At 43.7% G+C, this 558,540-nt stretch overlaps 7 protein-coding genes and 3 long non-coding RNA genes across 21 annotated transcripts; 1 reads left to right on the forward strand and 9 right to left on the reverse strand.

Moving 5' to 3' along the window:
- Positions 1–24,180: 24,180 nt before the first annotated feature.
- On the reverse strand, positions 24,181–189,097 carry LOC308462755. The gene is made up of 3 exons (XR_013979315.1): positions 189,001–189,097; positions 30,733–31,721; positions 24,181–24,881 (listed from the first exon to the last, which is right to left on the reverse strand). It is a non-coding gene; the product is annotated as an uncharacterized lncRNA (long non-coding RNA).
- On the forward strand, positions 95,590–132,373 carry MAPK6 (mitogen-activated protein kinase 6). 4 transcript variants are annotated; one of them, XM_080980358.1, is made up of 6 exons: positions 95,590–95,760; positions 124,995–126,156; positions 126,456–126,600; positions 127,605–127,769; positions 128,771–128,972; positions 130,005–132,373. In XM_080980358.1, exons 2-6 carry the CDS (start codon positions 125,602–125,604, stop codon positions 131,095–131,097), a joined length of 2,160 nt encoding a protein of 719 aa, XP_080836484.1. In that variant the 5' UTR covers positions 95,590–95,760; positions 124,995–125,601; the 3' UTR covers positions 131,098–132,373. The 4 variants fall into 4 exon arrangements, with proteins under 4 accessions (XP_080836484.1, XP_080836486.1, XP_080836485.1 ...); XM_080980360.1 differs by lacking the exon at positions 95,590–95,760 and adding an exon at positions 116,711–116,815; XM_080980359.1 differs by lacking the exon at positions 95,590–95,760 and adding an exon at positions 116,836–116,984.
- Positions 165,739–174,241, reverse strand: LOC308462785. Its single transcript, XR_013979353.1, has 3 exons — positions 174,068–174,241; positions 166,547–166,939; positions 165,739–165,850 (listed from the first exon to the last, which is right to left on the reverse strand). It is a non-coding gene; the product is annotated as an uncharacterized lncRNA (long non-coding RNA).
- LOC308462742 lies at positions 174,544–179,236 on the reverse strand. Its single transcript, XR_013979299.1, has 3 exons — positions 179,004–179,236; positions 177,340–177,457; positions 174,544–176,917 (listed from the first exon to the last, which is right to left on the reverse strand). It is a non-coding gene; the product is annotated as an uncharacterized lncRNA (long non-coding RNA).
- Positions 189,098–213,065: 23,968 nt separating the features above from the next.
- On the reverse strand, positions 213,066–225,710 carry BCL2L10 (BCL2 like 10). The gene is made up of 2 exons (XM_080980597.1): positions 225,158–225,710; positions 213,066–214,257 (listed from the first exon to the last, which is right to left on the reverse strand). Exons 1-2 carry the CDS (start codon positions 225,587–225,589, stop codon positions 214,126–214,128), a joined length of 564 nt encoding a protein of 187 aa, XP_080836723.1. The 5' UTR covers positions 225,590–225,710; the 3' UTR covers positions 213,066–214,125.
- Positions 225,711–232,299: 6,589 nt separating this feature from the next.
- Positions 232,300–269,768, reverse strand: GNB5 (G protein subunit beta 5). Of its 2 annotated transcripts, XM_080980509.1 has the most exons (13): positions 269,628–269,768; positions 267,710–267,821; positions 260,474–260,610; positions 258,932–258,973; positions 257,983–258,059; positions 256,499–256,631; positions 248,958–249,101; positions 246,594–246,685; positions 244,423–244,471; positions 243,058–243,154; positions 238,300–238,466; positions 233,118–237,556; positions 232,300–232,447 (listed from the first exon to the last, which is right to left on the reverse strand). In XM_080980509.1, the coding sequence occupies exons 1-12, from the start codon at positions 269,751–269,753 to the stop codon at positions 237,545–237,547; spliced, it is 1,188 nt and encodes a 395-aa protein (XP_080836635.1). In that variant the 5' UTR covers positions 269,754–269,768; the 3' UTR covers positions 232,300–232,447; positions 233,118–237,544. The 2 variants fall into 2 exon arrangements, with proteins under 2 accessions (XP_080836635.1, XP_080836634.1); XM_080980508.1 differs by lacking the exon at positions 269,628–269,768 and having other exon boundaries at positions 267,710–267,898.
- Positions 269,769–275,624: 5,856 nt separating this feature from the next.
- MYO5C (myosin VC) lies at positions 275,625–327,978 on the reverse strand. 4 transcript variants are annotated; one of them, XM_080980237.1, is made up of 41 exons: positions 327,784–327,978; positions 324,057–324,167; positions 322,578–322,743; positions 322,342–322,486; positions 321,668–321,824; positions 319,333–319,476; positions 317,538–317,619; positions 317,208–317,315; positions 315,299–315,405; positions 311,379–311,644; positions 310,705–310,786; positions 309,953–310,093; positions 308,527–308,652; positions 307,685–307,768; positions 307,301–307,435; positions 306,411–306,508; positions 305,936–306,022; positions 305,740–305,851; positions 305,327–305,538; positions 302,143–302,308; positions 300,960–301,106; positions 300,106–300,270; positions 298,741–298,834; positions 297,921–297,984; positions 295,816–295,996; positions 295,371–295,464; positions 294,460–294,523; positions 294,258–294,338; positions 293,081–293,261; positions 291,015–291,108; positions 289,931–289,994; positions 288,349–288,517; positions 286,574–286,661; positions 285,861–285,959; positions 284,538–284,692; positions 281,907–281,996; positions 281,315–281,465; positions 279,137–279,419; positions 277,799–277,973; positions 276,861–276,941; positions 275,625–276,738 (listed from the first exon to the last, which is right to left on the reverse strand). In XM_080980237.1, exons 1-41 carry the CDS (start codon positions 327,808–327,810, stop codon positions 276,586–276,588), a joined length of 5,229 nt encoding a protein of 1,742 aa, XP_080836363.1. In that variant the 5' UTR covers positions 327,811–327,978; the 3' UTR covers positions 275,625–276,585. The 4 variants fall into 4 exon arrangements, with proteins under 4 accessions (XP_080836363.1, XP_080836362.1, XP_080836364.1 ...); XM_080980236.1 differs by lacking the exon at positions 327,784–327,978 and adding an exon at positions 327,439–327,627; XM_080980238.1 differs by lacking the exons at positions 322,342–322,486; positions 324,057–324,167; positions 327,784–327,978 and having other exon boundaries at positions 322,578–322,702.
- Positions 327,979–330,326: 2,348 nt separating this feature from the next.
- Positions 330,327–448,287, reverse strand: MYO5A (myosin VA). 5 transcript variants are annotated; one of them, XM_080980223.1, is made up of 41 exons: positions 448,149–448,287; positions 420,867–420,977; positions 420,244–420,415; positions 412,268–412,412; positions 399,048–399,204; positions 395,455–395,598; positions 394,345–394,426; positions 393,454–393,561; positions 389,857–389,963; positions 387,911–388,176; positions 387,572–387,653; positions 386,197–386,337; positions 384,767–384,892; positions 383,999–384,082; positions 380,294–380,452; positions 379,589–379,686; positions 379,039–379,125; positions 378,838–378,946; positions 376,949–377,160; positions 374,966–375,122; positions 369,448–369,687; positions 367,311–367,559; positions 364,179–364,272; positions 362,957–363,105; positions 362,094–362,207; positions 357,958–358,101; positions 356,481–356,534; positions 355,975–356,202; positions 352,688–352,788; positions 351,592–351,672; positions 349,209–349,407; positions 347,137–347,211; positions 345,624–345,717; positions 341,255–341,401; positions 340,711–340,865; positions 340,418–340,507; positions 339,616–339,766; positions 338,194–338,476; positions 336,440–336,614; positions 335,578–335,658; positions 330,327–334,859 (listed from the first exon to the last, which is right to left on the reverse strand). In XM_080980223.1, the coding sequence occupies exons 1-41, from the start codon at positions 448,173–448,175 to the stop codon at positions 334,707–334,709; spliced, it is 5,631 nt and encodes a 1,876-aa protein (XP_080836349.1). In that variant the 5' UTR covers positions 448,176–448,287; the 3' UTR covers positions 330,327–334,706. The 5 variants fall into 5 exon arrangements, with proteins under 5 accessions (XP_080836349.1, XP_080836348.1, XP_080836351.1 ...); XM_080980222.1 differs by lacking the exon at positions 448,149–448,287 and adding an exon at positions 438,701–439,016; XM_080980225.1 differs by lacking the exons at positions 351,592–351,672; positions 448,149–448,287 and adding an exon at positions 438,701–439,015.
- Positions 448,288–456,934: 8,647 nt separating this feature from the next.
- Positions 456,935–466,226, reverse strand: ARPP19 (cAMP regulated phosphoprotein 19). The gene is made up of 3 exons (XM_080980604.1): positions 465,912–466,226; positions 463,171–463,293; positions 456,935–460,112 (listed from the first exon to the last, which is right to left on the reverse strand). The coding sequence occupies exons 1-3, from the start codon at positions 465,954–465,956 to the stop codon at positions 459,942–459,944; spliced, it is 339 nt and encodes a 112-aa protein (XP_080836730.1). The 5' UTR covers positions 465,957–466,226; the 3' UTR covers positions 456,935–459,941.
- A 3,626-nt stretch (positions 466,227–469,852) lies between these two features.
- ATOSA (atos homolog A) lies at positions 469,853–518,527 on the reverse strand. The gene is made up of 12 exons (XM_080980328.1): positions 516,628–518,527; positions 487,409–487,593; positions 486,378–486,580; positions 485,633–485,758; positions 483,553–485,395; positions 482,306–482,416; positions 480,463–480,542; positions 479,011–479,119; positions 476,465–476,623; positions 473,080–473,148; positions 472,265–472,464; positions 469,853–470,854 (listed from the first exon to the last, which is right to left on the reverse strand). The coding sequence occupies exons 1-12, from the start codon at positions 516,641–516,643 to the stop codon at positions 470,701–470,703; spliced, it is 3,255 nt and encodes a 1,084-aa protein (XP_080836454.1). The 5' UTR covers positions 516,644–518,527; the 3' UTR covers positions 469,853–470,700.
- Positions 518,528–558,540: the final 40,013 nt, after the last annotated feature.

The following is a 558,540-nucleotide window of genomic DNA, read 5'->3' on the forward strand; positions in this document are numbered from 1 at the left end:
AAAGTGCAAGTAGATAAATAGGTACCGCTCTGGCGGGAAGATAAAGGGCATTTCCGTGCGCTGCTCTGGTTCACCAGAAGTGGCTCAGTCATGCTGGCCACATGACCAGGAAGCTGTACGCCGGCTCCCTCGGCCAATAAAGCGAGATGAGCGCCACAACCCCAGAGTCGGCCACGACTGGACCTAATGGTCAGGGGTCCCCTTACCTTTAATCTAAGTAGGACTAACAGAGGAGTAGCGTATGATAGAGCATAGAATCATAGAGTTGCAAGGGACCATGAGGATCATCTAGTCCAACCCCAGCAATGCAGGAATATGCAGCTGTCCCGTACAGGGATCAAACCTGCAACCTTGGCATTATCAGCACCATACTAACCAACTGAGCTATCCAGGTGGATGGATTAGTTCACATTTAAAGGTAAATCTATCAACTTCGCACTTTCGGACATGAGAACTGAAACACAGCCACTCTTCAAAATTCACCGTCACCCAACTTTAGCGATCTAGTTCTCCAACCAACCTTTGTTTACAAAAAATGTGTGTATTAGGGGAAAGGGTGCATGGAAATGAATGTAGTAGTGAAAATAACATACAAAAATGCATCACATTAAGAAAATTGCTTGTAAAAATGTGTACGTTAGTCAAAACTGCATACAAAAATGTGTTTATTTGCAGAAATTTGACCAAAACACTGATGAGTTTCCATGAGGATAATAATAATAATAATAATAATAATAATAATAATAATAATTGTGAATTGCTGCAGAAATCCTGGACAACTGAAATCATGACTGGAAAAATGAGAAACTGAGAAAACTGAAACTGATTGATCCTTCCATCCCTGTATTGGACACAATCCCCTAATGCAGGATTTTGAAGTGGACAAGAAACCAGTGTAGGGATTCACTCAAGATGTGCATTTGCCCAGGAGGCCTGTCAGGTGATTGTACAAAGGTGATGCACCTTGATGGGACAGAGGATGGCTGGGGGTATCATATCAGAAGTTCCAACAGCATTGTTTTCGATAAGAAAAATCAAGGTAACTTCCTTAAAGTGAAGAAATCTGCACTTTGTCCAAGACATTTGGATGGCAGAACATCCTATCTAAATTAAAGCATAATGATTAGCCATCTATGATGCTTTCTGCAGTGATAAGATAAAAAGTCTCCAGGAAGCTTATTTGCTTAAGGCTGCTGGAGTATTTAATCTCCGAGCCCCACTGAATCGGGTTGAATTTCAGCGCCAGACAAGTTCAACGCTCCCTCTGTCTTGGCACCTTGGTCCCAACCGTGCGATGCTTGCCATTAAGAAGTGTACAAAGGTGCCATTTTCCTTCCTGTATTGTTCAGATTCCGATGGGTCATGTTGCATTTTGAACAAGGAGTTGTGCGTCTTTGGAGAAAGAAAGGCGCTGACAAGCCAACTTAACTATGGCAATTCTCTCCGCCTCCCCCTGCCCTGCCCAGCTTCCCTGTCCCCCTCCCCCTTTGTATGATCGCTTGGGATGGGAGAGAAAGAGCAAATGCCAAAGCAAAACTTACTCTGGGGAGCTCAGCTGCATGAATTCCAGGTCGTCAACCTGAAATATACTCAGAGTCGCAAAGTGATTTCATGCTCTTTATTCAGCTCATAGTGGTGAGGAGGAATGAATGAAAGTCCCCTCAAAGTATCTGCTTTATATACATTATTTACACAATGGGCTGCACGTGATTGGCTAATTCCAGAATTCTCCTGTAGGCCAATCAGGTTGTGGATTCACTTCTATCTGGAGCTGGATTGGGTGGCTCCTGCCGACCAATCAGACTGCTGCATTTTGGAGCCTATTGTTCTAGGACCAATCAGACTGCTGCAGTTTGGATCCTATTCAACTCAGTACATAACACAACCCAATAAGGATGTTTTCCAGTTCCGCACAAGCAAGTGGGACTTTTGTAGAGTTGAAAAAGACACTAGCGGTGGCACGAATCTTTCAACTCACAGAATCTCTGTACTGATGTGAACAATTGGGGAAAGATTTGCCATGTTCTAACACACAGGTTTTCCTTTTTTTAAAACATAATTTTTATTGAGTTTTCCATATTTCATTACATTTTCATTACACAAACCCATAACTTAAAGCATTGCTCAAACAAAGCATCAACCTCCTTCCCTCCCTCTTTCTGACTTCCAAACATCTTTTACAAATTCTTCACATTTCTATAGCCACTTTTTACCCAATATCTTCTTTTGACATTCACCTCCTTATATGTAAATCAGCTCCTTATTTTCACATTACCAAACATTTCAACTCAAACCTACAAACGTTTTCAAATGTTTACAGTTTTCTTTCATATAAAATATAAATTTGCTCCAGTCCTTTTGAAACAGTTCGTCAAACCAATTCCAGATCTTCTAACACACTGGTTTTCCAACTGTATGTGGTTTTCTCTAAATGAGCAAACCTGGTGTTCCTCAGAAGCCTACTGGAGTTGGAGAACAGCCTTTACCAAAGGTGTCATGGGCTTTGAAGACACTCAAACTCAGGACGCAAGGGAGAAACGTGCCAAGAGGAAGGCACGCTTGGCAAATCCACACCGTGATCAACTCCTGCCTGGGAATCAATGTCCCCACTGTGGAAGGACATGTAGATCCAGAATTGGCCTCCACAGTCACTTATGGACTCACTGTTAAAACCGTGTTCCTGGAAGACCATCTTACTCGGCTATGAGTGATCGCCAAGGAAGAAAGAAGAAGACTGGAGATTCCTCCATGAGATCACTAATGGCAGGTGAGCTTTCCTGAAAGTCAGCCTGCCTGCCACTATTGATCTTCCCCATTGGGCCGGATATTGCCTGCTGTTTCGTAGTTCTTCGTCAGCGTGGTACATTATTACATGAGCACTGCTCCACAGCATTTGATATTTTCATTCACATATATTCATTAGAAATAAGATGAGTTCATGAAACAATTCTATATTCTCCCACCACGCTGACGAAGATCTACGAAACAGCAGTCAATATCCGGAATCTCTGTTCAGTGTTGGACATTATATTTGCTGAACACACAAAGCTTCACAGCTTATCTTTCATCGTACAAAGTTTGGTACCTCCCTTCATTCAAAGACTTGCAGAGACTTTAAGTCTAAAATTTCATTTTGAACTTGTTATTGTTTGAAGGATTTCTATAAAGATTGTCTATTACGTATGTATACGGTCATTGTGTTGCCTAAACACTGTTGACGTTCTCTTTTGCAACACAGGTTTGTTTGGATACTTTTCAGGGTTTCAGGCAGGAATCTCTCCCAGCCCTAACTGGAGATCCCAGGCACTGAAGCTGGGACCTTCTGGGTTCAAAGCAGATGCTCGACCCCTAAACTATGGCCCTTTCCCATCGAGTGACTGTAGGACAGCGAGTTGATCCGGTCAACTTCAGGCAGAAGTGGTGGAGTCCCTTGTGGCTTTTATGCAGGGGTGTCTTATCCATAGAGGCTAGTGGCGCCAGGGTGCCAGGGCCTGGAGGGTGCCAGGGAAGAGGTGGAGGCTGGATGCGGCTCCTCCTGGCATCAGCTCGCCGCCCTTGGCTGCCTCCGCCATGCTGTGCCCAAGCAGCGCTGCGCCCAGAGCCTCCATCTGCCGTGGTCACCGCGGCACAAAGCGGCCAGCTGAGCCAGGAGGCATCGCGTCCAGCCTCCACCTCTTCCCTGTTGGAGGAGCCACCCTCCAGCCGCTGCCCGCCTCCTCCAGCCCCACTGGCAGCGCCATCCTCCCTAAAAAATCTCTGGGAAACGGGGGGGTGGGGCTGCTGGAGGGAGCTTTGCACCACGGTGCCAGATATGCATAAGATGGTCCTGCTTTTATGATTCCTTCTTGAGAAATCGCAAGGTATTCAAGCAGGAATCTGCATCTCTGTAGTCCCTTCACCAGAAGCAACTGGCAGCAGACTTGCAGAAAGCAGGATTGCGGAAGGCTGATCGGAGAAATATTTGTTCCGTTTATCAGTCACAACCAAACAATGGTTCTCGGGGAGTCATGCAAAACACATAATCTGGCCCTGGAGGTTTTCGTGTTAGTATTAAAGTGGAATAATAATAATAATAATAATAATAATAATAATAATAATAATAATAATTTATTATTTATACCCCTCCCATCTGGCTGGGTTTCCCCAGCCACTCTGGGCGGCTTCCAACAGAACACTAAAATACAATAACCTATTAAACTTTAAAAGCTTCCCTAAACAGGGCTGCCTTCAGATATCTTCTAAAAGTTTGGTAGTTATTTTTCTCTTTGATATCTGGTGGGAGGGCGTTCCACAGGGCGGGCGCCACTACCAAGAAGGCCCTCTGCCTGGTTCCCTGTAACTTGGCTTCTCGCAGTGAGGGCCCTCGGCGCTGGACCTCAGTGTCCGGGCAGAACGATGGGGATGGAGATGCTCCTTCAGGTATACTGGGCCATTTTTTATTGGACAACAGAAGTCAGTGTGGGTGAGACTGTGTTCTGCCTTCACTGTTGGAGACAGCACTGTGCCTTTGAATACTAGTTGCAGGTGGAGGCAAGATGCTTTTGTGCTGAGGCTCTGCTTGTGAGCTGCCCATAGCCATCTGTTCGGCTACAGTGAGAACAGGATTGTGGACTCGATGGATCTCTGGTCTGATCCAGCAGGGCTCCTCTTATGACAGTACTGAGCTACATGGACCAAGCATGTGATATAAAACAGCTTTCCATTTTCTTAAGTGTTTCTGTTCCTAATTGATATGGGCACATAATGACGCTCATTTCCAAGCTGGGGGCTTTTGTGAAAGCACCTTTTGGCAGATCATAATTTTAAATCTCCCCCCACACACCCCGCACTGGAAATAGGACCGAAGGTTTCCTTGAAAACATTCAACTGAATGTTGAGAGAGCTTAAGCAGACCTGATCTCATGAGATTCCTAAAGCTTGCGTGACTTTTTTCTTTTCTTTTTGTCATTCAGAAGGTGTGCGTTCTTGGGAAACCGCTGAGGCTGTTTTCAAAATAGGCTTTAATTGAACCCATTTCCCTTTCTTCTCTCCTGTAACTGGGCCACAGATAACTCTGCATTACCGGGAGACTGTAGAAAGTTAATTGCACAGCAATTTCAGGTTATGCATACTTTCCAAGGGCTTTAATTTAATTGTTGCAAATTAGACTTCGAAGCCACATGAGGCATTGCTCAATTTCAGGTTTGAGATTAAGCCTCCATGAAAATAGCATTTGGGGAGGGGGAAGGTCAGTCTAGACATACATAAATCCTGCAGCATGATTCACTAAAAATGTAAAACTTTGTAAGTATATCAACAGTCAAGTGGGGTGTACGTGACTGGGCAGAAGGGGCAATAAATGCTTTTTCAGCCAGCAAAAAAGATCAATGAAAATAACAGGATCCCTGTTCTCGGGCTTACAAAATAAAAAGACACAGCACAAAAGGAAAAGAGGGTGGGGAGGGAAGAGGAATGAAAGCAAACTAGGGTGTCAATCCTTAATGTTTCAAGGTTCTTATAACAACTAGATTAGATGGAAATGGACTGCTCCTTATTAAACAATAACAAGAACAGGTGTGGGTGGGTTCCTGAGAAATATGCCTTTCTGGATGTGATTGCAATGCATCTGGAAATTGTGAATCTTACAGGGCGAGTCTTTGGCTTCTTGCCACTCCAAATGCAGCAAGTGGGGTTGATACCACCAATCCCAGAGCAGATGGTCCTCTTGCTCTACCTTGCACTGCAGGTGGAGCTGACAGCCTCTGGAAGGCGAAAGAGGGTCACAGGCCGGCTGTTGGGAAGTTAGAAAACTTGCTTCTGTCTCACATGATTACAAATCTGCTTGGCCTTGCTCCACATGGGAAAGGTTTGTTCTGAACAGCGAGAGAGGGGAGCTTGTTTAAAATGGCCCAGATAGGGTTTAACTTGCTCATATCTGATCTAACAATAGAACATTATGTTCAGAGTACAGAGAGAAAGTGTGCCGGGACTCTCAGTGTATCGTAATGGGTGGCAGCAGAACAGGGAAGGTTCCTGCAGCAAACACACAGCACCTTTTCAGTCTGATTTCTATTTTTAAGCAGTACTGGCAAACCAAAAATCCATTAAAAACTCTTCTTCAAATAGGAACTTCTGGCAGTAAGTTGCTTTTCTGCCCCAACTGCTTAGACTTGCCACTGTGGCAGGATATCCTTGAGGCATCTTGACTCTGCAACATCTCACCTGTGATCAAGACCTGATGTTTGCTAGAGCTTTTCATTGCTGTCATGTCCCAAAGCATCAGAAAACGAAAATGGAAATCTACAGTCGGGATTTTGCAGAGTGGGGTGGTGCAGTTATTGCTGCATTCTGAATTTGGGGAGGAGGGATCATGTACTATTCCATATGAAAACAAACATATAGGTTCTAGATTAGGTTTTTCACTTATAGGCAAAGGTTTGTAGGTGCAGAGAGTGTTTTGTTTGAAATGAAGAGCATTTCGACACCCACTTCCCCCAAAACCTCTGCTTGCTGCTTTTGATGTCCTAGTTTTCAGCTCAAGATGCTGAAGTCAGGGATCTTGAACTACAGAACATCTCCTTTATTCAGGTACAGCTGCTCAAAGCTGACCTAGCCATTTTGCAGCTAATAATAATAATTTAGAAAATAAACCCAGCTGCTGGAAGTGGTGGATTTTTATTTCATTTTTTTTGTTTCAACTCGAGTGCCCTTGTCTTCGACCCCTGAATGACAAAAAGGCCTGAGCCCAGGAAATATTGGAATCCTCAATGACTGGGGTTTTGCTTCAGTTTGTTTGTCTGTTCCGTCAAATGGCCTTAATTCCCCCTCTCACCGGGTTGGATTGAAGAAAAACGTTTTATGCAATCAGTTATTCAAGCTTTAAAATGTAAGCCTTTGCTGAGCACAGGGCTAATCCTTTGGCCAATATATACATAGTTTGGCTTGGCTGCTTTCATGCAGGATTTTCTCAGGCTCCATTTATGTAACAGTTGGAAAAGTTGAATGAAAATAACAAGGGTTATGTAGTAATCTTAGTGAAAGCAAAGGCTAAGCCAGACAAATTAAAAGGGATTTTTATTTTATTTTTATTGAACAAAATATATTCGGGTTTTAAAAGGATGCTTTCTTGTCTTGTGAATGAATTGGTGTTTGGCTGACCATCCTTGTCTGACCTCTCTTTCAATACTGACCTGACATTACAGGGAAAGAAACAGACAAATGATACACATCCTAATTCTATTTGGACCTATCCCTGAGTCTAGTCTTTTGATGGCTAAACTTCATTTGCTTGAATAATAGAGGCCGTATCTGCACCATACATTTAAAGCAGTATTATATCACATGAACAGTCAAAACATCTTGGGAACTGTTGCTTGCTAAGGGAGCTGAGAGTTGTCAGGAGACCACTGTTTTCCTCCCGGAGCTACAATATCTGAGTTCCCTGGGAAGAGGAATTGATTTACTCTCAAAACCCTTAAACCACAGTTCCCAGGATTCTTTGGGTGAAGCCACGACTGTTCGGAGCACAATGCTTCAAATGCCTAGCGCAGATGGTGTCAAAGAGTCAACCCCTTTGCAAGGGAGGAGGGGAAGAAAATCAGAGCAAATGGGCTGCACCCATGGGACCTCCTTGGTCCCACCCATGTGACCTTACTGGGAAAGCTCAGAGGGAGATGATCTGGACTTGGGCTCCTAGTGCTGGGAAACTGGCTGCACCCCAGAGGAGGGAATGAGCTGGGAGGTACTGGAGGCTGGGAACGTGATGGATGATGAAAAGGAAGAAACATACACAGAGCAGAGACAGGAATCCACAGGAACTCCTTGGCCACAGGCCACCCCCACTAGGTTCAGGCGTTACTAATCATCATTGGTGTTATGTACTGAAGTTCTCACCCTGGGCCAGCAGGGGGATACTGTAGATAGTTATGCAAATAAGGGATCGAAAGTGACGTTCAGTGATTGGATAGTTTTAGAAAATTGTTACAGTTACGTTGTACTGGAGCTCTATATAAGCAGGCTGACTGAACCCTTCAGTTCAGTTCTCTTCTGGCCTGTGAATAAACAAGAGCTGTTTGAAGAATCGCTGTGTCGTCTGATATGTTCACCCACAACTTAACAATTGGCCTCCACCCTAGGGAGAAACACAGAAAAAGACTTCTCTTGATCTTAGGGAGCAGGCAGAATGGAATCCTTCGGATACCCTGAAACCAAGCTATTGGGGTCTTTAAAGGTATTCACTGATATTTTGAATAAAGTCAGTATCAGAGAAGGCACTCATGGAAGACCGCCAGGGAATACTTCTCTGAGCAGGAAGCTCTGGAAGCCAATATATATCTCTATTCTGCACTGAGATTTTCTTGCCCCCTCTGTCGCAGATGAATAGAGTCTTGGAAAGAGAACGATGGCCCCCTGTTGCGGAACAGGCTTCCTGGTGAAACTTGCATAACACCTGTCGCGCCGCGAGGTTATTTCAGTGCCAAGGGCTGCTTTTCTTCTCCTCAGACATTTTAACTGTGAGGCTTTTTAAAGTCTCTGTTGATTGGTATTTCAGATGCTCTGCTTTCGTTACAGATCTTGTTTAGCTGCATGGATTTTATTATCCTTGTTTCATTTCGTTGTGTCTCTATTTTTATTGTGAAGGAGATCTGGGGAAGCTTGTTTTATGGGTGGGGTAGAAATAACTGAAAAATAAGGGAACGGAAAGCTCCGTTCAGAGAAGTAGCCACTGTAATTCTCTAAAGTCACGCTGCTCATTTAGTCCAACAGTGTATCTGAAGAAGTGTGCTTGCACACGAAAGCTCATACCAAGAACTAACTTAGTTGGTCTTAAAGGTGCTACTGGAAGGATTTTTTTATTTAGTCCAATGGGTGAGTAGATCACTCTTGTGATCCAGGTATTGCCCATATGCTTCTCTGAATTCTGCAAGGCAGTTTTCCGGCCAAGCAATGTGTAGAAAAATACATATATGGGTGAAAGCAGCATGCAAAAATCCATTATAGGAGAGGGGTTTTTTTTGTAAAAATTGTGTATACAGTGGTACCTCAGGTTAAGTAGAGCCAGTGTGGTGTAGTGGTTAAGAGTGGTAGTCTTGCAATCTGGTGAACCGGGTTCGCGTCTCCGCTCCTCCACATGCAGCTGCTGGGTGACCTTGGGCTAGTCACACTTCTCTGAAGTCTCTCAGCCCCACTCACCTCACAGAGTGTTTGTTGTGGGGGAGGAAGGGAAAGGAGAATGTTAGCCGCATTGAGACTCCTTCGGGTAGGGATAAAGCGGGATATCAAATCCAAACTCTTCTTCTTCTTAAGTACTTAATTCGTTCCGGAGGTCCGTACTTAACCTGAAATTGTTCTTAACCTGAAGCACCACTTTAGCTAATGGGGCCTCCTGCTGCTGCTGCGCCGCCGGAGCACGATTTCTGTTCTCATCCTGAAGCACAATTTCTGGGTTAGCGGAGTCTGTAACCTGAAGCGTATGTAACCCGAGGTACCACTGTATTGGGCAACGTTGCACACAAAATGTGTATATGAGGAGATGCTGGTTTTCATGAGGACATTAAAAAAACAAATCACAAACTGATGTTGAAATGTGAAGAACAGAACTCAATATTGGAAAAATGAGATTCCCTGCCCTTGCGTTGTGCTCCTGTTGCCTTGTGGGATATCTTTAATAGAAGAGAAGGCTAAGGACTAAACCCTGCACAAATCTGGAATAGATTTCCTAAGATGGTTGGGTGGCGCCTGTTACGCCTCTTTCTGGCAACTCCTGCAGCCAAGCTGGTGCCAAACGTATTGCTCTGCTTTCCTTTGGACCACATCAGCGAAGCCGAGAGGGGGGCCTTGTTGTCTGGGCAACCCAGGACCTCCACACTGCCCAGGTTTGTGCCCCAAGGAGCTCACTTCAGTGCTGCTAATGCAGCAGTTTGACTTCACCCTCGGAGGTGCACTCCATTGTCTCTCGAGACAGATGGATGCCAACAACCGTTGAGTCACTTGGGGATGATGGTTGGCTGGTTAAGCCTCTATGACTGCTCCCATTCTTCTGAATCCATTCCGATTTCCCAACTTCGAAGCCTGGGCAGCTCCCTTTGGAACGCAACCGAAATGCAAATCTAACCCACTTGGAAATGCACACCTTGCTTAGTAGGTCAGTCCTTTGAAGCGTGTTTCCTAAGCTGCTTCCACCGGCCCAATTCTGCGAGTCATCATTCCGAGGCGGCAGGATTGGTTGGATGGGGCCAGCTCTATCTCTAGCCTCCATCCCTGAGAATGTGTTTGTTTTCCACCGTGGGTGGAATCCCTGCCAACTCTCCGAATATTGTTTTCCAATCCTTAATCTGTTTTCCCCCGTAGGCGAAACTGACTTGTGTTCCTCTCTCCCCAGGACTTATGATTGCTCAGCATTTGATCTCCTCTTGCCCTGCCCTCAGATTCACTCCAAGTTCTCTTCTTAGATCATAAAGCAAATATGTCAAGATAACTGGGGCAGTGTCACATATGACTGCAGCAGCAAGAATTTGGGGCTGGGGACAAGGGGAGTGGTGTTTTTTTAAGCAGACAACTATCTTGTGATACTGACCGCACTGGTTTTTGATGTTTTCAGGCCCTCTTCGAGGTGATGGTTACAGGCTGGCCACATAGGCCAGGCATCCCCAATCTTCGGCCCTCCAGATGTTTTGGACTACAATTCCCATCATCCCTGACCACTGGTCATGTTAGCTAGGGATCATGGGAGTTGTAGGCCAAAACATATTGAGGGCACAGGTTGGGGATGCCAGCATGACTAAACCACTTCTGGCGCAATGGAACACCGTGACAGAAACCAAAGCACATGGAAATGTGTTTACCTTCCCGCCACAGCAGTACCTATTTATTTACATGCGCTGGTATGCTTTTGAACTGCTAGGTTGGCAGGAGCTGGGGATCTGAACCGCTGACCTTCCAATCAGCAAGCCCAAGAGGCTCCGTGGTTTAGACCACAGCACCACCCACATATCCTGAATAGAAGCACTCCACAAAGTGACCTTTCATTGCAGGTACCACTTGAGTATCTCAAAAGATCTGTGTTATCCCTGATTTTCTTGTATCTATCCCTATCCTGCTCTCCTCCCAAGAAGCTCAGCACATGCTAGATGGACTTACCCAATTCTATCCTAGCAACCTTGGGAGTTTGGCTGGGGTGAGATTTAGTGAGGGAGAAAGGTCATAGCTCTGTAGAACATCTGCCTTGCAAGCAGAAGTTCCTAATGTCAATCCGCAGCATCTCCGGGTAGGGCTGGGGAAGAACCCTGTCTGAAAATCTGCATTGCTGCTGCCAGTCAGTGGAGACAGTACTGATCTAGATGGACCAATTACCGTATTTTTCGCTCTATAGGACGCACTTTTCCCCCTCCAAAAATTAAGGGGAAATGTGTGTGCGTCCTATGGAGCGAATGCAGGCTCCTTGGCTTCAGCGATAGCAACGCGAAGCCTCCGAAGCCTGTGCTCCAGAAGCTTTGTGTTGCTTTCGCTGAAGCCAGGAGAGTCTGGTCTTTGAGGCTGGCGGTGGGGGAAAGCAGGGGAATTCCCCCACCTCGTAGAAAAGCCCGCAGGAGCTGCGCAGCCTTTAAAGAGCGCCCGCTCTTGGGGGCTTTTTCCCGAGGAGGGAGAAGGGACTGACTGGCCGAGTCAGTCCCTTCTCCCTCCTGTGGGCTTTTGCGGGCGATGGGGGAATTCCCCCACCTCCCACAATAGCAGGGAGAAGGTCTGGGAGAAGTGCACAGCCTGTCCGCTGCTCCCAGAGCTGGGGGGGGGGGGTCATATTTTTTTCCTTGATTTCCCCCTCTGAAAACTAGGTGCGCCCTATGGTCAGGTGCGTCCTATAGAGCGAAAAATATGGTAGTCTGACTCTGTATAAGGCAGCTTCCTGCATTATGTCATCTCCAAGTAAACTCCAAGTTGTGGGAATTTTAACCACTGCTGCACATTCTTAGTTGCCAGCATCCTTGATTCATCTCTCCACATTTCCTGGAACTTGTATTTTAATTTTCAGCTGTTTGTCACACAGATGGGTTAATATAGATTCCTAACCAGCCTTTGAACTTGCAGTGTTCTTTAATAAAAAAAAAACCCAGAGGCCTATCTCCTGGGAGTTACAGATTTGGATATTCCGCAAAAAATGAAGGGTATCTTTTTATACGCCACGGCGGCAGCGAGAGTTCTTATCGCGGCAAAATGGAAGAGTATTGAAATTCCCTCTATACATGAATGGATCCAAAAGCTGACTGAATTAGATGGTCTATAAGAAAAAATAAAGAATAAATCAAAACAGGAATTTGTCTGAAAATGGGAGGTTTTCAAAGAATATTTGAAATATAGTAGTTTAAACTCTGTTACAGCATTCGAGGAACTTCAGTAATAGCTGCAAGTTAGACATAAGAGTTAAGATATATTAAGAAAAAGTTAAATTATGATAAAAGTGTGTATTGGCATTAAGTAATATGAAACTGAAATAAGGAATAGACGGGAGGTCGGGTCTATAGTGTTAAGACCAACTTATGTTTTATAGTTTAAGAAACTTTTGTGTTTATTGTTATTCCTGTGTGTAATTCTGTATCTGTGTTTTCTCTTTTTTCCTTCTCGCTATATCAATAATAATAAAAAAGAACTTACAGTGTTCAGTTGTATAGTGGAAAAGAAACAGGTGAGTGGGTCAGGTGAATAATGACATCATTTTGCAGAATTCCACGGTGATTGATGGCTCCTCCTTGATCTGTCAAATGAATGTGATGATAATGAGACTTTCAAGTCTGTTTGTGGCAAATTAGCATAGTGGAAGTCGGGAGAGAAACAATCAAACAGAGGCAGGGAAATTCTTTCATTTTCTTTGATGGGTGTCCGACTTCACAGAACATTTATTTGCAAGGTCATTTGCATTTCTAAAGTTTGTATTTCAGCTGGCTGAAAATCTTTTCCTAAAGCTCGGTGTGTTTTACAAGTGGAATATCTCCAGCCAGAACAGAAGAAAGTGCCACAGAGGTTAACGGAGTCTACTCCCAGGAAACTAGGCATGAGATTGTGGTCATTCTTATCCTAACACACTGGGTATTATGATATGGATTACTTCTCTTTGGCAGGGTGTGTATGTATAATGAAGGAGAGTCAGAAATGGATGAACATAGCTGCCTGCATTTATAGATTCTCCTTGGGGACATGACAACAGGAGCTGTCATGGTGAGCTCCTGCGTTTCAACATTTGCCACGACACCTCTGGCAGCGTTCCTCTCTGCGTCTAAACTGGGACCTTTGAATCAGTTGATGTCAGCAGCTGGAGTTATGCCTTGTTGCACATGAGAAGGAGGGAAGGCAGCCAGTAGCTTCTGAGAGGTGAAGGCAGCTTCCATCTGCATGAGCAACCTGGCATCGCCCCAGATCAGTATCTGTCAAGGGCAGGTTTCATAGTCTTTGCTGAGGCTGAGGAAAAACTGGGGGGGGGGAGAGGTGGAGAGTTCCATATAAACCATTTTAAACAAAAGACCAACGTTTCCCTGCTATGGCGGGGATAGAGAACTGGACACAAGACGCTAAAGGTTTCACAAAGACTAAGAGCGTTCTGCCTTCCCTAATCTCATAATCAGGGCCGGCCCACCCATGAGGTAAGGCGAGAAGACCGCCTCGGGTGGCAGAATCCACAGGGGCAGCAGATCCAACCTCCAAGGAATGCATTTCCTACTGATGCTGATGCTGCCGCGATGACAGTGATGGCTGTGATGTGCTCCTTGGAGGACAGATCTGTCTGCTGCTCAGCAGCTCCTTCTGGGGTCTCTTGGGGTCCAGGGGCAGAGGAAGGGGGCGGTGGGGGCGTTCCGCTCCGGGTGTCATCACTGAGGGGGGTGACATTCGGCGTGCCGCCCTCCCACGACTCCCAAGCCTACCCCAAGCCACCGGGGGAAGGGACAGAGCTGCGCTGTCTTGCCAGCAGCCTTCCCCCCTTCCCCCTTTGTTTTGACAGTTCAGGGGAGGCTTGGGAGTCGTGGGCGGGCAGCGTGCCATTGCCCCCCGCTCCCGGGCTGCTTCCTGGGAGGGAGGCCTCCCCCCTGCTGTCAAAAGGAAGATGGAAGGGAGGAAGGCTGCTGGCAAAGTGGCGACTCCCCACCCACCCCCCAGGAAGCAGCATGCCATGGACAGCTCACTCCACCACCCCATGGGCGGCTCGCCCCCTGGGAAACTCGCCATGGTGCCCTCCTGGGACGCTCATCCCGCCCCCATGGCCCTTCCCCTGGGTGCACAGTATGTGCACCGCTCTGGGTGCCAAAGGAGCTAGCTCTGCTTCTGCTGGGGTGTACATCTTCCCGGCATAATTCAGAGTGGATCCCTTCCCAGTCTCGCTGCGGCGGCCTTTGATTCCCACTTCAACCGTCTGGGGAGGTTGATTTGATTCTGTCCCTTGTTCCCAGTGTAGATCTTCGCTCTTCCTTCCCTGGTGGCGGGGACGGATGCCATTTTGTGGATCGCCTGAGGTGCCAAAATGTCTTGGGCCAGTCCTGCTCATAATGTTGGATGTCCAAAGATGTTGAATGTTGGGAGATTCGGCATGGACAGAATACTAAAGAAGTATCCACCCTATTCTTGTGACTCATTTGTTTTCACTGCTTTTAATACTGAACCTTAAATTATGTTAGCCTGCTCTGGAATCTGCTGGTAATGGGTGGGTAATAACTTAGACAACAACGTTCTGCCTTGTTTCTTTCTGAATCCCTAAAAAAACAAGATAGATGGTGTTTTGAACTGGCGGATACCAGCCCAGAGTAGTAGCTCTCAGGTGGCTTTATTTATTCATACTTAAGCACTGCTGCTAGTGGATGTCATTAACCCAGATGAGGTCAATTGACAGAAATGACACATTTCCCACTGCAGCTGATCTTGTTTTCCTATCTACACCTCTCCACCCCAATCTTGCATACACCAGTAACAAAGGTCATGCTGTGACTGAATGAGGTAAATAGGCATCCTATTTTCTGAACTCAACCCCTCGCTAAAAAATAGGGAAAGGACCTTGGGTGACTGGTCAGGCATGAGCTTGGAATACAGACAGGGATCTTGCTATATACTTAAAAGTCTCAGGGCAGACTGTTGAAAGAACAGCAGCAGGGATCATTCAGTTAATATCCTTAGGGTTAATTTTGTTGACAGCCAACCAAGGAGCTGTGGCCTAGCAACTAGTCAGAATGCCATGAGCCTTGGGGAGGTAACTCTGATTGGCTGTGCACATGTCAGTGGTGGGTGGAGCCAGGAGCAAAAGTGGGTGGAGCAACAAATGTAAATTTTACCTCTGTATAGCAGGCTGGTTTCTACACAGACTTTCATACCCTCTCCGTCTCAGCAAGTAGGAGGCAATATCAGGGTGTAAGGACACATTCCAGCTAGGCCGAAACCCTCAAGGTAGTTGTGGGGCTGGGCCAATGTGGAGATGGGATGTGGTCTGGGGAGAGTCCCAATGGCCAGATAGGTGTGGAGGACAGCCTCAGATCTCGGGTTCACCTGAGGTAGGCTTTGGTCTCATCCAGCTTGTGCTCAAAGCTTTCTCTTTTTTCAATGGATAAAGAACTGAAGATTGACTGACAGTTTCTCCAAACAACTGCTTTCAGGATTTGAGAGAGGGAAAGGATAATTGCCACACCTAGTCTCCAGAAATATGCCAAGAATAATGAAGTCACAGAAACAAACGAATGCCTTAAAGCAAACTGCACGGGAAAATAACTTTCCAGGCAAAAACTCAGATGCTCAGTGCAACAGAAAGTTGTCACGTGGCTTGCCGCTGCCTCACCGGAAAGCAATCGGGCACGTTAGTGTAGATGCACATGGAGACAAAACCTGTGGTCTTTGCTAGGAGTGGTGTCTGGGCAATGACTAAGAGTTACCCCATCAGCTATTCCTCCGCCCCCTGCAGATTAAATTTTCATTTGTTGTTGTTTTCAATCAGCAAGGGATAAATGAATTTAGCAGGGTGTGTGCCCTTTAAATATCAAGTGGAGTTGAAAGGTTTGTTTGCATGCAAGAGGGATGAACTTTTGACATTAAGGAAGCTTTGTGTGGTAATGACCAGGTGAATCGCTTTGAGGTACCAGCTGCTCCCTCCAGCTTTCCAGAGTGCAGCTTTTGAAACTGATCAACAGTCCATTGAATGAATGGAGACTGAAAGAGAGAGAGAGAGAGAGAGAATATCCTCTAGTTGAAGGGGCCTCAAAGGCTACCTAGTCATTTGTGCTTATATCTTCATTTTTATGCATAAAGGTAAATGTAAAGGGTCCCCTGACCATTAGGTCTAGTCGTGGCTGACTCTGGGATTGTGGCACTCGTCTCGCTTTACTGGCCGAGGGAGCCGGCATACAGCTTCCGGGTCATGTGGCCAGCATGACTGAGCCGCTTCTGGCGAACCAGAGCAGCACACGGAAACGCCGTTTACCTTCCCACCAGAGTGGTACCTATTTATCTACTTGCACTTTGACGTGCTTTCAAACTGCTAGGTTGGCAGGAGCAGGGACCGAAGAACGGGAAATCACCCCGTCGCAGGGATTCGAACTGCCGACCTTCTGATTGGCAAGTCCTAGGCTCTGTGGTTTAACCCACAGTGTCACCCGTGTCCCTTTTTTTAAAAAAAATGCATGCTTCCCCCTATTACATGCTTTTTTGTAAACATGGGGTAGGGGGAGAACCACCCTGCAAAATTCAGTAAGTGTGACTTTTGAAGGATGGTTCTGTGTCGGAGCTCATATTGTTTCTGAAAGTGTGGATTAGATAGTCACCTTTAAAGGTCTACTGAATCAACCCCTCGGATCCTTAAATGTGACCATTCACTCATTCATTTTAATAACTAGTTTGGCTCTCACACCAACCCCTGTTGGACTTCTGACTCTTCTCTCCTGTTTCTTTGAGAATGTCTTTCTTGACCCATCTTTGCAGTATCAACGGACTTGCTTCCTGCCACTTCATTTCCTGACTACTTCGACTAATGTACTCGCCCGCAGCATGGTTTTGGAAACGGACCAGCTGGCTTAATTTTAGAACTTCTTCAGTGGGTAAAGTAAAGCTGATGCTTTGATTAGCTGAGAACTGTTTGCATGTCCACATCTCACACCCGCTATTGTGTTCACAAAAAGGCAACGTTAAGTCCAGCCACTGAAGTCAATTAGGGAGCATTTCCCCAAGCCTTCCTGCTTCTATTTGTGTGTATCCCTGAGAACCCTTGCAATTTCTCTTTTTCTCAGGAATGGGTGGCTCTCTCAGCTTTGGTTCCTTGCAGTTTCTTTTTTTCCCCCCAGTCTTAAAATAGGTGCTTCGTGCTTCCTCATCGGCCTGCATTCCTAAAAATTCATTAACATTTTAGTGAAAATTTATCCTAACCCAGTGGCATAGCATGGGTTGCAAGAGCCCAGGGCCGTGCGGAGGGGTGGGTGGGAGGGAGGGAGGGAGGGAGGGAAATGGACAGAATGCACAAGCGCATTCAACTGCCTAATGGCTTCAGTGTCACCCAGGAGATAGCAGCCACAGAGATAAGAAAATAAGAGTGGTTCTGTTGTGTGGAGAGGTCACTTCCTGGTTCGAATGGAGAAGCTGTTTTCAATGAAGCCCAGCGATGGAAATGGATTGAGGTAGCACCAGATGTTGAAATCTGGGCCCCTAACAATTTTGCACCCATAGCAGCCACCCTTGTGCCCCCCCCCATGCTATGCCATTGTTCTAACATACACATTAGTAAGCAATTTTGTATGATATACTCATTTTTTACAAAGCAATTTTGCCTAATATAACACCTTTTATGTATTTTATACATCGTTCTAAAAAAATATATTATGCGTTTTAATGCACACTTTACCTCAGCAGATGCATTTTTGTACATGTTGCTTGGTTGGAGAACTGTATTGCAAAATTCGGTGACATGCGACTTTTGAAGGGTTGGCTGTGTTTCAGTTTTGGGATGTGCGATTCCGGTGGGTTCACCTTGACATGGAAACGGAATAGCATTTCTCTGCCTTCCCACCCCCTGCTCCTCTCTCCATCTTGCTCCTGCACTTCTCTTTCCTGTGAACATGCTCTTCGTGTAATTAGTGGTTCTCAAACTTTTTGCTGCCTGCGCTGCTTGAAAACTGCTGAGGGTCTTGGGGGACAACTTAATCATTTTTTATTCCCCGCAGTAATTGTAATATGTGGTGCTAAATTCTGTATGATTTTTAATTGTGTTTTTGCAGACACACCAGGGGCCTCCCCTCCTCCCTTTTCCCCCGACCTCAAGATGCCTATGACAAAAGTGTCTCTCACTAAATGTAAACAAAGTGTGAAAAAGACTCTATAACTGAAAGTAGAGGTGATAGGTGTACCTTTCCCTGTTTATCTATTTGTTCTGTAACACACAAAAAACCTTTAATAAAAACTTTTTTTTCTAAGTGCAATAATAGTAATATTGGCCTATTCTAACCTATGGTTGGCAATCAGGTATGTTGTGTGGTACATGCTCAGTATGAGCCTGTGTTGCCTAGCAACAGGTTCACCTCCAGAGGCTTCCTGTTTAGAGTAGTAAAATAAGGCCTCTGTGAGGGAAATGAGGCCTAGTTAGTAGTTCCCTGGATTAGAGCATGGTACCTATGAGCCCAAAGTCACAGTTTCAATTCCTGTATGGGCCAAGAGGGCCCCCCTTTTCTTTGTCACCCTATTCATCCCCACCAACTTAAAAAAAAAAATGGGGGGGGGGACACAAATAAAGGGCAATTTTTACAAAGGTGATTTTGAAAATCCCTTGAGCGGATGCACTATTAACCAAAGACCCATCGGCACCATACATTTAAAGCAGTATCATGCCGCCTTAAACGGCTACAGCTTCCTCCAAAGAATCAAATACAGTCGTACCTCAGGTTGAATGTGCTTCAGGTTGAGTGCATTCGAGGTTGCGCTCCACAGCAACCCGGAAGTAACGGAGTGCATTACTTCTGGGTTTCACCGCTCGTGCATGCGCAGACGCTCAAAATTACGTCACACGCATGCGCGGAAGTGGCAAAACGTGACCCATGCAGATGCACCGTCGCGGCTTATGTTGCGTTCAGGATGCGAACGGGGCTCCGGAACGGATCCCGTTCGCATCCCGCGGTACCACTGTTGCTACAATTCTCAGAAAGTCATAGGTTCTCTCCCCAAAATGAGAGGAACTGTAGTTTGTTAGGGGTGCTGAGAGTTGTTAGGAGACCCCATCCCCTTGCAATTCTCAGAGTTCTCTGGAAAGGGGGATTTGGCACTTTGACAACTAGGCATCTGCGAGGGGAACATGGCTCTCCCAGCAACTTTGCACAGGAGAGTATTCAACATCAGATGCTGCTTTAACAGCACTTTCTCTCATCGGTGGCGCGAATTGTTGTGACGAGGGGATTTACTTCCTAGTGTTCCCCATATGTCAAGGTGGGCAGGAGTCCCCAGTGCCTTGTTCACAGTCATGTTAAGAAGAGGGGGTTTTTTTTGGCAGGCACCGTTTGTCACGGAGACTTGAGAAATGCAGCATCTGCTGGTATTTTCTCCTCTGCGCAACTGTGAAAGCAGTAATTCCCAAAGCTGTGCCGGAAGACAGCTAGGGTAGCAGTGAAGAAACAAGTGGCAGCGTGGAGTGCTTCTGACAGGATGCCAGCTAGCCTATTTCCAGGATACTCCATTCCCTAGGGTGCCATTTCTCTCTCCAGTGCAGGGGTCGGCAAACTTTTTCAGCAGGGGGCCGGTCCACTGTCCCTCAGACCTTGTGGGGGGCCAGACTATATTTTGAAGAAAAAAATGAACAAATTCCCACAAGTAACCCAGAGATGCATTTTAAATAAAAGGACACATTCTACTTAGGTAACTTGTCTATACGCCCATCCTGTATTTTTATACTAGTGTCCAAAAAATGTATTTCTTGCATAGATTGGTTCATTGTTAGGTTGATGGTATCTGAAGAAGTGTGCATGCACACGAAAGCTCATACCAAAAACAAACTTAGTTGGTCTGTAAGGTGCTGCGGGTGGCTTAAACCACAGAACCTAGGACTTGCCGATCAGAAGGTCAGCAGTTCTAATCCCCACGACGGGGTGAGCTCCCGTTGCTCGATCCCTGCTCCTGCCAACCTAGCAGTTCGAAAGCACATCAAAGTGCAAGTAGATCAATAGGTACCGCTTCGGCGGGAAGGTAAACGGTGTTTCCGTGCGCTGCTGTGGTTCACCAGAAGTGGCTTAGTCATGCTGGCCACATGGAGCTGTACGCCGGCTCCCTCGGCCAATAAAGCGAGATGAGCGCCGCAACCCCAGAGCCGGTCACGACTGGACCTAATGGTCAGGGGTCCCTTTACCTTTACCTTTAAGGTGCTACTGGAAGGAATTTTTGTTTGTTTGTTTGTTTCGACTACGGCAGACCAACACTGCTACCTACCTGTACTTAAGTAAGCCACCCCACCCCACGACTCTCCCCTCCTTTCTCCACACCACCAGACAAGCCCCAGTGGCTGCTTTCCTGTGTCTTGCAAGCAGCAGGGGCTGGCAGCGGGGGCACAATGGGCAGCACGTGAAAGGGCTCCAGAGAGGGGCTGGCAGCAACAAAGCCCGAATCGAGTCTGCTTACAATGGCGGCCGCTCGAGCACTAATGCTGCTGCTGCTTCTGGCACCAACAAAGCCCAGCCCCCTTCTCTCGGCTCTAGGCAGGGTGGGTGGAGGGAGGGAGAAGGCGCCGCCGAACGCATGCGCTGGCGCAGCCTGAACGACCAGATCCATGCCGATCCATGCTGATTCCCAGACCGTCCATGGGCCGGATCCAGCCCCCGGGCCTTAGTTTGCCTACCCATGCTCTAGCGCAGGGGTCAGCAAACTTTTTCAGCAGGGGGCCAGTCCACTATCCCTCGGACCTTGTGGTGAGCCAGACTGTATTTTGGGGGGGAAATATGAACGAATTCCTATGTCCCACAAATAACCCGGAGATGCATTTTAAATAAAAGCACACATTCTACTCATGTAAAAACACCAGGCAACCCCCCACAAATAAGCCAGAGGTGCATTTTAAATAAAAGGACACATTCTACTCATGTAAATACACGCTGATTCTCAGACCGTCCACGGGCCAGATTTAGAAGGTAATTGGGCCAGATCCGGCCCCCAGGCCTTACTTTGCCTACCCATGCTCTACTGTGTGTGTGTGTGTCTCCCTCACATGCCAGTCACTCTCCAACAGTCAGTCTTCTGCACTCCATGAGCATACTCAGTCCTCAACCGGCTGGCCCACTCGTGAGGCAGGTCTAGCCCTGTGGCAGGACCCTGCTGATGAGCACCATGCGCCTTGCCGTCTGGCACTGGTGCTCTGGGCTTGTCAGAGGTTGTGACAGAGTGCTGGGCCTTCAGTGGACATGTGGCAATGCGCATCATGTGCGCGATTGGAGGAGGTCAATGGTTGGAAAGACCGGCCATTGGGAGCCACCTCTGTTGCAGAACTATCTGGTAGTCCATTCTGGAAAAGAGGATGCTGGCCTTTGGTCTGATCCTTTGGGGATTTTCTTCTTTCATGTTCACCTTGGAGCACTTAAAAGGGTTTCCAAATCAAATGGGTGCTGTTTGAAGACAGTCTTGATCCTGGATAACTCTTTTCTGCCTGCTCCCACCCCAAAGTAAGCCCAGATAATAATAACAGTGGGCTGAAATGTGAGTTGCCGTCTCTAGAAAACACTGTGGGGGAAGAAGCCATTCGTTGTTCTAATAGAAGACAGGAAGTGCTTCATCACATGTATAATTTATGCTTGACTATGCTAGACACCAGTTATCCGTTATACCAGGCGGGGTAATTTCCTGTTTGTTTCTCCCTATGATCAATTATCTTCAGCCAACCTTCCAGTCACAACAGGGGAGTATTATTAATTTATTTAAGAGAATTTTGACATTGTGGGAAGCTTTATTTCCTCGCCTTCCATTAATGCCAGTGATGACTGGAGGGATTCCTTTGAGCTGGCAATAATAATAATAATAATAATAATAATAATAAATTTTATTATTTATATCCCGCCCATCTGACTGGGTTTCCCCAGCCACTCTGGGCGACTTACAGCATATAAACACAGTAAAACATCAAACATCCGGGGTTTCCTTCAGATGTCTTCTAAAAGTTGTGTAGTTCTTTTTCTCGTTGACATCTGAAGGGAGGGTGTTCCACAGGGCGGGCGCCACTGCCAAGAAGGCCCTCTGCCTGGTTCCCTGTAACTTCGCTTTTTGCAGTGAGGGAACCGCCAGAAGGCCCTTGGAGCTGGACCTCCGTGTCCGGGCTGAAGGGTGGGGGCAGAGACGCTCCTTCAGGTCTACTGGGCCGAGGCCGTTTAGGGCTTTAAAGGTCAGCAAAAGCACTTTGAATTGTGCTCAGAGAAGTACCGGGAGCCAGCTAAGATCCTTTAGCACCAGTGTTATATGGTTCCTTTAAAAAAAATTTTGGGGGGCCCAAAAGAGTGGGGCCCTAAGCTATAGCTTGTTTAGCTTATATGTAAATCCAGCACTGGGTTTGCATTTCTCATTTTGAATGCCATCCTTTAAAAAAATGTGAAAGTGCCTTGAGGGCTTGGGGAGAAAAGCAGTATAGAAATATAGGGCCTAAATAATAAAATGAATGATGTGCATGATTCCTCGTGCCAGGTTTTCACAAGGTCATGTCTCTTCCTATTGGATAGGGAAGGAGGCGGCCTGGGCAGGCAAGACGCCAGCAAGTCAGCTAGCAGCATGCCCTCTGCCCAGTCACATGTCCAAACCTACCCTGGACTCTTCCTTTTTAATTCAGTAACAGCAAACACTGTCTGTTGCAACAGTGCCTGGTGCCTCATAAATAGCTCACTCTAGTGTGCAGGCAGAAGAGCAAAAAGAAAACACAGAAAGCCACACGTATGTCGTCACTGCCTGGGAGCGACACACGTCAGCGTGTTTGAACAAATATATCACTCGCATCTGACCAAAAGGCCAACAATTGAGTGTAACTCTTTTCATCCTGCTTCGCTTTGTTTCCAGGCAGATGGCAAAGATGGATGGTAGCAGGTTTTGTAGAATTTGTAGCAGGGGTAGCCAGTGATGTTCTCCACATGTTGGACTGCAACTCTAGGGATGAGTGAATCTATCAATTTCTGTTTGTATCCCTTTCTCATTTTTTTCAGTATTATGGTAATATGCAGAACTGAACTTATCAGTTTGCATTGGGGGAAAAAATCCTCAAGAAAATTCTTCGGCATTTTAGTGTAATCTCAATGTGCACATGCAATTTTGCCTAATGTGCAGATTTTTTGCAGTCATTTTCTTTAATATAATGCATTTATTTATATTATTTTCACAAATATATGCATTTATATGCACACTTTATCCTAGTATATCCGTTTATGTACATGTTACTTGACCAGAGAACTCGACTGCCAAATTTGGAGAAGTGTGAAATTTGAAGGTTGGCTGTTGTTTCAGTTCACCTAATGTTTCAGAAAGTGCTTCTGAACAGGATTTTATTCAGATTTCACTCCCATTACTATGTAGGGATGTAAATATTTTGTCAGTTTTGTCACAATGTTAAGGAAAGGTCTTTCTACCAGTTCATTGTTCTTGCATTTCTCAAAACAAATCACAATTCAATCCATGTTGTCCGTCCCCCCGTCCCCAATGACAGGTCTTTACATTAATAATGTTATCATGTTTTCTGCTTTGGGCCTGTTGGAGGGTATTAAGTGTCGTTGAATTCAAGGTAGGTAATTATAGGATTGCCAAAGATCTAGGCTTTCTCTCTAGATTTTCTGTAAGTGTGTGCAAACCAATGACTTTCAAGTAAACAGACTAAGGCTGCATTCCTAACCTACTTAACTGGGAGTAAAGGTAAAGGGACCCCTGACCATTAGGTCCAGTCGTGACCAACTCTGGGGTTGCGGTGCTCATCTCGCTTTATTGGCCGAGGGAGCCGGCATACAGCTTCCGGGTCATGTGGCCAGCATGCCTAAGCCACTTCTGGTGAACCAGAGCAGTGCACGGAAACACTGTTTACCTTCCCACTGGAGTGGTACCTATTTATCTACTTGCACTTGGATGTGCTTTCGAACTGCTAGGTTGGCAGGAGCAGGGACTGTGCAACGGGAGTTCACCCCGTCGCGGGGATTCGAACCACCAACCTTCTGATCGGCAAGTCCTAGGCTCTGTGGTTTAACCCACAGCACCACCCTGGGAGTAAGCGCCATCAAATTCAATGGCACTTACTTCTGAGTAGACACATTTAGGAACCTGTCCCACTAAGACTCCCTCGTCAAAGTTTTGGCCCTACAGTGGGGTGTATTTATGAAATCTGGGCTCCACTTCAGGCAGCAACATGTCTTGGGCTGATTAGTCACAATAGCTAAACAAAGCCTTCATTTTCAACCCTACTACATCTCCAAACACAAGATGTTGGGGGACAATGGTAAAAGAGGACTATTTCTTCATTCCCTGGTCTGAACCAGCTGGATTTTTGTCCACTACACAGCTGTTAAGAGCTCCCATCAAGAAAAGAAATGGCAGCCCTATATTGCAAATGCCATTGATTATTTTATTTTTTGTCCCATATTGACTATGTTCCAACCAGCTTGACTTAGGCAACCTTGAAATGTCCCTTCCTTGGCACAGAAGGTTTGCTCTGTTTTCAGCTTCTCAGGCAGTTTGAATTAAAAACAACAAAAGGACCCTGAGTGTGAAAAAGAAAAAGAAATACATGCACTTCAAGTGAATTCAGGGCTCTCTGATGAATTGCTGCAGGAAGAGGCAAAGGACTTACTAAGCAAACTGTGTGCCAGAGCTGTTCCGTAAGGAGAAAGAGGGAATATGACTCAAGAACAGCCACTCCTTGGTTTCCTCTACTTGATTGAGTGAATCCGTTTAATCAGCACAAATAAAGGCTTTGGGGAAAAGAATGATGCAAAGTTAGCAACCAACAGTACTTGAAACTAGGTGCTTCAAATCCATAATAATTACTGTACTTTTCCATGTATAAGACTAGGGTGGTTGTTTTTTTTAACTCTAAAATAATGTTCAAAATCACGGCTCATCTTATACATGGAGCCATCTCCCCCCTTTTCTTGAATTGGAGTCCCCCCAAATAGGGGGCATCTTATAGACGGAAAAATACGTTATTGGGGGGGGGGTTTCCCTGCAACAGACAGAACCACTGCTTTTTGAAGCCCCTCTGCAGCTCCAGTGTTTTGTTTTGTATTTTTTTGTCACTCATTATTTGCTGAAATGAGCAAGTAAATAGGTCTCTGTTATTTGCAAGAGTCTTTTCTCATCCTCTGGCCTTTAGAGTATCTTTCCAGGCAGTCAGTCAGTTTCTTGTGCAGTAGTTTCCAAACTGTTTGGCTGAGGCACATTAATGGGCCACAAAGGAACTGCAAACGTGAGAGGGCTGCTTGGTCTTAATTAATTTAAGTCTCCTGGGAGCCCAGAGTAACTTTATGCAGAAGTGGCTACCTGCTACTGTCTCTGTTCCCCTCCCCTTCTACACAACCACACACATGCACAACCACAGGTGTATGTGCCTGATCTTACAGACAATTAGCCCTGCAGATATTCTATCGTTGATTCCTAATTCAGACAGGCCTACAAACTACTGTCTCCTGGGCTTGATCCAGACACATCAAGGAAGCGTGTCACTTAAACACGTTGCAAACTTTGTGGTGGAATCTACACACACATTAAAAAAAAAAGTTCTGAAAATGCTTTTCTTAAAAGCGTTTTTTAAAATACACTGAATTTTCCATAAGGCTCAACCATCGTCATCCAGTGTCACATTGTATATTGCACTTAAAACCCACTTCAAACGGTTTTTTTGCAGCTGGTGTCACAGTGTTAGAATGCGTAAACAATGCATATAAAGCGCTTTTTCTTTGCCAGTGTAGCTGAGTCCCTGCTGTGCAATACGTTAACAAACTGTATTGAACGTTAATATTTTGCTGTTATACCTTTGCTACATTTTAAAGTGCACTGTGGATGAAGCTAACCTGCTTTTCTTGAGCCTTGCTCTGTCGGTAGAGCATGAGACTCTTAATCTCAAGCTTGTGGGTTTGAGCCCCACGTTGGGTAAAAGATTCCTGCATTTCAGGGGGTTGGACTAGATCAGGGCCCCCAAACTAAGGCCTGTGGGCCAGATAAGGCCTGAGGGACTCGTTTATCCGACCCACGGCTACCCCCGCTGCCACCGCCCGCTCTTACCAGTGTTGTGCTGTGCGACTGCCCACTTCTGGGTAAGAGGAGCACCGGAAATAGCTTGTGCACATGCGCAAGTGTTATTTACGCATGCGCAAGCGTTATTTCCGGTCCACATCCGGATCGGAGGAAGCCCGTGCACATGTGTACAAGCTATTTCCGGTGCTTCTCTGACCTGGTAGTGTGCAGGAAATAGCGTGTGCGCACGCGTATGGGCACGCGCTCCCTCGCCCTCTGGCCCACCGCGTGATCGGCGCTGGAGACACCGGCCTGAGGCGTGGTAAGCTTGCTGACCCCTGGACTAGATGACCCTTGTGGTGCCTTGCATCTCTACAGTTCTATGATACTCTATGATTCTATTGATCTCTCTCTCTAATAGCAAACACAGGTGGTGAGTGCCAGTAGAAATGGAGCCAAATCCTGAGAAATCAGGGAGAGGTGCTATCATTTAACTTGAGGAAACTGTGGTTTGTGTAAGTCCTAAAATGAATGAATAAATGAATGAATGAATGAATGAAAAAAACAAACCAGGATGAGAGAGCAGCCTGATGGGGACTGAGCATGCTCGGAAGCTGTGGAATGTTAAATGCCAGGTCATATTATTTACAGAAATATATGCATACAGTGGTGCCTTGCAAGACGAAAAGAATCCGTTCTGTGAGTCTCTTCGTCTAGCGGTTTTTTCGTCTTGCGAAGCAAGCCCATTGACGGATTAGCGCTATTAGCGCTATTAGCGCTATTAGCGGTTTTTAGCGGCTTATCAGCTTATCGGATAAGCAGATAAGCGGCTTAGCAGCTTAGAAAAAGGGGGGGAAAGGGGAAAAAACTGCAGGAACTCGCAAGACATTTTCGTCTTGCGAAGCAAGCCCATAGGAGATTCGTTTTGCGAAGCACCTCCAAAACGGAAAACTCTTTCGTCTAGCGAGTTTTCCGTCTTGCGAGGCACCACTGTATATCCTAGTACAGTGGTACCTCGGGTTACAAACGCTTTGGGTTACAAATGCTTCAGGTTACAGACACTGCTATCCTGGAAGTAGTACCTCGGGTCAAGAACTTTACCTCAGGATGAGAACAAAAATCGCGCAGCAGCGGCGCAGTGGCAGCAGGAGGCCCCATTAGTTAAAGTGGTACCTCAGGTTAAGAACAATTTCAAGTTAAGAACAGGCCCCGCAACGAATTAAGTTCTTAACCAGAGGTACCACTGTACTTTGGCATTTTTTAGACATTACTTGGCTAGAGACCTGCATTGCAGTGTTCCAATAAGTGTGAGTGTCAAAGGATGGCTGTGTTTTGGTTCTCATCTTGTTTTGGAAATTACAAATTAGGTTGCTTTGCCTTTAAGCACAAACTGAGTCCAATTTCTCCCCAATTCCTACCCTTCCCTACCACATACACCAGGGTCCACGCCTGCAATTAACTATAAGAATCTGTTCCTGCAGTTGCTAATTGTTTGTGTGGTGTCTCATTTCTTTTCCTCTCTCTCCCCCCCCTTTTTAATAAATCAAGGAACATTATCATCTTTCCTCCAGCTTGCTTACATGCTCTCCCTGCAGAAATTCCCTCTTCAACACTGCTATTAAATGTTCAGGCCTCCTTTTTTGCAGCTGATCAGCTCATCCTCCCTCCATTGCCCTGGTGCTTCCCCCTCCTTGCGAGGGATTTCCTTGAGCACCTGAGAAAGTCACGTTGCACTTAACAGCTTCATGTGCTCCCGGAGAGCGCTCCTAGGCACGCCAGGCTGCTACATGCCTGGTAAGCAAACACAGTCCTGTGAAACGTGATGCTCGACGGCAGACTTTGGCTGAAAAGTGTTGCTTCTTTTAATGAAGCAAGCAGCGGCTTGTGTTTAATGGCTTTTGCAGCAAGGGCTGCCTTTGAGGGGTGTGGGGATTGGCTCAGATCCCTTCATGGGGGTGCGGGCTGGCAGGGTAGAACGATTAAATTGGGCTAGCGTGGGGCAGGAAGGATTCTGTGCCTTATTGCAAACACTTGAACTATCCTTGTTTACTAGGGCAGTTCTGTTTCCTGGCACGTTTAATTGACTGATGGTACTTGTATACTGCTTTTCATGGGGACATAGGAAGTGGCTTTGAACTGTCTGAAGGCTCCTCCAGATGGCCTGTTGATTGATCATAAATCCTGATTTGCTTGCACAAAGCTTACTCAGAGGTTCGATGATGCTCAGTTTTCATCAAACACTCATTTTGATTTGTGTGTGAGGTGGCTATATGGGATCACCAGCCTCATATAACCAACATGCTTAAGTTTAATTAATGCACAAAGAGGTTAATACCATAGAGTGAGCTGCCCTTCCCAGCTTAGCTATGTCCATGGAAGGAAATGGGTAACCAAGCCAATTGTTCTCCCCTAGTCTACCTGATGAACTCAATGTGTGAAGAGGCTAAGCTGGTTGCTTTAGTTTACCCACATGGCTCTCACAAGCCACTCTTGAGTTCCTATTCCAAGTTCCTTAAGCCACGTTTTATTGCCTGTGCAACCTCTTCTGAATGCTGTTTGGAAAAGCACATTAATCTGACCTTTGGAGAATTTGTAAGTAAACCATTTTTAACTTGCCAAATGTGTTGTCCTTCTCTAAGCTAGGGGAAGTGGGGGACTTTGGAAGGAACTTAGAAGTGCTTATTTTGAAGATCTAACAGCCTATATTTCCACGCTTTACTGCATATTTTGTTATTTTAAATCACTGCTTGGGTTCTCTCGCCAAAGAGTAGTTGCCCCACACTTTGATCTTGACATCCATGAAGTCTCCTTTTATACCTATTTTTTTTCCACTTGAACCAACAAGTCATACAATGAGCATTCATCCGGATTGACTTGTGGGGTGTTCACACGGCTTCCTGCTAGTCATTCATGCACCCCACCCTTTTCAGTGCATCACCCAGTCACCGTCCAGAACTGCAAGATGTCTGATGGCATTGGGAGCACCAGACATGGAGCCCCAACGTAACAAGCACTTTGGCCTGAAGATGCACAGAGTTAAACAGTACATGCTGTGAAACTGCAACCGTTTGTCAATTTCCTTTAGCTAACTCTCCTTTTAGACAGTCCTTTACAATGCTAGACCATCAGCAACCATTGCACTTGGAGAAGACAGTGTTATACTAGGGTTGCCATATTTCAAACAGTGAAAATTCGGACAGAAAGTTGTTGACCTTTTGTTTCTCCCCCGGCAAAAATGGCAACCCTAGGATTGCGCTAGTGGCTACCCATTGTGTGTGCCCCCCATTCTTTGTGGGCAAACAGTAAGATTGCAATTTATGCCACACAATCAACTTGTTTTCCTTTTAAAAATGTTTTCCTTTTATCAGCTGTGTTGATTTAAGTTCCGTGTTTATGATAAATTTAGGACTTTTGCCCTGGGCAACTACAGCAATGTTACTTACCTGCTGAGCAGTTTAATTAAAAGTTTGAGGGCATAATATCTGCTGTTTTCGCAAGCATTGACACTTAAAATGGGGGTTTGCATTTCCTAAACCTGTACATGGAATTAAAAACTATACTGAATACACCATAGGTTGTAATTAATTAGTTGATTAGAATTGTGGCTCTCTTGTGTTAACAATATTCACAAAAGGTATTCTTAGCATCATTTGTTTGCTTTTAAAACATTCTTTGGCCTTGTCAGAAGCAAAGAGCAAAGGTCCTGAACCAACAGATCTGCAAGAAGTAATGTTGTTAGTCTGTAGTTGCAAAGAGTTAAAAGTGGAGGGAAACCAGATAATTAAAAAAAAAATCAAATAAAGCCGAAATGATAGATAAAATCTTGACCCTGCCCAGACAGAACTGTATTCATTACATTTGTTTTATATCTCATCCTATCCTAAAGGCTCAGGGTGGGTAGCAGATCCAGTTATCTATTGCACTGGTGGTTTAGTGGCTAGAGCACTGAGCTGGGATCTGGGAGACCAGGGTTCAAATCTCAAGTCAGCCATGAGGCCTTGGGCCAGTTCACCGTCTCCCAGCCTGATTCACCTCACAAAGTGTTTGTAAAGATACAATGCAGGGGTGAGGGATTATGTACGGTACATGAGAGAGTGTTTAACCACTGAGCCTCTTGGGCTTGCCGATCAGAAGGTTGGCGGTTCAAATCCCCATGACGGGGTGAGATCCCGTTGCTCTGTCCCAGCTCCTGCCAACCTAGCAGTTCGAAAGTACACCAGTGCAAGTAGATAAATAGGTACCACTGCGGCGGGAAGGTAAATGGCGTTACCATGCGCTCTGGTTTCCGTCACGGTGTCCCATTGCGCCAGAAGTGGTTTAGTCCTGCTTGCCACATGACCCAGAAAGCTGTATGTGGACAAACGCTGGTTCCCTTGGCCTGAAAGCGAGATGAGCACTGCAGCCCCGGCATTTGACTGGACTTAATCGTCCAGGGGTCCTTTATCTTTTTACCTTTACTCCACCTTGAACTCCTTGGAGTTCTATGTAAGTGTTCTATATAGTCATCATGACCCCTAGATACAAAATCTATGGATGCTGATGCTGCCCACCTTTCAGTCTGAAGCACCCCAAGCCCAGCAGCCAACGCACCTGTGTCGCCAAGTCTCCAGGTGTTGTAGTCTTTGCTCTTTACTGCAAGTCGCCAAATCGAGCAAATCACAGGTGAGTTGACTTGCCTGGAATCCACCTGCCATGGTGCTTTATCTTTCCCCTCAGATGCCCAGAGCTCTTAGTAACCAGGACAATAAGCGTCAGTATGAGGCTGGCACCCTTTGAACACCTTTCGTCTACAATGAGACTAATGAATAGGTCATTAGCCAGTCCCATAAGCTTGGAGCGCCAGTCCTAAACTGCATCCTTGCCACAAACAGCTTATTAATGAGTCTTCTATAACTCTTGTTTACTTCTGCAGCAGGGACACACTGCTCTTCAGCCCAGCGCGGCAGCCCTGGAACAATAATCAATCAAAGTTCAGCATATATTTAGCAGAGGCTGCAATACACAGGAGCCGCTGCCAGGCATCTTTGCCTTATTCCAGAGATGGGCAATCATCTCACACATCCCCATCGCCAAAATGTGATTCGGCCTGGTCAAACTGAATCGAGGTATGGTGAATTACAATTTGCTCAGAGTCTCACAGGCAGGGAAGTGGGAGACCGAAACCAAGCAACGAGGTTCAGTACTTGTTTCAAAATAAATGTTATTGTGGCCTATCTCACGTGTGATTTGGAAAGGCAAGGGTGCAACCTCCTAACATTTCACAGATAAGAATCGAGATACGCCTGCAGCACTCCTATTCTCACAGCAGGGATGGGGGAGAAATTGCATTCAGTTTGCACTTAAAGGCAAAACCTAACTAATTTGCACGTTCCGAAATGGAACGCCAAAAGGAACACAGCCATCCTTTGAAATTTGCACTTCTCTGAATTTTGCAATGCCCCAGACAAATGTTGTTGTTTAGTCGTTTAGTCGTGTCTGACTCTTTGTGACCCCATGGACCAGAGCACGCCAGGCACTCCTGTCTTCCACTGCCTCCCGCAGTTTGGTCAAACTCATGCTGGTAGCTTCGAGAACACTATCTTTTTTTTTTTTAATGATATTTATTGAGAATTTTTTTAAAAATTACACAAAAAAAAGAAACAAGACCAAAAAAAAGAAAAAGAAAAAGTAAAACCATCATTCTCCAATTCTCCACTTTCAATACCTTCTTTCCTTGACCTCCTCCTCCTCCCTTTTCCTGTATCCTGATTTATTACAATCACAGCAAATCCTTTCCATAATTCATAATATTCTGTCCTCACATTACCTTAATCTATTTTCATCTTATCTTATATATAAAAAAGTTTAGAACTTAAATCTTATTTTTTACCAACTTCTCCTAACCATAACATTCTTACCTAATTCTTTAGACATTTTTATAAGAGCCAAATAATTTCATTTCAACATTTTCCTAACATTCATCAATTTTGTAAAACAGTCCTAATGATAGAAATAGAAACTTAAGCAATCCAATCTTCATCCAGCGTCCCTTCCTCCTGGTCCCGGGTTTTGTCAGTCCTTTTTGTCCTATTAATCTAGCACATTAACCTGGCAATCTTATATCCGAGGCCCTCAAGTCTCTTCCATGTCCCTTCCACAGCTCTTCTTCATATTTTCCTTTTATTCGTGGGAACTCCAGCTTGGTAATGTTTTTGACCCTTTTCAACAAAACAGTCCCTTTTCCATAGTCCAGACCAGACTCGATGTAGTATTTAAAAACATGTTCCAGTTTCCCTTCAAAGTTGAGAGCCCCCACTGCTCCAGACATCTGACGGCCCCTTTCCAGACTCGAAAAGTCCAAATCTCCCTGTATGGGGGGGGGGTGTATCCAACCCCCCATTTCCAAACCAAACCAAATTTTATCTTTCCAAGTCTGGTCTTTTCCAAGTTCATTTGTCAAATCCAAAAATTTATATTCCTGCTGGGCCGCAGCTCCTTCCGTCTCTGGCGCCCAAGATTCAGCAGAATCCTCATCTCTCAGCTGTTCTGTCATGGCACGCTTCTGTTTTAGTTCCTGGGTGGGCTCCATATAGTTTCCCACTACCTGTTCAAAGGTTCTGGCCGCATTAGTCATCAAATCCGTCTTCTGGCTTAACTGATCCAATAGGGCATTTATTTTGCAGAAAGCACCCAACAGTGCTTTGCAGACATTGTCCTGCAAGGTCACAAACCCTTTCCCACGGTTGTAATCAGTGACAGCTGCAAGCTCCCAGGGATTAGTTACAATTTCACAGTTCCCCTCTAGGGGGAAAAACTTCTGATTCTTCTTTCTCTTAAAAACAATAGCAAAACAAAGTTTCTTTTTTAAGATATTTTGTCCATATTTGTTCTTTTAAGATGCGAAAGGGAGCAATGGAGTCACTATGTTTCTCTTCTTTTAACTATCTGTCAAAGACATTTGTTTCTGGTCAGTGAGCTTCAAACGTCAATTCTGACACCCCGCTCCAGGATCAGGACGATGAAGTTACTTTGCTTTAGATTCACTTCTGCAGGTTTAAACAGCTCGAAAAAAGCTCCCCCTTCTTCTCCTGCTACCGAAGGGGGGTTCAGCGATTTTAAATGATGAAAGTCAATCCTTTAAGAGTGATTTTTAAAGCTCTAGTTTGCATTGTCTTTGCTTTGTTCTGGCTACAGGGAAACGGAAGGCTGACTTCCTGTTTAAACCTTTCCGTTTCAGTACCAAATTAGGGTGAATTTTTAAGTCCAAATTCCTTTCTATTTCACCAGTTCTTATTTAAAGTCCAGATATTCAATGTTCCAGTACTCACGGTTGGTTATTTTAGATGCCAAATTGTCCCAGGAAAAAGGCAGCGCTCTCCGGCAACGGCTATGCGGCTTCGCTCCGCAGGAAAAGCGATTGACTCACAGCACCGCGCCACTTCCCCCTCTTCGCTTCGGAGCCCGTTTGTGGGTTCCTTTGCGGGTTGGGGGGGCGCTAAGGGTGCCCGCCGAGTCCCATGGTCACAGGCTTCATCCGCCTGTGATTTCCAGAAGGGTCCCCGCTTCGCCGCAGGGGAAAAGACCCGTTTCATGCGGAGCTGGTCCCTCCAGTTCGGAGGGAGTCCGCCATTGCCGATGGCGCCACCCCGGAAGTCCGCTTTGAGAACACTATCCAACCATCTCGTCCTCTGTCGTCCCTTTCTTCTTGTTCCCTCCATCTTTCCCAACATCAGGGTCTTTTCCAGGGAGTCTTCTCTTCTCATGAGGTGGCCAAAGTATTGGAGCCTCAGCTTCAGGATCTGTCCTTCCAGTGAGCACTCCGGGCTGATTTCCTTCAGAATGGATAGGTTTGATCTTCTTGCATTCCATGGGATTCTCAAGAGTCTTCTCTAGCACCTCCATCCCCTTCATGGTTCATTGCCTTGCTGTGGCGAAGGGGCTTGAATAACTCAGAGAAGCTATGAGCTATGCCGTGCAGGGCCACCCAAGATGGACAGGTCATAGTGGAGAGTTTTGACCAAACGTGATCCACCTGGAGCAGGAACTGGCAAGCCACTCCAGTATCCCTGCCAAGAAAACTCCATGGACAAAGACAACAGGCCCCAGACAAATAACTTGTACTAAATCCTGGAGCTCTGCATTTCTAGATCCCCACCGTTCACTACATTACTGGCAGTTTGGAAAAGTGGGGGACCCATGACTTCCAAGTGATCAATACAGCCCCCCACCTTCTCAGAGCTTCCAGTTGTATAGCAGGTATAACATCCAACAGGGAACTGTATGTATTCTTTTTCTATAAGCTTGCCCTTCCTTTTTTACTTCTTGTACTTCCTGCAGTTCATGATTGCTGCCTCTGAATACCTGGTGTTAGGAGTTTGCGGGTGCCAGACCCCCCCCCTCCCTGGATCCAGCAAGTGTTAAAATATAAGCCCAGGCTATCTTCCTGTGGGACGTGGGTGGCGCTGTGGGCTAAACCACAGAGGCTAGGACTTGCCAATCAGAAGGTTGGTGGTTCGAATTCCTGCGATGGGGTGAGCTCCCATTGCTCCGTCCCTGCTCCTGCCAACCTAACAGTTTGAAAGTACGTCAAAGTGCAGTAGATAAATAGGTACCGCTCCGGCGGGAAGGTAAACGATGTTTCCGTGTGCTGCTCTGGTTCGCCAGAAGCGGCTTAGTCATGCTGGCCACATGACCCGGAAGCTGTATGCCGGCTCCCTCGGCCAATAAAGTGAGATGAGCGTCGCAACCCCAGAGTTGGTCACAACTGGTCCTAATGGTCAGGGGTCCCTTTACCTTTATCTTCCTGTGGTGATCACCTGGGTGATGAGCCATTAGGAGAACAAAGGAAAGAGGGCTGTGTGCCAGGTGAAAAATGAGTGAAACACCTCCTTCAACTCTTAGATAACTTGAAGGACAAAGCCTGAGTTTTAGAGCAAAGTTTGCTGTGATGTGACCTAATAGTAAAGCAGCAAGCAGAGAGAGAGCCATGCTGGATCTCTGCTTGAATCCAAGACTCCGGCTAGGAGAGAAACTAGACCCTTTAGTGGTATTAATGCTCCATCGAAGGCTCAGGTTGTGTAAATGAACCATATACCATGAAGACACCACAGTCTCCACTGTGCCTCATTTCCCATCGGAAACATGAACCCCGGGTAAGTACCTGGGATCTCACACTGCTCAGAGATTAGGGTGGTGTGCAACACCTGGGAATCACAGGTGGGGAGAGCACTGCTGCACTCAGGTCCTGCATGTGGGTTCCTCATTTGCATCTGGTTGGCCACTGTGAGAACAGGACGCTGGATTAGATATGTCTTTGGCCTGATCAGTGGCAGAGCATATGCCCGTGCTGCCCAGTGCGGGCGTGCTCCCAAGGGGAGCGGGGCACGGAGGGTGTCCTCCCAGGCACAGGATACCCACTCAGGTGCATGGAGCGGTACATGTACCCTGCAGCCGGGGGCAGTGAGCCGCCCACAGGGGCAAAGCGAGCCACTGATGGCGGACATTCTGCGCACTGCCCGTCTGCAACTCCCAAGCCTCCCCTGGCTGTCAAAATGAAGGGGGAAGCCGCTGGCAAAGTGGCGCAGCTCCCCCTTCCCCCGATGGCTTGGGGTAGGCTTGGGAGTCACGGGCGGGTGGTGCGCCAAATGTCACCCCCGTCAGCGAAGACACCCGGGGCAGACCACCCTCACCGCACCACCCTTCCTCCACCCCTGGGCCCAATCCAGCAAGGCTCTTCCTTATGCATCTCTTTATTTTATTTTTTATTTTGCCAGCTCCTCTAGAATCCCTCACTTCCCCCTTTAAAGCTGCATCTTATTTTACAAAAGCGCCATCCTGTCTTCACAACACTATGGACAGGTCTTGCATGGACTTGTATGGACAAGCATTTCCAGATCAATGGCCCATCCATATCTCAGCATAATGCAAATTGCAGACTCCTTATGCCTCCTTTAATTCCCCCTCCTCCGTCCATGTGGCCTTCCTTTTCAACTCCTGCTGCCCCACACTTTCTCCTCCCTAAATCCAGATATTCCCTATGCAATTGATGCAACTTTCCTGTTTGGATTTGCGGGGGAGAGAAAGAGTGGGACAAGTTTCTCCTGAATTATGGCAATCCACTGACGTGGTGGACAGGTAGCAAATGTAAGGGGGCAGCCCAAACCCTCTGTGGTACCGTCATTTGACCTCGCAAATGTACACTACTAGCCAAAACCGTGGGAACCTTTAGGAAAATATGTATTTGGCTATACTTTTTGATATAATAAAGATACTTAAACACAGTGTGTTGCATTATATTCTGCATTAAATTATCTTTCTAATGATATACAACTTTATGGTAATATTCAAAAAGTGATGTTATAAACACGTCAAACCTTAGAAATACAACTTTTCCTAAAGGTTTCCACAATTTTGGCCGCTTATGTATACACACTGGCATAGTGCTTTTGGCAGGAGAGGAGGGAGAAATCTTCTCTCGTGCTCGTTTGCTTACCAAAGCAAGTTAAGAGATGTAAAAAAACTATTTTATTTTATTTTTTTATTGCAACTCCAGGGCTGTTCTGCAGAGAAACTGGAACTGCAGTGCTCTGATCTGTATTCTGCTCACCTCTGAGACGTCCGTCATCGACACACAAAAACTCCCAACTACGCTGAGCTTGCAGAGCTGATACAGTGGGGAGCCAATGCTGAATCAGAGAGGAATGCGAGCAGTTTTTTCCATGTCGTCGTACCCTGGCCAGATTTACCCGGGAACTAGCGTAGCTGCAGTTTCCCTGCAAAAAAGCTCCAGGCAGCCCATCTTCTTTCACTGTGACTGCTGCTATTCTGTGGAACCCCCATTTGGATCTGACCAGGGACCACTAATCCCCCAAACCGTGGGCTCCTGCGATATGATTGTCCTAAGGAAAGTATCTAATTTCAAGAGAAGCGGATCTCCTGCTGTTTCTCTACCTCTGGCAGAGAGAGAAGCTGGCAACAACCTGAGTCTGGAGTGGTTTCTAGCAGAGAGGCAGGACACAGGACCTGGCTGGTCAGTTGCTAAGCAGCTGTAAACCAAATACAGAAATTCATTGTGCACATTCCCTCTGCCTCGGGCTGAGTTAAACATTATTTCAGACAAGTGGGACCTGTAATAAAAGACTGCAGCATAGGGTGCCCTTGTCCATCAGCTGTGCATCCCCCCCCCCCATTATTTCCCTATGAGTAGCACACTTACGCTTATCTGGGAGGGGTGAGATGAGATGAGGCCATCGTGAGATTGGGGTTCAGTGTCTCATACCCAGAAACTTCTAACTCAGGCGAGTCTGGTACCCACAAACTCATAGCACAATATTTACTTGGTAAGTTTTCAACACAACAGTCACCTCAGGGATGGATTTTTTAAAAAATATGTTTGTGCCATTTTGAATAAATGATATCTGTCCAATGTGCAGAACTACAATTCTCAGTGTGGTTTAACAGTCAATCCCCCTTCTCAGGGAGCTGGGAACTGTAGCACCGTGAGGGGAATGGGGCCTTCTAACACAGGGGTCAGCAAAGCTTTTCAGTAGGTGGCTGGTCCACTGTCCCTCAGACCTTGTGGGGGGCCGGACTATATTGGGGGGGGGATGAATGAATTCCTATGCCCCACAAATAACCCAGAGATGCATTTTAAATAAAAGGACACATTCTACTCATGTAAAAACACGCTGATTCCCGGACCGTCCACGGGCCGGATTTAGAAGGTGATTGGGCTGGATCCGGCCCCCGGGCCTTAGTTTGCCTAGCCATGTTCTAACAACTCTCAGCCCCCTTAACAGACTACAGTTCCCAATATTCTCTGCAGGAAGCCATGACTATTTAAAGTGGTATAATACTGCTTAAAATGTGTAGTGCAGACAGGACCATTCTTAAACCTGAATGTACAGTGTCTCTGGAAGTGTCTTCAGTATTGTGCACAGCTATGAAGGAAGAGAGATAAGTACACACGGCCTCATCCAAATAAAACAACGAGGAGTATTTACACAGACTTCTGAGTCAAACGAGCTCAGCTCTGACTCGGCTTTTAAGATCAAAAGACACCAGGCAATGTGAACTGCCCCATTCGTTTAAATTTAAAACACAATAATTTGCCAAAAAGTATAGTCTGGCTGAACACAGCGTTTTCATAAAACATCTTAAGATGAAGATTCTATCTTACTCGTGTGTGTGATTCCCACATGAAGAAAGCAAGGACTAGGCACCTGAAACTGGCAACAGGATTTGGCCTTTCCTTCATAAAACCAACAGATTTTTCATTCTTGCCATAGATCGTCACTTCTCCCACAGCAAAGGTTGAAAGAAATACCAGGCTGACTTTTTCTGTAGTGACAGTTGGTATTTCAAGGAGAGAGAGAAAAAAAGTGTGAGAGAGTATTGCAAGTGGTGGGATCCTTTAGTGAAAAGTTTAGAAATCACGAAATTGAAATACTTTCAGAGGAATGGAGATCATATAACAATAAGGGAACCATTGTATTGAGTTTGTCCGTAAGTTGAATGCAAAGTTCCACACAATGTAGGATTTAATGTTTGCATAGAATATAAGCGCATAACGGTCATATCAGACTTAAGGCCCATGTACTCTAGCATTCTGTTTCTCAAAGTGTCGAACCAGATGCCTTTGGGAAGCCCACAAGATTTTAGTTTTCACCTGTTATTTGCCCACATACAAAAACACACAGAGAAACTGGTATTGGCTGCTTCTGTTGCATACATGTTCCACTGATTGATAGTTGCTAACAGCCATTGAAGCGGTCTGAACTACAGTGGTACCTCGAGTTAAGTACTTAATTCGTTCCGGAGGTCCGTTGTCAGGGAACTGCCATCAGTACCGGAGGGAGAGAGCAAAATCCAGAGGGATTCCAGAGAGCGTCCCGGGATTGGGAGAGGCAGCCCATCTTCTGGGGAAGAGAATCAGCGTAGCACCAGTGGAGAAGGGGGGCAGATGGGGGAAGCGGCGAGGCGGTCCCATGACTCCTTGCCGGGGACCAGCGGGGAGAGTAGGGGTCCTCCGCTGCCTATGCCCTCCTTGCGCAGAAGGCTTCCTCACAGAGAGAGTAGGAGGAGACTAGGCGTCAAAGAGCTTCTTTGCTCGAAGAAGTTTAAGAAACGCCCACTGATGGATTCTGCCAGCGATTGAGACAGCCACGGGTGAGTGGCTGTCCGGACAGAAAAGGTTCACTCAGGCAACCCAGCCAGGTGTTTGCACCGGCTTACGCACGAGCAACCCCTAGAACCACTACATCCGTTCTTAACCTGAAACTGTTCTTAACCTGAAGCACCACTTTAGCTAATGGGGCCTCCTGCTGCCGCTGCGCCGCCACTGCACGATTTCTGTTCTCATCCTGAAGCAAAGTTCTTAACCCGAGATAATATTTCTGGGTTAGCGGAGTCTGTAACCTGAAGCATATGTAAACTGAAGCGTATGTAACCCGAGGTACCACTGTATTAAGGTAAAGGTAAAGGAGCCCTAGACGATTAAGTCCAGTCAAAGGCAACTATGGGGTTGCAGCACTCATCTCACTTTCAGGCCGAGGGAGCCAGTGTTTATCCACAGACAGCTTTCCGGGTCATGTGGCCAGCAGGACTAAACCACTTCTGGTACAACAAAATACCATGACAGAAGCCAGAGTGCACGGAAATGCCATTTACCTTCCCACCGCAGCAGCACCTCTTTATCTACTTGGGCTGGTGTGCTTTCGAACTGCTAGGTTGGCAGAAGCTGGGACAGAGCAACGGGAGCTCACCCCGTCGCGGGGATTCGAACCGCCAAGCTTCCGATCGGCAAGCCCGATCGGCAAGCTCAGTGGTATAGACCACAGACATGGGGAAATGCAGGAAGATGGCTTCACCCACGAAAAATGATCATAGCTGTCAACATAATTCAGTAAATATTCTTCTTGGCATGAAATCTTTCTGCATCCTGAAGACCGTTACATCATGCATCCTTAGTTAGGGAAAAAGCACCTAATAAAAATACTCATCAATACAAGAGGCTTAGTCACAGTTTTCTGTGCCTCTTCTCCTATGTGCTTGCATAACATCAGACTGAGTCAGAGTTATGAGAGATGCATGTCATGAGCTTCTCAGAAGAAGAGTGAGACGCAGAAGGCTGCCTCCTCTGCAGCTTGCTGATTGTGACTTGAAGAGGCTGGCGGATTTTTATTTTTACTTTTTAACCGATGGAGAGTTTGGCATAAGAAGCGCCTGGTGGATCAGGCCCATGGGCCCATCTGGGCCGGCATCCTGTTCTCACAGTGGCCAATCAGAGGCTGCCATGGGAAACCCACAAGCAGGGTTGAAGCGCAAGAACGAGGGTTGCCAGATTTTGAAGATGAAAAAGGAGGACACAGTTGCTGACTTCTGCTTTTAACTACAGATCGCTGTGACGACTCTCGTTTTACATGCCCATGAAAAAGAGGACACGTCCTGGAAAAAGAGGACATATGGCAACCCAGACTCTCCCCTCCTGTGGTTTCCAGCAACTGGTATTCAGAAGCATTGTCGCTTCCAGCTATGGAGGCAGAGCATAGAGATTGAGGCCAGTAACCAGTGCTGGATTTAAAAGGTAAAGGGACCCCTGACCATTAGGTCCAGTCGTGGCCGACTCTGGGGTTGCGATGCTCATCTCACTTTATTGGCTGAGGGAGCCAGTGTACAGCTTCCAGGCCATGTGGCCAGCATGACTAAGCCACTTCTGGTGAACCAGAGCAGCGCACAGAAACGCCGTTTACCTTCCCACCGGAGCAGTACCTATTTATCTACTTGCACTTTGACGTGCTTTCGAACTGCTAGGTTGGCAGGAGCAGGGACCGAGCAACGGGAGCTCACCCCGTCGCGGTGATTCGAACCGCCGACCTTCTGATCGGCAAGTCCTAGGCTCTGTGGTTTAACCCACAGTGCCACCCATGTCCCAGTGCTGGATTTACGTATAAGCTAAACAAGCTATAGCTTAGGGCCCCACTCTCTTTGGGGGCCCCAAAAAATGTAAAGGAGAAAAACTGGATGTACATGTCCAAAATATAAAATAAAAACAAATAAAATAAAACCTACATACAGCAACAGTGTTTTGTGTCGTGTAGTCTCCTGTGATGTAAGCAATGGGCCCTGCCTGCTAGCCTGCTCCCTAAAATATCACTGGTTTGCTCATTTCTATATATAGGGTGCCTACATTCTGCATGGTTGCATGGCAGTACGTAGCATGCAGCTGCAGACTTCAGTGCAGCACAGTTGAATGGAGGTCAAGCTGTTGTACCTGTTATCTAACATTCAAGAGTGCTTGTAAACTGATGATGAGGCAGCATAGACTAAGGGTATGAGTCTTATGCCTAGTGATTGATTTCATGTAATACATAATTTATTTATTTTAAGAATAGAATAGAATAGAATAATATCTTGATTGTCATTGCCCCCTTCGGGGACAACGAAATTAATTGACTGCTCCATAAAAACACTAATTAATCAATACAGTATAATACAGCAATGGAGATTAGATGACTTTCAAAGTCCGGGCTTCCCATTCAGGGCCGAGATCGCTCTGGAGAAGAAGCTGTTCTTAAGACGGCTCGTTCTTGTCTTCATCGTCCTGTATCTCCGTCCCGACGGCAAGAGCTCGAAGAGACAGTGACCAGGATGCGATGGATCTTTTACTATGTCCAGTGCCTTCCTATGGCACCTTGTGGCATAAATCTGCTCTAAGGTGGAGAGTGGGCAGCCAACAATGCTCTCTGCTGCCTTAACAACCCTGCACAACCCCATCCTGTCCTGGGTAGTACAGCTTCCGTACCACACACATAAGCCATAAGTGAGCACGCTCTCAATGGCACAGTGATAGAAGGCAAGCAGCAGTTTCTGCGGAAGATGGTTTTTCCTTAATATTCTCAAAAAGTACAGTCTCTGCTGCGCCTTCTTCACAAGCCCCCTTGTGTTGACACTCCAGGACAGATCCTCTTGTAATTCAATGCCCAAAAATCTGAACGTTGTTACCCTCTCCACACAGACCCCGTCAATCAAAAGTGGCTGGACGTTGCTCTTCTGTCTCCTGAAGTCCACCACAAGCTCCTTTGTCTTCCTTGTATTTATGAGCAAGTTGTTAGCTCTGCACCACTCTGTCAGCCGCTCCACCTCATCTCTATATATATATTTTGATCCCATTATAAAATTACTTTAGAAAAATACCTTTTAGGTCCATATATTACTATATAGCATATATTCAACACAAAAAACAGCAACAATTCCCGCTCACCCCCCTCCCTTGGGTGGGCGGGGTTTGCAACACCACGCGGGCTCCTGGGACCGGGGAGCCACCCACCTTGTTCCAGGTAGACTGTTGCCCCGCCCCCATCTCAGCAGGCCTATGGGCTGCCGGCTGGGGGGGGCGAGGGCCAGCAAAAGGTCCCATGCTCTTTGGCCCAGGCTCACTTCGGCTGGACATATAAAGGGCCCTATTACCTTCAGTAGCTTAGGGCCTCATCAAACCTAAATCCGGCCCTGCCAGCAGCCATCACAAGTCCTCTCCTCCATGAATTTGTCTAATCCTCTTTAAAGCTGTTATGTGCTGAGTTGAATAGGATCCAAAATGCAGCAGTCTGATTGGTCCTAGAACAATAGGATCCAGAATGCAGCAGTCTGATTGGTCCGCAGGAGCCACCCAATCCAACTCCTGGTGGAAGTTAATCCACAACGTGATTGGCCTACAGGAGAATCCCGGAATTAGCCAATCACGTGGGGCCCATTGTGTAAATAATGTTGCGAAATAATGGGGCCCATGTAAATAATGTATATAAAGCAGACATTTCGGGGGAACTTGCATTCCTCACTACTATGAGCTGAATAAAGAGCATGAAATCCACACTGGACTCTGAGTATACAGTGGTACCTCGGGTTAAGTACTTAATTTGTTCTGGAGGTCCGTTCTTAACCTGAAACTGTTCTTAACCTGAAGCACCACTTTAGTTAATGGGGCTTCCTGCTGCTGCCGTGCTGCCGGAGCACGATTTCTGTTCTCATCCTGAAGCAAAGTTCTTAACCCGAGGTACTATTTCTGGGTTAGCGGAGTCTGTAACCTGAAGCGTATGTAACCTGAAGCGTATGTAACCCAAGGTACCACTGTATTTCAAAAGCCATCCAAGTTAGTGGCCATTCCTGCCTCCTGGGGAAGCATCTTGGTAGACCCACAAGAAGAAGATGGTTGCTGCCAGGCAGAACTGGGAAACTTGTGACGCCGCAGTTGCAGGCCAGCAACATCTCCAGGGCCCCAGGTTCCCCATCCCTGCCCCAAGGAAGGTCATTTTTTTCAAGCACATGTTTAAATTATGGCACTTACTTCTGCAGGGGGCAGCAATAGCTGCCAATATGGATGGCTTTAATAGACGAATTCATGGAGGAAATGGCTATCAGCGGCTACTTCCTTTTAGGAATTATGGGGACAGAACTACCCAAACTGTATAGAAATTTATTCATGTATGCAACTACAGGGGCAAGAATGTTACTTGCCCCAAAATGGAAAGAAGAAGAAGTCCCAGCAAAAGAAGAATGGATACAAAAACTTACGGAATATGCAGAAATGGCGAAACTTACTGGAAAAATAAGAGATCAAGATAACAAACTTTTTATAAAAGAATGGAAATGGTTTATGGAATATTTACCAAAAAACAACAACTATAAACAGATAAGAACCTTGGCGGGATTATTGTAATGACCTGCAGTTTTCTAAGAGCAGATTTAAAGCAGATGAATAAATGAACAAATTAAATTAATTTGGATATGCAGAAAATACTAAAAATAAATTTAAGGAACTGCAGAAAGAGGGGGAAGGAAGGAAGTTTTGAAATGTTTGCGTGCCCTGGAAAAGTCACAGACAAGACAGCACTGGCTGCAGAATGCTTTCAGGAGATTGTTGTTAAGAAAATATGTTTTGTTCTTTTTGTAAATAATTCTTTTTAGAGGCATTCTTAAATCAGCAGGTGCCTTTTGGGGTGCCTCTTGCAAACTTTCTGTTCTGCCAGGCCTATGCAGAATGTATCCCTTCCACAATGGTTAGCCGATGTTTCTTTTCATGGTTTTCATTCTACTGCTTTATGTTTTATTGCTGTGAAGCGCTCTGATGTGTTTTTAAGGACAGAGTGGTATATAAATATTTCTATAAATAAATGCAATGTATGAAACCTAAAAAATAATAGGCTTGAATCTAGCTTTCCCCTGGATATGTTAGTACTGAATGTGCAGAGACGATGGGGCTGGTCTGCGGGTGGCGTGGGAGGGAAGGGACACTCATACTTTCAGTTTCCCACCTGTAGTGAAGAGTCAAAAGATAGACCCAGCAACAGATTTATCCCACGGTAAATCTATGATTCAGCTCCTTAGTGCACCGTATTTGTTTAGCTACATACTGTACATTGTCACACTGTGGCCTTCGTTCAGTTTCATAACAGTGAGTCATTTCAAACCTTCTTTCTTTGGATGCAGATTTTTTCACCTGCTTCCTCTTCCAACAATCTGGAGCACAGGGAAACCAAGGCTTAAGAATCTAAGAAGAGCCTGCTAGCCCATCAGGCCAGTGGTCCATCTATTCCTGCATCCTGTTCTCACAGTGGCTGACCGGATACCTGTAGGGAATGGGCCAGCAGGACCCGAGCATAATAATAATAATAATAATAATAGTAATAATAATAATAATAATAATAATAATAATAATAATAATAATTTATTTATACCCCGCACTTCCCTGTTCAGAAAACCGGGCTCAGGGCAGCTAACAACAAATTTAAAAAACTTACTGTATTTTTTGCACCATAACACTCACTTTTTTCCTCCTAGAAAGTAAGGGGAAATGTCTGTGCGTGTTATGGAGTGAATGCCTACGGGTGGCGGGGGGGATCTGCTGCAGTCGTGAGCAGAGGCTCCATGGTTCTCCCTCCTTCCCTCCTCCGTGGTTACAAAGCATGGATCCACATGGATCCTCAGGATTTTTGCATTGGGCTACTCCAAACTCACTGTCAGATCACATGTCTGTGGCCACAGCATGAACCACAAAAATCATATATCCACTATTTCGTTTGGAATATTTTTTTTCTTGTTTTCCTCCTCTAAAAACTACGTGAGTGTTATGGTCGGGTGCGTGTTATAGAGCGAAAAATACGGTAATTGATGCTACAGAATGAATGAACCATCCAGATTGATGCTGGCCCCTGCCAAGCAGACCATTGTATCATTCCGGGCAGGAAAGAATATAAAGGGGTTCGTTTTTTTCAGCTTAGGTTTGCTTCAGCAAGGTGATTTGGAAGACTCAGCCCTGGCAAGCCACTGCCAGTGTGTTGACAATACTGAGTGAGATCAGGGGTGGGGAAGTTTTTTGGCTCCATGGGCCACAACTTTGTAACTCGCTCTACGTGGGGCTGCCCTTGAGACTGACCCAGAAACTACAGTGGGTGCAGAATGCCACAGCGAGACTCCTTACGGGGTCCTTGCCGCGGGATCACATTCCCCCAGTGCTATACCAGCTGCACTGGCTCCCGGTGGAGTACAGGGTCAGGTTTAAGGTGCTGGTTTTAACCTTTAAAGCCCTATACGGCCTTGGACCCTCGTACCTATGGGACCGCCTCTCCTGGTATGTCCCACGAAGGACCTCACGGTCTTCAAACAAAAACATCTTGGAGGTCCCGGGCCACAGGGAGGTTAGGCTGGCCTCAACCAGAGCCAGGGCTTTTTCGGCAATGGCCCTGATCTGGTGGAACGCTTTGTCACAAAAGACTAGGGCCCTGCGGGACTTGACATCTTTCCGCAGGGCCTGCAAGACAGAGTTGTTCCACCAGGCCTTTGGCCAAGGCACAGCCTGACCCCCTCCTTTGGCAATCCTCACAGAACTCTAGCCCAATGGTTGCCATTAATTTGATTTTGAATTGATTTTAGAATGAATTGATTTTAGAATGCTGTATTACTTTTACTGTTGTTAGCCGCTCTGAGCCCGGCTTCGGCTGAGGAGGGCGGGATATAAATAAAAATTTATTATTATTATTTATAAGATGGGCATTGAGGGCCAAATTTGGTGGGTGGGCAACACCACTAGACCCTCCAAGTGTCCCTATTTTCCAGGGGCAGTCCCGGATTTACAGAAGCTGTCTCGGTTTCTGATTTGATCCTGGAATGCCCCACTTTTCCTTAGGGTGTCCCTAGGCAACCCAATCAGATGGGCTAGGTATTATTATTATTATTGATGCCCCTATTTTAATCAGAGAAATGTTGGAGACTATGAATGCCACTTGCCTGTCAATCACATGACATCATTTAAATAAAGTAGAAGGGTGCTTGCTGCAGAGAGCACTTTGGATAAGTGCTTTAAGGCAGCCGCCATGCTCCTGTTGCAGCTGAAACAGGAGCACAGAAACTGCTTTACATCCCTTTGCAAAAGTGCTCTTTGAAGCAGCTCATGTGCTTCTCCTACCCACTCACAGTAGAAGCACTTCTAGCTGCTTCAAACAGCATTTTTAGCTGTAACTGCTTTTAGATTTTTAAAAACTGCACTTGTTTTTAGAATAAATAAAAAAATTGTCCAGTAGCACCTTAGAGACCAACTAAGTTTGTTCTGGGTATAAGCTTTTGTGTGCATGCACACTTCTTCACTTTTAGAATGTGTTTGTTTTTCTTCTTTAATTGCGGATCTGTTTGCCGCCCTTTCTGGAAGGAAGGGCGTAATATAAATTCAATCAATCAGTACTTTTGAGAAGCGCTTTAATCCTCGCTCACCAGCTAGTAAAGGGATTAAATCCTGCTGCCTTGGCTGTGCAGTCCTGTTCCCCATAGGGGACAGGGCACGTAGCCAAGGCAGAATTAAATCTCTGTCTTCCCACCCATCATCAGCTGACATGGGCATGGTTTGAGGAGAACAACCTTGCGGGCCAAGCTTGACCTGTGAGCCAGGGGTTCCTCTCCCTGGAGCTAGAGGATCCAGCTGGGCTGACTCAGCTAAAAGCAGAATCCAATGCCAGTCTCCTGTCTTGCCCACTGGTCCTGCCTTCTGGTTGGTTCTTTGATGTTGATGTCTCTTTGTTCTTCCTCTCTTGGTTATCCTCCCAGAATGCCGTTCAGGGTCCAACCATTGCAAACACACGCACACAAACACGTTAGTAGCCTCTCCAGAGGAAAATAACCACAATACTTTCCATGACGGCAGCATTCTTGCCCTTGTGATTTTGGTTTGGAAAATGGCCCCAGGAAAGGGTTAAATGTTTGCTTCTCCAGTGTCACTGTGATCTGGGCACACCCACCCTTGTTTTTTGTTTTTGTTTTAAATAAATTTTATTAGGTTTTATAGAGGAAAATACAAAACTTAATGCAAACTAAGACTTTGATCTAAATACAACACCACACCACACCACACCACAGCACAACACAACACAACACAACAGAGAAGGGATGGGGATAACGAAAGAGAAAGAGAGAAATAAATAAATAGAAAAGAGAGAGAAAAATAAAATTCAGAAGGTAAGGGACTGTCCGCTATTTATAAACAATATTCACTTCATCCGCCCCAATATAACACTCAGCAAAAACCACTTTCTATAAACAAACATTACCTTCAATCCTCAAATCCAGATGTCATTATTTCTTTTTCCTTTTCAGTCAAAAAGTCTATGAGGGGTATGCAGTTTTTAACAAATGTTAACAATGACTTTTCTCTGATTAAACATGTCAGCCCCTGTTTTTAAGGTGTGTGGTTTCTTATTAAAAAAAAAAGAATAAAATGAAGATTCAAGGCTAGACCTCCCACATCTCATCTCTTTTGCCCTAAGATTCATGAGCCACTTTCCTGCCTCTTTGAATACTTCTGCCCACTTCCTTGTATGCAGGGGACAGGATTTTTCCTTCATTTTATTGGTAGGGCTTTTCCCAACAAAGTCCCCAAGAAACAACTGTAGCTGCGAGTACGTCAAAGCAGATCTGTTCATCTCGCTTCGGGCTCCCATCTGCTGCCACAGTCCCCAGACCAGCCCTTTCACAAACAAGGGTTACTGTGTCACAAGACAGCAGATGCTGGTTATGTCTGGTTTAAATTCCAGACTCAATTTAGTCATCCCTTCCCTTCCGTCTGTTTCCCTGAAGACACACACACACACACACACACACACACACACACACACAGGAGCTTGCAGGGCAGATGACTCTCATAGGAACAGGAATCAAAGTACAGAAGTGAGCAAGAAGAGAGTTTGAAAAGAGGGAAACAGCTCCCACAAGGAACCAAACATGAAACAAGATTTCGTAGAATCTGGCGTCACATCTTGCAGCATACATTGAAAGCACTCTTTGAGAGGTGTGGCTTGCCCCCCAAATATCCTGGAAAATATAGTTTCTTAAGGGTGCAGAGAGTTATTTGCAAATTCCAGATGGCACTACGATTACCAGCACCCTTAACAAATTACAGATCCCAGGATTCTTTGGGAGAGGTTGTGGCTGTTGAAGTTGGACGATACTGCTTTAAATGCATAGTGCGGATGTCAATTAAGTTTACATTCAGGTGGCAATTTGGCTCAAGGACACCACCAATGGTAAACTTGGAAGTGGAGGAAACAGCCTTTATGGAAAGTTAATCAGCCTTTGGGTGCAAATTTCTCCTAATAGAGAACTTGCTTTGCAAAAAAATATAAAGAATATACTGAATTAGCACATGTGCCGCTAATATACGTGTTGTTATGCATGCTTCACCGTAGTATGTTAATTTCTCCACACATGACTTGGAGGGAGAACCACATTGCAAAAATCTGCAGAAGAGCAAATTTCACTTCAGTTCTCTGCAGCGCTTTTGAGAAGCGATGCAAGGCAGCCCCATGGCCCAGTTCAGCCCAAAAGGGGCTGCCTGAAAGTGCTTTGCAGTAGTGCTGTTTTGAAACATCCATCCCTCCCTTCTTCATGTAAAGGAGAAGAGAGTGGTCTTTCCAGAAGCACTCACTGAGCCACTGTTTCAAACAGGATTATCTGAGCTACACAGACCCCCGGCCTGATCCAGCAAGGCTCTTCTTTATTTACTTTCTTAGAACATTTTTTTACCGTCCTCTGCAGTTGAAAAGAATCCCAGAGTGGCTTACACCCAATCCATTAAAGCAAGCCAAGGCCCTACCTGCAGGCTTACAGCCTAAAAGGCATGGCACAAAAGGAAAAAGGTTTGGGGAGGGAAGAAGAAAACAAGCAATTTTTTTCAGGCTAAATAGTAGCTCTTCTATGAGCTTCGGACAGGTAGAATGGAAACAGTTCGGCGGCAGAAAGAGCCGGACAGAGCTGGCCTTTCTGTAGAGATGGTGGGATGGACCCTGCTTTCTATTTCTTCGGTGTGTTCATCCAGCATGTCTGACACTTGCAAAACCTCAGCTCCCTAAGGGAGAAATTAATGGCTCTGTGTTGCTTCTGCACTGGAAACTGGTTGGTGCAGTTGTTCAAGAGCAGCAAGAAGCAGTTTTCCAGCTCCCCGCCCCCGCCCCCAGGCAGCACAATAATAAGATACACCCCTCACCCTTGGGACCCCAGGCCCCTGCAAGACCCACAGCTGATGCTTGCCCTGAGGCCCCTTTGAAACATTGCTATTGCTGCTGTTTTGCTGGTGCTCCAGTTAGCACTTGTGGGATAAACTGCAGAGCCTAGGTTTGCCGATCAGAAGGTCGGCAGTTCGAATCCCCGCGACGGGGTGAGCTCCCATTGCTCAGTCCCTGCTCCTGCCAACCTAGCAGTTCGAAAGCACGTCAAAGTGCAAGTAGATAAATAGGTACCGCTCCAGCGGGAAGGTAAACGGCGTTTCCGTGCACAGCTCTGGTTTTGCCAGAAGCGGCTTAGTCATGCTGGCCACATGACCTGGAAGCTGTCTGCGGACAAACGCCGGCTCCCTCGGCCTGTAAAGCGAGATGAGCGCCGCAACCCCAGAGTCGGCCACGACTGGACCTAATGGTCAGGGGTCCCTTTACCTTTACCTAGATCTAGGACCTGGGAGGCTAGGGTTCAAATCGTCACTCAGCCACATGAAACGCACTGGGCCAGTAACTTCCTCTCCTACCTGACAGGGTTGTTGTGAAAATGAAATGGGGAGGCATGTACACCCCTTTTAGCAACTTGGAGGCAAGGTGGAACAGAAATGTAATCATAAATAAATATAGATTAAGCACTAGGCGATGGCCCGCAATGCCACAGGGTATTGACCTTTAAAGCCCTTTGCAGATTAGGGCCCTCGTATTTATGGGACCACCTCTCCTGGTATGCCCCACTGAGGACCTTAAGGTTCATGAATATCCATAGTTTAGAGGTCCCGGGCCCTAAGGAATTCAGATTATCCTCCACCAGGGGCCAGGGCCTTTTCAGTGATGGCTCCGACCTGGTGGAATGCTCTGTCCCATGAGACTAGGGCCCTTCAGGGTTTAACCTCCTTCTTTCAGGCCTGTAAGACAGAGCTATTCCACCTGGCCTTTAATTTGAATTCAGCCTGATCTTTTATTTCCCTTCTCTTCCCTCCCCCTCACCTTTTATGAAGATTACCCGCTCTGAGACCCCACAGCTAATTCTGCCCTGGCCTTCTTGCTGGCCCAAGTAGGACCATTTCAGCCAGCTAGCCCTGGTGATTACCTAATGCTTATTTCCCCTAAATTGATTTCTGAATTTTGAATTTTATTGTTATTCATGTTTTTATACTGTATTTTATGCTGCTTTTACAATTAAGTGTTTTAAATTTGTTGAGCCCGGTTTTTGAACCGGGAAGGGCGGGGTATAAATAAAAAATTATTATTATTATTATTATTACCACCAGGTTGGTACTCATTGGAGCACTGCTGCCCCCTGTTGTTTCCGCCGCCCCCAGGGACCCCCAATGATGTCCCAAACAGAGGAGGCATTGCTTTGGGGCCCCTCAAGCCCAGAGCTGGCTCTGCAACATGGCAACTGAAGGATGCTTCCCCAGAAACGAGGGTCAGAGAAGTCAGTGGCCCTCCAGATATTCCTGAACTCCACCTGCTAGCAGCTGCAGTTAGCCTGCCCCCCTGCTATACCCATGTTCCCCACCCTTGCATTCATTTACTTATTTTTGAGTCCCAGGTGAGACAGAGGGGTTTAGTGATTGGAAGCCAGTCTCATCCTTGCTTCTTTTGCTGGCTTGCATCTGGTTTCTTACTTTTGTTTTTTTATTAGCATGTCGAAGGACAAGTATACATAACACAGTGCTTAGACTGACACAGTTCCTAGTCCTGAATAGTCTGTGTCCCGGCGAGTGCGGAAACATTCAGTCCTCTCGAAAGCTTCTGCATAAGTAACATACCCTCCCACATGTCACAGATGAAAATAGGGCCTTACTTCTGCACTGGAAATACCCCTCATCACATTACTGGGGATCGCTGTCCCACGGCCTGCTTTGTTTCACTATCACAACTTGCCAAAGGCTCTTCTCTGCCTCTTGAATATTTCTCCCATTTGGTCTGCATCAGTCTCTCTTGTATTGGCAGCCGAAGGAGGCCCTCCGTGAAGAAATCAAGGAATGTTTAATCTCGCGGCAGATCTGGTGGTTACTTATTGCTCCCTGCTGCAAGCCAAATGCATTCAGCAGCATGGATTATCTGGAGGGGCGATCAAAACTGCCTGAGTGCCCATTCATCCCACCCGAAATGGGTTCAGCTTCTGCAAGCAGTCAGGCTGCTCCCTCACCTCTCCCCTTTCCCTTACTGAGGGGAGATCTGATAGCCATCTTCAAATATCTCAAGGGCTGTCCCAGGGAAGATGGAGCAAGCTTGTTTTCTCCTGCTCCAGAGGGTAGGACTCGAATCAATGGCTTCAAGTTACAATAAAGGAGATTCTAAATCATGGGTAGGCAAACTAAGGCCCGGGGGCCAGATCCGGCCCAATCGCCTTCTCAATCCGGCCCGCGGATGGTCCAGGAATCAGCGTGTTTTTACATGAGTACAATGTGTCCTTTTATTTAAAATGCATCTCTGGGTTATTTGTGGGGCATAGGAATTTGTTCATTTCCCTCCCCAAAAAATATAGTCCGCCCCCCCCCCCAAAGTCTGAGGGACAGTGGACCGGCCCCCCGCTGAAAAAATTTGCTGACCCCTGGTCTAAATAAACATCAAGAAGAAATTTCTTTTTAAAAATATATATATATATATATATTGATACTGATTCAGAGTTACATAAAAATACATACCCATTTCAATGTATCTTTTTTATAATATACTGAAATAAAACAGTTACTTAATCTAAAAAAGAACATAGGCAAGAGAGAAGAAAAGAGAAGAAAAAGGGAAACCTAAAGAAAGAGAAATCAAGAGAAGAGAAAGAGAGGGAAAGGATTAGAGAAAGATAAAATAGAATAAAAAGGGCTTCCAGCTCTTTGTCCTGCGGTTAAGTTTGTATCCACTCCTTAAGATCCTACAAATTTTTCTTCTATAAAACAGTATTTTTTCAATATTTAAATCCAGCTATTATAAGTTCATTTTCTCTTTCATGCAAAAAGTCCATTTAAAAATCCCAGTCCTTAGTAAATGTCAGTAATGATTTTTCGCTAATTAAACATGTTAACTTTGCCATCTCAGCCGAGTCCAATAGTTCTATCGGCCATTCTTCTTTCTCGGGTTCCTTTCTAACTCTACAATTCTGAGATTTTATAAGTCACTCTGCCTACACCTGGTGGCCTCCAGGTATTGTAAGACTACAGATCCCATCATTCCTGAACACTGACCATGTGTTGGAAGTCGGAGTTCAAAATGTCTGGAGGGCACCAGAGTTGGGAAGACTGGCTACGAATCTGGCAAAGTTAACATGTTTTAATTAGAGGCTCTTTTCCAGATTCTTGTCTGTTGCGTGTTGCATAAGCCTTCCTTGGGATGCTGTTTGTTATTTGGTCATTTAAGGTCGGCAATTGGCAGGGCCCCACCGGAGAGGTGCAACACATACAGATTTCTTTGTCTGCATTGATTAAGTTGTTCCACTCCAGACAAGAGGACTTGTTTGCTGTCAATCAGTGGCAGAATCCCAAGTACAAGCCAGGGGACAAAGGCATCTTCTTTTAGTGCCCTTGGCTAAGCATCAACACATAAGGCTTGGACACTCTGGACAGTCATCCGTTTTGATTAATATCTGGAGTACGGTTCATCCTGAGAACAGAAAAGGAATATTTGTTCTAGGGCATTCTGTACTTGGGGGGAAAAAAATCCAGGCTGTTTCTTTTTGAGATAGCAATGGAATTCCGCAAGGCAGGGGAAGAAACTGTTTGCTCTTTAGAGTAATTTGAGGGATTTCACAAGCAGAGCAAAGGTGGCTGAGAAGGGTAGGTCAAAAATTGTTCATGTATGTGACGACAGCAGCGAGAATATTGATAGCCCAGAGGTGGAAACAACAAGAGATACCGACAATGGAAGAATGGCAGACGAAAGTAATGGAATACGCGGAAATGGCAAAGCTGATGGGACGGATCCGGAACCAGGGTGACCAGGTGTTCCAGGAAGAATGGTGTAAATATGTAACATATTTAGAGACTTATTGTGTACCTATAAAATCACTAGCAGGACTGAGATAAAACTCACTACGTGAAGGAAATTGACGTTCTGATAAGGGCGAAAGTAAATGTTGTGAAAAGTTAGGTTAAACATAGGATGGAGTTGTTATAAATGTGCAAAATAAGATTAAAACAGAAAGAAGCCAGAAGAGGGACGGAGGGAAGTCAAAGCTTGGCAGAGCAAATGATATAATGATGGCTATGTAATGGTAATATATAATGGTGGTTGTATACTTTTGGAAAATCAATAAAAATTATATGGCCAAAAAAAGTGAAGATGGCTCCCATTTCAACCAAGACTGGACTCCTCTCTCATCAATTGGCCTTGAGCAGTGACCACATAGGGGCAAAGATATGCAGCCATCCTGTGCCACTAAGGTTGCACCTTCAAGTCACACCTCCAGGCAATAAGCGCACGATACATTTAAAGCAGCACCTTGCCCTTTTAAGCCACGGTTTTCTCCAAAGAATCCTGGGAGTTGTAGTTCATTAAGGGTGCTGAGAGTTGTTAGGGGATCCCTATTCCCTTCACAGGGCAACAGTTTCCAAAATTCAATGAGAAGAGGGAGCTATTGTTAAAACCACTCTGAGCTCTGTCAGGGGGATAGGTGTCTCCCAACACAACAAACTACAGCTCCCAGAATTCTTTGGGGGAAGCCATGATTCCTAAAGTGGTTTAAGAGTGCTGTAAATGGATGGGTTGTAACTGTGCTGTTGTTTACAAATGTTTACAAATTCGGAACAAATATTATCTAGCTTGTGTAGCAGTGCCAGTTCTGCCAAGTTAGAACATTGGTTCATACATTTGGCTGTTGCATGCTCAGACTGGCATGTAGTATAAAAAAGTAGTATAAACACCGACAACTGGGAAACACTGGCCTGCGAGCGCTCCAATTGGAGAACAGCCTTTACCAAAGGTGTAATAGGCTTTGAAGACGCTCGAACTCAGGATGAAAGGGAGAAATGTGCTACGAGGAAGGCATGCGTGGCCTCATCATGATCAACTCCCGCCTGGAAACCTATGTCCCCACTGTGGAAGGACGTGTGGATCCAGAATCGGTCTCCACAGTCACTTAGTTGCATCCATTGCATGACCTACTCAGAGTATACCCACTGAAATTAATGAGCAGGACAACTTAGGCCAGCCTTTCTCAACCTGTGGGTCCCCAAATGTTGTTGAGCTACAACTCCCATCACCCCTAGCTAGCAAGGCCAGAGCTCAGGGATGATGGGAGTTGTAGTCCAACAACATCTGGGGACCCACAGGTTGAGAACAGCTGACTTAGGCCCATTAATTTCAATGGATCTACTCTTAGTAGAACTGAGCTGGATACAGCCCCTTTTGCAGCCTTAATTGAACATTCATTGTTATTTGTTTGTGGGGAGATTCTACGCCAATGAACATTCACCCAGATTTGCTTGCGCAGTGTTCATATGTGTCAGAGCTGCTTCCAGATCCTAGCTCACAGAGGATCACGCTAGCCAGCGATCATTAAATAAAAGTCTTTATTGAGTTACAGTTTCCATTCTCAATCTGCTGCGTGCAACTCTACGTCTCATGGTTAGATCGGCGAAGCTCCGTCTGAGTCTCCGCCCCTTGTACACCAACTTAATATCCTAGCCCTGCTCCACCTTTTCCGCCTGACTGTTCTTCTCTGGGTCCCTCTGCCCCCCGGGGTCTCTTCCTTCCGGGACTCTTCTGACGCCGACCCCCCGGACCCTCCTGTCTCCTTGCGCCGGGCTTTAGGACCTGGCTCCCTTTCCGGGCTGCCTACTGCGCCACCTTCCTGTGCATTTGAACTTGGCGCGCGCGCCAAACCTTCCACCTTCCGTCTGACCGTTTCTTCGCTCCCCGATGGAGGTGTGGCCACTCCTGACTCGTGCCCTCCCCCCTGTTGTGAGCTGCCAGCGCTTGATCCCTGGCGCCCTTCTTCTTCCCTGCTCTCTGGCGGTGACGCTGGTCCCGATTTCCAACTGCTCCCCTCTGAGTCCCCTCTGGCTCTATCTTCCTGGGGTGTCCCCCTAGGCTCCCCCCTTGCCCTGGCCACTGGTGCTCCTTTCTGTGAATCTTCTGATTCACTGGAAAGACTCGGAGATCTCGGGTCGTCGTCATCACTCATCTTTTCTTCTGCCTCCTCCCCCTCGCTCTCTGTTTCCTCCCTTGCCCTTGCCTCTGCTCCTGAACCCCTGACAATATGGCTTCCTGTTAATCACTCATCCACCCCACACTTCTCAGTGCATTTTCTCATCACTTTCCTAACTGCAAAAAGTCTTGTCCCCCCCCCCCCAAACTGGGTTTGTTGCACTTGGAGCCTTCTTGCAAAACCGGAGATGGGTTGGCCACTCATGCAGTGATTCCTGCATTGCAAAGGTTGTACTAGATGAACCTTGGAGTGAAAGCATTGGCAGCCTGGAGGTGAAACGCCTATCCAAAATTGTTAAACTGCAGATCACTCATTTGCTTAGGGCTTGTTCGTCATTTATAAACGGCATGTGATTGCTGCTGGACTGACCCACCCACCCATCCCAGGTAAACACCATAAAGTATTAAAGCGAGACATATGTCTGTAAACACAAAGAATGGCTTCTTCATTGTACACCTCCCATTGTCCCTAGTATTTACAAGGGACAGTCCCTATTTTCTGTGGTTGCCTGACCCTGGAAAAACACTGTTCTGCTTTTGCTTTGGGGCAAAAAATAAGTCATTTAGGAGCAGATAGTGCCAAGTACAGATGGGTGAATATGTCAATTTCAGTTTTCCAGTCTTTTCTACATTTCCACATCAGTTTAGGAATTTTTTTAAAAAAGAAGGTCATGGTGTAAATCCACTAAATTTTCAAATTTCTCCTAATATGTCCACTTTTTTGTATGCAATTTCCACTTAACATAATGCATTTTTGCATGTTTCGCTGCAAAGTGCATTTGTACACACACTTTACCCTAGTGTGTGCATTTTTGTACACATTTCTTGGCGGAAGAACTGCATTGCAAAATTCGTAGAAGTACAGATTTTGCAGGGTGTCTGTGTTTCGTTTTGCATTGACCAGTTTATCCTCCCTATTTTTGTCTGAATTCCTCCTAGACAGTTTGGTGGCCATCGCTACATCTTGTTGGAGTGAATTCTATAGTTTAACCACGTGCTGTCTGAATAAGTGCTTCCTTTTGTCCTTCCTGAATCTTCCAATAATCTCAATGAGAAACCAAAAAAAGTGCTAAGTGTTTGTCAATCATCCCAGTGCCTTTGTCCTCCTTGCCCCAAACGCGGGAAGGTAGAAGCGGATTGGGTTCTTATTAAGCAATAAGACACTTCAGGACATGCAGGGAGCTGGCTTCAACCACCAGGATCGTTGGCAGACCAGCTCTGTGCTAACAGAGATGTCTGCAGACATGACGTGAGGGCTAGGAACATTGATCCCACCTTGTGGAAATCCCTTGTAGATGACTGCAGCTCCTGGAGACATTCAGTCAGGTCATATTTCCACAGCAGTGACCACAAAGCCACTTCCAACTTAGAAAGGAGGTAGGGTTGTGCGCTTCACCCTCCCACCATGCGCGCCAGGGCTGGCTCTCAGCCTCTGCGTGATTGAGGGAATCCCCGACCACGTCATCCCCTGGCCAGCCAATCGGCGTGGCCTGCTCCATTTAACGCAGGATCTCCCTCTTTGCCGCTTCTAGCTGCTCTGGTTTCGCATCCTCCCGCCCTTTAAGGTTTTCGTCTTTGACCTTGCTATGGACCTCGGTTAGTCGCTGTTAAGGGGCCTGGTAGGAATTTTTTCCACTTGGCAAATTGGCACCAGCCACTTGGTTTTTCGCCTACCTTGTAGCAAATCGTCACAACTTCCTTGGTATGGCAGTTAGGCAGTGGTATTGTTATATAGATGGAAGGGGGGGAGGAAGTGCCATCACCTCCCCTGCATATTGAAGGGTAGTCCGATAAAGGATTATGGGGGGTGTGGCCCTGTCTGAAACCTATGGAAATGAGGGCCTAAGGCACGCCCCTGATCGGTGACCCCGGGGGAGTTCCTAGTTGATGTGCATCAGCAGGACTCCCCCTACTGGTGGTTAACCCTTCCCGGACTTCAAGTGAACAGGCTGAAGCTGGATAGTTGGTTAGGACCAATGCCTAAGCCAATACTGCTCATCACCTGTAACCAATAAAGTTGTGGCCATATTTAGCCCATTAACCTTAAATATCTGTGTCACCTGGCCCAGGGCGGGGCCTGACAGGCCTCACAAGGACTGCTCCTGCCACTTACTATCTGGCCCAGGGTGGGGCCTCACAAGGACGGTTGTTGCCACTGATGTTGCTACTGCCCAGGAGGACCCGGAGGGGTGCAGAGTTCTTTTTAACATGTTTTAGAATTTTCCTTTCCCTTTAGATTTTTTATATATGGCGGTGGGATGGATGTTTGGGTGGGCTTGGGAATTTGTTAGATTTTGATGAATTTGTAATTTTTGCAGTTTTTATTTGTATTGTTTTATTGTTTTCTGGGTTGTTTTGTTTTTTGTTTTTATTGTTTTAAGGTTTTATTGTTTTAGGCTGCGAAAGAATAACATTAATTGCCATCAATGGAGGCTACTATGAGGCTTCGGATTGCTACCGTGGAGGGGCGAGGGAGGTATGGCGGTGGGGGCAGATGTTATAGGCGAAGGGGATCGAGATATGGATATGCTCGTACCCCTTCCAATCTGCGCCTCATCCCGAGGGACGAGGGTGGAGTGAGCAAGGATTACTCACCTCCGTCACTGGTGCTGTGCAATGCCAGGTCTATAGGCAACAAAACCGCCACCCTGCGAGATTTCTTTATCTCGCAGGGGGTTGACCTGGCTTGTGTGACAGAGACCTGGGTGCGCGAAGGGGCAACAGTCACCTTACGAGAGATGGCACCCCCAGGTTTCTCCGTCCTCCACCAGTCACGGACTGTGGGCCGGGGGGGGAGGGGTGGCATTATTAATCCGGGAAGATTGTCCTTTCAGGACTCTACCATCGCCATTGATCGCCATTGAATGTGTTGGCCTAGTGTGGGGGTCCGAGGAGAGCTTGGCTGTCTGGCTGGTGTACCAGCCACCTAGCGCACCAGCAGCCACCCTGTCAGGGCTATTGGAGGCGGTGGCCAGCTGGGCCTTGGAGTTCCCTAACCTATTGGTATTGGGGGACTTCAACATCCATGCTGATGCCACTCCCTCCTCACAGGCTCTTGACCTGGTGTCTTCCATGGCGACACTAGGGCTCTCCCAGTTTGTTTCGGGCCCCACACATCAAGCAGGCCACACGCTGGATTTGATCTTTGGCGTAGGTATAGATGTGATCATGTCACCTTTGATGAAGGTGCCATGGTCTGATCACTACGCTCTGAAAGCCAGGATTGACTTTCCACCCCCACCCTGCTTAGGTGGCAAGCCGATTTGGGCTTGCCCGCAGAGGCTGATGGACCCTGATAGATTCCGCCACGCCTTGCGGGACCTTGCTCCCCCTGGCGACTCATTGACTGAGCTTGTTGAGGGCTGGAATATCCAGCTCCTGGCAGCCATCGATGAGATCGCACCTAAGCGCCCTCTGTGACCCCGCAGAAACCGGGCTCCCTGGTTTACCGAGGAGCTCCAGAAAATGAAGCGGGACCTCAGACGGCTAGAGCGAGTATGGCGGGGTGCCCGTGACGGAGCCTCAAGAACATCTTATAGGGCTTTTATGAAAACCCATGAGATGGCGATGAAGGCTGCTAAGAAGTCTTACTTCTCGGCCTCCACTGCATCCGCTAGCTCTCGCCCGGCGCAATTATTTAGTATAATCAGGTCTTTAACGTCCCTTGAGGGACAGCCAAATTTAAATAACAATTTGACACACAGCTGTGAGGCATTTGCGAGCTTTTTTTGTGGAGAAGGTCTTGTTGCTCCGCCATGACCTCCCTGCCAATTTGGATACAATAAAGGAACTGGAGGCCCCTCGACTGTCCTCGGGTCCAGTATTGGACCAGTTCGACCGGATATCCCCAGCCGATGTGGACAGACTCCTCCTAGCTGGAAAGCCCACCACCTGTCCTCTCGACCCGTGCCCATCTTGGCTGATTAAAGCGTGTCCAGACGAGGTGCGGGCCCTCCTAGGGGATATCATCAATTTGTCCCTTGGCACGGGGACATTCCCAGGGGAATTGAAGGAGGCAGTGGTGCGCCCGCTCTTAAAGAAAACATCATTAGATCCTTTAGATCTATCCAATTACCGCCCCGTTTCGAATCTTCCGTTCCTGGGTAAGGTGATTGAGAGAGCGGTTGCTGAACAGCTTGGTGGGTTTCTGGATGAAACATCGGCTCTGGATCCATTCCAGTCCGGCTTCCGCGCTGGGCATGGGACCGAGACGGCTCTGGTTGCTCTAACAGATGATCTTCATAGACAGCTGGATCGAAGCGGGTCGGGGCTGCTGATTCTTCTAGATCTGTCAGCAGCTTTCGACATGGTTGATCACGAACTTCTGGACCACCGCCTTGCCGACATGGGGATCCAGGGCACAGTCCTTCAATGGCTGCACTCGTTTCTCTCTGGTCAGGGACAGAGGGTGGCGCTTGGGGGGGGGAATTGTCATCGTGCCACTCCTTGGTGTGTGGAGTACCTCAGGGTGCGATACTCTCCCCGATGCTTTTCAACATCTTTATGCGCCCCCTCGCCCAGCTTGTCCGGAGTTTTGGGCTGGGTTGTCATCAGTATGCCGATGACACCCAACTCTATCTGTTGATGGATGGCCATCCTGACTCGGCCCCAGACACACTGACCAGATGTTTGGAAGCTGTGGCTGGATGGTTACGTGGGAGCCGGTTGAAGTTAAATCCTTCGAAGACAGAGGTCCTCTGGCTGGGTCGGGACGATATGGGGTTGGGGGGGCAACTCCCATCTCTTACGGGGGCGCAATTAGTGCCAGCACCGTCCGTTAAGAGTTTGGGTGTAATCTTCAACACCTCCCTTTCCATGGAGGCACAGATTGCAGCTACAACAAAGGCGGCATTTTTCCATCTCCGCCAAGCTAAGCAGTTGGCTCCTTACCTCTCTCACCCTGACCTAGCCACTTTGATCCATGTGACGGTCACCTCCAGACTGGATTATTGTAACTCGCTCTACGTGGGGCTGCCCTTGAGACTGACCCAGAAACTCCAGTGGGTGCAGAATGCTGCAGCGAGACTCCTTACGGGGTCCTCGCTGCGAGATCACATTCACCCGGTGCTATACCAGCTGCACTGGCTCCCGGTGGAGTACAGGATCAGGTTTAAGGTGCTGGTTTTAACCTTTAAAGCCCTATACGGCCTAGGACCCTTGTACCTACGGGACCGCCTCTCCTGGTATGCCCCACAGAGAAACTTACGGTCTTCAAATAAAAACATATTGAAGGTCCCAGGCCACAGAGAAGTTAGGCTGGCCTCAACTAGAGCCAGGGCTTTTTCGGCTGTGGCTCCGATCTGGTGGAATGCTCTGTCACAAGAGACCAGGGCCCTGCGGGACTTGACATCTTTCCGCAGGGCCTGCAAGACAGAGCTGTTCCACCAGGCCTTTGGCCAGGGCACAGCCTGACTCCCTCCCTCGGCAATCTTCGCGGAGCTCTGGCCCAATGGTTGCCAGTGGCTTGAATTAATTAATTTTATAATGAATGATTTTAGAGTGTTGTTTGTGCTGTACTTTTGTACTGTTTTATTGTTGTTAGCTGCCCTGAACCCGGCTTCGGCTGGGGAGGGCGGGATATAAATAAAATTTATTATTATTATTATTACTATTATTATTATTATTATTATTATTATTATTATTATTATTATTATTATCATGTGTCTTTATTTCCACTGGGGGGAGGCGGGAACTCGCCACACAAGAGGAATGACTGCTGGGAGGAGTTCAAACGCCATGGTGCAGCTGCAACAGGCAAACTGGACGCCTTCATCTGCCCCAGCTGCAACAAAACATGTCTCTCCCGTATCGGTCTCTACAACCACAGCAGGCGCTGTAACGCTCCAACAGTTCATTTTCACCTGCGAAGGCACACTCCTCCATTATCTCCCGAGACGGACGGATGCCAACTAAGATAAAATGCCAGACACGTTTTTTAAAGCCAAAAATTCAGGGAATGGGCCTGGAATATCGGTGATGGAGCCAGACTCTCACCGACTTCCCCCTGGCTGCAACCTTGCCTTTGATTGAATTCAGAGAGCTTGAACGGGACCAGCCATAACTCAAATGGCGCTCGAGGCGGGAAATGACTTTGGCACCTCCTCCATTTGTTCAATATTGAATGCCTTGTTTCCCCCCTGCTTCACAACTTTGATGCATGATTTGCATGTGTGATCTATCCATGTCATAAAAGACTATATATTTGCATACGGGGATCTCTGCAGCTGTATTTATTCATGCTATATGAACAGTTTCTGCTGTTAGTTTCTGCTGTTGAGTTGATAGGATGTGCTTGCATGACGACACCGACCTAATTCAACACACAAACACACCTGAGCTCAGCACCCTCGCAAATTGGCAACCCATGCATATCTCACAGCAGTTGTGTTATATGCTGGCAAGGCCTCACTCCTCTCGACAGTTGTGCTGCAATATTTGGCACTAACTGCGGCTTCCAGATCAGGCACGAGGGAAGCCCCACACTGCAGTAATCCAGTCTTGAAGTACCCAATAACTTGTGTACACGCAGTCCCTGACATTGTCTGTTGTTCAAGTCCTTAATAAATACATACACCTGTCTGTGTTTACCAAACACGTGAATAACAGACAATTTATGGAAGAATAGAAGCCTTTTTTGGATTATTTTGTGGGAGGTGGGAATCTAACAGCCAAATGAAATCGCAGGCAGGATTTGAAATTTGAGCAATGGGAAGTAATGATAATAGAGGAATCTATATGAGATGAAATGTGTGATATAAATAGAGGAATTTGTATTAGGTGAAAAGTGTGATATTATGCAGTATATTAAAAGGGAGGGATATAAGGACAGCATAGAAGGGAAGACGAGAAGGCAAATTATAAGACAAATGTATGACATACGGTATTTGAAGTGTGGATAATTCAGATGGAAATTCCCAGCTGCCAAAAAAAAGGTTATTTTTGTATGCCACTACTGTGGCCCATGTTTTGTTAGCCAAAAAATGGAAAACGAGCGAAGTCCCAACTAAAGAAGTATGGCAACTTAAACTGATGGAATATGCGCAGCTTGTGGACCTAACATATAGAATAAGAGAACAAGAAGAACATACATTTAAAGAAAATTGGAAAATGCTTATTGATTATATGGGGGGGGGGATTGTGTACGCTTGAAAACTTTGGCAGTATTAAGATAAATTCAAAAGTGTAAATAAGTTTTGATGGATGTAATAATGGAACACTGAATGGTTTAGTTTATGTAAAATATGCAGGGATTCATATTATGCAAAATGAACCATGGAAAGAGAAGATGGGAAGTCATTGATATTTTAAGGTTGTTTAAATGAATTTTCTAAAATGTAAAACAAAAAATTTAATAAAAATTACGGGGGGAAAACAAATTTGAAGTGTGAAATTAATTGGTTAAAGTTATGAAAATCTAATAAAATTTTTGATTAAAAAAATGACACACACATGCACTTGTCTGATTTCCCCCTTTCTTCCCCTCCACCCTTCACATCATCAGCTTTCCAACTGCACAAAATTTGTGGCCACGCTAAAAACACACACGTTGTGCATTTAAAACTGGTAAGAGTCTTAAGAAGATAAGATGAGCCGGGTGGAGCAGGCCGATGGCCAATCAAGCCCAGCTTCCTGTTCTTACAGTGGCCAATCAGGTGCCTGTGGGAAGCCCATGTGTAAGATTTAAGCCCAAGAGCCCTCTGTCCTCCTGCATTTTCCAGAGTCTGGAATTCAGATGTGTGGAGACAGAGCACAGCCATCATGGCTAGTAGCCAATGAGAGCCTTTATCCTCCAGGAATTCATCTAATCCCAGTGGTGTCCAAACTTTTTTCAGAGAGGGCCAGATTTGATGAAGTGAAGGGCCGCGAGGGCCAACCAAAGGGCCAACTTTTTTTAGGATTGAAGTTGTTGAGGGTTTTTTAGGGTTTCACCCCAGGAAATAAACTGCCACAGGGGCTGGATTAAACCGACCGGCGAGCTGGATTAGGCCCCTGAAACGAACTTTGGACATGCCTGATTCTAATCCTCTTTCAAAGCCATCCGAATTGGTGGCCATCCCACTGCTTCCTGTGGCAGTGAGTTCCATAGTTTAACGATACGCTGGGTAGAGAACTGCTTTCTTTTATCTGTCAGGTAAAGGTAAAGGGACCCCTGACCATTAGGTCCAGTTGGGGCCGACTCTGGGGCATAGCTGTCAACATTTCCCCCTTTTTAAGGGAAATTCCCTTATTCCGAATAGGATTCCTCGCAAGAAAAGGAAAAATTTGACGGCTATACTCTGGGGTTGCGGCGCTCATCTTGCTTTACTGGCCGAGGGAGCCGGCGTACAGCTTCCGGGTCATGTGGCCAGCATGACTGAGCCGCTTCTGGCGAACCAGAGCAGCGCATGGAAATGCCGTTTAACTTCCCGGCGGAGCGGTACCTATTTATCTACTTGCACTTTGACGCCCTTTCGAACTGCTAGGTTGGCAGGAGCAGGGACCGAGCAATGGGAGCTCACCCCATCGAGGGGATTCAAACCACCGACCTTCTGATTGGCAAGTCCTAGGCTCTATGGTTTAACCCACAGTGCCACCCACGTCCTTATCTGTCAGGTATCTTCCGACAAATCTACCCCACCTTAGTTTTCTAAGACTTTTCACCCACACAATGTTCTTTGGAAAGAGAAGAAATGGAAAGGGGATTTTATGGGATCTAGTTCCTGTTGTTACACACCAGCCAGATGTGTAGTTGCAGGACTGTGCCTATAACAAATGCGTTCTGTATGCACGTTTCTCCTGCACATGTTCCTACACATTGCGGTTTGTGCCGCAATGACACCACAGTGTTCTTGGCAACACGAGAGGCAAAGATTGTGATCTATAGATCAGTTACACCATAAGTCTTAAGTCTGTGCTAACATGCAGCATGTTAAACCCATGTCTACTCAGAAGTAAGCCCCACTGGGTTCAAAGGAGTTTACTCCCAATAATGGAGCAATAGGTAGCACAATTTCTTGGAAGTAAAACCCACTGTATTTAATGGGACTTACTCCCAGGCGAGCACATATATAGGATTGCATAGAGTTAATCCCATTGAACTCAACAGGATTTATTTATGGAGAGAAATGCATAGGATTGCAGTGTTTGTGTGCGTAGGTCCACACACTACACATTCTGTATAGTGACATCCTATGGCCTTTTAAAATGTGTTTTTTTGGGGGGAGGGGCTTATTGGATAGTTTTTATATATTTTGTGGTTTCATGTTCTGGTTTTGTTCTGTGAGCCGCCCTGAGACCTTTGGGTATGGGTTGGAATATATATTCAATAAATAAATAAATAAATATACTGGAAGTAAGGTCCATTGAACACAACTGGGCTTGCTTCTGAATAGCTGCATATAGAATCACTTGATGGAAATAAAAGCCTGGCCCCAATGCATCTGTTTAAAGGGCAGTGGGGCTGAGGAGGGACTTGTCTCACTGTCTTGTAGTAGGCATAATTATATGCCAGGGAAACATGCCAGGGGTGAGCGGTTCTGTTCTGCTTCTTAGGGAAATTCCAATTGTCCCCCGTTCTTATTAGACTAGAGCAGCTTGCAATTTGCCTCTGCGGGCTTATACTGTGGTGTATTTAAGTAATTTAAGACTCAAGACCTAGTGGACTTACCGCAGAGGTACTATTTAGATCAGGAGTGCCATGGGCCATATATACAAGACCATTTCCTCTCAAACTGCCGCCAACTGCCCCACACCTGACATCATAGGTGACTTCAGGTGTGGGGCAGGTAGAGATGCAGCTAGACTGGCTGCACAACTGAGTTCATTGTGGATCTCAGTTGCACCCCTGATCTCTGCAGAAACCAGGGGCGAAGTCACACCCACCCACTCCTCAGTGGATGGTTGGTGAGGTCACCTTAGAGAACCAGTATGGGGCTGGCAGAGCCCCTCACACTGCAACTTTGAACAGCTTTGGTAAGGGGCTTCAGCAGATGGGTGGGGAAGTTCACATGTGAATCATCTGGCATCATAAGGACGTTGAGTGGTTGACAGGTGAGGTGTCCCACCCACCTGTCAAATTTGGTCTCTGGGGTTGTTGTTGTTGTTTAGTCATGTCCAACTCTTCGTGACCCCATAGACCAGAGCACGCCAGGCACTCCTGTCTTCCACTGCCTCCCGCAGTTTGATCAAACTCATGTTGGTAGCTTCGAGAACACTGTCCAACCATCTTGTCCTCTGTCGTCCCCTTCTCCTTGTGCCCTCCATCTTTCCCAGCACCAGGGTCTTTTCCAGGGAGTCTTCTCTTCTCATGAGGTGGCCAAAGCATTGGAGCCTCAGCTTCAGGATCTGTCCTTCCAGTGAGCACTCAGGGCTGATTTCCTGAAGAATGGATAGATTTGATCTTCTTGCAGTCCATGGGACTCTCCAGAGTCTTCTCCAGCACCATAATTCAGAACCATAACTCCAGCACCATAATTCTCTGGGGTTAGGGGCAGATAATGATCGGGCCTGCCCAGCCTGGTGGCATCAGTGGTGAAGGCTGGGCTAGACTGGCACAGTGAGTTCTATTGGCTCTCTGTGCCCTTGCCCAGCGTGCGCATCCTGGGTGCTGAAAAAGGATGCAACACCTCTGAGCCAATGATGGTCCCCTCCTCCTTGAAGACCATTCTGCAGCATGTTACTATCTTAAGAGGGAGAGAGTTCTAATTAGGTTAGAGACGATGCTTCATGCCAAAGCTAAATTGCAGGAAGGCACGCCAGGACAAAGAAGCGATGGCCTACTTCGAAGGAGGTGCGATTAACTTTGCAGAGCCCTGAATATAAGCATCCACTCAAGTCTTATGGCTTAATTGATTGGTAGATCAGGGAGACTTCCGGGGGCGGCGCGAACGGCAATGGCGGTCCTCTTCTGAATGGGAGAGGAGGCTCCGCAGGCAACGGGTCGTCCGCTACGGCGAAGCGGAGACCCATTCTGGAAAACCCCAGGCGGCAAGAGCCTGGGGTCTTGAGGCTCGGTGGGCGCCTTGAGCGACCCTCCAAGCGCAAAAGGAACCCCGTAAGGGGCTCCGGAGCGCGGAGGGGGGTTGCGGCGCTGAGAGCTGCTTCACAGCCTGAGGAGCGAAGCCGCGCTGCTGCTGCCGGTGAGCGCTGATCCCTTTTCCTGTTAAATTACGGATTCGGACGAAAAGCAACTAACTTGTGAGTAAAAGACTGAGTCACTTGAAATTAGAGACTTTAAAGGGAAAATCTAAATTGGCTTGAACTTGGCTGAAAGCGGAGAGACGTGGAAGCAGGAAGTCCGTCTTCCGCAGCCATTGAACTTGAAAAAAGCAATCAGCTGGAGGAGTGGAGGCTGAAAGAAAGACCTAAGCTTTACAGATCTAAGCATCTATTGAACTTGCATCTTAAAGTAAAGACTTTAAGCTAAAGATTTGGGATTATTACTTGCACTTGACTTTCCTCCTTTTATTGGATTACAAATTAGAAGGTGAAACCCAGAGTCAGGAGCTGCCTGAGCACTAAGGGAGCTGTCAGTACTGCAGATTTGGATACTGTATATTGGAACTTGAAACAATCTGAGGGTATTTGATAAGAAACTAGGGTTCCAGGTGGAGAAATCGAAATTAGAAACAGAATTGCTAGAACCAAAGATTAAGGTACTTTCAAGGATGTATAACTTGCTGTTGAAATGGAATACACAAGACGAAACGGTTAAATCGGCTATGATAAGGTGGGCACAGGACATTGGGCACAAGATCATGTTTGAGGACTGGGAGAGGTTGTGGAGTAATGGATTGAAATTTACTGCATGTAACGCTCTGAAAGAAAATGTAATGAAAATGATTTATAGATGGTATATGACCCCAGTCAAACTTGCCAAAATTTACCACCTGTCTGATAATAAGTGTTGGAAATGCAAAGAGTGTGAGGGAACGTTCTTCCACCTCTGGTGGACTTGCCCTAAAGTGAAGGCGTTCTGGGAAATGATTTATAATGAACTGAAAAAGGTATTTAAATATACCTTCACTAAGAAACCAGAGGCTTTCCTTTTGGGTATTGTCGGCCAAGGGGTGGCAAAGAAGGACCAGACATTTTTTATGTATGCAACAACAGCAGCAAGGATACTTCTCGCAAAACATTGGAAAACTCAAGATCTACCCACACTGGAAGAATGGCAGATACAACTGATAGACTACATGGAACTGGCTGAAATGACCGGCAGAATCCGTGACCTGGGAGAAGAGAGGATTGAGGAGGACTGGAAGAAATTTAAGAACTATTTACAAAAGTATTGTAATTTGACTGAATGCTAAATAAGATGCTAGATCAAAATAACTGAGCACCACTAAATTTAGAAGTTTTTAAGAAAATAAGTAAGACTGTGAAATTTAGCTCCTTCTGAGAATTATAAGATTATGAAATATAGAAGGGATATAAGAATTTAAATAAGATGATAAATTGCTGACAAAATGTTACAACGATGAAAGTGGGAGCGGGAGATGTGAGGAAGTCCAAAGAAAATGTGAAAATATGTTAAGATCAATGTTATATTGCTTATTATGTTTATTTTTATTGTAAAACCTAATAAATTGCTTTAAAAGAAAAAAAAAGATTGGTAGATCAGGGCAGACGACTGCAAAGTTGTTCGCGCTCCGCCATAAAGTTTCCAGGTCAACTTCGTATGGAAAGTTTTAGAGTGCCTTTATTGAAGCAGGGCAGAGTGAAGAACATTTGTGTGCATTCACGCCTAGGTCAAAAAACGAAGCACACCCTTTAACGATGTTTAATTTTAGTCCTGGAACATTGACATCTACCTCCCTGAGAGTGGGAGACAAAGGGACAAATTGAGAGAGAGAACATTAAATCTCAGCATTGATCCAAAGCCAAGAGCTTCCAAGTACCACTGATTTTAATGGACTTAAGCACATCCTTAATTCTCTCTGCTCGATTTACAAGCATACATTTGGGTCACGCTCAGATATTTTGGGCCCCTCCCCATGGGCAGAGCCAGGATTTACGTTGGAAGGGCAGGTGGTCAGGATTTGTGTTGGGGGGGCAGAACACCCATCTGTCATCATCCTCTGTCTGGCTCTGTCTTGCAGATTTTGGATGAAATGTCTCAGCAATAGTTGTTTTCGATTACTTTCTTTCGACCCCAAGTGCTCAGAAAAACCTGTCAAAATCTTTCTACAATTTCTACTTTTAGTTAAGTATTTTTATGTATTTATTTGATTTCGGGGGGCAACTGCCCCACCACCTGGCTATGCCATAGCTGTCAACGTTTCCCTTTCCTTGCGAGGAATCCTATTCGGAATAAGGGAATTTCCCTTTAAAAAAGAGAAACATTGACAGCTATGGGCTACGCCCATGCCCCTCCAGACTGGGGGGAATGTTGGTGGGTGTGTTCTGCAACATTTCAGTGATGCAGTACAAATGATGGATTTCTCCTGGGCTGTCCACACTTCATTCCAATTGACTACGTTGTTCTACGGTGCTTTCCTGGTATTGCCGCATTATTGCCAAGTGCACTACAACACGATGAAAGCAAGACAAAAAAATCCCTACAACATTTCTGCTAAGAAAAGTTACAGAATTTCAGCAGGAAATGAGGCGGTATTATTATTATTATTATTATTATTATTATTATTATTATTATCCCACCTTTTCGTCCAAGGAGCTCAAGCTGGTACACATGGCTGTGTTTTGGTTCTCCGTTTGTTTTGGAAAGTGCGAATCAGGTAAGTTTGCATTAAAATCCTAACCAAACCCAATTTCTACCCCATCTCTTGTCTCAGGTGTCTTGCAACCAGCCCTGAGACAGAGACTGCTGTCATTGACTTAGTAGCTCTTTGACCTCTGGCGGGAAGCCATGGTGTCCATTTCCCTGGCTTCAGAAGTCCCAAGGCAACTAGCAGTGGGAGCAGAGAGTGTTCTTTCTTGTAGGAAAAGAGGAATAGACCTTCCAGTAGCTCCTCCTTCTCTGGGTGCTGGATGGGGTCACCCTGGTCTCCTAGATGTCCCATGAAGCCAAAGGCACAGCTGCTCAGTAGACTCAGTCCATCGCCTGGTGGCAGACGGAGGTTAGCGTTTGCTTCTGCTCTGCTCTCTGGTCCCAGAGCAATTTCCACCATCCCTGTGAAAAACAGAGAATCAAGGCAGCTAACAAAAGTAATATAACATCTCTGCCCCCCCCCCCCCCAAAGTTACTAATGTGGGTTAAAATTAGGCCATATCCAACGGTTCTCTGTCTGCTAGCCAAAAACCCTTGTGCCAGTGAATGGCAGAGTTTAACGGTGGTGTAACAAAACAGTCCAGCACAACAGTTGTGCTAGCAGAAGCTTGTCGTGCAAGAGTTGATTCTTGGTATATACAATCCTTGGAGCAACAATATTTGGTAACTGAAATATACTCGGAGTCAAGAGTGGATCTGATGCTCTTTATTCAGCTCATAGTGGTGAGGAGAAATGGAAGTTCCCCCAGAATGTCTGCTTTATATACATTATTTACACAATGGGCCCCACGTGATTGGCTAATTCCGGGATTCTCCTGTAGGCCAATCAGGTTGCGGATTCACTTCCACCTGGAACTGGATTGGGTGGCTCCTGTGGATGAATCAGACTGCTGCATTCTGAATCCTATTGTTCTAGGGCCAATCAGACTGCTGCATTCTGAATCCTATTCAACTCAGTACATAACAGTAACGTACCTGTTTTCACTTTTACAGCAATGTTTCCCCAGCAGAACAAGCGTGCTGCTAAATGACTTTAACTTAGCGCTGCATTGAATACAACCCAACCCACCCCCCCCTTTTTTGTTCTGCTAATGTTTTTGCCAAGGCTTTAAATGCTAGTTTTAAATTGCTTTATAAATGGGAAGAAAGAAAGAAAGAAAGAAAGAAAGAAAGAAAGAAATAAATAAATAAATAAATAAATAAATAGAAATGTGGCATTGCTGCAGGAGGGGAGACCTATGTGGAAAAATTAGCAACCATCCATTTCTTACACACACAGTTGGACACTGTCCTCATTTTCCACAGGAACCAGGAAGCTGGCAACCATAGCGTGTAGCAGGTGAATTGTTCATTACAGTCAGCCCACGTCCCTTGGACTCTGTATCAAGCCTCAATGACATCTGCAGCATTCATTCATGGCTAAGGAAAAGCTGGAGGAACAGGAAATGTGTAGGTGTGTGTCGTGCGGCAAGAAATATTTCCTGCCACTTCCTGGGGAAGAAGGAGTAATCCAGACCGCTGGTGCACTGTCCTTCTTTTGTTCTTAGATGAGATTGGGTAGAAATGTTTGCGCTGGTGACCTGTTTTGATGAGGCTGTTGCTGGTGCCCTGCTGTAATATGCCTGCCCTCAGTGGTGCCCTTGGATAAAAACGGAATCACTGATTTTTCCATGGGTGGAATGCCTTTATTCTCCTTAAGTGCCACTGGTGATGCTCAAATCCAAGCAAAACAAAACCCAAGGGCTCCTGCGGAAGATCTGTAGAGTGGCACCTCAGAAGTTGAACAGAATTCGTTCCGGAAGTCCGTTCAGCTTCCAAAACATTTGGAAACCAAGACGCGGCTTCTGATTGGCTGCAGGAGCTTCCTGCATGAGCCAATCGGAAGCTGCGGAAGCCCCGTCGGACGTCTGGGTTCCAAAGAATGTTCGCAAACCGGAACACTCACTTCCGGGTTTGCAGCGTTCAGGAGCCAAAACGCTTGACTCGCAAGACGTTCAGGATCCAAGGTATGATTTATTATTTGCTTATTAAATTGATATCCTACCCTTCTTCCCAAAGGAGCCCAGGGCATTCGTCCTGATTTGCTTGCACAAACCTAATGCATAGGCTAGACTATGTCAGGTCTATCCCAGTTTGTTTACTGGGAGGTTATACGGCAGTGAGCATTCATCCTGAATTGTTTGTGCAGTGCTTAAAGGTAAAGGGACCCCTGACCATTAGGTCCAGTCATGACTGACTCTGGGGTTCGGCGCTCATCTCGCTTTATTGGCCGAGGGAGCCGGCGTACAGCTTCCGGGTCATGTGGCCAGCATGACTAAGCCACTTCTGGCGAACCAGAGCGGTGTACGGAAACGCCATTTACCTTCCCACCGGAGCAGTACCTATTTATCTACTTGCACTTGACGTGCTTTCGAACTGCTAGGTTGGCAGGAGCAGGGACCGAGCAACGGGAGCTCACCCCGTTGCGGGGATTCGAACCGCCGACCTTCTGATTGGCAAGTCCTAGGCTCTGTGGTTTAACCCACAGCTCCACCCACGTCCCTTGTGCGGTGCTTATGCATCCTCTAACACATCATTCATTCATCTCACACTTTTCCGCGCATTGTCCACCGCTTCCCTAACCACCAAAAATCCTTTAAAAGGAGAAGCATGAGCTTGAATCCTTGCCACCAAATTCTGTCAATCTGGCGTGGATCCAAAATTAAGCTCCACGCCAAAAAAAGAACATGACTAATAATCTCCCTGCTGGGGTGGGTGTGTGGGTACACAGGTGGCTCCTTCTTTAACTAGCATTATTCTGGTTTGTGGGGTTTTTGGGTATTGCAAGATGATGTTTTTTGTGATATGGAGCACGTAGAAGGTAGCATCTTTGCTTATCCTTTCACGAATGTTATGACTGGACCTGACGACTCTCCTTCTTCAGGTCACAACCACAATTCTAGTCCTTCCTCTGCGATATTTAAAGTATAAACTTTGTTATTATTTGGTTCTCTTTTTTGTTAGATGGATAGATTAGTGAAAATAACACACACATATCCAGTATGGTAGGGGGAACTGCATGCAAAAAAAGTATAATAATCAGTCAAAACTACAGTGGTACCTCAGGTTAAGTACTTAATTCGTTCCAGAGGTCCGTTCTTAACCTGAAACTGTTCTTAACCTGAAGCACCACTTTAGCTAATGGGGCCTCCTGCTGCTGCCGCGCCGCCGGAGCCCGATTTCTGTTCTTATCCTGAAGCAAGGTTCTTAATCTGAAGCACTATTTCTGGGATAGCGGAGTGTGTAACCTGAAGCGTATGTAACCCGAGGTACCACTGTACATGCAAAAATGTGCTGTTGTTTAAAGGAGAAATTTGCAATAGGACGCTGAACATTTTTTCATGAAAAATGCAGATTGCTGAAGAAATGAGGAAAACTGAATTTATGAATGGGTAAAGAGAGACCGGGGGGAATGGAAATGGACAGATCTGTGTATTCTGTACTCCTGTAAAGGAAGTGACTAAGCAAGAACCTTCGTCCTGGTGAAATGAACTCTCTTGGCCTCCTAAACCCATTTAACTACTTGAGTCTTTGGTGGCTATTCAATCGGTTTGATAGCCTAGAGAGTACCGTATTTTTCGTCCCATAGGACGCTCCGTCCCATAGGATGCACCTACTTTTTGGGGGGGGAAATAAAGGAAAAATTTTTTTCCTTTATTTCCCCCCCCAAAACCAGGTCGGGGAACAGTGGGATGGCGGCGCTGCGCCTCCCTGCTGTCCCCCGAGTTTGTGGGGCTGGCCGATGTCTGCCCGGCGCGAGGGGCGCTCTGCTTCAGGGCGCCCACGCGCCGGGCGGCAGGCTGCGGACACCTGCGCGAGTAGCTTCGTGGAGCCTGGAGAGCGAGAGGTGTCGGTGCGCACCGACGCCTCTCGCTCTCCAGGCTTCAGCGAAAGCCTGCATTCGCCCCATAGGACGCACACACATTTCCCCTTCATTTTTGGAGGGGAAAAAGTGCGTCCTATAGGGCGAAAAATACGGTACATTTGTGCCATCATAAATGGTCAAATTCCAGCTTCATCACTCAACATTTTATTGTTTAATTGCAAAGCAATCCTAATACACATATGCCACTGACCTCCTTACCTGACTTGACTCTTCTGCTGGTACACATTTCTGTGATGTCGACAAAAGTAAATGAACCAGTAACACGATATGTGAATTCAAATGCCAACATTTTCAAGTCCCCCCCCCCCTCTGATTAAGAACAGCTTGGATATAAATTCTGTATCAGGATATTCAGTGCCCATAATATTTGAGCGCATATTTAAGCATGGCTAAGAAAAATTAAATGATGGATCAGTTAGATCAATCAGTTAAAACAACAACAACCCACTAAGAAGTTCCCTAAATTAATTTTATAGGTATAGGTTTACCTCCTTGGTGAAGAACAGTGGCTGAGTGACAGGGGATCTTCTTTTCCTTGCAGAAGGCATTTAGTTCAATCCCTAGCATCCCCTGGGAATCTCCCTGGCCTTAAATTCTAGACAGTAGCTGCCAATCAGAGTAGGCAATACTGACCTAGATGGGCTGTTGCTCTGACTTGGTATAAGCCAGTGTTCTATGTTCCTAACTAGGGGCACGGGTGGCGCTGTGGGTTAAACCACAGAGCCTAGGACTTGCCGATCAGAAGGTCGGCGGTTCGAATCCCCGTGATGGGGTGAACTCCCATTGCTCAGTCCCTGCTCCTGCCAACCTAGCAGTTCAAGAGCACGTCAAAGTACAAGTAGATAAATAGGTACCGCTCCAGTGGGAAGGTAAACAGCGTTTCCGTGTGCTGCTCTGGTTCGCCAGAAGCAGCTTAGTCATGCTGGCCACATGACCCAGAAGCTGTCTGCAGACAAACACCGGCTCCCTCGGCCTAGAGAGCGAGATGAGCACGCAACCCCAGAGTCCGTCACGACTGGACCTAATGGTCAGGGTCCCCTTTACCTTTATGTTCCTAACAAATTTAAAATACAATGAATTATGAAAACTGGAGATAGCAAGCACTATCTTAAAGGTGTTCTATTAGGCCAAGGAACACCCAGAAAGTGCTTTAGAAAATGAATTACCGGTGTTGGTGAATTGAAAACAGGGCAGCATGCCAGTTCAATTGTACACAAAGTGACAAAGGAAATGTAGGTGGCTGCCATCCTCAAAAATGACCTGGAAGGTCATTTTCAAGGTCACATATCACTAGGCTAGGCTATTTTGGGGGGGAAGTGTCAGACGTCTGAAAATAATTAACGGATTTCGACATGTTATGCACGCTATGTCACTTGAGACTTTGTAGCGTATCACCTGCCAAAGATAGATTTGCACTACTATTATATGCTTGGTAACAGAGCTCCTTAATTTGATTTTTGTGAATAGTATGTCCAAATCTGCTCATAATTATTTTCAGAGCTCTGAGATTTGCAGAGGGTTGGACTAGATGACCCTTGCGACCTACAATTCTATGATTCTCACCCCCCCAAGCAACAGAACCCATAAAACAGCAATATAAACCAGAATTATATTTAAAAACAGCAACCCAGAAATATAAAAATAACAAAAATTGGAAATTACAAGCAGTTCAGCAGCCAATTATCTCTCAACCAGCATCATAGACTTGTGAACACAGGTAGGTCTTCAACAGACAATGGAAAGCAATTGGTGTGAGCAATATTAAAGTAGCTGCATGCTCAGTTGATCTTGTGCAGAGCAATTGCTCATGGCTGGCTGGCTATGGGCAAGGACCCAAGATCCATGTAGGGACTGTGCTGTAATTTCATGAACTACCGTGCACTGAGTAGTCATATGAAGCAACCTTTATTGACTGATCATGAAAACGACAGCTTGGAGGGTATGGCTGGGTGAGGCTAGCAGCAGGTATTTCTGAGTGGGTGAGATCCTGCTGGGACTCGGGAGGGTTGCGTCACGCATTCCCAAAAAAACTAAATATTTTCGGCATCCCAGCAATTAATTATTGTATGAATATCAACAGCAGGTTGTTATTTTGAAAGGATTTCCATTAAAAATATTGCAGGAATCATGCCGTTCCAAAATGTTCGTTTGTCTTCTTCGAGCCAAAAAACAGATACATGAAATTATTACACTTATGCAGTTGCCCGAAATTATTTATCTATCCCTAATCCAAACAACATCACTTACTTTCCCCCCATTTCTACTATATTTAGAATTGTTCTTAACAACTTTGACATTTTTACTGACATGAAAATGGGCTGATGCAAAAGAGTCTAATTTCTTTGGAAGAGACCAAACATCCTTGAGTTCAGCTCTCTACCCAGAGGCAAGTTGATTTCTGCCTCCATCCCAGTATTTTTATATCTATCTTCCCAGCCTGGATCAGTTGGTGGGCAGACTTTAAGCTTGCAGTATCCAATATGTTCACCAACCAGAGCCACGTACTGTACAAATCAGTGCTAGAAGTGGAGCCGGGTGCAAGACAGGATGGAGCCAATGGAAACCAGTGTTTCCCATGACCATCCCTTGGGATAACTTGAATATGCAGATTATCAATCTACATCTGGCTTACTGCAGATCAAGGATTCAAACACAGAACTCTAAACTGAACATCAGCATTGCACAATTTCATGATTCAACGGTAAGGAGCACAGAAGCCCTTCTAGCCTGTCGCTGTTTTGCTGGCAGGATTCAATCACGTGCCAGCAAATTCAGACTGGGCATGTAAGGTTTGGTGCTCTTCTGCAAGCAAATCTGCTTCTTATGTTTAAAAAATGGGCTTCGTGGTAAGGAAAGTGATGGGGAAAATACTGGGAAGTGTAAGGATACCATCTGCTCATGTTAGATATTACCTCTCTGCAAACAAATCAGAATTAACTCTCAATAAACAGAAAGTGCTGTATAGCCTCCCCATAAACTTTTTGCAAACAAACCAAGGTGAATGGATGCTAAAAAGAAAATCAGCTCATCTCAAAGCTACTTGAGATTGAGAGAGAAGTGACTGGCATAGGCTGTTTTCGGGGTGGGGTTAAAAAAGAAAGAAAGCAACTTTGCAGTTTTACTTACTATTGTTAGGTTGTTGTTTTTTTACATTAATGCTCACCATTTCTTCCAAGAAGCTCAGTGTGCATTGTTTTCCCCCAGCAGTGGTGCACAGAGTGGGGGGGGGGGAAGCTCTTGTGCGTAACATCACCGACACTTCGTTTGATCAAACTTACCTTTGTTGATATAGCGTGTTCTCCTTCATGGAGAGCACGTGTTGCGGTGGGGGCCGCCAGGACACTCCAAAGTTGGGGGCGGGCTAATTGTTCATTGGCCACTGATGCGATTGGGGCTTCCCTTGTTGTTGGGAAGAAGTTAATGTTGCCGTTTGTTGATTGACAGCCAGAAATGCTAAAACTCCTTGCACGAGGCTAGGGCTTCCTCTTTTCGACAGTGCATCGGATTGGTTGGTTGAGGGGAAGTGGTTGAGTGCCTGCCCTTGGTAGGTTGAGTGCCTGCCCCTCTAATGCTGCTGCTGCAAGGGATTCCGTTAAAGGAATTGGGGGCTAACTATTGCTTGTCCACTCTGTCAAGGGGGCTCGGGCCATAGCAATGAGCTCCTGGTTGCATTTGGGGTGAGGGCAGGTTCCCTGCTCCGCGTAACCCCCAAGTGTATTCCCCTATTCTGACTTTCGCATCGTGCGGAATGTCAGTCTGTCCCCCATGGTGGGGGCAGATAGTCGCAACCAATGCCTAAGCAACCACTCACAAATTTGTATTTCAATAAACTTGTGGCCAAAATTATGCCAAAAATCTTAAACAAAAATTCTGTGTGATGTGTGATGTGTGAGTTATTGGGGTGGCCCTGGGGACCTCGACACGCAACTGCAGGAGCCTGGCTAAAGGAACTTTAAAGACTGAATCTTCCTTTTGGACACAATTTGAATGAATTTTCTGTTTGTGGCTTCTGCAGTAGATCTTGTACATAGCTCTCTCAATTTTTGGATTATGAATATAAGATTTAGTACGTAGAATGGTTTGATAGTGTTTTGTGTGCTGCTTATGTGCTGCTTACTTTATACCGGTCTACTACAAGAATTGGCAGCATAGGTCCATTTCTTCATTACTTGTATTTCCATTCCTAACCTGGCAAGCAGAAATACTGGACTGGTGGCAGGGTGCCCCCTCTACTCCATCACCACTCACAAGCTGCCGCCATTCTCCCTTTTTATCTTTGCAACAACCCTGTGAGGGAGGCTAAGCTGCCTGAGAGAGTGACTGGCCCATGGCTTCATAGCTGAGGGAGGATCTCAACCCAGGCATCTTCAGGCCTTTGCTTTGCACACACTATGAAGCCCATTCAAAGCATGCTCTTTCCATCAAAGAATTCTGGGGACATACAGTTCCTAGCAACTCTTGACAAACTATTTTTGATGAGGGGGAACATACTTCAAATGTGCTTTAGGAGCGCATACACAGGCCTAGTCCAAGGATCTAACCCATGGGTAGGCAAACTAAGGCCTAGGGGCTGGATCCGGCCCAATAGCCTTCTAAATCCAGCCCGTGGACGGTCCAGGAATCAGTGTGTTTTTACATGAGTAGAATGTGCCCTTTTATTTAAACGCATCTCTGGTTATTTGTGGGGCCTGCCTGGTGTTTTTAGATGAGTAGAATGTGTGCTTTTATTTAAAATGCATCTCTGGGTTATTTGTGGGGCATAGGAATTCGTTCTTTTTTTTTTTTTACAAATTATAGTCCAGCCCCCCACGAGGTCTGAGGGACAGTGGGCCAGCCCCCTGCTGAAAAAGTTTGCTGACCCCTGAACCACTACACACTGGCTCTCTGGAATACAGAAACATTTACCAATCTACCACAAATCACTCAGAAATCTACCTTCTGCCCAATCTTGGCACCGTGTTCCAAAAGCGTGAATCAAGAGAACAAAAAGCTCAAAATGACCCCAAAGAAATTCATAGCCACAGGCTAAGGAGAAAGGGAAGGATGTGGGGGGAAATCACCTCCCAGTGCCCTTTGGCATTCAGCCCATGAGCATCCCCTCCAGGGTTGCGATGGCATACCAAATAGCGACTTCTGCTTGCCTTGAACAATTTGTCCATTGCATAACTGGTCCCCCTGAGCACAGCGCAGCCCAGTTCAAAAGAAATTCAGCCAGCCGCGTTCACAGCGGTGAGGCACGTGGGCTCTGAGCCAGGCAGATAAATAGGAAATGTGGTATTCCCATTGAGTACAGGAAGAAAGCTTTCCTGCATCTGCTCCCACACAGAGACGGAAATTACAACTGCCCTGGGCTTCCGTGGGAAGAGAGCGTCAGCTCCTTCCGTCTGATCTCATTGGCCCAACGGCCTTTGTTGTTGCAAAGTCGCTAAAAGGGATAAGCCTTGGCGGGGGGCGCGGGGGGGCAATCTCTTGGGAAACTGCCCTGCAAAAGGCCAAGTGTAATAAATAGAAGCGGTATAAGACCACAGTGTTCAAAAGCAAATGTGCAATACATGGTAAATGTGTACCTGAGAGCAGGGGGTGGCGTCAGGTTTGAGGGGACCCCCATCCCCCCATCCTCTTGTTTGTAGATCTGCAGGCTTACCAGGTGGCAGTGGCAGGATCTAAAAAGATGCCCACCACTTTAAAATGCCCCCAAATGATGCAACGTTGGGGGCTCCGGGGAAATGTGGTTATGCCAGGTGCTTTTCCGGGGTTAGCAGCTGTTGTGTGATAAGAAGAATGAGCAGGCCTTATGTAGATGGGCCCAAGACCTCCCTGTCGGGGGGGGGGGTCCCCGAGCAGGGATGGGGAATAAATTTAGCTCTGTTTGCATGTAAAGGTGAACCAACCTGATTTGCACTTCTCAAAGCCACACGCAAAGCAAAACACAACTATCCTTTGAATTTTGCCCTTCTCCAAATTTTGCAATGCCGTTCTCCAGTAGGTAATGCGTTCAGAAATGCACCTGCCAGCAAACTATAGCTGTCAACTTTTCCCTTTTCTTTCCAGGAATCCTATTCGGAATATGGGAATTTCCCTTTTAAAAAGGGAAACGTTGACAGCTATGCAGCAAACCTTTTGGGCAGCAGTACTTACTGAATTACAAGGGACGCGGGTGGCGCTGTAGGTTAAACTACAGAACCTAGGACTTGCCGATCAGAAGGTTGGCAGTTCGATTCCCCACGACGGGGTGAGCTCCCGTTGCTCGGTCCCTGCTCCTGCCAACCTAGCAGTTCGAAAGCATGTCAAAGTGCAAGTAGATAAATAGGTACCGCTCCAGCGGAAAGGTAAACGGAGTTTCCGTGCGCTGCTCTGGTTCGCCAGAAGTGGCTTAGTCATGTTGGCCACATGACTCGGAAGCTGTACACTGTCTCCCTTGGCCAATAAAGCGAGATGAGCACCGCAACCCCAGAGTTGGTCATGACTGGACCTAATGGTCAGGGGTCCCTTTACCTTTACCTTTACTAACTGAATTAGAGGGATGCAGGTGGCGCTGCGGTCTAAACCACTGAGCCTCTTGGGCTTGCCAATCAAAAGGTCGGTGCTTCAAATCCCCATGACAGGGTGAGCTCCCGTTGCTCTGCCCCAGCTTCTGTCAACCTAGCAGTTCGAAAGCACACCTAAAAAGTGCCAGTAGATAAATAGGCCCTGATCTGGTGGGAAGGTAAACGGCGTTTCCGTGTGCTGCTCTGGTTTCGGTGTTCTGTTGCGCCAGAAGCGGCTTAGTCATGCTGGCCACATGACCCAGAAGCTGTACGCCGGCTCCTTCGGCCTGTAAAGCAAGATGAGCGCCGCAACCCCAGAGTCGTCTGCAACTGGACTTAACTGTCCTTTATCTTTACCTCTTTTTTTTTACCTACTGAATTGGCCCATGTAAGATGTGAAATGATTTTAATCGGTAGCACAGTTATCTCTGTTAACAACATTTGGAGGACAGAGCAATGATATAAGCAAAGAACTTCCTAACATTTCTGTTAGTTGCAGCAAGATTGTCCATAGCTCAGAAAGGAGGTGGCAGGCACTGCCTGCAGTTCTGCTGCGCATGTTTTATCATGGCAGGGATTGTTTCTCGCACTTTGCAGAGACAGTTAGTTTAGGAGAGGGTCTTCTGCCAAAAAAAAAGGTTAGCCAAGTAAATAGATCAGATGTGTGTGACCAAATATGACAAGGCTCAGGGCCAGAGCTGTTAGGGTCAGAGGTCAGAGCTGTGAGAAGCGGCATACGTCACAGCAAAAGAGCAAGGGGGTAAATAAAAATAGTCTAATGGATTTTTAAGTATTTTATGACTTGGTAATCGAAATGTAAAAAGGAGGTTCAAGTGCTTCTGAATCACTCGACTCTGAAAGACAGCAGGACTTTTACGTAACAGAGCTGTTGAGTAAAATAGTCACACTTTCCTCATACAACTTATTATGAAATAATAATTTTATTATTTGTACCCCACCCATCGGACTGGGTTCCTCGGCCAATCTGGGCAGCTTCCAACAAATACAAAAGCATAATAAAACATCAAACATTAAAACTACCCTATAGAGGGCTGCCTTCAGATGCATTATAAAAGTTACTTATCTCCTTGACATCTGATGGGAGGGCGTTTCACTGGGTGGGTGCCACTACTGAGAAGGCCCTCCACCTGGTTCCCTGCAACTTCATCTTCAAAAGCAAGAGACCATGGGTTCCTCTGGATTGCCTATTTATTGCTCTTGAATGGAGGTGAGACCATGTTTGGTCTTTACTGAACATTTATTCTGCATTTTTTGGGGGGGAAGTTAGGTGACAATGAGCAGTGACAATGAGCGCCCATCCTGATTGCTTGTGTTGTGTTCATACATTCTCCCATGTTCCCACATTTCTGCCCATCACTTTTCTAACCACTTTAGGTCTGCCATTGTTTCAAAGCGTTTCATTGTGCAAGGGCAAAGTCATGTTTTACTCCACAAAGAGCAGAGTGGCATAAAGGGAGGGCCAGAGACCTTGACTTTTTAAATTTTACCAGTTTTCCTGGTAAATTTTGTGACTTAACAGGAAAGGAAGAGACTGACTCTTCCCACCCCCCCCCTCTCGTTTTCCTTACTGTGTAAATGCTTTGTAACATAATATTGAGCGTCTGGTTGCTGCAATGAAAACGAATGTCTATTTTTAAAACTGGGTCATTTGTGGGTCAGGGAAGCAACAAGCCGGGTAGCCAACAAGTCATGAGATCCGTTTTAATGGGCAAGCAGAGCATGCAAGCAGAGAGCACAGAGAGAGGGGTCTTGCCTGCAGATACTGTCAACGTTCTGTATGGGGATTGCAGTGGGGCTAGCAATCTTTGGTTAAAGATGGGAAGGAGTTTTGATGGAGTCAGGGGGTGGCATTCAATTAGCCTTCTCCATAAAGAACCACTGTATCTCGGCACCTTGAAAAAGTCTTGTTTGTTTGTTTCAAGGACTTCAAGCCTGGGCCGGCTCTACCGTAGGACAGAGTGGAGCAGTTGCCTCTTGGAATCAATGGGTTGTATCCAACTAAGCTATTCTTAGAATAGACCATTTGAAATTAATGGACCCTGATTTTTAAATTATTACTATTATGATGGTTAAGCACCTTTCTTTCTTTCTTTCTTTCTTTCTTTCTTCACAAACAAAAAAATGGAAAATAAAAGTTAGGAATTAATGGGCCTAAATTAGTAATGTCCTTTACCTTCAGTGGGTCTCCTCTGAGCAGGACATAGCTGGATAGAACCTTCAGGCCGCAGATCTAGCGTTTCATGACAGGGCAACAAACAGTTAGTAGTTAAACTTACTACAATTATACTTTTACTGCCAGAAAGTGGGAGAGGAGATTTTAGGATTTGCTCTGACTCAGGCAACAAAATTTATTGGCCGGCCCTGTTCCTAACTTACCTCAGGGCAGCTTATACGACATCTTACAGCATCCTTAGCACAAACTTATGCATACATGTGCCCCAGCCAGCAAGTGATGATAGGTTTCAAGTGTTCCAGTACATGATCCGGAGTTGATTTCCTTTGAATGAGATCACTGGAGACTTCTCATCTTGCTACGAGATACAGTTTTATTTACAAAGAGAGAGAGAGTGAGTGAGAGAGAGAGAGAGAGAGAGAGAGAGAGATGATAGATAGGTAGGTAGATAGGTAGATAGGTAGATAGGTGATAGATAGATAGATAGATAGATAGATAGATAGATAGAGTTGTACCGAAAAGGAAGCAGGGCAAAGTGCTGCGGCTGCGCATGCGTAAGGGGCAGATTGTGCTTCTGCGCATGTGCAAAGCGCGATTTAGCAGTTCTGCGCATGCATGAGCAGCAGACCTGGAAGTAACCCATTCTGGTACTTCTGGGTTTGCCACAGACGTTCGCTGAAATGGACACTAGAAAAGGTGGACGTTCACAGAGGTATTACTGTAAATAGATGATAGATAGATGATAGATAGATGATAGATAGATAGATAGATAGATAGATAGATAGATAGATGATAGATAGATGATAGGCTGAGCATCACATGAGGGATCACTTCACAGTATTAACACCCCAAGAGATCCTGCTGCCCCATTAAGTTACCAGGGGATCCCCTGTGTCACAGCACTCAGGTCAGGCCCACCCATGAGGCAAGGTGAAGCTACCGCCTCAGGTGACAGGATTCACAGGTGCCTGCTTCTGCTGCTGCTGTAGTGGCAGTGACCCTGCTGCCTGAGGTAAATCTCCTCCATTTTGTGGTTCATCTCAGGTACCAAAATGCATTGCGCCAGCCCTGACAGCACTAAATTCATCACAGAGAGCAATCCGGGCCTCTATGCTTTTCTTAGACTCGGGTTGCTTCCAGATGACTTGTTTACGGAGCGGTTATCCTGATTTGTCTGCACAAAGTTTGCAGCGAGGTGAGACAGTGAGGTGGCTGTTAATTTGAGCATTCATTTGTTTGCAAGAGGGCTTAGCCGACGTCACATCCAGAAATTGTTATCCTACACTTCCTTGTCACTTTCCTTATTGCAAACAGTCTAGTGTGTTTCTTAAGGAAAGTGGGTTTGTGGCAGAAAAGCACCAAATCAACTTTGGCAGTGTCCCCTGGATTTGCCAGTAGGTGATTGAATCCCACGCGAAAACAGTGACAGTCTGGAAGCCACACATTTCCAGGACCATAGCTTATTGTTCTCTTTCACACAGGTTACCCTTGGTGACATCCTCAGAAGCCATGGGAGCTGAGAACAAACGCTTGCCCTCTTTCGTCAGATTGGCTATTATTACCTCCCTGAAGTGTCTCCAGATATTTATTGTCCCAAACTTAGATTACAAAAGGAGATACTTAACAGACTTGGTCAGGGCTATTGACTCCCAAAAGAAACTGGTTTGACCTACCCTCTTTTTACAGGGCTGGAGGGGACAGAAAAAAGCCCTCCACATTTCCACATGCAAGGGGGTTGGGGGGGGATGGGGTGCTTGGGGGGGGGGAGTCCAATAAAAATTCATTCATATTTTAGAGTCCTTGACTGCTAATACAGTATACACATTCTTGCATGCATTTTTGCCAAAGACAGACATTTTTACAAGCAATTCCCCCAACACAGTGCGTTTTTTGCATGTTATCACTCTAATAATAATAATAACAATAATAATAATAATAATAATAATAATTTATTTATACCCCACCCATCGCCACTCTGGGCGGCTTCCAAGAGAATATTAAAATACAATAACCTATTAAACATTAATATATGCATTTCAAGGCACACTTAGTTTATGCAGTTTTTGCACACATTATTTGGCTGGAAAGTTGCACTGCAAAATTTGGAAAAGTGCAAATTTCAAGAGCTAGCTAGGTTTCATTTTTTTTTTTTTATAAATATTTATTGAGGTTTTAAAATACAAATAGATATAATAAACAATATAACATATGTTCTAGCATAATTTCACATCTTCTTTGGACTCCCTCACATCTCCCGCTCCCACTTTCATCGTTATAAATTTTTACCAGCAATTTATCATCTTATTTGCATTTATGTCCCATCTATTTATTTATAGTCTAATAGTTCTCGAAAAAGATTATGTTTTCTCAATCTCACTTATCATCCTGAATCATCTAATTTAGTGGTGCTCAATTATTTATGATCTAGCATCCTGCTTAACATTCAATCAAATTACAGTATTTTTGTAGATAAATCTTGAATTTCTTCCAATCCTCCTCCATCCTCTCCTCTCCCAGGTCACGGATTCTGCCGGTCATCTCAGCCAATTCCATATAGTCTATCAGTTGCATCTGCCATTCTTCCAGTGTGGGTAGATCTTGTGTTTTCCAGTGCTTTGCAAGAAGTATCCTTGCTGCTGTTGTTGCATACATAAAAAGTGTCCGGTCCTTCTTTGCCACCCCTTGGCCGACAATACCCAAAAGAAAGGCCTCTGGTTTCTTTGTGAAGGTATACTTAAATACCTTTTTCAGTTCATTATAGATCATTTCCCAGAACGCCTTCACTTTAGGGCAGGTCCACCAGAGGTGGAAGAATGTTCCTTCACTCTCTTTACATTTCCAGCACTTATTATCAGACAGGTGGTATATTTTTGCAAGTTTGACTGGGGTCATATACCATCTATATATCATTTTCATTACATTTTCTTTCAAAGCATTGCATGCAGTAAAGTTCAACCCAGTACTCCACAACCTTTCCCAGTCCTCAAACATGATATTGTACCCAATGTCCTGCGCCCACCTTATCATAGCCGATTTAACCATTTCATCTTGTGTATTCCATTTTAACAGCAGGTTATACATTCTTGAAAGTACCTTAATCTTTGGTTCTAACAGTTCTGTTTCTAGTTTCGATTTCTCCACCTGGAACCCTAATTTCTTGTCATTTTTAAAAACTTATTTAATCTGAGCGTAGTGTAACCAGTCTCGCACTTTATCCTTCATTTTCTCCAAACTCTGCAATTTCCAATTGTCTCCATCTTTTTCTAGTATTTCCCAATATTTTGGCCATTTGGCCTCCATATTGGGTCTTTTTCGGGCCTTAGCTTCCAAAGGTGAAAGCCACCTTGGAGTTTTATTTTCCAGCAAGTCTTTATATTTTGTCCAGACATTAAACAGTGATTTTCTGACAATATGGTTCTTAAAGGCCTTATTGATTTTAACCTTGTCGTACCATAAATATGCATGCCATCCAAAAGTATTGTTAAACCCTTCCAAATCCAACACGTCAGTGTCTTCGAGAAGTAGCCAGTCTTTTAGCCAGCAGAAAGCTGCGGCCTCATAGTACAACTTTAAGTCTGGCAGGGCAAAGCCCCCTCTTTCTTTCGCATCAGTTAATATCTTAAACTTAATTCTGGGCTTTTTGCCCTGCCAGACAAACTTAGAAATATCTCTCTGCCACTTCTGAAAACACTCCGTCTTATCCACAACCAAGAGCTAGCTAGGTTTCAGTTGCTTCCTGCTCTTTCAGGAAGTCAGAATGAGGTACCATCACCTTGAAATGTGAACTGAATAGAATTCGTTCCCTATTTGTACTCACAATGCAAGCAGTGCCCACCACCACACACTTGTATTAGCACCGCTGCATCTGAACACAATAAATTAAGAAGATCAACTTTAAAAGAGAATTATATGAAAATGATGTATCAATGGTATTTAACTCCTCTCAAACTGCCAAAAATATATAGAGCAAGTGCTAATAAGTGCTGGAAGTGTAAAGAGAATGAAGGCACATTTTATCACATGTGGTGGAACTGTAATTAAAAGTTATTGGGAAATGATATATAACGAACTGAAGAAGATGTTTAAAATAACCTTTGTTAAAAAACCAGAAGCTTTTCTGTTGGGTATAATAGGACAGGAACTACCAAAAGAGCGGAAGAAGTTGTTCATGTATGCTACAACAGCGGCTCGGATTCTACTAGCGGAAAAATGGAAGGACGACAAGAAACCAACAAAAGAAGAATGGCAAGTCAAGCTTATGGAATATGCAGAAATGACAAAACTGACGGAAAGAATGAGAGACAATGATAATGAAGAATTTTTAAAAGACTGGGAACCTTTTATGTTGTATTTATGGAAATACTGTAAAGATATGGACTCACTAGCAGGCTTTGATTAAACACTTACAAGTAAGAAAATAAGATCAAAGGTTAAGTAAGGACAACATGGAATGAAATTGACTGTAAGATGTAATCATGAAGGAAGATTTGGTATAAAACTGATAAGAAAATAAGAGTAATAAGGTGTAAGATTATAAAAATAAGATAATAATTAAGCAGAAGTAGTAAATATTTAAAGAACCAGAAGGGGAAGTCATGAGAAGAGTCTGGCTGTTGGATCAGGCCAGCTGCTGGATCTAGTCCAACATTCTGTTCCCAGTCTCCAACCAGATCCCCATGGGAAGAAGAAGAAGAAGAAGAGTTTGGATTTGATATCCCGCCTTTCACTCCCTTTAAGGAGTCTCAAAGCGGCTAACATTCTCCTTTCCCTTCCTCCCCCACAACAAACACTCTGTGAGGTGAGTGGGGCTGAGAGACTTCAGAGAAGTGTGACTGGCCCAAAGTCACCCAGCAGCTGCATGTGGAGGTGCGGAGACGAGAACCCGGTTCCCCAGATTACGAGACTACTGCTCTTAACCACTACACCACACTGGCAAGCCCACAAGATCTGAGCACAATAGGAGCCCCACCTCCTGGGGTTTCCAGCATTGGACCCCTTTAGTCAATGGACCCTTTGGCAATGGACCATTTGAGTCCAGGATTTCTAAGACTAGTTTTATTGTGACCCTTTTTCCAGTTGTAGCATTTTAGTTATGCCTTTCTTCTCATTTGCTGCTAAGTCATGGAATTATCACCATAGTTGGTGGGAGTGTTTTAGAACCAGAAGAACTGGCTGGGCTGTTTTTTTCCCCTCCCCCTTCCTCCCTTTTCCTGTTGACTTTTAACCCTGGGCATTTGAGAGTGGTGAAGGAAGTATCTGTCGTTTGATTTCACTTGTGAAGTTTATTTAATTAAAAAAAACCATACTGAATGCACACTTGCGCACCAGCGCACCTGTGCATAAGGTCAAAGCCCATTATTTCCTTCAACGGTATAGTTGTTGGAGGATCTGAATAGTGTATATTCATTATTATTAATTTCCATTTAGGGGGCTGTACATAGCAGAACCCATGAATCTCTGGACCATTACTGTCCAAACCATTTATTGGTACAGGAAGAAGCATTACTAGTGGGTCACTGAAGCATTATTTGTCACCTGTAATTATAGGATGATAATAGCACAATGTGCATTAATGCACCACTTCACCTCCTGCCCCCATCAAAAAACACAATTTCCATTATCACAGTTTTATTTTAACACACACACCATACCACAATCACATGTTTTATTTGCATTTTTTGTTTCCTTGAAACATTATTTCCTCAAGGGCATATTTAACTGTTTCTCCAGCTTCACAACTCATCTGTCTAGTGAAATCACCAGACCGGTACGGGGTGGTGGTGGTGGTTACAGTGTGGGACTCGGACTTGGAAGACCAGAGTTCGAATCCCAACCCAGTCATGATGCTGAGCCACAAAACATCCAACCAGCCATGAAATCCACTCCTTGAAGACCCATATAGGTGCAACAGAACCTATACAGGACCTGGATATTCAGTGGAGCAAAAATTCATCCCTGTAAATGATCCAAAACTGTTGCAGCAAATATAGCACACACAGACACACAAACTCCTCGGTACAAGAATTTATTGGCCTTCCTTTGCATAGGGCGGGACACTGGCTACAGGTTCATTATGTGCAATAGATGAGCATAGTGCTAAGAGAACGTTGCTGGGGTTTTATTGGCTGGAAAGGCCCTAAAGCATTTTGCAAGGGTGCACTTCACAATAATAAAACCTGCCTTGTGGAATAAAAAAAGAGATGAGATGGCAGGAGGGACGACTGCTTTCCCACAGTCCTTTTGGAGAAAGCAGTCCTTTGAGGTCATATTTGCTTGGTGTCCTTTCTCAGAGCCTACTAGAATGGCTTAGCATTCACTGCACGGCTCTTAATTGCTTGTTACAACAACTTATTATTGTGAAGACCAGCTGGAAGGAGGTCAGCACTTGTGTGGGACACTAAGATGTTCCAAAGAAAGGCTCTTCTGTAGCATATTCATAAGCCTGAAATGAGAGAGTGGGGATTTGCAAGTGAGGTGAAGAACAAAGAGTTGGCTTCAATTCATGGTTGTGGAGAGGAAGATGTCAGGCTGACATCCAAGATCAAATCAACCTAATAGCGTGCTGCACTTCTGAGATGGAAGGAAACAACTGTATGTGGAACTTGTCCACGCTGCAGCTCAGATTTGCTTGCAAGGATCGGTACCTCGCCTTGGTAGCATCTTAACAACTGCAGAGTTGGAAATCGATGGGTATAAGACAGGCACAGGCAAACTCGGCCCTCCATATGTTTTGGGACTACAATCTCATCATCCCTGACCATTGGTCCTGTTAGCTAGGGGTGATGGGAGTTGTAGTCCCAAAATATCTGGAGTTTGCCTATGCCTGGTCTAAGAACATAAGAAGAGCCTTGCAGGATCAGGCCAAAGGCCCAGCATCCTTTTTTTTAAAAAAAATATATATATTTATTACTTTTCCAAAAACTTAAACACTAAAAAGACAATACACTACAATACAATATATTAAACTAACAAAACAAGACAAAAACAATAAAATAAATCAAACAATTTCATTATCCCATCTTTCATTCACTTATTTCCATGACCTCCTCACACCTCCCTTTTTGTATTCCACTTCTGTTAATTATTTCAGCAATTCCTTTCCATCTTCCTCTGTTTTCTATCCTATAATTATCTTAACTCATTCTAACCTTATTTTTTCCTTTAATGCTCTATTAATCTATCTGTACTTAATTCCTTATAACATTTCTACTAAAGCCATATAACTTCATTCCAACATTTTTCTAACATTCATTAATTTTACAGTATTTCTTTAAATAGTCTTTGAATTTCTTCCAATCTTCTTCCACCGACTCTTCTCCCTGGTCTCAGATTCTGCCAGTCATTTCCGCCAGTTCCATTTAGTCCATCAACTTCATCTGCCCAAAGGCCCAGCATCCTGTTCCCAGCTATGGGGATCCTACAACAAAGGAGGTTGTTCACATGAGTACAATAGCACTTTACCTGGAAATGATGTCATATGTATCCAAAATGGCATTGTGTGTCTCTGGACCACCATGGAGAAAATGTCAATTTCAGGGGGAGCTTTCCCCCCAAAAAATTAGGGAAACAGCATGGGGAAAATGAGTCCTTCTATCCTCCCAGGACTGCAGTCTCAATCTGATTCTCCCAACCCCTGTGTGACTACTATTAAATTTGAGGCTTCTTGTGCCATTTGGCCCTCCAGTGGCAAGTGTGTAAAAAGATAAAGGTAAAGGACCCCTGACTGTTAGGTCCAGTCGTGGACGACTCTGGGGTTGCGGAGCTCATCTCGCTTTACTGGCCGAGGAAGCCGACGTTTGTCCACAGACAGTTTTTCTGGGTCACGTGGCCAGCATGACTAAGCCGCTTCTGGCGAACCAGAGCAGCACACGGAAACGCCGTTTACCTTCCCACCGGAGCGGTACCTATTTATCTTGTGTGTGTGTGGCCCTCCACAATTCTGTCTTCTTCTTTTTAAGAAAAAAAATTGTGTTAGGCTGCATACACACTTCACCTTTAAAGCACATTCCAAGTGCATTCTTCTGGGCACTGTAATTTTTGGGCAGGTGCTGGGAATTGTACCTCTGCTGTTATGTACTGAGTTGAATAGGATCCAAAAGGCAGCAGTCTGATTGGTCCTAAAACAATAGGATTCAGAATGCAGCAGTCTGATTGGTCCTAGAAAAATAGGATTCAGAATGCAGCAGTCTGATTGGTCCTAGAAAAATAGGATTCAGAATGCAGCAGTCTGATTGGTCCTAGAAAAATAGGATTCAGAATGCAGCAGTCTGATTGACCTTAGAACAATAGGATCCAGAATGCAGCAGTCTGATTGGTCCACAGGAGCCACACAATCCAGCTCCAGGTGGAAGGGAATCCGCAACCTGATTGGCCTACAGGAGAATCCCAGAATTAGCCAATCACGTGGGGCCCATTGTGTAAATAATGTATATAAGGCAGACATTCTGGGGGAACTTCCATTCCTCCTCACCACTCTGAGCTGAATAAAGAGCATGAAATCCACTCTCGACTCCGAGTATATTTCATCTGCAATGGGTGAATTACAGTGCCCAGAATTCTTTGAAGGAAATAATGAGCTTTGTGAGGCTGGGGTTGAAGGGCAGGTGGTTGTTGTGTCCTCCTCATCCCATCCACAGGTGTTGGGGGGATTTGCCCACCAAAGGCCGTGTTGGCCAGCTGGCCTCCCCCCCTGCACAGATGGGCAGGCAGTGTAGCACAGCCCTGTTTGGCTGGGGGGGCGCTTCAGCGCCGATGGCAGTGAGGGCTGAGCTGGTGCAGCAGGCTCCTTCACCCTCCATGCCCTGCCCACCCCCCACCCCAGTGCACACGAGCGTGTGCCCGCCGCAGACACCAGCAAACCATGCTACACCACTGCACAAAATTAATAAAAAATATATACATGGGAAATAGGAGCTTGTTCTTTTCATCGGCAGCAGCTGGTGGCCAGGGGTAGTGCCACAAAGTTGGCCTCCTTGCAGCTGCTTCATCCCCACCTACGGGCATGCAGAATGGGCAGGGATGTGGCAGTGAGGTCAGGGAAGTTTGGACGCACCAGGGGAACCAAGGCAGGCCTCCTGATGGTGTCCTCGAACCACACCAACCTCACCACTGCCCTGCGCCCCCCCCCCAGTATGGCCAGGTCTGTGCTGGCAACCCTTCCCAGCAGCTGCTCCTAATTTATTCCCTCTGGATTTTGTCTTCCCCTGGAATTATAGCTCTGTGAGGGGGCAAACTACAGTTCCCAGGTTTGGGGTGGGGTGTCATGTGTTTTAAATGCACGGTGTATACTCCAGCCCTGCACTAGCACTTTGCCTGTGCCGTTTGCAGTTCGACAGAGAGGAGAATCTTCACATCCCCAGGGGAGAAGAAAGAACCCTCCTTTCCCAAACGTTAGAGGCACAGGAAGCCAGTTTGCTTTTCTGCATCAAGGCCACCCAAAGTGCGTTCACAGCAGCCTGTGTGAAGTTGATTTAAACAGGTTTGGCACGGCGTGTTCTGTTGTTGTTCCGCGGTTATGAGCACTTATCAGACCTCTGCAATGGTACATGTTTCCCTTTTCCCTTTTAAAGGTAAGTAAAAGCAGCATATTGTTACACCTCTGCTTAGGGATGCCTTGGCAACGTCATTTTCTTGAGCAAAACAAGAAGAATCTGTACCAACACAAAATTGGTGGTGGGCGGTACCATTTACGCAGAGCAGCCGAATAAAATTATGCAATCCTATAAATGGCTCAATATGGTCAGGTTTACTTTCTTCAACAGGCACAGTACCTATATTTGTCTCCTTCCCTTTGGCATCATTTATCCCCCTGGCTCAGCACTGATTTTTCCGCTGTTAAGAGAGAAATCCGAGGGCTCCCTTGGACAAAAAACAAGGACACCAACCAGGAATACCAGAGCAAAACAGCAGCCAGTAGGCTTGGTCTTTATTGAAGACTGTCACGACAGGACTCCCACCTGCCACCAGGTGAAACAAAATGGAAGCCCAGAAAAAAAGAAGACCCAACTTTTATTAGTTACTAATGCCCCAAGCTGCACCCCTAGAACTACATCACAACTGCATCATGACTACATCATTGACACATCACAAAAAGGAGGGGTTGAGGGGGAGTTGTGGAGGTAACCTGAGTATCTTGTCACCTGGCTGGTTCCTCCTTTCCCGCACCCCATGAGTCATTTCCAGAAGACAAAGGGGAGTTGGCAGTTTCCTGCCCCCAGAGGGAAGAGCTGATCATTGTCCTTTGTTCCAGTCCGTGTTGAATCCACTCCCATATGCAAGTCCTTTGTGACCTTGATGGTCTTCTGTCTAGGACCATCAGGGTTGGCATAGCAACTGGGCAGGGCTCCTGTGTATGTGCTGGTATGCTCAAGGGATTATGGCTGGCCTGTATCAAACCTTCCCCATTTTGTAGTCCTTCCTTCATGGAGTAAAATAAAAGTGGAACGGTGCAGATCCGATGTATGGTTGATTTTCTATGAATTTATAACAGAAGTGTAGCGTATGTTATGTGTGTGTGTGTGTGTGTGTGAGAGAGAGAGAGAGAGAGAGAGAGAGAGAGAGGAGTTTGTACAAACTGAATGATTGGGGGGGGGGGTTCCTGCGACACCGCTCCCTGGGATTGTTGAGCACCCAAGCTCAGAGAAGAGGGTTTTCTTTCTGACTATCTTCTGTGGGCCCCATCAGGACTTGGCACGGTTTGGCAGTCGCAGATGGAAGAGAAGGTGGAGGAGGAGGAAGGAGGAGGAGATGGGGGCTGGAAGGCTTGTGCTAGAGCTGGAGGGGGGAGGTCCTCCCTCTGTGTCCCTCCCCTGCCCCTACTATGGGAGCACAGAGCCTCACCAAAGAGGATGGGTGACTCTGATCAGACAGAGGGATGGGCTGGCTGAACAGGAGTGGGTGGCTTTGGAGCTGGAGGCAGAAGGACAGGAGACAGCCTTGTCCCCAAGATCCAGGCAAGAGGCGATCTTCCAAATTTCAGTAGCGCCCTGCGCGAGCCCCAAATCTGGCACTCCCACCTCTCGCCTTCTGTTCTGCACATGTACTATGTCATAGTTGTGATGCCCTCCATTGCCCCCCTCGGTTTGGCAACCAGTGAGGGAAAACTGGTCACGCTGCCCTAAATCTGCCTCTGACCACCTTTGTAGGTGGGATCAGATACAACAGGCATGTCCAAAGTCCATTTTGGGGGCCTAATCCGACCCCCCAGCTGGTTTTATCTGGCCCCTGTGGCAGTTTATTTATTGGGGTCAAATCCTAAAAAAAGCTCAAAACTTCAATCCTAAAGAAAGCTAAAAAACTTTGGGGTAAAATCGTAAAAAATGGTCGGCCCTCACGCATGTTCACTTCATCAAATCTGGCCCTCTTTGAAAAAAGATTGGGCACCCCTGAGATACACCCCCACACACACACATATGCATGAGCACAGCAGGACTGTAGAGGGAGAGAGTCTTTAAAAGCTTGGCTAGAGGGACGTATCACCTGTTGGGACATTCCACTATTTCCCTCTTGACTCTGAACTTCTTGCTTTGCTCACGTATCTCAGAACCTTGGCTTCTGGCCCATGCGATTGCTGCTGAGCCTGTATTGCTAATTAGCCGGAATAAAGATCCTTCCTTTCAAGCAAGAAGCACGGTCGTCATGTTTTTGGGTGGGAGTCTGTCACAATCACTGATATCCCAAATAAAGACTTACTACAAGTAAAAGTGTGGCACAGTGGTTAGAGTGTTGGACTATGACCCCGGGAGACCAGAGTTCAAATGCCCACTTGGCAATGAAGCTCACCGTGTGTGTTATGTACTGAAGTTCTCACCCTGGGCCAGCAGGGGGATACTGTAGATAGTTATGCAAATGAAGGATCGAAAGTGACGTTCAGTGATTGGATAGTTTTAGAAAGTTGTTACAGTAACGTGGTACTGGAGCTCTATATAAGCAGGCTGACTGAACCCTTCAGTTCAGTTCTGTTCTGGCCTCTGAATAAACAAGAGCTGTTTGAAGAATCGCTGTGTCGTCTGATATGTTCACCCACAACTTAACAGTGTGACCTTGAGCCAGTCACTCACTCTCAGCCTAACCTACAGTGCAGTGGTACCTCGAGTTACAAACGCCTCAGGTTACAAACTCCGCTAACCTGGAAAAGTTACCTTGAGTTGAGAACTTTGCCCCAGGATGAGAACGGAAATTGTGTGTCGGTGGCGCAGCGGCAGCAGGAGGCCCCATTAACAAAAGCTCACCTCAGGTTAAGAACAGTTTCAGGTTAAGAACGGACCTCCAAAACGAATTAACTTCGTAACTAGAGGTACCACTGTACCTCACAGGTTTGTTGTGAGGATAAAATGGGGAGTGGGAAACCTACGTACACCATTTTCTTGAGGGGAAGTGGGGTATAAATGCAATTACTAAATAAGTAAGCATATTAGGAGAAATTTTCTAATTTAGCCCTACTGTGTTCATTTCTGTTTTGCAACAAATCTTTCATCCAGGGGGAGTGTTCGGAAGAGCCTCCCCTCCCACTGCAATCTGCCATCTTATTCCCACTGCCCCATTCTGCTAGACATGCTACTTGGAAGTATGTCTTGTTGAATTCTATAGGAGATTTTGTAGTAAGCATGAATAGGCAAAGGGTTGGCTATTAATTTCAGTGCTTTTTTTCTGGGGGGACGCAGGGGGACGCATACCCCTAAAGATTTTGTGAATCTAAGTTTGGCTTCATTGAAGGGCAGTATTTCAATATGAGTAGGAAAATGAGAATAGTACCCCTAAACATTTTTTTAGAAAATAAGCACTGAGTAATTTCAATGAGTCTACTCTGAGTACAACTTAGTTGGCCAAAAACCTGGAGGGCATGTCACTCATGTCATTTGGGCGCCAGCCAAATACCTCTTCTGTTTGCCTAGAAAAATTTCAACACTGGATCTAATTTGCCTGGATTATGGTTTTTAATCTTCCATTAAATGTATGGCTTTGATTGAACTGCTGTGCATCTATGTGTGCATTTGTGCGTTTAAAGAATTGATGTTTTTATTGTTTCATTACCTGTAGCCCTGGCAGAGAAACTTTCAAAATTAAGAAACCAACATCAACTGACCAACAATAAGCACCCTGTTCATTCTAGATCTAATTTAATTAAGGTTTGAGGAAATGAATAACTGTGGATTAATTTAGCCCACTGTGGCTGCCGCTCAGTAGGATGGATCCCTGAACAGAAATGCAAAATCGTGGTGTTTATTTGTGACTCTGTTCTGAAAACAGCAGCTTTGATTTGCTCAGATTGATTTCTACTCACTTTTTAGGATTGGTTTGAGTTTGCTCTGTGTAAGATCTGGGAGGGACCTGAACAGTCAAATGCCCGTCCCTCCTCTCTCATTTAAATATTATGATGAATGACTGCTAGTATAACAGCTGTAGACTAGCAGGGTTCATATCACAGCAATATAACTTTCCTCTCCTCTTCCAGATCACTTCTATTTTTGACCAGCAATCTTTTGGTTGAAGATTTCATTTGCTCAGGGTGCCGGCTTTAAAAATTCACTTCCAGTTCAAATCATTTCTTTTTTAACTCTAGGAAGTCGAAATGCAATCCAAGAGCCTGCAAGATAATCGCAATAATGGTAAGGAGGCATGCTTGCTCTTTTCTTTCAAAAGCCAAAAGAAGAACTGTCTGGGTGGGAGGTTCGTAGTTGTTATGACTTGCAAAGCTTAAATCAGCTAAAATTAAACTTATATAGGAAATTGTTGAAATGTGTCAAATGTACCAGCATGCTGAAATAGCTCTAAGACTCATTTTCTGGCATGTGGGAATTGGCAGTTAGTTCACCAGTGTCTCTTTAGTATGATATCAATGGGAAAGGATATACTGCTTAATTATTTGAGGGTTTTTATTCATGAAATAAAATGGGGGGGGGGTCTGAAATCAAGCCAGTGGCATTTTACTGCCAACACCTCTCAAAATATGAAGGAAAACTATGTATGTTAAAATGTGCATGATGCATTTGGAAGCTACTACATATGATTACATATGACATGTAATCTGACATTACTCTCGTCACTCCTGTGGCAATTAGCCCACTCAGTGCTTGTGGCACTGGAACTTGCAAGACTTGAGAGGATCCCATATTATTCCAAATTAGTTTGCTTATCTGAGACAATATGCAAAGAGATATCATGTTATCTAGCATTATCATGTTTTAAACCGAATTTAATATTGTATTTATAAACTGCTGAAACCTGCCCTAGGATCATATGGTGAAGGGTGGGAAATAATAATTATTATTATTATTTCAACACATTGAAAAAGATTTTTAAAAAAGATTTCTGGGCAGAATCTTGTCCTGTACATTGTACTGAGATATATACATATGCAACCCCCACTGAACCCATTGAGAATTACTCCCAGGTAAGCACATATAGGATTGCAGCCCAAGTTATTTTTATTTGCATGCCTTCGTTTTAATGTGTCTCTTAATCTCGCCCCCACCACAATGTGGCTATTACATTCTGTTGAAAATTCCCCATTTAAACTGAGCTTACATCATCAGGATGTACTTAATGCAAGTAGTAACGCGGTATAATCTCTCTTCCGGGGTTGGATCTTAAGGTCAAAACATATGATGCAAGAGATCTCTGTTTGGATCTCTCTCTTTTTAAACAGCCAATGGGGGCGGGGGGAGCTCTGTGCGTGTTTAACCCTTTTGCTTCATCTGTTATTCCTCATTGAAAATCCCAGTTGTTGCATTGGTGTTATTGGCCACCCACAATTTCCACCTTGATTAATTCTACCTTATTGTAACTCCATAAATTATAGGGAGTCTGACCCTGCAACTCATTCCACCTGTATTCCACCTGACTTTGACCTCTTCCCTCCCTCTTCCCAAAGCAGAGTTAATAAATAGCTGCATTAAGTGGGTGGTATTGATTGGGAAAACTACAGGGAAACTCTCCCTTTCCCTGGTGCCATTGATTCAGTCGTGATTGAAGCCCTCGCTGGCTGCTTTAATGTTGCTGTTTTAAATTAGGTGCAGTGTGGTGCAATGGTTAGGGTGTTGGTCTAAGACCTGGAAGACCAAGGTTCAAATTCCCTGTCAGCCAAGAAACTCATTGGGTGACCTTGGGCCAGACATTATCTCTCAGCCTAACCTACCTCACAGGTTGTTTCAGGGATGGTATGAAGAGGGGGAGTGCCACGAATGCCATATTGAGCTCCCTGACAGGAAAGGTGGGATATTAAAGCAAAAATAGACAATACATATGGATAAACATCCAGCCGTGGATCTCCTGGGTCATGCACCTGTTTTCAGCATCATTTATTTAGGACTCTGGCTAGATAAGGGCCAGACCAAGACATTTTGCTGCCTGAGGCAAAGGAGAAGATGGTGGCCCCCACTTCCCATCCATGAAACAGACTTTCACTGCACCCGAGGACAGCATGCTAGCTTGGGTGTGTGTGTGCAGCGCATACCATGCAGCTCACACAGCTCTACTCACTCTCAACCTTTCAACATCTGCTGCCTAAGGTGGCTGCTGCACTCCTGCTAATGGTAGGGCCGGCTGCAGTGTAAAGTTCAGACATTGTTTAGATGCAAAAGAGGAGAACCATTCCACTCCTCCTGAAATTACCTGCTTGATACAAGTGTGGGTCATCTTCTCATCCCTTCTGGCATAGCTGTACCTACTGATGTTACACATTCCTGTGCCGGTTGTGTCTTCCTGTTGGGTGTAATATTTTCTTTTTGCCCTTCCTCCACTGACATTTCTTTTATCTTCAGGATAACAAATGGGACCTGTGGTACAATGCTGAAATGTGTCCTCCCCGTTTAATAAGAGCACTGTGGTTCAAGGTTCTGGCCAGTCTAGAGTACTTCCTTCCATACAAACCCACACACCACAGTTTTCCAACTAGTACTTGACATTCTGTGACTCATTTGGGCTGGGTTTTTCTTCAGTTTGATGCCCTATTAGGGTTTGGGGTTTTGTTTTTAAAGTGTTTTCGTAGCTTTGAAAACCTCAAAGTTACCCTGAGTCTGCAGATAGCTTCCCTCTAGTTTCTCAGTTGGCCCCACTTTGACTCTATTTCAGTTGACCCTCGACACCCAAGTTCATTATTAGAGGGAACTACAGTCTGAGTGGGACGCGGGTGGCGCTGTGGGTTAAACCACAGAGCCTAGGACTTGCTGATCAGAAGGTTGGCGGTTTGAATCTCCGCAACGGGGTGAGCTCCCATTGCTCGGTCCCAGCTCCTGCCAACCTAGCAGTTCAAAAGCACGTCAAAGTGCAAGTAGATAAATGGGTTTTATCTACTGGTGGGAAGGTAAACGGCGTTTCCGTGCACTGCTCTGGTTCGCCAGAAGTGGCTTAGGCATGCTGGCCACATGACCCGGAAGCTGTATGCCGGCTCCCTCGGCCAATAAAGCAAGATGAGCACCGCAACCCCAGAGTCGGCCACGACTGGACCTAATGGTCAGGGGTCCCTTTACCTTTACAGTCTGAGCATGATCAGTGCATGCAGGAACTGCCTACAAAACCCCACTGCTGGAAGTCAAAGCAGTGCACATTCTCTGTGCGTTGCTAGTGCCGCAAAGGACCCTGGAGCATGTTCTGAAACTTGCTGCTCCTTTTTTTAAACTGAAAATAAAGTTTAGTTGCAGCAGTGCACCAGATGAAAATCAATGTACTTAAAAAAAAAACGAAAACAAACCTTTACTTTGGAAAGCACAGACGTCAGTGTTTCAGCATGCGTATCCTCAAAGTTGAACTCCCAAATTGGGTCAGGTGATTATCTGCTGAAATTGCAAATCAGCCGTGTAACAAAAAACCTGCAGTATCTTTTCTGGTGATCAGAAGAGAAGTTTGCACTTAGAACTACAAATAAATTTATGTAACCCATTTTAAAGCTCTCACAAAATGTTCTGCAGCTGCTAAGCGGATTGCTCTACTTAACACATTTGATGAAATACCTTCTCCAGGGTCAGGAACACTTAACAGATAGATCTCCAGAAAAGACAAATGGCCACAAACAACAAAAGCTTCTTAAGTGAACAAGGCTGGTGGATTTTTATTTTTATTTTAGACTTGCTTTGAATTTGCCATTCTTCACAAAGGCTCGGCTTGATCTGCAGAAAGAGATGAAAATCCATACATGAGGTTCATTTTACCATGACTTTGATACTATCTAAAAAAGTAAACAAACCTTTTAACAAACTTTTGTGACTTTAAAAGAGAAATAGACAAAATTAGACAAATTATTGGAGGATAAAGCGAATCTACCATGAAACTAATAAAGTTTAAGCTTTGGGGCCCCTAGTCCCAGAGGGGCTCCAGAAGTGACTTCATTGCTCAAAAATTTGGGGTCTAGGAGACTCAGTTTGAGTCGCACAATCCTAAAACTATAAGGCATAGGACATTTTTATTCACACCAGTGACTTTGACATGTGGGATAATCCAGTACAGTGGTACCTCGGGTTAAGTATTTAATTTGTTCCGGAGGTCCGTTCTTAACCTGAAGCACCACTTTAGCTAATGGGGCCTCCTGCTGCTGCCGTGCCGCCAGAGCACAATTTCTGTTCTCATCCTGAAGCAAAGTTCTTAACCTGAAGCACCATTTCTGGGTTAACAGAGTCTGTAACCTGAAGCGTATATAACCTGAAGCATATGTAACCCAAGGTACCACTGTACAACAATTTTAACCAAAGTCTGAGATGTAGTAGTTTTTTGTTTGTTTTTTAAAATGTGATGATCTGTTGTGGAACAACCCCATTGAAGAAGATTACAGTGGTTACCCAGATCTCATTACTGGTTGTGAAGGGGCCCCCATAACTGTTCAAGCTTCAGGGCCACAAAAATGTGTGTCAGCCACTGGATAAGCCTACTAGCCATGATGGCTATGATCTGTCTCCATCACTGGAGGCAATATGACCCTGCATGTCAGCTTCTGAGCGGGTGCTGTTGTGCTCATGTCTAGGCTCCTCATACGAAACTGGTTGGCCACTGAGAGAACGATAACCCCCTTAACTGTCCCAATAAAACCAAGACATCCCATTTTCTCGCACGAGAGCACAGCACCATGATCTCACCACCAAAAATAGTGCTTTTGGGGGGAACAGCACTCTTTTGTGGTGCCCCAAAAGGCACACATTTGGGCACCGTGCTCATGGGGAAAGCACGTCTTTTGGGGCCACAATCTCGCACAGGTCACAGTCCCGCACATGAAAGTGGCCCTGGAAGACAGGCATCCTGGGATTTTTGCTTCGACGCGCTGGAGGGTATGGAAGAAGATGCTCCACTAGATAGGCCAGGATCTTTGTATGTTCTTAACTAGATGGGTCTTTGGTCTTCTTTGATATGCTGGGTTGATACCATTCTTCTGGGATGCCACAGAGCATAGTACAGTGATACCTCCGGTTAAGAATTTACCGTAATTCGTTCTGGAGGTCCGTTCTTAACCTGAAACTGTTCTTAACCTGAGGTACCACTGTTATGTACTGAGTTGAATAGGATCCAAACTGCAGCAGTCTGAATGGTCCTAGAACAATAGGATTCAGAATGCAGCAGTCTGATTGGTCCTAGAACAATGCAGCAGTATGATTGGTTGGCAGGAACCACCCAATCATGCTCCAGATAGAAGTGAATCCACTTCTTACAGTAGAATTCCGGAATTAGCCAATCATGTGCAGCCCATTGTGTAAATAATGTATATAAAGCAGATACTTTGAGGGGACTTTCAGTCATTCCTCCTCACCACTATGAGCTGAATAAAGAGCATGAAATCACTTTGTGACTCTGAGTATATTTCAACCACTTTAGCTAATGGAGCCTCCTGCTGCCACTGTGCTGCCACCACACGATTTCTGTTCTCATCCTGAAGCAAAGTTCTTCACCCGAGGTACTATTTCTGGGTTAGCGGAGTCTGTAACCTGAAGTGTCTGTAACCTGAAGCATCTGTAACCTGAGGTACCACTGTACTATGTTTAGTGCTCTGTGGCGTCACAGTTTTATTCCAGTTCCCACTAAGCAATGCTGTGGCACCAAGGAAGTACCTAGTGTGAAAGAAGCACAATTCTCAGAACAATATTGCATGTCCCAGAAGTTTATTTTTGCCAGTCAAAGCCCCCCAATCTGCTCCAATCTCTAAACTTTGCATCCCCTTCGTCCGCCCCCCTTCTGGCTGATGGGTGTGACATAATTCCAGTAGCCACCAACCATCAAAGATTCAAATGGTCGGAATCAGTGCCAGCCTAGGAAAGTACTTTGAGAGAGATTGATGACATCAGTGCGTTTGCAGGAAAGTAATCCACAGATGGGAATGAGTCGCCTTCTGGGTATTCAGTATGGTTAAGGAAAAAAAGAGCCAAAGCAAGAGGAGTGATTTTGTGGGAACTCCTACTATGGAAAGTGTGGTTTTATCAGCTGAGCATCAGTTTGCAGGAAGGCTAGTGGAGAACAGCCAGCATCAACTTCTAGGACAGGCATCCCCAACCTTCGGCCCTCCAGATGTTTTGGACTACAATTCCCATCATCCCTGACCACTGGTCCTGTTAGCTAGGGATCATGGGAGTTGTAGGCCAAAACATCTGGAGGGCCGAAGGTTGGGGATGGCTGTTCAAGGATGTCCAGCCTTCTCCTGAAGGGATCCAGGTACCAGCTAAAGCACCCTGCCTTATCTCCAAAATCCCAAACCTGCCCTACAGTTGGCTCTGGAGCATCGGTTAGGTATTGTATTGAATGTTCACCTGAAGACCATACTCTTGTGGGGTCCGAACTCTTTTTCCAGACTTGCATTTCTCACTTCAGACCTTCTTTGCAGCTTATTTACCGTATTTTTTGCACCATAACACTCACTTTTTTCCTCCTAAAAAGTAAGGGGAAATGTCTGTGCGTGTTATGGAGGGAATGCCTATGGGTGGCATGCCTACGGATTTTCCTCCTCTAAAAACTACGTGCGTGTTATGGTCGGGTGCGTGTTATAGAGCGAAAAATACGGTAACTGGGGTGATTTACTGACTATTACTTCATCTCCATTTTTTTTGTTTTGTGACTTCACCCTGATTTCTTTTTGCTGTCATCAGTAACATTACATAAAGGTAAAGGTAAAGGGAACCCTGACCATTAGGTCTAGTCATGGCCGACTCTGGGGTTGCAGCGCTCATCTCGCTTTATTGGCCGAGGGAGGTGGCGTACAGCTTCCGGGTCATGTGGCCAGCATGACTAAGCCGCTTTTGACGAACCAGAGCAGCACACGGAAACGCCATTTACCTTCCCGCCGGAGTGGTACCTATTTATCTACTTGCACTTTGACATGCTTTTGAACTGCTAGGTGGACAGGAGCTGGGACCGAACTTATTTTACAATTTTCATACCTCCCTTCAATAAATATTTCTAGAGCAGTTTACAGTGTGTGTGTGGTGGGAGGGAAGTCTCAGTGACAATATCACTGAGGACCAATTAAACTAAGTCAGAGTGAGGGCAAGGCGATGCAGGAATTGTTTTCATCCCTCCGAATGTGCAAAAAAACTTGCCCGGAATAAAGCATTTTATAGGCAGGGCTTTTACTTCCATAGTGGCAAAGACTGTTTAAAATAAACTCTACCTAGTAATATTTTAATAACTTTTTTTTAAACAGCAAATGTTTATAACTTTGCTTCTTGTAAACCAATTCCAGGAATGGGCCCATAACCATTTCAGATCAAAGTCCACACTTTGCTTTTTTAGAAATTATCATTTGCCAGTGCAATATAATTCGAATGCCAAGTTGTAAATCAGGGACAGTGTTTGAGAAATGCCTCGTCATGCAGGGTAATTTAAATTAAGAAGCTGTAGTAAGTGCTGTAATGTGAGATACGATAGCAAAAAGGGGAATGGAAATTTCTCTCACTCAAGGCACATGGGCAGAGGAGATTGTTTTACTGACGGCTTATAGCAGCATAGCGCAAGATAAGGCAGGTCCAAAACCTATGATGACAAATGGACTGGATGGCATCTCTGAAGCAAAGGTTTACAAAGCACAAGGGGAGGGGAGGTTTTCGGGGAGGCATGATCAGTTGCTAGGGGAGAACCAAAATTCTACAGCCTACACCTACAATCTGAAGTGGTACAGTCTGTTTTGCTACCTAATTCTGCTGTAGGGAGTCATAGAAAGACCTACATTGGCTCCAAGCACAATTCAAAGTGTTGGTGCTGACCTTTAAAGCCATAAACGGCCTTGGCCCAGTATACCTGAAAGAGCGTCTCCACCCCCATCATTGCTTTGGGCAATGTATTATGCTGCCCAGAGCACAAATATAAGGCCTGAGACCATTTTGGCTTGCACTTTCTGATTTCATCATTTGTCTGGGTAGTAACAAGTAGAGATAATTTATTTCTGTTTCAGATACAAACCCAGAATTTCCTCCAGGGCTTAAGCTCATGCAATAACTTCAGGAAGAAATGTTTGAAAGTGTAACTGCTGCCTGAATTTCTTCAGTAACTACCGTATTTTTTGCTCCATAAGATGCACTTTTTCCCTCCTAAAATGTAAGGGGAAATGTGTGTGCGTCTTATGGAGCGAATGCAGGGGGGAGGCAGGCAGGAAAAGCCCCTGCGGCTCTTGTGGGCTTTTCCCCAGGAGGGAGAAGGGATTGATGCGGCCAGTCGGTCCCTTCTCCCTCCTCATAGAAAAGCCCGCAGGAGCCGTGCACTCCTTAAAGGGTGCGCGGCTCCTGTGGGCTTTTCTACTAGGTGGGGGAATTCCCCCACCTCGTAGAAAAGCCAGCAGAAGCCGCACACCCATTAAAGAGCGCACGGCTTTTACGTGCTTTTGCGGGAGGTGGGGGGATTCTAGGTGCACCCTATGGTCAGGTGCGCCTTATGGAGCGAAAAATACGGTAAATCTATCACTGCCTTTTTCAAGAGAGTACAGTGCTGCAGATAGTAAGGACATAATGAGCTGACGAAGTAAAGTAGCAGCATCTTCCTGCAGGAATTAAATTTCTGCAGTTCCCTTTGTGTTTGTGATCTTTAGCATATACACTAGAATTAGGGTGTTTGGGGCTAGCCTGGGGAGTCTGAACCCCAGATCTTTTGTGCTGAATGGGGTGAATGTGCACCTAAAGGAACAAATGCACAGTCTGGGAGTCATTTTGGACTCACAGTTGTCCATGGAGGCACAGGTCAATTCTGTGTCCAGGGCAGCTGTCTACCAGCTCCATCTGGTATGCCAGCAGAGACCCTGCCTGCCTCCACACTGTCTTGCCAGAGTGGTAAATGCTCTGGTTATCTCCCACTTGGACTACTGCAATGCGCTCTATGTGGGGCTACCTTTGAAGATAACTCAGAAACAACTAATCCAGAATGTGGCCTATTCACCACATTCATTGTACTGGGACCAGAAAATCCTATTGTTGCCCCCACAGCTCAGAGTAAGTCCTGATAGCCAGAGCTGGTTTTCCTCTTCTGAAATTTGCAAAAAAACCATATGCCTCTATACATATAAATTAGCATGTGCTCTTTTAACTGGCCTATGCTTTGAGCCTTTTGCATTTCTATCAATACTCCTGCACCAAATGCCAATTTCCAGATGATTTCAAAATGGCTTATTTCCCCTGAACAGAGCTTTTAGCTTGTAAGCTGCAATCTGTCAGATTTTCAAGTAAGAGTTTTCTGGTAGAGGTTCTTTCTACATAATTCAAACTGACAGTAATTAAGCTGAAACTTATTGTAGAGTAGGGACGTGGGTGGCGCTGTGGGTTAAACAACAGAGCCTAGGACTTGCCGATCAGAAGGTCGGTGGTTCGAATCCCCGCGACGGGGTGAGCTCCCGTTGCTCGGTCCCAGCTCCTGCCAACCTAACAGTTCGAAAGCATGTCAAAGTGCAAGTAGATAAATAGGTACCACTCTGGTGGGAAGGTAAACGGAGTTTCCGCGCGCTGTTCTGGTTCGCCAGAAGCGGCTTAGTCATGCTGGCCACATGACCCGGAAGCTGTCTGCGGACAAACGCCAGCTCCCTCGGCCTATAGAGCGAGATGAGCACGCAACCCCAGAGTCAGTCACAACAGGACCTAATGGCCAGGGGTCCCTTTACCTTTTACCTTTATTGTACACTGGTACCTCAGTTTTCAAACATAATCCGTTCCGGAAGACCGTTCGAGTTCTGAAACGTTCAAAAACTGGAAACTCGGACTTCCGGGTTGGCGCCATCGCCGAATGGCGGACTCCCTCCGAGCTCCGGAGGGAGCCTGCTCGGCAGGGGCTGGGTCCTACCGCACCGGCGATGCGGGGACCCTTAAAAACCACGGCCACGAGGGCCGTGGACATGGAGACTCGGCTGGCACCGTCAGCGCCCTCCCGACTCGTGAAGGAGCCTTTTTAAAGGCTACGGATCGGGTGCCGGGGAGAAGCGTGGTGCTTTGAGTCCTCTGCTATCCCTGCCGAGCACAGCCGCATGCCATCCGGCGGAGAGCGCTGACTTCTTCCATTGAAAATTCGGACTTTTTAACAACAACCCGTGAGTAATTTGAAAATTGGGTTTAAAAGGAGGAAAAAAAGAATTTCTTTTTGAATTGGACACGAGCGGGGGGGGATCCAAAAAGGAAGTCAGTCCCCCCCCCTATTGTAAACCTTCCAAGACAAGGACGGGGAAACCAAGGTCCAAAAAGATTTGTATTGCTGATAAAAATTAAGAATTCCACGATGGGGAATCATAAGAACTGTGCTGGAGGACGAATTGAGGGAGAAGAAACGTAACCCCCCCCCCCTGGGAACCGGGGTGATTGAAGAGAGAGCCTGGTGAAAAGAGTCGGAGATTCTGACAGCTGTCAAAGTAGCTGTCAAAGTCGGAAAGCAGAGAGGATTTTATTATGAGAACTTTGCTGGCTAAATTTGTTACAATTTGCTACAACTTGTTAAAACTTGGATACAAAATGGCGAAAATATGGATAACAATCGGACTTTTGGACTAGAGAAAACAAAGTTACAACAATCCCCCTAGAGGAGTTTCGGGACATTACAAAGATGGTCGTAAGTGGAAAAATACCATTGGAATTTTACAGAACTGGTTATCTTCTGGGAAAGCTGCAAAACGGAAATAATATTTTGTCTACAGGGTGTTCAGCTAAAGGAGACAATAGAATTTTCTATTGAAGAAAGGAAGGGACTGAACGCAAGTTTCTGTTCCTGAATAACAATAATCCCTGCAGGCTTACTAAGCTTCTGAATTAGAACGTTTCAGCAGCGGAACAAGAGGAAACTGGACTACAATTTGGAAAGAACAATGGGGGGAGCTTTATTAAAGATCTGAAGTTAAGTGTTTTAAAAATAATTATGAAAGGAAAAAAAACAAAAAAAAAAAAAAACAAAACAAAACCAGCAAGGAGTTGGGGGAAATAGGCGATTTATGGATTGTAAGAATTCCAGGCGGATAACATGGTTTGGTGGTCAGGGGGAAATTAAACCGGGGACAGAGGGGGAGAACTAAAATCCAAAGGCTTGTCAACTTCTTTTTTTTTTTTGAACTGGCTTTGTTTTATCTATTATATCTTTTATTTCTTATTTCTGATATTTTTACTATGTGGGGTGTCTTAATTACTAAAAAAAGGGAAATTGTGGAATGAAAATGGGGTGGGCTCTGGGAAAGAAATTTTTGGTTTTTTATTAAGGGTATTGATGAGGAGTGTAGAAATCTTAAATTCGAATAATGGTTTAAACAAATTATGTTTATAATCAGAACCGAGAGCTTGTGGAGCCAACAACATGAAAAAGGAATATGGTAGGGGTGGGGGAAGGGGGGAGTCCCAGAAAGTGGATATATGAAAATAAGGATCTGAAATGTATTTTACTTTTTACTTTCTGTATTTTTGAAACTTTTAATAAATATTATTTAAAAAAAAAAAAACAAAAACTGGAAACTCAATAGCCGACAGGTAGGCCTCAGGATCTTGCACTCAGTGGAAGCCCCGTGGCATATTCGACTTCCAAGTCATGTTCGAAACCAAAGCATTTACTTCCAGGTTTACGGCATTTGAAAACTGAAATGTTCATCAGCGGAGACCTTCGAAAACCAAGGTACCACTGTATATGTTCAGCAGAAGGAGGTATGTTCATTCTTCCAGGATACTAGATACTAGATATTGCATCTATAAAATTACAGCAAAGTTGATAAATAGCTGCAGTTAAGTATGTTTATCATTAGCAGTAATCTCTCTCTCCATTTTAGTAATTATCTCTGTACAGTGATATCATGCAACTAGTGCAATCACAGTCCAGTCACCTTTACAATCAATGTAAATATTATGAATTTTAATAACTGAGTAACTTCTTGGACAAAAATTGTAGCATGGCAAATTTCCTTTTTGTGAATGAAAGAGAGGTTTTAGTTCTCATGAAACAGCGGTCTAGTACAGTAGTACCTCAGGTTAAGTACTTAATTCGTTCCGGAGGTCCGTTCTTAACCTGAAACTGTTCTTAACCTGAAGCACCACTCTAGCTAATGGGGCCTCCTGCTGCTGCCGTGCTGCCAGAGCACGATTTCTGTTCTCATCCTGAAGCAAAGTTCTTAACCTGAAGCACTATTTCTGGGTTAGCGGAGGCTGTAACCTGAAGCGTATGTAACCTGAAGCATATGTAACCTGAGGTACCACTGTAGTTGGTATGAAGCCAGGAAGATGGTCCTCACTCAGTCATTAAGCTTCTGGATAAACTGGAGCAGTCTCTGTCAGGCTTCCCTACCTTACAAGGTTGTTGTGAGGATAAAATAGAATTGGGGACAGTGTAGGCTGACCTTAGCTTCTTACAAGAGCATAAAGATCTAATCACTGCCCAAATGCCAAGATGATTAAATTAGCCTTCCCCGCCCTGCTGCCTGCCAAATGTTTTAAGACTACAACTCCCATCGGCCCTAGCTAGCACGGGGAGTTATAGTTCAGAACATCTGGAGGGCAACAGGTTGGGGAAGGTTGCTGGCTTTAGAGAATGTATCCAGTCAAATTCTAATGATTTGTTCAGTTGGAGAACGTTAGCAAAACACCAGTCCTTCTTGGCAAACTTTACAACTTAAATATTTTCCTTAGCTCTTGGTTACTGAATGCTGAAGGGTTTGTTTTAATGGGTGGAGTTAAAGGCAGATATTTAACACACGGTTTATGCCAAAGTTGAGCCTTGCACAAATTAATCAGCAGTTAAATTCTTCCCTGCTTCTATGGATTTCACTACTTTGTATTATTTTATAATACGAAAACTGACATGGAACATGCAAAATAAGCAACCAGATGCAAAGGAACGCAAAACTCTCTTACCTTTAGGTCAGAAGTGACTGATATTGCTTTCCTTACAACAAACTGCTTGAGAAATATACAATTGTTTAAGTTTTATGCAAGAATCCGGGGTCATTAGGTTAAAAATGACGAAAGAGGCATCATTTTCATAGGTACCTGTAGTGCTGAGGCTTTTTGCGTACATCATCAAAAAAAGAGGAAATGCGTCATCAAAAAGAGGCGTTGTAAAAAGATCCACAGTCAATGGTTTATTCATAAAATGCTTAAAAGGCCCAGGTGATACTGAAGAAAATTCAGACTATGTCAAAGAGTTGTTATGACATATTGCTGGGAGCACTATAAAAACCTTCCAGCAAAGGAAAAAAGTCTAGTCCTTGTCAGCCTGTGAGCACGTGGGGGTAAAAATAGTAAAAAATAAGAGCTGGCAATTCACCAAATTTTGGAGAAAAAGGAACTGTAATACTACTTGACAGCATCCAAAATGCACATGGCTGGGACATGTTCTATTGAGTATGTGTATGAGAGCATTAGCTGTATAAGGTTGGGAAACTTGTGGCTCTCTAGATTATTATTGATTCCAACTGCCATTGGCCCAGGTCAGGAATGACGGGAGTTGGAGTCCATAAAAAACACCTGAATACCCACAGATTCCCAATCTCTGGGTTATAGAGTAGCATGGAAAATTAGGTAATAAATACTCAATCGTCAGCTCTACTGATTTTAGTGGAACTAGCTATCAGGTAAGCATATATCAGATTACAACTGCATTGGGTATAGACTATTTTGGTCAAACTTTTGAAAAGGTATTCTAAGTTCTTTCACACTGAGACATCTTTTTGCTTTACTGTTTTGTTAGTTTTTAAATAGAGGACATTGGCAGGTCCAAACTGCAATCTTGTGTGCGCCAACTTCTTTTGAGTAAGCGACATGGAACACAGTGAGTCTTGCGTCTGAGTAACCATGTCGTAAGAGAATTTGCATGCTCAAGAGAGATTCATGTAGAAAGCAGTATGCAAAGGAAGGTCTGGTTTTTTTAAATGTATTTTTATTAAAGGTTTTCTTGGTTTACAAAAGTATGTGCAATGTCTCTCTCTTTTCCCCCCCCAAGTAACATTTTTTACAGATCTGTTTCATTTGTTGAGACATTAGGAAGAAAAGGGGGGAAGGGGAGGGGGGGAAGATGAGTGGGGGTGGGGTCGGGTGGCGATGTTTCTATTTTACTTAATATATGTGGGGTTTTGTGTCAGCATCGCTTGTGCAGGTTCTCTGCTATTAACTTGTGGTTTCTTTGGTGGTGAGAGAGGTTGGGATTGGCTTAGGGTGTGGTTGTTTGTGGTTGGCTGTGGTGGTCTTTGTTTTCATGTGTGAGTGGAGTGGGTGGGTGTTTTGGATCAGGTGAGCCATATTGATTTGTATGTTGTTGGTGGATTTTTGTCATTGTCTTGTTGGGCTGTGTATGTGATAAAGGGGAGCCATACTGAGGTGAAGGCGTCTTCTTCTATTTGTCCCCGTGTCAGTTTCAGTTTCTTGGTTAATTTTTCTAGTAAGGCTGTTTCCCATACTATTTGGTACCATTGGGCCATGCTTACTCCTGACAGATCTCTCCAGTGTCTGGTTATGATGTTTCTGGCTGCTGAAAGTAGGTGGAAGGAAGGTGCCGGTTGATTCAGGAGGTGAAAGGGGTGAAAGGGGCATCAGGGTCAACAGACAGACACACCATGGGAGAAATGGAAAAAGTGAGTCACATGGAAAAAAACTATGTTTGAAGAAGCTTCTGGTTGCACAAGAAAACCCTTAAACCTGTCAGTTTCCATTCTAAGTGTCTTTTAATCGCTCAGGGTGCCGCCTGACATCAACCCCCTCACCCCACCCTGGGTCAAATGAGTCTTGGACCAAATCTGTTGTCTGTTTAAAGCAGATGCACCTTTAACCAGACATGGGGCTTGTCCAAACTTTTGCTTGTCCCGTGCCTAAAAAGCATGGGTCTGAGTGGTTTTCTGCTTGCCCCATGCTTTCCAGGTATGGGTCCAAGCAGTTGTGCCTTTGTCCTGCCGCTTTCCCCAGAAAACCTGCTCTTTAGCGCTAAATCAGAAAAAACGTCAATCCAGATTGACATTTGCTCCAATTCAGTGGTAAAGATTGGGTTTTCCTGGGGAAAGCGGAAGTGTGGATGAGCCCTAAGTACAAACAGCTAACTTCTGCCAGTTTCTTCAGTCAGCTTGAGCTTAGTTCATACTGATTGTTGTGAAGTGGTTAAATGGATAGCCTAGGAGTGGGGAACCTGTGTCCCTACAGAATATTAGAGATGAAGGAGAAAATCACTTCAGTTCACATCTAAAGGCAAACCTACGTCATCTGCACTTTTTGAAACAATACACAAACAATACGCAGACATATTTCAAAATCTGCACTTTTCCAGATTTTTCAGTGCAGTTCTCCAGGCAAATAATGTGTACAAAAATGCATATTCTAGAATAGAGGGTGCATAATAATGCATATATTAGTGAAGGCAACTTTTAAAAATGCATTACATTAGGCAAGATTGCTTTTCAAAAATGTGTTTATTAGAAGACATGAGCACTAAAATGCTGATGAATCTTCATTACAATTTTTTAAAAACCCCTCAAATTTATGTGGAAATGTGGAGGACTGAATTTAAGATTAGACAAATGAGAAGTTGAGAGAAAACAAAATTGAAAGACTTGCTGCTCACAACTCCTGGCCATTATTCTACTAGTGCCTTTTATCAGCTTTAGCAAGTGTGGCAGCTGCAACCATTCATAGACAGGGATAGCTTTAGCACAATAGGCCAGGCATTGGTGACCAATCCTGGATAATTGCAAGGCACTCTTGTGTGGAGCTTCTCTTACTGTTGGTCTAGAAACAACAGTTAGTTCAGAATGCTGCCGCACAAGTGCTGACAGGAATGAGATCCTATCAGCGTATTACAGCTTTGCTCAAAGAAGTGCAGGGGCTGCTGATTTGCTACCAGACCAAGTTCAAGGTTTTACAGTTAATATATAAAACCCTTAACATCTTGGGATTAGTTTACTTGAACTATCACCTTGTCCCCTACATGCTTATTCGACCACTTAGATCTGTGGAACTTGTACTTTATGTGTGCTCCATCGACCCGAGGGGGTCAATATTTTAATGTGTCAGTATCAACATTGGCCAGGCACCCTTGCCTGTTTTAGATGCCTCTTAAAATTTTGTTTATTTCAGAGACAGCATATATACTTGGTTTTTTGAATTTAGCTGATTTGATGTCTGTGTTGTTGATAACTACTTTGTAGTAGTTTATGTACACTACTTAGAGGTGTTTTTTTATATTAAGTGGTTTATGTTGTTGTTGTTGTTTAGTCATGTCCGACTCTTCGTGACCCCATGGACCAGAGCATGCCAGGCACTCCTGTCTTCCACTGACTCCTACAGTTTGGTCAAACTCATGCCGGTAACTTCAAGAACACTGTCCAACCATCATGTCCTCTGTCGTCCCCTTCTCCTTGTGCCCTCAATCTTTCCCAACATCAGGGTCTTTTCCAGGGAGTCTTCTCTTCTCATGAGGTGGCCAAAGTATTGGAGCCTCAGCTTCACGATCTGTCCTTCCAGTGAGCACTCAGGGCTGATTTCCTTAAGAATGGATAGCTTTGATCTTCTTGCAGTCCAGGGGACTTTCAGGAGTCTCCTCCAGCACCATAATTCAAAAGCATCAATTCTTTGGCGATCAGCCTTCTTTATGGTCCAGCTCTCACTTCCACACATCACTACTGGGAAAACCATAGCTTTAACTATACGGACCTTTGTTGGCAAGGTGATGTCTCTGCTTTTTAAGATGCTGTCTATAGTGGTTTATAGCTTTTCCTAAATCAATAAATGCTGTCAGAGGCTAGTGGGAGGTGGTGTTCAACAACATCTGAAGTGCCATGAGTTACAAATATCTGGTAGAGCCTATAGGTCTTCACTGTGTGTCAATATATGCTGAAAAAAATGGGAACGCTCCCTCTGCACTCTGTCAATGTGAGTTTGGGGATGAATTATCATTCATGCCACCTCTCCCTCGTGTCATTTGCAGTCTGATGCCACCAAACTTGACCCTGACATTTATTGCTCCATATCAATCTCTTATCCCATTAACTCTGTCTTCAAGCCATTACCAAGTGTGGTGGTTGACATGATAACCCCCAAGAGCACAGCTCATTCAGTTCCTTGATTAACCAGGAAGACATGATCATGACTTGAATGAAGGTGGCAGAAAACTTTAAAGCACATCCAAAGAACTTTCCCCCTCTCAAAGAATTATGGTCAGTGTAGTTTGCAAAGGATTGCTGAAAATTGGAACTCCCTTATGAGTAAACTACAGTTCCCAGAAGTCTTTGAGAGGTGTGTGTACTTCAAACAAGCTTTAAAGGTATAGTGGGGTATAGCTGCTTCCTCTGTGGCAGTGGCAGGTAGCAAAGAAACAATGCTCACCATTCGTATCCATGCAGTGCTATTCAGTAGGCCTTTCCTGGGCTTCCCCATTCTGACTAGTGGGATGGTGCTGTCGATCCATCAGTGGCAAAGTGAGTCTTCTTTACTATTATAAAGCTGTCCACATCCTTCTTGGTTCAGCTGGGTCACCAGGAAGGCTTTTGCCCAGCTTAGACTGTTAAAATAGCTGTTAACAGTTTCTGGGAAATGCAGATCTCACCATGGTGACACACATGGAGGTTACATTAAAATTGGATTACTATACTCTGTGGACCTTCCTTTGAAAAATATTCAGAAACTTCAGCTGGTTCATAACTCAGCAGCTAAACCTTTGGTCACAGTCAGTTTTGAGGAGCATGTATATCCCCTTTTACATCACCTTCATTGTCTAATGGTCTATTTCCGGGCCCAGTCAAAGTTCTGCTTAGGACTTTAAAATCCTTTAACTGCTTAATGGATCCTAAGACCAAATCATTTGACATACGGTAAACTTGCCTACTCTCTGAGATCAACCAGGGAGGCCTCTCTTGTTTCCTTCTGTAGAGAGAGAGATGGTGGTAGTCAGCTCATTTTTACTCAGAGTAGACCCACTGAAATTAATGAAGTTAGGTCCACTGTGCATTAAACTTAGTTGAATACCACCCAGCCTCAATTTCTGTCACTAATTTTTCAAAGCCTCTCGTTGATATGTCTCTATTCAGAGAACATGAGGGGGAGATTTACCTGGCATTTTCCAATAAGCTCATGATTAGAAATCTCAGGCCTTGTCTCTGTTGCTATGTTGAAGGCCAGCTACAATGCAACAAAAGGAATTCACACCTGTCATATGATAAGAGACCAGCTATGAGCACCTGCTATTATCCTTCCTTTCCCAGAACCCAAGCACTGTCCCAAGAATAATCAAAGTTATGCAATCTCATCCATTTAATTGTTCCAGCCCTCAAACAAGCCTACAATGTCCAAAATGAACCCACTCATGTCAAAATGGGTGTGATCAAAGTGTAAAAGTGAGTGTGGTCAATTTAATTTTTTTTTTTCAGAGCAAGGAAAACTTTCAGGGGATGACCAAAAAAAACCACAACCTTTTGGCTTCACAAAATCATAGTAGAAGACCCATGGGAGTGATCAGTTTCAATAATTCTTGGGTTGCATTCAACTAGGTTTAACTGAGAGAAGATCTATTAAAAGTAATGAACCTAAATTAGCCATGTCCATTACATTCAATGGGTCTGCTTTGAGTAAGACTAGCACTGGATACATTACTGTTTAAAAAATTATGAAATTTGGAGGGAGAGACAAAAAAAAAAAAGGCAACTTTTGGTATCACAGTGGGGTGTGAGAGCAATACATATGTGTGTGTGTGTGTGTATGAATGAAATACGTAAAAATTAAATGGACAAATGGACAAATTTGGAGGGTCTTGAAGGGCCACTAAAAACTTTTTAACGGGATCTGTGGGAGCAACAATAATTTTTACAATTTTTTTTCTATAAAAAGTAACCATTTGGGGAGCTGGATGTGACCTCTCTTTGACCTAAAGTTTGCTGAAAGTAGGATGCTTCATACAATTTTGGAGTTCTTTTCTGTGTCTCGCCCCTCCTTCCCAAGGTCTTTCCTATATCCCAGAGCTGCATCTGCTGAAATGTGCTTTTTTACACAACAAAGGTATTAAGAGCCTTGTCCTCTTTTTCACCTGGGCCAACTAATTCTACTAGCTTAAATAGGCAGCCTCCAGTGTGAGGTATAGTTCCTAACTGGTATATGTGAGGAGTGGTTTTACAGTGCTTCCAAAAGATACAGAGGCTCATGTTCAGGCAAGTCTCTAGGGAAAGGGAGTTCCCCACTGAGACAGCTGCTGAGAATACGATTTATTGTCTGAACTTGGCAGAAGCGTGATAGATGCAAGATAGTACTTGGTTGATCTTACAGATCATAACTGTAGCCCTGTTCGCACATCTATGTCCTGATAATTCCTGATAATGCATAAAGCCTGGGGTTCCTGAATTGTGGTGGTCCACAAACTTCATGCAGGTGGCTTGCAGTATACCCACGTTAAATATTCATTGTGATGTTTAACTCCATTTTATTGCTTCATTTATTTTTTTTATATTGCATGTTCTTGAGGAACAATTCGAATTATATGGAAGTGCAAATAGTGAATACAATACAAGAAATAAAAGCAACAATAAAAGGACAATGAAAATCAGACAGCATCACGCATTACAATTGCTACAACAAACAGAAAAACCATTTAGTGGTCCGGCAAGACCATCAGCAATTTTCAAGTGGGGGGAGGGGACTTTGGGAGAGGACCACTGAAATAGGATATTCATGTGAAAAAGAGGGCAGAACTGCTTTAATGCATTGCGCACGATGCCTACTGATAGGCTTTCTTGTACGCAACTATTAAAGTGCAGAGTTCTTGCCCCCCCCTTTTTTCATCCAGTCCCCCTAATCATGGTCTTGGGCAGTGTCTTTTTTCTAGGAAAAATAGGTACCAGTAGTCACCAGGTTCATGGCAATCTGCATGGGCATAGCTGGGGGGGGGGGGTAGCTGCCCCCCCAATCAAGTAAATAAAAAAAATAATTAACTGACCAATTACCTCACAGAGAACTCGGTCCTGCCCCCCTAACATAAAGCCTGCCCCCCTAAAATAAATCCTGGCTACATCCATGGTGATCTGCCACTCTTTTCACAGGTGTTATCGCGGGACCTCCCGAAATGTCCACTGTCTGATGAGCCAGCAAGCCAGCTGCCTGCCCTGTCCCATCCCCTCAAAGCTCGGATCTTGTGTCATAGCTCCTCAAAACGTAATGTTCACACTTTCCCACTGTGAAGAATGGTCAAGTCATCAATCTACCTCCCTGGCCAACAACTCATTTTAGCAGGTTCCTTTTTGAATTAAGCAAAGCTGAAGGACCAACAAAGGATGGCTGCATCTGGCCTAGAAGGTCACATCCCATTCCCCTATCACGGAGCTATCCAAGGAATCACTGAAAACAGAATGCTTCAACAGGTGAAGCAATTCTCCATCATGCCAGGGAGCACTTCACCTGTTACTTTTCAGTCTGTCATGCATGAGTCCTGCTAGGAAAAAACAGAGGTACAATTCCCAGAGTCCCCCTGGGAAGTGGAAGTGATTGTTAAACCACTTTGGGAATTGTAGCTCTGTGAGGGAAATAGGGTCTCCTAATAACTCTCATCACCCTTAACAAAACTAGTTCCCAGGATTATTTGGGTAAAGCTATGACGTGGGTGGCGCTAAAGGGACACAGGTGGCGCTGTGGTCTAAACCACAGAGCCTAGGCCTTGCTGATCAGAAGGTTGGCGGTTCGAATCCCCACGATAGGGTGAGCTCTTGTTGCTCGGTCCCTGCTCCTGCCAACCTAGCAGTTTGAAAGCACGTCAAAGTGCAAGTAGATAAATAGGTACTGCTCCGGCAGGAAGGTAAATGGCATTTCCGTGCGCTGCTCTGGTTTGCCAGAAGCGGCTTAGTCATGCTGGCCACATGACCTGTCTGCGGACAAATGCCGGCTCCTCTGCCTATAGAGCGAGATGAGCACCGCAACCCCAAAGTCGTCCCCAACTGGACCTAACGGTCAGGGGTACCTTTACCTTTTTTATTGTTAAACGGGTACAGTAATACTTTACATATATGTTTTGGTTATGGCCATAGTTACTCCAGATTTAACCGCCTTTCATCAAGGTTATTGCTCATACCATTAACCAGATACCTTTTTATTGACCTCACAATCAGGGTGATAGAAAGATTGGAGTTTTAGCCTATTGATCTCCATACAGGTTGACTGCTGCATAATAAGATCACACCCTTGAACTCTGCATTATGATGCCATGTTATTGTGCCATACATAGTTCTCTCCATCAGCCTGGCTGGGACCAACTGCCATTTGACTCCTCCCTTCCCAGAACTGTCTTTGCCACTGGGGCCATTATGTAACAATTTACGCATTTATTTATTTACTGTACTTTACTTGTTTAACCTACTGTCTTTCTGCTGGTGCCCTTCAGGTGGTCTGTCATTCAAAATAATGACATACAATATAATAGATGGGATTCAAAAAGAAAAAGGGTCAGGAGGGAAGAGGATAATAAGCAAATTCAGGTACCAACTCTTCTTCTTACTTATTTTCCTCTTCCCATCTCTTTTATTCTAGGTCTAACAGATTTTCCACCATTATGGCAGATCATTCATTCTGCTCTTGGCACAGTGTTTTGGGGTATTTGAAGGGGGCAATACTAAATAGCCTCCTCCTAACTTCTGATAAAATGTCTCTACAGCATGAATTGAAACAGGAGTAAAAAACGAACTTGTTTTCAAGGAGTAAATTTATCTGTGTTGATTCATGTAATGGCATACTGTACTGGTTTTAAAATCAAGCTTCAATGAGGTTTGAGTGCCAGATGGAGATTGCTGTAAATGGTTTTAAACTCCATAAAATCCCTAGACTTGGTTCAAGTCTCCTTCAGATTAAATAATGCAGACTATAAGGGGTTCGAAGCTTTGTGAAATAGTCCCAATTTATGTATAGCACCATCTATCTCTGTACTCTGTCTCTGCACAGAGAACAAGTCCCTGCCCCTAGCGGCTTACAAATAAAAACTGATACAGGTTAGGGAACAGAGGAAGGAGATGAAAATGAAGGCTGTAGTTAAAATTGTAGGAATTTTTTTTCAATTTTTCTTGTATTTAGGCTTAAACTCCCTAAGAAAGGAGGCCTCATTAGCGAATACAGTTGGTTCTTACTTCTGAGACTGGATTGCAGATAAAAGTGGGCCTGGAGATGAAGGATCCTTCAGAGAAGGCGGATGTTTCCTAATCTGTCCAGACATGATTTAGGTCAGGCATAGGCAAACTCAGCCCTTCAGATATTTTGGGACTACAACTCCCACCATCCCTAGCTAACAGGACCAGTGGTCAGGGATGATGGGAGTTGTAGTCCCAAAACATCTGGAGGGCCAAGTTTGCCTACGCCTGATTTCTGCACTTAATTCCGTTTTAGGGTCACTATGCTTCGTGTGAGCTCCCCTCATCCACATCCAGAATAGAGAAAGGCATCCTTTTTTCCCAATTTCTTTTCTTCTCGCGCTTCATTATCATGTGGCCTTTTAACATATCATCACCCTTCTGTCGCCCTCGTCATATTATTTTTATTATTATGTATGACAGTCATGCCATGACCCGGCTGTCGTCGTCCGCTTCTGCTGTTTTGTGCGGCGAGCCGTCGGCGCGAGCCTCTCAGGCGCAGATTCCCCTCAGCGGGGACAAGGCCGCGCGCCGCCTTGACCTCAACCGCCACGTTTCCCCGTCTTGGCGAGGCGGAGCCGCCTCAGCTCGGGCCCGCCCGCCGCTCCACCCGAAGGCGGAGCTTCTCCGCTTCGCCCGCCCGCCGCTTTCTCTTGTCCTCGTAGCCGGGTTACATGGCAAGTAGCCGCGGCGGGAGCAGGGCTTCTGTCGCTGGCGCCGAGACCCTTCCGCCAAGGCCCGGCGGCGGAGCTCCGAGGCTTCTCTCTCCTTTCTCCATGAGCCTGGGCAGCGCCGTGAGTTGCGGGAAAGCGGCGGGCGGTGGGTCCGGCATGGGAGGCGGAGACGGAGGGCCGAGAGCAGCGGCGAGGCTCGGGCCGCAGTGCGAGCGCGAGTCTCGCTCCTGCCGCCACTGCACAAAGGCGCTTTGTTCTGGCGCCCCTCGCGCGCCCTGCCGGGGCCTCTGCCCGGCGGGGGAAGCCCGGCCAGGCCTTCCGCAGTGCGGCGGAGCCTCCCCGGCGGCCGGCGCTCCGTGCCCGAGGAGGACCGGAGGGTTGAGGAGTGGAGGGTGGGAAAGCGAGAAGAGAAACCCTGGGGCCGCTTCGTGGCGGCGGCCCTTCCCGCCTCTGAGACGCGAGGAGGAGGAGGCTTCGGGGAAAGGGCAAAAGCCCGCCGTCTCCCGTTTCCTCGCCCCAAGCCCGGGACAATGGAGGCCGGCGAGGGGAGACGTGCTTCGGGGGCGGCGGGCGGTCCCGCGTGGCGGCCATTCCCGCCGCCCCCACGAGGCCTCTCGCAGCACCCCGATCCCAGGCAGGCGTTTGTTTTTGTTACTCGCGGGGAAGCCCCACTGAGTTCGGCGGGACTTTCTCCCCCGTGAGGAGGCGAAGGCCGGGTGGCATTTCGCCAGGGGCCCTTTCGCACCCGTGTCCGAGCAGACCCCCGCAAAGGGGCCGCTCTCTTCTTCTCCTTGGATCCGTGATCATAACCCTCCAGCGTGGGTTTAACGCGCGAACGGAGCTTACTTCCGTGTAAAAAAAAAAGCCGCATAGGGTTGCGTTGTGAAAGCTGGCGACCCTGGGCATGCTTTGCTTGGGAATGGGCGAGGCTTACTTCCGAGTAAACACGCAGAGAGCTGCCTGGCCGACCTTTTTTGTTTGTTTTTAAAGTGGACAGAAAAGGGATTTTCTGATCACCACGAGGGCGGATCAGTGACGCGCTCGCGGATTTCTTCATCTCTGGAGTGGGAAGGATGCGTTAGGCGGGTGTCGCCTGACGTGGAAGTCTCCGTTGCGAAACAAAATTTTCTGCCCAAAAGGGGCCTGTCCCCGTCTGCTCTTTTCCCCCTTCCCCCATGTGGCCACCAGGCACTGCGGCACTTGCGGCTTCCCTCTCGCCCTTAGGACACTCTTCATTCATTTCCCGGCCTCCATTCTCCTGCTCTGCGCCTTTAAAGGCAACTGCTGCAGTGTTTCTTTTCATCCAGAGGAACTAGAGAACCCGACTGCCCCCTTTCCCTTTTATCTTATGGGCACTTGCCTCCTCTATTTAAAAACTGCCCCAGGAAAGCAGCAACTTGTGGTGTGAAAAGCAGTTGCGGTATAATAACGACAGAGGTTTTAAGGGGGGCCCTGCGGTTGAATGGAACTGTGGATTTCCCCCCAGAACCTTTTCTCTTTCTCTCGTTCTCCCCCATCACCCCTTTGTGGCAACTGAAAGACATCTGAAGTTAGATTTTTCTTTGACAGTGGCATCCAAGACCATGTTTAAAGTATCAGGCCCACCCAACTAGTAGAGGGTTTAATAATAGTTGTGTGTAACAGTGACATGGAGGAGGAAAATATCCATTGTGGCAAAGAGGCTGTGGCAGAAGGATTGTTAGGAGACAAAATAATTGCAGGCAAGTGAACTTTTTTTACCAGTGGTTTTCCAGGATTGCTACATGCAGGAGCTGTTCTGGTTCCCTGTCTCTTATTGGGAGGGCCCAGGATCACTTTCCAGTTTGTGTGGTTCAGTCAGAAGGAGCCCTGTATATAGCTTTTCTCTAGAAAGCACATAGAGGCATGAGAGTAGGTCCTACTAAGCTCTATTGGAAGTCTCTTTTTGAAGAAAATTATATTCTTTAATTTACAAGTAACTGCAGGATACTGTTATGCATTTTTACTCAGAAGTATGTCCCAGCAATGGAACTTAGAAGCATGCGCAAAGGATTGTAGGCTAAATGAAAGAAAATGAGCCTGCATTGGGCCATACCAGAGGGGCCCATAATCTCAGATTAACTATTGAAACTTCATGGTGATAGTGCTGAAGGCAGTTTGGGGTGGCTAAAATCACCTGCCTTTAATCCAGGTTAATTACTTAATTATTTTCTAGCATAGAAAATGAAAAGGTAGTGGGTTATATCAACATTCAAGCAGAAGTAGTAATTTCTATTATGTGCTACCGTCTACTTTTTGTGAACTGTCTTATTTGCTGGTTGGTGGGGGTCTTTCCCCTCAGCAGTTCATTCTTGTAAAAACAGCAATAACTTTGGGAAGCAAATCAAGACAAGGATTAAACAGTATACAATTTTTAAAGGAGTGGTTTATTTAATGATGTGAATTATTGATCCCTTGTTTCTGGTGAGAAAGTGCTGTGTCTTCATATATTCATTTTGAGCATATGTAAGTTAACAATTTCGGAATGTGTGGAGACTCGGTGGGAGGTTTGAGGAAAAAGAGCTGCAGTTTCATGAGTTCTTATGATGACTCACTCCCTACAGTGTGCAACGTGGCTGAGATAAAAAAGAATCCACATAAGCACTTGTATAGTTACATATATGGAGATTGGACTTCTATCCCCTTGTATAACAGCTTTCTTTTAACACTTGCAGATTCTTACTTGTAATAAAAATAGGAGTTGCTATTATGACCTGATCATCAGTGAGTTGTGTAACTGTCATTACAAAATGCTAGCCTTACTAGCAGCTCTTATTGTGAAATTGACAAAAAATAGTGTAATGCACAATGGTGATCAGTGGAATGCAACATTCCTTGTAAAGGTAGGCTAGTATATTCTTTTTTAATGGGTATCTGTTTGAAAGCGTTATGTTGCCAACAGTATTGAGGTAGCAGTCTCCATGCATGTGTTGCCACTAACAGAAAATCTATATTCAGAACCTAAATAACTGTACATTATTTTCTATGTAACTCATAGTTCTCTGGTAAACCAGGAACACTGTTGTGGGGCTGGTAGTTGGGTTCTGCATAATATTCCTATTATTCTAAAAAAGCCCAGCTAAGTAATTTTTGCTCCTTGAATACAATAAGGTACGATTACAGTGACCCGGGGGAAAAGACTCACTTGCCTTTTCTTTCTGTTTCAATCATGACATCGTGTAAAATTATTTTTCCTTCAGCACTTATTGCACTACAGATGTTTTGTTGAGGGCCAGCTAGATGTGGAATAGAAGAGTCTAATTCAGCTTCTAATTCTTGGCTTGGTGGTAAAACTTTCTGGGTGGCCCTTAAGCAAGTTAGTTTTTCAGCCTATTCTGCCTCTAAAAGTTATTGTAGGTGTAAATGAGGTGAAAATGGCAAAGCCCTACAGAAATGATTAATACTCTTACTTCCTGTAGAGTACTCTCCCCTCCCCTGTCATTTCAAGGAAGGCAGCTGTGACTGATCCTAAAACTTAGGGCTGATACTGATGTGTCATAAGAAGCTCTTGGCAATTTTGAATATTTGCATGTGGAAGATCCAGAAAGCTACTTTGAATATTTCATTATTATTATTATTATTATTATACTGATTATTTCATTATTATTATTATACCTGACTCCCTCCTTTGGCAATCTTTACAAAACTTTAGTTTATGGTTGCCATCAATTTTGATTTTAATTAATTTTTGTAATGTTTTTATAATGTTGCACTATTTTAGTGTTAGCCGCCCTGAGCCCGGCTTCGGCTGGGGAGGGCGGGATATAAATAAAATTTATTATTATTATTATTATTGGTACTAATAATATGAATGGGCAGAAAAGTGTGCCTAATGAGTTAATTTTAATAGCATCCCTTTCTGTTTGAAGCATGCAACTGTGACTCAGAAGTGCCATTTTGATTTTCTGCCCTGTGGTCTTCTGACAAAGCACCATTCTGTATTTAATAGTTTAAATTTCAGCCACGACTTGAAAGATGACGAGCTCTAAGATTGTAGCCATAATTGCTTAACTGCTATGGGAAGCTGGGTGAAAAAATGCAGAAAAGCTGAGAACTGAAGCCTTAAGTTGTCACAAGCCTAAACCAAATGAATCATGGGTAGTTCTACAGAACTACAAGCCAATATCTTGCTGGGCTCCTTTGGTTTTTCTGTTGGATTATCTGCATAGCAATGGAAACAGGAATCAAGTTGTTTGTAAGCTAAGGACATGTTTCATCTTTATTATGAAAAAATTGTGGCAAATATTACCTTTCCTTCCAACACTGAGTGATCAGTTTTACTCTTGGTGATAGTTTGAACAAATTCTCATGCTAGAAGCTACAAACTGTTGAGAGACAGTTTCTCTTGTGTTGCCAAAAACAGTTTCAGCATTTCACTCTTGAGATAATTAAACATTTCTTTAAGTCTGCTATCCTCAGATGTATTTCTTCAAAGTACAGTCATACCTCGGGTTAAATATGCTTCAGGTTGAGCGTTTTCAAGTTATGCTGCGTGGCGACAAGGAAGTAACGGAGCACGTTACTTCCGGGTTTCGCCGCATGCGCAGACACTCAAAATGACGTCACATGCATACGCGGAAGCGGCGAATCGCAACCCGCGCACATGCAGACGTGCAGTCGTGGGTTGTGTTCTACTCAGGATGCGAATGGAGCTCCGGAACGGATCCCGTTCGCATCCAGAGGTACCACTGTAATTTTGTAGGCCTCAAATGGATGTCAGTGAGAGCATTTCAAAATACAGTGGTGCCTCGCAAGACGAAATTAATCCGTTCCGCGAGTCTCTTCGTCTTGCGGTTTTTTCGTCTTGCGAAGCACGGCTATTAGCGGCTCTTAGCGGCTATTAATGGCTTAGCGGCTTTAAGAAAAAGGAAACAAACTCGCAAGCCCATAGGGAAATTCGTCTTGCGGAACAACTCAAAAAACGCAAAACCCTTTCGTCTAGCGAGTTTTTCGTCTTGCGAGGCATTCGTCTTGCGGGGCACCACTGTATGTACTTTGTGGACTGTAGCTGGATGCAAAAACTCTGGACATAAAGAGAAATAGGCACCTACTTGATAATACTGAAACACAATTTAAAGATTTCCAAAATAATATCATTTCTATATGAAGTGATTTCACTGGTTGAAGTAACAATCATCAAGCTAGGTTGTGAGAAGCTGTGTGTCTAACCTAAAAGGTTGATATACCTTAAAGTAGGGCAGCCTTACTGCCCCCAAGAGGTTGCTGTGGCCCCTCAAATTTATCACTAAAAAAAAAAGATGTTTAAAACTGGTACTTTTGGTGTCCCACTGTGATGTCACAATGCCAAAAAAAAACCTTTGTGGCCCCATATTTTTTTTAAAAAATATGTTAACTTTTAAAAATATTTTTGGTTTTTTTACTGGCTATTCCCATAGGTTCCCAGCTGTGATGCTGTGGTGTTAATTTTTGTGTGGCCTCCCCCCACCCCAACTTCCAAAAGATGACCATTTTTACACTTTGGCCATGCACACTTCAACATACACAGAGGGTTGACCATGGGTCATTCTGGTCCTCAGCTCAAGGACATTTAGTCACCCCTGGCTTAAAGGGTGAACTTATTTGTGTAAGAGAATAGTGGGGGGAGGGGTTAATATTTCACTCAAGCATAACCCACTTAGTTTTAAATTTAGTAAAATAAATAAAAGTTCTTTCTAGCCACAGCAATACTTCCAAGTAATATGGCCTCTTCACATAACATAGCTTATAGTTACTGTACTTTATCTCAATGTTCATATTTCCTGCAAGCTTCTGCCACCGTATAGCAGCACTATAAATATCATAAACAGTGTAAAATTTGCTCCATTCTAGGGTGAGACCACATAGATGTTTTAACCAAGATTCTATATTTTATGTTGGATACATCATAAAGCATATGGATACATAACTTAATGAATCAACAGCAAATTGAAGAATTTGAATTTTTTTGCTTCTTGTATCCCATGTTTAGTTTTTCAGATTTATTTCCAGACTTTATCTTCAAGTATGAAATGCTCCTCCCTTCCATAGAGGCGCAAGTTTCCTTTTAAGTTTCCTTTAAGTACATGCACCACTTTGGTAGTTCAATAGCTTTTCTTAAACTTCCCTTTCAAAAACACACACCAGTGAGCTGAAGCCTCAACTCTAAGCTCTTACCAGATACAGTGGTACCTCCGGTTGTGGACGGGAACCGTTCTGGAGCTCCGGTTGGATCCCAAGGTTTTCACAACCAGAGGTGCTTGTTCTGCGCAATAGAGCGCTTCTGTGCATGCGCGCATGACGAAACCCAGAAAAATACTTCCGGGTTTGTCGTGTGCGTATCCCGAAGGATACATAACGAGAGGTGCGCGTAAGTAGAGATACCACTGTAGTTGAATATCAACTTGCTTGTAAAGAAGAAATTTGAGAACTTTACCAACTAAGAGCCTCTCTTTATTGTGTGTGGGGTGGAGAATTCTTGATGAACCAGAAGCAACTTGTTCATAAGGAGATGAGCCTTGCTTCTGGTTTCTCCAGTAGATCAAAAGATTCATAATGCCTAGTTCTGCCCCTGTATTTTACATTCTGGTGCACAGCAAGCAATTATGAAAGAGTGCACTGTTAAACACTCTTTGTTTGAAAAGCATGTACGGTTTGGGAGTGCTGATATATGGCTTTTCTTTTTCTTTTTTTTCTTCAGGTTTTCACAGAACAAGATGGATGGTAGCTTTGATTGTGATTGTGGTGAGCTGGAGCCACCTGATCATTAACTAACAGCCTCTTTTGTAAGCTGCCTCTTCCTTGACGAACTAAACAAAAGAAAAGAAGAAAGGAAGAGGAGAGAAAAGTGCTTATTTAACACCATAGAATGAAGCTGCTCAGGACCAGTCCAACACTGAATGTATCTGCACTGTGAGGAGGATGTTAATAGAAGCCTATTACGTGCATATTTATTCACATTTTCGTTAAATGCAGTTTAGCACAGTAGAGTGGAGTCTATAGTATGTCACTTCATTCCGTTTGATTTCCTTGTATTTCCTTTTAATGTCTGCGGATATGCTGCACCTTCCTTGAACTATGAATGCTGCAACCTCTCTGTCTTTGCTCAAGTTCTAATTATAACGGGGATACAACGGGCCTGACTGGCAATGCAATGAGAGTGTCAGAAAACTATCGTGCATTCAACCTGAAATTTTTCTTCTCTTTTTCTGCAAGACCCTTCATATACCAGTGGAAGCATCTGTACATGTTTGCAGAAGCTTAGTAGTTTTAAAAGGAAAAAAACAACACAAAAGAATTTCAACATAATGGCAGAGAAGTTTGAAAGCCTAATGAACATTCATGGTTTTGATGTAGGTTCTCGGTATATGGACTTGAAACCTCTGGGCTGTGGTGGCAATGGCTTAGTTTTTTCTGCTGTCGATAATGACTGTGACAAACGAGTGGCTGTCAAGAAAATTGTGCTTACAGATCCTCAGAGCGTTAAACATGCTCTGCGTGAGATCAAAATTATTAGAAGACTTGACCATGATAACATTGTCAAGGTGTTTGAAATCCTTGGTCCCAACGGAAGTCAACTGACAGATGATGTAGGCTCTCTTACAGAACTGAACTGTGTTTACATTGTTCAAGAATACATGGAGACAGATCTGGCTAACCTGCTAGAGCAGGGGCCATTACTGGAAGAACATGCCAGACTCTTCATGTACCAGCTGCTACGTGGGCTCAAATATATTCACTCTGCAAACGTTCTGCACAGAGATCTCAAGCCAGCTAACCTGTTCATTAATACTGAAGATTTGGTGCTGAAAATTGGTGACTTTGGCCTTGCACGGATCATGGATCCTCATTATTCTCACAAGGTACGTAAAGATGGGCAATACAATACAGGCATAAATAAGAAACAAAAGATCCATCAGAATAAAACCAAAGTAAAAGCCAGCAACACCTTGGTGGTGCCAAAGATCTACAAATTTCCTACAAAGGAGCTGCTTGGAGATGTTTACAAAGGGCTTTCAAACCTCTCCATGCTGCTCTTTGACCTTCCAGAGTTGAGAGGTGAAAATGAAATCGCCCCAAATATGTTGCCCTGAGCTGCTTGGAGGAAGGGCAGGCTACAAATGTGATAAATCAAATGCAAGTAAAATTTCTCTTTCTGTAGGGCCATCTTTCCGAAGGATTGGTTACTAAATGGTACAGATCACCTCGCCTCTTGCTATCGCCCAACAACTATACTAAAGCCATTGATATGTGGGCTGCAGGTTGCATCTTTGCTGAAATGCTCACAGGAAAAACTCTCTTTGCAGGTTGGTGGAGAAGGATGGGTGCAAACCTGTCATCTTAAGTATAAGACCTCTGTGCATTATATTGATGTAGCCAGTAAAACTTCAGTGTGGAAAAGCAAAGAGCTTATTGGAATGAAAGTGGCCAATGCTTTTAATCCATTCATGAATGTTAGTGCCTAGAGGTGTGACATATTAACAGCTGTTTTGAAATCCATAGCAATTCCATCTTGGAACATTTTAATAGCAATTAAGTATATATCGAGATGACCAATAGGTTAGTTGGTACCTGTTTGATACTACAGATTGAGAAATGTACAGAAAATGATGCAGATCTTTTTCATGATTTCATGTATTGTTTGAACTAATGACTGACAAGGAAAATGTTGGAAAGGAATGGGGTGTTACAGGGTGGTGTTTTTGTTTGCTTTGGGGGCATTGTAATTTGGAAAATGATAACTCACCACTAAGGTAGAGGAACCTGTTTTTAAGTCAGGAGCTAAACCTAATGGCCAACTAGAGTCTGTAACTAATTAATGGCAGGAAGAGGTAACTTTGATAGCTTTTTCTGGAGTTTGCATGGGAAACGTCTATTAACTCTTTCTAAGGGTGGGAAATGAGAGTCCTGTAAGTAGAGGCTGCAACAAAATGTTCCAGTTTGGGGTGTTGCTGTTCAGGATTCCAGGCATTCCACTGCTTCTTGCCCCCAAGTCAGTCAACTATAGTTCTGTGGCGACTGAGCATGTTCAGCCCCCATTGGGCTGTTTCTGGGGATCTTGCCCACCTACTTAAGCCTCCCCCCCCCCCCCAATGTATGTTGTACTACTTCTATACTTGGTATTCTTCTATGCCTGTGATGTGTGTGGGTACTGCTACTTTGACTACCTAACTAACTACACTCTCCCTCTGAAGCCTGGGTTTAGTACATAGAGGGAACGATTATGGCATTATAAGGAATTTCTTAGCTGTGTTGATGAATAAATGGGTGTCTGGAACAGGACTGATGTGCTTTTTGCCTTCACATTTAGGTGCCCATGAACTTGAACAGATGCAGCTGATTTTAGAATCAATTCCTGTTGTGCACGAGGAAGATCGTCAGGAACTTCTTAGCGTAATCCCAGTTTACATTAAAAATGATATGACTGAGCCACACAAACCTTTAACTCAGCTCCTCCCAGGCATTAGCCCTGAAGGTAATTTGGCTTCTTCTTTCCTCTCCCCCTTCTTTTTGTCATCAGAGAGCTGGTTTGGCAAGAGCGGCATCTACATTTCAGGCTGTTAGTGCATGCCATGAACACTGCCTTCCACACATGTTGGGGGCAAGACAATCTCCGGTGAATTGTGGATTGAGTTGTTTTTGTGTGTGTCTTATTATACCAGTTCCTGAGTCCTCTTGGGAAAGGGTTGTGTTCTGTGGGAATATCATTTTTCCCCTTGAGCTGTCTGATTTGCTGAGTTAAACAGAAACTCAGTATTCCGTGGAGAATCAGACCAGGCAGTTCAAGGCTGAGAGCTTAGTCCCCTAGTGAATTGCGCTGGTTGGGAAAAAATGTATAATCATGGTAGGTAGTAGAAACAGTTGGTGGCTGCTACTGTGGACACTATGTATTTTGTCCAAACAAGTCCACAAAAGTGTATAATCCTAAGAAGCTTTTCTTGTGTTCCCTCCTGGGGAAGTACTAGTGATTTGTGCCCTAAAAGAGACAAAAGAGCTGTCCTTCATAAAGTTTACCTATGTAGCTGCTAGGATGTAACTCTTTGTTCTCATACTGAACCAGGTGCAAGTAGCTACAGTATTTACAAGCCTGGCATATTTACACCCACCCCACTTATTTCTGTTGTCTCTATCAGATTCATTGCTGCTTGTAGAAGTGAGCTAAAAACACTACAGTGCTTTCTTTTTGCAATTGTACAAATCATATAGTCTTCTACAAGCAGCAAAATGGAGCAAATGAGGTTCCACAATGAGGGAAAGGCAGCAAAAAATGAGAAAAAACCCTTGCTTCTGCATAGTACTGGCACTCTAATCATCTTTTCTGGCTACTAAATATTTGTTTCTAGTGCTCAGAAAATTGAAATAATTAAGACCTGTCCACAAATAATGTAAGCATTGCTTTTGCATTTCATACTTTATCTTACTAGAGAATGACTAAAAAACAAACAAACAGCCAGCTATTCATTTTGCCCTCTTTAGCACTGGACTTCCTGGAACAAATACTGACGTTTAGTCCCATGGATCGATTGACAGCAGAAGAAGCTTTGTCCCATCCTTATATGAGTATTTACTCCTTTCCAACTGATGAGCCCATTTCAAGCCATCCTTTCCACATTGAGGACGAGGTGGACGATATTCTGCTCATGGACGAGAGTCACAGCCACATCTATAATTGGGAAAGGTAAACAGCTTCAAAATCATTCTGTTTGCATGTTGCAACTGTGCCTGAAACACCAGCTGGTTTCTTCTTTTAACAGTGATGGAATGCTCTAAGGTGGGAGAAGCATTTCTATGATGAGGAGGAAAAGGATCTTGGAGCATAAATTCTTCTCATCCGCCCCCCCCCCCGCCCCCATAAATTAGATTAGAATTTTCTCCATTCTAATTATTATAATTAATTGCTACCATTTGCATGGTGTCCCAAACCACTTACCCCATTAGCTTCAGCTGACCAGCTAAGGGGATAAAAGTCCATGTGCACTGGGTGTTCTGTAGCTAGTTTTGCAACAGAATGATGAGCAGCATCTTGTACATTCCAATGCAAAATATGTATTGGGAAAATAATGTGACTTTCCAGAATAGTGGCATCTTTGTTAATGTACTTCCCCAAATACATTGACTTCCATTTTATAACCAAGATGTGAATACCCCAATGGGGAGGAAACCTTGCTGTGAGCATTTAGTAAAATTAACATTGTACTCACTGAAGCATCACAAATTCCTTATCATAAGAGTTTGCACTTTATAACTCTGATTGATGACACCAGCCCATATTTGGAACCATTATCTAAATGTGTAATTTTGAAACAGTTCTCAAACTGTTGCAGTTTCAGGTTAAAGCTAAATGCAGCAGTTAAAACAAAAAAACCCATTTTTTTTGGAGATGATTGTTGGGAGTCAAGGTTCCTCTTCTCCCTTCTGCTAAGAAATCTGCAACTGAAATAGGACACTGAAATGTTAACATCACCTTAAATGAAGATGCAATCCTTTCGTAAATTGTATGCTAAGGAATGAGTTCTGCTGTCACTGAGAAAAGCTTCAAAATTAAAGCTTTCTGAAGAGTGTGGAAAGTTGCCAGTTGACTTGCCATACCATTGAGTCTAAAATGAGTGGCTATTCATAGTTTTCATTGCTGTTATCTGTCTTGACTCTTCTGCACTATGTAAGCAAGTGGATGCCTGTAATTTACTAACATCAGCCGTTAATATTACAGATATCATGACAGTCAATTTTCAGACCATGACTGGCCTAGTCATAACAATTTTGAAGTTGATGAAGTTCAGCGTGATCCAAAGGCTCTTTCTGATGGGACTGATGAGGAAGAAGTACAAGTAGACCCTCGCAAATATTTGGATGGCGATCGTGAAAAGTATCTAGAGGATCCAGCGTTTGATACCCACTTTTCCACTGAGCCTTGCTGGCAGTATCCAGATCATCATGAAAACAAGTACTGTGATCTGGAATGTAGCCACACTTGTAATTACAAAATGAGGTCCTCTTCATACCTAGATAATCTGGTCTGGAGAGAGAGTGAAGTGAACCATTACTATGAGCCCAAGCTTATCATAGATCTTTCCAACTGGAAGGAGCAGAGCAAAGAGAAGTCAGATAAAAAAGGCAAGTCAAAATGTGAAAGGAATGGATTGGTGAAAGCTCAGATAGCTCTTGAGGAAGCCTCGCAGCTTGCAGAAAAAGAGAAGGAGAAGAATCAAGGGTTTGATTTTGATTCGTTTATTGCGGAAACTATTCAGCTTAGTTTGCAGCACGAGTCAACTGATATTGACAAATTAAATGACTTGAATAGCTCAGTGTCCCACCTAGAGTCGAAAGGCATATCCAAGTCAGTAAGCAGAGAGAAGCAGGAGAAAGGAATGGCCAACTTGGCCCAATTGGAAGCTCTTTACCAAAATTCATGGGATGGGCAGCTCGTAAATGGTGGGGAGGAATGTTTCCTCATAGACCAGTTTTGTTGTGAAGTCAGAAAGGATGAGCAGATTGAGAAGGAGAATCCATACACCAGTTACCTGGACAGGTTTTTTAGCAAGAAGGAAGATGCTGAGATGCTAGAAACTGAGCCAGTAGAAGATGGGAAGCTTGGGGAGAAAGAAAGAGAGGGGAGCTTTTTAAGCAATAGTGGGGAATTTCTCTTTAACAAGCACCTTGAAGCGATAGGTATTCCTCAGTTTCACAGCCCCATTGGGTCACCACTTAAATCCATACAGGCCACGCTAACGCCGTCTGCTATGAAATCATCTCCTCAGATTCCCCACAAAACATACAGCAGCATTCTGAAACACCTAAACTAAACGGCAGACATTTCTTTTTGTATTCATGAAATGTGTGTTCTTTTTTATTGTAAGTAATTTTTTTACTTGAAATCAGATAATGTTAACTTTGGTATGAATTTCCTTAGTTTTCTGTTTACCATTGTTTTTACAATCCAGAATTACTTTATTTACATGACAATTCTTTTTTTTTAAACTGGCATGTCATTTGCACACAAAAGTAAAGAACAGAGCAAAACAATGCACATTGCAGGAGGAAACAAGAAGAAAATGCACTAAACCAAGTAGAAACACTCTTCAGTTTAAACAGTTCATGCTTTGCAGAGGAAAAATAAGAATCTTGCCTTGAAAATTACACAGTGAGACTATACATATTTGCATGAAAATATCTATTTTTCCCTGAAACATTTTCATTCATATGTATTTTAGAATTTTTCATACTGTACACATTTCTTAGACACATGATACCAGCAGCAACTGAAAAATAAATGCAGAATTTGGTACGCATGTGTTATCTACCTCAAGGTAACAGCAGTATGTGGCAAAACATTAACCACCCATAGTGCTTTTCATAATGCACTTCTATTTAGCCAACATTATTGTAGTAGGTGGTATGGAGAAATCATTCAATATTTATAAATATTCTGGTATGCCTTCTTTATAGTGGAAATGTTAATATGCAGCGTTTTATTTATTTTAGCAAATTATATTTTCTGTCATGATAGAAAGTAAAAAAAAACTGAACTTGCTTTACAGATAAAGTTCTTGTTAGCACTGTGGTTTATTGCCTACATAGCTGAAATAGAGATGAAATAACATCCCCTTATTCTGAGGTGATCCATATGAGTTTTTAAAGAGATTTCTCTTCAAGTAAGGCACTCACTGTGTATAGGAATTTGCAATTTGGAGGTGCTTGATCTCTCTCTACAAAGAAATTAGGAATTGTTTTATTATAAAATGCTCCTAGAAGTCTTAATTGTGTTAATTTTTTAAGAACAATTTTTGTAATGTTAGTTGTGTGCATGGAAGCAATTAAGGTACAACATTACTGTAGGTTGAAAGTTCTATATGGCCAGACATTTTGTTTTTACTGTATGTTTTTACTGAATGATGCCCTTTGTCTCATCCCCAAAGCAAGCATGAGTATAATTAGGTTAAATGTAGCATGTAGCATCTTGGTCTTCTGACAGTTTGTTTTGCCTTCTGGGTTTTTGTTGTTTTTGTTTTTGGGAAACTATGTATCATTGGCACCCCTGTTTTAAAGAGAAACAAATAAAAACATGGCCAGCAAAAATTATTCTTTTGTCTTGACATGGGAGTGCTTCAGATAGCCTTGAGTAATTGCAAGACATGAGCATTAATCAGTTTCAAGCTTGTTCCCAGGTCTAGGAAATGACAATTGTAGCGGGGTAAGGAATTAAAATGGAAACATTTTCCCCTTGTGTGTGCTGTTTTTCATACAAAGCATTTCAGGCAAAGCATGCCACATTTCCAGCATTGTCTGAAGGAGGAGAACGGTCTGACCTTTCTACTTGTGACTCTTTCATTCTAATCTTAAACCAAAAAAATGACAGTATATTCAAAATTGGGATAGCTATGTAATGCATAGCCACCTGCATTGCAAAAGCAAAATAACTGGAGACTTGTTTCATACAAGTAAAAAGTTATCCATCTTGCCATTACTTCATCTTTTATATTCAACGTGCTTGTGAAGTTGCATGGATTTTGCTCCAGAGCATTGGTGCAGGGAGCGGGTGTCCTCCTACAGCTATAATGAAACAGATTGATTGAAGGTACAGTGTTGTAAAACCTGTTAACAGTTCCCTAAGGTATTTATGTAATGATTTTCCTTTCTAGTTTGTGTCTGATCAAGACGTTAGTAAAAGCAGACGATTTTTTATTTTTATTTCTTTGGGGTCCGTGCTAACACTGTATTTACTGATTCGTTCCAGTTAATGCTAAAGTGCTTGGCCCATGCCATGAGAATGCATGTGATATATTATTGGCTTTGGTGTGTAAAGTGTGCAGTTTCCTGGTCCTCGACATAAGTAGTAATCAGAAACCACTGGAGTCTGTTTCCCAGTTCTGCTTGGCATCTGACCAGAAGCTTACATTTTAATAATTCTGAGCATGAGAAGAATGTGTGAGAATATTCTTCAGCAAGGTTCGGAACAGTAAGCTTTTAGCCATTTCACACAGTTCCTCTTCTGGTCACTGAAGAGTTCATTTTTATGAAGCGACGTTACTTGGACCTTTGACATAATGCTGTTTGGGGAGACAGCATGCCATGTCTAACACAAGATACGGTTTAAGTGCCCTGGTAAACCAAAATCCATCCCAAGGGTGTGGTCAGAAAACTACTGGTTTGGCTGACTTCCTGTGGCAAATGAGCTAAATACCCTGTGTATTGCACCCCTAGCAATAACTTCTTTTCAACATTATTCCCGCACCAGCATAGCATGCTCACTTTCTCCATTCTAACTTACTAAGACTTAGATTTTGCTTGCAAAAGATGACTGACGTTTCCACCGGTCTCCCTTTCCGCTGATCAGAGGAAAAAGTGGTAACAGTCTTTTATACAAACCTTTAAAGCAACTTTGATGTTACACCATTTCTGAAAGGTTGATTGTGTGTTTGCCAGATCTTTGCTCTGGTGTAATGATAACAGCCTTTGTATAAACCCTCCCGCTCCCTAAAGTAGAAGATAAAGTTGAGAATCATTTAGAGCAGGGCTACTCGTAGAACTTACGTAACAGAATGTATTCATTACAAAACAGATACTGACCTTTCTATCTCTTGGAGCTGTTGAGAGAAGGAACTTTAGAACAAAGTAACTAGCATACTTAAATGTCCATGGAAACATAATATTCTTGATGCAATGAATGCCATGCAATCAGTATGGCTCCTACTAGGAAATCCTTATTTTTTTCTTTGTTTTAGAAACAAGACCGGTACAGTAATGGTAAAAGCCACCTATGGTGTGCCATGAAGTGTGCGGTTTGCCCACACATAATCCTCACACCCCTTTTCGGATCTTCTGACATCGAGACCTGGATGCGCACAATTTGGTAGCCCAAGAGTTAACAAGGGCATCAAACATAAACATAAATTTTCATGTAGCAAAACAGAATTGGGATATTAATTAAATAGAACCAGTAAGCAGCACACTTAACTGCTAATTTTCATAGAGTTAAAAACTAATTATATTCTTAAAAGCGCACATTAAAACTAGGATGCAATGCAGTAAGAATTGGGACAAGAAATGGGAGAGGATGTTTGCTAAATGGAGGGAAGCAGGAGATCTGGCTGGAGGGGATATCAGAAGGAAAACGCTGATTTTTATGAAGCTATAGGAAAGCTTTTGGCTAAGAATCAGAAGGAATTAGGTGGTAGGCTTGGGTGCAATGATCTGAGTGCTCCAGTTCTGGGTTTGTTTGTTTTTTCAGTGGATGGTTATAAGTAGTGGGGGGAAAGAATCAAAGATATTGGGTAAGAAAGAGAGGGCAGCAGCCAAGGGAAAGAATTGATCATCCCAAGATAGAGGGAGCTGATAACACTTGAAAGCAGAAGAGGAACTTGGGATGGGGGAGAGATGGGATAAAGATTGGCTGAGCCCTAAGGGGACTGGAATTAAGAATAAAGGACAAAGGGGCAAAAGGGACCAAGCAATGAATGATAAGATGCCTGGGAATGTGGGGTGAGCTGTTTTCAGGGCTTCAGTCAAAAAGCAGGATGCAAATCCGGTAGACACATAAAACGCATTATAATAATTTTTTAAAAATTAAAAACAGCAACACACTAATCTCTAAAGGCAGCTATCTTTTTTTTTAAAAAAAAAAAGGCTCTTCCAATATGAACTAGTCTGAAAAATGCCTGCCATGTGCTTGAAGAATTGCTTCAACTGTGTTTTCCTTTGCACTTCACTAATTATGTGACCAAAATCATATGAAAAGACTAACAGATTTATTATGACTCACGTGTTGATTTAAGCGAAGATTTATGCAGGGTGTGCTTTTGCAAACTGGTACGGCAGCATTTTCGGAAATAATTCGGAAGCAGATGGGTTTGTTTGCTTAAGTTTTGCTGACGGTCTGTCACTCTCATTCAGTGACGGTTTGAGTGGATTTCAGGGCGTCTTATTTATTGCCTCCTGATTTCCTCTCTGCTGTTTGCCAAAAGATCAAAATGAGGCAAAAGTCTTATGTGGAATTTGCATTTTGGTCAACCACCCAAGGGAGAGAAGGAGGCTGAGTGGATGGAAGGGAATGAGCTGGCAGGCAGGCTCAAATCTAGGAGGAAATGTCTCCACTGTGTCAACAAGGGTTTTTGGGGTCTTTATTATGTTTAAAACCCATCTTCTGTCCCCACATTAGCTCCCAAAGCACTTAATATGGGGCGAGGAACCTATTTTACCCAGAGGGCCAAATTCCCTTCTGGAATGGCAATGGTGGGTGGAGTCAGGGGCAAAGGTGGGTGGAGCAATGAATGTAAATTTTACCTTTGTACAGTAAGCTAGTTTCTGCACACACTCTCACACACCCCTCTATCTCCCATCCAGGTAATTAAAGAGCACTATCAGAGTTCAGGCAAAAAAATACTCAAAAGGGGATGCAAATCATGGCTGGTGGAGAATGTGGCTTGGGAGGTTTGTGACCTGAGGGAAATTCCAAAGGCCCAAAAAGAGAAGCCTGGAGGAGCTTCATTAACTGAGAACCTCAAAATTTTGGATCCCTTCCAAGCCAGCTGTTCCAATCAAACATGCTACATTTGCTTGCCCCAGTTACTTAATTTTTCTGTGTAATAACCAGAATATCAGCTACCCAGTTTGGAGGCTCTAAAAATGGGGGGTTTGTGCTACAAAGCCCCACAGAAGTTTTAGCACTGGTTTGGAGGGGATCCACAATTTTGGGCCTCATACTTCCTGAAGCTGCCTGGAGGGCTATGTTGGGCCCCTAGGCCTGAGGTTCCGCAACTCCTGATCTAATGTTTAAAGTCCACACAGACGTACACTATAATGAGAGATATGTTGATATGTGCGTGGTAAACCTGGGCATTTTGTGGTACAGCTGAGCTTCAAGGCTGGGTTTTGTTTTTTTACAAGGCTCACTTGTATGTTTGGACTGTATGTGTTACCCTGCCACTGAGTCACCGCAGTCAGCTCTTTCAGGGCTCAAATTAGGGCGGCTGGAGGAGAGAGATGCTGGCTGAAAGGACATTGGTTCCAGGTAGCCTTGAGCTGCGGTGTAGGTGAGTTCATAATCTGCTCATCGGTCCTGAACTCTGGTTCACTTCCATTACTTGGCTAAGACCACGGGGAATCAGGAGATCATGCTGTGATGAAACCGGCTGCATGTGGAAGAGCAGCCGATCTTGAAAAGCGAATGACGAGAGAGTAGCCTGAGGCTGGCTGCAGCAGAGAGGTGAAAGATAACAGCCTCGGGGGGCATTGGCCTGTAACCGGTGCGTCAAGATTCAAAACAGGGTCAGGGACAACTGCAGGATAGAAATGTACCAAGCACACAACCGCCATTGTCTTTTAAGGAGGAGATGCTGGATGAGGCTGATGGGAGTTGCTATCCCACAACATCTGGAGGGGCACATATTCACCACCCCACCCCTATTCTAAAGTGAAACCTTGGGAGCTTCCCTGTCCCTGTATGGCGAGAGTGAAATAGGTCACTGCCCGCCTTCTAGAGGCTGACCTTTTCCAGAAGTCTCAGGTGGCTGTTCCAAGTGTCACATCCACAGGTTGAGTCATCCTTAGAAGTTGCTAAATATATTTCCTTAGTCACAGCAAGCTTTCAGCATTTGCGGATCTGCTGGCTGAGCGAGCTCTCCTCCTGCCGCAGGTGAGTGGGAAAAGATGCTGGGTGTTGCAGACGAAAAATTAAAATAGTGTTTAGTGGGGGTGGAATAGCAGAGTTCTAGCATATCCCTTGGAACACATCCACATCCATTAAAAGCACATTCGGTGCACATATAAAACACATGACTTCCCCCAAAGAATCCTGGGAAATCCTGGTTTCCTCCTCACTGAGTTACAATTCCCAGCATTCTTCACAAACTATACAGTTCGCAGGATTCTCTGGGAGAAGTTATATGCTTTCAGTGTTTGTTGAATGTGCTTTAAATACGGGGCCTGAATCTCCTCTGTGACTCCCCCTGTGTGGCTTTGAGTATAACCCAGCACAGTGAAATATAATCTGAATAGCTCAGTTCTAAAGGCCTCAGGCCATTCATCAGGGACCAGATTGATTCATTGACACTTACATTGAGTACTCCATAGCAACTAGGGCGCCCAGGCCTAAGAATAACAGTGAATAATAAGTCATTGATTTATCATTGCAGCTTAAATGTCACTTTTAGAAGACACAGGGCTGCACTTCTTAAAAAGAGAGAGATTTCAAATTTATTCATGTAGGCGTTTCTAATTTAAGCAACTTTCTCCAAAATATATCATTTCCAACTTTATGTTGCTGCTCCTTCTTTATCATGACCAACCTATATTGGGGAAAGGGTGACACACCACAGATTTATTCACACACACACACACACACACACACACAAAAAAAATCCAGGGTGGGAGGAGAAGCTTTTTACCTTACAGATGTTGTTAGACTCCAACTTTGGTTCCATGATGGAAGAAAGGCAGGACAGAAATATAAGAAAATAAACAAACCTTCACCAGACCCAGCTGGCAAGGCCAGTGATCAGGGATAGTGGAAACCAGGGCCAGCCCACCCATGAGGCAAGGTGAGGGAGTTGCCTCAGGTGGCAGATCTCACCATCTCATCCTTCGTCACAGTCACCTTCTCTGTGCCTGGTGGCTGCAGGTAAACACAAAGAAGGCGGCTGCAGCCATAGGTGGACACAGAAGAGGAGGCCACAGCTGTGGGTAGCAGCAGATGAAGGCAGGAAGGGGGGGGGTGGCATTTTCTGTTTTGCCTGAAGCAGCAAAACATCCTGAGCCAATCCTGGTGAAAACCAGTCCAGCAACACCTGGAGGCCCATGTTGTTGTTTGTCGTTTAGTCGTGTCCGACTCTTCGTTACCCCATGGACCAGAGCACGCCAGGCACTCCTGTCTTCCACTGCCTCCCGCAGTTTGGTCAAACTCATGCTGGTAGCTTCGAGAACACTGTCCAACCATCTCGTCCTCTGGCGTCCCCTTCTCCTTGTGCCCTCCATCTTTCCCAACATCAGGGTCTTTTCCAGGGAGTCTTCTCTTCTCATCAGGTGTGGAGCCTCAGCTTCAGGATCTGTCCTTCCAGTGAGCACTCCGGGCTGATTTCCTTCAGAATGGATAGGTTTGATCTTCTTGCTGTCCATGGGACTCTCAAGAGTCTCCTCCTCCTTCAAAAGCATCAATTCTTCGTCAATCAGCCTTCTTTATGATCCAGCTCTCACTTCTATACATCACTACTGGGAGGCCCATAGGTTCCCTTAATTCAAAATCACACTCAAAAACTCCTTCACTACCAATCCAGCTCATTGCCTGCCTACTGCCACTGGCCATCTGAAGTGGTCTCGATGTGAATCTATGCCTCTGTCCGATGTACATAACAGAGAGGTTTCTCCTTGTTCAAACACTTGATGCTACTATCATTTTATTCTTTCTGAATTGGGCCAGGGCTGGCCCAAGATATTTAGGTGCCTGAGGCAAACCCCAAAATGCCGCCGCTCCACCCACCCCCCATTGACAGGGAAGAAGGGGCGAGTGAATATCTGCATCAGGAACAAGGGGGGGGGGGATAAAGAGTGACTTCAGAATCTGTTGCCCCTGTGTATTCTGCTGCCTGAGGCAGTTGCCTCACCTTGCCTCATGGGTGGACCAGCGCTGCCTCAGACCAAGCACCACCATTTGGTCCCATGCTTTCTTTTACCAAGACATTGTTCCTGTTTTTATCATGCATGACTCCCTCTCAGCAAGTTTTGGAAGAAAGCTGATGCATTCCACCCATGCTCAAGAATAGCATATTCTCGGGGGGAACAGCCACCCATATACCGTATTTTTTGCTCTATAAGACTCACTTTTTCCCTCCTAAAAAGTAAGGGGAAATGTGTGTGCGTCTTATGGAGCCAATGCAGGCTGCGCAGCTATCCCAGAAGCCAGAACAGCAAGAGGGATTGCTGCTTTCACTGCGCAGCGATCCCTCTTGCTGTTCTGGCTTCTGAGATTCAGAATATTTTTTTTCTTGTTTTCCTCCTCCAAAAACTAGGTGCGTCTTTTGGTCTGGTGCGTCTTATAGAGCGAAAAATACGGTACATGTTACATCAACCGTTAGCAGTTTTACTGCTCATGAATTGCCATCCTGTCATCTTCGATTCTTCGGGATGGGGTGAAGATCCTTTTCCCTCCAGTTGTTTGCTGAACCACAACTCCCATCAGCTTCGGACAGCAGAACCAATGGTGAAGGATGATGGGAGCTGTAGTTGCAGTAACATCTGGAAAGCCAAAGGTCCCTTGCCCTTACTTTGGAAAACTGCATTGCAAGCTGCCTAAATATTTTTTTATTAAAAGCAAGGCCAATGTTTTTGTTCTAACCTCATAACTGTGGCACTGTTTGGCATTTTGACAAGATGGGTTATCTATGTGTCCTGGATTAGGTCAGAGGGCAGATATGACTTCTGGATTTAAAAATAACCCAGGCATTCTAAAAACATCAACAATGAAAATACAGAGGTGCTTCAGATGACTGAAAGTACTTATTTGCAATACAAAGTGAAGCCCCTATTAAAATTCACATCAGTGTCTGTTTTCCACAAAATCGCAAAGGGCAGCTAGCCATTCTTAAAAGCACCAGAGCACCATTTCACCTTCAGAGAGCCTTACAAATCTGTTCAATGACATCGCTTCATCAACATGTTTGGTCTTTGATCATGATTCCTTTAATGGTGGGAATGGGGGCAGGGGGGAGTCTCCAGTACTGCAACAATAGTGTATTTGCAGATTCAGCATCTAGTTTATACTGACCACCCTAGAGAAACAAAACACTGTTTAGTAAAAAAACAACCAACAAAAAATACCTTCAATTATTATTGCCGGGACGCGGGTGGCGCTGTGGGTAAAACCTCAGCACCTAGGACTTGCCGATCGCATGGTCGGCGGTTCAAATCCCCGCGGCGGGGTGCGCTCCCGTCGTTCGGTCCCAGCGCCTGCCAACCTAGCAGTTTGAAAGCACCCCCGGGTGCAAGTAGATAAATAGGGACCGCTTACCAGCGGGAAGGTAAACGGCATTTCCGTGTGCTGCGCTGGCTCGCCAGATGCAGCTTGTCACGCTGGCCACGTGACCCGGAAGTGTCTGCGGACAGTGCTGGCTCCCGGCCTCTAGAGTGAGATGAGCGCACAACCCTAGAGTCTGTCAAGACTGGCCCGTACGGGCAGGGGTACCTTTACCTTTACCTTTATTATTGCCAATTATTACTTTGCACATTTGGTGTGTGAGTGTTCTATACCCAAACCGCAACAGCTGCATCCCACACCATTTAATCCCATATTATCTGTTCATTATTAATTTGTTAAATATATATACCACCCCTAATCAAAAGAATGCAGGGTAGTTTGCAACGCGGAACACAAAAGTCAACATGTAATGTAATATCTATACAACGTAAAGTTCAAAGCAGTTTTATATATGCAGTTATGATCATATTAAATCAAAATTATAAATTGTGTGGCTTGCAACTGCCTAGCACAACCTACACGGAATCCTTTCTTGGGATATGATTTGGTAAGCCCAGTACCTTGAATGAAAACAAGCGCCATTGCCATAAGGATGTGCCATATTACTGTATTTTTCCATGTATAACACACTCCTATGTATAAGACGACCCTTATTTTTTGGGATCCCAAATTAAGGAAATGAAGGGAGATTGCCCAGAACTGTTGAGCTTTTTTGGGGTGGAGGTTGCCGACAATTGTTCACCCTCCTGACCACCACTGCCAATCGCACACCTCACAAAAGAAACCAATCATCTGCCTGCTTGCCGCCAGCAGCCGCAAATCACACGACCAATTGCTGCTGCAGCAGCCAATCATCAGCAGGCCTTGCCGCAGCCACCAATCACCCGCCCAATCGCCGCTGACAATCTCCTGCTCGTGGCTGCCACCAATCGCCCTTCCCTCCTCTGTACTATCCATGTATAAGACGACCCCCAATTTTTAGCATTTATTTATAATTTTTAAAATCGTCTTATACACGGAAAGATACGGTAATTATCCCAAAGCAAAATTTCACCTCCACAGGTGTGCTTCAGGATGTGCTTGTTCAGCAGTTCATCCTGCGGAACTGCTGTTCATAATGGCCAAGATCCGAATATAATCACTGTTTATTTTCCCCCCTTATAGCTCTCCTATTTCATTTCTGGCTCTTATACCAATTTTGCCACACCATTGCTTTGTTCTGGCCCAGGAAGCTCCATCAGTGGTACTGCTACATCCAAAACTCTGTAAACTGCAACAGAAACGACCTCCTCTTGAGATTCCAAAGAAATCACTGGAGCCTCTTCCAAGCTTTAACTCCCCTTTAGAGAGACGTCAACTGAAGATCCTGGGCCGATCATGTTTTTAAATAGCCACCACTTAGGCAAAAGCTGAACGGCAGCCCCACACCCAGGCATTCAGCAAATGTCACCCAGGGCTGGCTCCAGAAAGAGGCAGAGTGAAACAGAGTGATTTGGGTAGGTTTTAAACGGCAGCAAATTGTTGCCCGTTTACTGTATCTTTCTTTATTGTAGGAGAACTGCTTGTGGGATTTTTGGCCTTGATTTTTAATCAGGTGAAGTGTATACCATGGACTGAAGCTGTGCCCACAAAGGGACTGACTTCTGATGTGACAGAGCAGTTGCTGCCCAGAATATTCTCAGCTCTTGCTGCTGCCAGAGGGCCTGCGCACCTCAGGTGACGGGTCAAAGGTCATGGCAGCACTTGGAAGTATCTTGCTAGGGCCAGCTAAGTTTTACTTGCTAAATTAAGCACAAATCCTTAATTAGCCGATTGGCAAAGAACTGGAGTTGATGCCCGATGATAAAACGGGCTCGATTTAAAAGAGGCCGCTTTAAAGACTTTGAAGAGGAGGGGAATCTACTCAGGCACTCAGTGCCGGAGCTACAAATTTTGCCGTGGGGGCGAAAGTCTAATGAGTTGCTGCCCTGCTTAATGGAAAGAGTGAACTCACATAAAAATCAAGATTTACAGCCAGGCAAAACAAAAGATTAAACGATTAAGGACATGAATGACATTTATGCCCTTGAATAAGGTTATTTGAACCCAGTAAAGTTGGGAATTGTTGAAAAGTTATATATATATATATATGTGTGTGTGTGTGTGTGTGTGTGTGTGTGCGCGCGCGCGCGCGCTGAGGTTGTAATATTACTACAATTACTACTATTATTACAATTGACCTTCCTCTACCTCCCGTACAGGTGATACCTCAAAATATCAGTTCCTAAGTTACCTTGTTCCATTTAACCACAGGTGGGTGGGTGCCAGTGGATAAGATCAGGCTACATGATGTTGATTTGTGTGCAAACTAAAAACCTTGACAGGCTTAGCGGCTGTTGCATTTCCAAAACTTTTAACACCTGCACCAGCAGCATCTGCGCGTGCAGCGGCAGCGGCCCCAGTGGATCGCTGCCCCACAACAAGAAGAGCCAGTGTGCTTCAGCCAGCTCTGTACAGTGGTACCTCGGGTTACATATGCTTCAGGTTACAGACTTCGCTAACCCAGAAATAGTGCTTCAGGTTAAGAACTTTGCTTCATGACGAGAACAGAAATCGTGCTCCGGCAGTGCAGCGGCAGCGGGAGGCCCCATTAGCTAAAGTGGTGCTTCAGGTTAAGAACAGTTTCAGGTTAAGAACGGACCTCCGGAACGAATTAAGTACTTAACCTGAGGTACCACTGTATTTTATCTTACATTTTTATGTTTCTGTTGTGCATTTATGTTTCTGTTGCGCAAAGAGCATTTGCCAGGGGCTCTTTTCCTTCTGCTCATGGTTCATTGAACCCAAACCCCAAAAGCAATAACGAACGATAACGTCTACTGGATCACCCCAAGCTACGAGACTTGTTGTTTTTGAAACCACGGGGCGTATAAAACAGCTGTTTCCCCCCCCCCCCGAAGACCTTCATTTCCCTCAAGCCAACGGTCCTGTGTTAAATATTAACAGCTGTGGGACAAAATTCAACAGGCAAGAGCAATGATTCAGTATTTGCCACTGACGCGGAGGCAAGGCCAAGGTCCTGGCAAAGGTTTGTGGAGAGCAAGAGCAGCGTAGCTTGCAGGGCTAGTTAATGGGCCAGTGCATTAAAAAAAAACAAATGCATGTTTCAGCTCTATAGCAGCTGGCTATCCCTGCTTGGAAAGCAGCGGCAGCAGCCTTAGCTATGCCTGAAAACAGAAAGAGCCCCTGAGAAGTATGTCCGTCCCGCTGTCAATGAGTCACACTTACTCTTGGTCACTTTTTCCACTCAGCTGTTTGGCAATTGGAGTTCAGGCCACTCACAGAGCAGAATGTGGGAGCAGGAACCAGTGCTGTCAAGAGCGCAGCATTGATTCACGCAATGGTGTTATCACAAGGCCAAACAGCACGTGACATTATCCGTGTGGGGTGCAGTGGTGTGCTAAGTTTTTCTTGCGCAAAGAATTAGCAGGTGGGGAGGAGTATCAAACTGGATCGGGTGGGAGGTAGTGCTTTATTTTATTTTATTTTATTCATTTTTATTGATTTTCCAGTAAAAACAGCCAATCAACATATCCGCATCATAATCTAATTAAAATCAATAAACTAAAATAAAAAACCAACCAAATTGTAGTCCAAATTGTAATTATTAATTTTTCCGGGCTCCCCAATGGTCAAAGGCCTGGAAACGATGCCTTATGAGGAACGGCTAAGGGAGCTGGGCATGTTTAGCCTGGAGAAGAGGAGGTTAAGGGGTGATATGATAGCCATGTTCAAATATATAAAAGGATGTCACATAGAGGAGGGAGAAAGGTTGTTTTCTGCTGCTCCAGAGAAGCGGACACGGAGCAATGGATCCAAACTACAAGAAAGAAGATTCCACCTAAACATTAGGAAGAACAGTGGAATTTGCTGCCAAGGAGTGTGGTGGAGTCTCCTTCTTTGGAGGTCTTTAAGCAGAGGCTTGACAACCATATGTCAGGAGTGTTCTGATGGTGTTTCCTGCTTGGCAGGGGGTTGGACTCGATGGCCCTTGTGGTCTCTTCCAACTCTATGATTCTATGATTCTATGATTCTAGTCTGGACCTCTGAAGCATATTGGGAGGTAGCGCTTTAAGCCTTTCCTCCTTGCAGTGTCCTGACCCCGCAATATTGGCAATGAGATATGAGTTCTAAAAAGCCCCCTTTCCACGCCATGGTTCAGGGCCAGTCCAGGACATTTTGCCGCCTGAGGCAAATCAGACAATGGCATCCCCCTCCCCTGCCGCCTCCACCACCGCTTCCGCCTGAGGTGACTTGAGACAGCCTGGGGAAGCCCTGAAGTACACAGAAGGCGTGGGGGCGGCATAAGATGGAAGTCAGAGAGGAGCAGATGGGGTAATGGTGGAGGAGGCAGAGGAGGAGGTGAGTGACAAGTGCAGAAGGTGGTAAGTGGTGTCTCCTTGAGGCCCTGATCTGCTACTGCCCCTCCCAGCTGTCTGCAGCTTGCCACCTGAGGCAACTGTCTCACCGCCCCCATGGGAGGACCGGCCCTGCCATGGTCACAATCTAGCTAGGCCTTCCTGTACCCATACAAGCTATTTGTGAACTGAAAATAGTCATACGAGTTGCGGACCGCCGAAACCCGGAAGTACCAGAATGGGTTACAGAGGTTGCGCATGCGCAGAAGCGCTAAATCGCTTTTGCACATGCACAGAAGCGCCGAATTGCAACCCACGTGTGCACAGCTGCGGGTTGCGAACGTGCATCCCGCACGGATCATGTTCGCAACCCGAGCGTCCACTGTACTGAACTCAAGGGAAACCCCCATGAATAACATCACATGTGTAGTTTGAACAACCTTAATTGAAAACAACCTGAGATAATTCTCTCTCTCTCTCTCTCTCTCTCTCTCTCTCATACACACACACACACAATTTTTTGTATGTTGTTTGCAGAATCGTCAGGCTCAGTATGTCCACATCCCCATCTGGAAATGAACAGGGGTGCTATAAGGATTCATCCAGCATTGACATGTCTGGGAATCTCATGCTGTGTTGACTGCTGTGGTAAAAGTGTTCATGTGAGCCCAGCCTACAAAATGGCATCCTTGAACAACTGTCAGGGTCCCACTTGCCACCACCACCATTTTCTTTTAGATGCCAGGTCCTGTCTACCTGTCAAAGTTGGCCTGGGGGGGGGGGGATAGTCACCAAGCAGGACTGAGCTCCCCCTGCATCAAGGGGATGCCCAAGGGGATAAATTCTGCTCTTTTCAGGGTTCGGGGACAGGGTTCTGAGATTGACCTCTTGACTCAATCCTGCATGGTTTGGGTGCAAAAGGGGGATTCTCTTATGCACCCAAAACCTAGCAAGATTGAGGTCCCCATTCAACAGCTGATGCGTGGCATGTTCAGTCCTGTCATATCTGTCTGCCCCGTCTGGTGCAAGAAGATGTCAGGTGTGAGACAGGTGAGCGTTGTTTGGGGGGAATGGGCTGGTGGGCCAAATGAGGAGGCCCATGGGCCAAAGCTTCCCCACTTCCAGCATAAAATGACACCACATTGCAACATCTACAGTGGTACCTCAGGTTAAGTACTTAATTCGTTCTGGAGGTCCATTCTTAACCTGAAACTGTTCTTAACCTGAAGCACCACTTTAGCTAATGGGGCCTCCTGCTGCCGCCGCGCCACCGCCATGCGATTTCTGTTCTCATCCTGAAGCAAAGTTCTTAACCCGAGGTACTATTTCTGGGTTAGCGGAGTCTGTAACCTGAAGCGTATGTAACCCAAGGTACCACTGTATTGACTTGGACTGCTTAATACACACACACACACACACACACACACACACACACACACGTTAAGTCCTCGTTACAAATGTGTCAGCATAAGCCCTAGTTGTGTCCTTTGTCCCTATATCTTGTGACGGTGGAACTTAGAAGAAGACCCAAAGGGATCAGAGATCTTGTGTGTTCTGCAAAAACAAAAAAAAACAAGAGGAAGACAACAACACAATGTTCCCAGATACAATATTGAACGTTGCTATCTTCTCAGCATGGAAGCACTGCAGTTTTAGCAGCAAACTGGATTAACAGACACCTTGACCCAGTTTATCCCAGGACCAACGATAATGAATGCGTCACCTCTTGCAACATCCTCGGATGCAGGAGAGAGAGTTAGCAATGCTTTAACACCTTTCCTTCAGCACAGCAAGCAGAGAAGTCAGAAGGAAATGAAAATCAGAAACTATTAAAGCTTAAATGTATGTAAAATAACCAAAGTGAGCATTCGACTAAGGAGTGTTGGTAATAACAGAAATACGCTGCTGCTGATAAGCTTGCTGTCATCTCTGGTAAGATACAAACATATTATCTCAATTTGGGCCACTTTCAGTCCTGATTCCCTTCAAGACATGTATACTGGAAGGACAGAAACAGTAAAAGAAGGCTGACTAGATAGGAATGGAACATGGCATAGTGAGAGAGGACATTATCTGCATGCAAAAAGTCTTAAGTCCAACCTCTGACATTTCCACTTAAAAAGGATCGGGCAGCAGGAGATGGGAAAGATCAGCACAGCAGGACATGCCCTTTGGAACTCCTTGCCCATTGATGTTAGGCAAGCACCTTCACTACACTGTTTTCAGGGCCTACTTTTTTTTAGGCAATATTTTAATATGGAATTTTATTTTCTAATGTATATTTTTAACTGCTGGTTTTATTTATATTTTGGAATGTTTAAGTCACCTTGTTTGCAACTTCTGATTTTTGCCCATGCTTTTCATGCATGCTTTATGTAAACTAGGGACGTGGGTGGCGCTGTGGGTTAAACCGCAGAGCCTAGGACTTGCCGATCAGAAGGTCGGCGGTTCGAATCCCCGTGACGGGGTGAGCTCCCGTTGCTCGGTCCCTGCTCCTGCCAACCTAGCAGTTCGAAAGCACCGCAAAAACTGCAAGTAGATAAATAGGTACTGCTCCGGCGGGAAGGTAAACGGCGTTTCCGTGCACTGCTCTGGTTCGCCAGAAGCGGCTTAGTCATGCTGGCCACATGATCCGGAAGCTGTCTGCGGACAAATGCCGGCTCCCTCAGCCTATAGAGCGAGATGAGCACCGCAACCTCAGAGTCTTCCGCGACTGGACCTAATGGTCAGGGGTCCCTTTACCTTTATGTAAACTGCTTAGAGGTTTTTATGATTAAGCAGGATGCAATTTCTGCTAGATCAAGGAGAAATAAATAAAGACCTCTGCCAGAAGACCCTGGCAAGCTGCTGACTGGATAATATGGGCCCAGGTGGATAAACCTTCCTACGGCAAGTCCAAAATATTGATAGAATGGCATGAAGTCCCTGGTACCGAGACAGTTTAGACTTCTGACAACCAGCGTTCTGAATCGGCCCTAGAGCCCAACTGGGAACACACAAAAGTTATGTGTTCAGGACACTGCGTTCCATTCAAACTCTGACAAAAGCCATCTGGAGCAGTTGTAGTTTTGGTATGCGGTTCAGAGATAGCTCCTCCACATATAGAAAGTTACTGCAACCAAATCTGGACGTCACACCAAGGTGTGAGTGACAATGGCCAGAGAATGACATTGCAAAGTCCTTCCTCCGGTTGGCTGAGAAATGTTAAATTGTGCTCACCTAATCCAGTCTCAGCAGTGAATTATCCATCTCACTGTGGCTTGTGTGTGTCCTTGCTTCTCGCCTCGCCTCCCTGCTTCCTTTCTCGGATGCTATTGTGATGAATGGACAGGCAAATTTCCACTGCTCTGCCAAGCATCAAACCCCTGGGTCATGTTTTCCCATTTTCTTTCCTGCTTGGTATGTCGGCTATTTACATCTAGCTATTTGTTACATGTGCGCATGACCTTATCCGGCATTTGGGGGAGCCTTTAAATGCCTATAGATGTTTTTTAAGGGAAATCATTGCAAGCTGAGAGTTGCCCACAAGCTGCTTTGCCAAATCCCGTTCCAAGGGCTTCCTGGGACAGCATCCAGGAATTTTGTGCTGACGTGGGGACAGACAAGAAGCACTCGTTTTGGCAGACCTCTACCATGAGGGCATGAAAACTGAAAACACATCTGGATCCCTGTTGTGAAAACACGGCTGGCATTGTTGGCTCCCACTTTTGGCCACAGTATCTGAAAAAAAGATAGGACCCTTTTTCTTTGTCTTGCTGTGCAGGGGGGGGGGGAAGCCACCTGTTATTTTTGAATCTCCACTGATCAGTGCACATATATTTTGTCAAAATAAAATTACAGTCTCTAACTGAACTTCAGGGTGGCTCCCTCCAGATATCATTTTTAACAGCACATATTATTATTATTATTATTATTATTATTATTATTATTAATATCCCATCCTATACCCAGAGGTCTCAGGGTGGTTCACAGAAAAGTTCACAACATATATAATCAGAATAAAAACAACAACCCAATAACACGCCCCCCCCCCCGAAAAGACCCACATTTTACAAGGGCATAGGATGTCAAACAGATAAACCAAAGGCTTGATTTAAAAGGAACATTTTTGCCTGGCGCCTAAAGGTGTGTAATGAAGGTACCAGGTGAACTTCCCTGGGGAGAGCATTCCACAGACGGGGAGCCACTGCAGAGAAGGCCCCGTTCTCATGTTGCCACCCTCCAGACCTTTCGAGGAGGCGGCGGCACATGAAGGAGGGCCTCAGAAGATGACCTCAGGGTCCAGGTAGGTTCATTTGGAAAGAGGCGGTCCTTGGTGTATTGCTGTCCTGAGCCGTTTAAGGCTTTATAGGTCAAAACCAGCCTGGTTTTGGGCCTGGAAACTAATTGGTAGCCAATGCAGTTGGACCAGGATCAGTGTAATATGCTCAAACCATCTTGCTCTGGTGAATTCTGCACTAGCTGAAGTTTCCAAACCATCAGCCCTATGTATAACGCATTGCAGTAATATAGCCTTGAGGTTAGCAGAGTACAGTGGTGCCTCTCAAGACGAAATTAATTCGTTCTGCGAGTTTTTTCATCTTGCGAATTTTTCGTCTTGCGAAGCACGGTTTCCCATAGGGTATTAACGGTTTTAAGAAAAAGGAAACAAACTTGCAAGACGTTTTCGTTTTTCGTCTTGCGAAGCAAGCCCATAGGGAAATTCGTCTTGCGAAGCAACTCAAAAAACGAAAAACTCTTTCGTCTTGCGAGGCATTCGTCTTGCGAGGTACCACTGTATTAGGCCATTCAGAATGACAGGATCACTTCCTGCCCTCATTCTGAATTGGCTCTACAACACCATACAGGCATGTATTTATTTTTAATTTTGTTGATTACATCTCTATCCTACCTTTGCTCTAAAGAGCTCAAGATTATGTCCATTCCTGTCTCTCCAATTCCCGCCCCCCCCACAACTACCCTATGAGGAAGCTTAGGCTGAGAGATCACCCAAGGTGACCCAATATGGCAAAGTAAGCCTTTTACCCCAGGCCCTGCCCAAAAAAGAAGTTCCTTGTGTAGAAAGTGTGAGCAATCATCCTACTCTGACAAAGAACCTGTTAAACCTTTTGAAAAAAGAATAACACATAAAGATTTCTATTGGAATCTGGTCTGTTATGACTGTAGCTGGTCTAGAAGTGGAATTGTAAACTCCTATGTTAATGTTTCACATTTTTTAATGATGCCATCATCGCTAGGCCTGGGCACATAAATGCATGTGACTAAAAAATAAGTGGCTTCCTCCAAGATGAAAATTAGATCAGCAGTTAAAGAGAGCAGCTCACTTCGGCTCTAATCTTTTCCACGTGCCACGTCCTCTACTTGCGCCTAGTTTCAGCCCAGCCTACGAATGAAACCAGCCATTCAAAGAGGGTGTGGAGATATTTCCTTCGTTGATGCTGCAAGGTGAGTTTGGAGGGCACAGGAGTGGCGCATGAAGGAGGAAGGGAGCCAGGATTCAGGGTGGCAATATGCCTGCATTCAGATTTTCTGTGTCCCACATGGGGAGGAGGGAAACAGCAAAGTCCACAAAGTTTTGCAGTGTATGTCTTGAGTCACACAATTAGACCTAGCGTATTTTTCCGTGTATAACACGTCCACGTGTATAGTAAAGGTAAAGGTACCCCTCACCATTAGGTCCAGTCGTGACCGACTCCGGGGTTGCAGCGCTCATCTCGCTTTATTGGCTGAGGGAGCCAGCGTACAATTTCCGGGTCATGTGGCCAGCATCACTAAGCTGCTTCTGGCAAACCAGAACAGCGCATGGAAACGCCGTTTACCTTCCCGCTGGAGCCGTACCTATTTATCTACTTGCACTTTGACATGCTTTCGAACTGCTAGGTTGGCAGGAGCAGGGACCGAGCAACAGGAGCTCACCCCGTCACGGGGATTCGAACCGCCGACCTTCTGATTGGCAAGTCCTAGGCTCTGCGGTTTAACCCACAGCGCTACCCGCGTCCCTCCACATGTATAAGATGACCCCTATTTTTTGAGAGCCCAAATTAAGGAAATGGGGGGAGATTGCCCAGAGTTGTTCAGCTTTTGGGGGGGGGACCGCCGCTGCCAATCGCACGTCTCACCGAAGCCAACAATCGTCTGCTCGCTCACCGCCAGCAGCCGCCAATCGCCCGCCCAATTGCCGCAGCAGCAGCCAATCGTCAGCAGGCATTGCTGCAGCCACCAACCACACACCCAATCACTGCTGACAATCTCCTGCTCATGGCTGCCACCAATCGCCTGTCCCCCCTCTGCACTATCCGTGTATAAGACGACCCAGTTTTTAACATTTTTTAATAATAATAAACCATTGTCTTATACACAGAAAAATACAGTAGTTATTATGATCTGCCCGGCCATTGTAAGAACAGGATGCCGGACTAGATGGGCACCTGTGGGGGCAACATTTCAGGGATTTCCTCTGCCCGAGGCAGCTGCTTTGCCCTGCCCCATGGGTGAGCCGGCCCTGGTGTTATGGGTTTTGAAGGCAACCGCAGCAAGCTATCAGTCAGAATGTATAAAATACCAAGAAATCAACGCAGGAAGAAGTTTCTGTTTCCTACAAGCTGACATACCCCATCTTAGCACTTGCTCTCTAATAAAAGAACAACTACAGTGGTACCTCTGGTTACAGACGCTTCAGGTTACACACTCCGCTAACCCAGAAATAGTGCTTCAGGTTAAGAACTTTGCTTCAGGATAAGAACAGAAATCGTGCTCCGGCGGCGCAGCAGCAGCGGGAGGCCCCATTAGCTAAAGTGGTGCTTCAGGTTAAGAACAGTTTCAGGTTAAGAACAGACCTCCAGAACGAATTAAGTACTTAAGTATTTTACCTCCCCCTGCACAAACGAAATATGCTGTGGCACAGAGTTCATATAAAAATACCTATGCAGAAAAAAATCTCATTGACGGCGGTGGAACTTACTCCTAGGTAGCATGCCATTGAAGCGTAGGAGCCCGAACCTCGTCGCTTCACAATTGCTACACCAGCAGTGGAACAACATATAAATTTATTTATTGATCGTTAAATATATTATCCCACAAACCTTCAGCTCACGTTTTCACACAACAGCTAACATTAAAGGCGTTTTAAAACAAAAACAAAAAAAGAGTCAGACAAAATCTCTAGAACAACAAAAACAGCAGCTAAAACATTACCAGTAAGGTGACCAAATAATATTTATACAGCACTAAATGGTGCTTTTAAATATGCTACAGAACTCTGTCCTGGGGTTTGATTTTATTCTCTAAAGCTGGTGTACCATGTGAAAACTACAAAATGCTTCTAAACAACAGCGCCACCTGCTGTACGATACTAAAGCCATTACTCCTACTCCTACTCCTACTACAGTACTATTATTATTATTATTATTATTATTATTATTATGCATTCCTAGGCTTACTCATAACTAAGCCAAACAGTGTTCAAAGAGACTTACTCCCAGGTCTGGGGATAGGATTTGCAGCTTCAGTGCAGTATATACCGTATTTTTCGTCTCATAGGACGCTCCGTCCCATAGGACGCACCTAGTTTTTTTGGGGGGAAATAAAGGGAACTCCCGCAGGGCTGCGTAGGCTGCGGATGAGTTCCCAAAGCGCCGGGCGCTCTGCTTTCAGGGCGCCCGACGCTCCGGGAAGCAGGCTGCTATCCGCAGCATAGACAGCCCTGTGGGACCTCCCGCAGGGCTGCGTAGGCTGCGGATGTGTTCCCGAAGCGCCAGGCGCTCTGCTTTCAGAAGTCCCGCAGGGCTGCATAGGCTGCGGATGTGTTCCCGAAGCGCCGGGCGCTCTGCTTTCAGAAGTCCCGCAGGGCTGCGTAGGTTGCGGATGTGTTCCCGAAGCGCCGGGCGCTCTGCTTTCAGAAGTCCCGCAGGGCTGCGTAGGCTGCGGATGTGTTCCCGAAGCGCCGGGCGCTCTGCTTTCAGGGCGCCCGACGCTCCGGGAAGCAGGCTGCTATCCGCAGTGTAGACAGCCCTGCGGGACCTCCCGCAGGGATGCTTAGGCTGCGGATGTGTTCCTGAACCCTGGAGAGCGAGAGGGGTTGGTGCACACCGACCCCTCTCACTCTCCAAGCTTCAGCGAAATCCTGCATTCGCCCCATAGGACGCACCCAGATTTCCCCTTCATTTTTGGAGGGGAAAAAGTGTGTCCTATAGGGCGAAAAATACGGTACATCTTGAATTCAGAAATGTAGTGTGTAGTGGTTAGACTGCTAGACTAGGACCTGGGAGACCAGGATTCAAATCCCCATTCAGTCTTGAAGGCTCACTGGATGACTTTGGGCCTGTCACTATCTCCCAGCCTAGCGAACCTTTCAGGACTGTTGTGAGGATAAAATGGAGACAGGAGAAGTATGTACACCACCTTGAGTCCCTTGGAGAGAGAGACGGGCCTCAAATATATAATTTATTTTTTAAAAAAAATATTAAGTACAAATTAGAAAACATACATATTTACAACAAAAGAAAATACAGAAGAAAGAGAAAATACATATAACCAAGGAAACAAATGAGAGAATACTTTACCTCTTTTCATATTTACAGTTATTTATACCTCTATAAAATGCTATTCACAATAAAGGAGTGAAATGAAAGATAAGGCATCAGAAAAAAAGAAGAAAAGAACAAAGAATAAATAAAGAAGTAAAAGAAAAGGATCATAGGTGAAATTTTTAAAGTAGATAAGTATTCACTATACATAGCCGTTTCCCATCTATATTTATATTCATTTGTATAATTTTATCTTGTCCTTATCTACCTTAAAAAGTGTTGTTGTTTTTTTAAAAGACTTCCACCGTTTGCCTCACGCGTTTTTAATAATCCGTTCGTCAGATCCTCTGTTCCTCATATTTTCCCTTTGGATTTCCTTGATGTCTCACTTTGTATTTTTTATATTACACACAAGATTATTCTAAACACAACCAGATTTTTGTGGTCGAGCCCTGGTTTTGTAAATAATCGTTTAAGAACTCCCATTGCTTCATAACCATAGTTTTGGATTTTCTACTTATTATAGCCATCAGTTTTGCTAGTTCCAGGCAGTGGCGTAGCGTGGGTTGTCAGCACCCGGGGCAAGGCAAGTAATTTGCGCCCCCTAACCCCTAACCTGCCGCCGCTGCCAGCTTCTTCTTGCTGCTGCCTGGTCTGGTCTGGTGTGGTTCTCTCCCGCGCTCAGCGCTGCGCTGGGCGGCCGCTGTACTGTCCCTCCCCCAGATAGTCCCTCGCTCTCTCTCTGCACCGCACGCCTGGCACCCACCCCCTCCACAGTGGGCGGCGACCCAACGGCTCGGATCGGATTAGCACAGCCAGCACTGCAGTGAGAGAGAGTGAGTGAGCCAGGTAGGGGCAGAGAGCTGCGAGTGCGAGCGCACCCCCCCCAGATGTTGCGCCCGGTGCGGCTGGCCCCCCCTGCACCCCCCACGCTACGCCACTGGTTCCGCGTACTCGAAAAGTTTCCCCAACCATTCTCTTTTTGTTGGGATGCTGTCTTCTTTCCAATAGCTAGCAATCAAAATTCTTGCCGCTGTTGTCGCGTATAGAAATAAGTTAGTTTTATCTTTTGGGATATCATTATCTAAAATTCCTAATAGATATGCCTCTGCCTCTTTGTGTGTGATGTCCTTATCAATGTTTTTATTTCGTCGTGGATCATGTCCCAAAAGGTTTTAATCTTTGGGCAAGTCCACCACATGTGATATAACGTACCTTTTGTTCTGTTACATTTCAAACATTTGTCGTTGTTCCTTTTATTTATTTTTGACAATCTGTCAGGGGTTAGGTACCATCTATGGTGAATTTTTCTGAAATTCTCCCTTAATAAATCACACACAGTAAAATTTATGTTTTTCTCCCAATAAGTTTTCCATCTTTCCAGATCTATCTTATATCCCAAATCGTGCTCCCATTTTAACATGTTTTTCCCTTTCATCTCTTGGTCTAAGGTGCTTTTATTAATAATCTATACATTTTTGCAAGTATTTTTTGATCGCTTTGCAATATTTCCTTTTCTAATTTTGAAGTTTTAAAATCCCCCCTTTTATGTCTTTTTCATATGTTGCTTTTAATTGATAATATTGTAATCAATTTATTCCAAATGTTTGTAATTGTTCATAAGTTTTTAATTTAATATTTCCGTCTGCATCTTCTAATATTTCCCTATATGTTGGCCAAGTCTCTTTTGCATTACTCTTTAATGTTGTGGTTGCCTCTACTGGTGAAACCCATTGGGGAGTTTTCTCAATAATTTTTCCTTTTGTTCTTTCCAATAGAGCCTTTCTTACTATGTGATTTGTAATTTTTTTATGTTGTTCTTTTTTGTCATAAAATAAATAGCCATGCCAGCCGTATATTTTGCCTCAAATATAATGAATGAATGAATGAATGAATGAATGAAATGAAATGAAATTGAAGACCTTTTCTTCCCTGAACTTGCCCACGTAAGCAAACCAATTTTAAATAAAAAGGTCAATTCCTCAAGGAACATACAATATGAATTCTAGCACACAGGGGAAAAAGAAAGTGGGTGGCAGTGAACAGTAATGATACCATATTGGCCCGAATATAACCCACAGTTTCCCTCAAATTCTGACCGTGAAAAGTTAAAGTGCGGCTTAAATTCACAACCTTACAAAAACTGGCTTTTACGATATCGCTGCTGAAACAGACGTACGGTAAAACTGAACAACAAAAAGGTTTTATTGCCGATTTGTGAACTTCAGTGCCTGCGCAACTGCAGCAATTGAAGGGATTTGCAATTTTAGCGATTGTATGGTATGATTTTGCAGGCTCGGAGTTACAATTCTACCAACCGTGGAGATTTTTAGCCTGTAACTCAATTTTAAGGGAGCAGCATATATTCGGGTATTGTCTTTTTTTCTCTCCCCCCCCCTTGAATTTTAAAGGTGCGGCTTATTTGCGGGTGCGGCTCGTATTCGGGCCAATACAGTATGTGCAAGTGGGTCAATGCAGATGTACGTGCGTAGAATTTATGGAAGTTGATGCTGCTGGGCTCCATCTCCCATCATTCCTGATAATCTAATAAATAATAATAATTTTTTATTTATACCCCACCCTTCCTGGTTCAGAAAACCGGGCTCAGGGTGGCTAACAACAAATTTAAAACACTTATTTGATGCAACAAAAAACAGCATAAAATACAATATAAAATGTGAATAACGATAAATTCAGAATTCAAAAATCAATTTAGGTGGGAAATCCATCCAATAAACATTAGATGATCACCAGGCTAGCTGGTTAAATTAGTCCTATTTGGGCCAGCAAGTAGACCAGGAGGGAATTAGCTGTGGGATCCCAGAGCGGGCAATCTTCACAAAAAGAGGAAGGGAAGGAAGGGGGATAAAAGATCAGGCTAAGTTCAAATTGAAAGCCAAGCAGAATAGCTCTGTCTTACAGGCCCTGCAGAAGGAGGTTAAATCCTGCAGGGCCCTAGTCTCATGGGACGCAGCATTCCACCAGGCCGGAGCCATCACTGAGAAGGCCCTGGCCCTGGTGGAGGATAATCTGACTTCCTTAGGACCTCTAAACTCTAAATCTGTCATGCTGGCTGAGGATGATGGGAGTCGAAGTCCAGCAACATCCAGTGGGTACCACCTGGTCTACCTCTGGGGGTAAGCCAAATGTGGGATGTGTGGGGTTTGAAGGGAGAGAGCTAGCACCACAGAGAAATGTGGTGGGAGGCCATTTTGAGGCATTGGGGCCAGCAAGGATTGAAAATGCTCAGTCACTTAAGAGAGGAGGGGCACAGCGAGAAAGATGAGCAGAACGGGGAACATTAGGAGGAATGGTAGAAATCAAGCACATGCTGAAATTGGCGCAATTTGGGGGGGGCAGTGCTCAATGGGCAAACTAACCTGTGATGGGCATTTCAGACAGCTAGGGTGACATCATGGGATAGCTGCCCCTGCAATATACCATATTTTTCAGTGTATAACACGCCCCCGTGTTGGGTTTGGGTTGCCAAAAATCACTCACCCACAGGACCGCCACAGCCAATCACACGCACATCAACAAAGCTACCAACCGGCAGCACGCTCGCCAAATGGAAGCGTCAATCACCCGCCCAATTGCTGCAGCAGCCAATAGCCAGCGGACCTTGCCGCACCCACCAATCACCCACAAAAACACCACAGACAATCTCCTGCTCACGGCAGCCATCAATCGCCCGTCCCACCTCTCCACTATCTGTGTATAAGACGACCCCCATTTTTTAGTATAATTTTTATAAAAAATAACCTCGTCTTATACATGGAAAAATACAGTAATTCCCACAAAACTAGAGTTCCCAATTTGGTTTAACAATCAATCCCTCTTCCCAGGAAACTCTGGGAAGTGCAGTTCTGTGAGGGGAGCAGGTGTCTCCTGACAACTCTCAGCACCCTTAAAGGTAAAGGGACCCTTGACCATTAGGTCCAGTCGTGACCGACTCTGGGGTTGCGGCGCTCATCTCGCTTTATTGGCCAAGGGAGCCGGCGTACAGCTTCTGGGTCATGTGGCCAGCATGACTAAGCCGCTTCTGGCAAATCAGAGCAGCACATGGAAACACCATTTACCTTCCCGCCAGAGTGGTACCTATTTATCTACTTGCACTTTGACGTGCTTTCGAACTGCTAGGTTGGCAGGAGCAGGGACCGAGCAACGGGAGCTCACCCCGTCACGGGGATTCGAACCACTGACCTTCTGATCGGCAAGTCCTAGGCTCTGTGGTTTAACCCACAGCGCCACCCACGTGGCACCCTTAACAAACTACAGTTCCCTGGATTCTTTGGAATTAGGGTGAATAATTTTCAGGAAATGCATGGAACTGAAGATTTCATTACTAAATTGTATCTCTTTTCAGTAGCAAGCTCCTTCCCATTTGCAAAAAAAAGAGAGGTGGCTTTTATCGTGTATAATGTTGTTGCTCTTTCTTTGTTTCCTCTTTCCTGCCACGAGAGGGCAAACATGGATAGTAAAAGAAAGGTTGACACTGTCAAACTGTTAGGACCTTTAAATGCAATGGAAGAGTGGTATGTTTCAGCCTTAAAGATGCAGCCCTGTTCACTGGGTTTTTGAAACAACTTATTTCCTATCAGAGGTAGAAGAATAGAGAACAACAGAGGGAAACAGAACATCAAAAGAAGGAACAAATTGGGGGAAAGAGTGGGAAAATATAATGTGCTCATAAAGCTGACTGCAATTGCAACAGTAATTGTGCATCAATAGCAAAACAACACACAACAGAAGTCTGATTTCATTTCTACATGCAGCCATGGGAATTTGAGAACCTTGTGGCCTCCTGTTACGCTTCCGCTGACCAGGATTCCCTCTCCTTCCATAAATATGCATTGAATGAATGAGAAGCAAAACACACTCTTATGGAAATGCAAAAGGATAGTTGAAGGGTGTTCAATGTAATTAGTTTGTCTTGTCTGATGTTACTTGTGTGCCTGGCGTCATGTGACGTACTGGTCCTATGTGTGCAAAAGCCTATTTCAATCACTTCAGAGTGAAATTCAAATCAGTTCACATATAAAGGTGAGTCTACCTAACTCACACTTTCTGAAACAATGTGCCAACTGAAGTACAGTCATGCTTCAAAATTCACACTTCTGCAAAAAAATTGCAGTGCAGTTCTTCTGCCATGTCAGGTGTGCACAAAAACGCATACACCTCGATAAAGCGTGCATAAAAATGCATATATTGGTGAAGATAATATACATAAATCCTTTATATTAGGAGGAAATTGCTTTGCAAATATAAGGCAGAATCACATGTAAAAAGGTGCATAATAGGGGAAATTTGTGTTAAAAGGCTGACAAATTCTCATGAGGGTTTTTGCGTTTTTTCAAGGATTGCAAACTGATGAAGAAAAGTGGAGAACTTAAGACTGGAGAAGATGAGCAATTGAAACGGTCAGATCCGCCCATCCCTACTGCAGGCCTTCACAAGAGTTATACCTGAACACCTAACTAACATGCAAAGTTCAATGGCTGCAATGCAACTTAATTTAATCCCTACAAAGCCCTGCCACTGGGAAAGCAATCCAAGCCGCCCTTTGAAGTGAAACATACTGATCTTTTCATGGGCCTCCAACTTAAACAGATAAGTACCATGAAACACGCGAAAGATGGGAACACAGCAAGACTTGTTTTAGTTCCATAATTACGGCTGATTCTGGAGCTCGGGATGTGTTTACATTGCATGTAATGTATGTATCCGCACGTCTAGCCGAGAAGTTCAAACACTTGGGCTATTGAAAACAACTTGGAGACAGCGTGGGGAACGGCAGCCGGGGTGTGATCAGCATCAAAGGGAACTTAGCACCAAAGGCATCTGCTGGGAAAACGAAATCTGCACGGCACCTACTTGCAAAATATAGAGCTGGTGACAGGTGGGGGGCTTTGGAGAGCCTTGAGACTCGCCCCTTGTCAAGAGAGGCAAGCAAGGCCCTTGCTCCGGACAAATGACTCCATTAGCATTCAGGCCCATCACCAGAAATGTGACAGGCAAGGGAATCATTCCTGACTGGGCAGAATGTCAATGCGGGTGGCCAAACCCCAAAAAAGCATCATCTAATGGTATAAATATCCTTGGGTTGTTTTTGTGTTGATTATGTATTTTGTGTTTTTATCTTGTGATTTTATCTTGTGAACCACCCTGAGACCTGCGAGTATAGGGAGGCATAATAATAATAATAATAATAATAATAATAAACATTTTAATTTTGATAAAATCAATACTTGATCCCGTTATCTCAGCACCAGTCATATGCGACATCCCAAAATTACAGTGTCCCGGCTTCTGATTCTCCAACATTTCTCTAATGAGAATAGGAACGTCCTATTCATTATCATTATCATTATTATTATTTATATCCCACACATCTCAAAGGGTTGCCCCAGCCACTCTGGGCAGCTTCTAACATACAGTCGTACCTTGGAAGTCGAACAGAATCCGTTCTGGAAGTCCATTCGACTTCCAAAACGTTCGGGAAGCAAAGCGTGGCTTCTGGTTGGCTGCAGGAAGCTCCTGCAGCCAATCGGAAGCTGCAGAAGCCACGCCAAACATTCGGCTTCTGAAAATCGTTTGAAAACCGGAACACTCACTTCCGGGTTTTGATCATTTGGGAGCCAAGGCATCCAAGGTAGGACTGTATATAAAAACATAATAAAACATGAAACATTAAAAAAGAAAATCAGCAGCAGTGGGTGGTAAAAGTGGTCAGATCTTCTGACTTAAGTTCACCTTAGCCTGGGGCAAGTAATTCAAAGCAGCCCCTGCATGTCCAGTTAAGGCTCAAAATCTCATCATAATTGGTCTGAGAATGATAAACAACAGCAGGCCAGCTTTGCTTATAAGACCAGGCTGCCAAGGTCTGCATCCAAAATATCAGTTAGTGGAAGGGAGTTGGCTGCAATACCAACAAATATTTAACCAGTGCACATGACCAGGCTGTTCTTTTAGGGTAAGAATAGCTTTGTTTACCTTTAAAAGAAGACAATATGAAGTCTTGCGAAGCAAATACACAGCTGAAATAACCCCTGCCTGCAGCTGCATATCGCCTCCAAAAGGAGCCTCTTTTTTGAGCTGGTTCCCAGGTTTGTAAACATGGGGAATCCCCAGGCTCATGATGCCAAATGTTTCCCACACTTCATGGGGAATAGCATGCAAGCCAGGAGCATCTTGCTATATAAATAAAAATGTAAGGTTGTCATCATGCTCCCCAGTTTGTGTGGCCACCAATAGGTGGTCATGCCAACTGCAGCATGATGAACAGCAGGCAGGCAACTGAGGAAGCCACACCGATGGCGGGTGGCCCAAGCCAGCTGTTTAATGGGGAGAAGAGGGAGGTGCTTTGCAGCAAGCTGCTCTGTGAAGTGCCACCCCCTCCATTAAACCTCTCTGCAGCCACTTTTAATGGAGAGCAAGGCGGGGTTTCACAGCGCAGCTTAGCAAGCCACTCTAAAAAGGGGTGGGGCTTGGGGCAAACTGTGTGGGAAGAGGCGGGGAGAGGAGGCGGGAAGAGGCGGGGAGAGGGGGTAGTCAGGTGTAGAGGAAAGGCAGTTGACAAACAGAGCGAGCTAGTACTTGTATATGGTGGTACCTCGGGTTAAGAACTTAATTCGTTCTGGAGGTCTGTTCTTAACCTGAAACTGTTTTTAACCTGAGGTACCGCTTTAGCTAAAGCTATGGTTTTCCCTGTAGTGATGTATGGAAGTGAGAGCTGGACCATAAAGAAGGCTGATCGCTGAAGAATTGATGCTTTTGAATTATGGTGCTGGAGGAGACTCAAGAGTCCCATGGACTGCAAGAAGATCAAACACATCCATTCTGAAGGAAATCAGCCCTGAGTGCTCACTGGACGGACAGATCGTGAAGCTGAGGCTCCAATACTTTGGCCACCTCATGAGAAGAGAAGACTCCCTGGAAAAGACTCTGATGTTGGGAAAGATTGAGAGCACAAGGAGAAGGGGACGACAGAGGACGAGATGGTTGGACAGTGTTCTTGAAGCTACCAGCATGAGTTTGACCAAACTGTGGGAGGCAGTGGAAGACAGGAGTGCCTGGTGTGCTCTGGTCCATGGGGTCACGAAGAGTCGGACACGACTAAACGACTAAACAACAACAACCGCTTTAGCTAATGGGGCCTCCCGCTGCCACCGCGCCGCCACCGCACAATTTCTGTTCTTATCCTGGAGCAAAGTTCTTAACCTGAGGTACTATTTCTGGGTTAGTGGAGTGTGTAACCTGAAGCATCTGTAACCTGAAGCGTCTGTAACCCGAGGTACCACTGTATCTGTGTAAGCACCCACACACATTTAGGGCAGCTTCGTCTTGGACCACTGGATACGTCAGAACTAAGAGAGGAGGAAGAGCTGAGATACGTTTGCTAGGTGAATTCACAGCTGTGGACCCTGGGCACAGACTATTTGGGTGGATCACAGCAAAGGTTCTTGCAAGTCAGCACCCTGTGGCTAACATGGGAAGCCAGATGCTCCTGAAGAGATCTGTAAGATGGAATGTAGTAAGACAGGAATGAGGAACTTGTGGTCCTCCTGATTTTGCTGATCTTCAACTCCCATCATCCCTGATCATTGACTGTTCTGGCTGGGACTGGTGGGAGTTGGAGGTCTCTAATGTAGACCACCATTATTCATTTCCAGTCTCTATCACCTAGCAATTAGAGATATATGTAGGCTCCACTCTCAGCTGTCGTGTCTAATCGCCATTCAAAGACACAATCTTTTAGTCTCGAATGTTGTAAATCCTCAATGAATTTGCCATTAAAAAAAGATCTAAAAGAGTAACTATCACAGCTTTTTGAGGAAACGAATTCCACCAGTCGGTTGCATTCTGAATGAAGAAGTGTGTTCTTTTGTCTGTCTTAAACCGACTGCCAATCAGTTTTGCTGGATGACAACTGCCAAGCGTTTTGAGAAAGACAAAATGAGAATAAGTTCTCACTCTTCATGTTCTCTGTTGAGAGCCTAGTGAAACAGTCAGACGTGTGTAATTAGGTCTTGACAGCTGCTTTTTTTTATCTTAAGGAAGAGCTGATTCAGCGGGGGGTTGGGGGCAATTTAAAGCAAAGAAGCATTGCAGTGAGTTGGAGGGGAAGAGGGAAGAGGTGCTTAACCCTTCCTGTCACTTCTTCCTAACAGTTCCATAGTGCTTCCCCCCCTGTGGAATTTCAAACACGCCACTGTCAAACAGCTTTGAGAGAGGGGACTTTCTCCCTCTAAACTGTCCTTATTCTGCAGCTATGCTTTCTGTGCAGCCTTTATGTTTTAGCTAGGAGGCATCTGTTTCTTATGTTTGCTTATAGGCTCTAAGTACAACAAAGCTCGGCTCCATCTGCGCTAGACATTTAAAGCGGTATCATCCCACTTTCAGCAGTTACGTGTCCCTCAGAGAATCCTGGAAACTGTGGTTTGTTAAGGGTGCTGAGAGTTGTTAAGAAAGTCCCCTATTCCCACTTAACAGAGCTACAATTTCCTGAGTTCCCTGGGAAGAGAGATTGATTGTTGAACTGCCCTGAGAATTGTAGCTTTCTCATATAACTACTTTCATTTTTAATAGACGTTAATGTTTTAATACATTTTATTTCCAAAAACCAGATAGATCCAATGATTCAGTGATTTCAAAACAAAACAAAACTGCGGCTTAAGTTCAGAGTTAAGAAAATCTTATGTTGGCTCAAGGGCCACAAAGAAGGGACACTGAAAATGATCTGATCAGGAATGATGTTGATAAGTCTGAATCAGATAAGTGCTGGAGATGTTATGAGGTTGAGGGTACGTTTTATCATATGTGGTGGACTTGTAAAAGGGTAAAAGAGTATTGGGAAATGATATTTAATGAACTGAAAAAAATGTTTAAAAGTACATTTCAAAAAACCCCAGAGTCCTTTTCGTTGGGGATAATTCAGAGGGAAATTCCCAGGTGTCAAAAAAGACTATTTATGTACCCTTCTACTGCTGCCCATGTCTTACTAGCCCAAAAATGAAAAATGAGCGAGGTCCCAACCAAAGAAGAATAGCAACTTAAACCGATGGAATATGTGCAGCTTGCAGATTTAACATATAGAATAAGAGAACCAGAAGAATACATGTTTAAAGAAGACTGGAAGATGTTTACTGAATATATGGGTAAAAATTGTGTTCATTTAAAAATGCTGGTAGCATTAAGATAAATTCAACAGTATAAATAAGTTTTGATGGATGCAATAATGGATTACTGAATGGTTTAGTTCATGTAAAATATGCAGGGATGTATGGGATGCAAAATGAACCACCGAAAGAAAAGAAAGGAAGTGATGTTGAGCCATGTCACAAATAGTGCTTGCTTAGAAGAAGAAGAAGAAGAAGAGTTTGGATTTGATATCCCGCCTTTCACTCCCTTTAAGGAGTCTCAAAGCGGCTAACATTCTCCTTTTCTTCCTCCCCCACAACAAACACTCTGTGAGGTGAGTGGGGCTGAGAGACTTCAGAGAAGTGTGACTGGGCCAAGGTCACCCAGCAGCTGCATGTGGAGGAGCGGAGACACGAACCTGGTTCACCAGATTAGGAGACTACCGCTCTTAACCACTACACCACACTGGCTTACAATTTTCTCTCCATGTGCCCACACTTTTCCTTGGTCTTTCAGCCCAAATCCAGATGGGGAGGGTGGAGGTCCTGGGACTGTACATACACCTGTATTGCTGTATGAAACATCTGTGGCTTACTGTATTTCTAGAGAAATCCTCAAAGGATTTCTGAGATGTTTCTTTTCCTGTCCTCCCACAAAAGAAGATTACTTTGCAGAATTTTCTCAGAACGTTCTCCACTTGTGCTTGGGGGAGAGGCAGCCGCTATTTCCTCAGCAGCCCCGAACGGGAATGACATCAGAGCCAGGTGTGTGCGCGTGCTGAGTTAGGCACATCTTGCTGCCTTGCGCCGACATTCCTTTCAAGCGCCTGGTCTTTGATCAGGCCTGGATGAGGTCAGAACAAATGGCAAGGTTGCAACCTGAGCAAGCAAGCTAAGCCGCCTTGCCAACTGCGCTGCACTCTGCTCCATTATCTCATCCAGACTCCAGACTGCAAGCAAGCCAAGGCCGTGTGCTTGTTCTTCCCCCTTCAGCAGATCTCCGGCCACCTTTCTCCTGTAGTAATCTCCAGCTTGAACTTCGCGTCCTAGAACAAAGGACCAGCGACAGTCGAGAGGGGCTTCCCACGCTGCATTCTCAAGGACAGCACATGATTACTCTCTGCACTTCATTCATGAGAAGGGGGAAAGAATTCTCTAGCAAAAAAAGGGGGGGGGTGAGATTTCATGAAACAAAGCATGGTGGTTTTTCTTTACCAGCAAAAGCTGTGCTAGAAATAGCATTAGGGCGCCATGATTTTAGCAGATAGCCCATTGTGGGGTCCCACTCACCACAGTTATTTATTTACTTACTCGGTGCATTTTTCTTTTAAAAAAATGTTTAGGGGTACTCTCATTTTGACTCAAGGAAATCACCATTTTATAGTTCAAATCGGGGGAAATAAATACAGTAAATGGACAAAAGTACAAAGATTCACAAACTGTTTAGGGGTATGCTTATCCCTGCGTCCCCCCCAGGAAAAAAAATCCCTCTGCTTACAGATTTATAAACCATTTTATCCCCCCCCCCAAGGTGCTGAAGATAAGATATGAAGAAAGGCAGACTCAGTAAATGGAAAGCAATAAAAACCTTTTCTACACTTGTACTGTTAATATTCCAGCCAGCATTTACTCATGCTGCAAGCTAATTTCCATCACCTAGGAGGAAGAATCATGTGAACTCAGGACTGGATCGCATGCTACATTAAATGAATAGTTTGACAGTGCATAATTTTTTTAAAAAAACAACAACATTATAGGGGAGAGGGAAGGAGAATAAAAGTGTTGTATTTTTTTAAACCCTTTATCCATTCATCACACACACACACACACACACACACACACACACACTTTTAAACAAGATTGATATACTGCATGGTTATAAAAACAGAACAAAATACTTTATCACTACTAAATTATTCAGAATTCTATGGCAGGGTAAGTTGTCACCTGCTCTATGGGAGTGGAACATAGCATATATTGGTGAACAAGAATACTAATTAATTCCCAAAGCAGGAAATGACATCATTTGCAATGTGCACGTCACTAGCAGATTTAAAGGCAACCTGTTTATCTTGGGATGGGGGGGGGGGGACAACTTGCACACACAGAGTGGCATCTAAATCTTGTCACTTGACTCCTGTCTCTCGGGATCGCTGTCGCCAGTGAGGAATGGTGACTGGCTGTTGACATATGTGCAAAACACATTATTCGGGAAGGTCTATTTAAAATGCACTGGATTTGAAATATTAATAATAATCTCTTCACAGTTTGCACCCTGACAATTCCCAAGGACCTGTGTGCTTGCATTGGTGATACATACTCTGCCTGGAAGGATGCAGAGGAGATTAGCACAGCCCAAAGATGGCACTGGCATTCAAGAAGCATTCCATATGGGGGGTGGGAGAGATGATCGCTCAGTGATACAGCACATGCTTCGTTAGGGGAAAGGTTCTGGGCTCAAATCCCGGATATGGCTGGTTAAAAGGGTCAGATGACAGGGAGGATCCCTCTCTGCCTAAGATCCCGGGAACCTGTTGGCAGTCAGAGCAGACAATGGATAAATAGTCTGATCTGGTATATGATTGCTTCCTATGTTCCTAACATAAGGATAAGCACCAGAACTTGCAGCAGAGATCCATGCTTCAAGAGCTTGCTGTCAAATCCACTTAAAGACCTCCCACCAGGGATCGAATCATTTCAGGAGCATGGACGTCAGGCAGGCCTAACTAAGTCTGAATCCCTATACGTAAATGTCGGCCCCAAAATTCAAAATAGGATTAAGTTGGTTCCCAAAACACAAACATTTGCCATAAATTCATCTAGCATCTGGTGGTCTCTTTACTGAAGAATTTGTGCAAGCTCCAAAGTTGAATTACACTCTGCTTATACAAAAAGAAATAAGAGAGAACTCCATCACTGGGCCATGTGGCAATTGTTGCCACACATCTCTTCCATGAATTCGGGATGCAAAGAAGTAGCCATTTCTGCCCTGCCCTGTGTTTTCTGCAAGCAGCACTGCTTCTGTTATACTACAGTTCAGTTTCCACTGTCCGTTATGGCTAAAACTAACGTAATTCATCATGCAATGAATTAATTAACTTCAATGCATTTCAGTGAAAAATGTCAATAAGAATGCAGAAAATAACACAATAATTTATGTGACATTCACAGGCCGAAGAAACAATGATAGCAAATGCCACTTGTATTTGTTTGCATGATTTCCTGACCTTGGGCAAACATGGTGACCATCCTATTTCCATTTCCAGTTGAATTCTCCAAGACCCTAGCTGTCTCTCCAAATTATGACACTTGGTTCAGGTTTTATATGTTCGCTTAGATACTCAAGTTGTTAGAAGTTGACTGAGTTCCCTTGGTAAGTTTGTCTTTCAGCAAACTAAGAGCCTGTTTGCTTTATTTTTTAAAAATCTGCAGCCTGCTCCATGCCTCCTGAGTAGTCAGCTTCCTGTCAGGAGCGCTTGAAGATGCTGCTGAAATCAGATTCAACCACCGATGGAGTTGGCTTCAAGTGTTGGTGTTAGTGTTGGTGGAGAGATTCCATCTTGTCCTTTGCTTGAGCCAGCAAAATAGGCCCGAGAAGCACAATTCCCAAAGATTGTTCTCTGAAGAAACAAAGATCTGTGTCAGGACATTTTCAGCCTCCTCAAGCAAGTTCCAAAGATGCCTTGTGGGGGTGAGGGAGGAGAAGCCTCAGCCACACCACATCTTCCCTTTAAAGCAGTTATGGTTTCTCCCAAAGCATCCTGGGAGCTGTAGTTTGTTAAGGGTGTTGAGAGTTGTTAGGAAACCCCCTATTTCCCCTCACAGATACAATTTGCAGAGCTCCCCGAAGAGAAGGATTGATTGTTGAAATACTCCAAGAATTGTACCTCCCTGAAAAGAATAGGGGTTTCCTAACAACTCTCAGAAGGGACGCGGGTGGTGCTGTGGGTTAAACCACAAAGCCTAGGACTTGCTGATCAGAAGGTCGGCGGTTTGAATCCCTGCGATGGGGTGAGCTCCCATTGCTCAGTCCCTGCTCCTGCCCACCTAGCAGTTCGAAAGCACATCAAAAGTGCAAGTAGATAAATAGGTACCGCTCCGGTGGGAAGGTAAACGCCGTTTCCGTGTGCTGCTCTGGTTTGCCAGAAGTGGCTTAGTCATGCTGGCCACATGAGCCAGAAGCTGTACGCCGGCTCCCTCGGCCAATAAAGCAAGATGAGCGCTGCAACCCCAGAGTCGGCCACGACTGGAGCTAATGGTCAGGGGTCCCTTTAACAACTCTCAGCATCTTCAGTAAACTACATTTCTCAGGATTCTTTGGGGGAGGCTGTGGCTATTAAAGTGACATAATATTGCCTTAAATGTAATAAGGTAAAAAAGAAAAAGGTAAAGGACCGCTGGATGGTTAAGTCCAGTCAAAGGCAACTATGGGGTTGCGGCGCTCATCTCGCTTTCAGGCCAAGGGAGCCAGCGTTTGTCCACAGACAGCTTTCTGGGTCATGTGGCCAGCAGGACTAAACCGCTTCTGGTGCAACAGAACACCATGACGGAAACCAGAGAGCACAGAAATGCCGTTTACCTTCCCGCTGCAGCAGTACCTATTTATCTACTTGCACTGAAGTGCTTTCAAACTGCTAGAATGGCAGGAGCTAGGACAGAATGGCAGGAGCTCACCCCATTGTGGGGATTTGAACCACCGACCTTCTGATTGGCAAGTCCAAGAGGCTCAGTGGTTTAGACCACAGCACCACTTGCGTCCCTTGTCTTAAATGTAATGTGCAGGTGTGGCCCATATGAATTTTTAAAAAATATTTCAAATTCTAGTGCAGACCCTTTCTAATTCATATTTCACTATCCTTATTTACAGAAACACTTCAATTACTCCCCATTAATAATATGTGAATATAATATGTGTGTTATTAGAGAATGCCATTCGCTGGGGTTGGCAGAAATGATTGAACTGTAGTAATTCAAAGGCCAACGTTTTACAGAGTTTGCAGAAGCTAAAAACAGCACACGGAGGCCTCAGGTCACCAAGGGTGTCCCAACCAAACGAGTGTTTTTCACTTCCATCATCGTGCTAATGCTACTCAGGGCTTAAATGTCATTTTGAAAGGCCAGAGGCTACAATATGACGCTGACCCACTTTATCTTGGTGCTTCACTGGGCTCAATGCCGACCTTTTCCGTTCACCTGTTCAATACAACAACAAAAAGGAATAGACAAAGGAGACCAACTCTGCAAACCAGCAAGCTGTTGCTGAAGAACCAAAAGAGCAAACGTGAATTTGCTTGTTTGGGTCACGTCCTCATGCATCTGGTTAAAGCAGAATTGAATGTGAACTCTTCACAGCCCACCACACTGTGGCTGCCGGTATTGAACAATGCTTGGCAACTGGATTGGCAGATGATCTGTGTGACAATAATTTAAGTGGGTACCTAGGATATCCAAAGGACTAGATTTGTGTCTATATTTAGACTTGTTAAATCCGCCAGTTGTCTTCCTTTCCATCCAGATCTCCCCACGGGGATTCCTGCTGGCATGGGGAGGGGACTATTAATGAGTCAGATGCCTTCATAATGGGGATTTGAAAACCTCCTCTCAACTCAAAAGACCCCCAGTAGAAAACTATCGGGGAGCCAAGAGACCCCTACCCCCTAGAGCTGATGTCTGTGGGTAGGTTCCCCTTCCTCAACTGTCAGTTAGTTAGGAAGGCAAAATGTCAAAGCTGTGTGCAACAATGTACACTTTCCACTAATTTTTACATTTGTGTACACATTAGTTCATTGGAGAACGCAATTGCAAAATTCAGAGAAGGGCAAACTTCAAAGGCTCACTGTGTCCACGTATTGGTTGGAGAAGTGTGGAAGAGATCTTTTCACATTAAAAGGCAAACAAAATTTAATTTTGTAAGTTGGAAAGGAAGGGCATCCAAGTCCAACAAATTGAGCCTAGGCTGAGATCTTGGAGCTGAGCTTTCCTTGTATTGGGATAAGGCTTTTCTAGCTGGAGGGGTTGAATTTTTGTGCACCTCCAAATCCAGTTTCATCCTCCTCATCAGAACTTTAAAGTTCAACATATCAGTCAATCACATGCCAGTCTCCTCTCCAAGCTGTTGGACAGGCCTTCTTGTCCTGGAGATGCTATTAATGTTCTTGTGCAGCCAGTGCTGGAATTGTTCTTCCAACTTTAATTAACAGTGTGATCGTTTAATTAATTGTCACCGTGCCTTCTTATCATATTGGCTATGGCTTGGAGGCTCACAGCACCATTACTAATCCATAGAACAGGCTTCCTCAACCTTGGCCCTCCAGATGTTTTTGGCCTGCAACTCCCATGATCCCTAGCTAGCAGGACCAGTGGTCAGGAATGATGGGAATTGCAGTCTCAAAACATCTGGAGGGCCAAGGCTGAGGAAGTCTGCCTTAGAAGAAGTAAAAATAAGAAGCCAAGTGCTAATATATTCGCTGCCTTGGTGGGTATTTTCTTGCTCATTCAGGGTTTTATTTATATGCTGTGCTTCTACTTCATATCATAAAATAGAATAAACAAGGCACAAGTTGATTCCTGTGTTTTAATTCAACTGCCATGCTACTGTTCAAATACATTGGTTAAGGAAATTAATGAATATGTTTCCCTCTAATATTGACATAGCTCTCTGTACTTACGTCTGAAGTCACAAGCCCTACGATATCACGGACAAGGAATGACTCCAGGGCAAAGCCTTTTGAAAATCCAGCATGTGGGTATATGACTCATCAGGCTTATTGCCCTCTGAGGGAACGAAACATAGGGTCAGCACACTTTTATTGCAACTTCAATCGGATCGTATTCTGTCAGCAACTTGGTGTGAGCTGAACAGTTTGTTGGGTTCGAGGTGAAAGAAGCAATCCCATGACTGCTCACTTGTAACCAAAACAGCATCTCAGCTCAGAAACTGGACTGCTTCCATAGTGGGGGCTCCTAGCACTACCCAGCCAGGATGTTGTTAGGGGGTCTGAATTCTGGGTCTTTTGCACAGACTTCCAGATCTCTGGCTCCTTCCCCACCCACTTTGTTTAATCACCTTGTCATACTTTCATTCAGTTTCAGATACCAAGGCTCTGACCGCTTCCACACTATCCATTTAAATCACTGTGATACCACTTTAGCAGTCGTGGCTTCCCCCAATGAATCCTGGGAAGTGTAGTTTATTACAGCTGCTGAGAATAGTTCAGAAAGCCTTCTTTCTCCCACAGAGCTGCAGTTCTCAAAATGGTTACCAATCAATTCCTCTTCCCAAAGAAAATGCCAACTCCCAAGCTGCTGCTACCCCTCTGAAGACGACTCTTACCCCTTCCCCAACAAAAACCCCATTGCACCCCACTGCAGCCAACTCCCCCCGTCACTGACTCCTCCACTGTTGCTGCCACTGATAATGGCTCCTCCACCATTCCCCCCTCTCTGATGACAAATGATTATTTATCCTTTCATAAAAGAGAACATGACAAAATGGGCTATTGACTTGGGACACAACATAGACTATGATGCATGGGCTAAACTTTGGAACGAGAACCTAAAATTCACTGCATGCTCTGCTTTAAAAGAGAATGTAATGAAAATGGTTTATCGCTGGTATCTCACTCCCACCAAACTGGCAAAAATGTATAGGACAAGTAGCAAAACTTGCTGGAAATGCAAGGAAAAGGACGGCGATTTTTACCACATGTGGTGGTCATGTAACAAAATAAAAGAGTTTTGGGAATCGATCTATAATGAGTTAAAAAAGATGTTTAAATATACTTTTCCAAAAAAGCCAGAAGAATTTTTGTTAGGCTTGGTGGGAGAAGATATTAAGAAGGCAGACCAAAGATTATATCTATATGCAACAACAGCAGCCAGAGTTTTGATAGCCCAAAAGTGGCAGTCAGAGGAGATTCCAACTGTAAGGGAATGGCAGATAAAGTTGGTCGAATACGCCGAAATGGCAAAATTGACACACAGAATTCGCAATCAGGAGGAGACGAAGTGCCAAAAAGAATGGAGTAAATTCATGGTTTATGTAAGTGAGAACTGCAGAAACATGAAAACGTTGGCAGGATTGAATTAAATCTTATGTCACGGTGTAATTTTTAACCAATGAACCTGTGAATTATAGAGTGGAATAAGAAAACTTGCAGAAGGGAAGGACGGAAGTCAGTGGCTCTACGGAGCATAAAGTAGGATATATGTAATAAGACTTGATGTTTTTGTTGGTTGGTGATGGTGTTTTTAAATCTCAATAAAAAGCATTTTTAAAAAATTACAAGTGATTATTTAATAGTGGGGATGAGAAGGAGGCTGAAAAGGAGGCCATTTTGCAATAGGTGTTGGTGGATAAGGAGTAGCAGTGGGGGACACTTGTTTGGCCCATGTCAGTCATTTTACAAGGTCCCTCCCTCAAGGTTCAGCCTTTATAAGCATCAATATGAAGCCATTAGGAGGGTTCATCCAGAAATTTGGGGGAAAAGGGGTCATCAAAATGCAAGTGACCCTCTGTTCAACTACATCAGGCGAAACTGTGTAGATGTGGAATCATTATGTGGAAGCTTTGATGGGCTGGATGAGGGCCAATAACCTGAATCCTGAAAGGCATTGTAGGATGGTAGTTTCATATTTCTTTTTTTAAAAAAAATGATATTTATTGAGAATTTAAAATTACAGAGAAAAAAAGAAAAAGGAAAAAGAAAAACAAAAAAGGAATTAAACAGTACAAGTCAATAAAAAGAAAAGAGAGAACAAAACACACACACAATACATCAAAATAGGATGGTAGTTTCAAAGAGAGGGAAGTAAGAGGATAGCCGGTGGACTTCCCCAAATAGTCCAAAAATCAGTGGTCTGTTAGGGGGATTCTATATGCAATATTCTGGAAGAAAAATGAAATTCCCCGTTTGAGAGAACAGTATATCAAATTGTGGGGAAATGGCTGTTCTGAGTAAAATCACTGGGGTTTTTTGGTTCAATGGGGCCTCCTGCTGCCGCCGCGCTGCCAAAGCACGATTTCTGTTCTCATCCTGAAGCAAAATTCTTAACCTGAGGTACTATTTCTGGGTTAGCGGAGTCTGTAACCTGAAGCGTATGTAACCTGAAGCGTATATAACCCGAGGTACCACTGTAGTAAGAAAGTGGGTGTTCATTATAAACCTCCCTCAATTTTATGAGATGTGATTCTGATTTCTTTTAAGGTATATATTTTCTTATTCTACTTAGGAACATAAGAAGAGGCTGCTGGGTCAGGCCAACCAGATGCCTGTGGCAAACTCACAGTCAGGACCTACACACAAGAGCACTCTCTCCTCCTGTGGTTCCCAGCCACTGACATCCAGAAGCATAGTAAAAGGTACAGGTAAAGGACTCCTGGACAGTTAAGTCCAGTCAAACGTCACTATGGGGTGCGGCACTCATCTCGCTTTCAGGCCAAGGGAGCCGACGGCTGTCCACAGACAGCTTTCCGGGTCATGTGGCCAGCAGGACTAAACCGCTTCTGGCGCAACAGAACACCATGACGGAATCCAGAGTGCACTGAAACGCCATTTACCTTCCTGCCGCAGCAGTACCTATTTCTCTATTTGTACTGGTGTGTTTTCAAACTGCTAGGTCGGCAGGGGCTGGGACAGAGCAACACAAGCTCACTCCATCGTGGGGATTCGAACCGCCGACCTTCGAACCAAGAGGCTCAGTGGTTTAGACCACAGCGCCATCCACGTCCCTAGAAGCATAGTGCTTCTGACTGTGAATGGCTAGTAGCCATTGATGGCCTCCTTCTCCTCCTCCATGAATCTTGCCTCCTATTTCCACCTTTTTTCCTTTCTTTTTAATTTTTAATTTTTAAAAATAATAATTGAGTGCTAGTTCGTGCCTCCTGTATTATTTGGTGATTCTTGAGCACGTACACTGATATCATTATTATTTTAAAATCAAAACATGTTATCATCAATACCCTTAATAATAAACCAACCATAGTAAATTGTAAGATATACACACATACTTTGCAGCACCGTCCTATTTACTAAGATGTAATTGTTGTGAAGGATAGGGATGATAATGCATCTTTTATTTTAAAATGGCAATTAAAAAACATCAGCGTATGCAATCTGTCGGGGCCATTGAAAATGCCCCGAGTTATATCTGTTTGAAGTAACATCCATGATTTAAAACAAAAGCTGGAAGCAGAAGTGAAATGAGATTATGTAACTTTGCTGTACTATAAAACTTCTAGAAGCATGCATTCCAATAACAGGCTGGTTAACCAACATTGCTTTCTGAAATTGCCTACTCTCTCACCTCTGGGTCCTAGGGGCTGCCCACCTTTAATAACAGGAAGTGAGGAAATCTTGACTTCGCTTTTTTAGGAAGACCCCAAAATTGTTGAGCTTTTTTAAGGATAAACCAAAAATTCCAAATTCCAAAAAAAGAGAAGATTTTTTTGATTGACAAAGCACCTTATTTCGGAAATTCCCCCAACGTCATTTGCACCTTTGAAATCCTGATAACGTCTGAGGACATCCAGACATATGGCAGCCCTTCATTAATTGGTCGTATCCACTCTTACCTGGGAGTAAGCCCCATTGACCTCAATGGCCCTTTCTTCTGGCTTATGCTGCCAATTACTGGTTTTGTGCTCCAGCCACCCTCTGCAATGTCCCTGCTTTGGGTCTCCCAAGCTGCACCTCGTCCCCAGCGCTTTCTACATCTTAATCCCAGCTAAACCAACAATGCACCCTTACCTCACTCAAGCTGAACTGCGTGCATTCTGCTGTGGAAACTTTGTTCCCACAGTTGCTGGAACGTTTTGAATGCAGTTTCAGAAGAATTTAGATCAGGAATGTAGAACTTGTGGTGCTCCAAATACTGATGGACTCTACCTCTTCTCCCTGACCACTAGCCATGCTGGCTGAGGTTGCAGACACTCCAAGTGTCCCAGGGACAGTCCCAGATTTATTGAAGCCATCCTGGTTTCTGATCTGATCCTAGGATGTCCTGCTATTTCTTAGTACACCCCTATTTCATCAGAAAAACGTTGGAGAGTATGGTAGGACAACCCAATTTTCACTGGTGAACTGTCAGAAGGTGTGGAGTTATGTGGCCCCCAAGCCAAGGAGATAAGTTACTATACATCCTTTAGAAAACATCTGAAGGCAGCCCTATATAGCAAAGTTTTTAATGTTTAATGTTTTATTATGTTTTTATATATGTTGGACTCAGGTGGCGCTGTGGGTTAAACCACAGAGCCTAGGACTTGCTGATCAGAAGGTCGCCGGTTCGAAACCCCACGATGGGGTGAGCTCCCGTTGCTCGGTCCCTGCTCCTGCCAACCTAGCAGTTCGAAAGCACATCAAAGTGCAAGTAGATAAATAGGTACTGCTCCAGCAGGAAGGTAAACGGCGTTTCTGTGTGCTGCTCTGGTTCACCAGAAGCAGCTTAGTCATGCTGGCCACATGACCCGGAAGCTGTATGCCAGCTCCCTCGGCCAATAAAGCGAGATGAGCACCGCAACCCCAGAGTCGGTCACAACTGGGCCTAATGGTCAGGGGTCCCTTTACCTTTACTATATATGTTGGAAGCTGCCCAGAGTGGTTGGGGTAACCCAGTCAAATGGGTATAAATAATAAAATTAGTATTAGTATTAGTATTAGTATTAGTATTAGTATTAGTATTAGTATTATGGAATACGATGTCCCTATTTTCGCTGGAGAAATGTTGGAAGGTATGAGGTTGTTGCAGCTGGAATTCAACACCACCAGATTCTCCATCCCTGGTTCATATCTTTAGAATTTTCATCTATAGCTGAGCATGAAATTGTCAATCAACGCCAGTTAATGTGACAAGGCCCTGATGATCGCTCTGCTTTAATCTGATGCGTTTTCACACAGCAATTGAAACCAAGTTCACATTATAGCTTCTCGACTGACATTATATGGTAGCCCAGAGAGAAAAAATACACCTTAACTTTGAAATAGGAGCTGGTATTAAAAATAACCCCTCACTGGTTGTAAACAGAGAACCCAACTAAGAAAGCTTTTAATGTTTTCTGCCAGACCTCTAGGCCGTGTTTGGTTACAAGAACATAACATTGCTACATTTCGGGGAAATTTTCTATTTCAGCAAGAAGGTCGCTTAAAAAAAACCCCTGATGTGCAAAAAAAAAAGAATCTTAATGCTAGAAAAATCACGTCATATATTTAGTCAGAGTCACAAGACACACACAAAAAGCAGATAATAGGAAGTGGCCAAAATTCCTCAAAACAAAGAACTTTGGCAGAACTAATTTCTGAACGGGCTGCTCAGAGTGTTGCTTTCTTCTTAAAAATCAGCCTCTTCCTTTCCTCTCTTCAGTGTATTAGACTCCAAAGCAAGAAGAATCCGCAAAAGGGGGTTCATCTGTGAAGAGGAAGGTGCTTACTCTGTCAAAGAAATTCTGGTCAATTAATGACAATATTTGGATGCCCATCAATACCAAGTCTGGCTTAGGACTGGGCAGCACCAAAAACCACTTTCCATCTCAAAAAGAGCTCACCCAGACAGCTCTGACAGGAGGAATTGGTCTGTTTTGGGTTCTAGTTTTCTGTTGGGTTCCAGTTTCCTGTCAAAGAGCTCACAGTGTAGCTCAGGGGTGGAGAACTGAATGTGGACTCCCAGGTCTCTGTATGTGGCCCTCGGGACTTTCCTCAGCTAAAGCCCATTCCCCATGTCACACCCTTTCTTCCCAGCTCCATCCCTCACCACCCAGGCCCTGAGTCATCCTTCGTGGATTTAGCATGGTTGGAAAGTCCTTGAATTGTAACCAGGTGAAATGAGAAACTTCTGGCCTCTCCATGACTGGCATGCCATGTCTGTTGCTCCACCCACCATTGTCTCCACCCACCACAGGCATAAGGACCCCAGATTGTTTCCTCTGAGGCAATGCAATCTTCAGGCTGAAAATATTTCTCCGCCCTTGGTGCAGCAAGTTTACACATTGAGAACAAGCATAAAATAATAGATTTGTTGGCTCGGGCCAAAGGTCCCTCTAGTGGCCTCATGTCCATTTCCTACAATGCCACCTTTGTTTAACCATTATAAATGTGTTGCGTTAAACAAGAAGACTTGAAGGCAACACCCCAGCAACTGCTACTGCAGCCTCCAGCCTCTCTGGGGCCTGTGGGCACACATGAAATTATGAGAAACTGTTGCGAGTGCCAGTCATAAGACGAGTGCTGCAGGGCATAGAAAAGAAAGACTGTTAAAATAGTGTGGTACCATTAAATCACAGAACACATCTTTCTCCATGGACTGAGCAGGCAGTGCCACAGATCCAGTGTTGGCACCACCATGGCACGAAACGTAGACCCTTGGAAGAAATCCCTGTGATTTTCACAAAGGCATCTCCCACAAACCACAAACAAATTAAACCCACACTGCTGTCCATGGATTGTATTATAAGAGTCACCAGTGATATTATTAGACTGCATCCTAAGAATCACCATGGCGCTGTGCATCTTTTTCTGTTCCGCCCTGTATTCTTCACATGCAGCGCTATTTCTGTTCTGCTTCTGTCTGTCTCCTGTGAAAAGCTACATTGTTCACCTTGCTGTCCCCTGCAGTGGAATTACATAACTTCTGTAAGTTACATTGCCATTACGTTGTCCCAGTCAAAGGAAACACAATGCAAAGGGAGGGAGGGGGAATTATGTATCATTTGCAGATTTGCAACAACAACACTGAATACCAGTTGCTTGGTTCCCATTCCAGACCAAGGACAAATAAATGAACATCAACAATTTCTCCAACCTCCCTAATTCTCATGTATCTTCATTGATTTTACATGGAGTGAGGTCTTCATCTCCTTCATCTCCAGCAGCCCCATGCCTTGAACCAGCTCTGTTGCCAAAGAGCCACAGACAGTGGGGAGAATTCTGGGGCATCTTCAAGCCACACCCTTGGTTCACATGAGGCCTCTTAGACTTCACTGTCAGCCTACATCAATGGAGAACGCATGCGAAGCACACCCAACAATCACCTATGATTATATGTTGAAGAATTAGACGATTTAACTTTCAGGGAAATACATCTGCCATGACTGATCTGGAAGGTCATTGAGGAATCCTCAGAGGCATCTTCTGAGAAATTTCAGTTTTCTGGAACATAGTATGAAAAATTACAACAAAGCTTTGGAACTGTGGTTTGATGAGGATGCTTAGAATTCTCTGACAGGGAGCCCGAGTCTGCCTCGCAGAACTACAATTCCCACAATTCTGGAGTGAGAGGTAAGGACTGTTAGGCAAGTTTAAATCCATATCAGGTCACTGGGGACTAGAACCGTCAACTGCCTCTTGTGGTGAACCACCGGAGCTGTGGCTTGGAGCGTTTCCTCAGTGAATTTGCTCTCCCCGCCACCCCCAAAACCTGCCCCATGGGATAGTGGTTGCGAAGATAAAAAGCAGGGAAGAGGAATCACCTAGAGCTCTTTAGAAGAAAAGTGAGAGAGTGTGTAACTAATAATAAAATATGGTTGCACGTCACCTCAGTCTCTGAACAGTGTCATATTCCAGGAGTTCCAGGCGTACTTACCCAGGATTCCTTTTAGAAAATGAGGCACAGCAGAGACTGTGGTGTCTTTACCATATAGGGTTTATTTACACATATATACAACCTGAGCCCATGATGGAAGGACTCCCAGCAGTACAGCCCCAGAGGTGCTTGTTCTCTCATAGCCACAGGAGCCCAGGAATCAGTCAGACAACAGGCCTTTTGCATTTCCTCTTTCTCCAGCTCGCTACCTTACTACCGTGTTGCGTTCCTGCGAACGTCAAAGCTAAAACTCTGACATTGTCTTCTAACTATCTCAGAGCTCAGGGAAGGGAGTGTCCCTCTCAAGAGCTCATCACCTTGCTTTGTTAGGTTAACAACTCATACTAGGTGGCCGTTATCAGGCTGGCCTGGCAATTCCAGCAATGGAAACCCAGTTGGATCTAGGGTTTAAGGGACTTTGATTAAATTCTAACCCTTTATTTGATTCCAGGAATTTGGGGTAGTCTGCCCCCCGACAGACGAAGAAGAAGAAGAAGAAGAAGAAGAAGAAGAAGAAGAAGAAGAATTTATTATTTATACCCCGCCCATCTGGTTGGGTTTCCCGAGACACTCTGGGCAGCTCCCAACAGAATATTAAAAACATGATAAAACATCAAACATTAAACATTTCCCAATACAAGGTTGCCTTCAAATGTCTTCTAAAAGTCAAATAGTTGTTTATTTCCTTGACATCTGATGGGAGGGTGTTCCACAGGGCGGGCACCACCACCAAGAAGGTCCTCTGCCTGGTTCCCTGTAACTTTGCTTCTTGCAGTGAGGGAACCGCCAGAAGGCCCTCAGAGCTGGACCTCAGTGTCTGGGCTGAATGACGGGGGTGGAGACGCTCCTTCAGCTACGCTGGGCTGAGGCTGTTTAGGGCTTTAAAGGTCAGCACCAACACTTTGAACACTAAACAATATAGTGTCTGTCCACCATTCAGAACTGCTGCCTCCCACATTGGTTAGGCTGTGTTAGCAGCACCAAAGTGACTTCCCTGAGGTGGAAGCCTGGGCTGTGTTTCTGGAGGTCCTGGGCTGCTCAGTCGACAAGACCCCCCCTCTCAGCCTTGCTGATGTGCTCCAAAAAAAAGATAGCGAGAGCTCAGAGCAATACCTTTGGCACCAGCTTGGCTGCAGGAGTTGCCGGATGGAGGCGTGCAAGGTGCCATCCAACTGCCTTAGGGACTCCGTTCCGAATTTGTGTAGGGTTTACTCCTGAGCCTCTTCTTTACTGATAAATAAATAAGTGCCCTAAAAGCAAGCAACAAGCATGGAACCAGCACACATGCTGTGTAGATCATGCAGCTGGCTTCGTGTGTGCTCCTGGAGATAAAATTACCCTGACTGCTATTGATCTGGGAGTGTTGAAAGCTCAAGCCAATTCAGTCATCCTATTTCTGCAAATGAATTCTCTTCCTGAGAATACTAAACCCCCCTCTCCCCAACACACACACACACACACACACACACACACACACCCAGCCTCAACAACAATCCAATAAAACCTCATTTGCCCTGGGCCACCATTAGCTACCACTCTCTCTTCTCAAAACAAGCACATGTCATGCCCTTAAAGCGTAACCACAGGTCAAGTGCAATCACTGTTGACCATATTCCCATTCAGAGCTGCTCCTAACTAGTTCATGGTTCTCTTTCCATTTCTTCTTGCAATATTTACCAGCAAGGCTTTTCCGTGAAGAAAACAAGAACGGCACGTGCGGAACTTCATATTTCAAAGCTGAATCAATCCTTTCGGGCAGCAGAAAATGGGCAAGCAGGTTTCTTTGTGGGGGAGCGGGGATGTTACAAGTGTCACAAAACATAGGAGTGCTGTAAGGTTGTTTTGCTGCACTGACTCCTGCTTCCGACCTTTGCTGCTCAGCTGACAGCATTTCTGTATCTTCTGTACAATATTTTCTTTTTTTTAAAAAAGGAACGAAAAACTAGAAACGTTAAGTGTAGTTGGTCTTCCAATTGCAAAACCATTTGAAGAAGAGCTACATTGTTATTACAATTTCATTCATTTCCACCAAGTAATCTTAAAACAAATGAATAACTAATAACATTATAGTAAATTATAGACAGCAGAGGCTTATTCAGTGGCATTACCAGACCCTCCAATTGTCCCTATTTTCCAGAGATGACCCTGATTTAGAGAAGCAGTCCTGGTTTCTGGTTTGATTCCAGAATGTCTCACTTTTCATTTAAAAAGGTAAAGCTAAAGGGGCCCCTGACGGTTAAGTCCGGTCGACTCCGGGGTTGCGGCACTCATCTCACTTTACAGGCCGAGGGAGCCAGCGTTTGTCCGCAGACAGCTTTCCGGGTCATGTGGCCAGCAGGACTAAGCCTCTTCTGGCAAACCAGAGCAGCGCATGGAAACACCGTTTACCTTCCCGCCGAAGCGGTACCTATTTATCTACTTGCACTTTTTTCGGCATGCTTTCGAATGGCTAGGTTAGCAGGAGCTGGGACCAAGCCACGGGAGCTCACCAAGTCATGGGGATTCGAACCGCTGACCTTCTGATCAGCAAGCCCAAGAGGCTCCGTGGTTTAGACCACAGCGCCACCTGCGTCCCATCCCACTTTTCCTTAGGATCTCCCTATTTTCATTGGAGAAATGTTGGAGGGTATGGAGTTACCCGACCCCTGAGCCATCTGAAGGCAATTTTGTACAGAGAAGGGTTTTTTTTTAATGTTTAATATTTTTATATACAGTGGTACCACAGGTTAAGTACTTATATTGTTCTGGAGGTCCGTTCTTAACCTGAAACTGTTCTTAACCTGAAGACCACTTTAGTTAATGGGGCCTCCCGCTGCTGCCGCGCTGCCGGAGCACAATTTCTGTTCTCATTCTGAAGCAAAGTTCTTAACCCGAGGTACTATTTCTGGGTTAGCGGAGTCTGTAACCTGAAGCGTATGTAACCTGAAGCGTATGTAACCCGAGGTACCACTGTGTGTAAGAAGCCCAGAGTGTCTGGGGCAACCCAGTAAGATGTGTGGGGTATAAATAGTAAAATTATTTTTATGGAATGTGACGTCCCTATTTTCATCGGAGAAATGTTGGGGGGTATGTGTTACACACAAAAAATCCCCATCTTTCCGTAAACCTATTGGGTTGATTGTAAGGTCTCTTATAGGAGGTTAGTTTGATCATTGTCGATCTAGGCCAGATCTTCTCAATCTTTTCAGATTCGGCAGGAGATGTTTCTTTTTTCCAATTCTTCTCAATCATTAGCTTTTCAGCAATGATAAGGCAGGCAGCGACAAATCATTTTCTGAGCCAGAATCTTTTACATCATTGTTCTATGCTATCCAGCATGGCATAGTGCAGGCATGGGGAACCTCAGGCTCAGGGCCTGAATGCGGCCCTCCAGGCCTCCCTATGTGGCCCTCAGGACCCTTCTCAGGCAATGCCCTCTCCCCAGACCACACGCCAAAATGACACCCTTGAGGTCTTTGGTCTGGCTGGAATGTGTCCTTGAAGGAAGGACCCCTTGCAGGGTTTCTTTTGAGATATGACAGGTGCTCACCATCAGCATTTTTCAGAAACAGTTGAAGACAGTTTTGGCTCGAAAAGCTTTCCCAGCAGGACAAATATATCTCCGCCCTGCATGTCTACTTTGTATTGCTTTGAGGCTATTCCTGCTCAGAGTAGACCATCATTTGGCTGTAGAACTTACTTGGCTACAAGCGCTTATATTTATCTGCTCTTATTCTCTGTGTTGTTTTTAATTGTTTTAAAGTTGGTTTTATTATACTTTGTACATTGCCTTGAGATGTGTGGGGGTGGGCGGGGGGGAGACAATAAATCAATATGTGCATAAATAAATAAGTAAAATTGAGCTTTGCTTTACTTTGGTCCATTCATTTGGACATGCCCATTCATTTCAATAGGTCTGCTTTGAAGGAAAGTCAGATGCAACCCAGAATGCAGAGAGCTTCCGACTGATGACAGTTCCCTGCACTATGCAGCTGGGGAAGGAAATTGCATGTTTTCCTGACACAGTACTAAAATAAAAAAATAAAAAAATGGGCCTCTCTTTATTGATCCTGCTGCATAGCAAATTGCCACAGCCTCTGAGCCCAGAAAGAGGATGTTTACACTGAGGGATAATAGGGTGTGTTGTGTGACATTTTATTACTCATATCCTTCTACTTTTTCTAAGGAAAAGAAAGCCATGTTTATTTTAAGTCCATCTAGCACTGAATGTTTCTTTCAGTCTGCAACCTACACAGTGGCGCTGTGCTTAAATTTATTTTTATTTCTTAATTGCATGGGCTTTGCAGCACCTGTCTCAAACTCAGTGGGATCAAAGTCTCCTCTGTGTCCGGTTGCAAGCTCAAATTGTATACGTGAATTTCCTGTTTTGCAGGTGATTTGCAGTTATGGCAGATGTAAAAACGTCTCCTTGTAGAAGAATGCAACTTGACTTCTGTTAGTTTCCTACGGTGAGCACCTACCGGCCTATGATTACATTCCTACAAAATAAGCATGTATGACGTGGCTGAGCAACTAGTTGCCTTCCAGATATTGTTGGACTCCCACTCCCATCAGCCCCAGCCAGCATATCTATGACTAGGGATGATGGGAGTTGTATGCAAGGCCGGCCCACCCATGGGGCAAGGTGAGGTGAGCACCTCAGGCAGCAGGATCCACAGGGACAGCAGATCCTGATGCAGATTTTATTTCCCTTCTACTTCCTGGTGTAAATCTTCACTCACCCCTTTTCCTTTGCAGGGAGGGAGGTGGCATTATGTGGTTCGCCTCAGACGCCAAAATGTCTTGGGCTGACCTTGGTTGTATGCCCCCCAACATCCAGAGGGCCACAGGCTCCCTTTCCCAAATGACTGTAGTTAACAACGATGTGCATTTGTTTGTAACAAAGGAAGCCCTGTTGGTTCAGTGTTCATTAATGAACGAAACAAATGGCAAGTGATTTTTGTAGGGAATGGGGCAATAGATGGGAATTAGCCCTGCCAATTCTCTCATCTGCGTCGGCGTCGTAGAGGATGCCGCACTTCTCAAAACACCCCCCTAGCCATTTGTCCCCTGGCTATCCCAGATCATTTGTCTCGGAAAAAGGAAGCTGAGCTTGGTGTTAAGAAGCCAACCTCGGCCCCACTTCATTGCATTCTGCATAGCTCCTGTTCCCCCATAATTTCATTGGCTGCCATTTCCATCTCCACTTCCCACTGTTGTATACTGAGGGCATTATGCAGCTGTTGGCAGCTCTTAGCAGAAGACAGATATATTTCAGCGTTGCATGAAATTTACGCTCCTTTTCAATCCTGCAGGCACATTGTTGAGAGGTTGAGTTATTTTAGGGCTATATTGCCTCAGCCGCAGGAAATCTGTGGGGGCATCGAAGCATGAGAGGGTCTCAAATGGAGAAGAGTGGACATTTGCAAAGGAAACTGGGGGCTGTGTTCACACAGGACATTCCCACCTACCTGCAACCAGTATGCAAGGAACTCAAAGTGTTCTGGGGAATATATACTGACCTCTGCACTTCACTGTATGCCAGAGCTTGCTCTTCCCTTAGCTTTTGATGGCAGTGCAGGATGACACCTAGGCCAAAGTTCTGGATAGTGTACCTTCCAAGTATTGTAGTTAAGGTATCTCCTCCTTAACCCCATGATATAAACAAAGGACAAACTTTAGCTAGAAGTCCATTGGCTCTGCTGTGACAGGCCAGCTCCATTGGGCCTCATCTCCCCTTAAGTGTCATCTGGGGGCAGCCGTTCCATCAGCAGGGCCGGCCCTCCCAGGAGCTGACTGAAGCAAGCACCTTGGGCAGCAGAATCGCATGGGGTGGCATTTCCTCAGGTGCCCTGCCCACTCCTGCTGCCAGGGCCAGGAGTTGCGTGGTAGCAGCTTAAAAAGTAGAGACATCACCTTGCCAACAAAGGTCCGTATAGTAAAAGCTATGATTTTCCCAGTAGTGATGTATGGAAGTGAGAGCTGGACCATAAAGAAGGCTGATCGCCGAAGAATTGATGCTTTTGAATTATGGTGCTGGAGGAGACTCTTGAGAGTCCCATGGACTGCAAGAAGAACAAACCGATCCATTCTGAAGGAAATCAGCCCTGAGTGCTCACTGGAAGGACAGATCCTGAAGCTGAGGCTCCAAGACTTTGGCCACCTCATGAGAAGAGAAGACTCCCTGGAAAAGACCCTGGTGTTGGGAAAGATGGAGGGCACAAGGAGAAGGGGACGACAGAGGACGAGATGGTTGGATAGTGTCTTCGAAGCTACAAACATGAGTCTGACCAAACTGCGGGAGGCAGTGGAAGACAGAAGTGCCTGGCGTGCTCTGGTCCATGGAGTCACGAAGAGTCGGACACGACTAAACGACTAAACAACAACAACAACAACAAGCTTCCGGCAAGATCATGCAAAGTCTTGCAGAACTCTTGTGACATTTCATAAGATCTCGCCGGAAGCCACCAATGCACAACCTCAGTAAATGAGGCGGGGGGGGGAGGCAGGGGGTCCCCTTCCTGCATCACTTCAGGTGATGAACTAGGATGGGCTGCCCCTGTCCACCAGACCGTCTCAGTGGGAAAGATAGGAAGCATGGTAGCTCAGTTAGTTAGAAAGTGGGCTTGACAATGCCAAGTATTATGTATTCTTTTTTTAAAAAAATAATTTTTATTAGCCGACCAATCAAATCAAATCAAATCACATCACATAAATTCCGAATTACAAAGCCGAATTTTAAATTTTTGTTGAGGGGACCCATATTTCAAGTTCCGAAGGGGGATTCCGATCATCTTCTTGCTACTGCGTTAATATCCAAATCAGTCCAAATAATGTTCATAATTCTATCCAGTCTTATCTTGCTGTTTCCTCATCTCATCTTGTTCGTATATTTTTTTATTTTTTTCTTTATGATCTCTTCTGATAATCTCCTTAAGCAGATAAACACCAATTATAATCCTGTGTGAATTTTCCATTCGTCCAATCCTCATATCAAGATGGTTTCCATATATCATCGCTTTCATAAATAACATCACTCTTTCCATCATTAATCTCGCAGATCTGTCGCTCTTAAGTCCCTCTGAGGAGTCTCACCCACAATATAAAAACAGCTCTGTTCCTCCTCCCAGACTTAAGTCCTCTGACAGAACTTGCCAACATGGCGATGGTATTTTTAACTGCGTCATTCCAAAGCTCTTATCCTTTCCACGATCTTCTTGAAACATGCTTTGGTTAGAAAATTATCTCCACACAGACATAAATCCACAGCTTAAGTCATTAAAACGGCATTTCTGACTTGTGGGGGGGGGGATTCTTGGTTAATCACATAGAGGAAAGAAAGGAAAGTTTCCCCCCCTCCCCCATCCAGTCCCTTTGCCATACCGAGCCTTGGTGGTCTTCTCATGATTTATTCTTGTTCCTCCGACCCGTCTTCTTTATCAGAGATCTCTTCAGTTAGCAGTCTTTACTCCCCCTCCTTCCTTGAAATATGTGCATTCGCTTCCTCCTAATTGTTTCTTTTGAAGTTATTGCAGCTAGAGGCGCGGATCAGAGACAGCGTCCAGGAGCGCCGAGATCCACAGGAGGGCTTTCTGCCTAGTGCCCCCATCCCCACAAATTCGGGGGTGGTGTAGGGCACAGCAGGCAAGGGCAGCCCCCCCCCCCACAATCTTGGGAGGGTAGGGAGGCTATTTACTCCCATCACAGCCTCCTAATTACCTCGTGTGGGTCGGAGAGATGTTATTGTCAGCCATCTTCCGATGCACCCCTAGTGGCCCCCTCCCAAGTATTATGTATTCAGTGGTCTGTGTTTGCCTGAGCTTGAGTCTGGACTAAGGATTCTTTGCCCCTGTGTTCTGATTCGATACATGATATCCAATCACAGAACATTTCAGGATTTGGGTCTCCACCATTGGCCCTTGAACTCTGAGTTCCAATTCGCAGCTTGGAAGTTTAGACAGCCAATCACGTTGGGAGTGGGAGTGGCCCAGGCCTTCAGAAATGTATATAAGCAGTTGCTTTGCCCCTGTTGTCCAGTTCTGTTAGTTCAATAAAAGTTCTTGCTGTTATCACTGTGTCTTGCCTCGTGGGAACCCACCTACACTTCACCAAGGCTGCAGGTTTGATCCCCATATTCCCCGCACCATATTCCTGCATTGCAGGGGGTTGGACTAGATTATCCCCGGGGTGCCTTCCAACTCTAAAATTCTATGGTTCTATGGAAGCTCAGCTCCATCATGCACCTCCTGCCCCTGAACTGTGCCAGCTGGTCAATATAGGAACAACTGTTTAGAAATTGGTGCCTCAGTTTTTATTTTCGTCTTTTCTCCCCGTCCCCTTATGTGTTTGGGGTTTTTTGGGTTGTAAACCTATGAACAGGGACTGCCTTGTTCTGCTTGTATGTAAGCCACTCTGGGAGACTTTTTTGGCCGAAAAGCAAGGTACAAATCATGCTCAAAATAAAATAAAATAATAAATAATATGTGGTTAAGGTGGAGAGACCTCAGCTGCAATTCTAGGTTTGGACAACATGTTGGCTTAGTTGCTTCACTGACCTAAATAAAACCCAGACTGTGACATCAGAGGAGACCAAGCCCGTTACCAAGACAAGTACCATGTTGGCTTTCTGTAGGCTTCTGGTTGGCTGCTGTGGGAAAGGAATGGTCTGTGTAAAAGGAGACAACATGAGATGATTTAAAGCTATTCAGATAATGTAAGGTTGTAGTACTATTGTATGTGAGTAAACAGTAATACTATTGCACTCATTGGGAATTATTTTTGAGGAAGCAGACATAGGATCAAACTGCATATTCACTGGGCTGAAACGCACAACAGCTCCATAAAAAAGGCAACCAAAACTCTGTTTTGCAACCAGCTTCTCTGTTACGTGCCAGTGTTGTTTATGCTTCTGGTGAAACCTGTATTTTTCCAGATGAAATAAGGGAGATATTTTTAGCTGGTCCCTATTTTTATAAAAACTACTTTTTGCACAAGGTACAACCGCAGCATTATTCAGTTTCCTGCACACTGCACCTTTTGGCCACAGTGTCTGCCCAAGTCAACCAAGGATATGGATGGGCATCAAGAAGGGAGAGCAACTCCTTCTCACATTTGCTTAGAACCGTTTCCAGTGATGGAAAGGGGGCAGTTTGCAAAACCTGCAGATCTCTTTTAGAAATCCCATTGTAAGCTGACAAACAACAACTGTGCTGGGGAAGATGGGAAATTCCACTGCTCTGGTGTCCTCTCCCCTTTTCTGCTATCTTTTTCTTTGTAGACTTGCATGCATATATACTCAAACCTTTCCTGGAACAGTTTTCAGAGGCTTAGAAGAGTCACTGTGATCCTTGCACAGATGGTCCAAGTGTCCCTATTTGCCAGTGACAGTCCCAGTTTTACAGAAGCCATCCCAGTCTCTGATTTGATCCCGGAATGTCCCACTTTTCCTTCGGACGTCCCTATTTTCAACAAAGAAATGTTGAAGGGTGTGGTAGAATGTCCCTATTTTCACTGGAGAAATGTTGGAGGGCATGGAGTTATGCGACCCCTGAACCAAGGAAATAAGTAAATATACAACCTTTAGAAGACATCTGAAGGCAGCCCTGTATAGAGGAGTTTTTTAATGTTTAATGTTTTATTATGTTTTTATATATATTGGAAGCTGCCCAGAGTTGCTGGGGCAACCCAGTCAGATGGGTGGGGTATAAATGTTGTTGTTGTTGTTGTTGTTGTTGTTGTTGTTGTTGTTGTTAGGGAGTGGGTGGCACTGTGGTCTAAACCACTGAACCTCTTGGGCTTGCAGATCAGAAGGTCGGCGGTTTGAATCCCCATGATGGGGTGAGCTCCTGTTGCTCTGTCCCAGCTCCTTCCAACCTAGCAGTTCTAAAGCACACCAGTGCAAGTAGATAAATAGGTACCACTGTGGTGGGAAGGTAAACGGTGTTTCCGTGCGCTCTGGTTTCCGTCACGGTGTTCCATTGCGCAAGAAGTGGTTTAGTCCTGCTGGCCACATGACCCGGAAAGCTGTCTGTGGACAAATGCCTGGTCCTTTGACCTGAAGTGAAATGAGCGCCTCAACCCCATAGTTGCCTTTGACTGGACTTAACAGTCCAGGGGTCCTTTACCGTTTTACATTTACCTATTACAGTGGTACCTCGGGTTACATACGCTTCAGGCTACAGACTCTGGTTACAGACTCCGCTAACCCAGAAATAGTGCTTCAGGTTAGGAACAGTTTCAGGTTAAGAACGGACCTCCGGAACGAATTAAGTATTTAACCCGAGGTACCACTGTATTATTATTATTAAAAAGGACATCCCTACTTTCATCAGAGAAATGTTGGAGAGTATGCACAGGGTTGAAATCAAATGTTCATGCTCTGTTTTTCAAGCCAGCTTTCTGAAACTCCTACTGCCAAACTAGGCATGATGCTAAATGAACTTAAGGATGTATCTCTGGAGGCTGCCTCACACTGAGTCATAAGAACATAAGAAGCACCTGCAGGATAAGGCGATGGCCCATCTAGTCCAGCGTCCTGTTCTCACAATGGCTAACCAGGTGTCTGTGTTAAACCTGCCAGCAGGGCCTGAGCTAGGAGCTCTCTCCCCTCCTACAGTTTCCAACAACTGATAATCCGAAGCATTACTGCCTCTGACTGCAGTGGCAGAGCAAAGCCGTTCCTAGTTAGCAGCCCTTGATAGCCTTGTCGTCTATGAATTTGCAGCACGTCTGGCTGCGTTTGGTGTGTGGTGGCTGTTTTTCCTGTTAATGGCAATTATGGCATACCTAGTTTCCATCAGGTGCTGTTGCTTGTTAGATTGAGTGTTGTTGTTGTTTTTTTTCTTATTCACACATTTACAGGACATTGTTGCCCCAAATTTGAGAACTTAGTTTTCCCTGCACAGAGCATTCCGTGCACACTTAACAAACTACAGTTCCTAGGATTCTTTGAGGGAAGCCTTGTGCTTTAAATGTATGGTGTTAATCACAAAACCAGTTGTTGTTGTTGTTGTTTTTAGTCGTTTAGTCGTGTCCGACTCTTCGTGACCCCATGGACCAGAGCACACCAGGCACTCCTGTCTTCCACTGCCTCCCGCAGTTTGGTCAGACTCATGTTAGTAGCTTTGAGAACACTGTCCAACCATCTCGTCCTCTGTCGTCCCCTTTTCCTTGTGCCCTCCATCTTTCCCAACATCAGGGTCTTTTCCAGGGAGCCTTCTCTTCTCATGAGGTGGCCAAAGTATTGGAGCCTCAGCTTCAGGATTTGTCCTTCCAGTGAGCACTCATGGCTGATTTCCTTCAGAATGTAGAGGTTTGATCTTCTTGCAGTCCATGGGACTCTCAAGAGTCTCCTCCAGCACCATAATTCAAAAGCATCAATTCTTCGGCGATCAGCCTTCTTTATGGTCCAGCTCTCACTTCCATCACAAAACCAGTACAGGGACCCAATCCAGAATGGGAACAGATCCTGACTTGGGGCCTACAGCAGCATTTCCTCTAAAATAAAAGCTGTTGGGTTAGCATATTTGTTTATGTGCATGACTGAACTTTCTAGTGAAACTGGAAATCAGGGTGGGGCCACCCCCTTCTAGGCAACACAGAGCTACAATACCCAAAGTGGTTTAACAATCAATCCCTCTTCCCAGGGAATTCTGGGAACTGTAGCTCTTAACAAATGACAGCTCCCAGAATTCTTTGGGGGAAGCCATGACTGTTCATAGTGGTATCATAGTGTTTCAAATGTAGGGTGTGAATGAGGCCTTAGTCTAACCATTTTGTGAGCTTTATGCAAGCAAATCAAGTTGAATGCTCAATAAGTAGGTTGTTGCTAGTGAGCATTTTTTTTAGATTCAGATGACATCACTCTGTGTTATCTTCAACATAGATTGATTGTGTGTCATCCCCGCTCTGATGTAAAAACACAATGCAGATCTAATGAGCCAGGTGTTCATCTGTTAAGTATGAATGATGAAGCTATACCCACAAACAGAAGTGGGCAAAACAGTAGTGGAATTTCAATACCGTCAAACCTTGGCTGTCAAATGTAAGGTAATCCGTTCCAGAAGCCTGTTCAGTTTCCGAAATGTTCAATAACCGAAGCGCAGCTTCTGATTGGTTGCAAGAGCTTCTTTCACTCAAGCGGAAGCTGAGTCGGACATTCAGCTTCCGAAAAACGTTTGAAAACCGAAGCATTTACTTCCAGGTTTTTGGTGTTCAGGAGCCAAAACGTATGATAATGGAGGCGTTCGGGAACAGAAGTTTGACTGTACATATCTTGTTTATCACAAGCATTTCCTTGGTGGAAGAACAATCTTCTCTGTTTTGCATTTATATAGGAGCACAATATTCAAGGGACAGCTTTTAACTCTCCCTCTAGCCAGGCACCCTTAACCATTGTGTTTGGTATTTTTAAACTCTTTCCATTTTTCCATGTGGGCTCTCGTTGAATAGATTTCCATAAAGAGCTGTGCCTTGTCCGTAAAGTTCATTGTGATGGAAAAGATTAGCACAGTCAAAATAAAAAGTGAAATCCTAAACAAATTCCTGAGATTAAAATAGCATGCCTCTTTGCAGTGCTGACGTTAATTGGAAGGTGGACAGGAAGTCTACAAAAAGCGTCCCTCCACAATGGATTAGTGGCTAGTTAACAACCTCCAAGGAGCTGAATTATGTTTGTGTTTGGGACAGATAAAAATAAACGTGCTAGCAAGCTAACAAGACAGCATAAAATAAAGCCACTTTCATACAACAGGGTGAAGGCTCCGGAGTTGTACTCAGAAATGAATGGAACTGTTTGGTGTGACCCAGCCAAAGTTATGCACTTTGCAGCACCATCCTATTACTTGGAAATAATTCCCACTGACTTCAGTGGGGCTTCAGCTGCAATTCTAGGAAGGGCATACCAGGAGGGAGAAAAGCTGTCGCTTAGTGAAAGAGAATCTGCCTTGCTTGCCTGCACAAGGTCCCAGGTTCAATCCATTTGCATCCATAGGTGAATCTAATTCACATTTTCCGAAACAATATGCAGACTGAAACACAGCCATGATTCAAAATTTGCAAATATCTGAATTTTGCAACACAGTTCTTCAACCAAGTAATGTGCGTCTATGATTCTATGTTCTAAAGTGTGTTATACGATATACGATATCTTTATTGTCATTGTCCCATGCACAACAATGAAATTGAAAAACTACATAAAACCTTCAAACACCCCTAAAAATTCTGAAACCCCATTTTAAAATACACTGTGCATACAATTCGGCATACAATTATGCATACAATTAGTGCAAACACCATATAAAAATGTGTTATGTAAGGGGAAATTGCTTTGTGAAAATTAGTATTTCAGGCAACATTGCATACAAAGATATATGTAATTTGCTCTAAAATGCTGCTGAATTTTCATGAGGACTTAAAAAAAAAAAAGCACAAACTGAAGTGGAAATGTCAAGAACTGACCTTAAGAGTGGAAAATTGAGAGGAACCAAAATTGGCAGATTTGTCCATCTCTACTCCAGATAGGACTAGGAACAGCCACTGTCTGAGGCCGTGGAGAGCCACTGCCTATCAATGTATATTATCATTATTAGCAGTGCTCTGGGGGGATGCAGGAGTACACATACCCCTAAACATTTTGTGAATCTTTGTACTTTTGTCCATTTACTGTATTTTTTTCCCCAATTTGAACTATAAAATGTTGATTTTCTTCAGTCAAAATGAGAGTACCCCTAAACATTTTTTAGGGGGGGGGGAGCACTGGTTATTAGTAGTAATATTTAGCTGCCTAAGGTCTCAGTACAGGTTACAACACAATGTTAAAAATAGTTTTAAACAACTCATAATCACAGAAAGAAGGTAGATCCTAAAAATATATACAGTGGTACCTCGGGTTAAGTACTTAATTCGTTCCAGAGGTCCGTACTTAACCTGAAACTGTTCTTAACCAGAAGCACCACTTTAGCTAATGGGGCCTCCTGCTGCTGCCGTGCCGCCGGAGCACGATTTCTGTTCTTATCCTGAAGCAAAGTTCTTAACCTGAAGCACTATTTCTGGGTTAGCGGAGTCTGTAACCTGAAGTGTACCGTATGTAACCTGAAGCGTATGTAACCCGAGGTACCACTGTATCTCAAGTGTCACAAGACAGACTAAAGAGGTGCATCTTCAGCACTCACCAAAAGCTGTAAAATGAAGCACTTCTGTGGGGAAGGGAGATCCATCTTAGAATGGCCTCTTATTGGCTGCCGCCAACACCCCACGCTTCTTGCAACCCGCCAAGCTGGAACTTGAGAGGAAAAAGGACCTAATGCCTCATTCCCCTTTGTGTCAAGCAATACCCAGCAGGGGCTTGTTGGCAGTGAGCGCTACAAGGGTGGCTGCTGCTTGCTGGGATTGGTAAGACAGAAGGCAGGGAAGCTGAAGAGTAGGGGGAGCCAGAGCCAATGGCTGGCAAAGACCATTTGTTCTAGTTTTGACCCCATTCTCCTCTCTGTCAAATTCTTCACAGGAACACTGAGAGGAAGAAGCATTCAGGCAGTGCCATACCTGGACTGGCTGTAAGAAGCAGGCAGGTGGGGACTGACTGAGGTTATCGGGGCACTGCCCCACTTGCCGTAAAGGACCAGTCTCCACTGGGTAGCTGGTTCAATAGGATGGTGCCCCAAGGGTATCTCAAGAAACTGTCTTGGACAGAATGTCCCTGTCTTCTCTAAGGTCAAAGAGCAAGCCAGCAGTGAATCTAAGTTGGAGTTAACTCTTTATTAGCAAAAATGTGATCTCCACAGTCTTGGCTGAGTGTTAGGCAGCTCATTCCCTGTGAGTCTAACTCCATGAAAATCAGTTGCCAAGACAGAGAGTCCCCACCTCCTTGCAGCCATCTAATTCCTCTCCCCTCTAGGGCTTTTTCCAAGCAAGCGGAGACTGCGTTTGTGAGCAGCCAACCTCTCCTCCGCCCTTTTCATGCCTCTTCTGGTTCTGGGAGACAAAGGGAGATGGGAGCTTCTCCCAGCAGGAGTGGAAGATACCTACCATGACTCATCTCTGTCTCTTGGCCGCCCTCCTCCCATGTTCCTGCTTCAGCTCCTGCCTCTGATTCTGGACTTTCCTCTGACACAGATTCTCCCTGCTCACTAAGCCCTGTTACCCCTTCAGCTTCTGGTACCTCTTCTTCCCAGGCTTCTCCCTCTCATCATTGTCTCACCACTACTCTTTGGGCTCTGAGCTTTCTTCCCTTGGTGGTTCCCCAGCTGGTTCCTACCACCATTCCTCTGCGTCCAACTAGTCCATGACATCTAACAGCCACCCTCTGCCTGGGAAACAAAGCCAGCATTTGAGGTTAAGAAATTGTTCTTAGATTGGGAATTACCCCTACAAATGTCGCAGTGATTCGCTACCTACCACAGCTGCTGAGGGCCTTTTCAAAACAAGCCGGAGCTCTCTGCTATATTTCAGATCGCTCCGTGAGGGAGCTTGCCGCCTCTTCAAAGTTTGGATTTCAGTAATGAGCTAATACTCCAAATGCCTCCAGCTGCCAACAGCTGTGCATCTTCTCTTAATTACATTCACCAGGCCTTTTCGCAGGGAGGTGTTTCAGCGTGGGGCTGGACCTGACTTTGCAAAGTAATTGAAGCTTAAAAGGGAACAGCGTCAGCTTTCTATGGGGAGTCTCATGCTGTGTGATGCAAAACAAGCAAGCCAGGAAATTAAAAATCTATCACTCTGGCGTTAAATAAAGTTTTGGTGTGTTTTTTTAAGGCCCTTCCATGTCAGCCTGCCTCCCATTAGAAGTTCCTGGCTTTGTTGAATGGCATGATGTTACTGCTGTTAAGACTTCTTAACTTTCACCTAAATGTCAACTTGAAATGTCAACTACAATGGATTTTTTTTCTTTGTGGGGAGGGGGAGCCTCTCCTCCAGGAAGGAAACAACTGGTATGAAGTATGATAAATGAGAAGAATATTTGTTGTTTAGTCGTTTAGTCATGTCCGACTCTTTGTGACCCCATGTACCAGAGCACACCAGGCACTCCTGTCTTCCACTGCCTCCCGCAGTTTGGTCAAACTCATGTTAGTAACTTCGAGAACACTGTCCAACCATCTTGTCCTCTGTCATCCCCTTCTCCTTGCGCCCTCCATCTTTCCCAACATCAGGGTCTTTTCCAGGGAGTCTTCTCTTCTCATGAGGTGGCCAAAGTATTGGAGTCTCAGCTTCACGATCTGTCTGTCCAGTGAGCACTCAGGGCTGATTTCCTTAAGAATGGAGAGGTTTAATCTTCTTGCAGTCCATGGAACTCTCAAGAGTCTCCTCCAGCACCATAATTCAAAAGCATCAAGAAGGATATAAACCAGAAGAATATAAACCAGTACAAATAGCATATAAGGGAATGTGTGGAAATGCACGGCCTACCGGCTCACTGCATCCCTCTATAGGCACAGATATATTTGCCCAAGGAGGTCAAAGACAGGGTCACCATCAGGCTCAACAAGTTGGTCTAGACTTTCATGGAGACTCTGTGGACCTCCTCCAAAAGGGATGTGAAGGGTGGCAATAAGAGGAAGGCTCTTTTCCATGGTGGCTCCCTGATTATGAAATGCTCTCCCCAGGGAAACCTGCATGGCTCCAACACTGTCTACCTTTAGGCATAAGGCAAAAACATTCCTATTTACTTTATTTTCCATTTAATCTCCATTCTTGATGTTGTTACATCCACGATCTCACCTGGGCTGGTTCACCTGGTGTTTCCAACCAGCTGTGGAATGTCATGGCTGCAGCCAAACCTACTGGTGTTTGTTTGCTTGCTTGCTTGCTTGCTTGCTTGCTTGCTTGCGTGTTTTTAAAAAGCCTTTTCTTTCTAAGGGCACTTTCAGATTGTTATTATTTTACAGAAGGGATTCAGGCACATACCAGGAAATGGAAGTATTTGTGTTCTCTCACTCTGGTGCAATAAATCCACTTAGAAAACTGAAGCACACTTTTTCGCGGTTAGAAAAGTGACAGGGAGGTGTGCTAGAAAGTGTGGAATGAGGCATAAGCACCAGCAAACAAATCATTGTCATATAACCTCTCCACAAACAAATCAGAACAAAAGTTCAATAAAGGCCAGATATAGTCTAACTACCGTGTGAGCTCTGCACAAGCAAATCAAGGTGCATGCTCAATAAACAGGTTACCTGTACAAGCCCTGTGACTCTGGAGAGGCAGGTGATGGAACCAGCTTTTTGCTACTTACCATTCTTTATATTGGTTCTTTATTCCACTCATATTTAGTCTAAGCTTCTTGCATTTAAACCACCAATCCTAAGCTCATTTCCTTTACAGTGGGACCTCGGGTTAAGAACTTAATTCGTTCTGGAGGTCCGTTCTTAACCTGAAACTGTTCTTAACCCACCGCCGCCACACAATTTCTGTTCTCATCCTGAAGCAAAGTTCTTAACCCAAGGTACTATTTCTGGGTTAGCAGAGTCTGTAACCTGAAGCGTCTGTAACCCGAGGTACCACTGTACACTAAACCCTGCTGGACTCAACAGGCCATACTTTTGTGTAGACATGTACAGGATTCCACCCAAATAACCAGTTAATTCAACCAATTCAATAGCATTTTCATCAAGTATGGTGGATGTCCAAATGCAAGGACTTTTGCACATAGATATAATGTGAGGGCCATTGAATTATTCTTTGTGTGCATTGGGTGACTTTTGTTGTTGTTGTTGTTGTTTAGTCTTTTAGTCGTGTCCGACTCTTCGTGACCCCATGGACCAGAGCACGCCAGGCACTCCTGTCTTCCACTGCCTCCCGCAGTTTGGTCAAACTCATGCTGGTAGCTTTGAGAACACTATCCAGCCATCTCGTCCTCTGTCGTCCCCTTCTCCTTGTGCCCTCAGTCTTTCCCAACATCAGGGTCTTTTCCAGGGAGTCTTCTCTTCTCATGAGGTGGCCAGAGTATTGGAGCCTCAGCTTCACGATCTGTCCTTCCAGTAAGCACTCAGGGCTGATTTCCTTAAGAATGGATCGGTTTGATCTTCTTGCAGTCCATGGGACTCTCAAGAGTCTCCTACAGCACCATAATTCAAAAGCATCAATTCTTTGGCGATCAGCCTTCTTGATGGTCCAGCTCTCACTTCCATACATCACTACTGGGAAAACCATAACTTTAACTGTACGGACCTTTGTTGGCAAGGAGATGTCTCTGCTTTTTAAGATGCTGTCTAGGTTTGTCATTGCTTTTTAGGAATATTTTATTACTACAACAGATTCCATTTTAGAAAACCAATCCCCTTTCACTCCAGGGAAAGGGATGCTTTTAAAAAAAAAAGTGTTCTGTTGGGACAAAGATGCACACATGAAAGTACTTTTGCTTTCATTCTTATGTACATTTACACTAAGATTTGTTCAATAATGTGTATTGACCTATAGACATACTGAAAATGTTCAGCCTGGAGGGAAGAGACTTGGAAAGAAACATATTGACCATTTTCACACATATATAAAAGGGCTTTTTGGAATGAAAAGGGGGAGATTGATCACCACTTCCCTCGGGCAAGAGCTCAGATCAAAAGGCTGCCTTTCTAATCTTTATACAGCCATTTGGTCAATGGGTAAATGTCCATCAATTGCTTTATTCATGTGCATCAGCTTCTATCTAGCCTGAACATTCAGGGTGCATCACATGCTATTAAAAATAAAATAGATTACCTCCAAGCGTGGCACTCTGTAGAAGGATTTGTTAGGCTGGGGATGAGCTATATTATCTCTGCAACTTGGACTAATTGGATGGAGGGGATATTCTGAGAAGGGCTTTGAAGCAATTCTCCTGTGTGTTCTTTATAAGGCCTGTATTTTATTTTGAAAATAAACATGTTTTCTTAAAATAAATAAAACAGTACCTGAATTTGTTTAACTTTTTCATTTGCATATATCTGAACCTGTAGGGATTTGGCAGGGGAATTTAATTCAGCTTTCACTGAAGACATTTGAAGACAAAACTACCTGATTCACATTTTCCTAAACAAAATTCAAATAGAAACAATACGAACAATACTTATACTAATATGCCGCCCATCTGGCTGGGTTGCCCCACACAACCTTAGAAATGTGCACTAGTCCAAGTTTTGAAATGCAGTTCTCTGGCAGTTCTCTCTCTAGGGTAAAATGTGCATAAAAATGCATTAGTGAAAATAACATACAAAAACAAATAGATATTATGAGGAAATTGCTTTGAAAAAAATGTGCATAGTAGGCAAAATTGCATACTAAAAAAAAATTGTGTTTTATGAGAAATTTGCACTAAAACACTGCTTTTCATGAGGAATTTTGAAAAAAATAATTGCAAACAGATGTGTAAATTATAATTATAAAATTATACCCCGCCCATCTGGCTGGGTTTCCCCAGCCACTCTGGGCGGCTCCCAACAGAATATTAAAAACACAATAAAACATCAGACATTAAAAACTTCCCTAAACAGGGCTGCCTTCAGATGTCTTCTGAAAGTCAGATAGTTGTTTATTTCCTTGACATCTGATGGGAGGGTGTTCCACAGGGCGGGTGCCACCACCTAGAAGGCCCTCTACCTGGTTCCTTGTATCCTCACAATGAAGGAACAGCCAGAAGGCCCTCTGAGCTGGACCTCAGTGTCTGGGCTGAACGATGGGGGTGGAGATGCTCCTTTGGATATACTGGGACAAACCCATTTAGGGCTTTCAAGGTCAGCACCAACACTTTGGATTGTGCTCGGAAACGTACTGGGAGCCAATGTAGGTCTTTCAGGACTGGTGTGATATGGTCTTGGCGGCCACATTCCAGTGGCTGAGTGTTTGCTTTGTATGCAGAAGGCCCTGGGTTTGATCCTTGGCATCTCCAGGTCGGGTTGCAAAGACCCCTTGCCTGAAATGCTGGTATGAGTCGCTGCCAGTCACTAGACAATACTGAGCTGCTTGGACCAATAGTCTGACTCAGGCAGCTTCCTGTGTTATCTTACATCATCAAGGACAGATTTGTCCAAAAAAATATATATGAAGTTTTGGACTGGTTTTGAAATATGCTCCAGGTATTTAAAAAAAGAAAGAAAAGGCATGTAAGCAAGGAACTTACAACAAGAAATACTTGGCTGATAGTGTTCACAGGAGTCAGTCCTTTTGCATAACCGGAAAGAAAAAGCCACACGGTTCACATGAGTGATAGCAGGATTAAGCTTTGAGAGAGGGAAAACAATAATGACATCTGGATCCATAACAAGGTCAGGCTGCAAATGCAAATGTCCCGAAGGAACTAGCCCTTTCCAGAGGTTTGGGACTTGTCCATGGGTAGGCAAGCTAAGTCCCGGGGGCCAGATCCGGCCCAATCACCTTCTAAATCCGGCCTGCGGACGGTCCGGGAATCAGTGTGTTTTTACATGAGTAGAATGTATCCTTTTATTTAAAAAGCATCTCTGGGTTATTTGTGGGGCCTGCTTGGTGTTTTTACGTTTTTATGTGTGCTTTTATTTAAAATGCATCTCTGGGTTATTTGTGGGGCATAGAAATTCGTTCATTTTTATTTTTTATTTTCAAAATATTGTCTGGCCCCCCACAAGGTCTGAGGGACAGTGGACCGGCCCCCTGCTGAAAAAGTTTGCTGACCCCTGGACTTGTCCATAACTTCATAGCAAATTTCACCCTCCCCAGTATTGGTGGTCATATGTTCTGATCTCCCCCCCCCTCCCAATATTTATTTTAAAGCAGTCCATTCATAATATGCAATTATTCCACTTCTTGTTTGCTGCTTGGTCAATCTTGGAGTCCTACAGAAAAATCTAATAATCCTCTTTCTCCTGTTAGTGGCTATAATTGTGATTTCCAGGTGAATTGAACTTACCCCCCCCCCCAAGTCCTTAGAAGAGTAGAGGCCTTTTTTGGACTATTTAAAAAAGCATTATAGCCAAATGAAATCACAGGCAGATTCATGATATGAGCAGCGGAAGAAAAAAGATAAAATAATTGTATTACAGAGGGGTTTTTTGTAATAGATAAGAGTTTATTATATAATGCAGTAGAAAACACTCTGGAGGTGTGGGTGGCAAGTCAACGAAACAAAGTTGTTATGTAATTATCTAATTTGAAGCTAATTTGAGAAATGTTGGAAATCTAATAAATATATATATATATACTTGAAACCCCCCAAGTTCTCTCTGCAATACTAGTCCACTCACATCTGTGGTCCACAGGTCCTCTGAAAAGTGGACACATCACTAAATTTGGCAAAGAGAGCAAAAATTCTGAACTGCTCCAAGGTCACCCAGAGAGCTCCATGGCTGAGTGGGGATTTTAAGCCTGGTCTCCCAGGTCTGAGTCCATAGGAGTCAACTCCTAGGAGCTGAGGTCCCTTCATAAAATATTTGAGGGTGCTGCCCTCCCCCAAAGTTGATGAGCATTGCCATTCAAATGCTGTGCATGCGCCATGTCTTGAGATCAGTTGTGCAGGGTGGGCCTTACCTGCCCCTCCCCCAATATTTTCTTCAAGTTGGCCCCCCTGCCTGAGCCCAACACTCAAACCATATATGACCCCAAACCAAACCAGAGAATCTCATCATCCAAATCAGCTTCAGCACTCTCTTTGTGGAGTCTACCTTTCCAAAGCTGCCTTTCCCTGGCCTCCTGCAGTAACGTGCAGCTCTTCCTGTAACACACACACACACACACACACACACACACACACGGTTTCGTTAAAAAGAAAAATGCATTTCTTTTGATGATTAAGCTAATGGAAAACCTGCAGGCTCGTAGCAGCAATGTTTTGCCTGCACATAACCTAGAGGGCGAGAGCACATTCCGGAGCCGTTTTGCAACACTGGTGGTTGAGCGAGAGCAGACGCGGAGCATATAATTGAAGACAGAAATCAACTATTGGGGGGAGGGTTTGGTGGGAGAGAAAAAGCCGCGTTTGTGCTCAGACCAGGAATTCACCAATGGAATGCACAGTATTTGGTGGCTTCTGACTTCCTTCCACTGTGGCCAGCAGTGAAGTCTGCGGTGGATCTGTGATGCTCAGCAACCGTGGATGAATTTGCTGGTTGATTATAGGTCCGGAACCAAGAGCGTACAGGCAAGCCGCTTACCAGAGGGCAGGAAACAGCAGGCCCTCGCTGACTGACTTATGGGAGAAAAGCGGAAGGCGTGGAGAATGAGGGTCAAAAGAAATGCAGCGCAGGAATTTAATGATCAAACCCCCATCTTCCATTTTCTAAAATCTCCAGCGCCACTAATGGTTGTGGCTGTGGCACTGGGCGAGGGGGGTACTTACATTTTCTTCCCTGAACTTTCCTGACTGAAGACTGCAGGCACAACCCCATTTTCCTGGGTGTAAGTCCCATGGAGGGCCGCAGGTGGTGCTGTGGGTTAAACCACAGAGCCTAGGACTTGCTGATCAGAAGGTCGGTGGTTCGAATCCCCACAACAGGGTGAGCTCCCGTTGCTCGGTCCCTGCTCCTGCCAACCTAGCAGTTCGAAAGCACGTCAAAGTGCAAGTAGATAAATAGGTACCGCTCTGGCGGGAAGGTAAACTGCGTTTCCGTGCGCTGCTCTGGTTCGCCAGAAGTGGCTTAGTCATGCTGGCCACATGACCCGGAAGCTGTACGCCAGCTCCCTCAGCCAGTAAAGCGAGATGAGCGCCACAACCCCAGAGTCGGTCACGACTGGACCTAATGGTCAGGGGTCCCTTTACCTTTACCTTTAAGTCCCATGGAATGGGGCTTATCTCTTGAGTAGACATGGTTACGTTCCCATCCTAAATCCCCTATTAGTGTGTGGTGGGGAAAAATGGCCAGTGGATTACAGGTACCTGTTTGCTCCCCCATCAGGAATAGCAGGTTGGGTGTTTCAGGGCAGCAGGGCACAAACAGCATGAGGATTAAATGTGTTTCCTTCATGGCTCCAGTTCCCTATTGGAACGGCGCCTTTAAAAGAGGGTCTTACCGCTTTGAACAGCCTTGGTTCTAAGGTATGGCTTAGCATGCCATGCAAAACAGGCCAGCGAATCACATGGTGTGGTGTGTGTGTGTGTGTGTGTGTGTGTGTGTGTGTTTGTACTTTCTTTATCCATCCTGGCTCCTCTTCCCTCCCCCCCCTTTCAATGATTGCTGTAAATTTGGCGCTGGAAGGATTTTAGGAATTTGAACTGCTTCCCTTTGCCAATGACAGTAAATAAAACCGCACATCCTCTATGCAAGCTCTGCTAGAAGCAGCAGACAATGGAAGGTTGCTGTGCTGTAAACAGGGCTAACCGAAAAAAGTTCACAAAATATAATTAGGAAGCCCTCCTGGGTAAACCTCCAGACGGATATTATTCAGTCATGGACTTCCCATCTGCAACACTCCAGATGGTCCAACCCAGCCTGAGCAGCCAAAGGAAGATTTGCTTTTGGGTGGCCTGAAGTTCTCATTGCTGGTTGTTCTGACTGAACTAAAAAAAAAAAAAAGACAAAACACTTTGCATGGTCTTCAGGCTGCAGGCAGGAGTTACCCATCTGAATGGTTTAAAAGAGGAATTGGTCAATTCATGGAAGGTATGGCTACCTGTAAGGGACGCGGGTGGCGCTGTGGGTTACACCACAGAGCCTAGGACTTGCTGATCAGAAGGTTGGCGGTTCGAATCCCTGCGACGGGGTGAGCTCCTATTGCTCGGTCCCTGCTCCTGCCAACCTAGCAGTTCGAAAGCACGTCAAAGTGCAAGTAGATAAATAGGTACCACTCCGGCGGGAAGGTAAATGGTGTTTCCGTGCGCTGCTCTGGTTTGCCAGAAGCGGCTTAGTCATGCTGGCCACATGACCTGGAAGCTGTACGCCAGCTCCCTCGGCCTGTAAAGCGAGATGAGCGCAGCAACCCCAGAGTCATCCACGACTGGACCTAATGGTCAGGGGTCCCTTTATGGCTACCTGTGGCTACTAACCCTGATGGGTATATGTTCTATGCCTGCTGTTGGAGGATATGCTTCTGCATACTGGGTGCTGGAAAATGCAGGAGATAAGGGTGCTGTTGCCTTTGTGTCCAGCTTGCTGGCTTCCCACGGGCATCTGGTTGGCCACTGAGATAACAGGATGCTAGACTGAGGTGAGCCATTGGCCTGATTCAGCAGTCAGGCTCGTCTTATATTCTCATAAATGCTCTTCCCTGCAAAAATGGCCTATAGTGGTACCTCGGGTTACATACTGTCAGGGCTGCCTCAAGTCTCAGCTCACAAAAGACCAACGCCTTTCTTTTCTTATATACAAAAGTGTTTATTGCAGTTCATTGTTTGCTTCAGATCCGAGGCGTGCAGCCCTACGTCTGCTAGGCTTAGACCGCTGAAGTCCCTTCTGAATCTGTCCCTGCCCTGCACCAGTTTAAGAGGCTTGCGCTGCTCCACCTCTTTCTCTCTTTCCTTTTCTGCAGGGTCTTTCTGCCCGCTGGGGTTTCGCCCCTCCTGGATTCCTCCGACGCGGAATCAGACTGCTCTTGCCCCCTCCTGCGGGCTTTGGGACCTGGCCCCTCCTCCGGGCTCCCTGTACTTCCGCGCTCCTCTACATTTGAACTTGGCGCGCGCCCCCAACCTCTAACTTTCCTTTTGACAGCTACGCTACTCCCTTCACTACTCCCCTCCCCTTCCGGAAGGGTGGCTTGCTCCGACCTCCCTCCTTTCTCTACTGCCGGAGCCGCCTCCCCTGATACACTGGAACCTCCACCCCCTTCGCTGCACTCTGGCGGGGAGGTTGGTCCTGACGCCCAGCTGCCACTTTGGGATCCCCCGCTGGCCCCCTGCTCCTGACAAGTCCCCCCTGGGGCTCCCCTGGCCTTGACCACCGGCGCCCCCTTCTGGGAATCCTCTGATTCGCTGGAAAGACTCATGGAATCTCTAGAGTCATTGTCATCCTCTTCCTCGCTGTCCTGGGATTCATCCCCATCGCTCTCCATCTCCTGCCTACCCTGTGCCTCTGTCCCTGAACCCCTGACACATACGCTTCAGGTTACAGACTCCGCTAACTCAGAAATAGTACCTCGGGTTAAGAACTTTGCTTCAGGATGAGAACAGAAATCGTGCTCCGGCAGCGCAGCAGCAGCGGGAGGCCCCATTAGCTAAAGTGGTGCTTCAGGTTAAGAACAGTTTCAGGTTAAGAACGGACCTCCAGAACGAATTAAGTACTTAACCCGAGGTACCACTGTATTTTAAAACATTACAGTGGTACCTCAGGTTACATACGCTTCAGGTTACAGAATCCGCTAACCCAGAAATAGCACCTTGGGTTAAGAACTTTGCTTCAGGATGAGAACAGAAATCGTGCTCTGGTGGCGCGGCAGCAGCAGGAGGCCCCATTAGCTAAAGTGGTGCTTCAGGTTAAGAACAGTTTCAGGTTAAGAACGCACCTCTGGAACGAATTAAGTACTTAACCCGAGGTACCACTGTATTAGTTTCACCTTCTGGTACCAAAAAAGAAGTATATTTGCAGGATGTGAAAAAAATAGAGGCTATGTGTGGATGGCAGGGCCATAGTTCCTCAATTGTTAGCCCTCAAATCCACAATTGTTTCCAGGGCCATCAAATATTGTTGAAAAGAAGGAAGAAATTGACAGAAATCTCTGGCCAAACTCAACAGTGGGGAGGAGGATGGGGACAAAACTAAGATTAGTTGATTCTGCCTATCATTGGCTTGGGCGCCCCCTACTGTTGGCCTCCCGGCCTTCCACCCAAACAGTCCCAATGGGCAGCAACCACTGCCATGTTGAGCATAGCGGAAGTATGAAGTCATAACGCCATGAGGAAGAAGCTGGTTTCTTCAAGCCCAAGGCCCACTTCGTCTTGCACGCTGTTCCCACAGCGGCCAACCAGATGCCTCTGGCAAACCCACAAGCAGGACGTGAACACAGCAGCACTCTCCCCTTCTGTGGTTTCTAGCAAATGCTATTTTTTTATTATTGCTGTTGTTGCTCAGAAACAGCCTACTTCCCACCATGGAGGCAGTGCATAGCCATCCTGGCTAGTAGCCATTAATAGTCTATGCAGGTGGAACTGTCGTTTAAACCACTGAGCCTCTTGGGCTTGCCAATCAGAAGGTTGGCGGTTCGAATCCTCATGATGGAGTGAGCTTGTGTTGCTCTGTCCCAGCCCCTGCCGACCTAGCAGTTTGAAAGCAAACCAGTACAAATAGATAAATAGGTACTGCTGCGGCAGGAAGGTAAATGGTGTTTCCGTGCGCTCTGGTTTCCGTCACGGTGTCCTGTTGTGCCAGAAGCGGTTTAGTCCTGCTGGCCACATGACCTGGAAAGCTGTCTGTGGACAAAACCCGGCTCCCTCGGCCTGAAAGCGAGATGAGCACCGCAGCCCCATAGTTACCTTTGACTGGACTTAACTGCTCAAGGGTCTTTTAAAGGTAAAGGAACCCCTGACCGTTAAGTCCAGTCAAAGGTAACTCTGGGGTTGTGGCGCTCATCTCGCTTTACTGGCCGAGGGAGCTGGCGTTTGTCCACAGACAGCTTCCGGGTCCTGTGGCCAGCATGACTATGCTGCTTCTGGCAAAGCAGAGCAGCGCACGGAAATGCCATTTACCTTCCCGCCGGAGCAGTACCTATTTATCTACTTGCACTTTGACGTGCTTTCGAACTGCTAGGTTGGCAGGAGCAGGGACCGAGCAATGGGAGCTCACCCCATTGCGGGGATTCGAACCGCCGGCCTTCTGATTGGCAAGCCCTAGGCTCTGTGGTTTAGACCACAGCACCACCCACGTCCTTTACCTTAATAATCTACCTCCAATGTCTAATCCTCTTTTAAAGCCACCCTAGTTGGCAGCCATCATTATTGTCGCCTATGGGGGAGCAAATTCTATAGTTCAAATTCTATTGCAAGAAGATGTCCTTCCTTTTGACTGTCCTGATTACTCCCAACTGCCAGTTCGTTTGATGTTCCCAAGTCCTAGTGTTATGAGAGGAGAAAACCCCTTTCCTCCATCCCCTTTCTCCACTCTACGCCTAATTTTGTACCCTTCTCTCGCATTGTCTCTGAACAAAAAGGCTCCCCCCTCACCCCCAGTGCGAAGTCCTCCAGCAGTCCTGGGTCAGCAGCCTGCCGTTGGGTTTGTGACACCAGCTGGCATCAGTTAGATCAGTCCTCAGCAGCTGCTGTATTCATTAGAAACTGTAATAATGATCAAGTCTCTACCATTTTTCCAAAGCTCATATGGTTTGCAGCTACTATTACATTTCACTGACTGACAGCTGAGAAACGGAAAGACGCAGAGAGACACCCCCTCAGCTGCTAAGTCTGGGCTATGTTAAGAGCTTCTGAAGGGCAGTTCCTGTTACTGAGAGGTAATGCAAATCCACGGCAGTTCTCCAGTGGCAATTTGTGCGAGTTCAAAGCGTCCCAACAATGCACATAAGCAACAATGGGGCATCGGCGATTACGGGAAGCCCACATATAACAGTGGATCAAATTTTCACCAGATGGTAGAGTGCTTCAGCTCAGGTTTCTCGTTTCACATAGTCTTTTGACCTACCCAAACCACACAGTTCACCAAGTTCCCCCACAAAAATGCACCCAGGCAAAAAGATACACATTCCGAGAGCTTTGATAACCGGTCCGTCAAGAAAACAGATGCTGGTTAATAGGTACCAAATATGCATACTCCTAAGGATCATGTGTAGATGGCTGAAGTGAGGTTTTCACTCCAGTGTGCATGATAATTGAGGGGAACAGTTGCATTCCTTAAATCAAGGGTGAAAATGGGCGTGGCGAGTTGTTTTGTGGCAAAGAATAGAAAAGCTGTTTAAATAGCAACTGCTTCGAGGTCACACGTGAGAGTTAAGGAATCATGGTTATTTGTAAACCCCGAAAAATTTCCAGTTAAGGAAATTCTTCCATCTTTCATGACAGAGCACATTTTCATGTTAAGAATTTGCCCTTTTTAAAAAATGCAAATGTTGGAACTCCCTGCAATTTGAAAACAACGACACAGGTCTGTTAAGAAGCATGTAAGCTCTCTTAGCTTCTGCCTTAGGGCTGGGCGATAGCGGCTTTTCAACATCGCGGTATATCACCAGCTAAACATCGCGGTCCGGCAATATAATGCGGTGCTAAAAAAACAAGCTGCGTTGACCTCAGCCTGCGAGGCGCCGGGTGAAATTGCCACAGCTCTCACCGCAGGAGCTAAGGCGGTTTCACCCCAGTGCCTAGCGGGCTTGGTTCAATAAAGTGTTTGTACGGCTCAGCTGGGGTGCAGGAGGGCTCCTCGTTTCTGGCAGAGCCAGCCCTGGTGCTCCGTGTGGGAGCCAGCGCCAGGCTGGGGGATCCTTAAACTGCTCAGCTGAGGGGAGCAGCCACCCCCCAGTCCTCAGCCAAGCAGTTTAAAGATGCAGAGGGAGGAACAAGCTGTATCGGTGCCTCACCAATGCAGCTATTTTCTCCCACTGTGCAGTATAAAGGCAGAGTGGGATGGTGGTTTCACTCAGCGATGTATCGCTGGTGAAACCGCCACCGCTCCTGGGTCCCTCTACTAACAATGCTCGCTGGAGGAAGCCGCTAGCAGAGGGACTCAGGAGCGGTGGTGGTTTCACCAGCGATATACTGCTGAGTGAAACCGCCATTGCGGTCTGCTCCTCATACCGGTTCTGGGCGATATATTGATATGTCAACCAGGCCTATTCTGCCCTGGAGAATATGTTTCCCAGGGACCTCGTCGTCACGTTCCTGGGCTTTCAAAGAAAACAAAAGGCTCTAACGTCCACACACAGCTGCATGCAAATAGGAACTGCAGGGAGACTTTTTTCACATGACATAAAAGCGAATAGAGCAACCACCCTCAAACCATCTCAGGGCTTTGGGATCCGGGCGTGTTTTAATTGTGTCTGTTAAAATTGGCGAGGTTGTGCCGTTTGTAGGAACACAGTTTCAAAAGCTAGCAGGAAGTTCAGATTGCACTAGGCCCTGATAGATAGGAAGCTGCCTTGCACACACACAGTCCAGCTAACTCAATACTGTGCTGCCCTAGCTAGCAGCAATTTCCCAAGGTTTCAGGTGGGTGTTTCTTCCAGCCCGACCTGGAAACTGGACCCAGGACCCTCTGTATGCAAAGCAGATGCTCTTGCCCCTGAGCCACGGTTCTTCTCCAAACATTGTCTAAGGATATTGGGCTCCGAGGCTTCGGCCGAAGGGGTTAAGCCCAATGCTATTCCGAAATGGCAAGATGGGGAAATCATCTTGCATTCCACAAAAAGGGAACTAGCTGGCACCGCTAACAAGGGCCAGATGTTACAAGTCACTCCTACAGATGTGGTTCGAATTGAACTGTGATTACTTGCAGCTTCTGCCGCAGAAAGGGAAAGTTGTAAACATTTGTAGAAGTTCTCAAATAAATACATAATTACCTGCATATGCATTGATCAAATGCCTCGGTTCACATTCATGTATATGTATTTGGCTTAAAAAATATTTTTAAAAAACATAGAATGGGCACAGGTTGCACCTGGAAAAGCCAGAAAAACTCTTGCTGGTTTTCAGCAGCAGCAGAAGGGATAACATGGAAATCCCTCCCATCATCCCTGACCACTGGCCATGCTGGCTGGGGCTCATGAGAGTTGTAGTCCAACCACATTTGGAGGACATTTTTCTGGTTAGTCCTGTGAACCCAAAGCTGTTTTTACTGTAATCCGCCTTGGGAACTGTTATGACCGAAAAACCTTCTATAAATACTAATGCTGCTACCCAGTTAAAGAAATCTTAAACTGATTAATCCTATGAATTTGTTCAAGAGTTTCTATTTGATTCACCAGCCTTCTAAAGCAGGGGTGGGAAGCATTTCTGACTCCACGGTCAGATCATTATCAGCAGTGCTTTTTTCTGGGGTGGGACACAGATTCTGTGAACCTTTGTATTTTTGTCCATTTACTGTATTTATTTGAACTATAAAAGGGTGATTTTCTTGAGTCAAAATGAGAGTACCCCAAAACATATTTTTTAGAAGAAAAAAAAGCACTGCTTATCAGGATAGACTTCAGAGGTCAAATCTGGCAGGTGGGCAGGGCCAGGCACCTGTCAATCGCCTGGTATCAGGTGCAAGGTAAAGTCCCAAAGTTGAGGCTGCTAAAACAAAGGGGATTACGCACCCCCAGGGGTCCCTGCTTCCAAAGCATTGAAAGCTCTGGGGAATATAAAGGAAAACCTAAAATCAAAGAGGCATTCTTTCCAGTACAGGCACCTCCCAATTTATGCAGGGCTTATGTTCCAGGGCAAAAGGGACGTGGGTGGTCTAAACCACAGAGCCTAGGACTTGCCGATCAGAAGGTCGGTGGTTCGAATCCCCGTGACGGGGTGAGCTCCCGTTGCTCGGTCCCTGCTCCTGCTAATCTAGCAGTTCAAAAGCACATCAAAGTGCAAGTAGATAAATAGGTACCGCTCCGACGGGAAGATAAACGGTGTTTCCATGCACTGCTCTGGTTCACCAGAAGCAGCTTAGTCATGCTGGCCACATGACCCAGAAGCTGTACGCTGGCTCCCTCAGCCAATAAAGCGAGTTGAGCGCTGCAACGCCAGAGTCGGCCACGACTGGACCTAACAGTCAGGAGTTCCTTTACCCTTTACCTTACGTTCCAGGGCACCGTGCGCTTACGTGAAATCGCGTAGATTTGAAATACCATTGAAAAAGCCTGCAAACACCCCGTTCCTCCGCCCCCACCCCCCACCCCATTTGTGACGTTTCTGGGTCACTTCCAGGTTCCAGTGCAATGTGCCTATGCACAAATTGAATGTGTGTATAAACTGAACACCTCTTTCAGGGTGGTGCTAGCAGCTTCTCTCTGTCAATTGGCTATGTACTCATATAAAAAACACAATCTAAGGTGAACTTCCTGGTCGGAGACACCTTTTTATTTGATCCAACCCAAATAATGGATCAAAGTAATCAGCTAAAGCTGCGGTACTAATGCACACAGCCAACACATAAAATTAATGGTACATAGGAAGCTGCCTTATACGGAATCAGACAATGTGTCCATCTAGCTAAGTATTGTCCATTCTGGCAGTGGCTCTCCCGTCCTACTTGGAGGCAACAGGGATCATACCTGAGACTCTCGGCATACAAGGCAGATGTCCTACCTCTGAGCTAGAGTGGACCATGTGTGAGGGATGTTCAGCATCGCCACACCTTGCCTCCTCTTGTGTTAGGAATGTCCCAAGCCCTCTTCTGTCTGCACCACCCGCGAGAGCTAGCTATCTTAGCATCACTGTGAAACAGACAATACTTTCTTACTTTAAAAAGAAAAAGGGTGTGGAGTTCCTTTCATTATTCCTTGCAAATCTAGGTTTACAATGGGAGGAGGCTCCTCTGTTCAGAAATAAATACAAGGATGTGCTAAATTAAACACAGGAACTGCCCTGAGTGTGTGAGTTGATGCGATGAGTCTAAATGATCTAGAAGACGAGATCCAGAGCAGAATGGAAACATTCTGAAGCACTTACTGGGGGGTTCTTATCTAGGGCTCTACTTTTTAAAGTACAGTGGTGTCCCGCAACACGAATGCCTCGCAAGACGAAAAACTCGCTAGACGAAAGGGTTTTGAGGTTTTTGAGCTGCTTCGCAAGACGAATTTCCCTATGGGCTTGCTTCGCAAGACGTCTTGCAAGTTTGTTTCTTTTTTCTTAACACCGTTAATAAGTTGTGACTTGACTTCGAGGAGCAACTCATAGAACGCGGTGTGGTAGCCTTTTTTGAGGTTTTTGGTGATTTTTGAAGCTTTTCCAAAACTTTTCCGACACCGTGCTTTGCAAGACGAAAAATTCGCTAGACGAAAAAACTCGCGGAACGAATTAATTTCGTCTTGCGAGGCACCACTGTATCCTGTGTTGTGGATTTGCACACAGCAAGTGACTGGATCCAACCCATCATCGCTGCTGCTGCACAGACTCCATTAATCTCAACAGGGCTCACCAGCAGCAGAAATGTTGTTATGTCAATATCCATTACAAAACAAGACACTTTTTCTTAGTAGTAATGCGAGAGGTTGCAATTAAAAAAAACACCTTCCCCTGCTCTTCCAGGCAAAACCAGAGTACCTGGAACTATAGGAACTTGCTATGACTTCCTAGTTTCTTGTTAGCAAACCAGAAAGTGAAAATTAAAAAGTGTGAAGACTATGTAATGATTCAAAATCAGAAAATAAAAGTGACTGAAGTACTCTTGTGGACTTTTAAATCACTTCCTTGTTCCGTTTCATGCACCTTGGCTAATTAAAATAAACCCGAGGTTGCATGTGCCTTGCCTTCTGCATTATTCTTTGCCCAGCCTCTTAAACATTACTACTGCAGGGATCTTGCCATTTGCAGTTCTTTCCCGGTATTGTCACAACTATACACAACTAATGGGCCGGTATATGGTTAACCTGGACTTCTGTCCCCATCGAGCTTGTTTTGCATTTAAAGTTTAACACAGGTGTTGGATAAACAGAAGCATCACAACGCCCTAGTTAAGGACTTTTTAATACATCAGCAGTGGTAAATTGATGCATGAGCCTGTTTCAAACCTTCTTTCAAAAATGCATTCTTCTTTCAAGCTGTGCAATTTGAACCAAAGTAGCCTAGGCAGTTTCACTTTACACAACTGCTGAAAGTCCAGCGGTCTAAATTCTGAACTTTACTCAGACACAGGATGCTCCTAAGCTGCAAGCTCTCCAATGCTGCACACACAAACTCATAGAAGGCAACAGGTGCAGTGAAAACAGTTGGTGTAGAGGGAAAGCTACAACTCCACAAGTCCTTGGTTCAAATTTCACCTCTACCATGAATGTAGTAGGTAACCTTAACACTCCAAGTGAGACACAGTGGCTTAGAATTGCACCATGTGGGATACCGATCGATCTTACAGGGTTGTTGGGAAGGATTACACCAACATAATGTAGGCAAAGTGCTTTGAACATTCAGAAGAACTGTATAAATGTGGCTGGAGATCTGTGTGGCCATTGGGCAGCTGCAATAATCTCCAGGTATATCCCTTGGCTCACCTTGCCAACAAAGGTCTGTATAGTTAAAGCTATGGTTTTCCCAGTAGTGATGTATGGAAGTGAGAGCTGGACCATGAAGAAGGCTGATCGCCGAAGAATTGATGTTTTTGAATTATGGTGCTGGAGGAGACTCTTGAGATTCCCATGGACTGCAAGAAGATCAAACCTCTCCATTCTTAAGGAAATCAGCCATGAGTGCTCACTGGAAGGACAGCTCCTGAAGCTGAGACTCCAGTACTTTGGCCACCTCATGAAAAGAGAAGACTCCCTGGAAAAGACCCTGATGTTGGGAAAGATGGAGGGCACAAGGAGAAGGGGACGACAGAGGATGAGATGGTTGGACAGTGTTCTCGAAGCTACCAGCATGAGTTTGACCAAGCTGCAGGAGGCAGTGGAAGACAGGAGTGCCTGGCGTGCTCTGGTCCATGGGGTCACGAAGAGTCGGACATGACTAAACGACTAAACAACAACAACAACAACAACATATCCCTTGGCTACCATTGCATTACTCCCTCAATGCACAGTCTGAATTTTCACAACCCATAGGTCACGCCATGTTTGCAGAAGCAAGTCAGCTTTTCCTAGTACCATTGACCTGGCCTCCATTTCTAACTGGTACACAGCAAGCAGAGAAAAGGAGCACCCCAACTCCATGTTGGGGTAAGCAATGTGTTGACTTCCAGATGCTGCTGGACTCCAGCTCCCACCATCCCCGATTATTCACCATGCTGGTTGGTGCTGTTGGGAACCAGAGCACAGCATGATCTCTAAAAGGTGTTCCATTGGCTACCACTGCTCTAGGTTACACAACTTGGCAACTGTACCCTGCTGTGCATACCTTGCTCTTGTAGGATGGCAAAGCTAATGTACCTCAATCTGTACCTGATCTACCAATGTGGCTCTTCACATAGAAAATAAAGAAGGTGTATGATGCCATGTGCTGCAGCCGTTAAGAGTGTTTCAGACTACAATTCCCAGCATCCCTAACTAGCAGGATCAGTGGTCAGGAATTATGGAAACAGTGATCCAAAACCAGCTGGAGACCCAAGTTTGGGAAACACTGGACTAGGACCTGGGAGGCCAGGGTTCAACATCCCCACTCGGTCATGAAGTTCCTCTGGGTGACCATGGGCCAGTCACCATCTCTTAGCCCAGGCTTCCTCAACCTCAGCCCTCCAGATGTTTTGAGACTACAATTCCCAGCATCCCTGACCAATGGTCCTTCTAGCTAGGGATCATGGGAGTTGTAGGCCAAAAACATCTGGAGAGCCGAGGTTGAAGAAGCCTGTCTTAGCCTAAACTACTTCACTGGGTTGTTGTTATGTAAAGGTAAAGGGACCCCTGACCATTTGGTTCAGTCGTGACCGACTCTGGGGTTGCGGCGCTCATCTCCCTTTATTGGCCAAGGGAGCTGGCGTACAGCTTCCAGGTCATGTGGCCAGCATGACTAAGCCGCTTCTGGCGAACCAGAGCAGCACATGGAAACGCTGTTCACCTTCCTGCCGGAGCAGTACCAATTTATCTACTTGCACTTTGACGTGCTTTCAAACTGCTAGGTTGGCAGGAGCAGGGACCGAGCAACGGGAGCTCACCCCGCGACCTTCTGATCGGCAAGTCCTAGGCTCTGTGGTTTAAGGGAGGAGTAAAAACCATGTGCTGCCACCCAGAGCTCCTTGGAGGGGCAGAAAGCTAATAAATAAATGTACCCCCAGAGCTAGAGTCATCTCTGGACAAAGATGTACTAGGGCAGCAACCGGCATTCCATAAGCAGACAAGTTAGCTGCAAAGAATCTGCCATGCATCCAGAAGGGTAGTTGTCAAACCTTACCCCAGCTTGCAGAAAATGTGACTAGTGAGTTGCCACCATTTTTATCTCCATCTGTAGCAAAAACCATCAAAAAAAATATCATTTCCTTTTTTCTTTTCACTTCTCAAGGAACCGTTTTTCTTTCCCCCACAAAGGCACTGCTTTGCACACAAAAGTTCCCACGTTCAATCCCTGCCATCTCCCGGTATGGCTGGGGGAAAACTCCTGGCCTGAAACCCCAAAGAGCTGCTGCCAATCAGTGTAGGCAATAATAGGGCTAGGTAGACCAACTGGTCCGATTCGATATAGGACAGGTTCCTAGGCATCGTTTTACAAGTGCTTTGTGCCCATGTAAACAAGAACAATGTATGGAAATGTCAGGTCAAGCCAAGAACAGGTGCTCATTTAAAATAAAAATATTCAGTTATATTTATTCACATATTAAAACTGTACAAGCTAAAGGAAAAGGACATCGAACACTTCCGAAGACTATTTCTTTACAATATGCAATATAACAGATATCCAAACTAGAACTGTTAAACAAGGTAGACGACAGGGACAGCCAAGAAAGCAATTTGGAGAGCTTGTTCCGTTTTGTTTGTTTTCTTAAAAAAAAAAAGGCATTTAACAAAAATAGATGTTAATCAGCTACCAGTATTATACAATGATAAATATTTCAAAAAATATATTAAGTTATATGGAGTTTATGGATTTGACAGGAAATCCACAGAAATCCCAGCCTTCACATGGACTTCCAAATAGACCAATTAAAAACAAACAAACAAGCATTCCAATAGTTAAGAACTGGTTCTGCAGACTTTACTGTTTTGGTATCAACATTCTTGTCGCCTACTTGTAGTGTAACTTATACTAACGTCATTATAACAAAAACACGTAAGCTATAATGCTCTGTGCAATACGGATCTGGCAGCTATATATTGACGAGTGGCCTCAGAATGTTTGCATTGCAGCACAGGTGGAGTTAAGCTCCTCATTCTTGTTAATACTGGCTCACATTTCACAAGGCAACATCTCCCCACCCCGTCCCGCCCCGCACCCCACAACATACACGCAAACACGCAAAGAAGAAATCCAAACACATCTTCACTTGGGTTCCATTGCAAGCCCACCATTAACATTTAGCATAACATCCAGCGCTTAGCAGTTGCCGGGATGAACTGGGGCAACCGCAGCTCTCACACGCACCAAGATCCAAGAAGATGCCCAACCCCAGGACTCAAAAATCTAAGCGGCATTCGTTTCTCACTTGTACTGCTAGAATGTTATGTGCTTGTCAATGTTCTGCTCCAACTTTATAGTTAAAAATATATATATATATGCTTCTGTCTTCCAACCGTTATAGAAATATAGAATGGACTCTTCACCAGCATGTTGGCAGTGTTAGAAGAGAGTTTTCTCCACCTCGCCCTCCTTCCTGTAAGTCAAGTCCACTGATGTAGTCTTTTATCGCACCGCCAGGAGGAAGGCCAGCCCAGCCAAGCCAAAGCCAGCTGCCGCCATTATAGCATTGCTTATGGTACTGTTCTGGTCAGCTGCATCCGAGCCATGTTTGTTGAAGAAGTGATAGAAGCCATCCTAGGAAAGAAGAGAACAAAGTCTTATTTATTTATTAACTTTATAGCCCGCTCTTCTTCCAAAAGGCTTCCAGGGCAGCAAACGCACAAGCAACGAGCCAATCAACGGTTTCTAAACCACTGCTAGAAACTCAAAATACAGAAGCTAGGTGCCAAAGTGCTCCTTAAACCAAGGTTACATTCACCAAAATGGAATGTCTATTTGCCATTTTGGGGGAAGATGGCTCTAAAGTATTATTTTTCAAATCATGGACTGACTGTGATTATCAGTTAAATATGTGGCTAGTTCAGATGATAACCTTGAGGGGTTGAGAACTTACAGAAGAAAAATCACTTTAACCAGGGACAGTCCACATATATATTGGCCTATCCCTACCTCTTTTGCTTAATGGTTACACAGACCATTCATAACGTAAGAATCTTCATCACAGCTGTGAGCAGGGCAGTGGGGTAAGCAAAGACAAGCCACAACAATTTACAGTAACGTTTCTTGACTGCTCCTGCTCAGGCTGCACAGAAAATGCATTCTGGTTCCCGAAATTCATTCTGATTGTGCAGATAAAATGTAAAGGACAGGATTCTACAGGATGTGCTGCTATGTGTGAAATCAGTCAATGTTTCAGTTATCCCCTAGGCATGCACCTCTAGATGGTGGGGAAGTCAGGTGCCATCCTGGTACCCGGAAATCTCCATTTGGTCACAAGTGGTTGATGGTCAGGTGCAAGATGTGCCTGGTGAACTTCAAACACTGCTCTCAAACACCACCATTTCATGTGCCCTGGACTCAGGCCTAGATTAAGATCATGAGGCTAATTGGAGGCTAAATACAGCAACAAGAACAACTTATCTGAAAGTTACCAAGTGTACAGAGATAATCTGCATTCATTTCCTTCAAGTGCTTTTCTTCTTCTCCTGTCTCTCAGCTGGCAAACTGAGGGCATGAAAATTTCTAAGGAACACAGGAACCTGCCTTACACCGAATCAAAACCATTGGTCCTTCTACCTTAGTATCATCAACTCTAACCAGTAGTGGCTCTCAGGATTTCAGAGGGGGAGGTCTCTCCCAGCCCTCCCTGGGGCCTTCTGTATGCAAGACAGATGATCTACCACTGAGCTAAGACCCTTCCGCTCTGACAGCCGAAATAGTTAATCCAGCCCTGCTTAGGCCCATGAGCCACTCAGTTCAGTGCTGCCCTATGACAGAAAGGAACTGGCAGCTGCACGGCCAGATCTTTCTTCTGAATAATCAAGAACAGCAGTAATACGACTCCAGATGGTCATGTTTGAACTCCTATTTGGCAGATGTCTATGTAAACAAGTTATGCTCTTAATTTCTTCCGGAACTTTGTTCTTTACACTTTAATTTGTGCAAACAATGGGGGCATTTTCCACTGAATGTCAGTTTACACTCCTGGCCAGCAGCTGCTGTGGGGTCATTAGCATTCAGGTGGGCTGCCTACAGAAGGGGAGTCAAGCCCTCAGCTCCTCTATGGAGAGGGCACAATTAAGCCAGTCACCTTTTGCAGCTACTTGCTTGGACGTACAATGGGTTTTCCAAAGCAGAATCAAAATCCAGATCCTTAAGACAGGAGCTTTGGAAACAAGATCCCCCTTCCACATTTTATTGCCATAACAATCAGCCACAAACTGCTTAAGAATCACCAGCAGGGCAATTAGTTGAACCTTGGGTGTTGCTGTTTTGCTGTTTTTTTAAAGAGCTTTATGATTAAAAAGAGAAACTGCAAGTTCCAAAAGACATTAAGGGCAAGAAGAGATCAACAGCCAACAATTTTATTTGAAAACCACATGAGAGCAGTGTCCAGTCTGGGCTTCTGTATTTGTTCTCCTCTCTAGCTCAGTTGCTTAGAGCATAGTGCTGATAATGCCAAGGTTGCAGGTTCGATCCCTGTATGGGGACAACTGCATATTCCTGCATTGGACAAGATAATCCTCAGGGTCCCTTCCAACCCTACAATTCTATGATTTCTAACCTTTAGCATTAATTTCTAGGAGCAGGACCCAGCAGTTAGTAGGTACTTTTTTCTTCAACTTTCCCCCTCAGCCTCTGAGGGTGAAGAGCACTGACCTCAAAGCCTTGCTTCTGTGTAAAAGTCACAACCAAGCGAGCACACTGGGCTGCTGCTGGAAGCCCAGCGCACAAAGAGGAGCCACACAAAGCCTTGCCTTTCTGCCACAATCAATGGCAACCCCATCCCACCTGCCATCTTCTGGAACAAGGCCAGCGTTGTTGGGAATCAAAGCTACAGAACTGACGCAGTAAATGGCATCAGCGGAACACAAAATAGGGCAGGGCACATAAGACTCTGAATACTATTTCCTTTATAGGTATAGCACAGAGATGAGAGAGCATCATGTGCAAAATCCACATGAGCACCACAGCCGTGTGCGTGTGTGTGCTGGACACAGTGGTTTCCAAACGCATGTGAGACAGTCATGTGGTCTGACCATGTGACTAGGAACACATGTCCCTCCCATAGCTCATCTGCCACAGACTGGATCTGCAAGCTTCAAAGCAGATCCTTGCGCATAGCCAGGAAATGGGATCTGGTTACACCTTTCACAGGGGACAGAAAAAGAAGCTTTTGTCCAAGACATTCTTTTATGCCTTCCTTTGTGAAGTAGGTGCTTTGGGGCACTGGTCCTCTGCAGAATAGGATTACAAAGGTGCTTTGGTGGGGAGTGAAGTGGGGCAGATTCCTCATCCAGCCAAAGAAGCTGCTTTGAATGGACTTTTTACTTGGCCTGCTTGAAAACCGAGAACTGAATGCAGGTTTCTCTGTATTCTTTACCCGCAGTACTGTGGGAAATAGTTGCTTTGAAGTTGATTATTCAACATTCCTGGCAGAGGTTTAAACCCTCACCCACTCAACAATGGTTAGCACCAGATTCTTCGGAGAGGCAAGAAACTCTACACTGAAAGGAGTGGGGGCGGGAGAAAGAACCGAAACCCCTTACAGTTAACATAAGGAAAGAGGCATTTCTGCTTGGGGCAGGGGAAAAAACAATAAGGAAAGCCATTCCTTTATAATTGCTGACCCATCAGATTAGCAAGGGATGTTTCTCCTTCCTTTATTTTTGTACCCATTCATGATGACCTCGGTTACATTCAAGAGAGAGGAGTTTTGCTCAAGGCTATATAAAAAGTTATGTTAACTCAGGAATTCCTGAACATGCTCACAACAAGCCTCTCTGTCAAGGGGCGGTGGGAAGCTGGAGTTCTTTAGTTATAACAAGGCTTGGAAGGACGCCAAGCACTTAAGAATCTAAAATATTCTCCCTCTCCCTCTCATTCCGATTATATCCAAGACCAAACAAAGGCTTTTGTTGGCAGTGTTCTCTCCCGTTTCAGGTAGATCCCTGGGAAAGGAGGGAGAGCAAAGCTGCTAGAGGCCTGTGACAGACAACTGTGTTGGCTTTGTCTGACCTGCACCGCTGGAGACATGGGAATCACAACTGGGGAGAGTTGCACTCAGGGGTTTCCACTAGGCATGGAGTTGGCCACTGGGAGAAGCTAATACTTGTGCTGGCTGTTGCACCATGACCCACTTTAACCTGCATCGCCCAATACTCAAGTCCCTTTGAGCCTGTATACACACAAGCAAGGACAACATGCGAGCAGGCGGCACTGAGTGCCATGTGCCAAACAGTGCCATCCCCTGGCGGCCACACATCCTGCACGCCCAGAAGAAGAAGAGGAGTTTGGATTTGATATCCCGCCTTTCACTCCCCTTCAGGAGTCTCAAAGCAGCTAACATTCTCCTTTCCCTTCCTCCCCCACAACAAACACTCTGTGAGGTGAGTGGGGCTGAGAGACTTCAAGAAGTGTGACTGGCCCAAGGTCGCCCAGCAGCTGCATGTGGAGGAGCGGAGACGCGAACCCGGTTCCCCAGATTACGAGTCCACCGCTCTTAACCACTACACCACACTAGCTCTCTGCCAGGGATGCTCGAAGGCCTCCTCCTATGTGGAAGGACCCATAGCTAAGTGATAGAGCATTTGCCCTGCACACAGAAGCTTCAATCCATAGATCCTCCAGACAGGGCTGAGAGAATCCTACCTGAAATCCTGGAGAGCTGCTGCCAGCCAGTGTAGCCAATACTGAGCTACATGGACCAAGGGAGTGTCATGGAACACGACGGCTTCCTGTGTTCCTGCAGACATTCATGCTGCAGGGGAAGGCTGGCTGGCGCACGCAACCCCAGGGGCGCGGCCACACGGCGCAACCCTGCTTATGCGCTGGTCTGATGCACAAACACAACTTTTCAACAGGGCCCCAGGGGAATGCCATTCCTCTGCCTCAACAGAAACTTGCATCCAAAGCAGCTTCCCCTAAGCCAGTTTAACAGCCGTAGGCTTGGCCCGTGGTTTTTATGAGAGCTGGGGCAGCACGACCAGCCGGTCCTGTTGCACCTCTCTCCCACACGAGCCCCAGAAGATGATGATGAAGAAGAAAAATAAATCTGCGCTTCTTCAGCTAGGGAACTTCCAAGAAGAACTGCCAGCTGCTTCTGCCTTCATCAGCTTACTTGGAATAATGTATTCCAATTGTGGTCTTTCAGTTTCGCGGCTTTCGTACGTGTCAGCAGGAAAACTACAGGGCTAGGCAGCGAGGCAGGGAGCAAGGCCACATCACCACAGGCCTACTTTGGGAGCTCCAGCGCCAGATGTTAAGACGTTCGCTCGAAGCGCAAGACCCCCCTGCCTCAGTAAAGCAGGCAGGAGTCAGCATGGGAGAACCGACACACCAATACAACCCCCAAGGACAGCAGCGGCTCCATGATCTCACTGCTCCCCACCATGATGGCCCACCTAGCACTCTCAGACGGAATGGAATTCCACCCTGAAGTCCCACCCCTCAACCCTGTTCCATGCAGGTGCCCCCTTAACTCACAGAAACATGCCTTATACGGAGTCATCCCCTTGGTCAGTATTGCCTACACCAGCCCCTCTCAACCTCAGGTTCCCAGATGTTGCTCGACTACCACTCTCATCATCCCCGACTGCTGTCCCTGCTGACTGTGGATGATGGGTGCAAGAATGATGCTCTGCCACCAAGCTTCACCCTTTCCTTGTGGGATCAAGACCAGGAATTGCACAGCACGTGGGACCTCCAGAACCCCAAGCTGCCAAAGGGCACAAGTTGGAAGGTTGTCCTTGGAGAGTTAGACACTTGCTTGCATCTCATAAGCCCAGGGCCACAGGCACCGTTAGAAATTAGCCAGGTGCCAACTGTGACCATGTGATCTCAGGAGATCTCCCTCTGGCTGGCATCTCCAGCTTTCTTAAACAGCTAAGCAGATAAACTTATTTACTGCATTTATATCCCACCCTTTTCCTACAAGCAGTACATGGCTCACCACTCCTCCTCAGTTAATCCCTACAACAACCGTGTGAGGTAGGTTAAGAGGCTGTGTCTGGCTCAAGGTCACCCCCTTAGCTTCATGACTGACTGGGGATTTGAACCCCTATCTCCCAGCTCCTAGTCCAACACTCTAACCACTACACCACACTGCCTTCCTAGAGTTCTTCTGCTGTGGGGCAGCTATATAAATTAAGTAGGTGTGTAAATATGGGGAAAGGAAAATGTCACTTAGAGACGGATCTGCAATATTTCCATTGGAGCTTAAATTTGTTTTATTCTGGATTGTTTTAATGTGTTATAAACCACTTTGAGATTTTTTTCTTTAAAATATAAAGCAGTATAGAAGTGAAATTAATAATAATGAACCCCACTGGGGGTGGAGAGGGAATGGGGCCTAGACATACTGTTGTGGCGACTGCAACATGGGTTTAAGGTGCCATTTGGTGACTAGCTTACATATCTGAGTTTCTAATATTGGCCACAGATCCATTCCCCCTCCATGCCCAACACTCGCAGCTCCACAGAGACTAGACCCAGTAGTCATGCTAAGTCGGTTGTAAGCCTGGGCAATATATCCGCCCAGGACCGGTATGAGAAGCAGACTGCAGTGTCTGCTTCACTCAGCAGTATATTGCTGGTGAAACTGCCACAGCTCCCGGGTCCCTCTGCTAGCAGTGTCCACTGAAGGGGGTCAAGAATTCCTTCCTCCAGCAGGCGCCAAGAGCAAGGGACTTAGGAGTAGCAGTGGTTTCACTTGTGATATATCACTGAGTGAAACCGCCACCCCACTCTGCCCTCATATGGCGCAGAGAGAGAAACAAGCTGTGAGGTGCCGATACAGCTTGTTCCTCCCTCTTCATCTTTAAATTGCTCAACTTAGGACTGTGCAGCTACCCTTGCCTCAGTCCAGTAGTTAAAGGATCCCCCAGCACAGTGCTGGCTCCCACAAGCCGGTGGCAGAGTGGGGACTCCCTACAGCAAGCAGTTAAAGGAGCCTGATGCTCCACTTGCAAGTGGCGAGAGCACTGGGGCTGTCTCAGCTGGGGAGGGGGAACCTTCCCTCCCCCCAGCTGAGTGGTGCATGCCCAGCCCACGAGTGCCTGGGTGAAACCGCCTCAGCTCTTGAGTTGAGAGCTGGAGTAGTTTCACCCAGTGTCTCGTGGGCAGAGGCCAACGCACCTTTGTTTTTTCAGCATCGCGGTATAACGTCAAACCATGATGTTTAGCTGGCGATAAACCGTGATTCTGAAAAGCTGTTATCGCCCAGCCCTAGTCGGTTGTTGCCGGCTAGTGTATTTATACAAAGCATTCTGTACTTGGCAACAACAACAAAGCACTTTGCACAAAACAAAGCTTCCTTGACCAACTGTGCAACAGTTAGGCTCTTGCAAGCCGCACGTAGGTGACTTGCCATTGGTTTGGCCCTTGAGCGCATCACTGCCATTTCAGCTGGTCCAGAATACAGTTCATACACAACTGGTTGTTGAGCTTGTAACACCTATTTTGTGCACCAGGACAGCCAACATGGTGCCCTCCAGCTGTTGCTACTAGGCTCCAGTCATCCCTTACCACTGGCCAAGATGGCTGGGGCTGATGGGAGTTGTTGAAGTGCAACAGCAGCAAGAAGAAGCCAAGTTGATTGCAAGATGTTAGCCACGGGTGACACACTTGGTTCCAGATAAAGCTTCCAATGTACTCGTATTTTAAACCCCAAATGGCCAGACTCCTGAGTATCTTAGCATCTTATATGTATGTACACGATATCAGCTACATAGAACTTTCATCAGTCAACCAGCATTTGAAATTTGCCAGGCGCATTTTGCAGCTGGCTATCAGCTGCTTGTGACCAAGTGAAGATGCCTGGGTGCCAGGATGGCGTCTGACGTCTCCACCATCTGGAGGTGCATGCCTGGGGATCCTTGGATCTTGACTGCTTTCACACACTAGCAACACATCCTGTAGAATTCTGTCCGTTATATTTTATTTGAACAATCAGAATGAATTTCAGGAACCAAAAGGTTGTCTTGAAAAATACAACTTTCAAGCCACCTGGCCTCAAATCAGCAACCAGACAGTCCATTTTGGCAACTGTAACCCTGGTTTAAGGAGCCATTTGGCGCCTAGCTTATATATCTGAGTTTCTAACACTGCAATCAAGGTTTAGGCAAAACTGTGATAGCTCCTATCAGTATTACAAGAACCCATTTCGTAGAACTCAGATGCCAGTTCAGTTTTCTATGATCTCAAGTACAATGGCAACATGCAAGATATTCCCTGGTGTACAGGTGCCATGAAATACCCGTTTCACATTTGTAATAACTCAAATCGTTTAGCAGCGCCTACAACTTTGGAACTCCCTGCCTAGAGATCAAGGTGGCGCTTTCAGTGTACTGTTTTCAGCACCTGCTAAAAACATTTCTGTTTAGATAAGCCTACCCAGATGCTTAGAAAGTTGAGCAATTTTAATCTGTTTTAGTATTTTAACTTTTGTATGTTTTAAAACAGGGTTGTTTTATCTTTTGTAAACTGCTTTGAAGGTTGTTGTTCTTTTTACATTCAAGCGGTGTATACATTTTATGAAATAAATCAAACAAACAGGGTACCAGCCACACTCTTTCTAGCCCACTCTTCAAAGGGGCAGTCTTCATTCGAGCTGTGATGGGATGAAGAAGAGGTGGCTCAGACATTTCCCAGTCTTCCTTTGCAAAGATACATCCCCAAAGCCTGCAGGGCAGGGATGGAGAAGCCTTTTCAGCCCGAGGATCATATATGCACTCTTCTCTGCAACCTTCCTGGGGCTGCAGGTCAGTGTCAAAAGTGGGCAGAGCAATGGAGGCAAATTCCTTTGCACAACAGGCTAGTTTCAAGACATAACAGCTCTCTTATCTGACTTTCCAGACACATAAGCAACATGCTCGGCATTCAAGGACAAGGCAGGCAAACACAATCAAGGAAGGTTTGAAGCAGGGCTTGTGAGTGATGTGGCCTGGAGGAAAGTCCCAAGGACCAAACAGAGAGGCCTGGAGGGTCACGTCTGATCTCCCAGGCCTGAGGTTCCCCACTCTGTTATAGGAGAACACACCTATCCATGCTAAGAAATCAAGCTACACCTTTATTTGGTGAAGGACTATACCTCAGTGGTAGAGCATTGGCTTTGCATGGAGAAGGGTTCAAGTTCAACCCCCAGGTTGGGAAGAGAAATGGGACTCCTGCCCAAATCCCCAGAGAGCTGTTGCCAGTCAGTGTAGACAATATTGAGGTAGATGGACCAATGGCCTGACTCAGAATACAGCAGCTCCCCATGTTCCTATACTGCCTTCTTTTGGAAAACCACTTCGGCCAGCCAAGGGGAGCTTCCTTGCAGCTGGTCGTAATGATTGTATAACTGAACGCACTGAGCAAGAGATAACAATAACGCTCCTTTGCTAAGGAAGAAGGGCTAAGATCCACCCACCATTTGACCCCAGGGCATCCACACTTCCTGTGGGGCATGGCTCTTGCTTTGAACAACATGGCTAAATTAACAGCGGGAAGAAAATTAATGCAAGCCAGCTGCACTGCACCTGCTGCTGAGCTAAAAAACCTGTAGGCAAGCCATAGCTCTCATCTAGAGCCACCTTTGAAGTTACCACTGGGTGGATGCTGTTTGAAGTTACCACTGGGTGGATGCTGTTGTTTTTTAAGACTAGGCGTCCACCTCTTGAGGACACCCAGCAAGAGGATATGCAGAATGGTGGATGCCCCACATGTATGTAGAAGCCAGTAAATCCACCCCAGGGGCCCTATCTGCAGTGCAGACAGGTGAGATCACCATGTCTGGTGCACCAACGCACATTTGCAGGAGCAGCCTCTGCTGAAGGACACAGCTACCTTGTTGCTCCAGACCATGTCCAGATAGAGGAAAACAGAGCATGGGGCTTTGCACTGCTGTTTTCAGATTGACAGATCAGAGTACAAACACAGCGCAGAAACTGTGCCAGTGGAAGACCCTCAGAGCAAAGTTTTTACTGCCTTACATCATTAGATTGCTAGTAGCCAAGCAGCCTAGACTCCCAATACCTTCTATCTATGGAGCTGCCCGAATCCCATGCATCTATGCAGATTCTGCTTGCTTCTTTGGAAAAAAGCTTTGCCCTGTTGTGTTGTTGTTTTTTAAAGCAAGTTTCAAATGCTCATGGTTTGCAGAATGCAAAGCAAAGCAAAAATGAAAGAGGCGACACAGGCCAAGCTTTTGCAGGGCACCTCGATTTCACACCTTCCCCCTCAGTTCAAGTCTTCCTGCCACCCAGGTCCTTCTGAAAGTATCCCAAGTTCTGAAGACGCCCAACCAAGTGTTAAGGTCAAACAGATACATTTGGTTGTACAACTGATTTCAAGGGAAGAACCTGAGCTCTCTCTGTGTCAGCGCCCAGCAAATTGCTAGCCAGCTGGGCATATGCCCTGCAGTTGCCCCAGAAGCGAAAACTCAAAATGGAGCATCGTTTCTGAGCAAGGGCACCCATTTGGTTGCTGCAAGACCAAGATACACCAAAGCAGCCTAATTTAAGAGGGACAAAGACCACAATATGGAATGGGAAAGGGGGACGGGGAAGAGAGAAATGAGAACAGACGCCCGATCAAAGCTCTTTCTCACGGTTTGTCACAGCCTTCTGCTTCCCTTATATGGGAAAAAAATTATCCAGGCCTCCCTAGCAGTCATTCCTCTTTCTCTCGCGCCCCCCCTTCTCCTGTACGTCGCTGCTCCCCTTGTGGTCTGTACTGGGGTTATGGGGAGAGGGAAGCAAAAGGAGGCGCTGCTCGCCACCCCATATGAAAGAAAAGCCTTAGATTTTTTGGAGAGGATGGTGGGGCGGGAGAAGGGAAGGTAATGTGCGTATTAAAGCGCCGGAGCGAGAAGTCAGCTGGCGAAGCGCGCGTGCCAAGGTCATTCCCAGCGAGGAGTCCGCGTCCAGGACTGGGAAGGGGCGGGCGGGCGGTGGGCCCTGCAGAATGGGAGGTGGGCATCGGGCCGGCTCTGCTACAGGAAGCGGGGCGCAGCGGGTGAGATTGCAAAAGCACCATAAGGCGTGCACAGCCGCCCCCCCCAAACCTCCGGAAGAGAAAGGGGTACCCAAAGGAACGCTACGGCTTTCTACGGTTGCGCGCTCCTTTGCGCTCAGTAGCGCGCAACAATGGGGGGGGGGAGGGAACCCGATTCATCTTCCTCACCCTCCCACCCCACAGCGCTGCAGGCATTGGGAGCGAGGAGGAGGAGGAGGAGGGAGGGTGGGCAAAGGGAAAGCGGCCACGGCCAGATCGGGGACGGAAGCGCAGCCATTACTGCGCGAGCCGAGAAAAGGCTCGGTCCGTTCCGCAGCCGGCGGCGAAAGCGGGAGGTTGCCTAAAAGAATGGTGATGATGGGGAGGGGGCGCCATGGATGTCGCAGGAGGAGCGGGAGGGGGCGGGGTGGGGAAGGGAAGGGGGTCGCCCCTGCCCTCCCGCCCGCCCGGCTGGCCGCCCCCTTGACCGTGCGCTTACCCAGCCGCCGTGCGCCTCCAGCCACTCTCGCTTCTCCCCGGCCAAGTAGGCGGCCAGCGCCTCCGCCAGAGCGGCCGTCTGGTCGCGAGCGCCGCGCTCGGCCAGCGCCGCCGCCAAGTTGCCGGCGAACACGACCAGCGCCACCACCCGGCCCCAGTTGAGGCCGCCCTCGGCTTCCATCTGCGCCGCCACCCGGCCCAGCAGCGCGGCCGCCTCGCCCGGCTCCTGCGGCAAGGCGGCCGCCGTGCAGGCGCTGCGGAAGAAGGGCCGCTCGCGGCTCTCCAGCTCGTCGGCCACCCGCCGCAGCGTCTCGGCCGTGCGGCTGGGCGGCAGCGCCGCGGCGCCCCCGCCGCCGCCGCCTCCGCCGCCAAGCCGGTGCTGCAAGTAGTCGGCCATCAGCTGCACCGTCTCCTCGCGCAGCGCGCCCGGCATGGCGGCCCCCTCGGCTGGCGCGGCTGAGGCGGCGGCGGGTGAGGCGAGCGCGCAAGAGCGACGACGGGGCCCAGTGCCGGCGCCTCGGCGGACTAAGAAGCCGCCCACGCGTCCCCGGCCGGCTTCACGGCGCGCCGGCTCCGCCCCGTCTCTCGTTTCCCCAGCAGGGCTGGCGCGAGGGGCGGAGCGCCTCCCTCTCGGCTCCGCGGCGAGGCGGAGAACAGCAGGCGGCGAGGAGGAGGAGGGGGCGGCAGCCGGAAAACGCCTGCAAGGGTCCCCTCCGCGGCGCCTGGACCGGGCGAGGGGCGCTTCCAAGCCCCATCCAGTCAGCTGGGGGTCTTGGGGAGGGGCGCGCAAGTACCTGGGAGTGTGCCTAATTCTCTTCAGCTGGGGGGGAGGTTTACTTCTGAGTAGACCTGCCGGCCTTGCTTGCAGTGCGTTGGGACCCAATTCCGCCAAGAACAAGGGATGCCGAGGAGCTGTCCTTCACACGCCACATCCTCAGGGCATGGGCGTAGACTGGATTTTTGTTGGGGGGCAGGACTTGGTTAGGGGGCTCAGAACCCACGTGATTGGTCTGTTAAGTATTTCTATTGTTTTTCTTGATGGGGGGGCAATTTCCCCCCCCCCGCTTTGGCTCCGCCCATGCCTCAGGGCCGGGATGGGTGCGTCTGATATTTGGCACCTTGACTACTGGGGGTGGGGGGGTTGTTCATAAGCTAAATTATATGCCACCTTTAGCTTCTCATGATCTCAAGGAGGTGTCCATGGTTCTCCTGCCCATTTCATCTTCACAGCAACCCTGTGAGGTAGGTCAGGCTAAGAGGCGGTGAATGGCAGAAGGTCACCCAGTGAGCTTCATGGCTGAGTGGGGATTCGAACCCTGGTCTCCCAGGTCCCAGCCCAACGCTCAAACCATTACGCCGTACTGGCTCTTATTTCTTGCATTTATTAAATTTATAGACTACTTTCATTTTCCAAGGAGTTTAAAGTGGCGTGCGTGGTTAGGCTAAGAGATGGTGGCTGGCCCAAGGTCACATTGCAGTGATTAGGGAAGGTAGATCAGTCACTTAAGAAAGCTTTGATCCTGTAAAAAGATGTTCCCAGTTAATCAATTCACTGGCATTTTTTAAATAAATGACTTTTACAGATGTTTTGTCAAAGCTGCAGGTGGCACCACCAGTGAGAGAAGGGAGTGGACAGTCTCTCTTAGTATACTGTATTTCCAGTGACATTTGGGCCACATCCAAAAACAAAAATCATGTTCTTTCCTCCTCTTCAGGGCTGTTATTTTTCTCATAACAGGGAATGTATGCATATTCTAAACTAATACATTAAATTACTGCAGTGCCTACAATGAGTAGATTAAAGGCCTCACCCGCACTATGCATTTGACGCTTTCCCCCCAAAGAATATTGGGGACTGTAGTTGTTGAGAGTTGCTGGGAGACCCTTATTCCCTCCACGGACCTACAATTTCCAGAGTTCCCTGGGAAGAGGGATGGGTGGTTAAACCACTTTGGGAAAGGTAGTTGTGGGCAGGAGGAAACCGGGGTGGGGGTCTCCTGACAATTCTCAGCAACCTAAACAAATTACGTTCCCCAAGATTCCTTAGCAAGAGCTGTGACTGTTTAAAGTGGTATAAGACTGCTTTAAATTTACAGTGCAGATGGGTTTTAAGAGTGCTGTAATCAGGTGATGGCCATCAATATATTGTCTTGACCTAAATAACCTGCCTTCTTAACTCGTTACTCTCCTTTGTCTGAACTGCTCCAGCTGCTGCTGCTGCTGCAGCATGTAAATGTAACATAAGAACAAGATAATCATGGTTTCATAAAGTGATTGGTTACAATTTTTAAATGTTGCTAATATAATAGTAACATTAATATTTTGTACTTTTGAGTTCTGCTAGGCATATTGTTTTCTTTCGTGTTGTATTTAACTTTGTTAAATTTTGTTAAATTTTGAGATTGCTTTTTTTTTTTTAATATTTATTGGGGTTTACAATAAAAGTGAACATAATGAACAGTATAACAAATCTTAACATAATTTCACATTTTCTTTGGACTTCCTCACATCTCCCGCTCCCACTTTCATCATTATAACTTTTTACCAGCAATTTATTATCTTGTTTACATTCTTATATCTCATTTATGTCTTTATAATCTTATAATTCTCAATAAAGTTTATATTTTCTCAATCTCACTTATTATCTTAAATCATCTAGGTTAGTGGTGCTTCATTATTTATGATCTAGCATCCTGCTTAACATTCACTCAAATTACAATGCTTTTGTAAATAATTCTTAAATTTCTTCCAATCCTCCTCCATCTTCTCTTCTCCCAGGTCGCAAATTCTGCCGGTCATCTCAGCCAGTTCCATGTAGTCTATCAGTTGCATCTGCCATTCTTCCAGTGTGGGTAGATCTTGAGCTTTCCAGTGCTTTGCAAGTAGTATCCTTGCTGCTGTTGTTGCATACATAAAAAATGTCCGGTCCTTCTTTACCACCCCTTGGCCGACAATACCCAAAAGAAAGGCCTCTGGTTTCTTAGTGAAGGTATATTTAAATACCTTTTTCAGTTCATTATAAATCATTTCCCAGAACGCCTTCACTTTAGGGCAAGTCCACCAGAGGTGGAAGAATGTTCCTTCACACTCTTTACATTTCCAACACTTATTGTCAGTCAGGTGGTAAATTTTTGCAAGTTTGACTGGGGTCATATACCATCTATATATCATTTTCAATTTTGAGATTGCTTTATACTATATTTTTATTTTATATATTGTTTTGATATTTTGTTTAATATTTTGACTTTATTTTGTACATGGTTTTGATATTCTTTTGCATTATATTGGACCTCTACATTGTATATAAGTTTCTGACACTCTGTTATATTGTATTCGAGTTCTATTTTATGTTAAAAAGCAAATAAAAATGAACACTAAAAAACATATATATATATTCATTCCAGGGGGTTCCAGGTACTTACCCAAGGTTTGTGTTTCCTTTGGGAAAGAGGTACAGTGGAGGTGTGGTGTCTTTATGGTATATGGTTTGTTTACACATACAGTCATGGGAAAAAGAAAGTGACTGGGAGTGGCCGCCGAGACCATATAACACCATGCCTGAAAGACCTACATTGGCTCCCAGTACCTTTCCGAGCACAATTCAAAGTGTGGGTGCTGACCTTTAAAACCCTCAGTGGCCTTGGCCCAGTATACCTGAAGGAGCGTCTCCACCCCCATCGTTCTGCCCAGACACTGAGGTCCAGCGCTGAGGGCCTTTTGATGGTTCCCTCACTGCAAGAAGCAAAGCTACAGGGAACCAGGCAGAGGGCCTTCTCGGTGGTGGCACCCGCCCTGTGGGATGCCCTCCCATCAGATGTCAAGGAAATAAGCAACTATCTGACTTTTAGAAGACATCTGAAGGCAGCCCTGTTTAGGGAAGTTTTTAATGTTTGATGTTTTATCATGTTTTTAATATTCTGTTGGGGAGCCGCCCAGAGTGGCTGGGAAGACCCGGCCACATGAGTGGGGTATAAGTAAAATAATAATAATAATAATAATAAAAAATAATACACCCTCTTTGAATTCTGTGGTTTTGCATATGAGGACATAATGACAATCATCTGTTTTTAAAAGGTCTCAAAATTAGGTAAGTACAACCTCAGATGAATGACAACACACAACCTATTACACCATGTCATGATTTATGCATCTATAGCAGGCACAGACAACCTTCAGCCCTCCTGATGCTTTGGCCTACAACTCCCATGATCCCTAGCTAACAGGACCAATGGTCAGGGATGATGGGATTTGTAGTCCAAAACTTCTGGAGGGCCGAAGATTGCTTATGCCTGATCTATAGGGTGGTTCACAACAAGGACTGGGCTGTTTTGTTCCTTTGAATAAAGAGTTGGGTGCTTTATTGTTTTAAGGCTGACTTATGCCTGAGTCTTAGCTTCTGACACTGTACAAATGTATAATTTGCATTAATTGCTCCACCCAATTTTTCCTCTGACCCTGCAACCCACTTGCATGTGCCCCCTGCCCCTTGAAGGTTGCCCAGAAGTGAATATGGTCCTCTGGATGTTGCTGAACTGCAACTCCCGTCATCCCTGGCCTTTGGACATGCTTGCAATGGCTGATGGGAGTTGCAGTTCAGCGACATCCAGAGGTTTAACGCTTTCCTACTCCATCAGGGCACCTTGCCAGTGCTCACAGCTGGTTCCACCTCCGTGTGGATGGACTTCCCCTTGTTTAGTGTTGTTGCCGACAGGCCTTGGCACTGAAATGAAAAGAAACACTGCCTTCACTTCAGGATTGGGAGTTTCCAGGTTTCCAATCAACAGAGAGTTAGTTTCAGTTTCCCAAGAAATTACTTAACTTTGATATCAGCTGAAATGGTTGTGTTTCTTCATCACTCTTTCCTCTATTCTTGAGAAAGTTATTCATGACCTAAGTTGTAGACCTCTTTGTGATCAACAGAAGATTTATTGTTGTTCAACCCTTTTCTGCCATGGAGGAATCCTCTTTAGCAGGCATAGGAAAACTTGGCCCTCCAGATGTTTTGGGACTACAATTCCCATCATCCCTGACCACTGGTCCTGTTAGCTAGGGGTGATGGGAGTTGTGGTCCCAAAACATCTGGAGGGCCGAGTTTGCCTATGCCTGCTCTTTAGCATACCTGCCAACATTTATCCAGTGAAAACAAGGATGTCCTATTTTTATTTTTATTCCCCACCCATCTGACTGGGTTGCCCCAGCTACTATGGGTGGCTTCCAACATTTATAAAACCACAATAGAACATTAAACATTTAAAAACTTCCCTATACAGGGATGTCGTCTAAAGGTTGTATCTCCTTGTACTTATCTCCTTGGCTTGGGGAGTCACATAACTCCATACCCTCCAACATTTATCCAATGAAAATAGGAGCATCCTACCACACCCTCCAATATTTCTCAGATTAGGAACATCCTAACGAAAAGCGGGACATTCTGGAATCAAATCAGAACCCAGGATGGCTTCTGTAAATCTAGGACTGGGTCCATCTTTAGTGGAAGACGAGGAGCTCCCCAGGGCAAACATCCCTGAGGAGAAGTCTGTGTCAAGGGACTGTGAGGCAGACATGGAGTCCTGGCAACCCAGCCTCTCCATCAAGACAATAGACTGAAATTGGAGATGGATACCAAGCAGCCACCAAGTCCTACAAGTGCAGGCTCACCCAGCTGCTAGATGCCAGGAGTGCCTGTAAGCAGAATCATTTAAACCAGGCTTCCTCAACCTTGGCCCTCCATATGTTTTTGGCCTACAACTCCCATGATCCCTAGCTAGCAGGACCAGTGGTCAGGGATGATGGGAATTGTAGTCTCAAAACATCTGGAGGGCCGAGGTTGAGGAAGCCTGATTTAAACAGTGTCCAGAAAGAAAAGAAACCAATGTTTTACTGACCAAAACCAGTACGTAATATGAGAAATAAACAGGGAAGTTTTGTCTTTCTTAGTAGTTCAGGCCTAGTCCATAGCAGAGACACATACGACTAACATGCAGTGGAAAAGCTCCTCAGAACTACACAGACAATAAGAACTTGTGTTACCTCAGCAAGGATCATGCCAATTAACCCATCGTTACTAACTGAATGGCCCCTGTTGTGCTTCCAACAATGCCTAGCTGAAGAACAAGGACTCCCAAGGGCCTGGAGTTCCTGGGGACTGAACCCTAGGCCTTTGATTTCAGGGACACTTATGTGCACCTAGGTTCATGTGGATCCAATCCAGTACAGTGGTACCTTGGTTCTCGAACTTAATCCGTTCCGGAAATCTGTTCAACTCCCGAAACCGTTTGAAAACCAATGCACGGCTTCCAGTTGGCTGCAGGAGCTTCCTGAACTCAAGTGAAAGTCGCATCGGACGTTCAGCTTCCGAAAAACGTTTGAAAACAGAACACTTACTTCCGGGTTTTTGGCATTTTGGAGCTGATTTGTTCTCAACAAGCCGTTTGAGAACCAAGACACCACTGTAGTGGCAAAAACTCTTTTTTTCCAGATAATACATGTACAAGTCACATCAAGCAACTGTTTCACAAAGGAAGGAATGACTTGATGAACACGGTGCTTGCTGTCTGCAGCTTTTATAGTTATATGAGCATATATTATACTTGTATGAGCATGATTTGAAGATGAATTATACGGTGACTGATTCATTAGGAACAAACTTTTAATCAAACTGTTTAACTGGCTGAGAGTGCATTCCTCAGAGCAAAGTTTCAATGAGGTCAATGACATTTACTCCCATGTAAGTGTATATACAACTGTAGCCTAAAAACGTTGCATTTCACTTTCTCTGTGTATCTTCAAAACACACTTGAAACGCTTTCTTTCCCTCAAAGAATTCTGGGCATTGTAGTTTAGCCCTCACAGAATTCCCAGAAACCCTTAATGAAATACAGTGCCCAGAATTATTTGGAGGGGGACGTGCTTTAAAAATATAGGATGTACACAGTCTTAGTCTAGACTAAGGCAATGCTGCAATCCTATACGAAGGTATCTGGCAGTAAGCCCTGCTGAACTTGGACTTCCTTCTGTAAGGCGTGCATAGGCTTGTGTTGCACAAGATCCAAAAAACCCCGTCTTCATATTGAGAACACATGGCAAAATAAACAAAACGTTGCATCATCAAAAAGCATTCAGAAACAATCAAAGAGCCAAAGATTCTCAATATGTAAAATACAATTTATTATACTGAGGCCATTTGTAACTATCAACACAATATATTCCATTCAAAACTCAAAATATATCATCAATAAATACTGCCTAATCAGAGGGTGCAGTGTGTCGACTTAGTTATTGCACAAAGACTCTCCTCCCTGCAAGAGAGGGGAGTGGTTGTGGGCGGGAGCCCGGACTCCGCCCTGGCAGGGGCCTTAGCCCCTGCCCCTCCTTCTCCTCCCCCTCAGTCCTCGTCGTCCTGCAGCGAGTCACCCACCCTCCACTCCCATTTAGCTCAGGGTCTAGGTTTTTGGCCTTGCTATGGACCTTAGGTTGGTTGCCCCGGTTGTCTGGGGGGCCTGGTAGGAATTTTTCCATTTGGCATTAGGCTTTTTGGTTTTTTCGCCTACCTCGTAGCAATCGTCACAACTTTTGTGGTATTGGTGGGTAGGTTAGGCATTGGATTCATGTGTTGTGCTATGTCAAGGGCTAGGTGTGGCCATCGCCTATGCTATCTACCGTGGGTTATTCCGTTAAAGGAATCTGGCGGTCGTGTATTCCGTCCGATGCCTGCTTGGCGGGAGGCCATGGCACGACCCTCGGTGACATCAGGGGGTGAGCCTATAGTTGGATGAGCATCAACAGGCTCCACCTACTGTTGAATAAACCCACCACCTATAGTCATCCAATGCCTAAGCCAATACCTTTTCACTGCTGTAATCAATAAAGTTGTGGCCTTTTCTTGCCCATTAACCTTATACCATGTGTCCATGTGTATTTATTTCACTTAGCGGGGTCGGGGCCCTCGATCCACAATGAACTCTTAACGTTTACAGGTTTTTTTTATAGTGCATTTTGATTTGTTACAGGCATAAGCACAGAAATCCATTTTCCAAACCAAAACCGTGGGAAGTGATTTGTCAAGGCCTGCAGAAGACTCAATATGTTCCCATGTAACAACAAAATACCAGCTACACTACATATTTGCTTATGCAGCTAGAAACCTCCATATCTCGTATCAGTATATTTACATCTCCTTTTTTTCTTATTTAAATATTTTTTTAAAAAACAACAACAACTATGCCCTATTAGTGAATTTCAGATTGTGGGCTGAACTACCAGCTACCAAAAGCTCAATAATTTAAATCTGGATTGAAGCAATATAATTTACACTTTCTATATTATTAGACAGTATCCTTTACAAACAGCTAGCATTTGGAGAACTTTGGTGCCATCTTAGAACTGCCCTCACTGCATCACTGCAAACATAACTTTTTTTCACTTCCAGGGTAATTTCTGGAAAAAAATAAAATCAGTTTTTTTGAAAATCTGCAGCCTGGTTAATCTTGAACTAGGAAAAAGCCAGTTGTGGAAGGCACCAATTGGCTAGCATCTGTGACATTACTAACTGCAGAGGCATTTGACTGGTGTACTTCTCTGCTTGTATTTTCAGCTCATGAGAGGCACCAGGTTCCCATGCTGCTTTATCAGCTGAGCTGGAAGGAGTGGGAGTCTTCTTCTTTCTCCCTGCCTCCAGCAGGAAAGTAACGGCATGCAACCTGCTTTCTCCCTACTCACAACTGATGTTGCTTTTCAGCATGGAAAGATGCAGGACTGAGAAATACTCATTTGTTGATTTTCCCCATCTAGGATTGAGTCTGAGCTTTGGTCCACCTGGCTTAGAGGGGTGTAAACTGTCTGGCTTTCCAGGATTTTTCCCATCTTTCCCAATCCTTCTTTGAGATGCTACTCTTAGGAGCTTGTGTGCATGGCTTGAAGATGGGAGTTTGGGAGCTTTTGTATCTAGTTAAGGTAAAGGTAAAGGGACCCCTGACCATTAGGTGCAGTTGTGGCCAACTCTGGGGTTGCGGCGCTCATCTCGCTTTATTGGCCGAGGGAGCCGGCATACAGCTTCCGGGTCATGTGGCCAGCATGACTAAGCCGCTTCTGGCAAACCAGAGCAGCGCACGGAAATGCCCTTTACCTTCCCGCCGGAGTGGTACCTATTTATCTACTTGCACTTTGATGTGCTTTCAAACTGCCAGGTTGGCAGGAGCAGGGACCAAGCAACAGGAGCTCACCCCGTCACGGGGATTCGAACCACCAACCTTCTGATTGGCAAGTCCTAGGCTCTGTGGTTTAACCCACAGCGCCACCCCCATCCCTCCACCTAGCTTAGAGGGGCATAAACTGTCTGGCTTTCCAGGATTTTAGACAGCCATCTTTCCCAATCTTTCTTGGAGATGCTACTCTGCATAGAAAGCCTGTACTTTGCAAATAATCTGTGCCTCATTCTCTGCGTCTTATGAACAAAGCTTCTGTTCATAAATAAGATAGGAACCTTAATTCACCAGTCCCTTTTACAAAAGGCCACATTCACAATGAACTGTAGTTTAGCATGATGTGGATAAGTCTAGCCTCCTTAGGAGCCTGTGTGCATGGCTAGAAGATGGGAGTTTGGGAGCTTTTGTATCTAGTTAAGGTAAAGTTAAACGGATCCCTGACCATTAGGTCCAGTCGTGCCCGACTCTGGGGTTGCGGCGCTCATCTCGCTTTATTGGCTGAGGGAGCCGGCGTACAGCTTCTGGGTCATGTGGCCAGCATGACTAAGCTGCTTCTGGCGAACCAGAGCAGCGCACGGAAATGCCCTTTACCTTCCCGCCAGAGCGGTACCTATTTATCTACTTGCACTTTGACATGCTTTCGAGCTGCTAGGTTGGCAGGAGCAGGGACCGAGCAACGGGAGCTCACTCCGTCGCGGGGATTCGAACCGCCAACCTTCTGATCAGCAAGTCCTAGGCTCTGTGGTTTAACCCACAGCACCACCTGCGTCCTAGTTAGCTGCATCTAGTTAGTTGTATCAAGTTAGCTGTATCTAATTGTGATTTGTATGTTTTTTTGAGCAGCTAAATGTGGTTCATACTAAACTTCATACCTAGTTTCAGATAAGCTCAATGTCAAACCATAGTTTCTGAAGCACACATGCTAAAATTAACTATAGTTAAGTGTTCATCAAAGTTCTGCAAGAGAAGAAGGAAAGGAGGTGTAACAGAACTCAAGAAATCAGACTTGTTCATGGTGTGTAGGGATGGGAAGGTTGTGGCCCTCAAAAATGTTTTTGGGCTGCAACTCCCATCAAGCCCAGTCAGGGATGTTAGGAGTTGTAGTCCAATGCCTGGAAGGCCACAATGTCCAAATACAGCCACTCTAATGACCAGGTAGGATGCTCAAATTCTAACTAGGTTGGTGTGCTTACCCTTTAGGGAATTTTGTTTGCCAATCAATCATTCATATCCACATGTTGTGTAAAAGCTTACATTTCTCCAATAACTATTTGCCAATGACTCTAGTGCCGTTGACTCATAAATGGGTTTAGTGAGTACCTAGCATTTAGCATCTTTATAATGAACATAAAATCCCTCCAATTACAGAATGCAAACTTTCCAAGGAAACACATGACTAGCATTTCACAAGCATATACATGAAAACTACGGTACTTTTCATTTCAATTTTGCTGCACGCTTAAAAGTTGTTGCAGTTCAGAACACAAAGATTATATTGCTGCATCTATAAACAGTTAAAAAAGAGACTGAAAGGATTCTTCTTACAAAAAAATACACTTTTATATAACACCCATTATCTTCAACAGGAAATTTTGTGGCTTGGTAGGATCGGATCCTGGAAATAGCTAACTTAAATGCAAACTTACTTTATTTTTAAAGTGACTGAGTTGAGCAAAGCAGTAAAGTGTAGTGCCAAAGTATCGCTTTCGAATTTCTCAACCATGGTGAAAGAGATTGGGGAAATGGCACGTCTGCATTTGGTGTAAGTTTCTGAAGGATCTGCCCCAATTTTCGTACCCTTTTAGTAACAACCAGCTGATACTGAGCATAGCTGTCAACTTTTCCCTTTTCTTACGAGGAATCCTATTCAGAATAAGGGAATTTCCCTTTTAAAAAGGGAAATGTTGACAGCTGTGATACTGAGTGCAATCCACACCCAACAGAAACAAATGGCCTAAGAAAACCCATTGATTTTTAAATTAGTCTGAATTGCAATATTGTTTTTCTTTTTAAAAAAGCTTCACAATCAATACGCAACCAAGGAATGTTTCAAGAGTCAGGGCTCATTTAGTTGCTCCATATAAACTGACAGTCTAGAAGGGTGACAAAATGTGCTTCTTCTTCACAATTGTTTGGAGCAGGGATGGGTCTCCTGTGAGACTCTAGACCGGTGTTTCCCAAACTTGAGTCTCCAGTGCTGTTGGACAACAAGTCCCATCGTCCCTAGCTAGCAGGACCAGTGGTCAGGGATGATGGGAACCGTAGTCCGAAAACAACTGGAGACCCAAGTCTGGGAAACCCTGCTCTAGACACTGCTGGATTCCAAATCCCATCAGCCCCAGCCAGCATAGGCAATGATCAGGATGATGGGGATTGTAGTCCAGCCACACCTGGTGGGCCACAGGTTCCTCATCCCTGGTGTGAAGTCTTATATGAAAGAGGGCAGGTTGTGTCATATCATGACCTGCCCACGCACTCTTCTCACATCACAATAACACTCTCCCATTTTATTTTCACAACAACTCTGTCAGGTAGGGTAGATTGAAAGATAACGTATGGCCACAGCTCACCCAGAGATTCCTGGCTAAGGGGGGTGGGATTTGGGCCTAGTTTGACATACACCCTGGTGTGAGATCTTCTTATTATGGAAAACCCAGAAGGACAGGGAGAGGAAGGGCCAATCCTTCATATTTTCCCCTTAGTGGCTTCTATGGAACAAGAGAATGAACCCTCAGATACTCTGGTTTTCTTTCCAAGCTGACTTCAGGAAGAAATGCAATTACACGCAGGTGCTAGATACATAATGTGCAATGAAATACTAAATTCTGTTCCAACAGTTATTTTGACAGAGGTCTGGCTCGGATAATTATTAAACCATTTCTTAAAAAAAAAAAGGTAGTTTCAAAAACAGAAGTAAAAACAGCTTATTATTATTAGTATACCACACATAGATTTCCCCACCCCACCCCCACTGTATGATAAAAGTATATTACCTTTTCTAACCAATAGTGAGTGTTTCTGGCCAACAACGTGATAAAACACTGACAACGTCGCATTCAGTCTTTCAATTATCACCCTGTTGCATTTCCTTTCGTTATTGTAGCTTTTTCTTTTTCCGATCTGAGGTGTTCATTTTTTACCCATCCCATTACAATTTTAACACTTATCTGCCAACAGCACCGGGGTTAAGCCCAGATCTAGACAGAGAGAGAGAGAAAGAGAGAAAAGTCAAATGATGATGAGCATCAAAAAAAGGTTACTTGCGGTTTTCTAAAACAACCTGCTTATGTTACAATGGGAACAGGGACACTTCTGTTAGGTTAACTCATATATCCACTTAAGGATGCTGTTGTTGGGAAAACTTTGACCTTCCAGATATGGCTGAAATATAATTCCCATCAGTCCCAGCAAGCATGGCCAACGACCAGTGATGATGGGAGTTGTAGTTTAGCATCACCCGCGGGCCAAAGGTTCACAGCAGCTTCCAACAGAGGAGAGTCTACCACCTCTCGTGGGAGTCTGGTTTTTATTATTATTAATTTAAACAGTGTATTTCAGGATCTATTATAAAACTTTCTGCAGTGTCTGCATATATAAGCAGAAACTGGGTGTCTAGTGTTGCAAGCTCCAGCTCTCTGCAACTGATTACCAGCAACAGGTGACTAATGTTACAGTGTTTAGGTGCTTACCAAAGACATTTTTGTTTAAGAAGGATTTCCCAGAGATGTGACCAAGTCATTTATGCAACAATTATATAACTGAATAATTTTTTTTAATGGATTTTCAAAACCTGTATTTCTCTTGTTCTCTGATTCAACGACTTTACACTACGAAGCTGGCTATAAATGCATTTTATTTAATCATACTATTTCTGCATTAATCATAAGAGATGCTGATTTTGGGAAAAGAGGAAGGAAGCGGAAGAACGAAGAGCCCTTACTCTTAGAGTGTGATCCCAGGATCCTGAGCAGAAGGCCGTCCCGTCAGGCGAAACCCTCAAAGTGCTAACTCGATTCTCATGGCCAAACAGGATAGAGACACGAGCCCCTTTCAGAACATCCCACACGTTTATGGTGTAGTCATTGTAGCCAGCAAACAGTAAGCGGCCTGCAGGAGGAATTCATAAAGAATGATGGCATTACATGAACAACAACATTTCCAGGGCTTATACAATGGTACCTTGGTTTTCAAACACCTCCATAGTCAAACGTTTCAGAACTCGAAAGCCAAAAACCTGGAAGTAAAAGCCTCGGTTTTTGAATGCATCTCAGAAGTCAAAAAGGAAATGCAGCTTCCATTTTGAGTTTTCTGAACTGAGGCTTCCATTTTGAGGCTTCCACTTTCAGTTTCCGAACAATTCAGAACTCGAACGGACTTCCAGAATGGATTATGTTAGAAAACCAAGGTACCACTGTTCTCTGATTTTTAGCAAATAATGTTTCAAAGGAAGGGCACAGACAATGGCCGAATCTTCACATCTTGGTCAGCCAGTGGTTCCCCAACTTTTTCTTTCTTTTCTGGACCACTTAATGATTTTTCTGCTTGTTGCGCAGCAGCTGAAATTCACTGTGCACCTGCATGTATTTTTTTAATAACAACAACAACAACAATTATTTTTTATACCCTGCCCTTCCCGGTTCAGAAAACCAGGCTCAGGGCGGCTAACAACAAATTTAAAACACTTAATTGATGCAACAAAAAACAGGATAAAATACAATATAAAACATGAATAACAATAAATTCAGAATTCAAAAATCAATTTAGGGGGAAATTCCATCCAATAAACATTAGATGATCACCAGGGCTAGCTGGCTAAATTAATCCTATTTGGGCCAGCGAGGAGACCAGGGGAGAATTAGCTGTGGGATCCCAGAGTGGGTAATCGTTATAAAAAGGGAAGGGGAGGGAAGGAAGGAGAATAAAAGATCAGGTTAAGTTCAAACTGAAAGCCAGGTGGAATAGCTCTGCCTTATGGCTTCTTTTGTTTCTTATATATTGTATTTTATTGCAAGCCATAGAATTCAAATCATACAATAAAATACAGCCTATGCAGAAAAAATAAGCAATTAGCATACACCTGAAAGTCAATATGAACATTTAACGTAAAGGATGCGCCATCTTCTGCCTCCATCCACAGATCCACAGACATCCTGCAGACCAGCTAAATGATGTTCTACTCCTCTTAGATCTCACTGCTGGGAAACAAACCATGACCCCCAGCTGAACCGGAATCATGGTTTCGTTTTGCTCCAGCAATCGACAAGCCCAGATCAAAACGTGGCTACAGAAAGCGGTTTGTTGGAACAAAATGAACTACAAGCCCTGGTTTAGATACAATGCAAAACCATGTATCATGGTTTGTTTTCTGGGGAGGAACAAAGAGGGCACAAATCACTTGTGATTATGGCTAGTGAACCTAGTTTATGGCTTAATGTGGTGGTTAAAAAAATTATAACAATAACACAATTAAAAACAGATTCAAAGGCAGCTACAAACACACTGACCATCTACTATGCAATGGTCTGAGGACTTTTAACTGTCCCTGCTACAAATGAAGGTATTTCTTAAAAATGCAAGCTTCATCAAGATATCTCTTCAGGACATCTGAATGGTGTATCAACTTAGATATTTAAAATGAGATGGATGTTTGATGGTTAATGTACTATTAATGTGAGCTGCTGTTTCCTTTTTCGTTTTCCTCTCCCCCATTTTTTTCTTTCTGTTGTTGATAACTTGCTATATATATAAAAAATATTTTTAAAAAGAAAAAGAGGCAAAACAAAACCAGACTTCCATATGCAACCCACTGGTGACAGAAACTACTGTTCTCACATAAAGCAGGGGCTAAAATGGGTATCATACTGGATGAGGAGGGGTGTAGATTTAGAAATATTTGAGGTCCAGTTGTATGTGAAATAGACTTGGTTTTAGTGACCCCCCCTTTTTTTTTTAACTGTGGTAATTTTTATAAAGTAAGAGTACCCGTCAGGTGAGTTTACACTGAATAACGTGGGAAGCTTTTGTAGTTGTTGTTTTTAAAAATTTATATAGCATTTGTATATTGATTGATGAATTCAGGCTGCTGAGCTTTGTATTATAAATTGTAATAACATTTTGTGTGTGTTTTAAAAAAAGCAGTAACTAAAATTAAGAATTGAACAGAGTTGCCAAGTCATGATTTCAAGGGTTATGGAGTCTTCCTTCCCCACCCATTTCTGAGGAAGGAAAGGGCTTAGCCGCTGGCCTCCGATGCATCAGCCTTCCTTTCAAACAATCACTGAGGGGGACTAGGCAAAGGAACATCAAGGAAATGACAGTCTCACAACTCTGCAGCCAGACTCCTCATGATGAGAGCAAGGGCTGTGAAGCAGAAGGGAAGGATGGCAGGACCTGAGTTTGAGAAGGCAGCACTGCCATCCTCTGACCTGGGAGAACTCGGCTGCAGATGACTTAGGAAGACCTGAGGCTCCTCTGCTCCACTGCAGAAGATGACTACTGGCACTTTAAAGCAGAGCAGCATCTTGTGGCACAGATGGTGCTGACCTTCAAAGCCCTAAACAGCCTTGGCCCAGTATACCTGAAGGAGCATCTCTGCCCCCATCATCCAGCCCGGACACTGAGGTCCAGCTCCAAGGGCCTTCTGGCGGTTCCCTCCCTGTGAGAAGTGAGGTTACAGGGAACCAGGCAGAGGGTCTTCTCGGTAGTGGTGCCCGCCCTGTGGAACGCCCTCCTATCAGATGTCCCTTCAGATGTCTTCTAAAAGTCAGATAGTTGTCTGACTTTTAGAAGACATCTGAAGGCAGCCCTGTTTAGGGAATTTTTTAATGTTTGATGTTTTATTGTGTTTTTAGTGTTCCGTTGGGAGCCGCCCAGAGTGGCTGGGGAAACCCAGCCAGATGGGAGGGGTATAAATACAGTGGTACCTCAGGTTACAGACGCTTTAGGTTACAGACTCCGCTAATCCAGAAATAGTACCTCGAGTTAAGAACTTTGCTTCAGGATGAGAACAGAAATTGTGCTCTGGCGGCGGCAGCAGCAGCAGCAGCAGCAGCGGAAGGCCCTATTAGCTAAAGTGGTTCCTCAGGTTAAGAACAGTTTCAGGTTAAGAACGGACCTCCGGAACGAATTAAGTTCTTAACCCGAGGTACCGCTGTACCCTATTTTTCCCTCTATAAGTCACCCCCATGTATAAGACGCCCCTTATTTCTGGGGACTCAGATTTAAGAAAATGGGGGGAGATGGCCCAGAGTATAAGAGGCCCCCTAATTTTTGACATTATCTTTTAGGGGAGAAACCTAGTCTTATACACAGAAAAAATATGGTAATAAATAATAAATAATACATTGTTGTTATTGTTATAGTTGTTTTGTTATTATTATTATTGTTGTTGTTGTTATTGTTATAGTTATTATTACTATTAGGCTGCACTTCTGCTACTCTGAGGGCTCCATTTCAGCTTGTTCCTTGCCGCAGCAACTTCAAACCTAGCCTGAACCCTGCTTTGCCTTGCACCCATCCACCCTGAAACTTGTTCTGTTCTGCCTTGGGTTTACACCCTGGGCTGGGACCTGCTGCACAGCAGATGGGAGTCTCCTTCTTCACTAGCAAGACCCAAGATGTTGTCCACACGACAAGCATGCAAAACATTTCTGCCTCTTCCAAGGAAGGGAATGAGCTTTTGCATAACAGAACAAGGAAGTAGAACGCAAATAGCAATGGGCTCCCAGGATGTTCTGTGGAAAAAGAGTATGCCTTGCTCATACAGCCACCAGCAGCAGATGGTGTGAAAATTTGCTGGCATGTGCAATTGCCCTTCATCACTCAAAGTGCATGTTGCGCAACTACACTTGTCGTGCTGTTAGAAAACAAGTAACAAGTTGCCTGCTGCACAATGCTATACATAGTTCCTCAAGGTTTGAGCTAATGTTGACATATTTAGAAAAGCCACGCTAATGCCCTAAGGTGTCCTCATCGCAACAATATATTTTAATAAAATGATACCCAACTAATTGGAGACACCCAATGTGTTGCTACTGTTTTTAGATCGAACCTTTCTAAATCAACCAATCCAACTGATTCAAATCAGTGAAATGTTGCGGCTCAAGCTATAACCAATTTTCCTCAGCCAAGAGGGATACAGCAGCTAAAGCAACACCTTCCCAAACGAATGCAGTGGAGTCAAAGAACTGTTTTCATGAAAGATGAGCTACCAGCCTTAGCCTCAAAACCAAAGCTCAAGAAGCAGCCACTTGAAGACTGCAGGGCCTGCAACGATTCAGCAGTTTTACAAGTTTCTTTCACCAGCTAAGGGAACTTCCAGACAACCTGTTCATTGAGCATCCTTCCTGATATATTTGCAGGGAGATTAGATAACGCTGGCTATTCAATGAGCACCCATCCTGATTTGTCTGCAGATGCATCAAAGCAAGTGTTATGTCAGACTTTCGACTTTCCTTATTGCAATAAATTTGATCTTTTGGGGAAGTGGGTTTGCTGTGCAAGAGCTCCCAACTAACTATAATTGAGCAACCTGAATTTGCCAGTATGTGAATTAATCCCACCCACAGAGTAGCCACAGTCTGTAAGTGCCCTTGGTTCTGTAGCTGTGACAACAATCGAAGCCACACTGAAAAGAAATTATAGTACAGCTCTTCCCGCCTGCCCCCCAAAGAAAAGTGTGTCAGAATTCATGTCTCACCACTAAGGGAAAAGTCGACACTGGATGCCCCGAAGATGATGCTCTCTTTGGAATAAATGGCCACTTCTCTGTCTGCCCGCAGGTCATATAAACGACACTGGAAAGAAAGGAGAAACTGTATCTGTGCTCAGGCAAAGGCTAATACGCACAAGCTGATTTTTGATAAGATCGATAGATACCAACAGAACAAAACTCTCTCTCCCGTCCCACCCACAAAGGCAAACTTGGACCAGTAGCTGGTCCAGCCCACCTGTCAATCACCTGACATCATACAGCAGATGTCCAACCTGTTTAAGCCTGTGGGCATTGGGGGAAGACACAATATCTGGCCAGCCATGATGTCAAGACAAGTCACTGTTGCTTTGGGATGCTGGGGAAGACAAAAGTTTAGCTCTCTGCTCAGCCAGAAAACGCACTGGGTGGTCTTGGGCAGATTTCTCTCTGCTCAGCTACATCCCAGGGCTGCAGTGAGGTTCAAATGAGATGCGGATGTATTTGTAGTCCCCTACTGATCCTTTAGAATAGGCCTTGGCGGAAATCTAAATCGGCTGCAAAGCAATGCCAAGTTCCCCCCCCCCGCCGCCCCCCTCCATTCTTCTAACCCTCCCATGCGCTCTTCTGAGCATTAAGAACCGCTTTTCTGCCACAGTGCAGACCCTTTCACACTTGCCAGGCTGCTGAGCGAATGCATTATGCCTCTGATGAGCCGTGCTGTGCTATACTATACGACATACAGCTATGCTATAGAACATGAACTCATACCTTCACGTGGCATAAGAAACCTGTCTTGCATAGACCTGCATTATACCCATTCTGTAGACCTGTGATTAGCTATGCATCCATATGACACAATAAACACTCTGGGGAAAGCCTCCAGGTTAAAGGTTTTGAGGTTGCTTTGAACCTTGCCAAACCAAAATATTCTAAGTGCCTTTAAAATAGTTCACTGTGGAAGAGGCCCTTGGTGTCCAACAATATATCTTCAAGTGGCCCAGTTTTAACCTCTTTATGCCTGCAATCACAATGGTCACTTATCCCTAAGGGAAAAAGCCAATGGGCTCAATTATGTATCAGCCTTGCCCCCTGCAGCTAGTTCAGGTTGCCACACCTACAGATGGGCACCCTATTGTTCCATCATACGCTTCCTAGAAACCACATCCTCTTCGCAGGGTACAAAGAGTGCATTTGTACATTTTTAAAGGGCTGCAACTCCTCTGGAGACCACCAAGTATTAGGTGAGTAAAGAATGTACAAAATCAACAAGCCATAATAAAACACTGAATGGCCAGGGTGATTTGAGGATCATGCCCGCAGCCCTCATTTGGGAAACGGCCAGGCTTTCGAAGATGAAATAGGGCAACGTACTGTGGCGTCATCTGAGCCAGAGGCAAAGGCATCTCCACTTGGGTAGTACCTATGCAGAGAACAGAAAGTGTGTTGCGTTAGAAATATAGGAATTAAAGATATTTTCCCAACTTTTATTTGTTTTCTATATGCTGCGTACAGGAACGTTACAGGTATCCAGTAGCAGGTAAGTAAAACAAGGAACACATAGAGGTAAATGAGGTAGCAGTGGTAATTCAACATCTAAAAGCAGAAAAGAATAACACCAAAATTTGTCCACCCACCTCCTCCCCTAGAGTTCACCTGGATAGGTTGGGGTTGCAGTGGAATTGCCACAGTTAAAATGATCAAGACTTGAGAATTAGAACACTGAATTATCACTTTCTGCGGTTCTCTTACAGGTAAAAGTGGATCATGGCCCCAAAATTTATGAAATGCAGCTCTGACAGATTTCACTGCCCACCTGGCACATGCAATTGTAGAGGGTCTCAAAGCAGGTGGCAGGTCAGTTCAGGCACCTGTAACACCCACCCACGCCAATGCCAACAGCTTTCATTTCTGCATAATGAGTAAAGTTTCAAACTGTTGCTTCTAATTTTGGTAAAGAGAAACAGCCAATGTTGACAGCAAGCTCTGGCTCTTCATATAAGCAAAACCAGAATTTTTGAACCACAACCCACAGTCTTTTCAAGCAAAGAAAAATGTAACACCTCATTTTCTCCCCCAAAGAAAAATACCAGAAAGCATACATTAATTAGTAATTTAGTATTGATAACATGTCTATGTAATACCTCTCCAGGTTTTTTTAAAAAATAGCAATTGTTAGTATTTATCTATTTACATTATCTGTTGCAAAATTATTTCACTTGGATGATACAGTGCAAATTCAATCAAAACGATTGCAAATCATTGCATTAATTGTAATCAAGCCTGTAAATGAAAAAGAGAGGCAATAGAAAATAAAAAGAGAGGTAATAGAAAAATGCACTGTACCTTATTTTTACAAAAGGCTATATAAAGGGAAATTGCTAATATTAAGATAGGGTTTTCTTTACAGAAAATCCTCTGCTCATATGATAGTGGATCTGGTAAGCCATGATAATTTTATAAGTGATTAGTACTGCTATAAACCATAATTATGACAAGCTTGCTATTAAAATATAGTCAATGTCATGATGCAATGTGATGATGCACTAATTCTGTATTTCCTGCCTGAACCCCTGGAGAGCGACTGCCTGTCTGGTGCTGACTCTGTGTAAGGCAGCTTCCCATGTTCCACTTTACATTAATTCCTGCTGCATAAATAAAAAGGGACATGGGTGGCACTGTGGGTTAAACCACATAGCCTAGGACTTGCCAATCAGAAGGTCGGCGGTTCGAATCCCCACAACAGGGTGAGCTCCTGTTGCTCGGTCCCTGCTCCTGCCAACCTAGCAGTTCAAAAGCACATCAAAGTGCAAGTAGATAAATAGGGACTGCTCTGGCGGGAAGGTAAACGGCGTTTCCGTGCGCTGCTGTGGTTCACCAAAAGCGGCTTAGTCATGCTGGCCACATGACCCGGAGGCTGTACACCGGCTCCCTCGGCCAATAAAGGGAGATGAGCGCCACAACCCCAGAGTCGGTCACGACTGGACCTAATGGTCAGGGGTCCCTTTACCTTTACCTTTTTACATAAATAAAACAACTCTGTGTGGCTCGTAAGAAAACATTTTGAGGAGACAGCTGGACTGGAAAACAAGTACATTTAATGCAAAGCCTATGACTTCAAAAGCACAGAGGTGCAAACTAGGGAATGCTGAGAAAGAGTTTTAATCTGCCATGTAATTAATTAATTGCCAAAGCCTGCAAAATGCAACAATCCTTTACTCAAAAGCCAGTTCTCTTCGAATTTTCTCTTGGTCGTGCAGGATTGTGACAAAGGGATAGGAATGGCTCTGCCCACAAGGTCACTGCAGTGGGGGCCTTCCGCCCACCAGGCTACCCCTGCTATTGGGCAAGCAAAGGTTTGTTCCGCAGGGCCAGTGCTGTCCCTTCATTGGCTAGAGACACTGGTAGCTTTGATAGGCGGAGAGGAAAGCTGACCCTCCCACCTTCCCCCTTGTACATTATCCTTACAGGTATTTTGCTAGTCAGCACTAATGAACCATTTTTCGTTGCAATCACATGAATGTGTGGTAACAGGACCCACTGACCTGACGCTATTGATATCCGATTCATGGGTTTCAAATGACTGAATGCATTGGCCAGTCCTCATGTCCCAAACCATGGCTTTTTTATCACACCCCTAAAAAACAAAAGTCAATAAAGATTCGGTTATATCCTCAATAAGAATCAACGCAGATCAAGTGGCTTATGGAACCAATGGTGGTTTTTATGATGCTGTTTACTGTTTAATCATCAGGTTTATTTTGAAGGTCTGTTGCGATTTATAGTTTTATTTGCAAGTTGTCTTCAGTCTCAATTTCATCACAGAAAGGTGAAAAATGAAATACCCCCCTCATATACCGAGCCTAAGGCAAACTGCGGAAATATCAATGGTTCTCTGCACAGGGATTTAATTAAAAAAAATAAATGACTGAACTCACAGGTGGAGAATACTTTTATTTTCATTTATCTTTTTTATTTGTAAAAGGAAACTTTGTATGAGTTAATACTTTATTGTCCCTTTGAAGCTGCACTGTATCTTTGTCCTTTTGTCCTTTGTCCCTTTATGATTTGCATTTTTTATTCTTTGTTTTCTCTCATTTTGTTATGCTTGCATTTTTTTTTTAAGCACCAAATCAATAAATATATTTTTAAACAGTGGGGATGGTTCCGTGAAGAGTTTTCCTACTTCTGCAATTTTTGCCACTAGAATATGAAGATCAATATGGCGCTGGCTTCCTTCCACATTCCAAGGGCATTCCAGAAAGTGCTGAGCTGCTTTCAGACCTGTTTTATGCCAAATATCAAATTATTTCAACAAGAAGAACTGCTGTGCGACACCCCTCGCCAAGAGGGGTGAGATTAACCATAGGCCTTTTTCACCACCCCAGGTGATCTCTGCTATTTTTCTAAATCACTGGTGGAAAACCCGTCCCACAGGCCTCAGAGTTTGACTTGCCAACAATCAGCAAGCATTCCACAGCAATGGAGCATGCTCAGAACACACTGGGCAGTTCTTCAAGTTTTATTCCCTCCCCTGCTTACCCCACTGAGAACTGTTTGTACTTCTGCAAACCTCAGGTTTCATTCGAGCCTGATGATATTTCCATGTTGCGCCTGGGCGGTACTGTTTTGGGTACATAAGTATACACACTTGCCGTTGATCTTTGGCAAGAGAAGAAACACTAGAGGTTTCCTCTACAAGAATCACGCAGGGGGTAATTTTCTTCTGGAAGAAGCTGGGACAAGATGATGCCACCATCACTGCCTCTGCCCCCGCCCAATCCACTAACCTCAGTTTTTTAATTGAGTGCCATTAATATGCTGGCATCTTTCCTTTTCAGTTACTACAAAGGAGGTGCAGAGATTATCTGGGTACAGAGATGGACTGGGTATGTGCTAACCAAAGGCTTAATCCTTACAAACCTATTCAGGGAGGACATATAACCTGCTCTGAATTCCTGCATTTGCCCAGCTTTGTCTGGGGCTCGAGATGTGCCATCCTGAAGATGGTGGAACTAGTCACAAGTTATATGGACCCTGTTCAGCTGCAGATTAGTCTACTGCAATGCATTCTGTGGGGGGCTGCTATTGGAGAACATTCCGAAACTGAAGCTGGTACAAAATGCAGCAGATATAACGCTTTGGGCTATCTTCTTTTTGGATCATATTATGACAAGCCTGCCCCTTCTGCAGTAGCTTCCCATTTGTTTTGGGGCCCAATTCAAGACAAATTGGGTCTTGAAGAGTCCTCAATAGCTTGGGACTAGGATGTTTGAAGAAACGCCCCTCAAATCACAGCCATCCTTGAAAGCCCTGCTGGGCTGCCAAGGGAGCTGCAGCTGGGGGGGGTCACATGACACACCCCAGTGGTTGAAATTTGGGGGTTGACTGGCTCCTTCCATTGACGGGTTTTTGGTGGGCAGTCAAAAGCTTCTCCATTTCACCAGCCTTTTCCTGGGTTTTTGCAATATGTTGACGTTGCTGACAGTGTCAGTTTTGTGGTTCTAATTCTGTGTGTTGTTAAGAGTGGCTTTACTGTTCTTAAATTTGTATTGTATCAGGATTGTGTTTTCCTTGTGTGCCTTTATGGGGGCTGAAAAGTGGTAGATAAAAGTTTCTAGAAAAGAAGTAACATTTGATTGCGAGAAGCAGCAGACACAGCTCCTAGGATTAACCGCCAACACAGCCCTGCTTTCAGTAAGCCATGAGAAGGGCTATATTCTCCTGAATCTCATTCTGCATTAGTGAAGCTGGGGAGACAACAGCAATGCCTGCTTTAATCGGGAGAAAGGGCACTTAGCAAAATATTACAAAATACTCTCTTCCACTTGGAGAGATTTTCATTTGCTTCGTGTCTCCCCCTGCAATTCCCTCCCTCCACCCTGCATAAAGATTAATCTGCTTTTTACCCCCGACACAAACGTGTTCCCTGTCTCTGAAGGAGCAAGATCCAAGCACAAGACATCTGCTCCGTGGCCGTGAAAACTCTGGAGAAGCTGCCCGCTTTCAACGTCCCAGAGAGCGCAGGTGCCATCTCCACTAGCAGTCAAGATCTTTAGGAGAGAAGGGGGAAACAAAAGAAAAGAACTGTTATTAAAAAGAAAGACAGACACGATTTGTCAAAGATTTGTCTCCACTGATTCATGTTAAAGTTGGATTCTTTGTTCCACATTTTCATGGGTGTATCTGAGTCATATCCCTTTCTATTCTCATCCATTTGACTCACAGTTTCACGCTAAAGCAGCAGCTTGTGTTAAAAGTCTGGTCTTCAGCTGGTGGGGTGGGAGCCACCAGCAGGGGGTGCCATGACTAAGGTGGTTGGCATCATTGATACCACAACAATTTTCCTCTTTTCATTTTTAAAAAGGTAAAGGTAAAGGACCCCTGACAGTTAAGTCCAGTTGCGAATGACTCTGGGGTTGCAGCGCTCATCTCGCTTTACTAGCCGAGGGAGCCAATGTTTGTCCACAGACAGTTTTTCCAGGTCATGTGGGCAGCATGACTAAGCCGCTTCTGGCGAAACCAGAGCAGTGCACGGAAATGCCATTTACCTTCCCACCGCAGCGATACCTATTTATCTACTTGCACTTGGACATGCTTTCGAACTGCTAGGTTGGCAGGAGCAGGGACCAAGCAACCGGAACTCATCCTGTCGCAGGGATTCGAACCGCCAACCTTCCAATCAGCAAGCCCTAGGATCAGTGGTTTAGACCACAGCGCCACCTGCGTCCCTTAGTTTTTTAAACTACCTTAGTTAAAAAGGTACCTTAGTTTAAAAGGTAGTTGTTGTTTTTAATGATCTTTGTTTCATTTCTTTTTTTAATAGCATGGAAAAATTATACGAAGAGTATTTAACAGCTGTAGCATGCCACAGCTTTGAAAAACACTGGATTGGTTGCCCAGCCATTCCTTTAGGAAACAGGCCTAGGCTCACCTCCTAACAACTGATAGATGGTAACTTCAAACCTAACTTAGATTGAACTTTCTCTTGTTAGTGGAGCTTGCCATGCTACCAAGGGGGTTGGGGGAATTGTCACCTGATATCAGGCCCTTGACAAGTGGGCATGGTGTTGAGGAACCCAGATCAATTCCTCCAACTCTGCTTCACAGAAAGCAAACCTACTCCAAATAATTTACAATCTAAGAACATGGGAGATACGGAGAAAAGTGGTACGAGAAGGAAAGAATATGGGATTGCTCTAATTTCACACATGGGAAACGTCTCTGTGATTCTGGAACGCCTGGTATTCTTTGAAGGCAAAATAGGAATTTCTGGTATTCACACTTTTAATAATAACATATTTTGTGGCTTTAAAAGGCGAGGCTGAGGTTATCGGCTGAATATTTACTCTCTTTTGTTTTCAAAACGTTTGCTTCCAAATAACTCATTATTATGGAAATGTCCAGTATGGCACTCAGATAAAAATATTTATTTGGCTGACTACTATCTCCCCCTTTTAACCAGCAAAGGGTGGGGGGAGAGAAATGATGAGGGCTACAGATTTAGTGAACATCTATTTTGCCTTTCAGTTTTTTAATCCCTGCATTGTCAGCAGCTCAGCAAAACTCAAGATCGTTAGACTGGGTCCGTAATTGCCCCCTTGTGGTTGCATTTTAAAACCGTTTCTCTCATAAAAAAGGGCCTGATGTCATGTCTCTGCTCCTTGAACAGCCTTGTAAACAGGCAGCCCTAAAACACTGGGATGGTTTTGGGGCCGAAATGAAAATACTTTCCCTCTGCCTGGGCAATCAACATACAGTGGTACCTCGGGTTAAGAACTTAAATCGTTCTGGAGGTCCGCTTTTAACCTGAAACTGTTCTTAACCTGAGATACCACTTTAGCTAATGGGGCCTCCTGCTGCCACCGCCATGCAATTTCTGTTCTCATCCTGAAGCAAAGTTCTTAACCGAGGTACTATTTCTGGGTTAGCGGAATCTGTAACCTGAAGTGTCTATAACCCGAGGTACCACTGTATTGGCAGGGTACTGAAAGAGACACTGCGTAGCAAACAAGTCAAACAGGAATACCTGGGAAAGATGGTTTGATTCCTCTTGATTTCGGCTGCAATAAAGGCTCCGTTCTATAAGCCACAGCACAGGCAATAAATCATGTTCCATAGCAGACCCTAAACCAGTGTCTCCTAAACTCCCCCCTCCATAGATCCCTTGAAAATTGCTAAGGGTCTTAACAGACAATGATCTTCTGCCGGTTGTACAAATCGTAATACACGCTGCTAGATAAGATATGTTTTTTAATTGCCATTTTGATGGCAGCTTTCCTTTCCTATCTATTCTATTTTATTTTGATTTCCATCGAGTTTAAATTGTAATGCAACACAGTGCAATACATAAGAAACTGAAGCGTTTACATAAGAAACTGCCACCGTTATGTATACTGGCAGTTATTAATTGGTTGCCACCCTGTGAAGGTACAGGATACAGATTTATTAAATAAAGTAAATACCGTATTTTTCGGTCTATAAGATGCACCAGACCACAAGACGCACCTAGTTTTTGGAGGAGGAAAACAAGAAAAAAAATATTCTGAATCTCAGAAGCCAGAACAGCAAGAGGGATCGCTGTGCAGTGAAAGCAGCAATTCCTCTTGCTCTTCTGGCTTCTGGGATAGCTGCGCAGCCTGCATTCGCTCCATAAGACACACACACATTTCCCCTTACTTTTTAGGAGGGAAAAAGTGAGTCTTATAGAGCAAAAAATACGGTAAATCTCTCTTCCATTTTATAACGGGTGTCTGCCTAAATATGGATTCCCACCCCCCATCCCACTCTGCCCGCGAGCAATATATAAGAATATGTGAGGTGCTATTTTAGTGTTTTTCGCTGCAAAATCAAGAACAGGCTTATGTCTCTCTTCAACAGCTGTTTAAGCTCCAGCTGCTGCTATTCTGGGATGCAAGAAGCTCAGGGTAAGCTATTATTTCCCATTCTGAGGCTTCCAGTAATAAACCTGAGATGGTGAGGAGTGTCTGTTGCCACAGAAACTGGAGTCAAAGATCCACCTGTGGTGCTTAAATTGTAGCCTTAAAAGGCAGGTGTCTGGTGTAATCACAGCAAACACAGAGCCCAAATTAGACGGAGATGTAGACTTGGGGTGCTGTTTTCCCTGCTTATACCTGTGTGACACTAAAGCCTGCAACTTTGGGGTATTATGGGGACAGAACTCCCCAAACTGTATAGAATTTTATTCATGTATGCCACTACAGCAGCAGGAATGTTACTTGCCCAAAAATGGAAAGAAGAAGAAGTCTCAGCAAAAGAAGAATGGATACAAAAACTTACAGAATATGCAGAAATGGCCAAACTTACCAGAAGAGCAAGAAATCCAGATAACAATTTTTTTATGAAAGAATGGAAATGGTTTGCGGAATATTTACAAATTGGCAGGATTATTGTAATAACCTGAAGTTTTGTAAGAATATATGTTTAAAGCAGATGAATAAATGAGCAAATTAAGTTAATTTGGATATGCAGAAAATATTTAAAAATAAATTTAAGGAATTGCAGAAAGAGGAGGAAGGAAGTCAGATTTTGAAATGTTAAAATGATTATAAAATTACTGAAATGTATACAATTGAAAATCATAAATTAAATAAATTAAATAAAATAAAATACAGTGGTACCTCGGGTTACATACGCTTCAGGTTACATACACTTCAGGTTACAGACTCTATTAACCCAGCAATAGTGCTTCAGGTTAAGAACTTTGCTTCAGGATGAGAACAGAAAACGTGCTCCGGCGGCGCAGCAGCAGCGGGAGGCCCCATTAGCTAAAGTGGTGCTTCAGGTTAAGAGCAGTTTCAGGTTAAGAACAGACCTCCGGAACGAATTAAGTACTTAACCGGAGGTACCACTGTAAAGCCTGCAACTTGAAATTTTTACAGCAATGCGAAACCTAAGGGCATACGCAAAAGGTCAGGAAAAGTTGCAATGGAAAACTAGCAAAAACAAAACAAAACACAGAGCTGCGATTAAAGCTTCCAAATCGGAAAGTGTGCCTTGCAATTTGCGAGAGGGGAGCCAGGGGTAAAAGGAAGTGGACCCCCCCATCAGGAAGAGTGAAATTGGTTCAGAAGGGCAACACTGACTCACATATGTGGCCACTATGTTTCACTATCTCTCTCAGAACGTCCCTAGAATGGCCATTGCTCCGATGGGAGCTTTGAATTAAGGCAGTGGTTTTCAACCTGTGTGCCATGGCACCCTGGGGTACCTTGAATGATGGTCAGGGGTGCCGCGGGCAACACTGGCCTCTGTCCTTCTTTCCTTCCTTCTCTCTTCTGATGCCCTCTTGCATTTCTGCCTCCCAAAGACTTGTGCAGCTGTTTATTGCAGCAGCCCCAGCTATAAGCGCCGCAGGTGAATGAATGGAGCCTCTGGAAGGCACCCCTCTTTGGGGCAAGGAGTGGCAGCTCAGAGACCAAGGACAGCAGCCCGAAGGACTCTCAAGGAGAGGGAAGAGGAGAGGAGGCTGAGGGAACACTCCGCCAGGGAGGGAGTTCGAAAAAAATTGAGGGGCTGATGTATGGAAGTGAGAGCTGGACCATAAAGAAGACTGATTGCCAAAGAATTGATGTTTTTGAATTATGGCGCTGGAGGAGACTTTTGAGAGTCCCATGGACTGCAAGATGATCAAACCTATCCATTCTTAAGGAAATCAGCCCTGAGTGCTCACTGGAAGGACAGATCCTGAAGCAGAGGCTCCAATACTCTGGCCACCTCATGAGAAGAGAAGACTCCCTGGAAAAGACCCTGATGTTGGGAAAGATTGGGGGCACAAGGAGAAGGGGACGACAGAGGACGAGATGGCTGGACAGTGTTCTCGAAGCTACCAGCATGAGTTTGACCAAACTGTGGGAGGCAGTGGAAGACAGGAGTGCCTGGCGTGCTCTGGTCCATGGGGGTCACGAAGAGTCGGACACGACTAAACAAGAACAAGCCAGCTCTGCAGGCAAGGGGTGACATCACTGGGCTCCTGAGCCCCACAGGGGTGCCTCAGAAAGAATGGAGTTGGTCAAGGGAGATATGGACTCAAAAAGGTTGAAAACCTCTGGATTATTATTTTATTTTATTTTTTAAATCCTTGAGAAGGTTCTGCCACCACAAGCTCTATCATTTTGTGGCTATGACGCTGAAGCTCCTTTTTTCTTTTTACAAATCGATTTTTTTCCTGTTTTAAAATCTGGATTTTCTCTTTGAGATTAGTTAGTGGGGGGGGGGGGGAATAGCAAGCAGCTTCCTAGGACGTTATCAACCATTTAGGCTTCAACCTTCCCAAAGCCAGGACCAGCCTTCAACCCACACCTACATTTGAGAATCTCTTTTTTAACCATGCAATTGCTAAAGGCAGCATGGGAGGGCAGTGGTCTTGGTTAGGAAGGAAAGGATTAAATCCCCACTTCTTGCCCTGTGGTTCCAGTCCACATTGAGGGACCTGGAGCAGGGCTTTTGTGGAATTCCCTCCTTTTGGAAACCCCCCAAGCTTCTACAGAAGGGGTTCCCAAACCGTGGTCCATGGACCTCCAGCAGTCTGCAGATGTCATTCAGGTGATCCCAGAACCGGTCCAAGACATCTTGGCACCTGAGGCAGACCCCAAAATAGCACACACACACTCCTGTCAGGGAAGAATCTACATTAGGAACAAACATGGGAGGTGGAGAAAGACTGACATTGGGATCTGCTGCCCCTGTGGTTACTGACATTGGGATCTGCTGCCCTCGTGGATACTGCCAGCTGAGGCAGTCACCTTGCCTCATGGATGGACCGGCCCTGATGTGATCTGTGTTTTATTATGTCTCATAAAGTTAACAGGACGACAGAATTAATAAATTTAATCTTGGTAATATTGCTGTTAATGATGGCAATGCGGCCCAGAAAGAAGAAATGCCTCTTACTTTCGTGTTATTTTTTAATGCATTATTAAGCCTTGAATGGGGCAGAGAGAAAGAGCAGTGAAGTTTAAAAACACAAGAGGCACATCCATCCCCTTAACTATTAACTATTAAAATTGCATTTTTATTTATATGTTTATTTCTTATATCGTAATTTATTGTGCTACAATCTGAATTTTGTGCAAATTCAAATTGTAATACATTATATCAACGAAAGAAGCAATCAAAATACAATTTAAAAGCGCATCGCACCCAGCACAGTGCATTACAATTCATACAACAGGCAAAAAAACAATTATGTAGTCCACCAGCAATTTTCAAGGGCAGGGAACCCCTGCTCTACCCTGCGATCTTTAGTCGCTTGCTTAAAACTTCTTGATTCATGAAGCCTTTCCCTGTAGTGTGATTCAGCAGCATTATGCCTAAGATGCTTTACTGTGCTTTTGTATTTCATTTTGAAATCTTACAAGTCTGCTCCACCCTGGTATTTTGTATGCTGAGCTGTCTCAAAATTCCTACAAATGAATAAATAATGTAATGTTTGCTAGATCCAAGGCCAATAGAGGAGACAGCCAATGTTGTGCTCTGCCGATGTGGGAGACTATAATTCCCATCGCCTGTGACCGCTGGTCATGCTGCTGGTCTGTCTTCTTCAACACGAACTATTTCAGACTCTCACGGACCCCCTCCTTCCTCTTTCTTCGTATGCAAGGGCAACAGATAAGATCGAAAGCTTCCACTTTGGGGTTTTTTAATAAACCGCGGTTTCCTGTCAAGCGTAAGCTCAGCAAACTGGAATTTATTCTAACTCTGCAGGTTCAGATCCTGGTTCTGTCAACTAACCAGTTCCTTTATTTGGAAATCACATGGCGAGGAGGGAAAGGAAGTCAATACATTGTGTTTACAAGAGAGAAGGCAAGGAGGATGCAACACAGCTCCCCAGGAGCAAAATAAAACCTTGCACCATCTCTCATGCACAGGTAAAGGTAAAGGTAAAGGAACCCCTGACCATTAGGTCCAGTCGTGACTGACTCTGGGGTTGCGGCGCTTATCTCGCTTTATTGGCCGAGGGAGCAGGCGTACAGCTTCCGGGTCGTGTGGCCAGCATGACTAAGCCACTTCTGGCAAACCAGAGCAGCGCACGGAAATGCCGTTTACCTTTCCACCGGAGTGGTACCTATTTATCTACTTGCACTTTGACGTGCTTTCGAACTGCTAGGTTGGCAGGAGCAGGGACCGAGCAACGGGAGCTCACTCCGTCACCGGGGATTCGAACCTGCGACCTTCTGATCGGCAAGCCCTAGGCTCTGTGGTTTAACCCACAGCGCCACCCGCATCCCACATGCACAGGTATGGCACTATAAATCTGTACTCAGCTGTCTACAATCAGCATTTGCAAAGCTAAGCAGGGTCCAGTATGGTTTCCAATTGGATGAGGGACTGCATGTTGAGATTCCTGCATTGCACAGGGTTAGACTAGATGACCCTTGGGGTCCCTTCTAACTCGACAACTATGATTCTAACACTGGAGTGTACTTGCCTGCATATCCGAATTTGTGAAGCTGCAAGCTGACAGGTAATTGGTGTGCATGGCAACTGATTTCTTCTTGGCCGCCATATTCTCATTTTTTTCAAATGTCAGTGGATACACAGAGCATTTGTTGTCCAAACCCCTAGAGTTTTAAAAAAAAGGGTAAGAGAAAAAGATATCACTTAAGCATGGGTTGTATGAGCACTGACTGTTGGCAAGTTTTGCTTTTGGCTGTCCAGTTTCCATTTTGCTGTGTGTTTGCCTGAGGAACTCAGACCCACAGGGTCTATTCCCATTCACTGGCTACTGGCTACTGTCTAAGGAGGCAGTGGAGCTGGAAAAAAGGAATAATGAGGACATGTGGCCTAAAGGAAGGCTTGAGGAGGTGGAAGGGAAGTCTGAAGTGAAGAAAAATCTACTCCCTATGAGATGACTAGGAGCACTTTTTACCCTATTTGTCCGATACACTATCTGGAAGGACACAAATTCCCCACCCTTGCCTTAGGGGGTGACTTCATCCCACTCCCCACAGACATATATCTTCAGGTGATACTTCTAACTGAAGTGAGTCTGCAAGAAACAGAGCTCTCGCTCTTCAGTGGCACCTGTCCCTGTGGCGTTCCCTTCCTACCCTAGACACATCTGCCAGTTCCACTCCTTTAGGAGAACGTAAGGAGTCAGTAAAACCATGATCTCCCCAGACTTACTGTGATCTGTGGATTTCTCTCACTACCAAAATGCTACTTTCGAATTCTTGCTTCTTCTTTTTTTGTAATTTCTAAAACATTTTTCTAACTGTGGCTTTCTAGTGAGATTGATTTTATTTTATTTTATTTATCAAAAGCTGCTTTTTGGGGGCACACGTGGGAAAGGTTTGGTTGTGTGTTTTTTGTCTGCTTGCATTTGGGCACCTCTGAAGATATTGTAAACTAATTTTTCATCATGTTTCCCAAGCTCAAGGAGCAGATTTTCATCTATCTTTGGATATGACCGGAAGCCATTTTGAATCGAGATGCTGGACTGAACCTTTTGAAACTGCCGTGATTTTTCTTTTGGCCTCTTAGAATTTCCTAGGAGCGCTGGGTACAAACCACTAACAAGCACATAAAAGTCGGTCAATTATATTGTGAAGATCTCCCTGCACTTCCGTAGCAGGTTTGCTTTTTCCTGGTCTAAGGCAGGAATTCAGTTATTTTATTTACCTATTAAGGCAGTCTATTATTTATTTATGAAAACAATTCTCTCCTGCCTTATCTTCCAAAGAATCTCAAAGCAGCTAACAACACACACACTAAACACAATAAAACAAATCCAGCAGTCATCAAAATATACACAACCTAAGTCAGCATCAAAGTTATTGAGTTGGCCAAAAGCTTTACTAAAAAAGCCCATACCGTCATCAGGTGCTTTAAGGAATACTGGAGGGAAGGAAACAGCCCCCTTGGCTCAGTGCAACAATAAAAAATGGCTTTAATCAAGAGGCTCCCACTTACCCACAAGCAATGGCACATCCTGAAGGGGCGTAAGCGCATGCCATCACCCAGGTGCAAGGCATCGTCACCGCATGTTCCTGAAACACAAATCATCTCTTGCATCTTAAGGGTCAATTTGCAAATCTTTTCCATATCACTAAATGATAGTAAAGTAGGATTCTCTTATACAGTCATACCTCAGGATAAATATGCTTCAGGGTAAGTATTTTTGGGTTGCGTTCCGCGGTGACCCAGAAGTAACGGAGCATGTTACTTCCGGGTTTCGCCACTCATGCATGCGCAGACGATCAAAATGACGTCATGCGCGGAAACAGCGAAACACGACCCGTGCATGCGCAGGCGCGTCTTATGTTCTATTCAGGATGCGAATGGGGCTCCAGAACGGATCCCGTTCACATCCTGAGGTACCACTGTACTGACTTTAAAAGATGGGAAGTGACTACAAGTGCGTGATGTTTGTAACACGAGAGGAACTTAACAACAGGCCTTGTTCCGTCAGACCTTTGGACCCTCTAGCACAGGCACGTCCAACTCCAAAGAGATTGTGATCTACTCACATTATAAAAATGCTGGCTGTGATCTACCCATTGTTATTGACAGGCAAAGTTTGGTGAGGGGGGTCACTAAGCATCTCGTGATCTACCGCGATCTACCACAGACATCTGGGGATCTACCGATAGATCACTATCTACCTGTTGGACATGCCTGCTCTAGCAGAATGGAAATGTTTGTCCCACACTTGGCTCAGCTTTACATTGAAATGAACCAACTTATTTCTTAAAAAAATACCCCCAAACTGGCTGGCTACCACCAAGGCCAACCAGAATTTGCAGGTCTTCAACATGGAATGGAAGACAAAGGGACAAAGACCCTTCTGTTGCCCTCCCACATTCATCAGAGACATCTATTCTTTAGGCCTTGAGGGAAATAAGAAACACAAGGAACTTACCTTATTGGTAGTGAAGGCATCCCAAACAATCACCTTTCCATCCTATGAAAAGCAAAGAGGGATTATAAATTTCTCAAACAAGGAGATGTATATTTTGAAGTCTTATTGCAGTTCTCTCTGTTCGTGTTCCTGCCTAAAATCGAAAGGTTTGTGCAGGAGGGATGAAATGGTGGTAACAATCCCTTCAAATGCAATATCAGGTCTTCTAGGCCTAAAGTATGCATAGCCCACATTTTGCCCTCCAGATTTTGTGGGACTTCCAACTCCCATCAGCCCCAGCCAGCAAGGTCGATGGTCAGATGAATCAAAAACAACCGGAGGACACAGCACTGGTTACCCTCAGTCTATTCTAAACCAAGCCCTTGGCTGGCTACCACCAAGGCCCTATGCTAAACTAGACTCACAACTGAAGTCAGCCTGGGAAGATGGCACTAGACTTCACCCTGGAAATGCTATCAATCACACATCTCTCCACCACTTCCGTTGGGTAGGGTCCTTTTCATGAAAACCTTTGCCCTGAGAAAAAACTTCTCCCTTTCAATTATTTTTAGCAGAGGAAACAGATGCAAAAGTGTTAACCAATTCAGGAAGAGAGCAGGAAACTTTGTCCCCGCTCTGAATTTTGTCTTCACGATACCTTCACATACCCTGTGTGATGCTGCGACACCATGACCCCACATTCAAAATACAAGCCCAACAGTTCCAGGAACAAACAGGAAGATGCGGCCAGTGTTTACAAAATTGCCTCAGAGCAGTTTGTCAAGGAGGTTTGTGAGCTGGCATGAAAGCAAGCTGGGTACCATTGATTTGTTATCAGCAAAATGAAACAGAATTGTTGTAACTCAAATTAGGAGAAAAAGAAGAGTTTTGAAAAGTAAGTGCATTATGCCCTCTGAATTGAGGCAAACGCTTGCATTCATCCCATTTCTGCATTTGCTGAAAATATGATGATTTTGTTGAGGTCTTTGCTGGCCGTCCTTACCATTTGGCTATTTTCAACTACACACTGTTGATTATTAATATGCAAAAGCAGTATATAAGTATTTTGATAAATAAATTAGGGTACAAAAGAAGCTTTTTACCTGCCATTATTATAGCCTTTGGCCTCTGCAGAATGACAGAAAACCCTGTCTCTGTCTTCAGGGAAATAAGTAGGAAGATTATGCCAAGAGAGAAGTTAAACGAGAGACGACGGGGAACAGGGTGGGATGTTTTTATGTCCAACAAATAAGGACCCAGATAATCAAATCTTAACTTGCTGGTTTGAGGCACTATTTATATAGTCCAAAGCACTCTAAATGTCATGAAAACTAGTGGAAGTTATGAAAGAGTTAAACATTGCCTCAGAGGATGGCAAGCTATTACTGGTTAGTGCAAACAACACTGTAGAATAAGTATCTGGAAGAAGGCAATGCCCTATATTTCTAAATAAACACACAATCTCGTCAAACGTTAAAGACTAAGTAAGACATTTTCTTTCCAGTTAGATTGTTCCTCAGCATAGTAACAAACCCTCAAGACAATGACATCATCTCTCTTTACCTGGGAAGAGCTTACAATTCTTCTTTTATCTTTGCACCAGTCCATGCAGAGGACTTTATTGCCATGGCCTTTCAGCGTCCTTCTTGTCTTCATCACAAACTGACCCAAGGCCTCCACACGCTCCGCCACCTGATGAACTGAAGGGAATTCAAGACAGAGAGTCACTCTGTGCTTTGGCAACGCATGCAAAGATCCAAGATGATGCTCCCAAGTTAAGGGAAAGGTTGTCAACAGGCCTGAAGCCTTAACTGTTGTGGCCAAGGGGCCTCAGGGGTTTGGAATCATTACAGAGCATGAAACAGAAATGATTTTATGGCATGCTAATAAGAAGTGGGGGAGAAATCCATTTCTGTTTGCATTTTAAGAACAAACTATCCCATTTGCATTTCTCAAACCAATATGTGAAGTGAAACACACTCTTTGAAATTCACATTTCTCCTAATTTTGCAATGCAATGTATACATAAGTGCATTAGGGGAAACGGCTTTCAAAAATGTACACGCCAAGAGAAATTCACCCTAAAATGCTGATGAGTTTTCAGTAGGGTTAAATTTTTTTATAAACACCACAAATTGGAGACAGAAATGTGCAGAGCTGATTTGAAGACTGGGAAAAATGAGAAAGAGAGAAAAGCTAAAATTGATGGTTTTGTCCAGCCATACAAATAAAACGACCTTTGTATAAAAAAAGGTAATTTCATAAAATTGAGAAATAAAGGCCTGTGGTTGTACTCAACTAAGTCCTACTCCAAGGTGACACCCTAAAATTAAATTATCCCAGTGGAGGACGTTAAGTTGATTTCTAATTAATAGTTCGCCCACTTTTTCTTTTATCTTCAGAAGTAAACAGACTGTTTTATTTATCTAAAGGTTTGTCTTGTCCTTCCTCCAAGAAGCCCTGAGGGGTATACATTTTTATTCCCTCTCCCACCCACACATTTCCTTCTCACAACAGCCCTGTGTGGTAGGCTGGGCTGAGAGGGGTCACCCCATGAGCTTCTTTTCCCGGCGGGCATTTTTGTTTTGTTTTTGTGTGAAAGCTGAAGATTCAGGGAAGTGTCTGGAATTAGCTGTGAAAAGGCCAGGTCCCTGACTTCTTCGACTGCAGGCTTTGGGCTTGCGGGTTGCAACCCAGAGATTTGCATGGCGGGCAATGAAACAACTGTGTATCTTGCGCTGCCCCTTAAATAATGAGGCAAGAGAAAGATTTTTAGCACCTATAATGACAAGGTCCCCTGGCCAGAACCCCTCTGACCTGATTTTATATCTCCTCGCAGACACAGATAAGTATATGACCTGGCGTGTAGCACCCTTTGAAACTGCCGCTAGGAAAATTAGAGCAAATTATATAGCCAAGGTAGACACCAACTGTAAAGGAGATGAATTTATTTGACCCTATCTACATCAAGCTATTCCTGCCAACCTAGCAGTTCAAAAGCACGTCAAAGTGCAAGTAGATAAATAGGTACCACTCCGGCGGGAAGGTAAACGGCGTTTCCGTGTGCTGCTCTGGTTCGCCAGAAGCGGCTTAGTCATGCTGGCCACATGAGCCGGAAGCTGTACGCCGGCTCCCTTGGCCAATAAAGCGAGATGAGCGCCGCAACCCCAGAGTTGGTCACGACTGGACCTAATGGTCAGGGGTCCCTTTACCTTTACATCAAGCTATATTCTATCTTTATCACCAAACTCCGAATATAATTGCACACTGTATTAATTAACATTATTTTTAATATATTAGTGACCATGTGATAATTTTAGCTTATAAATTTTATTGTTTAATGTCTTAATTTGTATATTAAGGTACTTTTATAGCTCTGTTTAGAGTGGGTAACGTCTTGATAATATAAATGTTTTAAGTTTTCTGTATCAATCCAGTATATTTTCTTTCATTTGTTGAATGATTCTGTGTACATTGCAGCAGCCTTTGGCTATGTGCAATAAAACTGACTGACTGACTGAAACAACTGTGACCCACTTGCTCTCTATTGGATCTGGAGTGTGATGGGGCAGGTAAAAAGACTTGGAGAAGAGGGGCCTCCATGGGGGAGACAGCGGTGGCTGCTTCATCTCCCCCTTTTACTACAGAATTTGAAGTTGCAGCACAGACCTCTGGCTTACAACTTCAGCAAAGTGTGCATGCCTAAAGTTCAAGGCAGGCCTCTGCTTTCTACTGGTGGAACACAATGGTCCCAAATACTGTTTGGGCACCAAATGTTATTTCCTGAACGCCAGTTTTTATTTTTGGACAGGACTCCTGGACCCAGTAATGATGGGCAATGCTTTATGTATGACTTATTTGGCTGCAGCTCAAACAACCCTTTCCTCCCTCTTTTTAAAGTTACTCATTGATTTATTAGCCTTTCAGTCACCATCCTAAAAGGAAAGCACTCAGTTGCATCTCCCTGAAAGTAGGAAAGATCCTCTTTTCAGCTGAAAAACTGAGACGAACATCCCCGCAGAGCAAAAGCCACAGCCAATGACCACCGTTGAACCATTTTCTAACTATAAAGCCTTAGAACCTATTAGAAGCCTGTATTCAGCGACTCCCAAGTAGCATTTAGTGGCTCCCATATCTAGCACCTCCTATATCTGTTTTGTTATTAACATACTTCTACACAATCATCTCAAGGTGATGTACAAGAAAAAAAGCAGTTAAAAACACAAATAAGTGATCCATTTAAAAAAATAGAACAATACAAAATAAACACTGGTGGTAAAGACACACCTTTGCAACTGGTAAGGCCTGCCAGAAGAAAAATGTCTTCAATTTAAACCCTGGGATTCAGGATCTGAGGGTCTAATAGTTATTTCCTATTTCCTTCATTTCACAAAATTTATAAATGATGGTTTAAAAAAATCAAAACAGTTTACAAAAAGATAAAACAATAAAATTGTGATTTATTTATTTTTACAATCATACTTAAAAACAAGCAAAAGTTTAAATACTAAAACAAATTGCCTCAACTTTCTGAGCATCTGGGTAGGCTTGCCTGAAGAAGGATGTTATTAGCAGGAGCCTAAAAGAGTACAAGGGACGCAGGTGGCGCTGTGGGTTAAGCCACAGAGCCTAGGACTTGCCGATTGGAAGGTTGGCGGTTCGAATCCCCGTGATGGGGTGAGCTCCTGTTGCTCTGTCCCAGCTTCTGCCAACCTAGCAGTTCGAAAGCACGTCAAAGTGCAAGTAGATAAATAGGTACCGCTCCGGCGGGAAGGTAAACAGCGTTTCCGTGCACTGCTCTGGTTCACCAGAAGTGGCTTAGTCACGCTGGCCACATGACCCAGAAGCTGTACGCCGGCTCCCTCGGCCAGTAAAGCGAGATGAGCACCACAACCCCAAAGTCGGTCACGACTGGACCTAATGGTCAGGGGTCCCTTTACCTTTAAAAGAGCACAGTAAAGGCACCTGCTTGATCGCAATAGGCAAGGAGTTCCGAAGTGTAGGTGCTGCCTCAATATACAATGGGGCTCTTGCAACAATGGAATGGGCGTTACGTGGCACCTGCAGCAGTGCCAATTCTGTCATTTGAAGCAGTCGAGTGGACACATGTGGGGATAGCCAAACTGGTCCCAAGTTGTTAATAGTCACACTTTGAACCTGGCCTGGTAGCAAATTGTTAACCAGTACAGATATGTTCTAAATCTCTGGCGTTTATGAGAAACCCGGGCAACTATTTTTCTTGCAAGCAGATTTTCTTGTAGAGCAGAGTGGGGAGCTTGTGACTTCCTAAATGTTATAAGACTACAACTCCCATCATCCCTGACCACTGGCCATGCTTCAAGTCAGAAGGTGAAGCTGTAAGGCTCTAGTTATCCACAGGAGAGCAGAGCCTGGAAACGGGAGTCTGAGCACAGGTGCCCAGAGGCTTATCCACACTTACCTTTCCAGGCAAGGTCCACACTTTAAAGCTCAGACACTAAGCCGTTTTCTTTTTGCCCCAGAGCTTTTCCCTCGAAAACCTGCTCTTTAAAGCTCAATTGGAGCAAACTGCAATCCGAATGGACGTTTGCTCCAATTGAGCGCTAAAGAGCAGGGCTTTTGCAGGGAAAGCTTTGGGGGCATTAAACCCCAAAACACTCAGACTTGTGTCTGGAAAGGTCAGGGCAATAGATAAATGGGAATAATCCCTAAGAGTTGCTCACGTGTCGCTCTCCATGGTCCTGCATCTCCTGATCTTGCCTTGCTGCCTTCCCTCTGTGGGATGACACATTCCTTAGCATTTTGATTGATTATTTTTATTGACAGTTCTTTTGCTTTATTGGATTCTAGCCTTGATTTTAATGAGTTGTTGTTGTTTGCTTGGTAAACCACTTTAGAAGGGTTGTTTGTTTTGGGGGGGGGGATTTTTTGGTATATTAAGCAACCTCCAAATTGATTAAATAAAGAAATGATGGTTAACAGGAAAGTATGTTTAAAGCTCACATGCTCACAAATTTATTGACAGCTGCACGAATTATGATACCTAGGAAGTGGAAGGGGCAAGCAGAATATAAAATGTAAGAATGGTATAAAGAGGTGTGGGATATAGCTATTAATGATAAATTAACATGTGCCATTAAGGTAAGATGGGGAATTATTTTGAGGAGATATGGAGGGTGTTTGTAGAATTTGTACTGTTAAAATGGAAAGGGGTCAAACCATCGCAAGAGGTGTTGAAATTTTGGAGGTTGGATAGTTACAATGGAATGGTCTCGGGGTGGGGTGCACATTTTTATTCTTATTTATGTACAATTATTACTTTGTCAAAATACAAAACAGTAATTAAAAAGGGAAAAAATAAAGCCTTCATTTCATCTGAACAACAACAACATAGTAATAAAATACTTGAGGCTGCAGCCCTATACACACTTAAAGGTAAAGGTAAAGGTACCCCTGACCATTAGGTCCAGTCACGGACGACTCTGGGGACGACTCGAGGGAGCCGGCGTACAGCTTCCGGGTCATGTGGCCAGCATGACTAAGCCGCTTCTGGTGAACCAGAGCAGTGCACGGAAACGCTGCTTACCTTCCCGCCGAAGCGGTACCTATTTATCTACTTGCACTTTGACATGCTTTTGAACTGCTAGGTTGGCAGGAGCAGGGACCGAGCAACAGGAGCTCACCCCGTCACAGGATTTGAACCACCGACCTTCTAATCAGCAAGCCCTAGGCTCTGTGGTTTAACCCACAGCGCCACCTGCATCTTACTTGGGAGTAAAGCCCATTTGACTCAATAGGACTGAATATTTATGTTGACACTTTAAGGACGTAAGAACAGCGTCCTGCTTCCACAAAGGCGGAAGAGATGCCCCCAGAAAGTCCGAAAGCAGGAAGGAGCTGGTCACCATGTACACCCCAACTTTGGGGGCCCATTTGCAAACAGGGGGGGGGAACTGTTCTGGATCCCATGCACACAAACATGCAGCTTCCCTCTTGCCCCCCTCTCCACCAATGACATTTAAAAATGTAATTTGGGTGTCCCCACCCTGCAAGTCTCAATGGGCATGTGCAGCGGGCAGGGGCTAATCTTACAGAAGAGTGGGAATGAGAGGGGGGAGAAGGAAATAGCCTTTTTCCTTCAGCTGCAATTTCTAGGAAGATCAAACCCCACCTCACCCCATAACAATCAGTCAGGCTTGAAAAAAAGTCTTTCATTGGCTCCAATAGAAGGCTTTTTCAAGTCTAACTGAAACATAAGAGGGGCATGAGAGGGACACAGAGCCAGTAGCAATGGGGTCTTTAAAAATATATATATATTAAAGATTTTCAAGATATACAAAGGAACGTGCAATGTCTCTTTTTTGTTGTTGAGATTATAAAGTCTTTTGGTTACGTTCAGCGCAGGACAACATGCAATTCGGTTTGAAAAAAAGTGTTATACTGTCTACAATACAAGGTTTATTATTAAATGAATTGTGGTGTTGGTAGGATCTGGGGGCAGATGGATTACCACTGGGTAAGGGAGCAACTGCTTTCAAGCCTAATTTCAGCAGGTGGGGTGAGGGAATGGGACCCAGCAGGCTCTTGCAGGTGTAAACACACCTGTGAGTGTTCTGCTGGCATCCCCACGCAAATCTAAAAAACAGATGGCAGGGATGGTGATCCTGTGACCCTACAGATGCTGGACTACAACTCCCATCAGCCCCAACCAGAATGGCCCCATACAGCCATGGATTATGGGACTTGTGATTTAGCAACATCTGGAGGGCCGCAGGTTCCCAAAGCACAACTCTGAATGCTGTTATTCCTCTCAGCCAACTTAAAAGTTTCCCTGCCTTCCCAAACAGCAACTCCCCCTCCATCTTCTAGCCCTGAGAAGCAGCCTTTGCCAACATGGCGCCCTCCAGATGTTTTGGCCTGTAGCTCCCATCAGCCCCCAGGCACCACAGCTAACGGGTTGGCAAAGGGCTGCTCTAAAGAGCTCTAGAAACAAGTAAGGTTGGGGAATCCTCTCCCTGTCAGCCTACCATCCTGTTTGCAATGTTTGCAGGCAGCAGCAGATGGATTTAATCAGGCAGGGCTTTTAAGACAGCAGAGGGGGGGAAACCGAGTGGATTTTCTTCCTTTTTTTAATGCAACTGTTAAATAAAAGACAGGTGCCCTGCGGCTTCCCCCTGCCTCTGTTTTTCATTGGGTCGCCTTAAATGCTCTCCCCCGGCCTGGATCTGGCGACCATTATTACAGGAACCGAGCATAAAGCCCAGCCTTGCGTGCACATCTGCCTCTTGCATTCCCTGGCATGTTTACATCTCACCAAGCACCCCCAACCACCACGAATAAACACATATCTGCTTCTGAGGATCAGGCATCCAGCGACGACAGGGGATATTCCATTCCTCCTGCCTCGATAAATAAATAGCTTTTATTTATAGCCCCCGCCCGACTTTATTTTCAGGCTTTCGGATTCAAACGCAGCAGCTAGCTAGTGATGCCGTTGGATGATGATGATGCGAAGGGCGATTTCCTTGCAGCCACGCTCGGACGAAGCACAACACGGGGAGGGGCAGGTGGAAGAGATGGATGCGGAGGGAGGGGGAGGCAGGATCCCCGGATCCCCACCCCCGATCTCCCATCAAACAAGCCCAGCACCCCACCCACCCCCCAGGATCCTTGGGCCACCCCCCCAGAATTACTCCTATGATGCGCAGCTCCCTGCTCCCGTTTCTCCCTCTCCTGCCATCTCTGCTTCGGATGGAGGGCAGCCTCTCTAAGGCAGCCCAGCGCCCCCCCCCGCCACCCCCTTCCCGGCCCCCGACTCACGCTCCACGTCGTGCAGCTTGGCCCTCTCCTCCTCCAGCTTGCCCTTCAGGCTCTCGGCCTCGGTCTTCAGCGACGCCAGGGTCTCGTTCTCCTTCAGCCCCTCGGTTGCCATCTTTGCAAGGAGGAGAGGGGGAAAGAGACAGTGAAGCGGGAGGAGAAGGAGGAGCAGCAGCAGCTCCGGATCCGCCCAGCGAGCAGGGAAGAGGTAGGCTCCGCCCTCCTCGACGCTGATTGGCGCGCCGGAGGCAAGGCGGACGCTTGTCCCACTCGGGCTAGGCAGGGCCGGGCCGGGCGGAGGCATCTTCTCCCTGCGCCTTAAGCGGGAAGGGATCGGGCAGCGTGGGAACTTGGTTGGTTTGAGCATCATATGAGCAGTTATGCAGGCTGTGGCATACCTGCGCCCCCCATAATTGCTCATTTGATGTGGCACATGCACACTGTTAAGTTGTGGGTGAACATATTAGATAACAGCAATTCTTCAAACAGCTATTGTTTATTCACAGGCCAGAACTGAACTGAACTGAAGGGTTCAGCCAGCCTGCTTATATAGAGGTCCACTACCACGCAACAGTAACCACTTTCTGTAACTATCCAATCAGTGAACGTCACTTTCAATCCCTTATTTGCATATGTGGACCTGAGTGAAAACTATCTACAGTATCCCTCTGCTGGCCCAGGGTGAGAACTTCAGTACATAACACACACTATTTGAATGGCACTGCCCATTAACTTTGGGGGGGGCAGCACCCTCAAATATTTAACCGGGGGCCCAAGGCCCCTTGGTGCCTAGGGGGTGCCCCCTTGGCTCCTATGCATGGAATTGTAGATTTGGAAGGGATCATCTAGTCCCATGGTTCACAATGTCGGGCACACGCCCCACTTGGGGGCAATTTGGTTTTTAAGGGGGGCAATTCAAGAATTTCCTCAATTCAACATTTCCTCATAGAGTAGCTCCATCCCCTTAATTGTTTTGATTGCTCTTTCCTGCAACTTTTCCAACTCTGCGTTATCCCTCTTGAAGTGATACACAAGGTGATGTACAAGAAAAATAGCAAAAGTTAAAAACACCAAGAAACGATCCATTTTTAAAAATAATACAAAATAGACACTGGTGGCAAAGACACACCTTTGCAGCTGGTAGAGCCTGCCGGAAGAAAAATGTCTTCAATTTAAATCCTGGCATTCAGGATCTGAGAGTCTAATAGTTATTTCCTATTTTCTTTATTTTATATAAGTTATAAATGATGGTTAAAAAAAATAAAAACAGTTTACAAAAAGATAAAACAATAAAATTGAGATTTTTTTTACAAGCATACTTATTGAAGTGATACTCTGATTTGTTTTTATTAGGTTTATGTGGGTTTTTTTCCTCTTTCTCATTGCATTTTATTTTTGTAAAGCACTTTGGGACATTCCGTTGCAGGAAGCAATTCATAAATTCATAACGGCGTATGTCTACTTGGAAACTTCCAGTGGGACTGAGTCCCAAGGATACATATGCTCTATCCGATAAATTTACAGTTTACAGTCATACCTCAGGTTACAGACGCTTCAGGTTATACATTTTTGGGTTGCGCACCGCGCGAAACCCGGAAGTACCGGAACAGGTTACTTCTGGGTTCCAGCGCTCGCGCATGTGAAATAGCACTAAATCACAGTTTGTGCATAAGCGCCGAATCATGATCTGCGTGTGCGCAGAGGCGGCTCTGCGGGTTGCGAATGTGCCTCCCGCACGGATCATGTTCACAACCCGAGCGTCCACTGTATCTTATATATTCCCCACCTTCCTAATTTTTTTAACCCAATGTTGTACCACTTCCTCTTCCACACCCACACATTCCACCCCCAAAATCAGTCTGCAGCATAAGTTCGTTGAAGACTATTTAAAAAACCCAGTGAAATAGAAACAACCACATACCATTTCCACACATAGTGAGCAGTAGCTGACTTTTTCTGATTTGCGGTATATCTCCCGGAGGGCTCTGTCTTTGGAACAATTGTCGCATGGGCCAAACACATTGGCCAAAAAGGTCTGGTCACACATCTTTGCTGGGAGTTGGAACTGAAAGGGACAAGAGGCGGGGTGGAACAGGTAGGTGCTTGAAAATGATGCACGAAGCATTTCACCAGGGCTGGCCCAGCCCACATTTGTACACAACACACATTTAAAGCACAGGGCTTCCCTCCACCCCAAAGACTCCTGGGAACTTCAGTTTACTCCTCACAGAACTACAATTCCCAGCACCCTTCCATACCGCTCAACAACCCTGATTTAAGTGGGACATCAGAGAATTACAGAAGCCATCTCAGCTTCTGACTGGATCCTGGAATGTCCCTCCTTTTGATCCACCTGACCAAAAGGTGCTTATTTTGGGGGGGATAAATCAGATGGAAATTCCCAGGTGTCAAAAAAGGTTATTTATGTATGCCACTACTGCGGCCTGTGTTTTGTTAGGTCAAGAATGGAAAACAAAAGAAGAATGGCAACTTAAACAGATGGAATATGCGCAGCTTGCAGATTTAACATATAGAATAAGAGAACAAGGAGAACATATGTTTAAAGAAGATTGGGAAATGTTTGTTGAATATATGGGTGAAAATTGTGTACATTTAAAAATGCTGGTAGCATTAAGATAAATTTGACAGTGTAAATAAGTTTTGATGGATGTAACAATGCAATATTCAATAGTAAAATATGCAGTGATTTATGGTATGCAAACTGAACCACGGGAGGAGGAGGAGGAGAAAGGATGACATTGATTTAATGTTGTTTAAATGAATACTTTAAAATGTATTTTTTTTCTTTTTTTTTTTTTTTGGAAAAATATTTATTGGGGTTTACAATAAAAGTGAACATAATAAACAGTATAACAAATCTTAACATAATTTCACATTTTCTTTGGACTTCCTCACATCTCCCGCTCCCACTTTCATCATTATAACTTTTTACCAGCAATTTATTATCTTATTTGCATTCTTATATCTCATTTATGTCTTTATAATCTTATAATTCTCAATAAAGTTTATATTTTCTCAATCTCACTTATTATCTTAAATCATCTAGGTTAGTGGTGCTTCATTATTTATGATCTAGCATCCTGCTTAACATTCACTCAAATTACAATGCTTTTGTAAATAATTCTTAAATTTCTTCCAATCCTCCTCCATCTTCTCTTCTCCCAGGTCACGAATTCTGCCGGTCATCTCAGCCAGTTCCATGTAGTCTATCAGTTGCATCTGCCATTCTTCCAGTGTGGGTAGATCTTGAGCTTTCCAGTGCTTTGCAAGTAATATCCTTGCTGCTGTTGTTGCATACATAAAAAATGTCCGGTCCTTCTTTACCACCCCTTGGCCGACAATACCCAAAAGAAAGGCCTCTGGTTTCTTAGTGAAGGTATATTTAAATACTTTTTTCAGTTCATTATAAATCATTTCCCAGAACGCCTTCACTTTAGGGCAAGTCCACCAGAGGTGGAAAAATGTTCCTTCACACTCTTTACATTTCCAACACTTATTATCAGACAGGTGGTAAATTTTTGCAAGTTTGACTGGGGTCATATACCATCTATATATCATTTTCATTACATTTTCTTTCAAAGCATTGCATGCAGTAAAGTTCAATCCAGTACTCCACAACCTTTCCCAGTCCTCAAACATAATATTATGCCCAATGTCCTGTGCCCATCTTACCATAGCCGATTTAACCATTTCATCTTGTGTATTCCATTTTAACAGCAAGTTATACATCCTTGAAAGTACCTTAGTCTTTGGTTCTAACAATTCTGTTTCTAGTTTCGATTTCTCCACCTGGAACCCTAATTTCTTGTCGTTTTTAAAAACTTCTTTAATCTGAGCGTAATGTAGCCAGTCTCGCACTTTATCCTTCATTTTCTCCAAACTCTGCAATTTCCAATTGTCTCCATCTTTTTCTAATATTTCCCAATATTTAGGCCATTTAGCCTCCATATTGGGTCTTTTTCGGGCCTTAGCTTCCAAAGGTGAAAGCCACCTTGGAGTTTTATTTTGAATACTTTAAAATGTAAATTAGAAAATTAATTTAAAAATTCTGACTTTCAGCATCCTCAACAAACTGCAGTTCCCAGGATTCCTTTGGGGAAGCAGTGGCTGTTTAAATTGGTAGGATATTGTGCTAAATGTACAGTGCTGAGAAGTGGAAAAAAGGATGTTAATCAGAAGACATTGTGATGGTGCAGCTCAGATATTTTTTCTCCACTATTGCCAACTTCTTTGGTTTTTTGTACTATATCTCCTCCTTTTTTTCTGTTCATTTGTTCCTTCCTTCCTTGGAGTCGATCAGTAAAGGCTCCGGCAATACTCTAGATTGTGAAGCGCTGGCTGTAAAACCTCCCCACACAAACAGTCCTGGGAACTGTAATTTGTTAAGGGTGCTGGGATTGTAGTTCTTTGTAGTAAACTATAGTTCCTAGAAATCTTATTTTTTGGGGGGGTGTACATTAAATTAATGCAGCCCTTCAGGGACAAGGAAAAAAGTATGCCGGGATGGCGACAAAACAAGGGTAGGCACAAAGAATCTCAGAATATACGGAATATACAAATACGGAAAAGCAAGAGGTCGTTCCTCAATCCATTTACTGTTATTGTAACCATTTCAAAGTTGCTTTACTTTTTACATTTCTATTAAAAGCCACCTAGCAAGAGCTCACCCTAAAAGGCAGGGTAGAAAATAATAAAACAAACCAAAGAGTGCTGTATTTTGATCTGCTGTAAAAAATTAGCTATATTGCTTGAGGTTTGAGACTTCCAAGTCAAAATATCATACTGCTTACCTTCTTTTCCCTGGAGCAAGAACCTTTTGCCTTCCAGACACTTCAAAGGAATAATCTTCTGTGCAAGTAGAATTGCACAAGGACAAGCTTAATGCTGAGGTAATCTCCTTAGAGGGTATTAAGACACAAGCCTGCACTTTTGGATTGTAGCACCTTCCACATTGCTGGTTTACATGCCAGAGACTAACAATTGTTCTCAGTGGAAAACTCTCATGGGTGCAAGAGAAAATCCCAGCATACCAATTTTACACATCAGTCAAATTGTGCCCTTTTTAAAGTCATGGTTCCAGGCTTTACATGCTTTTATTCTGTATGAAACATGCTTACAGATATCAATCAAAAAGGCCCCCAAGCGAGGCCTTTGCATCAAAGTGGGAGCCATTTTGAATCCATCTGTATGGCATTCAGTTTCCTGTCAGCCATTAACGGATCAAAAGGCTTCAAAGCAGGGGGGAAATTATTCCTTAAAATGAGCCCAGCAGTCATACGTATCTAGCCTGTGTCTTTTAATCTGTTCTACAATGCTATCTATTTTATAGGCCAGGGCTTAGAAAATGGGAGTTATTGTGCACTTTACTTGTGAGCTAAGTCTTTTAGCATCCGTTCCCCCAATGAAATCCACCCTCAGATGACCACCAAAAGTTTAAAAGGTTTTTAGTGATAGTAAAGTACTATAAACATTGTTCTGAAGTAAGTCAGAGGAGTATTCTGCATTTTCAAGAACTCTGTGGACACCCCCCCCCCCCAAAGTATCTGGATAAGGCCATCCCAGAAACCAATGTACAGATACAAAGCTGACCCAGTAATAGTTTGGTTTGTAACAGCGTAGAGTGATTCAATAAACTTTCACTTGCTTTGGTTGGTCATCTGATGAACAGGATGGTGTACTGTATCTCTGTATAAGTTTTTGATAGCAGTAAAAAAAGATTGTGCTGCACAATCACAGCTCTTGAAATCACATAGAAACAAACTTGTAAATTGAGGGCTCTCTTAAGCAACTGACATCACTGGATACATGAAACAGACAAGAAGCGCATTGGAAGAATCAACCTCATGCTTCTTTAATCAGGTGTGTCAAAGCAATGATTCTTCAACATCAACTTTGTTGGACTGGTCATGTTGTGCGGATGCCTGATGATTGTCTTCCAAAGCAACTACAGTGGTATCTCGGGTTAAGAACTTAATTCGTTCTGGAGGCCCGTTCTTAACCTGAAACTGTTCTTAACCTGAAGCACCACTTTAGCTAATGGGGCCTCCTGCCGCCGCCGCGTGATTTTTGTTCTCATCCTGAAGCAAAGTTCTTAACCCGAGGTACTATTTCTGGGTTAGCGGAGTCTGTAACCTGAAGTGTCTGTAACCTGAAGTGTCTGTAACCCGAGGTACCACTGTACTCTATTCCAAAATTAAAATGGAAAGAGTAATACTGGTCAACAAAAGAGATTTAAAGACTCTCTCAAGGCAAAGCTTTAGGACTTCCGGTCTGCTGCGGAGGACAATGGCAGCGTGCTAAGTGTCGTCCGTGACACAGAGCGGGCAGAAAGGCGTGGAGGGCAGCGCTAGAGCTCAGCGCACCCCCAAAAAACCCCCAGAGGAGAGTGGGGACCCGAGGGCTCCAGCTGAACTCAGGACGAAAGGGAGAAAGGTGCTAAGAGGAAGGCACGCTTGGCAAACCCTCACCGTGATCAACTCCTGCCCGGAAACCTATGTCCCCACTGTGGAAGGACGTGTGGATCCAGAATTGGTCTCCACAGTCACTTATGAACTCACTGTTAAAACCGTGTTCATGGAAGACAATCTTATTTGGCTACGAGTGGTCGCCAGAGAAGAAGAGGAACTCTCAGCAAACCCCCAATGCTTTGAATGTTTTCATCCCACTCTTACAGCAAAGAGGACCTGCAGCTGCTTCTGGCTTTAAGAACCCCAGCCCATCATAGGGCAGCATCAAGGACAGCCTCTCTCTTCTACAAACACTGGCTGCCAGTTAGCTTGCAGCCTAAGATTAAGGTGCTGGTTTGGGTGTATAAACCCACTGTAGCTTGGGACCAGGATAGCTGAAAGATTTGTCTCACCCCTTACATACTGTGATGGGTTGTGGGGGGCCAGATTCCCCTAAATTCCTGGGTGCCAGATCCTCCCCAAAATTCCTAGATTTGGTAAAAGTTAGACTTAATCAAAGTTTGATTAATCTTTGCCAAACATGGAAACGCCTTGGATTTTGTTATGCTAACAAGCCAAGCCAGCTCAGAGCTAGCTGGATGGGCCATTAGCAGAGGACAAAGGCTGGTGACGGACCATCAAGGTAACCATCAGATCACAAGTCTGCCAGGCAAGGGGGAAAGGGACTTCTTCTTTGGGGGATGCTGGGACGCGGGTGGCGCTGTGGGTAAAACCTCAGCACCTAGGACTTGCCGATCGCATGGTCAGCGGTTCGAATCCCCGTGGCGGGTGCGCTCCCGTCGTTCGGTCCCAGCGCCTGCCAACCTAGCAGTTCGAAAGCACCCCAGGGTGCAAGTAGATAAATAGGGACCGCTTACCAGCGGGAAGGTAAACGCCGTTCCGTGTGCTGCGCTGGCTCGCCAGATGCAGCTTGTCACGCTGGCCACGTGACCCGGAAGTGTCTGCGGACAGCGCTGGCTCCCAGCCTATAGGGTGAGATGAGCGCACAACCCTAGAGTCTGTCAAGACTGGCCCATACGGGCAGGGGTACCTTTACCTTTACCTAGTGAGCAGGTTTAGAGTTTCAACTTTGAATGACAGTAGGTTGGGGGGAGGTCCTTGGAGTCAGCTAGCAGCGAGGATGAGGGAAAGAACTCCATGTGATCTTGGGGTGACAGGCTGTAAGCAAGCTATATAATGCATTTTAAATGGGCTTGTACATCTTCTAAAGAAAAATAATATCTAGAAACTCCAGCAGATTTCACTGCAGTTTTATCTTCAGGACTTCCACTGCAGAGGGAACAGATCTTAGAAGAGGTGAGCCAAAGGGATGGTCAGGTAAGGACCAATGTGATATGAAGCACCATCCATGAGACTATTGTGTTGCTAGAGCTCACATCTGAAAGGAGTATATGCTAAAAGCTCCAAAAATCACCGCAACACAGCACTTAAATAATAATAATAATAATTTTATAAAACGACAACAACCTTGACACTGGAAAAGTCAGAATGCAACAGCTTCGTAGAAATGACATCTGGATTCTTCAGAATAAATGTGTTGGTGAGCTGTGTCACTAAAAAATTATTAGTGTGGAAACACACCTGACATTCATCTGGGAATATGATACCTATTTTGGATTTGTTTTTGCAACAAATGAATAAATCTTAGCAAGCTTCCCTCCCTTCCCTGAGTTTTTTGAGTGTGCACCCAGATATGTAACAATAATCTGACACAATAAAAATCATGGTATAACCGCCATCTATTTTGTCTTATCATTTATATGCATACTTATTAAATAACCAAGATGAATGCTCCCATAAAACATACATATACAGACATGTAAATTTACAGTGTTACAAATACTGTATCGCAGTAAAATATTACAAAGAATTATCTTGTTAGTCCTTCATTATAGAAAGTTATTTAGTAATACAGAGAACCACCATGGCCCCAGTGCCTTCAACATGACTGGAACCCAGTGCTGAGCACCTGTAAGCTACAATGAGGTCCAATCTACAAAAGGGAATAAGATTTAAAGCATTTGGATGGGCCATAGGACATGCAGCAATCCATTTCTTACACCCTGATTTCCAAATGTTTTTCAAAAATTTATCTTCTAAGAAACACTACTTCACAGTGATTGAGGAAGCGCATAGATGAGTGATGTTCATTTATCCTTCAAGAGATTGATTCTTTTTTAGTTTACAGTCGTATCTTGGATCCCAAACGCCTTGCGAGTTGAATGTTTTGGCTCCCAAACGCCGCAAACCCGGAAGTGAGTTAGCGAATGTTCTTTGGAACCTGAACATCCGACGTGACTCAGAAGCCACGCCTTGGTTTCTGAACGTTCTGGAAGTCAAACGGATTTCCGGAATGGATTCCGATCGACTTCCGAGGCACCACTGTATATGTTATATTCTAGTGAGAAAGCCAAGCTTGAAACTGCTGGGGATCTGTATCGTTTCCAGAGCATGCGGCGAAGGGGTGAAAGGAAATGTCACTTGAAAGAGATATTTCGTATCTAGCATCAACAGCGGAGAATTCTCTCTGTTGTTCAGCATAGCCTGGAATTAGAATAAAGAGAGAAAAGATTAAAGTAACAAGAGCTAAAGCTGCCAACAGGAACAGGTTTTTTAAAAAAGAAAGCACATGTCTTCTGAATGAGATTGTGATTTAATAATCATACCTGCACTTTACGAACGAATGATGGAGTCACCCTTTTCTCAAAATCATCTATAGGTGTGTAGGAGTTGAGGATTTTTACTATCTGTAGGAATGATTTAAAGAAATTCATGAATACTTCCGATACAAGTAAAAACTGTAATGATTCTATATGTATTGAGGTTACACCCCCCCCCCCGGGCAGCAGAATGGAAAAACATCAAGGGGAGAGGGAGGTGTCAGGAGGGGCTGACACAGCGAATTGGAAATTGAGCAAAAAAGAGAAACCCTGTTATAATCGAAGGAATAATATGGGGACATAGAGGATGGAGACGACAACAGCATAGGAAATTTGCAATTATGAAAAAAGAAAATCCAGAAAAAAGAGGGTGGAGGAAAGACAGAAAGACAGGTAAAAAAGCAATCTTAATGAAATGACTTGCACTTTAAAAGCGGTGCATGGCATTTCACCACAACTGTGCTTGCTTGCACAATGCTTAAGGTAAAGGGATCCCTGACCATTAGGTCCAGTCGTGACCGACTCTGGGGTTGCGGCGCTCATCTCGCTTTACTGGCCGAGGGAGCCAGTGTACAGCTTCTAGGTCATGTGGCCAGCATGACTAAGCCGCTTCTGGCAAACCAGAGCAGTGCACGGAAACGCCGTTTACCTTCCCGCTGGAGCGGTACCTATTTATCTACTTGCACTTTTACGTGCTTTCAAACTGCTAGGTTGGCAGGAGCCGGGACTGAGCAATGGGAGGTCACCCCGTCGCAGGGATTCAAACTGCCGACCTTCTGATCAGCAAGTCCTAGACTCTGTGGTTTAACCCACAGCGCCACCCACGTCCCTTGCACAATGCTTACCAGGTATTAAATAAGACTGTCTGTATAGCCAGGGCAGTTTCATAAACTGATATTTTAGGAATCTACCAAGCAAGGGAGGAAGACCCTAGGTTTAAGTACCTGCACAGCAGTGAGGGATGTGCAGCGTTCATAAATCTCTTTGGCATCCTCATCTGTGGTCTTTTTAACCTGAAGGAGCCAAGCTGCTTGGGAAAGAGGTTCCAACGTCTCCTTGGCAGAGCTGCTCTGCAGATTCTTCTGCTTAAGCCACTCTTCGAGATAGCTGATATTACACCTAGGGAAGGAAAAGATAATTTGGTTTAAACTCCCTTTTGTTCAGAAGCTGGTAACACAAGTTGCTGCCCCAGAGCAATGTGCTATGGCAGAATAAAATGTCTGGCATACTTTGTATGCCATGCAAATATGGGAATGTAATAATATTCCATTTATAAAACAACGTGATTTTTCCCATTTTAGATTGCTCTCCCCCCATTTCATAAAATTTGGAAAGTTCTTTTCAAAATGTTTCTTTATGATCATGCTCCTACGTCAGCATAGGATAAGGTTACCAGACGTCCCTGTTTCCCGGTGACAGTCCCTGAATTTACTAATCAGTCCCCATACAAAATCCATTGAAGTTGAAAAGTGTCCCCAGATTCAATGAAAAAAATCTGGTGACCTTAGCATAGGAACACTTGCCCTATACACTGTGCAAGACTTTATCAAGATGTAAGTCTTGGGACGCGGGTGGCGCTGTGGGTAAAACCTCAGCGCCTAGGACTTGCCGATCGCATGGTCGGTGGTTCGAATCCCCGCGGCGGGGTGAGCTCCCGTCGTTCGGTCCCAGCTCCTGCCCACCTAGCAGTTCGAAAGCACCCTTAAGTGCAAGTAGATAAATAGGTACCGCTTTATAGCGGGAAGGTAAACGGCGTTTCCGTGTGCTGCTCTGGTGCCGGTTCGCCAGAGCAGCTTCGTCACGCTGGCCACGTGACCTGGAAGTGTCTGCGGACAGCGCTGGCTCCCGGCCTCTAGTGTGAGATGAGCGCACAACCCTAGAGTCTGTCAAGACTGGCCCGTACGGGCAGGGGTACCTTTAGCTAAGTCTTTTAATACAATAATATTCAAAAAAGGAATCAGTGATGGACAATGGAATGCATACTGTGGACTCCCTGCTGACTTTTAGCCACCATACAATTATTTTTTTGAGTGCCCTGGCTCTATGTATCTATGCAGAAGTAACCCCCATTCAGTTAAAGGCATTCACTCCCAGAGTTAGTGGCTATAGGATTACAGCCTAAATTTTGTTTATCCTGTAGGTTTCTGCTGCTTTTTCCGATCGGCAGATATGCTTTATGCCATTTGATTTTTAATTGTATTTTGGTTGCTATAACATAACCATGGAGATTTTTCTTTTCTTAACTGACATGTTCTATTCTTAATCTTATTCTTATTATTCACCTTATCTGCATCCCCTTTCGACAAGAGCACATATCCTTGCGAAGGAATAGACTGTTTAGGGTAACTGCTCCAATCAGAAAGAAAAGCTGCTTCACGGCCTGCTTTAGGAGCTCTGAGTCCAAGCCATTCTGACACATTGTGGTATAAAAATAGCTGAGCTGTTGCAGGATGGAGGTCATGGTGTAGGCATCTGTGTCGTCTATGCTGGAGGAGCGCTTGCGGAATCCAGTCGGTTTTAAGCCAGAAATCCCCTGGAGGCTTTCATACTCCAGCATTCCCGGCACTGGAAAAGATAACACAGGAAGCAAGAAGAAAATATAAATAAATAAAGTTCCTTTATCACTGCTATTTGGCTCTGGAAAGCAGTCGTGCTGTTTAAAGGTTTTAAATACCAGCTTACTTATTATTGCAATAAAGAAGGGCATTTGGGTGGGCTACGTTTTGAGATTTCCATTATTCAGTGAACACTGAGGTTATAGCAGAAAAACAAATGCTAAGAAATCCAGCAAGGCAGTCCTTGAATCAGATTCAGAATGTCTCTTCTCCAACTGCATTATTCACAGAACTGCACCTGCATTCATACAAACTGATAATGCAATCTTTTGACTGGTGTATATATTACACACACACACATACATATGTGTGTGTGTGTGACCGGATTCTCAAGTACACTGGAATGACAGAGTGTAGGATGATATAAACCCATATATGCTACTGCGGGAGAAATAAACTGAATAAGTTTAGGAATAATTTTCTTTGCATTTATGGTGTTTAACCTGCTAAATGCATATATTTGTAGCAGTATTTTATTTTACAAAACAAAAAAAATGCTGTCTTGATATATGTATTCAAAGTCCATATTCTTACTCATCTGTGTAATATATATTCATAGAATCATAAAACTGTAGAGTTGGGACCACAAGGGTCATCTAGTCCAACCCCAGGTAATGCAGGAATCCTGCCCATAGCCATCCCTGGGTGGGCTCACACTACCAACCTTCTGGTTATAACAGTTGGATGCGCCGACCCTTTGCACCACACTTTTATTCGTATTTAAGCAATTAAAATAAAAAGAAAAAACAAATCCGTGCACAGAATCTGATTATCACTTAAACAGATATTAGCATGAGTATGTTCCAAGCCTTTGATGGTTTCTTGAATCCTGACAATAGAGTTCATGGTATTCACTTTAGCATTCTCTTTTGGGGGTGGGCAGTGTCTCAGAGAGGCAGTGTCTGACCTCATTCCTGCATGATGCACTGAAAACTACTGTTCGAGAGTTTGAATGGCGGTTTGGGGCCCTAGTATGCTTGGAATGGTGGGGTGCGTGTGGTGCTGTGGTCTAAACCACAGAGCCTAGGACTTGCTGATCAGAAGGTTGGCGGTTCGAATCCCCGCGACGGGGTGAGATCCCATTGTTCAGTCCCAGCTCCTGCCAACCTTTTGAACTGCTGTTCAAAAGCACGTCAAAGTGCAAGTAGATTAATATGTACTACTCCAGTGGGAAGGTAAACGTTGTTTCCGTGCGCTGCTCTGCTTCACCAGAAGTGGCTTAGTCATGCTGGCCACATGACCCGGAAGCTGTCTGCGGACAAACGCCAGCTCCCTTGGCCAGTAAAGCAAGATCAGCGCCACAACCCCAGAGTCATCCGCAACGGGACTTAACGGTCAGGGGTCCCTATACCTTATGCTTTTCCTTGGGAGCGAAGGGAAACACCCCTAGGTTTGGGAGAAGGAGATAGCTATGCAAATAGCAGAAGGTCTTTTCCATGCCTGCTGGCAGAGGCTGCTATCATACCACCACAGGTTTCTCTTTAAAACAAGTTGCAGTTTTTGCATCATTTGATTGCTGAATGTTTTCCCCAGCAGCACAGCTAGAGAGTTCCTGAAAATTCAATATCATAGTGGTTCAACTGATAGTTAGAACTGGAGGAATCAGCTAGTTTTTAGTCTTGATGAATCCTATGCACCTCTATTCAGAAGTCTCACTCTGTTCAGTGGTGCTTACTCCCAGGGAAATGTACATAAGATTTCAGCCACGAATACATGTAAATAGACTTTTCAGACATGCACAAAGAAACAAGAAAATACTAATAATTCATTCCTATATCGTTTTAGCCATGCACAAGGTTTAGAAATAGCTTGGAATGTGTGCTGCTATCAGCATTTATTTCTTACCTATCATTGGCTGAATATTGTTCTCCATTACAATGATAAACTGATGATAAATACGAATGGCTAGATCACTAAGAACCTGCCTGTATTCCAACAGGTCAAAGTGCTTCAGATTGTTCTTATTTTGTTGTGGAGTATTGTGCTTCATAAATTCCTGAAAATCAGATGTATAAACATGTGCCATTTAAGACCATAATACAGGTTTTATACTTCTGCATACTGAGTAGAGTAGTGCAGAAACAAACATATATTCAGAAGAGCAAAAGGCTATTCATGCAATCTGTTAAGAAGTATACATGCAAATATTTTTACCTAATGCTAGTAGTAATTTTAATTTCAAGACCTGTTGTCCAACCCATGGTGGATCTTGACAAGAGAAAGGGCATGTTCACAATGTGCAGGACACAAGAGATAACGCAGGCTAGGCCCAAACCTTTCAGGTATGGATTCACAAGGCTATGGACTACAAGGATGTGGTTTCTAGGTCTTCTGTGAAAGTTGGTTCCAATAGGTGATACTTGCCAAAAAAAAAATTTAATCATGAACTGTATTGCAATGTTCAACTATTTTATAGGGAGCGTGAAATTATTCTTACCTCTTCTCCACTGTACTGTTTCAGACAGTTAAGAAAATGGCATGTGTTTGAAAGCCAGAAGGACAACATCTCAAAGTCTTCAACATGTTCCTAAACATTAAGACACTGCGTTTGCTTAATTTATATTTCATATATTTACCCACACCACCTCAATCTTCGCAAGCGGTTGCATGAGAAGTCAGAAAATTATGCACAATGGAGGTTAGTCTCTTTATTACATATCTGGTTTCTTTACATACATAGACAGCCTGAGTCTACTTATGGAGGGGCTCATAGCAGCAGCACCCCAAAACACACCAGCCTATTTCATATTAAGAGCATCATATGCTGCTCTGTCTCTGCAGCATCCCTTTCTCTGCAAGCTATCTCTGGCTCTACAGGGCCCATTCAGCTTACCCTAACCCCAAAGCTTCCTGGTTACATTATGGTTACCAGATTTTTTTCAATGAATCCAGGGAATTTTTTTGAAGCTGAGTAGCAACAGGGAGTCAGTAGTGGGGATGGTGAGGCAAAAGACCCTGGGCCCAAGCACACATGCATATTGTATAAAGATGAAAAACCCTTCTTTTGCACCCTGCAAAACAGAAATGTATAGAGTTTTTTTTAAAAACTGGGCAACGGCACACCGCGTACCCATGACTCCCGAGCCTTCCCCGATCTCCTTCCCCCTTCCCCCTTCGTTTTGACAGATCAGGGGAGGCCTGGGAGTCACGGGCAGGCGGCCGTTGCCCAGGAGGGGCCAGCCTGGTAGTGCAGTTGGCTCTGGCTGGCTTCAGGAGCTGCTCGCTGCCATGGCGCAGGAAAAATGGCGGGCGCCACAGTAGTGAGCAGCTCCTGAAGCCAGCCAGAGCCAACTGTGCTAACCAGCTGGCTCTGGGCTGCTAAGGCTGCCGCTGCCATGTTTCCCGGGGACAGATTAGCAAATCTGGCGACATTCCGGGGATGGAATTTGTCCGGGGACAGATTGGCAAATCCGGGGACTGTCCCCGGGAACCAGGGGCGTTTGGTAACCCTACATCACAGCAGCCCAAAGCTCTGGTCCTTTGTACCCAGAGGAAGATCCCTCCTTTGATGTATGAAAAGACTCAATGCTTGAAGGAAATTACTTGAAAGTTTAGTCTTCACACCTAGCCCCTTTGAACTCCTAATGGCTTATCCCAACCCCAGCCGGCCACTTCACAAGGAAATCAGCCTTTTCCATTGATTTGCCTGGGATTACAGTCCTAATACACAACTTCAGAATTGTGCATAACTTAATTAACTTTTACACATGCAATTACTGATACTCAGCAGTAGGTCTACTACTAAATGCTAATTAAACACCTCAAATCCAGTTACAATTTAAACAGCTTGTGCCTTAAAAAAAGGTAAAACAGCTTGTGCCAATATAAACTCAGTATAAAATTATATAAAATATATAAACTCAATATAAAATTCAGGTCCTGTATACCTGAAGGAGCGTCTCCACCCCAATCGTTCAGCCTGGACACTGAGATCCAGCTCCGAGGGCCTTCTGGCGGTTCCCTCATTGCGAGAAGTGAGGTTACAGGGAACCAGACAGAGGGCCTTCTCAGTAGTGGCGCCCACCCTGTGGAATGCCCTCCCTTCAGATGTGAAGGAAATAAGCAGCTATCGTCTTTTTAAAAGACAGCTGAAGGCAGCCCTGTTTAGGGAAGTTTTTAATATTTAATGCTGTATTGTTTTTAACACTTGATTGGAAGCCGCCCAGAGTGGCTGGGGAAACTCAGCCAGATGGGCGGAGTATAAATAATAAATTATTATTATTATGATTATTATTATGATTATTATGATTATTATTATATAAACAGCTTGTGCCTTAAAAAAAGGTAAAGGACCCCTGGCAGTTAAGTCCAGTCGTGAAAGACTCTGGGGTTGCAGCGCTCATCTCGCTTTACTGGCCGAGGGAGCCAACGTTTATCCGCAGACAGTTTTTCCAGGTCATGTGGCCAGCATGACCAAGCCGCTTCTGGCAAAACCAGAACAGGCACTGCGACTGCAAATGAAAGTAAAGTTTATTCCAGCAGGGAAGTCACAATGTGTGCAACTTTATAGGAGAGATGCAAGACTTAAGGTGAAAGGACTTATGGCACAAACTGACATAATAAGCATGAAAGAACCAAATCAGGAAATCACAGGAACTCAGCTGACTATGCAAACGTAACCTGCATAAGTAGCTGACCATGAATAGATTCAGCTATGAAACATGCTCAGCTATTTTTGTTTCATGTGACCTTCATGATACCGTAATCGAAGCTCTGAATGCACTAGTCCTGTAAATCTAGGCTTAAAATCTACACCAGGCGGCAATAAAGACAGCTATGACATAATGCTTTGCAGCCATGAAATGACTCCTTTCAATCATATACTTTATATTTGTGACACGATATGGCACTATGTAATTTGCAGGTAGATATTTTATTGAGTTCTACTTAATGGAATTATCTGCAAGCAAGAAAGAAGAGTGAATGACCAATTTGAATAGCACAATTTCTCTGGTAAGCAGTCATGGCATGGGAATCGTTCCATTAGTCAACCTATAGCTGCAAAACATTCTGTTGGGCTATGCCAACTGTACAGAAAGAAAGCAGACTGCAAGCAAAATGTTCCTACCTTAATTACTTGTTTGATACTATTGATTGACATATTCATGAAGGATTTCAGCATGCCGTCATCGTTCAGATAATCTGCATATCTCACACACATGAAGAGGATGTGAGCTGGAAGTCCTGGTATCATATTTACCACCACTCCACGGGGCTTCAGTTCTGCATGAAACCAAGAATCAAATGGTGTTGATTATTTAGTGAGCACTAAATAAATTCTATAGGTTAGCCATTCTTTTTAAAAGAAATGAAATTGTAACCATATGCATTTCTTCCCCCAAAATCTCATCCTGTTCCTGAATCGTATTATTTTGGATCTCTACAATTAAAAAATATGCACAAAGGACCGAGAAATAAGAAAATTAGCACAAGCTACTTGCTTTCATTTTGCAATTTATGTCTCTTGATAAGAACTTACTTTGGATAACCACACTATAAAAACCACAGAGAAACTGGCTAGGGCTGAATAAGTAGCCACAGATATTAGCAATGCACAAGACTTTCAAGACATAGCAAAGTTGTCTTAAAGAAGCTATGTATTTAGCTTGCCTGAAAACATATCACAAAAAAGCTGTAGTGAAAATATAGACTCTTCAAAGTGAGTAATTGTGTTAGCGAAAGCTCACAAAAACCCAAAATATTAACGTGGATTACTGAGGAGATTTACAGATTGAAAATGAATGGGAAGTGGATTGCAAAGAAGCAAAACATTGCAGTTGTTTGCTCAGGTATAAATGAAACCCAAACTTCCCAAGAAAAAATAGGAGGGAAACATGCAGAGGACATTCTGTGACCTTATAAATGTTTGGGAAAACAATAGAATAGAGAGATGAGGAGGAAATTGTGGATGGGACACAGTAGTTACAGAGTCCCTAGAAAGGCAGAGAAAAATATATTAAACACAGACCTGGTATATTTGGGCCTCGTTTTTGAAGGCCATTTGAGTCAGAAATGGTGAAAACACAGTGAGAGGGAAAGATTTCAGCAGAGGTGACACCAGTTTTAACTTCAAGATGTATTTCAGAGATAGTGACTTACAGTAATGGTAGATCTGAGAAGAAAAAAACAAACTCATGACCCTGGAGTCTTCCAAGTATTTAGCCTCAAGAGTGAAGAGTTTAGGAAAGTTACAGAAAGCACAAATATGTCACACACATTTCCCCCCCACAGCCGTTCTAAAACAGAAGCATCATAGAGCTTTCAGGAAAACAGATAAGATAGGAAGGAGAAAAAACATGAATACTGGCCACGACTCCAAAACTTCCAGCAACAACTATTTGGCATTGCTTATGAGTATACTTAGGTGAAATTGAAAGTGTTATGGCAGTACCAAGGATCAGGTTCTGAACAATTTTTCCTTCGTCTTCCTTTCTGTACTGCAACATTCCAATGTATTCTTTTGGCATGGACAACATGGGTTCTTCATGGGCTGTTAAACATTAATATATATTTACTTTCAGAAAAATACTACATTGGCATTAGAAGGTTGGAAAGAACGATCCATGACACAAATCACTGTGTGTGACAAATTATTTAATACAAATGATCAGGCTTTCTGCAGCAGTCATGGCCTGTTAAGCTTTGGAACAGAGTTATTAAAAAATACAAAATAAAAATCCACCACCACTACCAACTAGGATCGCACATAAACATGTTGGTTTGGGTCAGTGCATCAGTTTTCAGATCAATCATTTGATGACTTGGGGGGGTGTATGTGGGGGGGGGAGAGGGAGAGAGAGGTAAGGAGGGAGGGAGAGAAAGGTACCCACTTTTGGCCACACCCACAAAAGCTGTGTCCCCACCCCCATTCACCAAAGATAAACATACCCCCGCAAAAGTTAGCCACCAATGTCTTAGCCCCATGCTTCTAGTATTCTATGGCAGTCTTTTGCAGCAGGATTTCAGGGAACAGGCAGCACTGCACGATGAATTTGATCCTATGAACTCTCATAATTATTACCATAATGTTGGTTTCATCTTCCATGTGGTTTCCAAAGAAGCACGCATTCAAACAGTTTTAAAGAATATATTTAATGCCCTCACCTGTTTCTATAGACTTTCTAAGGGTCTTGATCTGATCCTCAAGTTTCTTTATTATTCTGTCCTTCTTATCCATCTCCTCTTCTAGATCCTACAGTGTCCAATAAAGTTGAGAAAGAATGATCTGCTTTAAAAAAAGGTGTTCTGCCCAATATAGTATATTGACTTCTTTACACACCAAATGCATCCCTACATGCATTTGGGACAGCTGCATATTCCTGCATTGCAAGGGGTTTTACTAAATGATCCTTAGGGTCCCTTCCAACTCTACAATTCTATGATTTTATGCTTCTATGCAGGACAAAATTCAGGTTTATTACTGGCCGATAATAGGCATGATAGAAAAACGGCATTGTTACTTACACTGGAGAAACAAAAAAAATAGATTCTGAGCAATGCTATAAATCATTGGCTCCCAATTACCTAAGTCCTGAGGACCCTCTGTTTTTCAAAAGCCAAGTCACAGACCCACCACATCTGAAAATTTAAATATCTATCTGGTAGTTTTTGTTATGTGAATGAAGCCACGGACCCCCTGGGTGGGTTCCGCAGGCCACCAATTGGGAACCACTGTTGTAAATGAATACTTCTTAGTAGACACTGCTGTCAGTGGCACGACTCCCCAACTTTGGAGGATGAGGGCAAAATTCAGAAGGAACATCAGGACTGACCCCAGATGTCTCCACAGTGCTGGATTTGCCTTATCTCTGCTTTACATGGAACCTGGACCCTGCCTTGTTTGTTAAAAACACGAGAAGAACATAAGAAAAGCCCAACAGGATCACATCAAAGGCCTGTCTGGTCTAGCATTCTTTGTTCACAGTGACTAACCAGAGGCTCATGACAAGCCCATGAGAACATGAGCACAATAGCACTCTCCAGCTCATCATCCCCAGCAGGGACCCCTGGACAGTTAAGTCCAGTCAAAGGCGACTATGGGGTTGCGGCGCTCATCTCGCTTTCAGGCCAAGGGAGCCAGCGTTTGTCCACAGACAGCTTTCTGGGTCATGTGGCCAGCAGGACTAAACTGCTTCTGGTGCAACGGGACACCATGACGGAAACCAGAGAGTACGGAAATGCTGTTTACCTTCCCGCCGCAGCGGTACCTATTTATCTACTTGCAATAACGTACTTTTGAACTGCTAGGTTGGCAGGAGCTGGGGCAGAGCAACGGGAGCTCACTCCGTCGCAGGGATTTGAACCGCCAACCTTCCAATCGGCAAGCCCAAAATATTAGAGATATACGCAGCCATCATGACCAGGCTATTGTTGCCTTGCTTGCCTTTGCAGAACCTGAATGTCTTAGCCTTGCGTAACTTATAAAATTATTTTTTAAAATGTTTTAACATTTAAATTTGTTAGGGGGAAAATCAACACTAAACTGCAGTTCCCAATCTGTGGGCTCACTCAACTCTTTTCCTATGCAAGGTGTCTTGGTATAATAAGAGTTGCAGAAGAAAGAGCTTTGGAATGAGCTCAACATATAGTTGGCATCCCAACTAGCCACATTCGTGAAAAACTATGAAAAAGAGCCAAGTGACGCATGTTCTCATCCCACTTTTAAAAATCATTTTAATATAGAATCTCAAATTGGTTTTCCCCCCTTTGTACAACATATCACAAAGGGTTGAAACTCTTTGTGATTTTAAGGCAATAAGGCTATGATCCCAATCACACTTACTTGAGAGTAAGTTCCATTGAATTGAGTGGGACTTACTTCAAAGTAAGCATGCATAGGCTTAAAATAATCCATTACCAGGAGCATTTTCCTTCCTCACCGTATTTTCTGTAGTAAGATATGCCATATCTTGCCACATTTTGTACTTGGTTTCATCCTCTCCTTCGTGTTGCTTCTCCATATGATCATTTATGTCCTGAAGCTCGTCAGATGTGGCGATCAGCCTTTCTTTTTCCTTCGTGCGTATTTCATTTTGAACGTGCAATACTCTAAAAAGGCATTAAAATGTATTAATTCTTTCCCTGTGCATAAAACAAAGAGCTGCTACAAAATGGAACACTGGTTCACTTATCATGAATGGGCAGTTTCAGGTTAGAAGGCTGAGCTAACCACGTTGTGAGCTCTGCTCTTGGACTTAACTTGTGTGCGACTTAACTTTCCTTCCCTCCTCTGCTTTCCACCTCAGTTTTCCATTCATGACCATGCACAATCGGAAACAGAGTTTGCATGAAGACAACAGCTACAAAAACCTAGGAGTGAATGGCAGACCAGAGGCCACACATCTCAGTCCCCTGAGAGGAGGAAGGGAGCAGTTGTGTGAGGTTACTATATAATAATAATAATAATAATAATAATAATAATAATAATAATAATAATAATTTATTTATACCCCGCCCATCTGGCTGGGTTTCCCCAGCCACTCTGGGCGGCTTCCAAAAGAATATTAAAATACTGTGATACATCAAACATTAAAAGCTTCCCTAAAAAGGGCTGCCTTCAGATGTCTTCTAAAAGTCTGGTAGTTGTTGTTCTCTTTGACATCTGGTGGGAGGGCGTTCCACAGGGAGGGCGCCACTACCGAGAAGGCCCTCTGCCTGGTTCCCTGTAACTTGGCTTCTCGCAGTGAGGGAACCGCCAGAAGGCCCTCGGTGCTGGACCTCAGTGTCCGGGCAGAACGATGGGGGTGGAGACGCTAGCCTCAATGATCATAGACAGCCCTGTATTGTAGGAAGGGCGAGGTCATTTGTGGCTCAGGATGATAACCTAGAAGGCACAGTAAATGAATCCATGTTCCATTCTCGGGTTTGCATCTCAGTCATCCATATTAAGCTAAGTGAGGGTGGATGAGTTGAGCAGGTGGATCACCTAGGATGAAAGCATGTGCTGTCGGACTCTTCTGCCAAATGAGTTTTCCACTGAGGCATTTTATATTGAATGTGGGTGCAGGCAGCCAGGTGGCACAACCCACAAAGTGGATGTTCTCATGTGCTAACCTGAGAATAGCTCACAAGTCCGACTTTCCGTTCATTTGAAGCTCATCTGCACTTTGTCTTCAGCCTACCTGGAAGCTAGCACTGCCGACGGGTCAGAAATTAAACCAGTTTGGCCTGCCCGTCTCCCTTTAAAAGGGGACTCCTCCGTAGAAATTGGCAAGTGAAGGTTTTCATGGCATGGAACTAAACATGCTCGTGATCACTTTTCTAACTGCTGCAAATCAAAGGGCAGTTAAGGGGGCAGCTATATGGGCTGTTTCAAAGGCTGGCAATCTTTTCGCAAATGTAGCATTTTCATTTTTTTATTAAAAACCAATATATTGATTTTGGAGCGTTACCTCCTTTTCCGTGAAATTAAATACTCAAATAAACTATGCCCAACATTTTTCAGAGGCTTTTTATGATTACCTTATTTGTGTTCCTTCTTTTTCCTGGTTATGACGCAGCAGATCTGCCCTTTCTTCCATTTTCTCTTTAATAATAACAATAAACATAATTTTACTAAACCAACCTACACTGGGATTTATAGGGTTTACTACAGTAAGATTATCCATGTTCTCATATACAAAGTTGCACTATAAAACACACAATCCATCTAAAAGTCCTGTTTTATAATAGAGTTGCCCCTGTTTAGGGACAGAGAGAACATGATCCCAACTGAACATGTCAGACAGAAATCAGTTGGTGAAGCAATGCTAAAAGTGAAAGCTAGATTGTAAAATCTTCTTAAAATTAGCCGGAAGCCACAACCATTTCCACAAATTTCCATTAAATATATGAAATAGTATGAATGGCACTGCAAGAGATATAATAAACAATACAAAAAACCTCAGAAAAAGGAAATATAATTAATAATAAAATAATTAAACTTTAAAAACTTACAGAATTAAAAAAAACCATAATGGATACTTATGATTCCTTGTCCATTTCAACAGCAGCCAAAAAAAAGCAAAAAAAAAAAGCAATAATGCATTTAAGAGTTCTGGAATGTTCCAGCATACAATTCTGATACAGTAGAACCTCTACTTACGACTGCCTCTACTTGGGCCTGATCCAAGTTGTGACCACGACAAACCCGGAAGTAAATACTGAATTTGTCACGATTCGTGCATGCGCAGAAGCGACTTCTGCCATTTGTGCACGTGCGCAGAAGTGCGCTGCCGCCAAATGCACCTGCGCACAAAGGCGCTTCCACCAGCGACCCAGATTGACTTATGAACGGACCTCCAGAACTGATTATGTAAACTCATACTGAGAACAAACTTAGTTGGTCTCTAAGGTGCTACTGGACAATTTTTTTATTTTTTTATATATTTCTTATGCGTCAGACCAACACAGCTACCTTCCTGAATGTATAATCTATGTACTTAATGAATTCACTTTAGTGATAAGTAATTATTGTGAGCTGCACTATATACCATAAAGGGGGGGAAATATCCTGTTGCTATCTTTATCAAATTGAAAATGGAATGACTCCTAGTTGAAAAATTACCTTTATTCTTTGCAGCTTCTTCTTGAAGACGGTTTTCAAGATCCGTCTTCTGCTTCTGAAGCTCAGCAATCTGCTGCTTAAGATCTGGGATCATCTTCAGAGAAAGGGGGAAATATTAAAGTGAAGCTACTCACATCTTGCATCAATGTTGTATGTCAGAACTGTGGAATTCTAGAAGCATTAGCAAGGAATATTCCTTCCCATTTACTCCAGAACTCATCTGACTGGGAGAACTGTAGCCTCCTATCAGAGGAAGATCCACATGCCTGTGTTTTAATTGGCTGACTGCAACTTCAAAGACTAGGAATACTTCTTAGGTCACTGAAAAATTTCATGAGCAATCAACAGATGTCCTTAGAAGCTGCTGCTTTTACTGCAAGGCCTGCATAAACCTAGATTTTGATCTCTTCTAGATTCAAATACCTGTTACGGACTTTTCATAAAGGGACCCCTGACCACTAGGTCCAGTCGTGACCGACTCTGGGGTTGCGGCACTCATCTCGCTTTATTGGCCGAGGGAGCCGGCGTTTGTCCGCAGACAGCTTCCGGGTCATGTGGCCAGCATGACTAAGCCGCTTCTGGCAAAACCAGAGCAGTGCACGGAAACGCCATTTACCTTCCCACCGGAGTGGTACCTATTTATCTACTTGCACTTTGAGGTGCTTTCGAACTGCTAGGTTGGCAGGAGCAGGGACCGAGCAACGGGAGCTCACCCTGTCACGGGGATTCGAACCGCCGACCTTCTGATCGACAAGTCCTAGGCTCGGTGGTTTAACCCACAGCGCCACCCGCGTCCTTTCATAGAATCACAGAATTGTAAGAGTTGGAAGGGACTACAAGGGTCATCTAGTTCAACCTGCTGCAATGCAGGAACCTCTTGCCCAACAAATGCACAACCCTGAGATTAAGAGACTCATACTGACTTAGCTATCAAAGGGATGCTATGAAGCTTGAGCAGTCCTTTCCCTCCCAGCTTGGGCCAATGGCTCTGTGGGTCTTTTCTTTTCCTCCTCGTCTGTTGTTGATCAGTCTCCTATGAGGCTACACATACAAGCACCTACCTATGCCCTCATTCAGACATAAGATAGCATGACTTTTATTGCTTATCTCCTCTGTAATATGTGTGTGTCAGTTCAAATAAAACTTCTGAGACAGGACTATAGCTTATTAGTTGCTCATTGTGTGTCCAGGAACTTCCCTGTTGGACAAATAAACAGTATTGTTTGAATTACTTGGACCCAAAAGGAAATAAAAGGTGATAAGACTAAAATCAAAGAGAGAGTCACATTTGGCTTAATATTTTTGAAAAGTTTTTAGAATATTTATTTTCTTCTCTGGTCCCAGGCTGCAAAGGCCTGGATAGCTCAGCTGGTTAGAGCGTGGTGTTGATAATGCCAAGGTTGCAGGTTCGATCCCCATATGGGACAGCTGAATATTCCTGCATTGAAGGGTTGGACTAGATGATCCTCAGGGTCCCTTCCAACTCTAAAATTCTTTGCATATGTGCAATTTGTAACTCTATTGAGGATGGATTCTTCATAATTATGTTCCACAGTAGCTGCTTTTGCTAAAGCCTCTCCTCCTTCCGAAGGGGAGGGATTGTGAGCGGGAGACGATTCCCACGTCTTGCAGGGGGCATTCTGCCCCCTGCCCTCTCATCATCGCTGGTGCGCCACGCCTCCCAGTTGGGCACCCAATCGGGTGCCACCGCAGGGGGCGTGGTTTAGCCGCTCAAATGCGGCCGCACCAGCTCTTGCGCTTCAGATCTTCTTGTATTTGCATCAACAGGCTCCCCCTACTGGTGGTTAACCCCTCTTCTGACTCACTCCTCGCCGAGTGGGTGGAGTCAAATTTGCTGTGGTCCAATGCCTAAGCCAATACCTTCTCACATGCTGTAATCAATAAAGTTGTGCCTTTTCTTGCCCATTAACCTAATATACAGTGTCCACGTGTCTTCATTCCCCCAAGCGGGGATCGGGTCCTCGAATCACAAACAGGATCCCTGTTTATATTCAGAAGCTTGCTACTAGAATATGTTTTTAAGTTCAATTATATTCAGTCCTCACCATATTTTCTGAAGTTAGTCGGGTAACTTGGAGCCGGATACTGTCATTGAGGTCATTTTCCTCCCTGAACAGTTTCTGCAAATGGTTTATTTCTTGACTAAGATGTTCAGTTTTAGAATTGAGACCATCTATCTCCCTTTCATAGTTCTCTTTCTGAGACTGGAAATGGCTTTCCAATACTCTGTTGAGAGAAGGGAAACACATAAACAGTAAAATAAACAGTACAAGATCCTTGACACAAGATTCTTTTAAGACCAAGAACCATGTAACGTAAAAAAACAAAGCACTTTCACTGCAATTCACATAGACAGAAGGAACACCAGCAACCATACTACCAAAAAAGTTTAGAATGCTATACTACTAGAAAAAAGTTGATCTGGCTTAAAATGCTGAAATTTAAATTACATTCTCTAAAGCTGCATCAGGCATGATTTGGGTGGTTTCTCAATCCATTTGAAATGACCCCTTTTCTTTTTCCCCCTTTTTAAAATTTTCCTCAAGGGTCAGTTGGTTGGAAAGGGTTTAAGACAAGACCATTGCACCAAACCCCTAATGTACGCAGGCTGAATATACACTATTTTAAAAAGTGGGAAGGTGAGATAAAACAGTGAATCTAGTCTTTTTACATGTGAACTGTTGAAATGAAATGTTTCAAACTAAGTCCTTTCAGTGATAAATAAAAGTCATTTTTGAACATGTATCACAAAACAGGACTACAATAAATTCTGTTAATTTTTTTCCAGCCAAGGTAGTAGCCTTTTCTCCTATCAGAAAACCATTGCATGAACAGCAGGGACATGGGTGGCACTGTGGCACTGAACCTCTTGGGCTTGCCGATCAGAAAGTCAGCAGTTCAAATCCCCGTGACGGGGTGAGTTCCCATTGCTCTGTCCCAGCTCCTGCCAACCTAGCAGTTCAAAAGCACACCAGTGCAAGTAGATAAATAGGTACCACTGTGGTGGGAAGGTAAACAGTGTTTCTGTGCACTCTAGTTTCCATCACGGTGTCCCATTGAGCCAGAAGCAGTTTAGTCATGCTGGCCACATGACCCGGAAAGCTGTCCTCACCTGGGTACCAGATGATTTAATACTGCAAGAATACAGGCTGAGCTTGTTTTTTTGGACTGGGGGCACCTTCAAATCAAAACCATTTGCAAACAACAGGTAATAAAGCTAACCTTGTGGCCTTTTTCAGGCCTTCATAAGCAAACCAAAGTTCCCCATCTTCATTTAGATGTTCCAAATCTTCAGTAGACAATCTGTTACAAAACAAAAAGAGGAAACAAAAATGGGAGGTCTAATCTCAGGCAAGCATGTGATTTAGGAAAAAAAATTTCAAAACTGCACTTTAAAAAGGGTCTATGTAGACTATATCTGTACCTGCTCCTTACATCTGCGAAGTCATAGCTCTCACGGAGTTGCATTGTAATGTCTGACAACTTGTCTAGGAATAAATAAAATGTAAAGTGAACACTGAAATTCTACTTTAGCAGAAAGGTTGTACAGACTGTATTTACTGTTTCACTGCAAGAACTCATTATGCAGCATCAACGAGTTTAAACTGATGCAGAACCAAACTAACTCTGTTCTGATGGCCTGGCAGCCACTCAGGACATGATCTGTGTTAAAAAGATGGCAGATACCACAAAATGACTCTGTTTCCCCCTCTCTAAGAGATGCCGAAAACAGCATTGAAAAGTACCGTATTTTTCGCTCTATAGGACACACTTTTTCCCTTCTAAAAAGTAAGGGAAAATGTGTGTGCGTCTTATGGAGGGAATGCAGGCTGCGCAGCTAAGCCCAAAGCCAGAACAGGGAGATGGAGCGCTGCGCAGCACTCCATCTCGCTGTTCTAGCTTGGGGATGGCTGCGCAAAGCCTCCGCAGGGCAGCAGGGTGCCTTCACCCCGCTGCCCTGCGGAGGCTTCAAAGGCTGTCCCTGAAGCCAGAGCAGCAAGAGGCTATCCCAGAAGCCAGATCCCTCTTGCTGTTCTGGCTTCTGGGGTTCAGAATTTTTTTCTTCTTGTTTCCTCCCCCCCAAACTTGGTGCATCTTATTGTCTGGTGCGTCCTATAGAGCGAAAAATACGGTATCAGTTTTCACCAAAGAAAATAAGGATTTAAAGCTAGATCTCCCTTTAAAGGTAATAAAGGAGAGGGGAGAGTCTCTAAGCCTGCTTCATATTATGGAACAGCCAGTGTCTCAACTTGAATAAATGGAAGAATGAATGAATCAAACCCATGAATCACCCGTATATTTTACCCATTTGAATGATAAATATTCTCAGATTACCTCTCATTTCACGTTTCTGGCACTGTAGTTGCTTCTCCACATCCAGTTTTTGAGACTGAATCAGTTCAATTTCTTTATGCAGTTCAGGGATTGCCTAAGATCATTAAACATTTTTAAAATGAAGCACAATTCAATGGGGCAAAGCAAATGACAGGAATAAGATGAAGACAAGGTTGCAGTCTAGAGCATGCCTAATTGACATCTATGACCCAGTTTGCACAGTCAAATCACCTGCATGCATCCACAAGAAAAATGATTGATAAGCCAAGAACAAAACTGACTAAAGCTTGTGGTTTGTCTGGAGCAAAACAAACCAAGAGCCCATATTTGGATACAACCATAAGCAAAACCATAGCTTAGCTCAGCAAAAATGTCATTCTTATGTAGGAAAGAACCCCCCCTCCCCCAACACATGTGGTCAATTAATACTGGTCTGTTACTATACCTTTGCTTGGTTTGAAAGTTCTTCTACTTCCATTTTTAAGCCATCTTCAATTTGCTGTTTTTCCCTGACTTTCTTTTGCAGCTGATCATTTTCATCTTTGAGAAACTTTATTTCTGCCTTGAGTGAGTCCATCTTTTCTTCATAGTCTTGTTTCTGGTTCTGGAAGTTCTTCTCAAGCATCCTGCAAAGATTAACAACAACAGCAGAAAAGGCCACAACTTTGTTTTTCTCCGCATATCTCTAAGTACAAACAAATTGCTATGATATTTATTATAAACAACAGCATATTTATAAAGAGAAGTTATTACAGTATATGCAATCAAATACACAGAGACATGGCATACACAGAGAGGTGCATACACATATACACAGCCTAGCCATAAACTTTCCCAACTCCCCTGCCTCCCAAATAGCCTAGTGAATAACACGGGAACCCTTTCTGAACGCCATGGGATGCAATGTAGGTAGTGAATGGAAGCTTCCAAAATTAGGTAGATGTACCCTCTATGAAGGGGACACGGGTGGCGCTGTGGGTTAAACCACAGAGCCTAGGACTTGCTGATCAGAAGGTTGGCGGTTTGAATCCCCGCGACGGGGTGTGCTTCCGTTGCTCGGTCCCTGCTCCTGCCAAGCTAGCAGTTCGAAAGCACGTCAAAGTGCAAGTAGATAAATAGGTACCACTCCGGCAGGAAGGTAAACGGCGTTTCCGTGTGCTGCTCTGGTTCGCCAGAAGCGGCTTAGTCATACTGGCCACATGACCCGGAAGCTGTACACCGGCTCCCTCGGCCTAGAGAGCGAGATGAGCGCCACAACCCCAGAGTCGTCTGCGACTGGCCCTAATGGTCAGGGGTCCCTTTACCTTTACTCTCTATGAACAGAGCTCAATTAAGAAGCCACTTTCCAATTATGGAACTGTTTTTGGTACTGTTTTGGGGAGACAGCGGGGTGGGCAGGTGTGGAGGACTCCCTGGTCCTGAATGGGTAACTGTGCCCCTGAAGGACCAGGTGTGCAGCGTGGGAGTCATTTTGGACTCACGGCTGTCCATGAAGGCGCAGGTCAATTCTGTGTCCAGGGCAGCTGTCTACCAGCTCCATCTGGTACGCAGGCTGAGACCCTCCCTGCCCGCAGTCTGTCTCGCCAGAATGGTGCATGCTCTGGTTATCTCCCGCTTGGACTACTGCAATGCACTCTATGTGGGGCTACCTTTGAAGGTGACCCGGAAACTACAACTGATCCAGAATGCAGCAGCAAGACTGGTGACTGGGAGTGGCCACCGAGACCATATAACACTGGTCTTGAAAGACCTACAATGGCTCTCAGTACGTTTCCGAGCACAATTCAAAGTGTTGGTGCTGACCTTTTAAAGCCCTAAACAGCCTCCGCCCAATATATGTGAAGGAGCGTCTCCACCCCCATCGTCCAGCCCAGACACTGAGGTCCAGCTCCAAGGGCCTTCTGGTGCTTCCCTCACTGCAAGAAGTGAGGTTACAGGGAACCAGGCAGAGGGCCTTCTCGGTGGTGGCACCCACCCTGTGGAATGCCCTTCCATGTCAAGGAAATAAACAACTATCTGACTTTTGGAAGACATCTGAAGGCAGCCCTGTTTAAGGAAGTTGTTAATGCTTGATATTTTATCATGTTTTTAATATTCTGTTGGGCGCTGCCCAGAGTGGCTGGGGAAACCCAGCCAGATGGGCAGGGTATAAATAATAAAATTATTATTATTATTATTGGTGATTCAACCCTCTGCCAGCAACACCCCATTCTGCCCTAGTTAGGGGAGCCCCTGGCTCTTTTGGAGATACTTTTCCAGGGACCTAGAGCATAGGAAAACACCTTGCACAAGCTTCCATTAGGATCCAAGTCATCTAGATTCTTTGGGTTATATCCCTTGTCAGGCTCAAGAGCAAATCCACTGAAATTAATGGGCTCACTTAGATCCGATAATTTCAGTGGGCCAACTCTGATTAGAACTTAGCTGAATACAACCATCTGTTTATTATATGGTATATAAATAAATAAATACTTAATTCCTTTACAGTTCAAGCAAAATCAGACAATATAATAAAACGGCACTTTAAAGTCACAAGTTAACACTTCATACATCCGTTGCCTTTCTCCTTTTTGAACGTCGGCGAAGAGCTGTGTTGTCAGGTCATCCATTTTCTCTGCAGAGAGACAATTTTTGTTTGTTTTTTTAAAAAATGTATGCAAAATAAAACCATGAAATCATCAAACACACACATAAGTTAGAGACTAATAAGCAAATTTTTAGAGGGTTTTAACTGTAAATGGATAATTTTGCACAGAAATCAACATAAGATAGGACAGGTGTCATGCAAGGTTTGAGAAGCCAAAATGCTGCTTACTGTAAACTTAATTTTCAGATTAGGCACCATATTGCAAATGATAAGTGAAATAAACATCCAGATCCTGAGGATCTTGACTGGTGTATCTGCCAGCAACTTTGGCACAAAGCCCTAAAATGGTAGCATAATATCATGGGGTACAGTCTATCTGGAAATTATATTGTACAGCTCCCATTCCTTTCAATAGGCTTGCTCAAGAGAACTCTGTGGTGGATTGTGACCACGGACCAAGTCTGAAAGGGCTGGCTATTATTATTAATTAGTTGGGCAGGAGTCAATGCACCACTGTTTATTTGGGGGCACAGCGAATACTACTTCCCTCTCGCCACATTCTGTTCATCATTGGAAAGTCACTCTTTGTGCATCTGGTTCGTTGCTAGGAAGAAGCACCACAAATCTAAGGCACAAGCAATGTTCCAAAAGGAGCAGAACCCAGTTTAACTGAAAACACAAAAGTGATAGCATGCCTTCCTCAGGGGCAATATTTTAGTGTTCTTTTTCTGCTTGCCACAATGAAGCTAGCGTAACTAAGGGATGTGATCTGAATCACCTCACCTTTCATTTCCTCATTCTTCTCTTTAAGTTCCTTTTCTAGTTGCTTCTTCTGCTCTTGCAGCTCTGAGTTGCAGTTTTCAAGTTTTGACACCTTCTGCAAGGCAAAAGTAATGGCGGGAGAAAAAGCGTTAAAAAACACATACTATATCCTTTAGGGGACGCGGGTGGCGCTCTCGGTTAAACCACAAAGCCTAGGACTTGCCGATCAGAAGGTCGGTGGTTCGAATCCCCAAAACAGGGTGAGCTCCCGTTGCTTGGTCCCAGCTCCTGCCAACCTAGCAGTTCGAAAGCACGTCAAAGTGCAAGTAGATCAATAGGTACCGCTCCGGCGGGAAGGTAAACGGCGTTTCCATGCGCTGCTCTGGTTCGCCAGAAGTGACTTAGTCATGCTGGCCACATAACCCAGAAGCTGCACGCTGGCTCCCTCGGCCAATAAAGCAAGATGAGCGCCACAGCCCCAGAGTTGGTCACGACTGGACCTAATGGTCAGGGGTCCCTTTACCCTTTATATCCTTTAGAGCGCTCACGGATTTCAGTTAATGCCTGATTACTCCAAAGCACATCATCATCCCCAACTCCAGCCCCGCTTGTTGTCACAGTAATTCTTGAGCTCCTATTTTATTGGCGAAGTTCACGTGTAGCACTAAACTACATGCACGAGCATGGTGCTGATAACACCAAGATTTCAGGTTCGATCCCCATATGGGACAGCTGCATACTCCTGCATTGCAAGGGGTTGGACCAGATGATTCAAGCTGGAGCAACCCTGAGCTTACCGAGACTTTCAAATTCTGCCTACCCCCTTTCCCCACGCAGCTGAAAGGAGTTCAGCAGCATTTAGTTCCACTTTCCCTTAATCTCAGCATGGTATTAGGAATGAATCAAAGCTTGTGACTGACCACAAACTCTAGTTAAACCAGCTGTTTAACATTCATCAACTAATTGGTTGAAGGTGGCTCATTTGAAGCTGGCACAGTTTGTGGTTCATCCTCTTTGCCAGCCCTATGCTTGGAGCTTGGGAAGCATTGAGCACAGGGCATGCAAAGCACTTTGCATAAGACTTCCTAAACACCTGACAACCAGCTGGCTGCTGCTGGGCATTGAGGAAGTGCTGCACAAAGTGCTTTGCAAACCCTGTGCTCAGTGCTTCCCAAGCACCAAGCATAGCATCAGCAAAAACTGCTTTCTGTAAGAATTGGCTACGCAATCAAGTTCTCCCTAGCGAACTTAAGGTGTTAGGTGCAGGTGGGTGTGCTTTGGGAAAACAACCTTGTGGACCAGATTTGGCCCACAGGCAGGAACTTCCGCAGCTCTGATTTAGCATTACATGCAAACAGAACCACTGTAAGCCCCATAAAGAGTAACCTGTTCGTAGTCTTCTCTATGCTTCTTCTCTTTTTCTTCCGACATTTTCTTTTGCGCAGCTAATTTTTCAAGATCCAGCTGAAGCTTCTGAATTGTTTCTATACCATTGGAGTGATTTGAGGCTAGAGTGGTCAATCTTTCCAACAGAACATTATTCTCCTTATTCTAAAATAAATATAAAATCAGCAAAGTATTACAGGGTTGTAAGAAACATAGAGCTAAGTCTAAGTCACTTAGCGGTATACTTGTTGTGCTGGCAGAAATTAATGTGCAATGGAAAACAAGGGATTCCTTTGCTGTTCAGCCTTTAAACTCTGCAATCTTCGAGCACGACAGCTCTTATGCTAGAGGGCAGACAACATTGAATACAGCCCTAGAGTAGTTGCTTTGATTTACCACTGGTAAAATAAACAAGCCCCGTTCAAAATTGAAATCCAAAAGATTTACCCCTCCAAAAAATGACAGGAATGTCCTTAACACAGAAAGAAGCAGCAAAACAAAACAACAACAACAACAAGACACCAGCAATCAAATGGTCTGGCAAATAAAGCTCTTTTCATTAGACACTAAGATGGCAATATTATTGGCAGAAGATATGAATCTTTGTAGGGCAGGGAACTATCACCTAAAAGGCCTTGCGCACCCCCCATTGCCCCCTGCCTAACCTCCGATGGCAGGGGGCTCCCAGAACAGAGCATTAGAAGTTGGTCACAATGGATAGGGGTGGCCAAATTAAAAGAATGAAATATCCTGCCCACAGGATCAATCATCAATTAGTTTAGGTAATGAAACTTTTTATTTGACTAAAATGCACATAAAATTAATACAAAGAATTAATAAACACTTTTAATTACCTGGTCTTCTAGTTTTTTCTGCAGCCGCTGTACCCTGTATGAAAGTTGGATGTTCAATACAAAACGGCGAATGCTCTGGAATCTGCGTCTAGCAAGCCAGGCTCGAGCATATTTTTGGAGGACCAAAGCCTTCTGTTCTTCAACCATCTTTATAAGAAATTAGAGGGAACAGCTAGTAGTTTAACAATTGCTCAGGGAATTTCTTATCACTTGACAAATATGCACTGAAGAATTCAGCAAAGTATAGTCAAGAAGATACAGTCGTACCTTGGTTCTCAAATTTAATCCATTCCGGGAGTCCGTTGAACTCCCGAAACGGTTTGAAAACCAAGGCGTGGCTTCCGATTGGCTGCAGGAGCTTCGGAAGCCACATCGGATGTTCGGCTTTCAAAAAACGTTTGCAAACCAGAACACTCACTTCCAGGTTTGTGATGTTCGGGAGCCAATTTGTTAGACAACTAAGGCATTCGACTACCACGGTACCACTGTATAACCAGAATGTACTCAGGCAGAAATCTTTAAGCAGTCACTGTACGGTGAACAACGAAGATGCCACAACCCTACTGGCCAAATGCAGCTTAGAATTCCTCAGTGCTACTTCCTCACCTGCTTCTCACATGGCACATAGTGGTGCAAAAGCACAGACCATGTGTCACTGTAGAAGAACTCTGGCTCACTAGTTTGTTCACACACACATACCCCATAAAGAAGGCTGTGCATAATAATTATAGCGCTGCTATACAGGGTTCCACGGGGTTCAAAGTGCTTCGACATACATTATCTCAATCATTCTTACAAAAGCTCTATAATTAGAATGTAGGTCAATATTACTATTATTTACTATAATTCCCATATGCTAACTGGGAGGCTGAGTTGGGGAGACCACTGTTTCCTATGGGAGGTGCAATCTGAACTGGGGACTTCCTGGTTCACAGCTAACGCTCTTAGCCATCACGGTATAGCATGTTCATTTGGGTACTAGTGGTGGAGTTTCTCCGACCAACACATAAACGTACTGAGAATTCACGGCGGTGAAGCTGAGGACAGACGTCATATTGCAATTCTGCACCAATATTTCAAGAAATATACATGTTATAAAAGAAGCAGCCCTATCAGACGTAGATATTTATTTCTTCACTGAACAGGAAACTAATATACAGATTATTTGGTGAATTATTTGTACCTTTCTGTATTTCCTCCTTGCCAGAAAGCCTCGAGTAAAAGCTTGGATTGTCAAAACAGCCACACGGATAAGATGGCAAAGCCTACGTACTAGATATCCCCGGCAGTACTTCTGGATAATGATAGCTGCCCATGCTTCTTTCAAGGCTCTTGCAGTTATAGCTTGTCTGAAGAGAAATTAAATTACCCTTAGTATTTGTGTCATCGCTTGGTGGTAAGAGCTACACAGTGGTAAGAGCACACAGAAGGTTGCAGGTTCAATGCCCGATATCTCCTTTCTAAAATCTTGAAGAGCCACCGTCAATCAGTGTAGCCAACACTGAGCTACAGTTCAGGGACCAGTTGTCATGACCCCTGTATTCAGCAGTGATCTGGACACAGGGACTGAGGCTGTGGGGACACCAGATGAGGAGCTGGAGCAGCGTTGGGGCTCAGAGAAGACAGTGGAAGATGGGGAGACCATTAAGCCTGAGGCAGTTGGCTAAGAACTCCCAAAGGAACCTCCCAGAACCTCCTAGGATCTTGGACCTTCACAGGCACCTTCCCCCGAGCCTGAAAAAGCACCACGCACATCCCCAGTTTGGCAGTGCACCAAATGTAACTGCAAAACCCAAAGGTGATCTTCCTTTAAAGTGTAGAATATCTCAATTTCTCACTACCTGAAAACACTTTTAAAATAATTTTTTGGACTGAAACTGTTGACAAACCTTTTACCACAGCATGGTAGAGTCACTGGGAGCCAGATAAAACTCCTTCAGGGACAGAATCCAACCCACTTACGCCCATTTGGCCCTCATGGTTCTAGACCAGAAATGAGGGATATCCAGGTTGGGGGCTTAATCAGGCTTGCCAGGCCATATTGGGCAAACCTTCAAGCCACAGCTTCTGGAAAGAACTGGAAACTCACTGGAAGGTGCTACTGAATCTTCCTTTGCAGCCAAAAGTTGAGGGCCTTTTTCTTTGCAGCCTATGGTGACAACTTTTGGCTGTAAAGCACACATAGTGTGTTCCCGATTCCTCTTTTGCATCCTGATCTGTACCTGCAAAAGGAGATTGTACTGTTGTATCTCTGGCTTAGGGACGCGGGTGGCGCTGTGGGTTAAACCACAGAGCCTAGGACTTGACGATCAGAAGCTCGGCGGTTCAAATCCCTGTGACAGGGTGAGCTCCTGTTGCTCGATCCCTGCACCTGCCAACCTAGCAGTTTGAAAGCACACCAGTGCAAGTAGATAAATAGGTACCGCTGCGGTGGGAAGGTAAACGGCGTTTCCGTGCGCTGTTCTGGTTCGCCAGAAGCGGCTTAGTCATGCTGGCCACATGACCCGGAAGCTGTACGCCGGCTCCCTCGGCCACTAAAGCGAGATGAGCGCCACAACCCCAGAGTCGGTCACGACTGGACCTAATGGTCAGGGGTCCCTTTACCTTTACCTATCTCTGGCTTGAACTCAAGCCTGGTAGCAAAGGAAAAATCTTTTGCAGGAGGATTTCATAGGAACAGAGGAAGCTGTGTTATATGGAGTCAGACCATTAGGGTCAATGATGGAAACCATGGGGAAAGCAGCAAGGCAGGAGGACCATGGATAGCTCCAGGTGAGCAACAAGGTTGGGAGCAGACTGAGGACATTTACTCCTCCGTCTCCAGACTGCTTCATCCAGGCTCCACCCCCTTGAAAGAACCTCAGGACCAACCCTCCGGCCTGAAGATGGGCACTCCTTCAATCTGCTCCATAACTATGAAGGTGCTACTGGATAGCAGCAACTTCACTGCAGAGCCTGATCTACCCATGAGGGTCAGATTCTGCAATGAAACGCATGGCTGGCTCCCAGATTACTGTCTGGAAAACAGACTGGCCCTATGACTATACCAGTTGATCATGTGGGCCTAAGGAAACATTGCTTGTCTCAAAGATTGGGACCCACAGCTGTCCATGGAGGTGCAGGTCAGTTCTGTGTCCAGGGCAGCTGTCTACCAGCTCCATCTGGTACGCAGCTGCCCACAGCTGCCCTCCCTGCCCACAGACTGTCTCACCAGAGTGGTGCATGCTGTAGTTATCTCCTGCTTGGACTACTGCAATGTGTTCTACGTGGGGCTACCTTTGAAGGTGACCTGGAAACTACAACTAATCCGGAAGAAGAAGAAGAAGAAGAAGAAGAAGAAGAAGAAGAAGAAGAAGAGGAGGAGGAGGAGGAGGAGGAGGAGGAGGAGTAGTTTGGATTTGATATCCCGCTTTATCACTACCCAAATGAGTCTCAAAGCGGCTAACATTCTCCTTTCCCTTCCTCCCCACAACAAACACTCTGTGAGGTGAGTGGGGCTGAGATACTTCAAAGAAATGTGACTAGCCCAAGGTCACTCAGCAGCTGCATGTGGAGGAGCGGAGACACAAACCTGGTTCACTAGATTATGAGTCTACCGCGCTTAACCACTACACCACACTGGCAGCTAGACTGGTGACTGGGAGTGGCCGCCAAGACCATATAACACCAGTCCTGAAAGACCCAGTATGTTTCTGAGCACAATTCGAAGTGTTGCTACTGACCTTTAAAGCCCTAAACGGCCTCGGGCCAGTATACCTGAAGGAACATCTTCACCCCCATCGTTCAGCCCAGATACTGAGGTCCAGCTCTGAGGGCCTTCTGGTGTTTCCCTCACTGCGAGAAGTGAAGCTACATGGAACCAGGCAGAGGGCCTTCTCAGTAGTGGTGCCCATCCTGTGGAACGCCCTCCCATCAGATGTCAAGGATATAAACAACTATCTGACTTTTAGAAGACATCTGAAGGCAGCCCTGCTTAGGGATTTTTTTAATGTTTGAGGTTGTATCACTTTTTTATTATTAATATTAATATTCTGCTGGGTGCTGCCTAGAGTAGTTGGGGAAACCCAGCCAGATGAGCGGGGCATAAATAATAAATTATTCTTATTGCTTCAGCACACCAACAGGACGGCGGTTCCCACTTCCCATGTAGAAGATGCTAAGGCACCCTTTTGGAGCTAGCTGAATGCATCTGAAACCTCTTCTAGAAGCATTCTGTTAGATTTCATATCTGTAGATATGAAAATGAGAACTTCTCCTACAAATAGATGCACATGAATCCCAGGCATTATCCCAGTCCTTCCACATATTTACATTCTTCAGAAAAAAAAATTAAACAAACCCCTGACTAGGTTAGTCCCTGAAATTACCGTACAGTCCGTTGTCCTCGGAAGTACTGCTGTATTATAACTGCTGCTTGTCTGATATGGAGGAATTTCTTCCGCTGCAGCCAACCTCGGGCATTCTTCTGAATCACAATACATGCTTGCCTCAACTTATCTGACCGTAATTTTTCCAGATAAGCAACCTGCCCTGCTCTGAAGAAAATTTTTGTTCTGCCAAACTGGTATTGGGTTGGATCCTGGGAGAAACAAAAAAAGGCTTTGTTAAACGTATTTCAAATCTATTGCAACATGATACAAATGTTTAATTCTAGTCATCATGAAGGAACAGTACAATATTGAGACCAAGAATGTATTTTCATTTACAGATGACAAATGAATTCTGGGTGATTAAATAAGAATGGAAGCCTGTCACCTTGGATTGTTACAAAATCTCTGACCTGAATGAGCCGCTGCAAAACAATCTTGCAAATTTGTTTCTTGTCAGTAAGAGAGAGTTCATGCTGGGACATGAGAATCCTGTAACGGCTGTAAAACTCAATGTAAGTCCACCTATAAAATAAAAATAGCAGGTGGACTAGTGAATTAAATTGATATAAATCAAAATCATTGAAACCCGCAGCGATTGTTACATACCTAGATGGGTAACTTTGAGCACTAATCCGAATTGTTTCTAAAACACCACAAGCTCGCAATTGCTGAACCACTCTTTTAGAATCGAACCTATGGGAGTCAAACAAAACAGTTATTTTCTGCCATTTTTATGAATGATTAAGTCCTTTAATTCTATAGCCTATATATCATGGTGGGTTATTTTAACAGGCAAAGTGAAGTTTCTATGTAATAATTTTTATTTTTATTTTGGTAGTAATTATTTTTTTAAAGCCCCATTCCAGCAAGGGGTAAGTTATGAAAAATAACTTATGTTAAGTTATGAAATTTTATGGAAAGTAGATTTCCTACCCATACCACTTTAAAAGCGACAATTAAAAAGGGGGGGATTTTGCCTAATAAACAACTGGCATGCAGAACACTATCCATCTTCAGTGTAATACTGAAACACATCTCCGTTAAAGCAAAGAGTATATTTCAATTGAATAAATATACTCACTCAAACGCTAGCTTCTGATCATTTGGCTTGATGCATCGCACATAGTGAGGTGTGGTTGCATTAAGTGTCTCCATTAGTAAATATAAGGAAGTACGAAACTAGAAAATATTAAAACATTGACTGCTTTAACCTTCAGAACGAAACAACAATGCAATACTAACTTGAGAAGGGGCTTTCAGACAGACAAAAATATAGATCACAAAACTCCACTGAATATTTACAAACTAGGAAAGAGTTGGTAAACTTGATTGAAAAGGTGTGGGGGGGGGCATTTTTGTATTCTCTCTATCATCCCCTTGATCTCTCCCTCTTGCTTAAGCCTGTCCCAGTGCCATGTATACTGCCTTCAGCTTCTTGAAAGAAAGATGGAATACAGGCCTGTCCCACTGATGTGCACAGGGGCAGAGGAAGGGGTGTGTGGTTGGTGTGGACCACACTGGGTGTCACCACTGAGGGGGGGTGACAAAATGCTGGGTGGCACTCACCGCAGAGCCTGCAGCTCACCCAAGCCACGCGTCTCTCCTGGGGGAGACGTGGTGGCTTGGGCGCGTGCAGGCTCCGCGCTGCCCAAATGGTTCGCCCGCTGCCTCCCCCCCCAGCTGTAGGGCGGCTGAGTGGGAGGAGACAGGCAGACTCTGGAGGCCCGGTGGTGCACCGCCCCAGGCGCCTGAGCGGCTTCCTCCGCCACTGGATTTGCAACCACCTTTTGGAGACCTCGAAGAGAGCAGAACAGGGGGGCTGGGGAAACGGGGGCGTAATGGGACAGAGTGGGCTCATGCGCGCTCTGCCAACGCATACAGAGGCCAGGAACAGAACCCCCACGCAAAAGGGTTGCCGCCTGTATAAATGCCCTAATAGCTCATCATTCATTAAGAGGAATCTAAAAATACCTTATTGCCAACTGTTGTACGGAACTGCTTATTAGGTGGCTTGATCACTGTTTTTGCAGACTTAACTTTGATCACCGAGCTGAATGGGGAGACAGGTACTGGACTGTCTTGGAAAAAGTTTGCACATAGTCGAAACTAAAGAGAAACAACAGTTGCATGCGATGGTTATTACATATATTCATTTGTTACTAATAGGAAAGGTGACTATAAATAGAAAACATGTTTAGAAAGAATATCTAAACAGAAACAAGAACTTGCATCTAGGCTGCCATTTTATCTATTTCAAGAATGTAATAATAGATGAGAGCATCTTTTTAAATACTATATGACAGCAGATGTACCAGTTTCATTAGTAGGAAGGAATAGAACAGGTTATTTACAAACCTTGCTGCTTCGTAGGATTTCAATTAATACTTCATATACCGTGTCTCTATTTTTTTCCAAAAATCCATCACTTTTATACTCCACCTGCGTGAGAAAGGTGAAATCAACAATTGCTAAGAAACATGTAAAGCTATAGAAACCCAAGCTGATAAAAGGCCACATCCACATCCATAGCTTCATTAACAGAAAATAAGACTTAGGAAGTTGCCTAAGCTATAACACAAAGGCCTTAGCTCTGACTGCCAACCATTTTCATCCACGAAAGTTGCAATATTGCCAGATCCAGCAATTCCAAGTTCCTAACATAGCAGCGCATTCACCCACCATGAATACTGTTTTGTTTTTTATTTTATTTCATTTTATTTTATTATACTATCCTTCATCTGAAGTTCACACACCAGTTTACAGTAAAGGGAAGTGAATTCAAACCTACTTACATACTACTTACAGTAGACATTACATAGATGAAATCAATACTAAACTGTTTTTGAGCCAGCTATACACAAAGCAAAATAGCAAGATATATTTTCATCTGTATCATCATCAGGGAGGAGGGAGGCAGAACACAATCCTACAATAACCCATTCCTGTTATCTTAAACATGGTTACAGGCTGGGGAGCACTGCATCCACATTTACATCTATAATTCATATTGCCAATTGTTTTGTCTTTGTAAATCAGGAGGTAACTGAAGCAAACAGCTTCATTTTCCAGAATGTTTGCTGTATACTTAATACTATATAGGCAAACACATTCATTAGATTATAGAGGATATTTTACACTCTAAACATTATATCCAGATATGGGAAGGTTGCAACACCTTGCCAAGAGGAATGCCTTACCTTATCAGCAAAGTGCTGGATTATAAAAGAAGAGTTTGACATTCTTGGCTCTTCAAAGAGTGGATTCTTGTTTGCAAAATTGTTATATAACTTAAGGAGCCAATTTTCATCAGTTCCTTGAGGTAACTGCAAAAAAAAGTGAAACGCGATGTGCAAAATAACTTTAGCCAATTATTCAATTAACGGGGCTGCTGTTTTGCAAGGCAAAAGTGGTTTCAAGCTGGGTGCCCCAGTAGCAGCACCCAAGCATCTTACTTTCTGAACTACTGCGGTAGCTTCCCAGAGGAAGGAGCTAAGCTCCATTGCTGCAGATGGTCAGCTTATCAGGTCAGCAGGGGTCACAGGATTTCACATTGTCCTACAAAACCTGTGACCGTTGGCTTGGCTTCTCAGTGTAAGCAACCTCAGGCACAGACTGAACCCTGAGATTGCCCACCCCTGCACACTTCCTGAATTGCCTGCTACTTTCTCAATTCACTTCCAAACTTCTGGCCCTGACATGGCCTATAGGCTAGCCTGTGTATAGTACCTTATACAGACCCTAAGTGTCCCTATTTTCCAAGGACAGTCCTGGATTTACAGAAGCCATCCTGGTTTCTAATTTGATCCCTGAATGTCCTGCTTTTCCTTAGGACATCTATATTTTCATCAGAGAATTGTTGGAAGGTATGGAGTTATGCGATCCCTGAGCCAGGGAGATAAGTAACTATACAACCTTTATAAGACATCTGAAGGCAGTACTGTACAGCCGTACCTTGGAAGTCAAACAGCTTAGTTCCTGAACGTTTTGGCTCCCGAACATCGCAGATGTTCTGTGACTGTTCCAGTTTGCAAACTATTTTTGGAAGCCGAACATCCGATTGTGCTTCCACGGCTTCCGATTGGCTGCAGGAGCTTACTGCAGCCAATCAGAAGCCACGCTTTGGTTTTCGAACATTTTGGAAGTTGAATGGACTTCCAGAACGGATTCCGTTCAACTTCAAAGGTACGACTGTATAGGGAAGTTTTTTTAAATGTTTAATTATGTTTTTATATATGTTGGAAGCCACCCAGAGTGGCTAGGGCAACCCAGGCAGAGTATAAATAATAAAATTATGATGATGAGGAGGATGGAATAGGACATCCCTATTTCTGGTCCATGGGGTCACGAAGAGTCGGACACGACTAAACGACTAAACAACAACAACAACATTTTCATCAGAGAAATGTTGGAGGGTATGCCTTTTACTTGAGAGTATGCCAGCACAAGTATAAAGAGACTTATTAAAAAGAAATATTTGAGCTCTTTCTTACATTAATGAGACGTCTTGCCGACATGGCTGCATAAATGTTGCGTAAAGAGGAGAAAAGAAGAAAATAAAGCAAAGATGTAGGTCTACAGCAACTATACTGAGAACAGCAAAATAGAAACACAATAAAAACTTACCAGGCACTCTTCATCCAGAAGCTCTAAAATGCCCATTTTAGCTTCAATAAGATCAATGACTGGTTGGTTGTCATAAAAGTCAATGAGCGTCCATGGGATATTTTCTTTCATGTATTCTTCTTGTTCAAGTTTAAAGACATGCTAATAATGACATTGTCAGATACAGTCACAACAAAATCAGGGCAGCAAAGGCAAACTTGAGGATGGACTCTATGTAACATGTTTGGTTCAGAAGCTGAAGCTGGTGCAGAACTCTGCAGACAGGTTGTTATCAGGCATTGGCTATTGACAACATATAATACCTGTGTTGAAGGAGCTCCCAAGCTATCTTCAAGAAAGACAGAGTTTTTTTAGAAGTAAAACAAATGGGAAAAAAAAACTTCATAAGGCTAATACAGTATGCAAATAAGAAATCAATTGCCATGGCAGCATGAGCCAATCTAGCGCATACTGGTTGGAAGTTTCTTTCTTGTAGACAATAACCCTTAGAAAAGATGCACTGAGATTATTTAGGTAGAAACTGCCTATTAGTTCAAGAGCACCATGCTGGGCCACCTTGCGCTATAATGACAGCTGTTCAGAAACAGAAAACATGCTACATGTTTATTTGAGATGTTGCATGTTAGATATAAGAAGATAACACATGACTGAAATAGAATTTCAAAATTTTCAAGTTCCTAGAAGTTACTCACAAAGTAAACAGGTTGTTTTTTAAGAATTCCAATTACTAATATCCATAAGATATATCATACCAGGTTAAATTGCTGCTGCAGCTTTTCGTTGGCATAATTGATGCAAAACTGTTCAAAGCTGTTGATATCAAAAGTTTCAAATCTGAAATAAATGGTTGGAAATGTAATTATTAATCTTTATTTGATGAAGCCTTGGCCTGTGAGGGACTAATATCTGCTGCTTCCATGCCAGCAGATTCAGGTGGCAGTTTGAGCATTGGAGAACTACGGGAGAAACTTTTCTGAACTTTTGCTAGCAAATCGTGCACCATTGCCTATTTTAATTATATACTGCCTAAAGAACTTCAGTTATCAATAAGTCCTCCCAGCAAAGTATTCTAGCATCTCATTCCTCCATTCTACAAGAGATTGTTTCCAATCATTTGCTGAAATAAGACAGAGTACAGTGGTACCTCGGGTTACATACGTTTCAGGTTACATACGCTTCAGGTTACAGACTCCGCTAACTCAGAAATAGTGCTTCAGGTTAAGAACTTTGCTTCAGGGTGAGAACAGAAATCATGCTCTGGCAGTGCGGCAGCAGCAGGAGGCCCCATTAGCTAAAGTGGTGCTTCAGGTTAAGAACAGTTTCAGGTTAAGAACGGCCTCCGGAACGAATTAAGTACTTAACCCAAGGTACCACTGTATTAAATAAACGTGCAGTTTTCGCTCTCTCTCAGAAATAAACATCTTACCCATAGATGTCCAAAACACCAATAAAAGTGTGCTGTTTGCCAGAAAACTCCAGTGCCTTGTTAATTCGTTCCACGATGAAATCAAAAAGGTGGGCATAAATCTTTTTTGCCAAAGCATCACGGGCATTAAGGGCTTGGAGTTTTGTCATGGGTTTCACTACAGTTTCAGAGGTGGTGACAATTTTTCTGTGGCACAGCCACCGTGCCACTTTGTCGCTTTCTAAATCCAGTAGGTCACAGAATATGTGGAGATGTTTGTCATCCAGCTTTGAAGAAGAAGAAAGAAATCATTAATCAACAACCAGGGCTTCAATAATAAGGCAGTCATGCTTCAGAATGTTGCATACTTTAATAATAGTCATATGACAACATCCAAGCTAAGGGGGGGTGAGGAGGAGGACAGGCAAGCAATGAAATTTCCACATCAGATATCTAAACCCAGTGGTTGCTGGTGCCTAATGAGATCTGGTAGGGCAGAAGACACGGAGGCCAACACTAGGTGGAGCCAGAGCCAATAACAGGAAGAGTCATCTACAGTGGTGCCTCGCAAGACGAAATTAATCCGTTCCGCGAGTGTCTTCGTCTAGCGGTTTTTTCGTCTTGCGAAGCAACCCTATTAGCGGCTTAACGGATTAGCGCTATTAGTGGTTTAGCAGCTATTAAAGGCTTATCGGCTTAGCAGATTAGCTGCTAAAAGGCTATTAAAGGCTTAGCGGCTTAGATAAAGGGGGGGGAAAGCGGAAAAAAAATCTCAAGACTCGCAAGACATTTTCGTCTTGCGAAGCAAGCCCATAGGGAAATTCGTCCTGCGAAGCAACTCAAAAACGGAAAACCCTTTCGTCTAGCGGGTTTTCCGTCTTGCGAGGCATTCGTCTTGCGGGGCACCACTGTAATTCTAGTATGGTCCCCATCCTCCTCCTTGCTAAATACTATAAAGGCAACACTGAGAGTAAGGCGGAAGAAGTGGACAAGCAGTGCCACACCCTGGGCTGGTTGAAGGTAAGAAAACAGGCAGCTGGGGATTGGCTAAGGTTAGTGGGTCAGGGCCCCATTTGCCCTAATGGACCAGCCTCCATTGCCTAAATCGGGCATAGGCAAACTCCGGCCCTCCAGATGTTTGGGACTACAATTCCCATCATCCCTAGCTAACAGGACCAGTGGGCAGGGATGATGGGAATTGTAGTCCCAAACATCTGGAGGGCCGGAGTTTGCCTATGCCTGGCCTAAATCCTCACATTTTATTAAGTCCAGAACCTAGTGTTATTTTAATGAGGAGTAAGATAACACACACCCCGGGACGCGGGTGGAGCTGTGGGTAAAACCTCAGTGCCTAGGACTTGCCGATCGTATGGTTGGCGGTTCGAATCCCCGCGGCGGGGTGAGCTCCCGTCGTTCGGTCCCAGCTCCTGCCCACCTAGCAATTCGAAAGCACTCTTAAGTGCAAGTAGATAAATAGGTACCGCTTTATAGCGGGAAGGTAAACGGCGTTTCCGTGTGCTGCGCTGGTGCTGGCTCGCCAGAGCAGCTTCGTCACGCTGGCCACATGACCCGGAAGTGTCTCCGGACAGCGCTGGCCCCCGGCCTCTTAAGTGAGATGGGTGCACAACCCTAGAGTCGGACACGACTGGCCCGTACGAGCAGGGGTACCTTTACCTTTACCTTTAAGATAACACACCCATAGACATGGTTAGAGAAGTGCACATTACAATGTTATCAGCATATGTAATAAATTAAACTAAACATTACAAAGGTGGTTTACAGGAAGTATTAGAAACTAGGAAGAGGAGGTCTTTAATAAAAAATGGGGAAAGTTTACAATTTATTTGAAAAGCTATTGTAAACAACTACATACATTGCTAGGATTGACAGGAAATTTGTAGTTCAAATTTGAACTATGGATTGACAAAGATTTTATAAATATAGAGTTATTATAGAGATGCAGAGGGGGAAATCATTACATTAATATCCACAATGGGGGGTGAAGGGAAGTCAGAAGGGATTATATGTTTATGTTTTTAATTCATCCGTTTATGTAAAATAGAAAATGCAAAAATAAAATTTATTTAAAAATAAACACTACAAAGGTGGTACGGGAATTTGACAAGAGTATGTATCATCTCTGCATTCTTTGTGACACACTGCCATCAATGTAGGCAGGTGGGGAACCTAAAGTTTCCTCATTCACATGAAATTTTACATTTGCCAGCAACATAAGGTAGCTACAAATTTCCCCGCATCTGTATCAAGACATTCCAACACATATTTTAAAAGACCAGATTTAAAACTGCATTATTTGTTTCAGTTCCTGACAGAAGCAGGAGCAGAACCCAAGAAGAGACCCATTTCGCAATCCACTTCAATGTCAAGAGATCCCAGGGTTTACTAGATTTGAAACCTGGAAATCATTCAGTCCCATATGCTATTTCCAGTGCCAGAACTCATCCCCGTAGCATGCAAGGCTCGACCTGAAAGCATCTTTAAGGGGGCAATTTGCTCCCCACTGAGAAACTGAAAAGGATCATGAAAAGGAGGGCACACAGAGGATGCATGAACAAGAAGAACTTTAATACAAGGCTTGCAGCACAGAACTGAAAGCGCAGTGCCTTCTTGTATGGCAAAGCAGGAAAGCCAATGCACTACACAACACAAAGCAGTGTGGTGTAAGGGACACTGAAGTGTTGACTTTGGCTATGAAGAACCCAGGTCCAAAACCTAACTGAGCTATGAAGCAAACTGCCCAAACCTCGGCTCCGGAGTTGGCGAAACTAAAGTACTTCTTGGAGAAAGGGCAAGATACAAATGCATTTAGTAAATAGTACCGTATTTCTCGCTCTATGACGCACTTTTTCCCTTCTAAAAAGTAAGGGAGAATGTGTGTGTGTCTTATGGAGCGAATGCAGGCTGCACGGCTAAGCCAGAAGCCAGAACAGGGAGAGGGAGCGCTGCACAGCGCTCCGTCTCACTATTCTAGCTTCTGGCTTAGCTGTGCAAAGCTTCCGCAGGGCAGCGGGATGAAGGCACCCCACTGCCCTGCGGAGGCTGCCCCAGAAGCCAGAACAGCGAGACGGAGCGCTGCGCAGCGTTCCGTATCGCTGTTCTAGCCTCGGGGTTAGCGGCGCAAAGCCTCCGCAGGGCAGCGGGGTGCCTTCATCCCGCTGCCCTCCGGAGGCTTCGCGGGCTGTCCCAGAAGCCTCCGCAGGGCACGGGGATGAAGGCTCCCCGTGCCCTGCGGAGGCTTCGCGCAAAGCTAGACCAGCTATCCCAGCGGCTATCCCAGAAGCCAGAACAGCAAGAGGCTATCCCAGAAGCCAGATCCCTCTTGCTGTTCTGGCTTCTGGGATTCAGAAATTTCCCCCCCTTATTTCCTCCCCCCCAACTATCATCTGGTGCGTCCTATAGAGCGAAAAATATGGTACAGTGGTGCCTCGCAAGACGAAAAGAATCCGTTCTGTGAGTCTCTTCGTCTAGCGGTTTTTTCGTCTTGCGAAGCAAGCCCATTGACGGATTAGCGGATTAGCGGTATTAGCGGCTTTTAGCGGCTTATCGGCTTATCGGCTTAGCGGATAAGCGGCTTAGCGGCTCAGAAAAAGGGGGGGAGGGGAAAAACCCCGCAGGAACTCGCAAGACATTTTCGTCTTGCGAAGCAAGCCCATAGGAGATTCGTTTTGCGAAGCACCTCCAAAACGGAAAACTCTTTCGTCTAGCGAGTTTTCCGTCTTGCGAGGCATTCATCTTGCGGGGCACCACTGTAACTCGATTGGCTTTGAGGGTTGCATCCTCAAAGAAGGAAATGAGCAGCAAGACTAAAGTGCAGCATGATTACGCGTGTGCCCTAGCTAAATGGGAAAACATGGCAAGGGCTTCTTCCATTGTTCACCAAGGGAAAATAAATCCCAAAATATTTTGCTGGCAATTCTTACACTAACAGAAGATCTTTCATCACCAACAGGAGCTATTTGCACATTGCCTAAGTGCAGAATGGCTGCCAATATTTTAAAAACGTCCATCTGGAAATCTTCCTTCAAACCTAAAAGGAAAACAAATAAATCTCGATTCAACATTACACAGCCAAGAACAGGAAGAAATGCAGGCATTAGGTGTTGCAAGTTACAGTACACAAATTAGAAGCAACTCTCCCTTTCACTCATTGCATGTTAGCATAGGGCCATGCTGAAGTCCTGTATTATTCAGAACTAGTTATATCAGGGTGAAATCATCTGTTTATTATACCACCCAAACTAAGAGTCAGCTATATCTCTGCCTCTGGTCCCAGGAGTCTTCAGAACTCCTGGTGGTCTCTTGTTCTCAGAGAGCTGAACTTGCTCACAGTTCTTCTGCCCCCTTTAATTGAGGGACTCTACAATTAATTTTATATAGGAAAAGGTAAAGGGACCCCTGACCATTAGGTCCAGTCATAGCTGACTCTGGGGTTGCGGCGCTCATCTCGCTTTATTGGCCGAGGAAGCCGGCGTACAGCTTCTGGGTCATGTGGCCAGCATGACTAAGCCGCTTCTGGTGAACCAGAGCAGCGCATGGAAACGCCGTTTACCTTCCTGCCAGAGTGGTACCTATTTATCTATTTGCACTTTGACGTGCTTTCGAACTGCTAGGTTGGCAGGAGCTGGGACCGAGCAACGGGAGCTCACCCCATTGCGGGGATTCGAACCACCGACCTTCTGATCGGCAAACCTAGGCTCTGTGGTTTAACCCACAGCGCCACCCGTGTCCCTAATTTTATATACAATTAGTTTTATATACAATGTTTTCTCTCCTGCACAGCTCTCTGCCTGACTTGCCTTGTACAGTGTCCTCTCCTTTCTTTGGCATCCTTCTCTCTCTTTCTGGCTTATCACTAGAGATAACAACTCCAGACCCTTCTGTCCGATTACTCTTCCTGTTCCCCCTCCTCACTGCCCTTGCTGAGGCAGCCCAAATTCATTTTCCAACTTGCCTCATTTCCCTCTTCCTCCTCTTTCTTTTCTGCCAAATCTCTCCACTTGGCTCCTAAACAGTACTCATTTCATTGCCTGAATATCTCTGCTGTGGCTCCACACCCCTCCTCCTCTGCCTACCAGAGCCCAGAAAAAGCACTCTCAGGTGCTGCCTTTTGCTCTCTCAAAGGACACTCTCAATATCCTTCTCAAAACACCAGTTCTGGCTCCCACTCCTCAGCCAAGTGTCAGGTCTACTGCCAAGTCAAGCAGGGAGTGGCAGCATCAATTGGAATCCTTTTGCAACCGTGTTTCTCAGTGTGAACGCAGGGACATAGAAGAGCATTTCCAGGAAGAAGCTAGCAAGCAGGAGAGGGGAGGTTTACCTAGGGCCAGGAGAAAAGCTAGCACTCTTGATTTACAGGAGTGAATTGGTTGACGTGGGATGCTCCCCTTTCCCAGCCACCCATTCTCCCATGCAAATGTCCCCCTCTCTACATTAATATTACAGTGGTACTTCGGGTTACAGACGCTTCAGGTTACAGACTCCGCTAACCCAGAAATAGTACCTCGGGTTAAGAACTTTGCTTCAGGATGAGAACAGAAATTGCGCAGCAGTGGCGCAGCGGCAGTGGGAGGCCCCCTTAACTAAAGTGGTGCTTCAGGTTAAGAACAGTTTCAGGTTAAGAATGGACCACCGGAACGAATTAAGTTCTTAACCCGAGATACCACTGTACAAGTAATTCTGCCCTATGATACGGTTGCCATATTTCAAGAAGTAAATTAGGAACATGGTTATACTGTAACATCTAATCAGTAGTTATTCTCAGAACGGTAATCCCAATAAATTTTCCATCGTTATAATTTTGCTACTTTATCAAAGGCAAAGTTTATCTACCTAGCAGGGTGAATGTCTTCTGAGTCTCCATCATGTTGGCATAGTCATTCACTCCTTCAATCACAGCGTTTCCACCCATGTTGGTATAATTAAATTCTTCGGGGCTTGCTGCAGGTGAAAAGCAAAACATAGTGACGTTATAGACTGGATATTAAGTTGAGAGACTTCTACGAATAGGCCATCGGTGACCAAATGATGCAACAAAAGTCCTTTAGTAAGATCAACTTATTTATTTATTTATTTAATAAAATGTATATACTGCTTGGTTGTTGTTGTTTTTTAAAAAAACTGTGTTAAAATACAACAATGAAAATAGGAAATAAGACATACCCAGTTTAAGGTGCTCAAATTCTGGTCTCAGAGCTGATGCACATAACTGATAAAATATATGGTAATTTCTTTCATTCTCCGACTGTCAATGAAAGTAAACAAGATGATAAAACGGGAAACGAAGAATTTTTTTTCATTTTTTAGAAGGAGACGCACCTGCCACAGCTTCTGGCCTGCTTGGCCACTTGACTAACATGACAATAGTGACTCTTAATCTCAGAGTCACGGATTCATTACTCCATGTCAGGGAACTGCCATCAGTGCTGGAGGGAGAGAGCAAAATCCAGAGGGATTCCGAAGAGCGTCCCGGGATTGGGAGAGGCAGCCCATCTTCTGGGGAAGAGAATCAGCGTAGCACCAGTGGAGAAGAGGGGCAGATGGGGGAAGCGGCGAGGCGGTCCCATGACTCCTTGCCGGGGACCAGCGGGGAGAGTAGAGGTCTTCCGCTGCCTACGCCCTCCTTGCGCAGAAGGCTTCCGCACAGAGAGAGTAGGAGGAGACTAGGCATCAAAGAGCTTCTTTGCTCGAAGAAGTTTAAGAAACGCCCACTGACGGATTCTGCCAGTGATTGAGACAGCCACGGGTGAGTGGCTGTCCGGACAGAAAAGGTTCACTCAGGCAATCCAGCCAGGTGTTTGCACCGGCTTACGCACGAGCAACCCCTAGAACCATTACACTCCATGTTGGGCAAAGATTCCTACATTGCAGGGGGTTGGACTAGATGACCCTTGTGGTCCTGTCCAACTCTACAATTCTACGATTCTGTGAGTCATATCAGAGAAAGGTTTTTCCTCTCATTTTGGGAATCAAGAAAGCCTCACAGCTCACTAGCCCTCGAGACTGATTGCAGAATTGGCACTGGGTGTAGCATGTCGATCACAGCTCTCGGAAAATTAAATCCCAGAGATGGTGGCAACTTGTAAATTTCAATGCAGCAGTTTTAGCTTATTACTGAGTGCACATCTCCAAATCAGACAATGCTGAATACAGCTTGCCAAAACTGTTGCTCTCATAATTGCCTCAAGTTAAAAACTGACAAGAGCTGGCAAGTAATAATAATGATGTCTCCAGGAAGCACTAATTGAAAAATTGCTCACAGAAACCCAGAAGTTTCCTCTAAACCTCCTTTTTAGGAAATCAGCTTGCAGAAATAGCTTGTTTAGTTACCTGAAAAGTTAGCTTTACTTTTACCCTGTACCTGAAATAACCCTGCAATTAAGGAGCACAAGAATTCACTGCTCCAGAACCTGGGACAGTTTGGGGATACCAGCCCAAAGATCTAAGTGACAGGACATACGAATGAGAAGATTAATATGTGGAGCATTGGCCTGCATTCAACGTCAGTCCTGTTCAGAGAAGACCCATTAACATTAATGAATGTGACCATCTTTAGGTTCATTAATTTCAAGTTTTCTCTTAATAGATCTAGCATTGGATACAACCCATTATCTGTATTTTATTCATTATTTATTTAGAGTACTTATATCCTGCTTTATAACTGTGAGTGGCTCTCCAAGCGATTTACAAAATAAAATGACACTTAAAACTATTGCAGGAACAGGAACTGCACATTATGCCCATATAGAATCAGGATTATTTAAGAAGCATGTCCAGCCCTCATCCTTGTATTCCTCGGTGTCATGCCAGGCAACAGCTCCCACCAAGACCCTCAGAGATAAAAAAAAAATGGGGCTGAGCAGCTGGATCTTTCTTAGCCCACAACAGAATCCATCTTGCCTTGATGGCAATCTGTTAGCAAAGATATAATGCAATTCCACTGGCAAATTTTACTAACCTGGAAGACAACTCTGGATTTCTCAAGCAGGTATGTTCTCATATTTGCACCAATGATCTGGTACCTCCTATCAAAACTGATTTCTGTGTATTTTCCAAAGCGGCTGCTGTTGTCGTTGCGTGTGGTTTTAGCATTACCGACAGCCTATGAAATGGAGAATCATTTCAATGCGCATACATCTATTTGTTAGCACGTTACCGATTTTATAAGTTGGCCGCTTATAAATGCTCTTATAAACAAATGAAAAATTTACAACACAGTGATTTGGGGAATTGTTTTCAGACTTGGTCAGAATTTATGTATGTGTGAGCTGGATGCTTTATAATGGTGCCCAATGTTATTCCTACTGAAGAACAGTCCTGCTGAAAATAACGTACAAGTGCTTTCGAACTGCTAGGTTGACAGGAGCTGGGACAGAACAACAGGAGCTCACCCCATTGTGGGGATTCGAACCACCGACCTTCTGATTGGCAAGCCCAAGAGGCTCAGTGGTTTAGACTACAGCGCCACCTGCATCCCTGGTAATAATGGTGCCCAATGTTATTCCTACTGAAGAACAGACTGCTGAAAATAATGTACACAACTAACTTAAGCCCGTTAATTTCAATGGACTATATCCAACAGGTCTCTTCTGCTAGTTGGAGGGTGGTTTTTAGTGTTACACAACACAACACTGCTGGTGTAAACTCGTTGCACAATGGTTTGTGAATAGGACCTTATCCCTTTCCAAGTAATAATGTGCAGCAGAGCAGTGGTGGGGAGAGTCTTGTTCAGGTAGGGAGGTGCAAAAACACATGTGAGGCTTTGGGCTGCTCCTCATGACATCTTCTGCAGCCCACCAGGGTCAAGAGGCCTCACTGAGTCAAAAGAGATCCATTTAAAAATGGGTTAATTTCAGATGTTTGGCAGAAGTGATTTAATTTTTTAAAATCCGTTTTGAATAAGACATGGAAGGATGCCTATCCATTCCAGTCCCTGCAAGATTAAACCTTCTTGTTCACTGCTCCCAGCAGTAAAAGGTGGGAGACAGGAGGAAAGCATGTGAGCAAGCATGAGCTGAAGAACCACTTCCTATGGACGCCACATATACGCCAGGCAAGTGCCTCACCTACTGGGTTAGAGTCTACAATCACCAGCGCCATTTTGCTAGCTTGCATTGCCAATACAGGAACATTCCTCTCCTGCCTTTTTCTCCAAGGAGATCAAGCTTAATCCCCACAACAACCCTGTGAGGTAGGTTACGCAAAGAGGAAATGACTGGCCCAAGACCATCCAGTGAGCTTCATAGCTGAGTGGGGATTTGAACCCTGGTCTCCCAGGCCCTAACCTAGACAGCATCTTAAAAAGTAGAGACATCACCTTGCCAACAAAGGTCCGTATAGTAAAAGCTATGGTTTTCCCAGTAGTGATGTAGGGAAGTGAGAGCTGGACCATAAAGAAGGCTGATCGCCGAAGAATTGATGCTTTTGAATTATGGTGCTGGAGGAGACTCTTGAGAGTCCCATGGACTGTAAGAAGATCAAACCTATCCATTCTTAAGGAAATCAGCCATGAGTGCTCACTGGAAGGACAGATCCTGAAGCTGAGGCTCCAATACTTTGGCCACCTCATGAGAAGAGAAGACTCCCTGGAAAAGACCCTGATGTTGGGAAAGATGGAGGGCACAAGGAGAAGGGGACAATAGAGGACGAGATGGTTGGACAGTGTTCTCGAAGCTACCAGCATGAGTTTGACCAAACTGCGGGAGGCAGTGGAAGACAGGAGTGCCTGGCGTGCTCTGGTCCTTGGGGTCACGAAGAGTCGGACACGACTAAACTACTAAACAACAACAACAACTCCCAGGCCCTAGTCCAACACTCTAACCACTACACCACACTGACTCATTTAGTCGGTCTGATCCAGCAGGCTCTTCTTGTGTTCTTACGATTGCTGCTTTGGTGCAGCAATCATTACACCCAGTCCGGTGTGTTTTTTCCATTTTCCACAGTAGATCATGGAATTGCCTATCTGTTATTTATCCATGCCTACAAGAGGAAGCTTTACTGCAACAACTAAGATAGGAAATAAACTTTGTGAACATTTGGCATTTAAGAAAATCAAGTGTGACAACAGAATAACCTGCGCAGATTAAACAGCAAACATGTGCAGTTCAGTCAACAAAACCAGATCTGGGATGCCAAAGAACTGTTAGCTATAACTAATTTAGATATTTCATAGGTTTTCAAAATCAGAAGCTCAAACATGATAATTTCTGCTGCAGGTGCTCAGTATGTTAGAATGAGATGATTCAATAAATATGTGATTTCATCCCTTTACAGAGCCATCCATAATTTACCTCTGTTATCGGATTCGATGCCAGGACTTTATCCTCTACTTGCGTGTTGCTGCTAGATCTACTGACAGTAGCAAAGTATCGCATAGCATATTTAGCCGAAACTGTTTTCCCAGCTCCTGATTCTCCACTGACTATAACAGATTGATTCTTATTGTTCCTAAAGCGAGGAGAAAATGCATTATCAAATAAAATTATTTTTTTAATGTCAAAAAATCATGTATGTCTCTACAGCAGATAAGATCTGCTTTATTTAGGTATCCCGACTTTGTGATCTGGTGCGTGAAGCCATTTTCCGCTGTTGGCACCTGATTCCTCCAGGAACTTTGTAGGTGCTTCGAGAGTATTCACAGCAATCTCTGAACAGTTTTTCAGGGGATCCCTCATGAATCAATGAAGCCGCTTGTTTGATTATTATTATTTTATTTCTAAGAAACTTACCCACATGGGTCCAAAGTTTTTGAAAGGGACAGGCTTGTAGCAACATTTTACAAACGGAAGCGACAGGTTTTTTATCAGAGGTTTTAAAGCAGGGCTGGCTGGCCTGTGGTCCTCCAGATGTTATTGGATTCCATCAGTCCTGGCTAGCATGCCCAATGGTTAGGAAGATGAGAGCTGGAGTCCAACAAATTCTGGAGGGCCACAGGTTAACATACTATAAACTCCCCAGACTCTACCTTGCCATTTGCTTGTAAGCTTCTTCTGCCACAGCAAATATATGTGGATCCATATCCCCCATATTCTGACCACTATAGGCATGGATAATGGCATCTCCATATATCGGCAGCTGCTTGTAGGGGTTCATTGCAACCAAAATTATCCCTGCAAGGGGGGAAAACACACAACATAGAAATAAGAGTTGCATCACACATACTTCGTATATGAGAAATGTGGAGCGTGAACGTTCACTTACCGCTGTAGGTATAAATCAGCTTGGACTCGACAAAGCGAACTTTCAGATTGTGTAGGACGGCAGGCTCATGAAGATAGCTAAGTGCGGTGAGGTCATTTTCACCGACAAGTATGTCTGGATTTCGCAAAGGAGGTAAAGCTCTGGGATCAACTGGATATTTCAATTCCTGTTGGTAAATGGGAGAGGTGAAGACGTAGAAAGCTAGCATGTTACATGAGCCTAAGGATGTAAGCAGGCATCATTCTACGTTCTGCCCTGTAATCCTCACATGCAGCAATGCTTCTTGTCCACTGAAGTTCATCTTCTGCCAAAACCTATGCTATTTGTCTTGCACTGTGGTGAAATGCGTCTTGCACTGTGGTGAAATGTTGGAACTTACGTAATTTATGTACAGTGGTACCTCGGGTGGCGCTGTGGGTTAAACCTAGCAGTTCAAAAGCACGTCAAAGGGCAAGTAGATAAATAGGTACTACTCCGGCGGGAAGGTAAACGGCGTTTCCATGCGCTACTCTGGTTCGCCAGAAGCAGCTTAGTCATGCTGGCCACATGACCCGGAAGCTGTACCCCGGCTCCCTCGGCCAATAAAGTGAGATGAGCGCCGCAGCGCCAGAGTTGGTCACGACTGGACCTAATGGTCAGGTGTCCCTTTACCTTTACCTTTTTACCTCGGGTTAAGTACTTAATTCGTTCCGGAGGTCCGTACTTAACCTGAAACTGTTCTTAACCTGAAGCACCACTTTAGCTAATGGGGCCTCCTGCTGCTGCCGTGCTGCCGAAGCACGATTTCTGTTCTCATCCTGAAGCAAAGTTCTTTACCTGAAGCACTATTTCTGAGTTAGCGGAGTCTGTAACCTGAAGCGTATGTAACCTGAGGTACCACTGTAATTAATTACATAATTTGCTCTTTTATGCGCTGCCGGCTGACCAGACATGGACTGCAGCCAATGCCCAGCCAGCTGACCTCTGATTGGCCCAATTGAAGCCAGCGCCTGGGTGGGGAATCCCCGTGCCTTGATTCTGCCGACTGGGGAATTTCCCTAACAGCCAGCAGAACACACGGGCCTTCGCTGCTGGGGAAGATGGACAGAGGCAAGGCCTGCAATCGCTACCCACCTGGGAAGGGTTGAGTGGCCATTCAGCTATTCCACTCATTTCAATGGGAGTGGGGTGGGGGAAAACCTGGTCTATTCACAGGCTGAAAGTAACAGCAGAATATGCTGGTTACGTTTGCTGGATTGATTTCTGTTCTGGACATGGGACAAATAAGCAATTCCCACTCCCGCTTCTGTTTTCGAGTCCCACCTGTAGATGGTAATATAGCCCAGACACCAGCTTAGCATGTGAGTAAAAACCAAGGTGAGGCTATCAGACACAAAGCGAAATCAGATGAAAAATCCAGCAGGTCATTGTTTATGTGTCAACATGCATGCAAGTATCGTACACCACAGTACTGCTAATAACATAACCTATTTCGCTCACCGTGCCATCTTCTAGTTGCAGATGAAGTAGGTCTTCTCCATTTTCATAGTTTCTTGTGATTTCAGCAGATTGCCAGACTTCTTCAGGATCAGGAATCCAAACTCTGTTATACTGTAATAATAAAACAAAAACAATTCACTTTAATAAGCAGCACTTCTTCTTTCTTTCTTTTTCTTTTTTTGGCTACCAACAGTTTTATTGAGTTTTTTTTTATATTATCATCACCATATAATAAAATATGCAAGCAAACAATTCAGATATAGCATATCCCCATCCCCATAAAAAGCCAAACTCAAACGTCAATACATCAGTAACCTTGCTTCTAAAGGGAAATATCTTCCAAAGCTGCAAAGGTTAGAAAGGTGCAAAAATGGTATGGCCCTTTTGCAAGGAGTTCAGAGAATGTTGTTTTTCTACTACTAACTATGGGCATGATCTAGTCAAAGCTGAGCACTTCAAATCCAATTTATTTAGACACAAGAGAGTTACACATCTTCTGGTCTTCTGTTAAAGTCACTGGAAGATGTAGCTTGCTTAGACCAGGCGCAGAGAAACTTACAGCAGTTTATTTCTAAATTTGTGAACGCAGTTGCTGCAATTTCCAGTGCAAGAAATAAATCTGTTAAGTTCAAATATCTCTACTTATTCAGCTGCTAAAACCGAATTGCAGGCTCAGATTCATTGTTTTGGGAAACATGACTTCTTATACGGGGAATTCAAGGGAAGTAATAGTACCGCTCTATTCTGCCTTGGTCAGACCACACCTAAAATATTGAGTCCAGTTCTGGATGCCACAATTTAAAAAGGATATTGACAAACTGGAACAGGTGCAGAGGAGGGCGACCAAGATGATCAAGGATCTGGAAACCAAGTCTTATGAGAAACAGTTGAGGGAGTTGGGGTATGTTTAGCCCCACTTTTGGCTGAGCCATCAGATGTAGGGCAGGTGGGTGTGGCTGGGCCAAAATGGTCTCACAAGCCAAAAGCGGAGGTCTGGCAGGCCTAATTAGAGGTCTAAGAGGTGCAGAGCAAGGCATTCTGTATAGGAATTTGCTAAGATCAAATTCCTTAAGCATCTCAGCGCTATGCCAGCCAAAAATGTTGCTGCTTACCTGTGGCCAACACTGAAATAAGCAAGAATTATCTCTCCCCCCCCCCGCCCCAAAGAAGCCTCTGCTGGAGTGGGGCAATCAAACTAAGAGTGTGTGTGCGTGTGTCCCCTGCATGTTAAATATGTACACATACACATTTTGTCACATGATTCTTATATCTAAAGATTCTAACTAGATCTAATCATTAAAAAGTCTATTCCAGGTACCTCCATTGGTAAATGTAATGAGCCATCTATCTACATGCCACTGAACCCTGCCTTACAAGTAAACATGGAGTTTACTTTCCTGTTGAGTTACACCCAACCTCCTCCTTCCTATGCTGGAGAATTTTCTTGAGCCACTCAGGAAAAATAATGAAAACAAATGAATAAAAAAAATCTAGATTTGGACCTGCACTGGCACATAATAAAAGCATGGTTGCAAGAGAAACCGGAGAACACTGCATATCTGTGAGAAAGTAAACAAACAGGTCCAGTGCCCATAAGAAGTGTCTCTCCACCCGCAACCATGTGGAATAGAAGACATAGCCATCTATCATTTTTTTTTGTTTTTCCCACCAGTTAAGTCTCTGAAACTGAAGGAACTCCCAGCTGAAAGAAAACAGGCTGGGAAGGGCAGGATTTGCTCAGTTTTATCAGTGGGCGCAGAAAGGGTTAGGTTTCTTTTATTCCACCTACTCTTCCCAGGGCTCGCCCTACTATTAGGGATTTCATGATGTTCAGGATCACCATGAAAGAGCAGAACATTGTTAAGTCTTTTATTTTTGCATTTTTACTCATAGGGAGGTGTGTGTGTGGTGTTTTCTGCCTCAGGCACCAAATTAAAGTGACTAGTTTTGGGTACTATGCATCTGATGAATGGAGCATTTGACGTTCTGTGTCAGGCAGCAAAACATCTTGGACCGGCTACATTTTAGACACCACGGTTAACCTTATAAGCATGAGGTTCCTTGAGCTCATGCACGCCACACACAAAAAGATATTAGAAGCTTCTGTCTCTAAACTTGGACAAAACGTTAAATTATGGTTTACCATTAAATCATGGAAGTCTTCAGTCACTCAGTGCACGTCAAGCAAATATTATAGACACCTTAATTACTCCCACTGCTCTCCCACTCACAGTCCCACTTTCAATTTACTGGACATGCTTTGTATTTTGCCTATTTGTATTCCCGATGTTCGCTGTTTTAACATTTTGGAAGCTTGCAATATGCCGCTTAGGGCACAGGTCAGTTGCGGGAAAGCGGCATAAAAGTAAAACCAATCCAGCCAACCGATCCATAATCCATTCCTCCTTGCCAGTACAGTGGGTACCTCGGGTTACATACGCTTCAGATTACATACGCTTCAGGTTACAGACCCAGAAATATTACCTTGGGTTAAGAACTTTGCTTCAGGTTGAGAACAGAAATTGTGCTCCGGTGGCGCAGCGGCAGCAGGAGGCCCCATTAGCTAAAGTGATGCTTCAGGTTAAGAACAGTTTCAGGTTAAGAACAGACCTCCGGAACGAATTAAGTTCTTAACCTGAGGTACCACTGTAGAGTTGAGTTTGCAGCCTTCGTCATTCACTATCCCTAGGGTTTTTGTTAGTGGGTGGGGGCAGTGGCGTAGCGTGGGTTGTCAGCACCCGGGGCAAGGCAAGTAATTTATGCCCCCTAACCCATGGATTTGCGCCCCATAACCAGTGGATTTGCGCCCCCTAACCCTAACCCCCAGATGTTGCGCCCGGTGCGGCCGGCCCCCCCCTGCACCCCCCACGCTACGCCACTGGGTGGGGGACACGACCTCGGATTCGTATTGATTTGTATTGATTTGGGGTGGACAGCTGCCTCCTGTCCCCCCTTAGCTACATCCATGCTACTCAGCAGTCAATCCCCTTAAGTTCAGCGGCGCTTCCCCGCATCCGCGCAAGTACCCGCGCAGATACAGCGCCGTCAAGCACAGCTGCGCGCAGAGTCCCAAGTAAACCGCGCGCAGGATTGCAGCCATCCAACCGCGTCAGGGGTCCTTCCGTCTGGGGTTTGCTTCTGCTGCGCCACCGCGCCGTAGTTCAATAACTCTGGATGGCTTTTAGGATCGCGGTGCGCGCCTTTGCGTGTGTGAGGGAGAGCGAGAGAGAGAAACCCTTCCTCCTTCCGCCCGACTTCTTCAGCCAACGATTACTTTTACCTTTCCCGCCTCCCTCCCTTCAGCCGCACCAGATTTCTCTCCCCCCCCCCGCATCTCCTCGGGGAAAACCGAGACAACAGGATTCCCTCGTCCCCGGCTGACCCGTGACCCGCATTCCTTTCCCACACAATACGGGCAGAGGCGGCTGCTGGGCTGCTTCTTCTGCCTTTCCCTCCCCTCCATATGGCGACGGGGAAAGAGGGTGGGGGGGGGTAGAGAACTGCCGTTTGCTAAGGGTCTCGTGGGAACCGTCGCTCCCTCGAAGGGGCAAACTACAGTTCCCAGGAAGATACTTTCTGCGGGGCGCTCGGGGGCTTTGCAGCCAACCAACCCGCCAAGCTTTGCGGCCATTACAAGAAATCCCCTTCGCGCCCCCCAGCGGAGGGCGGGCTTGGAGCGGCACCTGCCTCGGCCGCGATTCCTCCCGCTTTTCTCGCCCCCCTTTACCTGCGTGTAGAGGTCGCTGAGCTCCATTTGGCCGCCGCTTGTGGCCCCGCTTGTGGGCGGAAGGCTGAGGGGAAGGAAGGAGAAGGGGCTCCCCGACCCGCCGAAGGAAGGAGGCCCGGAGGCGGTCGGCGGAGCTGCCTCAGCCCAGCTCCTCTCGCGCGGCGGGCGGCTCCGGGCAGAGGTGGAGCCCGAGGGCGAGGAAGCGCCACGTTTGTTGGCTTGCCCGCCGCCGGGCGGCCTTTTCCGCTTAAGGGAGGGCTGAGAGTTGAGGTTCCCCCGCAGCTGCTATTATTATTATTATTATTATTATTAGTGCCGGATTTACATATAAGCTAAACAAGCTATAGCTTAGGGCCCCACTCTCTTGGGGGCCCCCCAAAAAGAATTTAAACGGGGGGGGGGGGACTTGATGTACATTGCCAAAATATAAGAAACTAAAATAAAATCTACATACAGCAACAGTGTTTTGTGTTGTGTAGGCTCCCATGATGTAAGTAATGGGCCTGCCTGCTAGCCTGCTCCCTAAAATATCACTGGTTTGCAAATTTCTATATCAATTACTTTAATAAAATACATATTTTGTTATGTGCAAATGGCTTTAGATACCTATTAGGTCCATAAAGTACCATATAGCATATATTCAACACAGAAAAACAGCGGCAATTTGTTGTTGACAAAGGGCAGCTGGGCATATAAAGGGCCCCATTACCTTCAGTAGCTTAGGGCCTCATCAAACTTAAACCCAGCCATCATCATCATCACCATCATCATTATTATTATAAAAGAGGGGAGCCACCAGGTTTCTAGGAAGGTTGCAAAGGCTGAAGGGGTTAAAAAGAGTCAAAAATAGCAGGTAGCAGTGATGGGGTGACACCTGTTAGCCACAATAAACACCCCCCTCTGACTCCTGTGTTAATAATAATATAATAATAATTTATACCCCGCCCATCTGGCTGGGTTTCCCCACCTCTGCAAGACACTTGTTAGGAACAATGTGGTGTTGTTGTTGCTTGATGGCACAGGTCATTTTTAAGGCCATGCACATAGGAGCCAACTCCTAGGAAAAGAGGTCTCTTTGGCGGCAGTTTGGCCCCGATAAAATCTTTGAGGGAGCTGCTGCCCCACCATCACCACCACGGCCCAAGTTGCTGGGCATTGCCATTCAAATGGCCTGCATGTCTTTGCAAGGGATTGTGCAGGGGCTGGGCTTAACTGCCCTCCCCCAATATTTTGTTCAAGTTGGCAGCCCTGGCCTTGCATCAGATTCTGCACTTAGGCTGGAATAATCAGATGCATAATTTTAGGACGGGCCCCATCCAATGGAGGGACGCCTGGCTGGACAGCAGTACATGTAAGAAAACGGATTTAGTTGTCTTAGTTGACCACAAGCTTAACAAGAGTCAACAGTGTGACAAAAAAAGCGCTAATACTGTACACTCATACCTCGGGTTACAGCCACTTCAGGTTGCGTTTTTTCAGGTTACGGACCTCTAAAACCTGGAAGTACCGGAACGGGTTACTTCTGGGTTTCGGCGGTCACCCATGTGCAGAAGTGCTAAATCGCACTTTGTGCATGCGCAGAAACGCCAAATCGCAACCCACGCATGCGCAGACGCAGGTTGCGAACTCTGCAGGTTGTGAGCATGCATCCCACATGCGAGCGTCCACTGTATTATATTTTTATATGTACTGGAAGCCACCCAGAGTGGCTGGGGCAATGAAGCCAGATGGGTGGGATGGTATTATTATTATTATTATTATTATTATTATTATTATTATCATCATCATCATCAGAAGTATAGTATGCAGATCAAGGGAAGTAAATAGTACCACTCTATTTTTCCATGGTCAGACCGTGCCCTCGAGTACTGTGTGCATTTCTGGGCACCACAGCTTAAGCAAGATATTGACAAGCAGAGGAGGTCGACCAAGATGATAAAAGGTCTGGAAGTATCTGAAGGTCTGTCACATGGATGATGGAGCAAGGGTATTTCAACTAAACATTAGGAAGAACTTTCCGATGGCGAGAGCTGTTTGACAGTGGATTGCAATATACCTTGGAAGGTGGTGGATTCCTTCACTGGTGGTTTTTAAACAAGGTTGGATGATCCATCTGCCAGGGATTATTTAAGTTGTCATTCTTGTATTGCAGCAGGTTCAACTAGATGACCTTTGGGGTTCCCTACCAACTCTACAATTCTATGTTTTAGTGAAGATTCAGGGTTTTTTGGTTGCAGATATTTAAGCAGTGTTTAAAGTTAACCTGCAGCCCTCCATATGGATCCTCCATTTTGGAATGTGCGTTTATTGAAGCTGCTACCATGGTGCAGCAATAAATGTAAGTCTCATAAGTTAATTGTTGAGGGAAGCTGTACCCATTCTTTGTTTCCCTGCTAGATTGCCTATAAACAAAGCTGCAGTCCTCCTCAAGTTACCGTACTTGTAAATCCCATTGAACTCAGCATGACTGACATCTGTAGGTTGAAAATTCAACTGCACTTGATAACTCCAGGAATAATGTATTTACACGAGAGACACCGAAGAAGACTTAACAGTTGTATTTTTATTTGGACATTTCAGTGATAGCTAAGGTACAGCATTTATGAAGCATACGTTTACTAAATACGTCAGACACTATGACAGTTCAGAGCTTATTTCATTCTGATACCGTTTTGGTTTCCATCTAAGCACAGTATCAATATCTAGTGAAAACCTATTGTCTGTCAAAACCTTTGTTTCAAAAAGAATTACAATTTTAAAAATAGTAATTTCCAAAGGATTTTTATGTGATATTTTGAAATGTGTCTGGTTTTGAAATCTTAATTGAAAAGAGACCTTCAGCTTCTAAATGCTGGTGGTTTCGAGATATGGAACCAAAAGGCAAAATGCCACTATCCCAAGCAAATTTGGATAAAAGCTTTACTGGAATAAAAGGGACTTCTGTCCATGTACTGACCCGGAACCAGAGATGATCTGTTATTTTAAAAAAATCTGTATGCAAAAGCAAAAAAGTATCACCAGAAACTGTCCCATAGATTCAGAGTGTCTTCTTTTTGGAGGACAAGCTTGGTATCTGCAGTGCACTGCTATTGTGACTGCTTCCATGTGCACATGAAAACAGATCCAATCCACCAATCATAGGATTCTTTATTTAATGAGCACATGGGATTCCATGGAAAAGGGGAGAAGTACAAGCAGAGCAGCTATCCCATGCATGCAACAGGAGCAGGATCTTTAGACTGAGGCAAGTATTTCTATAGCATATTATTCTTTATTTATGAAGGTTAGGGGTGTGATTCTCTGCACACCACATGCAAATATGTTCCACTGAACTGGGGCTCTAAAATTGCCCACAAGATTGCATACTTGATCAGTTAATATTTAACAAAACCGAATCTTTAAATATTTTTTAAGTTCATCCCTAATTGAAGCCTGCGAAGTGTTTTGCTAAAATCTGGACAGAAGGTTATGTTGCAGAATCAGTGGACTCATCACTGGAAGAAGAAAATATCTGAAACCTAATGAGGTAATATTTGTGCAATACTTCAGGTCTGTACATTTCAAAAGGGTTCTTGTAAGTCCCCCCCCCCCCCCAGCATTGAGAGACTATTCCTTATCAAATGGACAAAATTAGAAATAAAGACATTTCCACATTAAAAAGCAATAACCATGCTATAAAGGAAGGGGAATAAGCATAACCAGAATTGTGTTAGGCATAAGGATTCTAAACCAGAAGAACTAAACTGAACATTTTATATTTGTGTATCAGTACTAAAAATGTTAACCTAAGAAAAGTGCATGTAAAATACTGCTATGTAAAGTATTAGATGAATTAGAAAATACCAGTTAAACTTAGAAATATCTTCCTTTAAAACATGTGAAGCAGCGTACTGTTTTACTGTGACTGAAAGTAGTATTAGACTACTGAATATAAGGATAATGCCTATAAACATCTATCACTCTGGTAAATAAACAAGGTACAGTAAGGCTTTTTTTACAGGTAAACAAAAGGGAGGATTCATACATTTAAGCATAGTTTCTGAAGTAGTTAAGTTTCTTGAGATAATTTTATCTTACTAGAAGAATTTTAAAGGGCAGAATTTCAGTTAATTCACAGGAGGAAGATGGTGGAAATTCTGTTTTTGTTGAGGTTCTAATTTTTAAAAGTGCTGCTGTCGCTTTACATCAGTGTCATTACAATTATCACATGATATACTAAGAATCCAGTGAAAATTTGAGAAGATAGTGTACTCTTATCATAATTTTAAAAAAACTGTGATCATCTCAGACTCTAGGGTACCCCTCTAGGGTAGCAAATTGTGTGTCTTCCCATTTTTGCTCAGGGCTCCTTGGTGATAAGGCACCCTTCCTGGCTGCAGACACAGAGGATATCTGTTTTTGACAGTATTTTAAAGTTGTTTTAGAAGAAGCATGGCTTGTTAGGAATCATTTTTGTAAACTTTATGCCAGATGTAAAGTAAACATATTCAAGTAAATAACTGTTCGTTTGCCGTAAAGAAAATATATATTAGACAATGCTTGAGTTGAAGTAGCTGAATGTTTCTTAAAACAACCATCATACTCTGCCAACAACAAAAATCCAAAAAGAGAGATAACCCAAATCAGTTTTTTAAGAACAGTACTGAAGAATAAACAGCAGCTCACTTTATTTACTTTATCAGTGACCAGGTGACAGGTGCACATCACTGGTCTTCTCAAGTGAGAGCAATGTCGCTCTAAGGATGTACAGAGAAATTTAAACAATATGCCTTTACAGCATAAAGATATGTTTTAAAATAAATATACATTACAATTGCTATAATACAATATTGCACATGGCAATCTCAAAATATGTAATTTCTTCCTATGTATATCTGATCAGCACTGACCGTATTAAAAAAAAATCGACATCAGAAAACAGTGAGCAAGAATAAACAGACATTTTGAACTGTCAGTTCCACATTGATGCAAGTGTTCAGAACGCGACAGATTCCAGCAAAAATGTTACCAAGCAGCATCCTTCTTCTTAATGTGTCCAGTGAAATATTCCCATAGATACAGAAGCAGAGTATTACTGTTACTCGTATTATTTTTCAAAGTGCACCCAAATCAGAGTTTGTTTTACATTTTGAAAAATGAATGTGAAGGACCTAAGGTATTCAGGAGATTTGGAGTAAAGTAATTCCTCTCTCACCTAAGCATTTGAGAGTCATCTTAAATATCTAAAATATCTTAAACAACAACTCCAAAACGGATAATATTAAACCATACATACTGTCATTAAGCTGGCAACTAAAAAAAACCCCGAGGTGTGAAGCTAACATACACCAGAATGATAAATAAATACTAAAAATATAATATGTTTGGGTTTTTGTTCATTGAACTCGGGGTCTTCAATACTTTTAAGTAAACATTTGAAATACAATTACTATGCCTCTTCCAGTTTGTTGTTTGTGCTTAGTTACCATTTCCTATTACCAGCGATATTCCTTACTTCTTACATAAATCTTGTTAAAAGACTGGACTATTAAAGTTTTTTTTTTTTTAAATCCTTATTTCTCTTGCCTAAAGATTATTACTGTACATTTATAAGAACACAGCACACAGCAGCACTTGGATATGTTTTGAAACAGTACTAACTAATGAACAGCTATGTTGTACCATACTGTAAGCCAGAAGACTTTTTTGATACTTCGCATCATTTATGTCACACTGACATAAATAAGGAATAATTTTGACAGATTATCTCCTGGAGTGCAATCTACTACGAATGTCTACTGTGCATGCCCCATTGAAGAAACCACAGCTTCTGTTCACTACAATGGGTTTGCACAGACCCAATGCCTGGTATATTCTGTTTTCTACTGCCCTTTTGCATTACACTTTCCAGTCTCTAACATGTTTTAACATATAGCAGATAATCCCTAAATGCTTATATACTTCACTAAAAAAATCACACCTTTAAAATGGACTCTTCTGTCCTCTCTGGTCCCTGTCTACGAGCAAATCTATGATTTAATTACATTTAAGTAAGTTAATAAGGAGTTAAAATGGCCTCTCAGCTATATCTTCTCTATCAGCTTTCACTGCTAGGGAGTGGACCAGGGAGAAGTTCTCTCTCAGGTCTGCTCCCCAGCCACGCCCCCAGCTTGCTAAAAACTGAGCACCTCTAGCGAGTGTCTGGCTGTTGGTACTCTCCCACCACGCGAAAGGCTGAGGAAGGGAGACCAACCCTGCCATGGTTGCACCAGAGCCACAACCACAGCTCCCAGAGAGTCCTGATGGGAAGGGACCTTCTCTAACTCAATGTGAATCAGAAAGAGACAGATTGAGGTTACACACTGACACCATCACATTGGAAGTGGCTATATGCATCTTTTTACACCAGGTGTGTGTGTGTAGCAGGGAGCTGCAATTGGTGGCCGCTTCAAACTTAAGTGGTGCACATTCTCTTCCTCAGCCTTGCTAAATTAGGGGAAACTGCTCTTCAGGTAGTCCCAAGTACAATAACAATTTTGCCTTGCCCACCAGCAACAGAACTTTTGATCTCGGAGGAAAGGGAGTAGAAAAGCTTTGTTCCTCAGAATGTCTCTAGTGCCAAACTCAAATATAAAAGACAGCTTGTGACTAACGGGGGGGGGGGGTAAGGGAATGATCCGTACTGAAAATTTTCTAATTCTGAAAACTTTTTATAGACCTCAGCATGAGAGTAGTGAGTTTATACAAATGTTTATGTTTCCGTTAGCCTTCAGCTTGAGACAGTTACGCAGCATTCCAGCTTTCTGCAATGATTTTCAGGGCATCTACAATATTTCCCCCAGCTTTCTTCCATTCCCCACCCCAGCCATGGCTTTTCAGTGTCTTCACTGTTTTAAGATTACAGGTAAGCACACTCATGATCAAAAGCGAACTGTACACTTGCTTCAGACACGACAGATGAATCCTAGGCCCAAACTTGCTGGGATCTGGATGGTTTCCAATGCAAGAGATGATGGGTTAAACGGGAAAGTAACAGGGAAAATATGCTTAGCATCCATTAGCAGCTGAGGAGAGTCTTTCTTGTCTCGCATACGGAGCTGCAAAAATAAGAATGCATCACATTAGTATTTTAATTTATTTCCTGTATTGTTGATGGTGATGATTTGATACCCGCCCCCTTCACCCTAAAATCCCAGGGTGGGACACAACAATTTAAAATTCAACATTAAAAACGGTTTAAAGCAAAATGCAATCACTAGATTAGGGTGGGTTCTAAACACATCTATCTAGAGTAACAAAGGCCAAGGTAAAGACGCGTGTGCTCAGCATATCACAAAAAAATGTATGGTGAAGGTGCTTGACACAATTCTATGGGGAGGAAGTTCCAAAACCTAGGGGCAGCCACAGGAAATTCTGAGGGTGGTGGGACTACCAGGATGGACCCCTCCACTGATTTTAGCACCCAGGAAACAGTGTTTCAGATATTTTGGGTCTAAGTTGTTTAGGGTTTTATGTGCTAACATGAGTACATAACATAATGCATATGTTCTTCTACAAAAATGCTTCAGAATTCCCCCCTATGAACCACTTTCCCCAAATTTCTATCAAATGAGGCAGGCTCTTTTCACCACCTCATTGCCAGCTGGAAGAAAGATGATCCCTTGCTTGGGATGCTCATGCCTCATTGGCAGAAACTACCTGGGTGCTCCTTTTCCTCCTCTTTGGCCTGGTTTGTACCACCACTGCACTACCTGTGATATTTTCTTTTCTTTCGTTAACACAAGCAAAAAGGAGAAAAGTAAAAAAAAGGTTTACCTGTATCGTCCGGATAAAGGACACAGACACTCTTTCTTCAAACTCATTAACAGGAGTATACAAGTTCAAAACTTTCACAATCTGTAAGAAAAACAGATTTTTGGTTTGTTCCCCTTCCCCTCTTGGTAACTTTCAGGTGCTTGCTTTTCATTTAACCCTTGCAATGTTTTAAATCAGCAATCTTCAACTTTTCCAGACCGGGGCCTGCTTTTAACCCAAACAGGCATTTGGACCCCTGTTTCTTAATTATTTAACCATATATTTGTATGGTGGGAGGGCTGGTGTTGCAGCCACCTCAGATCAGGCTGCAAAGCAGTAGTGGGTCCTGGCCTATCAGCCAAAGACCAGCATTTTAAATTATACCTCTCCAAACCTCTCAGATACACACCAATTAAATTGCTTTGCTGGCTTAAGTCTTACACCTTTATAATTCTTCAAGAAAATCACCTTGGGTTGCAGTAAGTAGCAATGCTGGAATGCATGTATTTGAGAATATATTAGAATACCACACCCAAGCACTACAACAAAAACAGAACCCAAATTCTATACTTGAACTATAATAAAACCCTGGAACTTTGCCTCTAGCATAATGCCTTATTCTCCTGTAAACAAAACCAAAATACAAGGCGAAACTTATTTTATTTTTTGTAATGACTGCTCGTACAGAAAACTGCATTTGGCATGTAGGTTTTGCAGTGCTTGCTCCCTTTTCAGAATTCCATTTTCATATCTCACAACTTCTGAAGTTAGCATTTTATCAATGACAGTATTTCAACAATAATTGCCAATGTGGCGAATGGACACACAGTCCAAGCACCACAATGACATAACTCGGATTATAACGTAAGAAAGGCTGGCTTACCTGTGCAGTAGTTAAGGCATTGCACATGGAACAAATGGCCTCGGCATCCTCATCTGTTTTCTTTTTCACCTGCAACAACTGTGCTGCTTGGATGAGAGGCTCCAGAGTTTCTTTAGCCCCACTATTCATCAGATTTTTGTCACGAAGCCATTCTTCAAGCTGACTTACATTGTACCTGTTAAGTTTAATACATGCACACATTAAAAACCACAATGTTTAAGGTTTTCAATCAGCCTGAACAAATGGTGGGTGGAAACTTTTTATACATGCATTAATGCTTTATTATTTTCCTTCACACAAGATTCTGTAAATTATTTAACAAATGTCTTTTTCTGACCAGCTCCTGCTCCTCCTCCCTAACACAGTTCAAGAAATTATGCACAATGCCTTTAGAAAGCAAAATACTTACTAAGTAGGAATGTAAATCCAAAAGCTCCAGCACTTTACCTAGTTCTTTACTTGCTTTTAAAAAATATACAGGGCAGAATTTTGTTTTTACCATTCATCAATAAAAACTAAGCACACCCCCTTAAGGAATCCCAATGCCCAAAGTTGGCAAATAAATATCTGCCCTATGAAAATTAAATTTAGCAGCTGTGCCATACCAAACATGGACAGGGCTGCACATCAAGCTCATAACAGAGTGATGCATATAGCTTCTTAACCCACAAAACACGACTGAGCTAGTCCCTGAATCCTTGCTTGCAGAAAAGTAATTTCCCCATTAAGCCCCCCAAGAATTCCATTTACTCAGGACAGAACTTCACATTATAAGGCACTTCCCCTTTCCTTTGTAATGTGGGGTTCTCTTTGATAGCAGGCTGTATACATGCAGACAATCTTCCCTTCATTGCGCACTTCAGCCCCCTCCACCACCACTCCTAAAAACTTTCCTGCTTATCATCCAGCCATTTTCAAAACCAAAAATAAGCCTAGTAGGGAAACGGTTAAGAAACTCTTTTTCTGCCAATTGATCTGACCTACATTACCCCTAAAGGGACGTGGGTGGCGCTGTGGGTTAAACCACAGAGCCTAGGACTTGCCGATCAGAAGGTCGGCGGTTTGAATCCCCGTGACGGAGTGAGCTCACGTTGCTCGGTCCCTGCTCCTGCCAACCTAGCAGTTCGAAAGCATGTCAAAGTGCAAATAGATAAATAGGTACCACTCCAGTGGGAAGGTAAACGGCGTTTCCTTGCGCTGCTCTGGTTCATCAGAAGCGGCTTAGTCATGCTGGCCACATGGCCCGGAAGCTGTACGCCAGTTCCCTCGGCCAATAAAGCGAGATGAGTGCCACAACCCCAAAGTCGGTCACGACTGGACCTAATGGTCAGGGGTCCCTTTACCTTTACCTTACATTACATTACCCCTAATGTACGCATACGTTTAGAAAACATGCTCACTGCTTGCCTCCTCACAGTATGCCATCATTTGTGACCCAGACCATAAGGTCAGTTCTGGCAATCCTTAACCCTCAGGAAGATAGGGGTTGAAAGGAAGGAACACATGAAACAAGTGTATAACTCAAGTAATATGACACTGTGCACAGTGGGTGTACAACCCACTGCCTCATTGCGTTTAGGAAAATCACCAGTTTGGCAAGTATGTGAACTTGTCAAGAATAATTCTCTTTAACGTAGTGAATTCCCAAGTCTAAAAATAACCTTAAAATCAACCACGTGGTTCAGGAAGAATTCGCAATTATGCCCACCAAGTATTGCCAAAAGAGCTGAAAACATTTCAGAAGATATCCTCACCTTATCTGCATCCCTTTGCTCCAGGAGCACATATCTTTCCGCAGGAGGAGGTTATTGAGGGTCACTGCTCCAATGATGTAGAACATCTGCTTGACTACCTGTTTGATCAGCTCTGGATCCATTCCATGCTGACACATGATTGAGTGGAAGGTATTCAGCTGTCGGATGATAGAGTCCAGCGTGTACGTCCCTTCGTCAGCAATGCTGGAGGTTCTCTTTCGGAGACCAGTTGGTTTCACCCCCGACACCCCTTGGATAGTTTCATGCTCCAACATTCCTGAAACTGATTGACAAGATGATGATATTTATTTATATCCTTTCTCCCAGAATTGAGACTCAACGTGGCTCACAACATTAAAACAAATACAAATAAAACACAAATCGCTAAAAAACATGGTTAAAAGTAATTAAACAATCTATAGAATTAAAACAATGTGGCCCATGAGGACATTTCCCCAAATCACGCCCACTCACCCATCAGTGATAGGTGGGAAGACAGGGTTAAAACACAAGCAGGGAACAGGCTTGTGCAGCCAAGACAGGCAGGATTTAACTCCCAATCATCAGAGTGGTGATTAAATCCTGTTCAGTTCAAGCGGCCCAGCATTTCTGTTGAATCCCCCAGTTTTTGGAGGCTCAAACAAGAGCAGGGTAGTTTGGGGTAACTGTGTGAAAGCCTTTGCAAAAGTGCTTTCAAGCAGTGCTTTGCCACATTTTAAAGTTCCCAACAAGCAAGACTTCGAAGTACAGCATCACCTGACACCATCATGATGCCAGGTGATTGACAGGAAGTGGCTTGGACCACGACAATGGAGTGGTGTACCAACCAGTCAGCTGAAAAGGCCATGTCATTGGTATGTCCTGCCATGTGTGTTGGGCCAATGATGTGCTCCAGCAGCTGTTATGAACTGTCATGGCAGCCATGAAATCCTGTGCTGGACCCATCAAGGCAACAGCAGCATGCATATTAAAATATCCCCAAACCAATGTCCACGTTTTTCCCAACATCATCACTGAGATTGCCCCCAAGAAGCCCACAGGCAAGATTTGAGAGCAATAGTATTCTCTCACTGTTGTTCTCCAGCAACTGGTATTCAAAGGCATATGGCCTCTGATCCTGAGGTAGTATACAGTATAGCCATTGGGACTCACAACCTTATCTTCTATAAATTTGTCCAATCCCCCAACTGTCGAATTCCCCATTCTGATTTTCGCTTGTCAAGGTAAATCAGACTTCTTTTAGTAAGCTTTGACTGCTGTTTATAATGAAAAAAGTATATATAATGTCATCTCTCTTAGAAATAAAAGCTCTTCTTTTAACAGTGGAAATCGGAGTCTTGGGCGTAAACGGCAGAGATGTCTAGTTAATTAGAAAAGGAAACCACAGGTTTCTATTTTTTCTCTCTCTTCATTTTGCCTTACCAATCATTGGCTGCAGAATATTCTCCAACACTCTGACAAGCTGCTGGTAGATCTGAATGGCCAAGTCACTCAGCACTTGTCTGTATTCAGCAAGGTCAAAGTTAGTGAGGCAATGTTCATTCTGACGAGGTGTGTTGTGCTTCATAAAACCCTGGATTTGCAGAAGACAATGGTGCACATTTGTTGCAGTTTGTATTTATGCGTTTCCATTACGTTATCCAAAACACTCTGGATGGGCAGCATGTTTCAAAAACAGTCAACGGGTTCCGTTCCCTCTTGCCTACCAACCTTGCCATCAAATGCCTTCCAAAGGAGCAGAGGCTCAGTACTTTTTTCAGAGCAGGGGGCAATGATGTAATTTGCTGGAGTGGTATTTGCCAGTGCTGTAAGCCTGGGGGTGTTGGGTGTAGGACACTGTTATGTAAGCTGGAGTGAGACTGATCCAAGATTACCCAGTGAACCTCATGGTGATCAGGAATGTGAACCCAAGTCTCCCCAGCCCAAGTCCAACATGCTAAGCCTTTAGCAGTTCAGGCATTTTTTGATTTTCCTTGGGGGTGTGGCTATGGACTCTTTGGGGTGTGGCTCTGGAGACTGTCATGATTAGCTTCTGCACATCAAAATTTACCACTACACCACTACCAAGAACAGATACAACTCTTGCTCTTGTCAATACTCTCTGTCCGCGGCTTACAAATATAAGCCATGCTTTCATCTTGAACAGGCAGATCTAATGCCTTCAACCCATTTTGTACATGCAAAGTCAAAAGTAAAAGTGAAAAACATAAATGGCAAGACTTGCCTCTTCACCACTGTACTGCTTCAAGCAGTGCAAAAATCGGCATGTGTTAGACAGCCAGAAGGAAACGGTTTCAAAGTCATCACCTCTTTTCTGAAAACAAATGAAGAAATAAATACAGCGTGCATGAAAAGACAATTAGAAGAAAACATGGTCACAGTTAACTGCTTTAATTGCTATGTTTATAAAGTATGGAAACAAAACTGCCATTTTTTCCCCTTGTCCCCATATCGTTTGCTGTGCAACACTAAGTGTTAATTCTCCACACTGACATTGTCATTAAATAATAAACGTACCTTCAAGATTTTTTTGATGCCATTAATAGTCGAAGTTAGCAAGGACCTCACTTTTTGGTCATCATTAAGATAGTCAGCATGGCGGACACACATGAACAAAATGTATGCTGGCAATCCTGGGATCAGGTTGACTGCCACACCTCGTGGCTTCAGATCTGAATAAGAAAACAAAAGTATGCACACGTAAATTCATAGACAGCTTTGCTGTGTTTTATATGGCCTGGTAAAACTGCAGATCTCCAATTTACCAGAACTGTTCTGGGACCAGTTAGTACTAATACTTTTTATTTGATTTCAAAGTTATGTTTCCTCTTCCAATTTTCTGTCAAAAATTATCTGTGCCCGGAACAGAACAGAATAATGTGAAGTTACAAAAGGAAACAAGGAGATACGTAATGCAACTGATATGAAGAGCTGAACTTTCTTGGTGAATGGGGATTGTTTCCTTTTCTCCAACGTTAGATAAACTGGACCAGTTTCAAGAAACACTCCACATTCATAGGCAAAAAGACTGGTTCATTTTATAAACAGAAAGGATTCTTACCTAAAATCAGGTTCTTGACAAGCTTTGGCTCATCTTCCTTTTTATACTCTAACATCCCCTGGAAGTCCTTTTCTTTCCTTGGAATATTGACAGGATGGATTGGCTCATCAATTATTTGTCCAGGTGAAATGTTATCCATCTGGCCCACTACATCAAGAAATGGATATTTATTTAGCTATTTGTCACAGAACCCCCCAGTTTTAGACAAGAGGATTTATACTGAATTCTGGAGTATTATATGTCCATTCATTTCACAGTATGTTGGCTGTCTAGCTCATCTACAGGGTGTATTCCCAAAGGAGTAAGTGCGTACTTTTCAAATTAAGTTATTAGACTTATGATTCTTTCTACAGTTATGGGACATTAGATCTTTCAGGCTGCATTGCACATCCAAAAGGACAGGATTCACAGCTGTAGTCAAGCAAATAAATCCCCCCTCTAAGGGGTCCTTCACCATGAGAATAGAAGCTTTCTCAGAATGTGTGAAGACATGCAACCCAGGATCAAAAAATGTTTGTGCTGAAGATCTTTGGACTCCCTGTACTTTTCCAAAGCTCTATTTAGGTGCACTGTAACCAGTCTGGAAGGTACATCTGTATAAAATAAGAAGTGAACCATCTACTGCAATCAGTGAAAACTAGCGAAACATATACAAATTCCAATTTGTATAGACTCCCTACTAGAAAAGAGAGTAATGCACAGGACTTTGCTCTATGTTCAGGTGGCACTTTGGACATTCAGGTAAGTTCACCTACTGCTGGTATCACAACCTTCCTCCTCTTGGCAAACTATTGTTGGTTATCCTATAAGCACTTCTGTGACTTCTTTCTCTTCCCTTTCTGGCCTCTGCTTCCTTTAAAGCACATACAAGGCAAGGGAGCGCCACAGCTCACTTCTAACAAGCTACAGGTGCCCCCACCCCTCACAGAAGTAAGATACTAAATACAGACTGAAAGCAACAACTCTTGGGCAATCTCCTTTTCTCGTGTCATGTGCATACAACCAGGAAGGGGACAACCAGAGTGTTTACAGTCTACATAAAATATGTGTTTATGCCTTAAAAAGTTGGAACAGTAAAAAGGGTGAGATCTTACTAGGGATAAAGGAGCAAAAGGAGGTTTTTATATACTCTAAAGCTACAACACTTACTTGGGAGTAAACACTACTAAAATCAATGGGACACTTCTGAGAAGGCATGAATAGGATTGGGCTGTACGTCTGTTAGACTCCGTTTAAGGAAATACTGAAAACCAGGAGTTCCTTTTCCAAAATGTATGCTAAAAAGAATGCCCTCAGCAAACTGCCCCCAAGCAAAATCTGGCATGCTGAACAACTAGAAACTTTCCTCCATCTTTCATTCTTGTGTCAATCCACAGCATAATGACAAAACCATTAGAAAACTGCCCAAGGCGGTCCACATCACCCCAGTACATCACAGTGCTGTGCGGTTTTAAATTTTTCAACATCTTGCCCTCATACCTGGATCCATTTCAACATGCAGTGCTAAGCCGAGCACTACAAAGCAAACATGTGGGTTCAAAAAACAAAGCTTGGTTGGGAGTGAGACAAACTACGAGCCCAGGTTCAGGTATTAACACTTAAGCCAAACCATGGATTAGCTCTGGGTGGAACAGCACCAGCAGAACCAAGGAAGGAGCACAGCAGCTGGGATCTTCACTCCAGGAAGCTGTACATTTCCTCGTTCACACTAAGCCATGGCTTGGCTTATTGTTACATGAGAACGGGGCTGTACGCTGTGCAATTCAGGAAGTGAACATCTAAAACACACTGATCGGTGCCTATTCTTCAGATAGATAGATTATGGTCATAGACCAATACAAGTTTGTACACACAGGATAGTTAAAACAGTAAGAACAAAACATAAGAAGAAAACACAAGATTAAGACAGGAGCCAACAGAAAATGTACTTTACCATCTGCTTCCTAATATGCATTGAGGCAGAAAAAGATTAGCTACCTATTCAGTACCATAAGAAGTCATCACTTGTTTGATATCAGAATCTGAGTGAGTCTCCCAGAGTTCTTAAAAAATGGACTATGCTTCAAGACTATATTTAATATGGCAAAGGGAAGGCAAGAATTAGAACTTAGCCACTCCCTACTAACCCTTAACCAAGTGAAAGGTCTCAATGTAATCTGTAGGCGAGCAGCTTTTTTTCTTCTTAAGGTGTTCTTCCTGCAGACAATGCTTAGTAAACACAGAAGTCTCTGATTTCTCGATGTTACCTCCTTGAAAGGCAAAGTACAACCGAGAGAGGGAGGAGGGAGGGGCTCTGAAGCAAGCAGGGAGCTGTTTTCACCAAGGTAAAGAGCTATTTTACCTTGACCAGTAAATATTCTACCTGGCAGACAATGACTTATTGGTCAAAGTCTTCCGCCAAAATGACTAAGCTGGGAAGTCATGATTTCCTCTTGCACAGGCATTTATAAGGCAATCATTACCAAGGCTAAAGGTACAGTCATGCCCATTAGCATTTTAATTCCATGATGCATTGAGAGCATTATTGATGCATTTATTTCATCTATAAAAGTGTATGAGTAAACTGAAAACTGCACACAAACCTACAAGGGAAAGTAGCAAATGAGCAAGAATTCAGTATGTTCCTTGAAGAGAAGGCCTTGTTCACTTGGAATCAGTTTGATATCAATCTACTGTGCTACTGTTTCAATGTACCCTCACTTCTAAATACAGTATGTTTCAGGGGAGAAAGTCAACTTGACCTTGAATACTTGTGAATACAAGATGCTTATCCTGCAAGTTTTTGTTTTTGTCTCTCTCATTCACACACGTGTATTTTCAAATTGCCTTCCAAATGATTCCTCCTGCAAATTGAGAAATACTTTTACCTTCTGCTCGACATTGTCTTTTTTACCATTGTTGATGATGATGTTCAAATGGGAAACTAATAACTGAACCATAAATCCAAAGGTTTAGTTATTTAAAATGGCATCCTGGGGAAGGCTTCTATCCATAGCTAATATTCCTGTGCCAGACTTCTTAGATGGTGAACAGCTGTGCTGGTGGAGGAACTTAGAGCTGCTGTAGTGAAGGCAGAAAGGGCCCCTTGGACAGATTGCTTTTCTACTAATTTCCACATGTAAAAGCTTCTAAGGACAGTGTTCCTCTTCTGCAGAAGGGCTTCTGCCAGTGCCAGTACCACAGGAGCAAGAGGCAAGAGCAGAGCAATACTAATCCCACTGAGGGAGCAGCAGAACAGAGCAGTGGGTCCACGGCCACATCTTGTGATGTCAACTCTAGGGCTAGCATAGCTGAGAGACCCAAGATCAAAGCCAATGGTGGATTCCCAGGATCTGGATTAAGTGGGTCCAAAGCCAATGGCAAGATCAACTCCTTCTTTTGGCTCCTTCCACTTCCTACAATCAGTGGGAAAACCACTGGAAGGTGGTGGAGAGGAGACCATGCACCATCCTAACAACCCTTCCCCACCATTAAGATCTAAGTGGTGCTAGGATTGTACTCTAACCTCCCAGTTCTCCTGGTGCAAGTGGTAGCTCTCCTGATTGCAGTTCTAAAGGTGAAATCCATGCATCGACTCAGGGATTCCAGCTCCATTGCCACTGTGGCCTCTTAATTTGCTACCCTTGGAAATTCCCTCCTGTTACATAGTAGGAAGGCGCCATCTCTGTTGTCTTTTTGGCACCTCCCTCTTTCAACAAACCTTCTAAGTGGATATATTTATCCTGGTCTGCATCCATATCACGGCTGCTTTTAACTGTGGGTTTGTTTTTAAATGTTTCTATTATTTTCATATGTTTAATTGTTATCTCACTTGTTTTAAGGCTGTAGATGTTTCATTTCTTATATAATTATGTATTTTATTGCCGTAACCCACTCTGGGACTTTGTGCTAAAAGGTGGGTAAGAGTCCAAACAAACAAACAAAGTCTTTTCTGAGATGGCCATCGTAGGGAGGGAGGGGGGTGGAATCCATAAGCAAAAAATATTACTATAGATTCTGAGGCACCACATTCTCATATTTCAAAAGAAATGAGAGTCTTCTTATTAGCCAGCTGTTCTTGTTTGAAGTACTTGCTCTTGGCAAAAGTCAAAAACTCCCCTTTATTAAACCGAGAATGAAATGAATTTCAACTCACAACCCATTTGCACTCAGATCCCAAGATAATCCATACCTTTCCTTAGCATAGTCACATTAATTACTATTTCGGGATACTATCATATGCATATACACACAAGTTCAACATTTTTCTAGTTATTGTATCTACTTGTCAACAGCTGGAGACTTATTGCCTCTTTCATATAGTAAAACAGGTCAACATTTGCGCCGCCAGACAAGGGAGAAAAAGTTTGACAACACACAGATACCGTACCTTCGAGTTCATCAATCTTTTTTGCATAGACTTTAAGCTGCTTTTTCAGTTTGCGAACAATCTTGTCCTGTTTTTCAAGCTGCTCCATTAAATCCTAAGCAATAAAAGTTGAGAGGGAAGGATTAGGTACTTAAAAGTGCTGTCTATAACGACAGACAGAGCAGAACCAGTACTGTTAGTGCTACAAGAGGAGCTGAGCACAGCTGAAAGGCGATGCTGCCATCTGGCTGAAGTTTGCAAGCCTGCACGCTGCCTAGAACATAAGCAAGACAATTATATAAAGTATGTTGAAACATGTGCAGCATGACAGACACAGAATTCTTCTGCAGGCACATTTTACGGATATCAACATACAGTGGGATCTCGGTTTAAGAACAGCCCTGTTTACAAACTATTCATTATACGAACTCCGCAAAACTGGAAGTAGTGTTCTGGTTAGCGAACTTTACCTTGGTCTACGAACGGAAGCCGAATGATAGAAGGGCACCAGCAGCGTGAGGCCTCATTAGGAAAAGTGCGCCTCCGTTTAAGAAGGGCTTTGGTTTAAGAAGGGACTTCCGGAACGGATTAAGTTCGTAAACCGAGGTACCACTGTATCTACAGCCAATTTTCTAAGTTCTTTGTGAGAAGCCATGACAAGTGGCATTAATGTGATTTGAACATATGCCATGCATGTGACCTGGGACTCCCATCTCCCAGCCACTATGGCCAAAGGTCAGGGATGATGTAAGTTAGCCTCCACAGAAGGCCATAGGTTTTCCAACTCTGTTCTATTGGCATGTCTATTTTAGGCTTGTGGAGATTCCACAACCACTTATTACTTTTCAGACATACAGAGGAGACTTGATGAAAGAGTGGGAAGTCTGGAGCCCCCTCCCACTCTGGGCAGAACCAAAGGAGGGGGGGGACCCCCAACAACATTTGAACCAATTTTTGCAAAGTTGGGAGACTGAAGTATATCATTCTTCAAACTACATTTTAGTGCCACCCTCTACTAATGATTTAGAATTACAAATATTATTGCATAGCCTCCCCAACAATTCCCCCAATGTTTTTGGTACCACTAGATATCCATTTTAATATTGAGGGATGCCATCTAAATCAGGCATAGGCAAACTCGGCCCTCCAGATGTTTTGAGACTACAATTCCCATCATCCCTGACCACTGGTCCTGCTAGCTAGGGATGAAAGGAGTTGTACCCAAAACATCTGGAGGGCCGAGTTTGCCTTCGCCTGATCTAAATGCTTATCTAAGAGCAAATCTGGAATCTCTTTTTCAGAAGGCAAAGTACACAGCTAAGAGAGTCTGCTTCAGTCATGCTGCTATGTTCATATTAGTAACAAAGACGCTGACACAAATGACACAACAGAAAGCTCTTGGGAGAGGAACGACATTGATGAAGTTTTCTGAAAAGGATTTCCTTCAACAGTGGACAAGGCAGCCAGCTCTTTAGTTAGTGCTCCAGAGTAGCAAACAAAGAAAGAGAGTTGGCACAATGTACACAGTACATACAATCATCCGTTTGTAAAATGAAATCCGGTACGACTGATACTTCATGGGATCATCTGCATATAACTCCTCACAATACTGAAAAAACAGGTATAAAGTATAGGTTCTTCCCATTCTTTAAAGGCGCTAGCATGTCAATAAACTTCAGAAGAAAAGGCAAGTTCAGCTACATTGATTTTGAGACAGACTTAGGCTATTAAAACAGCGTCAATCTCCCTACAGACCAGGATGCAAAAGTCACAGCCTTTAAGATGCACACAACAGAGTGGAGGGAAGTTTTATGGTCCATTTATTACTATAAAAACCCCTGAAAAATATGGCTTTAAAAATATATACCTCACAAGCAGGCGGAAAATAAAAATGCCTCAACAACATTCAGTGATTACTACCCTCAGAATGGGTACTGTCAGGAATATTTAAACCCAGATGGGTCATGGTGGTCAATTCTCGTGTCATACCATAGAAAAAGATGAAAAGGAAAATGGGGACTCTTCTGAAAAAAATGAAGGCTGGAAGGCCTAATCACCCTTCTAAGTGGTTTACACATTTGGGGCAACATCAGAAACTGTGTGCTTCTATTCAAATGCCGGAGCTACGAGCTGTTTAGTATTTATCTGATTGCCTTGGATTGTCCTCAGAAGGATGGACAGTTATATAAACTGTCTTAGTCGTTCCTTTGAAAATCAATAAAAGTGTGTTTTTTAAAAAGTTTCTTTCAACTGGTACATTAAAGAATGTAGCCCTTGCAGCATGGCATTGGCATGTACAACTGCAATTAAGCTGTCTAAGAAGTTAGGCTATATGATAAACAATGCTACAGACAACGGCAGAGTTTGAAGAATGATAATGAATACTGGTTATTATGGGGTTACTCTTCATGAAGCACCAGCAGGAAAACGTGATGTTGTGGAAATGCAAGAATGCCAGTACTCTAAAGCTAGATATGGGAAGCTTGCTGAGGAAGAGAATTGTCTCCAGAGGAGAACACAACACACCTACCATAGCTTGGCATTGGGTCTCTATGGAGGAGGGACAAGCACTGGGCCAGCTGGAGTTCTTGACTGAATGGACTAATCTCCTGCTAAAATACTGGCCAAAGTTGGGCTTTCCAAACCCTGAAAACACACCTCCTCCCCAAGTTCCTAAAATAAATGAAGTAGCAGCAACGGAAGGTGCAAGCCTACAAGACGGAACTTGAAAAAGGCTTGATGTTTTTTGTGCAGCTGGCTGCCTCACTAAGATTATTTAGCTATTCTGCAGAAGTACTGCAATAGCTTCAGGACTAACCAGTAGCATCTGGATGACAGTGATCAAAGGGACCTTCCTTTTATAACTTTGTAAGCGCTGTGGGTTAAACCACAGAGCCTAGGACCTGCCGATCAGAAGGTCAGCAGTTTGAATCCCCACGACGGGGTGAGCTCCCGTTGCTCGGTCCCTGCTCCTGCCAACCTAGCAGTTCGAAAGCACGTCAAAGTGCAAGTAGATCAATAGGTACCGCTCCGACGGGAAGGTAAACGGCGTTTCCGTGCACTGCTCTGGTTCGCCAGAAGTGGCTTAGTCATGCTGGCCACATGACCCGGAAGCTGTACGCTGGCTCCCTCGGCCAATAAAGCGAGATGAGTGCCACAACCCCAGAGTCGGCCACGACTGGACCTAATGGTCAGGGGTCCCGTTACCTTTAAGCATGTGTTGCACTCAAGAAAATTGGGAATCTGGAATGTTGCCCCCCTCCAACCCGCTCAATAGTCTAAAAATGCCCCTAGGCAGGGCCGGGGAACCTGTGGCCCTCTATTAGACATCCTGTCTGAGACTGATGAGAACTGGAATCCCTCATCTTCTCCCTGCCTTAAGACTTCCAAAAGCAGAGAGAATCTCATCAAGTTTTATTCACCATCCTTGGAAGAACATAAGTAAGTCGCCAAAGCAAGAAAAGCCACTTCCTCCCTCCTTCTGAAGACCCGAAGAATCAAGACATTGAATCTTGCTTTGGAGGCAGTCGCTGTCTTCAAAACCTATTGCACACATGCTTGCAATGACTTCTCAACACACACACAGTTTATTAAGATTTGACTTACTAGGTTTTCATTAGTCAAGCGGGTGATCTCATGTTGTAGGCTAGCTTCTATACGGGCTTCTGGGGGCAGCTGCAGGTTCTGCGCTAACAACTGCTGCTGGCGATTGTTCTCCTCCTTCAAACTCTGAATCTCTCCACGGAGGGCTTCCAGTTCATTGTCATGGCTCCTCTTCTGAGACTGCAGTTGAGATTCCAGTAGCCTACAAAGCCACAGAAAAACAAAGGGCATTTGGGGGAGGCAGAGAGAAAAGGGGGAGATGAGGAGGAAGAAGGAAAACACTTTTTTAGAATCTGTGTTGAAGATGGTCACCAAAGGTCTAAATACTGTCATCAAAGCTCAAGTGTACATATCGCTGCCCAGCCCATTTATATGGAGAAAGAAAGAAAACCAGAGAGTACTCTTTAAACCCATTTAGGTGATTTGGACCAAAATCCCATTTGCCTAATAATGAGATGTATAGCAAAATTAAAATTGACTTGGGTTTATAATGCCTTGGCTTCATATTTGTTTAAAGGATCTCTATTATACATAATTACAAAGCCTGTACCATTTCAGGCAAGAGATTTTTGGGCACCATTTGCAAGGGCAATAACATTTAGTTTAACATTATATTTTACCACCTCTGGGAGAGGGGTGGAGAGGCATTTGGATTTTCTGCCTCGGGCATGCAGTATCTTGGGCTGTCTCTGGTTCCTATGATTTAAGGTTTTGTTAATCAATCCATAAACGCCCTTGCAACCTCAAAAATACATACCAATCATGGTGTATTTAAGTGAAGGCACATAACAAGGCCATAAAGGAGGAAGTCTTATTTATGCTGCTCAGAAAGAAGCTGAAGTATCCCACCCAAAAAACTAAAAGAATTTAGTAAAGGTATTGCTAGAGGGATACGGATGGAAGCAATAAAGTATCATGCTGACTGTGCTGCTGATTCACTGTGTGGGCTTGGGAATGCAAACAAATAATTCATTTGCTGCTTGTGAATTATAGGAGGGAAGGAACAGAGGAAATGAATGGGGGGCGCTGGAGTACTGAGATTAATGCTAAAATTGCATCTTCTACAAATGAGCACATACCTCAAGCTGAGCGGCTCCATCAGACACACTTTCAGAGTTTAAATAGACCTAAGCAGACCAGCTAACAGCTACATTGACCAAGCACATAAAAGGTAAATATGAATAATTTACCTTTCATTTCTCTGCCCCTTGCTCTAGAACCTTTCGCTTCTAGAACACGGACAAAAGAAGCAAAAGCTACAGAGCCACCTCTTCCCTCGCTTACTCTGCAGCATGGTAACTACTCGCAAGTTAGCGTCTAGCAGACTTACAAACACAGTAGTTAATGTTTAGTGTTTTGTTAGCACAAGAAAAGAAAAGACACTGGTTAAAATAGCATTTGTAATAAAAAACGAAAAAACCTATGTTGGTTAACTTGTTTGGTAAAAGTATACAATGAACTACTCTTGTCATTTAAATGCTAAAGTAACTAAATTCAGAGCAAACTGAGAAGTGGGTGCTAAAGGAAGGTTTTTTAAAAAGCAAGATGCCTTTCAAAGAGTGGGTGCACCTGTCAGTCATGCACACTTGATGTCATTAGAGCTTTTAAAAATGGCTGTTTTCTTTATTTAGTATCTGCTAGTGTCTCCCTTATTCACCATGAGTTAGAACAGGCAAATAACATATACAGAATGCCTTTAATTTTTATGTGTTTCGCTCTGCCTATTTCAAACCATGGTAACCATTTTGTGCTGAACTATTCGTCATTTGTTGGGGGGGGGCGTTAACAGCGTATGTAATAATATGGCTTGTAGACATTTTTAACAGGCTCCAGGATTTGGGGGGCTCTCTGAGAGCTGGGTTCTCGTCCTTTAGCCACCATGTTTCCACATAAGAAAACAAAAATCAGCAGGAAGCAGATGGATGGCCAACAGTGGCTCCTCCTCCTCCTCTTTTCCTTGCCGTCACAGGGAGAGCGTGGATGAGCTGAGTTCATTGGCTAATGAGAATCAGCTACCATCACTACAAGCCCTCTCCTGCTATATGCAAAAGTCCTATGTCTTATTATTTGTAGCTCAGACACATCTGCATCTTTATTTTTATGATTCAGAACTTCCACCGCAGCAAATCTGGGATATAACTGGTCAATAGTGAGCCTCTACCAGATTGTGGGGCCCAGCTAACGCCCCACCATGCCACTTGCCAATGCTGAGACTGATTTGAAGTGCCAGCCTTGGAGGGTTCCATTCTTCCCTTGTTTTAATAAAACTCATTTGGATTCAGTCTTGTTAAATGACGATAAGAAACAGCATTGCAAAAGCAGGTCCACAGCATATTAGTAACACGAGAGAGAACGCAAGGAGGTCCGTCCTGAGAAGTTTTATAACCTGTTGGCTCGTTTTAGCCCTTCATATACCAGCCACAGCTCTCCGTCCTCATTCAGCATATGATAGTCCTGAAGAGATGATCTTCCAAGCAAATTGTTTTGTTTTGTTTTTAAATGCAAAAAACACAAAAAGGGATACATGATGGTGATGGTGTAGCATGCTAATTAAAAGGACAACGTAAGCTGAGTAAGTGTTATTAAAAAGGGGAAACCTTCATCTCCACAACTGCAATTCTAAACTTTTCAGCGGTGCAACCCTATGCATGTTTGCTCGGAAGCAAGCCCCACTAAGTTCTGTGGGGCTTATGCCTACATTAAATGTGCATAAGATTGTAGTCTAACAGTGCAATTCTATACATGAGTACACAGAAGTCAGTCCCAGTGGGTTCATTTTTTAAATGTTTTATTATTCTTTCTTTAATCATTTCATCTTCAAGCTCCTAATAGATTCCAAATATTGAAATCACATAAAAGTAAATGTATGACAAAAATATGCCTAAATATAAAGATATAGATAACAAATATTTCCCAGCTATTCCAAGCTCTTTTCTTATATATTTCACAACTGGCCTGCAATTATTTAATCTTTCTTTATACTCCCCATATGTTCATAACTTTATTGTCAGCTTCAAAGTCAACTGCTTCCATAGATTCCTAACTAAACTCTTTCTTGTTAGGCTTATTAGCAACCTTTTGAACTTTCACAATCACGATTCTGGCTGACATTAGCATATATGGAACTTGTGGTTGAATGCTCCTCTGATTATTCACATAATTCAAGAGGTGCACACGATAGCACCCCAGTGAGTTCTATAGAGCTTGCACCTGTGTATAGAACTGCAGCCTAAGTTAATGGAAGTATATGTGACAACTTGCCTGAGAAAATTAAGTTAGCAGGATATATTCAGATAAGATAGCATTGTTCCAAATTCCTTAAACCAGAAAAAACAACTTCTACTCTGCTAATGCAAATTAGAACCACTGCACAAGTAGCACCAAGCAGTTAATTATTATTATTATTGATATTCTGTTTTGTTTACAGCCAAGGGAAGAAGCAAACTGTACAAAATAGATGCACAATGTAAATGCACACATACCTGTTTGTCTCTTTCAGACCAATATACGCCTGGGCTATCTCTCCTTTGTCCTTCATCTTCTGTACATCCTCTAAAAGGATTGTGGAGTCTGTCATGGTGTTCTGGAAAGAATTAACAGAAAGCAGTTGCACAAAATAGATTACCTGAAGAGTCTTAAAAAAAAAAAATAATTAAGATTTTCTTGGTTTCCAAAAGTACATGCCTTGTCTCTTTTTTCAGGTTGCACAGTCTTTCTTACAGGTCAGTTACATTAGTTGCGAGACATTATAAGTACAGTATAAGGTTGGGGAAGAAGGGATGGGTGAGGCTTCTATTCTTTTTGTATAGTGTGGATGTGGAGTTTTGTGTCAGCATCAACTGAGCAGGTTCTCTTTCTATTCGTTTATTACATTTCCTTGGTAGTCTTTCTTTTTAAAGAGTTTTTTGTGGGAAGGTTGTGTGTGGCCTAAACACATACTGGTGTTCTTCATGCCATACATAGTTAAAACTGGTGGAATTTTCTGCCACAGGATGTAGCAATGGCTGCCAACTTGGGACATATTCAGAAGGCAATTAGGCAAGGTCATGCGGCTATCAATGGCTGCTAAATATGATAGCTGTGTGCCACTTCCAGTAATGGAGGTGTCATGCCTCTGTATTGCAGCTGCTGGGAAACGCAAGCAAAGAGAATATCGTTGGTGCTTCTGTCCTGCTTTTAGGCTTCCTAGAGGCATCACATTGACCACCGTGAGAACAGAATGCTGAATAGTATGGGCCTTTCACCTGATCCAGCAAGAGTTTTCTTATGCTCTAACGGTTTAGTGATTATTATTTATTTTTCTCACGCCATAGAAATTCCTTGGGCTCTTTATATAGTGTGTATTGGAGTAGAACTGGTGGGTGTTGTTGTTGTTTAGTCATTTAGTCCTGTCCGACTCTTCGTGACCCCATGGACCAGAGCACCCCAGGCACTCCTGTCTTCCACTGCCTCCCGCAGTTTGGTCAAACTCATGCTGGTAGCTTCGAGAACACTGTCCAACCATCTCGTCCTCTGTCGTCCTCTTCTCCTTGTGCCCTCCATCTTTCCCAACATCAGGGTCTTTTCCAGGGAGTCTTCTCTTCTCATGAGGTGGCCAAAGTATTGGAGCCTCAGCTTCACAATCTGTCCTTCTAGTGAGCACTCAGGGCTGATTTCCTTCAGAATGGATGGTGGGTGCCAACTTCAAATTCTCATGCAGTTATGAAGCTCACCAAATGGTCTCGGGACACTCATTCTCTTTCTCCCGGCCTAACCTACCTCATAAGTTTGTTGCAGGGATAAAATGGGTATAGGGCAGACAGGCTACCTTGAGCTCCTGGAAGGAGGTGTACAGATAAAAAAAATTAAGGACTGAATAAAAGCAACAAAGCTGTTGCCCAGCCAAAATGCAAGAAATCAGGCTGATTGTGAGACCCATGAAGAAGCCTGCACCTTCTTATGGAGATCCATTTCTCAGAGATTCTTGGTCATATAAGAAGTCAAAAAATTCACTTTTATAATATGAATAATACATTTTAAAACAATATGTGTCATTTACACATATGTAAACTCTGCGATTGCTAAAGCACATCAACCAGTTACATGATGTTCAGTGAATATTCTAGCATTTAAAATAAACTGACCATTTCTTGGATGGTTGTTGCTTTTTTAATGTATTGTAATTTTGGATTTTAATGTCAATCAATCAATCTTTATTACGGTCCAGAGACCCAACAAATCGTTACAAACCAATGCACAATTCAGACAGCCTACCTCCAGGTTAAACAAGCATTTTGTTCAGACTTAAAGATAGGGATCATTGGTTCTTGCAACCACCAATAAAAACTTCACCACTGCTAATGTTCTAGCATTTGTCCGGTCTTCCAGTAGGAACCTGACATAGTGAGTCTCTGATTTTCCCGGGAAAGGTACCAGCGGAACCTTTGTTCTGATAATTTCTGGTACCCTGCCCTGAATCATTATTTTTAAAATGAAAAATGGTACATAAATGTTTTTAACAAACAAACAAGAAGAAAATCAGGTTACCTTGTCATCCTGGTAAACCATTTGCAAGCAGGGAAAGGAACAAACAAACCTAGTTACTCATATTTGTTCTCATTAAAGATCACCAGTTTCCCTTTTTATTTTCAAGTCTCCTGTATGAACTCGTGCATATACCACCAGAAGACTTGCCAGTCAGTTCCAGTATCACTTTGAAACAGACTGCTCCATTCATACAGAGTTCCACTGGCAGGTCCAAATTGCAATGAATAGATTTGCAAATTGGATCTCCCTCCTCCTGGGGAAGATAGCTCTCTCCCTCTCTCTCTCTCTCTCTCTCTCTCACACACACACACACACAAGAGAGAGAGAGAGAGAGAGAGAGAGAGAGAGAGAGAGAGAGAATCAGTAGTGTGTGAGGGGGTAACTACACACACATCCACACCTGCATGAACCTGATTTAAACAACTCTTCCTCCTCAAAAAAGAGATGATGCAAATCAAACCTACAGACATACAATCATTCACACACAGCACCATCACAACACATTACAGTGGTACCTCGGGTTACAGACGCGGCACTGCGGGTTGTGAATGTGCCTCCTGCACGGATCACGTTCGCAACCCGAGGTTCCACTGTACATCATACATGGCAGGTACACATCTTCTCTTCAACTATGTGCTGTATATCCAATTCCTGCTGTGCAAGTGGTATCTGCTAGATGGTATTAATGGAGGCTCCCAGACACTTCTCTAGGATATGTTCAACTTTCCAAACAAATCAAGCTTCTTGCCTATACTGCTGGCAAGTTATGCTGCCATTATTGGTGACAATCATATTTTAACCGCATCTATCGTTACAAAACCAGGGAAAGGGAGCCGAGGCCTTCCATGTGTTGCTGCATTGCAGCCCACATCATCCCTGACCATTGGTCATGCTGGCTTAGTTGCAGTAGGGAGTTGCAGTAGAACAACATCTGGTGGGCGCTACAGCTTCCCCACCCCCGTTATTCCACGTTATTTACATCATGTTATTTCAACAGCACTGAGGGTATTCCAACAGTGCAGGAGACTATTGTGTGATTTCCTTTCAAAGCTGGTGCACCTCACATGCAGCCAGTGGTGTTGCAGGAGATGGTGGGGTCAAATTTCCCCCTCTCCATGGCAGCATTCAGATGCACACTCAAGTCAATAATGGAATCTGCTAGGGAGAGAAAAAGCTACATTGCTTAAGCAAACTGCTCTCTCATCAAAATTCATGTTGTCCAATTTTTCTTTCCTCTACTTACCTTAGGCTGAATTGCCTCCTTCTGACTCATGAGTTGAGACCTCAGAATGAGGACTTCCTCCTTACGTACTTCCAGCTCCTCGCTGACAGAGGTCATCTGATCCAAGAGGACCCTATACGCTGGGGAACCGGGAGCAGTGACGTTAGGAGCGCTCTTTTCCATCAGGGCCTTCCTCAACTCGTTCAACTCATTCTTGAGTTTCTTATTCTCGGATTCAAGCTCTTGGCGCTGAAGCAAAGGGGGAGGAACACAAACACAGTTGCTCTCTCATTCACCAGCAATGCAAATTAGAAAGGTTTGGAGTGGGGTTTGGGGGGAAAGTCTTCACTGATCATGAGCTAGCCGCTCTTACGGTGTTCTGGTAATGATTACTGTACTATATGGCGTTTGTGAAACTTTGTGAACACACAAAATCCTCTGTAAATACTATTGTAATATGCTCTTTTAATTATGGCTATTTTAGGGTAATGTATAGGATTGGGTCACTTTAAAAAATCCAGAATTACCTTAAGTGATTCATACTCTAACTCCGCACCTCTCATCTGAGGCCTTTCTTCCTCCTGGGGAAACAAAAGACAGAGATAAAGTTTTATCCTTTAGCCAGAACTAGCTACATCTGCAAAACAGAAAATTAGCAGGAAGAACAGCATGATTAATTTTACAAACTTTTTGGGGAGCGTGTGTGATACAATGTTATTGGTGTATCTGATACTTATATTGCTTTTATAGTTCATAAATATTCACAGCCGAGGCAATTAAAATCACACATAATAGGATCAGGATCTGGTCTGTAGTGGAAGTCCTCCAGCTTTGAAAAAAACCCTCTCTAACAGTGCAATCCTATGCATTATATGGTCAGAACCAAGGCCTGCTAAGTTCAATAGCGCTCTACAATGGCAAAGACAATGTAAAGACAAGCCACAGTCCAATTTGCATATCCCCAAACACTACACTGTGGCTGCCACTTCATGTAGTCAAGCAAGTCCAGAAACCAACCTCAACCAGAAGACAGATGCTAAGAGTACGGGGAATGGCCTAAAGTAACCTCCCATGCTTAAAAATGCCCCCCAAATGGACAGTTTAGCTGATTAATGTAATGTAAAATTAAAGTAAGAGGAAGATTCAGGAACAAATCAATTTTTAAGGTTCACAGGAGTTACTCATGGAAGCAAAATGTCCTTAAAAACAAGGATACCCTCTGAGCCTCCAACACCAATCAATCAATCAATCAATCAATCAATCAATCAACACAATGCAGAATTAAGGAGCACACAACTGCTGCCTTTTGACACAATAAAGAAGAAGAAGAGTTTGGATTTGATACCCCACTTTATCACTACTCTAAGGAGTCTCAAAGCGGCTAACAATCTCCTTTTCCCTTCCTCCCCCACAACAAACTCTCTGTGAGGTGAGTGGGGCTGAGAGACTTCAAAGAAGTGTGACTGGCCCAAGGTCACCCAGCAGCTGCATGTGGAGGAGCGGGGAATCGAACCCGGTTCACTAGATTACGAGTCTACCGCTCTTAACCACTACACCACACTGGCTCTCAAAGACACCACATGGGAAAGCCAGAGAAGCACTCAGGCGTTACAGCCTGCATCTTGCCTCAGGTATGTCCCTCTTGCATTCTGACAAGCATAGCTCTTCAGCCTTTTTACCAGGACACCATTGCTGGAATAAGGCCCCAAATTTCACCAGTATTTAGGGATAGCTTTGGCCACCTCATGAGAAGAGAAGACTCCCTGGAAAAGACCCTGATGTTGGGAAAGATGGAGGGCGCAAGGAGAAGGGGACGACAGAGGACGAGATGGTTGGACAGTGTTCTCGAAGCTACCAGCATGAGTTTGACCAAACTGTGGGAGGCAGTGGAAGACAGGAGTGCCTGGCGTGCTCTGGTCCATGGGGTCACGAAGAGTCGGACACGACTAAACGACTAAACAACAACAAATATTATAAACAAAGCCAAACCATTTTGGTCTTTACCTTGACCTTGGTTCGGAGCGCTTGTTCCTCTTTCTTGTCCAGCTCATCCTGCAAGGATTGCTTTTCCTGCTCCAGCTCTGTAACCCGTTTTTGTAATTTAAGGAATAGAGACATGTCCAGAGGTGCTTTCTTCTCGCTTGGCTCCTGATTCAAGGGAAATCGTGGGCAAGTCAGAATGTTTCCAACTTACAAAAAGGGATATTTTTTTTGGGGGGGGGGGGGGACAGTCTGCACATTAGCTATCATCCTGAGGAGAAAGCTGGAAAGCTGATGGTTCCTTCGTAACAAAAGCATAAAGTGTGGGGCATGGTTCTTTCACCTGGCATGAAGAGTTTCTCCAACAGCATCAGCTGTTGCCACGGACAAGGAATCGGTAGGGAAATGGTCCATGCAAAATGGAGGAACCACACCACATGAAGGCAACGCCATGGGGATGCTTTTCCAAGCTGGTTCCGACTGAGCATGTTAACATGCAGACTGTCTCTTAGAAGCAGGGGTGGGAGGGAAGCAATGACTAGAGGTATATAAAGGTTACTTGATTAGGAGAGCTATTTACTGGCATCCAGAATTTTCCCAGTGTTATTTTTGAAATCACAACTTTAAAAAGTCATTTTGATAAATAAATCTAATATAAAAAAGCATCTATCCTAAAGCCTTAAAGGCAGAAAACTAGTAACTAACTAGAAGGTTTAAGGTCTATGACCAATCATACCTTTCCTTCTTATTTGTTTGAAAGGGGAGGGGAGGAGGGAAAAAAGAGTAGGTTTGCAGTTAGTTTCAAAGAGAATAAGAAGCACAGTAAGTTTCTGTAACGAAAGAGCAGTGAGATAAACACCATTGCTTAAAAACCTGGATCTACTATTAGATAACCTAGCACGGTGAAATGTGAAAGCAATTGGAATTATTTCCGTATACCCAGAAATGCATGACTTGGTTGGATATTCAAAGACAGCATGTGCTCATCTCTGCATTTGTGTGTGGCCTATCAAAAACACAAAGGAGTGGTCATATAACCAATTGCTTTCATACCCTAGTGATATCAGTTAATTAGAAGACACAACAGCCCATTGCACACTACTCAACACATGGCAGACCACCTAGGATATGAAATATACTTCATGTTGAAGGGGAAACTATGGCACAGAGGACTGGTCTCCACACAAATTTAAACAGTCCTCAATGTATTTTTTTCAGTATGATACAGTATGTCTTCTCAAGTTTGAAGAAAATGGAGAAAAGCTTAAGGTTCACTTTCCCTACAGGAACTGTGCAACTCCCTCCCTTTGGCCACCCCCGTGCAAATTTAAAAAGTGGGGTATAAATATGCCCTATTCCTCCTCCTAGTGCCCTGTTCCTCAGCTAGCCTTTTTCCAGCTAGCATCCAAAGAACAATGGTTGGGGAGCACAGAAGGGTTCACCCCTACCTTGGGAAGCTACAAAGTTCAGGGGGAAAGAAAATAAACAAGAAAAACAGAACAAATCAGCATCCCTCTTGGTCTTTAGGCATCAGCTATAGCTTAAGGGACCCCTGACCATTAGGTCCAGTCGCGGACGACTCTGGGGTTGCGGCGCTCATCCTGCTTTATTGGCCAAGGGAGCCAGCATACAGCTTCTGGGTCATGTGGCCAGCATGACTAAGCCGCTTCTGGCAAACCAGAGCACCACACGGAAACTCCGTTTACCTTCCCGCCGGAGTGGTACCTATTTATCTACTTGCACTTTGATATGCTTTCAAACTGCTAGGTTGGCAGAAGCAGGGACCAAGCAACGGGAGCTCACCCCGTCACGGGGATTCGAACTGCCGACCTTCTGATCAGCAAGCCCTAGGCTCTGTGGTTTAACCCACAGTGCCACCCGCGTCCCTCCAGCTATAGCTTATTATCTAGCAAAATACTTCCACACAGCTGTCAATGGTAGAGCACATGCTGTCCATGGCAAAAGTGCCAGGTTCAATTCCTGACATTTTTGTGCAAAGAGATCAAGTAGCAGGTATTTGGAAAAGCCTGTTCCTGGGAGGCTAGAGCATCACTGCCACAGTCACTTTTCCTCAGCCTGCAGTCCTCCAATTGATTTGGACTACAACTCTCATCAGCCACAGTTTGCATGGCTAATGGCCAAGGATTACATGAGTTGTAGTCCCAAATATCAGGAGAGCACCGGGCTGAGGAAGTCAACAGTACCAGGCATCTTTCTATGTACTGACTAGAGCCCTAGCTATATAGTGCAACAGGCTGAGAAATGGGGATGGCTGAGAAGTTATTTGTTGTTACTATGAAGCTGTGCACAGCACACTCATAAGAGAGGAGTGAAAAACTCAGCTGCCCTCTTTCCTAGTGGGTGCTCTCAGAGTCACCACCGCTAACCCAAACAGAAGAACAGCATGGAAGTAGGGAAGGCAGCTTGCATTTCAAAGACACAACAGGTTCTTCACAGCACCTTTGTATCAGTTTCCCCCAGGTGTATGAGAACAGGTTGAACCAATAACACCAATCACAAAGCTGCCTATTGGATGGAAGCGAGTTCTGCTGAGTTGTGAGAGTGCTTGTTGTCTGGACCATACCTAGTACCTAAGCTGACAAAGCAGGCAAGACGCGTTCTGGACCAATTAATTGCCTTAAAAACTTTGCCCACTTTCAAGTGATTGTGTTCTCAAGCGCCATGATTAGAGGGAAAGGAAAGAAAATCTTCCTGTGTGTCTTGTCAGGTGGTTATCTAGCCAGGTAGCGCTTCTTCAGGAAGAGAGGGGACAATAGGGGCTTATGCCAATCAGAAAGCGAAATCTTATCCCAAGAAATGGCTGGAGGAGCATCTCCTTCAAGAACCAACGCAGCAAGTTTGCGCTTCTACGAAGCAAGTATTTGGTTCCCTTTTCTCGTTTTAAAACCCATATGCAGCAAATAATAAATAAGACAAAACAGCTTATGAATTCCACCACCATAAAACATATAATGCATCCATAAGCATCCAATATTTTTCATTTAGTGCTATATAACCATTATCAAGCAGCTGCAGCAACATTTGAATTATTCATAACTGATACTCATTTCCTAAGGCAGTAACATAGCTGAGTAATCATTCTGGAAATATCCCAAATCTTCTAGTACTTAAAATGCAGAGCAAGCTGCCATTAAAAATGTGCCCTTCAAAAATGGTTCTCTCCCTCCCTTCCTATCACCAAGATGACAATTCCTCTAAACTGGAAAACTACCTTACAAGTTACAATATTTGATCCCAGTAAATTTCAAGGGCTCACCCATATTGTGATGTCAAGACACCTATCTGAACATAATGCCCAAACAACATGCTAGTTCAATGTTTTGCAAAGCTTTAAACCACTAATTGGTTCAAGTTGCAATGCTCTGTTGCCTGCTTTGTTGGCTTATTTATTTCTTGAATTCTCAGAGTGGTAAATTTGGGGTAGCAGGTGGGGTCCAGACCCACCAGAATTTTCAGAAATTCTAAGTCCATAAAACACAAGTTTCCTGATACCAGTATAAAATAACCCTGAAGTAGCATTTCCTTACAGAAGTAATTTTCATAAAATGTTCCTAGGAACCCTGGAGTTCTGAAACTATTTGAAGTTATTAAGTATGACATTGTTGGACTTGCATGTGGTTGAAAGCTGCTGACTACCTGCAGCTGCAAGTTTTCCTTCCTACCCCATCTTCTAATTCTGACTAGCAAAAGGCTACTCATGCGAAGCAGATATGGGTAACTGTATATTAGGGGTTGCCAATATGGCACCCTTCCGGTGCTGTTGGACTACAACTTCCATCACCCCTGACCACTGGTCATACTTGCTATGGCTGATGGGAGTTGTAGTTCCACAGCATCTACAGGACTATCCCTGCTATATATATGCATGTTACAATTAGATTGCAAGGATGTAATCGTTAAACCCTGGCTATCAGTTGTGTGTCAAACATAGTACATGTGCACACAGTTTATCATGGAACAAGATATGCAATTTCAAAGAAATTCACTCGAGTCCACAGAAATAGCATACCCTTCCTATAAGAACAGCATAGTAAAAAACTGATATTGCAGTAGCGATTTACAATTTGAAGGGGGGGGGAATCCATGGTGGTCTCAAAGGTATAAACAGACTCTGATTCTTTTGTATTCTTTGATCTTACCTCTGTTCTCATTGGAAATTCTTCTGCCTCAGTGATCTCAGAGCTATAGGTGTATTCTGATTCATTGCTACTATGCGTGGAATCTGTTCTCTTGTGTCCAGGCTTGGAGATGCTCTGGGGGGGGGGGAGAAAAGTGGGCAGGAAAATATGATAGCTCTAGTGTTTGTCTTTTGCACTTCCAAATCCTAGAGATCTCATGCATGAGTGCTTTGTAGAAGTCAGGGACTGATTTGCCTCAGTCATGCGAAGACAAATGAAAGAGAGGGACCAAGAAAGTAGCATGGTGGTATAATAATAATAATAATAATAATAATAATAATAATAATAATAATTTTTTATTCATACCCCGCCCATCTGGCTGGGTTTCCCCAGCCACTCTGGGCGGCTTCTAACTGAATATTAAAAACAGTTTCCCTAAACAGGGAACAGTTGTCTTTTAATAGTAAAATAGTTGCTTATTGGCTTGACATCTGCTGGGAGGGCGTTCCACAGGCAGGCACCACTACTGAGAAGGCCCTCTGCCTGGTTCCCTGTAACCTCATTTCTCACAGGGAGGGAATCGCCAGAAGGCCCTCAGCTCTGGACCTCAGTGTCCGGGCTGGATGATGGGGGTGGAGACGCTCCTTCAGGCATACAGGACCGAGGCCGTTTAGGGCTTTAAAGGTCGTTTAGGGCTGATAAAGGATTGAGCAATGCCTCTGCATCTCCTACCTTTCTACTCCAAATTGCGTCCGTCCGTCCCCCTACTTTTCAGCTGTGCAGACGCAATCTGTGTTTCTAAACCCATGTCTGCTAGGGAAGATCTTGTTCAGCCTAGAAACTTTTTCAAATGAAATCTTTTCCAGGTCCTTTAAGCCACTCACCACCATAACCTTCATCTCATCCTTGAGGTCATCATATCGCTCCTCTAACCGGCTGAACTCCTGAAGCAGATTCTGATATCTCTGCCTTTCATTGTTCAAATCCAGGTCTAGCTGCTTTGTCTCCTCAGTGAACCTTTTCTCCATGACCTCTGTAAAACAAAGTATGAAATGCAAATTTACATATACAGTTGTACCTTGGATCTCAAACGCCTTGACTCCCGAACAAATTGACTCCCGAACGATCGAAACCCGGAAGTGAGTGTTCTGGTTTTCGAACAATTTTCATAAGCCGAACATCCACCACAGCTTCCAATTGGCTGCAGGACGCTCCTGCACCCGGAACAAATTCTGTTCGAGAACCAAGGTACAACTGTATTACATTTGTACAGCAAGAAACAATGCATTTTAGAGACTATGGTTGCTTCCAGAAGACCTGTTATTGAGAATTCATCCTGATTTGTTTGCAGGGAAATTAAACAATGTTAGACATTTAAAGAGAATTCATTCAAATTTGTTTGCAAGGAGGTTAGATGATACTGGATCAAACCAGTATTCAGAAATCCTACTGAACACTGGGATTCTCTCCCAGGTAAGCGGGTATAGGATTGCAGCCTAAGTAAGGAATTGTGGCCAGCTCCCAGATTTGAAACAGTATGGCTACAAAGCTCCTGTCCTTGAACCACATGAGCAGCTAGTGCATCCAGCTGTGGAATGGTCAATTCCTCAGTAAGATTTAAACAACGTCTTTAGCGTCACTACAGTTCAATATCCGAGGCTCAGAGTCCATTTAACTGCTCTCTTAAAAAAAGAAATTCTAATCCCGCAATTCAATGCTATGCAAATGAGGCAGTAAGGCTGGTTCAGGACTCACTTATGCACATTTTATCCTCCATGTGATATTGCCTCTAGCCCTGAAACAGTGCAATATCCTACTCTCAAATAATGGATGGGGGAAAGAGAGAGTCAGCCTTTCTGCATGGTGATAATTTGATGCTTACACAGCCCATTTCACTCTTTGCTTTCTCCCGGGAGTGATGATACTGAGTTCCTTGGGGTCAGTGATTCAAAGTGGAGGCCCATCATGTTACAGAGTTTTGCTTAATCGATAAAAAAGCAGAGGAGAGAAAAGGGAGAGAAGAAGGGAGTGTGTGTGTGTGTGTGTGTGTGTGTGTGTGTGCATGCAAAAACCATCAACCAAACCAAACTTCTGAACCAAGGTTACCTGTTATCTCTTTGGCCTGGTCCTGGATCCGACGGTTCAGCTCATCCTTTTCTGTTTTAAGCAGTGTGTTTTGCTCTTTTAATTCCAGTACCAACTAAAAAAAGAAAAAAATAGTATTGGGAAAGGCTCACAGCTGAAACAGAAAAAAATCCATCTTAACAAATACACTGTTTGAGTAACAAATTAAACAATTTTCCCCAGGAAATTCTAGACAAAGCTAATCAGTCAATCTGCATGGATGATACATCTACTGCTATCACAGCCTTGTCTATATACAGCATTTTCATCAAATCTGATTGGAAATCATGCTCTGCATAAGATTGAAACAGTGTTGGCTGTGCCCATTGGAACTGATGGGGTGGAAGGCTGAGAGGCCAAACATAGGTGGAGCCTGAGCCAATGACAGGCAAAATCAATTCCGAGTTTTGTTCCTATCCTCACTGAGTTCTACAAGGGCAACACTGAGACTAAGGAGGAAGCTGATAAGCAGTGGATTGGGAGTAAAGAAGAAGGCTGGCAGGTGGGGCCTGACTGAAGGCAGACCGAACCCAAAGGGTGCTCATCAATGGTTCCTCTTCATCCTGGAGAAGAGTGACTAGTGGGGTGCCCCAGGGTTCTGTCTTGGGCCCGGTCTTATTCAACATCTTTATCAACGACTTGGATGATGGACTCAAGGGCATCCTGATCAAATTTGCAGATGACACCAAACTGGGAGGGGTGGCTAACACCCCAGAGGACAGGATCACACTTCAAAACAACCTTGACAGATTAGAGAACTGGGCCAAAACAAACAAGATGAATTTTAACAGGGAGAAATGTAAAGTATTGCACTTGGGCAAAAAAAATGAGAGGCACAAATACAAGATGGGTGACACCTGGCTTGAGAGCAGTACATGTGAAAAGGATCTAGGAGTCTTGGTTGACCACAAACTTGACATGAGCCAACAGTGTGACGCGGCAGCTAAAAAAGCCAATGCAATTCTGGGCTGCATCAATAGGAGTATAGCATCTAGATCAAGGGAAGTAATAGTGCCACTGTATTCTGCTCTGGTCAGACCTCACCTGGAGTACTGTGTCCAGTTCTGGGCACCACAGTTCAAGAAGGACACTGACAAACTGGAACATGTCCAGAGGAGGGCAACCAAAATGGTCAAAGGCCTGGAAACGATGCCTTATGAGGAACGGCTAAGGGAGCTGGGCATGTTTAGCCTGGAGAAGAGGAGGTTAAGGGGTGATATGATAGCCATGTTCAAATATATAAAAGGATGTCACATAGAGGAGGGAGAAAGGTTGTTTTCTGCTGCTCCAGAGAAGCGGACACGGAGCAATGGATCCAAACTACAAGAAAGAAGATTCCACCTAAACATTAGGAAGAACTTCCTGACAGTAAGAGCTGTTCGACAGTGGAATTTGCTGCCAAGGAGTGTGGTGGAGTCTCCTTCTTTGGAGGTCTTGAAGCAGAGGCTTGACAACCATATGTCAGGAGTGCTCTGATGGTGTTTCCTGCTTGGCAGGGGGTTGGACTCGATGGCCCTTGTGGTCTCTTCCAACTCTATGATTCTATGAAGTTGGTGGAGCAGGGTGCCATTTGCCCTAATCAACCAACCTCCACTCCGGAGAAAATTCAATAACCATGCAAAACTGAACTGAGCATATTCTCTCTCTGCTTACCAGAGTCTCTACTTCCCTTCTCTTCCTAAGTATAGGCTGAAATGCTTTTTCAGCCTGTACCTCTCTTCGTGTGCTCTGTAAAGGAGAATTTACACTGAAAGCATAAATTAATATCTTATTTATAAGTGGGGGGAAATGCTAGCCAGCTTTTTTATGCCTCCATGTCAATCGAGGAGGCTTAAGTCAATTAAAATTACAATCTCACAATAAAGTTACAGCATCAGTTAAATTACAACAGGGTCAGGCGTAATACATTTATCTAGCTGGCAAGGGAAATGGAAAGGTCTAGTTGGTAGAAAACAGCCAAAGAGGAGACTTCCTGAATCTTGGAAGGGGGGAGGGGAAAATCCACAACCAGGGCACCACCACAGAGAAGGCCCTCTCACTAGCCTCTGCCAACCATGCTTCCAGCCAAAGTGAGACACAGAGAAGGGCCTCTCCATCAGATCTTAGGCAGCAGGGAGGCAGGCCAGTATAAGACATGTCTGTCCTTTAGGTATGCTGGATCTAAGCCATTCAAGTAATCACCAACCATTTGAATTGTGTCCAGAAACAAACTGACAACCAGCACAGGCAATGCAGAACATGTGCAAAACAGTCCCATGCCAAGGGCCCATTAACATTCCATGCCAACTGAAGGTTCCACAGACGCTTCCTCTGTATCCCCAGTTACAGCATATTGCAATAATCCAATCTAGGTGCAACTAAGGTGATCTCCTCAGTAAAGGGAACATCAGGCCCACACAAAACACATTTCTTACCTTTTCTAAGAGGGTGTCTATCACCAGTGATTTCTATAAGATGAATCTTAAAAATAACTGGCAGTTCTCTAAGCACTCAAAGCCCCCTACTTCTCTTGAAGCATAGAGATGGAGTTTGGTTCTATTTTGCTCTTTTTTCCAGAAACAAAACGCCCAGCTCATCACCGCAGATTAAGAGTTCTGTTTCTCATCTGCTTTCCCTTTTGGGTTTTAGGCTGCGTTTTCCCTCACCTTCTCCAATGCAATAGGGCCACCCAGTCTCCAGCTTTCTGATCCGTCTCTGGCTCTCCACCATGATGTGTCCAGAAGGAGACTTCTCAGATCCTGCCTTCAGCTCCCATCCTGGGCTTTCATCCGATTCTGGCTCTGGCTCTCCCTTCACTTCTGCTCTCTCTATGTCTGAGTCTCTGCTCCTGTCCTCTCTGTCCCTGACTTCTGTGTCCTCTGCGCCTTCTCTCTCTTTCTCTCTGGTGGCTCCTGCACCTTACGAGGCAATGAGGAGGACATGGGGACACTAGGCATCTAGCCACTTCCAGTCTGACTCCATTTACATCTCAGGGAGTCCAAGTCCAACTTACCATGCAACATCAATAAAGGATGCAGCCCTAGGTATCTCACATATGTTTGGGCTTATGATTATGCACAAATGCGCCTTCAGGTTGTTCCTAAAGTTCTGTGCTGCAAAGCAAGACGTACTCACCTGGTCTGTTTCTTGTTTGTATATTTCTGCTTGTTCCTCAATCGTCTTCTTCTCAGTCTGTGTTTGGTGCAGTTCCTTTCTGAGCTTGCTAATCTCCTCTTGAAGGCTAAGGACACGGTTGGTGGCGTTCTTGGCCTCTTCTTCGCTCATTTTAAGTCGTTCTACATCATTCTTTAGCTTCTCTGTCTCAGACGTGTATGCTGCTTCCAGAGTACTAAGTTTCTCAATTAGGGATTTGGAGTCTTTGGACTGCATAAAGCAAAAAATGATAATCAATGTTTGCAATGCATTTCAGTTTAATATTAAGCTTTCATGCTAGGAAAAGATGTGTTATTTATCATTTTTCAGCTATCCACAGAATGTGCACAACTTCACACAATGAAAATGTCTGTTGTAAGTAAAAGGTAAAGGGACCCCTGACCATTAGGTCCAGTCGTGACCGACTCTGGGGTTGCACACTCATCTCGCTCTATAGGCTGAGGGAGCCGGCGTTTGTCCACAGACAGCTTCCAGGTCATGTGGCCAGCATGACTAAGCCGCTTCTGGCGAACCAGAGCAGCACACGGAAACGCTGTTTACCTTCCTGCTGGAGCGGTCCCTATTTATCTACTGGCACTTTGACGTGCTTTCGAACTGCTAGGTTGGCAGGAGCTGGGACCGAGCAACGGGAGAAGAAGAGTTTTGGATTTGATATCCCGCCTTTCACTCCCTTTAAGGAGTCTCAAAGCGGCTAACAATCTCCTTTTCCCTTCCTCCCCCACAACAAACACTCTGTGAGGTGAGTGGGGCTGAGAGACTTCAAAGAAGTGTGACTGGCCCAAGGTCACCCAGCAGCTGCATGTGGAGGAGCGGAGATGGGAACCCGGTTCCCCAGATTACGAGACTACCGCTCTTAACCACTATACTACACTGGGAGCTCACCCTGTCGCGGGGATTCGAACCACCGACCTTTTGATCGGCAAATCCTAGGCTCTGTGGTTTAACCCATAGTGCCACCCGCGTCCCTTCCTGCTTTAAGTAGGACAGACAAATCAGTTATTGTCTGTTTCCCTCAGTTTTTCATTTTTCAAACTTAAATTCTCATTTTCACATCAGTTTGCAAATTATTATTTTTTCAAAAGCCCTTGTGCAATTTCATCAGCATTTTACAAGGTTCTAATGTACAAATTATTATATGCAATTGTGCCAGATATATTCATTTTTGCAAGCAATTTCCCCTAATGTAATGCAATTTTGTGCAAACTTTTCCTAGAATATGTTTTTTTGCACATATTAACTGGTTGGAGAACTGCATTGCAAAATAATGCGAATTTTGAAGGATGACCACATTTCAATCTGCATGATGTTTCAGGTAGTGCAAATTTTATAGTGGGTATGTTTTTGCACCTTACATGTTGTTTTTATAGCGCAAGCTAGTTAGATATCACTTGCGAAATCTGCATCTGATTGCACTCTTACTTGCTAAAGCTGGGATGAACAACCTGTGGCCCTTCAGGTGATGTTGGACTGCAACTCCCATCAGCCCCAGTCAGCATGGCCAATGGCGAATAATGATGGGAGGTGGAGTCCAACAACATCTGGAGGGCTCCAAGTTCCCCATTCTTCTGCTAGAATGAAGGAGTTCAACTCAGTTGTCAGTTTATGGGGATACTCTGCCTTTCTACAAGAGTATCCAAAGCAGCTTATAAAAGGTAAAGGTGAATGGACCCTAACCATTAGGTCCAGTCGTGGCTGACTCTGGGGTTGCGGCGCTCATCTCGCTTTATTGACCGAGGGAGCCGGCGTACAGCTTCCGGGTCATGTGGCCAGCATGACTAAGCCGCTTCTGGCGAATCAGAGCAGCGCATGGAAACGCCATTTACCTTCCCGCCAGAGCAGTACCTATTTATCTACTTGCACTTTAACGTGCTTTCAAACTGCTAGGTTGGCAGGAGCAGGAACCGAGCAACGGGAGCTCACCCCGTCACGGGGATTCAAACCGCTGACCTTCTGATTGGCAAGGCCTAGGCTCTGTGGTTTAACCCACAGCGCCACCCGCGTCCCTAAAGCAGCTTATATAGTGCTCCAAATAGCCCTTATTTCAAAACACAGATGACGTAAGCTTCTAGCCATCCAACCCACAGACATGTCACTTTACCTGCTCATCAATTCTACGTTGCAGCTGCATGATCTTGTTCTCCATGCCAATGTTGAGTTTCTTGTAATGTTCCACAGAGCGTGCCTCTATCTTCAGCTTCTTCAGCTCTCTCTTAGCCATCATGCGCCGGAAGCAGCACTGGAGATAGACAATTGCCTCCAAAGATCTGTGGTACCGCACGCGAGCCAGCCAACCACGCACATGTTTCTGTATAATGGTGGCCTTGTGCCCACGAAGCATCTGCATATTAAAAACACACACACAATGAGGAGCCTTGTACTGTCATCAGGGATAATTAACTGATATCATGAACTGTGGCTAGTAAACTTAAACTTAAAAATAAAGATAATTAAAGCCAAGAAATAAAGTAAGTAATATACTACTGCCTGTTTGGTACATGGAAAGCTGACTATGTTCCAGCAGTCTACAGTGCAGATTCCTTATGTGATGTTACAAATATGTGCCTATACACACACACACACACACACACACACACTATGTATGCCACACTATGGGTCATCAAAAGGATCTGGATTTTTCAAACTCTGGATAATATTAACTGCTCCATAGATTAGGGTTAAGTAAATCATGTGAAACTGTTCCACAATATTCCCTTCTCCCAGTGCACTCTTACACAAATTTCATTTGGAGGTGGAGCATTTCAATACTCTTCCTTTGGGCAATGCCAGGCACTTCCCACAGCAGAGCCCCAAAGCTTATAACCATCATAATACATTAATCGCTTTTGGCGATTATTTCAGTTTAAGAGTTCTTTTTTTTTTTTTTTTTTTAAAGCAATTTATTAGGTTTTACAATAAAAATAAACATAATAAGCAATATAACATTGATCTTAACATATTTTCACATTTTCTTTGGACTTCCTCACATCTCCCGCTCCCACTTTCATCGTTGTAACATTTTGTCAGCAATTTATCATCTTATTTAAATTCTTATATCCCTTCTATATTTCATAATCTTATAATTCTCAGAAGGAGCTAAATTTCACAGTCTTACTTATTTTCTTAAAAACTTCTAAATTTAGTGGTGCTCAGTTATTTTGATCTAGCATCTTATTTAGCATTCACTCAAATTACAATACTTTTGTAAATAGTTCTTAAATTTCTTCCAGTCCTCCTCTCAGTTTAAGAGTTCTTGAACCACAATCTAATGTTCTTTTGTTGGTGCATAATGAACAGTTTGCAAATTCTTGATTAACTCCTTACGTTGTTTCTAACCACACTAGTAAGTTACATCATGTGTCATAGAGGGAAAAACCTATATATGTCATAAAGAACTCAGACTAAACTGGTTTATACCAAAACATTGATAGGTTCAACTGGCGAATTTGTCAATTTGGATTTCTGTATTTCTTCCATAAAACAGTCTTCCCCAACTTGGAGCTCTCCAGATGTTTTGGACTACAATTCACACATCAGAAGTTGAAATCCAAAACATCTGGAGGGTATCAAGTTGAGGAAGGATGCCAAAAAACAGTAAAATAATTATCCATAATGATACGAAACTTCCAAAGATGTAGAAAGACAGATGTTCTTAAAAACAGTACATTGATTAAAAATACAGAAAATGGTTAAACACTCGAGTCATTTTAATATCATTTCATGTAACTAACCAATACTATGAAACATGGCACACTATCAGTGACATTTCAACTACATCCGCTGCTTTTAAATTGTCCTAGAAATACCTTGATTCAGGAGATATAGCAGATCCACATCTGGTAGTACAAGTGAACCAAGTACATCCAAAGATGGTCAAAATATTATAAATTTTACTAAGGACACCAAGTGGTTTACAATATAGTACATGTAAACCTGGAGCCAATGGAGCTTCCTGTGAAACTCACAGACATCACAACAGCATCTCTTCCAGGAACCTCCCGAAAATATGTGAAGCAGATGATTCAACTCCTTCAGACACCTTATTACAGTCATGTGACCACTAAACATACCAGTTTAATAATGGCTACTGACACCTGTTGCAATTGCTTCCCCAGACAAAGTAGTTTTGTTAATGGAACTATCTTTAACTACAGGAACACAACTGACGTGTCACAGGACACCATGTGCCAACACATCTGGATCAGGTCTGATATATTAACAGAACCACATATACAGAGTTACAGTTGCAGAGGACACTGTTCCAGAAGGCTGTAGCCATTTGAAGCACAGAAAACAACTGAAATTGCTTCTCCATAACAATTCTCATACTTGGGGTGTCCTTGTAATCCTTAGGTGGTGTCCATTGCAAAAGATTAAGAAAAAAGAGGAAGGATTTGGCTCAGAAATCAATCAATCAATCAGGGTGTAACAGATTTTTTAATAATATGAATGAAGTGAAAATCAAACGTAAATGAGGCATAGTAAAGGTAAAGGTAAAGGGACCCCTGACCATTAGGTCCAGTCGTGGCCGACTCTGGGGTTGCGGTGCTCATTTCGCTTTATTGGCCGAGGGAGCCGGCGTACAGCTTCTGGGTCATGTCGTCAGCATGACTAAGCTGCTTCTGGCAAACCAGAGCAGCACACGGAAACGCCATTTACCTTCCCGCCGGAGCGGTACCTATTTATCTACTTGCACTTTGACGTGCCTTCGAACTGCTAGGTTGGCAGGAGCAGGGACCGAGCAACGGGAGCTCACCCCGTCACGGGGATTCGAACTGCCGACCTTCTGATCAGCAAGTCCTAGGCTCTGTGGTTTAACCCACAGCACCACCTGCGTCCCCAAAATGAGGCATAGAGAACAGGATATTGGGCTCTGATTAGAGCAGGGGTGGGAAACCTATGGCCTATGTGCCAAACCTGGCCTGCCCGGTCTCCCATTGGCTCGCAATACTGCATTCATGAAACCACACCCACCTGCCCCAAATGCAACATCACATGTGGGATCAGGTGTGGGGCATGTAGAGATGCAGCGAAAGCAGGAAGAGTTCAACCCTGCTTTGTGCAGTATCCCCACCCCTGCCGGCAAAGATTGACAGGTGGGTCGACAAAGAAGTCAAATGGTGTCAAAAGCTGGCCCATCAAGGAGGAGGAGACAAAGGGCCGGATTCTGCTAACACAGCATGCTAGCAGAAGCCAGCGCAAGGGCTCCTGCAATTCAACAGGATTTTCTCCCCTCTCCTGCCCCAGAAAGATCTGAATTCAAAGACCTGCTCAGCCTAAAAACTCATCAAATGCCCTTAGCCCAGACCTCTCAATTGACTATGAAAAAACCCCAACGGACCTTGCCTTGAACTCCTTAAAGGAAGAGGCAGATATAAACAATAAAACAATGGAAACCCACCACAACCATCAAGTTGGGACACCAAACACTCATTGCTTGTTTGGCTAGTATTTCTCAAATGATGTTTAAAGGTATCATTTAGGATACTTAGGAATGTAATAGATTCTTCAGAGGATGAAGAAACTATAATTGCTACAAGGCTCATTCCAATTACAACACTCACCTCCTAACTGAAAATATTCTTTTAGTCACACAGCAGAATCAGGCCTTACAAAAGGCACTTCTCCTCATCATCTGAAGACTGCCTGCCTGCCAGTCTTCAGCCACATTCTTAGAAAGTCTGCACTATTTTGCCCCCCTAGAAAATATCTCAAGGCATCCTTCATCATCTTTAGTGCTGCTGATTAGGGATTCACTTTATTTAGAACATTTGTACTCCAATCTTCAGCCCAAAAGGCTCCCAGTGTGGCTTACATACAACCAATGAAAACAACCTGCCCACAGGTTTACAAAATACATGACACACAAATGGAAATGTGGACATGGAGGGAAAAGGAAAAAAGCAACGTTAGGTACCAATTCTTGAAGTTTAAGCAATAGTTCTTATAATGATCAGGTGGAATTCATGTCCCAGTTTTGTTGCTGGAAAGTAACCAGGTAAATAGCTACTAAGTACCCTGTAATATGCATTTACTCACAATAATTTCTATGCTGCTACTTGCGCATTTGGAGAGTAAATGCAAAAACACCACAGATGAGAAATGTTACAAAGACCTCTGGTACAGGCAGAGCCAAAGACTCATCTCTTCCTTATCACTTTGATGACCCATTTGAAATCTGAACACCACTGAAGTCTCTTGGGACTAACTGCAACTTCAAATCATACCACACTGAACTGTAATAGCTATCGTCATGCACTGATGTTTCTGTTGCAGTACAATTACTGTGCAATTTTCATTGATTACCTCCAACAGTTAGTTCTGACTAGCTCTGTGGTAACTACAATAACCACAAAGGAAATGCAACAGGCTAACAAAAACAGATGTTCCAAAATAAGACCAGTAATGAACCACCACATTAAAACTTATAAATGACACATAATGGATGAAGCATCCTTAATTCCATAGCCAGAAAGCAGCTGAGCTGGTGATGTGGTTTAATTTTTGCGCTAGAAGGAATGTATTTTTTAAACTTATTAAAATACAATGCTTCTCAAAATAATTACTGCTGTTTTGAAAAGTAGCATAAGATCCCTTTAGTACTTTATTAGCTGTGTTTTTAATTTTCTTGTGTAATTTTTCCCATATGAATTGCAATTCTTTTACTGGAAGTCACCTTGAAACTTCTTTTATATAAAAGAAAGCATGTTCAAGGAAGTTTCAAAAAGCGTCCAGTTATTGAAATCAAGATCCCATATTTGTTTAATGATAGCTAAAGTATGAAGAACCGGCATACTGTAAATCAAATGTTTTAACTTAAAGCAAATTACTTTACATTTGACAAGTTTAAAGGTATGACTCCAGTTACTGGTATATAATATTATTCCTACTTTCAAGTGCCATGTGAGAGCAGAGCTACAAATGGAATTATTGTATGCTCTGGTTTTTCCAATCATTTCAAGGGTCCAGCTTGTGCACCAAAAATAGGTCTTTCCATGCCAATGAATCAAGAAGTTCTAGCAGATAAGGGAACGCCAGCCATTTATCACAACTACCTGTAAGCAATCACACAAGCAGGTATCTTTGCCCCAAACCCTTCCCATAATTTTAGCATGTGGATACAGATATACAGGGTTAACATGCAGGAAACAACTGTTTTGTGTTGGGGTTACGTTCCTGACCCCAATGCACGTTAGTGGAATGCACATAAGCCCACTCGATCCCTGCTCCCTTTTCTGGCCACTTCTAGGTTGCAGTGATGCACGCACACACAGTCACACACATATTGAACACATGCAAAACGGTCGTTGCCTGTACAATCCCAAAGCCACAGTTTTCCGCCTAAGTATTTCACAGTTGAAGCACATTATCAGGACGAGTGGCTTCCTGTATTTTTAGAAATCACACCTTGGCAGTGAAATTGGTGCATGTCTTGAGAAACGAACCTCTAAAAATAACATTGTGAAATTTCATGTTCTATAGCATCCTAGAAGAAACACAGCCACATACTGTATTCCAGGAAGAAGAAGAAGAAGAAGAAGAAGAAGAAGAAGAAGAAGAAGAAGAAGAAGAAGAGGAAGAAGAAACAGAACCAGGAGTCAAGTAACAGACTCTCTTACCTGCTGATACTTCTTCCTAGCAATATAACCTCGCAAATATGACTGGAGAACCATAGTGCCGGCTAGCGTGCGACGGTATCGCTTGCGGACAACATACATGCGCTGGAATTTCTGAATAATGATGGCAGCTTTGGTTCGTCTAAGGAAAGTGGCAAGGCTGACCAAGAAAAAATGAGGGGATAGAAGACAGTATTTACAAACTCCAAAGTAGTCTCTTAACATTAACACTTTATTACAAAGGTCCCAATGACGGCAAAATTTTGGATAACCCAATAGAATCAGATACTTCTCCCCAGGCTTACATTACAGTGCTAAACCACCAAGTTCAAGGAACCTTATTCACTAATTACTGAGTTTAGGACTGCAGCCAATGCACCAAATTATTGTCATTGGCACATCTAACCTGTAAAAGCAAGGCTCAGAGAGCACCAGTCACATATTAACTGCTGGCCTATCTTCTTTTTGAAAATTTGCAGTGATATGCATTTCCCATGTTACATTAGCCCAACACTCGTAGACCCAAACTTGCAAAAACAATGGTGCATTTAAAAGATTTAAGATGAGCACACATGTTCCTTAGCAAAACGTTTAAATAATGTTTCTTTTAAATAACTGGATTGTTCGCATCGCATTCACATCAGGCATCCAGTCAGTCTGAATTACTGGGAATAACTTTGCAGGGAAAAGTCAACATCGGCATAATTTTACATATTTATAACCTGCCTTCAGTTCAACTACTCTACAAAGGCAGATGCTGTTGACCAACAAAAGCAGTTGTGGAATCTTAAAAACTTCAGCACCAACGTTTACTAAAACAACAGCAGGAGCTATGTTCCAACAACAGGATCCTTGCTGGATCAGACCAATAGTCTTATTTAGTCTAGCCAAACAAATGCCTTTGGGAAACCCAAAAGCAGAGCTTCAAGGCAGCAGCCCCTCCTATTGATGCTCCCCAACAACTGGTATTCGGTGGCATACTGCCTCTATACATGAGCTTGGTTCTTCAAGTGTAAATTGTCCTTAGCCAAAACAGCACCATCAGAAGGCTTAAGGGAAATCCAAGGCTTGTAATCTGTTGGGGGCAGGAGCTGGAGCAAGCCCAATAAAGACTGAGCATACTCAGCGCATGTGAAATGTTGACTGACAAAGGAGGGAAATGGAATAACTGGAATCCTCAACAGTAGCACTTAACATTTTCTTGCAGGCCCCACTTGACATGCTGGTGGTCATGGATACGCATCCTCCACAATCTGTTCTTTACAATCAACATCATCATGCTCAGTTAACCTGTGACCCACCAAGCCAAATGTAGCTCACTAGACACTATTATAGTACAGTTGGATACATGATATACCCCCCTTGCAATCACAGGCAGAAAGCAAAACAGGAAGTTTATCAAGTTGGGTCTTATAACATAATGATCAGTACAGTGGTACCTTGGTTCTCAACGCCTTGGTACTCAAAAAACTTGGAACGCAAACACTGCAAAACCAGAAGTGTTCCGGTTTGCGAACTTTTTTTGGAAGCCAAACGTGCTCTGTTTTGAGTGCCATGCTTCCGTTTTGAGTGTTATGCTGAGGTCTGTCTGTTGTTGCTATTTATTTTGCGGTTTTGTTTTTGTGGCTCTTTTCATTTTGTTTTTGCGACTGTTTGGAACCCAGTTCAGCTACTGGTTGATTGATTATGTGACTGCAGTACATTGTTTATTGCTTTCATTTTATGGATCAATGTTCTCATTAGATAGTAAAATTCATGTTAAATCACTGTTTTAGGGGTTGTTTTTAAAAGTGTGGAATGGATTAATCCATTTTGCATTACTTTCTACGGGAAAGCACGCCTTAGTTTTGGAACGCTTTAGTTTTGGAACGGACTTCTCGAACAGATTAAGTCTGAGAACCAAGGTACCACTGTACAGGAAAAACGGAAGGTTCAGTTGAGTTTTATGTTTAAAGCAACCCAGGCTTTTCTCAGGGGTCAGCTTACCATCTTGCCTGGTACCCCCGGACATATCTCTGAATGGTGATGGCTGCCTTCCTCATGCGCAGGTACTTCTTTCGCAACAACCATCCTCTGATGGTCTTTTGGATGCGGATGCATGCAGCTCTCAGTTTATCGGCCCTTATTTTTTCCAAGTATGCTACCTGACCAGCCCGGAAAAATATTTTTGTCTTCCCAAACTGGTACTTATCCTTATCCTGTTTTCAGAAGAAATGTACAATTAGCGCCAGACCGAAAGTGACAAAGGATTAATAATAACAACAAGACTCAATGACAGCAGAATTGGTAAAGAGGCAACAGGCATGCTCTAAATCAGGGGTCGCTAATCTTTTGAGACAAAGGGACACGTTGACCCCTGGAAGTCACGGAAGCGGGTGGCGCTGTGGTCTAAACCACTGAGCCTCTTGGGCTTGCCAATCAGGTCAGTGGTTCAAATCCACACTATGGGGTGAGCTCCTGTTGCTCTGTCCCAGCTCCTGCCAACCTAGCAAATCAAAACCACACCAATGCAAGTAGATAAATAGGTATCGCTGTGGTGGGAAGGTATATGGTGTTTCCCTGCGCTCTGGTTTCCGTCACAGTGTCCCGTTGTGCCAGAAGCAGTTTAGTCCTGCTGGCCACATGACCTGGAAAGTTACTGTGGACAAACGCCAGCTCCCTCGGCCTGAGTGCCGATGATGAGTGCTGCAACCCCATAGCCGCCTTCGACTGGACTTAACCGTCCATGGGTCCTTTACCTTTTTACCGTACATGTCAAAGTGGGAGTGGCTAAAGTTTGAAGTGAGTGTGGCGAGAACTACAATCCTCAAGGCTGCCTCCCAAAAGACTTTCCCATCAGCTAGCCTACACTGATTTACATTGTTTTAATTGTTAATTATGAAATTCAGTAAATTGTTTTCTTTCTTTTCTTTTTTAAAAAAGGCAAATGGGAAGAGGGCTTGGAGGGCCGCAAAAACCTTTTGGAATCATGAGATCCAGGCAGGAGACCCATGGGAATGCTTAAAAAAAACTATTATTATTATTATTATTATTATTATTATTATTAAAATGACAATGGGGGAGCCTTGGGAGCCAGAAAAATCCTTTTTGGGGGGCAGCCTCCCCTGCTATACACCGTGAAAGGACATGCTGAAAATCAGGTTAAATGAAAGGAGCAAAAGCATATAAAATCCTGTTGTTTTTAGCTTGTAGCCAGCCATGTAAAAGTAAAGTAATTAAAACATTGTGAGATTTGAAGGGGGAATAATACATGGACTGTGGCTTTATTCTGAGCCACAAAGGTTACTTTAATATGCCAGGAAAATCCTGGATCGTGTTATTTACAGTGCTTGAAGGTATTCACCAAAAGAACAATGTTCTCAACTGCCATCCCAGGGCGATCATCTGACAGCTCCCTTGCCCTATGGGAAGGTGAGAGCAAAGGCGGCCAGGAGAGCTGTCCATAATCTCACTCCTGGTAACTGCTCCTTCCTTGAACCGCCAGCAGAGGGCTACTCAAGAATAATCTCATGTACAAATTTGAGAAGAGGTAAGAAAAGAAAATTTCTGAAATAATAGGTGTACTGGTACCATTAAGCCTGAAAAGTGGACTATAAGAATCTTAAAGAAAGAAAGCTGCCATGAGTGTTGATTTAAATGGAAAACCAATATGGATACTGTGTAGGGGAAAGCTCAAACAAGGAGTGGAAGCCATTTTTGCTTAACCAAAGGGAAGAAGTCATCTTTGCAAAGCCATATGGGGCTTATTTTGTTGCTCTACGACACTCAGTCACTAGCATGTTTATTCTATTAAATGAAACAAATCCAACCAACACCCTAATAATTTTGCAAGCTCAGCACGCTTTACAGACAATAAGCACCATAAAGTCTACTACCAGAATAAGTTTCTCCAGGACATTTTTACATGTCTGCTTCCTGTCACTGAGGACATCTTTCTGCTTCATCAGCACACGATAGCGACTGAAAAATTCTTGATAGGTCCACCTGGTTTCAAGAAGCAGCAGAGTTAGGCAAACAAACAGTTACCTGTGTATATATTGTATTCAAGCAAAACATCACAACACCAGCAGGCTCACCTGGAAGGGAAGCCAGCTGCACTGATTCGAATTGTTTCCAGCACACCACAAGCTCTGAGCTGCTGCACGGTCCGCTTTTCATCAAACCTAGAGATGAAAACATTGCTAATTTGAGGTAGAAACTTTGATAAGGTTCTACAGGTGTTTCCTACAACTGTACGGTTGCCTTAATGCTTGTGTGTTCTCTAATGTGTTGTAATGTTTACTTGCCAAAAAGTACTCCCACAAGTCACGTGATATGAAAAATCAAAATACAAAAGAGGATTCCTAGTTATATCTTGGCCAATCTGCAAGTAGCTTCCAGATTTTCTTCTTCAATGTGTCCAAAAAGCACTCATGGAATATGTACCCTTCCCATATTTCATCATAACATGGGAAACAGCTTTAATGTTTGAAAAGATAACATTTAGCTGAATCTAATGAAATGAGGAAGCACATGAAGACTTCCTATTTTATCCAAAACAAGTAGCAGAGAAAATATATAGGTTTTCTCTCTGTAATTTTGAGCAGCAAGTACTGCATTTTAGATGCTATGCGCAAAACAACTTACATAAATGGGAACTTGAAATCATTTGGCTTAATACACCGCACGTAGTGAGGAGTTGTGGCATTAAGGGTCTCCATCAGAAGATGCAGAGAATTTCTGAACTATAGGAAATAAATGAAAAGGGAGAAATTGAAAAGGAAAAAAAAAAGACACAGAAGCATTCTGATTTTTGAGCAAATTCTGCAAGTTGAACCTTCTCAGCCCAACAATATCTAAGAATATCAGGCAAAGACAAGTTATGCCACTATTTTTTTGTATTTATTGTTTAAAGAAGTTTACAAGGAATAAGACAATTACTGATACAAACAGAAAAGTAGTAATTAAAAACAATTAAAATAAGCAGTAAACTAAAACGAGATTTAAAAACATCAATATTTACTATTTTATTTAACAAAATGTATGAATAATGTAATACTATCCATTTACAAAAAAAAAGATGATCTGCATCTTTCATATTGATTGGATAGATTTGCTCAGAGTTTACCTTCAGTATTCCAGGAAGTCATACACCCTGGTTCTTAATGTTTTTGGTTTTTAATAAGAATTTAGTGTGTGCTTGTACTGGCTAATAACCCACAAAGATCTCTTTGATTTTTAGAAGGTCAACAGCATTTCTCCAGAAATGCTTACAGTGTCTCTTCCCTCTTCCTGCCCTGTTATCAGATGGGGTATCCCTGAATGAATAGCACAGCAACAAAATTCACCCACCTGATGGCCCACTGTTTTCTTATGTTCCTTGCTTGTTTGGGCCGTTTTAGACTTTGATGGTTTTACAGCCGCACGAGACAACGGCGTACGGCCAGAAGGTGTTGCTGTTGTGGGGCTGATGGGCTTCTCATCCCGAAAGAGCTCAGGCAGCATCTTAAACTGGTTCAGAAACAGGGGACAAAAAGCACACCTCTATATTAGCAAGAGAAGGGCTTTCCCAAGGGAAATGCAATAAAAAGGGAGAACCAAAAGCCAATAGGAAGGGGTAGCTTATCATGGCACTTCCGAAGCGTTGCCACTTTCCAGCTGCCAATTTGAAAACTTATGTAAGGAATGAAAAGTTCATGTAAGCATGCTAATGGAAACAGTTTATTTATTCAATTCAATTTGTTAATTGCTTCCTCTAAAACTTCTCAAAACTCAAAAAGAACACTTTTGATTTATTGCTATCCAGTTGCATTTACTTGATTTCAACTGCCTGGTAATGATGCAACATATCAAACTTCTCAACTTTGATTTAGAGGTCAGGAACGTTATGTTTGCACCAGGCTACAGAGTCACTGGGAGGGCATAAAATAGCAAGTGAGGCATCACACAACCCACAAATAAACCAGAGGCATCACCACTGATGCAATGTGCCGAAATCGCTATAGCCAGGAGTGGTGCTACAGTGATGCTTAACTGCACAGTCCTAAAGCTGTCAAATTTGAGATTCCAATTTCCCTCACTTCTGGGCAGTAGGGCATATATCCCTTTCATTGCAGTCTATGGGAAATAATGGAACCATCACTGTAGCATGGGATAGCATTCTATAACTGAAGGGGATTGAGGAGGAACCGAATAGCAAAAGACTGCAGAACAGGCCAACAAAAACATGTCAGTTTAGAGGAAATAAACCAATGCTCACACCCCCAGGTCAAGCAATATTGCAGCCGAGTTGCTAGCAGTCAAAATATTAGAACATATCTTTCTATTTAAAGCCAGATGACAATAAGAAAGGAAAGCAAGCAAGCAAGCAGGGATTAGAGCTCAGTTTTCTTTAAAAAACAAACACAAAACACCTACCCTTAGTTAATATAACTGCATTCAGGGAAGCTTGTTTGCCCTGTGCTTGCCAATAGGACCATTTCCACTTGCACGACTGTCAGTTTCACATCGCTATAGTGCAGATGTAGGCAGAGGCGTAGCTAGATGCTCTGACACCTGGAACGGCGCACAAGCTGTGCACCCGGGGGCTGGGCCATGGGGCGGGACAAGCTTCCCAGGGGGCGAGATGCCCATGGAGGCGGAGCGAGCCATCTATGGGGGGTGGAGCGAGCTGTCCATGGCGGGCTGCTTCCTGGGGGGGGGGGAGGAGAAGCCACACCACTTTGCCAGCAGCCTTCCTCCCTTCCCTCTTCCTTTTGACAGCTCAGGGGAGGTTCCCCACCCCCACCCCAGGATGCATGCCCGTGACTCCCAAGCCTCCCCTGTGCTGTCAAAACAAAGGAAGAAGGGGGGAAGGCCGCTGTGCTGGTCCCGTGGGCTAACCGAGAGGTGAGGTCCAAGTCCAGTCTGAGATCAAAGGTGCAATAGGGAGGCAGTCCATAGAAGTTGAAGCTGGGTGCAGGGCAGGGAGTCAGGTGAGGTCAGGAGCTCCGGCAGGAAAGCAGGACAGGGTTCAGGCAGGAACTGTCAACCAACAATGTTGCTCCCACAACTTGGGACTGGGGCTGGCTGGCTTTTATCTGCCCCGAGGCATAGGGCGGCCCCAATCCTCAAGTGACTTGCCTCTCCTGGCCTGGAGGCGAGCACTCCTCCTGCGGGAACTTAGTTCCCTCCGCCTCTCTGCCCTGAGCCTCTGCTGCTCAGGAGAGGCTGGAGGGTTACCGGACCCAGAGGCAACCTCAGCTTCCTCTGGCGGGGCTGAGAGTGGAGCACCTGCAGGCAATGGGTCCTCCATCACCTCAGGAGCCAGAGCAGGCTCAGCTGATGCCTGCACCTGAGGATCCAGCACAGGTGAGAACCCTTCAGGCTCAAGCCCCAGCCCTGGCTCAGCTGGTTCTGGAGGCGGGGAATCCTGTGCAGGCTGGGATCCCTCAGGTTCAGCATCCGAGTCCGAATCCCAGGCCATCACAGCCGCCAGCAAGGCAGCACAGCTCTGCCCCTTCCCCCAACGGCTCTGTGCAGTCTTGGGAGTCGTGGGCGGGTGGCGCGCTGAATGTCACCCCCCTCAGTGACGACACCCGGAACGTGCCGCCCCCATGCCCTCCTTCCTCCACCCCTGGGTGTAGGAAATCTTTGGCCCTCCAGACGTGGTTGAACTGCTGTTCCCATCAATACCAGAAAGTAAAGTGAACAACTGGAGTTGATGGGAGATGTGGCTCAGCAACCTCTGGAGGGCCAAAAATTCCCCATACCTGCTGTTGTGCTTGTGGAAACCAAGGCAGCAAAAGTGTAGACAGTTCAAGTGCAGCCCAACTGAAGTCAAAGGGCCTTGCGCACACTTAACATGCAAGACGGCAGCCCAAGACTGCATCCAGACTAGCACTTTTGTAGCATTTAATTGCACTTCCTTTAATCTCTTGCTCTCGGGTGGAGATGCATTTGGCTTCTGCTATAAGAAATAAGCAGTTCTAGGTGAATGGGTGCAAGTTCACCAGAACTTCTGCTTAAAGAGAAATATTCTGATAATGGCAGGTGGAACAATGGCAAAGAAGGAGGCAGAATGTTTTGATTGTCCAGACCCATCCAAGGAAAGGTAAATATTTTCATATGGGGGAAATCCAGAAATGCAGTAATAAATAGGAATAAAGAGGATATCACTCAGCCTGTATCACATTGCTTAAAATAAATAAATGCAGAACTACATATATACTGCTAGTCTAGACACACTTTAGGTGTCCAAATTTTTTAGCAATGCATTAGGTTTTAGGATTACCTTCTGGGGAAGATGTATGGTGAAAAACAAGGCAGAGAGATTATAAATAAAAAAACGAATTCATACAGCCTACTCATTGTGACATTTCTGTAAACACAATACTAAAAAAAGGTTTAAATATTAGGGAGCAACTTAAATGGTTGCTCCCTAATATGTGTGCATAGAATTACAGCCTGCATTACCAAAGTCAAATTGCTTTTGTACACATATTTTAAAATGCAAATGTTAAACATACTTGGTACAACTAGCTTTAGAAACAGAATACCTTCGTCAATTATCACCATCATCAATCATCTATCAAGTGCCTAACATTTTCTAAGTGTCGTACACAGATTGAAAAATAAGACAGTCCCTGCCCTCATGCTTACAATTTAAAAGCACAATGGAAAAAGGGAAGGGACACAAATGGAAAAAGGGAAGGGAAGGGAAGAGAAGAGAAGAGAAGAGAAGAGAAGAGAAGAGAAAACAAGCCAATGCAGCAGTTCTTAAAGTTACATTCTTTTAACAACTAGAAAGTATGTTGTTCAATCCGGAGGGCAATTAGACTTGATTACACAAAGTTTATGTAATAAATTTAAAAACAGGCTTTTGGGTTGAGGATATATAAAGTACAAATGGCAAGTCACGAGGCACAAATCAGCAGACAAACACTAGTTTCAGGGGAGAGGGGATTCAATGTTACTCCGAGTCAAATCAATGGATAAAATTAATATCTAATTTCAGTGGGCTAAAATCATCTGGAACTCAACCTTTAGTACTGGGGAGGGGGGAATCTCAATACTAACCTTACTTGATTTTAGAACTTTGATCTGCTCTTCATAGACAGTATCTTTGTTTTTTTCCAAAAACCCTTCACACTGGTACTCCACCTGGAAGTATAAAATATCTAATTTTACAAGACAAAAAATGAAAATTCAGAAGTATTAATATATCTAAGCAAAAATACATCCTGCAACCTCAAAATCTAGAAAAAATACGTATTAAAAATCACTGTTCTTGCTACTGTGATATTTTACACCTTTAGTGAACTTAAAGGCACGGAATGATGATTCTGAGACTTGACTATACCACTTTCCTATGTCTTAACATACACAAAGGCAAACCTCACCAATATATTTCCAATGCACTTTGTCAACAGACCATGCTATGTGAAAACAGGCTACAGCTGAATACATCTATCCAGAAACAATTTTGCATGTAATTAACCTGGCGGCCACACTGTGAACAAATTAAAGATCACCATCTGAAGTGTCTTAATTTGTTACTCAGTCACTAAAAGATTGGCTGGCTCAATCTCAAATTTAAAATCCTTCAATGAACTGCTACTAAAAAAAGCCCACAGGACATTTTTAAATACAGCTAGAAATAGTTCACAGGCAGCATCCTGTTAAGCCCATGTAAGAACCACCATTTTTATTTATTTTTAGTTATCTCAGTGTCTGGGGCTGCCGATCATATGGAATTTTTTCCACTGATTACTCCAGAATGGATAAGTGCAAGAACATCGCAAGCAAATAGGTTTACCAAATCAGGCAGAACACAGAAACCCTTACCTTATCTGCAAAGTGTTGGATGATAAATGCTTTGTTTGACATACGGGGTTTTTCAAAGAGAACAGACTTGTTCAAGTGAGTATTGTATAATTTCTGGGCCCAACTATTATCTGAACCTTTAGGCATCTAGCGAACGGAGAGATAAAACGAACGGATTTATTATGTAAAAGTGAAACAAGGAAAGCTAGTCTACAACTGAAATGGAAAATGTTGTTTTGGCATTTAAAATTCACCTGAATTTGAGCCACTCAAAGAAACGGGATGCAGTTAATGGCTCACAATATTGTTGGCCACAAATGTATGGGCCATCAGTTTCTAAGAATACCCCTTTAAGTACCTCATTTGTATACCACTTTACATATTCATAGGAGTTACCCGCTCCCAGTCTTGTTTTGTGGATAGGCTCCAATAAAAATAACAAAATAGAAAATAATTACCGTATTTTTCGCTCTATAACACGCACCCGACCATAACACGCACATAGTTTTTAGAGGAGGAAAATCCGTAGGCATGCCACCCGTAGGCATTCCCTCCATAACACGCACAGACATTTCCCCTTACTTTTTAGGAGGAAAAAAGTGAGTGTTGTGGTGCAAAAAATACGGTAAGCCCCTCAAGAAGTGGCTGAGGCTGGACTAATTCACACACTACATTTCTTATCCAAATGAGCAAGGGGACAAAACTAATCAAATTTAGATGCTCAACATGATGTGAAAACTGAACACTGTCCCTGCTCCACAGGGGCTATGCTTGTGCGCCTGAAAGACCTTTCATCCAATCTTCAACATTTACTCACAAATAAGCTCCACTGAGCTTCATGGGGCTTCCTCCTAAGAGAGGGCATTTATAGTCTTGTAATCTAAGACTCCTTTACACATTGACATGCTTTGAGTCTAGATTAAAATAATGGTTTCAAACAAATAATGGCTTAACAGGAACACATGGGAACATTGACATGGCAGCGATCCTCTCTTCCTCCACCTCAAAACGGCATTCACAGGGTAATATCTAATGTTAGTCCTACTCAGAGCAGATCCACTGAAATAAAATGAACACAACTTAATGGATGCAGCTAACTCAGATTCATTCCTTTCAGTGGGTCTGCAATGAGTAGGATTTAAGTTGGATATAACCCATGCTTTGCACGCTACACTAAACCAAGGTGTGTGGTACACTGGCTTGACATCATGGTTTGGAGAAACAAAGCAGAAGTGCTGTTTCTGGCATGATGCTAAGCCAAGATTTATGGTTTGTTGCTCCCAGTTGAAGGAAAGGAAGAGCGAAACAGGAGTACTCGAACTGCAAGAATGTTTTGTTTAAAGTCTATCACACGTTTTGGCAGAGTGTTATGCACTAACACAGTCAGCAAAGGAAGCTGGAAACCAACAGAACTTGATGCAACATAAAGGTGAGATCTGTTGAACTCCTACCTTACACTCTTCATCTAGCAAATCCAAAATACCCAGTTTGGCCTCTATGAGGTTAATGCAGGGCTGATTATCATAGAAATCAATCAAGGTCCACGGAATTTGTTCCCTCATATATTCTTCTTGCTCCAGTTTAAAGACATGCTATAAGAGGAAGGGGAAGCAGTAAATAGAGAAAGTTCATTGTTTTCGTCCCAAAACATTTAACTAAATTGCTCACAAATTAAAACTGAACCCACCATTTACTATGTACAGATCAAAGTGGACAAATGAATCTGTACAACGTGTTCAAAATTAATATGTCTTTTAGTATGGGGAAAGCAGCAAGAAAATTATAAAATAAGGTAGACAGAATAAGAAGCTTAGAAATAGACAATGCCCCAAGCTTTTATCCTTCTCATCAATATCATAATCATCACCATCCCCTCACCACATAATTTGTAAAGCACTTAAAGTTTTCCAAGTACTAAGTATAAAATCTATATAAAACTAAATAACAAACGATAGTGAGGGAACTGTCCTGGCTCTCACTGGATGAAGGGATCGGATTATGTTTTCTGCCAAAAACGTTAATGCTCAAATCAGTACATGACATAAGCAAGGCAAGGGTTGAAGGCACAGCAGCTTGCCAGACATGGCTCTGCAAGGTAAGATGTTGATCCAGCAAATGATGCTCCCCACACCTGGATTCCTGTTATAAAGGAGTGGGGTGGGCATGACTTCAGCATAGCAAGTTGGATGTTGTTCAACTTGGTTGTGTATTCACTGGTGTTTTATTGTTTATGACTACTTTTGTTATATTGCGATTATTATTATTTTTCATCTTAAAAGTTGCTTTGAGCATGGTTTGAACTATGGAAAGGCAGCATAAAATAAAATGATGGGTGGATGTGTAAACAATAGGCAGTTACAGTTTGCTGTCTTACAGATTGGAGCCCCACCAGCATATTTGATGAAGTGCAAGGACTGGTCTGCCTCCTTCTCACCCTGACCCATTGGTGGGGGAAATGCTGTATTACCCACCAGTGAACCTACTAATTAGGAGACTCCTGTCTACTGCTTAACAGGCTGCTGACATCCAACTTGCAAGTAATCTGGTTAACCTTATTGGTGTGTCTGTGCAGCTATCCCAAGGAGTATTTTGATTAAAATTACTATCTCACTCAAGAAGGACCAAGGTAGGAGAAACAAAACAAAAAGAAGTAGAACTCTAATTAGTGAAAGATAAAATGAAGACTCCACCAGCTGTCACTAGGACCTATCCCAGGAAACGGATGAGTACATGCTCTTAAGAGAAGTTCAGTGCCACACAGAGGATCTAGCTATCAAAATGGACCATTAGTGGGTCGAAGCACAGAAAAACTTGCTTCTCACTTACCATATTGAACTGTTGCTGCAGTTTCTCATTGGCATAGTTTATACAGAACTGTTCAAAGCTGTTTATCTCAAAGGTTTCAAACCTGGGGGAAAACCAAAGACAACCACCAGCATAAATTAAAGGAGTATATGTTTGCAAGATAAAAATCATGTCAACATAGTACAAGAGTGGGTTGACATACACAAACTGCCATACTTCTAAAATACAGATGTTCTTAGCAGCTTGGGCAATAATACCCATACCCAAGTTATATTGTTATATTTTGTATTTTTCTTTAGGTTGTTTTTTTTTTTTTTTACTTTTCATTTTGTTGCATCAAGCTACTCAGAGGAAACTCACCCATAGATGTCCAATACGCCAATAAAAGAATGTTGTTTCATGGTGGAATGAAGAGCTTCGTTCACATGATCGACAATCCAGTTAAACAGACTAGCATATACATGTTTTGCAAGAGCATCCCTGGCATTTATGGCCTGCAGTTTGGAAATTGGTTTGATGTAGGTCTCTGTGGCAGTAGCAAGCTTCCTGTGGCAAAGCCAGTGAGCCATCTGTTCATATTCTACTCCCATGAGATCACAGAAGATGGTGAGGGGTTCGTGTTTGGCCTACAAGGACAATAATCTCCTTAGATTTGAAAGTATTATTGACCACTGACAATGCATGCATTAATGCTCCCCAAGCAAGCAGAAACCCTTCTACCATTTTCTAGATTTGCGGTGAGAAGGCGTTAAGAAATATCTCATATTAACTTCAATCTCTGCTTTTAGAGAATGCATAGAAAGGTCGGCTTAAGAGGTTGACAGCACTGGCTTCAGTTTTTGGCGGGCTCTTGGACAAGACATTTTCCCTGGGTCCCCCCTCCCTCGTAAGGTGTGTCATTTTAGGTAGTGAAACTTATTTTTTGAACATTGCTTCATTGAGGGGTCTTAAAAATATGTTTTTGGGTGTGAGGAATTCAAATCTGCGATTATTTTTATTATTGGACAACATTTAGCTTGGCAAGTCTATGTCTGATGAGGAAGCACACAAACTGCTTTCACAAAACCAAATAATTTTAATTTTACCTTCTGAAAAATGTCAGGGAATGCTAAATAAACAAACAATAGTAATAATAATACAGTTGTACCTTGGATCCCGAAAGCCTTAGTACTTGGATGCTTTGGCTCTTGAAAGCTGCAAACCCGGGAGTGAGTGTTCCGGTTTGCGAACGTTCTTTGGAACCCGAATGTCCAATGGGGCTTCCGCAGCTTCCGATTGGCCCAATCAGAATCTGCGCTTTGGTTTCCGAATGTTTTGGAAGTCGAACAGACTTCCGGAACGGATTCCATTCGAGTTCCAAGGTATGACTGTATATACAGTCATGCCTCGGGTTGAATATGCTTCATGTTGAGCGCATTCGAGTTGCGCACCTCGACAACCCGGAAGTAATGGAGCACATTACTTCCGGGTTTCGCCACTCACGCATGCACAGACGCTCAAAATGACGTCACGAGCATGTGCAGAAGCAGCGAAAAGCGACGTGCACATGCACAGACGTACCGTCGCTAGTTACGTTTGCTTCTGGATGCGAACAGGGCTCCAGAAAGGATCCCGTTCGCATCCCGAGGTACCACTGTAATATAAGTACAAATACTTGGCAATCATATTTCTATGCAATTTTGCACACATTTTACCTAATATTTTGAATTCCCAAGTCATGTTACAACTTTTGAGCACCCCTCATTTTTTTGAATCTGAAAGTTGAAAAATTCAACGCACAATTCAGCAAAGATGACCTTCTCACGGCATAAAGTCCAGGGGGCTCATGTCAGGTGCCCAATCATGTGGTGCACTTGAAGCCAGCACTACAAGTTGATATCATTACAATTGTCCTGGGACCTGCCTACCCTCCTTAACCCTAATCCCACATGTCTATGGACTACCAGAGAGCAAAACAATGTTACTTTTGTACTTGGCTGAGGCCAGCCTTGCACAAAGAAAAGTAAATTTCTGCACAACTTCCTAATGCATGGCAAAATGTTTTCCTTCACAGGCACTGCTGGTAGACAAAGAACAATTTCATGCAATGCTCTTGCAAACAAGACATATTGACATAGCTCCTTAAAAGATGTGAACTGTGACATTTTATCATGAGCCAGTGTGAAGAAAGATGTAGAAGAAGGTAAAGGCAGTGGGGAAACAGAAATTGGTTGCATTTTTCCAGGTTCAGCACGCTGACCCAAAAACAGGCCAAGAAGATTAGAAATGTTACAATGTTTACTGCTTTGAACTTATTTGGAACTTACTGGTATTGTACAGCTGTCAGCATCTCGAGAGGTGAATGCCACATTGCCCAGGTGAAGAATAGCGGCAAGGATCTGAAATATTCCCATCTGACAGGAATCAGCAATACCTATCATATTGGGTGGGAGTGGGGGAGACAAAAGAAATCAGTATTCCTTTTGCTGAGATTAAAATGCAAATGTCCAATTAAGCAACTGAACAAGAATGACATGGACAACAAAAAAGTACTAGCCATTGTGTGGAGAAAATGTCATTCAAACTCAATTCTCAGTGAGTATCTGCTGGCATCTCATCGGTAAAAAAGCCTCCCAAAGGAGATTTGTATAGTGAGATAGTATCTCCTTTTGCATCAGCTACTATCTTGAAATGCACATTTAGTGCCAAGATAGGAAACCTGTGGTCCTTCAGATCTCACTGGACCACAGCTCCCATCTGCCTGGGCCACTGGCCATGCCACCTGGGCTGGTGGGGTCCAACAACAGATGCTGGGCCACTGCTGCAAGCTGTCGTGCAAACTGAGGGTGTTGCAATAACATCTCAGTTGTTAATTACTCAGAGAATTGCCTTAATTTCTTGCTATACCCATATTACCATATTTTTCGTCCTATAGGGCGCACCGGCCCATAGGACGCACCTCGGTTTTTTTGGGGGGGAATGAATAAAAAAAATTTATTCCCCACCCCACCCCGCGGCTGCCGCCCCAAGCCTTGCGCACACCTGCCCGAAGCACGGGGCACCCTCCGGAGGGCTCCCTTTGCTTCGGGCGACAGGCTGCCGCCCCAATCCTCGCGCGCTCGGCGGGACCACCTGCCGGGCGCGCAAGGTTTGCAGACACTCGCCCGAAGCACGGGGAGCCCTCCGGAGGGCTCCCCGTGCTTCGGGCGACAGGCTGCCGCCCCAAGCCTCGCGCGCTCGGCGGGACCTCCTGCCGGGCGCGCAAGGCTTGCAGACACTCGCCCGAAGCACGGGGAGCCCTCCGGAGGGCTCCCCGTGCTTCGGGCGACAGGCTGCCGCCCCAAGCCTCGCGCGCTCGGCGGGACCTCCTGCCGGGCGCGCAAGGCTTGCAGACACTCGCCCGAAGCACGGGGAGCCCTCCGGAGGGTGCCCCGTGCTTCGGGCGAAAGGCTGCCGCCCCAAGCCTCGCGCGCTCGGCGGGACCTCCTGCCGGGCGCGCAAGGCTTGCAGACACTCGCTGGGGCTGCAGGCTGCTGCCCGCAAGCCTTGTGAGCCCGCAGGAACTCCCGCCGGGCGCGCAAGGCTTGCGGATAGCTTCCTGAAGCCTGGAGAGCGAGAGGGGTCGGTGCGCACCGATGCCTCTCGCTCTCCAGGCTTCAGCGAAAGCCTGCATTCGCCCCATAGGACGCACACACATTTCCCCTTCCTTTTTGGAGGGGAAAAAGTGCGTCCTATGGGGCGAAAAATACGGTATATATCAGAACACCCAGACAGGGTTCATTATATATGAGAATATTACTTTTCTATGTTTACCTTAAATTTTTAAAGGGAATTTTACCACATAAAAAAACCAGCTGCATAAATCTACTACAGTGGAACCTAGGTTTTTGAACACCTCAGAAGTCAAATGTTTTGGTTTTCGAACGATTTTTGGAAGTCGAATGTGCCACACGGCTTCCGCGCTGAGTTTTCTGTAAGTACAGTCATACCTCGGGATAAATACGCTTCAGGATGAGTATTTTCGGGTTGCGCTCCACGGCGACCCGGAAGTAATGGAGCGCGTTACTTCTGGGTTTCGCCGCTCGCGAATGCGCAGACGGTCAAAATGACGTCATGCGCATGTGCAGAAGCGGCAAAATGCGACCTGCGCACACGCGCAGTTGCGTCTTACGTTCTGTTCAGGATGCGAACGGGGCTCCGGAACGGATCCCGTTTGCATCCCAAGGTACCACTGTAAATGCTTCCGAAAATGCATGCTTTGGTTTTCAAACATTTTGGAAGTCAAACGGTCTTCTGGAACGGATTACGTTCGAAAACTGAGGTTCCACTGTACATGTGTATTCCCCACTTAACATGTAGAACCCAGAACACTGTCTTACATTTATTAAATGCCTAAATTAAAGACCAGGCCCTGTATGATAAAAAAGGTAACTTTTTAAAAAGAAAATGCAACTAAAAGAAGGGTCCCCTGAAGATCTTAAGAGCAAGCCAGCATGACAACAGAGAGAAGAGACATCAAAACTCAACACAAAAAGTACAATTTTTTTTTACTCATAACCAGAAATACAATAAGTAAGTCTGAATGCTAATTAAAATACGAGAGGTTTAGAAAGGAAGATATGACTATCAGGTACTAAATTACATACATAAAATTGGCCAAATTGCTCACAACACTGTGTCTGTCACCTGTCTCTCATTGGCCGGCTTGCTGTGATGTCATTTATGTCACAAATATTTTCACTGTTCATGGTAAACCTGTCAGGAATGTGGACACACAGAATGAAAGAATAGGAAGGGCTGTATGCGCTTCTTAGGAAGGAAGCGGACGAGGTTGCTTTGGGAAATACAGTGGAACCTCGGGTTACATACGCTTCAGGTTACATACGCTTCAGGTTACAGACTCCACCAACCCAGAAATAGTGCTTCAGGTTAAGAACTTTGCTTCAGGATGAGAACAGAAATCGTGCTCTGGTGGCGCGGCAGCAGCAGGAGGCCCCATTAGCTAAAGGGGCGCTTTAGGTTAAGAACAGTTTCAGGTTAAGAATGGACCTCCGGAACGAATTAAGTACTTAACCCGAGGTACCACTGTATGGGATTACAGCCCAAGAAACAGAGGACAGGTAGGCCAAGAAATAGGGAGAGGCTGAATTTTACAAATGGATTTGAACTAACGAAATCACTGGCTACAGGTCTCTAGTCTAAACACACATACTAGAATGAATTCAAGAAAGGATCATTAGAACAAGGATGGGGAACCTGTTGCTCGACTCCCATCATCCTTGACCATTGTCCATGCTGGATGGGGTTTATTGGCGTTGTAGTCCAACAACTTCTGTAGGGCCCAAGGTTCTCCATCCCTAGGTTAGCCCAATGCCTGAAAAAGATTTGTCTCCATTTCTTCTGTTTATTATTAAATACTGTTTTGCACTCCAATTCTATTCCCACTTATCTGAGTGAAAGCCCCAGTGAATTCTGTGGTGCATAAACATACAGGATTGTGCTGGTTATGCTGGAAGCTGCCCTGAACCTTTGTATGAAGAGCTGGGATAATGAACTTTCCAATAAATATGTTGTAAACCACTCTGTGATCTTTGTATGAAGGGTGGTGTACAAATTAGATAGATAGATAGATAGATAGATAGATAGACAGACAGAACCTGCCACAAGCTGGTTCAGAAATTCACGATTCAAAAAGAGGTATTTTAATTACCCAATAAAAAGGCAGAAATGGTCAAACTTACTTAAAATACATCCCCTGTGGCTTCTCAATACACATCCACTGAAGCATCCAACTGCTTGCATGCCACTGGCATGGTGAAACACAGCAGTTTGTAAGTGTTAATGCTGTGGGTAATAATGTACTACTAGGCACAATAGCCACCATTTCAAAGTCCTGAAGAAATTCATGTGCTTCCAGGACTTACCCAACAAAGTGCAAGCCCGCCTGGTGTTCATCATCTCCTTAGCATCATCAATTCCATCAATGACTGGACTGCCTCCTTGCTTTGTATAGTGAAAATAGCTTGCATTTCCTAATATAAACAAGCAAGCAAAAGTTTCTTTACATACAAAGAAGAAATGCATTCTACAAAGATGTTTTAACTCTTAAAAGACTAAAAGAAACACCAGCAAAATGAATAATGCTGTGTTCAAGTAAAACTGATAAGCCAAACTTTTGTTTACCTAGTACAAGGATTTATACCCCTCTTTTGTAGGCAGAAGGCAAGATACAAGAGATGTCTGCTATTGAAGACATTTTTGTTCCAGTAAGAATTTCCAGCTGTATAAATAGGTATTTACCAAGAATGTTCATTTGCTAGGGTTTTGGTTTGATTTTAAATGTGCTTGTTGTTTTGTGCTTTTAACTGTTTTTAATTATTTTATATGTAAATCACCTTGAGATTTACCTTAAGATGGTTTAGAAGGCAATTAATAAATCAATGGTAATACCAATGGTAGCAACAACAGCAACAACTAAAGTTTTAAAAGGAAATTTAAAGCAATGTTTCAAACGAAGATTTTCTCTTACAGAATAGGGGTTTATTTGTTTTTACCTCACTGTGTTTTAATTTAGCCATAATAAGCAATATAATACTGTCTACAACACTGTGTGCTCAAATATATCAGCAGCATGTAACACACCCAGAAGGAAATTTCATTCACCTTTATAGATTTGCAATTTAGTGTGCTCTATTTTCAAAAAGCATATTTATAGAAACTTAAGCAATTATTTTAAACCCATTACTCAAAACATAGCAATGCTACTTTGGAACGTGTCATGTGAATAATTAAATGGAGCAGATGTGCATTCATACCTAACCGCAAAGTTTTAAATTCAGGTAACGTTGCAGAAGCACAGAGCTGGTAGAAGATATGATAATTTCTCTCTTCTTCTGCCTTTAATAAAATGAAATAAAAGATATCTATAAACACATAAATACCTTTACACACACACACAGAGAGAGAGAGAGATGATTCCATTTTGTACTTTAATGGAGAACTGAATGGACACTGGAGTAATAGGGATAATGTTAAACGCTCCAGGGACAAACATATATTAATTCAGCAAAATACTTCCCTTATTTCATTTGCTCTGCAAGCCTTCTAAAGGAAAAAGGTCACCAGCTGTCAATTAACGTAATGAAGGGAAACTTATAGCCCTCCAGATATTGTTGGACTACAACTCCCATCATCCCTGATTACTGGCAATGGTGGCTGGGGCCGATGGGATCTGGAATCCAACAACGTCTGGAGGATCACAGGTTCCTTTTCCCTGGATTAACAGGTTCAAACTGCAGGATTTATCAGCCTCCCATTGTATCCCATATGGAGGAACTGAAGATGATGGAGAAGGGGAGGGAGGGGATGTCACCCTCAGTATTTCTGTACGGAACCCTCCTCCTCCTTCCCCTAGTCCAGGGATGGAGGACCTGCAGCCCTCCATATTTCGTTACACTTCAACCTTCATCAGCCCCAGCAAGATGGGAATTGGGAGTCCAACAACATCTAGCATCACAGGTTATCCATCCCTTCCTTAGTCTTTCAGGACAGACACACTGCCTGAACACTCCCTCTACCCCTTGTAGTACAACTGAAGTGGGGGGGTATGTTCTTGTTTGTGCTCATTTCCCCTGGCTGCATGAACTGAAGCACAGTTCCTGGTCTGGCAAAATAGTTCAGCTTTCAAGGAGTAAAGTCCTCTCTCTTTCTCAATAACATCGCATTTCTAAGGAACTAAGTATGCTAGATGGATGTGCAGCGATTCTGCATCAAGTAGCTGGACATGACACATTATTGTTCAATATTTCCAAAGCAACCATTCCTTGCCCTCCATGGATGCTAGGTTATATAAGCATGCCATCATGTATCGACTCACAATGGAACTCCTACATGGACAAGCAAAAACAAGTTTGCGTTCATTTTACCTGAAATACCACTCGTGATTTTTCTAAGAGGTAAGTTCTCATATTGGCACCAATGATTCGAAACCTTTTATCGAAACCTATTTCGATGTACTTTCCAAAGCGGCTACTGTTGTCGTTCCGTGTGGTTTTGGCATTCCCAATAGACTGTGAGAGGGAAAACAAAAAGGGATTAACAATTTGAGGCTGCAACCTTATACACACTTACCTGAGGGTAAGTCCCACTGAACTCAGTGAGGCTTACTTTTGAGTGGACATGCAAAGGATTGCACAGACTTTTCCTTATTTTGCACAGTTTTTTAAATTTAAGATTTTGTATAATTTTTTGGGGGGGGGTTGTTTGTTTATATCAATACAACAAACACAGCAATAACAACAAAAAACCAAACAGTAATAAAACCAAAATGAAGGGGGAAGGGAAAGGAAAAGAGGGTGAGGAGGCAGTCAATATTTAGCTTTCCCTGTTAAGAACCTACCTGCAACAATAGAGGAGGTGGCTGAATTACATTACAAGAAATTACCTGAACCACAAATGAAGCCTATTGACTATTAAATATGGATTTTCACACTGGCTGTGATGTTTAATATAATCATGGGCTACATGACTTAATTAGCTAAAACTTATTTTAATTTAATGGACTAAAAATGTGTGCCGGATTCATCAAGCAGTTAAAAAAACACACCAAGTACTTATGAAAACTGTAGGTTCCATCCTTTTTTCTCAGAAACATACTTCCAAGATAAGTCTGCTTTGACACATGCATGCATTATTTAAAAAGAAATGCTTCTTACTCTAGAACTATTATTTTTACCAATATATACATTTAATCAGTACATCATTCCATTAACTGACTAAACTCATACGATTAAGAAAATTTAATCTAATTATTCCACCCTGTGAAACACCCTTCCATCAGATGTCAAGGAGATGAGTAACTATATAATCTTTAGAAGACAACTGAAGGAAAGCCTTTTAATGTGTAATGTTTTAATATATGTTGGAAGCCGTCTAGAGTGGCTGGGGCAGCCTAGCTGGATAGGCAAGATATAATTATTATTATTATTATTATTAATAATAATAATAATAATAATAATAATAATAGTTGTTCAGTCTTCAGCCCTAATTTCGTGAATAATGTCTCCTCCCCTCAAAAATACATTAATAAATGCACACATGTAATTTACAGACACAAGCAGACCTCTTTATGTGGGAAGATAAAGTAGCAGTAAATATGAAAGCAATTCATTAAAAAACATATAGACAGCAGTATGCAAGAAGTCCCTTTTCTTAAGATGAGTTTCCTACATGTATTTCTGTTGCAACTACCTGCATGTTAGTGGCACTCTATGGCACAAATCCACAAACTAATACTACTGTACTTTCTAAGCCACTTGCCTTATTCCTGCACCTGTCACATCGGAGTTGCAGGGGGGCAGCATATCACAAGAAGCATAATATGACACAAATTGGTTAAATATAAGACTTTTGAAGTAGTGGGGACATCTTTGTAAGGACCATAGCTTAGTAGGAATGCATTTGCTTTGCACACAGACGCTCCTAAGTTCAGCCTTCCGCCTCCTATCTCTGGATAGGACTGGGAGAGACCTCTGTCTGAAATCCTGGAGAGCTTCTGCAAATCAGTCTAGACCAGAGCTTTCCAAACACTTCATGTTGGTGACACACCTTTTAGACATGCATCATTTTGCGACACAGTAAGTCAGTTTTACTAGCAAACCAGAGGTTAAACTAACCCCTTTCTAACCCCAGGAGGAATCTGGGAAGCATTCACAAGACACCTACACGCTGCAGCCGACACACTAATATGTCGTGACACACAGTTTGGAAAGCTCTGGTCTAGACAGTACTGAGACAAATAAACCAGTGATCTGATGCAGTATAAGTTTCCTATGTTCCAAATACACTGGATTACTCATTCTGTGGCTTGGTACCTGTAACTCTCCAAAAGTTGTAGTATTACAAGTCCCATCAGCTCCATCAATGGCCAGAGATGGTGAGAGTTGAAAGCCAACAACAACAGGAGGGCCACAAGTTTCCCAATCTCTGGCCTAGTAAAAAGGGTTGTGATTCTCAGGCTCAAAGCTCTGGGTGCGCCTCTTGCAACATAATCAACATTTCACAGGGTTGAAGTGAGAGTAAAGGAGATGAGAATTGGAACTGTACACTGCAAATCCTACAGAAATTACCTTCAGAATAGTTCTCAGTGGTTTCTTGCATGTTGGAGACAAAATTTAGCAACAGCTCTACAGGTCTACAAACAGCATTTTGCAAGTTTCCTAGAACTATCCCCATAAAAATGCTGTATCAGGCTACAAGAATGAAAATATATGCCCATTTGTTAGTGCATTTGGTACCGATAAGTGTTCAGTAATATTGTTTGGAAATGTCACACAACACAGCAAACCAGGCAAAATTACCTTATCTCTGAATACTTAAAAAAACTGTGCCAAAGCTGCATTAGGGCAGACAGTGTCATCTCCGCTTTTGTTTGTTTCAAGAAATGCTTAAAACAAGGAAAAGGTATATTTTTAAAAATTACCAAGGGAGAAAGGGAGCTTCATTCAAAGTCAACAATTCCCATGAACTTTGTTTATAATTATGACATTCCTCTAAATTAAATGCCATACCAGACCATATGGAATGAATTCCAGCTTAACTAGCATGATCACGATGCTTGTTGTCAATTACTTAATGCTTTTATTATTTATTGTTTTTCTATCTATACCATCTTTCTGCCAAGACATCTATAACATGCTTTAGGACATGATTTTAATGTTATATGTCACTTTTGGTATTTTTAAAATAGAAAAGCAATTAAGAACTACAAATAAAAGTTTAATACAGTACAGTGGAACATTCTATTAAATAGGGTTCTTTTTCAGAGGCTTGTGTAACTCCAAAATATTATTATATTGCTGAAAGACGTTGTTTAGGTACCTCCCTAAAATGTCTTTGTCTAGCTCCAGGGCTATTCAGAGGATATTCACCCTGCAAGATCTGTATGTATTATAAGATTAGGACTAAGGGTCATACACTAAGAAGTAAGGTTTGAGTGCCAGGGACAGGAAGATCCTATCTTAAAATAAAACAAATAAAATACGGAGTGGGAGTTGGGGCGATGCGTAAGCTTCAAACCCACTCCTTATTTCACAGCACATGCAAATTCTGGTAAATGATAACTATATGAGCAGACATTCATTCTCTGAAGTTCAGATTAGAAAGAATTAGTCACTCACTGCGTTACCTGCTCCTCTCCACTTTTTAGAAGGATGCAAATGAACAAGAAAAAGGGGAGCACCCAAAGGTGATGTTCAGCTTTTAAGAAATACTATTCGGTGAAGCAAAGCACTCTAGAAATTGGGACCATATTGCCTGAAATATTTTTATCATTTCCTTTTCTTCCAGCTAAAGGCCAACAGTTTCAGGGCTAGGGTGGGGTTATTATATTCCATTTGTAATAAAACTACTTTGACAACCAACATTTCCCTGCAAACCCCTGGCTTCACTTTAGCAAAGGCAAATCAACTAGCAAAAGAACCCTCCATGAGACTTAAAGTAACCATGTTCCTGGTCTTACCTCCATTATAGGATTGGAAGCCAATACTCTCTCTTCGACATTAGCTTCACTTGCAGACCCGCTTACAGTGGCAAAATATCTCATAGCATATTTAGCAGAGACTGTTTTTCCAGCTCCAGATTCTCCACTTACAATAATTGACTGATTCCGTTCATCTCTGAAATGGAAACAAATCAGTTTCAGTTGTATTAATGTTTAACCATCTTGACTCGGACGTGCATATTGTGTTTGGGATAACATGCAAAGCAGACACAATCTAAGAAAGTAGAAGCCTAAAAATCGTATAAATGTTACTTTAAAGGAGAAAGCTTGTTTACATACATACATACATACAAACATATGTACAGGTGTGTTTCATATGGAACATAGAATAGCAATATTTTGCATTCAAAAGTTCCTTATACAAAGCATCAAAACATTTCACCAAAGAAAGCAAATCAGTAACTCAGTTGTATGAATCTACAAGAAATGCAGGGGTAGAGCTTTTTTCCTATTCAATACATGAGGCTATGCAAGAAAGAATACTTTTGTATTCTAATCTTTGAACAAAATATGTATTTCAACATTAAAACAAAAAGCTGCATTCCAATTGCCCTCAATATCCTAGATAGCAGGGGTTCTCAAACTCCCCAGGGTCCACTTGAAGAGGGCTGAAAATTACTGAGGACCACTGGTCATAAAATGACTGCAAGGGCAGAGCCAGTCATAGAATGGCAACAGATGGAGGCAGAGTGTGGCATAATCAGTTGGCAAACACTGACACCCCCCTTTGGAAATTGCTTCTTTATCCTCTCCCCCAGCTCATCATGCCCCTTTTGACGCCATCTTTCTCTTTCTCTCTCTTTTCATTCCCTCAAACTTGGCTGCACACTCTGACCATTTCCTTTCTTTCCTTCTCTCTTTTCCCTCTCCTCCTCTTCAACTTAGCATGCAACATCGGGCAAAAAAATTCCTGCATTGCAAGGGGGTGGAGTAGATGACCCTTGTGCAGTGTTCAAAACTCCCACTGTTCTAGGCACATTTTGCAACCGGGAATTTCATTAGTGCGAGCAGTTTCTGAGCTCCGGGCACACTACTGCACATAGGTTTTCATATTAAAACTGCAGAGGGGAAGGAAAGGAGGACCGTTTTCTGCCTCCCCACTTCCAGCTACTCTCTGAAGACTGGAAAAGAGACCCTCTTAAGAATATCAGGGGAGTGGGCAGGTGAAGGACTAGACCATGTGAAAAATGAACGTAATGTTTTAGCTGCAGGTCATTCATTTTCAGCTCTGTATACTAGGGCTTGGCGATCAGAAGGTCGGCGGTTCAAATCCCCGCAACGGGGTGAGCTCCCGTTGCTCGGTCCCTGCTCCTGCCAACCTAGCAGTTCGAAAACACATCAAAGTACAAGTAGATAAATAGGTACCGCTCCAGCGGGAAGTTAAATGGCATTTCTGTGTGCTGCTCTGGTTCGCCAGAAGCAGCTTAGTCATGCTGGCCACATGACCCGGAAGCTGTATGCCGGCTCCCTCGGCCAATAAAGCGAGATGAGCGCCGCAACCCCAGAGTTGTCCGCGACTGGACCTAATGGTCAGGGGTCCCTTTACCTTTACCTATATTTGTTATTAAAAAAGCATGCCTAGATATTCCGTTGTTGTACCCATAACCTAGGCTTAAGGTGCCATTTAGCTCCTAGCTTTCATATCTCTATTTTTAACACTGCTCTTGTGGTCCATTTCAACTCTTCAATTCTATCATTCCATGGGTGAGGGATGGATTGCAATGCTGAAGCCCATCTGAAACAGAACCAAGGGCTATTAACCCACAGTCTGAGAAACGCTGCACCAGATTGGGTTTTTCCTTCTCATTCTGATTACTATTAAGCAACTAAAATCGTAGAATTGGAAGAGACCCCATGGGTCATCTAGTTCAAGTCCCTGCAATACAGGAATCTCAGCACGCAGTCAGTCCCCCATCCAATTTGAAACCATAAAGGTAAAGGGACCCCTGACCATTAGATCCAGTCGTGACCAACTCTGGGGTTGCGGTGCTCATCTCGCTTTATTGGCCGAGGGAGCCAGCGTACAGCTTCCGGGTCATGTAGCCAGCATGACTAAGCCGCTTCTGGCAAACCAGAGCAGCGCACGGAAACGGCGTTTACCTTCCCGCCGGAGCGGTACCTATTTATCTACTTGCACTTTGACGTACCTTCGAACTGCTAGGTTGGCAGGAGCAGGGACCGAGCAACGGGAGCTCACCCCGTTGCGGGGATTCAAACCGCTGACCTTCTAATCGGCAAGTCCTAGGCTCTGTGGTTTAACCCACAGCGCCACCCACGTCCCTGAAATTTGAAACCATACCAGATATAAAACTGTGCTAGCAGTTTAACTGCTGCACCACTAGGAGGGGCCAGTGGGAGATTCTCCCACATGTAGAAATAATCCACGCAGCTGTTCTTTCCAGTGTGACAATTAGAAATATGCACTGGTAGGCCAGGATCAATGGGAGAAAGCAAACAGCACCTTCATCTGATGACATCCGTCCCCAGCTGCAGAGACTGCCACCACAAAAATTCTTTCTCCCCTCCACCATGGAGAGAAGGAAGTGAAGGGATGAGCTTTAGGAAGTCCCTGATCTGACTCAAGAAACTTTAGTGTAAGTTGATTCAAGCATGTGAAAACATCACAAGAATCACCTCCATTCACCTTGAATTTGGGCTGCACGCAGGACCAATGATCAACCCTAGTGACAATGAGGTGGGCAGCAACATGTATTCTTTTGTCATATTTCAGAAGATATATGAGGCTATGATGAAGCAATGTGATGGAGCACAGGGAGGAGAAGTACAGCTAGCTATTTTCTTGCCAGTCCATTCACTGCAGGAGGAAGGGTGCAATCCAGCAGAAGTCAGTGGTGCCCAATGAAATAAGTGTAACTGAAAGACAGTTGCGTGTTTATGCTCCACTGACTTCCTCGGGAATTGGAGCAATTTAAAATGTAAGAAGCAGCTAGAAGAAGAAGTGCCAATCAGCAATAAAGAGAGTATCAGCTCAACCTTCCACATCCACTTTGATATCCCCCTTGAACACAGAGACATCAGAATTAAAACTGGCATGCATATTTAAGGCAGACTGGTGTGCAACTGAAGGACAAGCCTTGACCCTAAGCGTGACCCTACGCCTATTTTCAAGGTGACCAGAAAAGCTGCCGCACACCATGTGCAGCATGTCTGGTCCCACTTTTACTGTATGCGGATGAGGTGGCCTTATTATCTCTGATGAGGATTGGTCTGAAACATCTTTTACTCTCCCTGGTTTCCTATTGTGAAGCCAATAAACTTTCAATAAATTATGAGAAGGCAAAAATTCTGGTCTTCTCTAATTCCCGGAAATTGGAGAAATGGAAAATAAGAGGGCAAGAAATCCAGCAAGTAAAGATGCACAGATATCTCGGGATTTTATTCCAGAGCAACTCAGGTTGGTCAAACCATTGCACATGTGCTATAACACAGGCAAAGCGTATCTCCTCAGCAGTAACTCACTTTTATTTTCATTGAAAAGCAAAACATCGAGTCAGCTGTAAATAAATTTTGCTCCCCCAAGTTCTATGGTTTAAATACAACAGATAACAGGGTCACTTATATCTCAAAATTAATAATTCCAGTCCAATGCAGGACCTTTATGTTAGCCTGACTGAATGTTTTCCCCTCAGCTTTTGTCAAGGGCAGATATTTAAACATCCCCAGAAATGACAGACATTGCGAATGTTCTTTGAATGTGCCGGACACTGTAGAACATATCATTTTCTACTGTCCATTGTACAACCAGCTACACAGACGCATGCTATCCCATTTTTTGGGTCGTCTAACATCATGGCACAATGAAAATATCAGATTTTATCTGTCTGACATTAATCCCGAAGTAACTGTAAGGGTGGCTGAGTTTTTGTCAATAGTATCTCTTAAAGTGGTGAATGGCACTACTGAGCGGGAAGAAATCCCAATGAAAATCCTCATCATTGTATATTTTACATGGCTGTTTATTTGTATATATTTTAATTTTTTATATATGGATGTTTTATGATGGCCTATACTTGCAATGCCTAATAAAGGTTTGGCGAAGTAAGATGCAACATGTCCCTTGAAGAGCAAGACATCAGAAAGGAAACTGGCATACCCATTCAGGACTTACTGCATGCCAAAGACAAATCTAGCTGCACCCCAGTACCTGTTTCTATGGAGCCCGGGAAAGCTGAATGACACAACAATGTGATGTTGACTTGGTGACAGAGAAAGCTCAGCGAAATATGGCATATATTTTTACAAGTTAGTTTTCCATGAGGTGTGAATGGCTCCTTCTCTCCTGCAAGTCTTCAACAAGCAGGGGGAAGAAAAAATGCACAAAACAGTGGTACCTCGCAAGACGAATGCCTCGCAAGACAAAAAACTCGCTAGACGAAAGGGTTTTTTGTTTTTTGAGCTGCTTCACAAGACGATTTTCCCTATGGGCTTGCTTCGCAAGACGGAAACGTCTTGCAAGTTTGTTTCCTTTTTCTTAACACCGTTAATACAGTTGCGACTTGACTTCGAGGAGCAACTCATAGAACGCGGTGTGGTAGCCTTTTTTGAGGTTTTTAAAGACTTTGGTGATTTTTGAAGCTTTTCCAAAACTTTCCCGACACCGTGCTTCGCAAGACGAAAAAAATCGCAAGACGACAAAACTCGCGGAACGAATTAATTTCGTCTTGCGAGGCACCACTGTATATGTTGAAATGCAGGCTTAAGAGATTGGGGTTTCAGAATGAAGGTTTGTAAAGACATCCACTTCATGTTCAAGCCCAAGATCAGCTCTTGCAGAAGGTCTGAAACCAGCTCCAACTTTTCCCATATTAATACATTGCATGCAATCTCAAACATGCCAGGGCAGATTTGTTGAAAATACAGTGGTACCTCTGGTTAAGTACTTAATTCGTTCCGGAGGTCTGTACTTAACCTGAAACTGTTCTTAACCTGAAGCACCACTTTAGTTAATGGGGCCTCCCGCTGCTGCCGCGCCGCCGGAGCACAATTTCTGTTCTCATCCTGAAGCAAAGTTCTTAACCTGAAGCACTATTTCTGGGTTAGCGGAGTCTGTAACCTGAAGCGTATGTAACCTGAGGTACCACTGTAATAATAATGCAGAAACAGGGGCAACTAGTTATAATAGGCTCTGGGGAAACACACAATTGCTCCATGTTTAAAAGGGGAAGACAAAAAGGGAAGGAGAACATACACAAGACAAGGATTAAATCCAATACAAAACCTTATTAGAATACACAGTGCTTACAATCAGTACATAGTTTTTAACAGGCTGGGGCACAGGGAAGTCTAGTATACCAAGATGGCTATTCCTCTAGGTTAAATGCAATACAACTTTCCTGAAAAGTCATTTTGATAAGGATTTATATATTACTGATGGAAACATTTGAGAGGCACTCTGTAGTCCCTTCAAAGCACATTAGCAGTCTTTACTAACATCAGTATAGGCCCCCACCCCACCTACACACACTTTCTCTCACTAGGGCTATGCAGAATACACTATTAAATTCCCTGTATGCAGCCTATTATAACACCCTCTGGCAAGGACCTGGCACAGACAGCCTCTATATAAGCAGAATCAGCTGGTGCTGTCTATTCTGCAGTGAATCTCTATGCTAGACAGGAATTCATTGTGCATTTTCGTAGCTTGAACTTGAACTTTCCCCCCAGTCCAGGCTTAGAAGGCTTCATGCCACCAGACTCAGTGTCATTTTTATTCAGAAAGCTAGTTTTGTGATATGAAACATGATTCTACAATCCAGGGCAATTTGATTATATTTAAATTTAGGATATCATGTCACACAGATTCTAATAATCACTTATCAGAGCAAAGACTATACAGTGGTACCTTGGTTTACTAACTTAATCCGTTCCAGAAATCCGTTCTTAAACCAAAGCATTCTTAAACCAAGGCGTGCTTTCCCATAGCAGTGGGGAACTCAGTTTACAAATGGAACACACTCAACAGGAAGCAAAACATGTTCTTATTTCAAGGCAAAGTTCACAAACCAAAACACCTACTTGCGGGTTTGCAGAGCTTTTAATCCTAGTTGTTCATAAACTAAGCTGTTCTTAAACCAAAGTACCACTGTAATTGTAAGTGATTATTTTTGGAATTGATTAAAGAGTAAAACTGTGCCTCTCAGTATCTAAGGTTATAGAATACCTGTAGTCTTAGCCATAGATAGTTTGCCAAGCTTGGTGGCACGAATCCTGAGCCCAGCAGCAATCTAGACACAGAGTCAAAGGTTGCATAGGCACCAGATAAGGAGCTGGACCAGTTTCTGCTGGAGATCAGGAGACTTCACTGGTGTCTTCTCCTGAGCTTGAGGGACCCACTGGCTTTCACAGTATCTCCCCTTAGGTACAGCAGCACAGGAGTGATCCTATGGTGCAGAGGAGGAGAGCCTTCAGATCAGAGGGCTGCCCTTTTAAGAAGCTAAGTTCTCCAAAAGGAGGTGGAGCCTGTGGGAGATAGCCTTGGTGGGCAGAGATCCAGTTTGCTTTCAACCTCTGTCCAGCAAAGGTAGGCCAGGAGTTACAGAACCACGGATAGCTACGAATGAGCTACTGATAGAAGGGGTGTTCAGCACAATGGGAAGCACGCAGCGATAGTCCAGCATCAAAACCTGTGGGAACTGGAGGCAAGACTAGACAAGACATCAATCGTGCAACTAGCAACTGGATGGACAGCAATCTTATTTTATTGCAGGCAAGGAAATGGATAAAAACTGGTAGATACGCAAAATCTAGTGACAGGTTTTTACAAAGGCAACTGCACTGCTCTTTAAAGAAGTCTGTACTGCTGTTCAAGCCCTTTCAAGTCACAATTGTCTTGAGACATCCAGTATTTCCAAATCCTTCCTTGTCGCTTTTAAAATTAGGAAGAAGAGAAAGGCTATGAACTGAAGACAAATGATGTGGTAACACTGCTGAAACCAAGCAGTTTGGAGGCTGGTCAGTGCCTGAGTGTGAAACCCTAGTGTGGTGCAATGGTGATAGTGTCAGACTAGGCTCAGGGAGACCTAGGTTCAAATCTCCACTCTTACAAAGCTCGGGAGAGCCTACTGGATCACACCAATGGCCCACCTAGTTCAGCATCCTGTTCTCACAGTGGTCAACCAGATGCCTGTGCAGAAACCCACAAGAGGACTCAAGCACAAGAGCGCTATCCCCTTTTGCCATTTCCAGCAACTGATAATTCAGAAGCATTACTGCCTTTGACCATGGAAGCAGGGCATAAGGATGCCAAGGACCCATTGATAGCCTTATCCTCCATGAATTGTCTAATCCTCTTTTAAATATTAGTATTAATCTGTAACACACCCTGGGACCTTAAGGTGAAAGGCAGGTAATAAATTGCAATAATAATAATAACAATAATAATAATAACAATAATAATAATAATATGGAGGAGGTCATCACTGCCTTGTTGGTGGCCATCACTGTCTTCTGTGGGATCAAATTCCATAGTTTATGCTTTAACTATGATGACCCTTGTAAAGGTAAAGGGACCATTAGGTCCAGTCGTGACTGACTCTGGGGTTGTGGCGCTCATCTCGCTTTATTGGCCGAGGGAGCCGGCGTACAGCTTCCGGGTCATGTGACCAGCATGACCAAGCCACTTCTGGCAAACCAGAGCAGTGCACGGAAATGCCGTTTACCTTCCCGCCGGAGCGGTAAGTATTTATCTACTTGCACTTTGACGTGCTTTCGAACTGCTAGGTTGGCAGGATGACCCTTGTACCAGTCACCATCTCTTAGCCTAAGCTACCTCAGAAAGTTACTGCAAGAATGAAACAGGCGAGAGTTTAAGCGTGTGTTCATTTTTAGCTCCTTGGAAAGAAGTGGGTTAAAAAATGTAATGAACAAGCAAATTATATGCCTACTATCTTGAAGGAAGACAGGATGTACTATTTTCTAATCTGTTATTTGCACTTATCATTCCACTCCTGTCATCTTGCTTTTCTTCTGGTGTTTTTAACGAACATTCTGCAAACAAAAAAAGTCTGAACTTGCAATTTATTATCTTGCTTTGTCTTCCAGTCCACTGCCTCTAGAACATAATTCTTATAAAGTACTTTCGGGATCTTGTCAATTATTTTCTTCATAAAATTGACCATTAAGATCCTTAATTGATCCTAAGCCACATCTTTGCACGTTGTTACACAGCAAGAAGAAAGCTTTGCCTTTTGCACTGGCCTGTGCAATAAATTGTGGTCCAAATAGGATAATTAAGTTGTACTCTTCCTTTCAGAGATGTGGGGAGGATGCATTAGCTATCAGGTGTCATAAGATTGATAGATGCAAAAGCACTCAGTAAGCATTATGATTAGCCAGGTTAATTTTGAGATATTGGGTTATTACTGCTTCTAACATGGAGGCAGAGCGTTGCCATCACGGCTAGGAACCACTGATAGACATGTCTTCAATGAATTTGTCTAATCCTCTTTTAAATATTAATGTTGTGTTTTAAAGGTTACAACCACCATTTCAATTAATTCAAAAAGTATTTGCAAGGCAAACTGGCCAGAGCTGATCAGCAGTTTCCTAGAACACACACCACCAATAAAGTTCACTTACACAAAACTGCCATGTACAGCTTGTCTAGGAAAGGAGATGCAAAATTGATTTCTCTACAGAACGATGAATTATGTATGTCACCTATGCTCCACATCATTGGTAGCAATAAAGAAAGTATTTTGTAGGATCTTACGCTAATGGTATTACGTATAATGGTATTATACATGAGCTTGAATTAAGTATGTCCATAGTAGAACTCCTAGAAGCAGCTATGAATAAGTTTCTGAATTTCCATGCATTTGGTATAATGTGATATTATTGTTTTTAATGGCCAGAAGTAGTATGAATGACAGACTTGCACCACAAGTCATACTGTATTTTAAATAACCTAAAGAATTGTGATACAGTGGTACCTCGGGTTACATACGCTTCAGGTTACAGACGCTTCAGGTTACAGACTCTGCTAACCCAGAAATAGTACCTTGGGTTAAGAACTTTGCTTCAGGATGAGAACAGAAATCGCGCAGCAGCAGCGCAGCAGCAGCGGGAGGCCCCATTAGCTACAGTCGTGCTTCAGGTTAAGAACAGTTTCAGGTTAAGAATGGACCTCCGGAACGAATTAAGTACGTAACCAGAGATACCACTGTAACAGCACAAAAAGTAATTTGGTTAATCTTTTTAGAAAGTGCTTAATAGTATTAACAAAAAAATAAATTTAAAGAACCCTAAAGCACCTCCAATCTAGAAGTGATGTATAAAAACGAATGCCCTAACTAAGGTACGATCTGGTACTTGCATATATTTTTTTCTTTTTATCTATTGGATGGTGTATATAAAAGAATTTTAAAAGAAATTTCTGTGCAGTTTTTGTAAAGGCCATTAATATTTAATAAGCTAAAAAGATATTAAAGCTCACAGTTAAACAACACTGATTAAGACATGACAGCTCACACAATTCAAGGTATAGAAAGCATGCAAATCTACAAACTTGGGACTAACTTGCCTCTACGTATTTTAACATTACCTAGTGGGGACCGGGATGCGGGTGGCGCTGTAGGTAAAACCTCAGTGCCTAGGACTTGCCGATCGCATGGTCGGCGGTTCGAATCCCCGCGGCGGGGTGAGCTCCCGTCGTTTGGTCCCAGCTCCTGCCCACCTAGCAGTTCAAAAGCACCAAGTGCAAGTAGATAAATAGGTACCGCTTTATAGCAGGAAGGTAACAGCATTTCCGTACGCTGCTCTGGTGCTGGTTCGCCAGAGCAGCTTCGTCACGCTGGCCACGTGACCCAGAAGTGTCTTCGGACAGCGCTGGCTCCCGGCCTCTTAAGCGAGATGAGCACGCAACCCCAGAGTCGGACACGACTGGCCCATACGGGCAGGGGTACCTTTACCTTTTTAGTAGGGACCAGAAAAAAGCTGACTCTGATCAAGCTGATCAGAGTGCCTTGTTACAGTATGGTTTTAATCACAGAATTTGAAGATATCTAGTCTCTTCCCCTGTCAATACCATTAGGAAATTTCTCCTAGCATTTATCCAAAATCTGCTTCCCTTAAAGTCTGCTCCATCTTCTGTGTGACCACTGTTCAGATATTCAGAGTCAACTATCATGCCTGCCCTTAATCTTATCTTCTGCACAACTGTGCAATACTTTATAGTGGAGAATGCAAAAAATATTGCTGAGCAATAGCTGGGCTGGTGCTGGTGATATACGGCCTCAATTAGAGGACTTATTCACCCAGTCTAAGTGTGTGTTTTTTAAGCCTTTCCATTGGTGACATTTCCATTTAAAGAATGAATGATGTTTTAAAAAAATTCTGAACCCGTCCCCCTCCAAAAAACACAAAACACCCAGCAGCAGCTAGCACCCCTCATCCAAAAGGGGTAGTTCACCCATCTGACACACCCAGATTCATCCACTCAACATTTCCCCGGGTGATTTTATTCTTCAAGATGCAACAATTTAGAGAGCAGTTCTCTTACACAACCCACTGAAATGAAGGGGGAGCCATGCAAGACGACATTTGTCCCCAGCGTTCCAATGGAGACTGCACAGGAGAAATTCCCACTGGATTGGGGCTTTAGAATAATTTAAGGGTGCGTCAAACTTGGACCACTAACCCTAAACACAGCACATGCTACTTAGCATAAGTGGGGTTTACTTCATTAGTAACGGGTTTAAAAAAACATGTCCTAATTTTAAGCCCACTCCTCCGGAAAAACTGCTGACCGCAAAGACTGATAACATCTGGAGCAACGAGCGAGAGCTGCTTCTGAATCAAACCTGTCAAGGATTTAGTGGCGCCCCTTCCAACACGAAGGACTGAAGCTCCTTAGGGCTATTAATCAATCGTGGCTTAAATGCACCAGATGCTTAATAAAAGCTCTAAGCCAGCCTCCCACAGCCTGGTGCCCTCCACATGTTGTGGACTACAACTGACTTCAGCCCCAGCAAGCATGGACAATGGTCAGGGATGATGGGCGTTGCTGTAGTACACAATATCTGGACAGTGCCACACTGGGGAAAGGCTGCACTAAGAGAGATTTTATGGAACCGTATGCATTTTCATTTGGCAATGTATCATTTCTCCCTCTCCCACATTCTACTCACAGACCCAGCTGAAATGTGCAGAATGAACAACTGATAATGTACAAACACTTTCTACAAAGCTAAGCACACATGCAAATGGAAATAATCAGTATCTGCAAAATCATGACAGATTGCATTCTGGACAAAAAAAAAATGAGCCAGCAAGATGAAAGTTACTCCCTGAGGATTATTTCGTTGAGGTCACTGTTGCAACAGTCTGCTAATTCTCAGTGAACAGCTTCCAGCGGGGGCACCTCATATGAACTTCAGGATCCAATGCTAACCACATTTGACCTCAGTCTGTGTGGAAAGCAACTGGCTATGAGGGGTCTGCATAGCGTCTCTGCTACAAAATCAGACAGAAAGCAAACTCGGAAGTCCTAGCCCAGTGCAAATTGTATAGATGGTTGTGAATTCATTTAATTTTCTCTTCATTCTGAAGCTTAGGCACAATTCCCAGCTAAAAGTGGCTTTCCATGTCCAGCTGCTATAACTTTTTGCCCTCGGTAGAAGGAATGTGTGAAAATTGTCAAATTCAACAATAGTTATCAAATTCTAGGATATCGACTGAAAAATAATAGATGACAAAAATTGCACATTACAGGATAGGCCTTTGAAATGGCGGGGTTAATTGCTGCTCCAACACAGATTAATTCAAGCCAAATCCTATTTCATATTTTCCTTCCTCATGGCAGAATTGATATTCAAACCTAAGCCTCCCTGCTCCTACTCCAGCACTCAGCCTTGCTGGCTCCTGATGTTACACCATAAAAAGGTCAAAGATAAAGGTAAAGGAAGAAGAAGAGCTTGGATTTGATATCCCGCTTTATCACTACCCTAAGGAGTCTCAAAGCGGCTAACATTCTCCTTTCCCTTCCTCCCCCACAACAAACACTCTGTGAGGTGAGTGAGGCTGAGAGACTTCAGAGAAATGTGACTAGCCCAAGGTCACCCAGCAGCTGAATGTGGATCAGCAGGGACGCGAACCCAGTTCACCAGATTACGAGTCTACCACTCTTAACCACTACACCACACTGGCTCTGGACCCCAGGATGGTGCCTGTAAGATAACTTTTCAGATCAGTCCTACTTCTCAGTGTGGTTTCCTACCCTTCCGCAAGCCAAACCATAAGCATGAACAGGTGAATGTAAAGGTACTCAAAGGAAAAATCTTGACTTCTCCCCTGGTCCTGGATGCACTCCCCAAGGCTGAACCATGGTATGGCTCAAAAAATACATTCAAACCCATGGTTATGGTTTGTCTCCTCCAGACAAATGATGAGCAATAACTCAAGAACAAGTCTTGGCTATAATTTATTGTTTGTCTGGAGAGAGACAAGCCATGAGCCTCAGTTTGGATGTAACACTAAGCCAAATTATGGTTTCGCTTTGAATAGCAGGGTCAGGGGAGGAGCAAAGCAGCCACGATTTTTCCTCAGAGAACCTGCATGGTCTCGCGCTCATGCTTAGCCATGGTTTGGCAGTGTGTTATGTGATATCTGGACCTCTGATGTCTCCAATAGCAGCATGCCAGGTGTCCTGTAAAGCACATAAAAATGACCTTTCTCTGATGTCCTGCTCACCTAATGATCAAGATACTCTGGAGTTTCTACTCAACTTGCATGACTAATATCTAGTCAGCCCTACATTTTTATTATGACCCTGGTGATCTACCTAAAATTTAAATATACATTATGTGAAGCAGCAGTTGCTTTTGTTAGTCCCAAGCCCATCAATAACACTGAATGATCCAAAGTTCTAGTGCTTCAAGAGTAAATGAGTTTCTCTCTGTTAATTCTCTGTACACTGTTCAACTACTGCATATTTTTGAAAGTTGTTTATTTGCTATACATTTATTAAGGTATCTGACCAAATTTTGGGCCACCTGTCAGACATTTCAACTGGGATTATTAACAGTTAACCCTGTGATATTTATTACAGCATACATGTAAGGAAAATCCTTTCAGAACCTTTCCGCACAGAAAACACATATCACAGATGGAGAAAATTATGCTATTGTGACAGGAAGAAATAAAGCCTCTTTCACACAAACCTGGCCATTTGTTTATATGCTTCCTCAGCCACAGCAAAGATGTGGGGATCCATATCCCCCATGTTCTGGCCACTGTACGCATTGATGATATCTTCGCCATAGATAGGCAGTTGTTCATAAGGATTTATGGCTACTAAAACTATACCTGCAAAATAAAATTAGGCAGAAAAATTATGAGATATGTTGTTGGCAAATATTAAATAGAAAAGAAAGGGGGGGTTCTATTTTAGAGAAATATTTTTTCTGCATGAAATTGTCCAAAACTTGTTTTTCCCCCTCTTGTATTTGTTTCCTGAAAACAGAGGTCATGAGGAATATAAAGCTAAACAGGTATATAAGTGACCATTTATCACTCTGAAAACCATACAAAGGGTGACTAATTTCCATGCAGAGTGTCAGCGGAAAGCATTTTCCTGGCTTCTGAGTCTTCATGACTTACAGTAGGTCACAGCCCAGCTTAAAAAGATTTCAAGTAGGTGATTGGCTGGGAAAGAGCTGTATTACCTCCTTCTGTTTCCTGCCTACTCCAGCACCTTTGACTTATCCACAGACTAGGAGAGATGAAGATTCTCAGCAGGCAGGGAATCCGATTTCCAGTTCAACAGTATCTCAAGCAGCAGGGCTGGGAAAGACGTCTGCCTGAGACCTTGGCAAGCCAGGGCCAATCGCTACAGAAGGCAATAGTGGACTAGAGGGGCCAACAGTATGACACAGGGTAAGACAGGCTCATGTAATTACAGTGGTACCTTGGATTAAGTACTTAATTCGTTCTGGAGGTCTGTACTTAACCTGAAACTGTTCTTAACCTGAAGCACCACTTTAGCTAATGGGGCCTCCTGCTGCTGCCACGCCACTGGAGCATGATATCTGTTCTCATCCTGTAGCAAAGTTCTTAACCTGAAGCACTATTTCTGGGTTAGCGGAGTCTGTAACCTGAAGCGTATGTAACCCGAGGTACCACTGTATAGTCCAAATGAAGGAGAGATACCAGGATCTGTGCAAGAGGTGCTGTAAGACATTTTGGACATCAGAGTGTTTATCTCAGATTTATTAGATAACCACCCTGTTTGTCAGCTTTCAAAGGGGCTATCGGAACTATATGCAGGCAGCCTTTCCAAGAGCCCTAGGCACATTCTACACTCATAGGTCAAAAGTAGCCATGTTTAGCCAAGCTCTGCCTGTCTGATTCTTAGAGCTCTTCTACAGACAGACACACAAGGCAGCAGACCACCTTGCTTCCGCAGCTGATTTTCTCTCCACTTACCAGCTAATTTCCCCTGGGAGTTGGAAGACTACGCAGAGAGATACAGGAACAGAAACAAAGAGGGAGATAAGTGGCAGGTGACGCCTGCTTCCCCCTAGGTTTACAATCCCCATTAACTTTCTCTGCCTGCCTCCCTTCAAAACTCTCACGAGCCAGAGTTTGGCTACATGTGACTAAATATAGTGAGTGTAGCAAACCACAGGCTCTAAGCTACGGGTAGACAAACTAAGGCCCGGGGGCCAGATCCGGCCCAATTGCCTTCTAAATCCGGCCCACGAACAGTCCGGAAATCAGCGTGTTTTTACATTAGTAGAATGTGCCCTTTTATTTAAAATGCATCTCTGGGTTATTTGTGAGGCATAGGAATTCATTCATTATTTTTTTCAAAATATAGTCTGGCCCCCCACAAGGTCTTAGGGACAGTGGACCGGCTCCCTGCTGAAAAGGTTTGCTTACCCCTGCTCTGCTTTAGAGATCCAGCTACCTTTTTCAAATGCTGTTTATTCACTTAACTGACTGCAATGCCTTATAACCTTTCCACAGTTTTATTTCTTCCTATATTGTTTCCTCAAATAGCTGCCTCCACATGATCTTTCATGTGGTCCAAGGAACACCAAAATTAGGTGTGGGGAGAAGCTCTCCAACAGCAGATTGTTAGTAGAGAGACCAACTAAGGCTCTTCCCTATACCCAGCCCCATACCACATTTTGCAGATGTGACTTACAGTCACCCATAGTTGGAAACTCATTGTATGCAGTTATTACCAAGAAAATTGGCAAATTTATTTTGGCATTGTTTTCTACAGGAGTAACTATGAACACCACCTACAGATAATTGGTTCTCTGCCATTACGCTCACACCATATCTAGATGAGCATTTCAAGACATATTGTCCTTCCAGGCTTGTGAGGCCTGCCATTTGTTCATCATTGCATCTGCAGGGAAACAGTGCAGTGGGTACAAGCAAATTTTTATATATACTTATATGCCACTTACATGCCATTAAAGGCTAAATTATAATCAATTATATATAATGCTAAATAATATATAATAAAATTTAGTGTTTAATGACAGTCAGTCATATTAGTTTCTAAAGTAACAAATGCTCTGTGCCATGCATCTGTGGAGCTTTGCAGAGTTTCACAGGATACGCCGCCTTGTTATAGACGGCAATTACATACCGTTCAACAGTCCTGATTCTGCCAGAACAGCCACAGAATAATAATCAATCATAATAATGTTATTATTTATATCCCGCCCATCTGGCTGGGTTTCCCCAGCCACTCTGGGGAAACACAAAATAAAAACAGTTAGAACTGGATATGGAACAACTGATTGGTTCAAAATTGGGAAAGGAGTACGACAAGGCTGTATATTGTCTCCCTGTTTATTTAACTTATATGCAGAATTCATCGTGCGAAAGGCTGGGCTGAATGAATCCCAAACCGGAATTAAGATTGCCAGAAGAAATATCAACAACCCCAGATATGCAGATGACACAACCTTGATGGCAGAAAGTGAGGAGGAATTAAAGAACCTTTTAATGAGGGTGAAAGAGGAGAGTGCAAAATATGGTTTGAAGCTCAACATCAAAAAAACTAAGATCACGGCCACTGGTCCCATTGCCTCCTGGCAAATAGAAGGGGAAGAAATGCAGTGAGAGATTTTACTTTCTTGGGCTCCCTGATCACTGCAGATGGTGACAGCAGTCATGAAATTAAAAGACGCCTGCTTCTTGGGAGAAAAGCAATGACAAACCTAGAAAGCATCTTAAAAAGCAGAGACATCACCTTGCCAACAAAGGTCCGCATAGTGAAAGCAATGGTTTTCCCAGTAGTGATGTATGGAAGTGAGAGCTGGACCATAAAGAAGGCTGATCGCCGAAGAATTGATGCTTTTGAAATATGGTGCTGGAGGAGACTCTTGAGAGTCCCACGGACTACAAGAAGATCAAACCTATCCATTCTTAAGGAAATTAGCCCTGAGTGCTCACTGGAAGGTCAGATCCTGAAGCTGAGGCTCCAATACTCTGGCCACCTCATGAGAAGAGAAGACTCCCTGGAAAAGAACCTGATGTTGGGAAAGACGGAGGGCACAAGGAGAAGGGGACGACAGAGGACGAGATGGTTGGACAGTGTTCTTGAAGCTACGAACATGAGTTTGACCAAGCTGTGGGAGGCAGTGGAAGACAGGAGTGCCTGGCATGCTCTGGTCCATGGGGTCACAAAGAGTCCAACACAACTAAACGACTAAACGACAAAAGGTGCTTCTGAAAGAATTCCCACCTCAGGGGGTTATGGTAGGGGGAACAGTCTCATGAGGAATCCGCACTTGGAATGAACAGCCCAGGCATTGTAAGAGGGACTTAGAGCTCTGACTCATCCAGGTGCTGGGAAGGGATTTGAGATAGGCTCCCCTTGCAATACTGGGGTAAATCAAAGGCCCGGAGAGGAAGGAATGGACACACATCTGTGCCCCAAAATATGTTTATTGTGCTCCCTCTTTCCAATGTCTTTCTCCAGCCTTGGTAGGCAGTGGCTCCCACTCAAGCCACCTGACTCATGTAGCAACGCAGTACCATCCTGATTTTTTTCCCCTCAGGAATGTTGGAGGGTATGCAATCATCTATAAATAAATGTTTGATTTGAAAGGAGAATGCCAGGAGCCAAATCAGGTGTGCTACCATGCAAGCAGTGGCACCGTTCACCAGGGAAGAAAATAGTGTTTGTTTTTCCGCTCCATGTGAAGCATCCCCAGTGAACAGGTGCCTTCCACCTTTCTCAAAAAACAACATCATTAGGATTGCAGCTCTGAGGCAGAGATGCAAAAGGTTAGAGGGAATAAGTATCTCCAGGGCCTCTTGAAATGCTCTAGTGAAAATGAACACATATACTGAAGTAGGTTTATGAACAACTCAATAAACAGTTTTTCAATTCTATCAGTTGTTAGACTGTTCTTGCTAACTAATTATAAATATAACGGGCTAGATTCACTTAAAACTGAAAACCCATTTTAAAAACTTTCTCTTTTTAATTTCAGAAGGTAGAGAGCTAAAACATTCTCCCTGCAAAGGATAGCTTAAAGAATAGAAGGGTAAATGTATTTCAGGCCTTGAAGAAAAATGAACTGTTCTAATAAACTCTTGGTTTTTCCAATAATCCCCAGGGATGGAGAGTTTGTGGCCCACAGATGTTGTACTCCAATCCGCATCAGCCCCAAGCAGCATGCCCAATCCCATCAAGGTTAAGTAGAGCTATAGTCCAACAACATATGAGGAACCAAAGGTTCCCATTCTTTTGGATTACCCCTTCAGAGTGTGACATGCTGATACTCCGGATTGCTCTATTACTTGACAGTAAGCCACATTCAACTCAATGGGACTAACTTCCAAGTGTGCACATATGTAACTGTACTATTAATATTTTTGCCTAATGAAATATCTCTGGAATAAAATCCCTAAGAACACATAAAAGTCTATGTTTATTTTGTTCTACTATGGCAGATCAGGAGTTTTGCCCTGCTAGTCAAGATATGCTTGCCCTGCTAGTCAACATTTTGCCCTGCTAGTCAAGATATGCTCAGTGCTGTGTCAACATAGATAAGATCATGTCTTCTCTACCAGTATTAAAAACCAACTGGTCACTGCAGTTTTATATGACCAACTAGGATATGCACCTGAATTCCAAAAATGAGAGCTTTCAGTGGTTTAAAAACATTCTTTTTTTTTTTTTAAATAATATTTATTAAAATTTTCAAAAATACAGAAAGTAAAAATTAAAATACATTCAGATCCTTTTTTTTCATATATCCACTTTCTGGGACTCCCCCCTTCCCCCACCCCTATCATATTCCTTTTTCATGTTGTTGGCTCCACAAGCTCTCGGTTCTGATTAAAAACTTAATTTGTTTAAACCATTATTCGAATTTAAAATTTCTACACTCCTCATCAATACCCTTAATAAAAAACCAAAAACTTCTTTCCCAGGGCCCACCCCATTTTCATTCCACAATTTCCCTTTTTTTTAATAATAAAGACACCCCACATAATAGAAATATCAGAAATAAGAAATAAAAGATATAATAGATGAAACAAAGCCAGTTCAAAAAAAAAGAAGTTGACAAGCCTTTGGATTTTAGTTCTCCCCCTCTGTCCCCGGTTTAATTTCCCCCTGACCACCAAACCATGTTATCCGCCTGGAATTCTTACAATCCATAAATCGCCTATTTCCCCCAACTCCTTGCTGGCTTTTTTTTTTTTTTTTTTTTTCCTTTCATAATTATTTTTTAAAACACTTAACTTCAGATCTTTAATAAAGCTCCCCCCATTGTTCTTTCCAAATTGTAGTCCAGTTTCCTCTTGTTCCGCTGCTGAAACGTTCTAATTCAGAAGCTTAGTAAGTCTGCAGGGATTATTGTTATTCAGGAACAAAAACTTGCGTTCAGTCCCTTCCTTTCTTCAATAGAAAATTCTATTGTCTCCTTTAGCTGAACACCCTGTAGACAAAATATTTTTTCCGTTTTGCAGCTTTCCCAGAAGATAACCAGTTCTGTAAAATTCCAATGGTATTTTTCCACTTACGACCATCTTTGTAATGTCCCGAAACTCCTCTAGGGGGATTGTTGTAACTTTGTTTTCTCTAGTCCAAAAGTCCGATTGTTATCCATATTTTCGCCATTTTGTATCCAAGTTTTAACAAGTTGTAACAAATTGTATCAAATTTAGCCAGCAAAGTTCTCATAATAAAATCCTCTCTGCTTTCCGACTTTGACAGCTACTTTGACAGCTGTCAAAATCTCCGACTCTTTTCACCAGGCTCTCTCTTCAATCACCCCGGTTCCCAGGGGGGGGGGGTTACGTTTCTTCTCCCTCAATTCGTCCTCCAGCACAGTTCTTATAATTCCCCATCGTGGAATTCTTAGTTTTTATCAGCAATACAAATCTTTTTGGACCTTGGTTTCCCCGTCCTTGTCTTGGAAGGTTTACAATAGGGGGGGGGACTGACTTCCTTTTTGGATCCCCCCCCGCTCGTGTCCAATTCAAAAAGAAATTCTTTTTTTTCCCTCCTTTTAAACCCAGTTTCCAAATTACTCACGGGTTGTTGTTAAAAAGTCCGAATTTTCAATGGAAGAAGTCAGCGCTCTCCGCCGGATGGCATGCGGCTGCGCTCGGCAGGGATAGCAGAGGACTCAAAGCACCACGCTTCTCCCCGGCACCCGATCCGTAGCCTTTAAAAAGGCTCCTTCACGAGTCGGGAGGGCGCTGACGGTGCCAGCCGAGTCTCCATGTCCACGGCCCTCGTGGCCGTGGTTTTTAAGGGTCCCCGCATCGCCGGTGCGGTAGGACCCAGCCCCTGCCGAGCAGGCTCCCTCCGGAGCTCGGAGGGAGTCCGCCATTCGGCGATGGCGCCAACCCGGAAGTCCGGTTTAAAAACATTCTAATTCTAGTTATTGCAAAAGAAATACTCCAAGAATTTAAAAAACTGATGCCAAAAATATATTTTTGTAATTCGGAGTGTGTCACTTGTGACAGTTTTTACAGAACAACATGAAAGAGATTTCAAACAAAATCAAAACAAAAATACCTTTGTATTATAAAAGTAGATGCCAAAGTGTGATAGCATAATATTTGTGTAAATTAAGTATTTGAATGCAACAGCCCCTGCTACATTTGGCTTTATGGAGGGGCTTCTAGCCAAGATATATCATTTGCTATATTGATTTACAGGTGCTACTACAGTCAAAGGCAGAACACAGGAAAGTCAAGCTATATGGAGCAAAACCAACACAACTATGTGCTAATCATCACCAAGGAAGAATTGCATCCTACACTTATAGAATGCAAATAAAATAGATTTCAAGAAAATTTAGTTCCAAGTATGGCCACTTCAAACATTATTTACACAGCTTGACTGCTGCTCAAAATCCACATGGTTGTGGTGAAATTTGTTTCCCATGTAAATTGGCTAGACTGTACTAAGAATCTGCATCAGTGTCACAGCTCTGTAAGCTGCTGTGCAGCCAAACATTTGCACAGCCACATTAAATCCTGAGCATGCAGAGATGACGTTTTCCCATTACCATGTTCTGCCAACATTGGAATCAGCCCTAAGCTTACATACCACAGTGGTTTTCAAAATTAAATACATTACTTTTTAAAAACAGACTCTTCTATGGGATTCCCAAACACCTTATTTTTGTCGTTTTGTAGTTGACATATAATCTGATTTTACATGTTAACATTTAAATAGCAGAGTTTCTTCTGCAAAAAAAGAATTGTTACCTATAACCAATGGAAACAAACATTTGTTAAGGTTTTTTAGCCTATATTTCAGAAAGGCTGTTTCCAGTTAAGGAACCCATACAAGGATTACTGCATATATGATTAACATTTTCAGTGACAAATCGGTAATAATTTCTGAAGTTTGACTTATTATTTATTCTATATCTGTTTTTAAACTGTTCTGCTTGTTTTTACTTTGTGCTGCTGTTTTAGTCTTGTACTGTTATAGTATTCTACTATTTTATGAGTTTCAGGATGTTATGGTTTAATTTTATTACATAGGATTTTATTTATAAATAGAAAGTATTTATACAAATTTCTGGAAAAAGAAACCAAAAACAAACCAACGGGCCCTAAATGCAACATATAACTTAATATATCCATAGCTATCTGACGTGCCCAGCCACATAAGAAAGTCTGGTTTTGTGCTTACCACAATATGTATATATGAGCTTGGAATCTATAAACCGAACTTTCAGGTTATGAAGAACAGCAGGTTCATGGAGATAGCTGAGGGCTGTCAGATCATTTTCACCCACAAGTATGTCAGGGTTTCGCAGGGGTGGTAGCTCCTTGGACTTAGCATCAAGGCTATATTGAAGTTCCTGGAAATTAAATAAGAGCATATATTACCATGCATCCAAAATGATCAAACACATCACTATACATTTTTTAAAAGAAACGTATATGGATATAGTTGAGTACACATATATAACTGCCAATTTTATTTACAATATACCGTAAGCCACCTTGAGCACTTGGGTTAATAGGCAAAATATAAATAAAAGCTGCAACAATTTCAGGCATGTCTAATTGATGTGCGATCACCGCCGTGCAGGTCCTTTTGAATCCAGAAGAGGGCAGGGTAGAGGCAGAATGGGGTGGGGCAGAGCTTACGGGGCAGTGCACTCTGCCGACGTACACGGGGGCCGGAAATGGAACCCCCGTGCAAAATGGTTGCCACCTGTACTACAAATAAACAAGACCATGAACATGTAACCTTTTGCAGCAAATGATAGCAAATTTTAAAAAAAAAATGAAAAGAGTTAACATTACCTTGCCATCCTCAACACGAAGATGAAGGACTTTGTCTCCTGATTTATAATCTTTTACAAGTTCTGCTGATTTCCAGACTACTTCTGGATCAGGTATCCAAATCCTTGCATACTGCAAAACAAAATTAAGAAAGGATCAGCTGTATTTTCTCAGCAATTTGTATTGAAATAATAAGAATAATCACACACACTAACATTACCTTTTAAAAATTATCAGCCATGTTATGGGGGGAAATATTTACAGCAAACATGATGGTCTTCAGCTGAATTCAATGAGAACACTGTATTGAAATAATCCAATGAACTGAATTTTTATCCCCAGTTAATCCTATGGACTTATTTGAAATCAGGGATGCAATCCTAAACAAGGTATCTAGGAAGTGTCTCAAGGGAACTCAAGGGAAATTATGCAATGCCCACAGGTATGTATTGAATGCTTCAAGGCAAAGACAGGCAGGAATTATTACCACCACCACTTGAGAAGAATTTCTGAAATTGTTTATTAATGCTAACTTAATAACTACTACTTCCATGCACTGACTTAACTTTATTAACAGATGTAGCCTATACAGATTGTTAGCAAATTAAAAAGTGCTTGGGAATTTTTGTTATAATTTCACTCCAATGACTCCTAGGTTTTACTGCAGTGGAAAATGCCTCCAAGTACTGACACTATGGACTCCACCAAAAGGACTTCAAGGCAAGGACTGAAGATCATCCATCATGTTTTTTATTTGAAGATTCTAATCTAGAAGTGCAATAGCCACTTTCTTTTGAAGAAAGATGATATAGTGGTCTAACTGGAAACTCCTTGTGGAAAGAGAAGACATACTCCTAAAGATTTATTTTCCCCGCCCACATATATAACTTTTCTCACACAACAGATTCAGTCCAAGACATCCTGGTCTTGAAATCAGAATCCAAACTGGGCCCATTCCTCCACAAAATGCACCATTGTTGTCATATGCATCCACACAAACAACCGTTATAAATTCACACGTTGCACTAAAGTCATTCATTTAAAAGTTGCACCCTCTCTTCCTAACCTCAAACATCACCAAAAATCATTACAAACTGTGCTCTGAGGTCCTGGTTACAGACAAACTCAGCTTTGCACTAAATGATTTGGCTGTAACAAACAGCTGTGCCACTAAATCAGGAGGGGATGCGAGCAGGTGAAGCAGGAGGGGAAGACTAAGCATACGAGTAGTCATGGAGCAGCAAACCATAGCTTGCCACTGCATCAGAATGAGTCCAACATTTCTTTTAAAATTTGTGGAAAATATACCGTATTCTTCGCTCTATAAGACGCACCAGACCATAAGACGCACCCAGTTTTTGAAGGAGGATTAACAAGAAAAAATATATTCTGAATCCCAGAAGCCAGAACAGCAAGAGGGATCGCTGCGCAGCGAAAGCAGGGATCCCTCTTACTGTTCTGGCTTCTGGGATAGCTGTGCAGCCTGCATTCGCTCCATAAGACGCACACACATTTCCCCTTACTTTTTAGGAGGGAAAAAGTGAGTCTTATAAAGCAAAAAATACGGTAGATGGCAGACAAGAGGACTAATCTGACTATTCAGATATTTTGATAACACTTGTATTTCACAAACTCTCAAGTGGCAAGGCTGCCTTTCCATATACTCCATCTGTCCCCGTCTACCAGGGACAGTACCAATTTTTTGTTACCTGTCTCTGAGAAATGATGGCCCCTATTTTTGCCTTGCTAAAATTGTTTTAATGTGAATTGCTAGAATTGCCACGCTTTAGGAATCAGCTCACTCTACCACCACGAGGGAATCTAGAGCTTACATTACTGAGTGGGGATAGAGCATACCGTTTGTGGTTAACACACACATATAAATCCATGCGCTGTGACATCAGTGCAGTATGCAAAAGAGTTTTTCATTTCACTTACTGCAAATATTTTGACCATTATGATTTTCCAATATATTTTTAACCAAAAGAAACAAATGCCATCTTGGCTTTAAAATCAGTGGATGACAGGCTATTGAGGACTAAATGCAATGCTGTGTAGGAGTTGATGTGGGTTCAGGAATGTACCTTTCACACGTATAGCTCTGATTTTCTTCTGTGAAATATTGGAGGCTCTGCCTTTCTAATCTATTCTACTTTCTGGGACCTCCAGTCGCTTTTTTATAGATTCAACTAGTAAAACAGCAGCAAAAGCAATAGGATATAAACCCACTCCTGTAGGGCCAGCCCATCTATGAGGCAAGATGAGGCGACTGCCTCAGGCAGCAGGATCCACCAGGCAGCAGATCCCAATGTTGAACTTTCTTCCCCTTTCCCTTGTTCCTGATGTAGATCTTCCCTCACCCCTTCTTCCCTGGCGGGGATGGGGGCAACCCCAGGTACCAAAATGTCTTGAGCCAGCCCTGCACTCCTGACAAAGCATACTTGGTTGTGCAATGGCCAGTTTCCTGAAGTAATGTGGCAGCTCCTGCTACACCCCTAGGGTGCTCTGCCAAGCAGGCTGGTCTTGCCCATGAATGGACCTGCACTGAGCAACCACTGTGTGCCTTTGCACTTGAGTCTGTAAGTAGAGGAGAGGCTGGCACATACCTGGGTGTGAGGGAGGAAGTACCCCTCAGTTTAAGAAATGTGATTAGACAATACAGAAATGCAGCAGGTAATTCAGTTGGAAGAGCTCTTGCAAAACTACACTAAAAAGGCAATTCAGTTGGAAGAGCTCTTGCAAAACTACACTAAAAAGGCAATTCAGTTGGAAGAGCTCTTGCAAAACTACACTAAAAAGGCAATTCAGTTGGAAGAGCTCTTGCAAAACTACACTAAAAAGGAAGTGGCATTCTGGGCCTTCATGCAGGCAGCTATGCCTGAAACTATGCAGCCAACACTTTATGAATCTTAGAAACCATCTGGAAGCAGCCATTCCATCAGGCTGAAGCACTCCATTGACTCTACCAAGAAACAAGCAACTTTTGGCTTCCCCTCATCTTTAACTTTTTCCATCCCAGCTGGTTGTTATAAGAACTCTACAATTAAGAACGAGTGTCTGAGTTTTCCTTCTTCCTCTTCCTTCCCAATCCCTTTTCCTTTTTTTACTGTGTCTTTCCTGATCTTTGAAAGCCACTGTGGGAGCCTTTTTTGGCTGAAACCAGAGTTGTCGAAAATCATTGGCGAAAGGGTGGTTTCAGTTCCCCAACAGAAGAGGATAAGTGATCCTTGGTGTGAATACAAGTATTGCAAAAGGGTTCTGTTATATCTATGAAGCACTGGGAGGGAAAGTTTCTGTTCTTCAAACATAGCACAGCAGATGTTGAAGTCTTATGAAATGCCTGTAGATGCACTGGGTAATCCTGGAAGGGGGTCAAATAAATGCTAACCACACTAAAGAGAAAAAAGAACAACTGGACCTATAACCTAGAGACAGTTCCTCCACAATTATGAAGCTTTATGACTCTTGGAACCACTTCTAAAGTGGTTGCACGTGATTTAATGGACAAGCTTATGGAAGACAAAACCAGGAACTACTTGTCATTGAATACAGAGCAAGCATTTGTTTTCTTTTTCTGTATTCATAAAAAAACCATTGTGTTCCATAGCAGAACTTAGAGCATCTAACTGAAAGCCATGCACTGAACCACACCACAATACAATAGAACATGGGCTTTTAAATGTATTTGTGGGAGGGGGGGTTAATGGTTTGTTTTGTATGCATTCCATGTTTTCATTTTGTATTTTTTGTGGCGAACCATCCTGTGATCTTCAGATGAAGCTGAACGTGCACAAGTTAAACGTACATAAGTTGAGGGTCTACTGTATTCTCATGCAAGTACAATAGGGAGCTTCGGTGAACTCCAGATTCATTGTTTCACAGCCTGCCCAGCCTGCCAAGCACAAGACTCTGTAGCTGCCCTCCACAATGGAGACAGCTGGAGACAAGAAGAAAAATGAAGTGGAAGAAGAAAAATGTGCCTCAGAAGCACCAATAGTTGTGAAGTTTGTGTCAAACCACAGCTCCCCCATCCCAATCTTAAACCCAAATACAGACTGAGGTCACCATGCCTACCAGCACCTGCTAATCCAGAGATTGGGAATTTGTGACCCTCCAGTTGTTAGATTCCAACTCCAATTACCCCACAGCTAGTATGGCCAATAGTCAGCGATGGTGGGAGGTATGGTTGAACTACATATGGAGAGCCGCAAGTTCCACATTTCTGTGCAAAAGAAACTAATATTGGTGCCTTTCCTGTGGAAGCTGCTTGAAGCTGAGCGCACATTTTTGCTGCTTTGGCATTCTGATTAGTGGATCTACATTGGGAACTGCTGCCCCAGTGGATCCTGCCGCCTGAGGTGGCCGACTCAGCTGGTTCATGGATGGGCCGGCCCTGGGGAAACTGGGGAAAAGGCACCACTGCAGTACACACGCTACAGAAATACTTGTTGAATACTCTCTCTACTCAGATCTCAAGCAGATAAAGAACTACACAACTTTTAGAAGACATCTGACAGCAGCCCTGTATCAGGAAGTTTTTAAAGTGTTTTTATATGTACTGTAAGCCGCCCAGTCTGATATTTTCAGACCAGTGAAATCAGCAAGGGGCTGTTCATTTAGACAGCCAGAATCTGCACCAACTAAACTGTATATCTGCAGTATAGCAACTGTAACTTTAAGAACTTTCTTTCCCAATCCTTTTTCCTTATGTGTCATGTATTTTTAAGAATGTAAGCCTGAGGTCACAGACCGTATTTGTACTGATTTTTGTAAGCTGTTTTGAGAGCCTTTTCAGCTGAAGGGCAGGGTATGAATGCTTTTTAAAAATAAAAACAGGAGCTGGGTATCATTTATCATTCATATATAAGGCCGTGCCACGATATCATTTCGAATCTCTGCTTGGGAAACCAAAACACTATCTCCTTGCAACAACAGAGAGAAGGGAAAACCAGATTGCAGATCACCATAGAAACCAGACTGCCAGAGCCAGCTGAGCCTTCCACGTGAGATAGTTAAAAGGATATTAAGATCCTGCTACCACAACCAGAAAATGGTAGTTTTAAACATGCATGCTTGATCATCTGTAGTTTTACCAACAGTACAGATAACACTTCAATCCTTGCTTAAGACAGCAGAAAAGAGAATTGTTTTAATAATAAAGCTGCCGGTGGCCAAGCTGTACATTATGTTGCTCTCATTTATTCTGAATTACAGCCAGCTCTATTCTGAAGAATCAGAACACCGACTCATATCAAACATGCAATCTGTAGTATTTATTATATAAGCTTAGCAGGATAGTAATGCCCTGCTACAGATCTGTGACACTGTCCTAGCAGTTCCACATCAGGGTATATGCTATTGAAACCCAGACCTAAGAGAGAACTCTTGGAAACATTCTATGGCAGCTGGAAAGTAGCACAGATGTTCTGCACGGCTTAAAGCTGGTCTAGAATAGAGAAGAAAGCAGCAGCTGCTACCAAAAAAAACCCCCAACCCTACCATCCATGAATATAATACACTGGTCTCAGATCGAGGGTGATGGATTGTTGGGGTTCTTTTTAGCAAAGGATAAATAACACAGTGTGTCAGAACAAGGATTCACTTGAGACTGTTTCACTGGCTGAATACTGGGCAGGCGTGAGATATCTTTACAAAGAAATCCCAAAGCCAGAATGTTTTCCACAAATTAAACACAAATGAATTGTTTTTTCCAAGATACTGCTAAATAGCATCCATTATATTATTGCAACACCTCAAGGACTGCCTCTCCCTATATGAACCAACCTGTACCCTGAAATCATCCTTTGAGGCCCTTCTTCATGCGCCTACTCAACAGGAGGTCCAGAGATTGGCATTTTCAGTGGTGGCGCCTTGCTTGTAGAATGTTCTCCCCAGGGAGGCTTGCCTGGCACCATCATTACCTATCTCTAGGCACCAGACAAAAACATTCATTTTTCATCATGCCTTTGACTTCTAATTATCTATGGCCCTTTGTATGTTTGTGCTTATTTAATGTTTGTTTAAGTCACTTTGACTTGAAGTGGCAAAATATTAATCTTAATAATAATAATAATAATATGCTAATTCTGCTGCTTCTCCTTGCAACACTCATAGGCACACTTGACAAGATTTATGCAGAACAATTAACAAGTACATTTTCCCAACTCTTTCTTTTGCACACAACATAATAAAAAAAATAGTGGAGAGGCAGAATGAGGCATAGATGGAATTCTATCTCACAGAAAGAGCAGACACCATGAACCAGGGCAAGATTCCTCTTGTACTTTATGATACCATCTGAGATCACATGAACAAATCATCAGACCATATTAACTACCAAAACATTCACATCACAAGACGTACTTGAGGCATTCACCTCTTGACAACATCAGTGATGACTAGAAATAAGCTGGCTTTTCACAGGAATTCTCAAGACAAACACCTAGGATGTGTATTTCTTTATTTTCTATTTGTTGGGTGTTTTATTTAAATTGGATGTATAGATATGGAAACTACTGTTAAATGGTTAATAACTTCATTCCTCTTGTTACTTGTTATTGTGAATGCTTGAAACCAAGTTTCAATTTTTAAAAAAGTTCTGAAAACCAACAAAAGGAAAACAAAAAAAATGTACACCTAGGAAACAATGCCCTGGGAACGTCTCAGCTCCAATCAATATGCACAGGAATTATACAAGTACCTTTCACAGTAGCATTTTGTCATTTTAAACTCAAGCAAGGAGTAACCAAAGAACAGACTCCTCAATAATGCCTACTCAGTTTCTTTCAGTGATGTAGGAATATTTGAGCATATGAAATGAAGACAGCAGCATACATAACAGTACAGATATCCAAATAACACAGAAAGTAACTGAACCTCAGCTACAAAACACAGATCCAGAATACCACAGACACACACACATACAAAGGAAGTGCCAGTGCCAGATTATACACTAATCTTTTTACCAAGGAAGTAACGGCAGAATGGATTATTGTTTTCAGTGCATAGAATCTAAAAAGATGCCCTTTCTCCAATGTCTTCATCAGGGTCGGACCTACTGTTAGGTAGTAGAGTGAGCAATTGTCTCAGGTGGCAGGTGCTGGAGTGTAGCAGTAACAGTTCGTTCTCTCTCTCTCTCTCTCTCTCTCTCTCACACACACACACACACCCAATACTATCCAATCAGCAGCACTGAAGTAAGATTCAGCTGCCAATATTGTAGGCTTCTGTATATTGGGTCCAAGGATCACACACACATGGAGGTGATGGGTGGGTGGATGCTGGGAAGACCTCCCAGGGTGAGAGACTGGGAAAAGAAAGGAAAGCTCCCAGGTGAGAGATGGGAGGGTCCACCACTTTCTGAGACAAGTGTTAAGAGCTTTCTCTGCTTTTGTTTTTATTTAGGTTTTTTAATCTTATTGTATTATGAAAAAGCTTTAATAAAATCTTATGGGGAAAATGAGGAATGAAGAGGGGACTGTCTTGCCCTTTGCCTCAGTTGGCAAAACATCATGAGATGACCCTGGTCTTCCTCCATCAAAGGAAGATTCTTTTCATCAATGAAGAAAAAGCCACAGCTTGTTTCTCCAAAGCTTTGTTTATTTTCCAGGTATTTTGCCTCATCCTTTTGTAGCTTAGCAAGAGTCTGAGGTGGAGTAGTCAAAGAAACCATGGTTAAGCATGGCTGTTGAGTTTGGACATTAACACCTAACTATAGTTAAAATAAGGGATAATTCTTAAGCCAAAAGCAAACCATTATTTGTTGCCAGAAAACAAGCAATGATTGGTCTGCAGGGTTGAGTTTAGACATTTAAACAAACTATGGTTTAGCACAGGGCACAAACTAGGCCAAATATGTACACGTTCTTTAAGGGAGGGGATTTTGGAGTCAATCTGTAAGTCCTGAAATAGCATATGGTGCAATCTTCCTCTGACAGCATCATTTCAGAGCACAAATGAGTGCATGCTCGAATATTATCACAAGACATGAATTCCCTGCATTTTACTCAAGTCTTCCTGATTTGGTGGTGGTTGCTACATTCATACGTGCAGGAAGTTGGGGCTCTAAAAAGCAATGGTGAAATTCAAACACTGAGCTGCCAAAATTTACCACGTGCTTTTCAATTCCTCTCACAGGTCACAGTCCTGAGGCACTTTCTATAATATGTAAAACATTTCAGCTATTTAGCATGATTAGCACATCCCTTTTCTTAGCGGCTGGCTTGTTTTTTATTTTTAGCTTTTTAAAATTCTCTGGGAGAAGAAGTGAAACTGTTATATACTCCAAGACTGAGCAATGCAGCATGTCAAAGTACTATTTGTAAGACTGACATAAACTCACACATCTCTACCACTCTCAGAAGCTACAGTGCTCTTTCTGGAACTAAAATAAAGGGGGCAGTTATCCCTAGGTTTTTAAATAATTTGCCTATTTTTGATCTTTCAAGAGCTGGGAAATTTTTGGTGCCTCCTGAGAGTTTTGCTATACCCTCCTGTTGCTGGTTCTATGGTTCCACCTTGCCCGGCCCATTGCTTTCAAGTTTTTGGGTGGCATATACCGTATTTTTCGCTCCATAAGGCGCACCGGACCATAAGGCGCACCTAGTTTTTAGAGGGGGAAATCAAGAAAAAAAATATTATTATGTCCGCTTCTCCCCGAGCTTCTCAGGGCTGCCGAGGGAAGCCCAGGTTCTCCCCCCCAGCCCCAAAGAGCAAAAAAGCCAAGACAGCGAGCGGGATCCATCCCGCTCGCTGTCTTGGCTTCTTTAGCCACGCGCAGCCTCTCAGGCCGGGAGAGGCTGCACGCAGCTATGGCAATTCCCCCACCTCCTGCAAAAGCCCACAGGAGCCATGCATCCTTTAAGGAGCGTGTGGCTCCTGTGGGCTTTTCTATGAGGAGGGAGAAGGGATTGACTGGCCGCGTCAGTCCCTTCTCCCTCCTGGGGAAAAGCCCGCAAGAGCTGCGCGGAGCTTGTGTACGGCTCTTGGGGGCTTTTCCTGCCTGCCTCTCCCTGCATTCGCTCCATAAGACGCACACACATTTCCCCTTACTTTTTAGGAGGGAAAAAGTGTGTCTTATGGAGCGAAAAATATGGTAAATGTTGTTTGTAAATGAATGGATGGATGGATAGATAGATAGATAGATAGATAGATAGATAGATAGATAGATAAATAAATAAAACCACTCCCACAGCTATAGCTTTCACCCATTCAGAGGTGGTCATGAAAGTACCAGGCCCCTTTCTCAACTGCCCATTATTTACCAGTTCATCCCACTCTTCCTCCAAGGCCTCTGAGTTGGCATACATAGTTCTCGGCACTCACACACAATCACCCGCCAACAACCACCCTGGAAGGTTAGTTATAGGCTAAGAAATGATGACTCAAAGCCCCCCGGTGAGTTTCATGGCTAAATTGGGGGTTGTATCCACATCTTCCCAGTCCTCCTTTAGCACTCTAACCACTAGTTCACCAAGCTTTCTCTCCACTAGCTATTGCTCCATCCAGTGCAAGCTCAGAGCCCAGGATGCTTTTTGCATGCTGAAAGGGCAGAGACTGCTGAACACCCAGAATGCCATAGCACATTTCTTTCTAGTCATCGGAGACAGAGCCCCAGCACAGCTTTTCATACAGTTTCTGAATTATGTGGGTTGTATCAAATGTAGACCCACTGAAATTACCGTATTTTTCGCCCTATAGGACGCACTTTTTCCCCTCCAAAAATGAAGGGGAAATCTGGGTGCGTCCTATGGGGCGAATGCAGGCTTTCGCTGAAGCTTGGAGAGTGAGAGGGGTCGGTGCGCACCGACCCCGCTCGCTCTCCAGGCTTCAGGAAGACATACACAGCCTAGGCAGCCCTGCGGGAGTTCCCGCAGGGCTGTCTAGGCTGCGGATAGCAGCCTGCTTCCAGGAGCGCCGGGCGCGCTGAAAGCAGAGCGCCCGGCGCTTCGGGAACACATCCGCAGCCTAGGCAGCCCTGAAGCAGAGCGCCCCTCGCGCCGGGCAGACATCCGCAGCGTGGGGAGCCCTGCAGGAGTTCCCTGCAGGGCTCCCCACGCTGCGGATAGCAGCCTGCCGCCTGGCGGGCAGGGCGCGCTGAAGCAGAGCGCCCCGCGCACCGGGCAGACATCGGCCAGCCCCACAAGCTCGGGGGACAGCAGGGAGGCGCAGCGCCGCCATCCCGCTGTTCCTTGACCTGGTTCGGTTTCCCCGACCTGGTTTTGGGGGGGAAATAAAGGAAAAAAGTTTTTCCTTAATTCCCCCCCCAAAAAAACTAGGTGCGTCCTATGGGACGGAGCGTCCTATGGGACGAAAAATACGGTAAATGAACACAACTAACTTAGGGCCATTAATTTTCTGTGGGTCTACACTGTGCAGGACTCAGCTGTATATGGCCCCATGTTGCTTTCCACAACAGAAACAATGACACAAAAAGAAACATCAGAGAGCAGCAGCTGCCACCTGTAAGAATATAATGATGCTTCTTCCCAGCCAGGAAGAGAATTTCTTTTAATGCAATCAAAGAAGTGAGAGAATACAGTGTAGCGAAGCATTGCCCCTAACAGAAACACAAAGCAGAGCTTTTCTGACCACAACAAAAATAGCACCAGGCATTTTGGAAAGGCTTACTCGCCCTTTGCCTTGACAAGTTTGTGACAACACTTGTGCATTGGCTAGTGCACCTTAACAAAATGATGACACCAGAGACTCTAGCTGTATTATTCAGAAACCGATAGTTTCCTTACATTTGCAGGAAGAAGACAACAGAAAGGAAGATTACAGTGCCTGTACAAGTTCTGGAGTGTGAGAAAGGAAAGAAGGGAGGCGAAAAGAGACAGAATGCTAACATTGCTTTGTAACACTTTCCTGTAGCACAGCAGAGAGAAGGTTCTAACTAGCGTGTTCTTGAATTTACTGTATCACTTCAGACTGCAGGTGGAGAATAATATTTTTGATACTCCTCTATACTTAAAAAAGCAGTCTCCGTAACACTCCCATACTAGTTTTTCCGTGCATGACTAAACTACACACATTTCATCTATTTCATCAGTGCCACCTTCTGAAAGAAAACTGATGAACAGTGAGAGTTTGGCAGATTCTGCTATCAACAGAGACCTCAAGGTGAATGTCTGAAGACTGAAAATTTGCTCTCTTTGCTAGGCCATAGCACAGCATGCAGCTTAGGCAAATGAATCAAAATGCACAGCATTATCATTATTTTATCTATTATATTTCCCCTTACCTCTCACAAGCCTGGTCTGCTAACAAAAAGGTATATAACTAAAAGCAAAGTAAAAGTGCAGTCCAAAAGTACAGCAGACAGCATTAAATTTAATTAAAGAAATGCAAGTACAAATACAGATGATGTCACTGTTATTATGCTCCAACGATTGGTTGGAGCAACTTGAATTGCTATCTGAGCTCATATAATTTGCAGAACAGTCCAATTTCAGCAGCAAGGAAGTTCCACGGCCTTAGCCCACTGAGAAGGCCCCGTTTCATAAAGTGACCTGTCTAGATCACATTCATTGAAGGCAGCACAAGTCAGGCTTCCCCTGTATGCTACTACCAGCACCCAGAATTGGGCTTGATGTTCAGTGGCAGCCAATATAGTGCTTTCAGAATCTGTGCAACGTGCGTCTATATCAATGCCTTACACAACAACCAAGCAGAAGCATTCTGTGCCAGCTCATCTTCAAGGGAAGCCCCATATAGAGCAGTGTTAGAAACTTATATAAGCCACGTACCAGATGACAGCTTAAACGTAGGTTACTGTTGCTGCAACAGAATTATCTATTTGCCAGAGGGTTGTACTAGATCACCCTCAGGGTACCTTCCAACATTACAATTTAATGATCTCAACTACGTTGCTTGACTGTAGCTTGTTCTTACAACAATTCACTTGTCCCAGTATGCAAGAAAGAGAAACACACACAGCGGAAGTGGAAATGGTATTAACTAAGGACTCGGAAGTGGAAATGGTATTAACTAAGGACTAAGGCAGAGGTTTTTAAACTGTGGGTACCATCCTGGCACCCAGAAATCTCCATACAGTTGCAACTGGACCCATGTCTGGGAAACTTTGAACACTGCCAAAGAATGTATTACATTAGTTAAATTGGGAGCTCATGGAAGCATGGGTAACTGCAGCCAACTGGAGCCATAATTGGTGAACCAGGGGAACAGAGGCACTCCTAGCCACAGTGGCCCATGAGCACTCTGAGAACTGTTCTTTTATGGGAAGTGCTACCCCATCAGAATGGGCTGTTTGCCTAATTTGCAAGCCCAAGAACAAGTCTCAGACTTATAAAGATTCAGCTTTAGTTTATTGTTCCTCATCCAGTTCATCACTGCCTCCAGGCACTGTTTCAGCACTTGCACTCTCCTGATTCAGATGGTATGAAGAAATAGAGCTGGGTGTGTCCACATACTGGTGGCATTGTGCTCCAATTCTCTGACTGACACCTCCCATTGGTTTTGTGTAATGCTAAAAATATTAAGAAGTTTCACAGTGCGGAGAGACATTTTCCCTCCCTTTCATATAAGACAAGAATATGGAAACGTACAGTGAAACTGATGGGTAGCAAATTCGGAAAAGACAAATATAAAAGGACTTTCTCATACCATATATAACAACTGACATACAGAATTTGACAGCCACAGGTTTGTAATGGTGCCACAGATGACTTTAAATGGAGATTATATCCATGAATTATAATTCTATCAACTGCTATTCATTATGACAGCAATATGGAAATACCAAACTCAGAGAAAGTCTACTTTTGAATTCCAGGAGTTGGGGAAGAAACAACAGAAAGGGATGTTGCCTTCATCCCTGCTGGTGAGGTTCCCAGAAGCATTCAGCAAGCCACTGTTGGAAACAGAATAAGTGGCAAGATGGACATTTGGTCTGATTCTGTAGGGCTTTTCTTACGCTTAAAAGTCTTCAAGTTAACTGAACCTACCAAGTTAAGTTACTCACATTTACTACTGATTTTTAAAGTACCAAATAGTTAAAAAATGCCAAGAATCCCCATATAAATGGGCTGATGAAGATCACATTCCACTTGAAATTCAACTGACCTATGCTGAAAAAGGCAGTGACCCAATAAGATGTTTAAAGGTTTTCCACATATGAGCAAAGGCTAGACTATCATGAATGCAGTTGTTTGTTATTACTAGTTTCCTAATTACAAAAAAGGAAGCTTCTTTTATACTGGTGGTTGTAGCTTAATGAAACATCAATGTAATGCTATGATCGCTTAACCTTTTTACAGGAAAAATAGAAAGAAGACCCCCAAAAAGTCACCCTGCAGCTGGACTGCAATACTATATACACACTTTTCTAGGAGAACTGAACTCAAGTGGGCTTACTTTGGAGCACTAGTAATAGGCACATTGTGATGTAATAGGCACAATAGGAAAACATAAATAGTTAAAGGAGACTCATGGTAAGAAATTGGAGCAATGATTTATGGTTGCAACTTGAAACTAGTTTCCCAAGAATGCATTGGCCGAAAAGTCAACAGAGAGAAGTCAGTATTTACAGAGCTGCCATTAAAACAGAACTCTCCACTGCAAAAGGCCATCAAGCATACATTACATACCATATAGCTGAGGTTAGTTTTGTTTTCATTTTTAAACACGGTTTGTGCTGCTTCCTTCCTATGCATTTATCTCAGTTTAACGTAAATCCCTTCCACCTTCTGTGATCACTGCATCAGCAACAGCTGAATACAGTACAGTACGGTATTGCCTTGGATCAAAGCAGCGCACATGTGTTTGCTTATTATCAAGATTTATATCCCGCCTTTCTATAAATTATCCAAGGGGCCAAATCAAACCTCTTCAATTTACAGCATAAAATGTATGCACAAAAGGAAGACATGCCTTAATGGAAGGGCTCTAGTGCAACTATTACAAAGAGCAAATTATACTCTTGACCAATCCCCTGAGCCCGTTTATTTATTACCTGGCGTCTATCTCTAGTTTCCCCGGCTTACTTTCCACTGAAGGAAGTGCAAGGGTAGAAATCAGCAATGATTTTTCAATGACTTTTAGCATTAAAAAAATGGCAGTGATCTATCCACTTTAGGAAGCCACAGTCCCCCCCCACACACTTTTTTTTGGGGGGGAGATAACTGAGGTGCCAAAGATCTACCAGGAACACCCCGTGATCTACCACTAGATCATGATCTAACTGTTGGACACGCCTGATTTAGAGGATTGGGGAAGCCACACCTTGCTGAAACACCTTTTTACAAACTTAACACTGCCTTGTAACAGATGAATGCCACACTAACCCTCTTGGCTGCAACAAAGAATGAGAGGCATTACAAATAGTTTTGTAGTGTGCAAAGATGATTTTATTGTCTCATTAAAAGAAAAGTCAGAAGAATCTGACATCTATTTCGGGATACTTTATTTGCATACACAATACTGCCACACGGTAGTTCTGTTAAGAGACCAGCAACTTGTGGCTCTCCAAGTTGTTCAATTCCAGCTTGTTTTTATATGAATCTTGTAACTAAGATTTAGTGTCTGAGTCTGCTTTTACCGTCCTCCCTCCCTTTTCATTTTGTGTTTCGCAGCTTATCAGCAATATTTGTAAGGTACTTTGAAGGTACTTTTTCAACTGAAAAGGGAGATAAAAAATGTTTTACCCATCTTGCTCCCAAATGTCTTCTTTCAGTAAATAGTAATATATTTAATATGGAAGTAATGTTTTTGAGGAAATCATGTAACAAAAGAAGGAACAATATCTTCATTCAAGAACGGCAAAGCAGCAGATTCTGACTATTATCTGTTCCCGTGTTCACTGAAATTATTACTGGGCCCAAAGAAAAAGAGACTAAAGGGGGGGGGGGGGAGTGAACCACACCTCTAGTTAAGAACAATCCCATTTCATAATATCTAATCCTTTGGGAATGTAAGTCTCCAGAAGCAGTCTTTGATACATGGGACAAAATGCAAATACTTGAATCTCATGATGCATTAACTGTTCCAGTCTCTGGTACTCCAAAGAGATCAAAGCCGAATACACTGCACATCTCTCTTCCTGACCAAATGTTTAATTAGCCTTCTCTATACAACTGCTAGATAAACAGTTTCTCTGTTCCGTTCAATTCTTAAGATCTCTCCTCTTTTTCCTGACAACATGCTATATAAACCACATACACCCTCGAGGTGTCTGGATATAGAGGATTTGACTATACACAACGGTAGCGCTCAATTTCAAGAATTCCAATACATTCCAATACATCATATAATGCAATTATGAAAATATACCAGTATTTGTAGCATTTGTTTACATTATATGCTTAGGTTATTTGTGCCTTCTCAAAAAGAACAGAGCCCATCAAAGCATCTGGAAACAGAGCTAATGGTAAAATTAATTATCACAGATATAAAGGTCAAAAGACATTAAACAGAACTGAAACCACTCATTTGAGACTATCTCTCATATTGCTATTCCCAACATGGGAAATAAGATATACGTCAGAAAAAAACCACAGCTTGATCATAACCTGGAAATGGACAAGTATTACACTTTTGATTCTTATATCTGGCATCTACCAGAAAGTCTGACCTGGTTGAAGTGTGTCCAGCCATACTCAAATTACAGAATAAATCCTTATCCCCGGCTTTTCCTGAGCTAGACAGCTCTTGGAGCAATCCCATTAGGGTTACTTTAAAGGTAGATGCCATTCATCCTGTTTTAGAATATAATCAACATAATCTCACAGATCATCTATGGCACATTACACTTAAGAATGTACCACTGGACAAGTTACTGTCGTTCTATGTTGTTCTTGTATTTAAATGAAAAACAATGAAAAATTATTGGGGGGGGGGAATTTTTCTGGAGGCCTAAAAGCAGAGCAAAATATTTAAATAAACTAAATCAAATACAGTGGTACCTCAGGTTACATACGCTTCAGGTTACATACACTTCAGGTTACAGACTCCGCTACCCCAGAAATAGTGCTTCAGGTTAAGAACTTTGCTTCAGGATGAGAACAGAAATTGTGCTCCGGCGGCGCGGGGGCAGCAGGAGGCCCCATTAGCTAAAGTGGTGCTTCAGGTTAAGAACAGTTTCAGGTTAAGAACGGACCTCCGGAACGAATTAAGTACTTAACCTGAGGTACCACTGTAAGTGTATCATGTTTCAAAATGCCCAGTTGTATCAAGCAGAACTCGAAAGTAGATACTGTAGTCGTTTTTGTTTTTGAAACATTCATTTTGCTGCTTGAAGTCCCAGAGAACCTCTCTATTAAATAGCTCATTAGCAGACTTGGGAAAAACTCTTAAGGAAACAGGAGTCCTTGCCCAGAAGCTACAAGCGTGTTTTCTGTTAGAACACCTTCATTTTAAAACCATTACTTTCTCTCCACATTCTTAGTCAGGCACACCCTGAGAAGAACCCCCTGAGGAATATAACTTGTTTGCTTTGTTACCTAACCAGGAAGTTCTGCCTGATACCACATTCTGGAGAACCTTCTTTTTCAGTTCACTTCAGCTGTTAGTAAGCAGAATCACTGGAGATTCAATAACCTAATCAGATTATAGCCTCCAAAATATTGCAAGGCTGAAAGGGAAGATATAGCAGGTAATGGGGGCGAGTGAGAAAGATCAACTCAAAAGCCAGAGAGACTTATAGTCCAATCCTACAAATACTTACTCAGAAGAAAAGCTTAGGTCATGGGTAGGCAAACTAAGGCCCGGAGGCCAGATCCGGCCCAATCGCATTCTAAATCCGGCCTGCAGATGGTCCGGGAATCAGCGTGTTTTTACATGAGTAGAACTTGTCCTTTTATTTAAAATGTATCTCTGGGTTATTTGTGGGGCATAGGAATTCGTACATTATTTTTTTCAAAATATAGTCCGGCCCCCCACAAGGTCTCAGGGACAGTGGACCAGCCCCCTGCTGAAAATGTTTGCTGACCCCTGGCTTAGCTGTTCTATCGGGTTTACACCCAAGTATTCTGGACCACACTTTCAGAACAACAACTTTCTTGTGCCACACCAATTCTTTTCTTGGTAAGAAATACATGGGGAAACAAAAAGAAACTACTCCTAGCAGTGCTCGATTTACAACATGAACACAACTATAATATGATCATGGGACATGCAGAAAGTCTAAAACAACACAGGCGCATGAATCATTCCCAAAATATAATGTTGTTCTTGAATCTTCCCACCACACTTTCCATCCTCTCCTGCCCCACCCTTTGAGAACCACTGCCCAAGTATATGTGGACAGGACTGCAGCTTAAATCTCTCTTCAGGTATGCTTAAATAGAAAAATACCTAACAAATTGTTTTTACTTGCTCTTCAGTTTTCTCAAAGCTTAGCTGATCACCATATACTTAGATAAGTTTCCCTTCCCACAAAGGATTATGTTACAGAACTATCCAAAAGCAAATAATTAGAACGCAAATCAGCATTCCAAAGCTGAAAAGCTTATTTTATCACTTGTTTTAGTATTAGTAAACTGACAACGTACGGGAGGGAAACCTCCCTCAAAAGCCATGACAATTCCAAACATAGTATAGCGACAAGAAGAAAGTACACATACCAAAGACAGTTTCACTCTATAAAAGTTATCCTAACATAGTCTGATTAACCTTGTTTACACAACTAAACCATATGCCCTATGGCTTGCCCACAATATGTGTAAAATGTATATTTATAAGCAATCTTGCATCCAATTACAATTGAAGCCAGTAAGTTTCTTGTGTAACTGGACATAGGATAGCGGCCATGTTAGATAAAGTAGCAAGAAGTTAGCAAGCATAGATAATGGTGCTAGATTCACAGCTGAGTTATGTGTGAGAAGAGAAGATAAACTTACTTTAACATACATATAGTCCAAATCATCAACACTTTTCCAGTATCTCTGGTGGTGCAAACTCCTGGTAATCTGAGCAGCAAGCATTTTCACCTTCACAAACAATATGTCCTCCACGGAGAAAGACGTATTTCTGAGAGTGGGCAAACTGATCAGCCACACAGTTCAGACTGACTCTAGCAGGCGTCTCCCAGCTCGTCTGCAAGACTGATATTATCCACTTTCAAAGCAACAGAAAAACCAACCATAACGCCCCTGTAAAGGGCAACGTTTGACAGCCATGTCAGATCACTGAATTCCTTCATTGTCAGGGCAATTTGACTTCCTTTGCAGCACAAAGAGCGAGAGTGTTTTCTTTCCGTGCCACTTGGAAGAATGATAAAACCCAACTGTCTTGTGATAGTCATCAAATGATGATATTCATAAACATTCCTTCAAACATTACTTTTACAACAATTAAAAAAAAGTTCCTCTATCCATTTACAGTAAGCAGAGAGCTTTAAGTGCTCTTACATCTTATCAAATGATGGGCTCCCAATTACTTCCTCCATTAAAATTATAATTTAACAGACAGGGAAGCTCACAGGGATGTTCATATTCCATAATCTGCACCATGAAGTAAAATCTGATGCTTAAAAAAAAGTTAAGGCTTCATGATTGCCCTCCCCCCTGTTTCTCTTACTCTTTATTTCCAGCCCCTGTCAACCTCTCCCACACTCAGGCCTGCCTCTCTAACCTCCTGCTTACATCCATTATATGCAAAAAACAACAACCCCAAATTCTGCAAAAGGACTACTAAGTCACTATTGCTATCAACAAGACTATCATTCCGGAAATCTATATTCACGCCTATAAAACGGTCAAAATGGTTAAAAGATTACTAGCTGTGCCAGGGCATAGATGAGGATGCTTCACAGAATGCACATCCCATAGAATGCACATCCCACTGTAAAATAACACAGCGCAAAAGGGCAGCACCGAAACTGCAATGTGCATTCTGATGCACATTTGCATATCAGATTCATATCCAAAATTGTTGATACAGTAAACGATACACATGTATCCTCAGGTAGATAGGGGCATTAGCATGGAATAGCTCCCATACCCTGACAAAACCAGCTTATGAATAGTAGCAAAGGTAAATATAGGTGCACCCCCAAGCTACATACCCGTTCCTTCAGAGGGAGTACAGACTCATCCAGAATTTCCCAAACTTCTAAACCTCAGAAGTGTTTCCATCTTACCAGGATTCAGGATTGGGGGGCATTTTTTGGCTCTCATCCAGCCCACCACTGCATCCAGACACCAGTTCAAATAACCACAGCTTCTCATGATTCAGATTTAACAGAGAAGCAAATCTGGGCAATATCTGCATCCTGATAGTGCAGTGCCCCCAGTCTCCTCATGGGTGCTCCCAGTTGCTTCAGCTAGATATCAAACAACATTGGGGTCAAAATAGTACCCTGCGAAACCCCACAGCAAAACTGCCAGGGGCAGATACATAATGCCACAAAGCTATTATCTGAACACAGCACCGTAAATAGGGAGTGGAACTGCAATAAATATAGTGCCACCAATTCCCAATTCTTGGAGGTTGCTCAGAAGGAAGCCATGGTCCATGGTATTGAAAACCACTGAAAGATCAAGCAAGAGCAACAAGGTAATACTCCACCCAACCCTCTCCTGAAGCAAAGCATCTATCAGGGTGATCAAGGTTGATTCTGTCCCCAAACCAGGTCTGAACCAAGACTAAAAAGAGCTTCCTCCAACATCATCATACATTAAAAACTTCCCTATACAGACGTACCTTGGAAGTCGAGCGGAATCCGTTCCGGAAGTCCATTTGACTTCCAAAACGTTTGACTTCCATGGCGCAGCTTCCAATTGGCTGCAGGAGCGTTCCGCAGCCAATCAGAAGCCGCACCAGACATTCGACTTCCGAAATTCATTCGAAAACCAGAACAATCACTTCCTGTTTTTGATCGTTCAAGAGCTGAAACATTCCAGTTCATAGGCATTCAACTTCCGAGGTTCCACTGTACAGGGCTGCCTTCAGATGTCTTCTAAATACTGTATACTTATACTGATTGTTACTGATCTCCTTGACGTCCGATGGAGTCATGGTTTAGCATTACAAAGATGAACCACAGTGAACTTTGGGCTCACCTCCTTCTCCTTGCAGTACAGCTGTGAGAAGATAAGGAAAGTTCTCTTTTAGATTAACCTCACTTTAGCATGCGGTCTTGTGGTTAGACTTAACTTTGGTTAGTGAAAACAAGCCAGCTTCGTGAACTATTGTTTGAAGTTGGTTTCTTTCCACTATCCATGGAGAATACTATGACCAGGTTAGGACAATAAGTTGAAAGCGGAAGCAAAAGATTCTGAACATCTCGCAGCTGCACCGGAAGAGAGGGAGAAGTGTGCAAGCTCTACCTAGTGATACAAAATCATGTTTTAGCATTGAATACTAATGAAATAATTCCCTCTTACATGGGAAGGAAGGAGGTAACCTCGTTTAAGATGATGCCGCTTACAAACACTTGCATCCATCATCTAAAAACAAAAGTACCATGCTTTTTCTTTGGAACTAACGGGTTTTCTCATATGTCAAATTACTAAAATCCACATGTATACTGAACAAAGATTTCTTTAGTCATGCGACAGCTCCAGAGTTACATATTCATTTAATGCCAATACAGTGGTACCTTGGGTTACAAACTTAATTTATTCCGGAGGTCCTTTCTAAACCCGAAACCGTTCTTAACCTGAGGCATGCTTTCGCTAATGGGGCCTCCCGCTGCTGCCACGCTGCCGGTGCGCAATTTCCGTTCTCATCCTGGGGCAAAGTTCTCTACCCGAGGTACTACTTCCGGGTTAGCGGTGTTTGTAATCCGAAGTGTTTGTAAACTGAAGCATTTGTAACCCAAGGTACCACTGTACTGTTCCCCTGCTTAAAGCTCAAGACCTTTAGACAACATATTTCCCAGACACCTGCCTTTCGTGGATCTTGTTTCTCCAGTTCTAACATACCTAGAGAAACACAGGCAAGACTCCACAATATTTACGAAAGGTGCTAAGAAAAGCCACCTCAAGATACAGAAACAAGATTGATCTGTTTTAAGTGCTTGTATTCTATAACCTACCTAAATTAGGGGGTTGCTTGACTGTATGCTATAATATTCCCACTTCCTTCACATTTATAGCACACTTTTTACCATTTTAATAAATAGTCCCATGATAAATGATTCAGGAGAACACAGGTAGCCAAGGGTGTACCTGGCTTGTACCTGCTTTTTATCACATAACAGCTAAGCACAAGTTACTGCTACTAACTCTTCTAGATGTGCATCAGTACACATTGTGGAGGGAATGCTGCATACGGAAGAAACTCAAAAATCTGCATTGTAAAGGTATGGTATGTGCGAATCCACTCTTACTTGGCATCACAGCAGTAGAACTCTGGAATTTTCCATTTCCAATCCTCTTTAAGCTATTCTGCTGAACCATCTCACAAAGTGCTGATTCATGTACTGTGTCACATCACAAAGGAGCAGAATACTGGGAGTGGTTAGTGGTTCTCAGATTTGAGCCTATTCAGCATTTATCTACTAACGATCTGCCACACCCCAGAGTAAATTGGCTTTGCTTTAAGTGGCAAAGGAATTTAAGAGCAAAGCACAAGTGCCACTGTTAGGAAATTGTTAAGGAAGCCCTTCAGGATGAAGCCAGACACATGCTATAAGACTTAACATGATTTTCTAATGTGGGTATCGAAGTCCAAAAGCATGTCACATATGAACACCCACATGCTTTCCATCCTAAATTGTGGATAGACGTGGCCAAAAATTGCCTGACTGATAACTGTGTCAAGGGTAAGGAACACACAGGCTAAGTTGGTTAGAGCATGGTGCTGATAACGCCAAGGTTGCAGGTTTGATCCCCATATGGGACAGCTGTGTATTCCTGCATTGCAGGGAGTTGGACTAGATGATCCTCAGAGTCCCTTCCAACTCTACAATTCTATGATTCTATATCAGGGGTCAGCAGACTTTCTCAGCAGGGGGCCAGTCCACTGTCCCTCAGACCTTGTGGGGGGCCGGACTATATTTTGAAAAAAAATAATGAATGAATTCCTATGCCCCACAAATAACCCAGAGATGTGTTTTATATAAATGTGTTTTAAAAAAATGTGTTTTAAGTAAAAACACGCTGATTCCCGGGCAGTCCACGGGCTGGATTGAGAAGGCAATTGGGCTGGATCTGGCCCCCAGACCTTAGTTTGCCTATCCATGTTCTATATTGTATTTCACCGAACACCTAACCATACTGGACAGAGCCATGATTGACTTTACAACCTTCTTTACTCATTGTTACTTTGCTTGCATTTGAAACACCATAACCCCAAGATGTACACAAGAAGTAACTGCTGTCACTCTGCCATATTTAAATTGGCTCTGCTGGATGTCTGCTCTTATTAGTGTCATTTAAGCAAGCCGCTTTAAGTGTGCATGGGCCAATACAAAAGTGAGGATGTTTGTTCTGAAGGGTGTTTGGGAGGTTCCGTTGCATTTTTCTTGCTCTGTGAAAAACAACCCAACTAATTAACTCCGGCTGAAAAAATAATTGTTCATGGAGCAAAAATTACAAGTTTAATTTTTAACTATACAAGTCTACATGCATTTCAAAATACAGCCCCTATGACCGATTTGTGGAGCAAGAACACACTTCCAGGAACAGAACTCAGTCTCCCAGAGTAGGCAGCCCTGCCCAGGCTGATTTCATTTCCTCCAAAGAAACTCAGTGTTCAGATGAAGCACTCTAAACCACTATTTAGCAGTTGATCTGCTCAAATTTTTCACAGCTTCAGACTTGTCAGTCTACAAAGCTGATGGGAAACTCTTTCACTTAGTTCACATTTTCCGTTAGCTTAGGTACTGTTTACATAGTGTCTGGGTTTAATTGGGAAGACTCAAACCTGTTTCTGTCTTGCTGTGCTATTGCAATTTTATGGCAAGTTTTTCCAAGAAAACTGTTTCTCTCTAGGCTACCAGTTCCTGCTGTCATATAACTGAGCTTGAAAACTGTGATGATGAAGTATTTCTAGCCACCAGGAAGGAAAAGATAGACAGAAGAATTGGGTAGCAGTGACTAGATCTTTTTGCAGGGGCTGGGAATCAAATTTCCAAAAAGCACTATGTATAGTAATTTTGAAGAATTGTTTCATTTTTCAGTAACTGAATTAACAGAGATGGTGGACTAGTGCTACTTTATTTCAGTAAATTGGAAGTAGCTTTATTTATTTCCAATGCTAGCATAACACAGATTTCTTTACCATCCTTTACTGAAAATTATCAGTGTGTTTACACACACACACACGTTTATATTATATTATATTATATTAATAATTTCCATAATATATTTAATTATATAAAAAGCAAAATTAAATATACCATTAAAGGACTGAACTCATCAGCCACTAAAAGCCTGCTTTAAAAAGTGTCATTTATTAATTGGTGTCTGAAAAAAATACAAAGTTGGGATGAGATACAATTCAGTGGGGCGGTAACTCCACTATTTTGCAATTATATATTTGTAGGAATTGCCAGACAGTTCAACACATAAAATCCTAGAAATGAATACATTTTAAGAATTGAAAGGATATATAAAATAAAATGCAGAAACATAGTAAAGCATCTTCCCTTTATTACTTTTATTTTATTTTATTTTATGATATTTTATTTATTATTTAATATTATTGGAAGGACGATACAGCACAGAAGTGGGCAGCATCTTATTAAAAGAAAAACAGAAATCGTCTTTTAAAAGTAGGGAAAAGTTAGAAAAGCACAACTTGAGATGTGCTTACCCGAGAAAATGTAAGCAAAGGTTCCTGCCACTTGTTTTAGAAAATGATGAGTTTTAAACAGCTTGCTCCTGGCTGTACTTGCATCTATCACCACTGAAGTCAATGCATGATGTCATTAATGTGAACACTTATCTCAGTGAGAAGCCCATTATATTTATTTGGAGTTTTAACTGAGTCTCCTGCTGGCTACAAATAAGGCCTAGGTACTTTTCTGCAGAAAAAACACAAATGTGACTTGTAGACACACTCAGATATTGATTCATCTGCATTTAGATCATTTTGCTTTTTCTTCTGGGTAATTCCTAGGAAATAGAATATGGTCTAAGAGTGGAGGAACTTCTTTGACATGTGAATATTTTTCTATACACCATAATCACTTCACACAAACATTAGTTTGCTTGATCTGTAGAAAGTGCCAACTCCAGCTAGCACATAGATCCTGGTGTGATTCATGTCTGACAACACTTTACGCATAAATGCCCACTATAGTAAAAAAAGGATCCGGATGCTATAATGCCTTCTTTTCTTTTGTACCAATTACCAAATTGTGTAAATTACAATCTCCACATTAGCATTTCTCGTATGATTTAAACACAAATGAAGCCTTACATGCTCATAGTATCAAAAAAGAAAACACTAGCGGGCAGTTCATATTTTTATCACTCCTTCAACCCAGGAAAATCAGGTGCTCAGACAAATCCAACACACAAAGTCCTTTAATGTTGCTTTTAATTACAAAAAGTCTCAACTGCACTTACATGAAAGTAACGGTGCTGGAGGAGACTCTTGAGAGTCCCATGGACTGCAAGAAGATCAAACCTATCCATTCTGAAGGAAATCAGCCCTGAGTGCTCACTGGAAGGACAGATCATGAAGCTGAGGCTCCAATACTTTGGCCACCTCATGAGAAGAGAAGACTCCCTGGAAAAGACCCTGATGTTGGGAAAGATGGAGGGCACAAGGAGAAGGGGACGACAGAGGACGAGATGGTTGGATAGTGTTCTCGAAGCTACCAGCATGAGTTTGACCAAACTGCGGGAGGCAGTGGAAGACAGGAGTGCCTGGCGTGCTCTGGTCCATGGGGTCACGAAGAGTTGGACACGACTAAACAACTAAACAACAACAACAACCCCACTGAACTCAATTGGACTTACTTCTGAATAGACATGTATAGGATTGCATAGTTAGTCTCTTCTCCACTCCCCCAAAAAGAATGGGCTTCATAAGATCATTATAGACCTTCAGCATGAAGTTTACCTCCCAGTCCCTACTTACACTGGACTATTATTCTTCTACTTCAAATGATTCCACATGCACCAGAGATAAGCTTTTCCAGAGAAGCCAAACACTAATTAAAATTGTGTCCAAAATGAGTTATAAAATAATAGCTAGTTCAATAACACACACAGTTAAAAGTACAGACTCTACCCCAAAGCTAAAAAGTAAACACAATATTAATATATACACTTACAAAAAGTTTGTGTTCTTGTACTGCAAGCTTTATGAACCCAAACTGAATTCCACCAAGCAGAATTAAAAGAAGAACCTAGACTGAAAAACATTCAGATGATGTTCCATAGATTGAATAAGAGGTTATTTGTTTTGAATGGCAAGACCCAAATTCTATGCTACCTATATTGTTCACAGAAAAATTGAAATGGATTGCATTGTATGGCTGGCCTGATGACTACCTAGCTAGCTAGGTTGTCTTTGTTATTACAGCAGAAGATGAAGTTGACTATACAAGGAGAACCAGTGAAGTTTTGCCAGGAGACACATCTTAGAATTCAAGCTTATAAATGCAATAAATGAGATTAAAATAGATATTAATTTAAATGCATTAGCGATGAGAATTTGACATTCTCAATCTCTGGGCTTCACAGAACCCCATCAGGCCTAGAAACAAAAAATATCGGTAGCAAAGCTAGGGATTAATTTGAGAAGCATATTCAAGAAGCATGGCCTGAGCTAGAGAACTCTGTACAATACCACATCTATACATATTGAAAAGCTGATATTTCACATATCATGATATCTAATGTGATCACCGGAGACATATGATGCATCTACCAAGCCCTTTTCCTCTTATTCTGTATAGCATATTTCCCTCATCAATTTGTATGGAACAAGAGAAATAGCTGGGGAACTGTTATCTCCCTCCTCACAGGCATTTTTAAATAAATAAAAAGAACCTCCAAACGACAGCACGAGGCACATGACTGAGGTTTGGCTACACATGTAGTCAATGTGTGTGTTCCATGTCTATAGCTATAGCCATAATTAAAGTTTAGCTTGGGAACCAAGCGTGATGCTGCATGCTGCAATTAGAGTGTTCTTTGTATGAGTTATCCCAACACATCACACAGCCCAATTCATTAGCACTGAAGCTTCCCCAAGGGAGCTGCCGAGTCAGGCTGCTAAGAGACAAGGAGCTTGCATCGCCTGCCCTTCCCTCCCTTGGCATAACCTAGCTTTCATCCACCACCAGCTGCGCATCCCTGGAAAACAAGGGAACCTAAAAACCACCACTGCCAAGGACTGCACTCTGCATTATTTCCTTCCAAACTGCAAGTGTTTTCATTACTGTGCAAAAACAAACACCAGCTGATTATAAGGAAATCAAGCATGACTCATGCTTATCTAACAGAAGATGTAAAAATGCAATGGTTTGAGAGCGGGCACGTAGCTGGGATTATTATGAGCAGAATTCCTCATCAGGCAAGCAGTAATACAACCGACAAAGCAAACTCTCCTCCACCACCCAAAGCTCCAGCCGCAATAAATGATGCTAGGCTTTCAGGTGCCACAAGATGACAGCATGTGGTGAAAATGTTAAAGGGGGGTGGTGGAGAGAAATAGCTGAGGAAGAGGACATAAAACAAGGTAACATGTGAGCGAGCTGCTCCAAATGAGGAGCAGTCCCTTTGTTTTCTTCACTTTCAGGTCACCAGGAAGGAGAGAGGAAGGAGACTCAGGCAAGGAAGATGCTCCTCAGCCACAGAAGCCCTGACAGGAAGGTGACAACCGGCCCATCCCAGCCCAGCCACCCCCTGAATGCTACAGGGGGGTATAATAGCATCGCGGAGTCGGAAGGGGTCCTGGGGGTCATCTAGTCCAACCCCCTGCAATGCAGGAATCTCAACCAGCTCGCCCATGACAGGTGGAGCACCCAACCTCTCTGCTTGTGAGGGAGGCCGGCTCCTCGTTCCCTAACCCAACATCCTAAAATAAAATAAAAAAAGGTGGGGGTGGCAGAAAGAGAGATGAGGGAGAGAAATGGCTCATAGGGACCAAATCCCGTCTCCTCCATCACTGCTGTGTGTGACTCATAGACACCACCATCGCTCGTCGAGGGCCTGGCCCCATTCACTACACACACACACACACACCCCACACACCCCACACACACCCGTCCCCTTGGCAACGAGGCCCACACCCCTCCCGCGGCGTTGCCAAGCACCCTGCACCGGCCTCGGCCTCCCCTCGCCATTCATTCCCGCCTTTGCAAGGCTGAGGGGAAAAGCGTAGGCCTCGTTGGAGCCCGTTTCTCCCCCCCCCCCCGCCGCTCCACTCCCCGCCGCTCACCTTTGTGTACAGCTCGGACGCTGCCATGGCTGCAGCGGCGCTGCAGGGGCTGCTCCGGGCGGCCGGCCGCGATGGCAGCGGCTCTTCGCCTCCGGGCTGGAGCGAGGGAAGCGGCGAGGGAGGGAGGGAGGCCGGCCAGGCAGCCAGCCAGCCAGCCCGGGGCGGGGCGCAGGGCGGGGCGCGCGCCGAGAGAGGCGAGGCGTCTTGCCGCGGCGCCCCGCTCACGGCTGCCTATTTCTCCTCAGGAGGCGGCTGGGCTGGCCTCGCCATGTTGCTACCTGGGAAGGGCAGGGAGGATGGGGGTGATGCAGGCGCGCAGCCGGCTCCCTCCTCCTCCTCCTCCCGCTCCGGCTGCAGGGGCTCTTCGTGCATTGTGGGTACCAGCCGGCGCCGGAGAAAGGGAAGGCGGCCGCCAGGCGGCTCTCTCGTGGGCGCGCGCTGCCTCCCACCGGCCGCGCGGGCGAAGTGTCGGCGGGCCGAGGCGAGGAAGGAGAAGCCTCGCTCCCCGGCCGAGTCCGGCCTCCCGCAGAAACCCAGAAGAACCTGCGGGTGGGGTGTTGTTTTTGTGCTTATTGAGAAAAGGCTTCGCAGATTTGCATCGCGAGCCTCGGTTTGCATCCTTTCTCGGATGCATCCTTTCCAAGAGCAGGTTTGGTGAGGCCCTAAGCTACTGAAGGTACAGTGGTACCTAAGGTTACATACGCTTCAGGTTACAGCCTCCGCTAACCCAAAAATAGTGCTTCAGGTTAAGAACTTTGCTTCAGGATGAGAACAGAAATCGGGCTCCGGCGGCGCGGCAGCAGCAGGAAGCCCCATTAGCTAAAGTGGTGCTTCAGGTTAAGAACAGTTTCAAGTTAAGAACGGACCTCCGGAACGATATAAGTACTTAACCCAAGGTACCACAGTAATAGGGCCGTTTATATGTCCAGCTATGTCAATAACAAATTGTCACTGTTTTTTGTGCTGAATATATGCTATATGGTCATTTATGGACCTAATAGGTATCTAAAGCTATTTACACATGCAGAATGTAAGCACCCTATATATAAAGGTAAAGGGACCCCTGACCATTAGGTCCAGTCGCGGACGACTCTGGGGTTGCGGCGCTCATCTCGCTTTATTGGCCGAGGGAGCCGGCGTACAGCTTCCGGGTCATGTGGCCAGCATGACTAAGCTGCTTCTGGCGAACCAGAGCAGTGCACGGAAACGCCATTTATCTTCCCGCCAGAGCGGTACCTATTTATCTACTTGCAATTTGACGTGCTTTAGAACTGCTAGGTTGGCAGGAGCAGGGACCGAGCAACGGGAGCTCACCCCGTTGCGGGGATTCGAACAGCTGACCTTCTGATCAGCAAGTCCTAGGCTCTGTGGTTTAACCCACAGCGCCACCCATGTCCTACACCCTATATATAGAAATGAGCAAACCTTTGATATTTTAGGGAGCAGGTGGGGCCCATTATTTACATCATAGGAACCTACACAACACAAAACACTGTTGCTGTGTGTAGGTTTTATTTGTTTTTTATCTTATATTTTGGAAATGTACATCCAGGTTTTTTTCCTTTAAATTTTTGGGGGGCCCCCAAGAGTGTGGGGCCCTAAGCTATAGCTTGTTTAGCTTACACATGAATCCGGCACTGTCCATGAGGCTTAGCTGGGCCTTACTGCGCCCAGATAAATTAAGCAAGCAATGGATGGGGCCATGCAGTGTCCTAGAACAGACCAAAAAGTACAGTCGAGTCATTGACTGCGCTGTTTGCATTCTGTTGCCATTTGATCCCGTGGATGCTGGGAGCCGGCCAGAGTGGCCAGGGCAAGCCAGTCAGATGAGTGGGATTCAAATTTATTATTAATTTTTATAGATATCTTTTTTCTGTACACCCATGCCTGTATGTGCTTGATGGATATATTTGTGTTTTTATCTTGTATTTTTATGATGTGAACCACCTTGATCTACAGTTGAAGGGCATAATAAAGATTTAATAAATAAATATGCATATACACACACACCTGCCAAGTGAAGGTAGTGCTTCATGCAGCTGATGAAGGGAACTCCAGGAAAAAGGTGGGCTACAATAAATTGGTTAGGCCTCAAGGTGTCACAAGACTCCTTGCTTATCTTTCTGCAACAGAAACCCAGCTAGTCTTTTGAAAGTTATTCCCAGGTCTGTGTGCATAGGGCTATAGATGCACAAACTACAGAGCCTAGGACTTGCCAATCAGAAGGTCAGCGGTTCTAATCCCCGCGACTGGGTGAGCACCCATTGCTCAGTCCCTGCTCCTGCCAACCTAGCAGTTCAAAAGCACGTCAAAGGGCAAGTAGATAAATAGGTACCGCTGCGCTGGGAAGGTAAACAGCGTTTCCATGTGCTGCTCTGGTTCACCAGAAGCAGCTTAGTCATGCTGGCCACATGACCCGGAAAAACTGTCTGTGGACAAACGTCAGCTCCCTCAGCCAGTAAAGCGAGATCAGCGCTGCAACCCGAGTTGTCTGCGGCTGGACTTAACAGTCAGGGGTCCCTTTACTTTTACCTTTAAGCTTTAAAGGTGGTGTTTATGAGTATACATGGTTACATAGTATTACTATGTTACAGTGGAATCCTAAGGATATTTAGTCAGGAATAAGTTCCAATAAAATTCATTTCCCAGGTACATTTAGGATTGCCGTCTTTTGAGTGGGGGATGCTTTCAGAAACCTGTTAGAGTCAGCTTTAAGCAGTTACATGAAATGTTAACTTCAACTAGATCTGGGCAAGTTTCTGCAAGATTTCAGCTTCACGGAGATAATATTTCATATATCTCAGGAAGTTGGCTCTAGTCCACTAAAGTGTATGCCATACTTAGTAGATTTGTTACAGGGCATTCGTAAGCATTTTACTCAAAAGTAAGTCCCATTGAGTATATAGAGATTTACTCCATACTAATAAGCTAACACTTGCCTTCTAATAACTATGCAGTCCAAACCCCAAATCCACCAGGTTGGAGAGGATTAGGCTATGGAGCAACCACCCCTTCCCTTGGCAATGGGGAGCCCCTACTGGCAGAAATACCCTCACCCTAGCAGTGGAAAACATGCACAATGTAGAAATCCATTCACTTACTGGCAGACAGAAGTCTTGCCTGCCATTGATCTGCTTGGAGTAATGTCCAAAACAAGAAGACATGAAGGGGATGCAGCATGCACAGGAGTGAAGGATACATACATATTTACGGTAAATCCTGCTCAGACTGCTGCCATGTCATTACAGCCAGGCAGATCCATGCTATCCAAAGGAGGGGCATATATGGACATACCCCAAAGGAAAGAATGGGCTGGGCCTGATTCAGGCCCCTGCCCCATCTGGCGGCCATGTGTATGCCAGCATGAGAACCTTCTCTGGATGTGGAGGGGGCCCCACAACCAAAAATGCACAGCACTGATAGGACATAATCCCCATATGCACCAGTCACAAATACTAGCTGCCCCTTGCAGAGATTCTGCTCCTTTCTGGAAGGCTGGTCTCACCTAAGTGACATCAAACAGATGGTGGCTATCAGTGACAGGACTTTTTTTAGTCCAGATAGCAAGATTGTGGAATACCTTCCTAGTGGAACTCCACTAGGCACCTCCTCTTCTAGCTTTCAGCTTTATGCTTAAAGAGCTTTTATATTTCAATGCAGTGCTTGCCGTTTTAAAAAAAGTGTTAATTTTTTGTTTGCAGAATAGTTCTTTATCTGCTTATTAATCCTTTTAAATTTCTGTTTTTCCATACCATTTCCTTATTTTATTGTTTTGTTAACTCTTGGAAGTCACTTTGTGTGTGTTTAACAGAAAAGCAAGGGAAGAAGAAGAAGCATTTATCCCCAAGTAACTGCACATATAATCACAACCGTTGCTGCTTCCTCTTAAGAACCCTCTTTGATGACAATCTCCAAATAACTATCAGATCCTGTGTTTCATCAGTACGTTCCATTGCTGTCAGTGTGGGCTTACTGTGGAAGTATATTTTGAATTGATCACTGCATAAGATTACACACTACAGTTGCAATGCATTTCAGGCATGCAGACTAATCCTTTGAATGCTTACACAAGAGCAAGACCCCATGAGTTCAGTAGGCTTTCTTCTAGGTAAGTAGTCAAGTAGCTTTATATCCCTTTCAGCTCAGCTTAACTTACTCCCAAGTAAACTTGCCTAGGGTTGGGTTGCAAAATGTCCCACTCAAGTCAGACATACTTCTTAGTAAACAGGCTTGATATGTAGCCATGTGTTTAAGACAGGCATCTCCAAACTCAGCCCTCCAGATGTTTTGGGACTACAGTTCCCATCATCCCTCACCACTGCTCCTGTTAGCTAGGGATGATGGGAGTGGTAGTCCCAAAACATCTGGAGGGCCTAGTTTGGGGATGCCTGGTTTAAGAGCTCAGGAATAGCATGAAATGTTAAGAGTGGGGTATAGTGAATATATAGTGATTGCCTCAAAATGGAGAGGCATTCAAATTCAGCTGTTGTGGGAAATTAAAGGAGCATCCAGCTGCTGTAATTAAGAGGGGGTTTATGTCCAGGAATATAGCATGCTAGCAGTGAGAGTGGCTGTAAAGCATATACTTGGGGAATCATCAGTTCATGTAATTTAGAGAAATGGGGACTTGAGGAGCATCCAGTTGCTGTAAAAGACCAGACTTAAGACTCTTATGCTAGATATGTTTAAAATCCAGTCCTAACCACTTTTTCATAAGTAAATTGGGCAGGAAGTGGCACTTGGAGGACCCTCTGCATCCTACTGGTTTCAGAGGGACTTGTTTCAAGTATGACCAGGGTTGTAGCCATGCAGCTTATTCCGAAGGAGAAGAAGAAGGATGTTCACCTCATAGGCCTTTGGACCGTATTGATGGAACCTTCTTTGAAATAAATGTTATCATGATTTGTTGCTTTAGGTAGTAATACAACACTCAGGGTGGCACTGTGGTCTTAGGTAGACTCCAAATGCTAAAAGGGGGAGATTACCGGTATATAGGCTAATCATCCAGTTCTTCTAAGTGGAGTTCAACTGCATTTGTAGGAAGCAGGCAGAAGATCTGGAGAGATACAGGTAGAGCACAAAGGCAGCATGGTCTCAGGTTTCCATAGTGAGGAAGTTATAGGATTAAGGCACATCCAGCTATTTTCAGAAGCAAAGAGAGAGGTAGCGGGTATCAAGCCACTACAAGGAAAATGACATGTTCTTAAGAATGTTTATTTAGCAGTTGGGCATCATTTGTTTCATTTCTTCCATAGAACTAAAAGTACAATATATTCAGTTCCTAGATGGTCTTTTCTAGCCTCAGAGCTTCTTAGCTTCAGCAAATTTGGAAGACAACTGTTTATAGTGTGTTTTGTAATAACTAGCTGGTTAGAGAGAATGTGTGTGCACATATACAACAATCTCACCACCACCTTTTCTATACAAGCTTATAGATCTATAGAAGTCTGTTCCTTTTAGACAAAATATGAATTTATATATTTGGTATGCATCTACCTCCCCCTCCACAACCCTGGGAAAGAATTCTGCATACACCCATGTTTATATTTTAACTGTGAGAGTAGGAGTTTCTGCATCGAGCTCCAAAATAACTTGAGCAGTCATGGGTAGTATGCATATTGAGGCCTCAGCCAGCAAAATGTATTGGAGCTGACCTGACCTTGCTCATAAGTTCTCTGACTTGCGTAGGAAGTAAAGAATCAGAAGAAGCTGCATGAAGATCTCTGCATCTTCCTCTTAGCTCTGCTCCTCACTAGAAATTTGACACAGTAAGCCAAATCCCGTTTTTTATTATATGATGCACACAAAGTTCAGGGAGCAGGTCCTATATACCAAGAACAGCCAGCATTTTATTTCTGCATAGTACAGTGGTACCTCGGGTTAAGTACTTAATTCGTTCTGGAGGTCCGCACTTAACCTGAAACTGTTCTTAACCTGAAGCACCACTTTAGCTAATGGGGCCTCCTGCTGCTGCCGTGCCACCGGAACACAATTTCTGTTCTTATCCTGAAGCAAAGTTCTTAACCAGAGGTACTATTTCTGGGTTAGCGGAGTCTGTAACCTGAAGCGTATGTAACCCAAGGTACCACTGTACAAAAACTGCAGCATCCACATCGTGGTCACTGTATGATGGATGTTTTTAGCTGCATCAGCTCTGGGCTTCCTCCTCATTATAGGGATTTATTTATTTTTCTGCATGTGGCTTTGTGCATACAGTATAGAACACCCCCACTTGTAGTATGAAGTGGTACAACGCAGTAAGAGGTTTAATACATTTGTTCCAGCAAGTCTAGTCTACTTTCGCAGAGCTCTAAGCATTTTGTATCGTCACATACATGTTCTGTGTGATGCAGCAGTACTGATATCCAGTGACATCAAGATGGCTGGAAAGTATACCAAGCAGCAACAGGGCTCAGTCTGAGTGGGAACTTCCGGGGGGGGGGGGGGACTGCTCTGGAAGTAGTTACCACTGTGCAAGAGATGCATCCGATAGAGAAGTGCTCCACCTAACAGCATCAAGGCAACTTATTGTACCTGCAGTTTGTTCCTTGCATTCAAAGGAACTGTGGGTTCAGGAACTGTGAGACACACTCCAACTTACCTTCAAGGCAGAGTGCAGAAAGAATAAGGATGCATTTTCTTGGCTGCCTTCTCTTAATAACAGAATGACAAGAGTGTTTAAATATTAACTTGCAAAGATTTAAGGATTTGCTTTCATGCTGGAACCAATCCCAACCATGTCTGATCTACCAAAGGAGGATGCTGAAGGATGTGTGCCATTTACAAAGAGGGATTTAAAATCAAGCCTTTTTCCCCCTTTTTGCTTAAGGTGCACCACACTTTACACCATGAAATGTGTTGCCCCCTTTAAAAAGAGAGAGAAAAATAAGTTGTAGCCAGGATGACCAAAAACAACACGCCTAGCATGAGTTGTGGTGGAAAGCAAGGTTAAGGGTACTTTCACAGAGTTACTTTGCATCAAGGTGTTTGAGATATTAAAACTAGTCACTGATGAGTGTGTGTGGTTTAAGTTTTTACTTCTTGGGATTTTCTCCAGAAATGGCAAATCCGGGGCGGGGGGGGGGGATATAAAGACTGGCATTTTGATACCAACATCATGTAGATGCTGCAAGGAGCATAAATTCCACAACAAACACCAACCTGGAAGTACTCTATGATGATGTAAATGCTATAAACCCCTCTCAACTTACCTTTTGTATTTGGAGTGCCTCAGGCCTTTTAGAGTTAATAAAGAATAAAGCCTCCAAGTCTGATCAGCTCAATCTTCCCATTATAGAAACTTGTTCATATAGCTATATTTAAACAGTGTAGATACAGTGTACATCTATTTATAGAATCAAGCCCAGAACTGTTATACACCATTTCCTATACCGTGTATAAAAAAAACCAAGAGACTGCTTGCATCAAGTGGAGTTTCACCAGGTGCAATGCATATTATATTTTAGTCAACGTGTAATAAATGCTTGAGGGATGAAATCAATCTAGTCCTGCACTGAGTTTGTAAGTTTATCCAGGTACTTTGGGATATTGATACAAGACGGCTGCCATCACATGGCTATGCTCTGCCCTACGCAAAGCAGCCTTATTCTGTTGTATCTAGCTATTTTGGTCTTGCTCCCGCAACAAAAATATATTGCATCGTGAGAGATCACTCAGTTGGCAGCGTGAGTGTGCAAGCCTGTGGGCACTAAGCATCTCATACAGGTGTCTCAGCCTCTACAACAGCCTCTGCTGGGGAGGGTGTCATTGACCCAGTTTAGAACACAATAAGCCTGCTGGATCAGACCAAAGGCACATCAAGGCCAGCATTCTGTTCTCAGTGGCCAACCAGATGCCTGCGAGCAGGACCCCAAGTACAACAGCACTCTCCTTGTGATTCTCAGCAACTGGTATTCAGAGGCATACTGATTCCCAACAGTGGAGGTAGAATAGAGCCATTGTGGCATAAGGTAAGGGCTGGCTGCCATATTTCTTCATAATGATATATCTACTATTCAGGGCTATAACCTGTATTTGGTTGACCAATACAATTTAGTAAAGAAATAGGCAATCATTGGGCAGCCCAGCTGGACATTACTCAAACAGCCTTACAAACCTAAGTTCCATTGTAAACAACTGATAGACCGGAAGGCACAGGAGATGAAATGCGTTCAGCATGGCAGAGAAAATGTGCAGCTGCTTTCATGCTTTGAATGAAAGTTCCATGTTCAAACCAGTCAAAGTAGACAAGACAGGACAGATAGAACGCAGGTTGGATTATGTTCTTCGATTGTGAGGTAAAGCTGCAGTTTGCAGATGTCTGCATTCTAAGGCAGTCTTGGTGATCGATAAACTTCCAGCCAAGTTGTATGCTAGAGGTTGTTGAGCACCTTGGTTTTTGTATTAGAAAACACCAGATTCACTAGGCATTAAAGGGCTTCTCCAGCTCCTGCTTTAGACCCTATAATAAGAATCCCATCTGAAGGTTATTACTGTTCAGTTAAAGTTCAGGTTAATTACCACAAACAACACTTACATCTCATAAGCATAGAAACAAGCCTATTATGGAATTAAAGTCAAACAATAAGCTTTAATACTGTTATTAGAAAAATAGGTACTGATGTATATAAAGGTAGTTACAATAAAGTATGTTATATTTTTGTAGTTGGACATACACTACAAAAACAGACCTAGTCATAGAAGTGCAAAGCAAGTTCTATTGGGACTTTTTAAGCTAAAAGATTAAATGAGTTGTGGAAGTAAACACAGTAAGAGACCAGACAAACTTCTACAGAGCGATGAAAACTAATTAGATGAATTTATTATGCATACTATACAAGGTGGATGTTGGTAAGGAGCAACTGAAATTTTCACCACTTCAGCATCAAAAATGCATTAAGGAATATATCAAACCAAACAGTTCTTTTGTGGCCTCTGCACACACACTCTCCTATGACAATGAATAATGAATGGATGGGATGGGAGTGAGGGGAAGAACACTTCTGAATCACTTAATTACTCCACTAGTTAACTACTGGGAAGACTTGGGGGGTTACAACATACTGTCTTCATTATAGACGTACTTGAGCACTACTAATCACTGCATAAAGCTGATCGATTGCTAGACTATAGTGCAGATAGATTTCTGAAAAAGGTCATTTTATCAAATAGTAAAACTCATATTATACAGTATGTACACAAGTTTTACAGCTTTATCTTGTTGGAGTAAGCTTAAAGTTGAAAGTTAGTAATCCACTTGCTCTTCTATAAAATGATTGTTGATCTAGCTCCTTGTCTCCTTCACAGCATAGATGATCAAACTATCTTCAGTTGAGGTTTATCCAGAGACACAGGTCCAACATCAGAATGAACTGGTTGGTACTGTAGTATATATTCTTATGGATCACCAGCTTATGTTCTCTTTACAGTCTTTAACATTTTAATTCATTGGTGGACACGGAAAATTTGCACAGTCACAACAATAATATAAAATAGCAAACTGTAACTGGGGGAATGGAATGTTTAGATTTACATGGCTATTTATACCTCCCTATATGTCAAACCAGCTCATCTAACTATGATCTGTGGTGTAGTAGAAACTAGGAAATATTCCAAGTCATTTGCTGTTCAGAACTACTTTTAGGCCAGTCACTTTTCAGAAAGCCTAGCTTTTACTTATTTCTACAAAAATAAATTGTGAATGTACATTAGCAACCTTCAATAAAAAGCCACTTAATGTTACCTTGTTCCTCTTGCATTAAACAGAGGGCTGTTCTCCTCAACTTCACTTCACTAATAACAAGGTATTAACTTCGCTATTAAGTCTGTTTCAGTGAATATATTCATGTTACAGGGAGATTAAATCAAAATGAGATACAACCAATTACTGAATTACTTCCCATAGACAAAAACTGATATGCTAGAGACTTTGAAAGTATTTTCCTCATTTAAGACAGAACAGATAATGAAAAAACAGCCCTAATCTCCAGTATATCTAAACCTAACACCCAAATATTTTAAGATACCCAATTTTGATACAGAAACAAGGTTAAGATTTTTTTAAAAAAATTAAGAGAGAGATGAAGACAATGGGAGTTAGTAGTAATCAGTACCTTTGAAACCAGGTCTCTTGATTAGTATTATAGGTCAGAACTAACATGATTATATTATTAGCTGTATTGTCTCAAATTTGCTTTTTAAAGGGTGGGGCTTTGCAAAAAAAAAAAAAAAAGTAAGCTCTTTTGACAACTTTCCCCCTCCCCCAAAAAAAGAATCCTCTTGGAAGAAGCCAGCAGAGTCTTGTTTCTTTTACAGTGCAGGTATCAGGCAAAAAGAATATAAAATTCCTTTAGCACAGACAAAAATACCACCATAGATGTTAACTAGTTTTAACTGTCATTTCTATCCAATATGCAAGACAAATAGGTCAATTCACTGAACCACTCCTGCTGTAGTATTGATAACATACTCTGACAAATAAAGACTTAAAATGTTTATCATGAATCACTACAATATATGTAAAAAAAAAATTCAGTAGCACTTCCCAATCCAAATGTATGGATTACTTAACAACTATTGAATTAGATGTTCTTTTATGTGTCAGAGGCCTCTAATAGCATCAAAATATACCCATATTTTCACATTCCAAAATATCCTGCATAGATTTTAAAAGATGCAGATGTTGTAGCAGCTTTGGAATACCCTAGTTATCTACAAGTTGCTTAATGTGATGTACTTGCCTTTAAAATAATTTAGCCCCCTTGAAGTACTTTGCCTTAAGGTATATTAGCTAAAGTGTTTTGTATCTATAGTATATATTTAGACTAATCACTGTAGGTTACTGTTGACACAGAGAAAGGATAAACTAGCAAAGCCTTTCTATTATAGTTCTTTAAGTGATTTCCAGATTTTAAACGCAGAAGTCTGTTATTTTCAGTAACATAGTTTGACTCAAATGAGGATTATGACTTTCAAAGGTACAGAATTATTTGTGCTTCCAGTTGGCACATTTTTTTAAAATGTAAAGTTAACAGATATTTGCAAAAGTTGTGCAAAACCATCTTATTTACAGAAATGGCACAAAAGTGAATTCAGTCTATGCACATGCACACTTCATTCACTTCAAAAATGTGTTCTACACTACAGGACCAAAAGGAATACCAGCTTCAACAGGCAGTTGTCGATAAGCACGAGTTTTACAAGAATTACACCAAAATGAGCAAATATTGCCCAAGTAAAAAATCTATTGTTAAAGCTGAAGTAGGTTTAAGGCCATTCAAGTTCAAGAGCAGATACACAAATTAAGTCAGAGCCCCATCTTTTTTTTTTTTTTTTAAATACATGCTTTACCTTCTAGCAACTTGCGGTCTAAAACCTCTAGTTTACAAAACCAAACACAAGAAACACAACAGGTGGTTGTATTCAATAGAAACATACTATGCTGTAACTAAGGTGAACTAAAGAAAGCAGAAACATAAAAAAATTGTCAAACCTGCTATGTCACTTGCTGGAACCAGCCCTACACTAGCAAATAGGTAATATGTACATTTTTCAAGTAGATTACTTTACATTGCTCTAACAAAACGTGTCCTTTTTTAAAATCAGTGCATTGTTCTCAATTCTTCCATGGACTACACAACTTAATTCTTAACAGGACTCTCTTACAATAGCAGCACAAGCTACCACTACCTGCAAAGCGGTCAGTCAATGACTTAGTGGAAACAAAAAATGTGAGAAGTAACTATTAAGGAAATATTAAGGGAATGAGAAGATTCATGCAGTTCTGCCATCTAGTCAGCCAGCCAGCTTGCTAGCAACAAGAGAGGGTTTCCGCTGTGGAAGGTCCTGTGGAGTGGGAATGTGGTCACCTGTGACTTCGGTCTTATCAGGAGCTGCAGTAGGGAGTTGCTTATTCTTCATTTTTGCTTTAGCCATATTGTAATCCCCAGAATCAAAGTACTTTTGCTGTAAGGCAAGAAAGAATCGGTGAATTAAGTACAACAGAAACACACACTAAATATACTACTTTCCCCAAGAATCGCCTAACTGTGCGACATTCTGGGCTTACTGTAAGGCCATCTAGTGCAGCATCCTGTTCTCGCAGTGGTCAATAAGATGCCTGTGAGAAACCCTCAAGCAGGTTTTATATAAGATGAGACAGAAAAACGAAACTTATACCTGATCAAATAGTTATGACCCATCAAATGTAGCCTGTTAGTCTAAAACCAGATATGTAAAGGCTAGGGAAGTTTAAGAATCTTGCTTAAAGCATGTTATTTATCTTAATGAACAAAACAGGCGTCTTTATATTGCAGCCATGTGAGTAATTAGCACCTATGAACGAACAGAGCAAAGTCTGAATAAAACTATTTCAGCCTTGCAGAATTATAAATAGAAATAATATTCAAAGAAGATTATGGATTACTTTTATTGCTAGCATTTTCTTGCCATCAACAAGTGGAATTATTATCTATTAGCAAAGGTGTAAAGCATTACAAAACAGGCTTCTCTTAATTGGCACGTCCACACTTTTAAGACAGATTATACTACTGTAGATTCCGGCATATTAGGCGACTGGGCGTATTAGATGGCCCCCCAAATTGGCAGCTGCAATTTGGGGGTTCGTCTTATAAGCCCAGTTGCCTAATACGCTGGGGAGCTCCGAGCCGGGAGAAAGCTGCCCGGTGCGGAGCAGAGCCCACTGCCGCTGCAGGGGGGCGGGCGGGCTCCGCTCTGCGCCGCCCATACCCAGCGTATAAGATGACCCCCGGCTTTTTAACCTCTTTTCTGGGGTTAACAAGTCGTCTTCTACGCCGGAATCTACGGTATTTGTTTAGGAAACCATTTGTTTATATTTCAGACAGTCCTGGTGGTGAAGGGGTTAGTGTTGAGATATGACTACAGCAAGTATGTTTCTAGACTACAGGTCCCTGACGATTGGCCATGCTTACTGAGGCTAATGATAGCTGGAGTCCAGAGGGTCGCAGGCTCCCCATTTCTGAACCAGAGAGATGAAGTTTTGAATTCCTGCTCAGACACTAAGCTCACTGGAATGTTACATTGTATTTCTTGGTTCTACCATGGTTCTACCATGATTTATTATCTTCAGCTCATTTTAAATTAGATATAATCCAATGTATTTTAGAAAACATGTTTGGTTTATTTTCTGTTAATTTTTTTCAAACTTTGCTCTGTTTAATATTTGCTTTCAACCAAATGTGTTTGTGTTTAATTGCTTACTCAAATGTTTCTATCTATTCCCAGTCTTCATAAAGTTCTATATGGCATATTTTCTTAATTGCAATGTGTTCAGGTACAAAAAATATAAAGTTGAAGAATTAGCGCACAGAAAAATATATTCACACCTCAGATTAATACCCCCAGTGAAATCCCCATTTGTCATTACCAGACAGTGGCTTAAACACTAGCTGGCGCCAGTGATGGTTATAAAGTTAAAAAACTATTCTGGTGTATACTATATTGTATAGGTAAAAGCCACTTCCATAACACTCTGGATATAGCAGCTTTACTCCCCTTCAAAACTTGGTTACTTGATAAAAGCAGGACTCTGCAGGCAACTCTCAATACAATCACGAAATGTTGGAAATAACTTTCAGAACTACTGAGTTACTAGTCGAGGCCTTGGCGGTTATTTCAGTTTCACGTGAAAAGATGCATAAAGAGGTCCCTCTCATCTGAAAGGTTATCCTGCAGCAAGTTAAATACAATCTAATCTTAAGGGGTTGTTAGATTGTGTAGTAAATTTCTTGGTGATGGAAAACAAGAGTACTTGCCAGACCTTTTGAAAAATGCTGTATAATGTTCTAATTTCAGAAAGCCTTTTAAAAAATTCACAGTATTGCTAAGGCATTGTCCACCACAATATTAATGTCACTTTTAGTACTGCTGCCCATTTGTGGTTTATAAATATTTGCTTTAGACATTTGCTTTATGCCTGTTTATTTTTTTGCGGAGGGACAGGACAAAAAGTTCATATATTATTTAAATAAATGATCACTAATATGGAGTATGTGAACACTTGAGCATGTATGCTTTCACTGTTCCAGTTTAACAATCCCCACCTTCACAAGCAAGTAGGCCACAAAATACTCTGTGTTCCCTAAAGCCTTATTAAGTCTTTAAAACTAAAGGAGAATCTGTACCAATGGACCAATTTTAGTTTTCAAGTTAATGTAACTCAGTGTTTGAAACTAAGTAGGCACCAGTCACATTTCGCGACTGGCATCTGGCCTTTTGTGAGCAAGTGGAGATGTCTGGTGGCCACATTTGGCGCCTAACATTTCCATCTTGGCTGGCTGGCACTGCTGTGATGCTTGCTGGGCAGCTTGCACTAAAATACATGACTCTTTTGCTGATGCCCTGCCCTGCAAATCAGCTGGCTCGCAACACCAAAACAAGCTCCAATGTAAAGAGGCTGTTTGCTGGATGCCTGATCTGCCGCTGCAGGTTTGTGAGGGTTAATGCTGCCTTGCACACCTCACATGTAGAGGGAGAACACAAGGCACTGCCAGGTACAGCCCAAGGGTAAGTGTCAATGGTGGGGACTGAGGCGAACCAAGGCAGAGATGCCTTGGTCCCAATAATGGTACTGCCCAACTGTGGATGCTGGTTTTTATTTTCTTCTGGATCAACAGTTACATTTGCTTTTTATTAAACTGTGTGTTCTTGAAGAAACAAGTAATTCACGCAACGTATTTTCACAGCTCTTTTAAGCAAAGTGTGAAGAATGCCTACTTTTAAAAACACACAGAGATTGGAGGGAAAATGTCAATTTAGAAAGCACCATGCACCGTTTGTGGGCTCTGATATGAAGTGAAGTATGCTTTCACTGAAGCACAACTGAAATCGATAGGCCTTTACTGCCCAGAAAGTATGATTGAGGTGTTGGTTTCAAAGCAAACTTCTCATCCATATGAGCAAAACTGGCATCATTGCAAGCAGACAGATTAAAAGGCTTTACTTGCTTAGACAGACTAACTACACATGGTTCAAGCTTACTCACTCCTTTCTGGAGCCGCTTTCTCAAGAAATCTGAGCCCCCAGGCTTTTGTCCCAGATGAGGATATCTGGCCTTCAACTTTGCTTCTTCAGCTTTCTCAGGACTAATCACCTTGTCTTCCATTTCCTGAAAACACAAGGAATTAGTATTTCTACTACATTACTTATGCCTTCCTTTGAATCATCTTGCAATTTCACAAAATGCCCATCTTTAAATATTCAACTTTTATTGGCTAATCCCCCCACCAGCAATATAGGATGTGATTAGCCCTATCAATTTTCACATCCAATATATACCACACTTAATAACTGTTTTCACTAACTGAGTAATACCAGGGTTACTGCCCATTTTACAAAAATATGTACACTGCTACCTTTTAAGTTGGGTAAAAATGCATGAACACCTAGAGATTAGACCTGTATATTTTGTGATCCACCCAGCTGAATAACCCTTCAAAAGATGTATACCCCATTTCTCAGCCAAGAATGGTTCTCAAAGCAGCTTACAGACAATTACAACCACACACAAAGGTTCAGTATTTCAATAATACTTTGCCTCTTCCCTCACTCCAGAGAAAGAGTAAAAGGCACTGCAAGTGGACTCAGAACCCGGCTAATAGCCCTTCCACTGACACGCATGTAGCTCTTCTGCAGCCTACGAGAGGTACAATAACCTTGGTCTGCAAACATAGGGGTTGTCAAACAAGCTATAATACAGCTTTGTAGGTCACAAGTTATTTGCACCCAGCCTACATTTATTGTCTGCTATTTGAGGAATCAACATGAGCCACAACCTGGGATTATGTGGCCAGTAACAGAAAAGCATCAGAATATCCATGTGCTGCCCCCTCAGATAACAAACAGATGCTGGACAGTAGTTTTCAATTAAGTTCCAAAGCTTCACTCTGATAATGACCTCCTGTAATATAAATGGTGCTAATATGAACACATGGCATAATAAGGACACAATCCAAACCATGAAGGTGTGCTTAGAATCCACTGATTTATTGGGTTAAAGCAGGCTTCCTTAAACTCGGCCCTCCAGATGTTTTGAGACTAAAAATTCCCATAATTCCTGACCATTGGAGGGCTGAGTTTGAGGAAGCCTGGGTTAAAGTATCTTCAAGTTGCATGTGTGAAGATATTGTTTTTATTAAAAGTCAGTAAACAAAATGCAAAAACAGTTAATTGTTTTAGACTTTTAATACATAACTCTTAAAAAGAACCCAGACCAACAAACAACTTTATATCCCATGGTAAGACTTCTTCACTGCAGGCCAGTTCAGAACAAAAAAAATTACAGGGAGTTACGTCGTCTCCCCCCTCCAATGCACTTTCAGCCCAATCCTACACATATTTCCTCAGAAAATCACACCAAGTTTAATTCTGTCTACTCCCAGGTATGCCTGAGTAGAAATGGCATATTGACCCTAATTTTTGTTCTTTATAGGCTAAAGCAGTGTTTCCCAAACCTGGCAATCCAACTGTTTTTTTGGGGACTACAACTCCCACCATCCCTAGCTTGCAGGACCAGTGGTCAGGGATGATGGAAATTGTAGTCCAAAAACAGCTGGAGTTTGGAACATTGAAGCATAAAATCAGTCCATTACAGCTTCTTTACCGCACTAAAGCAGCATCAAAGCCTGCCTCTTTTGTATATACCAGTAATGGCCAAACTTGGCCCGCTGGCTGTTGTTGGACTACAACTCCCATCATCCCTAGCTAACAGGACCAGTGGTGAGGGATGATGGGAATTGTAGTCCCAAAACAGCTGGAGACCCAAGTTTGGCCATCACTGGTATATATGAAACAGAATGCTGGCAATTAACAAAAAACTAAGATTTACACCCATGGGCATAAAAATAATACCTCGAAGCGAGGCGGGCTAAGGGGGCTCACGAGCCGCGTACGCGGCCTCCACGCTGCACGTTGCGGGGGAGCGAGCGAGCGAGCGTGATGAGGGGCCGATGTCGTCACATTCACGCCGCGCTTTCCCCGGCTTGCTGCAAACCAGACAATACGGGCCCAAGGAGGCGCTTGCGCCCTCGGCGGCGGGCACGCCCACCCGGGGCTCCCTCCCTGCAAGTTCGAGACAGCGAATGGGGCAAGGCGACCCGGAGGCCTCATCAGCCCGCCCTATCTCGCCGGCGTTGGGAAAGCACACTCCCCGCGGACCAAGGGAAATAATCAATAAATAATAATAGTAGTAATCATAATAACAACAAGACGTGAGGGGAAAAGTGGCGCCGCCACCCCACGCGCTGCGGAACAAAACGCCTCGGGAGCGGCGCCCGCAGCTTTCGCCAGCCCAGCGCAAAGTTTTGTGGCTCCTGCTGCGGCCGTTTCTCCACGAAGGAGGGAAAGTCGCCTGCGAGGAGCGGAAAGGGAGGCTCTTGAGGCGACAGCAGGGATACCCACACTCGCATCCCCCACGGAAACTAGCAGCACACATACATAGACATACACAGAGAGGCCTTTCCCTAGACTTTGCGCCATATAACGCGCGCGCGCGCCAGGCGGCTGAGGTAGACGAAAGCTTCTCTCAGGAACCGTCCCCCTAAGCCCCCGATAAAAGAATTTGGGTCGAGAGAGGAAGGCAAGCCGGTGTGCGAGGGGAGACTCCCCTGACTAAACTTTCCCCCTCAGCCAAGTCGCGGCCTAAGCTGCCTCCGCCGGCTCCGGACATGGCGCCTGAGAGCTCTCCTTCCCTCTCGCACCGCCTCAGGCCCGGCAGCAACGCCTCACCTTCTGCTCCTCCGCCGAAGCGGGCTCCGGGCTCTCCGCAGACATGGCTTCCACACAACCGCGGCAGCAACCCACCGGAGGAGAAAGGCCTGGAGCCGGCGATCAGCTGCTGCTGCTGCTGCTGCTCCTGCTGGTGGTACCACAACCGCACACAAGATGGCCGCCCGCGGACGACGGCGAGCCGGCAGGCTCAAATTTCTGCTCGCGTTCCGGGTTGCCCCGCTACCCTGCCGCCCCGCTGAAGAGCAAGTGGATGAGGCCGGAGAAGGGCAGGCGCGGGATATGCGGCTCTCTCGCAGGAGGATCACGGCTTGCAGCTTGCGTGCGTCACATTGCGCTCCCCTATGGGATCCCGCTCGTCCGCTGTGGCATTCTGGGAGATGTAGTTTATTGGTGCTTGGGGCTGAGCTTGATGTTCTCGGCAGCCCTCCTCTAATGTGGACGCGGGTGTTGAGAAGAAGGGTGCCGTCCTATCCCCAATTACACGGGAGTAAACTCCGTTCTTGAGAGAAAAGCAATGACAAACCTAAACAGCATCTTAAAAAGCAGAGACATCACCTTGCCAACAAAGGTCCGTATAGTTAAAGCTATGGTTTTCCCAGTAGTGATGTATGGAAGTGAGAGCTGGACCATAAAGGCTGATCGCCGAAGAATTGATGCGTTTGAATTATGGTGCTGGAGGAGACTCTTGAGAGTCCCGTGGACTGGAAGAAGATCAAACCTATCCATTCTGAAGGAAATCAGCCCCGAGTGCTCACTGGAAGGACAGATCCTGAAGCTGAGACTCCAATACTTTGGCCACCTCATGAGAAGAGAAGACTCCCTGGAAAAGACCCTGATGTTGGGAAAGATGGAGGGCACAAGGAGAAGGGGACGACAGAGGACTATATGGTTGGACAGTGTTCTCGAAGCTACCAGCATGAGTTTGACTGAACTGCGGGAGGCAGTGGAAGACAAGAGTGCCTGGCGTGCTCTGGTCCATGGGGTCACGAAGAGTCGGACACGACTAAACAACTAAACAACAACAACAAAACTCCGTTCAGTTCAGCATAATCCTAACTTGTAGAGTTGGAAGGGACCGTGAGTCATCTAGTCCAACCCACTGGGATGCAGGGATATTTTTGCCCAACATGGGGCTCGAACCCAGGACCCTGAGATTACGAGTCTCATGCGCTACCGACTGAGCCAGCCCAGCTTGGCTCCATCAATTGGCCGGCAAAGGATGAAAAACAGCAGCAGCCTCAAGGAGTTTGCTTCCCCGCTCCCTGCCTAAAAGAATACTTACAATCACTTTGTGGGTGGGGAGTTGGCCTTGCAACACCACTGAACCCTTTGAGAAGACGTTGCGCCATTTCAAGTGGGGCTCTGAAGGCAGAACCTCTGCCATAGTAAAAATAAATCATGCTAGTGCAGGCTGCTGGAATTGCAGCACTTCGTTCCTCCCCTACTATTGCTATTCCTCTACCGGGAAGGCAGGAAAAAACATTGCATGGCTTGTTACTCAGTAAACATACATTCACTTCCACTTGTGGTTTGTTCTAAGAGAAACAAATCATAAGCCCAGGTTCCATGTTATGACAAGCCAGATTATGGCTTGTTTCTTCCCTTGGCAGTAGGGGAGGGATGAAGTGCCTGCAATTGCACATCTGCTTGTCCATATTAAACCATAGTTTAACTGGTTCAATATGGTGTGTGAACCAGGCCAGTCTCAGAAGTAGCCTAGGAGGAGGAAACCAAAAACCCTTCAAAATTAGCGTAACATGAGCATCTAAGGGAGCCCCTTGGTGGTTGTGTTTACAGGGCTGTTGGGAAATTTAATAACTTGTCCAAAGGAGTAACACCCTTTGGTATCAAAGCAGTGCTTCAGTTCTAAATTGAGATGTGTTGATTTTCAGGACTGCTGAAGTCACACCCCTGACCTAGAACCTCAAATTGCCCTAATTTCAGATATGGGTGTGGTAGCTGCAGTTAACAAAGATGAAAGACACTCTTAGGCCAGTTGGTATTATTACAGCTTTCATGTGGAGGCAAATTTAAAGTAATGTGCTTAGTGAGCAGTTGCCACATGGTGAGCTGTTTGTATGCAGTAGCTTATGATGCCAGCTTGGTTTTTTCTTTGTACGTATTGCAAAACCCCCAAAGGAAGAACCTGTTTATGGTCATAGGCGGCTGCACACAGATTGTTTGCTATGAGTGAAATGCAACAAAGTCTGTCTGCCAATGGAACAGACACTATTAGCAGAATAGATTCTGCAGCCTTCCACACTCCTCTAATCTGCTCCAGAGGGCTGAGAGACTCTTAGGAGTCAGATTTGGGGGCACAGAGGACACGAAAGGGAAGTTCTGTTACATGAGCAGAAATCAACTTTCACAATGTTGGATACTGCCCTACGGAGCAACAGTTGGTAAAGGTGTAACAACCTTGCGTTTACCTTTGTGTAATTGTTTGTTGAGACCAATGGGGCACTTTCCAATAAATTTAAATGACATTTATACAACACACACAAAAAACCTTTGCTACTAACTGATGGTTAAATCATTGGCATTAAAATGCCTATCAGCAAGCTGTTTTTCAAACAGTTGATTGAACTCAGAAAGGTTTCAAAGCCATCTTGAATCTGTAGAAGGCATTTGGGTTGAATGATTTACTTGAAGAATTCAGTTTTTTTCTGCATATGACATTTCTGGTTTTTGTTCCTGCCACAGTTCTAGCACCACAGGACTCAAGTTCTTTGGAGGTACTGGCTTATAATCTGTTGCAGTTTCCTTAACCAGCTCCACACTCTTGAATACTGTATGTATTTTCTGGAGAATCCTCACAATCCATACAACTCCAACCACAAAATTCATGGTGATTTCTCACTCCCTTTTCAAAAACATCTCCTCCCTCCAAATACTCAGAATCTTAATTTAGTGGAACTGTTGCACACAAGCAATATCCCACAATGCCCTTTATTGTGTTGGAATGTCTGGACATTTATTTGCCAGTATTAGAAACTGCTTTGCTGGAGTTTCTTGTGGGGGAAGATGGAAGGAGATCCTAGTGTCTTGGAGATTGGTAAGTGAATTATTTCAATTATTTCAAGGTACAATAAAAGGGATGACTTTCTAGAGCAGCTTTGGGGAACCTATGAACTACAGGCCAAGTTAGGCCCAGCAGGGATTCATATTTGACCTGCAATGTTGTTTTCCCAAAACCGCACCCAACAAAGAGGAGTCTCAAAATGCTTGCTGTAAGTGCTGGTCAATGGATTGTTGCTTGCAGCAAACCTTACCTGCCAGGGAACAATCAGGAGCATTAAAGTGTGCTCCTGCTTGGTTTCCAGGAAACAATTGTTTGACCAGCACTTACAGCAAGCTTCAGAGAGACTGACTGCACTATGGAGTTCCCACAGTGGCACTTACTGTAAGCCCTGCAGGGAAAGGCTTCCTTTGTCCTCGTGGATATCAATCAAGCTGTTCAATGGTGGCTACAAACCCCACTTCCTTTTCCTCCATGGTTTGCTTCTCACAGTGGCCAAACATATGTCTACTCGCTGGTTTCCCACAGACATCTGACTGGACTAGATGCGCCACAGGCTATTCTTACATTCTTCTGATTTCTGCGGGCAAAGGAAAAGGCTTCACCTGAAGTCAGGTGATGTCAGGTGACTGAAGGGTGGGCAATCCCACCCATCAAAGTTGTCCATGGGTGCTGGGAAAGGTCTGGATATACAGTCCACCGGCCAGGGATTTTTTTTTCCAGCCGGAACTCACAGGAAGTCAGTTCCAGCACCTCTCAGGTGGGTTCCGGCACCTCTTTTTCTGGAAAAATAGCACTGCCGCTGGCTACCTCCTATCCCCCCACCTCTGTTCTAGACTCAGCTAGTGGCCTATAGTGGACAAAAACAAAACCCTATTAAGAGCACAAAGACCATCTCCAAATAAAACCAATACAAATGTTGCTGTTTTCACATATATTTAAGATATAAATACTACTTTGTTTTCACAGTACATCTTTTTTTAAAAAAAACACAGTCTGAGAAAGTCAGGTATGGGACAGCAGTGTTATGTAAAATTTTGATACTGATTAGAACAATGTGAAAGGCTTTGATGAGGGGTCTTTTAGGAGGGAAATGGGTGCTATTATAGGTTGGGTCCATGATTTGAATGAGTAGTCCCACAGTTTTGAAGTATGGTTTCATGTGTTATCATGGGGTGGGGGTGAGGAATTAGCAATATGGGGGGGGAATACACAACCCATCCTGCCCTACATGCTTGCATAGTATGATAATGCAATGGAAGTTCAAAATCCCATCCTTATTTTAAGCAGCTTACGTATCACTTAAAAACACATCACACAAAGTAAAGACTTCTGTATATATTTCAGATTTCAATAATAATGTCAAAAATACGTAGTATGATTTTACATAGGATTTGTGCTACATTAGAACAGTAAAGACAAACATCACTTAAGTAAAAGAAACATTAAATATTAAATAACCAAAAAATAAAATAAGGTGTAAACACTAAACTAATTTGGGAATCTGCTATTGCAACACGTCCAATGAAGTGGTTTATAACCAGTATAAAAAGATTAGGACTAAGTATGTTCCAGTCTACTTGGAATACACAAAGCTCATTCCAGAAGCATTTTTAAAAACTGGTCCAAGAGCCTAGAAGAGCTTTGACTCTCATTTGACCACCACCTCACTTTCTTCACTTTTAAACAGTTTAGTTTATGCCAATTGTTCATCTTATTAAATAGTAATCTGGTAACTGAGCAAATACTTTTCATTGTTGCATCTTGCTAACACCGGGGAGAAAACTGAGGGTTTGTTGGAGATTCAGTGTAAGATTTGAGTTCGTATGCAGCGCCACTGTCAACTTCCATTGATTTTCGAGAGAACAGGAGTCTTACATCTCTGTAGAGGTAGATCTTTCCAGACTTAGAACTCTGGAACCTAGGAGAACAGATGTCAGTGTTAGTCACTGCTGAATGTAAAGCACATGTAAGAAATGTCACAGAAGAACAAAGCTTGGGGAAGAAATTTCTTCAATAGTCTAAACTGTTACTTTTTATCTAGTTCAAAAGGAAGTAGGTGTTTTTCCATTTATCCTTATATAACCACTGCTTGAGGCTTGTACTCTAAGGATCAGACTGAGCCATTTTATTTGAAGTAGGAAGAACAGATGAAACAGTGACTGCAATTTTCAATTATGTTTATGGCACATTATTGAATCAGAACACATTAGTGCATATATTTAGGGTGATGAGCCTATTTGTTTGATATTTTTATAGCCTGTATCTCATTCTTTCAAAGCCAATGAGAAAACAAGATAAATCTTTACTGCAAAACTGAACATATCTCTCTGAATGACACCCTCTTGGAACATGCCAAGAAAAAGTGTTAAAGGATCTAAGCTAAGTCTGGGCATGAGCTTGTTTAAAAATCTTACAGAAGCTGGCTAGTCTCTAGACAGACAGCTATGGTTTGCGTATCAGCAGAATGTTATCCATCTCACAAGAGAAAATTATAGGTTATGTTTTCAGTCACATAGACACAAAGTACAAAAGCAACCTGCCAAAACTTACAGGAGTTTTGATGGACACACAAACATGGACATGAAAAAAATGAAAAAGCGAACTGACCCTTAGGTTTTAAAGGACTGCTTTTGTTTTTTAAAAGTCTGAATGGCAAGTTTCAGCCCTAGGCAAATGTTTCTGCTGACAACCTCTTGCTAAGGGGCTTTCACAATGGAAGCGCTGACACAACTTTAATTAGGGCCTTCTAAACAGATGCTACCACAAAGCAGTTTAGAGTTGTATGACTTCATTTGTTTGGGAGAGAATGTGTATGGTTTCAGCAACTAAAACTTGAGTCACTTGTTTCAAATCTATTGTTAGAGCAAAGAATGAAAAACCAATACATGTGGCCCATTTGACTTTTTATCTGCATAAGCAAAAGTACAGTTAACAGGGTCCCAGTGCCTTTTTCCAAAAGATTTTCCAGCACTAATTAAAAAAAACAACAAGCTGTTGTTTTGATTCAAAGAATTATCTGCACTAAGTAACACATAAGAACATTGGGATATATCCAACATAGAACTAAGTCAAAATCACTTAGTAGAGTATTTCTTCCGCTGGTGACATGCTTTGTACCAGCAGGATGTGGTTGCAAAGAGGATGCCTAAGCAGGCTGCTGTTAACTTTGCCCAATCTGTTGCATAGCAAGTTTCCACTAGCACAGCTGCAGTGCTGGACTCCTCTGCTGCGTAATATTCAACCCCCAACCCCCCGGTCCACTAGTGCAACAGCCCTTGCATTAGCAAGAAGAGAACGTTGGATCCAGCCCTTTGCTCAGCAGCCTTACCTCAGATGAATGAGGTAGCGTAGTAGTCGTTCTTCAGTATGTCGAATATTTTCTTTATTAATGCTTCTCTTTGTTTCTCGTCTCACAGGGACAGAAAAGGTTCTTTGCCGTAGGAATGTCTGATGATTGGCTGGCATCTCTCGTAAGTCATATATCACCACAAACATCTTCACCACAGTCTTGTTGGGATTAAATAAGGTCTGGAAAGGACAAACAGGTGCTTCAGAATGGCACTATTCTGTCGAACCAACAAACACTTGAAAATTCATGTGTCTTCAGTAACTGCACTTTCATACACAGCAGTTGCTTCTGGAAAGAGGAGACTAAGAACTAATAAGCTTCTCAATCACCTTCCATATTATCCAAAAGTGACAGACCACCTCTGCAGTTGCTAGGTAACTACTGGCTATCTTCTCAAATATGATCTTTCCAAATACTTTCTGCTCTTCTAGCCTGTGGCCTTTGGACAAAGAAAGGAGCTATCTAACAGCTCACATCCAAGAGGTCCAAGTGATTAGCAGTACAGTGGTACCTCGAGTTACAAACACCTCAGGTTATAAACGCTTCAGGTTACAAACTCTGCTAACCTGGAACAGTTACCTCGAGTTGAGAACTTTGCCCCAGGATGAGAATGGAAATTGCGTGCCGGCGGCACAGCAGCAGCAAGAGGCCCCATTAGCGAAAGCATGCCTCTAGTTAAAAACAGTTTCAGGTTAAGAACAGACCTCCGGAACGCTTTAAGTTCATAACTAGAGGTACCACTGTACGTTGGAAAGAGAATTCTTAATGTAACTCTTATGTCACAAAGTACATACCACTTGTATCGTTCCTGAAGGAGGTACCCGATAACCCCTTTTACCAAGTGACTCTAAAGCAATTACACCCTGTAAGGATCAAACAAGAAATGGAAAATTACAAATAGGCATCTTAATGTAAGCATCAGTATATCAAAGTGTTTAACTTTCAAAATGATCTGCAATAGAAACTTCAAAAAGTTTTTTACATGGGTAACACACCAGTAAAGTTAAAGGTACAGTGGTACCTCGGGTTACATAAACTTCAGGTTACAGACGCTTCAGGTTACAGACTCCGCTAACCCAGAAATAATACCTCGGGTTAAGAACTTTGCTTCAGGATGAGAACAGAAATCGTGCTCCGGCGGCGCAGTGGCAGCAGGAGGCCCCATTAGCTAAAGTGGTGCTTCAGGTTAAGAACAGTTTCAGGTTAAGAACGGACCTCCGGAACGAATTAAGTACTTAACCCGAGGTACCACTGTATAGGTAAAGGTAAAGATACCCCTGACAGTTAAGTCCAGTCACGAACGACTCTGGAGTTGCGGCACTCATCTTGCTTTACAGGCCGAGGGAGCCAGCGTTTGTCCGCTTCCACAGACAGTCTTTCCGGGTCATGTGGCCAGCATTGACTAAGCCGCTTCTGACGAAGCTAGAGCAGTGCACAGAAATGCCATTTACCTTCCCGCTGGAGCGGTACCTATTTATCTACTTGCACTTTGATGGGCTTTCGAACTGCTTAGGTTGGCAGGAGCTGGGACCGAGCAACGGGAGCTCACCCCGTCGCGGGGATTCAAACCACCAACCTTCCGATTGAAAAGTCCAAGCAGCGCAGTGGTTTAAACCACAGCGCCACCCGCATCCCAAAGTTAAGTTAGGAGTGCACAAAAATGTGGCTCGTAGAGGACAGTTTAGTCTCACTCACTCTGGTTTCCCCTTTAAGCATCTTTTCAGGACGGATAATTGATTATTTCAACATCTGCATTTAAATTGATCATGAAAGGTGAACAGTATTCACATACTCCTAACTTGAGGAGTAAAGAACAGTGTCAATTCCACAGGATAATAATCACAATGCATTTACAGGCAGGAAGACAGGACAGCCACAATAGCTTCCTTTCCTAACTAAGGTGACTGGGCTGTAATGGGGCCCACATAGTCGTTTCAATTCAGTCCAAAGCTGTTCATGTAATGTATATTGGATGTTTTGCCTGCCACAGGGGTGGGAACCAAGAGTACTTTTGGGTACTGTATATGTGTTTTCTTTTTGTGAACGTATGTACCTATTTAGTTAGGCTGGCACACAGGCCACAAGTGAATATAACTCATCAAAACAAGATGTTCATTGGTAGCTTATATAAAGGGCTACTTCGCATATGATGCTTTCCCCACAAAAAGAAAAATGTGCAAAACTCCCAAGGAGTTATGTAAAGAAAAACAGAAGCCACCAAATGGTGGAGGTTGGTATTGCATTCTTACTGTAAGGCACCCAAAATAAAAAGGAGCTTCATTTGAAAGTTGGGTGAAGCTGCAACATATCCTTAATGATATGTTAACCAACAAATGGGTGCTTGGGACACCTGTGCCTCCTCCCCAGCCACCTTCAACAAGTAAGAAAAGTAAGGGTCTGTTACACTCAGAGCACAAGGGGCTCTGAAAGTACAGGGTGAAAGATCTGGTCAGGAAAGGAGACCAAGACCAGGAGTCACTCTCTTCCTTGTGAAGATTTAAAAGCTAATTCGGTGCTATAGTTCTGCTGAAGGAGAGATTTGCTAACCTTTACAATAAATATTTTACAACTCCTATTGGCTGAAATTATGAACAAGCGAGTTCATCCTACCTGGATGAGATCAGTACTATGATGTGACGTTTGTAAGCCAAACCAGCAACTGGGTTCTGATTGATTGGCTGACATTGCAAGGCCAAAATGAACTACAGAAGGCTCTTTGCAGCCACAATCTGATTGGAATATGAATTTACTGCCACCAATGGTTGGCTGCAGTCATTAACTACTAACACCTTGCCAGGGTGTTCATGTTAACTGTGCTAAAGTTTTTGCACCTTTGTGGAACAAACACACAGCATGCCACTAGATTCAGGTAGGCAGCTGTGTTGGTCTGACGCAGTAGAAATTAATAATAATAATAATAATAATAATAATAATAATAATAATATTGTCCAGTAGCACCTTATAGACCAACTAAGTTTGTTCTGGTATAAGCTTTCGTGTACATGCACACATATCTGAAGAAGTGTGCACTCACACAAAAGCTTATACCAGAACAAACTTAGTTGGTCTATAAGGTGCTACTGGACAATTTTTTTTATTTTATTTCGACAGCATGCCACCTCACAGACTTCATTCTTGAATTAATCATGGGAAAGGCCACTAGCACATCTAGACCCATGGAGGAAGTAGACAGTTTTGCATTTTGTCTACGTTGCCAGTCTCTTGTTAATGCGGATGTTGTTTGTTAACTTGAATAAATACTGTTTAGCCATACCAAGCTGAAGTCCCAGGTTTTCCTGGGTGGAGGCATGAGTCAGAAATGAGTACAAAAGGATACTAACACCTAGAGGCTGAACTCATCCCTGTGCGCTGATCAAAGAATTATAATCATTTCCTAAATTTTTAAAAATTATTTATAATTTTTATTTTACAAGCAAAAAGCTCTTAAAAATCAAATTACATTTATCATATTTAAACTCTCATTTCCCTCTTTCTGTAGCTTCTTATGTTTACAATATTTTTACTGCATTTCCAAATCAAATTCATGTATTATTTATCACATATAATCAATAGTTGTTTCATATCACTGCATGTTTTTACATTAATCCTGCTAATGTCTTAATCTGTTCACAATATTTTTGTAAATATTCAATAGATTTCCACTCTATATTAAAAACTTTTTTCGTCCCGATTTCTTATTCTTCTGGTAAGCTTCACCATTTCTGCATAATTCAATAGTTTCTGTTGCCATCATCATTCCCTATCAACCAAAATGAGTTACAACAGGTTCTTATTTTCTGTATAAATGCTGAGATACATAGGGAGTGTCAACAGCTGTAATCATGCATTTGCATTTAAACTGCTGAGATTCCACACAACAATGAATGAAAGTGGTTACTAGGCAAGAACTAGGTTGCAGTCTCGTGTTTATTGCAGGAAAACCCAGCTTAGCTGAACGCGTAGTCTGCCATTAAAAGTTCAAAAAGTAAAAGTGTGCACAGGGGACAGCAGGGACTACAAACCTTTGGCAACAAACTGCTACCAAAGCTGTGGTTCCGTGCATGCAACAGTAGTATGCTTTGGATTCAAGGCAACCCAACTATCTTTACAAATGTATCAGGATTTAGTTCAGACATGTAAATGTATTTCCATAGCTAACTGTAACGTTCAAATGTTTACCATATATGGAGAGGGTGCATTGTCATCAGAAACGCTGTAGAATGAAACTTCAACCGGAAGAGTCATGTGCGTTGGACAAAAGACCCCACTTGCTCCCACTTCAGCTGTGAAGCCATCCACAATGCCCAGGGGATCCAGACGATAGTTCAGTACAGACTCCTGGAAGAATGGAAAAAACTCTGTTGAAAAAAGCTACCTATGAAGTGTACAAACAGATGAAAAGGAAGACGCCCGCTATCAGGTCAGATTACTTGCCCATCTAGAACAGTATGGTCTACACCAACAGGCAGCACCTCTGATGGACTTTTCCACATCACCTGCCATTGGACTCTTTTAACTAGGGATGAAGGATTTCAACCTGGGGTCTTTTGCATGCAAACCAAACACTTCACCACTGAGCTGCACAGTGGTACCTCGGGTTACAGACGCTTCAGGTTACAGACTCCTCTAACCCAGAAATAGTACCTCAGGTTAAGAACTTTGCTTCAGGATGAGAACAGAAATCGTGCGGCAGCCACGCGGCAGCAGCGGGAGGCCCCATTAGCTAAAGTGGTACCTCAGGTTAAGAACAGTTTCAGGTTAAGAACGGACCTCCAGAACGAATTAAGTTCTTAACCCGAGGTACCACTGTAGTCCCGACGTGACAAATGTTATCACAAACCTAGTTAACCCCAAGCTGCCATGCAAAGCACACTGACTGGAGTAGAGATTTGAAATGCCTGGTTTAAATTGACTTAAGTCAGTGGGTTTTTTAATTTACACATTGGGCCGGATTCATCTAACCAGCCCTTTCAGTACAAGCCCTGCTCAAGGACTTCCGCCTGTGTAATGGGGTTTCCCCCCTGCACCACCATTGGCTCTGGGCGGTTGGCAGACAATATAGTATTGATTCTGTAAAACCCAGAAGAATTGTTCAAATTGGCTTAAAGATACTAAATTTAACAGGGTTTGGCAGAATTTTGGCTATAAAAAATGAGTATTATGCCCTGGGTCTTGTTTTTATTTTTAACCATAATGTTATAGCTGAACCTAATAAAAAAATGGCAAGAACTTCTGCTTAAAGTTATTTGGGCAGATAAATGATCTTGAGTTACATCACAAACTCCCTACCAACAGAAAATATGAAGAGAAATGGCTTCCCCCAAAATAAAATACTATAATAATGCTTGTATGCTTAAGTCACCAGAAAATCTGGTTTATTTATATATGCTTTGGCCTAATACAAAAAAGGGGTCTTAAAATTATTAATGCATATCCTCTCACACAAGATATATACATCATGGGGCGGGGATCAAAAGTAAACATAGTACAGGTCTATAATCTCAAACCACAGTTTACTACAACAAGGAATGCAAAACCCCAAAAACCTTTTAGGAGACATGTCAGAGTGGGAGGCAAACAGACAAAGCAAATTAGGATCAATGATGAAATAAACTTTAGGCAAATTATACTATCAAGTAATCTATGAAATGGGGCAGCCGCAGGCACCCCTTAATTCAATTCTGTAGATGCAGCACATAATACCATCTTGGGATCTTCGGATGAACAATGGTATACAAATGTAAATAACAACCACTGCCACCACCACCAATTAAGAAGATTTTGTACTATTGAGGAAGCACAAGATTTGAAATTTTAATTTCAGAAAGTGACCAGTCAAAGGGAACCTTAAGACAAATATATAAAATAATTACAGAACTAGAACCTGCTCAGGTATCAATCAAAGTGGAATGCTGATATGCCTAGCAATATATACCACCCCCTCAAAATGGACCTGGGTCTGGAAAAATGTTTTGAAATTTACACTTTGTATAGATTTAAAAGAAAATTCCTATAAAATAATGACTCCACCTAGGCTAAATAAAATATATTCATCTGTTTGAGATGCAGAGCCCCTGCCCTGCCCCTCTTCTGGCGCGGTTTTCGGCATGCATGTCAGCAGGAGCACTCGTGCTTATTGCATGCAACTTTTGAGATGTCTGTACAAATATTTCTGTACTTATCTATACATAACATTATATTTATTAATTTTTTTTTAATCTGCAAAAAAAGCCAACCACCCCATTTATCTTCAATTAAAAAGTCTGTACAAAGCCATTTGCACCTGGCACCAGAAAATGAAAAGAACAGGCACTAGGTGTGCTGAGAATCACACTGAGCATATCATAGTAGTGTAGGGGTCAGCAAACTTTTTCAGCAAGGGGCCGGTCCACTGTCCCTCAGACCTTGTGGGGGGCCGGACTATATTTTTTGGGGGGAAATGAACGAATTCCTATGCCCCACCAGAGGTGCATTTTAAATAAAAGCACACATTCTACTCATGTAAAAACACCAGACAGGCCCCACAAATAACCCAGAGATGCATTTTTTTAAAAAGGACACATTCTACTCATGTAAAAACATGTTGATTCCCGGACCGCCCGCAGGCCAGATTTAGAAGGCGATTAGGCCAGATCCGGCCCTCGGGCCCTAATTTGCCTACCCATGTAGTAGCGTATCAATACATCAGTTGCAAGAAGTAGAGTATTTTAGGAGCATGTACATACCTCAAAGTTTCCAAGGAGGCTAAGACTTGTTACAGGTGGTGCACTGGAACTCAGAAATGGTTTCTCGTGAACATCTGGATCACTCTCTCTCCTTATACACCCTCGTGGGCTATTTTAAAAGTTTTTTTAAAAAATAAACCAAGAGTCACTACTTATATCCTCCACAGTTACCGTATTTTTCCATCTATAAGACGATCTTTTTTCCTGAATATTTTTTGTGATAAATTGAGGGCCGTCTTATACACGGGTTAATATGCTAAGTAAGCAAGGGCTGGTGCTGCGACGGTAGCAGGGAAATGTCGGAGAGGAGGCTGCTTACCCGCTCTTCCCGGCTTAGGAAGAGTATTTGGTGAGTGCCAGTATGCGGTGTATTATGGCACCAGTTCCGTCAGCCAGATCATCGAAAAGCTGCTCAACAGCTTGGCAAACTTACAAAAGAAGCTCAACAACTGTTGAGGGCTCCCAAAATAGGGGTCGTCTTATACATGGGGTCGTGTAATACATAGAAAAATACGGTATATGCACACAGACATTTTGCATTAAAGCTGCCAATTTTGAACTATGTATGCCAGGAGTGACCAACATGTGGCTCTCCAGATATTGCTGGACTACAACTCCCATCATCCCTTGCCACAGGCTATGCTAGCTGGGGGCTGGTGGAAACTGTACTTCAACAATACCTAGAGGACTACAGATCAGCCCCCTCCACTTTCTTATGCTTTGAAGTTAAACTAATGTACATTTCAGAATGTATAAACACCAATTAAAGCTACTCTTTAAAATGGCAGTTTGACACACACTTTTCATAGATTCTGCTTCCACAGATTTGAAAAACTGCTAGTTTGACATTGCACAAGGTAACAGTCTAGCATATATAATCTAGGCATCTTTCTTTGCAATCATTGGGAAGTTCCCAAATGTTTGGATTCATCAGCATTCCACAGAAGGCCTGTGTGCATTCAGCAACACAAGTAAGGCACAAACTTGTCTTAGCCTGCCAGTTAAAACAATGACAAGGTACCCAGGTCGTATTGCTGAATCTGGGCAATGCACCATTTTTGCCAAGAAATTAAATAGGTGTGACTAAGTGACTATATAATAAGTGATCGTGATTAAGTTGTATATAAATTGTTGAAATAAATACATCTGTACCTTTTAGAAGTTTTTTCTAAAAAGAATTTACTGTCTTGCTCAGTTAATCAGGGGTATCTTTTTATTTAGTTGATTTTTAAACCAGATAGATTTTAAATCAACTAGAAGGTTGCAGCGCTAGTTACTGTATGCATAAAATTAGCTGAGTCCGAGGAGATCTTGCTGAAGATGCACATTTGTGCTTTCTTCATAATACTCTCTCATGCACACCCACAGTTACAGAGTACATTGTAAAAACATACAAATATTATAAACCTTTTGGTAAAAGGTTTTTGGTGGACAAACATTTGGAGGACAAACCTTTTGGAGGACAAACATTTCAATTGTAATAATGATGTATCTAAATCAAAGCATCCCGATCGTGTTTTTCTTTCAGGAACCTCAAAGGAAGGAGATTGGGGAGAAAAACAAACTTAGGTTTTGATCACAAGACCTTAACAGAGCTTGAAATCTTGGTATCAAACATTTTAAAATGTTTTAGGGGCATAATGGAAGCAAATGGATATAATGAAAGCAGAGTGTATCCAGCCTCCCACCATTGGCCAGCTGGTACATTTGTCCCAGGCATTAGAACTGAAAAGGAACTCTGTAACAGGAGTTCCCAAATTGTGCCAATGTGGATCACCAGTGGTCTGTGAACTTCATTCAGGTTAATGGTTGTAAAACATTCTGCGTCATGTTTGTGAAAATGCAATTAAAAACAATACTGCCTATACCACAGTGTGTTACAATTGCTGCAGCAATTTAAGTGGTCCTCCAACACCTTTAGTAATATTCAAGTGGTCCACAGGGGTATGGGTGACAAATCACTACTATATAATCAGTAGTTTGAATAATATTTATTGGTTTGCTTTTTGAGTTAAATGGCAGATAGCCATCTGTGATGCAGATAGGCTCTCTCAATTTAAATTAATTGCCAACAACGCACGTAAGCAGTACGTGCAAATTCGAACACAAATCGGAGTGCAATCTAAATCTAACATTATGTAGTTAAATCTAAAATTATATATAGAGTTAAGCTAACAACAGCACTAAATGTGCAACAGAAAGCTCCAATTTCCTTGACTTTAATCTATTGTAACCATTTTTTAATATTTTGCTTTTGAATTGTTGTAACCCACCCTGGGACCTCATGGTATAGGTATTATTAATAATGCTGAACCAAGAAGTATTATCTGTGTGAAGCTTATCTTTTTGGATGAGATCCTGTTTAAGCAAAAAAGTAGCATGCAAAAAAAGAATAAAAGGAAATATCTCCTACATCCAGTGTCTGGGGTTGCACACACACCCAATGTTGTGTGCATTTTGTTCAACAAGTTACTATGATACTATCACTGACAGTAATTTGTATGGGAGGAAAACGACCCATTCAAGTTTTCTCCTTTCCCAGCAGGCAATCAATGCTATCTAAGCTGATTGCATTGACAATTCATTTTGTGGGAAGATGCTTTTTTTTGGTAGTGCTATCTCTGGATCAGAACTAGGGTCTATCCAGTTTCTTCTCAGTCGCTGCCCCCAGACTTTGGAACCCTCTCCCTAGGGAACCTAAAACAGGCTTCCTTCTTGATGTCCTTTCACCAGAAAGTGAAGACCTTCTTGCTCCAACAGGCTTTTGGGAACTGACTGTTTTAAATGATAGGGTGGGTGCCATGCTGTCTTTGTTGTGATTATCTATATGTTTTAATAGGTTATAAATATACGATATATAGATATATAATTGTTTTTTAAGAATTTCCCCCGTGTGTTTAGCTGTTCTTCTTTTATCTGTAAGCTGTCATGAGTCCCTGTCAGGGAGAAAGGTGGGTTATGAAGCAGCAGCAGTCCATGTGAGCTAAAATTATGCAGTCTAAATTCTGATCCTTTTTTGGTCATTTCACAATGCTTTCATTTGCACTCTGAAACTATAGTATAGTAGAGACTACTATAGTAGAGACTACTATAATTGTTATCTCCCACCCACCAACTGAGGCTAGCTTTTTCTAATTTATTGCTTTGCTTTGTTTCTACGTATAAATATTTTAATAGGTAAATGCCTTAACATGGAGTAAAAAGAATTTGCAGGCAAAGTAGCTAAAATACAGCGCCTCCTGTGTTTTTAAAATATTATTATGAAACATAACAAAACTATGTAACGGCAACTTACAGGACTTGAAAGTAGAGGCAATCCAGTTCGAGGATGGAAAGCCTTCGTAGAAGTCCCAACCAAATGGTGAAAATTGTTCCTATGCAACACATGTTTGAGTGGTGCTGTGCGCTGTCCGCAGAGGAAAAACAATCAGTTATAAATAGGAAACCTATCAAGTTCAGTTCTCTTGCACATTTTAAATTACATTTGCACAGGTGATTTCTCAGGGACAATGTATCATCCTAAGTATACTGAGCTTCCAAAATTCGTAAGGAAGTGACAAGTGTAACTTACTCCATGCTGGTTCTCCATATGTCAGGGCTACAGACATATGGCAAATGTCATACATTGGGAGCAATGGCAAATCAATGCAGGTAGCATCTACAGTACAACAACAGTAGAAATCCCATTAAGGCAGGCATCCCCAACCTTCGGCCCTCCAGATGTTTTGGACTACAATTCCCATCATCCCTGACCACTGGTCCTGTTAGCTAGGGATCATCGGAGTTGTAGACCTAAACATCTGGAGGGCTGAGGGTTGGGGGTTCCTGCATTAAGGGATTCTCCAACAACAAGTTCCTTGCTTTGGGCTAAAGAAGGGCCTATCTCCATGTTTCTGATTTAGAACTAAAGAACCAGACTGAAAGCCTAAGAAAGCTCCCTTGTGGATGTGCCTTCAGCAGCTCATTTTAAGATTACAGCTCAGTTCAAACAGCTAAATTGTCAAATTACAGTTCACAGAGCAGCTCACTTACATTCCAATCAAAGTAGATACTGCATGCTGACTTGTTTTTTACTTGCACTACTGCACAAACAGGCATTGTTTATTTGTAGAATCAAGCATGCATTATGGAGCATTGATGCTAGGGTAGCCGTATCAAAATTAGGGGATACAATGGAATCAAGGTGCTTTCACTTGGGAATTAAAACAGCTTGTTTTATAGCAACATAATGTTTTGGAAAAATAGATAATCTTCTAGATAGAATAAGCCACAGCAGGCAATCAGAGTTTTGGCACATAAGTGCATTATTAGCAAAGATTATAAAGAATCTACAGACATTCAACATCACATGCAAGGGTACAGCATGAATGTGCTTTTGACTGAAGTACTGTCAACTATAAGAATTTAAGTTGACCCACAAAACATTGAAAGTGTCACCTTCAGCACTTTATAGTGGGGCCAAGTATGACAGAAATTAAACGTATGAGTAGTTGGATATGTTTTTAAAAAAACAAAAAAACTTGCAAGTCAGCTAACACCCACCAGCATCTCTGCATTCTTCTTTTGTTCAAACAAAGCCACTGAGCCTTCTTCAACCAGCTTCTTCTGAGAACGTTTTTGAACTTCATAGTCTGTTGGGTCTTCATTCTCATCGTGTTCATTTTTCACTTTGTCTTGTTTATTCTTGCATTTGAAACTTTCATGATCTCTATGTAAATAATTTTCAATACTAGTCAGTTGGGAGCTTTGTTCACAAATATTTGGTTGCTTAGAGTCTTTGTTTAAGCGCTTAAGTTCATTTCTGTGCAAACTATCAGGTGCCTGTGTTACAGTCACTTTTATATTTTCAGGTATTTTGGACTGATCCCACGGTGGATTTGAACAGTCTGGGATGTTGTTTTCGCTAGTGATTGTTTTGTCCTTATGTTTATCTGTGCAAACTACTTCATCAGTGCTACTGAAATCAGAACATTGCTTGGCAATACCTTTCTTTACTACTTGAGATTTATGGGAACAACCAGAAATCACAGATTCTAATTTATCTGCCAGTTCAGATTTATAATCTTCTTTGCTACATGATTGGTTTGTATAGGTTAATGGACTTTTATTTCTATTGACAGGAGACGGCTGAAATGTGTTTTGGACTACTTCATTAGGCTCTGCTAGCAGGAGTTTTCTTCTTGCTTGGGATTTTGGAGATAACTTCATTTCAACATCATATCTAAATGAATTCAAAGGGGTTGCTGGTGTTTTACCTCTTGTTTTTTGGTTGTCTTCCAAGAAAGTCAATTTTGAACTAGAGAAGGAATCCGAAAATATTCCCTTTCCTTTCTTCAGTAGGCCGTCCTCTTCACAGGAAGTGTGAAAAGTCTTTGGATTAACTGAACTAATTTCATGGACATTAAACACTGGATGACTAACATGAGACACGGGTGGATCACAGTGAATCAGGTGTTGGGCAATCCTTGCTATGACCTCCTGCCGCTCTTGAAGTAAGGAGCTTATCAGAGGGTTAGTTTCCTCTACGGTTTGGCGAGAGCACTGGTTCATTGGAACATAGGCATCAGACAATGGTGTTTCTGGTATTATTCGAGGTTTTCCAACATTGCTATTTTCTGATGAAGGAAGTTCTGAATTAGCAGTAGAAGAAGAGAACAATTCTCTTCCTTTCTTCTGCAAGCCCTCCTCTTCGTACGCACAACGTGCAACTTTTGAGTTAACCAAACCTGCATCATTTGTGTTGAATGGCCGCCCTATGGTGGGCGACGTTGCTGGATCACAGTGAATCAGATGTTGGGCAATTCTTGCTATAACTTCATGCCGCTCTTGGAGTAAGCAGCCTATCAAAGGAATAGACTCTCCTAATGTCTGGCGGGAAGAGTAGCCATTATGTACGTGGGAGTCAGCTAAACAAATTGATTTTAACACTCTCTCTGACGGTTCCTGCGGTAATCTCTTGCTGTCAACAGAAGCCGTGTAGCACTGAACTTTAGACTCCGATGCCCCAAAGTCAGACACAGGCCCAGTTGGTGGATAAAGTTTCATATTTTTAACAGCTGTACTAAACTCAGGGCCTTTTCTCACACCAAGCAAACCTTCAGTCCTCATTATTCTGCCACAAGCACGCTGTGAGGCGGGCACAGTGCATTGCTCTGCCTTGATGGAATCACAGTGCTGATGTACATTATGATCCTCTATCCCCTTTTCATAAAATCCAAGGTTGGTGTGAATACTGCAGGTCAGGACTGGATAGTTAGATTGTCTAGGCAAAGACTGGACACTGACTTTCAAGGCCACGTTGTGAGAAACGTTGGGAACAGGGAAAAAATGCTCAGTTGGGGTCTGGGAAAATGTCCACTGAAGATCCACATGTGCTGCACTTACTCTGAAAAATTAGAAAACATATGGGATTTTAAATGCAAACCAATTCTTTTTACACAATCCAATATAGTCGTGGGGAGAGGGTTTCTCAGCTCTCAGCAGACATATATTTTCTTTAAATAAAGAACCTCAATTTTATCCCAAAGTAGGTCATACGAAGAAACACAACTGGAAAAATCATTGCTTCTCTCTAATCACCAGATGTCTGCTAAGTGAGAGGTAATGTCTCATTAAGGCCTACCTGTAGAGTATATTACGAGGGACTGCTCCATGTGATACACTCAGCCAAGCACTTAACTGAGAAAAGAACACAAAAGAGCGGACAGCCAACAGGAGGGTCTTCTCTTCAATGAATCGATCACCACTTCTAAAAATACATAAAATATAAACGAACATCTGTTGATTAAAAAACATTATATGGAAAAGAAAGCAAAGCGTTAGTTTGGCTTTGATTAGATTATCCAAAAAGAGTGAAAATACCCTCCCATTCACACTTTTGCTACAATAATTCCCTTCATAAAGGGATTCTTTTGCATCTTGCAAGAACTGCACAAGGAATCAGAATTATTAAAAGCCAAAAGTTATGAGTAGCAAAATCAAGCCTGCTTTCCAACTTCTACTGTACCTACTGGTACAAAATATATAATTAAAAACTAAGGTAAGAAATTAAGCACACAGTCTCATCAAGAATAGAGAACCTTGTGGATTCACTGAAATCTATTCTAATCACTCACAATCCATTAGCACACAAAGCTGGAATGCACTATTTGTAAAGTCAATGAGTATGTAAAATTACAGAAAAGTAAAAATCAACTTCAATTTAATATTTTCAAAAGAAACAATCTGACAAAATGTTTCAAAAGAAACAATCTGACAAAATGTAACTAATGCCCAAACCAAATAAATGAAAACATACACACTAGCCTGTTGTAGACTTAAGATTCTATTATATTATGTATTTCCCCAACCCTCATATATAAACTTACTGTCGTGGAACTGGCTCCAAAATCCACCTTTCTAGTAACAATGCATCTTGCTTGATTGCAGGGTCATTTAAGTCATTTCCTTCCGTAGTAGACCCTTCATCACTATAACAACAGTCTGGAAGTAGCATAACTTCTATCATGATCGGAATATTGTTCTTCCACAACAACGTAACCTCGGACCTAGTGCGCCTAGCTTGACGACACTTGCAAAAAAATTGAGAAAGCAGTATATTAGATTTAAATCTGCTTCTTATGTACAAGACGCACTTCTGTAAGATACAAAGTTTATAATGTGTTTTTGAAAAGGTCACACAGCTTGGCAAAGCTCTTCTTGAGCTATTTCCAATTCATCCAGTTTCCACTTCATCCTTGATTAAAGCATGCAAGTTTCTATGGCCAACGGTACCCAAGAGGGTAACATGGCCAGAATCAAACGCTACAGCTTTCTAAATTCAATGACTTGCTTAAGTTTTAAAAAAGTGATTAAACTAGCTCATATCCAATAAATGATAAGCGCTGAACTCAAAAGCATTAGGAATACAGTCATATTTGCTCAACAACATGGCCATTGTATATCTCCACTGTATATTTGATTTTTGGTACTCCTTCAGTTCCTGATATTCTACAGCCTCTTAACTATTTGAACGTTAGGACATTAGAACAGTTTACTCCCTAATCAAAAGATGCAAATTAGAATGTTCTGTTCTAAATTTCTCTCCTGCAAGTTGGGGGAGCCACTATACACTAATTCTGCATAGCATGCAACATCTACAAGTCCCACCAGTGGTTAAAACAGATAAATCTTATCAGAACACCAACCAATAGTTGACTATTGTGCTTTAAGAAAACTAGGGATTCTAGCATTTTATTGAATGACAAACACTGATAAGACTTAAGCAAAGTGTCATTGTACTATATAGGTGGTCTTTTTAAAGCGTTAAATACAACACACACAGTACTATACACCATTTGCAATTTAATTTATGGGAAGAACTACTTTAAACAGTAGAAGAGTCTATTGATCATTATACCTGGGCCAATTTGTCACTGCATTCATGTTTAGTTGTTATGGGCTGACTTGATTGCGCTGGAGGGCAGTGGAAGCCTTCGGTCCTACCCTTCACAGAATATTCTGGTGTTCTACCTTCAGTAATCAGCAAGGCTAAGTTGACGAGGAATTCCTCTGCTTCATATTCGAAGTATTCGTCCAGAGTGTCTAAGAGAGACCAAAACGTCCACTTATATAAGAATACCAATATGCATAATAGTTCAAAACCTATTTTTTGTTACATACACACACTTTACTTTGACAAAATTCAATCATATTTTTAATTTTAAAATTATAGTATGCAAACTTCATCATCAAACTGGAACATAACACTCTTTTTGCACATCACAAAATCAGAAATTGTATTCTAAACGTCCTTCTAAATTTTGCCACTAGTTCCAACAAAGGCCAGGCAACTTTCTGTATTCCAGTGCTGATTGGCTACACAGAAGCAGCCTTTCCGCTGGACTGACAGGGAAGTATACAGGGCCAATGTAAAAAATGAAATTTGTACAGCTGTATGAAATAGTTCCCACAATATCATTTCTGCCATCTAAATTTTCAGTCTTCTCATGCTTGCATATGCACAACAGTGGCTATCAGAATATTCTGAATAATGCTAAGGTGTGCAGATGGGAACTAATGGGAGGGAAAACTAAGGTGGAGAGCAGTAAAATTCACAAATCAGCCCAAACTCATTGACATTAAACTGAGAGATTGAAAGGAGGGACATGACAACCAGGTGACAAGTAGGGCAGAAAAGGAGGAAGGGACACAAAGATATAGAAATGCAGATTTTAAAGAATCTCATCACCTGGATAGTTCATTTCTTGGTATATACTAAGAAGTTATTATAAAATCATCTTGGGGGCAGAAGAGAGGGCTGCCCATAGACACCAAAGAGAAACCACAAATACCCTTTAAAAAGATCCCAAAATGGAGAAGAAACCCAAAGCAGGTCAACAAGACCAAACCCAATCAGTTGGTACAAAATGCTGACTAATGAATAAAATTAAAAGGAACATGGGGGGGGGTGGAATGGCATTTTTGGGACTCTGAACAGGAGCACTCAGCACAGCAAATAGTCTGCTGCTCAGCCCCCACTCGTTTACAATGATTTTTATTATGAATGTTTTAAAATCTTTTGTTCCTAAAAATGTTTCAAAGAAGTATATACTTCAAAAGGTTTCTCTGAAGAACTTTTACTGAAACCTGGTATTTCTGATCCCTCAAAAAAATTACTATATTTTGCTGGATTAAATTGAAGTGGCAAAAAACCCAACCCCTTCTAGCCAGGAACAGCAAAATTTATTTTAGTAACACATGGCAACTTTGAAAAACCAAGCACAATTTTATAACTTCTCCTGAAAACTGCCTTTGCTTCTTACATCTGAGAGGCATGGAATGTGTGACTATGATACTCTTTGATTTTATGTCATCTTACCATTTCATGAGGGAAAGTTTTGCTTTAGAAACCAATCTCACTTTGCTTGATGAAACCTTTCAGTGTTAACTTTTCCCTTGTTCAATTCTGCTTTTTGAGCAGGGTGGATAAAAATAAAAGATTTTTTTAAAAAATCAAAAAAATCAGATTTTTTTATTTACAGTAAACTGGATTTTTTAAATTTAAATTAGATTTTTTAAAAAATTTAAATCGGATTTTTAAAACAAAATGCTTTGGGAAGAAAAATCTTTGTAAAGAAAGTTTTCTATTTAGGTTACATTATAGTCCAAAGGCTATTCATCAGGAAATAAGGATTTGTTTTAAGTTTTTCATGTGTGCTAAGTTGTGTTTTTTTAAAGTTTAACCACATCAGTTAACAAACATGGATACATATGCTATAATGTTATTGCTTTAGTTAAATAAATTGTTTAAATCGTTATTAAGGAAATGATTATTTTTCTCCTTCCAATAAAGTACAGCAGAAAAGTTGTCCAAATATAAACAATTAACTTATTAAACCTCACAATAATTTCATAATTATCTGTCTTATGTATTTCTAATAGTATAACCAAATCAGTGTTGTTTGATATAACGGTAAAAACTACTCTGAAAATTTATTATTCCAAAAATGAAACCTTTATCTGGTTGTAAATATTAAGATTATACCAGCAAGAATGAATCTTTCTGTAAAAAAAAATTGTTGAAATCAAGTCTTACTGACCAGTAATTTAAATCAAGTCTTACTGGCTAGCGATTTAAATCATGATTTAAACTGATTTGATTTAAATCAAATCCACCCTGTTTTTGAGCAAAGTTTTATAAATTTAGAGAACTATCTCTGCACAGTAAAGTGCAGCAAGTTACATTGTTAAAAACCTAGGCCCAATAAATACTACTGTACTAAGTTTTACAGAAGCATTAATTCCACAGACTGGAGATTTGTATTTGTATCAGTTTGTTTACAATCTGTCTTTTTTCTTCATCAAAAGATTCCAGGGCGGTATACAAAAATGTCAGTGTAATCATGTATAATTGAAGCACAACTGAAAAAGCCTGCAAACACCCCATTCTGTCCCACCTCTTTTTGTGATATTTTTGTGATGTTTTCAGGTCACTTCCAGGTTCGGTGCAATGCGCGGTCACGCACATATTGAACATGCAGAAATGGGGGGGGGGGTTGCCTGTATGTGCATTATTGTACATATTGTTTTATTGAATAATTACTTTGCAAAATTCGGATAAATTCAAATCTCAAAAGACACCAGTGTTTTGATTTGTGTGTTGGTTTGAGAAGTGAAAATTAGATAGTTTCTCATTAAAATGTAAATAAAATCTAATTTCTTCACCATCCCTAGTTCCATGTTAAGTCGGGGGGGGGCAGAAAGCATTAGACTAAATAATTAATATTCACTGGGCAAGAATCAGTACATCAGCTTTAAAAAATTACTTTTGGATAAGTTTTGAAGGGCTTCCACTCCTATATTACAGAAGAATTTTTTAAAAGCAGCTTTGAATAATGAACACCTCTTGTGCCAAGCAAGATTTACAAGGAGCACACAGAATACGCATTGTTACAGCACAAGTCCAGTCTAAACTAGTATAAAGAATTAAAATTCACCAACTCTCAGTAGATAAAGCAGCAGCTGGCAGTGCTCTTCATAAATTACACTTACTTGATTCCAGCAGATGCATAATGTAACAAATTCCCTTGTTTTATGCTTCTATCACAGAACTCCCCATTGTGAAAAACTGCAGGCCTCATTTGCATTCTGCTTCAGTGGTACTGTGTCCAAGCATTTTTAAAGATTACAACGTTTAAAATGTAAGTTTATGTTTCACAATGGTTTAGTTACAGCAAAGAACAAACCCATCTACCACCCACTTTAGCTGAATTACCAAAGGTCAAGCAGAGTAAATAGCAAAAATAAAAAAACCAACAACCCTATTTCCATTTAACTTATATAAGGAAATGTTTTAAGACTTGCATCTTTAGAAAACATTGAGCAACAAGGAGGAAACCCAAAACAGTAGTTCAGGTTTTAGAAACTCAGGCATTTGAATAGTTACTCAACAACCGAGGTAAGTTTACTGAAACCTATAGCTGAAGGCTGAAACTTTGTTCAAGAGATGTTCTAGAATTTAGTTTCAGGGAAGAGGAATGTAAGAAAGGAGACCAGAGCAGCAAAAGACTTCAAATTTGCTTGTGCCTTTCTAGTGTTCTGTTTCCTTGGAATAGTCAATGAAGACTGAGGTTTCTTTAGGATATATGGTTTTATTTACACACATATACAACCTGAGCATACAATGGAAGAGCTCACAACGTTAACATTTCAACAGATATTGCCTCCCTATTAGGTTTCCAAGAACCCAGGAGCTACAGCTTTGGGTCCCACGCAGATGAAGACAAGCCTCTGGCTATTGTTCTTCATCCTAGGAAGATGTGACACCCAGCTAGGTTAGGTGGGCTAGCTCTTTAAGATGCTAAGAACAGGTACTTAGCTGAGCTGCTAAGGCCATTATCTTAACAAAGGAACTAGTTTGACTGCTTCAGCAGGTTTCCTCTTACAGGTTCTTCACTCACAAATACAGGATCAAAGATTTGGAAAGGATCCATGGGTATCATCAAGACTGACCCTATAACTAGTGAAGTTTTTAAACGGACAGAATCTCTGAATGGTAAGCAAGGAATTCATTGACTGCATGGAAACTCACAACTAGAACATAGGAAGTGGCCTTCCAATTTTTGTTCTACCATTTATGTAGAACAAGTTTGGACTGAAGGAATTTAGAAAGGAGCTGGTGCCTCCCCTAGCAACTGTGAGACAAAATGAGACAAAAATATACGTTTTGCCCATTTTTACAACACCATGTTATTCATTAATGTCAAAAGCAAGCAGCTTCCATAACATCAAGGTACAGAAAATAAAATATGCTGGTACAATTGGACAAATCCATTTCCCTTTGAGTGACTTTGTAGGGGAAAGAGAGAGGGATGAACCAAGTCCACCTGCCCCCCAAAAACCCTTTGAATTGTGTCTTCATGATTATTTGTATTCAGGGTAATATTGGGGTGGCTGGAAAACAATGCCATTTTCAATACTGACTGTGCCTACAAAAGTTTTGGGGTGGTCATACTGCTTTGTTTTCAACTGGTGAAATCCTCCAATTGTCCATACCACTGTTGTTTTTTTCCAGGTGTGTGTGTGTCCCCTGCTTCTGTTACACTACAATGCAAGAGTGGCCCTCCAGATAGCAATAATGCAGGAATATTGAGGAAGTATTGCAGAAATAATCAAGTGGAATGATGTATGAACAGCATAGTATAAAACTACCACTAATGCACTATTATTGCATCAATGACATGTTGCAGAATACACCCGTCAAAAAAATACCGGTCCGTAGGGGCCCTCATGCAACATAAAAAAATTAAAGCTGGTGTTCAAAATAGGATGATACCCAAAACAAGGAATTGCACCCCTTTGGTTCCAATTACAACAAATATTAAGTCAAGCTTTGTCCAAGATGCCATGCACACTCTAAGATACTAAAATTGACATTTCTATTTAGCAAGATCTAAATCACAAACAGGTCTCAGCAATTCAACAGGACTTGTAAAATAACTATTGATTATTTCAAGAACCCGTGATTTTCTAAGCTTCAATCAAACATGCCAATTATAGTCATAAAAAGAAAATATTTTTTTCCACCTGCCGGTATAAACAACAGCAGGACATTCTAATACAAAGGTAGCATAAGCATTGTCACAATTATGATCAAGGCAGTGGGATCTTACAGAGATTTATAGTACAAAGGCAACTACCATAGTCCAACTAACTAAAAAAATTCACATACTTTGCAATATTTACATGTCGGGATTTTGTCAGGCGATTATTCTGGTTCAAAATAATTCAGAATATAAAATAGTTTGCAAATGAGTAAAGCTAGAACTTGCCCAATGCTTCTGTCTTTTGCTAGCAGTTATACAATGGAGTTATTAGAGATTCATGCAGATACCCACCCAATCAGGCACTTGCCAAAAGAGTGATTTTAAAAACTTTCCATTAAAACAAAGCTCTATGAAAAATATCACAACATTTAAAACAAAGGGCAACAATTTGACAATATACTCCCTCGACAGTACTTGGAAATTGAGGTGGATTTCATAAAGAAGTTCAATGGGCAGAAGAGGATATTGGATAACATTGCAAGAGATTCAACCTTGGAAGGCACTGGTTGTGAGCTCAGCTTTGGTAAAATACCTATGTTTTGTAATCAGGTCATCAGACACGTTGAGTCCCCGACAGAGTGATCAGCTACAACTAATGAAACTTGAGAAGGTCTATTTTAAATTCTGTAACTTTAGACTATCAGTAAACATACACAAGTTCAAAGTCAGCACAGCTTAAGCTCATATCCCAGGATAGAGTGTTTTCAGTACAGTATGTTTTACGGAACTGTATTACAGATCCAGTTTTTAAGCAGGTGGTAAAATATTCCCACAGAAATTTTATCGATTTGATTCTAAGAACAACTTTTACTTTCTTGATTAGGTGAAAGTTATAGTCTTTCCATGGTCTATATATAGATATATATATGGCTAAAATGTTAACCCATATATGGTAGAAACTTTAAGCATATCTACTTGACTGTCCCAGGAGTCAATGGAGCTGCCGTCAGGTAAACATACTGAGAACAGAATACTAATGTGCATAAACATCAAACTAACAGACAAGGGAGTCCTTTACATAAGTATCATTTAACCAGTGGTCAACGACTCATACATTTGGTGAATATATACTCAGTGCTTTTTTTCTTTAAAAAAAAAAAATGTTTAGGGGTACTCTCATTTTCCTACTCATACTGAAATACTGCCCCACAATGAGGCCAAACTTAGATTCACAAAATGTTTAGGGGTATGCGTACCCCTGCGTCCTCCCAGGAAAAAGCACTGTTTATACTTATTTATAGCATTTGTTTATTACAACAATTTTACTCCAAAGAGGACACGGTGTGATTTGCAACCCAAAACCCTAAAATCCAGATTGTAAACACACAGACACACAAGAGTACATGAAACAGTACTTAAAAGGAGATAATTGCATGAAATATAGCATTATCTGGAGCCACACAATGTGCAGGCTGATCTCCCAAGGTATATTCGCACAGCTCTGACCTAGTTTCACCCATTATCCCAGGGAGTTATCCCAGTTGCAAGCCTCTCCTGAGGGGAGGTTATTGTTGCATGTGTATTTTGTAACAGCCTGTACTGTGTATTCTTAGAACATATTTTTTGAGGGCCAGGATTCACAGCTCAAAATATACAACTTCAGCGTTAGTCCCACCCCCACTCCCTTGCAATCAAAACAGTTTAACAGCTGCATGGCTTTTCTAATCAAGTGCTGCATTCTTCCAGCCCTGAATAGGGAAAAGGAAAGGAGACCCAGGAACAATGCTGATATCAGATTTAATAAGGAAGCATTAACATTGGGGGGCCTCTGTTCCTAATCACTACTCAAGAAACTACTCAAAAGGTTTCATATAAAAATTGGATTGAATTAATATTAACGCAGACAATGGCCTAAGTCTTTTTCTTTTAGGTCTTTTGCTGCCAATGACTGCTTTCCTATGACTATCAGGTTGGGCCTAAATGCAAGGCTGTTCTACATCATCACATTCTTACACATAAGACTCTGAACATAGGAACAGATTTGATGACTACAGATTCAACTGACAGTGGGAACCTCTTGTTTTGTGTGTGCTGCTGCTTCGCTCCCCTCCAAACTATGCTTGTTTCTCAAGGCTTAATACTGAGGAAAAAAATACAACATACTGTGGTAAAATAGATTCCAGTGCCTTGTTCCCTAGAAGCCTCTAGCTCAGGTATGGGAAACTTTTGGCCATCTAGATGTTGCTGAACTACAAAGCTGATCATCCCATGCCATTATTCATGTGTGCTGGATGGAACTGATAGGAGCTGCAGTACAGCAGCTCCTGATTTGCATTAGCTTCTTGGGACAAGGGCTTAAAAGAATAGCAGGCCCAACAACAGTAGCAGTACCACCACCAAAGAAGCCACAAAGGATGAGGGCATCAATCCCCTGTGTCTCATCAGTCTGATTCCTGGGTGAGAGGCAGAAACAACCAAAAGGGGAGGAATGCACTTAACCCAGTTTATCAGTAAAAGGTGGAGTGACCTAGGGAGAGGATGGAAGCTATTCATGGACACATACTCAGAATACATAATGGATGATTACGGAACGGGTGCCAGTGTTGGAGGCATTTCTTTTGGGAGGGTCGTTATTCAGGGTTCTGGGTATTCAGGATGTACCTGGGTAGAGGTAGTAGAAGGGTCAGATTCCCTTTCTTCAGGGGGTAAGGTAGAGTAGTCAGTCAGATAACCATATGTCAGGAGTGCTCTGATGGTGTTTCCTGCTTGGCAGGGGGTTGGACTCGATGGCCCTTGTGGTCTCTTCCAACTCTATGATTCTATGATTCTAAGATGTAATTGAATACAAGGCCATGGAAGCACTTCTACAAACCTAGCCTATGCATGTCATTGTGATAGAGGACTCAATCCCAGAAGCCCCAGTACAACCCAAGCCTCCCCTGCTCCATCAGACAAAAAGCCTGCTAGAGTGGGCTGAAACCTTTTAACTGAAAAGGCACGTGGTTGTCTCTGAAGAGTTTGCAACTGGGCCAACTGACTCCAATCTGCTGCTCTTATACGGGGCTCAAACTTAAGTTTGTTGCTAAAGCAACATTTGGGTTCTGCTTTCCTATAGCCTTGTTGCAGTGGAGGTCTGTGGTTGTAGGACAGGGAGGCCTACAGGTACAGCAACTGGACATAGGTATGGGAAGGTCTAGATGACTACAAAGTGTCTCTTCTACCAGCCCTATCTGTATCTCACAGGTATCTGGGTTGCGGCATCTATGGCAAGGTGATATTGCTTTCAAATGCCAGGCCAATTCATAGCAAGATCTTGCTCATCTGTGACATTTTTATATAGATGAGGAAGCTGATGTGGATGGATGGGCTGGGTGGAGCTGATCTGATTCAGCTTTGCCCACCCAAGTACTCGGTGCAACATCAACCTTGGCTACAGGGGAGGGTGGAGGAAGTTGTTGTGGTCCATAACATTTCCATATTGCTCACCATAAAACCTCTCCACCCTGTGCCACACCTATCTTAACCTCTGCACATTGAATACTGGTCTTAAACAACATAGCTTAACATAAATTGCAGGTTTCGGATGATGGACTGAGGGAACCAGATCCTACAGATATCAGAATATTCAAATACAATGAGAGAAGTCAAGCAACGTTACAATTGACTGCACTGCTAGTTGGCAGATACTGGACGTACCGTATTTTTCGCTCTATAAGACGCACCAGACCACAAGCCGCACCTAGTTTTTGGAGGAGGAAAACAAGAAAAAAAATATTCTGAATCTCAGAAGCCAGAACAGCAAGAGGGATTGCTGCGCAGTGAAAGCAGCAATTCCTCTTGCTGTTCTGGCTTCTGGGATAGCTGCGCAGCCTGCATTCATTCCATAAGACGCACACACATTTCCCCTTACTTTTTAGGAGGGAAAAAGTGAGTCTTATATAGCAAAAAATACGGTATATATTGATCTCTCCCATTTGATGAGATTCTGGCCAATTAGGTGGCTTGACATAATCAGCCCCACTGCCAGCCCTGTATTTCCAACTAGATGTCTGCTTCACATGGTCATAGGGATGAAAAGAAAACTTCTGTGGTAATCTATCCCAAAACCTCTCTTGCAGCCAAAATGGATAGTGGGGTACCATCCTCCTGGATGCGTATAGAGCTGAGAGTATCCCATCCCAAAAGGGGAGGGCCACACAGGGACACATTAGGGCTGCTAGTGGCAAAAGATTAGTTGGTACCCATTTTTGACACCTTTGAGTGTCCACCAATACACTGGCCCTGTGGTAAGCTCCAGTTCCAAGAATGCAAAAGCCCTTCTTCAATTGGTTAACTGCATTCCCCCCCTTTCCCCCGGAGGATAATCATGGAGGGGAAAGAGCCCCAAAGAAATTTATGAAATAAAGCACTGAGATGCTTCTGATATTACTGTGAAATGTATATAAAGGACTGCCTCTCTGAACAGAAATAAGACTAGGCAAAACATTTATTTTGACTACGTTGACCTTGTCCCAGAGACAGTTGTGTCCACCTGTCAAGGTCTAACCTTGCTTACACAACTATTCTTTCCACTTTTACCTTTCAGTTTCCCAGTATGTTAAGGCTGTAGGATGCAAATAAAATTACCAGGAATCACAGAGGCTTGGGGGTAGGATTTTGTTTAAGGTCTTGAGTTCTGATTTAGACCAGTTAATGCTATAACTCAAGAGCAATCCACATTATCCATGTGGTTTGGGCAGGTATCATGCTTTCCGAAAGTAGCATGTCATCTACATATAAGAAAATCTTGTGCTCCTCTCATCCAACGTACATCCCCTTGATGCAATGGTTCATACAGATTGCACAAACCAGTGACTCTAAGCAGAGATTTAAAAATAAGACATGGAAGAAGGCAGCTTTGCCCAGTCTACATCTCTAAAGCAAAGGAAGAGAGGACTCTTTTAATCATCACTCGCAATGTGGGTACCAAACAGTAAAGTTCCACCCAAATTAACATTTCCCAACATACTAACCCAAAGGCCTTCTATGCACTAGTGTCTGCAAAGGGCCAGTGTACTCTAGTGAGTGCTTTCTCTGCATCTGGCAAGATGAGTGCTGAAGGGGAATCCATACATTTATTCAGAGTTACAAATATCATATTATCAACCCCCAGGTTGAGTTTTAGAACTCTCACCTGATTTGGGTGGTTTAGGGTTGCTATCGCCTCCTATAACTTATCCTCCAGATCGCTGTAAAATTTTATCAGCATTAATCAGCGACATTGGCAGACAACTTAAACATAAAGTACAATATTTGCCTGGTTTAAGAAAGAGATGTGTGCCTTATATAGGGAGAGGGGTAAGACTTCTGTTCTACAGCTCCACAGTAGGCTGAAAGTAATATTGGTGCTACTGCTATATGCCTTTTCTACCATTCAACTGGAAACTTCTCCAGACTTGGCTCTTTATCATTTTTCATTTGCTTAATGAAGGGACCTGCAAGAAATACTAACTGGTCTGCATTCAACTGTGGCAGCCCCAGCCACACAAGAAAAGTCAGTTTGCTGACACTATAATTCAAAATAAATTAAATTGAGCACTAATTTCCTTTGGTGAAAAATGTGCCTTATTATATTTATCTTGGATTAGAAGAATGTGGCTTTTGGGGGGCAGATGGTATGCCAATAGCTGGCTGAGATGGCATGTTCTTGCAAGAGATTAGAAATATATTCAATGAGTAAGGTTTTCACTCTCTCACCCACACTTGGCAAGTCATTTCTTTCTGTTTTTAGGGGATAGTGTGGCCACACAAAGACTTTGCTGGCGTTCCATTCTACTGCATAGGATATTGTGGTGCCTTTCTACAACCCCTCCTTGGAATTTAAGTGCTAGTGGCAGTTCTGCTGCAAAAGCTTCTTGAAGGAAACCAGATTACCTGTGTATTGACACATTTTAGTCTGGGTTTTGGTTGAAGTACGTGTTATAAGGAAGTTTCCTATATTGTTGCTGCTTGCCTTTTGATATCTCCCCTCACACCATTGGAAACCTAGCTGCATATCTGGAGTTCCTCAATCGGATCAGTTACAGCAGACAAGTACAATGAAATACAGCTTCCCCACCACTACTGATACTCACTTCCAATGTGGAAGAGTGCTAGGTATGCTCTAAGTCACAGACTACCCTGGGCCCGGTATGAACAGAATGGGTCCCCTAGAATATGCCTCTTGGCATACATTCAGCAGTTCTCTGTTGAAAGCCTACTCTAAGATTAAGATACAGGAAGTTTGCATATCATTTTCATGAATATATGGAAGCCCAAACCACAGCTGGTAGCTTTTAATTGACTCTTTAATCTGGAATTAACTTCTAATGTAAAAACTGCGACAGCTGCATTAGAAAAGATTTTAAATGTACTTGAAAACACACGACTATGTTTAGAAGCCTTTCTATTTGCCACCTTGAATCTGAGCGCTTCTATTTTCAGACTTAACTAAAAAAAGGCATACTTCAAAAAACCAAAACAGAACCTAACCAAAGAATGTTTTCTTTAAAAAATTGATTAAGATTAGATTCTGAAGAGCCCACTCCTGTGGAGCATTGGAGTCTATGTTTGAATAATGGAGAATTACAGCACAACCCACATTTTATGTCTAATCATGACTTGTGGAATATATTAATTCCACTGTCCTGAGGTTGATCTGGAAAAGGCACTGAATCATAATTTTCAGAAATCAAAACAGGCACATCCATGTTTATCAAACTAGGATACTGATATCTTTTCCAGTTCCCCACAAATTACAGGTTATTAGGCAAAGATTCCAGAATCACAATGTGTTAAATTTGCACCCAATAATGTTGTACAAGAAATAATAATGAAATTATATTAGTTGAGTTGAAAGGGAGAAAGCTAATAATTGACAACGTTCTTGCTCCTGCTCCCTTTCCCAGCCACTATTTTGCATTTTTATTTACTATTATTTATTTCGCTCAATAATTGCTTCCTATAAAACAGCCCAAAGTGATTTAACAAGAAAAACATTTCATCTAATACAGGTACTAACTGGAAAAAAGCCTCTAAATTCCTGTTGAAAAATGGTTTTCAATGAGTGCTGAAAAAACAGGACCGGTCCACCCATGAAAAGGGTGAAGCAGCTGCCTCCAGCAGTGGAAGTCCTAGAGGTGGCGCCCCTCTTGCCCTAGTGGGGTACTTCCCATTCCTCCTCAAATGGTAAAATGGGATGTGTGGCCCTTGTGAAAGGTTAAGAGTGACAGCACCTGCCAGATAGGCAATGGCAAGAAGTTATAAAGCAGAGTGGTTCAACACACAGCCCACGGGCAACATGCAGCTCCCAATGCCTTTTTTGGTAGCCCTTGGCAACATTTGACTCGCACCCCTAACACCTGTGCTGCCTGGCTTTGGGAAGATTTGAGGGATCTGACAGGGTCCTTGAGTCTTCCTGCCTCCTTCCTAAAGTCTAGTTGGCACTTTCTCAGCTTAGGGAAGGAGGACGGAGGGCTCTAGGACCCTGCCAGAGCCTCATGCCTCCTTCTCAAAGCCCTCACTTAGCCATCTTTGGGAAGGCAGTATGAGGACTGAGAAGGGAATCAAGTTTTGGCCTCGCTTCCCCCCTTCCCCATGCGGTAAGGCAGTGTGTGGTCCACAGGTTCCCAGTCAAAGTACTCATGGCCCACTTGGTATGAAAAGTTGGATCGCCCTGTTCTAAAGGACAGGTGTTACCACAATAAAAGCCCACTTCCTACATCATACAGAACACATCTCCTGATGAGGGGATATTTGCAGAAGGCCCTCTCGGGCAGAGCACAGTGACTGGGCACAGAAGGGGCAAGACTGCAAGGGGCAGATTTCCTGGTCCCAAGCCATAGAGGACTTTGTACACAAATACCAGAACCTTGAACTGTTGGCTAAATGGCAGCCATCTGAGGCAGCATCTTGCATCTCAAAGCTGCTATTTAGTGGTAGCTGAGCCTTGGACAGTGGTACCTCGGTTTGCAAACTTAATCCGTTTCGTAAGTCCATTCTTAAACCAAAGCCGTTCTTAAACCGAGGCGCGCTTTCCCCAATGAGGCCTCCTGCCGCCGGTACCCTTCCATCTTTCGGCTTCCGTTCGTAGATCAAGGTAAAGTTTGCTAACCAGAACACTACTTCCGGTTTTGCGGAGTTCATATACTGAATAGTTCATAAACAGGGCTGTTCTTAAACCGAGGTACCACTGTACTTGAGATTGTATGGCTAGCATCATTCAGTAGACGTACTGTCATGAAGCTCAATTTAAACAAAGAAACTTTTGATTATAGCTCCTAAGTTCTTGCTAAATGACAATTCACTGTTTTAGGTAACTTTCTAGCTAACGTGCACAATTTTAAAGCTTCCACAACTTATTGAATTAAAATTGGAGTTGCTTAGGGCACATACACGGGGTGGGGAGTTGTTTGCCCAACTCAAATTGCTGCACAATGATTGGTATACAACTATTTTCAGTCCGGTCTTTTTCAAGTACAACTCCAATGACAAGAACATTGGAATCAGCATTACAAGCAACTTTTGATTGATTTTAATTTTAATACGTTCTCCAGGGACCATGACGATATCTAGTTGCAGGAGGATTTACAGAGTGACTTGTCAAGGTAATATGATGGCTTGGATTGGTGGCACAATTTTATGGTGCCTTCTGTATCGTTCCTGGAGGATGGATCTCAGAATGTAGTACCAATGGCCTTTTAGGTTCTAGAAGGATTGTCTTGTTCCATTTGTTATTCTCTCAGCCTTTCATTTAATTATTTAGGTCATCTGGAGTACAGTGTTGTCAGCATGCTCATCACTCCTCCACCCACACTCTTTCTACCTAGTTCCAGGGAAACTGTGGCAGTTCTGAATCCATCTGAGGTCAACTGAGGACTTGATGTGGCCTAACAAATTAACCTTAATCCAAATAAGATGGAAGTACAGATGGTAGGAGGGAGGGCAGATCTGGATAGAGGTACTAAAACAGTTCTAGAGGGGGCGGAACTCCTCCTGAAGGATCAAGGATGCTGAAGGATCAAGAACACCAGGTCTTGACCTTAGTCCCAGACAGACAGGTAGTGTCTGTGTCCAGAAGCACCTTTGCTCAGTTTAAGCTGATGCATCAAGCACAGCCTTTCCATGGGGGTGGGAACCATGATCTTGCCACATTCCCTGATCACATCTAGATTACTAAAATGTGATCTACATTATGCTGCCCTTGAAAAAGAAATGTCCAGAAGCATCAAAATGTGATAGTGATGTTATTGACAGGAGCCTAGCCTTTTGACTGTATCACATCAGTTGCATTATCTCCCTCCTCAAATAAGAGATTTCTCAAATATACATCTGTGTTTAGTCTTTTATAGCAACTACCGAGGTAATAATGATCCATAGGATTCTAAATCTTTTCATACCTTGTGGAAAACTGTAGCGACTCCCACAGTTAACAAACCATAAACTCTTTGAGACAGCATGAAACCTTACTGTTTTTATTTAAAGTTTTCTGGGCACAACCACTATAACTCAACTCATTCTGCCCAAGCTGCAAAGATACAACTGAAATCTTGCCGCTTAAGAACATACTATCCTTACCTGGGGCAGTGTTTTGAGAATTGCTTTTAGCATACCTGCAAACCAAGAAGAGTATACAGAAATACATGTAGACATATTGTGATATAGAACTTTGGGGGTTTTTTTGCCCAAAGAAGTCAGTCACACTTATTGGTGATTCCATTGCCAAGTCTGTTAATGTTGCCCATGCTTCAGACAGAAAGTCCACTTTAAAATATTATTCTGAGTGCCACCTGTACTTTATCACCTCAAGTTTAACCATTGCTTTAGCAACAGCAAAAGTTAAAACACTGCAAAACTGCTCCAGTGAGATAGGGAAATGTCACAAGCCCCAGCCAATCAGCACTGAGCACAGCCTGCTGCTGAAAACTAGGAGAAAGAGTTTCCCCTGAACTTGTTCTGGCAAAGAATTAGGTACACGTCACATGTAGCAAATACACTGTCAAGAGTTCAGCAACTCCTCTTGTGTGTACATCTGCACACAGCATTTGCTTGAAAATACTTAACTGGAAGAATACAAAACCCACACTTCACCATAGTAGTTTTCTTTACAAAGAGGTTATTATGAATAAATATCTGGCCTCTATTCACTTTTAACAATCATTAGTGTGCTATTCAAGGGACTTGTGCTCGCTACACATTTTTGCCACATTTTCTTCCTACAAGACTCTTGGCATTACAATGATCAGAGAAAAAGAGCCTCATGGGATTTTAAGATTTCATCTTGCAAATCCTTTTGTAGAGGAGTCAGAGAGTCAAAGTTAAATCAAGCAATTGCTACCAAGTTTTCAGGGAATTGCTTTTCGAATTAGTTACCTTTGGATTGAACAGTACTATAGGAAGTGTATTAAGCATTACAGGTGACTATTTCTGGAACAGGTATGATCTGCCTCAACCTATATCTAAAGACATGAAAAATGTTCTTATCAATATGATCTAATAGTTCCTAATAAAACTAAATATATACATTGTATAGGAAAGATGCTTGTCATATATAGAAAAGATAATACTATCACCAAATGGACTAAACCAGAAATGGGAGGAACCTGTGGTTTTCCAGGTGTTGCCAGCACTTGGAGGGGTCAGTCGCCTAGGAACAAGTACACTGCCTTGGGCTCCATGGCAGAAGGCAGGTTATAGATGTAATAAAGTAAAAACACAATTCGCAAATGATGTAGAGTCTAGAAAGCAGCATGGTTAGCAGAAAAAGAATGTAACTAAAGCAAATGCAAAGGTTTCTGAGGAAAGGAACCATTAAAATAAAATAACTGGAAAAAGAGGGAGGGTAACTGGCTAACCATAACAGATGATGTGACACTGGAAACAGGTCAGTGACTTGAGGCTAATGCCATTTTAGATTATATACACAAGACAATAATTTCCAAGACTAGAGAAGTAGTAGGAGGCAAAAGATTAAAGCTTCGGTAAAAAGTCTCCCATTTTGACCACGACCAAAGGGCAGGTATGTGAAAAAGCGAAGAAGAAAAATAGTTCAATTGGAGTGACGGTGGGAAGCATTACCCACATTCTGAACTGGATTCATGTCATCACAAAGGTGTTGTAGTATCAAACTCATTGCATGAATAGTGACAGAATGAGACCATTCAGGAATGGATGGAAACTGGTAGCAGAGAGGAAGAACTGTTGAAAACAGAAAAAGATGCAAAAAAAATTTCTCTTCCCCTAGAAGCCCCCCTTTTGCCCTACAAATGATGCAGACAAACATTTTGCTCAGGTCTAGTACCATGTTCACTATTGGTTTGTTACCCTCAAATATGCAATTTTCATGTGATGCAGAAACCCTTGGTCTTCCCTCAAGGTAATAAAGCAGATCACATCTCTACAAACCTACCATCAAAACCAGAGTTTTCCCAGGAATCTTTAGTTTATCCTATTGGTCACTAAGGGCATGTAAATTATTTAAAAACTACAGAGGATGTTAAAGAAATTCCTAATCATCATGATAATTTACCACTAGAACTATCATATTGCAGCTTATGTAAAAAGAAAAAGATGCATTGGAAAATGGTAGCATTTCCTTCCTTGGAGATTTTCCAGAAAAGTTTGGGCAAACATCCACCATGAATGGTTTAGATACAGATGTTCTGCCTTAGAGCAAAGAATGGTCTTCATCAGAGACAGAAACATGCGTTCTTTCAAATGTTGCTGGTCTCCTAACTCCCATCATCCCTGACCACTGGCCATGCTGAGTGGCGTTGATGGGACTTAGAAAGCCACAAGTTCCTTGTACCTGGTCTACATATACCTTCCAACTCTGTGAGAATTATATAAAACCTAAATTGTATAATCTATGTGTAAAATGTGAAAAGATACAGATATTTTAGCTTGAATTCATATATTTTATTGTATTTATATCCTGCATGATTCAATCAATTTCTGAAACTAGCAAGCCCATTTCTTTCAGTTACAATGCATAAGCTTGCATAAAGGCAAGTATAAATTGATTTGCAATGACATTTAGGAGAAATCCCCTGTGAAAGTTTGTGAGAAACAGAGCATATATACATACAGATCACTAAACAAGGGTTTGTTGCCATTCAGTCTGGCTATTTTAAGAGATACTGTATCGTAGAATTTATAAAAAGGGACGCGGGTGGCGCTGTGGATTAAACCACAGAGCCTAGGGCTTGCCTATCAGAAGGTCGGTGGTTCAAATCCCCACGACAGGGTGAGCTCCCGTTGCTCGGTCCCTGCTCCTGCCAACCTAGCAGTTCAAAAGCGCATCAAAGTGCAAGTAGATAAATAGGTACCGCTCCGGCGGGAAGGTAAACGGTGTTTCTGTGCACTGCTCTGGTTCGCCAGAAGCAGCTTAGTCATGGTGGCCACATGACCCGGAAGCTGTGCACCAGCTCTCTTGGCCAATAAAGCGAGATGAGTGCCACAACCCCAGAGTCGGTCACGACTGGACCTAATGGTCAGGGGTCCCTTTACCTTATATCATAGAATTTACCTTTAAATTGCCTTCCTCAAAAATGTATTTATTCCATTTCTAAATAATTTCCCATGAAACATGTACAATGTACTTACATATTTTATTATATTTATATCCTGCATTTTTGCCATTATGGAATGCAAGGCAATATGTAAGGATTTCCCATCTCAGCACTGACCAGACCTAGACCTAACTTGCTTCTACAAAGGAGTCCATCATGTGCCCTTAGACCACAAGTGTGCATATACTGAGCAATGTTCCATAAGGCGGCCATAAAACTGCTATTGTGTTTCTTTCTAATATCTTTAATTGGCTGGCCTGATTCATGGAGAATTTCTTGTAGCTTTTTCTTCTTCATATGAGTCATTCTGAGACTTTATAACTAATTTGAGAAGTGGTAAAAGCTCCCAGAAGTTCCACAACAGAAAGACACACACACATACATTATTTTTATTTGTTTGTTTATATAAAGGAAGTTGTTATAGATACAGATAACTTCAAACAAGACAGCATAACATTATAGAGGAGTCCACTATAAAAAGTGCTAAATCAGGGCTGGCCCAACTATTAGATAACTGCCTCAGGCGGCATACTGGGGGAAAAGAACAAGGAGCTGGAATAGCAAGTGTCGAAGGACAGAGATGTATATGCAATGTGGCCTACCCTGTATCACCATCCCATTGCCACTTTGACCTAAGATTCAACTATCAGTCCCATTAACTTTTGTACATGAAAAAAAGTCCGCCATCATGTCTCTGACCTCAAGGCAAAATCTCTTGGACCAACATTGGGTGCTTATGGGAACATTATGGCCTGGCCCAGTTATTTGAGCACACTCCAATATGCATATAGAACTCCTGTGTGAGTGGACTTTGCTTTCTTCTAAGGAAGTCAAATGGCAACTCTGTTCATGCAAAGGAATGGGCATGCAGAGTTGCCCCACTCACTAAATGGAACAGGAAAACTGTTGCAGGGCAGAACTCTTCATTGTGCACACTGAAGCTTCCAAAATGAACTTCAAACCTGAGCACATGTCCGCAGTGACCAGGGCTACACCCTCTCAAATTTACCATAGTCTTCTATGGAGAGAGAAACTAATCAGGTGTATGATGCACATGTAGAACCTCCCAACACCTCCCCCCCCCCAAAAAAAACCCTTGAGAAATCCATGCTCCTGTGCCCCCTTTCTATTGCAGGATGATAACTTGGTTTTGGAACTTATTTATCTATAAATACGCTGGATAGCTTTAAAGAATAGCTACTCTGAAAGAACCTTCAGTCCCCTTTGCTATCCCTAGCTGCAACATTCTTTCGTAGCAAAGCATAAGATTTTCCTAGACATAAAAAAAAAAAAAAAATAGAGCCCAGTGAGAACATTCTTCTTCCTTCAGAGGGCATGTTAGATACCACCATGATCACATAAATCAAATGGTTTTCCCTTTCTAGGCTATCAAGAGATGCTCCAAATACAACTAACAACTGTGTTACCAGGTCACAATTAGACTCTTGTGTTTCTCAAAAACCTCATCTGACTCACAACACCATTGGTGAAAAATGGTGTGGGGGGCTTTCAGTGTTTTGTTAATCTGCTTTGCAGAGCAGTAGCTTAAAAAAGGTACATACCACCTTGTTTAATTCCAAATTATTACTGTTTTTTTTATTAGTATCATTAAAATTTGCTTCTCAAAACGGCCAAATGGCTGGGTGTTATTTTTATAACCTCTCTTTGGACCAATGCAACCAAATGGCAAGAGATGGATAATGCTGTATTTACTAGCACTAGATATACTAGTAGAATAATGTAATCATTTCCTTGTGTTCTGAAAGAACTTTGACCTATATGAACAAAAAGCACACACAAAAGAAATACATTGTCAGCCAAGTCTTCCATTTTCACTGTGAACAATAAAGCAAGCATTATGCCTGGCTATTAGTGGGTCTTCTATGGCAAGTAATATACATCTCTGATATCCAGTATAAAACGCCATATAACAGGGAGGATATGCCCAAAAATCTGATACTTTTAAAGTTATTCTGAAAATCTTTAGTTAGTTTGAAAAGGTGTATTACTGGAATACTACAGGAAGAGAAAACATGAAGCCATGCAAAATATAAACTTAGTATATGGTAGTATAATTTTCATGGCATTAAAACTGAATGAGCTTCGTGATCAATAATGGAGCTGTTCAATAATCAAACACACACAGACTAAATTTCACTACCTACTACTGGAAGTGGCTTTTTTTTGTGGTAAGTTCCTCTCTCACATATCATTTCTCCTTTTTCCTTTCCACCTTTGTTCGGAATCAACAATTAAATGATTTTCATTATTGTTTATCACCACAAGTGAGTTCTAAAACTGTCACAAGGAAATTATCCATGTGTAAGATTTCCATGCAGACAAAGGACAAACTGCAGCTTATAGCACCAAGTATACAGAATAGGGAAGAGAAAAGAAGAAAAACAGTCAGGGTTCATAAACAACTTAAGAACATTTAAGAATTACTCCTTTCTTTTTACACACCTTCTCTGTGCAGCCCTTTGTTTCCGCTGTAAACCATACTGGAATCGGGCGGAAAAAGTAGTTGCCTTCTGGCAGCAAAATGGGCTACACTGTCAGTATCTCGGGAATCCAGATGTCTGCAGTAGCTAACACAAAACTGTTCAGCTTTGGCTACATATTCAGCCTCTCTGTGCAAGACATTTTTTCCACAAAGAAGGCAGAGTAAGAGTGCACATAGCAACAGAACTCGCAGCTGATTGGACGGAAGGCGTGCTTCAACCCTTCACTGCTCACAAGGTCTACTACAGTTTCCTGTCTGTTTGGCAGTAGTATCATGTTTTCTTTTCTCCTCTTATGAACCCAGCTGTGTTTGGGCAATTTGAGAGCAAAGAAAAGCAGAACAACAAGAAGCAGGGCACACTAAATGTGGCACTGAGTGTTGCTATTATTACAGTTCAAATATAAAAAGATAAATGGCATTTTTAGCTCAACATACCCAAAATGTGTACATATGACAAACACAAGACCATTTGTTTTGAATAGTAGTTTTGCTCACAGTATGTTAATAGTTAAAAATGGGGGAAAACAACACATACACTGTTGAGAAATGTCAATTGATACTGCTATTTCTATTTCTACTCTATTGGAAATTATTTCTACATGTATATAAAGTTAATAAAGTGTGTTAAAGGTTCTTCACATTCTAAACAGCCAGGATTTTTCCAGAGTCAAAGACTGAGGAACAGAAACATGCCCTCTCAGTGTACAGAAATTTAAGATTTTAAAATCACACAACTTCATTTACCATGAAGTCTGTAAAATTTAGAAAGTGTTTTCACACAACAGTTGCAGCTTTTAAAGCAGGCATCCCCAACCTGCGGCCCTCCAGATGTTTTGGCCTACAACTCCCATGATCCCTAGCTAACAGGACCAGTGGTCAGGGATGATGGGAATTGTAGTCCAAAACATCTGGAGGGCTGAAGATTGGGGGTGCCTGTTTTAAAGTCACAGTGCCAGATGGCCAGGATGAAGAACAAGCCTCTAAAATTTGGTTGCGGCTGAGAAATCATATCATCTTTGCTACAGTACCTAGAAGGCCTAGGGCTGGAGTAAGGAACCTGTGGCCCTCCAGATGTTATTGGATTTCTAACTCCTATCATCTCTGATCATTGGTCAAGCTGACTGGAGCCGGGGTTCAAAATTAGCAGATTCTCCATTTGTGAGCACCTCAAAAAGTCTGGGTGCCATTTTTTGCACCTGACACTCAAGGATTACTGAAATGTTTGTGCTTTGAAGTCTCAAAGTATATGTTGATAGACAATATGTTAAGAAGTTTAACAATAAAGAGTAGAGTATTTGAGAAACTGAAGTATGGCACCAATATTTTTATTGTAAACACCAAATTAAACATGTAATAACAATTTCTGCAAAAAAGTGATATTAACAATGTGTCAATTATGTGAATTGCATATTAATTCATGCTTATCAAAATAATAAATAAAAAGTGTTGCCAACTCTCACATACCCCGTGATGACGAGACATTCCGTTTTGGTGCCCACAACCCAGGTCCCAGAAGCCATTTGGCTCCTAGCTTCTCTACCCCAGTTTCTAACACTGGCTGGAGCAGATGACAGCTTTCCTTGTGGTACAAGGAAAGAAGGGCCTTTGTGAATCTTTTATGTCCAAGGCATCAGAAGATAACAACGGGGATGGGAGAATAATGCTAAATCACCTTCAAAAACCTCTATCTTGTTAGGATTCAGTTTCAATTTATTGGGCCCCATCCAGCCAACGACTGCACCTAGGTACTGATTCAGCACCTGCACATCCTCACCTAACTCAGTTTGTAGAGAGAGAGAGAGAGACCTGGGTGTTATCAGCATACTGATGGCAGTTCACAACCCATGTGCCATAAAGTTGAAGAAGTGTCACTCAGTGCTACTCTCCGATAACAACCCCTTATGTAGAACTGCTGCAACACAGTGCCTCCAACTCCTATCCCAATGCATCGCCCCAGGAGGATATCATAGTCAGTGCTATCGAACATGGCTGAGTGATCAAGGATAATCAATAGGGTCACACTCTCTTGTCTCTCTTCCAGTCAAGGTCACTCATCAGAATGACCAAGGCTGTTTCTGTCCCAACTCTGACCAGAACCCAAACTGTAACAGAGCTAAAAAAAAATTTGCTTCTTCCAATAATATCTGGAGTTGTACTGCCACAGCATCTCAAATACTTTCTCAAGTAGCAACCAAGCAATAGTTGTTGCAACAGTGTGGCTGGTACACCAGCAACATCCTCACCTTGTCTCTTTGACACAAAACCAGGTATAGACCCTCAAACCCGGGCCCATGAAAGGCTTCATGATTACTGTACTCAGGTTGTCGAAGCTGGGTCAGATCAATGATCCAAGTCACCTAGAAAGTTTATGAACAACACCAGTCCTAGGACAGAAACCTGCAGCACCCCACATTACTTTTTGACAGGGTAGTGAGGAACATTTGGTGGTCACTGTTTGGTCAGTTAACTAGTAACATTGTCTAGCCCGTACTTTACTAGCTTCTCCAGAAGAATATCATGGAGGACTTTGTCAAAATCTTTACTGAAATCAAGATACATTACATCTACAACATGCCCCTGATCCACCAATATCGTAACTCTATAAAATAAATAAATAAATAAATAATAGTCTGGCATAAATTGTTGAGAAACCCATGCTGGTTCTGAATAATCAAAGCATCCCTTTCCAAGTGTTCGCAGAACAACTGTTTAATTATCTGTTCTAGGACCTTTCTTGGTATCGGTATGCAGCTGACTGGTCGGTAAAGTAAAGGTAAAGGGACTCCTGACCATTAGGTCCAGTCGTGACTGACTCTGGGGTTGCGGCGATCATCTCGCTTTATTGGCCGAGGGAGCCGGCGTATAGTCATGTGGCCAGCATGACTAAGCCGCTTCTGGCGAACCAGAGAAGCACAGAAACGCCATTTACCTTCCTGCCAGAGCGGTACCTATTTATCTACTTGCACTTTGACGTGCTTTCAAATTGCTAGGTTGGCAGGAGCAGGGACCGAGCAATGGGAGCTCACCCCGTCACGGGGATTCGAACCGTTGACCTTCTGATTGGCAAGTCCTAGGCTCTGTGGTTTAACCCACAGCGCCACCCGCGTCCCGACTGGTCGGTAGGTCAATATAAAATAATGGCGAATGATCTCTCATTCTAAAAAAAGCCAGAAATATGTTTTAGCAATAATTTTTAAAAATAGATTAAAGAAATAAAATTATAAGATGGTACCTTAACAGACTGCAGTAGACTTTTGATGATGAACTGCAAATCACCCCTGTATCATACCTGCTGATGTGAATATCACACTGCAGGATATACACATAGAAAAACTGCAATATAGTGGTACCTCGGGTTAAGTACTTAATTCGTTCCGGAGGTCTGTACTTAACCTGAAACTGTTCTTAACGTGAAGCACCACTTTAGCTAATGGGGCCTCCTGCTGCCACCACGCCACTGGAGCACAATTTCTGTTCTCATCCTGAATCAAAGTTCTTAACCTGAAGCACTATTTCTGGGTTAGCGGAGTCTGTAACCTCAAGTGTCTGTAACCTCAAGCGTATGTAACCCAAGGTACCGCTGTACAGTCAAACCTCATGTTACATCCGCTTCAGGTTACGTCTTTTCAAGTTGCGTCCTGTGGCAACCCAGAAGTACCTGAATGGTTTCGCTGCCCGCACATGTGCAGAATCTCTCAATTGTGCTTCGTGCATGTGCAGAAGTGCTAAATTGCGCCGCATGCGCAGACGTGGCGCTTCTGGATGCAAACGTTTCAAGTTGCAGACATGCCTCCGGGATGGATTACGTCCGCAACTTGAGGTTCCACTGTACTGTCCTCCCAATAGCATGGAAAGTAGATTGCAATTCCACTTATAGCTTACAGCACTAGAAGCCACGTATCTGGAAGCATCCTGCTTGAAAAAGGACAAACTAAAACTGGTTAAACAGCCTCTTCCTTTAACATGTGAATCAATCTGTGTCAGAGCTAGGGACTAGGTGTTGCTGGACTACAGATCCCAACATCAACCATGTTTACTGGGGCTAATGGGGATTAGGAGTCAAACAAAAACTGGAGAGCCACATGCTCCCCAGATCTGGTCTACACAGTGGTCTGAAGAATATTTTAATTCCTAGGCATAAGAGTAAATTTGAAAGCATCTGGGTAACAGAAAATGAGTCACACACATTACACTGTCATGTGAATTATGAGTTTCTTGCCCATTATTGTTTGAAGTATCCGACTCATTACTATTCTAATTATTTCAACTTATTATTAATTTGTTTTTAATGTTAGCCTTCTTGTTTATTTTTATTTTTAATTTGTTTGGTGCTTCCCACAATCAAGAAAGTCTCAAAGTATAAACACTAGGTGAAGTCATGGTTGTTGTTTTTTCATACTATTCACTCTGAAAGTGACAGATCAATATCAAGTCCGATTGCTCCCAGAGGCACTTGTTGCATTTTCATTCAAAGTCCAGTGTGGCACAATAAAAAACTGATTTTCAGAACTGAAATATTAGAGTGGTTTCTGACTAGATCATGTTCAGAGCCGGCCCACTGAAAGACAGTGGACAACTTAAGTCCATTGGTTTTTCAATGGGTCTACTCTTGAGTATGGCTTATACCACTCATGCCTTTTTCTACCAACAAAGATGGTTCCATCCAAGGACTACAACCATGAATCCAGAATTGTGACAGGACTACTGCCATAGATCCAGCGAGGCCTCATATAAAGCCATAAAAATTAATCAACTACAAGGATGCACTGCTGAGTGGAAAGAGATAGGTCACAAACTTAAAAGCTTAAAATCCTAACTGAATAAATTACAGTTGCCATTTCCATTTTTACTTTCAGTACAAGATGAAAGCACATAATTACTACTTTATTATAGTTTGTACTTCACTTAAGATGTTGTCTCCAGTAAATGCTCAATTATATTTTAATCCACATCCTCCATTTTCCACCCAAGATTCTTCTTCATCATCAAGTTTTCACTTAATCTTTGATTACTAATAAAAGGTCAGTAGTACTAACAACTATGCAATTTTGTTTGGCAGCAACAGAGCAGGTGAAAATTAATTAGGAACCGAAACACCAGAAAGTCCTTCCTCTACACACAAAAAATCAGAGCAACTTGCAATTCTTTTGTGTCTGTACACTATACACTACAGTGGCACATCTGTTTTTCCCATAATTAAGGCTAGATTCCCCACATCATTATCCAAACCACCATGCAATAAGATTGCCATCTGAGCCATCTTTTTCTAGGATTTCCTAATCCTCACATTTCTTATAAAGTAATCCAACAAACATCACAGATCTCTCCCTTATATTTACTTTTCAGGAGTACAATCCAATAGCAAGAAAAACTGCCAGAACAGCTTCCCTGCTAGAACAGGATGCAGCATCACTACCAATTCATTGCCTCATCCCTGCATTTACCTGCGGCTTCTATAACTAGAAGCACAATTTAGGCAATCTTCAGAACAGCTGCCGCCACCCTACTAAACAGGAAGTAACATCACCTGGAGCACATATGCCTCTTGTTTATTATTCATCATCCTAAACTGAATTTTGCACCTCTTATCTGCAAAGATGAACACAATCCTATGCATGTTTACTTGGGAGGTAGTCCTGCAATCTTCAAAACAAGCTTACTCCCTGCTAAATCTAAGTAGAACTATCAAATATGCCTGTTGGCTATTTACAAAACTCTCAATCTACAATTACAGAGTTTCGAGTTGTATGTGATAAAAGTTGGAGATGATACATCAGTGGGCTGGAGTCAGAAAGTTTCAGTTGTCATAAGCAGTTTTACTTACAAATTAATGGGACGTATTTCCAAGGAAGGAGCTTTAAGGCTTCCCTGACACATGACAACAAAAAGCGAGTCTCCACATTTCCACAGTAGGTAAACCATCTATTTCCAGCAACATCTGAAGATGGGTGATAACACTGCCCAGGACTTGTTATAGATATGCATATCCACTTCTCCCCTTCAAATTACTAGATATAGTAAGTAAATTGGAACTAGTTTTTTGTGGAAAATATTGTTTTTAAGGTGTTTCTATACAGTTTTTCAGGTGGACCTCACCACGCAGCTTAACAAAAATTACAACAACAAGCATCAATTTTTTAAAAAAATTATTCTACTTCTTCTCACTCCTCTCAGGGCAAAAGTGTCATTCAGACACCCCTCTGGCGACAGTTGGAGGAGGGAAGGGGCCCTATGGGAGATGAATGGTGACAAATCCCCAAGTTTCTTCCTTCTCCCCTCAGGGCAAAATGAATTAGGCTACAGTCTTATACCCTCATATCTGGAAGTAAGTCTCCATGAACTCAATGAGATTTCTGAGTAGAAATGTATATATATGACTGTGATGCTGTCAGCGGTACTTTAAAAAGTGGTTAAACTTTGAATGATTTAAAAGCAAAACAGCAATATTGGCAGTTCCCCAAGCCTGGAGACTAAGATCTACTAAACTCAGTGATGCTTAAGGGATGCAATGGAACACTATTTACTGCATACCTTAAACTTATATAGTACAAGCAGTTGGGGGGCAGAGCGCTCTCTCTGACCCCTCCCCCTATCTTATAAAATAAGATACCTCATACATTTTGAATATGTTAACCGATGCCCTTTATTTCAGAGCCAAGTTTCTAAACCTCCATCAACCCATCTTTTCTGCTACCAAATCAATGAAAATGCTTCTCAGTGTCACTGACAGAGAATTAGTAATAAGTGCCCCCTTTCATCTGAATACAGGAAGTTATCAGATTCACTAGCACATTATTTAAAATCAAGAGTTTCATTCTATTTTTACTTCTAAATGCATGTTTTTCTACCCAAAATCCTAGATCGGACAATCACTTTGAACTTAAGTTCAGCTATTACTACTACTACTAATGAAAAAGACAAAACTGCTACTGATTAACCAAGAATATCATCTGGAGAAACAAACAAAACATTTCTCCTTTATAGTCAAGTGCAGCACAATTTTCCTCCTATCTGTCCAGTATTAAACAGACTGTACTGCAGCTTAGTTAAATGCTCTGCTCATCCTGTGTCCTTCACTATTAATTTGCAACTAATGGAAGCAGGTGATTTCATGCTTCCCTGTGGTGCAGCTGCTGTTGAGTGGGGGGGGGGGGGATCACATGTAAACATTTGCATGATTATGCCTTCATAACTGCATTGGTAGGATGAATATGGCATTTAGGCCACAGTTTAACCCTTTGTAGATGGTTCACAAAGAGTAACAATTTGTGGACAGTTAAAACTATGTGCATTGGAATTATAGTCCTTATTTGCTTTCAAAACTGCAACTGGCACTTAAAGTTCCAACTTCACCTTGCTGTTGCGAAAAGTAAGGCAATTTAAAACACATTTTCTTAATGTTACACGGCCTGATGTGTCTCAGAGACATTATAATTTCAATATATCAAAAGTTGTTTTCTGCAAGAAGTCTTCATTCACCTTTATTTCAACTGCATTACACTGGCTGACTACTCTACAGCTATCTCACCATAAATCACCACTGTCTCATATCAGATCTATTGTGCCAAAGCTTTCATAGTGTGAAAGGAGTTACAAATACTGAACTTCTGCTTTATCTCAGTATATTTAGTAATTCCTGCTTTCCCTTTGAGTATTTAGGCTGCAAACCTAAGAGCACTTATTGGGAAGTAAGTACCATTGAATAGTCAGCTTTACTTCTGAGTAAACATGTTTAGAATCATATTGCACACGACGCAACTGAAGTCAAATAAGGATTCTGCAAGTAGTTGTCAATACACAATGCTCCTTTGTTTGACCGTATCCCACCAGTTTCTTTTCTTTCAAGATCAAGCAGTTTTAAAACAGCCATGACACATGTACTTCTGTACATTCACTTATTTAATATATTAATCAGAAAATAACATACTTTTTGTAACAAAAAAGCATACTCAATAAGCAAGCATCTCAAAAAACAAAGCACTTCCCAGGTAAGTGCCTATAGGATCACAGCCTTGATACTTTTACACATCCTCAGCCACTTTAATATATAATCTTACATGCCTGAAATGATTCATATAGTAACTGACTGTGTATTTAAAGTTATGGAAGTACAATACAGTATAGCAAAGATATTACTCCCGAGTGCTCATTGCTCCAATGTGAGATATGAAATTTAACCTGCAATCCTGCAGATGCTTGAGACATTGGTAGTACTTACTTCTGAGTATACATGCATAGGATTGCACTGTTCACTAAAAATAATGTTCAGGCTAGTTACAACAGTGAAATACATTATTGCAAGCAATAACTAATGATGAATACACAGTTAACATTAGAAGTCAGGACTTGCTTAACTCTAGTGGCGTGAACCATTTTTGCAATAGCTACACAAGTTCTGAATCAGTAGAACGATGCTATCTGACCCACTGAATTTAACTACTAGCCACAAACACAATTAAAGGAACTAGAGCAGATTCTACTAGAAGTGGTCAGGAGAATATAAATAGAATGAAAGTTTTAGCTGCTTTGCGTGAGTTTCGATGCTGTCCTAACCTGTGTTTATATCATCCATTTATACAGAGATTGAGTTGCTAACAAAATTCCTGATAGCAATCTCTGACAGATTTTTTTTTCATGTTGCAATTGTATGATAATAGCCTAAGCACAACACTGTTCTGACATTTAAAATGATCCTCCCAGGGCAAAGGGTATTTTTCACAATGAGTTTCTGTCTTCCAGTTCTTGATTGATGAAGTAAACCCAGCTCTTTATTGACAAAGTCAATCCAATAAATTTTCACAACCTCCTTAAAAAAATAACACTACAGAGACTAACAATAATTATCAATTTCAGGCATTAATCCTTCCAAAACCCTCACTCTTCCCCCCCCCCAAAATGGACCCAGTACCCACCTCATCACAATATTATCACCACCCATTAAAAAAAACCATTTATCCAGGATAAAAATGTTAAGCATAGGATTTTTTATTGAATCATTTACCTCGGTCAGGCTTCATTTTCAGTCCAAATCTTTCTTCTTCTTCTTCAAGGAAAAGGGGGGTGGAAGGGCTTATCAGGGCTATTTTCTCTCCCTCTTCTTTGTAGTCTCACTAATGCTGTCTGCAGCTAATTTGTCTCTCTCTCTCTATTTTTGCTATTGTTACAGGAATAATACAATAAAAATCCCCCCCCCCCTTATCCTTAACAGCTCACAAAAATCTGTAGCAGCTAGGCCTCCTCCTGGCATTTATTGTGGTGGCAGCAGAAGTCTGCTGGGAGGGGGGGGGAGCTAGACCCGGCCAATGCCTGCCTTCTTCCCTCCCTCCTTCTCTCTCTCTGGATCTTGCCAGTGTGTCCTTCTTTAACACGGCGTCTGAACAGGTCTATTTATAACCTGCCTGGGCCAAAGCTCAGACAACAAAAAGTTAAAACTTCCCCCCGACGCGTATGCAACACACTCGCCCGAATCAAAAGGCTCTGAATCACAGAGCTCCAGGGCAGGGTCAACCCAGGCTGGAGTCCATTGCGTTTTACCTGTTCTACGGAGCCAGGCAGGAAGGAGGAGGAGGGAGAGGGAGAGAGGGCAGAACTCCCGACCTCCTTCCCCCAAATTCCCTGCTCGCGCGCCGAGACTAAATAAAAACAGTCTGACAACAGCCGCCGAGGCTCATTGTCATAAAAGGAGGGAGGGCTTTAAAAAAAAAAAGAGGAGGAGGAGACGACGGGGAAGCCGCGCAGCGCAATGGTCCACTTTGTTCCTTAAGTCCTCGGAAACGCGCAACAACAAAAAACCTCGCGCCGTTCGTGGTAAATTAAACAGCACCTGGATTGAGCTCCGCGCAAGGAAAAAAAAACAACCACCACCTTCCTCCTCCCTTTTTCCTTGGCTCGGCTCGACCCTCACCTTACACAACCCGGCCGAGAGGGGAATAGAGGGGGAGGGAGGAGAGAAGAGGAGGGATGGAAGGCGACTTCTTCCTCACCGCCCCATCGCTCAAGTCCCGTGTCAACGGCAACCGCCAGCCCCTTTCGGCGCTCCGGGCCCTCCTAGACACCCGCCTCTCGCGGCGCGAACACCCGCGGAGATCCCGAGGCGCCCGAATGTGCCTGACGCGCGCGGCGGCCAATAAAAGGCTCCCGGCTGCTGCTGCTGCTGCTGTCCTCCTCCTCCTCCCACTCGGCCCCTCACCTGCCCCGCATGAGCCTGGCTCGCAGTCCCGCTCTCGCGCGCACCTCAGCGGGTCAAGGCAGGCTGTCGCAGCAGCAGCAGCCGCCGCATCGCTCCCGCTCTCTCTCTCTCCTCCCCACAACCCGCGGCGACTCCGGAGAGGGAGGCGAGCGGACACCCGCCGCTGCTGCTGGGCCTCCTCAAGCCCTCACGCAAACAACGCGGCGGCGGCGGCGGCGGCGGCGACGCCACCCGGACCTGCCCGCCTCAGTCCAGTCTCGACGCGCAGGCTCTCCCTCCCCGCCAGCCGGGCTGTTGTTGCTCTCGCGGCGGCTGCCGAGGGTTTTCCATGACTCCGCCGTGCCCTCCTCCGCTGACTAACTCTCCTCCTCCTCCTCCTCCTCCTCCTGACACTTCTCTGCCTCCCAGCCAAGCGGGCCGCCGCCGCCGCCGCCGCCACACGCTCCCCAGTCACGGGCTGCGGCGGCGTCGTGCGAAGCGGGCAAGGGAGGAAGAGTTGGGCAGGCAGACCCGCAGGCGTGGAAGCTTAACGCGCGAGGCAGAAGCGGGGTGCGGGGAGAGTCGCGAGGGTCTCTGCCCCGCCTCCCATGCCCCGCGCAGCTCTAGGACTCTCCGGGAAGCCTGCCTCAGCCGCCCCTCTCCTCGCCTTCCCAGGCGGGCATCCCTCCCTCCCTCCCTCCGTCCGCTCCCCTCCTTCCTCGCCGTCGCTATCTGGTTTATTTTGCCTTGTCAAAAAAAAAAAACCACCACACACACACAAAAAAAAAAAACACGGCCGACGTCACGTGGCCCGCCCGTGGCCAATCCATTTGCAAGCTGCTCTTGCCTTCCACTTGTTTCTAAGCCTGGCGAGGAACTGCGTTGTTATGGCAACCGAAGCCCAAGTAAAAGTTGGGCCTGTTGAGTAGTGAGAGACCAAAACAGGCCCTGTATGTTTTTCTTATTTATACAAACGCACGCACGCACGGCCGTATTCCCAGGATCATAGGAGAAAAAAACTAAATGCCGATGGCGGCTTTTCCTTTCCTACTTTTGTGGGTTTTCGCCTGAAGCTGAACAGAAGTTGGGAAAGTTCTAATGCAAACAGTGTTTGCCGGTGCAAAGTTCCTCAGTCTGAGCTCTTAACTTGGGGCAGAAGTCATTGTTCTTTAACTTCCTTACTCCTACGTGCAAAAATCATCCAGACTTCCCATGCCCTCTTCAGTGTCAGGCTTCATTGGGAAATCTTGACGTGAAATAAAGTCCTCATTTTACATGCAATCATCTCTTCTCATTCTAGTTCTAAAACCCAAACCTTGGGGGTGCAATTGCACTCTTTTGCTGTACTGCTTATACAGAAGTAAACCTACTGTGTAAATTCTAGAACGTTGTCACTTGCATAATAGTGAACAATGTCCTCAAATTTCAGCTGCTTAGCATTCAGTTTTCTTTCTGTTTATAAAAAGGGTACTGAAAAGACATGGAGCAAATAAAAGCCAGAAAGTCCATTGATTGTTTTCCATAGAGGTGTCATTGAGTTCCTGCCCGAAAATAACAAAAACTGATGCAAATGTAGGTGATCAGTTTTCTTTTTTGAAAAGCGAAAAAGGACCTGGGCCAAAAAAAACACCCAAAGAAATCATTGTCACTGTGGTGATTTCCCCACCAGTTAGTATTAACATATTGGAGGTTTTTTAATCTCCTGTGGTATTTTTCAAACAAAAACTGATAGCAGTCTGAATTGCCTTTCTGCTTTGGGACATTTTACATCTCCAAGATGCACTGGAATTTAACCTGGAGTAGAAAAATGTCTCAGTTTTTAAAATAATGTTTTGTAGGGTAGGTTGGGGTTAATTGCATTTGACATCCTCTGAATAATAGTTTTGTGTTTGGTAGCTCTGGAACACTTTACAGAGAAAAATGAAATGGCATAGACAGCCTGATTCTATGCATCTGAAGAAGGTATCTGAAGAAGTGTGCATGCACACGAAAGCTCATACAAAGAACGAACAGTTGGTCTCTAAGGTACTACTGGACTTCTTTATATATTTCTGATTCTATGCATGTTTACGCAGAGGTAAGTCTCACTGACAATTCAATCTTATGCAGCATTTAGCACACATAAACCTATTAAAATAAATTAATTCAAGTTCACCTAACTCTGCATAGGATCTAAAGGAATTAACTGTGCATATATAAATCAAAAACACCTTTCTACATGGCAACATGATTTCCCCATTGATGCTATCGAATCAACAGTACTGCTCAACATCACACAGCAAAAAATTAAAAATCTTGTGTGCCTATAGTTCCAGACGTGTAGCACTATTAACTAGACGAAATGTAAATAATATATACATAAACGGCAATCCTAACCACTGTTACCTAGGAGTAAGACTCATTTTTTTCAATAGGTCTTTCTTATGAGTAGACATTGTTAGGATTGCCCTGATAAATATCTGATTCAAAAATCCAAATTAGGATATTAGGCATCACATGTATTTTTTGTGGAGGTGGTTGGGTGGGATGAAACATACTTGGAGTGTAGGAGCTGCAGTTGTACACTTGGAAACAATTGTATTTCAAAGGGAGATAAGGAGAAGGGTTGGGCTTTATCTCCTGTGGGACTTTTCTTCAAAATGTGGTAAACAATGTACCTGACTATCTAAGCCCTCTTCCCCCCATTAACTCCAATCCAATCTAAAACTACCCAGCTGTATCACTGCCCTCAGGGAATGCACAAATTGCTCTCTCCCTCTCCAAAACTGCCAGCTGCCCTTTGGTGTGCATATGAGAATCTGCCCCCTTCCCTCAGCTTACTTTCTCCAAAGTTTAATAGGTATCTCACTGCAAAAAAAAAAAAAGAAAGAGCTTTCCAAGTATAAGGAGACAGACTACTAACCACTAGCTCCCATTAATGAAACATCCACTGAGGATCATCCTGGGCTATTTACACACCTAACAAAGAGGGATTGAAGCAGCCCTATTCATCAGTGTACAGTATTGTGTTTCACTTCGCCTATTTGCTCCTCATATGCTGTAGCAATTTTGAAATACTGTTACAGGGTTGGAGGGTTACTTTTGATGATGGCTATGAGGCCCCTCCAGCCCTGTGGTTTGTTATCTTTAAGATGGGAGTTTGCAATAGAAAGGACCTCTGATTTAATCAAACCAGGCTCTTTGTTAAGGTAAATATGCTCTTCCAGGAGGGCGTAGGCCTCCATCCCTCACCTGACTGGGTGCCAGTCATCTTAGGGGTAGTAGAACAATAGGCCAAGAAGTACCCACAGTCTGGGCTAGACCTGGGAAAACACAGAAGTTTGACTTGCTCGCCTTGCTAAATACAAAGCTATGACTTGGGGGACCCCACTAGAAACCTAACAGGGAAGTGGCGTCTCTTAGAGTGTTGATCTTTTGAGTCCTACCATCTTATGCTCAAGTTGTATATGTAAAGGTAAAGGTACCCCTGCCCATACGGGCCAGTCGTGTCCGACTCTAGGGTTGTGTGCCCATCTCACTTAAGAGGCCGGGGGCCAGCGCTGTCCGGAGACACTTCCGGGTCATGTGGCCAGCATGACGAAGATGCTCTGGCGAGCCAGCACCAGCGCAGCGCACGGAAGTGCCGTTTACCTTCCCGCTATAAAGCGGTACCTATTTATCTACTTGCACTTAGGGGTGCTTTCGAACTGCTAGGTGGGCAGGAGCTGGGACCGAAAGACGGGAGCTCACCCCGCCGTGGGGATTTGAACCGCCGACCATACGATCGGCAAGTCCTAGGCACTGAGGTTTTACCCACAGCGCCACCCATGTCCCCAAGCTGTATATAAGTTCAAGTAAAACCTTATGTTCTAAAGAAACAGCAGTCTCCAATGAACTTCAGTCCAAGGAAACCAAACCCTGGGTTAGCCCTGGAGTCTCTCGCCGCCCAGAGATTGAGCTGCATGTTACAACACCTTTCTAAACAATATATCACTATGTAGAAAGAGTTCACAGTACAACCCTTCAGCATCAAAGCACATTGCCAAACACACAAAACTACTATATTTCTCCAGCCTTTCATGCAGTGTTCAGTTACAGTGACTGGAGGTTTTTATATACCTCCTAAATAATTAGAGGTGTGTGACATCATATATGAGCATAACCTTTCTTCATCCCAAAACTCTTTACAGGATGTAGGATGATGGTAAAAGCAGTAATCAGCAAGTGCAAAAAAAAGGAATCTCACTGAGCAACAAGGATTACAGATGTATGAATGTGACTATACTCTGAATGAGTCAGCCACCCTCAGAGGGCTTAATATAAAGAGTGACATCCTTTAGGATAGGGCTGGTGAATATTTTTCAGACTGAGGAATGCATTCCCTTTTGGTTAACCTTCTGGGGACCACATGCCAGTGGTGGGCAAGGCCAGAAGGCAGAAGCGGGCAGGGCAATGAAGAGAAATTTTATATTTGTACAGTAGGCTAGTTTCTACACATGCTCCCACAGCTCCCACTCAAACAAGAGCCATCATTAGAATGCAAGGACACATTCCAGCCAGGCAAAAACATTTGGGGTACAAAGCAGGGACAGTGAAGTCCACCTGCATATGGGACCTTGTTGTATCAGCCATGCAAGACTGCAGTGGGCATCACTTGGAAACGCAGCTGAATAAAGGCATTAAGGAAGCTGGGGGGAATTTGGTCAGATAACTAGCTTTTAAATGCTTTGCTCTCAGGAGTGAATATCAAGGGGGGAAATGGATGCTTCTGATTAGTTGCAGGTTCCTTTTGGATTCTATTCAGAAGAGTCAATCCTTTAGTTGACACTTATTCAAGGTCAAAGCAGAGTTCAGTTCTGGAAAATAATAATAGCTGCTTTCCAGAGTTGGCTATCCTCCAATTCCATATAATACAGAGCAGGAAAATGCTCAATAGGCATAGTGGCAATTTTAAAAATATACTTTAACTGAGTGCAGTCTGCTCTTGCCTTAATTGTTGGCCACCCGGATTTTGTAAGAAGAGCTGCTGAGATTCTTGGTGGTAGAGAGTATACGTAGCTTCCGGGTGGAAATATTCAGCTCAGTTGGTAGAGCATGGGTCTAAGCCCCACATTGGGCAAAAAGATTCCTGCATTGCAGGGGGTTGGACTAGATGTCTCCCGTCATGCCCTCCAGCTCTACAATTCTATGATTCTATGACACTTCCAATGAGGCTTTCATTAAAGAGTATAGCCTGGTATCTAAATGAGTTTGTTCTATAGTTAGTCACCATCTATACCTAGGACTGTGTCTGCCCAAAATCACAATCTTGGTATTAAATTTATAGGTAGGTTTTCCTGTTTACAGTAAGTAGGGGCACTGGCTTGGCCCCCCCACTGTGGGTGCCCAATGTCAGTGCACAATGGGCCACACCATAATGATGTTGCAATGTGACGTGATGTGATCACGTCATGTCCTCATGACGGTGCGGTGCACATGCTCCAGTGCCACAGCAGCGACTGGACTGGGGGTCCCTGCTGAGTTTCCTTCAGTTTATATGAGCGTCTTAAAAACATTCCTTATCAGCTAAATGCTACGTCAAGTCAAAACAGCTGCTCTCCCAGTGCCTGTCCTCCAATTAAAATATATGGCTTTCAAGCCCACATAAAAGTAAAGCAGATAAAGCAGATATGCTCCTTGCCAGCATGTTGCAATTAATATTAACAGCTGACCCAACTGACTTGAAAATTATTCAAAATAAAAGCAAATTTAAACACACTGTGGAGATCAAGAACAAGCAGCCTTACTCGTCACCCCTGTGAATCTAATAGCACCTTCAGCAGGAGGATATAGATTAGATAAGCAGCATGGAGAAAGGGTTTGACCAATTACATGGCTGCTCGGATAAATTTCAGATTCCCATGCACCTGCTTTAAAAGGTGTTTGTTTTTTAAGTCAGGAAATGTGAACACAGATCTCCTTTGTGTAATTTGGTCCTGTTTCTCTGGATCGTGTCAAGTGGCCAGAATGTGCTCTGTGTTCTCCCCCCAGACACACACACAAACACACACACACACAAAACTACTGAAATCATTCAAAGGTTCATGATGTTTTGTCAACTTTGATTCATAAGTTACATTGGCCATAACCTAAAATCAAGACTGACATTAAATCCTCATCATCTTTGTAAAAAGAATGCCTGAATCTTTGCTTTTCAGAACTCATTTTCTTCTGGCCACTTATATGTAATTTGTTGAGTGCTCTATTTCAGATTCACTGCACTTGGGCACATTCAAGGAAATGACGTACAATGTTGTAGGTCTAGATTCTTGTGATTCCGAAGGATAATTGCTCCTTCTTAAGTGATGTGGCACTTGGAGTCAGAGTTAGTATATGTCTGCTGGCAGGGATAGATAAACTTTGAAAAGGTACTTTGAGATGATTTGCCCAAACTTCACCCCCAGCCTCCTCACAGTAGTCTGACTTCCTGGTCAGTGAATCCATTGCAGTTGCTGTTTCATTCCTCTTCTGCTTCTCCTCTGCTCCCACTTCTAGAACATTCATTCATTCATTCTTTAATTACATTTATAGCTCACTTTTCCTCCAAGGAGCTCAAGGCGGTATACATGGTTCTTTCCTCCCTGTTTTTATCCTCTCAACAACCCTGTAAGGTAGGTCAGGCTGAGAGACAGTGTCTGTGACCCAAGGTCACCCAGTGAGCTCCACAGTTGAGTGGGAATCTGAACCTAGGTCTCCCAGGTCCTAGTTCCAACACTCTAAACATTACACCACACTGGCTGTGCACAAGTAAAAGGTAAAAAAAGGGGGGGTAAAGGACCCCTGAGCAGTTCAGTCCAGTCAAAGGCGACTATGGGGTTGCGGCGCTCATCTTGCTTTCAGGCCGAGGGAGCCGGCGTTTGAAAGCTGTGCACAAGTAATGTGCAGTATACAAAGCACACACAGAAATAATGTGATCAGACCACAGGTGTTCTTGAAAAAGTACATCTGGTGGTTGGACACGAAGTAACCATGTGCTTTAAGATTTTGATTGTACCTGAAGAAAAAGAACTTTGATCTATTCCATCACACTGCAACGGCCCCAACTCAGCGGGCACAAACCTTGCAATCAAAATAAACACTGGCCTCTTTTTTTGTAGCAAGGCAAGGCAGAGAACTGGTAGGGTTTCTGGCCAGTGGGCAAACATTGCATAAGGAAAGGGGGCCTGGAGTGGAAACACCTAAAGGCGAATTTTTCACAACCCTGTCCTACTAACCAAAGTGAATGTGAATCATCTTCTTTAACAATTGAATTTGATGTCTGCAGTGTTTTTCTGCTACCTAGTAACTCCAACTAGTCACTGTCTCGTGGGTTGCCTCTCTAGAACAGAGATAATCATAGAGTTGGAAGGGACCACAAGGATTATCTTGTCTAGTCCAATTGCCTGCAATGCATGAATCCTTTGCCCAACGTGACACTCAAACCCACGACCCTGAGATTAAGGGTCTCCTGCTCTACTACTTCAGCCATGCTCCTTAAAAACACTCCTTTCATTCTTGCTTTTGAAAAACCTAGGAAGCACCACTTTAAGTATTAGACTGTTAGAATGTCTACAGCAGGACTGGCTCCAGGGCTGAAGGCTCCCCAGCAGTGGCAGCAATTACACCGGGATCTGTAGGATGTGGCAGCATTTAAACTTCCCAATTTGCCCTGGATCAGGCATAAGCAACCTCGGCCCTCCAGAAGTTTTGGGACTACAATTCCCATCATTCCTTACCACTGGTCCTGTTAGCTAGGGATCATGGGAGTTGTAGTCCCAAAAACATATGGAGGGCCGCCAAGGTTGCCTATACCTGCCCTGGATCAACTCTCTATATCTGAGGTATTACAGGTAATCAAATGGATATCTCAGAGATCCAGGCACTCACATGGACAGACCCTCCAGGTGTCCCTATTTTCCAGGGACAGTCCCTTATTTACAGAAGCTGTTCCAGTTTCTGTTTTGAATGGATGCCAGGGGCAGATACAGGCTTTAATCTACAATCTTATCATTATGACATCCCATAGTACACATGCACTGCTGTGCTAGATCTGGCCAAGGTCAATATAGTCTACCTGCCTGGTTCCGGCAATGCCCAACTAGATGCTTCAAGAAGCTGAATACGAAAGTGGATTGCTTTCTCTTGCTGTTTGTCCCAGGCAGCAATTGGTATTCAGAGAGGTGCTGCCTCTGGACGTGGATGTTTAATTTAACTTTCCAATAGACACATCCTCCATAAATTTGTTTAAAATCCCACTTTGAAAACAGGGAAGGGAGAAAACTATTCAGATCAGAGTGATGGTATTATATATTGCCGCCGAACACAGCAAAGGCAATCAGAATGCAAAAATAAAAGTCAGTTGCTATCACCCCACAAGAATCACAAATCAATATATTTTAAGGGCAGCAGTACTCTGTTTTAGAGAGGGCAGTCCTCTGAAGGGCTGTCTGGCCCAATTAGTGTGAGAGCTAGTGTGGTGTAGTGGTTAGAGTGCCGGCATAGGACCTAGGAGACCTGGGTTCAAATTCCCATTCAGCAACGAAGCTTACTGGCTGACCTTGGGCCAGTCACCAACACTCAACCCAAACAACTTCACAAGGTTGTTGTGAGGATGAAATGGAGAGGCAGAGAACCATGTATGTCACCTTGAGCTCCTTGGAGGAAAGATGGGATACAAATGCAATTTAAAAATTGGTTAAAAATGAAGTAGTGCAAGAAGGGAGAACAGAGACACTGAAGTTGCGCATTTGGGCAGCATACTGAGTAAGCACATTGGTGGCCTGACCACAGTTTTTCCCACTATGGCAAGATGTATTTTATTTCTATTAAAATGATACTGGTTATTTATAAATCTTGCCTTACAAAATAGCATATGTAAACTGGTATTCCATTTTTTCCGCTTTTTTTTGGTGATGCATAAGAGGCCACCCTAAATATATTTAAAGCCAGAATGTTCTTTTGTTGGCTTGTTTTTTGCTTGAGCATCTATATACCATACCACATGCTTACCATGTGTAAATTGTGACCAGCTGAGAGTTGTTAAATTGCTTTGCTGTTTTCGCTTGTGCTTATGCTATTATGGAAGACTTTGCCATAAGAAATAAAATTGTATTCATATTGTATACCTGGCCTGTCTGCTCTGAAATAAGAAAAAATCCTCTAAAATGAATGTTTACCATGTGTATAGATTTGAGTTGTGTTCCCCAGCACACATTATTATAATTGCTATTGATTTATTAATTGCCTTGTCTTGAGGTGACTTACGTATAAGATCATTAAAAACAGTTAAACACACACACACACATAATAAGTAATAAGAACAAGTAATAAGTAGACACTCATGGCAAAGACCCCATTTATCCAGCTGGGAAAGCCCATCAAAACAAAAATATATTCAGGTGTAACACCTATTTGTGTTGCACCAAAGGGAACAAACCACGGGCCTTGGAAACCCAGCAATTGCAACAAGACTTGATTAACAACTGTGAGAGTTTCCAGCCCCTCACTATGGATCCCAGGGATCTTCAGAGCCCTAGAGGTTCTCTGGCCTCTAGAAAACACCTGGTAAGCTCTTCCCCCTGGTTGAGTTTAGAGTCCTTCTGATATGTCTATTTAGACAGTCTGGTTTCCCCTATAATCCCTCTCTTATCAAGTGCATCAGCATTGTCTGACCTACTTCAGCAAACCCATTCCTTCCTTGGCTTGCCCCTGAGGTGGCTGACCCGAGAATTGTCACCTTCACCATCCTCCCGCCCTGTCCAAAGTCAGGCTTGCCCATAGCTGAGCTCTTTACTTTTTTCTTTTTCTGCTGCTCCTCCTCCTCCTTCACCCTCCTTCCCTCTTTGCTTTGGACTTACCATTGTCCTCTGGCTGGTTGAGCATCTCTCCTTCTCCAGCAGGGCTGCTGTTCTTCTGGTCTGTTCAGCTCACCTAACCTGCAGCTGATGTTGTGAGGAACTGCAGCACCAGCCACTGGGCCACTTCCTATAGTCCTCCTGGCCTGAAAAGTCAGGTGATACTGGGCGGGGTGGGCAGGGGGCATCAGCACAAAGGCTTTCAGGCTTTCTGATGTCCTCATTTCAGGCAACTTGTTGCTGGGGGATGCCATTATCTGGTTTTCCCATTGTGTACCTGCTATCATCTTTCCGTCTGCCCACCTCCAAGATACCCATCTGCCCTCAGGCCTGTAAGCCTGACTATGTCTTTGTTGTTGAATAGTCACATGCTGCCAAAACAGCAACCCCACCTTGGGGAATGCTGTATATATCCAAACACAGAGACTTTAGTGTGGGAATATTGCAACGTCTGTAACCCCACGTACGCCAGTAATTTAAAAGGAGAAAATGAAACAGGCTGTTTTCCTTTGTGATGGGGAGAATGCCCAAATCATAATAATAGATTTTAATAATAAATTTTATTTATACCCCACCCTCCCCGGCCAGAGCCGGGCTCAGGGCGGCTAACACCAGTAAAATTACAGTAAAAACATAATAGGGGGGGAAAACCAATTTAAAATACAGGTTAAAATGCAATTTAAAATGCAGCCTCACTTTAAAAGTAGCCCATAAATTGGCTACTTATCAAGCAAACAACTAGTTTTGGAGCAGATTTTCTAGGGCCCCAGCAGACTGTAGTGTTGAGCACCTTTCTTCAGTGTTCCAGCCAGCCATGCCCTATTCCAGGATACTCCATTCCCTTTCTCTTCCCTCCCTGTTTTCCCGTCTCCCCCTCCCTGACAGCCAGCCAACATTTTATGGCCCCTCATTGGGCTAGTTTCACGGTCCTGCTCCTCCCAAATATTTGTTGTTGTTCTACAAAACTTAGGGTTCCCCCAGGGCCCAGGCCTACTTATAACCCCTCAGGTGTGTGGACGGTGCCATTTGTGGTTACATAAGGATCCATGCTCAGATAATGAGTTTGCAAGCACAAAGTCCCAGGTTTAATCCCTGACACCTCCAATTAAATGGACCTCTGAGTCTGACATAGACTCCTCTGTGGGTGAATACTTGGAAAGCCATTGTCAGAGTAAATAATGTTTGGGTAGGTGGACCAACGGTTTGACTCTGTATATGAAAACTTTGTAAGCGCATAGATTTTTTTCTTCTTCAAAATGCTTGCTGCTGCTGCTGCTATGGAACATACCGGTACTTAAAGGACGTGAAAAGGCAGTGCTACAAAGATGCATTCTCAAAGGAGAATAAGTGTGTGTCACCAGGGAATTATCTTCTGACCACAGTTCAGTTTTCAACCCCTGGAAATTTTGCAAGCCTATTGGGTGTGTTTGTTCAAATGAGGCAGGTTAATGATCAGACTGTTGGGTAAACAGAAAGGGGGTCCATACATATTGGCCTTAGTAACCGGCCAAAATTTGTGCTCGTCACACTCTCTCCCCAGCCTCAAGGCTTCTAGCATCTGCTAAACTTTGGAGGCACTCGGATTACTGCAGGAACTTGCTCCAATGTGGTGTAGTGGTTAAGAGCGAAAGACTCGTAATCTGGGAGACCAGGTTCGCGTCTCCACTCCTCCACATGCAGCTGCTGGGGTGACCTTGGGCTAGTCACACTTCTTTGAAGTCTCTCAGCCCCACTCACCTCACAGAGTGTTTGTTGTGGGGGAGGAAGGGAAAGGAGAATGTTAGCCGCTTTGAGACTCCTTCAGGTAGTGATAAAGCGGGATATCAAATCCAAACTCTTCTTCTTCTCTTCTCCAACCTCTCCTTCCTCCACCAGCTCAGACCAGGGGGCCTATTGCACTCACGTTTGGAAGTGTCCCCAGCACATGCAAGAGCCAAAATAATTCTGGAAACAAAGCCTCCTTGCAACTATTTCCTGCTATGCTCACCTTCATTCTTACCAGAGAGCCATTGTGATGAATGAATTTCTGGACCCTGATTACTATTTTCTTTTTCTATTATTGACATTATTTGTACCAGCCAACCTGGTGGCCTCCATCTGTTTTGGACTGCAACTCCCATCAGCCCTAGGGCTAGGCTAGGGCATCCGCTGGGACTGATGGGAGTTGTAGTCCAAAACAGATGGAGGGCACCAGGTTGACAAAGACTCATTTATATGTTCTCTTTTAACAAAAATTTTCTGGGTGACATAGGTTGCAACATTAAAACAATAACAGTACTTTGAAAATGCAATAAAAGCAATCAATGCAATCACATCAATAAAATAAAACATTATTAATATCATTAGAAATAAAAGCATAAACCTGATCAAATTAAAGAGACAGCGCTTTAAAAGGCACATGATCAGGAACTGGGTGGGGGAGGGTCACATAATTAGCTTTGCTAAGAATTTGCTTTGCATACAATTAATTCATTAATCTGATCAAGGTTTCCTGCTGCTTCTTTCCAAATCTGTTCACTTTACTAAGAATAGCTTTGTTCTTTGGGGCAGCGGCTGTGAAAAGTTAATTGAAGTGAGAGGTCCTGTTGTGTTAACCACTTTGGAAGGCTGTACAGTAGAAGTTTTGAGGCTGACAAAACTAATCTTCTCCGCCTTTAGGCCACTACTGAAAAGTCAACAATGTAGTAATAATATGAATATATAGCATTTGAAATATGTACCTCCTCCTCCTCCTGCGATCACTCTTCCATAAACATGGTTTTAACAATGAGTCTGTAAGTGACTGTGGAGGCGTTCTGGATCCACACGTCCTTCCAAAGTGGTGATACGGGGAGGGGGGCATGTCTTCTTCACCTTCTTCTTCGCTACAATATATCCATTTATTTCCAATTGTCAATGTCAAAAGGGACTAAAATCTATAAAATTCATAGAAAATCAACATGCCAATTTGCTCAATTTCTCTAGGACTCCATGACACCTCCCCTGTCCTCCATAATCCCTCAAGCAAGGTGTCAAGACCCTAATCCTGTCAAATCACTCTGCCAAGCCTTTCCTCCGGGCAATGCCAGGTGGCAGACTATGCATACATGGACCATTGTCTTCTCATCACCGGTACTCAGGATGTGCTTATCTGAGCATATCTCCAGCTCTGCATATTCCCCCTCCCTCCTCCATATGTTAATCCTGTGTAACCCAACCTCTTCTTAATGTATTCATGATGTAACTGGGATGTATTTTGCACTGTATTCTGGGACATGGAGGGAAGTTTCAAAAGTTCATGTCACCCCTTTCTCGCTGTTCAATCTCGCCTTGAACCTGTTGCGCAATAAACTTGGATCTTCTGCAGCTTGCTCCTCTCTCCGGCTCAGCTCATTTTCCTCCTCAGGGACCCACAGACTTAGTCCGACGAGCTGGGTGGCAGAGCAGCCTCGCACCCAGATTTTACCGTAACAGTGGGGACATTGGTTTCTAGGCGGTGCCCTAGTGGGGACATTGGTTTCTACACGGTGTGTATTTGCCAAGCGTGCCTTCCTCTTAGCATGCTTCTCCCTTGCGCCCTGAGTTCAAGTGTCTTCAAAGCCCATGACACCTTTGGTAAAGGCTGCTCTCCAGTTGGAGTGCTCACGAGCCAGTGTTTCCCAATTGTTGGTGTTTATACTACATTTTTTAAAATTTGCCTTGAGACAGTCTTTAAACCTTTTTTGTTGACCACCAGCATTACACTTTCCATTTTTAAGTTTGTAATAAAGTATTTGCTTTGGAAGACGATAAGCAGGCATCCGCACAACATGACCAGTCCAACGAAGTTGATGAATGGTTACGGGGGCAGGATCATGAAATAGGCACCTAATGTAACCATCTTTGCAGTTCCCACATGACCAGAAGAGAGGTCATTATCCTGCCAGTTCATGGATTACCCAGTTTGAGACAGTGACCATTGGCTGAGTACTAGGTTGCGAGCCTGGGAGACACAGCACACTAATATTGCCTGTATGATTTTTTTAAATGACTTAAGTTTGGTTCACTTTGCAAGGAGGCTGCTTGAGACACAAAAGTTGGACACAAAAGTTGTTGAGCTTTTTTTTTAACAAAGTTGTTTGTTTGCTTTTGCCTAAAGTTTGTGAGCTTTTCTTTGCAAAATGAAGTTTTTGAGCTATTTTTAGGAAATTCGCCAAAATCTACACTTCCGATGTGGGTTGCTATACGTCCGGATTTTACTGGACATTAAAGCAATTTCCACCTGGGCGCTGTTTCCAATGGCTGAATCCTGGCTATGTCTGGGAAATTCCAGATGTACGGCAGCCCTAGCTTAGCTATGTCACTCCCTCTCACCTATCTTTTCCTTTTATTCTACCATGTTGTCAGTGACTGGCTGGATGAAGAGCAGCAGTGGGAGGCACCAGTCAAAGAATCCTCAAGGGAAACCCCAGGGGAAGAAGGCTCAGAGCCAGGGGGTTGGTGGTGGGACACAGAGGAGAGGTCAGAGGGAAAAGAGTGGGACGGCTTGTTTCATGCTGAAGGGGCAACTTCTCTGACAAACTCTACTTCTTGCTTGCTAACCTGCATCTGACTCCAGCCCTGACACATGTGAACCCCTGCATGTAAAGGTCTGATCTGGTTGCCCCAAGCTCAGTCCACGTGGCTTTCTACAAGTCATCTTTGTGTACCTGTACAAATAATGGGACGTAGGTGGCACTGTGGGTTAAACCACTGAGCCTAGGGCTTGCCGATCGGAAGGTCGGCGGTTCAAATCCCCGCAACGGGGTGAGCTCCCGTTGCTCGGTCCCTGCTCCTGCCAACCTAGCAGTTCGAAAGCACGTCAAAGTGCAAGTAGATAAATAGGTACCGCTCCAGCGGGAAGGTAAACGGCGTTTCTGTGTGCTGCTCTGGTTTGCCAGAAGCGGCTTAGTCATGCTGGCTGCATGACCCGGAAGCTATACGCCGGCTCCCTCGGCCAGTAAAGTGAAATGAGCGCCACAACCCCAGAGTCGTCCACGACAGGACCTAACAGTCAGGGGTCCCTTTACCTTTACCTTTACCAATAATTTAGGAACTTTCATCACTTTGGAACTAACCTAAGTTTTGCTGCCTGTGCTTTCTGAATACTGTATGGAAAGGCATATGAATCTGACCTCTGAAGAAACTGTAAGTAAACAATTTTTAACTTCTCAAACATGTGGTCTTTTTCTATGCTGGGGAAGTGGGAAACTTTGGAAGGAACTTAAAAGGGCACATTTTAAAAGTTTAACAGCGTGTATTTTCATGCTTTACTTTGCTGCATGTTTTCTGATTTTAAATCTCTACTAGGGTTCTCTCACCAAAGAGTTCTTGTTCCTGGATCTTGGCACGCAGGAAATTCTCCATTTTATAGCATTTATTTCCTTGCCAACCAACACGAGTTCTAGGCCCAGGGAAGTAGGCATGGCTAAATTCTTTTATTGTTGTTTAGTCGTTTAAACATATCCGTCTCTTTGTGACTCGATGGACCAGAGCACGCCAGGCACTCCTGTCTTCCACTGCCCCCCGCAGTTTGCTCAAACTCATGTTGGGGCTAAATTCTTACTCCTTTACCATTTTAATTGTCACACGGTGGGGAAACAAGGATTGTAAACACCACAAGCAGCCTCATGAGTACTATTAAAGAGGTAACAGAAACAAATAATAGATATCTGAAACCTTGAAGCAGTAGTAACATCATGCTTTACCTGCAAAGAATTCACTTGGACTGACATGTGTTGACAGATGGATTTATTTGCTACATGCCTTCTTTCCAACTTGTCCAACCTCTCACAGCTTTGGATCAGCTCCTTTTTAAAAATGACGCATACACTGTGATGCATATTCCTCTGCAGGTATTTGGCACGTGAGCTGGCGTGCATAGCTGGGTACGGATGATTCAGATTGGAAAATTGTCAGGGAACTGCCATCAGTGCCGGAGGGGGAGAGCAAAAGCCAGAGGGATTCCAGAGAGCGTCCAGGGATCGGGAGAAGCAGCCCATCTTTTGGGGAAGAGAATCAGCGTAGCACCAGTGGAGAAGGGGGGCAGATGGGGGAAGCGACGAGGCGGTCCCATGACTCCTTGCCTGGGACCAGCGGGGAGAGTAGGGGTCCTCAGTTGCCGACGCCCTCCTTGCGCAGAAGGCTTTCACGCAGAGAGAGTAGGAGGAGACTAGGAGTCAAAGAGCTTCTTTGCTGGAAGAAGTTTAAGAAACGCCCACTGACGGATTCTGCCAGCGATTGAGTCAGCCACGGGTGAGTGGCTGTCCAGACAGAAAAGGTTCACTTTGGCAACCCAGCCAGGTGTTTGTGTCAGCATCGCCCTAGAGCCAGTGCACCAACTGGACTCATGCACCTAGGCGAGCTGGGTAGCACCGCCAGAGACCTCCTTTCCCACAGGAACAGGTCACAGTGCTGTGGACTCACAGCTCAGAGCTGAGAGCACCGGATTCACTGTCTCAATAATACAGTCGTTGCGCAGCAGAGTTTTGCAGAGTCTTGCAGAGTATAAACCACTCGGAGAGCAGCTCTGTAGAATATTTTCCTTTTATTCTATAACTACAACTATGATACAAAACTATATACAGAGCTGAATATTCTAAGCATAAATCAATGCTACACTGAGAGTCTGCAGCTGCTCTTAGCAGCAATCTTATCTCTAAGATCTCTAACACTCTCACTTTCTCCGATACACTGACTGACTGACTCTCTCTCTCACACACACAGATATGTTGCTGGGCAGAATAAGTAGATAGGCAGGACACGCCTCCTCTTCTCTGGAGAGTCAGCAGAGACCATCAGGAGATGATCAGGAGATTCTTGGGTATGGGAGGGGTGAAATCTCCTCAGTTTGCACCCAGCCGGGGAGATAAGCACCGGCTTACGCACGAGCAACCCCTAGAACCATTACAAAAATTGATGCCTAACCTGAATTAAGGATGACATGTAGCTGAAATTTGCAGAAGTAGATAACTTTTCATGCAGACCAGCGGTCAAGTTTGTATAGATTTTTCCTTGCCAAGGAAGTTGGGTGTGGGGAGGTCTTCATCTGTTGGTAGGTGGCTGAAATCTTGGAGGGACCTCTGTTCTGTAAACTGGCAACAAGAACACTTACAATGGGATTCATGTTACAGACTCTACATTTTAGACAGATGATGCAGCGAAGTATATAATACAATAGACAGAGAGTTTATAATGCTCAGATGCAACAAATCTTGCCCTGGGCTGCTTCCAGGAAAGGTGCTTCAAGAAACTGATCATGACAACAATGGTCAAAACATAGGACAAAGGTCTGGCTAGGGTTAAATCTTATTTAGCCTGATTATTTCAGAAGCATATTAGGTGCCCATTTCCCATTCTGATTTATTTATTTTTAATAATGGTTCTATAGCAAACAAAACCATACAACACCAAAGGAAAACAGATTGTAGAGTATCACATCAACGATGGTTGCAGCTTAATGAATCACATTTCTGAGTAAAATGAGCATTTGTCACATCTCATTAGCTCTCCTGCATATGAGTCCTCTCAGCGGAACACATATGAAAGCAGACATGGAGGTACATGTCTAAGTTTCTCTTCACAAAACTATGAAAGGAAAACCACATCTTTTCGAATTGGACTTGCTTTCCCAAACCTTGAACCCTGGGATGGAGAACCTATGGCCCTCCAGATGTTGCTGGACTACAACTCCCCAATCCCTGACCACCGGCAATGTTTGTTGGGGCTGATGGGAGTTGTAGTTCAACAATATCTGGAGGACCAAATGTTCTCCACACCTGCTTTAACCACTCCATCATGTCGCACTACACATTCAGACCTTGCTATTTCCCATAAATAGTCCACCAAACCTTTCACTGGGAATCTGCCCTAATTGTCTGGTGCCTTGCTCTCTCCATATAATAAGCAAGCACAGGGCTATGTCAAGATCTAAGACATAATCCGGAGACTAGGCCCAGTTCAGGTCAATGGGGAAAGGACTCTAGGAGCAACGAAGCAGAGGGACACAACTCGGAAACTAGAACTCTGCATTCTTCCCAGAAACTGGAAAACTTAAGAGGTAGGCCCTGAATACTCTGGCCTTGCTCTCAAGGAGACCCCTACTTTGTAGTTGGGTCTGCCACCAGGGAGTACCCTGGCATGCTTAGAATCTTTCTCATGATTTGGTCCCTGACTTGTGTGTGATCTCAAGTCCCCTCTCCACTTTAGTGTACCCACGTTCATGTTAATACCCCAGCAGGGCTGATTGTCACAAGTGCACAGGGCCATCTTAAGCATATGCAGCACCAGGGTGCAAAGATCCACCCGCCACCCGGTGCCCTCCCCAGGTTGCCCAGAGTTGTCAACCTTTTTTTAGGGGGGGACCCCAAAGTTGTTGACCTTTTTTAGGGTGGGCCGGTGAGGGGCACGTGGCAGAGCTGGCCTGGCCGGCTGCCTCAATAACAACAGAGGAGCCTGAGGCGGCAGCGGCAGCAGAGCAAGGCCAGGGCCAGGGGTCGGGGGGTGAGCAAGCAGAGCCCAGCACAACAACGGTTGAGCCTGAGGCTGCGGCGGCGACTGAGCAAAGCCGGGTGCCTCGTGTGAGCAGTGTGCACTGGACGGGCCTCTCGACAGCCCGCCAATCCCAGGCATGCAGGAGGGCAGAGTGTGCCAACTGCCTCAGTGCCTCGCTCAACCACAGAAGAGCAGCGGTGCTCCAAAGGGCTCTGCTTTGCTTGGCAGCGGCTGTCGCTCTTCCCAACCACCAGACTCCAAATCTCGGCCCCGGACTCTTGGCCTGGCGTCCCTGAGAGCCCGGCTCCCTGCACCCCTAGCACCTATGGGTGAGTCAGCCCTGCAAGTGCAGCAGAGTCTGAAAGCCTCAGGCTTTAACCAGAAAAGACACTGCCTGCTGTCCTTTCAGCTAGGCTGGAGCCAGGGATATCTGTTTCTGTGTGCTTATCACTGTATATATTTCTATAGCCTATCCTTCACCAAGCGGACCGAGGGTTTCATGCAGCTCGCTGCAAGAAATATAGCCACATCATGCTTATCTCTAAACCAACAATAAAAAACAGCACATTTTGGAGCGATCAAGTCAGCAGCAGCACTGCAATAGGGAATATTTTTCCCTAGATGGGGTTTGCTGCAAGTTGTTGTGACTAGGGAGCAGACCTAACATGTTATCCAGCTGATTGATGCTGCTTTGAAAGGAAGATGGTTGCTGTGGAGTCAGTAATCAGGTCGAGGCTGAAGAATCAAGGTCAAGCACTTTGACTGAGGGCAAGGCAAAGTACTGAAGTAATGCAAGATAGCTGAACATACGAACCAGAACTGCAAGAGTGAGGGAATCAGGAAAGGAACTGCTCTGCTGATAAGGCAAGGACTGAAAGCCAGGTTCCTTGTATTGGTAGAGGCCTTTTATTGGCTGCCTGTAAATATGGTTAATATTGGAAATCTTTGTTCTTTACTAAGCTTCAAGGCTGGGGGTAGTTGACCTGGCTCGGTCTTAAGGCTCTGTTTGTTTGCCTTTAACACTCAGATGAGGTAGAAAATGAGTGCTAAATCTCAGCCCAGCTATACTTGTTTTGCTGGAAGCCTGCTTCTTGCTTTTGGGGGCCATGGTACACGAGAAGCCTTGTTTCTCCAAAAGAGGTCTTCATTTTAACCCACAAGTCAGCATTCTTTTAGTAGCTACAAACTGACAGGTACTCCTCTCCAGCAGTAATGTCACTATGAAGATACGGTTCAGTTTGACAGTGGAATACCTGCTTACCACTGCCACCTCAAGTATGGCCACTGTTTTCATTGGAACTGGAGTATTAGTAATTTATTACATTTATACCCCTCATTTTTCCCCCCATAGTGTGACTTCCCCCCATAAAAATCCTACATTAATCACGTTTTTAATAGGTGAAAAAGTGGACTTTAAAGTTGATTTAAAGGAAACAGTGCTTTATATGTGGGGTGCTTGCCTAAAACCGTATGATCAATTCTAGAGTCAACTACATCTCAAATGTCTCATCTGAGCAATCCTACTCAAGCCATTAATCATCAAACAAACAGCAATTCTGTTAATCATCTTTTCAAATTAGTGACCCTGGGGGCTGCTTCTCAGAACATTATTTCCTGCACCAAGATAATCTCTGTACAAGACATCATGTGTACAATATAATGTGCAACGTTTAGCATGACATTTTAGTCCACTTCATTTATTTCCTGTATTTCGGAAGTAGGATGTTGCTGGGCTCCAGTTCCAATCAGCCCCAGCCAGCCTGGTCATGTTGCTAAGTGCTTAAAAAATTCAACAGGCAAGCACATGGCACATTTTTTTCATAAAATTAACATGTGCAAATTTTCATGCATAGATTCCTCTGGGAAAAGTAAAATGGTGGATAACTGAGACCACCTGAGCTCTCAGGGTTCTTGCTCAGAGTGAGGCCACTGTGTTTGAGATGACCACAGAGAGCCCCTGTGCCACAGTGCTGGCAAACACTGGTGAGGAGGAGAAGGAGCAACAGTGGTGATGCAGCGTGCAAATTTATTGTGACATTCCTATAGTATTTCAAGGGATTCAAGGAACAAAGCACATATCCAGATATAAGGCAATACTGTATTACAAGGCAGTAATGAGGCTGCTTTAAACCTGCAGTTTATCCATGGAGTTGGCAGATCAGGGTTTGTAAGATGAGCATCAAGGATAGTGCAAATTTATTCTGACTAAGTAGCTGGGTAATTATTTCCTATGTTCTTCCAAAGCCCTTTCATTATGATATTATGCCATTCATTTTTTATCACGCTCATCCAGATCTGCTAAATGTTGGATTTTGTGCATCCAGCTTTCCTTATCCTTGCATTTGCAATAAAAAAGTTGATGAACTTATAAGAGCAATAAAGCTGGCTTCACATCACACCATAGTCGTGTTAGATACATAGTGCTGAAGGATGTTAGGGAACAATAATAAACACATGCAATCCTGATTTCTTTTAAATTAATATGGCAAACTGGAGATCACATTTCATTGGGCTGAAAGTGTTTATACTGGAATCGTGCCTTAAACTGTGGACTATTTTTGGAATCCTGTTTGCAGCATTATTCGTACTCAGAAATGATTAGTCATTGCAACTCAGCTTTTCCCAAACCTCTGATAGTTTCTCATTTCTTTCTGAATTATAACTGAAGGCAGTGCTTTTTTTCTGGGGAAACACAGGGGGATGCATACCCCTAAACATTTTGTGAATCTAAGTTTGGCCTCATTGAGGGTCAGTATTTCAACAGGAGTAGGAAAAAGAGAGTACCCCTAAACATTTTTTTAGGGGGGAAAAGTACTGACTGACGGTATAATTCATTTTTACAACCTAAAAGGTTTACAGGATATTCTGGTGGATTATTGGAAGACTGGCAATAGATTGCCAAGCGCATATGCCTCTCAATGTAACAATAGGAATAACTCCCCGTCCCCCACAAAATTAGGATATTAGTATCCCTGCTCTGACCTCAGACACAGATTTGTACTTGTATATGCAGGTCACTGAAGTGTAAGGCTCATGAATGGAAGTTGTTGTTGTTGTTTAGTCGTTTAGTCGTGTCCGACTCTTCATGACCCCAGGGACCAGAGCACGCCAGGCACTCATGTCTTCCACTGCCTCCCGCAGTTTGGTCAAACTCATGCTGGTAGCTTCGAGAACACTATCCAACCATCTCGTCCTCTGTCGTCCCCTTCTCCTTGTGCCCTCCATCTTTCCCAACATCAGGGTCTTTTCCAGGGAGTCTTCTCTTCTCATGAGGTGGCCAAAGTATTGGAGCCTCAGCTTCACAATCTGTCCTTCCAGTGAGCACTCAGGGCTGATTTCCTTAATGGAAGTAGGCAACTTCTATTTAGTAAACAAGCAAGCAAACAAAAAAGCATGCAAGGCCCAATCTCTTGCTTAAAATTATTGTTGTTGTTGTTGTTATAATAATTGTATACCACCCCTCATCCATAGATCTCAAGGTGGTTCACAACATAAAAATACAAGATAAAAACACAATATATAAAATAAAATCAAGAACAAAGAAAAAACACAAACCAGTAACCTCCCCACCCCCTCTCACAAACACATTTAAAAGAGTATTGGATGTAAATCAGCCAAAGGTCCGGTTGAAGAGGAACGTTTTCGCTTCTCTGGTAAGAGCATTCCACAAACAGGGAGCCACTGCAGAAAAGGCCCGCTCTCGTGTTGCCACCTTCCTGACTTCTTGTAGAGGAGCCATACATATAAGAGCCTCAGATGGTGTTTGCAGGGTCCCCTTGAGGGATTGCGGTCTAGTTTGGTTTGTGGAGGTAGAGACAGGTGACATCCATAGCATACGTTGTTGTTTTTTAATGGCTTTCCCCTGGAAAGTGTATTTTGTTAGGGGTCTGATAATTGCAGCTCTGTGAGGGGTGAATTACAATTCCCAGGTTTCTTTGGGGGAAGTCATGTGGATGGAACTAAAGCTGTGAGTCGGCCTGTCTCTATCTACCTGGGAGATTTAGAAGACATCTGAAGGCAGCCCTGTTCAGGGAAGTTTTTAATGTGTGACATTTTAATGTATCTTTAATCTTTGTTGGAAGCCGCCCAGAGTGGCTGGGGAAGCCCAGCCAGATGGGCGGGTACAAATAATATATTATTATTATTATTATTATTATTATTATTATTACCTTCATGTAGATGTGATACTAAGGATGAGATCGGGACTTGCATACTTATCAAGCACGTTCTGTTGCAGGACCTTTTCCTAGGGTTCTACTGCCTTGTTGCAGCAGTGTCTGCTTGCCTCTATTTATTCTCCTCTTGTAAATAAAGCAAAGATTACAGGGGCAGTGGGTCCCTGGATGCCAGTTGCTGGAAATTGCAAGTGGGTAGTGTTGCAATCAGGTCCTGCTTTGGGGTTTACCATAAGCCACTGTGGGGTTGGCCACTGTGAGAACAGGATGCTGGACTGGGTGGGATATTGCCCTGATTCAGCAGGCTCTGATGTTCCCAGGAAGACGTATCGTGTCCACTTTGCTCTAATCCAAACAGACCCCGGTAGCCCTGAAGATAGAACTCATGACTGCTCAGAAGAGTGGTAAGCAGCTAGTACAGTGGTACCTCGGGTTACATATACTTCAGGTTACATACGCTTCAGGTTACAGACTCCGCTAACCCAGAAATAGTGCTTCAGGTTAAGAACTTTGCTTCAGGATGAGAACAGAAATCGTGCTCCGGCGGTGCAGTGGCATCAGGAGGCCCCATTAGCTAAAGTGGTGCTTCAGGTTAAGAACAGTTTCAGGTTAAGTACGGACCTCCGGAACGAATTAAGTACTTAACCCGAGGTACCACTGTATTTATTTAAGTAGGTCAGAAGAGTTGGGTTACTGTGAGGTCCACTGTGCTTGACACAAACACACAGTCACCAAGCTTGTTTCAGTTTGTTCTCACAACAACAAAGCCCTTGGCTGACGTCTCTTCCTCCAGTGTGACTCACAATTTAAATTTTTAAATCTGCTTTGAGGTGCTCAGTATAAGCTGCTCACACCCAAAACGGTATCCCCTGGCATCTCCTCTAGAGACAGTATTTGTTTCATGACTTACTCTTCCTCATTGCTTACCCGTATGCCTTTTATAATTTTAGAACTGTAATCTTAAGAATGCATGTAAGTCCAGTTCAGCAGAACTTACTTTCAAGTCAACAAGCGTACACTTAAGATTGGAAATATCCTGGGACGTATCTGCCCCAATAAACTACTCAATCCTTCTACCACTGCCCCAGCTTTTCTTATGTTCTCCTAGTCACACTATAGACCCAACTTTCTCAGCAAAGCCACCACAGCCAGGTAAGCTGTCCAGGAGGTGGCTCATCAGAGAGTGATCCAGGAAAACCTAAAACCCAGAGCTATCCTTGGGCTTCCTGTTTGAGCGAGGGTTTTTCTCGGGCAATATAAGTGTTCTTTGTTCTGTGTTGTGTTTCACCTTTGATTCCTGACTTTGTTCGCAAGCTCTGGGTGCCAGTTTTTGCCCTCTGGCACAAGTCCTGACATCCGACTCCCAGCTCCTGTCTTGATCATGACAGCTGCGTAGAGACTGGCCCTAGCAACCTGTCCATACAGTTGCCACTTGGCTATCCCAGCGGAGTTACAGGCCTACCAGTGACCCTGCATGTCCCTAAGGGCCAAGTTGTTGTTGTTGTTGTTGTTGTTGTTGTTGTTGTTGTTGTTGTTGTTATTATTATTATTTTCATACCCTGCCCATCTGGCTGGGTTCCCCAGCCACTCTGGGCGTCTTACAGCATATATCAAAACATTATAAAACATCAAACATAAAAAACTTCCCCATACAGGGCTGCTTTCAGATGTCTTCTAAAAGTTATGTAGTTCTTTATCTCCATGACATCTGATGGGAGGGCATTCCACAGGGCAGGTGCCACTACCGAGAAGGCCCTCTGCCTGGTTCTCTAGCTTCTTGCAGTGAGGGAACCAGCAGAAGACCCTCGGCGCTGGACCTCAGTGTCTGGGCTGAACGATGGGGGTGGAGACGCTTCTTCAGGTATACTGGGCTGAGGCCGTTTGGGGTTTTAAAGGTCAGCACCAACAATTTGAATTGTGTCTAGAAAGACACAATTCTATGCATCTGCAAAAACATGTTTGACACGTTCACATTTAGCATTTTTTCAGAGTACGCTCAAAACATCTTAAATATCCATGTAAAATGCAACACATCAAGTATTCCTTGTGATTGTGAAGCTTGTTCATTGTTAGAATGCTTGGGGAATGATGTGAATTTGCCTGATTTGCACCTTGAGGAGGAGCTGTGCAGCTTGGAGCATCATTATCCTTCAGATTTCATACTTCTCCAACTTCTGCAATGCAGTTCTCAGCTAAAGAAAACCCAGAACAAAAAAGATTAAGAATTCATATTTCAGAACAGAACATGTTTAGAAATATATCAGTTAAAATAAAATAGGTATCTTATGGAGTGCTTTTTTCAGGGGCTACTCAAGAGTATGCAGTACCAGCACCGCTTTTTGTTGTTGTTAAAAAGTGTGGCATTTGTTGTAACAACTTCATGGCGAGTACCAGCACCTATTTTTCTAGAAAAAAGCATTGTACCTACGATAATATACTGTATATATATTTATATACAAATTTGTGTGTAGATTCTTTAACAAATTGCAGATTTACATGAAAATGGAATGGAACAGACTTATGAACGAACATTTGCAAAACTGACATGGACTGGAAATAAGCTAATATGTACTGTATTTTTCTGTGTATAAGACAAGGTTTATTTATTATTAAAAAAATGTTTAAAATTGGAGGTCGTCTTATACATGGATAGTGCAGGGGGTGGGTGGGCGATGGTTCGCAGCCGCAAGCAGGAGATATTCAGCGACGATTGGGCGGGTGATTGGTGGCTTTGGAGTTACTGTCATTATTCCCCCCAAAAGAGGCTCAACAACTCTGTGCATTCCCCCCCAAAACAACTCTGGGTAATTCCCCCACCCAAAAAAAGCTTAACAACTGTGGGCAATCTCCCCCCAGTTTCTTAATTTGGAGTCCCAAAAAATAGGGTTCGTCTTATACATGGGGGAGGGTGTTGTACACGGAAAAATATGGTATGTCCTTGGTTCATTGTAGGTTACAGTAAGGTAATTATTATTATAACATTACAGGTTCCAAAGTTGAGCCCTAGTGTTGACAACAGTTTTTGAGGCTGAAATCAAGCCCTGGATAATATATTAAGGAAAGTCTGACTAGGGATTATAGGCAGGGAGGGAAAGGGCAGGATATGATTCATCAGACAAGAAAGGAGTTTCATAATTTCATGGACTAGGTTTTCCCATGTTGTAATGATTTCCTATTTAGATGACAACTTTAATTGACAGTTTTTCAGTTTGGATGGACTGCCTCAGATAAGCTGGTACATCCTTCTACAGAAACCATCATAAGAAGGAGATTCCAAACACCCGTTTTTGAAACAACATTAATATGCACAAATCCTATGTAGCAGTGGTGGCAATTCTTTAGAAAATAAAAACTGTTTCATGATCTACATTATGTTTTATATTTTTCTACACACTTTTTGGCTAGAGCAATGCAGAGCAATTTATAAATTCTCAGATCAATCAATCCTTATCCTGCATATTCAGGCTGCAACTCTATACAGTGGTACCTCGGGTTAAGTACTTCATTTGTTCTGGAGGTCCGTTCTTAACCTGAAACTGGTCTTAACCTGAAGCACCACTTCAGCTAATGGGACCTCCTGCTGACGCGCCAATGCTGCATGATTTCTGTTCTCATCCTGAAGCAAAGTTCTTAATCCGAGGTACTATTTCTGGGTTAGCACAGTCTGTAACCTGAAGCATCTGTAACCTGAAGCGTATGTAACCTGAGGTACCACTGTAGTTCACATTCTCAAGCTCGATCTCTGTACCTGTTTACAAGAGGGCCAGGAGCTATGTGAAAATACAGAATCTCCCTTGATGTATCACCATTAAAACTTGTGTGTATATGTCATAGTTTTCCATATGAAGTTCGGACGCCAGAGCAGTTGCCTGCCCAGCAGGGGAAGAGAAAAAATCCGATACAGTGGTACCTCAGGTTACATACGCTTCAGGTTACAGACTCCGCTAACCCAGAAATAGTACCTCGGGTTAAGAACTTTGCTTCAGGATGAGAACAGAAATCGTGCGGCGGGAGGCCCCATTAGCTAAAATGGTGTCTCAGGTTAAGAACAGTTTCAAATTAAGAATGGACCTCCAGAACGAATTAAGTACGTAACTGTTAAGTTGTGGGTGAACATATCAGACGACACAGCGATTCTTCAAACAGCTCTTGTTTATTCACAGGCCAGAACAGAACTGAATTGAAGGGTTCAGTCAGCCTGCTTATATAGAGCTCCAGTACAACGTAACTGTAACAATTTTCTAAAACTATCCAATCACTGAACGTCACTTTCGATCCCTTATTTGCATAACTATCTACAGTATCCCCCTGCTGGCCCGGGATGAGAACTTCAGTACATAACAGTAACCAGAGGTACCACTGTGTAGCGTTTCAATGAAGTGAAACCCCCTTGAACCATAGAAATCAATGCAGAAATGCAAGAATTGCACATACCTCCTGGGGCTGGGAATAAATGTCTATACCTCAACCCTGCCTTCAACCTCTAAAATGGAGAAGCAAGCTTCAGAACAGCTTGTTAATGGCCGAGCATGCTGGGGGAGCATGAAATGCTAATTGATGGTTGGCAAAAAGTGGGGGGGGGGGAGAGAATGAAGTGGAGGGTCTGGAATTCTGACGAGAAGCTCTGCACACTGCAACATTTTGTTGCAAGGCCTCACTTTGAACACTGGATGCCATTAGCTTGGGAGCAACAACAGGAGAGGATCATTACCCACAAATCCCATTTGGGGACTTCTCAGAAGCGTCTGGCTGGGCACTGAGGGGAACAGGATTAGATCAGGGATTGGGAACCTGGCACCTGCCAGATGTTGTTGGTCATGGGTAGTCAAACTACCGTAAGGCCCAGGGGCTGGATCCGGCCCAATCACCTTCTAAATCTGGCCCACGGACTGTCCAGGAATCAGCATGTTTTTACATGAGTAGAATGTGTCCTTTTATTTAAAATGCATCTCTGGGTTATTTGTGGGTCATAGGAATTTGTTCATTTTTTTTCTTTCCAAAATATAGTCCGGCCCCCCACGAGGTCTGAGGGACAGTGGACCAGCCCCCTGCTGAAAAAGTTTGCTGACTCCTGTTGTTGGTCTACAACTCCATTTGCCCCAGCCAACATGGTCAGTGATCAGGGATGATGGGGGCTGTGGTGCAATGTCTGGAGGGCAACAGGTGCTCCATCCCTGGACTAGATGAATCTATCTGATCCAGCAGGCTCCTCTAACTCTCTCTACCACCTTGTGTCATACCAAGACTGTCTTATTTTATTTGGTCCCTGTGTCTTGAACTAGCTTTTTAAAAATAACTTTTATTAAATTTTGCAATTTAAAGTCCTCCTTTTTACATCCTTAAGATATCAATGACTTCCCTTCTTCTATTTCCATGGTTCATTTTACATATAAATCCCTGCATATTTTACAAAAACTATACCATACAGTATTCCATTATTTAAAAAGGTAAAGGACCCCTGACAGTTAAGTCCAGACACGAACCACTCTGGGGTTGTGGCGCTCATCTCGCTTTACAGGCCGAGGGAGCCAGCGTTTGTCCGCTCTGCGGACAGTTTTTCCAGGTCATGTGGCCAGCATGACTAAGCCGCTTCTGGTGCAACAGAACACCGAAACCAGAGCAGCGCACAGAAGCACCATTTACCTTCCCACCGGAGCGGTACCTATTTATCTAGTTGCACTTTTTGGGGTATTTTCAAACAGCTAGGTTGGCAGGGGCCGGGACCGAGAAACGGGCGCTCACCCTGTCATGGGGATTCGAACCACCGACCTCCTGATCAGCAAGCCCAAGAAGCTCAGTGGTTTAGACCACAGCGCCACCCGCGTCCCCAATTCCATTATTACCTCCATCAAAACTTATTTACACTGTTGAATTTATCTTAATGCTGCCAGCATTTTCAGCTGTACACAGTTATTTCTCATATATTCAATAAATGTTTTCCAATCTATCTGTGCACCATGTACAACTAACAAACTGTAGTTTAGTAAATTATGTAATGCATTTATTAAATTGTTTCTGGATATGCTACAAGATTATTTATAGGAGAAATGTAAAAACCTGGATTTCTCTCATTGCTTCTGCTACTACTATCAAGGTGCAACTAAGTGGTCTACTAGAACTGATTATCCACTAAAATAAAACAAAGTAAATATGATACAGTCTTTGTGTGTGTGTGTGTGTGTGCGCGCGCGCGCGCACATACCACATCTTTGCTGCTTTTGTGGATTGTTAACTTCTTATCCTAGGATGGTTACACAACAAATAGGTGGTTTTAAATTACTGGTAGGGGTGTTTTCTTCTGTTACATAAATACAGCTCACTGGAGTTTCAGACTGAGTAAACAAGGTAAGAAATCTGCTCAGAAGCAACACTGACTAAAAGCCCACAGGGATTAAAAATAAATAAATCTTAATGTTACACAAATTGCACAACAAAGGGCTTGCTCACATAAAATACAGAATGACGTAACAGGCAACACAAGGGACAGAGTGGAGCTACAGTTAACATGTGGCTTCTGCTAAACATGGCATCCCCGTGTGAAATCTTTTCCTCACTTTTGTAAGATCACTTACCCTGTGTTGCTGTGGCTAAGGATGGAAAGACCTGCCAAGTTTTGTTCTCTTGCCTTATCATTTTTCCAATCTCAAATTCAGTTTCCCCCATTTCTGCAGCAATTTGATAGTTGTTGTTTTTTAAAAAAAAGCAAAGCAAAACAAAATTAATGATCATGAACCGCATTTATTGGTTCTGTGAAACACCCTGAGACTACTGGGTATAGGGCGATATAGAAAGTCAATAAATAATAAAATAAGAGTAATGAAAACTTGTCAGAATTTTAGGGTGCGTTTCTCCTAATAAACACAGGGTTTTTTGTACGCAGTTTTTACATTTTTGTAAAACAATTTCCCCCAATATTATGCATCTCTGTATTTTATTTTCACTGGTGGATGCAATTACTTAGGTGGAGAACTGTGTTGCAAATTTCAAGGAATGGCTATGTTTTAGGAAAATGCGGATTTGGTAGGTTCAGCTTTGAATGTGAACAGGCACCATGGCATTGTGTTTTCCCTGTCTTCATCCCTCATCACTGGCTGACACCAGTGGTGACAGGGTGGGTCTGGGAGACACATTATGTGATGATGCCGCAACAAAGAACTAGTTATTATTCAATTGATTCTCCATGTAAGGGAAGAGACAAAGACAAAAAACGGAGATACAGTTTTTCAGTAGCAGCCCTATCTGGAACCTTTGTAGAGAGAGCATTTCAAAGTTGAGTTACCACCACAGAAAAGGCCTTGTAGATACATAATGCACTTCATCAACTGATGGCACTCAGAGAAGGATCTCATTTAAAGAATTTAATGCATGAGCAAGCTTGTATGGTCTGAGGCATTCCTTCAGGTATTTGGGTCCCAGGCCATGCAAGGCTTTAAAGCAGGTCTTGGCGTCGCAAGAGGCGTGCAGGGGGCGCGGTCCGCCCCAGGTGTCATGCCGGGGGTGTGTGACAAAATCCCCCCCGAGTGGATCAGCGTGGCGGCGCTCACACCCCCGGCAGGCAGATTTTCGCAATTGTGATTATACAACCTTTAGAAGACATCTGAAGGTAGCCCTGTATAGGGAAGTTTTTAAATATTTAATAATAATAATAATAATAATAATAATAATAATAATAATAATAAATTTATACTCTGCCCATCTAGGCGGCTTCCAACCAAATATTAAAAACAATACAGTGGTACCTCAGGTTACAGACGCTTCAGGTTACAAACGCTTCAGGTTACAGACTCCGCTAACCCAGAAATAGTGCTTCAGGTTAAGAACTTTGCTTCAGGATGAAAACAGAAATCGCACAATGGCAGCGGGAGGCCCCATTAGCTAAAGTGGTACCTCAGGTTAAGAACCGTTTCAGGGTAAGAACGGACCTCCAGAACAAATTAAGTTCTTAACCCGAGGTACCACTGTACAGCGTCAGACATTAAAAACTTCCCTAAACAGGGCTGCCTTCGGTTGTCTTTTAAAAATAAAATAGTTGTTTATTGCCTTGACATCTGATGGGAGGGAGTTCCACAAGGCAGGCGCCACTACCGAGAAGGCCCTCTGCCTGGTTCCCTGTAACCTCACTTCTTGCAGCAAGGGAACATAATGTTTTATTATGTTTTCATATATGTTGGAAGCTGCGCCGAGTGGCTGGGACAACCGAGTCAGATGGGCATGGTAAAATAATAATAATAATAATAATAATAATAATAATAATAATGGAATGGGACATCCCTATTTTTATCAGAGAATGTTGGAGAGAATGGAAGCTACCTCATTTGCAGTCTGACCACTGTTCCACCTTGCCTAGCACTTGGTCTCAGGATGAGATTTGTTTGGATACAGGAGATGAAATGTGGAACCTGATACATGCACAGCACGTGCCCTTTCCGAGAGCTTTGGCCCCGCCCGCAAGAGCACTCAGCACCAATCTTAATAAGAGGTTAGACATTCTTTTAATTAGATCTCAGCACTGTGGTTGAGTGGCAGGAAGGTGTGTTGACTGATGATACAGGAAATAGGAAATGAGACCAAAAAAATAACCCATTGCAGGCATGCATGCCATTCTTCTTAATTGTTTTTGTGATCCATCTTTCACGAGGAGCAGAAGGCTTTTGAGCCTCACAACAATGCTATGAAGAAGGATGGACTAAGGCAGACCAGGTGAGCTTCATAGCTGACCAGTGATTGGAACCTGGGTTTCCCACATTCTGGTCTAGGAGCCTAGTCGCTGCATCACATTTGCTTTCACTAGTAAATGCCACAGAGAGAAAGAGAGCTGCTTAAGGCTGTATACACACACTAGGTAAAGGTAAAGGGACACCTGACTGTTAGGCCCAGCTGCGGACGACTCTGGGGTTGCGGCACTCATCTCGCTTTACTGCCTGAGGGAGCCGGTGTACAGCTTCTGGGTCATGTGGCCAGCATGACTAAGCCGCTTCTGGCGAACCAGAGCAGCGCATGGAAACGCCATTTACCTTCCCGCCAGAGCAGTACCTATTCATCTACTTGCACTTTGACGTGCTTTTGAACTGCTAGGTTGGCAGGAGCTAGGACAGAACAACGGGAGCTCACCCCGTCATGGGGATTAAAACCACTGACCTTCTGATCAGCAAGCCCTAGGCCCTGTGGTTTAGATTACAGCGCCACCCACGTCCCTTGTGTACACACACACTACTGTACCTTTAAGAATAATAATTTTATTATTTATACCCCACCCACCTGCCTGGGTTTCCCCAACCACTCTGGACACCTTCCAGCAAGATTCTCTCAAATAATTCTGGGCTTGTAGTCTCTACTTTACTGACCCTTGATACGAGATGTATTTGTTATTTATTTGTTTGGTGCATTTATAGCTTGCCCTTTGCCAAATTGTCCAAGGATGGGGGTGCATATAGTATCAAAGCCATAATCAAAAGCTAAAATGCGGAACATAAAAACACTAATATAAATCTGCATGGCAGCAAGGAGGGACGAAAACAGTTAAAGGAGTCATTTCACTTACCGTATTTTTTGCACCATAACACTCACTTTTTTCCTCCTAGAAAGTAAGGGGAAATGTCTGCGCGTGTTATGGAGCGAATGCCTGCGGGTTGCGGAGGGGGATCTGCTGCAGTTGTGAGCAGAGGATCCATGGTTCCCTTTCCTTCCCTCCTCCATGGTTACAAAGCATGGATCCTCAGGATTTTTGCATTGGGCTATTCCAAACCCCCTGTCAGATCACATGTCTGTGGCCACAGCATGAACTACTAAAATCATATTTCCACTATTTTGTTTAGAATATTTTTTTTCTTGTTTTCCTCCTCTAAAACTATGTGCGTGTTATGGTCTGGTGCGTGTTATAGAGCGAAAAATACGGTAAATCAGGGATGGGAAGCCTGTGGCAAAAGTTGATGGACTTCAATACCCAGAAGTCTCAGCCAACAACATGTCCAGTGCTCAGCGATGGGAGTCAAACTTCTGTAGCTTTTGGAGGGCCGCGGTTTCCTCAACCCTGATTTAAATGAAATGACTCGTCCCTTGCTAAGCATGTTCATTTGGAAATGGTGCCATCGATATCAATGGGACTCCTTTCTTCCCAGGTCAGTGTAATTAGGTGTAATTTGTCATTTATGTGTGGGCAAGTGTTTGTGTACTTGCCTGGTTTCCTCATTGAAACTTGATCCAGTGACATACATTGTCCTCTTCCACTGAGAAGTGTGCTGTGTTTGCCCTCTGCTGGCAAAACTACAAGGTTGCGCAGGAAAGATCCTGCCTCACTTCTGAGTTTCTGTTTCTAAATCTTTCCAGAAATTGATTAGGTAGGCTTCCCGTTGTCACAAACAAGAAATGTTCGCAATTTATTTTCCTGTGTGACCCACATTGCTCACTTTTATTAACATTAACTGTTAATGATATGGTAAAAATAAAACCTCTGTTCTATAGCAACAAACTATCCCATTTTTTGTTTTGTCTAAGCAGGCATTTTGTGCACGTGTGAAGTGCTGCAGATAATCTTGCAAGGAGGAGTTACCAGCTGCATACTTCCTAGGATTTCAAAGCGAAATGTGAGGTTGGTGTATTCATTTATTCCTTCTCCGATTCAAAAACCATAGGGTGTTTGTTTGGGGAAGGGCACAACATCTATAGATAGCTGACACCTATGAACCTGCCCATGTTTTAAGATCAGTTTGCGAGACCCTCCTTGGGTGCCTGCCATTAAGATCCATTAGGGTGGTGGGCACTATAGGCAGGGCCTTCTCAGTGCTGGCTCCCACCCAACATATACAGCTAGTTCCTTGATTTCAGGTTTTATACAAAGTTCTAAAAACTAATCTGTTTTTGTCCTTGGCTGTTTAAAATTATTTATCTATTTATTTTTGAAATAAAGAGAGTACAAAAGTACAAAATCAGCTGTCATACATTAATGTTATATCCATATCAATGGTTACAATTCAGTTTTGCTCCATCTTCGAACTGATGGGAAATGAAAAGAATGCACCTGCCTCCCACAAGAAAAACAGCAGACATTTATATCCATGTGATCCAGGAAACAAAAAGTTCAACATCCAATTTGGGTTAAGTAAAAACTCTAAATAAACAATGACTCTTTCCTTTTCCCCCTGCCCCCAAAACCAATGCATGTATCCAAGAAATACGACTCAGGAATGCAAATGGAAGTTTCATGGTGTGCAATTTTGTGTGGTATGTGAGCAGTGCCAGATTTACGTACAGTGGTTACATACGCTTCAGGTTACAGACTCTGCTAACCCAGAAATATTACCTCGGGTTAAGAACTTTGCTTCAGGATGAGAACAGAAATCGTGCTCCGGTGGCACAGCGGCAGCAGGAAGCCCCATTAGCTAGAGTGGTGCTTCAGGTTAAGAACAGTTTCAGGATAAGAACAGACCTCCAGAACAAATTAAGTTCTTAAGTCAAGGTACCACTGTATAAGCTAAACAAGCTATAGTTTAGGGCCCCACACCTCTTTGGGCCCCCCAAAAAATTAAAGGAAAAAAACCCTGGATGTACATTTCCAAAATCTAAGATAAAAAACAACCAAAATAAAACCTACATACAGCAGCAGTGTTATGTGTTGTGTAGGCTCCTATGATGTAAGCAATGGGCCCCGCCTGCTAGCCTGCTTCCTAAAATATCACATATAAAGGGCCCCATTACCCTCAGTAGCTTAGGGCCTCATCAAACTTAAATCCAGCCCTGTATGTGAGAGATAACAAAGAAAAGAAAAATTGGTTACAAATAAGAAAAAGTCAAGCCCTCAGAATTCTAGCATAAAATTCTGCTTAAAAACCTCCAAGGAGATCCCACCACCTTCTTCGGAAATCCATTCCACTGTCAAACAGCTCTATCTCACTGTCATAACATCTATGCTATGTTTTCGTTATGGATTGGGCTCTCCCTACTGGTTCTCTTTCTGACTCCAGATTTTTGTGGGGCGGCACTGCTCCTTTTCTTGCAGCCTCTTGCACTGTAGGAGTTTGGACTAGATGACCCTTGTGGTCCCTTCCATTTCTACAATTCTAAGATTAACAACACAGTTCTAATCATGTCTACTCAGAAGTGAGTCCTATTAGCTTAAGCTTTACCTTTACTCAGAGGTCGTTGTGCTAGGTTTGCAGCCTTGTTGTTGTTGTTGTTTAGTCGTTTAGTTGTGTCCGACTCTTCATGACCCCATGGACCAGAGCACACCAGGCACTCCTGTCTTCCACTGCCTCCCACAGTTTGGTCAAACTTATGTTAGTAGCTTCAAGAACACTATCCAACCATCCCATCCTCTGTCATCCCCTTCTCCTTGTGCCCTCCATCTTTCCCAACATCAGGGTCTTTTCCAGGGAGTCTTCTCTTCTCATGAGGTGGCCAAAGTATTGGAGCCTCAGCTTCAGGATCTGCCCTTCCAGTGAGCACTCAGGGCTGATTTCCTTCAGAATGGAGAGGTTGGATCTTCTTGCAGTCCATGGGACTCCCAAGAGTCTCCTCCAGCACCATATTTCAAAAGCATCAATTCTTCGGCGATCAACCTTCTTTATGGTCCAGCTCTCACTTCCATACATCACTACTGGGAAAACCATGGCTTTAACTATATGGACCTTTGTTGGCAAGGTGATGTCTCTGCTTTTTAAGATGCTGTCTAGGTTTGTCATTGCTTTTTTCCCAAGAAGCAGGCGTCTTTTAATTTCGTGGCTGCTGTCACCATCTGCAGTGATCATGGAGCCCAGGAAAGTAAAATCTCTCACTGCCTCCATTTCTTCCCCTTCTATTTGCCAGGAGGTGATGGGACCAGTGGCCATGATCTTCGTTTTTTTGATGTTGAGCTTCAGACCATATTTTGCGCTCTCCTAGGCATCAGCTATGTTTAAACCACTAGGTGTCAGTATCAACATTTTAGATGCCTTGACAACCAGGCAACTGGGATTTCCCAGGCTCGGAAAGTATGCAGAGCTTTCCTTCCCCCTCTGCAAAGATTCACTGAGCTTAGTCAAACAGAGATCTCATGCGGTACTATAAGAATGAGTTCCCTGGGGAACGAGCTTGAAGCTTACGGCAAAACTTTCCTCCAAGGTATGCATAGCAAAATGCCCCAAACTACCAAGCAAAGGTTCCAATGGAAGAGCTTGTCTGGGGACTATAAATTGTGCAGGTTGGTTTGAGAGATTTGCCCGAATTAAATAACAGAAACAGAGACACAATTTATGTGACTCTACTACATTCTGTTTCCTAGCTTTGTTTTCCTAGTAGGCATCCTTTGTTGTATTTGCATCCAGAATTGAAGTTCTTTTTTATTCATGCCTAGTAATCAGGCCATCAATAAACAAAAGGTTTAAGAGAACTGCATAGCCATATCAAATTGGCAAAAGTTAAAATAAGCAGAAACAGCACACAAGCAACAAAAGTTAAAACAGATAAACTGAACAAATGTTTATCTATAATTAGATAAAAGCAAAATTAGCCTTAGTGGTGCCCTTTAAGAATTTGGCAAGGAGGAAAAGGATGGGGGGCATAACTAGAATGAGTTTGGCTTTGGCGCCACCTACTGGTGACCTCCATTCTTTTTGCCCTACCAGTCCCAATGGACACCAATCCCCACTGCATCCAATGAGCAACAGATATTCATTAAACCTATTCCCTGCTTTCCAGCCAAGAATGGCTCCTGAAGCAGCTTACAATTAAAATCCAAACGTACAATATAACTTGGAATGTATTGGTGTGGGTATGAACCTATCAGTCCTGATGTACACCAGCTGCCACCACAACACCCGGTTGGCTATGCCACTGGATTTGCTTTCTTCTGTGTTGTTAGAAGACTGTCTCTTTTTCCAGCCAGGTCATTACTGCTTTATAGTACATTTACTGAGCATTTCCTACATTAGGACTTTAGAAAAGCATATAGAAATTTAATAAATTCAGCCCAGACACTGAGGTCCAGCACCAAAGGCCTTCTGGTGGTTCCCTCACTGCAAGAAGTGAAGCTACTGGAAGCCAGGCAGAGGGCCTTTTTGGTGGTGGCACCTGCCCTTTGGAACGGATTCCCATCAGATGTCAAGGAGATAGGTAACTATATAACTTTTAGAAGACATCTGAAGGTGGCCCTGTATAGGGAAGCTTTTTAATGTTTAATGTTTTATTATGTTTTTATATATGTTGTACGCTGCTCAGAGTGGCTGGGGCAACCCAGTCAGATGGATGGGGTAGAAAATAACAAGAATAAGAATAATTCTGCTGAGGCAGTGGGAGGAGAGGAATGGAACCAGGGGGTCTCAAGATAAACTGTGGAAAAGTCGGCCAAGCCTGCTTTTGGCTTGCAGATCTTTGTACTAAACATCTGCAGTGCTAAGAAGTCCTTTTCAGAAAGAAGACACAGAACAGTCCCACCCACAGACCTGCTGCTGAGAGAGAGAAAGGCAATAATCAAAATGATTCAGAAAAAGACTCAGGAAAGGACATGAGTATGAGTCATAGATAGACTCAGGATGACTGTGTTAGCTGAGCTGTTCTCCTAAACCTTCAAAATCCTGTGATGATTTCAGCGCTGAGTAAAAGAAAATGCTGGTAGTCAAATTTCTGTTGGTGTGAAATTTCTACATTCTGAATTGTATGGTCCTATGGGAAAGCTACACATCCCCTTGGTAAAGGCAAGTTTTCATTTTTTTAAAAAAAAAAAAGAATAAAAATTAATTTGTTTTGCTTTAGGCCAAATGACATATTGCATTAACTACATATCTGTTGCTGTATCCAATGTGGCACTAAGCAACCTTCCTGTCACTGCAAGGATTTAAACTTGCACAATAGGACTCCTCCTGCTGCCCCCTCACATTCCACACCCTCTCCAAATCTGCTCTGGAGGGTTTATAATAATAATAATTAATAATTTTATTATTTATAGCCTGCCCATCTGGCTGGGTTTCCCCAGTCACTCTGGGCGGCTTACAGCATATAAACATAATAAAAACATCAAGCATTAGAAATCTCCCGATACAGGGCTTGGGAGGAAACCGCCAGAACAGATTTTAGGAGCGCATGAGAGGACAGGACGAGAAAGGGCATTGATGGAATGGCTCCACAGTGTTACAGTGACTACAAGTCTGTGATTTTAAGTGCCGGCAGGGACGTGCCTTGGGATGCGGGTGGCGCTGTGGTCTAAACCACTGAGCCTCTTGGGCTTGCCAATCAAAGGTCACGGTTTGAATCCCCCCCACGAGGTGAGCTCCTGTTGCTCGGTCCCTGCTCCTGCCAGCCTAGCAGTTCGAAAGCACACCAAAAAGTGGAAGTAGATAAATAGGTACTGCTCCGGCGGGAAGGTAAACAGCATTTCTGTGTGCTGCTCTGGTTTCGGTGTTCCGTTGCGCCAGAAGCAGCTAGTCATGCGGGCCACATGCCCTGGAAAAACTGTCTGTGGACAAACGCCGGCTCCCTCGGCCTGTAAAGCGAGATGAGTGCTGCAACTCCAGAGTGGTTCGCGTCTGGACTTAACTGTCAGGGGTCCTTTACCTTTTTAAATAATGGAATACTGTATGGTATAGTTTTTGTAAAATATGCAGGGATTTATATGTAAAATGAACCATGTGACTCAGTTTCTTTCCTTTATATTTATTTTGTATTTTATTTTTTGATAAATAAAAATAAAAAAAGAAACCCAATTATCTTTAAAGCTATTTTTTATCCATTTAAATTTAATTAGAATTTTAAGTGAAGAGTGCCTGTGTCCATTCAGGTCCATGATTCTAGAATGATCATGGGCTGGTTCCATTCAAAATGGAGAGTTTATGTCTAGTCAATGTGGCGTTATGTGACTAGACCATTCCCAACCCCAACCCCCCTCACAAGCATAAAACCACAACCTCAAGGGTTTAATTGTTCAGGAGGAAGTGACTGGGCTTTGAATAAGGTGGGGGAATGACTATTATGTAGAAGTGGAAATATTTCATTCTGAGCTCATTTTCAAAAGTAGCATCTGAAAAGGTTTTCGGTTAAGAGAAACAGAGCTGGATATGAAATTGGTACTCTAGGCCCATCTGCAGTACAGTGCAGATTTAAAGCAGTATCATGCCACTTCAAGCACTCATGGCTTCTCCCAGAGAATCCTGGGAACTGTAGTTTGAGAGTTCTTAGAAGACTCCTATTCCCCTCCCATAGCTAATTCTCAGAGTTCCCTGGGAAGAGGACTAGGCTCTGGGAGTTTTAAAAGATAAAGGTAAAGGGACCCCTGACCGTTAGGTCCAGTCGCGGATGACTCTGGGGTTGCGGTGCTCATCTCACTTTACTGGCCGAGGGAGCCGGCATACAGCTTCTGGGTCATGTGGCCAGCATGACGAAGCCGCTTCTGGCGAAACCAGAGCAGTGCATGGAAATGCCATTTACCTTCCCGCCGAAGTGGTACCTATTTATCTACTTGCACTTTGATGTTCTTTCGAACTGCTAGGTTGGCAGGAGCAGGGACCGAGCAACGGGAGCTCACCCCGTCGCGGGGATTTGAACCGCTGACCTTCTGATTGGCAAGTCCTAGGCTCTGTGGTTTAGACCACATATTATGGCCCTCCAGATGTTGCTGTACTACAGCTCACATCATCTCTGGTCATTGGCCATGCTTGCTGGGGCTGAAGTTGTAAATTCAGCGACATCTGGAGGCCCAATGGTTTTCCACACCTGGTTAGCGGATTGGACTAGCGCTGGAGTAACCATGATTAAAATCCTCACTCAGCCACTAAATTCATTTTGTGACCTTCAACCAGACCTTAGCTTAATCTACCTCACAGGATTGCTGAGACCACAAAAATGGTGGTGAAGAGAAATATGTTCTCTGAGGGAATGCTGGGATAAAAACACATATACTTAATATAATTATCTTATATGATATACTTAATATACGTAGGATACTAAATCATCCAAGGGTCCTTCACATTTACCTATAATACATATAACCAGACCATACCTTATTCACACTGCAATCAAAGTAAAAAATCATGTTTATTTTGAAGTAAATCTCAGTGAGTTTAATAGAGCCCCCACCTTTTCATAGGAATGCAGTCTTGACAGTCCAGTCCCAAAGGTGCTGAATAAGAAGAAAAGTCCCATTAAGCTTATTGAGATTTACTTTCATGGAAGCAGGCTGTCAGGAGCAAGCCAGCAATAAATCACATGGGGTAAGTGAAGTTAATTCTTTATTAAAAGAAACAGGATCTGCTCAGGAGTATCAGGTCTAATGAGCACAGCAGCTCGTCTCTGTAGGTTTTACCCCTTTGAGGAAATTGTGGAGGCCCACAGTAGCCAAAGGCTCCACCTCTCCTCTTCTGCCACTCTCAAATGTTTTTTTTTTTGGGGGGGGGGTTTGAACCCTAAGTTGTGGAATTCCCTCCCCACAAAGACGCACCTGGCACCTTCACTGTACAGTACAACATTTAGTGAATGTTGAAAACACACCTCTTTATCCTTGCATCTGATGCCTGAGCAGTGTCAGAAACTGAGATAAATGGCACCTTAAACCTAGTGTGATGGGACGATGAGCTGCTTGTGTGTAAAATCCAAGTCCCTCAGAGTTTGGTCAAGTTTGCAAACCTCTGTCTGTAACGGAGCCCCTTAAACATGGCTCCGTCAGTCGCTGGCAGATTCCGACAGTGGTTGCTTTCGGAATCGCTTCCAACATAAAAGCTCCTTAACGGAAACACGTCTTCTGGACTCTCTGCGTGACAGTTTCCGGCGAGGAGTGGGTGTCCCTACAGGAGGTCCTGAAACCTCCCCACTGTTTTCGCTGGAAGTGTCTCTGAGCCATCCCTCCAGCTCCCTTTCCCTCAGCTCAGCTCCTCTCCCCCTACTGGTTCCCTCTTCAGCTGCTGAGTCTCTCCCAACCTGTGTGAGCCCTTTCACTTCCCTTCCTTCCGATGGCAGTTCCCTGACATCCACCTCCCCTCCAGGGCCCCCTTCATCCCCTCTCGCCCCCTCCTCTACGGGCGGTGAGGAGGCAAAACCCCGGAATGAACTTCCTTCATCTTCCGATGTCTCGAACACTTCTCTCCACCTGTTGCGGTTCCTGGTCTCGAAGTACTCCTCCTCCTCAGAGTCCATCTCCCCTTCCCCTTCCGAGTCCGAGAATCCTTCCAACTCCTCCTCCTCATCGGTGGTCCCAAAGTATTCCCTCCGGAACCTCTCTACAGGCTGAGGTTTCCTTGGGAACCTCTGATGGAACGTTTCTATCAATACCT

The sequence above is a fragment of the Podarcis pityusensis genome (genome assembly GCF_964106645.2).
Source record: "Podarcis pityusensis genome assembly, chromosome: 14".
Classification (NCBI taxonomy): Eukaryota; Metazoa; Chordata; class Lepidosauria; order Squamata; family Lacertidae; genus Podarcis; species Podarcis pityusensis.

Bases quoted from the DNA above. Each gene is read 5' to 3' on its own strand.
- MAPK6 (XM_080980358.1), top strand. From the start codon at position 125,602: ATGGCAGAGAAGTTTGAAAGCCTAATGAACATTCATGGTTTTGATGTA. The intron at 126,601-127,604 runs GTTGGTGGAGAA...CTTCACATTTAG, and splicing joins AGGAAAAACTCTCTTTGCAG to GTGCCCATGAACTTGAACAG. The intron at 127,770-128,770 runs GTAATTTGGCTT...TGCCCTCTTTAG, and splicing joins CCCAGGCATTAGCCCTGAAG to CACTGGACTTCCTGGAACAA.
- BCL2L10 (XM_080980597.1), bottom strand. From the start codon at position 225,589: ATGCCGGGCGCGCTGCGCGAGGAGACGGTGCAGCTGATGGCCGACTAC. The intron at 214,258-225,157 runs GTAAGCGCACGG...CTTCTTTCCTAG, and splicing joins TGGAGGCGCACGGCGGCTGG to GATGGCTTCTATCACTTCTT.
- GNB5 (XM_080980509.1), bottom strand. From the start codon at position 269,753: ATGTGTGACCAGACCTTTTTGGCCAATGTGTTTGGCCCATGCGACAAT. The intron at 258,974-260,473 runs GTAAAGAGAGAT...TGCTTTTCATAG, and splicing joins GAATTGTAAGCTCTTCCCAG to GATGGAAAGGTGATTGTTTG. The intron at 244,472-246,593 runs GTCAGTGGGTCC...TTCTCTGCATAG, and splicing joins TCGGATATCAATAGCGTCAG to GTACTACCCAAGTGGAGATG.
- MYO5C (XM_080980236.1), bottom strand. From the start codon at position 327,519: ATGGAGGGGAGGGAAAGGCAGAAGAAGCAGCCCAGCAGCCGCCTCTGC. The intron at 305,852-305,935 runs GTATGTAACAAT...TTTATTTTATAG, and splicing joins GCTCAAAGTTACCCATCTAG to GTGGACTTACATTGAGTTTT. The intron at 294,524-295,370 runs GTAATCTGAGAA...ATTTATTCCTAG, and splicing joins CCAGAAACGTGAAATGAGAG to ACAAGTTGTCAGACATTACA.
- MYO5A (XM_080980222.1), bottom strand. From the start codon at position 438,784: ATGCTTGCTGCTCAGATTACCAGGAGTTTGCACCACCAGAGATACTGG. The intron at 399,205-412,267 runs GTTTGTGTGAAA...TTTCCATTTCAG, and splicing joins GCATATAAACAAATGGCCAG to AGATGAACGGAATCAGTCAA. The intron at 393,562-394,344 runs GTATGAATGCAC...TGTTTATATTAG, and splicing joins ATTTAAAACTTTGCGGTTAG to GAAATGCAAGCTATTTTCAC.
- ARPP19 (XM_080980604.1), bottom strand. From the start codon at position 465,956: ATGTCTGCGGAGAGCCCGGAGCCCGCTTCGGCGGAGGAGCAGAAG. The intron at 463,294-465,911 runs GTGAGGCGTTGC...TTGTGTTTTCAG, and splicing joins CTTCGGCGGAGGAGCAGAAG to GAAATGGAAGACAAGGTGAT. The intron at 460,113-463,170 runs GTGAGTAAGCTT...CTTGCCTTACAG, and splicing joins GAAAGCGGCTCCAGAAAGGA to CAAAAGTACTTTGATTCTGG.
- ATOSA (XM_080980328.1), bottom strand. The intron at 479,120-480,462 runs GTTTGTCCTCCA...CTTTTAAAATAG, and splicing joins AAATGTTTGTCCTCCAAAAG to CCCACGAGGGTGTATAAGGA. The intron at 472,465-473,079 runs GTATGTACTTTG...TGTCCTTTCCAG, and splicing joins CTTCAGGAACGATACAAGTG to ACCTTATTTAATCCCAACAA.